Source organism: Hyperoodon ampullatus (assembly GCF_949752795.1).
Source record: "Hyperoodon ampullatus genome assembly, chromosome: 4".
NCBI lineage: Eukaryota > Metazoa > Chordata > Mammalia > Artiodactyla > Ziphiidae > Hyperoodon > Hyperoodon ampullatus.
Genome location: NC_136917.1, coordinates 59195763 through 59724628, shown reverse-complemented (window position 1 = coordinate 59724628; position 528866 = coordinate 59195763). Strand labels below are relative to the sequence as shown.

The 528866-nt window shown below is 43.4% G+C and overlaps 10 protein-coding genes, 1 long non-coding RNA gene and 1 pseudogene across 16 annotated transcripts in view; 6 read left to right on the top strand and 6 right to left on the bottom strand.

The window, feature by feature from the left end:
- Positions 1 to 1424: 1424 nt before the first annotated feature.
- On the top strand, positions 1425 to 3678 carry LOC307051645 (oocyte-specific histone RNA stem-loop-binding protein 2-like; the record flags this gene model as incomplete). The annotated part of the gene is made up of 5 exons (XM_079702101.1): positions 1425 to 1465; positions 1572 to 1676; positions 2303 to 2446; positions 2592 to 2703; positions 3547 to 3678. The coding sequence occupies 5 exons, from the start codon at positions 1425 to 1427 to the stop codon at positions 3676 to 3678; spliced, it is 534 nt and encodes a 177-aa protein (XP_079558227.1).
- Positions 3679 to 8578: 4900 nt separating this feature from the next.
- On the top strand, positions 8579 to 12588 carry FAM53C (family with sequence similarity 53 member C; the record flags this gene model as incomplete). 4 transcript variants are annotated; one of them, XM_079703076.1, is made up of 4 exons in its annotated part: positions 8579 to 8626; positions 9167 to 9224; positions 10613 to 11397; positions 12331 to 12588. In XM_079703076.1, the coding sequence occupies 4 exons, from the start codon at positions 8579 to 8581 to the stop codon at positions 12586 to 12588; spliced, it is 1149 nt and encodes a 382-aa protein (XP_079559202.1). The 4 variants fall into 4 exon arrangements, with proteins under 4 accessions (XP_079559202.1, XP_079559204.1, XP_079559201.1 ...); XM_079703078.1 differs by lacking the exon at positions 8579 to 8626 and adding an exon at positions 8698 to 8775 and having other exon boundaries at positions 11246 to 11397; XM_079703075.1 differs by lacking the exon at positions 8579 to 8626 and adding an exon at positions 8698 to 8775.
- Positions 12589 to 18464: 5876 nt separating this feature from the next.
- Positions 18465 to 77045, top strand: KDM3B (lysine demethylase 3B; the record flags this gene model as incomplete). The annotated part of the gene is made up of 24 exons (XM_079703074.1): positions 18465 to 18656; positions 31256 to 31423; positions 34209 to 34322; positions 35707 to 35812; positions 37386 to 37510; positions 39588 to 39662; positions 42358 to 42957; positions 46607 to 47843; positions 48718 to 48919; positions 52850 to 53064; positions 53841 to 53993; positions 61584 to 61691; positions 63244 to 63371; positions 64460 to 64739; positions 65483 to 65739; positions 68606 to 68872; positions 69680 to 69851; positions 70249 to 70339; positions 70482 to 70612; positions 71559 to 71678; positions 72683 to 72822; positions 73103 to 73279; positions 74129 to 74263; positions 76965 to 77045. The coding sequence occupies 24 exons, from the start codon at positions 18465 to 18467 to the stop codon at positions 77043 to 77045; spliced, it is 5274 nt and encodes a 1757-aa protein (XP_079559200.1).
- Positions 77046 to 80194: 3149 nt separating this feature from the next.
- Positions 80195 to 85143, top strand: REEP2 (receptor accessory protein 2; the record flags this gene model as incomplete). Of its 2 annotated transcripts, none has more annotated exons than XM_079702236.1 (8): positions 80195 to 80226; positions 82177 to 82249; positions 82538 to 82614; positions 83803 to 83923; positions 84145 to 84258; positions 84620 to 84761; positions 84859 to 84989; positions 85075 to 85143. In XM_079702236.1, the coding sequence occupies 8 exons, from the start codon at positions 80195 to 80197 to the stop codon at positions 85141 to 85143; spliced, it is 759 nt and encodes a 252-aa protein (XP_079558362.1). The 2 variants fall into 2 exon arrangements, with proteins under 2 accessions (XP_079558362.1, XP_079558361.1); XM_079702235.1 differs by having other exon boundaries at positions 84614 to 84761.
- Positions 85144 to 99322: 14179 nt separating this feature from the next.
- On the top strand, positions 99323 to 101645 carry EGR1 (early growth response 1; the record flags this gene model as incomplete). The annotated part of the gene is made up of 2 exons (XM_079704100.1): positions 99323 to 99623; positions 100327 to 101645. 2 exons carry the CDS (start codon positions 99323 to 99325, stop codon positions 101643 to 101645), a joined length of 1620 nt encoding a protein of 539 aa, XP_079560226.1.
- Positions 101646 to 109699: 8054 nt separating this feature from the next.
- LOC307051469 lies at positions 109700 to 119221 on the bottom strand. The gene is made up of 3 exons (XR_013810824.1): positions 119188 to 119221; positions 110721 to 110815; positions 109700 to 109721 (listed from the first exon to the last, which is right to left on the bottom strand). It is a non-coding gene; the product is annotated as an uncharacterized lncRNA (long non-coding RNA).
- Positions 119222 to 130543: 11322 nt separating this feature from the next.
- On the bottom strand, positions 130544 to 158187 carry ETF1 (eukaryotic translation termination factor 1). Its single transcript, XM_079701839.1, has 11 exons — positions 158051 to 158187; positions 157786 to 157889; positions 139081 to 139256; positions 138564 to 138703; positions 135600 to 135738; positions 135081 to 135271; positions 134114 to 134243; positions 133419 to 133574; positions 132945 to 133009; positions 131988 to 132135; positions 130544 to 131705 (listed from the first exon to the last, which is right to left on the bottom strand). Exons 2-11 carry the CDS (start codon positions 157869 to 157871, stop codon positions 131623 to 131625), a joined length of 1314 nt encoding a protein of 437 aa, XP_079557965.1. The 5' UTR covers positions 157872 to 157889; positions 158051 to 158187; the 3' UTR covers positions 130544 to 131622.
- A 4365-nt stretch (positions 158188 to 162552) lies between these two features.
- Positions 162553 to 509640, top strand: CTNNA1 (catenin alpha 1). Its single transcript, XM_079701645.1, has 19 exons — positions 162553 to 162629; positions 286849 to 287076; positions 353406 to 353512; positions 354868 to 355063; positions 387858 to 388024; positions 388564 to 388683; positions 397076 to 397345; positions 399818 to 400021; positions 460018 to 460098; positions 461287 to 461439; positions 474970 to 475062; positions 489549 to 489705; positions 497581 to 497781; positions 498343 to 498494; positions 503303 to 503413; positions 505240 to 505421; positions 505578 to 505683; positions 507260 to 507394; positions 508455 to 509640. Exons 2-19 carry the CDS (start codon positions 286971 to 286973, stop codon positions 508740 to 508742), a joined length of 2829 nt encoding a protein of 942 aa, XP_079557771.1. The 5' UTR covers positions 162553 to 162629; positions 286849 to 286970; the 3' UTR covers positions 508743 to 509640.
- HSPA9 (heat shock protein family A (Hsp70) member 9) lies at positions 169269 to 185046 on the bottom strand (the record flags this gene model as incomplete). The annotated part of the gene is made up of 17 exons (XM_079704118.1): positions 169269 to 170024; positions 170327 to 170467; positions 170673 to 170765; positions 171024 to 171118; positions 171545 to 171662; positions 172441 to 172545; positions 173437 to 173664; positions 174767 to 174976; positions 178225 to 178317; positions 179702 to 179864; positions 180340 to 180446; positions 180807 to 180880; positions 181418 to 181542; positions 182296 to 182477; positions 183301 to 183388; positions 183617 to 183675; positions 184966 to 185046. The coding sequence occupies 17 exons, from the start codon at positions 185044 to 185046 to the stop codon at positions 169947 to 169949; spliced, it is 2040 nt and encodes a 679-aa protein (XP_079560244.1). The 3' UTR covers positions 169269 to 169946.
- LRRTM2 (leucine rich repeat transmembrane neuronal 2) lies at positions 448197 to 450044 on the bottom strand. The gene has a single exon (XM_079701644.1). The coding sequence runs from the start codon at positions 450015 to 450017 to the stop codon at positions 448503 to 448505; it is 1515 nt and encodes a 504-aa protein (XP_079557770.1). The 5' UTR covers positions 450018 to 450044; the 3' UTR covers positions 448197 to 448502.
- Positions 477010 to 478591, bottom strand: LOC307051356 (importin subunit alpha-1-like; annotated as a pseudogene). Its single transcript has one exon. The product of its transcript is annotated as an importin subunit alpha-1-like (transcript).
- Positions 509641 to 523929: 14289 nt separating the features above from the next.
- SIL1 (SIL1 nucleotide exchange factor) overlaps positions 523930 to 528866 on the bottom strand; it is a gene marked incomplete at its 5' end in the record, with an annotated part of 159064 nt that continues 154127 nt past the window's right edge. The window contains 2 exons of the mRNA XM_079701556.1: positions 523930 to 524451; positions 528398 to 528562. Of these exons, the coding sequence (XP_079557682.1) occupies positions 524095 to 524451; positions 528398 to 528562 (522 nt within the window). The 3' untranslated portion in view covers positions 523930 to 524094. The remainder of the gene's footprint in view (positions 524452 to 528397; positions 528563 to 528866) is intronic.

Here is a 528866-nt window from a genome sequence, read left to right as displayed (position 1 = left end):
ACCTTCCGCCCTCCCAATAACCTATCCCGCTCGCCTCTAAGCTGCGCCAACCAATCTCCGTGCATCCGCCTATACACCCCCGCCCCCCCACCTCGGCCAATCGTTTGCCTCGTACAGCACCCGGGGGCGTGAACTGTTCCGGAAGGAGCGAGATTTGCCCCGCCCCGCAGCCCAGCGGGCTGCCGATTGGCCCACCAAATTTCGGCAAGGCCCGAGTTAAACCCCGCCCCACAGGGAGTTTGGCGCCTCATTGGCTCCCCCTCTGGCCTATCACCACACCCTTTCTGAGCTCTCCTTTCCTTCAGCCCCTCCAACCCCGGGACATTTAAATTGCACCTTGCTAGCGACGACCACTCCCTAGGATAATACCTGGAGAAATTAATTTAGGTGGGAGGGTGCTTTAAACGTTTTTTGTTTTTGTTTTTTTCCCTTGCTTCTTTCTTGTATCGTTACGTAGACCTTTCCCTCTTAGTTTTGCTAGCCTTCCCCTGTAGATGGAACATTTGACCCCCGTGTGGCAGATGTTGCGGCGAGACAGGTGCGTGTATTTATGATGAGTAGCACTGGCCCCTTCCAAGAGCTTTCCTGGGTCGGTGTCCCTTTTAAGCGCGCAGCATCTGAGACGCTAGGTTATATGCGGTAAAGGGAATTCCTTTTCAAGGAAAGTAGGAGAGTTGAATCATCTCTTGGCGTAATCCTTATCACAGTCCAGAGGATCCCAAACTTTGGTTGTTTATGGAAATTTGAACATTGACTAGGTGATACTAAGAATTTATTCTTAATGTTGGGGATTTGCTTTTAAATAATCCTGTGGGAGTGGTGGTGAGTATAGGTGAAACAAGATTGGCCGTGAGTATTGGGTGATGGGTAGCTAGGGGGTACATGATATCAGTGCTCTCAAAGTTTTATCCGCATACTAATCACCTGCGGGTCTTGTTAAAATACATATTCTGATTCAGTAGATCTGGGTAAGAGCCCAAGATTCTGAACGTCTAACAAGCTCCCAGCTGATGCTAATGCAGCTGGTGCTGGGACCATACTTTGAGTTGCAGGGGATTATGCTATTCTCTTTGTATATTTGAAATTTTCCATAAAAATGTTTAAAACAACCTTGGAAGCTCTTTAAAATACATGTTCCCAAAGTGATAATTCAGTAGGTCTAGAGTAGGGCCCAGGAATTATCAAGGCCCCCAGGTGCTACCCAGGCAGATGGTTTGCAGACCACACTTTGAGAAATGAATTAGAAATGCAGCCTTTATCTTTGAGAGACAATAAGTGAGAAATACAACCTTTATCTGGTGTCAGGATCTTGGTAGTGGTAGTGGCTGAGAGTAGCTGGGTTTTATCCTAATACCCTTTTCATCTGTAGAATCTGCTTCCCCAGAAAGGAGGTGCGTGAAGAGTCTTTATCCTTTAGGATAGAGATGGTGAGTGTGGGAGTCAGTACAGAGCCCTGCCATGCCAGGTGAGTTTGACAATCAGGCTGGGGATTAAGGGAATGTGGGAAGAGTTGGTTTCCGCTTTGATGACCATCATCACACTTCATGGGACCACTGTCTACTTCCTCACAGGTGGGAGGTAGAGACAGATGCAGTTGTCCTACAGCGGCGGCAAAAGCAGATAGATTATGGCAAGCGCACACCTGGTTACCAGTGCTTTCTGCAGCAGGTCCCCAAGTGAGTGCAGTTGTGGGTAGTCACAACAAGAGTGTCAACCACGTGGCTTTTGTTCACTGTCAGATGATGGAAAGATACTAGAATCTGAATGCTCCCACAAAGTTGTAGCATTACTAAAATAAATTATCCTGCAGTCTAGCCCCCCAGATAAGTTTCCAAGTGTTTTTTCAAATGGAATAAGTTATACGTGGGCCATAAGTCTTTTTAAAGCTCTATCCATGTTTGCTAATGAAATTTTTTTTCTTCCATCCATTTTCACCTCATGCCTCCATCTGACTTGGCTAATTACAACATACTTGCCTAATTACATGTAAGCTTACACACATACATACAAATTAATGTATGAAAAGGTAGAATGTATTTTAAAGAGATGTCAAATATTTTCTTTTATATCTCTCTTGACTTCTGAGGGAGTTGGAATATCTAATTTACCCTTCCCAGAAGAAAGAATATTAGGGAATTGGGAAGTTTGATGTTTAATCTAATTTAAAGATTTTCTTTGGATTGCGGGCATTGATCTTACCTCATTATCAGAGAATCCCTAATCAGTCTCCTAATTCATCATGATAAGCAGTGAGCTGTGCCCCTTCATCTTGACCTTGGTCTGACATGTATGTTGTTGCCAGGGCACAGCGACAGCCAGGACTTCACCCCCAAACACCAAACAAGAACAGGAGGTACAGCCGTCGTTCCTGGGATGCCCAGATCAGGCAGTGGAGAAGAGCCCTACATTCCTGGGACCCCCCCAGCCAGCCTCTGCAGGCTGAGGGGTGTGTGCACTACTATTCCTTGTTCCTTCCCTGAGTGGTGGACTAAGCCCTACCTCTCCCCACTTTGCAGAGGTTTAGCTTTCACTGGCTGAAAAGGGAGAGTCTGAATGAGCTGCATGTTCCTCTGACTCTGCTGCCTTCCTAGGTGGGGAATGGACAATCTCTTAGAGCCAATGGATTCCACCCCTTTGGATGACTGGCTCCAGACCCTGGAACCCTCAGAGAATCTGGATGGAGAACAGAAGGGAGCCCAGGTAGTATCCTCTGCTAAAACCCACTGGAGCAGGGTCAGAGATGGGATCTGGCCCAGGAGGTCAGTTATGATGGAGTTCAAGGTAGTAGCCCAAGAACAAAAGAAGGAAAATGGGACAGAAAGAAAAAATTGCAGGACGTGAGTAAAAACCCTTGAACCAAAAGTGGCATAAGGAAATCTAGTTATAGTTAGTAATGGGGGACAGGTTGGGCTGCACTGGGGGCGCTGTTTTATACGTGATGAAATGGGTGTCATCTTCCTTTGAAAGGAGACATGAAACCTGAGTTGCAGGGTTTGGTTGTTTTAAGTGTCTCAGTTTCTTTCAGTGTTTTCCAAATGCGCCAATGCTAACTTAACTTCTTATTCTCAATCACTTAACTTTAGTAAGCATGGTATTTTGTTATTAAATAAAAAGGGGGATCACCAAGTGGTGAAGACCAAGGGCTTTAGAGCCTCAGACTGCTTTTTTTTAAACTTTTTATTTTATATTGGAGTATAGTTGGTTAACAGTGTTGTGAGTCAGATTGCTTTTTAATACTGCTTTTGTCCACCACACGGGCAGTCACTTAACCTCTCCTGCTGTTTAATCCATCAAATAAGGAGATTTTGTCTCATTTCATGATTGTAAACAAAAATGAGAATACACATTTAAAGTATGCAGCACGGTGCCTGGCACATAAGTGCTCCATAGCAGCAATTATTGGAAACCATGTCTCCTACACTTCATGGCCCCTGTCCCTTCTTTTGCCAAGGGGAAATGTGCAGGGCAAACAAATGTGCAGTGTATCTCCCATCCCCCACCATTTTCTTGATACTACCTCACTTTCCCTCTACTCTTCTTTTCCAGTTTGCAGGTTTGGTGGCTCCTGCCTCCTCCCTTCCCTGGCTCTGTGAGGAAGATCCCCACCACTGGCTCTACCTTCTAGCTGATCACAATTACTTATCTGTCCCAGACTTGAGTGGGACACAAAATATTTAGGGAAAACATGTCTTTCAGGGGACTCGTTGCTGAATGTAATAGTGAAGATTACTTGCACTACTTCTACTTAACAATCGATTAAAAAAGATCTAAAACTCTGTCCTACAAAGAGATCATAACACGAAGTCATTGTTTAAAACCTCTCCTTTTCCCATATTTTACCCTCTCTCTAAACCTTCTTTGCTGGCTGAGACTCAAATTTACATAAGACCCAGAAACCACCTAGCTGTTCCACAACCTCTTCACGTGCTAACTGCTACATTCAGTCTCTTCAAAAAGGACTTAAACTTTGGCTGAGGAGGGAGGTGGTGGTAGTGGTGGAGATTTAATCAAAGGTGGCTTCCTCTTCCTGAAGTATAGCGCCATCAACATCTTTTCCCCAGCTGCTTGTTTCCTCCCTCCCTTTTTGTCTTAAGGAAAGTGGTCCAGCTGTAACCACCGAACTCCCCCCTCCCCCACGCAAGCAACTGAACCGCCTATGATGTCATAATCACAATCCCATTACCTCATCCTGCTGGGGTGGGGGGGCGTAGAGGGAGGAGAAGGAGTGAACCGCCCTGGGCCCTCGTCAGGTTTACGGTGTTCTGGGTGACGGTTAATTACAGAACCAAGTGGGAACGGCCCCGCAACCGTTGTAAATCCTGGGTTTATAACGTTCGAGCCCATCCGGCAGCTGGAAGAGAGGCTCCCGGGACTCAGAGCAGGCCCTAATCGGCGCTTGGACTACAGTTCCCAGAAACCTTCACGTCGCGGACGGGTCCTCTGCTGGGGGAAGGGGGAGTCCTTCAGAGTGGCGGCCTTAGAGGGTAGGAGAGCAGGTGAGAGGAATCCTGGCTAATTCTGTTACGCGCCGGAACCGAGTTGGGGGCTGTACAGGGGCTGATGTAGTAACAGAGGGCAGGGGCGATGTCTTTGTTTACCTTCCACCGACACGGCCTCCCCCGAGGGTTTTGAGATTTGCCTCCAACTGGGCCAGTCCACCTTCTGCAATATTTTGCAGGGGGTGACTCGCTAGGGAGGAAACCACCCTCATCGCTAAATTAAAGAGCCGGGCGTCTGCCCGACTGCGCTCTCCAAAAAAGACTTTGCGAGAGAAACGACGCGGGTCTCGAGCCTCCGCGGACGGTTCAGGGGCGTTCTGCGAACCGGAGCGATCTCTCCACTCTCCTCAGGGGTCCGTTGGTTCGGGCCGGCGCCTTTTAAGGGCACCGTGGGGCGAACCGAGCGCTCAGAGCTGCTCCGGCCTCGGCCCTGGGAGCTGGAGGAGCCGCGGTAGGTGGCGGAGGGCAGGTGGCGCTGGGGCCTCGGGGCGGGCACCTAGACCGTCCCTCCCTCCTTCCCTCTTTCCCCTCCCCCAGCCCGTCCACCCTCGAGGCACGGCCTCGCTGGCCGCCTCCGCGGGGAGAGCACGGGACCTGGTGGGGGAGGGGGTGGCGGAGCGCTAAGTCCCAGACCCTCTCCATACCCTGCGTCCTGAGTTCGCTTCCCGCGGCCAGATGATGGAAGCTGATTGGGAAGAGACGAGCGACAGCCCCCCCAAGCGTGCCCCGGCGCCCCCGGCCCCCCAGGGGCCAGCGGACGCCCCATGCCCCACCCCGCAGGGACAGGCAGGGCAACCAAGGGGGAGAGGTTGAAGATTGGAAGGGGGGGCTAGCCTTTTGCTTCTTCATTAGGGTGGGGGGAGGGGTGATCCCCACTTGTCACCCCTATCCCCTCAGTGCCATATGGAGGAAGAGCAGTCAGGTCCCCACATACCTGTTCATGTACCTTCATGCCTCCCTCATGTTTTCCTTCAGTCTTCCCCAGAGCTGTGGGACTGGGACCTGGGGGGAAGGTCCCCAGAGGTTTGTGACTCTTCTCTCCCTTGGCCTGACTTGATCCTAGGTTATCGAGGTTTCAGCACAACCTCAGCATCCCTGAAACCGTAATGCCAGGGGTTACTGCCACCCAGTGGGGTGGGGGTCCAGCCTTTATTTGCGGGGGGGTGGGGTGCTGATGGTGGAGAGAAAGCCTGGATTGAGAGTTGGGCCTGGTGGGGTTTGGGGGAGGGCCTAGCGGCCTGCTGCTCTGTGTAGGGCTGAGCCCCCGTGCCAGTTGTTAAGCTGAGAAGTTTTAACTTGCTTAGTGAACGTTCAGGGCTGTCTCTGCCCCTCAGATACACAAAATGGAAGGGGAAGGAAGGCGGCAAGAGAGGGCTTCTTATACTTTTTCCCCTGCCTGCTTGAGAAAGAGGAGGCCCCTCGCGGAGCTGGTTTGCCTTCTTTTGTGTCCTGGTTTGATTCCTTATGGCTTCCGTTCTGTTCCCCCTCTCAGCCTGGCCTGTTTTAGGAAACTCAGACTGAGAGTATCAGTTGCGTGGTGGTAGCTGCATTGTTCCAATTACCGCCGTGTGTGGCCACATCCCAACAATTAAAATGCAGAAAAACACAAAATCACTCTCTTCACTTGATCCCAGAGAGGGCTGGAAGTTTGCTGTTTGGCCAGATGCCTCATGAAAAGCTTGAAAGAGTTTGCTTCACTCCCTGCTCTTCATGGCTGGTCAGCCTGAGGCCTGGGGTCTCTGGGGGTAAAAGCCTACAGTTAGGTTCCCTCTCTGGTTGATCTTTGAGGGCAGAGTTAAGAAACCAAGAGCAGAAGTGATATAAGCTTTAGCTTCTACAAGAACAGGGGAAGCAGCTGAAGGGAGCACTCAGGAAGCTGGAACTTTGTTCAAGGTGGTAATGATGATTATGCATGAAAATGTTATTTAACTATAGTGATGATTGACTTCTACAACGTTTTTCCCTAAACTCCAAGTACGCCGAGGTGTATTTCTTTGCTTTTCCTTGTGGTCTGCCTCCCTCTGAGGTGGAAATTAGGTAGAGAGGATTCCCTTTTTTTTTTTTTTTTTGCCAAGGTAGAAAGTTATCTGCCCTCAAGGTCAAGCCTTTTGGGCTTCTCTTGGTTTGCAGGTGAGGGAGGTTGATATCCAGCCAAATAGATCAACGCAATTGTCTTCTTCATACTAATATTATCACTTGTGGCATTCTGAGGCTTTGTAGAGCAACAAATAGGAGGGGTGAGAAATGGCAGTCTTTCTTTTTTTTTTTTAAATTTATTTTCTGTTTTTGGCTGCATTGGGTCCTCGTTGCTGCATGCGGGCTTTCTCTAGTTGGGGCGAGCGGGGGCTACTCTTCGTGGCGGTGCATGGGCTTCTCATTGTGGTGGCTTCTCCCGTTGCAGAGCACGGACTCTAGATGCCCGGACCTCAATAGTTGCGGCACGCGGGCTCAGCAGCTGTGGCCCCTGGGCTCCAGAGCGCAGGCTCAGTAGTTGTGGCGCGCGGGCTCAGTTGCTCCGCGGCATGGGGGATCTTCCCGGACCAGGGCTCGAACCCATGTCCCTTGCTTTGGCAGGCGGATTCTTAACCACTGCGCCCAGGGAAGCCCAGAAATGGCAGTCTTTGTGAACTCCTGATTTGTACAGGTCAGGTGGTGTACTTTTTACATTTTGATATTTGTGTTATACTGTCCCAGTGACATATATTTTTTAAATAAATTTATTTATTATTTATTTTTGGCTGCGTTGGGTCTTTGTTGCTGCCCGCGGGCTTTTCTCTAGTTGCGGCGAGCGCTACTCTTCGTCGCGGTGCGCAGGCTTCTCATTGCCGTGGCTTCTCGTTGCGGAGCTCTGGCTCTAGGTGCGCGGGCTTCAGTAGTTGTGGCTCGTGGGCTCTAGAGCGCAGGCTCAGTAGTTGTGGTACATGGGCTTAGTTGCTCTGTGGCTGTGGGATCTTCCCGGAACAGGGCTAGAACCCGTGCCCCCTGCAGGTAGATTGTTAACCACTGCGCCACCAGGGAAGCCCCCAGTGACATATTAAGATTATTCTGCCCATTTTTCATATGGGTAAACTGAGGCAAAGAAAAGTTTGATGACTTGCCAAGACCATCACACCAAATCGGATCCAGATTTGATTTCTTGATAGCTTGTTCTCTCTGCTAGCAAATGCTACTTCCACTGTCTGGTGTGCTGTCTGCCTGCTGGTCATTTCTGGGAAAAGGCAGAACAGTATGGAAATGTTAGGTTAACTTCCCCTCCTCCCTTGAGCGAGGCCCCTCAGGCAATTTTGTGGGCTTGAAGCCTGTCCTCTGATAGAATTAGTTTGCTTCTACTATAATTGACCATGAGAAAGAGTCTTGATTAATTGTATTCATGATCTTTGAGTTAAATCAGGTTAAAAACTTAGTCAAATGAAGTCAGTTGTTGTTTTTAAACTCTATAGAGTTAAAATGTAAATGGAATTACCCCGGTAGCATTTCCTTATCCTCTTATAAGAGAATATGTACAGTATCTGTTGGAGAACAATAATATAATATCAGCTGTTCAGGCTAAAGGAGAACATAATACCTTGTTTATTCTGATTGGTTTGAAGCAGAAAGTCATTCCTACAACCACTGTACTGCTCTGTTCCCTACTACTCTTTCTGTAGTTTAGGAAAAGGGTACCTCTCTTTGCTTATGACTGGAAGATAAAGAAAATATTGGACTAATCAGGATGGAAATAACAATTTGGGCATCTCTCTCATTTGAGCTATTTTCTAAGTGGTGCTAGTATTCTGGGTAGAGCAGAGCATGAACCAGGTTAGGAGTGGCAAATAGGTTTCAACTTGCTTGCCAACTCCATTTCATTTTACTGGTTATCTGGAGTATCAGGTTGAGAATGTTTCTGAGGCTATGTTTAGGCTTAGCAGGAAAGAGCTGTGATCAATTAATGATGTCTGCCAGAGGCCTGACATAGGGATGCTGTGGTATGTGTGCCATGCATTTTCCATCTCTGGACTAGGTACATCTCTAATATCACTTGGGGCTGGTCCCTCTGTAATTGGCAGACTCAGCAGGCATGACTGGAGAGGGAAGTCTCAATGGTGCTAGAATGGTGCTGCAGTGGCAGAAGACGGCTCACGAGTGAGGTCTGGAAGAACAACAGGGAAGACATCCATCATTTGCTCCAAAGTGTGCAAGTCAAATTCCGGGGAGAATCATGATAACCCTGATCACTGAGCAGCTACAGAAGCAGACTCTGGATGAGCTGAAATGCACACGCTTCAGCATCAGTCTGGTAAAAGACCAGTCTTCCTGCTTCTCTACGACCCCCTCCCCCTTTTTTCGGAGGCTGTTTGTTGTTACTACTTCACCCTTGTCCTGTGCTGTGTGAATCATGGTACTTGTACTGCAAGAGCACACCAAAGGCTCAAAACCCAGCCCAAAAGGAAGGGGGCAGGGATTTTTTTCACTGTTAGAAAAGGGACACCAAAATTTGGGTGGAAAAGGGTTTGAGATACTGGAAGATGTGGATTATTTTACTCACTAACTTTGGGAGGACAAGAAGAAGAGAACACTTAGGAGTTCCTAACATCCCTATAGCCCTTGAATTGCAGGGGTGAGCTGAAGAGGGCTTCCTGGAACTCTGTCCTGATCCTGAATCATGATGGATATTCTCTGTCTCTTAGCCTTTGCCTGATCATGTAGACATCTCCAACTGTGGGAATCCTTTCCAGCTTGTGTCTGGTAAGACATGATGTGTATATTTGTGTGTATGCCCATGCCTCTATCCACGCATTTCTTTCATTGGTTTTCAGTAGCCAGGACTAGCTAGCCTGCCTCCACAATTTTCTTGCCAGGGTCACCTTCTGAGATTGGCACTTGTCTCCATTTTACTGCACCAGCATGGAAGTTACCTGTTTAGTTTGGTCTTATTCTAGTCTTGTAGGAACTTTTTTTTTTTGTGTGGTACGCGGGCCTCTCACTGTTGTGGCCTCCCCCATTGCGGAGCACAGGCTCCAAACGCGCAGGCTCAGCAGCCGTGGCTCACGGGCCTAGCCGCTCCGCGGCATGTGGGATCTTCCTGGACCGGGGCATGAACCCATGACCCCTGCATCAGCAGGCGGACTCTCAACCACTGCGCCACCAGGGAAGCCCCTGTAGGAACTTTTATAATCTAATTTTTTGTGTAGGCAGTACATTCACATTTCCAAAATTTTTAAACAGCAAAAACGTTATACTGAAAAAAGTCCCCCTTCCTCTCCTCTCTCCTCTGCACCCAGCTCCCATCACCTCCCTAAAAGTAACTACTGTTATTAGTTTCTTGTCTATCCAACCAGAGTTTCTTTATACAGATAGAAGCAAATATAAATGTAAATTTTTTATTCCCACGCCTTTAACACAAAAGGTTGCATTCTGTATATTTGGCACTTTTTTTTTTTTAAACTAACCATAATATGGCTAGAAGATCTTTCCCTATAAGTATGTTCCTTGTGGGTGGCCAGACCCAAAGGAACACGAGCAGTCTTGGGGTTTTTCCCAAGCATGGGTTCCATTGTCAAAGGCCTTCCCCACCCTACTTGCCCTCCCTAGAAATACAAATCATCTCTTACCTGCTTGATCACCTACCTCCTGTCTTGGTGCTTTGACACATAGGAAAGGGAAAGGCTAAGGACTGAGTGCATAGGCTTGCTTTTCACAACTCCGGGCTGGGGGGGTGCGGGAGCAAAGTAGAGCTCGGTAGAGTAGAGTGAGGGATGAGCATGGCACACACACGTTTACTTCTTTTGACTCATTCCACCTTTGAGGGGGAGCAGCAGGCAGTATATGAGACTATATTTTAAGTTTCAGGTGGTTCCTCATTACCGGAGGCAATATAGTATGCTGGTTAAAAGGCAGCTTTAGCATCAGACAAATCTGGTTTTGAACCCTGCTTTGGTCATTTGATTCCTGCATGACTTTTGGCAAGTTACTGGACTTCTCTCATCTGTGAAATGGGAGTCGTAATAGTACCTAACTCACGAAGTTTTCGGGAAACCTCACATAAAGTGCTCATCACATTGTATGGCACATAGTAAGCTCTTAAAAATATATTAGCTATCATTAATACTATTTTTATTATGAATGCCTTCCAGAAGGTGCTTCTTGGAGGGGCCTGCCCCACTGTTCCTGTGCTGAATTCCAGGACAGCCTCAATCTCAGCTACCACCCCTCAGGCTTGAGCCTGCACCTCAGACCACCCAGCCCAGGAAATTCCCCACAGGAGCAGCCCCTCTCCCAAGTCCTAAGCCCTGAGCCCCCAGACCCAGAAAAGCTTCCTGTGCCCCCTGCCCCTCCATCTAAGAGGCACTGCCGCTCACTCTCAGTGCCCGTGGACCTGTCTCGCTGGCAGCCGGTGTGGCGGCCCGCCCCCTCCAAGCTGTGGACTCCCATCAAGCACCGGGGCAGTGGTGGAGGGGGTGGGCCGCAGGTGCCTCACCAGAGCCCCCCGAAGCGGGTCTCCAGCCTCAGGTTCCTCCAAGCTCCCAGTGCCTCTTCTCAATGTGCCCCACCCCACAGACCCTACAGCCCCCCTTTCTTCAGCCTGGCCCTGGCCCAAGATTCTTCTCGTCCCTCTGCCACCTCCCCGCAAAGTGGCTCCTGGGAGAGTGATGCTGAGTCCCTGTCACCTTGCCCACCCCAGCGTCGCTTCTCCCTGTCACCCAGCCTGGGCCCACAGGCAAGCCGCTTCTTGCCCTCTGCCCGGAGCTCCCCCGCATCGTCCCCAGAGCTGCCCTGGCGACCTCGAGGCCTGCGCAATCTTCCCCGAAGCCGCTCACAGCCTTGTGATCTTGATGCCCGCAAAGCTGGGGTCAAGCGGCGCCACGAGGAGGACCCTCGGCGGCTGCGGCCTTCCTTGGACTTTGACAAGATGAATCAGGTGGGACCAGTAGGACTAGGGAAGCTTGGATGGGAGTAGGGGGACTGTTCCATTTTCACCTGTGAGTTGTCCTCTAGCTCCAGGCCCTCCTGGCAGGACCTCCCTTGGAGCTCCTTTCTGTCTGAGCTTTTGCTAAGAGTGATCTACCATCCCGATTTGCCCAGGATTATTCTGGTTTTACCATTGAAAGTCCCATGTCCTGTGAAATTTCTCAGTCCTGGGGGTTCCAGAGAAACTTGGGGGGAGTCCCATGTTAAACCTTCCAACGGAGATCCCAGATTGTCCTGCACTTTCCCTCCTCTCTGAGAATGCATGAGCCACAAAAGCCCCATCATCAGTGCCCCACCCCTCCTCATGCAAGGCTGGTTTTGTCACTTGCCCTTTACTGCTTCATGTGGGTCTGTAAGGGCTTAAGCAAAACAGGCTTTGCATCATTCATCTGCTCAACAAATGTTTTTTGACTTCCCAGTGTGAGTGCAGTTGTTGTAGGCAGTTGCCCACTTTTTTCATATTCTTCCTTCCAGACCACTGGGTCATAAAACTTTCTGAGGACTTATTCACTTATTCATAGAGTCATTCATTCAACCAGTCAGCAAGCAGTGTTGGATACCTACTATGTACCAGGCTCTGACTAGGCACTGGCAATACAGGAGTGAGACAAGCAGACAGTATTCCTGTCCACATGAAGTTTATAAACATGCTTCTAATCTTGAATGTGATAGAAAGAAACTATGGGCACTTTCCTCAAAGAAATGTGCACATACACTGAATTTTCAAAATTTTATCAGGGAGTTTTCGACCTCACCCTAACAGATAGGACTCCTGCCTTCAAGGATAACTAAGAGAGGGGTACTTTGAAATCCAACTTGGGCCAGGGTTCTCTGGGAAATTAGCATCTTTCTTTGCCTTAATTTTGTTTGTTTCGTTTGACAGAAACCATACTCAGGAGGTCTCTGTCTCCAAGAAACAGCCCGGGAAGGCAGCAGTATCTCTCCACCGTGGTTCATGGCCTGTAGCCCCTCACACCTCTCTGCTTCCTGCAGCCCCACTGGGGATTCCTCCCAGGTGCTGAGTGAAAGCGAAGAGGAGGAAGAGGGGTCCGTGCGGTGGGGCCGGCAGGCGCTGAGCAAGCGGACATTGTGCCAGCAGGACTTTGGGGACCTGGACTTGAATCTGATTGAGGAGAACTAAAACTGAGAGGCTACTTCCTGGGGCCACACAGACTGACTCTCTTATGGCTACTAACAAGTGTCGAGGTCCCAAAGCTGGGGGCCCAGCCTGGGAATGGGGGTGAGTGGAGGGCTCCGACTCAGGGCAGCCGGAAATCTTCTCACTCCAGGAAGCTCGACCATGCCGAGAGACTGGCTGGGACAAGATAAACGGAGCTGGTGGCGGGAGGGACAGCCCCAGAGCAGGCCCTTACCATGGCGGCCCTGAGTGTGAGTATCCCTGCCACCGAGAAAGCAATGGGCAGGGAAGGAAGGGGTCTCCTGACCCCAGCTCGGGGAATTTCACTAGCCCCTTTGCTTCAAAGGGCACTTGTGTCTTAGAATTTGGCCAGGGTGGGGGGTTCATTCAGCCTCCTCTGAGAAATTGTGTGAGAGTGTGTGCGTGCATGAGAGTGCTCGAGGAAAGGTGTGTTTGGGTAGCCTTAGGGAAGGAAGGCAGTTACTCCTTAACAGCAGAGCACCATGGATCTTGGGTTTTTACGGGAGAGCAGGCTTGTTCAAGGAGTCAAGGTTCTAAGGAGCTCTGGAACCAGGCTCATAATCCATTAGCACCAATGGCTCTGCAGAGGATTCTGTTTTGGGGTACAGCAGGGTCTTTTAAGTGCTATGACCTCAGCTAATGGTCTTTCCCTCAGGCCCACACCTCCCCTAGATAGATCTAGTATTGGCTGGAGAGGACTCTCCACACTGATTCTGAGCTGGCCTGTTTTCGCATCAGATTGCCTAGGCTGTATACAACCTGCCTCTCTCACTCTCTAAGTAGATGCAGGCATATGTGGGCAACTGAGGCAGGGCTGAAGGGCTCCATCTCTTTCTTTCCCTCCCTACTGATGGGACCTTTTCCCCCTTACCCTCTGCCCTTCGAGGGTCAAGAACAAGGAAGGAAGGCCCTATGTTGAGGCTGACCTGCAGCAGAAGTAGTGTTCAGTCCCCAGCAGGCACCCCAGCACTAACTTTAGAGAAACCTGTTGTTAAAAGATCCAGGCCCAGCCTCTTTTCTGACCTGCTTGAGAAAGAGGAAGGGGATGTCAGCATATACTAGTTTGCTTGTCTTCCACTCCTGCTAGGAAATGTTTGTCTCTAACTGGCCCTTAGAGACCTCAGGGAGGTTGAGGCTCACCGAGGGATTGCCTGAGGATGTGTAAAGCAAAGACTGTGAGAAGCAGCTGGGAGTTTGTTGTTGGATTGAATTTCTTTTTTTGTTTCACAGCCACAACTTGAGCCTGGGCAATGGGTCTCAGTGGCCACGGTGGTGGGTTTAAGGACTGCAGAAGCCCTGTAGGGCTGGCTCCAGTGGAGATGCCTACTGAAGCTGCTGCCACAATAGCTTGTGAGGCTTTGTCCAGCTTTGCTTAGACCCTGCGGTACCAAATTGGACCTGCCCTTCCTGTTTATTGGAAGAAGGGCATTTTTCCAGGGTTTTGAAGGAACCATTTGCTCATGTTAGGGAAGAAGACCAAAGTCTATGAGTTTTCTTCCTCATGGAATTGAACCTGTCATTTTCTGGGTCTGCCACATGTTGGATAGGAGCATCAGTGAGGCCCTAGCCTCCTCGCCTCCACTCCAGAGGAGGTGGCTGTTTCTTTTTCAGCCTCCAGCCCTCAGAGGTTCTACCCTTCCAGGGCTCCTTCACTTCTCCTGCTAGTTACCCCATGTTACAGTGAGCTACTAGGTCTGTAGGGGCTTGAGAGAGAGGCTTTCTGGAGAATTCAAGGAAACCATGAGCCCAGGAGTTGCCCATCCTTGGTTTCATCCCTCCCCTGGCTCTTCTCCTTCTTTAGGCCATAATTTCCCTGGTGCCAGCTTCTTTTCCTCCTGGGGCATCCTCATCCCTGGGCTCTCTGCTACAGAGGGGCTGTGCCAGATTACAATAGGCCACTGGTAATGCCAGTGGGGTATCTGCAGGCCCCAAGCTGAAGAAGTGAGGGCAATAATTCTGCCTCCACCCTGAGTTCCCCAAAGCTCTAGGGCACCATCCTTAGGGGAGAAGATCTGTAGATGCCATATTTGAATTCCATTACTTTAAGATCTGGAAAGTTAAACTAGCTGGAGCTATCATCTTGCTTCCCAATCTAAGTACCTGTGGCCCTGGGACGAGCCTTTTCGAGAAGTGGTTTATTTTGCTTTACACAGTAGAGCTGTTCCAACAGTTCTGTGTAAACCAAATGCTGTTTTCCAATGCATTTGGACTGCTGACCATTTAAAAGCAGCCTGTGATTGCTTCTTTTGTAAAGCAAGCAACCTCCCTCCACTTTAGCTGTTTTGACTCTTTGGATTTTCACATATTGGGCTTACCCAGAGTGGAGCACACCTCTGCCGGGCTGTGGTTGACCCTGGGTAGACATCTGCATCTGTGTTGTGTGTGTGGTGTGGCTGACCAGTAGGTGAGTATTCCTGCGTGTGTGAGTGAAGCCACTCCCAGGCTGGTGCTCTCCTCCTGTGCCCGGTGACTGCCCAGTGGCAGCTCCAGCTGCCCTTCACTCCCACCTGCTGCCAAAGTCCCTGTGCTAATGGGATTACAAATACAAAAAGTGAAAAAAAATTTTTCGTAAACTTTGTTTTATATTTTAAAAAAATCCATAAGTCTGTGTATGTTAAACATGAGGTCCTGCCTCTGTGGCTGTGTTTGAAAAAATAAAGTTTTATTAGAATAATTCATTTTCCCAAGCAACCTTGTGTACTACAGTGTCTTCTTCCTCTCTTCACAAAGAAAGGCAAGGAGGAAGCAGGGAGAAGGCCGCCTAACTTTTCCAGCCCCTTCTTCTATGACATGGCTGGGCCTTTGCCCCTCGAAGGCAGTATTTCGTCGCTGGGCCCTTTGCAGCCACAGTAGTTATATCCTATGCCCAGCTTCTATTAAGGCCTTGGTTATTTCTGGCAGTCTGATTTGATCTCTTGTTTCCCTGGTACTTATACTCATCTCCTCTTCCCTCCTGTCACTCACTTCCAGCAGGGTGAAGTCAAGTATTAATACATTCTTGCTCCCTGAGAAATGCTTGATGGTGCAGTTAGAAACTTGTCTAGATTGGTTTGTAGGCTTTGGGAAGTGGGGAGAAGGCACGATAGGAGCCTTGACCAGGAATGTCTTTTCAGAGTTTTCACATGTTCTGTCCTGGAGAGATGGAGATAAAGTCATCAGAATTCAGATTCCAAAGACCTAGGCAATTTCTCCATCCTGAAAATACTGATTTTGGAAAATTATCCTAGCAGCAGAGCTTCTCTTTTGCTCTAGAAGGTGGTATTTTCCCTAATGCTTCAATGTGGAATGTTCATTTGCTGAAAGAAGCTGTATGGCTCTCTCTCTCTCTTTAGACATTTCTCTTCCACCCTTTCTTCTCCCTATGTTAGCATTCTTCCAGTGTGTGTGGGTGAAATATAGTTGCTTAGAGAGCCAGGCAGGAGCCTCTTGTCCCTAAGGCATAGCCTTTCTTTACCAGTTGTGGTGCTGACTTGCCAGGCGGCAAGAAGAGTCAAGTTGCTTAGCCTCCAACCCAGTTTCCTGCTTCAAATTGGTGGCACTCATCAGTGAATACCAATGAAGTGTGCAAGAAGACAGGACTGGCTTGATTACCTGGAGCAGGAACTTTGAGGGGATGAAAAAAACACTCTAAAAAGAGTGGGAGTTGTCACCTGCCCTGGAAACAAAGGAAGAAGGGCTTTGAGGGGGTAGGGCAACAGCATGTGGTTAAAGAATCTCAGAATTATAGGTTCGTTCTTTCTTCAGAACTGCTGTTTTGTTTCACCTACTGTTTGAGCAGGGGTAAAGCCTGAACATCTAAAATTACTTCCCTCTGCTTTTTTTCCTTTCTGTTCAGTTTTTTTTTTTTTTTTTTTTTTTTTTTGCGTGTCATCCTTGCGCAGGGGCCATGCTAATCTACTCTGTATCGTTCCAATTTTAGTATATGTGCTGCCGAAGCAAGCACTCTTTTCAGTTTTTTTTGTTGGGTTTTTCTACTGTTTATTTTCTGTGAAGGCAAGTGTGATTTTATTTCCCATTCCTGAAGTATAGGAAAGAATATAAACTTCATGAGGGCAAAGGTTTTGTTTTATTCAGTGTTGTGTCCCAACACTTTGAAAAGTTACTGGCATATGAAAAGTATCTGCCATATTTGTTGAATTAATTTTTTTACCTTTGCCTTCCCATCCCTGGGCTTAGGCACATTTCTGTGTCAGTGCTGTGAGAAGCCAGCTTTGGACAGTGGGACAGTAATTAGAGCTCCATATGGGAGAAAATCCCAGCAGTGAATTTTAATGGAAAAGCTGCAAGGCAGCTAGGTCATGTATGGATTCACCCCTGTTTCCCTCCTACCAACTACAATTTTTGGGCTGTGTGCTTTAAGAGGTGTCTCTTGGCACATAAAAACATTGAGTCAGTGCTCAGGTTGGCTATGGGAAATGGAAGTTATAATGAATAGAAAAAAAGTCCAAGGAAAAGTTTCCTTGGTGCTCCACAGGGTTAGTTCTAGAGTGACTTCCCTGGATGTTGTACTTTGACTGAAGTCAATAATTGGTACCTCCCTATTGCCCCCAACTTTTGCTAGAAGACAAGTAGGTCAAGGGTAAAGAAGGCTGAGGACAGATTTCTGGGTAGGCACATAAATCTTGAAAGAACTCTACTGCTCTTAACTGTCTGTAGGTCAGATCAGTGAAAAAAAATGGGCACTTTTACGGTAGTAATCATGCATTAATACTGGACCTTTTTCTGGTTTATATCTGTTTCCACATACACTCTGCATCTATAAGGCCATGGAACTTGTGCTAGTCTCTAACATGACCAACGTTAATGACTTAGGTTTCTCATTGCCCATTGTGAATAAAAATCTAGGCAAAAAAATCTCTATCTCCCCTTCTCTACAGCCCCTTTTCTAATAGGAGTATCAATCTTCCACACCTGTGAATTCAGATAGGAGTTGTGAGGTTTTCTTTGTCCCCAGCCCCACTACTTCCATGGTAAGATGTATATACTTCTGGTCTCTTTCCAATTCCCCTGAAAGTTGAATTGAGAAACTCCTGGACTTAATAACATTGGCTGATTTGGAAGGGGAAGAAGCTCCATGGGGTTATGTCAAAATATTGAGATGTTGGACGCATGCTGGCCTTCAGCCAATGTAAAGGGTGGCATTATTATATACAATGGGTGTGTAACACATTGGTCAATTGGAAAGGAACCTATGAAGTATTGGTAATATAGAATGGGATGGTACCATGTTATGGACCAGTGAGAAGAAAGATAATTGTGTCCCATGGACCAATGGGAAGAAAGTTTCCTAAAAGATAATGACAGGAGGGGTAGTGCCTATTTTCAGGTTTGGAAATCAATGGGGTATTGGGGCACTAACTTTTTAGCTCAAAATATCAACTCTCTAGGTAATTTGCCCCTCAGGCCCCCAGCCCAGTAAAAGTCTTTGGTGTCCGAGGAGGGTAAGCCAAAGCCTTCTCAGATAAAGGGGCCCCCTGAAGGAAATATGGCACCAGGATGGTGCCACGGGGGACTGAAGGACCCGCCCACTTCCCCACCCCGGCCGAAACTGCAATTCCCCTCCCTGCCGCAGGGGGCACTGCAGGCCCCGGGGAGGTTGGGGAGGAGCGCTGTGAGGGGCCCGGAGCTGCCGTCCCGCTCCGGAGCGCGGGGGGCGCTGTGCGGGGCCCGGGTTGCGGCTCCGCTCCCGGCCACGGGGGGCGCTGCGCGGCGCCGGTGGTTGGTGGTGGCTGTTTCGGGGGGGGGGGGAGCCGCGGCCGCGGGTGGTGCGGAGGGAGGCCTTGCGGGCGGATCGGGAGCTCGGCGGCGGAGGTGGTGGGAGGCGGCGGGCGGGAGCGCGGGTCTGGCCGGCCCTGGCGATGGCGGACGCGGCGGCCTCCCCGGTGGGCAAGCGGCTGCTGCTTCTGTTCGCGGACACCGCGGCCTCGTCCTCGGCCTCGGTCCCCGCGGCGGCGGCGGCGGGCGGAGATCCGGGGCCTGCGCTGCGCACTCGGGCCTGGCGGGCCGGCACGGTGCGGGCCATGAGCGGGGCGGTGCCCCAGGACTTAGCGGTGAGTGGCGGCCGAGGCGGGCACTCGAGGCCGGGGTTGCACGGCCTGCGGGCGGCCTCCCCGGGGGCCTTTGTGAGGGGGCGGTGGGGTGGGGGTGACCCAGTTCCGCGCCCCCAGATCTCCTCAGCGCCCCCCGCCGGCATCTCAGCACCCCGAGCTCTGGCCAGCATGGCTTCCGCGTCGGGGTTCGCGCCCCGGTTTACCCCGGGGGGCGGCCGGGGCACTAGGAGCTACTGCCTCCGCCCGGCAGGCCCCGCCTCCTGAGCGACCCCTTTCTCAGCGTTCCCCCCCCCACCCCCGCCAAACACGCCTTCGGAGCATGTTCTCACACCCTGGGCTCCCGGGCCCCTCAGAGTTCGGCCGGTGCTGCCGTCGCCTCCTTGAAGACGCGGACCTGTAGTCCCCAGCCTCTCCCGGGAGACCTGCGCCCTGTTCCCTTCTTCCCGGAGCCCCGAGTGGGGCGGGAATGTGGGCACTTGTAAGGAGACAGAGAGGCTGCAGTTGGAGCTGCTCGGGGCTGTTTTAGCTGGCAGTTACTTCCTCCTTGTCTGAGCCGGGCTCGGCCTGGCGGTCTCCAGAAAGGCCAGCTCTCAGAACTCTCTTCAGGCTCCTCTCTGCGCTTCTGGGTGACAGGAGCTGCCGTTGTAGCTGTTTTTGATAAGTTTGAGATCTGTCTTGGCAGCCGAATGGGGCTGTTGGGTGGTGCTTTTTTGCTCGTAGCTGGGCTACTCCCCCAAACCTTGGGAGAGGTTTTGTTTTGAAACTTTGTGTCGGGGCTCGGCCGATTTTGAATACTTGTCTTGGTGTATGTTGTGATTAAAGTTGTTCAGTAACAGAACTTAAATAGCATTCGGGATCATGATGTGTTATTTTTGTTAATGTGGCGGCAAAATACTGCCTTTGAGCTTTGGCAAACCTCTTTAGTTCCTCATTCTGATAACGGCCCTAGCTTCTCTGTTGAGATAAGGCTGTGAAAAATAGGGGGATTCTTTTGGATTGTGATAGATGTTCAGGCAGAAGGAAAATTTTCGTGATGAACTTGTTTCTGCAGATATTTTATTCGCTGTAAACGGGAACTCGTAAGATTTGATATTAATATTGCAGGTTTCTGATACTCATTTTTCTACCTATTGTTCAGTGGTGTTAGGCTTTTTTAAATTTTCTTCCTGATACGCAAGCTTTATGGGTTGTTTTGCTTGTGGCTGGCTTAGGCTTCTGCTACTTGAGTTCGTTCACTTTGATCTTTCTCCATGCTCTATAAGAAAAAGGCTGCTTGGACATTTATGAGGCTTCAGTGGGGCGAATTTGTAGAGATAACAGGAACATAGTGGGGTGAGGATGATGATTAAGAAAGGGGATTTGGATTTAAATTCCGTTGCGCTTTCTTTAGAAGATCGCTTTTTATAGGCTTGGACGGGAGAGAGGTGTCCTTCTCAGATCCAGTAATTTACTCTACCCCCTTAAATGCAAAACTTAAGTAAGATCCACCATTATATGCATATTTTGACCAAAGGCTTAGTCTGTCCTAGCGTTTCAGTCAAAGTTTTATGTTCTAGTTGTTTCCTCCATCAGATGAATTGCTAATGAGCTCTGCACCTGAAATGGCTACCCATTCACTTTGTTGTTTGCTGGGCTCCCTAAGGGCAGAGGTTTTTGAAGTTCACTGAGATGCTGGACACCTACTAAGCTAAATACTGAGTAGTTCTACCACTGCCCTTGGAATTGGTTTCTCAAACCAAGTAAAAAGTTGCAGTGATTCTTGGAAATTAAAGCAAAGTGTATATTACAACTGTGTTGAGGTCTTGCATAGAGCTTTATGCATATAAAAACAAAGGCAGTTTTGGTTTTAAGAATACTCTTACGCTTGTCTCGTGTGTATAATCAAGGGACATAGGTGAGAAAACAGCCACAACAAAACTCAGAGCCTTTAAAATTTTTTACCATCTTGCAAAATTGCTCAAGAATTGCTGTTGTGATGATGAGGTTCTGTTAATGACAATAATTAATATAGGATCAGAACTGGCCGTTTGTTTTCCTTTTTCATTAAAGAGATTTCCTTTGGACCCTAGGCATGTGGGCCTTTCCAATTCGCACCACACACCCGTAGTAAACACAACTGTCTTCCAATCAAAAGTGTTCTTCCTGTACTCAAGGGTGGAGTTTGCAAGCAGCTGGCCTGTGATTGGGCAGATTTTCATTCAGTTATGTTTAAGATGTTTTCAGGCATGCTTAGTTTTGAGTAATGCATGGCAGGGCGCCCCCTGTTAAGGATGAGTAATTGAGGGTTGAATGAATGAGTTTTTGAAGTGATTGAAAACACTTTGCAATTTTAGGCTCCATTAATATCCTCTTTCTAAATACTTTTTGATCCAGAAATCTTTCAAAATGTAGTCCTGATCCATTAATTAACCCCTTTTTTTTTGGAAAACAGTTCCAAAGCCATAAGTCAGGATCTTGTTGATCAAGAGTTTTGTTGAAAAGGGTTTGTTAGGTGGGCATCTTCCTCACCAAAGCTATGCTGACAAATAACTGAGATTTTTAGATTAAGTAGATAAACAGCTTTTTTCCCCCCTCATGGAATAGTAGCTTTATTTGTATTTCAAAATAGGCCTGTTATGTGAAAAAAAAAAGTCTAGTTGCAAAATTAGTTTAATGGATTTTTATGCCTTTACCTCTAACTTCTTTTCTAACTCTGTCCTCCTTGTGTTTCTGGTTCATTATTGGTCCATGTAAGTGGCAGAGACCTTGGGACAGTCACATATATACGTATGGTAAATAAACACACAAACCAAAAATAGTGGATTTTTCTTTTTTTGTTATAAAAGCAAAACTTGCATTTTGCAGAATGTCAAACAGCCAAGCATAAACACGGGAAAGCCAACAATCTCCATCCTTTACCAGCTTCCACTTATCAAAGAAGCCCTGTGCGCCTTTCTTAATACTGGTACAAAAAATATGAAAACATTTATCTCTCTACAAAAGGTTGCTTTTTTTTTTTTAGCAAATGGTATCATACTGCACAATATCTGTAGCCTGCTTTTTTTCTTTTTTCCATTTAACATTAGACCATGGGCATCAGTACCTGTAGCTCTTACTCATCCTTTTAGATAACTACATTATATTCCATAGAATGGATGTACCCTTTATGATGGACATTCAAGGTATTTTAAAATTTGGGGCCCTTAACAAACAATGCTGCAGTTAATATACTTGTACATATATCTTTGTGTAATCATGGTTTTATTTCTGTAGTTTAGCTATCCAGGATTGTTGGGTTAAGGAGTACATGTATATATTTTTATTTTGTTAGGTAATGCCAGGTTATTTTCCTGTGAAATTTTAGCTTTTCATACTCCCACCAGCATTCAGGCAATGCTTGTCTCCCTTCATCCTTGCCATCACTGGTGTCATTGGTCTTTGTTGTTTTTGGCAATCTGATGGGCGAAAAATAGTATCTAGCATTTCATGACTACTGATCTTTTTCTATGTTTATTGGCCTCTTACATTTTTTATGAGTTATCTATGCCAATCTTTTGCGTATTTGAAAAAATGGAAGTTTTCTTATTCTGTACAAGTTCTGTGCATATTTGGCACATTAACCCCTTTACCTGTCAAGTGTGTATTTTCTCTCATTTGTCTTTTAACTGTTTATGGGTTGCTTTGCTACACAGAAAAATAAAATGTTTGTATCATCAGATCTCTTAGACCTTTCTTAATGGCTTCTAAGAAGGGTTTAATTGCTTGGAAAGAGGACCTCCCCCCGCCACCTTGAGCCTATATAAATATTTTTCAGCTTTTCTTTCTAATGTTTCATTTATTTTTACCTTTAGATCTTTGGTCCATCAGGAATATTTTTGTAAGTGGCATGTGTGATGGACAATCTAACCTTTCCTACTGAGTAGTAACCAATTGGGGCAGCACCAACTTTATTAAATAAACCATCCTTTTCTTTCTGTATGATAGAATTAAATGATGCTTTTAGTAGCACTGATTTGTTTTGGATGTGTATCTTACCTATCTCAGCTGTCCAGAACTTGCAACAGGAGTGAAAGCATATCTGCCTTAATTTTTTTAATCCCTTAATCTTTTATCTTTATCTGGGGGAAAGGTGGTCTCTAAAATACTCCTTTTCTTTGATTTGAGATAATGTAATAATTATGGCAGTATCCAGGCTAGTACTGTGTTTCTTCCATCTGGGAGTCTTCCAAGAGGAGTGGAAGCCTACCTGCCTTTTTTTTTTTTTTTTTTTAACTTCCTCCTCCAATGTTTCCTCTTTGTTTCAGATTAGGTGGACTTTAAAATACCTCTCTACTTTGTTTCTATATAATGTAATAATTATAGTCAGGTTTCCAGTGTACAATCCAATATAATTTATTCTCAACCTGTGTTCAAAGACAGAATTTAAGCCCTAATTGAAATAGGAGATTATGGCTTTTAATGATTATCCTTAAGTGTCCTTTTCTTGCTTATAATTCCAAAATTAAATAAAAATCTGAATAATATTATAGTATCATATGCTGTTTATTAAAGTCAATAGAATATGTTTTGTGGATCAGTGTGCGGTTTAGAGAACTTTAAATAAAAATGAGATTGTACAAAAGAATATATAACGTTTAAGTGTTAGGCCCTCTATTCACACTTTTCACCTGCACTCTCCTCTTACAGCAGGAGGTCTATTTTTGAAACATTGAGCCACTGTTGAGGTTTTTAGGCACTCAAGTGCTTCATATAGTTGTTTTCTAAAGTTTGTCTTATTTTATGTGTGCATGTAATTTTTAATACCTCTATCTTATTGTCTTTACATTCTCTTTGTTTCAAGACTATACAATATGTCCACCAGTGATCACACTGTACACTGGTCATTTTGTCCAGCAGCCTCTCCCTTTACTACACAATCAGATTTTTCTTGTTAATTTATGCATTTGTTTCTTAGAGTTGCTTCACTAACTCCCCACCTGCCAAGGGCTCATTCCCTCCTTTAGTAATCATTTGCCTAGTTCATTTATTCACTCACTCACTCACTCACTCATTTATTTATTTATTTGTTTGTTTGTTTGTTTATTTATTTGTTTATGGCTGCGTTGGGTCTTTGTTGCTGCGCACGGGCTTTCTCTAGCTGTGGCGAGCGGGGGCTACTCTTCCTTGCGGTGTGCGGGCTTCTCGTTGCGGTGGCATCTCTTGTTGGGGAGCACAGGCTCTAGGCGCGAGGGCTTCACTAGTTGCAGCACACAGGCTCAGTAGTTGTGGCTCGCGGGCTCTAGAGCGCAGGCTTAGTAGTTGTGGCGCACAGGCTTAGTTGCTCCTGTAAGTAACATGGTGTTTTCTGTTAGTGATTTTCTCAACAACAGCTGGAATGGATTCCTGTAGGCTTTGCTTCCACAAGGCCTGGGGGACACAACACCTGTTGCTGCTTCTCAGTTTTCCGCTGCCTTTGACAGGTTGGTGGTTTTTAAGCCCTCCCCACCCCACTATCCCTACTGCCAAAGTATCTTTTACCCTTGTTCTGTAGTTGGGTAAAACCTGCCTGATTGTTTAGTAGTGACTCATACTGCTATCTCTCTCAGTTTTACAAAGGCAGGAGTTCTGGGGGTTTTTTGTGTGACTTCACGGGTAATCAGGCTCTAGGGGACTGATTCCCACTAACCAGACTCTGGAGGCTGATTTGTAAATCCACATGTAAGGTTATTAACCTACAGTGGGAGATAAATCTATCCAGAGATCTGCACAGAACCCCCTCCTGGTCTCCTCAAGAGACCAAATTACAGATAAGACAGATCCTTGTGATGCACAGAATCAGACAAGGAAAGAAGGGTGTTGCCAAAAGAATATTTACAGCGAGCAGTCCTGATTTGGTGATCCTCTGCTTTCCTAGTACTTTCTGGCTTCCATTGTTTTATTCCCCCTTTACACTTTGCTTTTGATTGTGTCATCCATTGAAATCCTATAAAGAGAAAAGAAAGCCTGTCCATTCTAGGTTCTTTCACCTCTATAAAGCCTTTCTAAATCCCCAGAGTGTTTTTTGCTTTGCTCCTTTATCACTTTGTGGATACCTCTTTTGGAATATTTATCACAGTTTTTTTTGATATAGATACATAACAAGGTATATAGCTTATCTCCCCTACTAGATTCTAAGTTCATCAAGAACAGGGAACACATGCATTTTGTACTATTATTTTACAATCCTTCTCTGACCACCTTATCTTAAGAAATAGCATATTTAGAAGCCAGTATTAGGTTAACTTTCACTTCTGATTTATTATGGATTTCCTACTCTGTGGCCCCCTGTTATAAGGTATTTATACTTGATCTTTAAGGTTTTTTCTTTTATATATTTTTACTGATATTGACTACCAATTTTTTTCTTTACATGTTTGGATTTATATTTGGGACTCCCATCCAAAGTACATTGTCCATTGGTTTTTGTGATTTACATCTGAGTTGCTGGATTAGAAGCATTAGATGTTTTGTTTTTCTGATTCTCAAGCAATACACGCCTAGTATACAAAATGTAGAAATTATTTTAATAAAAATATAAGTTAAAAAAAGCCCCTATAGTGTCATAACCCGTTAAAAACTATGTTTTGATACATAGTCTAATCTTTTTTTAGAATTGCTATAAGTTGAATTCATACTGTATTTTCAGTTTTGAGTTTTGCTTTTTACTTAATGTGGCAATTATTTTCCTGTATTACCAAAAACTTTTGTATTATAGGTGATTTTAATTTTCTTTGTGCTTTTCTGTATTTTCCACAGGTAACTTGTGCTTCAGGTGCTTTCGTACCTGAAAGGGAAACAGTAAATTCTCTCTAAGAAAATCTTATAATTTATTTAACCTGGATAATATATTTAACTGTTCTTCTTTCATTGGATATTGAAATTGTCTCAGATTTTAGGCTTTATTAATAATTCATTGATGACCATTTTTGTGAATAAAGCCTTTTCTGTTTTTAGGGTGATTTCCTAGGATTATTGCCAGGAGTGGTATTATGGAAACACAGAGTATACACATATTTAAGATTCTTGATATATGACAATTTTTTTTTCTTTTAAGTCATACCAGTTTATATTCTGACCAGTAGTATGAGTTTGCTTACAGAATGCATGTTTATCAGGAGCCCGAGATCTGCTAGGCATTTTATGTTATTTCGTTTAATCCTGCCATAATTCTTTAAGGTACTTACTGTCCGTATTAATAGGCAAAGGAAGTAAGGCTCAAAGAGGCTAAAGTAACCTGCTCCCAGTTACACAGATAGGGATGTTGGGATGCAAATCCAGATCTTTGTGATTCCTCTACCCCTAAGAGCATATATCTCTATATGCTTGAGTTTTTATTCAGGTTATTCCTGTGGTACTCAAGTACTTAACATTTAATTTATTGAGGTTGTTAGAAAGTAGGGGAAAAAATGGGAGTAATTGTTAGAAATGTCTCTCTTGATCAAAGGAACCATAGAAAGAAAATTATTTTTTGCTTGAAAACAGCAGCGTTCTAGACATGCATCATTCCCCACTGTGGCTGTCAAGATGTCCCAGTTTTGTAATATCATTTGTAACAGAGTTCATATTTTGTTTAGAATGTAGTTAGAAAAACTGGAAAAGAAAATTTGGGAACCTTGGAAGTTAGTCTTCCATTTTCCTTACCCTCTCACAGTCATCACCATATCCTGTTATTTTTATCTCTAATTTCTCAAATATGTTTTTCATTTACACAGTCTTATTGGTTTAGGCCTTTTACATCTTTTACCTGGGTTTTTATCACTTTATAATTGGTCTCCCTGCCTCCAGTTTCTTGCCTCTATGAGTTCCCTTCCAACCTGATCCCAAAGTTAATTCTTTCCTTTAAAAAAAAAAGTTATTATATAAATAATATGTTTAAAAACAAAAAAGAAGGAACATTTACTGGTAAGGCTAAAATACTGTTACCTCTCCTATCCTAATCCTTCTCTAGAACGCTCAGTCTGCTCTTAGTTTCTCTGCCTTTGCACCTGCTGGAAAGTCTTTCTCTCCCTTCTCTGCCAGAAGAATATAGTTTGTCCTTTGAGATACAGCTTGTATACTACTACCTCTTATGTGAAACCTTTCTAGTTTACCATGGCAGAAGCCTTCTCTAGCATGTTCAGTCTTTATTACTGCCCTTATTACATAACTCTGTAATAATTTCTGTACCTCTCTGTTGGCTCATCTAGGGTTTGATTCCCTCCTGCCGGGTGCTTCCTTATTCACCTTGATACTCTTAGCCCTGGCAAGTGCCGTACACGTGCACACACACATATATTTTTGAGGCGTTCTGTCTATTTTTGTTGAGTGAGTGAATAAATGAATAATTTTATTAATTGTAGTAAGAATGGCCTTAGGGAGAACCAGAATCCAAACTGATTATTACATGATTATGTGATAAACATGGAGGTCTATATTACTCAGATTACTATCATTTTTTTCAAACTTAGGTTAACTTATTTGATTTTTTTTAAATTTTGTTTCATTTTAATGTCACTCAAATGAATGTACATCACATATAGACCATAAAAGAGATTTTGAAATGAAAGCAGGAGTTTTACCACTAACTCTTCTTAACTAAGGAAATATTTTACACATCTGGTCCTTGGGTTCTAGCTGTACAATGTATAGTACTATTTGCTGCTTTTACTCTAATAGTAGAAATTTTTAAAAGACTTAAAAAAAATCAACTCAGGGCTTCCCTGGTGGCGCAGTGGTTGAGAGTCTGCCTGCCGATGCAGGGGACCCGGGTTCGTGCCCCGGTCCGGGAAGATCCCACATGCCGCGGAGCGGCTGGGCCCGTGAGCCATGGCCACTGAGCCTGCGCGTCCGGAGCCTGTGCTCCGCAACGGGAGAGGCCACAACAGTGAGATGCCCACTTACTGCAAAAAATAATAATAATAATAATAATAATAAAATCAACTCAAAGTGTTTTAGTTTTGTTCTGTCCAGATTATCAACCTGCCTTGGCCGTCTCTAACTCAGTCCAACCACCACCATTGATTTTTGTTAGTTTATATCCCTTCTTTCTGTCCTGTGACCTGGCCACTACCATTTTAAGAGTTCATGTTCTGTGTGCTTTGACCTGAAATGATTCTTCACCTTATATGTTCTAACTCCTTCCATCTCTAGCTAGGAGATGAAGCACAGTGCTAGGGCCAGAAACAAGCCTTAATGCTGGTAGAACATGTTTACATATATCCATATTCCATATTGCTCTCAAAACATATTCATATTATTAGCCTAGAGCTGTTGCTTGATCCTAGAACATATAGCACTGTGGTTGTCAAGTTCAACACTTTATTCCTTTGCCCAGGCAGGTTAGGAAATAATTGCCCTTAAATTAGGTGAAATATGACTTCCAAATATTTCAGCTTTTCCGTGGTGTTTTCAGATGTGTGATGATAGGATTCCTGAATATTAACTTTTTAAATGTTCAAGTTCTTATCTACAAAGAATTAAAATCATTACAGCTTTAGTATAGTGATATCTTTCTGTGTGTTCGTATATTTGTGTGTTGGTATGACTTAGAATTTTGTGACTCGTATGTTGATTTTTAAAGTGGTTGGCGGATTAGAACTATAGCATGGCACCTAGCTGTCAGGCACCATGAAGCCTTAACCTCTGGTTTTCTAAATGATGCCCAGTAGAGTACTGTGTCACTCAGGGTACTGAGTGAAGCCCCACTCTGCCTGGGGCTTCAACAGTCTCTGCTCCTTTTCATGGCTTGCAAGGTCTTGTCTGTCCTTCAGCCATTGCCTCCTCCAGACATCGGTTATGGCACCACTGAACAGTAATGGGACCACTGTTCTCCTAGTCTCGGGTTCAAAATCCAAATCATTTTTGAATTTTCCCTTACCCTTATATCCAGCCAGTCATCATGCTTGATGGTAGGACTCATCGATTCTCACGAGCACTAGTAACTTCCTTCCTAGTCTCACTGCTCCCACTGTAGGTCATGTAAGAACACCCCCTGTTCCCCACCCCACCCCCAACTCTAAACCATCTACATCCACTGAGTAGCTGAGTTGTCCTAAAACCAACTGTTTTGTTCAATCTTGACCTCAATCAGAAACCTTTTAATGGCAATTGCATATATACACACCCACACACACATCTCCCACTGGCAGCTGGATGAACCCAAATTTTATCCCAGTATTCGGGGTCTTCCACATTGGCTCTTAGTCTTTTTAGTCTCATTTCCCACTCCTTCCGCAGTGTGCTATAGCTCCTGGCCATCCTAGAACTTGACTGGAACTTTTTTTTTTTTTTAACCTCAGCCCATATCAGTCCCTTCACACCCCTGAAGTGATCTCTCCTGCCTCTGAACACCCCCATACTTTATTTTATTTCAGTTTATCTTATGACATGTTATTGCCCAAGTAGTGCTTTGCAGTTGACCAAAGTGGTTTTGAATCCATTACTTTATTTAATCTTCACAGCCAGTCTGAGGGTAAGTAAGACAGGTGTGTCTTATCACAAGGGAGGAAACCAAGACTTGAGGAGGGGAGAGTGATTTGCTCAAGTTTTGTGATTAGTAGGGGGTGGGGCTAAGACTGAAATCCAAGCCTCCCAGAACATAATCCCCAAGCTCTGTCCATTACTACCTTTCCTGGTGCCTGAGTCTGCACTTAAATGTAAGTTTGAATACATCTTTTTCCAGTTATCAGCAAGTTACTTAAAGTTGTGTTTGATTCCCCTAGAACATATGTGAATATATGAGTGACCCCATTCATATGTTAAATGTATGGCAGTTTAATGTTCTTTCCCGTTCACATGTTAAAGGTATTGCAGTAAAATCATGCTTCCCCTTTCTGAGCCTTATTTTCCCATCATTTTTTTTTAAAGTAGAAGTGAAGGTTACTTGGTATATTATAAATAATAAAATATTGGTAAAATATAAATAATAAAACTGGAGCTTTGTATAATGAATTTAATTTCTGGAATAGCTTTTCCAGCAGTGCACAATTCACAAGTATTTATTACCTGTGAAGAGATTAAGCCTAATGCTAGGCTACTGAGTGGTTCCACACTTTTCAAGTATAAGTATCGTAAATTTTCATATAGTTATAACTCTAATTTTTAGCTTGACTGGATGGGAACTAATATACTGACAAAAGTTGTTGTGACTTCAGTAACAATTTTAATGGATTTGAACTTTATTCATTATATGATCTACATATATTTGAAAAATAATGGTGACACATGTACCAGACCTCTAGTATTTAGTCTACAGAAAATGTTTAGTACCCTTAGTACTTAAGATATTCCTGGTAACTCTGTGATTCCTAGTTGGGAATGACTGCTGTGGGGATTCTGATGTTGTCCTACATCACTCATTGCTGCCTTAGGAAGTGTCATGTGAGAAATTTCTTGTAGAGCCAAGTAGTTGGAAAAGTGTTGCTTCCCTGAGAAACTGGTTTGTGTTTTACTTTTTGCCAGTGATGAATATGCCACTGACCTCTCCATTTTCAGATTGGCCTTTAGGAAGCTCAGAGCCAAGTCAGTCAATCAATGAATCAATCATTCATCATATGTCACTCAGTCATACAGCTGTATAGATCCCTATTGCCTGCTTAAGTTTTCCCTCCTTTTATACTTTGACAGTGACTTCCTGTTGTAGTTTGCTTAGCCCTGGTTTTTTAATTGATATTTTATCATCTTATTGTATATGCTTCCCAAAAGCCAACTAAAATTCTTTGAAAATGAAGTGGGATATAAATACTCTAGCCTTTATTTTGTAACCAGCTATATTTTAGTCACTAGACATATCTGTTCTAAATATTGATACCTATATGCATATGTATTGCTTTTATTGCTGCGTAGAACATGCTTCAACGTCAGAATTTATATGGAAAAGTTAAACCTAAGCATACTATTTATTAGAAGAATGTAGTTTTATTTAATATGTATTGCTTTCAGAAACTCTCTACAGATTCTACTTAAGTGTATCTGAAAAGGTGGAGTATCTTTTCTGGGAGGAAGCAAAGCATTGTTGTGACAACGGTGTGCCTCTGCTAGCAGATATGAGATCACTCCTGACAGTCAGTGGTACTTTAAAAATCCACACTTGGGACTGGGAGGTTTTTTTTTTTTTAATTGTTTATCCTTTTGAATTTTGTACCATCTGTATATAACCTATTCAAATTTAATTTTAAAAGTTCACAGTCATTTTCAGTAGAAGTATAAAAAATTTCTCTTCCTACCTATTAGACTGTGAGACCAGGAAGTGTGCTAGATTCCCCTCTGTATTCCTGAACCTAGCATAGTGCCTCATACATAGTAAGCCCCCAGCTAGTGTGCTTAGATGTGAATTGGAAACTAAGAGTTGTAAATCTCAGTAAGACCACGGCTAGAAATTACTAATGTGGATAACTCATGCCCCCTTAAATCCGTACGCTCTTTTCAGAGTGAGGATGAGACCAACTTCCTGGCTCTGAAGTACGATTGGTTTTTATTGAAATCCATTAAAAGAACTTAAAAACAAGTTAGTAGAATTTTACCTAGTCAGTTTTTCAAAACAGGGGGTTTGTGTTTGTTTTTATATTATAGTGTGGGATTTTTCCAAATGTGACCTCAAGATGGCTTTTTATCTCTTTTTCCAGATCTTTGTAGAATTTGATGGCTGTAGCTGGAAGCAACACTCCTGGGTTAAAGTTCATGCTGAAGAAGTTATTGTACTTTTGCTGGAAGGGTCTCTAGTATGGGCACCCCGGAAGGACCCAGTCCTTGTCCAGGGCACTCGAGTCTCAATTGCACAATGGCCAGCCCTGGTGAGTGACTTTTATTGGCTAGGAACATATTTGGGCTTTATTCCTATTCTATATGGTATTTACCCAATAGCTGAACGCTTTAGAATTCCCAAAACTCCCAGTTTGTCCTTAACACACTTTGATTCTGAAGTTACCAAGCAAAAATTGGGAGAGATCTTTTCTCCTGTGTCTTCCCATACTTTTTATATTAGATAATATTTGATACTTTGTTTCTAAATAATTTTTTACCTTTTCTTTTCTCATAGTTATGTAATGAAACAATGTTTGTAATCCTTCAAGTCTTTTTCTTCCATAGAAACTATTTTATTTTTTTCCAGCTTTTTTGAGATAGAATTGACATATATAACATTGTGTAAATTTGTGTACAATGTGATGATTTTTTATATATAGTGAAATGATTGTCACAATAAAGTTAATTAACACATCCATTGTCTCACATAGGTTTTTGTGTATGTGGTAAGAACCTTTTTTTTTTAACTTTGCAGAACACTTTAATAATCTCAATAAGGTGTAATAATCTCACTGTTTTATAGAGTACTTGCCTACATATTATCTCATTTGCTTCTCACAACACATATGTGGTAAGAACTTTTAAGATTTGCTCTCTTAGCAACTTCCAAGTATACAGTACAGCATTATTAACTATAGTCACCATGCTATACATTAGCTCCCCACAGCTTACTCATCTTATTATTGCAGTTTATATCCTTTGACTACCTTCATCCATTTCCCCCACTTTCCCCACCCTTGGCAACCACCAGTATATTCTCTGTGTCTGATTTCAGTTGTTTTGGATTCCACATGTAATTGAAATCAGACCATACTTGTCTTTCTCTGACTTATTTCACTTAGCATAATGCCCTGGAGATTCAGCTGTTGTTGTAAATAGCAGGATTTCCTCCTTTTTTGTGGCTCAGTAATATTTCGTTGTGTATAATATTCGTGTGTGTGTGTGTGTGTATACACCACATTTTCTTTATCCATTCATCCATCACTGGACACTTAGGTTGTTTCCATGTTGTTGCTATTGTAAATACTGCTTCAGTGAACATGGGGTTGCAGATATCTCTTCAAGATATGATTTCATTTCCTTTGGATAAATACCCAGAAGCGGGGTTGTTGAATCATATGGTAGTTCTATTTTTAATTTTGGGGGGAACCTCCATACTGTTTTCCATAGTGGCTGCACCAATTTACATTCCCACTGATGGTGCACAAGAGTTCCCCCTCTCTACATCCTTGCTAGCACTTGTCATCTTTGTCTTTGATGATAGCCATTCTAATAGGTGTGAGGTGATTAGTCATCATGGTTTTGATTTGCATTTCCCTGATGATTAATGCAGTTGAGCCCCTTTTCATATACCTGTTGGCCATTCATCTATCTTTGGAAAAATGTCTATTCAGGTGATTTGCCCATTTTTAAATCAGATTATTTGTGGGGGGGGGTTGTTTTGTTTTTAGCATTTTAAATTAACACCCATTTATTAGTTGGGTAAGTTAGAAGTACAGACACTTTGTGTCCTACTTCTTAGCTCAGAATCTTACAAGGCAAAAATTGGTGTTTGCAATTCTATGTTCTCATCTATAGTAGGTGGTCCTCTTCTAACCTCCCATGTTTATGGCAGAATTCAGTTCCAGTCTCCTTGCTGGCTGTCAGCTGGGGATATTTGTGGGGGTTTTTGGCTCTTGAGTTGTATGTGTTTTTTAAATATATTTTGAATATTAACCTTTTATCAAATATATGATTTGCACATATTTTCTCCCATTCCTTATGTTGCATTTTCATTTTGTTGATCATTTCTTTTGCCTTGTAGAAACTTTTAAGTTTGATGTAGTCCCACTTGTTTATTTTTGCTTTTGTTGGTTATGTTTAAGGTTTCTTTGTTTGTTTGGCCGTGTAGCACGGCTTGTGGTATCTTAGTTCCCCGACCAGGGATTGAACCTAGGCCCACAGCAGTGAAAGTATGGAGTCTTAACCACTGGACCACCAGGGAATTTCCTAAAGTTTTTTGTTGTTTTTTTTTTAATTATTAAGTTTTGTTTTCTGAAGTCAGACAAAATAGTGCTATAAAATTTAATTCTGAGAGTATCCATTTGTTTCTATCTGTTCTTTTAGCAAAGTGTAGGCATAAATAGTTAGATTTTTTAAAAAAATCTAATTCTCCTGTTATTAACCAAATTAAATAATATTCAAAACAAAACTTTTTAACCTATTGATTATACATATCATCACTTACTGAACTGTCTTTTTTCATTTGTTTTTAAGACCACTTTCCAGTTGAACTTTTAGAAGAAGCTCAAATGGATCTGGGTCCCTGGGTGACTTTAGTAGGCAGTTTATTTACGAAACAGTAATGTGAATTTGCCCATGCATATTTATACCACTGATCATTTTAGAAATCTCATGAAGGTTTCAGGAGTTCCAGAGATGATAATGGTGTGACTCTTCATTCTGGGAACTTACTGTAATTTAGCCCTCTTGGAGCCTGACAAGATTAGTCAAATTGCTAGAGAGAATGAGGAATTTCCCGTTCTTCTTGTCCTTTTTAGCTGTAAATAAGAGTATTGAACTGACTTTATGCTCTGGTTTGCTTCATATGATTATTTGAGGGGCAGATGCTAGGTTGGGAATGTCTCTGAGGACTTATGCTTTAGCTTATCTATATTTACTGGGGTGAAAGATATATTAATAATGGATATTTTCTCTGCAGTTAGATATTCAGTTGAATTGTTATTTATTTTCTTTTCCAAGTTCTAATCAATTTCTTGTCATTGTACTTTACAGACTTTCACTCCCCTAGTAGATAAACTCGGTTTGGGTTCTGTGGTTCCAGTTGAATACCTTCTGGATCGAGAGCTTCGTTTCCTGTCAGATGCTAATGGGTTACATTTGTTCCAGGTACTTAACATTTGATCTAGTCCTAAACTTATTTCTCTCCTTGCTAATTTCTCTGTTGATTATAAATAGGGTACTTCCCCCCCTTTTTTATTTCAGATAATATTTTTAATATCATTGTAAAATTACAGAGAATGGTGGGAATCTTAGAATAAAATTTTAATATTATTCCTCAACAGTCTCGACCAAGGTTTCTCAACCTCAACGATATTGACATTTTTGGTCTGTATTCTTTTTCATAGGGGGCTATCCTGTGTATTGTTTGATGTCTAACAACATCCCTGGCCTCTACCTACTAGATGCCAGCACTGAGTTGTGATAGGCAGAAATGTTTCCCAACACTGCCAGTTGTTCCAGAGGGGGCAAAATCAGCCCAGATGAGAACAGTGGAGTAAAACAATTCCATGGATGCCACAGTTGATGGTGTATGCTTTCAAAGAGATGGAATAATAGAAAAAGCAACACTTTAAGGAGGATAAAACATCAGTTTAATCTTGGAAAGGCTGAGTTGAGGGGCCCACAGAACACCCCATATTATCTCAGAGGTCAAATGTATTGGTCTGGCTATCATCAGTCTGCACAGGTGGCAGTATAAGTCAATTAATTATATTGTCCCCTTTTCTTTTAACATTGAATCAAGTTCTTCCTCCCAGTAATTCCATGTACCTTTTAAAGTTTCTTTGCTCCCTTGAAAAGTGTATTTGGTAGCTGAGGCTTCTTTCCTCCTCTACACACCCCCACCCCACCCTAAGACCACTTAAGACTTAAGACCACAATTCTAAGGGTTTTCTCAGAAGAGGTGGCTTCCCAGAGGTGGCTGCTTCTATAACTTGAGTCTAAGAGGTCCTATACTTACGTCTGTGGTAGGGAAGCTGGGAATTTGGGCTGGTTCCAAGCAACATTAAATATTGAAGAGCTTAGGTATATTTTTAGTTACAAGAAAAGGGGTAAGTTAGTAGTTTAAACAAACTAGAGTCTGAGTTAGAGTTTCAGAATTTATGGAGGGTAATATTTTTTTCTCACTTGTAAGGGTTACTGTCTGAAGGTTAAAAATGTGGCCTCTCCCGTTGCGGAGCACAGGCTCCGGACGCGCAGGCCCAGCGGCCATGGCTCACGGGCTCAGCCGCTCCGCGGCATGTGGGATCCTCCCGGACCGGGGCACGAACCCGCGTCCCCTGCATCGGCAGGCGAACTCTCAACCACTGCGCCACCAGGGAAGCCCTGCATCCTTAACTTTTGTAGAGCATCTTGTGAGACTAGGTTTCTATGGAACATTCTCTGGCAAATGCTGATGTAGAGCTCCTCAGGGGTATAATTTTTCTCTTCTGGTTAGATATTATTGGTACTTACTTCAATACTCCGTTTTTTCTTCTTTTATCTTTATCAGATGGGAACAGATAGCCAAAACCAGATTCTTTTGGAACATGCTGCTCTGAGAGAAACAGTTAATGCTTTGATCAGTGACCAAAAGCTGCAAGAGATATTTAGCCGAGGTAAGAACAGGTGGTCCTCTGTCCCTGAATTCTGAATCAGGTGTATGGTCAGTGTTGAAAGTGATAGACTGGGGGGGACACCATGCAATGCTCAACATTTGTGCTTGTCTTCTTTTTGTGGATGGTGTCAAGAGTAACTCCAGTTAGCTGGATCTCTAGAATAGATTGGAAAAACAGGATCTCACTCAGACCACTATTTCCTTTTTGTATTACATTTCATAATATGCAATTTTGTCTTTCTTTTTTTCATTTCTTAAATATTTCTTAAGTACTAACCTTGTACTAGACACAGTGTTAAGGTACTGAGGATATAACCATGAACTAGAAAGTCTCTGCCCTTGTTGAGCATACTGTCTATAAGGTATGCTCTAAAGACTGTTAACAACAACAAATAACAACTTAGAATGTAAGGTATGTTCATAAAGGAAGGTGTCCACAGACTCATTCACATTAACAGCATGTAAATTTTTAAGAATGAAAACAAAAAAGAATTACTAGCTTTTATTAGCTTTTTCAGTTCACATACAGATTTTTCCCAAGATTCTACGCAAAAGGTAGACTGTTGCCTCATTTATCCTTCCCTTCATGTTGTACATCTACTCTATGTCCTTTCTGACCCTCGTGATAATCATGCTTTTCAATGAAGTAGGATCCTTGGTTCTCTTTTGTCAAACTAAATCTAAATAGGTAAAGGTAAGAAAACTTGTCTCTTTGGGAAAGGAAAGTATCAGGGTAAAATGATGTTTAATAATCAAGGAAAGGTATGGCAGAGGAAAGAATGTGAGGGAAGATAGAAAAAAATCAAGTGGACAAAATGATAGGTAGAGATGTTTACGAGTATGTATAGAAAAATTAAGCTTAATTGTAGCTCTGAAACATAATAATTTAAAATAAGCAGTGATTTAGCTATCTAGTCTCAAATGTATAAGATATGTAGGAGAGAGAAACTGTCCTTCTTGGAGGGCCAGCTGAAATTGCAGGGTAACATTACCTGCTGATAAAGTAATATCTTTGAAACTCTGTGTTCCTAGGAAGACAGGTGCTATATTTGTTCAGACTATTATTAGTGCAGAGGCTGGAGACCTCATAAATTGAACTCTCCACCTACTGTAATGAAAGTCAGATAGCAAAGTGTAAATGGTTATATATCATTCCTATGGTAACATAACAAAATAGTACATTCAACTTACTGGCCTCCCACTTTTTTAATGTATATGTCATATAGATCTGAGTAGATTTTCACATTACCTATAGTTTTTGATTTGTAAGTTTCCTTTCTCTTCCCTGTATTACTTTCTAGAATTGGAAAATTGAGATAAGGTAGAATCAGAGGCCTGGGACATTCTAAGAAATCTCCAAATAAACAGAACTTACAAAAGTCTCTGGGAAAAACTATGTTTTTTTAATAAATTGCTGTGTATGGTAAATCTGAAATTGTTCATTTATTCAACTCCATACAAGAGGATTAAAAGTGCTAAGTATTTACACTATATAATTTTCTTTCTGTTTTTAGAAACAGTCACGAAATACAGCTTAGCCAAAAATATTCAATACTAACTGATCTCTCCTTTAGGTCCCTACAGTGTTCAAGGTCACAGGGTCAAAGTATACCAGCCAGAGGGAGAAGAAAGTTGGCTCTGTGGTGTTGTAAGCCATCAAGACTCCATCACCCGTCTTATGGAGGTGTCTGTAACTGAGGTAAGGCTCTGTGTTATTTTGTCTGAGGTCCATCCATCCCCTTACCCAGGGTGGTGTAGGAAAAGGGAGCACTTCATTACATGTAAGAAGACTTGGGTTCCATCTCTGGCTTTGTCACTGTTCTTTTTTTAAATTTATTTTTGGCTGCGTTGGGTCTTCATTGCTGCGCACGGACTTTCTCTAGTTGCAGTGAGCGGGGGCTACTCTTCGTTGCAGTATGTGAGCTTCTCATTGCCATGGCTTATCTTGTTGCGGGGCACGGGCTCTAGGCGTGCAGGCTTCAGTAGTTGTGGCACTCAGGCTCAGTAGTTGTGGTTTGCGGGCTCTAGAGCGCAGACTCAGTAGTCGTGGCACACGGGCTTACTGGCTGCGTGGCACGTGGGATCTTCCCGGACCAGGGATCGAATGTGTGTCCCCTGCATTGGCAGGCGGATTCTTAACCACTGCGCCACCAAGGAAGTCCCCCTGGTTTTATCACTTATTGATTCTATCACCTTGAGAAAGGCTGTTCAACTTTCTTAACCTCAGTGTTCTCATTTGTAAATTAAAGTTAATTAGGTAACCTCCCCCTGACCTCACAGCATATGTTTTGGGAACTAAGATAATGTATTTGAAAGTGCTTTGAAATCTATGAAAGGGTATACAAATGTGAAGTGGCATTATCATTTTTTATCGTATTCAGAAAGTTTAGTATTTAAAAATCTAATCAGCATTTGCTTCTATAATACTTATGCCACTCCCCCTTAGATGCTGAAAAAATGAATTGTTTCTAAAGCAATAAATAGAAAAAACATAGCATCTAGAGCTACCTGGAGAATTGTCTATCAAAACAACAAAAATATTTGGGGTCTTCCCTGATGGTGCAGTGGTTAAGACTGCTTCCACTGCAGGGGGTGCAGGTTTGATCCCTGGTTGGGGAACTGAGATCCCACGTGCTGTACAGTGCAGCCAAAAACAAAAACAATAGCGGAGTATTTTGAGGCAAATACGTATGTATTTATGATATCTTTGAATTGGTTTCAGATTTGCCCTCGGCAATCACATGTAATGTAAACATAAATGATTTTAGTTATTTCTTTATTGAATTTTATTTATTAAATTATTCAATCCTCATTTACAAATTTCAAATGATACACATATATATAAAATAGATATTGAAAGCCATCCCTTCCCCTAGGCAAATGTTACTCCCCACAATGGTAATCACCATTAACAGTTTGGTGTATATTCCATATGCTTCCAAATATTTTCTCTGTGTGTGTGTATGATATTTATATATTGTCTATTTAGGAGATAGCTATATAAATCATACTTTATTAACAAATGGGATCATATGATACATATAGTTCTTTGATTTACCTTTTTTACTTAATTTTAAATTGTCAACATCTTTGTGTGTAAATATATATAGAAATCTATCAATACTTTGTCCTTTTAAAATAGATGCATACTATTCACTGAATGGATGTATCATAACTAATTTAAAATTGATGGACGTTTAAATCATTTTTATTATTTTCACTAATATGAATAATGCTGCAGTGAATATCCTTGGGCATATATCATTATACACTTTCACATTATTTATTGGAATAAATTCCTAAGTGTGTAATTGCTGGGTCAAAGAATATGCACATTAAGTCTGATGATGTCTGTCAGATTGGCCCCTCCCAAACCTTTTGTTTTTTAATAGTAGAGTGGTGCTTTTAATGATTACTGGTTCTGAAGGTTTTTTGTTTTTTTAATTTCAGAATAGGAAGGTTTTAGAGATGCAGAATTTGAAATTCATACCCCTAAAAGGGACACTTGGGCATTGAATGCAATTTTTTCATTCATTCGTTTAACAAATATTTGAGTGATTACCATATTCTAGACCTTGTTTCAGATGTTGTTATTCTGACAGTGAATGAAATAGTAGAGATCCCTGTTCATGGAGCTTTCATTCTAGCAGGGGAGTAGAAACAAATAGAGATAATTACATAGATTAGAAAAATACATAATTATGTCTTTGGTGGACAAGGCATTAAATCTTTTTCTTCCTTTTTTCATATTTTCTTCTATCCCGCTCCTACTGTAGAGTGGTGAGATCAAGTCCGTAGATCCCAGACTGATCCATGTGATGCTGGTGGATAATTCAACGCCTCAGAGCGAGGTACAGTAATGAACTGAGTCTCTGAGCAGACTCATGAGCTTGCGTTATCTTGTTACATAGACTTCCTTATGTGTGTGTTATCCATGGATGCCCTTTGGGTTTCATCTCTGACCACTGTACATTTCTTGCTCTCTCCACAGTCTTGTCCAGTTGAGGGAGGATAATATCAAGAAAGAGACCTAGTCTGAGCAAACCCTTTTCATCATGGCTATGTTGCCTAGCTGTTTTAAAATCCATGGCCTATTTTTTTTCTTACATTTTTTTCAGGACAGGTATATTTGAAAGATACAGTAGATAAAGCTGTAATAAGCAGTAGAAATATTCATGACCTACCCAGTAATAAGAAATGGAGGAGAAGCTACATCCTCTTTTTCTTTCCATTAGGTGGTAGTGAGCTCCAAGGAAATCTGAAATTCCATATCCCAAGAAGAGTCACATCAAACTGGTGTGTAGTTCAGTGCTCAGCACACAGTGGATTACTCCATAATTACTGTGAATCAGGCCAACTCTTGGTTCATTCAGAATTAACATAACCCATAAAAAGATACATTATATATCAGTGCCTGAACCAATCAAGGAATCCTGTATGAATTTCCTTCAGTAGGACATTGACTTGGACAGCCATCTGTCCATATATTCCTCACAGTCTTTTAGCACCTGCGTAGTATTGCTCTCTTGGCTACTCATGCTGAGTATACAGTTCTTCCTCATCTTCTTTATCCAGTCATTTTTGGCTTGATAAAACAAGATTGGGGTAGGAAAAGAAGAATCAGGGTTAAATTTAATAGTTCTTTACTACATATTATATTATTACAAATAAGATAAGTCTCTTGACTGTGTTTATGTGGCTGAAAAACACTTGTTATTTTGATGCCATATTGGGTCCCTCTTTTATTTTCTTCTTTATTTCACTCATTCTTTAAGCACCTATTATATGTCAGGTACTGTTTAGCTGCCCAGATATAGCTAGAGAGTACTGGTCTCAGTGTCCTAGTCTTTCTACTCACATGTGAGTAGCTCACTGTAAGTAGGGCATACATGTAAATTGTTGATTAGGGAGATTGCTCTGAGCCAGGCTCTGTAAGTTGGCCGAATGAGTTAAAGGTGAGATCTGTGGTTTTCAGCAACAGATGTTGATTCTTCCCTTTTCAGCTTTGCCATGATGTGACTATCTTCTTAGCTAGCAAAGTACAATTATTGACAGTTCTGCCAAATTTTACAGTAACCCTTCTTAGAGATCCATGGTTACCTCATCTCCTTGAAAGACTGAGCAAGAAAGAAAGGAGAGATTTCACTGATTCTACTTCCATACTTCACAGCACTGAAAACTGGGTGATGATAGAGGTTGAAGAAAGGGTAAAAAGGTTTTAAAAGGATCAAATGGAAGCAATGCTTAACAAACAGAAACAGTTCTTGAATGAAAGATTTAGAAATTTAGATTAATAGTACCAAAAGCATGGGAGAAACAAATAAATCTTGAACTTTGTTTAAGGTTTGTAGAAGGAAATTAAGGGAGAAAAGACAGAAATGAAGGCAGCAAAAAAAAGAAGAAGAAAAAAAAAATTAGAACTGGCAAGAAGAAATGTAAAATTTGAAAAAATTTCAGTTATAACAGCTATAATAATGATTACAACAAAGATAGATCTGCACAAAGAATCTGTAAGTATTCAAGGGCAGTAAGACTAGAGTAATCAAGTTGGTAAATAATACTGGCCAAATAACTATGTCTCTAGCTTATTGCCACCCCAACGTGTTATCTGAATAAAACTGTCTGAAAGTTAGCTAAGTGAAGCTAAAATGAAAACCTGCTTCATGATGGGATACCAATCTAAGACTGTTCCAGATATAAGTTGCTTGAGAGAACGTTAGCTGTGTCCCAAGCCCTTGTCCTCTTGTCCTTCTCAGGGAAAGAGTTTTTATTCAGAGATAGGAATTGCCCCCTTTTAATTCTTTGTCTTTTAAGGTTGTCTGACCTCTCAAATAAGGCACAAATAAGATTTCATGTGATAGGCTAAAATTACTGGAAGAGCTAAGAGATTTGGTTGTTTGGTTATGGTAGCCTGCCTTTTTAGCTTTCCCCTGTCTGATGCTTTGAAATAAGCTCCGGAGATTGATTGTGTCTTTATAGTGTCCATAAGAGCAATTCAGACTTGTTTTTGTTGGGCTCACTTTTGCTCTGGTCACAGACTCATAAATGTTAGTTTTCCTATTGTTAAGTTGTCACCAGTTTTTAGTGACTTCTGGATAGAAAAGTCACTTATTTTTCAGTAGTTGAAATGCCAGTTTCTGTCAAACAAGGAGACAAATATAAAATAAAGCAGATTTTTTTTTTCATCAAGAGGCAAATAAGTTCCCAGCCTAGCTCTAGCAGTCTATTTTGTAAAAGAAATTCCACAAATTTTTAAAATCCTAAAAAAAGTCCAGTTGAGGAAGTAGTGGATTTTATTTAAGGGAAAGTTTGCCAAGTGAGTTAACTTCTTAGTAACCATTATCTTGAATATGTGTGCATAAATTGAATCACAGGAAGATTGGAGCTTTTTAACAAAAGGGGGTGTCTTAGAGCTGGCATTGGAATTTGGCAATCTGTACCTGCTTTGATTGTCTGCTTCTAGAGATGGGAAAGAGCTAATGGTTTATGGTTTTCACAGGATGGAAGGTCCCTTGTAATAAATCTTTTTTGAATTTTGTTTTGTAGGGGGGTACGTTAAAAGCAGTAAAATCTTCCAAAGGAAAGAAGAAGAGAGAGAGCATAGAGGGGAAAGATGGCCGGAGGAGGAAAAGTGCTTCGGACTCTGGGTGTGACCCTGCATCAAAGAAATTAAAAGGAGACAGGGGTGAAGTAGACAGTAATGGGAGCGATGGAGGTGAGGCAAGCCGAGGGCCCTGGAAAGGAGGGAATGCCAGTGGAGAGCCAGGGCTGGATCAGAGAGCCAAGCAGCCACCGACTACATTTGTCCCCCAGATTAACCGCAACATTCGCTTTGCCACTTACACCAAAGAAAACGGCAGGACTCTGGTGGTGCAGGATGAGCCCATAGGTGGGGACACACCTGTACCTTTCACTCCATATTCTACAGCCACAGGTCAGACACCTTTGGCCCCAGAGGTGGGTGGAGCCGAAAATAAAGAGGCAGGAAAAACACTGGAACAAGTTGGCCAGGGTATGGTGGCTTCAGCAGCTGTGGTCACTACCGCCAGCTCCACCCCAACCACGGTGAGGATCTCAGACACTGGCCTTGCAGCAGGGACTGGGCCGGAAAAACAGAAAGGCAGCTGGTCGCAGGCCCCAGGAGAGGTGAGTTGTTTCAGGGGCAGATTTGCAAGATTTGGGTTCACTCTTTCACCCTACTTTGTTCTTAACACATTAAAAAAGCATCTCAAATGCCACAGGGAAGGAGTATTTCTGAGATGTGCTTAAATTGTATTCTGTGGATAGTCCTTTACTGCTCGTTGGGCAAATGCATATATCTTTAAAACTTTATCAGCTCTTAAAAGTCACCTGAACAATTGGGCTAATCAAAAACTGATTATACAACCCAATTTAATGAGTTGTTAAAATAGATCTAATGGGGAATCTTTTTAATTCAGTTATCTATTTAGTTCATGTATTGGTTGAGCCTCAACCAGGCCTATGAGAGGCAAGGTTAATGAATTATAGTGTTGGCAACAGTGAACACTGTAATTAAGGCTATGTGAAAGCTACTATTACCAACCCCTGTTTTCAGTTCATCATTTTATATATTTTCCTTTGAGGCTGGGCTGCTTTCTTTGATTTGACATGACCATGGAAGGTTGGTTTTTTCTTTCCCTAAGTTAATCTTTTAAGTCTTACCTGGAAATTTTGATGGAATTATTTCATCATTTCATATATTTTCCTTTATGGCTGGGCTGCTTTCTATGATTTGATATGACCATAGAAGGTTGGGGGGTTTTTTCCCCTAAATTAATCTTGTAAGCCTTACCTGGAAATTTTGATGGAATTAATCACAGTAGTATCCTGTTTACTATGTTCTTTATCTTACATGCATGTATTGTTGCTGAAAAGGAACTTTTGTTAAATACAAGTTAACATCAAGTTGGCTCCCCAGTCAAATTTGAAACAGTGTCAAAATCAGTTCTTATAGTCTTCTGGTTCTTATTTTGGTCACCAAAGTATGATTTATGATGCTAGTCATATTTTTTTCAAACTGGCTGTTAATTCAAGCCGTAATATGAAATATAAATAAAATACTAAAATTTTTTAAAATTATGTATAGGAAACTACTGTGTGCTAAGTACTGTATATTATAAACAAAGAATTGAAATCCTGTTTGACGGAGCTCACATCCTAAAATGGAATCATTTTATAACAGTGTATAACAGTGCCATATAAAACATGGCATATACATTTCATCTGACTTCTTCCCCTCCCTAGCAAATGCAGTTTGTTAATCTCTAGTGTGCAGGGTTGGGGAGGGAGGTGAAGTGCCCAGGCAGAAGAGAAGGCCTATAAATGCAAATTTCGCACTCTTCATGGTTTGTTCTCTGTTAGTTTACCAGCATTCCCAAGAGAGCTAGGTGGGGATCTTATGTGGATTTCCAGTATGTGTAAGTCATCATATTGCCCAAATTGATTAAAATCAAATCCATGTCAAAGGCAGAGTAGATATAAGTGGGGATTACAAAATAGACCAAATACTACACTCTGCAAGAAGAGATCCACTGAATGCTGTTGTTCTTGGAGTAGCAAAGCTGAATAAATGAAATGTGGATCAAAGGGCATTTTCCAAACAGGTTTGAGAAATTTCTGTGACTGTATCTGTAATTTTGCTAATGTGTTAGCCTAGGTATTCTCTTGGAATATGGTTTAAAAGTACAGACATGGATGTTTCCATCATGAAATAGGGACACAACCCTCCAGGAAACTTCTTGCCCTAAAAAGTGTGTTGAAATCAGTTTGTCATCACTTTCTTATAAGAAGAGGATTTGAAATTTAATCATTTGAAGAAAATGAAAGACCATCCAAATTATTTTTCATTCATGTGTGTATTTATTGTATTTATTTTTAAAGAGTAACTTTAGTAGTGAAACCTGAGATCCTTATGCTTATTCCTTGCAGTCATGCAGGTGTCAAGGCTCCTGGCCAAATTCTGGCAGTGAAACAACAGCATAGCATCAGTGCTGTGTCTGTCTATTCTCTTCTTTTTATTTGGAGGAGTTTAAGTCTGGTTGCTGGTTAGTGGGAAGGAAAAGAAGAATGAACTAAGTTTTTGACTGTTAAATGCACTGAAGCAGTCTCTGTAGCAGATGTCAGCTGGAGGCAAGCCACAGGTGGTCTGCCTGGTTCTCATGCCTCTTTGCCACCCCAAAGAAAGTCCTAATGTAGACTCCTCTTGTGTATTTAAAGAAAACCTTAAATAAATTGAAACTCCCCCCCTTCTTTATAAATTTATTTATTTTATTTTATTTTTGGCTGCGTTGGGTCTTCGTTGCTGCTCGCGGGCTTTCTTTAGTTGTGGCGAGCAGGGGCTACTCTTTGTTGCGGTGCATGGGCTTCTCATGGCGGTGGCTTCTCTTGTTGCGGAGCACGGGCTCTAGGCATGCAGGCTCAGTAGTTGTGGCTTGCGGGCTCCAGAGCGCAGGCTCAGTAGTTGTGGCGCACGGGCTTAGTTGCTCTGCGGCATGTGGGATCTTCCTGGACCAGGGCTCGAACCCGTGTCCCCTGCATTGGCAGGCGGATTCTTAACCACTGTGCCACCAGGGAAGCCCCCCACCTTTTTTTTACAACACCCTTTCATTTATCTGGCATAAGTTTTTTTAAATTATGGTAAAGTAACACATAACATAAAATTTACCACTCACACCATTTGAAGTATACAGTACTGTGGCATTATACATTCACAGTGTTATGCAACCATCACCACTATCTAGTTAAAGAAAGTTTCTTCTCCCCAAAAAGAAACTCCATATCCATTAAGCAGTCATGGAATAATTTTTATTTCCAAGTATTACATAAGTGCTCGTACCTACCTATGGATATTTCTCTGTATTACGCACATATATGGCTGTGTAATATACCATATGAAAGTGATTCTAACCCTTCTTTATGTATACATCCTTCTTTATTCAAATGCAGAAGTTAACATTTTTAAGGTATTAAAAAAAAGAAACTGTTTTTTCATTCTCCAATTTGTTATGCTGAATGCTTTTATTTGGTGGGTGTATCAGTGTCTACAGTTTTCCACTTTGGAGACTTGTTAGATCCTAATGATAATAGAAGGGTTCAGTAACTGGTGTGCCTTCTTTAATTTAGCACCTTTAGGTCTAACTTTAATTGAAACAGATAATTCAACTTTTAGGTTGACTTGGACCCATAAATAAATGGCCAAATTCCAAAAGGGTCCATCTTGGTGAGTTTCAGACTAATAAAGAAAATACTTTTCCTTAATGTACAGTGGGCTTGTCATAGGGCTGAAGTAGCTTTTGTAAGATGGGCAATTTGCAATGGCTTAAATAAACAAACTTTAACCATAGCCCCTAAGGTCTTTGAGATAGATTAATATTACAGGGTCACTAGTAATATTTCACTATATTTCAGAGTAAAAGCTGATGTCCATTGGGGAGCCCTTTTCTTCAGTTCCTGGTGGAGTCTTCATTTCTAAGTAGATACTTAGAAGCCTACACAGCCTCCAAGTGCTCTGACAACCAGTTGGCTAACAACCAAGGGAATGGCAGGATATCATTCATCCTGCCATCTCTAGCTTACCTTGCTAAAGATCCCCTCTGTGCTGTCTGTGGCAGTTTTCTTCCCTGGTGAAATACAGGTATAAGAACAGTTTTCCTGGAATTATAGGAGAGAAAAGTTGATTGACCCTCAGGAAATGTTGGCCTAGGTCCAAGAAGATATCGTAAGGTTGTCAAGAGAAGCCAGCATCACTAACTCAGGCTATCTTCTCTCTTTTCAGAATTCAAGAAGTTCTGTTCTGGCCTCTTCTGGATTTGGAGCATCTCTCCCGAGTTCATCACAAGCTTTGACTTTTGGAAGTGGAAGGAGCCAGTCCAATGGGGTTCTAGCCACAGAGAACAAACCTTTGGGCTTCTCTTTTGGCTGTAGCTCTGCACCAGAGTCTCAGAAAGACTCTGATCTCTCCAAAAACTTGTTTTTTCAATGCATGTCCCAAACTTTACCCACCAGTAACTACTTCACTACTGTTTCAGAGAGTTTGGCTGATGATTCCTCCAGTCGAGACTCATTCAAACAAAGCCTTGAGAGCCTCTGTAAAGGAAGATCCGCTCTTGGAGCAGACACTAAATCAGGCTCTAAGGCTGGAAGCTCTGTGGATCGGAAAGTGCCTGCAGAGTCCATGCCCACCCTCACGCCAGCCTTCCCACGGAGCCTCCTAAATGCCCGCACCCCAGACAGTCATGAAAATCTATTTTTACAGCCCCCTAAACTGTCCCGAGAAGAGCCTCCTAACCCTTTCTTAGCATTTGTGGAGAAAGTTGAACATAGCCCTTTCAGCAGCTTTGCATCTCAGGCATCAGGTAGCTCTTCCTCTGCTACCACTGTCACCTCCAAGGCAGCATCCAGCTGGCCCGAGTCTCACTCCTCTACAGATTCAGCATCTTTAGCAAAGAAGAAAACCCTCTTCATCACAACTGACTCCTCCAAACTGGTGTCTGGTGTTCTGGGCTCAGCTCTTACCACTGGGGGGCCAAGCCTCTCTGCCATGGGGAATGGCCGGTCCAGCTCACCCACCAGCAGCCTCACCCAGCCCATTGAGATGCCTACTCTCTCCTCTAGCCCCACAGAGGAGAGACCAACTGTGGGGCCTGGGCAGCAGGACAATCCTCTCCTTAAAACCTTTAGTAACGTCTTTGGCAGGCACTCAGGCAGCTTTCTGTCCTCCCCAGCAGATTTTTCACAGGAGAACAAAGCTCCTTTTGAAGCTGTGAAAAGGTTCTCACTGGATGAGCGAAGCTTGGCTTGCAGACAAGACTCGGACTCCAGTACCAATAGCGACCTGTCAGATTTGAGCGACTCTGAGGAGCAGCTGCAAGCCAAGACCGGCCTGAAGGGGATTCCGGAGCACCTGATGGGGAAGCTGGGCCCCAATGGGGAGCGCAGTGCTGAGCTGCTGCTGGGAAAAGGCAAAGGGAAGCAGGCCCCCAAGGGCCGGCCTCGGACTGCCCCCTTGAAAGGTGATCCTGCTGGGCTTATACGTGGGCTTGCTGGCACTAGCTTTAAATGCTTTTTGTGCTCTTGGGCAGCAGAGGCCCTCTCTTTGATGGAAAGTTCTATAATCTCATAGAATTACATAGTCAAAAGGGCGCCATCAGACCTTCTGGTTCAGGGCAGGATTGATCTATACCAGTACTGTAAGAGGGGTATCTGTCCTGTGTAATGATAATCCCAAAAAGTCTTGATAGTCTGTTATTTTCGGTCAGGAACTCTTTTCTTGTGTATTTCTCTTGCTTTTGGCCCTTCCTCTTTTATTAGGCGAGTTACTCAGTACTAGTCTTCATTCTCACATCGCAGCCTTTAGTAGAGTTGATGAAGCAAAGAGAACCACTCCTCAGTTTGCTCCTCTCTGTTACATATATATGGTTTTAACACCTCTTCCAAAAAGCCTTTAACTCTTGTGGAGTGAGGTTATGGTCCAAAATTGTATAAGGGCAAGTGTTTAAGAGAAAGTCTGATGGTAAAAGTCGCCATTCGTGTTAGGATTTGGTATCCCATGGGAGCCCCAAGAGTTCTTGATTAGTAGAACAATCATATCCTGAGGGGCTAGTGGCAAGAGGCTTCTGCCGTCTTGAGTTTTCCTCACCCATGCTCAGAGTTGTTTTGTTGTCATGGGGTACTTCCCACAAATTCTCCATGGTCTTTAACTCCTAGTTGAAGCCTTTGTTCCCTGTGCTCCTTTTCTGTCAAGGATGGACCTGATGGGCTCATGCCCATTCAGTGCAAGGAGGAGTGGCTCAGGTCAGGACAAGTGACTGTCCCCAGGAGGATTATATTATTGAGTCTCATTTAAACCTTTCATGACCAACCATTTCTCCCCCTCCCTTGCCACAGTTGGCCAGTCAGTGCTGAAAGATGTGAGCAAAGTGAAGAAGCTGAAGCAGTCCGGAGAGCCCTTCCTGCAGGATGGGTCGTGCATCAATGTAGCCCCTCATCTGCACAAGTGTCGTGAGTGCCGCCTGGAGCGGTATCGGAAGTTTAAGGAACAAGAGCAAGATGATTCCACTGTGGCTTGCCGCTTCTTTCACTTCCGGAGGTACCCAGACTCCTCTCTTCATCTCCTTCCCAGTTTCGTTAGTGACACTTAACTTCCACTCTTTCTCTGAATTGGTAAACATATCTCACCATCTTTTTATTCTTTTCCTAAATTACATTGCTCTCAGAGTCTGTGCTAAGGTTCTGCTATCCCATTAGTGGCCACTTAGTTGTTTGGATTGTGAAATGATATGTGACTTTGTCCTTAGAGAATTGAAATTGAACAATCTCACCTGCTGCCCCCTGAGCTGTGTTGAGTTATTCCTAACTTGGGTTCCATTTGAAACCAGTGGTGTGAGCAGAAGGATGCCATTTTGTGTCATAGATCTGCCTGACCACTTATTCCTCTTTAGTGCTAGAGTAACTTGAGTCCACTATGGAGAAGGGGAAGTAAGGTTAGGAGATAATGTGAAATAGAGATAACTGTTGAAAATCCTAAGAATATCCCTTGCTTTTACCAAACAACAGCTATTTAGTCACTTTTCTTCTGCTTGATAAACTTAGAAGAGGAATTTCTTCTAAGCAATCATTCAAGTGTCCTTAGTTTTTTAAATAAAGAAATCCAGGTGGTTTATCCATGTGGCATGGATTCACTTATTCAGCAAATATTTATTGAGCACTTAATGTGTGCCAGCCATTGTTGTGGGCATTGAGGATTAAACAGTGCATAAAACCATCAAATTCCTGCCCTCAGGAGGCTTGTTGGGGATGCAGAGAGTAAGTAAGAAAAAAAAGGTTAAATATATAGTATGTCAGTCTGTAATAACTGTGAGGAAGAAAAAGGAGGGAAAGAGGATTGAAGTGTGGGGAGGCTAGAGAGGCTACATTTTATTTTTATATCTTTTTTTTTTTTTTTTTTTTTTTTTTTGCGCGGTACGCGGGTCTCTCACTGTTGTGGCCTCTCCCGTTGCGGAGCACAGGCTCCAGACGCGCAGGCTCAGCGGCCATGGTTCACGGGCCCAACCGCTCTGCAGCATGTGGGATCTTCCTGGACCGGGGCACGAACCCGTGTCCCCTGCATCGGCAGGCGGACTCTCAACCACTGCGCCACCAGGGAAGCCCTATTTTTATATCTTTATTGGAGGAAGCTACAGTTAAATAGGATGGCTTGATGGGGGAATTCCCTGGTGGTCCAGTGGTTAGGACTCCACGCTTCCACTGCAGGGAGCACAGGTTCGATCCCTGGTTGGGGAACTAAGATCCCACATGCCACATGGCAAGGCCCAAAAAAAAAAAAAAAAAAAGATGACTTGAGAAAGTGAGTTTTGAGTAAAGACCTGAAGGAGGTGAGGGGAGTGAGCCACGCATTTTTCTGGGAGACAAGTATTCGAGATAGAGAGCACAGCAACAGCAACTGTCTTGAGGCTGGAATATTTCTAGTGTGTTCATGGAGCTAGGGTGGGTAAAAGAGAGTAAGCAAGGGGGGGAAAAGAGTGAAGTCATAGAGTTAATGATAGTTCCAGATTGTAAAGGGCTACTCTTAAGGGCCCTGGCTTTTATGCTGAAGAAGCAGTTGTTGGAGATTTTGAGCTGATGAGTAACACTGATGAATGTTTTAAAGGATCACTGTGACTACCTTCTTGAGAGTAGATTATATTGAGGCAAAAGCAGGGAGAAATTAGGAGAATATTGGAATTATCCAGGTGAGAAATGATGGTGGCTTAGTGTAGGGAGTAATTAATAGAGGTGATGAGAAGTGGTTAAATTAAGGATATATTTTGAAGGTAGAGCCACATGCTTTTCTGATGGATTGCATGTGGGATATGAAGGAAAGGAGTCAAAGATGATTTTACGGCTTCTGGCCTGAAAACTGGAAGAATGGAATTGCCATTTACTGGTAAGGTGATTTCTTAGGGAAAAGTGGGTTTGAGGAGGAAAATGGGGAGTTTTAATTAGTTAATTTATTAATTTATTTTTATTTTTATTTATTTATTTTGGGTTGTGTTGGGTCTTTGTTGCGGTGTGCGGGCTTCTCATTGTGGTGGCTTCTCTTATTGTGGAGCACGGGCTCTAGGTGCCCGGGCTTCAGTAGTTGCAGCACATGGCTTCAGTAGTTGTGGTGCGTGGGCTCAGTAGTTGTGGCTCATGGGCTTAGTTATTCCACAGCATGTGGGGTCTGCCTGGACCAGGGATCGAACCCATGTTCCCTGCATTGGCAGGAGGATTCTTAACCACTGCGCCACCAAGAAAGTGTGGGAGTTTTAATTTAGATATGTTAAATTAGAGATTCCTATTAGATTTCCAAGTAGAGATGTTGAAAGGGCAGCTGGGGAATTCCCTGGTGGTCCCATGGTTAGGACTCTGCCTTCTCATTACCAAGGGCCCGGGTTCAATCCCTGGTCAGGGAATTAAGATCCCACAAGCTGCATGGTGCACCCAAAAAGAAAAAAAAAAAGAAGAAAGAGCAGCTGGGTATACAACTCCAGAGTTGAGGGAAGAAGTCCAAGCTGGAGATAAAAATGTGGATGTCACTGGGTATTTAAAGCTGTGAGTCTAACTGAGATCACTTAAGGAGTCAAAGTCCAGGCAGAGAAGAGAAGTAGTCCAAGGATTGAGTTCTGAAGCTCTCCAGCATTTAGGAATGGGAAAGATGAGGAGGAACTAGTAAAGGAGGCTGAGAAAGAACAGCCAGTGAGGTATCCTGGAAGACAACTGAAGAAAGTGTTTCCGGGAAGGAATTATGAACTCCGGCAAATGTTGGTGATTGGGTGGGGTCAGTTAAGGACTGAAAATGATCATTGGATTTAACAAGGGGGAATGACCTTGTCAAAAACAGTTTTGGGACTTCCCTGGCGGTCCAGTGGTTAAGACTCCACACTTCCACTGCAGGGGGTGCCGGTTCAATCCCTGATCAGGGAACTAAGATCCCACATGCCGCGTGGCATGGCAAAAAAAACAAAACCAATTTTGGTAGATTGGTGGGAGAAAGCCTGAATGACATGGATTAAGAGAAAATAAAAAGAAAAGGGACTGGTGACGGGTTCGTGCCCCGGTCCGGGAAGATCCTACATCCCGCAGAGCGGCTGGGCCTGTGAGCCACGGCCGCTGAGCCTGCGTGTCCGGAGCCTGTGCTCCGCAACGGGAGAGGCCACAACAATGAGAGGCCCGCGTACCGCAAAAAAAAAAAAAAAAAGAAACTGCTCTTGCAAACTGATAAATGGAGGAGGTGGGTGTGGAATCAAGGGGATTTTTGAGATAGCACATTCAAATACTGACAAGAGTGATTCAGTAGAGAGGAAAATAGATGATGTAGAAGAGAGAATTAGTGGAGGGATGCCTATGCAAGAGGATAGGATGTAGAACATAGGTGGAGAGGTTGGTCTTCACTGGTACCTAGTTCATCCATAGTAGCAGAAGATGAAATGGAGTACATGGGGCCAGTGACAAGAATGTGTGGTAGTGTGGTGGTGGGAACTTGTGGGAATTCTCTTCTGGCTCCTTGTGGAATTTTTTCAGTGAAATACTTAGCAAGTCCTTGTGGGGAAAGTAATATCGGAGGTTTGAAAAGAAAGGAGAAGATATTAAACAGGCATTTAGGAGAGGGAGCACACTAGGAAACTGTATTGTGGCTGCCAGGCAATATTAAGGGTTCACGTGAGTAGACATGAATTTCAAGTGTGACAGTGAGCATAGCTCTGTATTTTTCTCTGGTCACATTCAGTGCTGTGGGTGCTGGTGTGAAACAGGTGGTTGGAGAAACTGGTGGACATTTCTGGGGACAGCTTTTTAAAGAACCCAGACGTACTAGGTGTTAACAAGCCTTCCTATTAGTGCATACTGTGTTGGTCTAATACAGTGAAATTTCTTAACTCAGTCTGATTCCTGTTATGTCTCATTTAATTTCTTTTAGGTCCTAGGATTTTAAGTGTGTGTTGGTTTGCATGGTTGCTGCTATTTACTATGTATTTGACTGTGTACCTTCCTGTCTCAGGTTGATCTTCACTCGAAAGGGGGTACTCCGAGTGGAGGGGTTTCTGAGTCCCCAGCAAAGTGACCCTGATGCCATGAACCTGTGGATTCCCTCTTCCTCCCTAGCAGAAGGAATAGACCTAGAAACCTCAAAATACATTCTTGCCAACGTTGGAGACCAGTTCTGCCAGCTTGTGATGTCTGAGAAGGAGGCCATGATGATGGTGGAGCCACACCGTAAGGCACCCTCTTGCTTGTCTTCCAGTCAGTTCTAGTTGGAAACTCATTTTCTTTTGCTTAAAGAGAGGTGTGGAAGGAGTGGCAGGTAGCATTTTCTATGGATGAATTAAGACTGATAAAACTTCTCTTTGTAGTAAACTAAATAGCTGAAGCCACACCTGTATCCAGCAGTCCTCATTCTTTTAGTCTTTGGCAGTTAACAAACTAAAAATTCCTTCCCTGTTTGTCTTTCGTTGTTGTAGCACAGTTGTCATAATCTGCATTTTGATCCCTGTTTGGGTTTGATTCACGCTGAATATTTTCAGTTTGCTTTGAACTAATTTGTGTTAGTAAGTGATACTTGATGGTTTGTGAATAGATGAAGTGCTACTGGTTGTTGTGTTTCATACCTAGAACCCACATTTTTCAGATATTTATGATATTTCTGTGTCTATGAGATACTGTACCCTATTTCTAGACCAAAGAATATTGTACTATGAAATTATACCCTACACTTTAAGAGAAGAATCCTCTTGTTTCAAAATTCCCCAAATTGAAAATTTTATAGTATCTTAAATGACAACATGTGGCATTCATTCTCATTGACACTTGTTCAGAAATATTAGAAATTCCATGTATTTTGTTTCTCTTACAGTTATAGAAATACAGACTTCATGAACCTTTGAGTTTAATTGCTAGACAAGACACTTGAGTAGAAATCAGTGGGTCTGGGATCTTTTGCTGTTGCTCAGGATGGTCAGTGCCAACAGTATTCCTCTTCCTTTTTCCACCAGAGAAAGTGGCATGGAAGCGAGCAGTGCGTGGTGTACGGGAGATGTGTGATGTATGTGAAACAACTCTCTTCAACATCCACTGGGTTTGTCGCAAATGCGGATTTGGGGTCTGCCTTGACTGTTACAGGCTCAGGAAAAGCCGACCACGCAGTGGTGAGCAAATATGTCCTGTGTAGTTCTAAAGGTAAACTGTCAGTGGAGGTGTGGACTTGGAAATTGAAGCAGAAATGGGTTTGTGCCTCCTTTTTAGCTGTTTAGCTTCATTTATGTTTTGTCACATTGTGAAGTCTTAAAATTGCCAATACTCCAGCCTAACTGGGAAGGTTAAAACAAGCCAAGAAGAGTAAATCTTCATCTTCCCTGGTTTTGTTTTTTTTTAATAACATCTTTTTTTGAGATATAATTAATATGCTGTAAAATTCACCCTTTTAAAGTGTACAGTTCAAAGGTTTTTAGTATATTCTCAAGGTTATATAGTCATCACCATAGTATAGTATAGTCTCAAGGTTATGTAGTAATTTCATTTTCACTGCTCCAAAAACAAACTTCACACCCATTAGCTGTCACTCCCCATTCCTCCCCCTCCTTAGGCCTTGGTAACCACTAATCTACTTACTGTCTATATAGATTTGCCTATTCTGTACATGTCATATAAATGGAATCATACAATATTTGGCCTTCTGTGACTGGCCTCTTTCACTTAGCGTACTGTTTCAAAGTTTCATCCATGTTATAGCACCTAATTCATTCCTTTGTATTGCCAGGTAATATTCCATTGTATGATATACTACATTTTCTTCATCCATTCATCAGTGGATGGACATTTAGGTTGTTTCTACTTTGGGCTGTTATGAATAATGCCACTAGAAACATTTGTGTACAAGTTTTTGTGTGAACATATGTTTTCATTTTTTTTGAGGATATACCTAGTAGTGGAACTGATGGGGCATATGGCAGTTCTATTTTTAACCCTTTCAGAAACTGCCAAACTGTATTCCAGAGTAGCTGCACCATTTTATAATTCCACCAGCAATGTACGAGGATTTCAGTTTTTCCAAATCCTTGTCAACACTTGTTATTAAATGTCTCTAATTGTAGCCATCATAGTGGCTATGAAGTAGTATATCATTTTATGTGTGTGTGTGTTTCTAATAAATTTATTTATTTATTTATTTATTTATTTATTTATTTATTTATGGCTGCATTGGGTCTTCATTGCTGCACATGGGCTTTCTCTAGTTTCAGCGAGTGGGGGCTACTCTTTGTTGTGGTGTGCGGGCTTCTCATTGTGGTGGCTTCTCTTGTTGCGGAGCATGGGCTCTAGGCGCACAGGCTTCAGTAGTTGTGGAGCGCGGGCTTCAGTAGTTATGGCTCGCGGGCTCTGGAGCACAGGCTCAGTAGTTGCAGCGCACAGGCTTAGTTGCTCCATGGCATGTGGGATCTTCCTGGACCAGGGCTCGAACCCGTGTCCCCTGCATTGGCAGGTGGATTCTTAACCACTGCACCACCAGGGAAGTCCCTCATTGTGTGGTTTTGACTTGCATTTCCCAGATGACTACTGATGTTGAGCATCTTTTCATATGCTTATTGGCCCTATGTTTATCTTCTTTGGAAAAATGTCTATTCAAATCCTTTGCTTCACTTTGTTTTTGCTTTACCTTATTGCCCACCACTTCCTCATTCTTCCCTCTTATAAGATACAGTGTAACCACTGTAACAGTGGTTTTAGAGCTTAGGTTACTAGGATCTGAATCCTACTTGCACATGTTATTATACCAACTATGGTATCTTGGGCTAGCTACTTAACCCCTCAGAACCTCAGTTTCCTTGTCTATAAAACAAAGATAATATGAGTATGTCCCTCACAGCATTGTTTTGAGGATTAAATGAGATGATGTATGTAAAGTGGTTAACACAGGGCCTGACATCCACTAGGTTCTACATGTTAATGGAGCTAAGATCTTCCATTGTTGCCCATGAAAGATAAACTTCTGCACAAATTGCCCTCCTGCCATAAACAACAAGAAAACCAGACAAAATATATGAAACCACAATTTCAGATATTAGACAACAGGCAGTTTGAGTCTGTGTTCCCTAAGAAAAGGGAAGAAACAAGGTGAATCTTACAGTTGCCCCAGTTTACTGCTTGGAGGCAGTTTCCATCCTGTACCACAGGGAAAGGCAACTAAAATAGAGTTTGGCAATCTCATGAGTTGAGACAGAGATCAGAATCTGCGAAGAGTAAGGTAGTGTACTGAAGAGGTTACAGCTACACAGAGAGAACACCAGAGATCTGTGGAGAAATCATCTAAATTTTTTTTGTCTTATGGTGATCTGCACATGCATAAGGTGAAACTTTCCTCAAGGCAATCAACTGAGTAGTATACAGAACTGACAGTTTGTATTCCCACCAGCCAGAGTGGAGAGATACTGGATAGAGTTCAAAAGAGTCACACCCTTAGTAGTAAGACTAATGTTGTCCCAGAATACAGGCTGCTCTGGAGCTGCCATAATGAAGTGTAAAGCAAGCCTTGGAAGGATCAAATTCATCTACAAGTTACTTAGTTATATGCCACACTAAAACCAAACATTCTTTAAAGGATTACAACAAAATCCAGTACTCTGAACATAAAACTCACAAAGCTCTGCATTCAGTGAAGAATGATCAGGTATACAGAAAAGCAGAATAATATGACCAATAATCCAGAAAAAAGAAAAAAAAATGATCTGTAGAACAAATCCAGAAATGACAGTAGTGATGGAATTATTGTACAAGGGCCTAAAACAGCTATTATAAAACTTTTAAATATGCTTGGACATAAAGGAAAACACAATGAGAAAAACAGAAGACATGTAAAAGACCCAAATGAAACTTCTTGAGATGAAAAATATCTCCCCCCAAAAATTACACTAGGTGGCAGATTAGATACTGCAGAAGAAACAGTGAGCTTGAAGACAGCAATAGAAACTATAAAAACTAAGCACAGAGAGAAGAAAGAAATTTATAAGAGTGGCTTGTTGAACTACAGGATATATTGGGCAGTCTCCAAAATTTATAAATGGAGTTCCAGAAAGAGAAAGGGCAGGAGGGCAGAGACAGAAAAAATATTTGAACAAATAAAGCCAAAAATTTTCCAAATTTGATGTAAAAGCTATAACACCACAAATCCAACAATAATCCTCAAACAGAAAATACGTTAAGAAAACCACACCGGGGCTTCCCTGGTGGCGCAGTGGTTAAGAATCGCCTGGTAATGCAGGGGACATGGGTTTGAGCCCTGGTCCGGGAAGATCCCACGTGCCACGGAGCAACTAAGCCCGTGTGCCACAACTACTGAGCCTGTGCTCTAGAGCCCACGAGCCACAACTACTGAGCCCGTGTGCCACAACTACTGAAGCCTGCGCACCTAGAGCCCGTGCTCCACAACAAGAGAAGCCACCACGATGAGAAGCCCGTGCACTGCAACGAAGAGTAGCACCCATTCGCCGCGACTAGAGAAAGCCCCGTGCAGCAACAAGGACCCAACACAGCCAAAAATAAACAGATAGATAGATAGATAGATAGATAGATAGATAGATTTATTCAACAAAAAAAAAAAAGAAAAGAAAACCACACCAGGGGCTTCCCTGGTGGCGCAGTGGTTAAGAATCTGCCTGCCAATGCAGGGAACACAGGTTTGAGCCCTGGTCCGGGAAGATCCCACATGCCGTGTAGCAACTATGCCCGTGCGCCACAGCTTTCAAGCCTGTGCTCTAGAGCCCACGAGCTACAACTACTGAGCCAATGGGCCACAACTACTGAAGCCCGTGCGCCTAGAGCCCGTGCTCTGCAACAAGCAAAGCCACCGCAATGAGAAGCCTGCACACTGCAATGAAGAGTAGCCCCCGCCCGCCACAACTAGAGAAAGCCTGTGCACGGTAACGAAGACCCAACGCAGGCAAAAATAAATAAAAATAATAAATAAATTAAAAGAAAACCACACCAAAGCACATCATAATCACTTACCGAAAAACAGTGATAAAGAGAAAAGCTGAAAAGCACCAGATGAAAAAAGGCACATTATGTAACAAAGATAAGAATGATAGCTAACTTGTCAGAAACCTGTACCCCAGAGACAATGGAACAGTATTTTAAGGTGCTGAAAACAAACCTATTAACCTAGAATTCATACCAGTGAAAATATCTTTCAAGAGTGAAATAGTTTTTCAGACATGGATAAAATGATAGAATTCATCACCAGCAGATCCATGCTACAAAGTTAAAGGTAGTTACTCAGGCAGAAGAAAATGATACAATGTGGAAATTTGGATTAACACAAAGGAGTGAAGAATATCCTACGTGGTAAATATGCAGGTACATATAAGACTTTTTTTCTTAATCTTTTAAAAAGATAATTGTTTAAAGCAAAAGTAGTAACTGTATTGTGGGGTTTATAATTTAAGTAAAACTAAAATATGTAATAACAGCACAAAGGAAAGGAGGGGAAAATGGAAGTACTGTTTTGTAAGGGTCTTAACACTGTCAAGTGTTATAGCATTTGAAGATAGACTGTGGTAAGTTAAAGATAACTACAAACTCTAAAACAAACCAAAAAAATTAAGAGATACAGCCGCTAAGCCAAAAATGGAAACAAAATCATATTATAAAAAATAATTAATTCAAAAGGTGGAAAAATGAAACCAAAAATGGTACAAATAAACAGATATACAGTGTATCTTATATTCAGATTTCTTGGAGTGGGTAGCACAATTACCAAAAAAAAAAGCCTAAGAAGGTTTTTTGGGGGCATGATAAAGAAAAGTTGAAACACTGAACTAGGTATAGATAGGGACATCTTATATAATGTGAAAGACTGCATTTTCCCCCCTAAGATCAGGTATAAAGCAAGGATGTCCACTCGTCACAACTTCTATTCAACATTGAACTGGAGTTACTAGTCAGCATGAAGAAATAAAAGACAAGGAAAAGCATAATAATAATTTTTTAAAATGGCTCATAGCTTGGAAAGAAATAAAATGGTTTTTATTCTCAGATGACATGATCATCTATATAGAAAATCCCAAGAAATCTACAATAAAGCTACCAGAACTAATAAATGAGTTTAGCAAGATTGCAGGATACAAAGTCAACATAACAAAATTCAGTTCTATTTCTGTATGATGTCAGTGAACAATTAGGGATAGATTTAGCAAATATGTAAAAGATACATGTACTGAAGACTACAACATATTGCTAAGAGAAATTAAATGCTAAATAAATAAATGGAGAGATGTACTGTATTCACGGATAGAAGATTGAATATTAAGATGTCAGTTCTTCCAAATTGATCTATAATTAAGTGCAATTCCAATGAAAATCCCAATAGGACTTTTTGTAGAAATTGACAAGTTGTTTCTAAAATTTATATGAAATACAAATGACCTATAATAACCAAACTTTTTAAAAAGAAGAATGAAGTTGGAGGATTTATACTACTACATTTTAAGACTTTGTATAAAGCTACAGTAATCAAGACACTATGGTTAGTACAACAGAACAGAGTCTAGAAGTAAACCCACTCATATACATTCAACTGATTAGCTGCAAAGGTGCCAAGGTAATTGAATGGAAAAAGATAGTCCTTTCACAAATGGTACTGAAATGACTGTATATACATATTCAAATAATCAAATGAACTATTTTTATTCACATTATATACAAAAAATTAACTCTAGTAAATCACAGACCTAAACATAAAAGTTAAAACTCTAAAACCTCTAGGAAAAAAATAGAAGACCTTTGTGTCCTTGGGTTAGATAAATATTTCTTAGATAAGACACAAAAAACAAAAGAAAAATTAATATCAAATTTGAAAACTGCTCTTCAAAAGACATTAAGTAAATGAAAAGGCAAGCCACATAGTGGGAGAAAAGATTTGCTGATCACATATTTGCTGAAGAACTTGCATCTATAATAAAGACCTCTTAAAACTCAATAACAGGGGCTTCCCTGGTGGCGCAGTGGTTGAGAGTCCGCCTGCCGATGCAGGGGACACGGGTTCGTGCCCCGGTCTGGGAAGATCCCACATGCCGCGGAGCGGCTAGGCCCGTGAGCCATGGCTGCTGGGCCTGCGCGTCCAGAGCCTGTGCTCCGCAACGGGAGAGGCCACAGCAGTGAGAAGCCCACGTAATGCAAAAAAAAAAAAACAAAAAAACTCAATAACAAGAAGACAAAAAACCCAGTTGTTTTTTTTTTATTTTTTAAATTTATTTATTTTTGGCTGAGTTGGGTCTTTGTTGCTGCTCTCAGGCTTTCTATAGCTGCGGAGAGCGGGGGCTACTCTTCATTGCGGTGCGCAGGCTTCTCATTGCAGTGGCTTCTCGTTGCGGAGCACAGGCTCTAGGTACGTGGGCTTCAGGAGCTGTGGCACGTGGGCTCAGTAGTTGTGGTGCATGGGCTTAGTTGCTCTGCAGCATGGGGGATCTTCCCGGACCAGGGCTCAAACTTGTGTCCCCTGCGTTGGCAGGCGGATTCTTAACCACTGCACCACCAGGGAAATCCCCACCAAAACCCAGTTTTTAAATGGGCAAAATATTTGAACAGATACTTCATCAAAGAAGATAGATCAATGGAAAATAAACACATGGGGAAAAACTATCATTACTTACTAGGGAAATACAAATTAAAACCATAATGAGAAACCACCAACCCCACTAGGATGGCTAAAATTTTTTAAACTGAGAGTACAAAAGTGCTGTCAAGGATATGGAGCAACTAAAACTTATTAAACATTGCTGATAGTAATGCAATTTGGTAGCATCACTTTGGAAAACAGTATAGCCATTTCTTTATAAATTTAGACATAAACTAGCATTCCACTTCTAGGTATTGCCAAGAGAAATGAAAATATGTCCACACAAAGGCTTGTACTTGAATGTTTGTAGCACTTTATTCATAATAGCCAATAATGGGAAACAATCCAACTATTTACCAGCTGCTAAGTGGGTAAACACAATAAGGTACATCCATACTATGGAACAGCACTCAGACATAAAAAGATATGAATTACTGATAAATGCAACAATATGGATGAATCTCAAAATCACTGCTAAATGAAAGAAGCCCAACACAAATGACAAATGACATACCATATGTTTCCAGTGATATGAAATTCTAGAAGAAGCAAAACTTTAGTGTTAGAAAGTTGGTCGTTGGTGGCCAGGGGTTGAGGAAAGGGTATTGACTGTAAAGGGCTGAAGGGAACTTTGTGAAGGGATAGAAAAGTTGTAAATCCTGAATGTAGTACTGTTTCTACAACTATATACATTTGTCTAAATTCATCGAAGTGTACACTTTAAATTGTTGAATTAATTTTATGTAAATTATACCTCAGTGTAGCAGTATTTTTATTTATTTATTTATTTATTTTTGCAGTACGCGGGCCTCTCACTGTTGTGGCCTCTCCCGTTGCGGAGCACAGGCTCCAGATGCGCAGGCTCAGCGGCCATGGCTCACAGGCCTAGCCGCTCTGCGGCATGTGGGATCTTCCCAGACCGGGGCACGAACCTGTGTCCCCTGCATCGGCAGGCAGACTCTCAACCACTGCGCCACCAGGGAAGCCCAGCAGTATTTTTAAAAGTTAGCTGTTATCTTCTTTGACCTATGAAAAAATTGGCCTGTAAAGTCTGAAACTCTGATTTACTGAGAGAGATACATCTTGTGACCCTCATAAAATAAGTAAAGTCATTTCATTTCTGTTTCAGAGACAGAAGAGATAGGCGATGAAGAGGTTTTCTCCTGGTTGAAGTGTGCAAAGGGGCAGTCCCATGAACCAGAGAATCTCATGCCCACACAGATCATCCCTGGCACAGGTAAAGGAATTCCTTTTTTAGATTTGGTGGGGGAAAAAAGATGTTTTTAATTGAGCTATAATTTACACACCATAATATTTGGTAAAATGGTTTATCTCAGCTTGAGTCTTTTCAAGCCTCACTAGATTTCCCTGAGAATTTGAATCTTCAGAAATGTTAGATTGTATGCAGCCACTGCACCCACTTTGCCTCACCTTTCTGGGTGGAGGGGTTGGTTGCTTTTCAGATGTCATTTTACATTCCTATGGTCGGCAGGACCAGAATAGAAAAAGTCAGTCCGGGAATTCCCTGGTGGTCCAGTGGTTAAGACGCTGTGCTCTCACTGCCGAGGGCCTGGGTTCAGTCCGTGGTCGGGGAACTAAGATCTCACAAGCCATGTGGCCCAGCAAAAAAAAAAAAGAAAGAAAGAAAAAGCCAGTCCCCTGGCTTCCAGAAAGACCTTTGGTTCTAGGTTTATAAAAATCCAGCTGAAGCTAATCAAAGCTCTTGAATCCATGAAGAAGGCAGCTTAACAGTAGGAATGAATGGTCTTGTGGCAGCTTACTTCTTTGATTCCTCCAGATAGTCTGTTTCCAGCTTCCACAGTTCCATTAACATACACACACTGAAGTTGGTGAATCCTCTGCCTATATTCTTCTCCACTTTGGGGAGCCACCCCCTGGATCTTTATAACCCAGTGCATCTGAGCAGAAGAGCTCCCTGAGTGCAGTGGTCAGATGCCTGCTCCCTGCTGATCTAAGCATTGGTTAAATGTTTGTGTAAAGTTTACATTGGTCTATTTTTTTTTTTTAGGTATAACTTACAGTAAATCTCAAGTATACAATTCAAAATGTTTACATACGCTTGAACAATAGGGAATCTACCCCTAGAGTTTCTGCTAAAGGACACCTTGTTAACATTTACTAGAGGAGGGAGGGAGTGTAGCTTAGTGGTTAAGCGTGCACAGAACTTGCTAGATAGACCTGGGTTAAAGTCTTGGTACTTTCATTTACCAACTTTATGTACTTAAGCAAATAACCTAACTTCTCTGAGTCTCAGTTTCATCATCAAAAATTGAGGGTACTGGGCTTCCCTGGTGGCGCAGTGGTTAAGAATCCTCCTGCCAATGCAGGGGACAAGGGCTCGAGCCCTCGTCCAGGAAGATCCCACATGTCTCAGAGCAACTAAGCCTGTGCGCCACAACTACTGAGCCTGCGCTCTAGAGCCTGCGAGCCACAACTACTGAGCCCGCGTGCCACAACTACTGAAGCCCACGCGCCTAGAGCCCGTGCTCCACAAGAGAAGCCACCGCAATGAGAAGCCCGCACACCACAACGAAGAGTAGCCCCGCAACCAGAGGAAGCCCACACACAGCAACGAAGACCCAACGCACCCAAAAATAAAAAATAAATAAAATTTTTTAAAAAATAGCTTTAAAAAAAGAAAATTGAGGGTACAAGCTGCTACCTCATTGAAATGTGGTAAAGCTTGAGAGAGATAATGTAAATAAGGTCTTTAGCACAATACCTGGCACATACAATTATTCTAAGGTTAATTGTTATTTTTTTTCCAGCTCTTTACAATATTGGAGACATGGTACATGCTGCCCGGGGCAAGTGGGGAATTAAAGCAAACTGCCCTTGTATTAGCCGGCAGAACAAATCTGTGTTGAGACCTGCTGTCACTAATGGGATGTCACAGGTAAAGTGGTGTGTATAGGTACAACTGAGAGAAACTCAAGTTCTTTGTACCAGGAAGTGCCTCATTTTCACCTCTGTTGTCCCAGGCTACTGTTAGATTCCTGGGGAATTAGGGGATGGGGAGGCCTGTCTAGAGAGTGCCCCAGAAGTTACTCAAGGGATTTAAATTCCCCCTGACTGGTATGAGTTTCTCTTCCTGTGTCTTTAAAACCAATTCAGGCTTGTTTGATTAATAGCACAAAGAGATTCTTTGCATCTTGTCAAGATTTGTACCTCAGGTTCCTTGTGTAGGCGAAGAGTATAGAAAACGTCACTAGGAATACAATCCTGTCTGTATGCATGATCTCTGCCTTGTCATGTTAGGTACTGAGGAAAGAAATATGAATATTAGCCTGCTGATCTGGGATCATTCTACCCTGAAAGCAGTCCTAAGCCTTCACAGAGAGGCAGTGATTTTCTCATTGCTCTGTCAGAGGTGGAGGTCATTCTGGTGTGATGGTGACTATTTTGAATAAGAGGCTATTTTAAAAAAAAAGAAAAAAACCACACACACACCTCTTACATTCGGAGGGCTTTCCATGAATGCTACACATGATCAATAAGAGGTACAGGGATTAATGCTGAGAGATCTCAAAATATCTTTTCAGTAGAGTTGACATATAAGATCAAATCATCTGGAAAATTCAATAATAGAATAATAACCATTTTATTGAGCATTTATGTGTGCCAGACACTATGCTGAGCTCTTTGCATATATCAGTACTATCTCATTTAATCCTCAGAACAGCTCTATGCGGTCAAGTTCTAATCACCAATTTGCCAGTGCAGAATTTGAGCCTCAGGCATGCCAAACAAAAACGCTGTTTTATTTTCAAGTCTTGTTCAGTGCTCTTTCCACAGAACCTAGCATAGTTTCTGTCACATTGTAGGACTCAACAAATATATGTTAAATTAATGAATGAGTGAAATAGCAGTTTATGGGACAGTTGCTTTCCCAGACCTGTTTAGTGTCAGCTGTCATTACTATTTGCATTGTATTTTTTCTACACAAGGACAAAACCTTAACCATGTTGGCGTTCTGTGCTATAGCTTCCTAACATAAACCCTAGTGCCTCTTCTGGAAATGAAACCACCTTCTCAGGTGGAGGAGGAACTGCATCGGTAACACAACCAGAGACTGACCATGTTGCCAAAGCCGACAGTACTGACATCAGATCTGACGAGCCTCTGAAAGCAGACAGTTCGGCGTCAAATAGCAATAGTGAGCTAAAAGCCATCAGGCCCCCTTGCCCTGACACAGGCCCACCTTCCTCTGCCCTGCACTGGTTGGCGGATTTAGCAACTCAGAAGGCTAAGGAAGAAACAAAAGGTGAGATTAACACAAGCCTCTGCCCTGCCTGTGGGTGGAACACTTGAGTTATTCTGGGATTCTTCAAACTCACACATTACCATCCACATTTTTGAAACATGCCACTTGCTTTCTCTGGCTGATCATGTAAAATGAGGGAATCTCTTTCCACTTGTTTCTAGAAATGGAGCTTTTTAAAAAAGGCACATGGCTGGGTTCTACCCCAAACCTCTTTAGTCAGAATCGATATAAGATTTTTAACAAGCTTCCCAAATGGCCCTGATAGCTAGTATTACTAGCCAGGAGGGCTAGACTTGTTTTTCAGTGGGCACAAAATCACCTGGCAAATCGTTAAAAATGCAGATTCCTGTGCCCCACCAGAACTATTAAGTGAAAATCTCTTGGAGTAAGACCAAGATTCTCCATTTTTAACAAGCACTCCAGGTGATTCTAATGCAAGTATTCTGGAGACCCACTTGAAAAAACACTGTCTTAGAAAGTGAGGGAAACGAAAGATGGATGGGAACAAAAGGAAGTTTGAAATCCAGATCTGGAAAAGAAAGGAAGAAGTAGGAGAGCTTCTCCTTGGCCATGAGACCTGCCATAGTCATAGCTCGTCAGGCTTGGCCCAGACAAGCCGTACGTAGTTTGGGGGGCAGGGGAGGGGAAAGTCTTTCCTCTTTCCCACTTGGCTGATTTTTAGGAGTCAGTTGCCTGCTGGGTATTCCTTGTGCCTAATGCTATTCCTGGTTATGTTCTTACAGAAGCAGGGTCCCTGAGGTCGGTGCTCAATAAAGAGTCTCATTCACCCTTTGGGCTGGACTCATTCAACTCCACTGCAAAGGTCTCTCCGTTGACTCCAAAGCTTTTTAACAGTCTGTTACTGGGTCCCACTGCCTCCAACAACAAAACTGAAGGCTCTAGCCTTCGAGACCTCCTCCACTCCGGGCCCGGAAAGCTTCCTCAAACCCCCTTGGACACAGGCATACCCTTCCCCCCGGTCTTCTCTACATCCTCAGCAGTAAGTGTCCTCTCTACAACTCTAGCCTTTGCTGCTTTTCCATGAAAGAGCCATCAGAGATCTGATAACTGGGTTAGAGGGTATATGACTGACCTGTGTCCTCCACATTATCAGTCCAGCTGACAAGATCTTTCTTTATATTAAGTTTTGGGAATGTTTGAGATCCTTTTAAGTAGTAAACCTTTTGTGCCATGTTAGGAAGTCAGTAGAAATTGAGACTGAAGTTTTTTAATCATCAGCAGGAATCACTTTATTTTCTTGACAATAACAGACATTAAATTTTTTCTAAACGTAGGCAGTACATTCATATTGTACTCTCTTGGGTATCTAATAGACGCCTCAAACCTAACACCTCTAAAACCACACTCCTGTTCTTCTGCCCGTGAGCCTGCATCTCCTTTATTTTTTACTTCTCTTGGTCAGTGGCTTCCAATTGCTCGGCGAAAAATCTTGGAGTCTTTTGGGACTCCCCTCTCACATTTCGTATCTAATCTGTTAGCATAACCTTTCAGTTTGATCATCAGAATGTATTCAGAGTGCACCCATTTCTCATCAGCTCCACTGCTTCCTCTCTAGTCTGAGTCAACATCCTCTCTTGCCTGAATTTTTGTAGTATACTCCTTACAGGTCCTCTGTATTTCTTCCCTTTCTACACAGAGCAGCTAGAGTGGTCCTTTTAAGATATGTCACATTATATCACCTCTGCCTAAAATCTTTCAAGGGCTTCCAATTTCATAATAAAAGCAGAGTCCTTTCAGTGGACTATAACGTTCCAGCCCTATCTTCCCCTCACTTCCCTGACTTCAACTACCACTTTCCCTCTTGTTCACTCTGCTCTGGCCACAACTACCACTTTCCCTCTTGTTCACTCTGCTCTGGCCACACCCACCTTCTTGCTGTTTCTTGAGCATGGCCAGACATGCTCTCTCTTCAGAGCCTTTGCACTTGTCTTTTTCTCCACCGAGAGCTCTCTTTCCCATGTCACAACATGGCCTGCTTCTTAATCAACTTCCTCTCCTCCCTCCTGAAATGTCACCTCTTCAGTAAGACTTCTTCTTAAATCACCCTTTTTAAAAGTCCATTCTACTCCCATCCTCCACTCATATCTGTTTCCTCTGCACTTTTTTTTTTTTTGGCTGCATTGGGTCTTTGTTGCTGCGCAGGGCTTTCTCTAGTTGCGGCGAGTGGGGGCTACTCTTCCTTGCGGTGCGCAGGCTTCTCATTGCAGTGGCTTCTCTTGTTGCGGAGCATGGGCTCTAGGTGCGTGGGCTTCAGTAGTTGTGGCACCTGAGCTCAGTAGTCGTGGCTCACGGGCTCTAGGGTGCAGGCTCAGTAGTACGGCACACGGGCTTAGTTGCTCCGTGGCATGTGGGATCTTCCCAGACCAGGGCTCGAACCCGTATCCCCTGCATTGGCAGGCAGATTCTTAACCGGTGAGCCACCAGGGAAGCCCTGCACTTTTTCCATAACACTTATTACCATCTGACTTGCTGTGTTTGATTTATTTTCTGCCTCATCTCCACTTAAAGGCATTTTTGTCTTTTTGGTTTTTTTGTGCTGCACAGCTTTCAGAATCTTAGTTCCCCAACCAGGGATCGAACCCAGGTCCCCAGCAGTGGAAGTAGAGTCCTAACCACTAGACTGCCAGGGAATTCCCCATTTTTGTCTGTTTTATTCACGACTGTATCCCTAGTGCCACAATGTTTGATACATAAGTATTTAGTAAGCATTTACTGAACTAATAAATTCAAAACGTACAAAATTTAAATTTTAAAAATACAGTGAAAAGTCTCCTTCCCACTGTTGCCTCCCTTTCTGTAGGTGACCATTGTTTCATGATTGTCCTTTCAGTGATATTAAAATATGTATATAGTTCCCCCCCACTTTTTACACAGATGTTTTTATACATTGCTTTTGTATTTTCAGTTTATGTATTTCAGAGATCATTTCAAACAAGTACACAAATATGTTTCTCATTCTATTTTATGACTAATGACTGAAATTTGATGAACTGTGGGTGGTTGAGCCTTGTACAATGTGGGTTATTTGTTTCTCTTTTGGATAAATGACCAAAAAAATTACTTTGAGCTCTGTCTTATTTGTACTGCTCCAACTCCCAGTTCTCCTTTTTCTTTTTAAATTTCCCCAGGATGTTATATGATTACATATACTCTGTAGAGATCATGATTAGTGATACTTCAGACATTGTGTTATCAAGTTAACAAAAGCCCTCCCCTTCCTTCACTTCTATGACCTTAGGTATGTCACTTTCATCTCTGGGCCTGAGCTTTCCCACCAGCTGAAACAAATGAGAGATTCTTGGTAGGGGACGGATTGGGGAGTAGGAGACTGCTTTCAGAATATACAGTTATCTTGGGTACTCTGGTACAACTGTTTATTGGGGTACACTCCCTGGTAAAAAAAAAATCACTGCCTTGATAAGTCACCTCAGTTACTTAATTGAAGTATATCCCTTGGGTATGCTGGCCAAAAAAAATGTGTAACCCTCAAAATAAATGATCTTTCTCACTCAGTTACAGCATTTTGTGATCCCTGCAGTCTACGTGCATATGCTTAAAATGGGGCTGAATGCCAAAGACATTTCTTAGGTCTCAGATCTCCTGCAGTAGAGGGGACCTTTCTGTACTTTTTTTCCATAAATATAAAGCAAAATATGAGGGCTAGGGAAATGTAAGATAGTGACTTACTAGGCTCCCCCCTGCAACTACAAAAGACTTTACAATAACTTTTATGAAATTTAATCAGGTAGATCAGAACTCCGTGTGAATATAACTGTGAGACTGTTTTTGAATACTCTACTGATGGTGCCTCAGTCATACTAACCTGATGGGTTTGTGTCTGGCAGGGAGTGAAGAACAAGGCCAGCCTACCCAACTTCCTTGACCACATCATTGCCTCAGTGGTAGAAAATAAGAAAACCTCAGATGCTGCAAAGCGGGCCTGTAACTTGACTGATACCCAAAAGGAAGTGAAGGAGATGGTGATGGGGTTAAATGTGCTGGACCCCCATACCTCTCACTCCTGGCTCTGTGATGGAAGACTTCTGTGTCTCCATGACCCCAGCAACAAAAACAATTGGAAGATCTTCCGGGAGTGTTGGAAGCAAGGCCAGGTAAGCAAGAATAAGCAGATCCCAGGGTCGGCTGTCTGCCTGCCCACTATAGCTACCAGGATAGTTTCAATTCTCTCTGGGAGACACTTTGCCAAGGAGATTTAGACATATACTAAGTTTGTTGTAGACAGCCTTGCTACTTCGAGTTTTCTTGGATTTTTAAAAGTCAGAAGATTCCTAAAAATACATTGTGGATCTTTTTATTTCTCAGCTGTGTAGCTCTGTGTTCTTAAAAGGGCAGTTGAAATTCCTGTGAGGTTGTGATCTGGCATTAATGACACCTTTAGAGGAAAATCCGTAAGTGTGATATGGGGTGAGGCGAAAATGGGTGGAAGTGGGTGGTACTCTTCTAGGTAAATGTTTCAAGACCATACAAGTCTGTGTGATAGTGTGATAACACTTCCTGATTTTTATACATTAGCAGGTGTGAGGAAGGGGGGGAGGTTGTAGAATTGTCTGGACAGTTTTTCATTCGAGATGTGAGGACGTATTTTCAGAGTTTGCATTTGTCAGCTTTTTATCCTCTCACCTCAAAATAGTGGTAGATACCAGGGCAGCAGAAGTGATTTTTGTGGAATGCGCCCCCACCCCAACCCCCCGCAGTGAGAATCAAGTGTAATAACAGAGTAGAAGTGTTTTCATTTTCTGCAGCTGACATTGTTGAAATCCATAGATTCTGAAACTGGGAGGGAATAATAAATCATTGTGGAGAAGAGGTTGTCCCCAGGAAACCCTCCTATTCTGTCCCTTAGCCCTGAGCTAAGTATTTCCTAAGTGACTCTGATTGAGATACTTTTTTTTCCACAGCCAGTGCTGGTATCAGGGGTACATAAAAAACTCAAGTCTGAACTCTGGAAGCCAGAAGCCTTTAGCCAGGAATTTGGAGACCAGGATGTGGACTTGGTGAACTGCAGGAACTGTGCTATAATTTCCGATGTGAAAGTTCGGGATTTCTGGGATGGCTTCGAGATCATATGCAGTAAGTAGCTTTGATATCTGGTTCAGTAAAAGCAGACTGCAAAGTAAGCATCTATATGCCCAGCCCTACCGCTGAAATAACAAATTCCATCCTCTTAAGAGGAGGAACATTCTATCCTGGTGCCAACCAGGTAGCTCTCATGGCAATCACATGGCTCCCAGAGCATACCTGGACTTAAGCACATGATCACATGGGATGTGTGGAGCACTTTCACTTTGAGATGGAAAAATTTATCATGTACTAAAGCAGTGGCTAAGGAAAACAAAGCCCACCTTATCCATTATGGGGGTTTACAAGTCTGAAAATAAGAGTTTAGTCTTCTAAACCTTTTAGTCACTGGAGAATCAGGCAACAGCCAACCCAGCAGATATTTGTAGGACTGCTTTCTGTCTTACAGAGCGATTAAGGTCAGAAGATGGGCAGCCAATGGTGCTCAAACTCAAGGACTGGCCTCCTGGGGAAGATTTTCGGGACATGATGCCGACAAGGTTAGTGAACTACAGTGAGTCATCTTGAGAGACTTGTGCTTTGCTAAAGCTGTCACAAAGTAATCACCGAAAAGTGCACTCCACCTCTTTTCCTTTTTCCCCGATAACAAGCTAAGTCATCTTTCATGCTTTTTTTTTATAGGTTTGAAGATCTGATGGAGAACCTTCCTCTGCCAGAATATACCAAACGAGATGGCAGACTCAATCTAGCCTCTAGGCTACCCAGCTACTTTGTAAGGCCCGATTTGGGCCCCAAGATGTACAATGCCTACGGTATGAGGGAGAGGCCATAATTGACCTTTTTGGACACTACTATTTCCATTTCACCTGTAGAGGGAGATTTGTAGTCAGGATCATGTGTAGAGATGATAGAGGGCAAAGTGACAGGCGCTGAAGAAGTTGACAGTATCCAGGATGGGTTAGAATATGTTTGCTTTTGCCATTGATTTGCATAATAGCCCTTTGGGCCCAGTACTGTATATGTATGTATGTGTGTATATATATACACACACACACAGTAGTTAGAAAGTTTCCTCTCAAAGGTTCCATCCAAGGGACTTCCCTGGCGGTCCAGTGGTTAAGACACTGTGTTTCCACTGCAGGGGGTGAGGGTTCTATCCCTAGTCAGGGAACTAAAATCCCGCATGCCACACGGCACGACCAAAGATCCTTAGCTTTTAAGAGACTTGATAAGAGTGAAGACGTCTCAGTACCATGCTACCCAACCAGCTCTTTGTGAATTCACAGTAATGTCCGAAACCACTGTGAAAGCCAGGCTTCATTTGAGTGTCCATAATGCCCATATCTGTTTTGCTTTTGAAGGACAGATCATTTAGGAGGGTGGAATTGGATCGATGGCCAAAGCTAATGATAGTGTCAACTGAGCTCGAAATCAGTTTTAAAACACTAGAAAAGAGACGAGGAGGATTATTTATTGATAAATAGATATACGTTATTCTCCCAGTGTTACACATTTAAGAACATCTTTCAGTATGTTTTCACTTGTAGGGTCTATATGGATTCTTCAGAATATTGCCCTTTCGGGAATTCCCTAGCAGTCCAGTGGTTAGGACTCCATGCTTTCACTGCTGAGGGCACAGGTTCAATCCCTGGTCGGGGAACTAAGATCCTGCAAGCCTCGCGGCGTGGCCAAAAAAGAAAAAAAAAAAAAAAACAGAATATTGCCCTTTCACCTTGCATATCTTCCTTTTACCTTCAGGCTTGATAACAGCAGAAGACAGAAGAGTTGGCACAACAAATCTTCACTTAGATGTGTCTGATGCAGTTAATGTGATGGTGTATGTTGGGATCCCCATCGGGGAGGGTGCTCATGATGAAGGTATGATTTCTAGAACCCAGTGCTTCAGCAGGGTGAGGTTTAGCCTCAGGAGTAAAATGGTATGTCTTTCTCCTCAGTCAGGGCCAGTGGGTTTTTCTTAAATCTCTGCCAGGCATGATGCATAGTAGGTGCCCAGACAAAGGGGTGATTGCAGCAGAGGAGAGTGGTACTTGTGTATCTTTGACCAGAGTTATTCCCTCTCTGGGAATGCTGCCCTTTAACACTGAGTATGTAGCATCACAAAGAGGAATAAAGAAGAAAGGGCAAACTGGCCTACTTTGTCCATCACCCAGTTCAGCTGTGGGGTAATAGGTGATAAAGCCAGGTCATTTGCACAGAGATGAAGCATAAAAGTGATATTTTGCTGCATTGCACTCTCCGCTATCTCAGTGTAGAATTAATGTGTGTTAATTATGGAAGTTTTAGAAAACAAAATTTTAAAGAAGAAAACTCAAAATCTCAAAGTTCAGGGATAATCAGTATCATTACTTTGGTATATTTCCTGCCACACATTTGCTTTTGATGCTACACATCTGCACATCTTTCCATTAGGCTGTCATTTAAAGGGTCATAAGAGACAAGGATTAGAAGCCAAGCCTCTTAATTTGCCAGAGAAGCTTTACTCTTCGTGGCCTTAAATCCACAGAATCCTAGAGTTTGAAGAGGTCTTGAGAAAGTATACAGTCCACCTACTTACAGCAGGAAATAACCTGCAATTTGAACATAAAATATGGCTACACAGTTTGAGCAGGAAATACGTTTTAAAGGAACACTATATCTCCAAAAAATGCTGAGTCTCTGTTAAGTATGGAAGATTAGGGTCGCTCTTCCCATGTGTAGGAAGCTTAGACCAATATGAGTTTTGATTCTTTGATTCTACCTTATATCACTCCAGAGAGATAGAGAATAGTAGAGACTAAACTTGTTTGAATTGGACATTTTGCTTCACTCAGAGGTACTGAAATGGCTGGTTACATTGAAAAGTGTTACTTTGCTCTTTTCAGAGGTGCTCAAGACAATTGATGAGGGAGATGCTGATGAGGTGACAAAGCAAAGGATTCATGATGGAAAGGAGAAACCCGGTGCTTTGTGGCACATCTATGCAGCCAAGGATGCGGAGAAGATCCGGGAGCTGCTCCGAAAGGTATGTCCCTGAGTGGGTTCCCAGCTCACAGACGAAGGGTCTGGGGATGCTGAGTCAGCCTGCCTAGGGTTTCTCATGTGGAGTCTGTTGGCATTAAAGACCTGTGCCCTCTGTCAAAATGCTCCATAGGGCTGAATCCACACTTAGAGGATATTGAATAAAGTAGAAACTTTGGCCCACCAGTGATGTTACTGCAGCAAGTTGGATTTATCCTGTTAATAATCTTTATGTATTTATTGATTTTTCCATCTTTGGGTTTTGATCATGGCTTCATGATCAGGTTGGAGAAGAGCAAGGCCAAGAGAATCCCCCTGATCATGATCCAATTCATGACCAAAGTTGGTACTTAGACCAGACCCTACGTAAGCGACTCTATGAGGAATATGGTGTGCAAGGCTGGGCCATTGTTCAGTTCCTGGGAGATGCCGTCTTCATACCTGCTGGAGCCCCACACCAGGTATGTTCCAACCTGGGGGTAGGGCTGGCTCCACAATTCCCATAGTTTCCTTATATCTGTGTTTCTTGCTAATCTGGCAATAGATATAAATGGCTGGGTTAGACTGATTGCTCTTCAAGTGCAACTTATTTTTTGACGTTTAATTTTCTTCCATGTAATTTAATTTTTTTTAATTTTATTAATTTTTTAAATTAATTAATTTATTTATTGGCTGCATTGGGTTTTTGTTGCTGCGCTCAGGCTTTCTCTAGTTGTGGTGAGCGGGGGCTACTCTTCGTTGCGGTGCACGAGCTTCTCATTGCGGCGCTTCTCGTTGCGGAGCACGGGCTCTAGGCACGCGGGCTTCAGTAGTTGTGGCTTGCGGGCTCAGAAGTTATGGCTCACGGGCCCAGTTGTTCCGTGGCATGTGAGATGCTCCCGGACCAGGGCTCGGATACGTGTCCTCTGCATTGGCAGATGGATTCTTAACCACTGCGCCACCAGGGAAGCCCCCCTTCCATGTAATTTTAAATGCTCATTTAAAGATTTTTAAATAAGGGAGACTATTAAAGAAAAGGTGAGTCTCTGTTCAGCTACCTATGCCATATCCCTTTTCAGTCCCCTTGTCCTGCCTTCTCCAGAAAGTAGCCTACTGTTAACAGTTTGGTGTATATTTTTCCAGATCCTTTTCTGTGCAAATACTAACGTTTTCATCTATAAATATATATACTTATAATCTTTCTGCATTTGTTGTCCTTATGAAAATGGAATATCATAAGTATTTCTAAAGTGTTTTTTAAACAATATGATGGACACCTGTTGCTGACTCTCTAGTGCCTGATGTTTGCCTCTGTACTTTTCCTCTCCCAGGTGCACAATCTATACAGTTGCATAAAAGTAGCAGAAGACTTTGTATCTCCAGAGCATGTAAAGCACTGTTTCCGCCTGACTCAGGAATTCAGGCATCTCTCTAACACTCATACAAACCATGAGGATAAACTGCAGGTAAAGAACTCCTCCTCCACCCCAACCCTGTCTTCTCATCTCCTACTAGGCTACATACACAGGAGGCACATTCTGCTTTCTGAGGATATTACCTGGGCAGTATAACCGCAGAGAGATGGTTAAGGGACCCATGTCTGGGGTATGGAGTCCTCCCTCCAGGAGGTATTTAATCAGTCCTCTTCAGGTTTGCTTTTAGAGAATATGAATCTTTTAACCTAATCACTTCCAGTGTGACAGTCTTCTATTTCTCTGCCCCTGGAAGATACAGTGTATCCGTGTTAGTAACTGACTAGACTGACTTCCTCAGTCAGGTGGGAAAAGCACTGTGGCAATGTGTTCTAAACCTCTTTCCCGGAAGCTGCTTCTCACAGCAAATTTCTGTGCAAACTCAATTCCTTAGAGCCCCGCTAGGGACTGTAATCCATGTCCCTAAGAGTTGTTTCCCACTTGTAGATCTAAGCTGGACAATCAGATTAGGTTTTCCTCTGCTCAGAAATGGATTGGAACTTTAAGGGCAGAATTTCATTGTTAATATACTTGGATGCTTTAATAACATTAAAAAAGAAAAAGAATAAGGAAGCAAGATTTCCCAGGCAGAACTTCAGCATCTGAATAGGCATTCTTCCAGCCTCTCACATGCGACCTGTTTTCCTCCATCGTGCCTGTGACTCAGGTGTGTTTTCTTTGGTCAGTGACCCATGAGGTTGTAGATTTTTCTTGGTTGCTGGTAGATTTAATCACCTTTAACCCTGAACTTGATCTGTTTTGCTGTTCCTTTTTCAAAATTATGGAATATTTCAACCATAAAGTTCCTATACAAAGTACCATCACATTGATAAATAGATAACATTGATATTATAGATACATAATGCAAGTATTCAGGCATATATATTTCAGACCCCACCTCCATTAGGTCTCTACTTGTTACATGTCACCTCCCAATCCTCTGTCACTGCTTTATTTTCTTCTGTAGTATTTTTCACCATCTAACATACTATGTATTTTATGTTTGTTTCTATCCCTACTAGGACATAAGCTGTTTAAGCTCCATGAAGGCAGGGATTTTACTGTTTTATTCACTGCTTTTCCCTAGCACATAGTAGGTACTCAGTAAATATTTATTGACTTAATACAAAAAATGTAATAGAGAACAGCAAAGGGGGCTTGTGTGCCCATAACTCAGCTTAAGAAATAAAGCATCATATACGTACCACATACACAATATATACATATACAACAACTACATTATTGAAGCCTCCATGTACTCTTTCCCATTCCATCTCCTCAGAAATAATCACGGTGTTGGTTTAAAACCGTCTTTATCCTGTTCACTTTATTTTAATAACTTTTACTTCACATATGTGTTCCTTTTTGACAAATTAGAAAATATGTATAAGCACAAAAGGGAAAAATACCCAATAAATCCTACCTGCCCACTATTGTTTTAGTGCATTCTTATTAGCTACAGGACCTCAGGTAAGATTCTTAACCATGGAACCTCAGTTCTCATCTGTAAAATGGGGATAATAATAGAATCTACCTCATAGTATTATGGTAAGGATTAAATGAAAGTCCACATAAAGAGCTTAACAGTAGTTCCCAGCATATAGAGGATGGTGATTACATAGACTTTCAAATGATGAAATCATTCTTTTTTTGAATATAGACTATATATTTTGTGTGACTTGTAAATCATCTTTTGGGATTGATTTAGGAAGCACGCAGTCCTGGTTGAGGGCTTTCCTCACTAATCAGAAGGCTTTTAGTCAGTGTAGGACATAACATTTTCATTTGCAGAACACAGTCTGTGGCTGCCATAAAGTGACTGTGCTGAAACTACAATGAGATATCATCTCACACCAGTCAGAATGGCCATCATCAAAAAATCTAGAAACAATAAATGCTGGAGAGGGTGTGGAAAAAAGGGAACACTCTTGCACTGCTGGTGGGAATGTGAATTGGTACAGCCACTATGGAGAACGGTATGGAGGTTCCTTAAAAAACTACAAATAGAACTACCATATGACCCTGCAATCCCACTACTGGGCATATACCCTGAGAAAACCATAATTCAAAAAGCGACATGTACCAAAATGTTCATAGCAGCCCTATTTACAATAGCCCGGAGATGGAAACAACCTAAGTGTCCATCATCGGATGAATGGGTAAAGAAGATGTGGCACATACATACAATGGAATATTACTCAGCCATAAAAAGAAATGAAATTGAACTATTTGTAATGAGGTGGATGGACCTAGAGTCTGTCATACAGAGTGAAGTAAGTCAGAAAGAGAAAGACAAATACTGTATGCTGACACATATATATGGAATTTAAGAAAAAAAAAGGTCATGAAGAACATAGGGGTAAGACAGGAATAAAGACACAGACCTACTAGAGAATGGACTTGAGGATATGGGGAGGGGGAAGGGTAAGCTGTGACAAAGTGAAAGAGCGGCATGGACATATATACACTACCAAACGTAAGGTAGATAGCTAGTGGGAAGCAGCCGCATAGCACAGGGAGATCAGCTCGGTGCTTTGTGACCGCCTGGAGGGGTGGGATAGGGAGGGTGGGAGGGAGACGCAAAAGGGAGGGGATATGGGAACATATGTATACATATAACTGATTAAATTTGTGATAAAGCAAAAAATAAAAAAAAAAATAAAAATAAAGTGACTGTGCTGATTGCTCTCTCCAGGTGAAGAACATCATTTATCACGCAGTGAAAGATGCTGTTGGCACCCTCAAGGCTCATGAATCCAAGCTGGCAAGGTCTTAGGCATGGAGAAATTCCAAACTCGCCTGTGAAGCAGGTCTTTCACTCACAACACATACAGGGAACAGCAGGGTTCTCTGCTGGAGCAGAGGTCCTTCACTTGGAGCCAGTGTGGTCAGTATTACAAACTCTCCAGCCACTCTTTGCTGCCTCAACACTGAAGGTTGACACAGGAAAGTCGCACTGTTCACACACACAGTTTCAGACTCCAAGCCAAGGGTGCCACATCCCCATCCTGTGGCCTTTTGGGACTCTGAATTGCCTGAATATCGCTGGGCTTTCCTGCACATTCTCATGATTTGAGATTCGTGGAAACCAGGAATGTGGGCACACCTTTCTTTTCTTTTTCTCTTGTGCCTAGTTAAGTGGGAATGTGTTTGGAGGTAGGGGGAATCACATAACTGGTATAAGTGGGGGCTAATTGCTTAAACACGCCTGGTGGAAGCCTGACGGTGTCTCTGCACATGACCTCTGACACACCCCATCCCGGGAGCCAGGTGAAGCCTTTCCCCACCATCTCTCCCGTAAACAGTGGAGTCTTGAAGGACCCAGGGGGAATCCACTGCTTTTCCCAAGGGGCTCCAGGATTAGGAGGCGTGTGTATTTAGTGAAAAATAGGTTTGTAGTGAAATAGTTACTATTTCATGAAAGTAGATATTTTTAGAACTTTTGAAATACCACAGTTGTTTTCCTGGATTATGAGGAAAGGCACATTACATTTAGTCTTCCTTTCGATAAAACTCTTTGAAGAAATAAGATTTTTAGAAATCAACTGCCCATTATAGCACAAAAATCAGCCAAAGCAGAATTTTAAAGAATTGGCTTTGTAGGATTCTTTTAGTTTCTCCCCATCCCATCTCAGTCCTATCTTGAGGGAACAGCCATCTTGAGAAAGAACTTTGTCACGTCTGTGCTGTTGGTGTGTTCCACGCATACACACACTGGTGACTCCAGGACCCATTTCCATCTATTACCAGTGTTCCCTTGGGACTCCTCTTATAGTTCCAAATGCAAAGGAAAGTTTGCTTTCCTACATGAGGCTTTTTGTTTTGGGGGTGTTTTGTCCGGAAATATTTTCAGCAAAACTTTCCAACTCAGTGGAGTTTTATTAAGAATTTATTTGAAAATGATGGAATTCATTGGCCCATAGGTACATTGGAAAATGTATCTATATTCCTGGCTGTACTGTAGTGCCCTGCAGGCTTGTTTATATGTTCACAGTTACATTTTTTTTTAAATAAAAGTCATTTACTGTAGAATACTTTTAATTTCACTTTCTGTATTTTAATTTTGTTGAAGGGCTGATTGGGATTTCCATGTTCTTATTAAAAATCTAACAAATCTGTTCGTAGTGGACTAAATTCTTCCTGTGCCAGCTGTTTTAAAAAGCAGGGCCAGGTTGAGGATGGGGTTGGAGGTGGAGGATGGTTCATTTTCATATCATCATTACATTGTTGCAGCCGATTATTACTTTTTGCTTCCTGAATGTGTCCAATTGGGAGAGGGAAGTGCCAGGTCATTGTGGTTTGAGGGCTTGGGGATGAAGGGAAGGTGCTACATGAGTTAGAGGGTAGGAGCAAAGATGGGCTTTCCATAGTTTATGCTCTATGGGAAAGCTGGGTTCCTACCTTCCTGAACAGTCTGGGGGGGAAAGGATATGGGAAGTGGCCAGAGCAAGGTTTTGGGCAATCAGTGACAAAAGTTCATCAAAACAAGAGGCCTGGCTGTCCACGTATGAAATTAAAGTGGCTTGAAGGGTGAGGACAGACTGCGTTCCAATTAGAAAAGGCCTTTTGAAGAGGATGTTGTAAAGAATAGCAAGAGGGGTCATCAGAAGCTGCTTCTCTGGATCCTGTTGGAAAAACATCTTCCAAAGTGTTTCAGCCTGGAAATACAATTATCCCGGTGGAAATAGACCATTGTGTGGTTCAAGGATACTGAGCTTGAATAGGACCATAAATGAAATACAGAGTTCTGAGCATGTCCTTTCAGCCTGGACGGGCACGGGTTGATGTTATGGTCATCAGAGGATTACACCTCGACATAAAGAATGCAGAAGCTTTGAAATGGCACAGGAAAGGAAAGCAGTGGGGGAAGGGGGGTTGCAGAGGTTGCTGAAGCTTTGTTGCTTTGGTGAAAATCAGGAGGCAGGCTAGCCTACATTCTGGATATAAATGTCTTCAGAATTAGGGCATCCACTGCTGCCAGTGCTTGCTGATGGAGATGGAATTGGAACCCCTGGATTCATCTCCTACCTGGACCCCAGGCCTCTCTACCAGCCTCTGTTTACCAAGAGGCATCCACCTTGAGAGCACAGGGCTCAGTTCCCTTACAAAACTGAAAAAGCAGATCAGACTGGGAACGGGGTTAGGTCCTTTTCCAACTGGAGTGATTGGTGATGGTGGGGTGGACAGATGCCCCTCTACCTTTGACTTCAGGACTTCCTGGGTGGGTGTCTTGATGGCCTGTGATGGGGGAGGAGGGTTTGATAGTCAGCAGTTGGGAGAAGTAGCCCATTTAGTAGACTTCCTGAGTTCCTATCTTAGCAGCATGACTTTGTGGTTCTGTGACCCTTGGCAAGTTATTGAACCTCCCTAAAGGTTCCCATTTTCTTATATTCAAAATGAGAATAACTATAACCTCTGCCTTATAGGATGGTCACTGAAATAATGCATGTGAAGCTCTTAGCACAGGGCCTGACACACAGTAAGCACTCAATAAGTCATAGCTATTATTCCTCGTGGGATGTTCTTTCAGACTGTTGTGGGCAGGGCAGGAGGAGGGCTAGGATGTCAGGATGGAACCATGAAGGCCTCTGAGGACCTCAACCCAGGGCTTGGAACCCAAGAAAGGTGAACAAGCGATTAGAAGAAGGCAGGTCAAAGGCGCATACCCGGCGACAGCAGGTGCAGGGGGCGCGCCGCCGCCGCCGCCGCGGCCTCCCCTTTAAGAGCCGCCACCGCCCACGGCCCGCCGCTGCGGCAAGGACCTCCCCTTTAACGGCGGCGGCTCGGCGCTCCGCGGCCCCCGCGGCGGCTGCTGCTGCGGGTGCTGCTGCTAGTGCGGCTCCTGCTGCCGCCGCCGCTCGGCCTCCAGCAGCTGCATCCTCGGCCCGGGCCGGGTTCCCGCCCTGCGCCCCGCCCGGCCCCGCCATGGTGTCCTGGATCATCTCTCGCCTGGTGGTGTGAGTGCGGCGGCGGCGGCGGGGCGCGGCCGTTTGGGAGGGGGATGGGGGCTAGGGATGGGAGGTAAGGGGTATTGAAGCCCGGGATGGACCACTCCGTGGCTTCATACAGCAGAGTCACCTAAAGACGCATCGTCCCTATTTGGGGTCCCCAGAGACGTGGAGGTGTGGGACCTGGAGGAGGGGGAACTGTTAGAGGAGCATGGCAGACCTGGCTTCCCACCCCTTTTATTTTTAATTTCCCTGTTTCTTCGCCCTCCCTCACCCCAGGGGCTAGGCAGCACGGCTTGATTTATCAGGGGAGGCGGCTTGCCCCCTCCCCCACGTCGCAGATCTGACTGGAGGAGCTCCTCAAACCTGGGCCCTCATCTCCCTTGGGGAGAGGGCTAATGGAAGAGCCCCGGGAGCAAGGCAGGGCCTCCTCATTCCATAGCTTAGGGCCGTGGCAGCCTTGGCCTCCCCAAAGGGCCGGGTTTCTCCTGCCTCTTCCACTGACTGTCAGGAGACTGGGGGGTGAGGGCACATGCCCTGAAGACCCCCCAGGGAGGACGGGATATGGGAAGCAGAGATGCTTGGAGGACAAAGTGTGGGAGGTAACTGGGAGAGGATGTGTGTGGCCAGCCTGGGATTGTGAAAGCCGTGGAGAGGAGAGTGTTAGGTGGCCTTCATTTCAGGCTGCCAGCTACGTCCCTCCCACCTTCCCCAGGCTGCAGGAGGGTACCCTCTCCCACAACCGGGGACTTTGTCCTTGAGGATTCCGCCCCCCACCCCATCTCCAAAGGCTATTTCTCAGAAGTGTCCTGCCTCAGTGAGGCAAGTCCATGGGGGAACAGGCAGTACCACACACTGTCAAGGGGCTGGGCCTGGCAGGGGCTCCACATGGGCCTCAGCCAACCCCTGCCCCAGCTCAGGTCCCTGCCCCTAAGCCTCTACCTTGGGGGACTGACACCCCAGAATCCCCTCCCTGCTGTCATGTGCTTGTGTTCTGGCTTTCTCTAGACCCACCAGACTCTCCCTCCTGCCTCTCCCCCATCCCACCCCAGAGGGAATCCAGGGGCCTCAGACCTCCCTGTGACCTTCCGAGTGTCTGCTTCTCTCGTGTGAATGAGCTCCCTGAGCGGCATCGGTCCTCTCCTTCCCTCACGTGTGTCCTGTATGTGATCTCTGATGGGATCAGCACCGGACTCCACTCTAGCCAGGACCTCCAGCCCAGCACACTACCCTGAGCCTATTCCCAAAAGTGTTTACATGGGGGAATAAACCTCTCTGCCCCTCTCAGGGCCTCCTGTCCCTGTGCCCTCTGCTCCCCAGGCCCCCAGGGCTACAGTGGTACCTCTGACTGCCAGGTAGAGTGCCCTGTTAGGTGGCCCTACCCAGTTTGGCTCTGCGACAGGGAGGTAGAGGCTAAGGGCAGATGGGTATGAATGGGAGTGGTGTCAAGAAGGAAGACAACCCTGTGGCAGTGACCAGACCCCCACCCCTGATATGCTTATGCACAAACAAGGATCAGGGCTGAAGAGGCCACATCAGACCCTCTGGCTCTGGGTCTTTCTGTGCCTCAGGGGCTGGAGAAAAACTAAATAAAGGGTTACAGAGGAATTCCCTGGTGTCCAGTGGTTAGGGCTCGGTACCCTCACTGCCAAGGGCCCAGGTTTGATCTCTGGTTGGGGAACTAAGATCCCACACGCTGTGCGGCACAGCCAAAAAAAAGGGGGCGGGGGGTTGTTATGAGGCATCACCCTAGCTGGCTGGGGCTTCCATGCTTGTGTATCACCTCAGGCTTGCCTGCTTTGACCTAAACCCTCTGACCTGAGTTCATCAGTCCAGCTGATGTGGCACTCTGGAGTTCTGTCCATTCTCCCCTTACCTACCCAGGGACTGATGCAGAGCTGGGAGGGAGAGGCTACTGCTCTTGGCCGAGGGGCCCAGTAACCATGCCTGCCTCCCTAGGCTCATCTTTGGCACCCTGTACCCAGCCTATTCTTCCTACAAGGCCGTGAAGACAAAAAACGTGAAGGAATATGTGAGTGTATGACCCTTTATCTCCCACCCAACCCACGTGGCAGAGATCAGGGAGGACACTGGGTCACATGACAGGTGGGGATGACTTTGTACTAATGCTGTCAGCACTAATGAGACCTGGTTCAGGGGAGGTTCCTGTGTGTTCCTTTCCTCCAGGCCTGGTGTGATACGCAGGCAAAGTTGAGGTCCTAAGCGTCCCCCACAGCACCTCCAGCATGGTTGGCAGGCAAAGGTGGGGTCCTGGGTGTTCCCCCAAGGCCCCAGCCAACACCAGCCTCTGTACCTTCAGGTGAAATGGATGATGTACTGGATCGTCTTTGCCTTCTTCACCACTGCCGAGACACTCACAGATATTGTGCTCTCCTGGTGAGATCTAGCATCCCCTCCCTGCATCTCAGGGGCCAGGGCCTCTGACTTTTTCTACACAGCCAGTCAAACAGAAGACCGAGACCCAGGGTGGAATCCCCCAACAGTTCCATGGGGTCCTGGGTGTCCCCTCCCCCCAGTCCCCATCCAGGCCTGGCTTGATCAGCAGAATCAGAACAGACATAATCCTCACATTTCTTTCTGGCGGTAGCCAAATCACCACAATAGAATTCAGGAAACCTGCTTCTGCCGGACTTGCCGTGACCTTGGCAGGTCACAGTTTCTTAAGCCTCAGTTTCCCTATTTGTAAAATAGGCATATGAGTCAATCTTATAAACATTGGATGCTTGTATTTCAAAGGCTTTTTCTAGGCACTACTAGACTATGCATATGTCCTTTGAGGACACGGAATGCCCTAATCATCTGTATATTCACAGCAGGCGCTCAAAAATGCTTACTGAATGAGCAAATGCCTCTTGGAAGAGAGGACTAACATGGCACGGTACACTGGAAGTCAAAAGAAAAGAGTTTTACAGAGAGGCAGAGGACAAAACATCCTTGCATTTGTAGATTTCAAGGGCCTATGGCCTTTGAGAAAAACAGTTTTAGAAGAGGAAGTTGAATGGGGTCAAATTAGGAAAGAGTAATGGGTTAAAAATTGAGAACAGTGAGTGTAGGTGCCTCTTGACACAAGCAAAGGAGGGAGCTTTGATGAGGATGGAGGAGACCTGAAGGAGTGTGTGGCCTGGGAAAGAGCCTTGGGGAATGGAGAACGATCCTTAAAAGCAGGGGCCATGCCTTGGCATCAAGGGGTGGATCCAGAGCACAGCTGGAGAAGCCCGGCTTCTTCATGGGAGGAAGGGCAGGAAGAGAATGGAGTGAGGACCCAAGAGTGCACCTGGAAGTTTAGGGATCTCTTCCATGGTGTTGACCCCAGGACAGAGGAGTGGGTAGTCTTCTGTCAGAAGAGGGTGAGGAGAGCCACTGCTGCGGGAAATTCCTGCGGGATCACCTCTCACCTTCCCACTTGGAGTCTCAGTTGAGCCTCCCCTTGACCAGTCTCCTGAGCCACATGGGGACCTCAGTGCACTAAGGGGTGGGGGGCCAGCCAGGGTCATGCAGAGGGTCGGCGCACCTCCTGACTCCCTGCCCCAGGCTCCACCGCTTGCCTCTCTCTCCACCCAACAGGTTTCCATTCTACTTTGAGCTCAAGATTGCCTTTGTGATATGGCTGCTGTCCCCTTATACCAAAGGCTCCAGCGTGCTCTACCGCAAGTTCGTGCACCCAACACTGTCCAACAAGGAGAAGGTCTGTTGGGACGAGGGAAGCTCCCTTCCCATCTGCCCCAGGTCGAGGCAGCCCAGTGCCTGTAACCACGTGCATTCGTGGCTCTCCCTATGGGTGATCTGGCAGGGCCCTGGCCTCCTCGGGCAAGCAGTGCCTTTGTCCAGGTGTGAACAAGGGCAGGGCAGGGCCTGGCCAGCAGGGCCCAGCCCTCACCTCTTCCTGCTTCCCCTCCGACCCCTCAGGAGATCGACGAGTACATCACACAGGCCCGAGACAAGAGCTATGAGACCATGATGAGGGTGGGCAAGAGGGGTCTGAACCTGGCCGCTAATGCCGCGGTCACGGCTGCTGCCAAGGTGAGATGGGGGCAGACCCAGCTCCCAGGGCCCCACTTTGCTCATCTCGTCCCCCTGGCCAAGCCCCTTTGCATCCACCAGGTCCTCAGGTCTGTGAAGGTTTGGGGTCTTGTGCAGCTTAGGGTTCCAGTCCTGCCTCTAACACCCTCCAGCTAAGGAACTTCCACTCAACGGGCCAGTTTCCTCATCTGTCCAAAGGGAAAGCATGGCCCCAGCCTGTCAGTGCTGCCATAGGACGGGGTGAGGACACTGCGGGGAGAGCACTGAGCCCAGTGGCTGCCCAGTGCCCCACGGTGACCTCTATCTCCACCCCGCCCCTTCCTCCGGTTCTCCCGGTGCGTGGTGGTGACCCTAGGGCCAGGGGGTGCTGTCAGAGAAGCTCCGAAGCTTCAGCATGCAGGACCTGACCCTGATCCGGGACGAGGATGCGCTGCCCCTGCAGGGGACCGACGGCCGCCTCAGACCCAGCCCTGGCAGCCTCCTGGACACCATTGAGGACTTAGGTATAGGCCAGGCCCAGGGCTGGGCGTGGGGCACAGGGGCAAGGAGGCCAGGTGGGAGAAAGGCCAGACCGCTGTTCTCCTTTCCTCCCCGAACCAGGAGATGACCCTGCCGTGAGTTTAAGGTCAGGCACGAACCAGGCAGATCCCCGGACAGAGATCTCTGAGGATGACACGGGAGACAAGACCCCTAAGAGGGCCAAATCCATCAAAAAAGTGCCCAAAGCTGAGGTGAGAGCTGCGCCAGAGCTTGGGGAAATGGCAAGGGGTTGCGACTCCAGGCTGAGCCCTCTGTCTTCCTGTCTCCTTCCCACAGCCACTGGCTTCCAAGACGCTGAAGACCCGGCCCAAGAAGAAGATCTCCACGGGGGGTGACTCCGCTTGAGGCCCCGGCACGCACCCCCCGCCCCAGGCTGCAGAGCCCCAGCTCCACACTGTGCCAGCAGCCCTCATTCTCAGGCCCTAGGGCCTCTCAGATGGCTGGTTCTGGTGCCTGCCCAGTGGCCCCTCCCCCGGAAGGGCTTGGAAAAGAGGAGGGAGGCCCTGCTGTGGGGGCTGAGGGTAGAGGCTGGACCAGGAGCTGAGGACTGAGCCACTTGAGGAGGTGTGGGCTCCTCAGAGCCTGAGCGCTCTTCTCCCCGCTCCAGCCCTGCCCCCGCCCACCCAGTGCCTTGCTGAAGACCATGGCCATCCCCTTGTCTGAAGTCCTAACATGGTCCCACTGCTCTCCCTGGGTCGGGCTCGGGGTCGGGGGCCAGTCACAGCCCAGAATGACCAGAGACAGGCCTGAAGGCCCTGGGAGAGAGGGAGGGAGTGGGGAAGGCCTCGGAGAACCTGGGCAGGGGCCCTGGGCCTGAAGCTGTGAATGGAGGACACGGGCTTAGTGTGCACTTAAATGACCAGGAGGGCCAGGCCAGAGCTGCAGCTGAGGGCCTTGGGTAGGGCTGTGTGCTACATGCGCCCACTGAAAAGAGCTGGGGCTCCAGGGGTGTGCGTGTGAGAGTGTACGTGTGTGTGCATCTTTCTGGGTCTAGAGCTGGGGGGTTTTGAGTAAAGGACTTTCCCTCTAGCAGTAACCTCCCCCCACCCTCAGCCCTCCCTCCTACTCTCTGAGCCTCAGAGGACCCCAGCCCATGAGAGAGTAGGGCTTCTAGGGGCCTCTCACCTCCTCCTCTGCCCTTGATCCTCTCCCCTTTGCCTCCTCCCATTCCTGCCCTGCCCTTGCACTGGGCTCCACCCCTCAGAGCCCTCAGTAGAGGCCCTTGCTGAGCTGGTTCCTTTCCTCCTCACCTGGGGGCCCAGCTTCCTTCTCCCTAGGGTCCTCGTCTTACGCCAAGCAGACTAGGCCCCATGTAAGCAGACCCCCGTCAGAGCCCAGCCTTTGCCCCACACTTTGCCCCAGCTTCTGCCGTGGCTTCAGTCAGGGCTAGGAGGAATGTATGAAGAAGAAAAAGATATTAGGAGCCAGGGGGCTCCCAAATCCATGGAAAGAGGGTGCCCAATGGACCTTTCGCACTGGATGAGCCAATAAACCAAATTCTGGCACCTCATTTATTTCGGCCTCTGTGCTTTCTTGTTCTACCGGTCCACAGGTGGGAAGGACTTCAAGTGAGAAGCAGGGCTCAGCTGTGGGATGGAGGGGGGAGGAGGCCAGACTGTGAACCCCAGGAGTTCTGATCTCCAAGGTAAGAGATAGGCTTGAGGCGGTTCAGTCTGGGAAGATGGTTTTGAGGTTCAAGGTAGAGCCAGGGGACTAGGTGGGGCCAGGACTTAAGAAGAGTGAGCGACAACCCTCAGAGGTTGTCCTGTCCCTCAGAATCTTACCCTGAGACCCCTGCGCGTTCTGGCACCTCACAGAAAGTGCCAGGTGTAAGCTCTAGGGACAGAGATCATGATGAGGCCCCCAGGGAAGAGAGAATGGGATATGGGGGCTCCTGGTCAGAGCCAGGAGATTGGATGCCCATAGTGCCTAGAAACGGTGAGCCAGACACTGAAAGGAGGAGATAGGTGGGATGAGGGGAGAGGTGGAGATGAGGAACCAGCCCCATGGTTCATGTCTGACCCTGGGGACAGACAAGGAGGACAGGGAACCAAGGGCTGGGGCCAACGAGGCACGCCCGTGTGGCCTGAGGAGGGAGGGGTCGAGCCCTGAGCTGCTGGGCTGGGGTGGAGGAGAGGAGGAGGAGGGGGTCTGTAGTGCATGGGGTCTGAGTTCTGGGGAGGTAGACCCAAGGTCTCCAGGGGTGGAGGGGCACAGCTGGTGGGGACGAGATCCTGAGGTAGAAGCCAGGAGAAGGAAAGGATGACAGAGGATCAGAGGCAGAGTTAGTTGGAAGAGACAAAGGAAAAGAGTAGAGAGGGAGGGAAGGGGGAGGGGGAGGGGGGAAGGAAGCAAGAGAAATAGCGGCTCAGCCTTGCGGAAGGAAAACAGAGGAAGCAGAGCCGGGGATGGGGTAGGGAGTGTGAGTGGGGACCTAGCTCCAGGCCCTGGACCCCAAGGTTGGCAAAATGTCCCTACATCAGGCTTTCCTCTCCCTTCCCTGGCATCACAAGGGCATGTCCTTCTGCCACACTTGAGCCAGCTGGCCAAGAACCTCCTGAACTGAGGTGGCAGTGGAGGTGGGGTGTGAGATGCCCTTTTCATCTTTCCTGGATTCTTCCCGTCAAAAGACCTTTGAATGGCATTCCTTTCACCATTGACCTCTGGGCAATTTGGCCCCTTTCTCTATCAGAAAGGAGAGGAAGTGTCAGGGTAGAATTCAGGGAAGAGACACCCTTGTTCTAGAAAGATCTCCAGAGAGTAAGATGCTGCAGTCTCCTGCTAGCAGCTACCATATGGCCAGGAAAGCAGGTTAGGCCTTCTCTAACCTTAATCCCATTTGCTGCATATCACACACACACACACACACACACACACACACATTCACACACACTCACACTCATAACACACTTCCATCCACAGTGACCAGTGGCTAAGGAAGTCACTGCCAGATTCCACATTGTCAGGCTCTCCGTGCACATCTGGGTTTCCCTGTGTCAACAGAAACATGCTCAGATTTCCAAGTTCATTGGTCCGTTGCCATGGAAACATTCAACCTCCTAGAACTAGGCACAGGGCCTGACCCCTGTGGTGCAGGGTGGGAGAGGAGAGATGGAGGGTGACAAACAGAATGTGGGGGAGGAGGCTGGGGAGACACATCTGGGTCTATGTGACCCCTTGCTGTCTCATCCCCTGGGACCACCCACCCTCTCCCCTCTGCCTCAATAGATCTCTCTAGGCCAGGGGAGTGGTATATGGCTAGAGCTATGTGGAGAGTGCTTGATCATTTCCTGGATTCCCATTGGGCATTAAGAGAGATTAGCTCTGGAGTGGAGGCTGAGGTCTAGCCCTGTGACCCATGCCCAGACCATCTTGGGGACACTGGGCAGCCCTCCAGGCCTGAGGTCCCTGGCTAAAATGGCCTCAGGCCTGAAGCTGCTTCAGCTGGCTCCCCCTCCCTTTCTTGTGTGTACCCCACACCCAGGGAACCTGCTTAAAATGGGATTTCCAGGCTGTGATGTCAGAGGAAAGGTAGCTGCCGCTCCAGCCTATGCCAGCTCTTCCTTGATCAGTAGAGCTGAGCCCAGCCTGGCTCAGCCTGGAGGAAAGGGTGTTAGGTAGAGGAAGGAGGGGCTCTGGGGGCTCTGGTCCCCATATGTGTGGCATTCTGGATAATAGGGAGAGACTGTTTCCAGGCCAAAAGGTACTGCTGGCTTCCCCACTGCCTTAAACATCAGCCAGTACGTGATCATCTCCCTCACAAATTCCCCCCAGTTTTTCCCTCTCTGAGCTGGGTCAGGCCTGCATGGAGGAGGAGGGCACCTTAAGTCTTAGAGCCATTTGGGTTCTGCCTGAGAGCTTGTCGCTTATCTAGGCTGCAGGCAGCGATGGGTGGGAGGGATGCCTGCAAGGAGGAAAAGAGCCCACTAGATGGCGCAGCTCGCTCCCACTGTGGGATTCTCTGGCCCTTGCCGGGGACAGTCTTACCTTCAGCAGTCAGTCTGCTGAGTAGGATGCTTTATACCCCACTCCCTGGAGCTGGAGGTTCATGAAGAAAGCATCCTTGTGGGTAGATAGGACAGCTGTGGATTCTCAATCACTTCCTAACCCCAGTTTGTGTGCACAGGAGATGGTCAGACCCAGTGGGCAGGTACTCCCTTTGGGCGAGGATCGGGCACCTCCTGGGAGCAGGGAAATTGCCAAGCTGACCCTGGGAGGGCCCTACAGCCCAAGGAACCCAACCTGGGCTCTGAAATGGCACCTAGAGAGTCTGCTGGAGCTGATTTCAGGGTCAAGTCTGGAGAGGGACCCAAGAGGTGGCAAGGCGTAGGGAATTTGGGAGGGACGGGTTGGGCGGGAGAGAGGAACGCTAACCTAGCTGCAGGATTCCCTGGATATGATCTCCTTGATGGCCACAGTGGCAGTCCCAGGCCTGCCCCCAGGTGTCCCTGTCCCCTGCCCCTTCCCTTATTTTCATCTGGGGTACTGTAGGGCTGAAAAAGGAGACAAAGACCCTAATCTCCAAACCCTGGAATCCCAAAGTACTTTTCCAGCAGCCAGGGCCGAGACGCCTCAGTGACCTACCTTTGCCTGACCTCTTTCCCAAACTGACCCCATCAGCCCTGAATACCTAATGTATTACCCTCTCCTTTTGTCCCAGCCAGATGAGTGATCAATAAATAATGCTGCTTGAAAAATTAATGGCAAGTTTTACACCAGCATCCCTTAGCTGTGCCTGTCATTGGGGAACTCACTAGAGAGCTGACAGAGAAATGCATGGCCCCCCAGAGAGCTCTCTCCTTTTCCTGTCAAGAGAAGGTCTTTCTTTGCCAAGATTTCGAGCTGTTCCTATCTCAGCCAGATCATGATTCATTGCCATTTGGTTAGAAGAGGACAGGTCCCCCAGAGACCAACTCAGCCAGCCTCCCAGGAAAGGATGGAGTAAGTTAAAACAAGCGGAGACCCTTCTTGATTCCTTTGTCTCCTCTGATGCAATTGAGATCCCATTTCCTCTCTTCTATGTCCATCTTGGACCTGCCAGGTCCAGCTTTCTGAGTGGTGATTCAGAAGGAGATCTGAGGCTTCCCTCCTCCCCCTGCCTCAACTATTTAGAGCCTGAGCAGAAGGGACTCACATGCTCCCAGACATCTCTGGCCCAGTCATTCTCATCTGGCTCTGTTCTCCCTGGAAGAAGAGGACGAGGAGGAGATGGGAGCTCTTGGCCCTCTTGAGCCCACCTGGTGGGCTCCCGGGGCCAGCGTCCTCCTTTGGGGAAGCCAGGCCCACTCAAATCTTTGAACACGCAGTGCCTTCTGCCCAAGCACTCTTGGTCTCCTGCTTCACTTGGTCAGCTCCTGCATGTGCTTCAATTCTCAGCTTAGATGTGACACCGCACCCAGTCCAGGCCCCTGTGGCCTTCTGTTCTCTTCCCTGACAGCATACATCACCCTGTTTTGTCATTGCCTGTTTCCCCACTGGACTGAAAGCCAGGGCATAGGTGATGGGTCTACCTGGTCCACCAGCATCTAGTACAGGGCCTGGCACACTATAAGAACTCAGCACATTTTTCTGGAATGGTCGAATGATATCCATGCAGCATTCTTCTGCTCCTGGAAAAACACCAACCTTCCAACCTCAGCATCTCTCTGCTGAGCTGTTTGCCTGCACCTGAGGATGGGTGTCTGCATTAAACAGCAGCTGCCCAGATCACCTACCGTCGCCTGGTCTCCCCCCCTGCATGTGCTCATGCTCACTTGCTCTGCTTTTCTCTCCCTCACACACACAGATGGGAGTCAGCTTTCCAGCCACATTCAGTTCTCACTTTAATTCAAAAGCTAAATTGGGAAGAAGAGCAGCTTCACACTCCCAATTTAGCCTGGGAGAGAAAAAGGGAGACAGCCTGGATGTTGCCAGGGAAAGGAGAAAGTCTGGGTCTGGGGTGGGTAGTGGTGGCAAAAGTACCCAGAGCCCAAGAGAAGACCGTGAGACCCCTGCCACCCAGCTCCTAAAAATAAACCATCCAGAGCTATGACCCCAGAGTGACCCCTGTAAAGCCTCTTTCTAATACCAGTGCAGCCATTATGGGCATTACCCCAGTCTAGGGGTGGGATTAGAGGAGGTAGAAGAGACTTGAGTTAAGAAAACTATCCAAAGAGGGAGATACTGCTGCTTTGGTCACTGGTAGTAGGAAACCAGAAAATCCTTCTTAAATCTAACTTTAATCCCTCTGGTAATTGCTGAGATGAGATGAATGATGAATAGAAACAGAATCCATAAACAAATACTTGCTCACTAATATTCATTATTCACAATAGTCAAAAGGTAGAAACAACCCCAATGTCCATCAACAGATGAGAGGATAAACAAAACAAAATGTGGTACATACATACAATGGAATATTATTCAGCCTTAGAAAGAAATGAAATTCCGATGCATGCTACAACATGGATGAACCCTGAAAACATTATGCTAAGCCAGGCATAAAAGGACAAATATTATGGACAAATATCTTCACTTACATGAGGTACCTAGAATAGGCAAATTTAGAGAGACAAAAACTATAACAGAGGTTACCAGGGGCCAGAGGGGAGGGAACAGGATGGGGAATTACTGTTTCATGGGTACAGAGTTTCTGTTTGGGATGATAAAAAAAAGTTCTGCATATGGATACTGGTGATGGTTGCACAACATTGCAAATGTACTTAATGCCACTGAATAGGACACTTAAAATGGTTAAAATGGTACATTTTATGTTATGTATATTTTACTGCAATATATTTTTGAAAAAAACAGAGTCCGATGTCAGCCTAAAGACATCGTCATCCTGCCATGATGGCTCTCTCTGTGGCTTGACCAGAGGGAAACTGGGTCCTTTCGGTTCCAAAGATCCCCTCCCTTTGCTGATAGGAACAGAAGTGCAGCCTCTGCCCAAGTGAAGCTCTTCTCCCTGGTTCTGGGTGCCAGTTTCCTCTTCAGTCACTCATTTTGACTTTGCCCTAAAACAGCGTTCCCCATAATATGGGTAGACCAGATAGGGTGATGATTAGAGGAAGAAAAAGAGAGGACTCTTCCATCCAGCCTCTCTAACTATCCTATTGCCTCTGTACCATGGGAAATGGATGCATTTTGGGCTGAGATGCCTGTCAGTAAATTTGGGTGTCAGTTTTTCTTGCTCTCTGCCTCTGACTGGGAGGCCCCTGAAGAGAGTCTCTGTGATAGCTGGTGCTGATGCACCCAGACCTCACCCTCTGTCCTGGATGATTGCATGGTTTCCTGGCTGGTGTCACCACCATTCCTCCCCCACCCAGCCTCCTGGAATTATTTTAAAATGGTGAGTCGGCTCTCTGACTGACTGGGAACCACGTCAGTGGGTGGGAGCTGGATTAGGGGCTCCCACAGTCACTGTGCTTCCCCCATGATAGCACATATCACACTGTTAAAATTGCTTGTTTACTTGTCTGTCTCCCTTACTGGGCTATGACCTGCAAAAAAGGCAGAACTTTTTTTTTTTTTTTTTTTTTTGCGGTACGCGGGCCTCTCACTGTTGTGGTCCCTCCGGCCACGGAGCACAGGCTCCGGACGCGCAGGCTCGGCGGCCATGGCTCACGGGCCCAGCCGCTCCGCGGCATGTGGGATCTTCCCGGACCAGGGCACGAACCCATGTCCCCTGCATCGGCAGGCGGACTCTCAACCACTGCGCCACCAGGGAAGCCCTCTCCTTATATCTTTAATGCCTAGAGTGGAGCAGATGTGTGATAAGTAATCGTTGAATGAATGAATTGAAATGACGTGTTCACGTGTCTGCTTCCCCTATTCGATTTGACTCAAGAACCCCGGTAAGATGAAAGCTTTGTCTGATTCATTCTAGGGCCCCAGAAAACAGTTCTTGGGATGAGCTGGGGTTCAGCTAGAGGGTTCTAGACTGTCTGGATTGGAATCCTGGCTCTACCACTGCCGGGCGCTCTGACCTTGAGCAAGTCGCCTGCCTTCTCTGAACCTGTTTCCTCTTCAGTGAAATGGGGATGAGAATGGAACCTACTTCATAAGGCATTGTGAGGACAAATGCCTGTCAAGTGTTTAGCATGGAGGCTGTCACATTGTAAATGTGACTTGGGGGTGGGGTGGGGATAGAGAATGCGTCTAGAGGTTAAGGAAAATCAGAGGAAACGAGCACCACCACCGATTTCAGCATCCTGGTGTTTAGAGGGAGGGGACGGTGAGGCCAGTACCAGAGTGGGGTAACCCCAGGGGCTACCTGTCCCCGCTCCCTGCCCTCCCCCCAGGTCTGCAGAGTCCAAGCTCACCCACCACGAAGCTGAGCAGCCCTGGCGCTGGGTGGTGGTGAGGGGCCAGAAATAACCGCCGTTGCTATTCCTGCCTTTCTGGGCTGGATGGGAACGCTGCCTTTCTAATCTAAAGGCTGCTCTAGACTTCCTGCACATCAGTGGGCTCTTATGTAACACTCCCCTCCCTCTGCCTGCCCAACGAGCTTCCAGAGATTTCTGCAGCCAGCTTTGCTGCACACTCAGCTGGGGGTGGGGGGAGCAAGGAAGCCACCGCAGGATGGACTGTCCTCTAAGCCCAGGATCTTGCTGGCCCTGAGCCTGGGAGAGGGGCCACTCAGCACAGGGCAGGGGGACTGATGTCCAGGGACAGCAGCCTCTTTCTGCAACTGCAGGATACTCTGGGGCAGAGAGGACCAGGAGAGCAGGCCTAAATGATAAAGGTCATCTATCTTGACCCACTCCCTCCCTCTTCCCTCAATGGCCCCTCTGTGCCACCTCCATGACTTCCACTTCAGGCCTTACCTAACTTTGTCCGGCACATGACCCCTCAGGCAGACTCTGAGGACAGCAGCCCAGACCCCAACTCTCGCAGGCAGACCCCCACCTGGGCCAATCCTCCATGGGCTCTTCCCTGCAGCCCCGGATGCCATCTGGAGGGCGCATGCCAGGCACCTCTTCAGAGCCCAGTGGACCCCCCTCTTCCTCAGGCCTCAGCATCACTCTGCATGGGCCTGTCTCAGAACTTGCCCTTCTCCACCTATCCTAGGGCTCAGGGTCTCCTCTGACACCTGGTTTCCTGTCTGTAATTGGAGGAGATGAGATGGTTTCACACTACAACACTCTGGGATGATTCTCTCTCATTTCCCCCCTTCCTCCATGTCTCCACTTCTCCCCACCCTCTCAGTGCACCCTCTGTCCCACCCCATACCTGGCCTCTTCAGGTTTCTTCTCTCCGCACCCAAAGACCCTCCCTGGGGTGGGAGCAGAGCTACCCCCAGACCCATTGAAGGCCACGCCCTCCACGTTTCCAGCGGAGCCGATCAGCCATCGGAAAGTGTGACAGGCACCCCAGACAGAACCAAAGCAAGAGTCACTTCCTGAGCCCTGGGCTGGCCACAGTGGTGGCAAACCACGATCTGAGCAGCACATGTGGGTGCTGACGTAGCCTGGGGCTGGGGAGGAGGAAGCAGCAATGGAAAAAGGGGCTTGTTTTACTCCGAGAGGCTTGCAGCCTGCTCAGCCCTGGGTCAGGCATGATGGTTCCCACTGGCTTTCTCCTGCAGCCTCAGCTGCCCTGGACCAGCTCAGTTCTGCTCTCACCTCTGCCTGTTCCTCTTCTCTGGTTTGCAAGGAAGGTCTGAGCACAGATAGCAGCTCAGACCTGCAGACCCTCTGAGGGCCTCTCACGTTTTCCAGGGTTTTTGGCATCAGTCACCCAGCAGGCAAGGTCTGAGAGTCCCAGACTCATCCCTGAGCCCCCCTGAGGCCCCGCTGACACCCGGGCCAGGGTGCTCAGGGCCTTCCTTCTCCCAACCTGGTTTCCTTTAGGCCCCAGACCTGTTGTCCCATCTGGGTTGTTGGTCACAAGTTGGGTGCTCACAAACCCTCCTTGGGAGGGGCCAATTCTTTTCACCATGTCACCTCCCCTCTCTGTCCCCCCAGTCACAGCAAACAAAAGTGTGCCATTGGGGCTTCCCTGGTGGCACAGTGGTTGAGAGTCCACCTGCCGATGCAGGGGACACGGGTTCGTGCCCCAGTCCGGGAAGATCCCACATGCCGCGGAGCGGCTGGGCCCGTGAGCCATGGCTGCTGAGCCTGTGCGTCCGGAGCCTGTGCTCCGCAACGGGAGAGGCCACCAACAGTGAGAGGCCCGCGTACCGCAAAAAAAAAAAAAAAAGTGTGCCATTGGCCAAAAGGCAGACCAGAGGAGAATGGGGATAACACAGATGCTCCCAGCCCCACTGCTGAGAAGGCAGACCAGCAGTATAACCCTGTCCAGGAGGAGGCTTTCTGCCGGGCTTCTTTCTCACTCATGCCCCCTCACAGCGAGCGTGAAGGTGGGCAGTGTGTAGGGGCTCTGAGCCAGCTGTTGTCACTGTTTCTGGGTGGAAGCTGCCTTCCAGGGGCATATACCGTGGAGTCAGGACAGAGTTGAAAAGGCCACCTCCTCCTTAGCACTGCGTCTGATACACACAATGGCCAATAAACCTCTTTTTAAAAGAATGAATGTTTTATTCAACTGTATCTCCTACTACTTCCCAATAGGAACGCTTTCTACTCCAGTGCATTTTTTCTAGACAGACCACACATGGACTCTCCTGGCCAACCCACCCCCAACCCCGGCCTGAAAGTGCCTCTCACTTCCTCACCACAAAGTTTGTTCCTCATCAGGTTCTTTCTCCTCCAAAATATCATCCTTGTCCTTTTCCCAGCCCCCTATCCTCTATGTTCTGTAGCGTAACTGACTTTTGGTGGCTAACAGGGCTGCTGCCTATTCTTAATTCTCTTGTAACGTGGAATCCAGGCTCACTTCTACCCAACTGTAAGCTTCTCAGTGGCAGGGGCCTATGCCTTAGGCCTTATTCCCAGGCCTTGCCCACAGAAAGTCCTCAAAAAAAGTTTTTTGTTGTTGTGTATAATGGGTGTATTAATCAGAACCTGCCGGGCTGTAATAGAAACTGAAATAAGTTTTATTAAATAAAAAAGGAATACACTGACCGGTGTAACTAAAAGGCTCAGGCTGTATCCAGAGACTTACTCTCTATGTGTGAATCTATTTTCTAATTTCCTCTGCACTGGCTTCATTCTCAGGTAAGCTCTCCAGTCCTGATGGCAAGATGGCTTCCAGGCTTACATTCCATTGGCTTAGTACCACCTGGGTAAGAGAATTCCCCTCGTTCAAGAGTTCCAGAAAAAGTCCAAGAAGAGATCCTCATTAGCCTGGTTTGGGTCATGTGCCCATCCTGACTCAGTGGCTATGCCTAGGGAGATGGAATGCTCCTGGACTGCTGGATGGAAGTGTCCTAGACAGATGGCCAGGCAAGGGTGACATACCCTCTCCTAGAACTAGGATGGGGTTCTATTCCCTCAACCACATGGATTGGGGTGGTTCTCCAGAGGAAATAGCTGGCAGGGAGCACTTAGGAAAAGAAAGGTTGGACATGCAAAGCAAAAGATGTAGATTGTTAGGATTTCGAGTGCCCAGCTTCAGTGAGGACATGAAGATACCGTAGGTCAGCTTACATATTAGAATCATAGGGGAACCGGTTTGCCCTGGCTGGGGGAGGAAGATGTACTCTTGGAGTCTGGGCAGCTCCTGAGAGACAGAAGAAGGATCCTAGGACAAAGTGCCTGCTTAGTTCTGGCCCTCATGAGCTCAGGAAGATTGTGATTCAGTTAGCCTAGGGTAAAACCTTTCTTTTTCAGAGCTCCACAGTGATTCTGCTGCACAGTCAAGGTTGAAATAATTCTGCTCTAGGAAATGATGTTCTACTGCAGCAAGAAGGATTCAGATTAGCTTTTCAGGACAATGTCCCCTGTGTTAGAATTGGAATGTTTCTCCTTCTCTGTACAACTTTTGAGAAAAGGGTCACTGGGGTTTGCTTGGAGGCTGAGGATGGGTGGGTGAGCTGTGGGTGACCCTGTGGGGGTCATAAATAACAATAGCCACTGTTTACTGAATGCCAACAGCAAGGCAGGCACTGTGCTTTAGGACTTCACAGAGGGCAGTCCACGTGAGTTTCAGTCTTCACAACAATCCTTCCATGTGGGCATCGTTAACATTAGCTCTTTTTTACAGCTGAAGAAAGATATAAAAATCCTGGCCAAGGTACCCCACCAGGAAGTAGCAAAATGGGCATTCAGACACAAGACATCTGACCCTGACAGGCCTGGCCTTCCTGCCCAGCAGGAGGCCTCAGAGAGGTGCCTCACTCTTGCTCCTAATGGATAACGCCGTAGGCGGTGGGAGTGGACACCCACCAGGCCCTAGCATTTGGGATGGGGAGTTCAGACCTAGAGCACAGAGACGAGGGAGCCCTGGTTCACTGCCGGATTCCTTAAGCCGATTTTTATAAGTGTGTGTGTGTGCGTGTGCGTGTGCGTGTGTGTGTGTGTGTGTGTGTGTGTGTAGGATTCAGAAGGATGAAGCCCAAGACAGCTACGCCCCCTCCCCCAATTTAAACCCTCCGACACCTACTTCCTGAGGCTGTTTAGATTCAAGCAGACCCTAACCCGCTCCCTTCCCTCCCAGTATCGTCAGCAAGCTCCTTCCACACACACACTTTCTGCTTTCTTTTTAAATTCAGAAAAACACCACCTCCCCTGGATTCAGAGCTAGAGCAGAAGCCTTCCCCTACCGGAATCCCAGTTCTCTTTTGGTTGCGCACTTGATTGTAGGGAGGGGGGCGGGGACGGGACACGGAGGGCTTCCTCGTTTGCGTCCCGCTCCCGGGAGACCTGCGGGAACCATTCCAGTCTACTCCCCTCTCCTCCCACACTCGCCCTTGGCCTGGCTCGACGAGAGGAGTGTTATCCCGCCCGGGATTTGGGCGCCTCGGCTGTGGCGGCTCCCCAGGGACTGCAGGGGGAGCCCAGGATGCGGCGCCTGCTCAGTTCGCGCTCACTGCGTCTAAGGCTCCCCCAGCCTGGCGCAGCGCCCAGCACAGAAGCCGGGAGGGGGAACAAGACGGCGGCGGAAGAGCCCACTCGGCCAGGGGCCGGGGGAACCGAGCTGGAGGGACCTCCAGAGGGCAGCACCAACCCGCTAAGCAGGTCCTCTCTTCGAGCCAGCCTGGGGTCCCCAGACAGTCCACAGGGAAGCCTCCTTTTCAGATTCCCACACTTCCCGCCCCACCTCCACCTGTTCTGGATAAAGGTGGGACCGTCTCCCACCAACACAGGGACCACTAGCTCCTGGTGGGAACAGCACTCAGGTCTCTCCAGAGGCAATCAGCTTACCTCGTCCAACCACCCAAACGTGGGCTCTTCCCCAGAGGGACCAGAGAACAGCCTTTTGGTTCGGGTGGCGCAGAGGGATCCCCAGGCTCCAACAGCCCCACCCCATTGGCAGATGGCGGAGAAGCAGATGGCCCACCGTACCGCACAGGAAGGAACCCAGGAACCATCTGGCCATTATTTCCTAGCCTCAGTTTCCCCCGCGACACTTGGAAAGGCACCATGCCATTGGTCGAGGCCTGGGGTCAGGGCCCCGCCTCTCCTGGGCGGCCTCTGCCCTGACCAGCCCAGCAGCTCCTCCCCTTCGCTCCCGCCCGGCTCCCACGGTCCCAGAGGTAGGCGGGCGAGCCCTGGATCACGGTGGCAGAACCCAGGTCGTACTCGCCCTCGCCCCCGCCCAGGGCCCGGGCTTTCCCAGCCCAGTCCCCGCCGGGAGCCGCGAAACGCATAGAGCTACGCGCCTGGAACCCTCCCCGCCTGGGCGTCCCCGGCTCTTGCGCGCGCGTAGGGCTCCCGGCTCGGAACCAGGGAGGAGGGAGGGAGCCAGGGAACAGCAAGCAGCGACCCGGAAACGCCATATAAGGAGCAGGAAGGATCCCCCGCCGGAACAACCCTTATATGGGCAGCGCCTTATTTGGAGCGCCCAGATATGGCCCGGCTGTTTCCGGCTCCGGGAGGAGGGAAGAAGGCGGAGGGAAGGGGCGGGGGCAACGCCGGGAACTACGGGGCAGCTTCGGTCCGGGAGTCCTCAGCTGTGGCTTGAGCACTAAGCTTCCTCGAAGCCTGGGCACCCAGGGTGTGGGAGCCGGCGTCGGGCCCAGGGTGCGGGATGGCAGTGCCTATGGCTCTTGGAGAGGGGGCTTCACGTCACTCCGGGTCCTCCCGGCTAGTCTTGCCATATTAGGGCTTCCTGCTTCCCATTTATGGCCATGTACGTCACGAAGGAGGCGGGGCCATGTCGTTCCAGACCCTTCAAATAGAGGCGGATCCGGGGAGTCGCGAGAGATCCCAGCGCGCAGAACTCGGGGAGCCGCCGCCGCCAGCTGCCGCCGCCGCCACCAGCTTCCGCCGCAGGACCGGCCCCTACCCCAGCCTCGGCAGCCGCGCCGCGTCTACACCGGCCGGCGGCGAGGGCGAGCCGGCAGACCCCACCTGCGCTTTCCACAGTGTGTCCCGCGCCCCGCATGTGACCTGACCAGGCCCCCGAGAGGTGTCCCCCGCAGCTCCTGCCCCGGGCTGCGCCCACCCGCCCCAACACCAGCTTTCCAGCCCGCCAGTCCGGGATGGCGGCAGCCAAGGCCGAGATGCAGCTGATGTCCCCGCTGCAGATCTCCGACCCCTTTGGCTCCTTTCCTCATTCGCCCACCATGGACAACTACCCTAAGCTGGAAGAGATGATGCTGCTGAGCAATGGGGCTCCCCAGTTCCTCGGTGCCTCCGGGGCCCCGGAGGGCAGCGGCGGTAACAGCAGCAGCAGCGGGGGCGGTGGAGGTGGAGGGGGCGGCAGCAACAGCAACAGCAGCGGCGGCGCCTTCAACCCTCAGGGGGAGGCGGGCGAGCAGCCCTACGAGCACCTGACCGCAGGTAAGCTGGGGCCTACGCCGAGTGCTAGCCCCTTCGCCACCATCCTGGCGTCTGGTCCTTCCCCACGGCCTTTTGCAGCGCCCCTTTCACCGCGGCAGTGCTCCTGGACTTCAGGGATGCAAGTGGGGTTTCCCTTCCATTCCTCTCATCCCCAAGGCCCTGTGTTAGAGGAATGCCTGGGGACATCCCCCCACCCCCTCCTCGTCCTTAACGGTGCGCAGGGGAGCCAGCTTTTGTTTTGGATGGAGAGCTGTGGGGCTGCGGGGGTGGGGGGAGGGGGGAGGGCTTGTTTGGACGAGCAGGGCTGCGCCCCCTCCGCCTCCAGAAAGGCTAGCCTGCCGCCTGTCCCCAAGGAAGGACCGTGATCCTTGGCCAGGGATGTCCCGGCAGCCCGGGGTAGGGGTCGCGCACTAGCGGTGGCCGAGGGGGTGCTGGCGGGAATCCCTCGCCCGCGCAGCCGCTGCTGCGGAACGCTGGGAGCTGCAGTGGAGGGGGATTCTCCGTATTTGCGTCAGCTGCTGTTGAAATGGGTTCTGCTTCTGGAGCGGGTCCAGGAACATTGCAATCTGCTGCTATCAATTATTAACCAGCTCAAGAGTCAATGGTAGCTGGCCTGACCTCTTGCCTGGCAGCGTGGGTCCTCCTCACCCTCCAGTGATTGCTCTCCAGTAACCAGGCCTCCTCCCTCTCTCTCTCCTGCCAGAGTCTTTTCCTGACATCACTCTGAATAACGAGAAGGTTCTAGTGGAGACGAGTTACCCCAGCCAAACCACCCGGCTGCCCCCCATCACCTACACTGGCCGCTTCTCTCTGGAGCCTGCACCCAACAGTGGCAACACCTTATGGCCTGAGCCCCTCTTCAGCCTGGTCAGCGGCCTCGTTAGCATGACCAACCCCCCAGCCACCTCATCCTCAGCATCATCTCCAGCGGCCTCCTCCTCTGCCTCCCAGAGCCCACCCCTGAGCTGCGCAGTGCAGTCCAACGACAGCAGCCCTATTTACTCAGCGGCACCCACCTTCCCCACACCTAACACCGACATCTTCCCTGAGCCACAAGGTCAGGCCTTTCCAGGCTCAGCAGGCACCGCGCTTCAGTACCCACCTCCTGCCTACCCTGCTGCCAAGGGTGGCTTCCAGGTCCCCATGATCCCTGACTATCTGTTTCCACAACAGCAGGGGGACCTGGGCCTGGGCACCCCAGACCAGAAGCCCTTCCAGGGCCTGGAGAGCCGTACCCAGCAGCCTTCGCTCACTCCACTCTCTACCATCAAGGCCTTTGCCACGCAGTCGGGCTCCCAGGACCTGAAGGCCCTCAACACCACCTACCAGTCCCAGCTCATCAAACCCAGCCGCATGCGCAAGTACCCCAACCGACCCAGCAAGACTCCCCCCCATGAACGCCCCTACGCCTGCCCCGTGGAGTCCTGTGACCGCCGCTTCTCTCGCTCTGACGAGCTCACCCGCCACATCCGCATCCACACCGGCCAGAAGCCTTTCCAGTGCCGCATCTGCATGCGCAACTTCAGCCGCAGCGACCACCTCACCACCCACATCCGCACCCACACAGGCGAGAAGCCATTCGCCTGTGACATCTGTGGGAGAAAGTTTGCCAGGAGTGATGAACGCAAGAGGCATACCAAAATCCACTTGCGGCAGAAGGACAAGAAAGCAGACAAAAGTGTGGCCTCTGCCACTACCTCCTCTCTCCCTTCCTACACATCCCCAGTGGCTACCTCCTACCCATCCCCAGTGGCTACCTCTTACCCATCCCCAGCCACCACCTCATACCCATCACCCGTGCCCACCTCCTACTCCTCTCCCGGCTCCTCGACCTACCCATCGCCTGTGCACAGTGGTTTCCCGTCACCCTCCGTGGCCACCACATACTCCTCCGTTCCTCCTGCTTTCCCCGCCCAGGTCAGCAGCTTCCCTTCCTCAGCTGTCACCAACTCCTTCAGCGCCTCCACAGGGCTTTCGGACATGACGACCACGTTTTCTCCCAGGACAATTGAAATTTGCTAAAAGGAAAGGAAAAAGGGAGAAAATGAAACACAAGAGACTTAAAGGACGGGAGGAGGAGATGGCCGTAGGAGGGGGCTCCTCTTAGGTCAGATGGAGGTTCTCAGAGCCAAATCCTCCTCCATTTGACCCCAGGGTCGCTGTGGAAGTCTGTTGGCCAACAATTCTTTCTGTCCACTTCCCTTTCCTCCCCAGGACCTACTCCCTTTGACTTCAGCTGCCTGAAACAGCCATGTGCAAGGTCTTCACTTCTATCCAAAGAACTTGATTTGCATGGATTTTGGATATATCATTTCAGTATCATCTCCATCGTATGCCTGACCCCTTGGTCCCTTCAATGCTAGAAAATCAAGTTGGCAAAATGGGCTTTGGGCCCCTCAGAGTCCAGCCCTGTACTCTTGTACAGTGTCTGTGCCATGGATTTTGTTTTTCTTGGGGTACTCTTGATGTGAAATAATTTGCATACTCTATTGTATTATTTGGAATTAGATCCTCACTTTGGGAAAAAAAAGAAAAGCCAAGCAAACCAATGGTGATCCTTCGTTTTGTGATGATGCTGTGACAATTAAGTTTGAAGCTTTTTTTGAAACAGCAATTCTTGGTATTAATCGGAGCATGTTTCAGAGTGTTGTTTTGTTAACCTTTTTGTAAATATTGCCCGACTGTACTCTCACATGTGGCAAAATATGGCTTGGTTTTTCTCCTTTTTTTTTGAAAGGTTTGGGTTTTTTTTTGTCCTTTTGGTTTAAAAAGTTTCACGTCTTGGTGCCTTTTGTGTGATGCGCCTTGCTGACGGCTTGACATGTGCAATTGTGAGGGATGTGCTCACCTCTAGCCTTAAGGGGGGCAAGGAGTGGTGATTCAGGGGAGGCTTTGGGAGCAAAATAAGGAAAAGGGCTGAGCTTGAGCTTCAGTTCTCCAGAATGTAAGAAAACAAAATCTAAAAATCTGAACTCTCAAAAGTCTATTTTTTTAACTGAAAATGTAAATTTATATATATATTCAGGAGTTGGAATGTTGTAGTTACCTACTGAGTAGGCGGCAATTTTTGTATGTTATGAACATGTAGTTCATTATTTTGTGGTTTTATTTTACTTTGTACTTGTGTTTGCTTAAACAAAGTGACTGTTTGGCTTATAAACACGTTGAATGCGCTTTACTGCCCATGGGATATGTGGTGTATATCCTTCAGAAAAATTAAAAGGAAAATAAAATAGCTGTGGTTGGGTGTGTTTCCTGGGCTAGGGGGAGGCCTCTGTAGTAGCCGTCTCTATCGAGGTGTTTGAGGGGCTTTTCCAGAGACAGGGATATTCCAACCAGAGACATGCCCACTGTGTGTCGCTGGAGTGAATTCTTTGAGAATTGGGTTTGGGTCTCCTCTTCTTGATACTGGGCCCATTCCTCAGTCTGGTGGGCTTCAGGCTTATCTTGGTTAGTGAAAGCTAAAAAAGGCCAGAGGTAGAGGTGGAACATGTGTGGCCAGAGGTAGCACCATTCTAGCCCCAAATGTCTAACCAGCCCTGCCCCCATCTCTACCCAGGATTGGGAAATTCTGTGTTCTTGGGAATCCCTGCCCTATACACCTGGGGGAGATAAGGGGTGAGCAGAGGGCTTTGGGAAACAGTAAAAGCTGGGGCTGCCTCGGATTCTCCCTCCCATCCTCCCATGTCTCCAGAAGCCTGAGGGTATCGAAGAAGGTTAGAAGAGGCAAGGTCCAGTTATCAAGCCAAGAATCCTTCCAGGAGAAAATCTCATTACTTGCCAGCTAGAGCTGTGATCCTTGGCAGCTTCCTGTGACACAGGGCAGAGTGGGCAGGAGGCTGACCTGGTGTCTATTGTTCCACCGAGACTAAGTCTGTCCCCACTATGTAGGAGGCCTAAAGTGCTAGGTTCCTCTGGCCCCAGCCCCCTGAGGGTCCACACTCATAGCCAGAGCAATTCTCGTGGGCTCGTGAGCATCTGTCTGTTCTGTGAGAGGCCTTGAGCTGGCCACGACAACAATGTACATTGTCAGTTGGGGAGATAGAGATGAAGCCAAAAATTATAACATGGTGCTAGGTCATATAACATGGGCAAGCATGAGGCTCTCTGGGAGTACCGCGGAGGACACTCAACCCACCCAGGGGCTTAGGAAAGGTGGAAAAGTTGAGTTTGGCAGAGTAAGTGGAAGTCAGCCCGATTTGGCTTGCTTTGTGTGTGAGACAGGGAGGATGGATGGATGGATTACTGAATGGAAGCACTACCTCCAACCCTGATATGAGTCTTCTTGTGAATTGGTCAGACACCACCTTCCATTGGTCAGATGGGTGCAGTAGATTTGGTGTCCTGGAATTCCCAAGCCTTGGCTCCCTTCCCAGCTTCTGACCCCAAAATCAAGGACAATGAAGTATCCCCTCTATCCAGTATGGATATCAGGCCCTGAACGAAATCTAAGTCTAACCTACCTCCACACCTTCTCCTCCTTCTAAGGGTCTCCCTGGTTACCAACCCACAGCTCTCCCGGAGCCAGGGGAATTCCAGCAATCCCCTGGCATCAACCCAATTCTTTCTCTTCCATTCTACCCCTCAAGCACCAGCAGTGTTGATCTCTGCCCTTTCCCATGACACCAGACTCCTCAGCCTGGAACACGGGGAACCAAGCCACCTTCTCTAGCAACGGGCACATCCCTGTAGCCTCCTGGCAAAATCGCCATGTCCTGATGGGACAATATTTGCATTGGCACACCTCTTCCCAGCCCCACCTCCCCTCCCCATCTTACTCTAGGCCCAGGAAAACAAGTCTATGCCTGTTACACATTCTTAAGAATTTCTCATCACAGGCTCCCAAGAAAAAAAAACATGGCAAGAATAAAATATGAAAGAAGGAGCAAAGAGACTCACTCTGTTCCTTTAAATCAAAGGGTCTCCTACATTGTTACAGTAAATCAGAATCAGATTCCCAGGCCCCATTCCCAGAGCATCTGATTCCTGAGGTCTGGAACGGGGTCCTGGAACTGGCCTTGACAACTAGCATGCCAGGTGATTCTGATGCAGATGCCAAGCCTGCCAGCTAATTATCATTAGTCCTGTCACCAGGGTTTCTTTGGGTTCTGACAGTTGAAATTTAAGTTTCTTTGCATGGTTTAAATAGGCTAAGACTCAATAATTGCCTGATTTTAAGATCCTATAGTATAAAGAAAAAGGAAAGTGTTCATTTTAACTCCTGATCCTGTGAGGGAAATCTAAAACCAAGGGCACAGGGCAGTGCTGATAAAAACTCGCATCATCGGGGCTTCCCTGGTGGCGCAGTGGTTGAGAGTCCGCCTGCCGATGCAGGGGACACGGGTTTGTGCCCTGGTCCAGGAAGATCCCACATGCCGCAGCGCGGCTGGGCCCGTGAGCCATGGCCGCTGAGGCTGCGCGTCCAGAGCCTGTGCTCCGCAACGGGAGAGGCCACAACAGTGAGAGGCCCGCGTACAGCAAACAAAAAAAACAAAAAAAACAAAAAACAACTCGTATCATCATAAAGGCTGAGGTTTGGGAAGGGACCCAGATAGTGTTAAACAATTGATTGCTACCTGGGGACATTGTCTAGGGCTTCAGGGATGTGGAGAGGGACAGAGAGGAATGGGGTGGAAAAGGAGAGAGGGCAGGGGAACTCGGCCAGCGAAGGACAGGTTTCAATTCTGAAGCAAAAGAAAACCAGGTCCTAAGGACTCTTGACCCTTACCTCTTAGTATCTGAGAGGTACTCTTTTCTCTTAAATTTCAGGAATATTCAGCCTCATTCATTTTGAAAGATTCTAAGCACTCAGAAAGGCAGAGCATAGCTTCTATTGTCAGGCTGGGCTTGAGGTGTGCTTCCTTCTACCTGCCCCCACTTACAGCTCCCACACCCCAGGAAGAAATGGAGTCAGGAATGGGTGCAATGGAGTCAGAGGGGTTCTCTCCAATGTCCCCCTCTCTCCTCTGCTGTTTTCCCTGGTGCAGCCACACTTAATGCAGTTTGAGAGGGGAAGATTAGGCAGAGTGAGATCCCATTGGTCCTAAGGGGAATGAGACCAAGTCTAAAAGAAGCAGATATTGAGCAAATAAGATTTCAGCATTCTACCCATACATAGAATGGGTGCTAATAAGATTTTGGGTGCTAATAAGATTTTGGGTACTAATAAGATTTTGCACCCAAATAGCAAATCTAGCCCTCCACTTCAGTGATTTTTCATCACATCTCCCTTTTCCCATTACTAGAACCTAGGAGAGCCTTTTGAGGCAAAGCTTACTTTATATGTTCTCTTAGGTCAAGTTGGTGGCTCAGCTTCTCAGATCCAAGTAAAACTATCTCATCTCCTTTTTCAGGAAGCCCTCCCATAAGTCCATTCTCCTCAGTACTTAGGTTGTTTATTATTATTATTACTGCTATTATTACGACTTTATTGAGGTACACTTGATGTACATATAAAAGTACAAAAAACTGATGTAAATACAATTGAGGTACATGTAAAGTGTACAATTTGATGAGTCTTGACATGTGTACACAGGTGAAACCATCGCCACAATTAAGATAATGAACATATCCATCACCTTCAAAACTTTCCTCATACCCCTTGGATGTCTTTCCTTCTTCTACCTCTCTCTCCAGGCAACCACTGATCTGTTTTCTGTCACTATATAGATCAGTTTGCATTTTCTGGAGTTTCATACAAGTTGAATAATTCCGTATGTACTCGTTTTGGTCTGAGTTCTCTCACTTAGCATTGTTATTTTGAGATTCATCCATGTTGTTGCGTGTATAAATAGTTCACTCCTTTTTATTGCTGAGCAGTATTCCACTGCACAGCTATAGCACAATTTGCTCACCTTCTCACCTGTGCATGGATGTTGGGGTTGGTTCCCTTTAGGGGCTATTAGAAATAAAGCTGCTTTGAGCATTTGAGTACAAGTCTTTGTGTGGATGTGGGCCCATTCACTCCAGAGCCCCCCCATTCTGGCACCTTCTTCCCACCACGTCCCCATTTACTCCCCTCTCTTTTACTCAAAGCAATAATCACCCCCTTCTCCCCCCACTCATGGAGTCAGGGCCCAGACTCCTAAAAATTTTTTGCTTCATTTAATCTTTCTGCATGGAAACGGAGCCAGCCCCTTCACCATCTTTATTGTTCTATTTCAAACTCCCTCCCGTTTGTTTATATCTTCTTGGTAATATGTCTGGGGCTAAACAAGTTATGCTTGTTTATATGTCATTATTTATTCAGTTTGGCAAATGTCCTTAAGTCCTCAGCAATACTTTTCTAAGGAGAAAAGGTGCCTGGTGGATGGTGGGCCACACACTGATGAGGTGCTTGTACCTCAGAAGGAGGAAGGGCTAAGATCAGATGGTGTGGGAAATTGTCCCGGGACACTAGTCCTGAGAGGTTATCTGTACACGTTGCATTTTGTTACTATCTCCTGGGGGATCTTACCTGGATGGATTTTCTAGAACATGGGCCCCACTCACTCACTAGTTATCACAAACCCTATCCTACCACATTCCCACACCTCAGTTCTGAGATAGTCTTGCGACTACATCTTTTCTCTCTCCTCTTTGGGCCAAGAGAGCCTGAGACTGTGCAGCAGCCTGAGGGTGAAAAGGCAGTGGGGGTCAGAGGGTGGGTTCCCCACTCTGATAAACTGGCACTTGCTGCCTGTCTGGGTGTATGTTGGGGTTGGTGTGGGGAGAGGGTGACTTGCTTTATTTTAGAAAATTATCCTTAACAGTTACCCTTTTCAGACAGACAATAACAAGTGTTGGTGATGTGAAAAAACTGGAACCCTCATACATTGCTTGTAGGCATGTAAAAAGGTGCCACTTTGGAAAACAGTTTATCCATTTCTTATAAAGTTAAACATACACTTACCATACGACCCAGCAATTCCACTCCTGGCTATCTACCCAAGAGAAATGAAAACATGTTTACACAAAGATATGGATGCGAGTATTCATAAGAGCCAAAAAGTGTAAACAAGTCAAAATGTCTGTTCAACTGGTGAATGGATAAATAAGATGTGGTAGATCCAAACAACGAAATACCACTCTGCAATCATTAAGGGACAAAATATGGATGTGTGCTACAACATGGATAAACCTTAAAGACATTATAATAAAAAAGTTAGGTGCATATTGTATGGTTGCATTTATATGAAATGTCCAGAAAAGGCACATCTATAGAGACAGCAGATTAGTAGTTGCCAGGGGCTCGGGGTAAGAGTAGATCTTGAGGGACTTCCCTGGCTGTCCAGTGGTTAAGACTCTGTGCTTCCACTGCAGGGGATGCAAGTTTGATCCCTGGTGGGGGAACTAAGGTCCCGCATGTGGAAGGGCACAGCCAAAAATAAATTAAAAAGAGAAAAAAAAAAAGAGTAGATCTTGACTGCAAATCAGCTTGTTATTTTGGGGATGATGGAAATGTTCTAAAAATGAACTGTGATGTTTGAACAACTATGTAAATTTACTAAAAGTCATTGAATTGTATTCTTAAAATGGATGAATTTTATGGTATGTAAATAAAGCTATTTTTAAACCCTTTATACCTCACTGCAGCTAGATTTTTAAAATCTTTTCCTTTCCTGTCTTCTAGTGCCCATTCCCCAGGTAGACTTCCCAGTGCTTATTCCGTCCTACAGACCTGTCCTCCCTCCCTGGGGGTGACCCTCTTGAGCCCTCTCTCCTGCTGGCTGCCCTGGCCTGGGCTCTGACCAGCCTCTCTGCTGGGAGAACACAGCCCTCTAAGATCATGATTCTGATTTGCAAACTAGAGTCCAAAGAGCAGGCCTGGGGAGAGTGGTGGGGGAGGCCCTCCTAAGACTCTCACTTGGGACTCATTTGGAGGGAGGGGGTTTAATAAATCTGGGGAGGCAAATGCGTGGAAACGAATCTCTCCTGAAGTGTGTTCTCCCATCCCTGTGACCCAGGTAAATCAGGCTGCCCACCTGGGCCTGAGTGCCTCCTGAGTTCCCAGACAAACCCAGAAGTCGCCATTTCTACAGAACCATAAGTGGGTGCCTGCCTCAGAGAAAATTATCTCAGCCTCCTCAGAAACTCATTTCTGCTCATAACCAACTTCTCATCCTAGAATCTTTTCAGATCCAAAGATCAAACTCCTGAGAACCAAACTGGGCCTCATTTTTTGAACAAATTAATGAAGCACCTACTGGAGTTAAGTTGGTCCAGGGCATATGGAGGGGATCTGGGAAAACAAAAAACAAAACCATCCCAGCCTGCCAAACACCTCTGAATCTCTTCAGAACCAACTTTGAATTCCTTCAAACTGGCTTGTCAGAGACAGTGAATCTCCAGCTGCCTTATCAAAACCAGTTTTCAGTCACCTCAACACCAATCATCCATTTTAAACTGTCTTCTCAGAACCACCTATTTAATACTCTAAGGTCCACCCAACCTGGCCCATTTGTAAGTCTTCTTAGATCAGTGATGGGGCCAAGCAGTACTTTGGGGAGTGTTCTCAATATCCTATGAATGATGCAAATACAAATTTGATTGCACCAAGTCTCTGTAAAACAGAAACGCTGGAGTGGTGACTGCTTCCGATCCCATTCCAGCGGCCTCAGAACCAAGTTTGTCCCCTCAAATTTGTGATGACTTCCCTGAAGTGTCTCCTCAGAGCCATCTTTCATTCTCTTCAGAGCCAGACTTCATTCTTGGCTGCTGAAACTGCCAAGGTCCTTAGAATTTTCTTCTCAGAAGCATCTTGGTTCTATCCAGAAATACTTTTTTTCAATCTCCTCAGACCCAACTGTCAGGCTTCAAAAAGCAAGACTTTAAAAGTTATTCATCCATGGGCCTCAGGTTTCCCATCTGTTTAATGGGGAAAACTTCTTCTTCTTTTTTTTTTTTTTTTTTGCGGTACGCAGGCCTCTCTCTGTTGTGGCCTCTCCCGTTGTGGAGCACAGACTCCGGACGCGCAGGGTTCAGCGGCCATGGCTCACGGGCCCAGCCGCTCTGCGGCATGTGGGATCTTCCCGGACCGGGGCACGAACCCGTGTCCCCTGCATCGGCAGGCGGACTCTCAACCACTGCGCCACCAGGGAAGCCCGAAGACTTCTTTTTCTTTAAAAAAAGAACATGAATTTTTTTCTGATTACAAAATATATATCAATTGTGAGAAATATAGAAACACCTTACCTTTTTCAAACATGGTAGATTGAGGGATAGCCCTTGGATGCACGAAAGTCTCACACACTGATGGAGGGAGAATAAACTGGTATAAGCCTTCTTGAGGGCAATTGAACAACATGCACCAAAAGCCTTATTTTTATAAGGCTTCCCTGGGGCTTTCCTGGTGGCGCAGTGGTTAAGAATCCACCTGCCAATGCAGGGGACACGGGTTCGAGCCCTGATCCAGGAAGATTCCACATGCTGAGGAGAAACTAAGCCCGTGCGCCACAACTACTGAGCCTGCACTCTAGAGCCCACGAGCCACAACTACTGAGCCCACGCGCCTAGAGCCCATGCTCTGCAACAAGAGAAGCCACCGCAATGAGAAGCCCGTGCACCGCAAGGAAGAGTAGCCCCCACTCTCTGCAACTAGAGAAAGCCCACGTGCAGCAATGAAAACCCAATACAGCCAAAAATAAATAAATAAATTTCTTTAAAAAAAAGTTCATGCCCTCTGACCTAGCAGTTCTTCCAGGATTGCTGTTAATTACAGTGTATTATTTGTAATGGAGAAAAACTGGCAACAACATAAATGTCCTATGGGTGATGGCTGAAGTAAATTGTTATATGATGGACTACTAGGCAGTCATTATAAATCATGTTCTAAAATAACTATTGACCTGAAAAAATACCCACAATATACTACTAAGTGGTAAATATATAAAACTCTATATGACATGATTCCAGTTACATAAAATGCACACATGCACACATGCATATATCAAATGTTAATGTTATTTCTGATGGGATTATGGGAAATTTTAATTTCATTTTGTGTACTTTTCTGTATTTTCCAAGTAAGCAGGATTTTAAAAAAATCATCAGAAGAAAGTATTTATGAAAGAAAAAGAAAAAATAAGACTAGGTAAGCAAATAATTATTTTCTAGAACCTGGTATGAGGTAGTCGTCTTTAGGAAGTTCCTCTGATGGAGTATTTTCTCCCCCTGCACAGATCTGCTCCTTCAGTTGTAAGGTGTTAAGAGTGCTAAAAAGAAAAGAAGGGAAAGATTTTGTAGTGACTCAGGGCTCTAGGTTCTTTGCTGAGAGGACACAGGTTGGCTGTTTAATATTCCCTGTAGGTGGATTGTCCGTTGGGGCTGGCAGGATAGAAGCATCAGGGAGCTGCTGCTGGCTTCTACATTTGGGGGCTGTATGTTTTTTACAAGTCAGAAAGCAGTGTTGTTTTATTAGCTTGCCACCCTATTTCTCACAGAACTCTTGAGCTCTTGCCCCCATCACCAAATTATCTCTCCCCATTTCCAATACACAATTCATGCATACTACTAGACTCCAAGTTTTTCTCTTAAACTTCTTTCTTTTGCTTATAACTGGGTTGGTGTTAACCAGGTGGTCTTGTTGTTTATTCTTGGATCAGACTGTTTGCTTTGTTGTAGCCCAGTTTAGCAGGCATATCTTGGGAGAGAGCCCAAGTCTGAGTAAATTTCTTGGGGCCACACAGAGCACTGGGCCATCCAAAGTCTATGCTGCTCCTCAGTTACACAGTCGGTCTGTTATCCAAAACACATTCACCAAATGCTACCTGCTTTCTGTCAGGCCCTGAGCATGCAGAGATAAACAAGATAAGAGTCTGGGCCATCACAGAATTGGGTGGGGGGAGATTTAGAAATAAATAATTGCCTCACAGTGTGATAGAGGTGTGTATGGAGCAGGGAGTGACTAATCCTATGAAGGAGGAGGCGAACAGGGTGTAGGAGGAAGATGGGGTGTTCACAGGAGAGGGATTTGCAGGCAGAGGCAATAACAAGTACAAAGGCAAGGAAGTCAAGGTGTTCAGGAACCTGTGAATTAATGGTGGTGTGGCCTGAAAGCAAGGAAAGGAGGCGGGGGCAAGAAACGGGGCTGGAAAAGCAGGTTGGGGCCAGAAGGCCAACAACTTAGTTTGACTGTGTTTCTGGGTGTTCGAAAGGCTGCACTGCTTCCTGCCTCCTTGGGAGGGTTCTGGTCCCCCCACTCCATTTCCAATTTAGTTATTGCAATAATAACAATAATGATAAGAATAATTTGGTCACTTCAGATTTTATACATGCTCTTTAATTTCAGCTTTCAATAAAGCACGAGTGACCTCAAACTCAATTATTTGATCTTAGCCCATTTTCCTTTAAATAATATATAACTTTTAAATATGCCCCAATTTCATGGATAAATCAAGCCTCATTTTTATGTGTGTGTTTAAATTTTCAAACATTCACAAAAGTGGGAGGGAGTAGTGTAATGAACTTCTCTGTATCTAACCATCAGCTCAACACCTGTCAACTCACAGCTGGTCTTGTCTTGTCTACACTGCCTTCCTCACTCCCTGCCACCACACACTGGATTATTTTGAAGCAAATTCCAGACATTACCTAATTTCACCTGAAAATACTTCAGTATATATCTTTATGAGTATTTTTTAAGTTCCTTTATTTGAATCAAGACCTAAAAAAGATCACATTTTTCATTTGTTGATATGTCTTTTAAGTTTCTTTTCATTCATATTAGTTTCCCTTGCTATTTATTTATTGAAGAAACCAAGTTACTTGTCCTGAAGAATTCCCCACTTTTAGATTTGACAGATTGCATTTTTTCCCCTCATAATGTTATTTACTATGTCCTTCTATCCCGTGAATTTCCTATAAACTCGTTTTTTTAAATATTTATTTTTATCATTTATTTTTGGCTGCATTGGGTCTTCATTGCTGCATGCGGGCTTTCTCTAGTTGCAACGAGTGGGGGCTAATGTTCTTTGTGGTGAGCGGGCTTCTCATTGTGGTGGCTTCTCTTGCTATGGAGCACAGGTTCTAGGCGTGTGGGCTTCAGTAGTTGTGGCAGGCAGGCTCTGTAGTTGTGGCTCGTGGGCTCTAGAGCGCAGGCTCAGTAGTTGTGGCGCATGGGCTTAGTTGCTCTGCAGCATGTGGGATATTCTCGGACCAGGGCTCGAACCCATGTCCCCTTCATTGGCAGGTGGATTCTTAACCACTGTGCCATCACGGAAGCCCCCAAACTCGTTTTTATACCTAGAGGTTTGATCAAATTCAGGTTCACTTTTAAGGTCATGCTATGTACTTGTTCTGCAATATATCAAGAGACACATAATTTTTGGTTCTCTCTCTCTCTCTTTAATTTTCTAGATATTATTTTTTAATTGAAAAATAATTCATATAACATAAAAATTACAGTGTACAATTCAGTGGTTTTTAATATAGTCACGCTGTTGTACAACTACTGCCACTACCTAATTCCAGAACATTACCATCAACCCCTAAAGAAATCCTGTACCTGTTGGCAGTCACTCCTTGTTCCACCCACCCCCCAGCACCTGGCAACCACCAATCTACTTTCTGTCTGTATGGATTTGCCTATTCTGGACATTTCATGGAGATAAAACAATAAAATACATGGCCTTTGGCATCTCCGTTCACTTAGCATAATATTTTTTTAGCATAATGTTTTTAAGGTTTATCCATGTTGTAACATGCATCAGTACTTCATTCCTTCCCCCCCTTTTTTTTTTGTGGTACATGGGCCTCTCATTGTTGTGGCCTCTCCCGTTGTGGAGCACAGGCTCCAGACACGCAGGCTCAGCAGCCGTGGCTTACGGGCCCAGCCGCTCTGCGGCATGTGGGATCCTCCCAGACCGGGGCACAAACCCGTGTCCCCTGCATCGGCAGGCAGACTCTCAACCACTGCATCACCAGGGAAGCCCCATTCCCCTTTTTTTTGGCTGAATAATATTCCATTGTATGGATATACCACATTTTAAAAATCCACTTATCAGTTAATGGACATTTGGGTTGCTTCCATTTTGACTATTACAAATAATGCTGCAGCTATGGACATTATATACAGGTTTCTATGTTTTCTTGGGTGTCTCTCTCTTTGTGATGTTAAAATTAATTGATGAGTTCAAGTATTATTGATATTGTAAAATTCCCTTCCATCCTTCACCACCCAATGGTTTTAGGAATCCCTGGATTACTGATGATCCTTGTCTAAATCTACTATCTCATTAGAGGTTACTAAATGGTGATTTTGTAATTCTATCATTCCATTTGCATTTGTTAGCCAGAATTTGTCGATGATGAACTTAGGCTTAATCTTAGTTGTTTAAAAAAAAAAAAAAAAAAGGCAGGATAAATACTTGACTATTTTCTTTCACTTATCGGATAATGATATTTTGTACTTTCCTGTATGGAACCCTAATAAATGCTGGATTTCTACATGGTCAAAGATCTACAAGGTTTGCAATAAAGAATTGCAAATAAGGAATTACGATCTTGGAGCCAGAAAATACAGTTATTCCAATCTCTACCTGGGGAATTACGGGGAGTCCACTTAATGCCCCACAGCAATACTTCATAAAAGTCCTCCTACTTTTCCCTTCTAACTTTCCTTCTCCCTCTCCTTCCTTGTTCTTTATTAAATAGATCAGTTTAGCCTCTCTGCCCAAGTCCTTCCTTTTCCCAGCCTCTCAGACTCTACATCTCTCTCTAACTACTCCCTCCCCCCAGTTCTGATTCTGCATCACAAAATGTCCAGGAACTGGGCTGGCAAAGACTGAACCCTCTCAACTGGAAAGTGGGAAAGTGGGATTGGATTCTGAGCTGGAAACCTTTTGGTGGACGGGTAAGTTAGGAGAGAAAAAAGGGAGGAACACTCACACTAATAAACCTCATTTCCATAACATGTATTTTCTGCAATGAACGTGCATCACACGTGTGATAAAAATTAAATACATAAAATGTTTTTAAAATAAAAGAGATGGTAGGGAAGGAAATGAGCACTATTCTTTTTCACTTTCCAGTTGCCCTTCCTTTCCAAATACACTGCCGGCTGCATCCTGGACTTGCTGTTCCAGGGAAAGTGAAGTGGAACCTTGCCTCTGACTCAGGATTCCAAGTGTTTCCCACCTCCACAGCAGTGGGGGTGGGAGTGATGGAGTCTGCTCATGTAACAGTGCAGAGGAGCCTCTGAGAAAGGCCACTGGGAGCCTGCCCAGCTGGAGAGACTGCTGCTTTCAGGTCTCACTGGTTGAAATTGCTGGGCTCACCATCCTTTCCTGCAAGAAGCACCTTCCTGGGTCTTAAGGAGACCTCCTGAGGGCTGTTCAATTTATACATCTTTGTATCTCTTAGGGAAATTTCAAGGCATGCGGAGGGTGGTAATGTCCTCTCTAGGTTTCCTCCCACCTCAGGAGTCTGGATGGGAGCCAGAGCCCCAAGACACAGGGACCCGTGTTACCCAGGCCATCCGTCCAGGCCCTAGAAAGACGCTGGTGGCAAGTCTGAACTAAACCCAGTGAATGCTCCTGGCTGGGTTTTCACCTGTGTGGCAAAATGCAGGGAAGTGCAGGTGTGGGCAGATATTTGTGGTCTCAAGCTATGTGAGCAGGAGTCCCGGAAGGTGTGGAGAAGCCTTGGTGGCAGCAAGACAGTGTTGAGCACGAGTTCTGGAGTCACACATCCAAATTCTAATCCCTCACTCTGCCACTTACATTACTTAGTGATCACAGGCAAGTTCCCTACTTCTCTGAGCCTCAGTTTTCACCTGGAGAAAATGGGCATAATGGTTCCCTCTCACTGGTTTTTGGTGAGGATTAGATGAGACAATATCTGCTGAGTGCTTGGCCCACTCCCATTGGGAGCTATTGTCATTGAGGAGCCCCATAAACCTTTCAATTTCTTTTTCTCTAAAACAGGGATAACAGTAGGATCTATTAAATGAGATAATAAATGAAGCGTGGTTGACCCGCTATTAACTATTAAATATTAACTATTAATACTCTTTACTCACTCCCTGTTTTGCTTGAGGTGACACTCTGATAGTTCCCTCCTCCTACTGCTTCCTCCCTCACCCTGCTCCAGTTGCCAGGACATGACTATTCTGGTCTTTTTGGACAAAAGAACAGAAGTCCCATGGAAAGAAGAATGACACCCAGAAAAGAGCAAGAGAGGAGATCAGGGGCCTCTCTCCCTCTTCAGACTGCCTCTCCTTCCCTCCTGCTGCACTCAAACCTCGGGCTTTCCTACTAGCCTCTCCCTAGCAAACCTTTTGCCCAAGGGTTCATTTTAGAGACTTCTATAATCTCCAGAGGATCAGTATTAATCTTCCCCACCTACAAGATGAGTGGCAGCTCGAAGCCAAGTGCTTCCCAGCCAAAGAAAGAAATGGAAGTTTCCTTTTTTGCTCCGTGTCTCTCTGCCCCTCCCTTCTGCGGGGGAGCTGTATGTGCTCACTCTGGAGGGACCAAAGCCGGGGCTGGCGCTAATGCGATTTTGTCTAGATGAGGCTGGCAGCTGGGAACCACTTTCCCTCGGCTTGCCCTCTGCTGGGGAAACTCCATGACGGAGACAAGGCAGCTGGCAGGGGGAAGACTCCGGTTTGAGCATGAGGACACTGCTGCTGCTGCTGCTGTGCCACGCAGGGCCACGCAGGACCCCGTGGCCACAGAGACTGATGCTGATGCCCATTTCGTTCCTGAGGACCTCCTAGAAAGGCAATGCCTTGGGTCCTGGGGGCAAGGATTTCTTTACCAGTAGCACAGTCACAAATACAAAGGAACACAGGACTTTTGTGTGGGATTGGGAGTCTGAAGACCTAGGTTCCAGTCTCAGGGCCACCACTCCACGGCCACGTAGTTTTGGTTACGTTGCTTAAGATCTCTGCCCAAATTTTAGTTTCCCTGTTTGTAAAATGTGTTCTAATACCTCCCTCAAAGGACTGGGGGAAGAATTAGTTTAAATAATATATGGGGAAACTGGAACACGGGAGATGGTTAATAAATATTGATTTATTCCCCAGAGGGACTGAGGAGGGAGGAAATCACTAGATTCTGGAGGCTTTTTAGTTTATCAGCTTATTCTACAGGTTTAAGCACCGGCCATCATACCATTTGTTGGGTGCCTGATTTTAGTGAAGATGTGTGTTTATCATTCACCATGAGTTCCTGAGTGGCTCCCTAAATATTCTGGGCCTCAGAGCTGGTTTCTCTGGGTGGCCAAGGATCAACATGTAGGACAGAAGCAATCTGTTCCTCAGAGATCCAATCAGCATCTCCCTTAAGCCCTTTGCTGCCCTCCATAAACCAGTCCTTCTTTTGTGCCACCAGCACCACGTCCCCATTCTGGAAGAGGCCAGAATGACACAGCTACATGTCACCCTGTGATCTACACGGCGTGGGGGGAAGGAGCTATGTCCCTGCTAGAACTGAAAAACATCCTTGAGGGCTGCAACTTTTACAGGGAAGGTTACCATGCCAACGACAGGATGAAAGGAAACAAGGCCGTGGGTGACACATTTATTGTGTGTGTCCACAAACTTGCCTGGAACCTCTTAGGGGCTGCTAACTACAGGATGGGGCTGCCACTGAGAGGCAAGAAGGTTCAGGTTAGATTTAAGTGGAACTCCAGTACAGGCAGAACAGATGAGCACAGGGCAGGGCCAAAGGGAGGATTGGGGAATGTTTTTCTGAGATTGATACCCATCTCTTGTTGAAATGTGTGGGTGTGGTACTGACAGCAGGTGTGGGAGGAGATGATGTCCTAGATACCAGTTTCTGGCTGTGATGGGAACTTCAACTTCCTCCAGGTTATTTTTGCCCTTGCCAGCCTGTCCAGGAGGTCAGCTAGGCTCTGGGGTACGTAGAGAAGAACAGCAGGCAAGGAGAGCAGGTCATTGGGGCAGTGGCTGAACTGAGAAAGGGGAGCATTAGGGCCACAGATACGCCTCTGGAAGAAGCACCAAATATTGGCAACAAGTTCCCATAGATGCCAAAGAAGGGACAGTCTCCTCCAAGAGAGCAGGACTTCCAGGAAGAATGGCCAAGCTTACCTAGCCCTTCTTATCTCCTTCTCCCCAGCCTTCAGTTGGGAAAGTGCACAGAGAACTGAGGAACTGACATTAATTAAGCACCTACTCCGAGTCAAGCACTTCTCTTTCTCTCCCTCTCTCTCTCTCACACACACACCACACACACATACACGCATAGACGCCCCATTTCGTTTCATTTGATTACCACAACAACCCTGCAAATCAAGAATTATTCCCATTTTACCGATGAGGAAATTGAGATTTAGAGAAGGTAAAGTAGCTTTCCCAGCATCAGTCAGCTGGAAGGGGAGAAGCTGGGATTGGAACCCCGTCAGTCTGAATCCCACAGCTTGGAAGGGAAAACTCTAGACCTTAAGGTAGCCCTATTTTCTTCTGGAAAGATATCTTCTGGAGGCGTCAGCTCCATATAGCCCCCAAGCACCGAGGTGGCTAGGGAGAGGCTATAAGGACACAGCAGGGGACTGGGAATCCCCGCCCCCATTCCGGCCGCACAAAATTTTTAGGGTGAATGCGCTGCCCCGGCGGGCCGTGCCGCTCCCGGACGTGCTTAACAGGCATCCTTCTCATTTTTATCCCCACCTCTAGGAGGAAGAGGAATCTGAGGCTCAGAGACTAAAGCTTTTTGCCCAAGGTCACAGAGCAAGTGCCTGGAGCCGGGAATCAGTCTCGGCTCGGTCAGGCGTCAAAGGCGGCCTGGACCCCGCCTCCCGTCCCCACTTCCCGTAGCTCTGGCACCGAGGGAGCCGTGCCGGGCGCTGTGCGTACCTCCAGGGACAGGAGGGGTTGGGTGCGGGGTCGTGGGCCTGGCGCGGGGTGGGGGTGGGGCGGCGCGGCGCGGGGGTGGGGCGGCGCGGCGCGGCGCGGCGCGGCGCGGCTCCGCCTTGCGGCGGCGGAAGTGGCCTCCATCTCGTGCGCGCTCCCCGCCCGGGGCGCGCTCCTCGCCCCCCGGCCCGCCCCTCGCCATATATGGCGCTTCCTCCCGGGACCCTGCCAGACGCTTCCTCCCTGCCTGAGGCCCATACAAGGCTCTTCCTTCCCGGCGTGTCTGGCAGGCGGCCCGCGGGCGGCTGTGGGCGGGAGCTCGGCCCTCCGGGTCTGCCCGCGCCCGGGAGCCGGCGGCCAGGGGACCCGCTGCCAAGGAGGGGGCGGCGGCGGGGCCGGGAACGCGCGGCCCGGCCTGGCTGAGGTAAACGCGGGACAGGCGGACTTGGGCGTCCCAAGAGGGTCTGAGGTTCCCACTGTCCCCACCGGTTTTATATTTTGTCCCACTCTTCCGCCTAATTCGACTTTGCTGGAGTTCCTCCCTCGGCTCCCGGCCCGGGGCCTAAAGCCCCAAGCCTAAGCGTGCTGTGAGGGCCTGTCCTCGTTCGCCGCGCGCCTCCGCTAGCGTTTTGCTAGTCGGTCTTCGGTATTTCCCTCGCCCTGCCTTCCTCCCTGCTTGCTGTTTCTCGCTCCTCCCTGCCTTTACTCAAGCTGTCCCTTCGGCCTGGAATGCCCTTCCCACACCATTGTGGTAGAACTGCTACTCACCCCTTACTTGTTTGAGGCCTCTGGCCATCTGGAAGTCCTTCCCACCCCACGGGTCTGGGATGCACCTAACACATCGGTTACTTATTGAGACTGCGATTCCATCTTACTCCTCTTCGCATTCCTGGTGCCTGGCTCAGTATGTGAGAGTTGTTATTATATCTGAGCGAGGGGAAAGAGGGAAAGGACCCTTTTGTCAGGATAGCCACAGTGCCTTTTCACCTTGGACAGGGGTCCCCGACTTTAGGTCCAGCCAACATTTTTACCTGCTACTCTCCCTGTGGTCTGGAGCTTCATGAGCCCCAGAACCCAACATGAATAGTTTGTGTGGAAAGTTGGAAGGTTGGGGTGGGGGAGACAGAGACGGGGCAGGTGTACACCTGCAGTGGCACTGTGGTCTGGAGTGGTGCCCACTGGGTGCCTCCACCACCCAGAATGGCTTCACTTGCTCAGCCTGACAGCTCCGGTTTATCCACTGCAGGAACCAGCAGGCCCCCACAGGCCCTCGTACAGTGCCTCCAGGGACTTAAACCTGCCGCAGCCATGTGATTACCCTGATCTTTCTGCTGGGAGATGAGCAAAGCTCGGAGAGGGACCAGATCTCAGCAGAGACCAAACCAGCAGCAGTTCCTGAACACCCACCCCCCAGTGCTTCCAGAAGTGCAACATGGACCAACCTGTGAGCATTTGCTCTTCCTCAGGTGAGGCAGGGAGATAGAAGCTCAGAGCTTGGGAGTAACAAGTAATATGCCAGGGAGGGGGCTTTTAGCACTAAGAAGCCTCTGGACTTGATCCAGAATAAAATCACTCACAGACTTCCAGTCTCTGGTGGTAAGCACACACACACACACTGCGAATAAGGCCAAAATAGAAGGAGTTTTGTCAGTCTCCCTGGTCTCAGGGAGTGCCTGTGAATTGGGTGCATGGAGAAGAGATGATCTCTAAGGCCCATGACTGAAGATTCAGGGGTTACATTTTGGAAAGAAAACTGGGTCTGGGCCTGGGCTGCACACCCAGGGACTAGGACACCTCTGGACTTGTTCCTACCTAAGGCTGCAGGCCCCCAGCGGCCTCTTCTTTCCAGTTACGATCTGGGATTGTGGGTAATGTAGTCCAGTGGCCAGCTTCTCTGGGGTGGTGGTTCTTGCCCTTCCCTCATCTAGTCTCCTTACCCCTGCCAGCTACCACCCCCTTCTGCTCCAGGCTGAGGGCAGCACAGGGTGAGAAGGCGGTGCTTACTCGTTGCAGGGCTGGGAGATTCCCAGCTGGAAGTCAGCAAGCTATTTATAGCTGAACCTAGCAGAGGAGGAAGGCCTGAGAGAAGCTGGGGAGCTCCGGCAGCCTCCTCTCCAGCTACAGAATTTGCAGGAACCCCAGACCTCTGCTGGGCAGGCCTTGTGTTCACTTCTGGGTGAGAGGGTTTTGAGCCTGGGAAAATCCTATGGAGCAGTAGCGGTCCTGCGCTGCTCCCTGTCTTGAGAGACACAGATACTCCAGTGGCCCTGGGGCCCAGCTTTTAGGCCTCTGTATGGTGGGGATATTTGGAACCTGAGTATAGATAAGCTGAGACTTTTTGCAAAAAAAGCCAGTGTGACACCCAGTATGACAGTTGCCTAGAATTTCTTTGCATTTTTCTTCTCGTTGTTTTCCTGTGCTTGCCTCTTCAACCAAATTAAATTCTCTTTAAGGACAGGAACCAAACCTTCTCTTGCCAATGGCACCAACCCTGTCTTTATGCTATAATGAGTGATCTTGCCCAAAGAAAAATCACCCCTCCCTATCAAGACTAGGGGTGTGACTTTTGTTCCCCCACCCACCTAATCCTCTGCCAGTACCCTGTGCTTTTCCCATCGGAGCACTGAATCTTTGCTTGACTGGGTCCCTCACTAGATTAGGCATTCCGTGTTGACATGGATGACGTCTGTCCTGTGGACTATCATATCCCTATTACTTGCACAATAAACAATTGTTGAATGAATGACTATGAACCTATGATAGCTAATTCCTTAGATGGAGTATTTGATACATGCTTCATTGTCACAGCGTTTTACAAATTGGAAAACAGTTTCGGACATTTAAATGTCTTTCACCAGGACTTTCCTGGTAGCACAGTGGTTAAGAATCCACCTGCCAATGCAGGGGACACGGGTTCGATCCCTGGTCTCGGAAGATCCTACATGCCGAGGAGCAACTAAGCTCATGCGCCACAACTACTGAGCCTGTGCTCTAGAGCCCGCGTGCCACAACTACTGAGCCCGCACGCCCTAGAGCCCACGCACCAGAACTACTGAGCTCATGTGCTGCAACTACTGAAGCCCATGCGCTCTAGGGCCCGAGTGCCACAACTGCCGAGCCCACATGCTGCAACTACTGAAACCTGCGCAGTAGCTGTGGCACACAGGCTTAGTTGCTCCACAAGAAGAGAGCCCGTGCTCCGCAACAAGAGAAGCCACCGCAATGAGAAGCCTGTGCACCTCAATGAAGAGTAGCCCCCGCTCACCGCAACTAAAGAAAGCCCGCACAGCAATGAAGACCCAACGCAGCCAAAAATTAAAAAAAAAAAAAAAAATCAAAAAAATTCAAAAAAAAATTTTTTTTAATTGAAAAGAAATCTTTCACCAAGATCTTGATTAGTGGTAGAGCTGTTAGGAACTGGTGTCTGACTTCAGAGTAGCATTTAGCCGTGGTATGAGGCTGCCTGCATGCTGGCACCCAGTAGGTACCTCTGGTTCCCGAGTAGCGAAATGGGTGAGGTGGGTTAGATGAGATAGGCAGACGTGGTCAAACTGGCCTGGCCCCATGATGTATCTGGTGCAGCCAGCCAGGAGAGCTGCCAAGGAATCCTCCTAAGAAGCTTAATGAGAAAGCCCTGCTCTGATCTGCCAGAGGGGAAGTCCTGACGCAGTGGCTGTGGGCTATAGAGAGAGCAGACAGACTCTGAGCTCTGAGCAGCAGTGTTTGGGGGCTCCTTAGCTGTTATCAAGGACCTCCTGACTCTGAGTTCAGTAGATTTTTTTCAGTCTTCACCTTCCTTGAGTAATTCTCAGCAGCATTTGACTTGTAGGTGATCATCTCTTCTTGAAGGCCTCTCTTGCATTGCTTACACATTTTGATGTACAGGGCTCTATTTGGATATTAAGTGTTCCAGTACTTCAGGACTCAGCCTCATGCTCTCTTCTCAAACTGTACTGTGTCCAGAAGGATCTTTCTGAAAAACAAATCTGAATTTGTCACCCTTCTGCTTAAAACACCTCAGCGGCTTCTCCTATTCTTCAGAATAAAATTTCAAGTTCTCAGCAAGGCCTTTGAGTCTCAATCCAGTCTGCCCATGCTGGCCTCTTCTGGCTTCATCTTCCACCACATTCCCCTTTCATTCTCTGAGCTTCATCCACACTGCTCTCCACCTGCCTCAGCTGTACTCTGCCTCCCCCTACATGTTCTCACTGCCTGGGATGCCCTTCCTCCTCTTTGCCTAGCTAGCATCTCCTGTGCTCAGTTAAAGCACCAGTGTCTTCAGAAAAGGTGACAGCCAGGTCAAAATGCCCTGTGACAGACACTTACCTGTGGCCCTCCCTCAGGTGTTAATTGCAATTGGGGTTTCATATTCACTGGAATAATGCATTGGAAGCTCAATGGCTGTGTCTCTTTTGCTCATGATTGCATTGTAGGGTTTAGCACAATGCTTGGCTGTAGTAGGCTGTAGGTATTTTATGTAACAAATGAAATAAAAGCTTAGTTTATTTAACAAAACACCCTATTTAAACCTTGAAGAAACTGAAAAAGAAGTTAAGTATGGTCATGCAGCTAGTATATGGCAGAGTGGGACCTAGATATGGCTTCAGTGTCTGTGGTGTTAACCCCCTGCACTATGCTATCCCTCCACCTGTTAAGTACTTTCTGAAAGTAAAGAGAAATGGAAGAAGGGAGAAAGTATGTGAGAGAAAGAAAGGGACTTCCCCTCTCTCCACTCTAGAAATACAGAGTGGGAAATTAAGAATGAAATTACATTTCACCAAAAAGGACATATGAATGGCTGATGAGCACATGAAAAGATTATGAAAAGATGTTCAACAACATTAGTCATCAGGAAAATGAAAATCAAAACCAGAATGACACCAATGAACAATCTAAAAAGGAAATTAAGAAAATTCCATTTACAGTAGCATCCAGAATAATAGAATACCTAGGAATAAATTTAACCAAGGAAGTAAAAGATTTATACACAGAATACTACAAAACAAAAGAAATTAGAGACTTAAATAAATGGAAAGACATCTTGTGTTTATGGATTAGAAGACTTAATATCTTTAAGATGGCAATACTACCGAAAGCAATTTGCAGATTCAGTGTGATCTCTATCAAAGTTCCAATGGCTTTTCTTTTTTGCAGAAATGGAAAAGTTGATCCTCATATTCATATAGAATTGCAAGGATCCCTCCGAGTACCTTAGTGTGTTCACCAAACTGGAAGCTCTCTGAACTCCATAATTTAGGGATTTTTATGGAAGCACCATCATGTAGGCATTATTGATTAAATCATTGGCCATTGGTGATTTGATCTCAAGCCCCTCTCCCCTCTCGGGGTGGGGCTGAACCTTCCAACCCTGTAATCCTGGGGTTTTTTTGGCAAGCAGCCCCCCTCTTGAAACTATATGGGCATCTTGCTAGCATACAAAAGACACTCATCACTCCAGAGATTCCAGGGGTTTTAGAGAAGCTGTGTACCAAGAACAGGAGATAAAGACCAAATACATATTTCTTACTGTATCACACTACTCAACAATAAAAAGCAACAAACATGCAACAACATGGATGTATGTAAAAAATCCATCTAAGTTAAGGAAGCGAAGTGAAATAAACCTGATGTAAAAGACTACATATTGCACTATTCTAGTAACATGAAGTTTCTAGGAAAGTCAAAACCATAGAGACAGAAAGCAGATCATTGTTTGCCTAGGGTTGGGAGTGAGCAAGGACTGACTAAAGGGGCAAAAAAGACCTTTCTGAGAGATGGACACTGGATTGTGTAATGTTTGCACAACTGTACGAATTTATTTCAAAAAAATCAAGCTATACTTACAGTGGGTTAATTTTATAGTTTGTAAATTATACCTCAATAAAGCTGTTAATAAACAATCAAGAACAAAAGTGATAGCAGGGTGAAAAAAGTGTCCTAAAATCTGAATGGTTTCCTGGCCTTTGGGTCAAGTCAGGACCAGCACATCTGCCTTTCCAAATTCACCTTTCACCTCTCCAGGCTGACCCTGGCTCACCAGGCAGCTTGGCCATCCCCAGATGAAGTAGGGGTGCCCTCCCCTCATCCTCTAATACTCCTCACTTTTATTGCCATTCTTGCTGTCTCCCCTGCTGGAGTGTAAGTGCTGAAGGGCAGGGACAGTGACTGTTTTTCACCACTGTATCCCAGCATCTTGCACAGGGCCCAGTACACAGGAAATGTCTCTAAATGCTTGCTGAATGAAAGAATGAGACCAGAGTTAACCCAAGCACAATGTAAGGAATAGAGGTGGCAATGAGCTATGTCTGTGGAAACAGAGTCTGGAGGACACTGAGTTTCTGAGGGCCTTTGCTCAGCTCCCCAGGGAGGAGCAGAGCCCCTTCCTTGCCATCTCTCTCTAGAATCCAAGTTTGACGGGTGTGAGGGAGGGCCTCTAGCCCTGAGCACAGGAATGCAACTCCTCTTGCTCAGGTGACAGCCTGTCCTATTACAAATAGAGTCCCCCTTTGCAGGCCCTCTAGTAGGAATTGTGATGTGAGGTGACTGGTCCATCTCACTCCTCAGCCTAGCCTGGGAATATATTGGGTTGGCCAAAAAGTTCATTTGGTTTTAGGCAAAAAGAAAAGACACATTTTTCATTTTCACCAAGAACTGTATTGAACAATGTATTCCTTAACCAAACGAACTTTTGGGCCAACCCAATACTTAGGTCCGGACAGCCATATAACTTGGGGCAGGCATTCCAGCATCAGGCCCTGATTTCTCCTTGTTCTCAAGCCTGGCTCCCACCTCCCTTCCCCCATGTAGCAGAATATTCCTGCATCTTGCCTTTACCTCAGAAGATCCTTGCCATTCCTGTTTGCAGGGCCTCTCTCGTAAGTTTCCACCCTCTTTTCCTGATCTCCAGACCTCCTTGAAAATGGGTTTGCCCCCTAGGTTTCCTTTGGGTTAGGATGAAGAACCAAGCAGAAGAGGCTGAGCCCCGGCAGGGTATCTCACCCAAGTGGAAGAGTTGGAAGTCTGACTGTAAGGGAAACCTAGATGGGGCTAATATGGAACCTTGGGGGCTGGAGAAGCAAGTTAATCTACACACTCAAGCCAACCCTGACTCACAGGGAAGTGACTTCAAAACAACTTTCATAACTCCACCTGGATGTTGGCCACCTTTCCCCTCCCAGCTCTGTCTTTGGCTTCAGACCACTCCCTTACTCTCTCTGATCCTCCCTTTTCTCATCTCTAACAAGGGGGAGAAGGGGCTTAGATGAAGAATAACAAGATCCTCCATGTGTTAAGAGTACTGAATTTGGAGTTGTAATATCAGCTGCTCATGTTGGCTCTTGTCATCTGCTGCATGAACATGACAGGTCATTGTGCTGCTCTGTGGGCTTCAGCTTTCCTGTTCCTAATTAGGGGATTGGAATAGTAAGGTCCAGGGCCCTTGTAAGTGCTAAAATTATGATTCCTTAAGAAGTGAAAGTATGGGGCAACAAAAGGGTGTGGCTGTAGATAAACGAGTAGAGTCTGAATGCACTTGTCCTTTCTGTGAATGGGTTTTAGGCTTTGAGATACAGCTTTCCCTTCTTCCCATCACCCCCTTGGTTGCTCAGTGAGCCAGGGGTCAAGGGTCCCCCAAGAAGCCCTGTTCTTCATACTGTCTCATCTCACCTAGCACTGGTCCAGCCCCAAAGCTGATTTCATCTCTGAGGTGTGTGACCAACAGCACTCCTCTCCTGGTACTGCCTCTGCTCACTTCCTCCCAGTCTGGGCCCAATTCCCAGGCTCAGCCCCCTCGCCCCTCTGGCTGACTCAGTAGGGATTTCTCCTCAGCTGCACACCCTGCAGCAGGATGAACTCTTCTAGATGCTGAGCTCTGAGCCAAACCCAAATTCTGAGTAAAAACCAAACTTGAATGAAGAATCAAACTAAAGTTGTGTTTTAGATACCTTGTGAATCAGAACCTAAACACTCATTATATCACACTGTTCGATAATGGGCATTCATGATGACCCTAAAATGTTAAATGATGCTTTTACGTTTTTCTTCCATATTTCTGAAATTTCAAAAATTCCCTTAGTGAATGTCTCATTTTAAACCCCCAATACTTCAGTGTATATTTCCTAAGAAAAAGGGTATTCTCTTACATAACCACATATAGTTATCAAGTTCAGGAGATTTAACATTGATACAATACTTTTATCCATAGTCCACATTCCAATTTCATTAATTGCCCTACCGACAACGTGTTTTTAAGAGTAGGGGCAGATGCCGTAGTCGCTGAGAAATTCAGTTATGTGTGTACATTCTTCTTTGAAGATGCTGGATAAATTATAGGGATCCTCTAGAGTCCAAGGGAGCTCCTTTTATGCATTCTCAACGGTGGCTGTGGGCTAAGCTGGGCTGATCAGTCAAAAGGTGTGTGTCCTGGGGGAAGGACGTAACTTCTAGATGGATGCTTTCCAGTTGCACTCCAAGTTGTTGGTTGTCTCTGAAGGCACAAAGGTTGGTGAGGTGAGTCGACTTGTCTTCTTAGCAGTACCAGCACCTGTTCTCTTCTTGAGCGAGGAACGACCTGTATTTGCATTGACTTTGGAACCACATGGGCAGATATACAGCAGTATGTAGCACATTGCTTTTCTAAGGATTAAATGAGATGATGCATGTGACATGGCACCTTGCCTGGTGGATTGTAACCGTCCAACAAATGTTAGTGATTGTCGTTATTTTTCAAATGGGTAGGTTGAAGCCCAGATTGAGACTCCTGTTTCTCCTCTCTGTTCACTCATCCCTACTTCCTTTGGTAGTTTCCCTTCTCCATATAGCCAAATTTTAAAGGTCAGCAAGCTGTCCCAGTCACCTCTTAATGCTTGTCAGAAATCTCCCCACCAGAAGCAACTTTCTTCCACAACCAGTATCCTTAACTCTAGCACCACCTCGTGGTTACCAGTGCAAACTCACCCAGGTCACTTCCTGAGGACCAAGGTTAGGATCATCTCCCATCTGAGTGAGCCCTTGCTAAGTGCCAGGCATTGCACTATGTATTTTACGTGACTTATTATTGCATTTAATCCTTACCACAGTCCTTATGGAGTAGGCATTGTTACAGGTAGGGAAATTGCTACTCAGAGACATGGGCAAAGTCTTACTGGCAGGATCTCTTTTCCAGTGAGATGTCAGATCTCCTGCTCACCATTATATCCTGATAGCTTTACAGCTGGAAAGACTCTTTAGATTCAAAGTCATCCTTACACTGATAGGGAGACCAAGGGTAGGAAGGGACTTACCTGAAATCAGAAGTCCAGCTAATGGCAGAGACAGAACCAGAGATGTTTGTCCCAAGAGCTGGCTCTTTGTCCTGGGCTCTTAACCCCAGGATGAGCTTGCCAAGCAATTTCAGACTCTACCTGAAGCAGAGTTCCCAGACACGTTTGAAGCTTATTGTCAGAGAACCCTGGAGATAAAATGATTTTCACATATACTTCTAGTGCCAGTTATTCAGCCATACCCTTAATAACTTTGGCACCCATTGCTTCCACACTTCTTGGCTGGTCAGTTCCTATGTCCCTGAGAGGCATAGTCCCATCAGGGTGGGACTTGGCAGGTAGGAGTCCCAGCAGGCGCACACTCAAATTGGCAACAAGTGAGAAGCTGGCATGAAGCTTAAATTCCACCTTGAATACACTGTGCCTGTCTGGGAGCACCATGGCATGAGAACTGGAGCCAGAGAACAAAAGATGGCAAGTGCTGCAGGCCCAGACAGGCAAGCACAACAGCCCACATAATCGGCACTACTGTGCTGCCTTCTAACTTTTGACTTCAAACAGCAGCTAGGAATGCATCAGGAGAAAAAACTATACCTCCACCATGCATGGGGCATGTCTGCCCCTTCCCATAGGGTGATTGGGTTTCATCAAGGCTATCATCTAAATCAGATGAGAAACTGGGCAAAAGTATGCTGAAAAAGCAAAGTGACACAATAGGTTCCCTTACTGGTCAACTTTGTTAAAAACATTGACTTCTTAAATTTGGAGAAATTAAATCATGTACCACCTTGATACTTCAACTAGGCTTCTTAAGCTACCAAACAGAAGGAGCTCTAAGTACCTCCACTTTTGGGGCAAACAAATGAAACAAAAATCTTCTGTTTTGATACAGCCTCGAAGCCCTGCTCCACTGAGCCAGCCTCTGACTTGCTCTTGAATGAGGTTATTGCTCTCCTACCCAGTGCCAGGTATGCAAGATCAAGGTGGGGAGGCTTAGTTTCTGCTCTTCATCTGGACCATTCTATTGACTCAAACGAAAGCAGATGTAGTAAGAGAATCAACTTTGGAATTAGGCCTGTGATAAAATTTGGCTTCACCACTAAAGAGCTGCTACTTAACCTCTTTTGGCCTGTTTTATTATAAAATGGGAAGCACCATGAGGTAACATGGCATTAACACCTTTTCTTAAAAAAGGGCAAGTTGGGCTTCCCTGGTGGCACAGTGGTTGAGAGTCCGCCTGCCGATGCAGGGGACGCGGGTTCGCGACCCGGTCCGGGAAGATCCCACATGCCGCGGAGCGGCTGGGCCCGTGAGCCATGGCTGCTGAGCCTGCAAGTCCGGAGCCTGTGCTCCGCAACGGGAGAGGCCACAACAGTGAGAGGCCACAACAGTGAGAGGCCCGCGTACCGCAAAAAAAAAAAAAAAAAAAAAAAGGGCAAGTTTCCCTTGAGGATGCATGTAGAATAGAGTAAGATACAAATTAGTTTGGCCCTAGCAACTGGAATCTCTCCGCTGGTGTTAACACTGGGATCATGACCTCAGATACCCTTTACATATACCCTTCTATAGGCAAATGTAGCCAAAGACAACTAAATGTAAGGCTGAAAAGTTAGTAACTATGATGAAACTGACATGTGCCTTAGAGAGCTCACTCACTGTTCTCCACGGTTCAGACCTTTCTGAGGAACAGTCCTAAAGAATCTCAAGCACACAAAGTATATTCTTAAATATGGTTTAATACTCTTCTCCATTTCTGTACATCACAACACCAAGATTTTGCTGCTTAGGATCTCTCCGTAGAGGCTATAGAGAATGCAAAGGCTACGGTTTTCACCCCCTCTTATTTATGTGTTTGTATGTGTAAGTGTAATACATATCAGTATATATTGATACACACATCAATATATAATGCAATATATATCACCAAAGAGAACACATTGATTAAAGAAATACAAAAATTTGGCATCATTTCCAAACTTAAATAGTAAAAATAAAAACTACAAAAGGAGCTGCATACCCTAAATGTATCATGTGAAACAACAAGCATATTCAAAAATGTAAATTTACATCCAATTTCTCTGGTCTTGTCATATCACATTAGACCCATTTACAATGGCAAAACCCTAAGGTACTGCTGTGAAGAGAGCATGTTTGCTCGCTCTTGGGTGTTCTGCAAACAAACAGCAGAGCCCAAAGCAAAAGCCTGCTCCGGTGAAGCCTCCCGCGTTGGTGAATACCAAAGAATTGACTCTTCTCACTGGGGGTTGAGACATCAGGTTATACATAGATAGTCATTTGGACCTCAGAGTACAGTGTGAGAACCAGAAGCTTTACGTTTAAGACATACTCCCTTCATTCAAGTGAAACAGGATTATTGGAACGATAGGCAGGTCTGTAACCTGGGAACAAGGAGCTGGTTCAGACCAATAAAGCTACGAGTGACTGAGTCAAGTCAGTGAAGAACAGCAGTCAGGCACTAAAGTGTTAAAAGTACCCAATTTGAAAACCAAATGCACCCCACTACCCTAGCAGTGTGGGATGATACCAATTGACTTTTAAAACCTTTGGTCCTTCAAAGTCCATTTGGTATACTTTTTTCCATTGCTACCACTGGGCACGTCCTATACACTTTGTTCACTGTCACCACCTCAGGCACGCCATGACCTTGCATGTCAGCTGGGGTCAAGTCCGATTTACAGCCCAGCTGTGAAGCATAAGCTTCAGGTTTTCAGGCCCACTTTTGGACCAACGTGGTTAAGTCCTTGGTGCCAGAAGCTGTGTCCCATCCCTTCCCACCCCTGCCCTTCCCACCCTCCTCCCATAATTTCTCCTATGAGAGGTGCTTGTAAGTCCCATATTTGAAACAGATGCTTCAACCCCACCAGGAGGTCAGGGGTTTACAATTACATGCACAGTCATACATGTCTTGTCTGTTGTTCCTGTGAAAACCTTGCAGTTCATTTTTAAAATATCAAAACATTCACATAATCTCATGCCATCCAACACAAGGAAAACATGACCACCTCCCTTTTGCCAAGGACAGACCCAAGCAAAATAAAATGTTCTTTAAATTTCTTTGCTTCCACTTAAATTGCATGTTTTATTTCTCCCAATCCCAGCAATAGCACAGAAGCCCCATCATATCCATCCCAAACTGGTTTCTAGTATGCAAGATTATGCAAACCCTTGTCAAAGCAATTGATGCTAAGGGCTCCCAAACCCCGGGCACAAATGCGCCTGCAAAACAGATGGAAGGAAACAGAGCACTAGCCCAAATGCTCCATGTGTCAGTTTATCTTTGCAATGCAATCTGCATCCTTGAAACCCACAGTCTGGAGGGGAGGGGTAGTGTGAGGGAGTGAAGTTGAAACTGCCTCCTATTAGCTCACCCTTTCAACATTAAACAGAGACCAAGAGAGAAATGGTTCCAACATTTCACCACATATATTTCTTCTTATGCAGTCTAAGCTGAGAATGCCATGTAAATGGGTCACTGCGAAATGCAGCAATTTAATTTTTCTCCAATCAAAATAAGAAACAAACCAGTATGATCTCATTTCTATTAACTTTTGAAGGTTTACAGCAGTTAAAGTATTTTGCTTCTATGTATGAAGGTTAAAAAAATCTTTTTTTTTCATAAAATACAAGAGCAACCAATTTCACCATCAAGTAAAAGTAAAAACTGGGATTCTTTTTTAAATTAGTCCAAAGTGGCATTTAGGAACTTAGTTGTAGGCTGCTGCGCTGACACCATGACAAACCAAAGTGTAGGGTTGGGTCTGGTTTTTGTTTCGGTTTTCTTTTCAATATCCAATGCTCATGGACTAAGTTCTGGAAATGTTCCAATTGTAAGGCAGGGATCTGTTTGGATTCCACCACGGGTATGCTCCTTGGGTTGGATGCTGGAGGGTGAGGCACGTTTTGCCGGACCCATGTCGACTACCTAGTAGTCATCAAGGTCAAAAAATTCATCATCTCCTCCTTGGTATTCCATTCCCTGGAAATCTACTCGGTACCGCAAGATACCTGGGGAAACAAACAAACAGTCAATAGCTGTGGTTCACAGAACTGGGGGATGGGGAGCATGTTCACTCTATTAAGGGAAGCCCAATCCCCTTGCAGAATTACAGAAAGCAAAGAGATGATAAAAAGTGGTCCCAACCAAGGAACCTGCAGCCATGTGCTGCCTCAATCCCCTGCCTCAGTGGATGATGACACACCTCACCTGAAGTTAACGTTATTTTGGGATAGCCAGGAAAAGGCTGTGGCCTGAGACCCTGGCTATTAGTTTTCTGATTTGCTACTCACCTCCAATTCCACCAAATCCTTTCACAAACTGGGATCCTTCTTGTGACTTATCTGTGACAATTTCCAATGTAGCTCCAAATTTTTTATAGTTGTTAGCAAACCACTCCAGCAGGGGCATGCTCTCAATCAGCTCATGTTCTTGTCCTGTCTGCAGGGGCAGCCACGAGATACAGAAACAATGGGATTAGGATATATCAAGACAGGAACGCTTGCTCCCTTGCCTGCCAACATTCTCCTTGTCCCTGTCATTATATCTATGTGTGTGAAACTGTAAGTGAATTACAGTTTCTGGTGAAATAATTGCAACAGCACAAAAATTCTGATTACTTCAAACAACATTCCAACCCAGGCTCTAGCCTCAATAATGAAATGTTAACACACACTTGGCAGTTTTTCAGCTTATGGTTCCTCCTGTTGTCTCTAGAAGTCAGGCTGTTATAAAGTGTCTCTAGGCAGCACTCATTCAACAGCCAAGAAGAGACACGCCAGAACTGCTTTTTGAAGCAGCCTTGTAAAAACCAAAGTCCTTCAACTCAGAACTTGAAGAAGCTACCAATTAAAAGGGACCTGTGCTGAGCAGGTAACACTTGAAGCTGTGGTGATGCAGTTAGGCCAAACCTGTAGAAGCTGCTTTAGTAGAAGAGCTGGTAAAGTAAATGAAGAAAGCAGCACAGATTTCGAAGTGCAGGAGAGGAACTATTTAATTAATCTTCCTCTCAAACATTTTTCAAGTATGAGAATGTTTTCTTTAAAAATAAGGAACCAGGGTAACCATGACCTGGCCTCCTTCTTTGGAATCAGATCAGTATGTGGCATACAGGAGCTGACCACCTCCCAGTACTCCCCACTGCCAGCAAGAATGAGGTTTGGTTTTCCAAGGCTGATGCTACTCTGTGCTGCCAGGGCTCTAACATGGATTTATGTTTCCTTGTGTGTATCACCAAACCAATCACATACCTCTTTGTCTGTAAAATGAGATTTATCCTTCTCTTGTTCTGGAGTTAGGTAGAGAATTTTCTCCTCTGCAGCATTGGGGAAAAAAGAATGTGTTAACCTGCTTCTCATATACTAAGAGGTTTAAGTTCCATGAGATGAATCAGGTTAGATGAAAGAGCTCCTGAACTCATTCTAGCAACCTTCTTTTCATAAGAACATTAGTCAGCATGCAATGAATGAATGTCTACCAGGTACACTGCTCCTATCATAAGGAAACACCAAAGATATTTAAGATATAGCCCTTGTCCTCAAAAAATTTAACAGCCTTAGGTAGACATTTATCAGTTCAATTGGATACAGACTGAAAGACTGGGGAACACGGTATAGATCTGCCTTTTGATTGCTCCTGATATCAGCCACCTTTCCCAAATCTCCCTCCCAGGCTTCCTGAATACACAGGTCAGTAGTAGTCATCTTATTTTCTAATTCTCATACCTTCTGTGCCTTGGCAATGAAGAACATATCTCATTATATCCAGATTTTCATAGACTATTAGAATCTCTACAGCTCCCATTTCTAAAGCCTTTAGTGTATCTTCAACTCCAAAACAGTACTTGCCCGTGTCCTGGCTGATTTCATCAAAGTATCGCCCTGTGGTTAGGGACAGGTCATTAAGAACATATATTAAGGTTTCTTTTGTAGATACAGACCTTCTTACTCAAAATCAGGAAGAGAAAAAAGTCAACTTAAAAATGAGTAAGTGCCAAATGTCAGTGAAAAATCACACTGCTAGTTGAGGCTCCAGAAAATGACTCTGAAGAGGTAACAGTTGGGACAAATACACAATCATTTGGAAATGTGTGTCAAATTAGAAACACAGCCAAACAATGGCCCCATTAATTTTTAATTTGAGCTCTCTATTCATCACTCTATTACAAAGGATAATTAATATGGGAAATCTAACTGAAGTTTGGTTCCTATTGCCAAAAACAGTAAAAACAGTAGAAAAACAAACATTTATTAGACTTAACAACTAAAGAAAGATTAATGATTCCACTGAGGAGGACTTAAATTAAAATGCTAAATCTTCCTTTTACCTTTTCAGTGTTTTGTTTCATACATATAATCATATACATACACATATACATACAAAAACATTTCACAGTAAGTAAGTTGCATTTCACTGATACCTATTAACTTCTTCTCTTGAATGAACTTCACGTTGGAGAGGACTTCAGTAGATAACTCAATAGCTTGGTTGAATCCATTTTCACCACCATAAGATATATCAACTAATTTTAAAACTTTTGATTGCAACCTCTGACACAATTAAAAAAAATTTAAAAAGCACATCATTAGTACTTCAAAACACCCTTACCAAGACCCATTACCTTTTAATGGCATGCAAAACTAGCAACATGATCAGTGAAGCCTCAAGAGGAGGGGAAAGAGCCCAATTTACTCATGAATAGGTCTCACTGAAGAACACTGCCAGGATAAACTTCCTTAGCCAATGATATCACACATTCTATCAGACCTATAAAAGCCTAACTCATTAAACACAAACAAAGTATCTTGTGAAGGAAAGGAGGAACTATTGGTTCCTGCTATGTAAGGTGGTAGAGTATATAAGACAGCTTCTTCAGTGAGCCTTCTACTGTAATGCTACTACCCCACACCAGAAGAATACCTTGGGAATGTGTTATGGCCAGCCCAAGTCATAAACCAATAGAGCTTTCTGGATTAAACGCTTTAGGCTTAATCAGCTCTGTCATATTGCTGAGAGGTTCACTGCTTTACTTACCTCCAAGAATAAGTCAGAAAAAGACAGGAAAAACCAGTCCTAGTTTCTTTGAAATCAAACTCCATTTTAAAGCCAATTATGGCAACCCACTAAAACCAGGGGCCAACATAGGGTCCAGAAAGATACTATCCCAAAAATGGCTGATTTCAAAAGAAAAAAAGCCCAGAAAGACATGGGGGAATATCTCCTAATATTCCTAATAATACACATGGAATTCTGTCCACTCAGAGCTAGGTTTTTAACACAGAATTTTTCACTGTAAAAGTAAAAAAGATGTGCATGTCCCGGCACTCAGAGAACTCAACTACTTTCACCTAGAAACTTACATAAAGGAGCATCTACTTCTCACTTACCTGATCAAACATATCAGATTGACTTAGTTCAGTTTTAAAGTCAGCTGATCCAGCTAAAACAAGACCAGCCACATTCACTTTGTCCCCAGAAATAAACAGCTGCACAGCAGTCTCAGCTACTTTCCGAACATAGTTATGTCGCTTTTCCATTCTTAAACGGGCAAAACGCAAGGCTGACTGACCTCCTCTACCTTTGACAAAGAAAAGTGGTGAGAGAAAAAGTCAATTATTAAAAAGTACAAGATACCTTGCTAATTAAAAAGTAACTATATAATCATGCTATTCCCCAAGGAAAGGAGAAAGAGGAAATCACTATTCCCTTAACTTAAATGTTTGGTATAAGCTATTACTGGCTTTCACAGAGTGACCATTAATTCTCTAGTCAAAAGAGCCCCAAGCACCAATGAGTCATTGCATGATGCTTCTCCCATCATCTGGATTTACTTTCCCCTATTATACAATTTGCTTCTTTAATGTCAGACACAAAGCAAAGGTGCTCATGTTCTCTTCCTAGATTACCATGTTTCTTTGGGAGATCCACGGTGAATTTGTGCAGAACTTCTCTTGTATTTCCTTGGAGTGTGCCAAAAAGTGCACCACTACCATCTATTACAATGAAGCCAAACTTGCTATCATCTGAAAGTAGTGCTGTAAGAGCCTGAAAAGCAAACACAGGTACCACACAATAAACCTCAAAGCTCTGCTAAAGTCAAGACAAAAATCCAAAAGGACATATGCAAGCCCTCTCCACTCACTTGTATGAGTACTACAGAAAAACCATTTCATGAAGTAATTTATAGACTTCAGCTATAAATATGTAACTCATATGGACAAATTTGAACCAGATGCAGGAGAAAACCAACAATATCAATGTGAAGCCTTTTTATAAAGCTGACCTAGGCACAGGAATGCAAAACTAATACAGAGTTACAGGGCTCAAATTCTTCCTAGGTCCTTGATTTTAGACTGATGATGGTCTAGGGAACATAACGTTCAAATTCAAAGTCTAACCTCCAAAAGTTGACTCTCTGTTACCATTAATAACCCCAGCATTAATAGGCGGTATTCACTATGGCAAATAAGAGTATCTTGTAAATCAACTCTAGAGTAGTACTCACTGAGTACAAAACCCAGAAACAGTCTATAAAAAGATCTAATTTTTAAATGTTTCATTTAACTATGTCTTGAGTATCATTAATGATATCAGGACCTAAAACTCAATTTTATATTGAAGGTACTACAGGTAATAATTCTGAATTTTTAGGGGGAAAATCCTCCTTCTGGGTTAGCATTATATCATTGTATTTCTGCCTCCTGAAAGAGAAAATATTTAAATAGTCCTCGGACCCATATAGATGGGCAAGACTTTACATGATGGAGTTTAAATTCTATAGACTTGGTGGATGACTAATTACTAGGTGGCAGCCTCTTTAGCACTAAGAAATTATTACCCATACCATTTAACTGAGGAAGAAAATAGCTCCTTCAGGAATTGACTGGAAAGCAGATTAATCACTAAGAATCACCCTTTTACCAAAGCACGCCTGATAATTAGCATTAAGACATGAATATTGGGCTTCCCTGGTGGCGCAGTGGTTAAGAATCTGCCTGCCAATGCAGGGGAACACGGATTCGAGCCCTGGTCTGGGAAGATCCCACATGCTGCGGAGCAACTAAGCCCGTGTGACACAACTACTGAGCCTGCGAGCCACAAATACTGAGCCCACGTGCCACAACTACTGAAGCCTGCGCACCTAGAGCCCGTGCTCCACAACAAGAGAAGCCACTGCAATGAGAAGCTTGCACACCGCAACGAAGAGGAGCCCCCGCTCGCTGCAACTAGAGAAATGAAAGCCTGCACACAGCAATGAAGACCCAACGCAGCCAAAAATAAATTTATAAAACAAAGCAATACAAAACAAAAATAAAACAAAACGAAGTGTTGGCGGATATTAAAAAAAAAAAGACATGAATATTGCCCACGTTAAAAATTTTGCCTTATCCCAATAACCTCTGATAAGCAGCTTGATTAATTTAGGTTTTTAACAAGCCTGCTCATCAGGGAATAGACTTATCCCTCATAAGAATGTATAAATATCCCAATTAAACACATAAGTTGTTCAGTATGCCACATTCGTATGTAGTTATTGACATACACGTTAAAGCCAAAATAAATAAAGCTAGCACGATGAAATGGTGTCTTGGAAGAGGAGTTAAGGTTTAGAAAAACCTTAAGGTTTTTAAACCTTAAAGTTTTTAACCTTAAAGTTAAGGTTTAGAAGCTAACTTAATAAGTAAGCTAAAACTAGGTAACATGAGTACCAGGTACTATTTAAATCAACAAGATTTAAAATCTGCTTTCATCAAACCAGGCAACAGTTAAGTGGGAGAGGGTGGCAAAGAACTTCTCCAATGAAGCTTTTGCCAGAAGGAGGCTGTGATAGCCAAGAGAAAATCAGTCTCCACCATCTATGCAACCGCTCAAGATCTGACTGGAACTGAACTTCCTGTCAAGTTAGCAAAATCATCCATTGTAAACTGTGTCGACAAATGTCAGTTCTAATTCCACTGTAGAGGTTTCCCCCTAGGTTGATGAAAGGCAAGAGACTGAACTAGGAGCCAGCTGTGAATTCCTGATTGTTCTACTGTTGACTGATTTAGGTCACTCTAATGAGGTTTCCTTTCCACCCTTAATGTTCATCATATTATGGCAGCTCTGTCACTCAAAAGTTTTATGGGGGGGGAAAAAAAGCTCTTATGGACCTGCTAATAAAGATTTTACAATTTGTGAGCTGAAAACTAAGCGAGAAATGTAGGCAAGTATCATGGATACATAGGGAGACATGGAGATCAGGTAACCAATTATTCCTTTACTTCTAATTAGTTCTTCAAACCCAGAGTAGCACTTTCCTCAAACATGCTGAATGATATCATTCAGTGCCATAATAATTTAAAAAAAAAAAAAAAAAAGCCAGCCTTGTAAAATGGCACAATTAAAACAGACTGGCAATTCCTGAAATGGTTAAACAGTTACCATATGACCCAGAAATTCCACTCCTAGGTATATACCTGCCCCCAATGAAAACATATGGACATACAAAAACTTGTACATGTATGGTCAAAGCACTATTATTCATAACAAACAATAGAAACAACATATTCATTAAATGATGTTAAGTAAGTAAAATGTGGCAAATATTATTTGGTAATAAAAAGGAATGAAGCGCAATACATGCCACAACATGGATGAATCTTGAAAACGTGCTAAGTGAAAGAAGCTAGGCACAAAAGGCCACCCATTCTATCATTCCATTTATATTGAAATGCCCAGCGCAAGTAAATCCACAGAGATAGAAAATAGATTAGGGTAGGCTAGAGCTGAGAGATCTTGGGGTGTGGGGGTAGGGAGGGAGGACTGGGAATGACTGCTAATGAGTATGGGGTTTCTTTCGGGGTAATGAAAATATTCGATGAACTTCTTACCTCTGTATGGAATTTGTTGTCACACAAATACAATGAAGTATTAATTGGTTTGAAAGGTTCAAAGTCAATGTTGACTTTCTTTTCTTTTCCTTCTTCTGTTACAATTGTACCACAGTAAACAACCAGGCCATTTGGAGGTACTGCAAAGAACACAAACAATTTCTCTACTTATATCCACACCTAATTTTCCTCAATTAATAGAAAATGTTCCCACAGCCTGTTGTTCCTGCCCCTCATAATTTAAATAAAGTGGAAATATCTGTAAATCTCTCAGGCAGATTTCTCTCCCTAATTTTTAAACTTGAGATGTTTTAAAAAGGAGGATTTATTATTTTAAGTACAGTGAATACTACTTAACTTCCAAAAAGTAACTTGGGGAAAAAAAAGACCAAAGAGACAATGCTTATGGCTGGGTGAAGAAAACACTAGTGACCGAAAGCATCATGGCAGGATCGAAGTGGAAAATACAACCAAGACAAACAAAGCAGAGGAGATAAATGATCAAGCTCCAGATTACCTTTGTTATAAAGTTTGAGTCTTTGTTGTACAGATGTAATGGCTCCCAGGACTGAAAGGCGGTTTACTCGTGACTTAATGTTAGATGCAGTTCCAAACTCATCTGCTAACATTTTTGCCACTCGTGAAATCTGATCTTTGGGAGGAATGATCAATGATATCATGCTTGTGCCATTGCTGTCGAAGAAAGCATAGCATTAGAGGTTTAAGTACCATATAAGTAAAGAGTTATCATTAATAAAGGGAGTTAAAAGTGAGACGCCCCTAAATTAGTAGAAATAAATCACTCTCAAGGTGACCATGAAGGTAGGGGCTATGCCACTGTAATCAAAGTGTACCCAGAGCTAGGAATTGTGTTCAGAATACAGTAGGTGCTCCAAAAACAAACATATGTAGAACAATGGAACAGAATTGAGAGCCCAGAAATAAACCCACACACACCTACAGTCAATCTTTGACAAAGAGGCAAGAATATACAACGGAGAAAAGACAGTCTCTTCAGCAAGCGGTGTTGGGAAAGCTGGGCAGCCGCCTGTAAATCAGTGAAGTTATAACACCCCCGCACACCATACACAAAAATAAACTCAAGATGCTTAAAGACTCAAATACAAGACATGACACCATAGAGCTCCTAGAACATAAGACAAAACATTTTCAGACATAAATCATACCAGTGTTTTCTTAGGTCAGTCTCCCAAGGCAATAGAAATAAAAGCAAAAATAAACAAATGGGACCTAATCAAACTTGTAAACTTTTGCACAGCAAAGAAACCATAAACAAAACAAAAAGACAACCTACTGAATGCGAGAAAATATTTGCAAACGATGAGACTGACAAGGGCTTAATTTCCAAAGTATACAAACAGCTCATACAACTCAATAACAAAAAACAAACAACCTAATCAAAAAATGGGCAGAAGACCTAAATAGACATTTCATGAAAAGATGCTCAACATTGCTAATTATCAGAGAAACGCACATCAAAATTACAATGAGGTATCACCTCACAACAGTCAGAATGGCTATCATCAAAAAGTTTACAAATAACAAATAGTAGAAAGGGTGTAGAGAAAAGGGAACCCTCCCTACACTGTTGGTGGGAATGTAAAATGGTGCAGCCACTATGGAAAACAGTAATGGAGGTTCCTTAAAAAACTAAAAATATAACTACCATATGATCCAGCAATCTCACTCCTGGGCATATATCCAGAGAAAACTCGAAAATTTGAAACGATACATGCACCCCAATGTTCACAGCAGCACTATTTACAATAACCAAGACATGGAAGCAACCTAAATGTCCATCGACAGATGAATGGATAAAGATGTGGTAAACACACACACATACACGAATACTACTCAGCCATTAAAAAGAATGAAATAATGCTATCTGCAGCAAAATGGATGGACCTAGAGACTATCATACTAAGTGAAATCAGACAGAGACAAATACCATATGATATCACTTACATGTGGAATCTAAAAATATGACGCAAATGAACTTATTTACAAAACAGAAAGAGACTCACAGACATAAAGAACAAACTTATGGTTACCAAAGGAGAAAGCGGGTGGGGGAGGGATAAAGAGGGTGGGTGGAGGAGTTTGGGATTAGCAAATACAAACTAGTATATATAAAATAAACAACAAGGTCCCACTATATAGCACAGGCAACTATATTCAATATCCTGTAATAAAACCATAATGGAAAAGGATATGAAAATATGTATGTGTAACTGAATCTCTCTGCTGTACATCAGTTTGATTTACAATCAACTATACTTCAATTAAAAAAAAGAATATGGTAGGTGCTCAATTATTTGAATATTAGTTATGTAATATGTAAAGAAGTAACACACTTTAAGGGGTTCTTGGGAAACACCTCATTCCCCAAGGAATGAAGAGAGAAACTTTGATAAGGGTGTGACAACAGGCTGGAGTTTGACCTTGAGTCTATGGCAGAGGCTTGGAATCTGGTAGTTCTTCAGAGGATGATGCCATCATAGGATGGTGCAACAAGTCTTTCCAAAGTCTAGAAGAAATACCAATTTAATAGCCTGGTCCCTCCCTTTAAAATTCCTGGTGGTCCAGTGGTAAAGAATCCACCTTCCAGTGCAGGGGACATGGGTTCGATCCCTGGTCGGGGAACTAAGGCCCACATGCTGCAGTGCAACTAAGCTGCGCACCACAACTACTGAGCTCAGGCGCCTCAACGAGAGAGCTGGCGTGCTGCAAAACTACAGAGCCCACGCGGCACAACTAGAGAAAGAAAAAAAACCCACACGCCACAACAAGAGAGAAGCCCGTGAGCCACAAGCAAGAGCCCACACCGCAAAGATCCTGCATGCCGCAACTAAGACCCAACGCAGCCAAAAAAAAAATAAATACTAAAAATTAATAAAATTCCAGGCTCACCACGAAAATTTATAATCACTAATTTAGCACCGTAAGTATCCTTATGATGGGAAATGAGAGCCTTGGAATCACACAATGTCACACCCACACACACACACCTCTCTCTCTCTAAATAAATGTATCTCTAAATATATTTTACGTATTAATAACTTTTGAGTTTGATTAAAAAGAGCAATGCGGGCTTCCCTGGTGGCTCAGTGGTTGAGAGTCCGCCTGCCGATGCAGGGGACACGGGTTCGTACCCCAGTCCGGGAAGATCCCACATGCCGCGGAGCGGCTGCGCCTGTGAGCCATGGCCGCTGGGCCTGCGTGTCCGGAGCCTGTGCTCCGCAACGGGAGAGGCCACAACAGTGAGAGGCCCGTGTACCACAAAAAAAAAAAAAAAAAAAAGTAATTCACTGAAAGTCTGATCAACTCTGGGTACTCAAGCAAATTCAAGTTTCTACAACTAAAAACCAGGACTAAACCCTGACCTATAGAGGACATCCCAAAGGCCTTGTCACATGGGAGGTCCCTTATGAGCAGCCACCAGCCTCGCTCTTACCTTAATACTGATGCCAGCAACATATCTTTTTTACCTGGACATTCTCAAGATACTTACTAGCACCACCAGTTAAGAAATACCTCATTTGGGCTTCCCTGGTGGCGCAGTGGTTGAGAGTCTGCCTGCCAATGCAGGGGACACGGGTTCGTGCCCCGGTCTGGGAAGATCCCACATGCCACGGAGTGGCTAGGCCCGTGAGCCATGGCCTCTGAGCCTGCGCGTCCGGAGCCTGTGCTCCACAACGGGAGAGGCCACAACACTGAGAGGCCCGCGTACCGCAAAAAAAAAAAAAAAGAAATACCTCATTTCAATATTCCTAGTTCTCCTTGAAGCAAACATAAAACTACATTATCGGGCTTCCCTGGTGGCGCAGTGGTTAAAAATCCGCCTGCCAATGCAGGGGACACAGGTTGAGCCCTTGTCTGGGAAGATCCCTCATGCCATGGAGCAACTAAGCCCGTGTGCCACAACTACTGAGCCCACGCGCCTAGACCCCGTGCTCCACAATGAGAAGCCACCGCAATGAGAAGCCGGCACACCGTAAAAGAGTGCCCGCTCGCCACAGCTACAGAAAGCCCACACGCAGCAACGAAGACCCAATGCAGCCAAAAATAAAACAATTAAAACAATCCTATGATAAACCATAAAGAAAAGAGTATAAAAAAAAGAATGTATATATGTATAACTGATCACTTTGCTGTAAAGCAGAAATTAACACAACACTGTAAATCAACTATACTTCAATAAAAAAAATAAATAAATTGAGCCAATTTATGTTTTGAAGGCAAAAGCTGATGATACAAGCCAAAGCATATTAAGAAATGTGATTATCATTTTACAGACTGTTTCTACATGATACTTAATGAGTCTGTAGGAAAGTTACTTCCTGAGATTCTTATAGATCATGCCCCTAAAGGTTATGACAAGTTTAATCATTACAAGTACTAGTGTCATAATGAAATGGGTGGGGGTTTTCTTTAGATAAATTGGGAGGACTGCCAGAAACACCTAAACTTTCCCCTAATCACCAAGAGTGTGTTGTGTTATCTCACATATCCAGTGTCTGGTGGAAGCTGGCAAGAAAAAGAAATTAGAAAGATGGGTACAGTGTTAAGTCAAATGGGCTTATGTGCTAAGTGGCATAAAAAAGAAGGGAAGAGACAGTGAGGGGAACAACATCAAAAAGTAGAGAAAACCCCTAACATTAGCTTTGTAACTATAGGTATTTAAAATCTGGAAGTGTCTGGAAAGTATCTTTCTAGAGTAAAATTAACTTCACAAATGTGCACCTTGGTACCAGCATTGGAAAGGGATCTCATTTACACAAGACCCTGCCCTTTGAAAGTTTTCTCCTAGTGGTAAATTCCTCAAGTCCCTTAGTCAGACAAGTTTTCTGTAGAAGGAGACAAGCTGGCTATCAAGCTCTTCCACTATCAAAATGGTTGCTCTCAGATTGTCAGCTAATGTTCCGTCTCCGAAACCGGCACTGTTTCTGTTGGGGTATCTACTCCAAATCTAGAAGGCTGCTTCACAACCTTTGTGATACTTCCCCCAACGAACTACAAGTCAATTAATGACAGTACACGGTAAAGGATGGTGTGTGCTCTGCTGCCACCCCTTGGATAGGGGAGCAAATATTCTAGCCAAACCAGAGAATCAAACAAATTTATGATAAGCAGCTTTAGTTGTTACCACAAACACAAGGAAAATGATCATTAAAAAAAGCTGCTTCCAAGATACACTTCATGTAAGATAAAGCATATCGACACACCACACCTGACCCATAGTTTCTTCACCTATATAAATGTCTATCTAGTTCCATTATTTAAATCACCTAAAACTTCAAATACAGTACTGACAAACCAGACTGATTCGGAACAATCCCTTGCTCATGCACACACACATTTACACTAAGTCAGATGTATCGCTCTCATACAATTCTACCTGTGGCCATGTTCCAGTTTCTGAATTAGAAAAAGAATTCTCAAATGAAACAAACTGGTATCTTCTATTACAAAAAAAGAAAAATGATCTTTACAGTCAGTGAGTATGCTCTGGGTCCTATTTTTCAGCTATCAAATGTAACAAACTGCTTTACTTCCAATATTTATCTTGCTAGGTTCCTGAAGAGGAATTTCCAAAAAAACTTTTTGATAATTCCTTCTGGAGTTCTGCCAAATCTTATAGGCCAAAGAGGAGAAAAGGAGTTTATCTAGGAGGGGCTGGAAAAATTGGGCAAGTAAATTTAACTTCAAACTTGTTCCAGGTTGTAGGTGCCACCTGTATAATACGAAAATACACAAGGTAGGGAAAAAAGAAGACAGGTTAAGTTGCAATATGGGCTTCACTGGCTTCTATTTGTTTTCAGACGAACAATTCTCAGAAGAGCATATTTCTCTACCCTGGGGCTTTTGGAATCTTTAGGGACTAAGGGAGTTAGTTACTTCTCAAAAGAAGGGCTCAGTTTTAAAAAGCTCATGTGCTCTGAGTTACAGAATAGTTTCCTAGGAGATGGAACTAGCAAAGAGGCAGTAAGTAGGAAACGTAATGAGAAGGGGCTCCAAGGATAGCAGGGGTGAAGGCTCAGAGCTCAGGAAGCTAATGCGCACCAAACCCCAAAGGATGTAAAGTTTGAGGCTAAAAATGATGTTGGGATAAATTAACTGAGTGAACCCAAAATGCCTAAAGGAAATCCCTGAAGCAAGATAATCAGGTGGAGGACAAAGCAATGACCTTAAGATAAGCAGCTATTTACTTTCCACTGCAGATAGGTTAAGAAGATAAGCATCCATTAAGCAACTTCACTGTATAGCACCAGAGTTGGGCAACCTTGCACTCACATCCATTTAACATCCTAGAGAGGACAAAGTGGTAGAGATACCTAAGAACATAATCTTGTTATAGGATTCCACTTTAAAAAAATGGTTTGGAAGTATAGCTTGCCAAAAAATTTTGTTTGGTAGATTACTACCAAGTTGCTAAATCTGACACACTACTTGAAAGTTAGTCTTGGCTTCTTACTCATTTTGAATTTTGACTAATGTTTAAAAAAATTACCTTTCACTAGTTTCCCCTTGTGCCTCTCCCACCACCCAGGCTGGGGGAAACCTTAAGTTTTTGAATTCATCTGACACCTGACTGGGGATGAGGAAACAAGGATTATTTAAATGGATGGCTTTTACTTTAGAAATTTAAAGGCCACATTATAATCTCTGATGTTTTGTATGTTGGGTTTGATACAGCAAATTAAAGTTTTTCCAGGAATTCCCTGGCAGTCCAGTGGGAATTCCACTGGAATTTCCACTGCAGGGACCATGGGTTCGATCCCTGGTCAGGGAACTAAGATCCTGCACACTGCACTGCGTGGCCAAAAATAAATAAATAAATAAAATTTTTAAAAATTAAAAAGGAGGCTTCTGGTTTTAAAAAATAAATAAAAAAAAAAGTTTTTCCAGGAAAGCTTCCAAACAAAATAAATAATAGTCCTCCCCGCCCACCACCCCCAAGCCAATCTAAGTTGCTAGACCAGTTTGTGTAAACACCAAAATAAAACCAAGGAAGCTGAGTATTTCATTTTAAAGTAGAGCAAACAGTCCTAAGGGGAGAATGAGAAATAAAGCTCTCACTAAGGAGCTGCTGGCAGTGTATGCAAACTACGCCTTTGATTTTAATAGTTTTCATCCACTCCTCTGCTTTGTCACCATGTCCCTTTCCCAAGTCAAAAGGCTCTCATTCAAGAGCCAGTGAATTATGAGGTATACAGCAATGATTCACATGCAGGTTGTAAAAACTGAGCAAAATAAGACACAACATACAATGTGCCACGTAAGGCCTCTAGGGGCCTCTGTTCTCAGATCCCTTCTTGTTTCTCATCATTTTAGGGGCACTTTCCCTTTTCAAAGAAGAGTTCAGCAGTGCTTCCACCCAGAAGACTAACTTCTGAGAAATAAAACAGCTGGGAGACAGAAGGAAGTAGCTGTAAGTAGACTAAATACGGACAGTAAATAATACTAGACAAAACTCAGGAAGGAAGGGAATTTAAAGAAATAGCTTACAGCTTTCTGTTCCCTCATTCTCAAAGGTGACCGCTGAAAGGGAAGTTTCTCTCCCTAGAGTAGTACCACCAGTTACTTACCTAATCCAAGGTTTCATGATCCCTAAACACTATGGACAGGGAAACATAAGGTTCAGATTGTCAGGACTGAAAGGTCTCTAAAGAAGAAAACACAAGGTAAGCAGAGCAAAGCCTGGGCTGTGGGGTATATGTTTATGTAACTTTACGGCTCTCAGGGTTCCAGCCTTAGGATTCAAGAAGCCTGCTGATGCAGATGGTCATAAGAGTGACAAACAAAAAGAAAAATCTAGGTACTCTTTGACCTGTAAAGATCTCACCAGTGCTCATCATTAACAATGCTCAAGAACACTTTAGAAAGGTAGGTAGGAAGAAAATGTGGTACCCACAAGTTTGTCCACTGGCCAATTTGCATGAGAGCCGGCAGAACCCTTGGAGAGCTTTCTAAAAAAGCAAAACAAAAATGCTCAGGTACAAAAAGATCTCCCCTTCCTCTATATTCTGACTCAATAGCTCTTGAACAGGGAGAGTGAGGGTGATAGTGATTATGGGTTAAGAGAGTCTCAGTTCTCAAATGGATTGATTTAAACAGAATCAGGTAGATTTTAATGCATAACTAGGGTTAAGAATCACCGTGTCTGGGTTGCTTTCTATGCCTTTAAGCAGGACCTCTTAGCCAGCTCAAGTTGTGGAGATTCCATGACCTCACCCCTACCTAAAGAGAAACTCAGAGCCCAATTGCTGCAAGTAAGCTGCTGTCGTTTACCCTAGCAGTAACACAACTCCAGTGAATTGTGATGGCTCAGATGTGCCCAACATTTTCCAGCCAGAACCCTATCATCAAATCCCTGCCATCCATCTTATCACCCCTACATAATAGAACTACCTTCAGGTTAGGGCCGGGTCATTTTAGAGACTGCCTACTACACTGTTTAGTTGGGACTTAAGAGTATATGCCCCCCAAGAAGCTTTCATCTCGATGTTTGTCTAGGATATGCCTAGGATATGGATGGCCAAGGTTTCCCCTATCCCCTTTTCAAGCTCGCAAACCTCAACTTAAATCTCAGACACAGCGTTTCTTGGATTCACTAAGCTAGCTACATTATATGGATCACCAGCTGAAAATCAATCAGTTCCTCTCCAATTACTACTCCTTTTGTCATTTTATTCACCATGGTTTTATGTGGGTTTAATATGGGAACGTAGTAGGAGGGTGGTTATGAGCACAGGTTTCCAAATCAGATTTGGGTTCATGTCCTGTCCTATCGGCACAACCTAGGGCAAATTACACATAAATCCATTTGGGACTCAGTTTCTCCTTACTTCACAAGGTCATGAGGATTCTATAAGAGAATACATGTCAACTGCCTAGCATGGAAGCAGATAGATTGCTAAAATGGTAACTAGATGGAACTTGATAGCTTCTTGTGCCCTACCCCCCTGCCTTTAATAGTAAAAACCAGAATTAAGGGCACAGCACAGCTGGGCGGGGCAGGGTGAGGTGGGGAGCAACACTGTTAGGTGGTGCCGTAGTCTTCTTTGAATCTGAGTAAGTCCCAAAGAGGGAGATAATAGTTGACTTTGTGGTAGGTGGTAATCACCTTTATTGGGTTACAGGACCTGCCAAATCTTCCAACAGAACAAAAGAACCAAACCAAAACACAGTTCAAAACAATATGGTCAGAACACTAAAGCTGTTTTGTAATTTATCACAAGGGAGAAATACAGAAATTCATTTCCCTCTAAAACTTTAAATAGCTTAAGTGGCTTCATCTTACAGCTGTGGCATGGGTTAAATATTCTGATATAATTCAGAGACAGTCACTTCTATCTGGTTATCAGTCACTTCAAAGATCTGACCTGTTTTTTCTTCCACCAAGTAACAGTGAAACAACACTTACTTATTGAAAGCAGAACTCATTTCAGGACATAGTGGATACTCAAACATTTGAGAATGAATAAATGGTTAATTGCTAACATAAAAAAATAGGGTCTTCTCTATATAGTCTCTTCTAAGCGGACACCAGAGATTTATTTTAAACTACTAAATAAAATACCAATTAAAAGTTTGACAAGCTTTGGAGAGGAACTAACATGTGCTTAGAAATGACTAGTTGTCCCTGCTTTAGCTTAACTAAAATGCTCACACCATCCCATCAGTCTTTTACCACAACAAAACTAACACTTTCAGAATGCCTTCTTTTGCCACCTTTAATTGGTTCATCCTCACCTTGATGCCTGGCCCCCATATTACCTATGATGCAGGTAGGAGGTGGATGGGGCTGCTTTTTATAAAGAGCTTGTAGAATACCAAACTAAGGGAGGATTCTGTTACTGTTCAAAGAGGCTAGACAAAGTTACTAGAAATTGATTTTGTGCAACTGACCTCAGGGTTAGATGCCATTACCAGATGGGACAAGTACCAATATCTGAACATGCTGAGACATTAAAGCAGTCTCTATCCTAGAGGATACAGTAACTCAAGATGTCCCAATATTTTACAGAAAGTAAAGTTTACAGAAGGTTCATTTTATCCTCAAAGCACTAGGATTGCTGTCCTCCAAAACAAAAATGTATATATCTGGTGGAGTATTTTTTCTACAATTACAGGAATTTACTTTGTCATAAAAAGAAAACTAAAAACAAACAGATCGACCTAGTGGAATATTCCACCAGGGAGCAGCAGAAGCTGGAAAATTTCTCTAGCATTCTCACATCAGTGCAAAGCCAGGAGATATCAATCACAACCAACATTAGGGACTTACTAACAACCAGTGTTCTACACAGGACTGTATAAATGAGAAAGTCCACTTCTTATCTTTTCTGGCCACTATGCAAGTACTTTTCAAATAAAAGAAAAGCCACAGCCTTCCTGTTAATCTTCTTTCTAATACACAAATGTGCTTCTGGGGAAGGATTTAAAACTTAAGTTTTTTCCCTCACCAATGAGACTCATTAAAAACAAACATGTTCAGTACCCAAATTCTTCCTAGGGTAGATCTGCAAACAGCATGCCTCTTCCCTTTTATCTTTGCTCCTCGGTCTCCACAGATCTGCTCCCTCTAGTAAATTGAAGATCTCCTTGGACAAGAATCCTCCTTTCAGAAGAGAACAGATGTTTCTATTCAGCAAAAGAAATACTAATCAAAGAGCAAGGCAGTGTGGTACAATAGTTAGGATCAGAGGCTCTGGAATCAGGAAAGGGGGAACAGAATCTAGCACTGCCCCGTACTAGACTGTGATATTAGGCAAGCTACTTAATCTCTCTGTACTTCAAATTTCTTCATCCATGAAATAGCAGTAACAGCTTTTCTCACAGAACTGTTGTGAGGAGCCAAAATGTATGCTATTCAACCCATCTTCAGAAAACTAGTTTCATTATTTGATTAACCCTGTCTTTCCCGAGTAGCCTTCTTGCTTAAGTAGAGTCATAAAGGCCAGAAGATGCCAGAGAATGGGATAGCCAAATAGGAAGAAAACTTTTTTTCTTCTTCAGTAAAAAGCTAAAAATATCCAGAGGTATTAAGGAATTAATGTTTGGGGATCAGTACATTTTCAGTACTTGCAAACTAAAGTTTATTTAGGCTGAAAGGCAAACTGGTGTTGGGACTGTCAAAACTCTGTCAAGCCAACTTTACCAACAAGGCACATATATGCAAATACTCTGCACTATTTCAATACCCTGACAGCTCACCAACCATCGACCAACACAAAGCTTTTGAATCTAATTTTAGGCTAACTGGCTTTTAATCAAGAATGAATTTCAGTGACCATTTCAAAGTCTCAGATCAGTTACAGCTCCACTACATCCGTGTATCAAAGATACTGTATCAGCCAAATAATACCAATGCCCACAGTAACATTCTTTGAAACACTTGCCTTGCCTAGGAAATCTGCTCAAGTAGTTAAACAATCTGTCCGTTTTTGACAGTGCCCAACGCCTCATTCAAGACCCAAATCATCTGCTTACGCTACATCTCCTTCAACATGTACCACGTTATTCTGGGGCCAGAAATGGTTCATAGTATCACTCCAAGGTTGTGTGTCAGACCATTCTCATGGTATTACACACTGCTCCCCTAAATGTATAAATGTCCAACCTACAGCAGATGTTTGATGAAGCTTGTAAGCTGACTGGTTAATAGTAAAAAATACATTTATGGTTTTTGTTTTTCATATACTTAGATGTGAGTTCGGGGGAAAATCTAATTTACAAGGCCACAGACATGGCAAGAAAAAGACAATCTTTTGTTTTGACTAGGATCATTCTTCTAAAGGAGACCTTAAAGGATAAAACAAAAATGTGAAAACAGAAGAGTACAGGACCAGTACCCCCCAAGTTATCTACATGACAAGAAGGTGTTGTCAGGCACCTGAAAATGTCAAGTCCTCTGAACTGGGTAGAAAAGATGGTAATGAGTAAAGACAAAGTATACACTGGATGAAAGCTACGTGTCTCAAAATTGGTGTTAAAAAAGATATAAAACAACTTGAAGGTTAAAAAAAGGGCACAGCAAACATGTAAATACTTATAAGACACCTATTACATACAAATTAAGGAGATAAAAGAGAGACGGCTGGATTAAAGCACAGAAAGCTTGATCAATCTATCAATGTAAAAGAATCAAGTGTTTTTTTTTTTTTTTTTTTTTTGTGGTATGTGGGCCTCTCACTGTTGTGGCCTTTCCCGTTGCGGAGCACAGGCTCCGGACGCGCAGGCTCAGCGGCCATAGCTCACGGGCCCAGCCGCTCCGCGGCACGCGGGATCCTCCCAGACCGGGGCACGAACCCGCGTCCCCTGCATCGGCAGGCGGACTCTCAACCTCTGCGCCACCAGGGAAGCCCAAGAATCAAGTGTTTTTATCTTTGTATCCACAAGAATAATAATGAAATTATGGCTCTTAATCAAACTCAGTTATGTTTAGAAGTGAGAAAAAGAGCAATCATTGTTTATCTCAAATCACTTAGATTCAAAGACAAAGATACCTGTTCAGAAAAAGAAAAAAAAGGGAAATTTTCATTCCTGATAGGCAGTAAGCTAGGGTTCAAAGTATGTCCAGTGGCATAAGAGAAAGCTGTTATCAGAGGGAACTTCATCATGCTCTCTGAGGACAGCTGCCCCAAAGAGAAATCTCATAATTTCCAACTTGCTGGAAAGAAGAATCTTGAACCCCCTCTAAATCCTTTCTCCCCCCCACTAAAAGAGCAGGCTGCTGAAAAATTAAGAGACACCTATCGAATGTATTCTAGAAGAAGGTTCTATTTTGAGATCCCTGGAGAACAGGCTGGACTCAGAAAAAATTTCTGCTGCCCAAGTTCTCAGAGGGACAGTTCCAGCAGTAGGTCTAGGGAAAAGAGGCAGATTTCTCCTTCTGACTCTTTAAATAGGATCTAAAACCATTTAGCCCTGCTACAAAACCCACATTTTAAGTTTTCTCACAACCAAACATGTTCTGAAAGGTTTGCCACACTGAGCACACCCTCAACCCCAAGCTCAAAGAAAAAGGGCCCTCTGCTAAAGGGGTCCAACTGGTGTGTGTGTGGTTCGGGGGTGAGAAGGGGGGAACACTGGAGACCTACATTACATTCTGTCTTAAATGGTATTCTAATTAGGTACTCTTGCTTACCTAGGAATGTGTCCAGAGCAAGCCTTCCTTTCCTGGAAGGATAAGTGTATCTGCTGTTACAATGAGAAGTCTGTCAAGAGTTGAAATTCAAAGAAAGTAATTGTTCATTAGGTTCACAGTGCACGGAACACCATGCCAGAGTACAGCGGCAGTTAGGACTAGATCCGAGTTAAGGCAGGCAGCCTATGACACTTGGAATGGACTGAGGAACACCACCACACTCTGCTCTTATCTCCTCCTCTTCCCTTTACTACCTCTTTCTTGCTCTCTTCTCATGGCTCAGACCTGTTGGTGGCATCTGTATTTTGACCCCTTAGTGAGAAGACACCAAGACCTCTGTAGTTATTTGTTCTATACTCATCTCTTCTCAGGAAATTAAAAATATTCTAATTCCTGACTTTTCTCTAGTGGGGTCTTTTACCTGTCTGTTAACAATCAGAGACAGGAGGGGCAGGGGAAGCCAGAACACAGGATGAAAAAAGCCTTTTAAGAGCCTGTATATTCTGGTATTAGTATGAAAAACTACAAAGTATCACTCTAGTTACAGCCAGCTCTTTAAGGATATGGAGAACAAAAGTAAAAATAAAAGTACCCGAAATTTATCGCTTTGAGAACATTCCAAGTGTCATTTAGGTGAGTGTTGTACTAATCAACAATTTTCACTTGGGAAAGGTACCCAAACACATTTTAGATACTTTAATTTATTTGAACCATATAAACGATCTGTCTGTATTATTTGTCTTTAAAAAACCTATTCAACGATTTCATAAAATTACTAACTTCTAATTCAATATAATGTAAGGAATTTTGTGGAGATTTTGGTCTTTGTCCCCGGCCTTTAGCAAAGCTCTTAAATCCCTCAGAATTTCCTGAGATGGGAGTTTATGTTATTCATACGGAGTGCCAATGAAGTGACTTAGGGTGGGGCCCCTAGGCAGACTTAGGATGGAGCTCGTCACCAGAAAGATCAAGTTTTTTGAGGGCTGAACTTTCTGCTCTATCCACAGACCTATGGGAAGGGGAAGTTGCAGAGTAAGCTCTATAAAAAAAGTTCTTGAACAAGATTTAATGAACTTCTGGGTTGGTAAACCCAGGTGGCATACCCCAGTTTCACAAGGACAGAAGCTTCTGTACTCGGACACTTCCAGACCTTGCCCCATGTACCACTTCATCTGGCGGTTCGTCTATACCCTTTATAATATCCTTTGTAATAAACAGGTTAACATAAATAGTTTCCCTGAGATCTTTGGGCCATTCTAACAAATTACTGAACCCAAGGAGGGAGTCATAGGAACCCCCAAATTATAGCCTGTCTGAGAAGTAGGACTTGCTTTGGCATCACAACTGTGGGCAGTCTCATGGGAGTGACCCCGTTACCTAGTGGGATCCGACACTAACTCTGGGTAGTGTCAGAATCTAATTCAACTGTAGGAACGCTCAGTTGGTGTCCAGTGAGAATTGGAGAACTGCTTGGTGGGGAAAAAGACCACACATCTAGTATCAGAACTACTCAGAGTAGAGGAAAAAGATACTACCCCCACCAGTATATTTGGGGGCAGGAAAGACAGTCATGTAAAGCCAGGTAATTTATTTCCTTCAAAGTCAAGATATCTACAAGTTGTTTTTAACAAAAGCTTTAAAAATGCCCAAAGACCACAGAAGACTCAAATGAAGCTTAGAAACTGCGCTGATTTTCAAACATGGTTTATCTGACTGAGCCCTCATTATATATGAAATATATAAGATTCCCTGCCGAAGATAAGTGAAAAAATATTCTAATACTCACAGACACAATTTAGCCCAAATGAACCTTGTCTGTTCCTTGGTTACATTCACCACTGTCCTTGGTAATAACAGGCTCTGGTTATGATTTTATTACCTGAAAACTATAAAGCTTCCAACACAATTTCTGCGGCTACCTCTTGCTGACTCAGAAAACATTAGGAAAAAGCAACCTAAATTTCCCATCTGCCTTTCTCCTACATACCTTCACCTGGTTTAGTTCCTTATTCAGAATACCCACAGCCATGGTTTCCATCCACATGGTCCTAGTTCCAGTTGACTTATGTACACATTTATCCTCATTAAGCCAACTACAGAGAATACGCCAAGAGCAATCGTAAACCGGGAAGAGCTATCATTAACTTTAAGTGGGACTTATATATAGGAAAAGAATTAGCTGGTTATTTTGCTAGCATACACAGAAACCAACATTCTACCAGGATTATATGAAGCTAAATATGTATGTTCCACCCAACTTAAATTCAAGTTATATGTGTAACACACTTTTTAACTCAGAAAATTAAGTATGACAAAAAGACTACAAAAAGACTCCTAGCAAGTTCTCCATTTTAGTCATTTTGGCTCCTGTAAGTGGTCTTCCATAGCATAAAATAGTCTGTTATAGCTCAGATTACAATTTGAGTAAGTGTAGTCTTGCATTTTTTTTTAATGTAAAATATATCCATTGGGCAGTACAGCACATTGGTTCAAATCCTGGGCATTGCTTTATTCCAGAAAGTAAGATATTTAACCTCACAGCCTTAGTTTGCCTTTCCCACCAAATGGTGGCAATACTTCTGTGAGGGTTAAATGAAATAATGTATTGCTTAACACAGTGTCTATAACATGCTAAGTGCACAATAAATTATTGTGCTTAGAAACTTCACTCTGTTCAGATGTCCTTAATCAGTGAGTCCATTTTACAGGTGGTTCCCCTTTAAAGCTACATTACCTTGGGGTCATATATCAAGATAATCACATAGTGACTATCTCAATTTCAAAATTACTCTTATCCCAGCATACCTTAAGAACCAGGGTTAAAAAAAACACCAATCTGTAATTCTCATGCCCAGAATTGCTGGGGTGTGTGTGTGTGTGTGTGTGTGTGTTGTGGGGGGTGGTGGGGAAGAAATCTTCATTTCCAAAGCCATTCTAATAATCTGCCACTAAGTGCTATCTAGTGCTAATAACCATGCTGGAACACAACCTGTTTTCTCCTGAAACCCACAACTTGCCCCTTAAACACCAGCACAGATAGATTTATTGTGCTATCCAGTTTGTGCTTGAAGTCCATCATGCTTCTCCTAATAGTATTTTACCATTAGGCAAAGAAGGAAAAACATTTCTCACTGTACACTATGATAATCTAATGAGTCTAACACAACTCAACCATGATAATACAATCTTGCTATTCTCAAAAAGAAATTGGTATATACCAAGAACCGTTTGAGTCAAACAGAAGAAACTTGTGACTTCCTTCCTAATACCTAGAGATGACCAAGATTTTACATTTTCATGGGATCAAGATGTAACCAAATCCTGAATAAAAACAAAGTAGGCAAAAGCAGGACATGATTATGAACCACACTGTTTAGAGGACAGCTTAATCTTGTATAAAAACTACTACTTGGAAAAAAAGTTCTGCAAAGAGAACCTCATTTTTAGTATGTTTAAAGTTTACTGGACTTTGCTAATCAAAGGACTAAAGTCTTTGCTTTAAAGAGGAGCTTAAAAGTTTCAACTGGTTAGGTAACATGGGTAGGAACAAATTTAAGAATGAGCTTCCTTCATCAAGCAGTAAAGGGAATGCTGTTATTAAGTAAGCACTGTTATCTTCAGTGTCACTTCACTTGGACAAGAAGCAAATTATAGTTTGAATTAATATTTTAGACTTCCCCAGAGTATGTAATGTATTCAAATTCTAATGTGTGAACCTGCTTTCAAGTTAAAGTAACAAGAGGGACTAACCTGGTGGTGCAGTGGTTAAGACTCCACGCTCCCAATGCAGGGGGCTAGGGCTCAATCCCTGGTCAGGGAACTAGATCCCACATGCATGCCACAACTAAGGAGCCCACGTGCTGCAACTAAGACTGAGCGCAACCAAATAAATAAATAAATATTAAAGAAAAAAAATTAAAGTAATAAGAGAACAAACCCAAGGGGTACATCCAGCTTTAAACAACAGTAACAACAGCAAACTGTAAAAGCCATACTCAAGTGAAGGATTCAAGTAACATAACAGCAGGTGCTAGTGAAATAAAAGAACCCAGCTAATTCCTGGTAGTGCATCATAATGGGTCATGACCTATATTGCTCCTCCTGTACAGTATTCTCACACTTGGGGAATAATTATTCATTCTACCATGTAGCAGAGAATCTGTGTTCAAGTTCTGGTTAAGATTATTATCTAGGTCTGAATGTCGTATTAAATTCAAAGAAAAACAAACCTACGGAATGAAAAATAAGCTGCTACCTTCAATTCATATCAGAGAAAGTGAGCAAAAGCCCCAGTAACTGAAGAGGACTAAACTTTCAGAAGCTTCACCCCAAACAGAACTGTCACTAATTACTAGGAACAAAACACAATGGCAGAGACTTCCCTCGTGGCACAGTGGTTAAGAATCCGCCTGCCACTGCAGGGGACACGGGTTCGAGCCCTGGTCCGGGAAGATCCCACATGCTGCGGAGCAACAAAGCCTGTGCGCCACAGCTACTGAGCCTGCGCTCTAGAGCCCGAGAGCCACAACTACAGAGCCTGCGTGCTGCAACTACTGAAGTCCGCGCGCCTAGAGCCCGTGCTCCGCAACAAGAGAAGCCACCGCAATGAGAAGCCTGCGCACCACAATGAAGAGTAGCCCCCGCTCGCCACAACTAAAGAAAAGCCCACGTACAACAACGAAGACCCGATGCAGCCAAAGATAAATAAGTAAAAAATAAATAAATTTATAAACAAAACAACACAATGACAAAACTGTTAGCCCTGGGCCTTCAATGGAACTAAGCATACTTTATTTCATAAAGCAGTAACAACTATGAATCTGATGAATCCTATCACTGCAAATCTTCCAAGCAAGGACAAACCTGGGCTGGAAACCAGAATGTCCAATTCCTGTACTGAAAACAACTTTTAACATGGCCCAGGATAAGCCACTCTGCTCTTCTAAGAATGCTGAAGACGTAAAAATATGTCATGTCCAAACACTTTTTTCCCCCCACTTCCTGTAAGTAAAGAGTTTCCATGACTGGGAAAAAGAACAAAATAAAGTAATATAGTGAGAGAACAGGTATACCTCTGACACACCTTCCCCCAAAGAACAACTTTTTTTTTAATTAAAAAAGAGCACATAAAGTCAGTTTTAACCTAGTCTCCCCTTCCCAAAACGGACACACCTAATAGTTTCTTACCCAAATTTACAAAAAAACTCTCAAAGCCCACTTAATCCAGTTCTGAATTTCAACAAGCATTAATACTAATACATCAGCATCTCTACCCCAAGAGTTCCAGAGAGAGGCCAAAAGGGACCCTGTTGGTACAGTTCACATGAACGGCCCCATAACTGGGATTTCTCCTGTATATACAGATACACACCTGTCAACCAAAACCTCCCCCACTCCCCGACCCCGCACACATTTTCAGTTTAGAGGTGGGTCCTGTAACAGCCAACACCAGGAAGCTACGGAGTAATTAAAGGACTTGGAGGAAGTCATACTAGGAGAGTTGTAAGACCCAGAGAAATCAGAGGAAGTCAGAAAAAGGTTGTCCCTGACAACCCCTCCTTCCCGCCCCATCCAAACTTCACCCACCCGGGTCTCAGAAGCCCAGGAGGGGGAGGCCATTTTAATGAAGCTTGGCTGAGAAAAGTGAAGGAAGGAGAAGAGAGGAAATAGGGAAGGCGTTCGGAAAGCAAGGCTGGGCCCTTTCCCCCAGCAGCACCCGAGTTGGGTGGCAGCACCTGGAGCTCAAAACGGCAGGTTTTGGATTCAAGCGCCTGAAAGGGGTACAAAAGTAGCAGTAGCCTACCACGAGGGGGTTGAGTGGCCCGAGCCCCGGGAGCGGGACCCCTTAGCCCAAACAGGGGAAAGGGCCCCTTCTCGGACCAACCGCGCAGACCCTCGCCCCTAGGACTAGGGCTACTACCCAGAGGTCCAGAAGGCGGGAGTTGGCTAGTGCCCGGTTCTCCTCATCCGGCCATGCGGCGCGGGGGCGGCCATCCTGAGGGGTCCGGAAACCAAGAGGGCATGGGGGGGCCCAGACGCGGCGCTCACCCGCGGGCCGCCTCCAAGCTCTTAATGAGCTTTTTTATCTTCCATATCTCCACGTTCCTGTCGGCAGCACTGGGGTCGTCCGCCATCTTCTCGCCTCCTCCTCCCTAGAGCGGCCCGGCGGGGCCCGGAGACACCAAGACCACAGAGTTAGCGCCGCCGCTGGGGCAGAGCGGCCCCCTTCCTCGCCACCCCCGAGAGTCCCTCCTCTTCCCGCCCCGCGCGGCCCGCCGCGGTGGTCGCTGGCCTTTCCCTTCCCCTGGCTTACCTAAGGGCCCAGTCCTGGGCGGCAGCGGCTGCTCCTCCCCGGCGGCGGCTCCGCGGCGGCGGCTCTGACGTAGGACACCGGCTCCCTCTTTCCAGGCAGCTGCATGTGTTGCAATCCGCTCACATGGGGCCTGTGACATCACTTCCTCCGCCAGGGGCTGAGTGGAAGTCGGCAGGCGGAAGGGAGGGGGCTGGTGAGGAAGAGAGGAAGCTCTGCGCGCGCCGCGACTTTCCATTGGCTCTCTGGGCCGTGGCCTAGAATGAGCCCGCCGATTGGCCGCAGCTGGGGCCGCGCTGCCTTGTGAGGTAGAAGCCGGGGGCGGGGGAAGTACCTCCTTCCTTCCGGTCCGGAGAGCCGAGAACAGGAAGCGGGCGGAAGCAGGTGGCTCTCGCGAGGATTTACTCGGAGCCCCACCTGGCTCAAACGGGGGTGTTTCTTAAAGGGCAAGGCGCGTGAGTCGTTGTGTTTTCTGTCCCTCCTTGAATAGAATGGACATCTGAGGGTCTGCGACGCGCCTTTACGCTCGACCCGGGACGCGCGGTTTAAATTGCGTCTGAGAAATCTCAAAGAAGCGCCTCGCACTTTTCTGCTTCATAGCTAACGAAGCGCTCGGGCCTGCGTGCGTCACGGCTGCGCGGACTAGTGTTCAGACGCTCGGCCAGGGTGTCCGGATTAGGAGACTTCTCCTGGGTAGTCCGGCACCCCGACACCCGCAGGGGCAAAAGAGGCACGTCCCTTCCCGCCCCAGGGCTGAGGGGTTCTCTTTGGACCTGGAACTTTATGGGGGGTGTGTGTGGAGAAAGCAGGGGCTGCCTGAGGTTGGAGCCCTGAGGTATCTGATGCCATGAATGGTTTGGTCTGAGCTGTTGAGAGTGGAGGTGGGGAGAGTGTTGAAGCAACCTGGGCAGCTGTCTTTTTGAGTTAGGAGTTGTAGTTGGCTACTTTACGTCTCCACCTCAGCTGGAGTCATTCAGATATTTGGGCCTAAACTGTGTGCCAGACCCGGTTTTCATGAGGAGAACCAAACAAATCATAGTGCCTACCTTCGTGGAGCTCTTAGTTTAGTTGGATTTATAGCCGTTTGTGAAAGAAAATAATTGCACAAATACATAAGTACTTCAAAATGGTGTGAGAGTGCCATGAATGAGGAGTGAGTGAGAACTCTAGAATGAGACCCAAAGGGTGAACAGGAGTATGTCAGGAGGGAGCGTAACACATTTGAGGAACTGCAAAAGCTGGTGTGCTGGAGCAAGGTCAGTAATTTATGTGAGAGATAATTGTAGCTTAGATTAGGGTGATGACAGTGCAGATAGAAGTGAATGATATTTGAAGGTTAGAATGGATAGGACTGGATGATGGGTTGGATGAGGAGGAAGAGCAAGAATGACGGCCAGAGTACTGAAATGGTTTCCTTTACTGAGATGGGCAAGATGAGGAGCAAGTTGAGGGGGATTATTGAAGGTTTCATCTTGTGCTTATTAAATTTGAGATTGCTTATGAGACATGCCAGTGGTGCTCTCAGGCGGTTGCATTTGTGTGAGCTTTGAATCCTTTTTGCATGTTATTTCAACTTTGTCCACACCTTGGAAATGGGGCTTTTACTCCCATTTCATACATTGGGAAACTCAGGCAAAGAAAGGTAGAAGGGAGTTTGCTCAGGGTGGGGACATGGGGGGCAAGTCTTCTTTCCCCCAGCAAATGAATCCCCAGAGTGGAATCTCTTCTTTAGGTTCCATTTTGTAATTTTCAGCATATGTTAACTCATAATATTTATTGTACTTCTACTGTGTGCCATTCAGTGTGCTTAGTAATGGGCCTTCTTAATAGTCATAAACACTGCTTACTGACTGGTTGTCTACCATGTCCTTTGATTTTCCGTACTTCACTCCCTTTGCCCCAATTCCTACTTTTTATGCTAGGTTGCCTTGATTTTCTTTTCCTGCTCATTTTTATGTTTATAGTGTTGCTTCAGGTCTGTGTGTGATGGCTTTACAGGCTTTCTAGACTAGCTCACAGGCTTTTCTTTGTGATTCATGCTGAAGTAAGCATGATGACATCCCAGATAGAATTGCTGTTTGTTAACCTTTGAATCCTTGAAATTTGGTGATTACCAAGATATGCAATTTGTTTCTTTTTTTTAAAATTTTTATTGGAGTATAGTTGACTTACAATGTTGTGTTAGTTTCTGCTGACAGCAAAGTGAATCAGCTATACATATATCTACTCTTTTGTAGATTCTATTCCCTTATAGGTCATTATAGAGTATTGAGTAGAGTTCCCTGTGCTATACAGTAGGTTCTTATTAGTTATCTATTTTATATATAGTAGTGTGTATATGTCATTCCCAGTCTCCCAATTTATCCCTTTCCCCCTTGGTAACCGTGTTTGTTTTCTATACCTGTGACTCTATTTCTGTTTTGTAAACAGGTTCATTTGTACCATTTTTTTTACATTTCACATATAAGTGATATCATATGATATTTGTTTTTCTCCCTCTGACTTACTTCACTAAGGATGACAATCTCTAGGTCCATCCATGTGTCTGCAAATGGTATTATTTTGTTCTTTTTTATGGCTGAGTAATATTCCTGCAATTTCTTTCTTAGAATATTCTAAATCCAGGCAGTTTAACTGTAGCCCTAAAAGCTTACTTGCCTAGTTGCTGCAAATTCACCATCTCTGCACTTAGAGTTGGAAATCAGTGTGTTAGAGATGAAAGCTGGCATGGATCTCTAGCAGAAGAGATTTGGGAGGAATAGAACAGGGATGCTATTTCCTTTGGCAAGGAGGAGGCCATGACCATTCAGTGTTCAGGAGGAACCTCCTGTAATATAACGGTGATAAAGATTTTTTTCAAAATGCAGAATATATAACCTATCCAGGCACAGGTTGTCCTCTGAAAAATGAAGGATTTGTTCTTGATGACCTCAGAACTTTTCCCCCAGCTCTAACATTAGGTAATAACTTTAAATATGGGGTATAGGTGACATTCCTAGTAAATAGGTGGGGATTCAGGGGAAAGGAAAGGGATGGATTGTTTTGATGTTGAAAACACCTGTAGCAGCTTGAGAACAAAGTGCTGTTAGGTACAGAATGAAATAATTGGTTGCTAATGTGGGGGCCAGTTTAGGAGTAGTCAAGGTGGAGAAGGCGGCAAGGGATGGCTGTGGAAAGTTTTGCTAAGGCAAACCCATGGCTCTTATGGAAGTCATTGGGGTTGTTAAAGAAAAGAAGTCTGGAGCTAGGAAGTCTTAGGGTTGAGCCTTCACTCTCCTCCTTACCTTGAACAAGTCACTTCTTAAATCTTGCAGAATCTCAGTTTTCTTGTCTGTAAAATGGGGATCCCATCTATTTTGTTGGGACTGTTGTTGGATTGAATAATTTGTGTGACGTTCCTAGTACCATTTACAGCAAGCATGTGTCACCAGTGAATTTTAGTTCTCTTTTTAGTTTTTCCTAATTTGTTCTGTCCTCTTCTGCTTTTTTCTATACTCTTTCTATTGAGGATCTGTGACACTACTCACTTCATCATTCTCTAGCAGAAAATAAGTTTGAGAAACTAAAGGAAGAACAGATCCAAAGTACAATTCTTAGGGATTTTTTCCTTCTGGTGGAAAGAGAGGACCAGTAAAATAGGTCTGTGGGATATTTTCTGCTGCTTCCATGGCTGGTGTGTTAATGATTGTTAGAAATTCAGAACTTTTCAGAGTTGGAGTTTAAAATATTGGGTATTTATAACCCTAACTATATTAGTAGAATGGATAACGTTTTCCTAGGTATCTTAGTAACTGCGTGTGTTTTCCCTGCCCTGTCCATCCATCAAAGAGTTACATACAGTATGTTGTTCAAAAAGAAAAAAAAATGTTTCTGTGCCTAGAAAAATAAAAAATAGTTTGAAAAATCTCTGGATTAGACTATCTCTAAAGTGCTTACAGGTTCATGAAGTAGAGATCAATAAAGGAATGTGTAGTCTGCCCTCAATTCTTGGCTGTACTTAAACATAGTGAATTTAAGGAATGCAGTTCTGTAGATTCCATCTTTAAGTAAATAAAAAAATCTTACAGTAAGTAAAAGTCTATGAAGAAGACCTACATGGTACAATATAAAACTCAAAGGATTGCAGATTTGTGTAAATTGACATAAGGCACAGTTGCTTAATTGTGGAGTGCAGATGTGTGTGAAAGTGACTTGAAATGGGCCAGTGTAAGGTATCATTTCCTCCCCTGTGGACACCTAGTGGTGAAATGTAACCTTTCAGTGGTAAGGGGGACTACAACTAAGGAATGACAGCAGTTTCCTCTCTAGATAACCAAACATCTTTACACTAATTTGTAGTCTTGTTAAATTAAGCAGATATGGACCATTAAATGCTTTACCTTATAATGATTTCCAACTTTAAGAAAATGCACATAGAAAACTTTTTTTCTCATTCTTTCAACTCTAGAAAAAATTATTTTTCTTTTTTTAGAATCCTTGTTCTAGGGAGTACTCACTAGAGCTGGAGTAGGTCTTCCCATAACATGAAAGAATAATTAGCAGAGTGAGATTGAGCCCTGCCATTGGACCACCTGGGGAGGAGGTAAGTGCTTAATGTTTCCAGTGCTGCCTGTCTTGACTCAGTAGAGATCCTTGTAGAATAGCTAGACAGATGCTAATCTTTTAGTTCAATTCCGTAAATATTCATCGCGTACTAGTTTTCTGTCTAGCAGAGTGCTGAGGTAAGTGCTGAACATTCTTTTTAGATGTAGTGCAGTCCTTAAATTTATGGTCTTTTTTTGGGGGGAAAAAAGATATAAGAATGTTAAACAAATAGATAATAGTATAAAAGGAGAAGTAGCTGTTTATAGGACTGAGGCAGAAATGAACAAATTGAGCCTGAAACACTTTGCTATATCAGTAAGAAAGGAAAGGAATGAAGACTACTGGGGGTCTTTTTTTTTTTTTAAGTACTTTTAATACCCTGATAGACTTTTGGTTTTTTATTGAGGTATAATTGATGTATAACATCATATTAGTTTCAGCTATACAACATGATTCGATATTTGTATATATTGTGAAGTGATCACAATAAGTCTAGCTAAAATCTATCACCATATATAGTTAAATAATTTTTTTTCTTGTGGTGAGAACTTTTAAGATTTACTCTCTTAGCAACTTGCAAATATGCAATATAGTATAATTAACTACAGTCACCATATTATACATTACATCCCCAAGACTGATTTATTTTATAACTGGAAGTCTATCTTTTTGACCCTCTTCACCCATTTCACTCACCCCCATCACTCCCACCCCACCCCCAACCCCACCTCTGGCAACCACCTATCTGTTCTCTGTATACATGAGCTTGTTTTTTTTAAGACTCTATATATAAGTGAGATCATACGGTATTTGTCTTTCTTTGTCTGACTTATTTCACTTAGCATAATGCCCTCATTCCATCCATGTCATCACAAGCAGCACGAATTCATTTTTTTAATGGCTGAATAGTATTCCATTGTATATATACACCACATCTTCTTTATCCATTCATTCATCAATGGATACTTAGGTTGTTTCCATATCTTGGCTACTGCAAATAATGCTGCAGTGAACATTTTCAAATTTCTGTTTTTGTTTTCTTTGGATAAATACCCAGAAGTAGAATTTCTGGATCCTGTGGTAGTTCTCTTTTTAATTTTTTGAGGAACCTTCATACTCTTTTCCATAGTAGCTGTACCAGTTTACATTTTCAGTCATAGTACACAAGTGTTCCCTTTTCTCCACATCTATGCCAACACTTGTTATTTCTTGTCTTTTTGATAATAGCCATTCTACGGGTGTGAGGTGATACCTCACTGTGGTTTTGATTTACATTTCCCTGATGATTAGTGATGCTTAGCACCTTTTCATGTACGTTTTGGCCATCTGTGTGTCTTTGGGAAAATGTCTGTTCATGTCTTCTGCCCATTTTTTGATTATTTTTTTGCTATTGGGTTGTATGAGTTTTTTATATATTTTGGGAGCTAACTCCTTACCAGGTATATGATTTGCAAATATTTTCTCCCATTCAGTAAGTTGCCTTTTCATTTTGTTAATGGTTTCCTTTGCTGTGCAGAAGCTTTTTAGTTTGGTGTACCCACCCCCCTTTTTTTGCTGTTGTTTTTGATTTTGGTGTCAAATCCCAAAAAATCCAAGACTGATGTCAAGGAGCTTACTGTCTATGTTATCTTATATAAGTTCTATGGTTTCAGGTCTTACGTTCGTCTTTAATCCATTTTGAGTTAATTTTTGTGTATGGTGTAAGATAGTGGCCCATTTTCATTCATTTGCATGTGGTTGTCCAGTTTTCCCAACACCATTTATGGAAGATACTGTCCTTTACTAATGGGGTCTTGTCAAAACTAAGCCAGTAGGAAAAGCCTACCAAGGCCAAAGTTAGAAGAATTTGAGCATTAATAAGAATAATTGCAGTGAATTGAAGCACATTAAATAAGTTAAAATCCGTGAGTTCACAAAGACACCCAAGAAATCTCACTGGTCTCACCTTTGATTAATACTACAGATCTAACTCATTCTAAAAACCAGTAAATAAAGAAGCCTTTCCCATATGAACTCTACCTCAGGGTAACTAGTTACTTGTTATGAGGGGAAGTTTCTCACTAGAGAGGTATTTCATATAAAAAAATGAAGAAAAGATAGAAGTAGAATAGTATACCTTTAATGAAATTAGAGATCTAGGTAATGATCATCAGTGGCTGCTAACATCACAAAAGAGCCAACCAGAATTATATACCCTCTGATGAACTTATCTTGTCAAAAAGCTTAACTTGAATCAGATCAAGTGGGGATGGAAGAACATGTTAAATGACATCATAAGAATGCAATCAGTGAAATGTAGAATGTAGGAGATTACAGGACTATAGGACAAGTGGCAGTTTCTTCAACAAATAAATTGCAAAGCAGAGGAAAAAGAGGCAAGGAAACCTATAGTTTAAAAGAGACTTAAGGGACATATCAACCAATATAGGGTGTGGCCGTTATTGGCTCCTGACTCTTTAACAGTTGAAAAAGTTATAAGACTTCCCTGGCAGTCCAGTGGTTAAAACTCCGTGCTCCCAGTGCAGGGGGCCCGGGTTCAACCCCTAGTCAGGGAACTAAGATCCTGCATGCCACGTGGCGTGGCCAAAAAAAAAAAAGTTTTTGAAAATATTGGGAAAATTTGAACATTCAAGTTTTTGCCGTTAAGGAGTTAATATTTTTCAATATGATCATGATATTGTTATATTTTATAGAATAACCTTTTTAGAGGTACAATGTTAGAGTAAAATTATGATTTCTGGAATTTGCTTCAAAATAATCCAAAGGAAGATGGGAGAAAATATTAAAAGCTATAATAAGTTCCTGAATTGAACATTAAAAAATTGAAAAATAAGAGTGTAAGAATTTGAGTGAAACAGCCAGTGTGGGCTGAATGGGGAAGGCTTCATAGAAGAGGGTAGACCAAGGATACCTAAGATATGGAAAGGCAAGACTGGGGAGATGGCTAAAGGCAAGGGGGACATGGACCAAGGTGTATGGCTTGAATTTAAGTAGTTAGACTAGTAAGGTAGATTGGTTTCCCATTTAGGAAATCTGTGGTTCTTAACCTTTTGGTCACAGATTCCTTCAACAAACCAGTAAAAGCAATGGACCGTTTCCCCAGAAAAATTAATATTTGCAGTCTTGCATTTTATAATCAGTGGTTTATAGACCCCCTGAAGTCACTCACATGGACTCCCCACTTCCCAACCATTGCCCCAAATCTCTGTGCTCTGGGTTAGGGGCTCCAAGAACCTGTTTAAGAGCTTACGGTTTAGGTGGAACATTTCCTGTTTCCTGTGATCTCACTCAGCATTGAGTTTTAATTATTAAAGGTTGGTTCAGCTGCAGTATTCTCTTTAGTGTGAAGATAGATTTCCATTTCCTGACTTACCGCAGCAGAAATGGGATTGATGGTGCATTGTAATTAGGTTTAACAATATGAAATTGGTGATATTCAACTGGTTTTGACCTACTAAAATGGCTGTTTCAATGGTTCTTCCTGTAATTGCTACATTACCTCCTTCACAGGTTGAATAATGTATGTTGCCTTATAGCTCCCTATCTAGGGCTTTCACTCATTTCACTGTTCTTCTGATACCAGAGGAAGGAAAGGTGGAGACATAGCCCTAACAAAGCAGCCTTAGGACTGGAGAATGGAGTCACAGTGGTATCTGAAATAGTGAAGGGTCTTTGCTTGAAGCAGTTTATTTTCAAATTTTGAGTTGTCTCTTTCCTCCCGATCTTCTCATGTACCATCTGTAAGAACTTGATTTTCTCTTTACTGCTCCTTCTTCCTATAGAATCCCTAGTATAGATGTTATACTTAAAATTAAGCCACTCCCACAGATTACTTATTAAAGGTATCTTTAAGAATGAAGTGTGGAGCAAAGCACAGAATTGGTATCTTGTTCTCCCTGGTAATTGATGCATTAAGACACGACTTACGTAGTATCCATACCAATAATGTGTACATGACACTGAGCACAAGGAAATCACCAGGTGAATCTGAACAAAGGGCTCTTCTGTAAAACAAATGGCCTGTACCCTTTATGAAAAGACAAAAAGGCAAAGGAACTATTCTTAGGAAAAGGATAGAACTAAATGCCATGTGCAATCTTTGATTTTGACCTTAGCTGAAAAAGTTGAGACAATCAGGGAAATTCTTATATGGACTATATATATGGTAGTAGTGTATCAGTGCTAAATTTCCTGATTATAGTATTTGTGGGGAGAATGTTAAGAGTGCTGAAATATTTAGGCTGAAGTGTCATGATGTTCAGAAAACAAATATAGAGTGAACACACACCCAGTGTGAAAGAGTGCAAATGTAGCAAAATGCTAATTGAATCTAGGTGAATGGTGTTTTGTGTGTGTTCATTATACCGTTCTTTTAATTTTCTAAAAACAGGTTTGAAATAAAAAGTTGAGAAAAAACTCCACTTGGGTAAATATTTTCAAGAGAGTCAGCAACAGGATTGGACTTTTACACCTATGACGTATAAGAGGGTTGCGCATTTATTCTGGTCATTCCTATTCCCTCTTTGCTGGCCCAGGAATACCTCAGGCCACATTTTTAGTCCTCTAAACATTACTATTAATTTCTCCTTGAATTCTTTTCCTATTTAAGACTTATCTTTTACCAGTTAAGTTCTAATTTCTGGGTTTGGTTTGTTGCCCCTAGAACTCTTGACAGATGAGAGTATAATTTATAAACTTAAAAATTAAGGCTTCTCTCTCTCAAATGGAGAAACCAAACCACCCAAGAGTTTTTGGACAGTGGGAGAGACTGATTTGACAGAAGATTTGAGTGCTTAAGTGCCAAGCATTGTTCTAATGTTGGAAAATAGCAGTGAACAAAAGTTTCTGGCTTCTTGAAACTTAAAACGGTGGGTCTTAGTCCGTTCAGGCTGCCATAACAAAATAACACAGGCTCGGTAGCTTATAAACAAAATTTATCTTGCAGTTCTAAAGGCTGGAAAGTCTGAGATTGGGGTGCCAGCATGGTCAGGTGAGAGCCCTCTTCCAGGTCATAAACTTAAATGTGTCCTCATATGGTGGAACGGGATCAGGGATTTCTAGAGCCCCTTCTACTGATCTACCACCTCCCAAAGGCCCCACCTCCTAATACCATCACCGTAGGAGTTAGGATTTCAACATAGGGATTTGGGGGACCTAAAAATTCAGACCATAGCAATGGGGGGAAAGACAAATTAGGTGGTAATAACTGCTGTGGAGAAAGAGTAGGGTAAGGATAGGAAATGACAGGGACTTGAAGGCGGCAGCATGTTTTATGACATTTCAAAACCTTATGACTAAATTAAAAAAAAAAAACCTTATGACTTATGAAAAATTGAGGGATGAGTCAGGTAGAAATCTGTGGGAAGACTGTCCAAGCAAGGTCAAAGTATAGTAGGAGGGTAGGGGAAAAGAAAGGTATTGAGGGGTCAGATCACATGTGTTGTACTATTGTGTAGCAAGGGTGGAGTTTTAAGTGGGGAAGACAACTGGAATAATCCCAGGAAGTTTTCCTTTTGGGACCTATCAAGCACTTGTCACCAAAAAAGGAAGACTGTATCGAATTTAAATTTTTGTTCAAGGCTGCTTGTGATTATTAGTTTTATTAGAAGGTAACCGAACTACTATATATACCACTCATGGCACAGCTTGAGACAGTATCTGTGGGTACCTGCCCAAGCAGCTCTTCTCCCCACCTCTCTTAATAGAACCCATTTTATTCAGGGCATGCTTGGCTCCTCTCACTGATCTCAAAGATGAAATCCTGACTAATATAAACCAGTAGTTCTGAATTGGGGTGCTTTGGAAATGCTTGAGAGGCTTAGTTATCACAATGATTGGTAAACACTAGACGCATTTAGTGAGCAAGGGCCAACCAGAGATGCTAATTATCTTCCCCAGCACGACACAAAACAATCCTTCATAAAGAATTACTGCACATCCCACAAGGTTCCCACCAAATGGTCATGTGACTGAAAATTTGAGCCTATTATTTCTCATATGCAACCTCAAGAAGCTTTTAAAAGGGTGTTAATAAACAATTTTCCAAAAACATAATTATCATGTAAACAATCTCCTTAATTTTTAAGAAATAAACTTAAGAAGTAATTCTTAAGTGAGTTCTAAGATGCAGTCACTTTCCTGGTTCTGAAGTTGTTAGCATGTGATATTTAGAACTACATTAGAGAAATTAGGACAAGGCAACTCACTGAGGATGAAAAAGCAGAACTATAGAAAGAATCTGGGTTCCTGTTATTATTGAGCCACTGAAGTCACCTTAGGACTTAATACTAGACGTGTTTCATTACTGTAAGCCAATTCTGGTTGGACTTATTTAGAGCAGAAATCAGCCTGGAAATAGGAGGCCTGATTTTCATGTTAGAGATCTAAAGACTATTTCAACATTCCAAACCTCAGATGGGGCTAGGGAGAAAAAAAAAAAGCCTCCTCTGAACCAGACTCGTCTTTGGTGATAATGCTTATTATTATACCGGCCTTCCCAAGTTTTCAATTTGTTAGAAATTCAAATGCCAGTGTTAGAAAATCCTGTATCGAGGTCAGAGAGTTGGGCAATGTGATTCATGTCATATTTCTGAAGCTAAATCTCAGGGCCTCACCCCTCACAGATAAGAGATCAAAATGCTTTTCCTATTTATTTTTTTAAAAATCCAGAATGGATCAAAAAGAACAGTCATCAGGGATACAGGTGCCAGACACAGGCCAAAGGGTAGCTAGGAAAGTATGCCTTCAGAAAGTTTGGGAGACTTGTGTTTTAGAAGCTGGACCTCACATAAATAGCTAGCTTAGTTTTCCATTGATATAGCCTCCCCTGCCCTACCTCCCAACATGGCACAGCTGGCTTGCCTTGCAAGACCTCAGTTGAAGAACTCCATATACACACAGGCTGGTACAGCAATACTTAGGTAACTAGAAGGATCTCATCCCCCTATGGTCTCATTCCAGACCTGTCTTCAGTGTGTGAGATGGTTTCACCCCTTTGAAAATACAGCTACTTCAGCACAAAACAACGTTCAATCTTTAGAATGATCAACAAATCATCTTTCCCCCCATTTTACATGCAGCTGAAAAAGAATGACAGGCTAGGGACAGAATACTGTGAACTTTGTACTGTTGGGAATTATCACGTGTTAAATGATCATTAGCTAATGGTCACTAAATTTACATATTCAGGAAATTATATATAGAGTACTGCAAAAACACAGTAGAAGACTGAAGTTTTGCCCATTTCAGCTCAGGAAATCCCTTCACTCCCAAGCATCATAATATGTTGTCCTTTCGACTCCAAAGTTTACTGCTGTTACTGTTTCTCTTCCTTTTGATCTTCCTTTTGCTCCCCAGTGCCAGAACTTCCAGAGCCTTCCCGCTCAGATGCCATCTATAAGAAAACATTTGAGTCACTTGTTTAATGTTAAGGGTGACAGTTTGCTCTCTGATGAACTAAAAACGAAAAAGCCATATCCTGCCTGTTCCACTCTCCCAGTTTTAGTGATTTCTTCCCTTTGACCTCACCCTCCCTCCCTCCCACCCAAAGTAGTCAAGAAGGCAGGAAGAAGGATATTTCCAATTCCAATACTCCCAGTTCCATAAATGGCTATGTAGGAGCCATCAGTGACAGTAATCAAGAGCAGTTACATCAAGTTAGGAGCAAAATATTCATTGAGTAAAACAGCCTTGTACCTTTTTGTATGCCATTTCGAAGAGCTTCAGTGATGCTTGCTGAAGGGAAGATGCTGCCTGCCTTATGTTTTCTCCTGTTTCACTGTCTTTTCGAGCGAGGAGCTCCCTCATTTTGGAAATCTCTTCTTTTAGCTTGTGGCACTTAAAAACAAAACAAAACCAGACCCTCACTTTTTCTGGTTCTTATCCCATAACACACAGCAGAATGTTTAGAAACATTTTTTTAAAATTTAGAAACATTTTTTAAAAACTAAATTCCTATCTAGACCCGCACAGAAAAATGACCTTCACTGACGTTGGTGACGATGCCTCCCAACTTCCTGAGCTATTTTAAAAGAGGGTTTACCTCATCAGCAGGCAATTGGTCCTTGAATTCTTCCATCTTGGTTTCTGTGTCATGAATGATTCCTTCAGCCATATTAACTGCTTCAACTCGTTCCTAAGAGAAATTAAAAATGTAGTATGAATGAAGACTTCCCAATCAACTAGTTGGCTGAACGTCCTCACTAAGAAGACAACATGAAAACTGCTACATACAGTTAACAGAGTATAAACAGTTAAGAGGGAGAAATCATTGTGGTCTGAGATGTCTGTAAGACGTTTTAGCTGGATTCTGTAACATGAAAATTTTGATATGGGAAGACTGAGAATAAATAAGAAAGGCACTTCACATAGAAGTTATGAGCAAAGTAATCACCTTCTTTCGCCGGTCTTCCTCAGCATACTTCTCTGCATTTTTAACCATATTTTCAATATCATCTTTGCTTAACCCACCGGAAGACTGGATCACAACTATAGTGAAAAGAAGGCACCTCATTATTTCCCAGGAAAACTATATGCTTCTTCCTCTACTGTATTAAGAAAAAGAATCCTCCTCTTCAAAGTAGCTGTCTTGATGTGCATTATGAAGAAGGGGACTATCCTATTGTCCTACAATAAGCAGAGGGAAACCAAGGGTCTAAAATATACAGAGAACAACTAACTGTCCTACCTACCAAAACTTCAGCAATCCAGAGGCTCAGTGCTTGCCTTTTTTAGGGGAATAAACACCATACCTGTTAATGTGACACTGATAACTGAGGAGAAAGAGGCAAAGAGGACTCATCATCCTCCCCTGAGGCTAGGGGGAAAGATAATGCCCAATCTAGAGGGTCTAGTTCCCAACAGAGAAAAGTCCCTCACCTCACTCTTACAGTCTTAATAAATAAGAGTACTTACTCTGCTGCTCGCGTCCTGTACCCTTATCTTTGGCAGAAACATGTACAATCCCATTGGCATCAATGTCAAATGTAACTTCAATCTGAGGGACTCCACGAGGGGCTGGGGGAATCCCAATCTAGAATAAATAAATACCAGAGTAAGCTCCTCTCACAAAGGGGTCCAGTGCTCTATTTCCAAAACCTATACAGTCTTCTCGGGAAGAAATTACTTGGTTTCTGGGAGGAACAAGTGAAACTTTCACTTAAATGTACAAAAACATGAGTTTGTTGGTGAGAGTAGTAATTTCATTGCTGCTTGAAATAAACAGGACTCATACTAGTGAAGGCTGGCTATAGCAAGTAACCACAATGGCTTTATGTACCTAAGGACACACAATGCGTGAAGAGTAAACTTTTCCATCATTCATCCCAACAAGCAATAAGCGATGCTGACTAGAAGCCAGTAACCAGGGACTTCCCTGGCAGTCCAGTGGTTAAGACTCTGCACTTCCATTGCAGAGGGCACAGGTTCAATCCCTGGTCAGGGAACTAAAATCCCACATGCCACAGAGCACGGCCAAAAAAAAAGACGACGATGACAAAGTAGCAGCCAATAACAATATCAAATGTCTTTAAAAGTAGTAAAATAGTAATCAGGAATTTCTTCTAATAAGCACTGTTTATGAACATTTCCCTGGCTCTTACAAGCTTCTTTATTTAGTTCCTAAGGCACAAGAAGCAGGGCTTTCAGGTAAAAACTGAAGCCATGGTTATCCAGTTGCAGAATTCATTTGAATACTATGCTAAGATAACACAGACTACGTCTGTCAGCAGTTTATGGTAATATTAGGGGTTAGAATAGTGTAACTTCACCATAAAAAAATGAGCATAACATTCATGATTCCCAATACCTACCAAAGTAAACTGTCCAAGAAGTTTGTTGTCTCCAGCCATCTCTCTCTCACCCTGACACACTTTAATCTCCACTTGAGTCTGTCCATCAGCAGCTGTAGAAAACACCTAGGGAGAAAAAGGAAACTTGCTGGGTTGGCAGCCTGATTTTTTTTTCCAGCCTATTCCCCCTTACAAAGTGCAACAAACCAAAGGAAGAAATTCACATCCCAACACTGGAAGAATCCTAATGTACACTACATTCAGGACAAAGGCTTATGTCTTTACAGAGAACAGGAGGAGGATTAGCACAGCAAAAGGGCATACAATAGCTATTGTTTTCAGCTAAGCAAATGCATTGTACAAAGATGCAGCATTAGCACAGAAGGCCTCAAGAGAAGGAGCTATAAAAAGCGAGATGTTGAAACATGCTCATCCAGAGAAGTGGGTCAGAGAGAGGACATTTATTTTATGCTCATAGTCACAGGAAATCACCACACACTTCAGAATGATGTGTCGGCGATACATCACTTCAAACAGCAATAGCCATAGTTCTTTCAGAAAAACACCACAACTGAGAGAGGAAATAATTCTTAATCTAAGACCAAGCCATTGTCCAAATAACCCTGGCTTGATATCTCAGAACCCCTATCGTTCTCCAGGAAGACAAGCACGCTCCCCTAGTCTCGGCCACGCCATTCTTTTTACTGCCTTTGAGAACAGAAGAGTATAGGAATTTAGTCTCAAATGATGAGGCTCCTTCTAGCAATTATTATCCTGAGAAAGAGAGACTATTGATGACTTCCCTAAAATCATCACCACTGGCTGACAGGTAAAGAGAACTTTTCTAGAAACAAAAGAGAACAAAGGACAAGATTCTTACCACCCCTCCACATTCAACTAGTATGGACTGCAAAACAAAAAGGAAAGTTTTCTAGGAAAAGCTCACAGAAGTGGCTATAATCACATCCTCACAGAACCTAGTATCTCTGTGACAAAGTAGGGTGGGGTGGCTTTTACCTGGCTCTTCTTGGTTGGAATAGTGGTGTTCCTGTTAATAAGCTTGGTGAAGACACCTCCCAGAGTCTCAATACCCAGAGACAGGGGAGTGACATCCAAGAGTAGCACATCTGTGACATCACCAGCCAACACACCTCCCTGAATGGCAGCTCCAATGGCCACAGCCTCATCAGGATTGACAGCTTTACTTGGGGCTCGGCCAAAGAGATCCTGCACAGTCTGCTGAACCTGAGCACAAAGAAAAAAGAACCTTGTCACTCACTACTCAGGGCAATTGCCTGAGAAGGGGAGAATAGCACATGTGTCCTGAGACCCCACCAGGTGTCAGGGTGCTTCAGATCCAAGAATGTTTACTCAAATTATTTTGTAGCTGAGTTCTTGTTAATGAGTTAAGTATATTATTTGGTTACACATATACTTTACTCTTGAGTATCTCATTCATAGCCCTTTTAAATTTGGGAACAATTTGCCTAAATTTTGTTATCTGGCTTCCCAAGCAACACATCAAATTAGAAATATAAGGTACAAGGCAAGGGGACTTAATTTGTATAGTCCAAGTCCTCTTCTACATATCAACTAAAAATCAGCTTAACAGAAGCAGTAGTAATTCAATACTGGTGCAAGTATGAGGCATGTTTTCCCCTCCTGCTTATTTTACTAATGCTAGGGAAAAGTTCTATTTGAATAACATCTGGGATAATTTGTTAACATAAAGATATCTGCCTGGTTCAAAGCCTCACCTTTTCACTTCAGATTTATTGTATGCATCATTTTCCTAAGCACAAGTACTCCAAAGGAAAAATTATGAAAATCAAGGCCCAAGATAGTTCTATTCAAGCTATAAAGCAAGAATTACACCATCAACAGGTTCTGTGCTCAGTTATTAGTTTTCCACACACCTGTCTTTTCAGAATGATGTGTTGATAAAATGCATCATTGCACAAATCTCTGTTGAAGAGATGCCTTTAGAAACCCCAAACACTATACTGCAAAACACATGTCCAAAATTGCCCATAGAGGCTAGTTAGTACCAAGATGTTAAGCTGTCTCTGACCGCAAACTTTGTTTCATTCCTAAAAATTCTATAAAACTGAAGTTCAGGATCCTCCTTGCTACTACCCCAAAGACATTCTCCCCTTTCCTAACCCTTTTTTTAAAATACCCTTTAAGAACTCTTTGGCAAGGGCACAAATTCATCCGCCTTTCAGGTCAGCGTGGTAGAAAGGCCACATATTCATGTCCCTACACAACATAAGCCATATGTTATGTCCTAATAAATTATGTGTTGGCCCTCTCAGTGCTCTATGTCAAGAATTCCATGGGTCCTTACCTTGGGCATCCTAGTCATGCCACCAACCAGAATCACTTCTCCTATGTCACTTTTGCTGACTTCTGCATCTTGCATGGCTTTTTGGCATGGAGCTATGGTCCTTCTGATTAGATCAGTAACAATCCCCTCAAACTGAGCCCGGGTCAGCTTCATATTCAAATGCTTGGGTCCAGAAGCATCCATTGTAAGGTATGGCAAATTGATGTCAGTCTGCAAAGGAAGCAGGGAGACCAGTGGTGAAGTCTCTTTATTACTTCAACTAAGGACTATACCCTAGGAAAGGAAGACTCTGAAAATCACAGGGAGGGTCAGACACTTTAAATGAACGGCCACCAAAGACAGTGACTCTTTAAGAGTCAACCTCTTATCTTCCCAGAAGTAAACACTATAAATCTGTTATTAACAATGAAGAGGGCTTCCCTGGTGGTGCAGTGGTTGAGAATCTGCCTGCCAATGCAGGGGACATGGGTTCGAGCCCTGGTCTGGGAAGATCCCACATGCCGCGGAGCAGCTAGCCCCGTGAGCCACAATTACTGAGCCTGCGCGTCTGGAGCCTGTGCTCCGCAACAAGAGAGGCCACGATAATGAGAGGCCCGCGCACCGCGATGAGGAGTGGCCCCCACTTGCCGCAACTAGAGAAAGCCCTCGCACAGAAACGAAGACCCAACACAGCCATAAATAAATAAATAAAATTTAAAAAAAACAAACAAACAAAAAAAAAAAACAATGAAGAAAGGAATAGAGAAGCAGGAAAAATCCCCATTCAGGAGGTGAAGAACAGTCTGTCCTGCTATTAAAAATATATTAAGAATCACACTACTGGGTTCTTTTACCAAGTTTTAAAAAATTTCCTTGCTCACTAAGAGAAATGTGAAAGGTATGCTCTGAACCAAATAATCTGCCACCAAACCAGGGCTTTGCGAGTTTCAGGAAGATGGTTAAGAAAGCTACAACAAAAATGCTAAAGAGAAGTACAAGGACTGACTACTGCTATCACATCCCCAGAGAGTAGCTAACACTGCTACAGTCACACCATGTAACATACAGTATTTAATAAGCCTAAAATCCTGATAAGGCACGGATTAAGAATATTTAGACTAACAAAACTCATTACTAAACATGCAGAAACAGGTGTCTCGGGGTGAACCCCCAGGGATAGAGTTTGTGTATGCTGCCCCTCCAACTTCACAAAGCAAGGCCAACAGGGAATAAAGACTGAAGGGAGCAAATCCTTAACCATAACCAGCTTTCTTCAGGTAGAGTACCCTGGACAGATAATTGCTTTACGGGGACAATCAACACATCTTTTGTAAAAACAGTGATATTGGATATAGTTTCAGGAACACCAATAACAATCTTCTCTTTCTTTGCAAAATGCTAACAAACTGCCATCAGTAAATAAAATTATCTATAGTAATGCAATCCAACAGAACTTTCTGCGGCAATGGGAATGATCTCTATCTGTGCTTTTCAATCCAGCAGCCACTAGTCACATGTGGCTGAATACTTGAAATACAGCTAGTGGAACTGAGAAATGGAATTCTTAAAAATTGTATTTAATTTTAAATAGCCACATGTAGTTACTGTATTAGTGCAGTTCTATATGCTATAAATGAATGACCAGGTGAAAAACTCCAGGGTTCTCCACCCTCGAAAGCCAGTTCCACCATGAAGTTCTGTCCCTCTTCTCTCTCAATTCCAACATGTATCTCTCACTACCACACTCTGGTCCAAGTCCTTCCTCTCTCACCACCTGGTGTGCTGCAATAGCCTCCCAACATTTTACCACACCCACTCAGGCTGCCACAAAGAGCACTCCACCTCAGAGTGCTTTCCCCAAATCTGACCATGTTACTGGCCCACCTTAAAAATTTTCAGTAGTCTGTTGTCATCTCAGGAAAGGTACCAAATCCCCAATCTATAAAGCCTCTAGCCTTATCTTCTATGCTCCTCCGCCAGTCTAGTCTGTACTTCAGCCACACTGACCCTTACTCAGGTCTTTACCCGAGAACCTCATACTTACCTGACCCTTTCTCTCTTCCTGATTAACTCACCTTTCAGAAGCTCTCCTAATTATGTCAAACACCTGTCAGGTTCCTTTATTATAAATCTAACTTTGCCTTTTTAAAAAAACAAAATACATACACACATTTAGAGTACCACTTACTATTTACTACACGTTGTCCTAAGCATGTTATATATATTAATTTACTAATCTTCACAACTCTAAGGGGGAATGGAGCACTAATTATCCTCATTTTATAGACAAGAAAACAGAAATGTTAAGTAATTCATTCAAGGTCACACAGCTAATAAGTAATGAAATAAGGACTTTATCTCCACCAGTCTGCTTGCAGAGTAACTCTTAACCTCTACATTACTTCTGACATTTATTAATATAATGTTCTTGGGCTTCCCTGGTGGCGCAGTGGTTGAGAGTCTGCCTGCCGATGCAGGGGACACGGGTTCGTGCCCCGGTCCGGGAAGATCCCACATGCCGCACAGCGGCTGGGCCCATGAGCCATGGCAGCTGAGCCTGTGCATCTGGAGCCTGTGCTCCGCGATGGGAGAGGCCACAACAGTGAGAGGCCCGCGTACCGCAAAAAAAAAAAAATAATAAATAAATAATAAAAAAATGTTCTCATTAGTGTCCACCTCCCCAAACCACATTATAAACTCAAGGGTAATAAATGCTTCTATAAATTTAACCTACAGACTTACAATCACACATGCACAAACATTAATGTACAAGAATGGTCAATACACCTTGCTATAATAGCAAAATGGTGGAAAACAATCCAAATACCTATCAGTAGGATAGAGCCACAGTAAAACCAAGCAACGTCCCGTTTCATAAAATGACAACCCCTGGGAAGAATTATAAACTATCCTCTGGTAATGCCACATATTTTGGCCCCAACCATCGTGGTGCAAATTCTGACAGCAGGACAAGGGAATACCATCAACTTCATGGATGACCCTGTACAGCTTTGTCACTCCTTATAGCTGCTATTAAAAAAAAAAAAGAAAAAGAAAATCCAGATGTGACTGAAGGTCATCCGCTTTACCAACACAATGACAGATGCTATAAATACCTCTTCCCTTCCCAGAGTGCTAAAGTTGCTCCAGTTCTGAAAGATGAAGCCTCCCTTTGCCTTAACCACTAAGAAGAGAATAACAGCATGTTAGGTCCGTGTCAGGGATATAGCAAGATGGCAGGAGATCTAATTCCAGGTTCTCAGGTGGCAGCAGGAAAGCAAATCATAACTTCTGATTTGGCTGCTTCAGCTCACCCATAAAAAACATAATGCTCCTTTGCTAATGGAAAGGCTTTTTATCACCAACCAGAAAGCTGTTAAAAAAAATCTGACTGACATTATGCCAATCAGAATATGCTATTCGAGTAAACTCAGGCTGAAAAGATCCATCAAGACTGGTGGAATCTGTCCACGTCTCACCTGCACAGATGAAGAGAGTTCACACTTGGCCTTCTCAGCGGCTTCCCGAACCCTTTGAAGCGCCATGTTGTCTTTGGTCAAATCAACCCCTGTCTACAAAGTGAAGACACACAATATGTTAGTGTTAAGAAAATGAATACAACTTAAATTGCAGTGGTAAGGTGTAACAAAACAAAATAGAGCCCTACCTTTATAAACAAGCAGAAATTACTTATTACCTTTAAAAATCTATAGGAAAAAAGAAGACCTACTTTGAAAAATATGTGTCTGGAGTTAGAGAATGAACTGTTCTCAGTTCTTTCCAGCCGTAGAATTCTAGCTCAAAAAAGGAGTTCCCATAATTCCTTTTCCAAAGTTTGCTTTACACCACTTCCCTTTTATATAAGATCTACTTTAGTACCTGTTTTTGCTAACCAAATAAAATCTAAAAAGGATTTTCACTTTTACAAAAAAGGCAAAAAAGGACAAGTAATGTTCAGCGTTTGCTTTGCAGCGAGCCATTACAGAGGCAGTGTGCACCCCAAGCTCCTTCCCCAGTAACTACACTTATCTGAGCACCAAACCACCACCATAGCTTTGAACTGTCTGTGAGCATACAACCATTTATGTTGTGCATCCTTTAGCAAAATGTGTAGCTTCACGACATTTCAGCTTATCAAAAGTTTCGCAGGCTTGGGCTTCCCTGGTGGCGCAGTGGTTAAGAGTCCGCCTGCTGATGCAGGGGACATGGGTTCGTGCCCCAGTCCGGGAGGATCCCACATGCCATGGAGCAGCTAGGCCCATGAGCCATGGCCACTGAGCCTGCGCGTCCGGAGGCTGTGCTCCACAACAGGAGAGGCCACAACAGTGAGAGGCACGCGTACCAAAAAAAAAAAAAAAAAAAAAAAAAAAGTTTCGCAGGCTCAATTTTCAGATAGTGGGGGAAACCTATACAGTCATCCCTTGGTATCTGTGAGGAATTGGTTCCAGCAACCCCTGTCAAATGCGGATACCCCAAATCCAAAGATATTCAAGTCCCTTATATAAAATGCCATAGTACTATTGCACACCAGGTGCTATAGCCTTTTTTTGTGTGTGGTACGTGGGCCTCTCACTGTTGTGGCCTCTCCTGCTGCGGAGCACAGGCTCTGGAAGCGCAGGCTCAGTGGCCACGGCTCAAGGGTCCAACCGCTCCGCGGCATGTGGGATCCTCCCGGACCGGGGCACGAACCCGTGTCCCCCATATCGGCAGGCGGACTCTCAACCACTGTGCCACCAGGGAAGCCCGCTATAGCCTTTTAATTGTTGTTTGTTCCCAATTTGAAGCTATGATAACCAGAATAGTTCAGAGCACCCATGGAACTGAAATGCAATTTCAGTGGCCTATTCAACACTCTCTTAAGGGGAAAAAAAAATCGTAAAACAAAGCAAATAGCAGTCCAAACAAAGAAATTCTCAGTATTCCAATGTGTACATATTAACCACACTGGTAACTAACCTCTCTTTTGAACTCCTTCACAATGTGACGCAGCAAGGCCTGGTCAAAGTCTTCACCACCTAAAAAAGTGTCTCCATTGGTGGATTTCACCTCAAATACTCCTTTCTGAATTTCCAGTATGGAAATATCAAAAGTTCCACCACCTAAATCATATACGGCAATGCTAGAAAGAAAAAAGGCTGTCAGGAACAAAACTCATCACAGCGTATGGATTTCAGTAACCAAACCAACATAAATTTAGCTATTTCCCCCCCCCAAGTATAATTATGAAAGTTGATGACTGCATAAGTATGTCTTAACAGGTGGCCCTAATAGCAACATGTAAAACACATACAGTTAAAATGAAATGTTAAAAAGCAAAAAGCACTCTTTTGGATGAATACTTGCCAACAGGCATACCAAGGGGAAGAAAATGACCACAGCCAGTACTTTAAAAAGAAAAAGTAATCAAGGGACAATCTTGAAATGAATGAAAAACACAGAGCATAAAAGCCTTGGGAAAAGGTCAAGGCAGTACATTCCCAGTCTAAGTATAAGGTTCAATCACCATGAAATCAAGATGATGATTTAGGATAAGTTTCAAGGTTCCATGCACTTAAGTCTCACAAATCTAGGTGGAATTCACTGCACAAACTTACATTTTGTCTTCTGATTTGTCTAGACCATAGGCCAGAGCAGCCGCTGTGGGTTCATTAATTACCCGAAGCACATTTAGTCCAGATATCTGGCCAGCATCCTTAGTAGCCTATAAAAAAAGAAAAAAGCATTTTCCACCGTGTCCCAGGTACCATTAATTTCCTGAATAAAAATGCTAACTGGGGGGCTTCCCTGGTGGCAGCAGTGGTTAAGAATCCTCTTGCCAATGCAGGGGACACGGGTTCGAGCCCTGGTCCAGGAAGATCCCACATGCCGCAGAGCAACTAAGCCCGTGCTCCACAACAAGAGAAGCCACCACAATGAGAAGCCCACACACTGCAATGAAGAGTAGCCCCCAGTCGCTGCAACTAGAGGAAGCCCATGTGCAGCAACCAAGACCCAATGCAGCCAAAAATAAATAAATAAATAATAAATAAATAAATGTATTAAAAATGATAATTAAACTCACCTGTCTCTGAGAGTCATTGAAATACGCTGGGACGGTGATCACAGCATTTTTTGCTGTATGCCCCAAGTAATTTTCTGGAAAAGCAATCAATGAAAATCATTCATGAGACCCTATCAGATGAAACAGGCTACAATTACTAATGTAGCCTAACAACCTGTGTCACTCTCTTGAGGTCACAAACAGCACCCAATAGTTTTTTAGCATATGACCTAACATGAAGAGACCTTGTAGGAAAACACTCCAATTTTAAAAACCCAAGATCTCACCTTTAACATATTAGTGAAGGCTCACCAGCTACAATGACCTACTTTTAGATTTAAAAGAGCCACTAGTTTCTTAAATGCGAAGTTTTACCTAACAGACACAAAAGCTTAATGTGTAGTCTTTTGATTTCCCTTCTGGAAAAAAGAAACAAGCAAGCCACCATTAGGAAAACTTGGAAGAGAAATTCAATTTGTAGGGAAAGAATAATAAAGTTTTGCCATTCCTAGGTATTCTGTATAAAAGCCACTGCAGACTCATCCAAAGGACACTGAGGTATGGAAGCCAGTGATCTCAGAGGAATCATGCAGTTCTCTGAATTTTCCCAGATATGAACTAAGCTATTTCACCTGCAGTCTCTTTCATCTTCATCAACACAAATGCTCCAATCTGACTTGGGGAATAGAGTTTTCCATGAGCTTCAACCCAGGCATCGCCATTAGAGGCACGGACAATTTTAAAAGGAACATTTTTACTGAAAGACACAAAAATTATACTTGAGAAAACATGCCAGCACAACCTACCATGAGGTTACCATACACCATGAAAGCCCATCTTCCACCCCAAGAGATCCATGGCCAACAAATGAGAACTTCAGGAATTTGTTTAATGAAAACCTTTAGAAAGCAATCATTAACATGTAAAAACATCCTGATAAATTGAAACATGAACATTCGTCTCACCAAAAATTTATGCAGCTGCTTTGGAAAGCGGTAACAGAGATACCATATGACGTAGCAATTCCATTACTAGATGTCTACCCAAGAGAAATGAGAATACATGTCCACACAAAAACCTATACAGAAATGTTTATGGTAGCATTATTCATAATAGCCAAAAAGTGGAAACAACCCAAATGCCCATTAACAGATAAACAAAATGCAGCATTGTATGCATACAATGGGATATTATTTGACCATAAAAAGGAATGAAATACCGATACATGCCACAACAAGGATGAACCTTGAAAACATCTGATCAGTATCAAGATGGCGCCTATGCCATTATCTACCTTATGTGTTTAAGGCCAATTTATGTGGTCCAGGAATGACTAGCCAGATCTTCATATATCATGTCACACATAGCAAAGACCCAATCTGTGAAGGCAGAATTGAATTTTTCGAAGGAGATACCCTTTTGGCAGGAGCAGGGCCTGTCCCCAGAGATCCTGCTGGTAAGATTCATCCGTATAGCCTTTGCATATAAATACATTTTTGCTATTACTCACATGTCTTTTTGAACTTCTGGGTCATCATATCGCCGGCCAATGAGACGCTTGGTAGCATAGAATGTGTTGTTTGGGTTGGTGACAGCCTGTCGCTTGGCCGGCATGCCAACAAGTCGCTCACCATCTGCTGTAAAGGCTACAACTGAAGGGGTGGTTCTGGCACCTTCAGCATTCTCTAGCACCTAAAACTCCCAAAATAGGACAGAGAATGAGGTTCCAGTCACCACTAGTGTCTTTGTACCAATCATTTAAGACACAAAACAAGCACTAAAGAACAGTACTAATGGGCATACTTTTCTGCTCTGTGAATGCTGATATAGTAAGCAACTACTATTGCAGATTCAAACAACCTACAACTAAGAACATCCAAAAAACAGGAATAAATATAAATCACATCTTTCATACTCAGTGTTTGGACAACGTAATCTTTCCTTCCATACGGAGAGTTAAATCTACTTCTGATTTTTTGGTGATGCCTACAAGTTTCAGGCATTAAAAAAACTGCCAACAAGGAATTCAAAAATCCAGGTGCTCCAAACATTCTTGAGGAGAACCAGGTGGGAATAAAGATTTCACAAACAAAGGAGGAATAGCCTCTACTTCCTCTAGAAGGAAGTAAAGAACATGCCTTACTTAGCATGCAGCCCATGCATTATTTGGAGCTCCACTTGTTTCTAGACTGTTCCTGCACCTTTAGCCTTTGTTTAGCTGACTTACAAAAAAGCAGAACGTTAATTACAGAAGTAATCAACAGTACAAGTCATCCCAATGGGTCCTAATGGTAACTTAGTAGTCTTACATCTATACTAGGACACACTTAAATCCTGGGAAGTCAAATCCATTCATTTATTACCAGCATACAATTAAGCACAAAGATTCACCTCACAAGAGTCTTAAAAATTTTAAAGCAGCTTTGAAAATGTCCCTTATCTAAGCCAAAGGACACAGAATTCTGATTGTGTACTGGTTACCACTACATGATCCAGAGCTTCCAATCATGCTCACCTTTGCTTGTTTACCTTCCATAACTGCCACACAGGAGTTGGTAGTACCCAAATCAATACCAACAACTGCTCCCTTGATTGCTTCTGATCTGTAAGACATTTGAAACAATGCTATGATTAGTTATCTTAACAGTGATCTCCAAAACGGTTGTAGAAAAACATAAGAAAACATTTGCTACTGTGGCAAATGCATACTCTATAAATAAACTTAGCTGTGTTTTTTTCTGAGTGAAGTAATTAATCACAAATTTAGAGGCCATTGCTCTGGGGCTTAATATTTATTATCTTAATGCTAAAGGAAACGAAATTGTACTTACGCATAGTCCCGCCTTGAAACAATTCTAAAAGCTTCATGACTAAACCCATTCCAGCCATCCTTAAAAAAAAAAAAAAAAAAAAGGATCAGCCATGAACTACACATGAAAACTTGCACTTGTTTTAATTATTCTTCTGAAGAATACACGAAAGGTTGAGACTTTCATTTTGTTCACTGAGTGATTACCATGTATAAAATATACTGAAATAAAATATTTCATGTCTAAGAGACATTATGGTACTGAAACAAACATGCCTAATAAAGTACAAATTTTCCCAATGAAATCAGAGAAATAAATAGATATAAAATTATCTTGAATTACATTACCAAAGGGTCTCTCGACCTCGGCACTATTGATTTTAAACAAAATCTTTGTTGGGAGCTGGGCCGTTCTATGCACTGTAGAATACTTAGCAGCAACTTGGGCCTTTACAACTAGAACCTAGTAGTAGCATGGCTACCCAGGTTGTGACAACCAAAATTATTTCCAGGCTCTGCCAAATATCCCGTGGAGAAGCAAAAATACGTTAAAATACTACTCAATTTCATCATCAGGGGCGGTGTCTACCTAAGACCCACATGTTACGTGTTGCAGGTGCAGATTTAACTTAATCAGAGACATTTCCCCGACCCTGCCAAGCTACTGCTTTAAGAGAACTAGAATTAGTAATTTTGTGAAGGCAGTTTACGAGGAAAAAAAAAAATGTCAGGAGTGGCTTCCCATCAGTGTCAAAGACCTTTGTTACAATCTCACCTCAGGCTACTTCCAAGTCTTCTTTTACCCACCTGAGTGCAAAGAAATACAATTCCTATTTCCCCAAAAGGTATGTTTTTAGTCTTACACGATAATGAACAACCATTCCATGGCCTTTTCCTGATTTGCTTATTTTTTCTGAAATAACGCAGAACAAAATTCTGGGGAGCTAACTAGTCAAATGTTCGTAAGCAAAAAAATCAGAGCTTGATTTTTAATTTACTACTCAGATGCTCTTTCTTCCTTCGTTGTATCATAGCAATGGGGTCCTCGCGCACACTGCATTTCACAGCGAACAATCGTCCTTCTACTCAAGACCAAAACTGTCTAATCGTCTCAAAAGGACTAATCAGGACCACTGCCCGCTACTCGATGAGATAAAACTCTAGGCTCCCAAGGAGTGTGACTCAGCAGGGCCTGAAACAGGAACGCAAAACCCTGAATGAGGCCTTGAACCGGCAGCACTGAATACTGAACGTGCGTTATTTTCCGTCTCTCCCCGTCTGTCCCCGAGAATTCTGACCCCGAAGGCCGCGGCCTGCCGCACTGAGTCCCAAGGCCGTGAGCCCCTCGGGGAAGGCCCGGCAGTCCCTTACCTGGTGGCGGGCGGCTTGGGGGGCCCGGGAGGCTGCGGCGCCGACAAGACGCGCTACTGCGGCTCGGCTGGCGCTTATCATGGCTGCTAAGTGGTGGAAATACGAGGCAGCAAACACGCGCTCGGACCGCCGAGAATTGCACGGCGCAGTAATGCTAGCGCTTCTGGAAACCTCCAACTACGTGAGGTGGGGGGCGGGGTTTGATCGCTGCGGCCTGGAAGCCCGCTCTTCCGCTGAGGCGCCGCCCGCGCTGCCGGATAAGAAAATACCTGAACGCTGCTTCCGGAGTCAGGGCCTATGGCTAACACGCTTCGGGTCATGATGGTAGGGAAAAGCGTGTCCTCCCGTGCCAGCTGCGGCAGGTCTGGGCTCCGTGACAGACCAGGAGGCTAAAAGCGGTATAAGGCAGAACCGTGGACAACCCCGGTCCTCGGAGGCAGAAAAGACTCAAGGTCACACGGGATAAATTGCGAACAGTCTCCTTGCGTCAGTCGCCTGAGAGGAGGGGCCTCTTGCGCCTGCGCAACTGGCATCCTACTGAGGACCTGGAGCGCATGTGCGCAGGGAGTGGCGGAAACCGGGGAGGAGTCTAACTAGAGCTGTCATAGGACGCTCCAGCTCACGTGAGTTTGGTCCCAGCGTTGCCCTGGGAGAACCCCGGGCGGATACACGCTCTGTGCGAGTTGACGTTTCCTCCTCGCGGAGGGCGCCATTTTGTACTGCGCCTTTGTTCTGTGTGAACCTGGGGTTCAAAATCTTTGTAGCTTGGTCTCGTCATTTCTTCGTCTTCTGACCGCTTGTTGCTATTGCAGTAACTTAAAATGAACCTACATGTGCAGACTTAAGACAAATTCTTTCAGAGTTTTACCATGGAGACCTTGGGTTTTGAACTACTAAAGCAGCCCTTCATTCAGACAGAGCATTGGGTTGCCTTAGGCTAATTATCTTGCAGACCATCCCGAGAAAAAATACCTGAGCTCAGGATCTTACCTGCCCAGGTTTGCTGGGCCTCACTGAGGCTCTGAAGCAGAGCAGGACTCTGTGGGCCCACTTGGGCACAAAAGCCTTTCTGTGTCCCCCATTTATTGTTTGTAGGAAATAGGCTTCATTCAGCCTCTTTGACCGTCCCTTAGTTCCAAAAGGCAGATTCAAGCAGTTGCTAATCTGGGAAGGGAAACAAGGGAAGCGCAGTTAGGAAGCAATAGCGCAACGCTGGCTCAGGGTCCTGGTTTGCAGTCAAGGACTATACATAATAATATCTGTGAGTTCTGTGGAAACTATCCCCTGCCCAGATGGAGGATGGTAACTTCAGGCTGAGGGCAAGATTCCTGGAGGGGCCCCTGTTACCTCACCACCAACCAGTCAGAAGAAAGTCACACGCCCTGCAGCTCTCACCCCAAATTTTGCATGTAAAATCTTCCCCCCAAACCATCAGGGAGTTCGGGGATTTTTTTAGAGCATGAGCCACCCATTCTCCCTGTTTGGCCCTGCAATAAACCTTTCTCTGCTGGAAACTCTGATGTTTTGGTTTGTTTGGCCTCACTGTAAGTCAGGCACATGAACTTGTGTTCAGTAACAGCTCCTCGGGCCCATCTCAAAACCTTGTTGCTTGGGACAGATGGCGTGGGTTCTGTAACAAGATGCCACTGACCTCTCTGCTGTGACCACTTTCAGATTTGTAAGAAAAAGAATTAATTCATTGATTCAACAAATATGTCCTGGAATGCCTTGATTTTAGAAATGAAGCAATTTGTCCTTAAAATCTCAAAGTCCAATCTCAAAAGAGAAAGATGCTCCACTGTTAAGTGACCACCACTATGTGAGGAATTATGAAGGAAAATTTGGGGGAAGTTTGGGAGGGAAAGAAGATAGTTGAGTTCACATTGTGAGGGGGGAGGGAAGTGGGAGTAAGAAAATAAAAAGTCAAACATAATATTGGTTATAGATTATACAGATCCTAAAAAAAATGCACCCTCACACTCTTATTGTTTGTTATCATTATATTATCTTTACTTGTCTACTTCATACTTTCATTTCTCTTGTTTTCTTAATTCCCTCAGAGGTAGACTTTCCTGAGGTCATCCAAGTTACAGTCTAATGGCCCCTATTTTAAAGAGTTTGTATGCTAAAACAATATACTGATGCTAAAGAACATGGTGGGGGGGAGGGATAAACTGAGAGATTGGGATTGAGATATAAACACTACTATATATAAAATAGATAACTAATAAGGACCTACTGTATAGCACAGGGAACTCTACTCAATACTCTGTAATGACCTATATGGGAAAAGAAGCTAAAAAAGAGTGGATATATGTATATGTATAACCGATTCACTTTGCTGTACACCAGAAACTAAACACAACATTGTAAATCAACTATACTCCAATAAAAATTATTTTTAAAAGAAGAACATAGAAACATAGAGAGGAGTGACAAATAAATAATATTGAACATGGAAGCAAAATAGAAATTGAAAACTTCACATCCCTACCTTGCATATAAGGAGGGAGGAGGGCAAGTGGAGTAATTGGAATAACTGCATTCTCCTCACTTCCCTCTTTTCTCTACTGGTTCTCTTAAGAATTTGCTTTTTTTCCTTCTTGTTGCATATACTTAAAAACCGCACAGTGTTAATCAAAAGAATCCTGGAATCAAATGGTGTTAGCTAAAGGGTGTCAGAGATGATGATTCTGGGGGTACACGTATCACTGAGGTTCCTGGTGTTTTCCCCAAGAGCCTGGCAAATACTCAACATGACCACAAGGGGGATGTTGTAGCTCTAGATACTATTCAAAGCAGGAGCCTGAGAATGGGGCTGCATGTATTGTATTTGCCAGTGTGAAGGACAGGTTTTGGGGTTGTTTTGCAAATTAATATAGCCTACAGCCGGATGGCTTGAAGAAATAAGCATGAGTCTAAAAAGAGCTGGCTGCAAATGAATAAGAGTGGACAGTTAGATCCACGGTTGGGTGATGCAATTGTTCATCATACAACACAGCACTGTATTTCATTTCTCTGTTGTCATTTCAGTGTCATACTGGAAAGTGAAAGGAGCTGGTACATAATTTGCATGTGGGTAAATGTTTACCAGACAGAACAGGTGGCTGTCCAATACCTGTGCATACTATATTTTAAATTATATTCTAACTGGCATGATTTTTTTTTTTTTTTTTTTTTTTTTTTTTTGCGGTACGCGGGCCTCTCACTGCCATGTAATTTTTATTTTAGCATATTTGGAGAGAGGAAACCAGTTTCAATTTTTAAGTATTTAACTCCCAGTCATTAATAGGAAATGTCATTAGATAGTAATCACTAATAGTTGTCAAGTGTTTACTTAAGTGCCCCACTGTCCTAAATGCTTTCTAACATTATTTAATGGAATGATCAAAACAATGGTTTCAAGGGAATAATACTATTGGTTTTCCCATTTTGCAGATGTGGAAACTGAGGCTTAAAGTGGTCAAGTATGTTATATAGGTCACATGGCAATTGAATGGTAAAGCCAGATTTGAAGCCAGACTGTCTGACTCCAGAACCTATACTGCTAACCACTAGGCTCTGCTGCCTTATAACAAAACTGGGTCTGATCTTTTATCTCCACATATACAGAAGATGAGTTTTGTAACACTGGCCTAATCCATTATTAACAGCAGCTATTTTAGGCAATTGAATTAAAGTTATAAAAGAATTTTTATGTAGTTTAGGTTCCAAGACATCTATAAAGAAAGTTCAATCTGTAATAGAACACATAAGATCAAGCTTATATTTTTAAAGCAGTTTCTTTAAACTGGTGACTCAGATGACGTTTTATTCAGTTTTCCCAGAGATGAATATCATGCTGTGGCACTTTCCATCTTCATGAAATAAAATGTGGCATACTGCAGGGATTTGTCATTTTTATTCTCCTTGGAATTTTTTATGTACCTGCAGTAGATTTCAGGAGACAGTTCCCACTTTTCCATTTGGGCATTAGCTACATTATATTGGAGTACATTATACAGTGTCACTTCACTCAAGTCTGATTCAACAGAGCTTGCCCCAGTGAAGTGTAGGAAGTATTATGTCAGATGATGTCTCTGTACCCGGGGTTGGTGACAATTAGCAGGTTTCATTTTATATGGAATGCCTGGTAACCCACCAACCTGCCTTCCTTCTGATAGGAGAAAAGAGAAATAGAGGATGACCCTGAAAGAAAACTAAGGTAGCAATAAATCAAAATAAGATGTCCCTTTGTTTAGGTTGGATATTTACATTCCAGTGATAATGCAGTCTCATTGCACAGGGTAAAAATCAGTCAGTTAACCTCACTCGGATTTTCATTCAGGTTTGGAAAACGGCTATTGGATAGGTCCAAGGATCTGTGTGTGAGGTCCCTATTTGGGGAGGGCGTAGGACTGACAAAAGCAGAGATTTGCTCTTTATAAAGACCCATTAATACTTAATTCTTAAGGATGCAGGAGCCTTTTCTGAATGCTTTCAGTTAAAGGGCCAGAATTTTAATTTATTCTTGATCAGAATGTTATAGCGAAAGCAACCCTGAACTAGGACTTGAGCCTGAACTTGGGTTCCAGAAACACAGAAAGGTCTTTAGATATCACTTAAAATCTAACCTTTTATTTAATAGATGAGGAACTGAGAGAATCAGTGAGTTGCCCAAGGTCACACAGACAGCGTTAGTTTCTGTTCTACAGCCTCCATTTTTACTTGGTATGCTTTTTAGAAATCACCCACATGATTTCAGACTAAATGGTCAATCAGTACAGTTTTTCAAATGCTTACAGACAACTCTGGCTCATATACCCACTTCCTCCTGTCTCAACCTTACTCTTTAAGGTACACAATTAGTGAAATTATATCAGCTATCTTTTCAGATATCCTGGATTACATCCTTTCTCTATGTGAGGGCCTTTTGGTTTCTAAGGTTCCCCACCTTGGCTCCCAAGCTGTCAGGAGAGGAGGTACCCAGGCTTCCTTAGGTGATGAGAATTTAATTGAAGGCTAGTTGGAAGAAGTACAGGCATTGTCTCAATACCCATAGAACCAGAGTTCTGGCAGAACAAGTTGGGTGGCTCCTCCTCCTTGGTCAGGCCCCAGCAGGACCTGGCTGTAGTGGCTTGTTACCAGGCTTCTGATGTTCCCCTCTGCACTGACTCTGCCCTTTCCATAGCTCAGCTTCTTTATGTCTGCTTCTCTAATTCTTCTATTGCAGTAGTTCCTACATTTCAGTAGGCATCAGAATTACTGGGAAGCTCTTTAAGCATACCAACCCGAGAGATTTAGGTCCTGTAGGTCTGAGGTGGGTCAAGTAATCTGCATGTTTAACAAGTTCCACAGGAGATTCTGATAGGAGTGGAGATTAAGGACAACACCTTGTTTAGAAACACCCCAAGTATCATGGTGTCTTCTGGTCACCACATTTTTTCATTACACATCCTATTAGAAAAATATTTGAGGGACTTCCCTGGCAGTCCAGTGGTTAAGACTCCACACCTCCACTGCAGGAGGCTCGGGTTCAATCCCTGGTAAAGGAACTAAGATCCCGCATGCTGTGTGGTGTGGCCAAAAAATTTAAAAAAAAAAAAATTGAGCACACACCTCCATTATGTGTATATTTATGTATTTAGAAGCTATGTATGTAGTACTATTATTAAACATATATAAAAAAGGAAAAAATAAATATAAATACATTTGAATACTTTCTTCCTTTACTCTAATGTATCCCCAGGGCTGCTTGCACTACCCTTGCTACCTTTCTGTGTGGCTTGAAGTACACCATCGTTATGGAGTAACTTTATTGGGCAGAGTAAAGGCACAGAAAAGTAGCATGTTGTTTCAAGGGTCACTGGGTCAGCTCATAGGCCTTTGGTTTAGGTGCCAATTCTTTGTTATATTGAACTAGCGGTTGGGGTGGGGGTGGGAGTGGTGACTGTGTGTGTGGCATCATGTGAAGAAAGCTGGTTCACCTAGAAGGAGCTCTGTGACCCCCTTCTTCAGGGGAAAGGGAGAATCTGTGAGCATGATAGCTGCTGTGGGTCTCATGAACACCTGTCTCTCACCGTAGACTAATGAACTATTTCTAAGCCTGTCAAAGTGCAAACGTGACTCCACGGAGGCTGTGGATGAGGCTACCCTGCCTGTGCCCTCTGCAGCTTTCCATGACTTCCCAGAAGGAAGTCTGGTTTACTCTGGGCTGTTGTGCCAGGATGCGTGTGTTTGTGTGTGTGTGTATGGTGCTTGCCCACTTCTCTATCATTCTATTTATAGCACAGCTCCCTGGCCTAAGCTGGGGAGGTTGCTCTCAGGATTAAAGGCAGCCAATAGAACACCAGCACCAAAGCCCTGGAGAACAGCACCCGTGTTTGCGTGATCAAGTGTCTACAGGTAACTTAATGAGAAGTAGTAACTGAGTCCCTGAACCCAAATACAGGTCTTCTCTGTGCATCTTCCCTGTTCTTAGATATACATACTCCCAGTAGCCAAAGAGGCTTCACTTTTCCTGATGCATAATTTGTAGTTCTTTGATATTGCTCTCTTTCCCTAGGGCACTATTTTGTGAGTGGAGCATCATTTCAGTGAGTTAGAGCAACCACACTGAGACAAGCAGACCGAAGGCATTATCAGAGCCCAAAGTCAGAAGTGGACAAATCCCAGGCACGTTTCAGAAATCAAGTGACTTATTAATAAGTCATTTAAGTTGGAAGTGGGTTCCCCACAATCTTTTTTTCCAAATAATTTTCCTACCCTTACTTGGAGACTTTTTGCATCTTCAGCTTTCTTATGTTACCTTAGGTATTTGAGTGCTGGTGTTCTATACTCTCAAAGGCCAAGGAGAGTGGGCCACTGTTTTGAGCTCTGCAGAGGAGAGAGGGACGGGTGCTTCTTGGATTCAGGGCCGTTAGCAGCCTTGCATATGTGTCTATTTCCTGATTGATAGGGATATTTGAAAATAAATTATTTAGAATTTCATTGTTTTTCACTTAGCTTTATATTACTGAAAATCTCTAGGCTGGAAACACCATTTTTTCTGTCACTTTGCATTCTTCCAGTTGGCATGTGTGCTTGCCATTTTGTGTTCTGCTTTTTATGCTTAGTTATCTTTTCTAAAAATATATACCTGTCAACCTGGTCTCATATATTTGTCATTTTTAATGGCGGTCTATATAATCTTATTCTTTCTTGAGATTCATAAGTTTATTCCACTTAATCCTCTTTGCTTCTACTATTTTGCAGGGTATGTGGAGAGATTTGCTGCATTTCTAAAGATTCTCAGAAAACAAGCTTCATTTCAGAACCTAAACCAGCATTTGCTTTTCTTCACTTTGAGGGAGCACACAGGTATTGAATTCTCTGCCACTGGGCACACCAGGGTATTGAATTCTCTTCTCTGATGTCCATGTCTGTGGGTCTGACTGGGCCACTTGATCAGCAAGAGGTCTCAGACACCAAACTGGGGAATAAATTAAACTGACAGAGTACTTGATATTTCCAAAGAGTCACTTAGGTTCTGTCTATTACTGCAGTGTTCAGAACATAGACATAGTTCATTGCTGTGATTAAAGTGACTTTCACCATTAGCCTCTTTGTTCCTGTAAGATATAGCGGTAGGCTATAGCTGGTTCATCATTTGGGGGTGTAATGGTTAGCTAAAGCTATTTTTCTCCAAAGGGCCAGTTATTACTTTAGTTTTTCTCCAAAACTTCAGCTTTGGCGGGAAAGAGCCATAAATTTTGTGACATAGCTGCCTCCTTATCTGTCTTGGGAGTTATAGACTGCACATATAAGACAATTCATGTACCTCTGCATAATGAGGTGAGCTTTAAAAATCATCAATCTTCACTTAACATGCAGGTGGTGTTGGGTGCCAGCTTTAGAAAAACTGATGTAGTTGCCAAGTTCATGAGTGTCATAAATCATTCATGCTAAGGTAGCCCAGAATCATGCTGTCGTCTGAGGCAGACCAATTTCAAGGTGGTTATTAAACACAAAAATGTGAGTCGGGATGATTGTTTTTCAAAATCAAATGCACTTTTTATTTGAAGAGTAAAACCAAATTATCTTTCTTTTTTAAGTTGAAGTCAATTTTCTAAGACCCTCCCTTCACCCTCAAAGAATCTATCAATAATAATATCTTTTCTTCCCTGATCCCTGAATTCTATTAGAAATACATCACAAAATATATAACTCGTACATTTGCAATCCAGACCATTAATGTTCTGAAAATGAGATTCAGATGTCTCAATAAATCTTGAGGCACATTATTAGGGAAAACTCTATTAAAGTTTTTTGGGGTATTTTCTTCTTGTGCCTTTGTTTTACATGAAGTTGAAACCGCAAAACTAAGATGGGACTCGAACCCAGCCAAAACCCAGATTGGGAGTTGAACCCACAGACTGGGACTCGAACCCACTGTCTTTTAATTAAGATTGCACAGCTGGTCTTAGGACTTAATGAAGCTCAGGTTCGTTATGTCTCAGCATAGAAGGAATTCAGCGAGAGGCAAAATGATAGGTAAGAAATGGATTTATTTAGAGAGATATAGATTTCATAGACAGAATGCGGTCCACCTCAAAAGGCAAGAGCAGCCCTGGGAGAAACATAGTCCACAGACAGAGAGAAGATGAGAGGCGCGAAAATATGGGTTGGTTAGTTTTCATGGGCTGGATAATTTCATAGGCTAATGGGTGGGAGGATTATTCCAACTATTTTGGAGAAGGGGCAGAGATTTCCAGGAATTGGGCCACTGCACACTTTTTGGCCTTTTATGGTTGGCATTGGAACTGTCATGGCACCTGTGGGTGTGTCATTTAGCTTGCTGATATATTACAATGAGTGTATAATGAGGCTCAAGGTCTACTGGAAGTCGAATCTTCGCCATCTTGGACCTAACCGGTTCTAACCAGTGTTTGTCGTATCCTCAATGTCTACGTCTTTCTTTTCAAGGTTGTGCTCTGCCCCCTTCCCTCCTGTTCCAAAGTTACAATGGATAGTAGGCAGGCATAGCCCTCTTCCACCCTGCCCGAGTCTTCAGGGCTAAAGAGGGGGAAAGAGTAGGGCCTAAAGAGAAGTGACCCCTGGGACAGAAAGCTTGAAGCTGAGCAGTGTGATGTGCCCCTCTAAGTCATCAGACTTTATCCAGGTTCCTGGAAGATGGGTTTTAAACTGAAGTGTTTTATCTGAAATTTGCTCATTTGATAGATGAAAAAGACTATGAGGTTGGATATTATTGTGGAAGGAAAACATGCTAGTATTTTCAGTGAGAAGTCTTCAAAGAGAAAAACAGAGAGAAAAATGAAGTTTTGCCTGAGGCTGTTAGGTTCTCAGTGGGTAGTTAAGTGTCTGTATCCCTTTGTGTAGTCTCCAGCACAGGGCCATATGCCAGCTGACATGTGACTTCTCTTTGGTGTATCTCAGAAGTTCTTTTGAGGTGAGTGTGTTGATCATATGGGAAGCCTTGGTTAAAGATTGTAGGGGCCAATTCCAGGCAGAACATCTTTTTCACTGAGTGTAATCTCCCACTCCCCCACTGCAAACTCACTATTTCTTTATGCCTCCATGCCTTGTATATACCTTTCCCACTATTTGACATGCTCTTCTATTTCTTGTCTAAATGTCGAGCTCCTACTTATCCAGTAAAATCCTCTTAAATCTCACCTTCTCTCTAAAGCCTTCCCTGGCTTCCTGAGACGGAGCTTGTCACTTGATCCTCTGTGCTTCTAGAGTATTTATTCACAGTCTTGTTATGACACACACATGGAAATTAATCAACATATTCATCCCTCCCAGTAGACTGTGAGCATCTTAAGGACAAGAACAGAGTTTTATTAATGTAGGTATTGCTAGTACCCGCCATATCTGACACCAAGTGGAAACTCAATGAAAAATCTCATCCTTTTTTTTAAAATTACCCTCTCCACCTGAGCACTAACATAAAGCCTTGGGAGAGAACAAAGCTTTTTAAAGTTACATTTCGTCATAATTTGTGAATGCTAAGACTAACTCACAAAGCGTTTACTTGAGTCCCCTATAAAGATGCCTAAGGGTAGAGAGCGACAGAGGCAAGGAGAAATTTCCTGCGTTCTCACTGTGTCCTGGGATTTTCTGTAGATTCTGGGCAGAGTAAGTCCTGTCCTTTCTTCCTGCATAATATCTCTAGGACTTGTATGCCTTTGTCTTCTTGTTGCAGTCATTCTAATCTAGGTGACATCTTTCCACACTTGAACTGTAGAAATTATAGCAGGTATGACTCTCAGTTTATAAATTCAGGTGTAAGGGAAGTATCACATTTATTTATAAGCTTAAATAAAGGTAAACTCCGGTTGTATGCTCCTATCCCATCTGACTAGTGGGAAATTTAACCTCATTTATATTTCATCTTCAGATCTGAATTGTGCTTCCAGTATCTTATATTTTGCCATGAGATTGGAAGGGGCTTTGAGATGCTGGTTATTGCTGAGACACCTGCTGTCCCATTATTTGCACCATCCCTTCAGGTCCAGGGCCTGAAAGTCTGATCTTCCTCCTTGACTCACAGAAACCTTTTGTGAGGCTGTGAATCCTGCAGCCTAGAGTCCTGTCTCCTAGTTGTATCATGGGGCCAGTCTTCTCTAGGGTTGTGTTCCCTCCTCAGGTGCTGCCAAGGAGCAAGGCCTGGGTCCCCCTGTTGTAGGTCCTACAAACCCATCTTCATCTACAACCCAGGGGAATCTCTTTCTAGTCTGCCTGGAGCACTTCCCTGCATTATACTGCTCTGAGGCTGGTTTATCTTGCTCTTTTATAGTAATCTTAATGGTCTTTTAAATCCCAAACACCTATCACTACAACCAAAACTTTTATTTCCTTTATCTTAAATTTCCATGGGAGGTTAAGGGAAATATCTGTCATCCAGTTCTTTCAGCAAAAAAAGAAAAGAAAAATTTTAAATCGTGTCATATGCTGATCTCCTAACTGGCTTCCTTTCCAATTTTTCCCCTCTCTTTTCCATTCAAATTATTTTGTACGTTCCAATCAGAATAGTTGTTCTAAAGCTCTTGCCCAGAAACCCTCAGGGGCTTCTCATTGTCTCTAGAATAAAATCAAAGCTCCAGGGCTTCCCTGGTGGTGCAGTGGTTGAGAGTCTGCCTGCCGATGCAGGGGACACAGGTTCATGCCCCGGTCCGGGAAGATCCCACATGGCGCGGAGCGGCTGGGCCTGTAAGCCATGGCCACTGAGCCTGCGCGTCCAGAGCCTGTGCTCCGCAATGGGAGAGGCCACAACAGTGAGAGACCCGCATGCCGCAAAGAAAAAAAAAAGCTCCAAGCTCTTTAGTCTACCATTAGGGCTTTTCATGATTTTCTTCACCTTTGAAATGCGACTTCCCATTGCTCCTTTGTCAGAGGCCCCTGGCCTAACCCTGTTCCTCTAACCCCACACCGTCCTACCTCCTCACCACACCCGACTGATGTGACACTCAGAACAAGTGCCAGTTCCTTCAGAAAGCTTGGTGGTTAGCACATTCCACAGTGATCTAGTCCTCCATAAACCTAGTTCTCTTCCGTCCATCCATTTGGTACCTGAGGCTATGGTTTATCATCTGGTGCCTGTTCCTGCCTTTCTCATCTAGATTTGTGAGCCTCTCAAGTACCGAGACCTCTACTTTCTTGTATCCTGAGCCACCACTGGGCTCTTCATAGTATGGGGTACTCACTAAATGCTGATTAATGAATATCATGACATGGACACAGGATCCTACCTAAGCACACCCAGCCCTGCCATATAGTGAGAAGCAGGAAAATGAAGGGGAAAAGGGGCCAGGTTTCATAACCGCCATAAAAATAATAAGTGTTTCATTGGTGTCTACCATCAAGGAACAGCCTCCTTGCTTGCCTCCAGCACCAGAAGAAGCATTTGCCCTAACAATGACAAACAAATTCCACTATTAGAGTAAGTGGTCCAGAGCTCCTCTGGGTGGTGGGCACTCTGGCTTTGCCATCCTTTGGCTTTTCCACAGGCTGACCTTCACAATAGGTTTCTCTGTCATGAATGCAAACTAGCCAATCACTCTTGAACAAACCAACCTCCCTGACACCTGCTCAAAATAATTCTTCTCTCACCAAGCTATGGTTAATAAACACAAATGATTGCCATTCACTTCTCCTTGGCCAATCCTGTGAGGGTGTCTTCACACAAATAGGCAGGTTGACCAGAGAGGCAGCTCCAGCTCAAACTCTGGGGAAATGGAGAGTTTCCTGCCTCAGCCCTTGGGGCTTCAAGAGTACTTCACTCGCTGCTTATACCAGCTTCCTGTGGACAACCACCCCGCCCATGCCAAGTCCTTTCTGGCCTTCGTGCATGTTGATCTAGTGATAGGGAACAGGCAGAGGGGATTCCAGCATCATCCCAGTGGTTTGACTGGATAACCTTAAAATTCCTTCCAGTACTTCAAATCTTTGATCCCATAATTTTCACTTGCATTGCTTTTAATCAACACTTAAAATCTCCAGCTTTCTGCTGATCCCTTCAACCTCCTCACCTTAGCCCCTTTTCCACTTGATTGATTCATTCTAGCCACTCAGGCCTTCTCTCAGTTCCTTCATTGTGTTGCTTCTGCCTTCCCACATGTCCTTTCTGCTCCCTAGGTCCCTCTTCTCACCACCAGCCATTTGTCTAACCCTACGTAGCCTTCAGGTCTCCCCATTTCTTTTTTTTTAAATTTATTTATTTTTGGCTGAGTTGGGTCTTTGTTGCTGTGCAAGGGCTTTCTCCAGTTGTGGCAAGCAGGGGCTATACTTTGTTGCAGTGTGTGGGCTTCTCATTGTGGTGGCTTCTCTTGTTGCGGAGCACGGGCTCTAGGCGCGCGGGCTTCAGTAGTTGTGGCACATGAGCTTAGTAGTTGTGGCTTGTGGGCTTAGTTGTTCGGTGGCATGTGGGATCTTCCTGGACCAGGGCTCGAACACGTGTCCCCTGAATTGGCAGGTGGATTCTTAACCACTGCACCACCAGGGAAGTCCTGGGTCCCCCCATATTTTAATGTCACTTGTGTAGGCAAGCTTCTTTAACCCCCAAACTAGATTAGATTCCTAATGCCCAGACCGGTCCTGCATATTATCTTCAACAGCGTTTTGTGCACTTATATTCATTAAACCACCTTTTAGTAAAAATTTGTTTGGTGTTTATCTTCTCCAGTATTTTGAAAGCTCCATGTGCACGGGGACTGTGTCTGTTCTGTTCACAGTTTTATTGCCAGAACCTAGCCCAATGCCTGACACCTAGTAGCCATTCAGTAAACGTTCATCAACTGGCCAACTCTGCTTCCCACTTCAATCATGCATTTCCCCTGCTGTTCATTGATGTATTTGTTTACTGCTGCTTTTCTGCTATTTATGCATTTATGCTTTTAATGTTAGCTGTCTTAAGTTGTACTTTCCTGGAAGGCAGAGAATCCATGTATATAATTTTCTTTGTATAGTGCTTTGTACGTGGGTGTATGTGGCAGTAAGTGTTACCATGGAAAGGACCCTGAAACTGTCATGGTGACTTATGACTCCCCGTGTTACCCCTGGGAATGCCCAAGGTGCAATGGGCAGGATATGGGGCAGGAATGTAACAGCACAGGAGGTTTTAGGACACTGTTAAAAGTAGCTTCGCTCAAAACTAGTAATACTGCAGGGTAACAGGAGGAAAGAATAGAGGATACTTTGGGAAATTAAGAAAAACAGGGAGAAGTGGCAGAGCTTAAATCCATAGGCCTCATTTTCCACAAGGACATTAGAGTGCTATTAAGCCAAGGAGAACCATTAGCTCTGACAACAGCTCCTCTTGTTATGACCCCTTTGGTGGTATTTTTATTACTTTTTAAAATAAAGGTTGAGGATTAACTTTTACAGTTGTAACTAGAACAGTGATAAGCAGGACTCATGGGGTGTAATCATAAAAAAAAGAACTTTGTTTTTGGCTCCCACTGTTCCTTTAAACTTGCTCAGTAGTGATGGTTCTAACTCCATTCCTGGACAAATGCTTTTCTTGCAGGCATTAGGAAGCCCTCCAGTCGCTTTATGTAATAAACCATGATCTTAGTTAGGTACTTAATATGTTGAGCCCAGGTATTGTCACTGTTTCCAAAGTTTTTCAGCTTTAAGCTATTTGTCCTCCTTCATCTTGGGTTTGCTACGAGTGAAAAGAGGGGTGTGGTCTTTCTTTCTTTTCTGAAGTTTCTGACCCTTCCAGGATTAGAGCAAGGAAGTAGGAGAGAGCAGGAAATATTTTACTTGTCTCATGTTGTTGAAGCTGGCTTTGTGTTCTCCAGGAATGGCCAATGTTTAAATTTAGCTTTCTCCTGGGGCACTTTTGTGGGTTCTTCAGAGATCTGTACTCCCCTCCATATACGCACACACACACACACTTGACCTGGGCAAGTACACTTTCCTCTGTCAGTTGCTTTCTTCCTCTATAGCCCCTAATAAATCAACAGTCCATTTCCAGTTTCTCTGTGAGAAACCATTTTTTTGCTCACACAAGCTCTGAGACTATGGGCGGTCCCAACATTGTTAAGCAGCTGCTAGCCCATACAATGGCCCCTACATGTCTTGGGCTGGAATCAGAAATTAGTCCATTCTGCCCCTTTAACTGCACGAGACACATATCAAGCTCTCTGAGGGTTCCCCTTGAAGCTCTTCTCAGTAGGCTTGTGGTGAAATGCAGGCACCATTCTTTCTTTGGAGGGGGAACCCACAGCATACCAACGCTTCTCACCAAATAAATTTTTTTCCAAAAAATTTCTCTTAATATCCAACAACTTCTTAATATGGGTGAAGATTTTAACGTTTCATCACTGTTTTTCAACGGTTTTCTATGAAAACTTGCATCTTTGCTGACACCTCACTTTTGCATCACATGGATATGACGTAGTGGAGCCTCTGCTGAAACTTCCAAATAGCACTGTGTACTTACTGTCGCTGAACAGGGATTTCAGGAACTAAGTAATTCATTTCTGTGTAAGGGCAGATAATATCATTTTCTCCTCTCTTCTGTTGAGGAAACTTAATTATCCTCATCTATAAAATGGACCCCCATCCTTTCCTTGCCTTGCTAAGGGTAGGAAATAAGAAATTGTGAGCATAAAGATGACTCTGGATGGACAGGCCCTGGGGAAATAATCTGCAAAGGAAGAATTTTTTACAAAAAAGGCAAGTAGAGATGAAGGGCTTGATGGAAAGAAGAAAAGAAAAGGCCCAATATCATCAGTGTTTTTCTAAACCCCATCTTAACCCCTCCTACCTCCACTTTGGTTTGGAGCTGTCTTCTTGTTATATTCCGGTCCCTATTATAGCCCCAAAACAATGGTTGCCCAGAGCAGAGACAGGTCCTGTTCGATCAATAATCCTTGGCTCTGTGTTTTCCAACTCTATCTCTGTCTGTGTCTGTAGGTTTAAGGTGGGAGGGGTAAATGTCATCACTTTTGACAAAATGTCTGAATATCTTTTCTCTATCATGACAAAAAGATATTTTGGTCTCCTGGTTGAGCACCAGAGCCTGCCTTACAAGGAGTTGAAAGGCTGCAACCCAGGGCTGCTGTCAAACCAGCAGATGGAGTAGCAGTCCTTCTCTGTGTACCTCTGGGCCCACCTGGGCAGGTGTGCTGGGTGATGCTAGGCCCAGCTCTGCGGGCAGAAGGGACAGGGAAATGAATACAAATGATTGTATCCCATTGTCATAGCTGTTGTTCAGTCTGCAGAGGAGTTTGGTAAAATGTGATCCTGGGAAAGTTGTCATATGCCTCTCTGGAATCACTGCAGAAGCAATTGTAAGGAGTGAGTGCTTGTATGCCTGAGATAGCTGTAGGGCATAAGAGAAGGAAAGCTACAGAGTTGACAGAATCAAGTCCTGGGCAGTGGGAGAATATGACACAATCCCCTCACCCCTCAAAAACCTTGGTGAGGACACAGGAATACAGCCAGTGGCTCTTGATGGAAAAGGGCAGGCTTAAGAGGAAAGTTTGGACAATGAAGCTGAATTACCATCTGCCTAACTCCTTCTTCTCTGTCTGAATTGCAGGCACTGGAGTCCCTCTTACTAAAATCTGTAGATTGCCTAAGAAATTTACTTTGGGGCCAGTAGTAGAATTTAAGCTTCCCTGAGATTGCTTCTTCCTATTTTCTAAGAATCTACCACACAGCTAAATATTTGACAGCTCTTAATAAATTATGGAGGCATTAATGGCACTCTCATTGAGAACTTTCTTCTGCCCCTTTCAGGCCTACAGGACCCCGTCTGTGAAAGGGAGAGTCCTCCTACCTCCTCCCCTGTGAAAGGAAAGAGGCTTCAGAATGGAAGATGGGCGGGCAGTGGATAGATTTCTACTTTCTGAGGGCAGGGCCTGTGTCTCTCCTCCCTGACTTCCCCTATCTGAATAACCCAAATCCAGAAGTAGGGGTGGACTGGGGGACTCAGGATAGCCTCCATAACCCACGACCTAACCACTGCAGACAGCCCAGGAAGCCAGAGGGAAGGTGTCCTCCTGACTGGTCCTTTGCTCAATCCTGAACTGAGGGGAGTTGAAGGTGCTTGCATTATTAGCTACAGAGCAGGTGGCACAGTGTGCTCTTCATTGAAAATCGAGAGGTGTCTGGCAAGTCTCTTGGCCACAGGCCTCCCTGGAGCCCAGAGCTCTTTGAAGAGAAGAAATAGCTCTAGGAAAAAGGAAGCTGCTGCTCTTGATGAAAAAGTTGAGAGGGAAGAAAATGAGACTAACAAGGGCTGAAGAGAACTGTCTGAGGCTGAAGAGAATGTTAATGGCTCTGCTTTGGAGCTTCAAAGCTTGAGCTGGATAGGATTGCACACAGACACCTCTGCTGTCACCTACAGTATACTTACCAAGGGCTGAGGCTTGCAAATAATCACAGCCTGACTTTCCCAGAGCAAGAAGCAGTGCCTGCTGAGATGGAGAAAAGAGAAACTGTTGGGAGATCCCAGGCCCAGCTCAGCTAGTTGGGGTCTAACTGGTCTTTTCTGTATCAGACAACAAATGGGATTTCAGAAGAATTTAGGTGCAAGGGAAATGGCTCTCATTGAACAAATCTGGCTAACAGTTGTCTCGTAAACAGGGAAACTGTTTATGAAATGATAGTTGCTATGGATTGAATTTTGTCCCCCTAAAATGCATATGTTAAAGCCCTAACCCGCAATGTGATGGTATTTGGAGAAGGGTCTTCGGGAGGTACTTAGGTTTAGATGAAGTTATAAGGGTGGGACTCTCATGATGGAATTAATATTCTTATAAGAGGAGACATCAGAGGACTTGCTACCTACCCTACCCCACTCTCCCATTCCCCCACCCCATGTGGGCACACAGCAAGAAAGCAGCCATCTGTAAGGCAGGAAGAAAGCCCATGTAAGAACTCAACCACACTGGTGCCCTGGCCTCAGACTTCCAGCCTCCAGACTTTGGGAAATAAATTTAAGCCACTTACTCTATGGTATTTTCTTAAGGCAGCCAGAGCTGACTAATATAGTAGCTCTAATAGATGCTGTTGGTACCCTGCCAAAATTCCCTTACCATGTCAGTGTATCCATTTCCCTAGCTGCTGTATTGAGTTCCAGTGGCTCACAGATGCCCCCTTCTCCAGAAAATTGCTCTTGGTGGATGGGAGACACCTTCTGTAGCCCCTATAGCTTTCAGACAAGGAGGTACAAAGGCCTTGAGGAACGATCATTTCTTTAGCCCAAAGAAGGATCAATTTTTTGGTGCTATTCATGCTCCTGAATTGTCCCGTGGGATCAGGCTGAGGCCAAATACAAAGCTGTGACCACATCTACCTTTCTTACCATTTCCTGCTTCCTTCTCTTTCTCCTGAGGGCAGACCTCAACAAATCACATGACCTGAATCCTGTCTCAGGCTATGCTTCTGGGGAACCCAACTTAAGGCAGCACTTCTCCCAAGTGGTAGAGTACTGAGCAACCTAAATGACTCTATAGTGCTTTGTGAGTATAGTGATTGTGATTAATGCCCAATAATAATGAATATTGGGAAAAACAGCCCTTATTTCTGTGTCCAAAAAGTGTAGAGGAATAAAGGTCCACAGAGAAAGAAGATGAGGATGTGTTCTTCTAGCAATAGATGGCTTCTTCAGCAGGCATCTGGTGGACAGCTGTGCTTTTCTTGCCAGCAAGGGTTTAAATAGCCTTGTTAGCACAGAGCCACAGACTGAGGTTCCACATGGGCTTAACCAATTATGGAAGCATCTTGACTTCAAGAACCCCTGAGCCATGACTAGACAGCAGAGTCAACTGGGCAGGTCTGTGCATTGATTGAGAGCCAGCCAGGCTCTACACTTCCCTGAGCAGGGTCCAGAGTTCTCTGAAAAGAGAAGCCCAGCACCTGCCCAGGGAACTCTCTGCTTTGATGGGGTGATTTAGATACTCGGGAACTGTCCCCTCTCTGCTATGTTTTGCTCAGTCTATTGGCTTTTTCATGATGCTTTTTTGTTCTTGGGAGATTCTTTTTCATTCTTTTTTTTGTAATAGTTCCCTTTGTTTTCCCTCCCTCTTCCTTTTCTACCTCCTGCTTTCCTCTCTGAGTACAGGCTTCATCATCAGAGCCTCTGAAATTTGGGACTAGCTCCATCTTAGGAGAATGAGGATGGATTCTTACATTATCCCAAGAAAGCCTCCACCAGACAATTTCTCCCTGCTTCTGGTTACCTCTTAGAGCTTAACTTCCTTATCTCTAACAGTGGGGATAGGAAGGGATGGAGTAGGTGAAGGGGCAGAGAACTCTCTCCTGACATGCCACTGGGTCATGGCATCCCACTGACCCACCTTGACCGACCCATCTATTTTGACAGTGGCCCTAGGAAATATGTGTGAGAGAGCACAGTAAATGCTTGTCCAGATGCTCTCAAAGATTTAGGGACATGCCTCAAATATTCCTAACCTCTTTAACAAGTACTTAGTTGCCTCACAGGAGAATGAGAGTGGCTCCTGATTCTTCTTCTCAAGAGATCTTGTGTTTAGATCTAGAGATGAAAGGGTGAATTTTGGACAACTCCTACTCATTTCCATAACTTTTCTCCCAACATATTTTGTGGGAGGGAATAAAATAGAGGTAGCAATAAGACCTTATATCAGACAACTGAAAGGCAGGTATCTGCTTTCTTCTCAAACATCTCCAACGAAGAGTAGACTTGCTTCAGGAAGACTAAATCCATGAGTTCAAATGCTGCATGAGGTGTAGATTATTTCCATCACTTGGTTTTGTTTGCTGCTATATTGCTTCATTCTTAGATAGGCTCTCCACACATGGCAGCCAGAGGGCCACCAGCAGCTCCAAACCAGTGCTACCCTTAGAACTCAACATTCCAGAGGGAAAGAGCATGTACCTTTCCCATAACTCCTACAAAAGTGCAGAGAAGACTGTAATTGGTGTGGTCTTAAGTCATATGACCTTCTCTGAACTAGTTGCTGTGTGCAGAGTTGTGGAATAATCTGATGGGCTAGTCCTGGATCCTGTTCTTACCCCTGAGGTTGTGGGGAGGATCTTACCCCTCCAGTCTTAGAAAAACTAGGGGATGGGAGAGACTTCTTTAAGGAACTGATGCTTGGGGAGGAACATGTGTCCTTTACAGCACATATTGTCTATTCTTCTCTTTGACTATGGAGTACATCTAGCTCGTTCAAATGAAATTGCTTATGAAAGACAAATTATGGGTGAAGTAGTCAGTTGTGAATAGTGCTTTCTAGACTCAAGTGTGAAGAAAGCAAACTCAGCTCAACAAAGGATCAAATCAGTCCAGCTGGTTTGAGGAGCTTCTGGTCATAGTATCCAAGGAACCAGCTGGATAGGGGTGTTGGAGAACCAGAAGGAGGAGTCAGTCTTGCCATGAACTCAAGGGCTATACCAGGAGGAGCAGGCTGGTAGATAGTAGCACTCAGTTAATATTTGTGGAATGGCTTCTCTGAGAATCACAGGTCAAAGATAAAGCTGGGGGACTTCGCTGGTGGTGCAGTGGTTAAGAATCCACCTGCCAATGCAGGGGACATGGGTTCGAGCCTTGGTCCGGGAAGATCCCATATGCCGCAGAGCAACTAAGCCCGTGCACCACAACTACTGAGCCTGCACTCTAGAGCCCATGAGCCACAACTACTGAGCCCACATGCTGCAACAACTGAAGCCTGCACGCCTGGAGCCCATGCTCCACAACAAGAGAAGCCACCACAATGAGAAGCCTGCTCACCACAACAAACAGTAGCCACTGCTCACCACACTAGAGAAAGCCCACGCACAGCAACAAAGACCCAACACAGCCATAAATAAATAAATAAATAAATAAATAAATAAATAAATAAATAAATAAATAAATAAATAAAAACAACAACAAAAAAGAGTCTGTCTAGAAGATAAAGCTGGGAGAAGCAGGAAGAACCAAGAACTGAAGGCAGAGTCCCACGCTAAGCCAGAGTTCCATTCTTTGATCAAGCCGTGTTCCCACAATTTGCCAGACTGTACACAGCTGATACTCTAGGATTTTCCCATACTATAAAGTTATTGTTTTGGGAATTCCCTGGCAGTCCAGTGGTTAGGACTCCATGCTTCCACTGCAGGAGGCACGGGTTCAATCCCTGGTCAGGGAACTAAGATCCCATAAGTCGCATGGCTTGGCCAAAAAAAAAAAAGTTATTGTTTTGTTGTCTTTATTCTAAATAGCTGGTAAAGTATATGACTTTCTAGTAACTCATGGTGGAGGTCAGGGTAGGTAACAGATAACAGTGACAGGTGGATACTGGTCTCCTGTTTCTTCAGAAACAGGCTATGGTCTTCTTGAGAGTGGCTTTTAGACTTTGTGACATTGTACTAAATTGTCACAATTATAGATAAATGCCAGAGAAAGATTCCACAGTTGAGGCTTTTTTTTAAAAGATTTTTTTATGTGGACTATTTTTTTTAAAATAAATTTATTTATTTATTTTTGGCTGTGTTGGGTCTTCATTGCTGCTCGTGGGCTTTCTCTAGTTGCAGAGCGTGGGGGCTACTCTTTGTTGCGGTGTGCGGGCTTCTCATTGCGGTGGCTTCTCTTGTTGTGGAGCACGGGCTCTAGGCACACGGGCTTCAGTAGTTGTGGCATGCAGGCTCAGTAGTTGTGGCACGCGGGCTCTGGAGCGCAGGCTCAATAGTTGTGGCGCGTGGGCTTAGTTGATCTGTGGCATGTGGGATCTTCCCAGACCAGGGATTGAACCCGTGTCCCCTGCATTGGCAGGCGGACTCTTAACCACTGTGCCACCAGGGAAGTCCCCTTATGTGGACCATTTTTAAAGTCTTTATTGAATTTGTTACAGTATTACTTCTGTTTTATGTTTTGGTTTTTTTGCCACGAGGCATGTGTTATCTTAGCTCCCCCATCAGGGATCGAACCTGCACCCCCTGCATTGGAAGGCAAAATCTTAACACTGGACCACCAGGGAAGTCCCCCACAATTGAGGCTTTCTAAGCAACATTTCCTTGGACATGGTTGGGCTTTGGGAGATGTGTGCTGATTTATCCTTTCTTCTATCCTCCCTCCCATGTCTCCATGCACTACCTCTGTGGCTGGTGGACAGGCAGGCATCAGTGTGTGCTCTAGGGAAGCATGTGGGCTCTCAGACAGGGAGTTGGCACTCAGCAACCTGGCTGAGGCACAATGTGGAAATGAAAAGATAAAAACCTGAGATATGTGATGGGGGCTGTAGTTTGGAATAAATGGGTTCAGGGCCTCTGCCCAGTCAGCCTAGCACTCTGGCAGCTGCTGCATTTAATGGACAACTCCATTAACATCTTCTTGGATAGAAGGAAGGAGAGTGAGGGAGAAAAATGGAGAGTGGGAGAGGGAGAGAGAGATAGGGAGGAAGGGAAAGGTTGGGGGGAAATGAGAGAGAGAGAGAGAGAGAGAGAGGTGAGTGTGTGTGTGTGTGTGTGTGTGTGTGTGTGTGTGTGTGTGTTGGGAGAAACTAAAAAACTTGGAGCTTTCCTCCATGTCCCCAGGGGGGATCTTTGTGTGGTTCCCTTAGTCTGTGTGCTGTCTCAGGCTTTGACAGCTGAGGTGGAGCTGGGAAGGGTAGCAATTTGGATAGGGTAGAATGAGGGCTGAAACAACCTGCCTTCTCATCCCCACAGGATAATGGGAATGAGAAGGAATACATCCTTTCCCCCTTGTAATGAAGAAATTGTAGGTCCTAGAATTCGGAAGATAAAACATGGGGGATTTGGGGGTGCCCCCTGATTCTGTGATGAGAAGAGGGGAAAGAAGAGGTGAAATGAGTCCCAGGATTCAGAAGCTGGTTCATGAGTGAGAAGAAACTGGTTCCCACTGCAGGAGGAGAGGAGGGACAGGTCTAAAGAGGAAAACCAAGGCAACAGATACACATCATCTGCCTGAGCGTGCTTAAGTTCAGGCCGTCTCTGGAGGCTAGAGAAGGATAAGATGCCTCATACCATGGCTAATGAATGAGACTCAAAACCTATGAGATAATCATGGTGCCGGAGACTTTCTGAGTCCCCAGCATACCATGGGACTGTGAAGGATAGTAACAAGAACCCATGTTTCCACTGAGGGATTTTCAGTCTTAGTATCTTCCCACTCTAGCCTTTTAGCTGCTGTCAGACCACATCAGGGCAGAATATTGAAGCCAACTGTATCACAGCTGCTGGGGATCTCCCCAGAGCAGAGTGTATGACAAGAGTGGGAAGAGCAGCTCTGATCCAAGACTTTGCTCCTGGCATCCCTGAATGCCCTTTCCAGCTCACTTCCTCTCAAAAGTCACTTCCAGAGGCAAGCTAGGTATTTGGGGTGCTGCCTACCCACAAATCCACAGAACTCAGAGACAAGTTCTCAGTCAGATCAAGACTGTGATTCTCGAGTGTATGGGCCTGACCCCTAAGTCCTGGGTCGAGGTGGAGGCCAGATTGGAGGGTATAGTGAATAGGTCCCTGGCTTAGAGGTCAAAATTGCCAGGTTCTGGTCCTGATTCTACCCTATGTAGCTATATGACCTTGAGCTATTACTTGAGTTCTTCAGACTTTAGTTTTTCATCTGTAAAATGGGGATAGTAATACCTTCCTCAGAGAGCTATTATCAAAATAGGATAATATACAAAAAGCACTTTGTGGGCTTCCTTGGTGGCGCAGTGGTTAAGAATCCGCCTGCTGGGCTTCCCTGGTGGTGCAGTGGTTGAGAGTCCGCCTGCTGATGCAGGGGACACGGGTTCGTGCCCCGGTCCGAGAAGATCCCACATGCCGTGGAGCGGCTGGGCCCATGAGCCATGGCCGCTGAGCCTGCGCGTCCGGAGCCTGTGCTCCGCAACGGGAGAGGCCACAACAGTGAGAGGCCTGCGTACCGCAAAATAAATTTAAAAAAAAAATACTGTTAAGAATCTGCCTGCTAATGCAGAGGACACGGGTTCAAGCCCTGGTCTGGGAAGATCCCACATGCTGCGGAGCAACTAAGCCCGTGTGCCCCAACTACTGAGCCTGCGTGCCACATCTACTGAAGCCCGTGTGCCTAGAGCTCATGCCCCTCAACAAGAGAAGCCACTGCAATGAGAAGCCCGTGCACCGCAACGAAAAGTAGCCCCCGCTCGCCACAACTGGAGAAATCCCACACACAGCAACGAAGACCCAACGCAGCCAAAAATAAATTTATTTATTTATTTATTTATTTATTTATTTATTTATTTATTTATTTTTAAAAAAGCACTTTGTAAAATGCTGTATTGGTGGAAAGGAATTATTTCCCCATTCCATCATTCTGTTTTCCAAATCCAAAGGCCTCTCCTTGGAATGTGTGAAAGCTATTGGGTTCAAGATAAGTGTCTGGAAAGGTGTGTGTGTGTTGAGGGCAAGGAGATATAAAAGGAGGGTAAAAGATGTGGTGAAGTGGTGTTCCCTGTAGTCATAGAGGATTTGACATGAGCTTCTTACTCATACAGTAAGAGTCTATAAATACTTATTGAGTTGATCCCTGTGGCATAATAAGAAATACATATTTGATCATTGTCTCCAGTTTCTGACAAAGAGCTCCCCAAACCCTTGTAATTTCCTGAGTGATGGTGGTGATAGCAGCATCTTTTGTTTCTGACACAGAGCTCCTAAATCCCTTGGAATTTCCACGGTAATAGGATCCTTTTTTGTCCTAATGAAGTGACTCTTGGTGGGACCCTGGATAGCTTCAAGATAGGGGCTGCTCACCAGAAAGACTAATCTTGATTAGAAGCCTGGAACTTTCATCCCACTCCCCCTACCCACTGAGGAGAGAAGAGGGGCTGGAGACTGAGTAAATAATCTATCATGCCTATGTGATAAAACCTCCATAAAAGCCCCTAAATGACAAAGTTCCAAGAGCTTTCAGTTTTGTGAATGCATTCACGTGCCAGGAGGATGGTGCCCCCCAAGTCCATGGGGACAGAATCTCCTGCATTTGGGACCCTTCCAGCCCTCATCCTACATACCTCTTTATATGGCTGTTTATATGTATCCTTTATAATGTCCTTTATAATAAACCAGTAACTGCAAGTAAGGTGCTTTCCTTAGTTCTATGAGCTGTTCTAGCAAATTAGTGCACCTGAGAAGAGTCATGGGAACCCCCAAATTATAGCTAGTTGGTCGGAAGTAGAGGAGGCCAAAGGCTTGCAACTGGCATCCGAAATGGGAAGCAGCCTTGTGGGACTGAGCCCTTAACCTGTGAGACCTGATGCTAATTTCCAGTAGTTAGTGTCAGCATTGAATTGAATTGTAGGACACGCTGCCGGTGTCCAGAGAGTTGGAGAATTGGTGTTGGTGTAAGGAAAGCCTCCCACATATTTTGGAGGTGTTCTGAAAGTAAAAACAGATTTTAGCAGTGGTACTGCAGCCAGGAAACCACTGGCTTCAAATACCTGGGGGCCTGACAGCTCTCTGATAAAGGAAAGGCAAATGGGGACAACAGAAAATGGGAATTTTGGCACGGAGAGTGAGGGGCAGACTCTGTACAAAACTGCTTTTGCTGTGATTCTTAATGCCTCCCCCTGACCCCTCTGTCCTTGATCTTTTCAGCTTTCACTCTAGCATTAATCATTTAGCCCTGTGTCCCATTCCTAATTCCCCAAAGAGAACCTGACCCCTTGCCTTTTCATACCAGGCCTCGCCAGGTTGCCTCAGTTCAGAGCTATGGTTGGAGGGCTTGAGCTCTCATCATAGAATACTTGGCTGCATAAGAAAAAGAGTAGCTCATATTTATTGAGGGATTACTATGTACTAGGCACAGTGTAAAGTGCTTTTCAGGGCTTATCTCACTAATATAATCCTCCAAACAACCCCACTGAAGTCAGTTCTAATATTTTCCTCATTGTGTAGATAAGGAAACTGAGAGGCTAGATAACTGTTAAGTGGTAGAGCTAGGATCTGAATCCAGGCAGACTGGCTTCAGGGCCAGAGCTTGTAAGCAGCTTCTATACTGCTTATGAGGTAGGGCTGTGGGTGAAGTTACATCTCTCTACGCAAGGGCGGTGGGCATACAGGCAGTGTGCTCTACATATGTAGTCCAGACACATCCTAAAGGAGGCATGGCAAACAAGTTTGATTCCGGAGTCTTTCAGCTGTTTTGTGAGTGTTCCTTTAGGAGCTGCGAATGGGTATGGCATGAAAAAGGCTCCAATGCCATTTAAGTTTGATAAACACTGGGGGTATGTGTGTGTGTAATATGGCCCCCTTGAGATATTAGGGTAAAGAAATGGCTTTGCCCTTTGTTGAGTCTGGAGTTTCCCACGGTTATCTGAGCAGATAACTCATTTATTTTTCTTTGCAAGATGACTACTAATATACAGTGGACCACTGTTCCAGGACTACTAGTTTGGGAAATACTCTCCTAGACTTACCTTCCACTCCCCACCAGCACTTAGCCCCCTCGAAGTAACAGCTTCACGGAGGATGGCAGCTACGGTTTCTCCAGAGAGCAGAGTGCTCGGGTGGCCAGTCAGCTCAGATGACAACCACAGGATGCTAATTAACCAGGGTCAGGCAGAGGCTGACATTTCCTAGGCTGCATGAAGAAACCATCCAACAGAGTTGGGTGGTTTATTTCTTGCTTTCATTTCCCCTTGTCACTACTCTTGTCTAGACCCTTTACATGTCAAGCCTGGACTGTCAAAACAGCCTCCTGACTAGTCTCCCTGCCAGCTGGCTCTCCCCTCCAGTCCATCCTGCACACCTGGCCAGATCTGTCTTCCTAAAATGCTGCTGTGAGCTTGCCACTCTCCTGTCCCAAATGTATTAATTCAGCTTTCAAGACTGTCCTGGATGGCCCTGGCCTACCTTCCCTGCTCCCTCCTCATACCTTACTCTCTAGATAAAGCTGAATCATTCCATGGCCCTCTGTGCTGTATGCATGCTACTTCCTCCAGCCAGTGCTTAAACAGCTGCCTCCCACTTCCCTGTTTTCTCCTGTCAGAATCTTGTGTTCTCATTCATTCACTTATCCATTTAACAAGAGTTTATTTTGTGCCTTCTGCTTGCCAGGTCCTGTGCTAGAGAAGACACAGTCCTTAACCTCAAGGAGGTAATAAAAACAGATAAAAACATTCAGGGTAGTGCGTAATATGATGGAGTGATGCTCAGGGTTTCATGGGCAAGGGCACCTATCCCTGCCTGAGGCACAGGAAGCAAGTCAGGGTTTCCTGGAGAAAACGATGTTGATGCTTAAAGGGTGAAAAAGCATTTGTCATTTGAGGCAATGCGGTATGGGGAAACTGGCCAAGGATGTGTTGGGTACCCAGATCTCAGCTGCAGGGCAAACCAGAGAGGTTCTCCCTAACCTTCTTGTCCTCTCGGAGAATCTAGGCTGATCCTGTTGACCTGGGGAAGACAGGTGAGGGGAAAGCACTTGTACTCATCACAGGAGTGGGGTCTGGGGCTGGGAGGAGGAAAGAAGGACACTAACTTACATGCTGCCTGCATCCTATGGTTCAGTGACCTCCCCCAGCTCCCAAGTCTCTTCTAAGAGATGCACTCCACTGGAGCAGCTTGGTTGCCAGGGGCAACCCTGGAAGGCAGCCTCATTACAAAGGCAGTCACTGAAGCCCCTTGCCCCAGGGCCTCATAAGCCTGGCTCTGATGGACAACAGGTAGGTGACTCATCTCAGCCAGACCCCTCTGTGGGGTTACAGGACAGGGCTAATATACTCAGGTAGGTCTGAGTGAAGGGTGTGGAAGATAGCCTTTCCAGCCACTCAGCAGGATCCTGAGAAAAGAAAGGACTTGCAAAACAGTAGATTTCCTTTTAATCCACACAGATACTTAATATGAGTAACATAACCTGTTTTTCTGAGACATGGCCTGATTTACTTCAGGCCTCAGGCTTAGTAACTTAACACTGACAACCTGCAGGTTTGATGTATGTGTGTGTATGTCTGCAATGCTAATGAGATTGTACAAATGGTGATTTTCTCTTGCTCACAATTTTCCTACTCTGTTGAGGTTGTCCACCAATAAGTTTCTCCTTTTCCTGAGCTAGGACTTGGATCTGGGAATATGGAGCCTATCTAGGGGAGAAGGCAGAATGTGTAGGCTCTTCTGAAGAGAGAGAGAGATAAAGCCAGCGAGCTCCTGGTGCAACTGACATGTAATTCGTAATTCGGTTTACTAAGGCTCCCTGCGTCTTTCTCTGGTTCCTGCTGTTCTGCTTGCTTGAATTGCCTGCTGTTCTCTCCACAAAGAGGGAAGCCTACGCTATGTAGATTCAAAGCACCTGGGTTTCAGTTTCTGCTCTGTGACTTAGACAATGTACATAATCATCCTGAGCCTCAATTTCTTCACATGTAAAACAGAAACAGTAACAGTGGCCCTATCCAATCACAGTGTTAATGTAATATCAAATGAAATCGTTTATGAGAAAGTGTTTTGTAAACTGTAAGTAGCAATAATAAGAATAATAAGAAGCAGTTGCTGCTGCCAGTTATTGGTTGGTTACGGTACCAATTGCTGTCCTCTTCATTCACATTATCTCCCTTTAATCAAAAAATCATTATTTTTATTCAGATCCTCCCTGTTCTTTGACAGCTTATAATTCACCTTCTCATGAGAGCTTCTTTGACAGCTGTTGCTCACGTTGGTTCCTAGCTTCTCTGAATTAGCTTATACCCTCTAGTTTAACCCACCACTATTTCTCAAGTTCAAGTTGTCTTTCCCCTGCTGGATTATAAACTCCTTCAGGGTAGGGACTAGGTGCTGTAATTCACTTGCCTTCTCCAAGATACAGAACACATAGCAGGTACCCTAGAAAACTTGAGATTGAACATTTCTGGCCACAAAGCTATTGCGTAAATTGAAAATTCCCTACATTTTACAAAGCAAAGCCCTGGGTGGAGAGTTAGTTATTACTCTCTGACTTTGCTACCAGGAAAGGACCCATCTACTCAATTCAGGTTGGTAATTACCATCTTTACGAAGGCTTTACCAAGCTCCTAGACTGAGAATTCCGATTGTAAGATCTGCCTCTAGAAATGCTAATAATTACCCACCTCTCCCCTTCTATACCCTTGTCCTGCTCCATACCTTCCTCCATGCTCATACAAATATATACAACATATACATACAGATGAAGTCTATTATTAAAAGAGTGGCCCCTCTAAGACTCAAGAGGATAGCAAAGAAGACTAGAGTTGGGTATCAGGGATGACTTCCTTCTTATCCCAGTATGGAGACTAAGGAGCACAGGATCTGTGGCCACTATAGAGCCTTTAAGAGGAGAATCTTCCGGCTTCCTTACCTCAAATAACTGCCCAGTGTGCCCCAAACACATGAGCCTCCTTTCATCTTAGAACCTACCATGTCTGGTGCAGCTTTAGGGTTTTTGTACTGTCTGTGCCCACAGCCTGGAAGCTGCTGCTCAGAGACTTTTGCCTGGCTGACACCTTCATACCATTCGAGTCTTAGCCTAAATTACAAGTCTTTCCTGATCTCCCAGTTTAAAATAACTTCCTTGGGGGGAAAATATAGACTACACACAAGTATTTGCTCTTTAAAATTTATTTATTTATTTATTTATTTATTTTTGGCTGCATTGGGTCTTCGTTGCTGCACACGGGCTTCCCTTAGTTGCGTTGAGCAGGGGCTGCTTTTTGTTGTGGGGTGCTGGCTTCTCATTGCGGCGGCTTCTCTTGTTGCGGAGCACGGGCTCTAGGCACACAGGCTTCAGTAGTTGTGGCACGCGGGCTCTAGAGCACAGGCTCAGTAGTTGGGGCGCACAGGCTTAGTTGCTCCGTGGCATGTGGGATCTTCCCGGACCAGGGCTCGAACCCGTGTCCCCTGCACTGGCAGGCAGATTCTTAACCACTGCACCGCTAGGGAAGCCCTGCATTTGCTTTTTATGTGAATAAATTTCTCTGGAAGTATGCATAAAAAATTAACATTTGTTGCTTATATGGAGGAAAACTGGATAGCTGGGAAACAGACCTGGGAGACTTCTCTGCATATCCTTTTTATTTTTTCTTTTAAATTTAGGCACATTGAATATATTATCTATCCAAAAAATATTTAAAAATACAAATAAAATGAAAAAATAAAGTAACTCCTTGCTGAGTGTTCTTTATTTACTTTATAAATTTTATTTACAAAACTGGCAGTGGGCCATAGTTGGCCAATCCAATCCCTGTGCTCTTATACCATCTTTTAAAAATAATATCTATTTATTTATTTCGTTGTGGTTTGTGGGCTCCTTAATTGTGGCATGTGAACTCTCAGTTGCGGCTTGCATGTGGGATATAGTTCCCTGACCAGGGATTGAATCTCTGGGCCCCCAGCATTGGGAGCACAGAGTCTTAACAACTGCACCACCAGGGAAGTCCCTATATCATCTTATTTGATATTCATCCTGGCATTGACTATTGGTTTACTCGTTTCTTATCCACCTTCTCCCACTAGAATGCAAGCTCCAGGAAAGCAGGGTTCTTTTCTGTCTTATTATCACTATATTCCTCCACCTGTAACAGTTTCTGGCTCACAGTAGGTACTCAATAAACACTTGTTGAATGACTGAATATTTGAATGAATTATGTTTCTCTGGACTGAAGGGAAGAGCAGCCCTATTTGGAAGGAGATAAAATGAGATAAACTTTTGGTGGCAGCCCCTCCAGGGGGAATAATCTCTACTTTGGTCGTCCTCAAGAAAGCCCAGGGCTTCCCTGGTGGCACAGTGGTTAAGCATCCACCTGCCAATGCAGGGAACGTGGGTTCAAGCCCTGGTCCGGGAAGATCCTACATGCCACGGAGCAACTAAGCCTGTGCACCACAACTACTGAGCCTGCACTCTAGAGCCTGTGAGCCACAACTACTGAAGCCCCTGCACCTAGAGCCCATGCTCCGCAACAAGAGAAGGCACCGCAATGAGGAGCCCACGCACCGCAACGAAGAGTAGCCCCTGCTCGCTGCAACTAGAGAGAGCCCACATGAAGCAACGAAGACCCAGTGTAGCCAAAAATAAATAAATAAATAAAATTTAAAAAAAAGAAAGCCCAACCTGTAGTTCTTGCCTCAAGGAGTAGCTACTCATGCAGGCTTCCTGAACGCAGATGCAAAACTGAGTACCTCTCCTCCTAGGACACATTCCAGAAGGTAGAGAAACCAATGGATTCACTACTTTTCAGTTTAGGGAGAAAGAAAAATAACACACACACACACACCTGGGGAAGCTGCTCAGGTGGCAGTTTGAGCTTTGCAAACAGTTGACCCTGAGGGAGTGAGGGAACAGACTCTCACGCCAGAATGACAAGGGTAACAGGCAGGACCTGGGGAGGGGGAGGAGCTGGGGGAAGGGGAAGGAGGGAGTTTGGCACGTTACAACATAGTGGCACATTGCCCTGAACAAACAGCCTACATCACCATGTGCTGATTAATTTTTAAATGTTTCTGAAACAACACATTCTCTGCATGTCCGGGGCTGGGCATTTTGCAGCCATGCAGCACACTGGCCAAGAAAGTGTGGGGTCCTGAAGGAGAAACAACTCTAGATGAATCACCCGTGCTACTGGGCACAGCCTACTCAGGGCAGGACCCTGCTCCAAGGGAGCTGGGCTCCTCCCACAATGCTGGAGCTCAGGCAGAGGTCAGGAGACCCAGGTTGCACTACTTTTTTCCTCCCTTGGAAGAAGGTCAACATGTAGGTTCTTCCTCTTCTACCTCCCCAACACTATCTTTACTACCAGACAGTCTCACACTCACTCAGAGGCAGATGGGAGGGTTCCCAGTGGAACCCTTGAGAAGCAGTAGAAAGGGCAAAGGTTTCGGAGTTACCCAGGCATGGGGTGAAGACTGGCTCTTTCTCTTGCTAACCAAGTAATTTTGATCAAATCGTGTAAAATCTCTGAACCTCAAGCTTTCTCAACTTTCTCTTCAATAACACTCCGTGGAGTTATTTAAATTAATGTGCATAAAGTACAAAGAATAATGTAGATGTCTAATAAAGAGAAGGATTTAGGGAGGCGAAAAGGCAGTGTACTTGCCTAGCAGTGGCTTGGAAGGAGAAGAACTGAGTCATCTTAGACTGGCCACTTTCAGCTGAGCTCATAAAGCCTCATCTCACACAGTAGAGGATGTCCTTTTGACTTTCCTGTTCAGGGTCTAGCCTGGCAATTTGGGGTCCTCTATATTTCAGCCTAGTGTTCAGATGTATCAGCTGGCTTTCACTGGCTGGTTCTCCTGGAGCTTTGAGGGAACTTTGAGAAGCCATTGAATCCTTTCTCCCTCTTTCATGTCTCTACATGGGCCTCTCCCTCAGACAAGCCTGGGACATCAGCTGAGGCTGAGGGGAATGAGGAGGCCACAGCCTGTGGCCTATAGCCCACGCTTTCTCTGCCCCCTAATCAGGACTTTGGTCTGTGTTTTCCAGGGTGTGCTGCTGGAGCCCACGGGTGTTCTGAGTGGAGACTACTAAGGAGAGGGTTAAGCAGTCTGCTGGCCCTGCCACTGGTGGTCCCTGTGTTTGAAATGCTGAGTGATAACGGAGCCTATGCACAAATATGGCCGGCATCCAGCAGCATTCTCTAGCCCATCAGAAGGGAGAGGGATCAAAGTAGGGGGACCTGGGGCATGGATTGCTTTGGGCAGATCTGTGCCAATGTGACATGGAATTTCCTGCCTGAGTGTTACTGAATGCATGGTTGTGCCCACCAAGTTCCAGTCCTGCATATGTGTGTGTGTGTGTGTGTGTGTATGCATGAGTTTGAGAGGTGGTGCACAGCACTGTGTGTGTACAGATGCTATGGGTATGTGTGAGGTTCAGCACTAGGGGGGCCTCTAGGGTTTGTCTGTAGCTTAATCTTCCACCCGGCCCCTGCTCCTGGAGTGGGAGCTGTAACCCTGCCCTCAGGCTACCTAGCTGCACTCCCCTCCCCCCAACCCTTCAGCCTCTCATTCTGTCACAACAAGGAGCTTTGGCAGAAAGGGAGGGAGCGTGGGTGCTGCAGAGAGAAAAACACCCCAAAGTTTCAGTAAAATGGCGAGAGAGATGCTAGCACACAAGGAACAGGAGCCTTCTGTTTCTCACAGCCTGCACTGCTGGGCTGGGGAACTTATACCATGATTTCCTTTCCTTCCTTCCTCCTTCTTTCCCTTTCCTCCCCACGAGATATTTAGGAAAGGGAAACCTGCAGTAAGGGAGAAAAGGAACAAAGATGCTTGTCTGAGGCACCAACATCTTTTGTAACCACAAGAATAGGCAGTTCTGCGCCTGACTTGCTTTGGGCAAAGTGGAATGTGTGTGTGTGTAAGAGAGTTTGTGAGTGTGTGTGTGAATGTATGAGTGTGTGTGTGGTGTGTGTGTGTGTTTGGGGGGGACAATAAAGATAAAGGGCAGCTAGAACAGAAAGAAGCAAACACAGTGTTGTTTAGATATCTGCCTTGGACAACCCACACATGAATAATTGAAAATTGACTGTATTTGTGCAATAGGTTGGCCATTACCCAATATTTTGCAAGATTAGAATAAAGATGTATAAAAGGAAAAATCTCAAGATCGACATTTTTCCTCCTGCTTTTGTAATTAGAGCATTTCATTTGAGCAATGGCCCCTTTTCTATAGGCTAAAAACCTCTTTTACTCAAAGCTCAGAAGTAGAGTACTGTGATCATTTCACCTAAATAAGGACTGGAGCTCAGCTTAGTACTATTTGCTTACAAAATATTTGAATTTGTAAACAAGATCCCAAGGGGAATGTTATCCCACTCAAGAAAACAAGTTACTTCTCACCTCTTTGAAATATCTATTTGCATTCCAACAATATAGTACTTATAAATCACTGCTCTAGCAATTCATTAAAGCAACTCCTAGAAGCAATGCTTAAAAAAAAAAAAAAGGCTGTATTTCTTTATTTAAAAGCCTATAATGAGTGAACAGTTTATCTGACTTTTTTTTTGTAAATAAATTCATTTTATTTATTTATTTGGCTGCGTTGGGTCTTCGTTTCTGTGCGAGGGCTTTCTCTGGTTGAGGCGAGCAGGGACCACTCTTCATCGCGGTGCACGGACCTCTCACCGTCGCGGCCTCTCCTGTTGCGGAGCACAGGCTCCAGATGCGCAGGCTCAGTAGTTGTGGTTCACGGGCCCAGTTGCTCCGCGGCATGTGGGATCTTCCCAGACCAGGGCTCGAACCCGTATCCCCTGCATTGGCAGGCAGATTCTCAACCACTGTGCCACAAGGGAAGCCCTATCTGATTTACTGATGTCCATTCATATATGATCATAATAACTTCTAACGTTTACTGGGTGCTCTTCATGTACCAAGCACTGCATTAAATGCTTTACAACCATATTCTCATTTGGTCGTTCCAACCAGGGAGGTACTGTTACTTTACAACTAAGGCATAGAGAAGTTAAGTAGCTTAACCAAGTTCATGCATGTAGTAAGTATCAGGGCAGAACTTAAGTTGGGGTTTTTATTCCAAAGCCCCATCCCTTACCCCACATGCTCTATTTCATCTCTTTATATTTACTGTGCAAGGATGGCAAACGCTGCCAGCAAGAGGAATGATTATGCAGGTGCCTACAGAAGGGCTTGTCCCCACAGAATTCTTGGCTCTTGGTCCAGACACAGTCTGCAAGGCCAGTGCCTTGGTATTTGGTGTCAGCCCAGCTCGGAGATGATAATTCCTGTTGTTGGGATGGGAGAGGATAAACCCAGCTGGAATATGGTCCATGTATCCCACTGAGATTTTTCAATTCTCTCTGGGACAGCAGGTTTTTGTAGGGTTATCTCTGATAGATGTACAGCCTGGGACATTGGCATGAGGAAATCAGTGAATGCAAAGCATATCATAAAGTATGTATTTAGCACTGTGATCATCAACCCATCTGAGGATGAGCTCAGAAGGTTATAGGAAAAGTGTAGGACTCTGAGGAAGGGCAGTGACCCTGAACTCCATCTGGAAGGGGTGAGGGAGAAGAGGCCAAGGGGGAAAAGGAAGGTGATGAGAAGAGTTGGAGGGGAAGGTGTGAGGGGTATGTGTGACTGGGAGGAAGCATGGAACCTGATGAATAATGGAGAACAGCTTTATTACTTTCACCTTTTGAAATAAGAACTGGCTTATGAAAGTGGGGAGGGAGCAGCCTGGGAATAAATGAAATGAGAAAGGAAATTGAAAACATCATTTCTGGCCTGCTGATGAGCAGATGTCAGCATGTCCTTAGCCTCTTGCTGTATTGCATGCTTTTCTAGAGATAAATGGTGGTGCTCAAACAGGTTCCAGTGGGGCTCTAGAATATTCTGATTATGAGAAAAGAGGGCTGGAAGTTGGGTACTAGTCATCTAGTCTCTGAAGGACTTTTTTTTTTTTTTTTTTCCTTTTGCGGTACACGGGCCTCTCACTGTTTTGGCCTCTCCCGTTGTGGTGCACAGGCTCTGGACGTGCAGGCTCAGTGGCCATGGCTCATGCGCCCAGCCGCTCCGCGGCATGTGGGATCTTCCTGGACCGGGGCACGAACCCGCATCCCCTGCATTGGCAGGCGGACGCTCAACCATTGCGCCACCAGGGAGGCCCCATCTGAAGGACTTTTTTACATGAGCTGTTTCACTATTAGCATTGGATTTAACTGTGAAACTGAAGGGAGGTCAAATAAGAATTTATAAAAGAGTAGGTTATAAGTTGCTGGGGTCTCTACCAAGATGACTCTAGGGATAGATTTTTGGAATATCTAGAAGGCAAAGAGTTGGAAACACCTGCATGAAGCCATTGAGAAGCCTAGCAGAGCATAGAATACTTGGAGCAAGCCTGCCTTCTGGCCTCCCCTCACAAGAAGCTAGACCAGAGGGCAGGGGAGAGAGGCAGTTCAGAAGGAGACAGAGAGAGAGGCTGGCTCTGGGAAAGCAGCCACTGTGCTGAAATTCATGAGAAGTTCTCTGTGAGGACTCATTCCCTGCAAGGGGAGACAGGCAGAGTCTATACTTGAGACTGGGCATCTTCATCCAGAATATTTATAAATTTATTTATTTAATTAATTTATTTTTTGTTGCATTGGGTCTTCATTGCTGCGTGCGGGCTTTCTCTAGTCGCGGCGAGCGGGGTCTACTCTTTGTTCATCATTCTCAGTTGGGAAATTCTTTCCTTCCTCCATTTTCTCCTCTTTTATTCCACAAAAATGTGGTGAGCACTTGTCATAAAGCTCTGAATTAGGTCCTGGGAAAATACAAATGAGTAAAAACCACTCTCTGCTCAGAGAAGCTTATAGTCTGGTTTAGTTATTCCCAAACTCCATACTAGAGTATTCACTGGTCCATTTTACTACCACGGTGAAATGAGAAAAAAAAAAAAGGACAATGCAATTAGTCAGTCTTTAAATAAAGCTAAATATATTCAGTATAAAACCTCTCCTCTTTAATGTGAGGTTATATTCGTATGTTCACACTTTCCTGAAAAGATGATGGTAGTTTTTTTCTTTTAAGTTTACTTATTTGGCAAAATGAAAAGTCAGCCATATCTCAAAAATTGTGTGTGTGAGGGAAATCTACTGGTGAAGGTTAACTTCCTCATTCCAGCAGTGAGACTAAGAAAAGGCCTTTTTCATCCAAAGGAGTGGACCTATGCAGGGAACAAGGATTTACCAGTAATGACTGAGACAAAAGCAGGCTCTCGTGCTAGTTCCCACCCTCCCTAGACTCAGAAATAAGGGAAGGGGAGAGTCCCTGGTCCTAAGAGAGTCATAAATAAACCCTAAGAAGGTTCATAAATCTCCTCTCTACAGAGCAGCTGCTTCTCCTGACAGCATTGAGGGGATAACTGATGTTCCAGGAGCTCATAGGCCCAGAATGTCTGGGTTCATCTCTAGTGGGGGGAAGGACAACAACTCTACAGAGAGATCCAGCAAGTGTAACAGGAAAAGCTGGTGAAACAGAAACAGTCTGCTCCAGATTGAGAAGCCTCTGGCTCTGTCTTTTATGGGGTAATGGAATGTGGTCACCAGCTTTTATCAAAATTAACCAGGCATTCAGGTTTTCCATGGCCCAGGCACAAATAACCCACCCACCAATCCCTTAAATCATATCACTTAGCCAGTCTCGCTCCTGTGATCAGCAAAGCATTAGCACCTAAACTCAAACTACTGCATTATAACAAGACTGCATCATCCTGTTTATAGCTTAGGGCTTATGGGTTTGAACTTCCTAATTTAGAAATCTGTTTGGGGACCAAACAGAGAAAGTCTTGTTGTGAGCTTGCAATTTGCTTAATGAGTAGGATGCAATGCATGCGTGAAATCCAGAGGTTGGGGAGCCATTGTTCTTGTAGGAGAGTCAGACATATAAGCAATTATTTCAGTACAATGTAATAATTGCATGTACAAAGGCACAAAGAACTGTGGTATAGGAGGAGAATGATGAGTTTAGTATGAGTAGAGGAAAGGTATATTTGGTGGGAGTTTCTGAAAAGGGGACTAGAAACGGAGGGTGGAGTCTGATTGTGAGGGGCCGGACCAGGATAGATTCTTAGGAAGCAGAGCTGAGGCGAGAGCTGCTGACCAAGGGACTAGGGAGGTGGGGGGAGGCTTTCCCAAGGAGCAGGCCCTTGGGATGGGTCTCTTGCCTAGCCCTCTCTTTAAGGCTCTCTTCTCTTCTTCCTTTCCTCCTGCCCCACATTTCCTGTGATGCCAGGCCCAGAACATCCTCACAGCCTGCTGCTCTAATTACTTCATTCCATTTTAATTCTGCTGAGTTAGGAGCCTCTGAACTCAAGAGGAAATTCACACAAAATACCCGACAAATTGAATGTGCTGGCATTTCAGAAATACGTCTGACCCTATCTGCCCCTTCATGTTCCCTTCCTCTAGCACTGCCTCGACCAGCAGCAGATTGAAAAATCAAGGGTAGGATGTACGGATGAGAAGAGGTGGTGGAATTGATGGAGTAAGATTTTGGGTTTAACTAACTTATTTGAGCCATTACCTTTTAGGGGAAGAGAGAAGGACAGGGTGAGGACTTTCTGATAAGTGGCTTTCCCTAGACCCTTTTGGAAACTTATGGGGTCCATCTCTGCAGCTCCAAAGCATTATGGGTATATGTGATTTGTAATGTTTCCTCTTCCCTAGAGATATTTGCAAATTAGGAGAGATACCTTATTCCAAGCTGTTTATTGATGGAGATGGATAGAATGACCTCTTAAAATGAGGGGATTTCAGTTTATAAATCAGCAGTTCTCAAATTTTTGGCTGTCAGGATTCCTTTACAGTCTTAAAAATTATTGAGGGGACTTCCCTGGTGGTCTGGTGGTTAAGATTCTGCACTTCCAATACAGGGGGCATGGGTTTGATCCCTGGTCAGGGAAGCAAGATCCCACATGCCAAGTACCATGGCCAAAAAAGAAAAAAAAAAAAGAAGGAATGTGATTTCCAGGTAAGACATCTAAGATATGTTTACTGTTTTGAATTTACACTTACTTAAATAAAATTTGCCTTTAGAAAAAAAAATTATTGAGGGCCTCCCAGAGCTTTTGTTTGTGGGTTATACTATTAGTATTTACTGTACTAAAAATTAAAACTGAGAAATTAAAAGAATATTTATTAATCCATTTAAAAATAACAACAATAAACCATTACATGTTTAACATAAATATTTTGGTGACAGAAAAACTATATTTTACAAAACAAAAAAATAGTGATAAGATTGGCATGTTTTATATTTTTGCAAATCTCTTTAATATCCAGCTTAATATTAGAAGATACCTGGATTCTCACTTCTGCTTCTGCATCCAATCAGTGTCAATATGTTGTTCTGGTTGAAGTATATGATGAAATTCTGGCCTCAGAGAGTTGGAAAAGGAAGAAGTATTTTAGCTTTCAAATAATTGTGGATATTTTTCTTTGATACTACACCAAAACTCGATACATGGTAATTTCTTTTTTTTAGTTTAATTTTATTTATTTTTTATACTGCAGGTTCTTATTAGTTATCTATTTTATACATATTATTGTATATATGTCAATCCCAATCTCCCAGTTTATCCCGACACATGGTAATTTCTTAAAGATCAGTTGCAATGTGGAATCTGAAACCATATCAATCAATTCCTACTCTATTACATTAAAATCCATTGGTTTACCTTGCACTTTAAATAAATTTAGTAACATCATGCATTGGTTACTTGGAAAATACAGATCCTCTGAGTTATACAGATCTTCCAAATGTTGATACATTTCATTTACAGTATTTTAAAAATCACATTCATTGTATCACCATCAATCTCATCAGAGATATCTTTAAGCATTGGGAAGCCATCAAGTTCTTGGTGGCAGATACATGTGTTCCAAATTCTAATTTTCGCTTGAAAGCTTGAATGTTCTCATGGGCAACAAATGCTGTCAGTTGTTTTCCTTGAAGTGACAGGCTAAGTTTGTTCATTTTTGGGAAACTGTCTGCCAAACACTGAAATCTGAAGAATCTTAGTTTGTCTTCCAGTCATTCTAACAAGTAAAAATGATGTTCCATGAAAAAGGAGGGTAATTCAGCTTGAAACTCAAAAAATTGCCAAAGTGCTTTTCCTAGAGACAACCATTATACTTGAGATACAGCAGAAGTGCTTTATGTGTGCTTCCTATTTCCTCAGACAGAATATTAAAAAGATGTGCTTGAGGGTTGAGATTTAGTAAAACTTAATAGGGTTTACAGTTTTATCAAGGACAGTCCTAAGTTAAAGTGAAAATTTTTTTTACTGCAGTGAAGAATACAAGAACTACTTGTACAGTTTAGTGCCATTGCAAGGTGCAAGCTATTTTACCCACTATTGATTTTGCACCATCAGTGCAAATGTCAACACAGTGAAAAAGGAGAATAATGTCTTAATTGTGTTATGAAAATAGTTTTGACTTTATGGACCTTTAGGGTCTTAGGGACCTCCCAATGGGCCATGGATCATACTTGGAAAACCACTGCCCTAAACCCTGTGGCCACGTTCCTCAGGGTTTGACTCTAAGTCCTCTTTTCTTCTCACTCTCTGCTCTCTCCTTAGGCAAACTCATCTACTGCCTTTGAACTGCTTTTGAACAAATGACCCACACACTTATTATCCCTAGCTCTGACCCCTGCCTGGAGCTGGAGACTCATGTATCTAGCTGTCAGCCTTGGCGGTTGGATGTCTCAAAGGCTCCTGAAGCAACCTAAGACTTTGCTTGTGGTCTTCTCCCTGGTTTTCTTCCATCAGGTTATACAAGCTGGAATCCTTGTTCTCACCACATTGTTCTCACCACTCCATATCCAATCAATCACCAAGTCCTGTTAATTTTACCTCCTAAATTTCTTTTTAGTCCATAACTTCTCTCTATCACCACCACCACTACCAAAGTTAGAGGCACCCTTATCTCTTGCTGGAATTACCACAACAGTCTCCCTTCAATCCATTCTCCTCATGGTAGCTGAGTGATCTTTTCAAAACACATATTTGATCCTGCCAAAACTCTGCTTAAACCCTTTAATGACCTCCCATTGCTCTCAGGATGAAGGTCAAAATCTTTAACATGGTCTGACTCCCCAGTCAGGGGAGGTCAGGTTCTTTGGTATATGCTCTCCTTAAACGTGTTCCCTTCCTTCATAATGCTCATCATGGTTTGTACTTATATATTCATGAGTGGGATTATTTGGTTAGACTGTAAATTCCCTCCTTGCTGAGACTGTAAGTTCCATGAAAACAGATGTTTTATAAATATTTACTGAGTTAGTGATCAAATGAGGCCTAGGACAATTCCTCTGAGCATAGGTTAACCACTGAAAAATAAGTCGTCTGCCCAGGTCCCTGGGTTGGGGGAAGACCTATTTTTATTTTTACTGTCTCATAGCATTTCACAGAAAAATACTACCTTGTGCGAGGCTTTCCATCAAAGCATCCTCCTAAGCGTGGGGACACATCAATCTTCCTTTTGACATAGAAGCCCTCTTTGCTCCCTATCACTCATGCTGCCAATGGCTCTTGGAGAGGGTTAGCTAGCAATTCTGGCCCTTCAGGAATATAAAGGAGGACACATCTCTCTCTCCCACGAGGTGCTTGGCTAGGAGGCTCATTACAGCAGAAGAGAATAAAGTATATCAAGTGGAGGTGCCAAGGGGGAAACAAAAAGAGGATGAGTCATAATGTTTGTCCTCAGGGAGACTTCAATCTGCTGTAGAAAACAGAACCCCATCTTGGGTTTTTTTGTTTTCTTTATTTTTGTTTTTTTTAGCTGAGGTCGATATAGAACTGGAAGTGGTCCTTCCTATAGGAGGAAAGGGAAACAATGTTTATTAAGCACCTACTGTGTTGTTAAGCAACGACCAGGCACTTTGACTGTTGTTCTCTCATTTAGTCTTTACAACAACCCTATGAAGTAGAAATTATTTTCCCACTTGTTTAGATGAGAAAACGACTGAGGCCCAGAGAGGTAGTGTAAGCAACACAGTCAGAATGGCATATTAGGTCTGTTTATCCACCCACTCCACATTCCCCTTGTGACTCTGTACTGGTCAAAACTTGGCTGCAGGCAGTGTCGTATACCACATGACACCCCTCACCCCAATGTCTTAAACTACCACTTACCCACTTCCATCCCCCTCCGCCCTTAGGTGATTGAACAAGAGGGAGGTTCTGACCCAAGGTTAGTCAGTTCATGGGTTAGCCAGTCACCTCTAATTTATGGTCCAGTGGAAAAAAGATAAGTTGAGCCCATCTGATTCCCTCTATTAGAAACCTCAACTTAAAGCAAAGAGTTCCCCAGCAGCAACCAGAGCCTGCAAGAGAAGCCAACTTGCCCAGTGCAGCTGAACCACATTAGCAGTGAGTGGAGCCTGACAAGGAAGAGCCATGACCTCCAGTTGCTGAGGAGTCTTGAATCTAGACTCCTCCCCAGCTCCAGTGCCTGCCCCTGGAGGCCCTGTGTGGCTCCTCATGATCTGACACTAACCTTATATGCTTGAGCTAACTTGAGGCGGGGGGGTCCTCTTTTCCCATAAGAGTTGGACTCACAGGGTTATACAGTGACAGAGTCAGAATCTGAACCCAAGCTCATCTGACTGCATAGCCTGTACTCGTCTCATTTTTCCACACTGCAGAGGGGGAGTCCCTGAGCAGTTCAAGGGCCCAACACCGTGGGAGTGAACATAGTCAACTTTGGAGAGAGGTACCAAGTTAAAGAAGGAAGTGTGAGGGACTTCCCTGGCGGTCCGGTGGTTAAGATTCTGCACTTCCACTGCGGGGGGTGCAGGTTCGATCCCTGGTGGGGGAACTAAGATTCTGCAGGCCTTGCAGCGTGGCCAAAAAAAAGGATGTGTGAGGAACACTTTCCTGCTGGGTGCTGTGAGGTGGTCAAAAGATTGATTAATAGCGGCTGGCCTTGCTTTGGGAATCCTTCCTGAGAAGTACACACCATGCTAGCTAGAAGCCCTTGCGCTGCCAGTTACAGTTCAGTGTGCAACATCTTGTGTGAAGTGACTAGTCATCAGGGACATCACTCAGTGATGCCACTCCCATAAAGGCCCTAGACTTTGGGCAGGTCAGAGTGAGGAACTACAAAGAGCACAGGCTTTGGAACTGGGCAGATTGGGATTCAAATCCTCTTCCTGCCTGTCTGTCCTTGGGAAGGGCAGCACTACTTTCCCAGTGTGTTCTTGTATCCTCATTGGCAGAAATGGAGAAAAGTCCTACCTCGCAATAAGGATTATGAGATAAATATGCAAGACCCTACACTGGGGGAGTTAGTGTTTGATGGGTACAGTGTTTGAGTTGGGTAAGATGAAAATGCTCTGGAGAGGGATGGTAGTGATGGCTGCACAACAATGTGAATGTACTTAATGCCACAGAACTGTACATTTAAAAATGGTTAAAATGGTAAATTTTATGTCATGTATACTTTACATTTTAAAAAAAAAGAAAGGCTTTAAATTGGTCTCCCATTAGCAAGTGCTTTGTAGATGCTGGTTTCTGTTTTCATCCCCTGTGGCAGAAGCCAAGGTCCAGTAACTCCTGGTGCCCTTAACCCAAGGCAACCCTCTGGCCTCTCCTCCAAGACCATGAGGCATGGGGCCCACCACAGCCCCTGCCCTAGAGAGCTGGAGGCCCATCAGGGCAATGAAGTAAAGTCCCCAGACCTGGGAAGTCAGGACACAGTTATGAACTGAGCACTTTCTAGGGCAAGAGGCCAAGACTTGAAGCTGCTGAGGCAGAGGAGAACTGGGTTTGAGACTTGACCAGGCCCAGCCTCAAGATGCTAGACTATGGGGCAGTGTCCAGTGCTCTGACTGCTGAGGCTCTCTGCCCTGGAGAGGAGCACCAGAGAGAATGCTCATCAGGGAAGAAGAGTGGGTGGTTGATCTGCATCTCTGCTGGAAATTCCAGAGCTTTCTGGGAGGGCTCCTTTCTCTGTAGCCATCAGTTTTCTGATCACACCACTAGTGATGCTCATTATGTGCTGTGTGGAGCTGGGCTGGTGCCCCACCCCTTCCTCACAGTAACCTCCCTGCCTCCCCCAAAGTTGCACGTGTGTTAATATGATAATGCTGTGATAATGACCAGGAGATGACTTCAGGTAACTGATTAGGCCTTCTGGAATGGCATCTGAGGCACCTCTTTAATTTTCCCTGGTGAGGAGGCAGCCAGGGCCCAGGGCTGGAGCACAGGCGCTGGCTGGGAAATTGCATCCGGGAAAGCACTGAGGGGGAAAATTGGAAGTATCAGAATTTCCCAGGTTGCTGTTCCACAGGGGCCAAACATCGTTAGCAGCAGCACTAATTATGATCCAGGAGTGTCAGGCCTGGCTGCCTAGCCTGCCCAGGCAGTCCTTGAAAGCAGCCTTGGGAGCCAGCAGGGCAGAGGTATAGCTGCAGGGAGGCCTGGGAAGCTGGGAGAGGAGAGACTGCAGCGTCATTCAGACATGTGGGGAAGGGGAGCTGGTTAAGGTTCAGTGGCTGGGTGCCCTCCTGTCCTTCAGAATGCTTGGGACTGGGATAAGAAGGATGGAAGTCAGATTGCTGGAATGATTTCTATCTGACGGGAACTGAGAGTTGTCTCCACTTCCTCTCTTTTCATTCTCTCTTGTCCTCAATGCTCCCCTGAAAATTCTCTTGTCAGTGTCACTGGTGGCTTCTCATTTCAGCAGGATCTCTTAGTCCTCCTCTTACTCATCCTAGGAGCAACATCTGACACGGATGGTTGCTCGTTTCTTCTTCTTCTTTTTTTTTTTTTTTTTTTTGCGGTACGCGGGCCTCTCACTGCTGTGGCCTCTCCCGCTGCGGAGCACAGGCTCCGGACTTGCAGGCTCAGCAGCCATGGCTCATGGGCCCAGCCGCTCCGCGGCATGTGGGATCTTCCCGGACCAGGGCACAAACCCGTGAGCCCTGCATCGGCAGGCGGACTCTCAACCACTGCGCCACCAGGGAAGCCCTTCTTCTTTTTTTTTAAAGATTTATTTATTTACTTATTTTGGTTGCATTGGGTCTTTTTATTTATTTGTTTGTTTGTTTGTTTGTTTGTTTATTTAATTATGGCTGTGTTGGGTCTTCGTTGCTGCGCGGGCTTTCTCTAGTTGTGTTGAGCGGGGGCTACTCTTCGTTGTGGTGCATGGGCTACTCAACGCAGTGGCTTCTCTTGTTGCGGAGCACAGGCTCTAGGCGTGTGGGCTTCAGTAGTTGTGGCACATGGGCTTCAGTAGTTGTGGCTCGTGGGCTCTAGAGCACAGGCTCAGTAGTTGTGGCGCCTGGGCTTAGTTGCTCTGCAGCATGTGAGATTTTCCCAGATCAGGGCTCGAACACATGTCCCCTGCATTGGCAGGCAGATTCTTAACCACTGAGCTTCCAGGGAAGCCCCTGCGTTGGGTCTTCATTGCTGTACATGGGCTTTCTCTAGTTGTGGCGAGTGGGGACTACTCTATTGCTGTGCGCAGGCTTCTCATTGCGGTGGCTTCTCTTGTTGCAGAGCAGAGGCTCTAGGCATGTGGGCTTCAGTAGTTGCAGCACACAGGCTCAGTAGTTGTGGCTCGCGGGCTCTAGACTGCAGGCTCAGTAGTTGTGGTGCAAGGGCTTAGTTGCTCTGTGGCATATGGATCTTCCCGGACCAGGGATCAAACCTGTGTTCCCTGCATTGGCAGGTGGATTCTTAACCACTGCACCACCAGGGCAGTCCCGCTGTTTCTTCTTAAAACATCCTCTTCCTTTGGCTTCCCAGACACTCTTCTCTCAGTTCTCCTCCACCTCCTCAGTTTCCTGTGCTGGCTTCTCATTTCCCCCATCTCTGATGCCCTAGGACTGTCATCACACCTTTGTTGTTTCTCTACTCTCCCTAGGTAATCCCATCTATCTTAGGACGTTAAAGTCAGCTACATGTTAATGACTCCCAAATGGATATCTTCAGCCCCTACATCTCCCCTGAACGGTAGACTCATATCCAGCTGCTACTCGACATCTCCCTGTGAATGTTGCTCATAGTCCACTCAAACTCACTGTCCCCCAGTCTTTTCCACAGCAATAAATGCAACTCTACCAGATACCAAACTTTGGTGTCATTCCTTGATCCTCTCTTTCTTTCACACCTCCTTACCTAATTCCTCAGAAAATGTTGTCAGTTCTACCCTTTAGATTATTTCCAGAATCTGGTCACTTATCTCCAGTTACACCATTCCCACCCTCATCAGAGCCACCATCATTACTTGCCTAGGCAGTTGCAGTCACCTCTGAATTGGTTACAATTTAGATTAGGCTGCTACATCAGAGTCTCCAAAATATAGTGTTTTGTACAAGATAGATTACTTCTTTCTCAAGTATGAACCTGTGCATAAGTGGTCTGGGCTTGATACAGTCACTCCATAATGTCAGGGATCTTAGCTTCTTGTGGCTTGCTGCTCTGTCATCTTCAACATATAACTTCCATTTTGTGGCCTAAGATAGCTGCTCCGGCTGCCACTTTCATGTCCATGAGATTCCAGTCCATGGAAAGGGGAAAAAGAAGAAGTGGATGGCAGGCCCCTTCCTATAAGAACATGACCTGAAAGTTGCGGATATCCCTCTGCTCACATCCCATCTGTCAGCATTTTGTCACATGGCCACACTTAGCTGCAAGGGGGCTTGGGAAATGTAGTCCTTTTTCTGAGTAGCATTGTGCCAAGCTAAAATGTGGAAGGAGAGACTGAATTTTGGGGGAAAATAAATGGGCTCTGCCATAGCTCCTAAGTGGTTTTCCTGCTTCTGCTCTACTCCCTGCAGGTTGTTCTCAACACAGAAGCCAGAGTAGTGCTGTAAAATCAAAACATGTCACTCCTCTGTGCAGAACTTTCTAATCACTTCTCTCTCACTAGGAATGAATTCTAAAATCCTTACCATAGTCTACAAGGTCCAATGTAATTTGAGCACCATTCTCTCTGTGATCTTATCTCCTACCGATCTCCCCATTGTTTACTTCACTCCAGGCATGCTGGACTCCTTGCAAAATGCCCCCAGTGCAGGGCTTTTGCATTGCTATTCCCTCTGCCTGGGACGCTGTCCCCTCAGATAGCTGCAAGTCCAGCTCCTTCACTTCCTTCAGGTATCTGCTCAAATGCTACCTCCTCAGAATAGCTTTTCTTAACCCCTATTCCCACCATCCCTAGCCCCCTTACCTACTTTGGTTTTTTTCCAAGACAATTAACACCACCTGAAATGTATGTTTCTCCCCACTAGGCCTAAGATCTATGGTCCACATATAGCAGGTGTGCTATAAATTCTTGTTGAATGATTGAATGAATGGATGAAGATGGCAGTGCCTGGGATCAAAGGTGGCAGGATGGGGCTTCTTTCCTAATCCTTTCAGGGAGGACCCATTTCTTGATCTCTGTTGTGGTTCCATTTTGGAAACAGAGACTAGTGAGTTTCTTGCTTCTGGGCACTCCCTTCAGTTCAGTTTATCAAATATTCATTAGGCAGCTAGTGTGTTAGGTATTTAGTACGGTGGATATAAAAGGAGAATAAGTACTATAGATTAGTACTGGCCCTCAGGAAACTTACAGGTTGGTTAAGAGCCTAAATTTTGTCCTTTTTTTTTTTCTTTGCAAGTCTGGCCATTCAGGTGCAGTATAAAAGATCAGGAAAAGAGTGATTCCTCTCTTTCTTTATGGCAGCACTGTGAACTGGTGTGGCCTAGGTAGGGGGAGAGGGGTGGGTATGAAGAAAGGCTGCCTTAGTATAGATTATAGTTTTAGGTTATGATGGGCTTCTGTCTCTTACTCTTTTTTTTTTTTTTTTTGCGTTACGTGGGCCTCTCACTGTTGTTGCGTCTCCCGTTGCGGAGCACAGGCTCCGGACGCCCAGGCTCAGCGGCCATGGCTCACGGGCCTAGCCGCTCCACGGCATGTGGGATCTTCCCGGACCGGGGCACGAACCCGCGTCCCCTGCATCAGCAGGCGCACTCTCAACCACTGCACCACCAGGGAAGCCCCTGTCTCTTACTCTTTATGGAGTAGGGCCTTACTCACTGCTGGTCTGCTTAAGAAGTAGTTTGAAATAGTTCTCATTCAATGGATGAAGGGAAAAGACATAAGACACAGCAGGTAGCCAAAGGGCTAGGGAGATGGAGTGGAGGGATGGGAGTTTTAGGGGGCCCAGCTGAAGGGAAAGGTAGCTCAGAAAAGCTGAGCAGGAGATAAATTACCTGAGCAGGAGATAAATTACCATTATCCTTTCCTGCTCTGGGCAAAATGCAAAAGGTCAGGGTTGGTTATTTTCCCCAGACTCTTCTGTGCAGGGCCACTTAGACACTGTTCTGACATTTATAGTCCAAGAAGATCAGAGGACTCCTCTGAGGCCTAGCTTTGGATTTCCACATTGGGAAAGTTCCTTTTTTTTTCCCCCCTTTGGATGAGGCTGCTTGTTGCATCCCCCTCTAATTCTCCCTTCTCTTGACATTTCCCTTCCATCTGAGAGGTAGAGCCAAGAGCAGTGGCTCTTAAACTTAAACAAGCGTTGGAACTACCTGGAGGGCTTGTTAAAATAAGATTGCAGGTTGTCACAGCCAGAATTTACTAATTCAGTAGGTCTGGGGTAGGGCCTGAGAATTTACGTTCATAGCAAGTTCCCAGCTGCTGGTCCCAACCACATTGGGAAAACCGCTGGCTTAGAGCAACTAATTTGGGTCTAAAGGTGTCCCATCCCTGACCTTCCACTCCAGTCCTTTCCCCTAATTCCCCAGCTACCAGGAAGTGGGCCTTGAGTTATCACAAGATTAAATTAGATGCCAAGGATTTCCTGATTATGAGGGTTATTGGCCAAGGCAGTCCCAGTCCCAGTCCCAGGAATCACCCTCCCTGTGAATCCTTGACAATCTCCTCTACTCCCATATGTCTGGGTGCATGCAGATCTGGTTCCCCCCCACCCCCACCCCCTGCTATGCATGGAGGTCGGGGAAGGCCCTCCTCAGACAGGGAATCCCTGGATCTGAGAGTTGCAGAAACTGTTGCAGGTGGAGGATTGGAGAACAATAGATGCAGAGTAAGCAGAGGGAACCCCCTCCCCTCCTAGATTTCTGTTTCTTTGAGATTAAAGTATTTGTTTCTTCCTGGGCTTTGCTCATGCTCATGACTGGGAAACCATTTATGCTTAATGTCCCCAACCCATTAGCAGCCCAGCATGGGGCTCTGCTAATCAGGCTCCTTAATGGCTGCGCTGTGAAGAGTAAGGTCGTGAGTGTCTGCACCAGCTTCCCAGCCTCAGCTAGAGAGAAGCATCTAGACAAAGATCAGGGCCTAGATAGGCTCAGAGGTGTCCTGAGAATGATTCATGTCAGTGTAGCAGTCCCATCTAATTCATGGTAACCTGTCTTCCCACCTCCATTTTTGGTAGAGATGCCAGATTAGGCCCCTTGGTCACCTTGGCTGAAATAAGAAGACACCCGCCCTCCCACTCCAGCCTTCTCTCTCCTGCATTAGAAGACAGTGAGCTTCTCTGGAAGCATATTCCTGTACCAGTGACCCTCATCCAAAATTTGTTGAGCACCGCTGTGCATGAAAGTCTCTCTTCTACATCACCTGCTTCCCCCTTCAAAATCCAAAAGCCTATTTGTTCTGTCACCAGATAGGTGATGAGGGGCTTTGGCCTGGAATCTGGGGAATCCCTGAGGACCATTTAACTCTAAGACCCTGCAGTTCTGTGTTGGCTACTATTTCGGCAGCTGCTCTTTTTTTTTTTTTTAATATTTATTTGGCTGAGCCGGGTCTGAGTTGTGGCACGTGGGATCTTCGTTGCGGCATGAGGGATCTTTAGTTGCGGCATGTGATCTCTTAGTTACAGCATGTGGGATCTAGTTCCCTGACCAGGGATCGTACCTGGGCCCCCTGCATTGGGAGCGCGGGGTCTTAGCCACTGGACCACCAGGGAAGTCCCTCTGCAGCTGCTCTTAAAGAATTTGTGTTCTGTGGCTTTGATCTACAGAGCGTATATTTGTAGTGCCCTCATTTAAGGGTAACCAGATAATCGCAGAGAGGAGGCCATGCCTTGAATCCCATCTCAAAGTATTTGTCTCTTGCTCTCTTGACATCTCATGATGCATTTGATCCGACTAGATAACTCAAACTACTGGCAGTTCCATAAGGCCCTGAGACGGAAAGATATTCTCTCCCCCGCCCCAACTACCCCCTTCAATGAAATACTTGAGAGAAGAGATGAGTTTCTACTATTAAGAGGCATGGAGGGAGCCAGCAAGTGCCAGTGACTGGTTCCTGCTTGCCCTCCCCTCATTTCTGGGAACTCCAGGGCCTGGGACAGGTTGAGCACCTCTAAGGGGGACCCCAACACTGAGTCTCAACAGCCATCAGAATTACAGGGCTGGATAATGCTGACTTTTCTCCCTCCAGGCAGGGAGAGCCCATATGGGCACCTGTATTTTAAGCCACCAATAAGCAGGCTGGTTGGCCAAGAACTTGCGGGCCTCCTCTTTCCTGCTTTTTCAGCCTCAGGTCTAAGCCATGGGGAACCCTCTCCAATCTGCTGGAACAGACCATCACAAGCTGCTCCTGTTGTGGTCTGGGCTGCCAGCTCCCCAGCCTGCTGCTGCTGGAAGAAGGCTGCAATGTCAGTAATCAGTCCACAACATCCCTCCACATGCCAGCCCTTTGTGGGGGAGGGGAGCCCATTTGGAAAGAATCACATCTGAAGCAGGCAGTTTGGAGAGGCTTGGGGAGAATGGAGGAAGGGAGAAACGCTCAGGTCACCAATTGGGCAAAGCCATGTTTTAGCCAGGCCACGTTGTGTCCACACTTTTCCCGTAGCCCAGCCTACCCACATGGCCTGTTCAGGACCATCTGCCCAGTTCTCATACCCTCTACTGCTCCTGAGCCCTGGAGAAATGTCAGCATTTCCCTTCTTTGTCCCTTCTGCCTCCTGGGCCCCACCTGGCCCACCCCCAAGATGTACAAACATCCAGCTGGAGACTGGCTTGGAGGCAGGCAGTGTAAGCAGGGCAGGGGCTAGAACTGTAGTTTTGAGCTGATGATACTGTGTTCCAGAGCCAAGGGTAGTTGGACATACTTAGCAACTGAAATGTTACCTGTTTCCTGACCTCCTACCCTACCAGGACATGATCTTCCTGAAGCAGACTTTATTTTATTTTATTTTTTGGCCGCACTGCACAGCACGTGAGATCTCAGTTCCCCAACCAGGGATCGAACCCGCACCCTCTGCAGTGGAAGCAAAGAATCTTAACCGCTGGACCGCCAGGGAAGTCCCCTGAAGCAGACTTTAGAGGTAGAAGACCAGTGTTTGATTCAGATCTGTCCCTTTTCTAGCTGGTAGCTTTGGGCACGTCAACTCCTATGAGTCTTTACTTCCTCAACTGTAAAATGAGGGCATTAAGTAGGGTAATTTGAGAAGGAATGAGTAAACTGGGAACTGCAGTACAGATCTCAGTTATCATTCTCATGCCCTGCCCTTTTGGGTGCCCCTGGATGCTGATCACACAGGGGACGCTCTCTTGTCTGCCTGAGGGGTCAGGATGCTCTGAGGAGCAGCCCCACCCTGTCCAGGAGCAGCCAGAGCCCTGAAACCTCCAGGAAGGGGTGCTTAAACCCATATCTGTGTTGCTTTTCCAAGGACCCAAGGGAGTGGGCTGGCTTGAAGATAACTGAGGTCACAGGAGGCGCTTTGGGGTGCCGGGGTGGGGGTGGGTCTCATTTCCTTCACTTTGCCCCGGAAGTCCCCAGAGTATGTGTGTGCAGAGTTTTTCTCCTGTCTGGCCCTGGCCAGGTTTGGAGGAGGAATCCCCACTGAAGATTGATGTCACAGACTTGCCTTCCCCTCCCCCAGCCTCACCTTTGGTGATTTAAAGAAATTATTTGGACACAGTAGTTGACGGAAGTAGGTTGCTAGTGTGTGGGCGAATTCATCACTGTCTCCCTGCATTCCAAGAGCAGATCTGTCTTTCAGGGTGAGATATCCCCGTGTGACTTTCCCAGGTCTGAGAAATACAGGCTACCTTCGGAGGGCAGAGTTGGGGGCAGGCTGGACAGGGATTTGGGGAAGGTGGGGTGACTGCAAAGTGGCTGTAGGGGTTGGTTGGGAGGTCTTTCCCTTTTGTTTCTTTAATTATGGGAGAAGGGAGGCAGAGGGTATTGGCACTGCTGGGAATGTTGCTGCCCCAGACCCACCCCCACCCCCAGCTGGGAAGTAGGCATATCCTCTGCAGTCCACTCCTCAGGGTGAGGAGGGCTGTTTTTGCAGCTGTCAGGTGGCAGTGATGAAAGAGGTGGAGGGGAGGGGAGGTAAAGGGAGGTTGTCTGATGGGGTCGTGCTGTGGAGGGAAGAGGACTGGCTCTCCTCCCTTCCATCCCCCCATTCGACCAGCTCAGCACTTCCTGGAGGTAGCACTCAAACAGGGAGCTGTTTTGAAATCACAGAGACCTAGTGCTAGAAGGCTTGGAGGCTGGGAGGGGACCTGTGAAAAGGGGAAGATAATTATGCAGGTAGGGGCAGAAGTCTCTGGCCAGGAAAGGACTGCTGCCCTGCTACAGCCCCACAGCCAGCCAGGCCTTCCCCACAATCTAAGCACACATGTGTGTACGTGTGCATGCACACTCATGCCTACATTTAGTGGGAGCACAGAGATGAGCTATGAAATGCTTACAGGGAAAATGACTAGAGACAGTGCTGAGGCTCATTTCCTACCTCTCTAGCCAGTCAGATGGTTTCTCAGATATATACTTGGGTCTTGGCTGGTCATCTCTCTACCCCTTATTTTACTCCTTTCTCTCCTCTAGGTTTCTCGGTGTCCTGTCTTTTTTCCCCCCTCCCTCACTGTCTCTGATCTTGAAAACGGGAAGTGTTGGAAGAAGACCCTCCCTTCTAGCTGCCACTATTTAGGATGCAGCAAGATGGATTTAAATCAGGTTAAAGAAAGAACTAGGAGTGGGGAGTAGTGGGTGGTCAGGACAGAAGGCAGCCACTAGGGGTGGAGGTGGGGGGCTGTGGAACCCTATAGACTCATAGAATGGTGGAGTTAAAGAGACCTGAAGAATCTTCTAGTCTCTCTTGAGCTTACAGATGTGGAGCTGAAGATGCTTTTGGAAACAGCTATTATTATCTGTATTATCAATGGTAAATTTGGTCATGTCTCCCTGGCACCTAAGGGAGTTGCTGGGGAGAAGTGGGGTCTCTCCTGTGCTCCCTGAGGTTGGCAGATCTTCCACCACTCACTCACTGAGGTGATTCACTGAATGTGGCACAACCTCTTCTCTCTGAGGCTCAGAGGAGGCGGGTGATTTTGCTATGTGATATGTGACTTTTCTCCTAAAGCCAGGGACATCTACAGCCTGGACAGCCCTCCTCTGAGCTCTGGGCATATGCCCAGAGGCCAGGCTACAGGGTCCCGGTGTGTTGTCCTTCTCCCAGGTCGACTGCTCTCTGGATGTTCCCCTCCTCAGTGACCCCTGGGGAAATCCAGCTCTGATTCACGCTCTGGCAGTGAGTAAATGGGGCAGCATAAAGCGTGGCCCCTTCTGTTGGAGCAACTAGAATTGGCTTTCACTTCTTCCTTCTTCCACTCCCGACTAGCTTCAGACAAGCCAGACAGCAGGGGGCACTCCTGGGTCATCCTAGGAGAGGATTCTGTGAGGCCACCTTCAGCCTGGACTCTGAGAACATTAGAAATTTTGTCTGTCCACCTGTCATTCTGAGGGTGAGCAGGGGAGACCCTTTGAGAGTTGGAAGCAATCTTTTTCTAGCAGGCAGAGACAGAGACTTGAGAGAAAAATTGCTTTCCTTAACTGTCTCTGAGACTCCTTGGGCTGAAAGGAACCTGACTTTTGCCTCTGGGAGACCAGTTAGTAGGGCAGGTCTCTATCTGGGAGCCATGGCCAAGACCAGGAGGGCCCAGTTTGGAGACCGTGTAACTCCTGGCCCCTTGCTATTCCCTAACAGCTAACGCTGGTTTAGCTGTCTTTGGGGAGCTAAATTTTCTTCAGAATGACTTCCAGATTAATCTGTGTTGCTAATACCTATGCCCTGCCCACTAAGTTCTTCATCATGGCGGGGGGTGGGGAGAGGTTTTTTCTCTTTTTCCCAGACCTAACACAGTCCTCTGTGACTATTCCTGGACCTGTCTGGGAGTCTGATGGGGATGGGGTGCAGCAGGGAGTGCTGAGCAGATTGGTGGGGTGTGGCTCATTCCTGACCTGTAGCTGACCCAGCTGGGGCTTTCTGGGCAGCAGCTGCCCTGAGGGAAAGCCCCTAAGAGAAGACTTCCCAAGGCCCCCCACTCCTGCTTTCTCTCCAGTTGTCTCCCTCAGACTTCCTCATCCCCTACCCAGTCATCCCAAAGCCACCAACCCTCAGGAACCCCTCCTCTTCAGTTACAGGGCCTGTGTGAGTATTGACTTATGGGCACAGGGATGGTAAAATGCCTGTATCAGCAGTTCTGTCTGTCCAAAGAATCGGGAGGAGGCCAGTGTATAGTGACTGGTGCGCAAGACGGGATCTCTGAGCTGGAGACAAAGGTATTGTTGCTAGCAGAGCTGAGGGCACAGGTTCAAATCTGTGAATTTATTCTGGTGGAGTATATGTTCGAGTCATCCTCAGAACTGATCTCTCACTTCAGAGCCCAAAATTATTGGTTCTCCCTAGAGTCTGGCTCTGCAGAAACCACCTCATCCCACAGGGCCTCAGGTTTGCCATAAACATTAAGGCAGCAGTCCTCCAAGCTATGGAGGAGAGAAGGGTTAACGGAATGGAAAGAAACCCAGTGTTGGAGGCCTTGGCTCCAATGTCTTGAGCATCCTGACAGCCCTAGCCCCACCTGTCCCCCACTGAGGGATCAGCTCTCAAGCTCTCTAGGGCAGTAGAGGTTAGGGACTGGGCCTTCTCCAGCTGAAAATCTGCAGAGGTGAATTCCATAGCTTACCTGTAGCCTTTTCCCTGTGTCTCCCAGCTCCTTTAACCAAGAGGTTAAAGGTTTCCTGAGGTTTCACCTAAGTTCTTCCAGCTGCAGTTGTAGCCTAGGTTTTAGCTTGTGGCAAACCCTGGAGACCCTGGGACGCCCTCCCGTGTAGTTCGTGTGCGATTGGACCAGTGAGGTACAGATGTATGGAAAGGGCTGAGTATGAGGAAGACTGCATCACAAACCAGCCTATTCATGGGTCTCAAAGGTCAGAAGTGTGACTAGGCCCTGGAGGAGTGTTGGTGTTTCCAGAGGGGAAGATGGTGAGGGATTGGGAGCAGTCTGCAGTTGCTTGCCATATCTGAGATCTCCTTATGGAAATGAGGCCTCAGATGGACCAACAAAAGACAGGAACAAGAGGCTCTGTAGCTCCACCCATGTGGTCTCTCATCCATTCTCTTGTGTCCCCTCCTCCAGCATGGCACCTGACCCTCTGTGTAGGGACAAAACATTTTTCCATTCTAAATGACCATTTACCCCTTTCCTCCAGGATGCTGATCTAGCTGGACATCAACCTAAGGCTCCTGAGACGGAAGTGAGGGAGCACAGAAGTCAAAGGCTTATTTTTGGTCCAGAAGTGAGTTAGAAGTTCACCACAATTCCAGAAGCCTCATTTTCACAGCCAATACTACTTAGGGAACTAGGAGTTTCAGCCAGCTCAGGGATAGCTTCCAGGTACATAATCTGAAGGCCTGGGGCGGGGAGAAGGGGAAGGGAGATGTAGAAATCCTAATAAGAGCAGCTCCAATTTATTAGGCATTTTCTATGGGGAAGAAATTGTTCTAAGCATTTCACATGCTTTATCTTGTTTAATCTTCAACCCACTGAATCATGATTCCTATTTTACAGATGAGTAAATGAAGGCACACATTTATAATAAAAATTAAAATACTAATAATAAGGATAAAATTTTAACAGCTAAAAATTTTTTTTACATCTTTATTGGAGTACAATTGCTTTACAATGGTGTGTTAGTTTCTGCTTTATAACAAAGTGAATCAGTTATACATATACATATGTCCCCATATCTCTTCCCTCTTGCATCTCCCTCCCTCCCACCCTCCCTATCCCAACCCTCTAGGTGGTCACAAAGCACCAGCTGATCTCCCTGTGCTATGCGGCTGCTTCCCACTAGCTATCTATTTTACATTTGGTAGTGTATACATGTCCATGCCACTCTCTCACTTTGTCACAGCTTACCCTTCCCCCTCCCCATATCCTCAAGTCCATTCTCTAGTAGGTCTGTGTCTTTATTCCTGTCTTACCCCTAGGTTCTTCATGACTTTCTTTTTTTCCTTAGATTCCATATATATGTGTTAGCATACGGTATTTGTCTTTCTTTTTCTGACTTACTTCACTCTGTATGACATAGTCTAGGTCCATCCACCTCACTACGAATAACTCAATTTCATTTATTTTTATGGCTGAGTAACATTCCATTGTATATATGTGCCACATCTTCTTTATCCATTCATCCGATGATGGACACTTAGGTTGCTTCCATCTCCTGGCTATTGTAAATAGAGCTGCAATGAACATTTTGGTACATGACTCTTTTTGAATTATGGTTTTCTCAGGGTATATGCCCAGTAGTGGGATTGCTGGGTCATATGGTAGTTCTATTTGTAGTTTTTTAAGGAACCTCCGTACTGTTCTCCATAGTGGCTGTATCAATTTACATTCCCACCAGCAGTGCAAGAGTGTTCCCTTTTCTCCAGCATTTATTGTTTCTAGATTTTTTGATGATGGCCATTCTGACTGGTGTGAGATGATATCTCATTGTAGTTTTGATTTGCATTTCTCTAATGATTAATGATGTTGAGCATTCTTTCATGTGTTTGTTGACAATCTGTATATCTTCTTGGAGAAATGTCTATTTAGGTCTTCTGCCCATTTTTGGATTGGGTTGTTTGTTTTTTGTTATTGAGCTGCATGAGCTGCTTGTAAATTTTGGAGATTAATCCTTCATCTGTTGCTTCATTTGCAAATAATAAGGATAAAATTTTAACAGCTAAAATTTTTTAAAAAACTGACCCAGTACCAGGCCTTGCAAAAGCACATTATATGTATGATATTATTAAGTCCTGGGAATTTATCCTATTATCCCCATTTTCAGCCAAGGAAACTGGGACTGAGAGAGAAATGACTTGCCCAAGGTCACAGAGTCTTAGAAAGTGACCAAGCCAAGAGTCAACCCACTTCTGTCTGATTCCAAAGCAGCCCATGCTCATGATCCCTTAGCAACACTGCCTCCCTCATGCAGAGAGCAGGTGGTTATGAAAGAGAGTCCCGCTGAATTTTAAAAGCAGAGATTGGGGCCAGGAGCTGCAACACCTGCCATTTTGGGAAGCTGTGGAGGAGCTGCCGCCACCCCCCACCCCAACAGTGAGGGAAGCTTTGATCCTGTCTTCTCACCCACCTGGGACTGGGCTGTGTAAACCCACAAACTGCAGGAAAACCAATCCTGGAACAGACTGGACAGGGAGGCAGGGGATGCTTCTCTGGCCTGAAGCCTCTGCCTCTTTGCTCACTCTAAGATGTGTGTTCCCACCCTGGCAACCTGTCGTGCGGCTGCTGTCAGTCTCTGCTCTCTCTCTCTCTCTTCATCGTCACTGTGAATCTTGCTGGGCTGTTGTTGCCTTGGTAACTTGATGGGAAGCTCTTGAGGTTTTCTGGAACCAGAGAGGGCTATGGAGGGAGGAACCAGGCTCCGTTAGGCTGCTGGTCACAAAAGGAAGAAACCATTCCAGTGCTCGTGGCCCCTGCCAGCCAGTCAGCCAGTTTTTCTCTGGGTCTGACCTCAGCCTCTTCTGTTGCATCTGCAGGAGCTTAACAGCCTTTAGGGCTGGGGCTGGGGCTGAGAGGAGGGAGCTGTCAGGTACTGCTCTGCCCTTGGAGTTGGCTCACACAGTCACCAGTGCTGCCTGGACTCCTGCTTGCTCCTGTGCCCTGGCCCTGAAGTCTTAATTGGTTTTATGAAGTTCAGTGCCTATTTTTTATGAGACAGATAATTATGGTGAGGGGAGGTCAGGCCCTCCTCTGCTAGGCTTGGCGAGGCCTCCAGAATTGCTGACTCACCAATCATCACCAGGCAGATTGATGGGAGCAGGGTGGGCAGGGGCAGACCTGGGGGGAGCGGGGGATACTCACCGCAGAAGGAGGCGCTGAGTCTCCAGGCTTGCAGTCCCTGTGATGGGATCAGGGAGGAGAATGCACACCACCTGCCTCTTGAAGGAGCCCACACATCTGAGGTGGGCACCTGTGGATGCTGTCCTTCCCGGTTGTTGGTGGGTGGGAGGTGTGGCTCTTCTTCCAGGGATTCCTGGCAGCTCTCTCAGGCCTCCTGGGGGGATTTCTACATGGGGCTGTCTCTGGCTGTGCCAAGAAACCCTCAATCTCGACACAGTTACTACCTGAGGAGCTGTTTCTTCCTCCCTCTCTCTTTCCAGTCTTCCTCCTTTACCTCTCCCGCAGTCTCAGTCTGAAATATGACCTATGTCTTTCTTAGGTCAGTCTCTATAACAGGTCTCTGTTTCTCTCTTGGTCTTTCCCCTAGTTCTAGTCTATGATAATTTCTTTCTCTTTCTCTCCCCCCCTCCCACCAATCCCTCATTCTTTCTCTCCTCCCCAGGTGGGAATTGACTTGTTGCCCATTGGAGGACAGTTGCACTCTGTGATTCACTGCTGGCACAGGCAAGGTATGAGGATAGCGGGGAGTAGGTGGGGGGCAGTGGAACAAGAAATTCTGCTAATGCTAGGATGGCTCCCCTCCAACACTCATGGCCAGGTGGGGCAGAGGTTTATTTGCGTCTCTTCAGGCTAGGAGCTACTGTCCAGTTTTGTGACTCCCAGGTAGGCTAAGAGGTTGGCCCTGTCCCTAGACCAGGAACAGGACCCCCTAGCTCTCTGGGAAGGACCTTTGACAACCTGCTTTGGCTCTAGTTACTGTCTGTGTGTCCTCATGTCCTCCTCCAAAGGGAAAGAAGGTGATTGACCCATTCATGGCAGACACATAATTGCACTTTTAGATTGAGCCGGTTGCTAGATATGGCTGGCAGTGGTACACAATGACCTCAGGAAGACCCTTACCTACTCAACATATTGTTAAACTCCCTCCTCCCTTTGCTTTCTGACTCATTCGCCAACTCCCCAGAAGTCGCTTCTTCTTTAGAGTGAGTCCAATCTTGCAGAAAAAGAAGAAAGGAAGAATAGGACTGGAGCTGCCCAGGTCAGGTGGGCCGGAGTCCCTGACAGCAGAGGCCAGGCCCTCTTCCATCTCATGCTCCTCCATTTAATTAGCTAATGTCTGTAAAGGCCTGGGCAGCAGAAAAGCCCTGTACAAATGTTGAGCACAATTTTATTTCCAAGACTCGCCAAGAATATATTTGCAGACTTGAGGGAAAGGTCACTGGGCCTTCCTGGGACAAAAGGAGGACTCCCTGCAGGGCCCAGAGAGAGGACACTTCTGGGAAGCCAGGATTGGGCAAGGAGAGGCCACAGTGGAGGCCAGGGCCTCTGCCTCTTTGGTGCTCCAGCTGAGCATCTTGGCACCATGCCTGCTTCACACTGCTCCCTGCCCCTCCTGACTCCCAGGGTCCTAAAGGCTCAGCCCTCTCTGCAGAGACCACCCTCAGAGACTTTCCTCCAGGAAATTATGCTAATATTCACACCAACTAGTATTTATTGAACACTTACTATGTTCCGGGCTTTGCTAAGGGGGCTAGAGCTCTTCAGCTTGGGGAAAAGTGGCTGCCTCTTGGTACAGTGGGGTGGGGAACTTTCCAGTGAAGCAAGCCCCTGTGTGCTGTAACCAGGTCTGTTTGAAGTCTCTCTGAAACCTTTAGGAGGAGGGTATCACTTATCTTCTCTGACCAATGAGAGAAGTTCCTGTTCTGTAATCCAGGTCCCTCTAGTGTGGATGTTCTGCAAGCTTCTGGACTCTCCTGTCCTTTCCCCAATGACAAGTGACCTGGTCGTAAATCCATTATGAAATGGATTGGCCCTACCATCATTGAGGCCAATTAGCCTTGATAGGCTGCATGTCCAAGGAGCAGCTTTCCAGTTTTTGCTCCAAGGCCTGATTTTGTGTCCCTGCCTCTCTCAGAATTCTATGTTATCCCATACCTAGGAGCAGTCCCCTCATTCCGTCTCTGGGCAGGACTTGGTTTTGGGTGAGGGCCAGAGGGCAGAGGCTGGGAGAATAGAATAGCCAGCCTTACCCCTCACAGCTCACAACCATGGTCAAGGTGAGCACTTTGGGAGGGCAAGAGAGACAGCAAAGCAGGGATTGGAGGCTCCCAGAAAAGGCAGGCAGGCCAGGCCAGGAATATTGATAACGTATTTCCAGAATCCTCTGGGCTTCCTTTGTCCATCCACTTACCCTCTAAAATCTGAACAGAGCTAGAATGGGCTTTCTGAGACACAAGGTCCTTGAGCCCCCAAGTCTCACCAGCCTCCATGCTGTTCCCAGTTGTTCTCTGGCTTCTTTCCAGAGCCGGGAGCTTCCATGTGTCATCAGTTCATTGTCATTCTGATAAAAGTCATTAGTCCTTGAAAAAGCATGACTCCTCAGCTGAGGCCAGGCCCCCACAACCTGAGAAGGAGTACAGATGGATGGAGACTTAGGGGGAGGGTGCAGACACAAACACAGCCGTACAGGCACACAGTGGTGCCTGTTCCCAGGGGTGTGTGTAAATGGACACAAACCCTCCAGGGGACACAGTGCACATACCTTTACACACAGGCACAGGAATGTTTCACATGCCCAGGTGTAGAGCTGTACCAGAGAGCCCCCAGCGCCATATCACTGTAGCCACACTCGGTTGCTTACAGAGTGAGATTCAGGTTGAGATTCAGTCAACACCTAGATCCGCCGTGCAGCATCCAGCAGCCTCAGCCTCCCGCAAACCCAGCGGGCAGCCTCCCTAGACTCGGGGTGGGGGAGGAGAGTGGAATGTGGAAGCCGAGGTTAGAGATCTGCCAGTTCCATTAGCCTCAAGAAGCATGTCTGGAATCTAAAAGCGCAGGGACAAGGGCGCTGCGGAGCAATTCCTGACAGCGGGTTTACGTTTCCCACCCCCTCCCCCACCAGGAAGCTCCGTGTGGTCAATAAAGCCATTTACGGATTAGAGCAGCTCCCTCAATAAAAGCTGCTTATTCAAAAGGTGCTTTCAGTTAATTTGCATTTACTTCATGGATATTATAGTGTGTGGAAGAGCTGCCTCCTCGGTCTCCCTTCCTGTTCCCATTTTGAGTCCCTGGCCCACACACCCCCTCTTCCTTCCACGCTCCTGTCCTCTGCCCCAACCAGCGGGCACAGGTATCAGTTTGGGATGGGCCATGATTTGCAACAACCCAGGGGCCTTGAGGGGGAGTAGGAGGTGATGAACACTGGCCACTGACCCATGGTAAGGGGGCAGCTCCAAGGACAGCCAGAAAGGGCCAGAGCTAAGAGAGTTTTCCCAAAAGAGAGGGAGGAGGGTCGAGGCCCTGGGGGAGCCCTGGCTGGTTCCCCCAGGTTGGGTACAAGCCTGATCTCCTAGGGAAGGGGGAATCTGTTTGCTGTTTGAAAATGGGGATGCGACGGGTATTGGTAGAGTCAGCTTCAATTTCCAGGACTTCCTCTGACAGCCACCTCCCATGCATTCAGTTCATTCAGAGAATATTTAATTAATACCTACTGTGTGCTAGGCTTTATGCTAAGCATCTGGAACAGAGTGGTGAACAATACAGTATGGCCCCTGCCCTTACAGAGATTCCAGTATCAAGGGGGAAACCCACAAAAAAAGAGGAAACCAGCTGAGGAGTACAGAATTACAAATTACATAATATATAATAAGTACTATAAAGTGAACAAACAGGGTGCTGACATAGAAAGGGGGACCTAGTTCAGATGAAGTAATCAGCGAAGGATGGTGACATAGGAAGAGACCTAGAAGAGTAGGAGCCAGAGGAAGAACATTTCAGGTTTCAGGAACTGCCAGTGCAAAGGCCCTGTGGCAGGAGTGTTGGAGAAACGGAAAGCAGCGTGGCTAGAGTGAGGCAATAAAAGGAGTGGTACCCGTTGAGGTTGGTATGGTTAAGATGGCAAGGTCAGGTCTTGTGAGCCATGGGAAGGAATTTGATGTTATCCTAAGGGAAGAAGGAGGCTTACAAAGAAGTTTAATCAGGGAAGCAAGAGGCATGATCTCACCTTCGTTCAGCAGGAAGATGTGTTAGGAGGGTACTAGTGGATGCAGGTAGAGGGGTGAGGAGGCCATTGCAGTCATCCTTACAAAGAGAAGCAGGAAGGTGAAAAGGGAAGCGTCTACCTTTTTTTAAAAGTAGGAGAATCAAAGTCCTCAAGGAATCAAGAAGTCCTCTCTTTTTAAAAATTTTTATTTATTTATTTATTTTTGGCTGAGTTGGGTCTTTGTTGCTGGGCGCAGTGCGGAGAGTGGGAGCTACTCTTCATTGCGGTGTGCGGGCTTCTCAATGCAGTGGCTTCTCTTGTTGCAGAGCATGGGCTCTAGGCGCATGGGCTTCAGTAGTTGTGGCACGCGGGCTCAGTAGTTGTGGCATGTGGGCTCTAGAGTGCAGGCTCAGTAGTTGTGGCACATGGGCTTAGTTGCTCCGCGACATGTGGGATCTTCCTGGACCAGGGCTTGAACCATGTCCCCTGCCTTGGCAGGCAGATTGTTAACCACTGCACCACCAGGGAAGCCCAAGAAGTCCTCTCTTGATTTGTCCTTTTATCACTCTCAAGGTACACCATGGGGTTTCCCATCCCAGCTCAGGGCAGAGCCATGGCTTGTGCCTCCTCATCCCTACATCAGTACATAAGGAGGGTGCTATCTTCTGGAGACTCTCCAGGGAAGGCCCCCACCTGCTTCCTTCTGGCACATCCTGCAGGACTGGGAGGAGAGTGCCTTTCTGCGAGGAGGGGTTAGTTTCATTGCCTTCTTGCCCAAGTGATCTGGAGCATGCACACTGGGCAGCGTCCAGCTCAGGCCTGGCCAACTCAGGTAGACACAGAGCCACCCACCCCCACTCCCCAAGCCAGGGTCCCAGAGACCCTAGAGCCAATTCCATCTCCCCCACTGCCCCTCCTACCATCAATCAGGGGACAGGAAGGATGTCAGAATCAGGACTAGGGGAAGGGGGGGCACTCAGAGCCTGAACCACCCCCCAGGGATGCGGGAATATGAGGCAAGGAGCCTGAGCTTGAACATTTACAGGTAGCACTCAGGATTGAAAACTGATTTATAGTCTGAACACAGGCAGAAGGGAGCGGGGGGAAGGTGGGGAGCTTTGTGTACAGTGCAGCCTTGTAGGGCGGCGGTAATTATATATTACATTGAACTGTCCTTGCAGCACAGTGAAGGGCAGTGGAAATGAGACTCTAAATCACGCTTTCCTGATGCTCCCCATAGCTCACCTCCCTGTGATGTGGCCCTAGAGCACAGGGCTGACACTTCTGTGCACGTGCACACACATACACACAGCACCTGGGGGGGAACCAACCTGACTGGGGACCCAGAGAGCAGGAAGATAGAATGTTATCACCTCTGGCAGCTTCCAGGGGCTGCTCATCCTGCAGGCCTCATTGTTTATTGCCCCTACACATCCCCCATTCTCTATCCCTCTTCTTCCACCAGTGCCTGAATGTAGGCTGTATCATTTGAAGACATCCCTGTTTACCCTTCATTTGTTCACTCCTGCAGCATCTTTCTTCTCCACATCACAGTCACTAGCTTCATTTAGGACCTCATCATTTCTCTCCTGGATTTTTGTAACCATTTCCTAACTCACCCTCACCCCTAATCCACCATCCTTTATTTTTTGCCATGGTGATCTTCCTAAACACACCTCTGACCATAATCTTGATCTCATTTATCAGGGAATTATAGGAGTGGGGAGAAATGGTCAGAGATTTGGGGGTCTTGAGGGCCCAAGAGGGAGGAAGCCTCCTCAGGCTTATCTCAGGTTGGTGAATGTTGGCTCACTGTCCACCCTGAGCAATCAGCACAGGAGGAACACTGGTACTCATCCTTCCTTCCCTGGCAAGACCCTGAACCTTAGACCAATCACCTTGTGCCTCCCTCCAGGCCCCTGGCCACAAGTGGCTGGCACTTCCTAGTTCATTAGAGAGGTTGTCATGCTTAGTAGAGATGAAAAAGGGCTCTGGGGTCAGAAAGATCTGGATTTAGATTGTGGCCCATGAACACGCACACGTTGTTTTGGTAGTGAACTGATTAAGATCAAGAGCTCTGCAGCCAGACTGCCTGAGTTTGAATCTTTGCTCTGCTACTCTTTAGTCTAGCTAGGGCAAGTTCCTTAACCTCTCTGTGCAGTTTCTCCATTTCTAAAAATAAGGGTAATAATGGTACCTACTTCATAGAGTTGTCGTGCAGATTAAAAGAACACAATAATAATACATGTAATCATCCCTGCTGTTACAACAAGGTTGTGAGTGTGAGCTGTTATTATTTTAATATCACCTCTCTTAGCCTCAGTTTCCTTGTCTATAACAAATCTCCATAATATATCTCCTCCCTACCTCAAGGTTGTTGTGAAGATCAAATGACATGTTCCTTTTAGAAACTCTCAAGGGCTTTACAAATGTAAGATATAATTATTATTCAATATCAGGTACTTGCTCCCTGAAGTTCAGAGTTTGGATAGGAGGGCCACATTCCCTTTAACAACAAAGCAGTTACCTTCAACCTCCTCCAACAGCAGCCTCAAGACAGGAAACTGTGGAGTCCTGGAGCCAGGAGCAGCCTTGGAGCTCATCTGGGTCTTCGACCCAGAGGAAGGGGCTTATAAGGCCATGTAGACAGACGGGCATCTCTGATAAACAGATGATCTCAAAGGAGGCTGCTAATTAAATTAGAAATAGAGAGTTTATTCTCTTCATTGCAGAGGTGGACCCAGGTTTTGTGGGTCCCGAAGTTCATACAATCTGGGGAAGTTCTCTTTAAGAAAAAGAATACAAAATTATAGACATAAAAATTAAGGGCAGGGCTTCCCTGGTGGCGCAGTGGTTGAGAATCTGCCTGCTAATGCAAGGGGACACGGGTTCGAGCCCTGGTCTGGGAGGATCCCACATGCCGTGGAGCAACTAGGCCTGTGAGCCACAACTACTGAGCCTGCGCGTCTGGAGCCTGTGCTCCGCAATAAGAGAGGCCGCGATAGTGAGAGGCCCACGCTCCACGTTGAAGAGTGGCCCCCGCTTGCCACAACTAGAGAAAGCCCTCGCACAGAAACGAAGCCCCAACACAACAAAAATAAATAAATTAATTAATAAACTCCTACCCCCAACATCTTTTAAAAAAAAAATTAAGGGCAGCCTTTGGAAGGGGCCTGTGGAAATGTGTAGCCCCAAAGCTTAAGCTTCATTAGCTTTATGGAAAATCCACCTCTGCCACCATGTCAAGTGGGCAATGAATGAATACTTGTGAGTTTGTTGCTTATGGCCAAAACAAACCATTTCCACCACAGGCCAGGGTCTCCAGAGGACTGCAGTGGGCTCATCCTCCACCCAGACTCTGGAAGTTACCCCATTACTTGGGCTATGGGTTCTCCACTGCCTTCACCCCAGGCTAATTGTTTTTTTTCAAGACCCCGCAAGCTATTTATTTTTGCTTTCAATGTATTTGCATGTGATTTACATAGCATTAATATTCCCATTCATATTTGGAACCCTTTCTCTGCTCCAGCTTAAGCTGGATTCCTGGGACTTAGTTAACAAGGAAGATCCAATTCTCTCTCTTCCCAGGATGTAGAGGGAAAGATATAGTCAATTTGGGGGTGGGTAGGAGAGGGGGATATTATGAAATTTGTCTTGGAGTCAGTTTCTAAAGTCTCTGGCTCTACTCAGATTGTCCTCTTCCACATACCCCCATCCCCTGCCAACAACATCCCTTCCCAATTTCCCCATGATTATGAATTTGGAAACGAACATATTCAAGGACACACACCTATTCAAATGCTGGGCTTACTTTGGCTCAAGTGTGCGGCCCCTGAAGTTGAGGCACAAGGCATCAAGATGCCAGTAGATGAGCACACAGGAGCTCTTCCTCACATCGCTCCCAGGGAGAATCGCCCCCTAGAGTCCCCTAGCATTGTGTGTTTTTTTTTTTTTTTTTCCGGTACGCGGGCCTCTCACTGTTGTGGCCTCTCAGGCTCCGGACGCGCAGGCTCAGCGGCCATGGCTCACGGGCCTAGCCGCTCTGCGGCATGTGGGATCTTCCCAGACCAGGGCACGAACCTGTGTCCCCTGCATCGGCAGGCGGACTCTCAACCACTGCGCCACCAGGGAAGCCCCCCTAGCATTGTTTGATGCCCAGTTTATTCCCCTCACTGATGGAAACAGATGGCAGGTGGGAGTATATTTCAGTGTGTGTGGTGTGTGGTGTGTGTGTGTGCGTGCACACGCTCTTGCAGGTAAGCTGTACACACATGTCAAAAGTGTGCACACATGTGTGAGACAGTGACTGCCCATGTGCACATTAGTACATCTAATAAGACAGGCAGATGAATTGGAGGTGAGGATGTGGGAAGGAAGGTCTCAGTCTAAGAAAACCACATTGTGGTTCTAAATGACACCAAAGGTGAAGTCTGCTTCCCCAGCCCTACCCTGTAATGGGGAGGCAAAAAGAAGCTAGAAAGGGAAGAAAATGTCTCAGGCCAGGGATGAGGTGCAGCTGGCAGTGTCACCATCAGCTCCAGCAATGACATCACCCTCCTAGATCCCTCCTCTGGGATGGTGAGTCACCCGGAGCCCAATCAATACTGCATTCCATTTGTCTATGCCTTCCTTACGCTCTCATGAGCCAATTCATGCTTTCCTCTTCCACACAGCCCAGCGCCAGCGCCCCCGCCCGCGTGCCCCTGAGGCTCAGTCCTGGGGCTTAGCTCTCCCATGCCTCTATCAGAGAACGCAGGAATTCCTGCTTCAGAGAGAAGAGAGAAGAGAGGGAACAAGAGAAACAAAAAGAGAGACACTGCTGCATGTTTAGGGGGTCTAGGAACAGAAGTTGAAAACTTGCAAAGCCAGCTTGTGGATAAGGAGAGGAGAAAGAGGAAGAGGCAGAGAGAAGAGAATGGAAAGGAGAGAGTCAAAAGAGAAAGAAGAAACAAAGACCGGGATTGGGGAAGAGAGATGGGGTGAGGTGATTCTGACTTCTGTGGACTCTCCCTTCTCAGGATCTTAGGATTGCTACCCCATTTTCCTGGAACTTCAATCATATTTGGGTCTCCGGAGCTAGTGATGTAGGGGGAAGCCCAACGCTCTAAACTCCCTCCCCGGGAGAGGAGCCCCAATTTTTACCCTGCGAGGTCTCACCTTGGTCCCACTCTCCTTGTCAGAAATGGGGTTGGGTGGGGCTAGAAACAGGGCAGTGAGGAGGAGCAAAGAGTGAGAGGCATAAAGGGAAGGGAGTGCCCACTGGGACAGCTCTGGTTTCTCTCTTGGGACCTCAGTTTTTTTCAAGGCCTTGGCACCTGCCCAACCATTGTTCCAACTGGCCAGGCCCTTGTGCTCAGTGGCAGCCTGAGCATCATCCCTCACCACTGATGGGAATCAGAACAGGAGCCCCTTTATCTGACGTTGAGAGGAACTTGACTGCCCAGTCTCTGTGACTCTAATTTTCCAAGGTGCTGTTTGTTCCTGGTGTAAAGTTAGCTGCCACAAGGAAAGAGAATAGCCTCTTTGGGTCTATGTCTGGGTCAACAAGACGGCACTGGAGAGGTGAGGCTGGGCTTTCACAAGAACACACAGAACTTCTGGTGGAGACCCTTTGTCTGGAGATTTCCTCCCCCCGCAACTCACTGTGGCCGAGTGTCCTGCAAACAAGAAAGTCTGTCTCCAATCCCCACTTCCTAAATCTCCATCATAATACTGATACTGATACTAATACTTAATAATAGCAACCATTTACTGAGTGCCTAATATATGCTGGAGGCCTTGGTAAGTGTCTTATGTACATTATTTCATTCAATCCTGCAACAACAATATGGAATAATCACCATTGTGGAAAGTGAAGGAGGAAACAGGTTTCCAGAGGTTGTCTAAGATTTCACAGCTTGAGGTAGAACTGAAATTTGATCCCATATCTGTCTGATTTTTTCTACCTCAACAATCCAAAGGTTTTTTTGTTTGTTTTGTTTTTTTAAATTTATTTATTTATTTTTGGCTGAGTTGGATCTTCGTTGCTGTGCGCAGGCTTTCTCTAGTTGTGGTGAGCGGGGGCTACTCTTCGTTATGGTGCGCCGGCTTCTCATTGCGGTGGCTTCCCTTGTTGCAGAGCACAGGCTCTAGGGTGTGTGGGCTTCAGTAGTTGTGGCACACGGGCTCAGTAATTGTGGCTCGCAGATTCTAGAGCGCAGGCTCAATAGTTGTGGCGCACGGGCTTAGTTGCTCCACGGCATGTGGGATCTTCCCGGACCAGGGCTCGAACCTGTGTTGCCTGCATTGGCAGGTGGATTCTTAACCACTGTGCCACCTGGGAAGCCCAATCCAAAGGTTTTGAGTTGCTATTCAAAGACTTCATCTCCAGAAAGTTCTCATTCCCTCCTCCCTCCCTCAGCTCTCCCTCCTGCACCAGCCCCAGGAAGCCCCTGGCTGCCCAGATGGTCCCTTTTGCTGGCTCAGGTTAGGTTTGGAGTTCCCTCTGTGGTCCTGGGGTTGAGGTGGTGATGAAGAGAGCAGTCTGCCCTAAGCTCCCACTCCCCAGGGAGGAAGAGAGGCAGGTGAGAGTGACTGTCATTTCACACCAGGAGCAAAAACATGAGGTTGTTGAAGAGGTTTAGGGTCACATGGTACCTGGGGCTCCTGGTTCTCTGGAGTTCCACAAAAGGGAATAGAAGACTGTGGAAACTACCAGGTCCTAGAGGGAGCTGTGAATGGGGCAAAGGAGGAACAAGAAACTTATTTTCCCACCAGAGCATGTGCCCCTAGAAGGCTGGTGCTGCCATTTGCTGACAGGGCAGTCACAACTTCTAAGGCTGCTTGAGATGTAGCCCGGCCTGCATTCCTAGACCCTGTGGTCCCCAGTGAAAGGAACCTCTTCCAGACCTTGGAAGACCCCAGACACCTCCCGACATGCTCAGTAAAAACAGTGTGCTGCTAGGGCTTTGAAGCAGTCCTGGAGCCACCTCCCACCAGACTTTCTCCAGGCCCCTCTCAGAGGGGATGTTCTGGAGCTCTAATGGGAGACACATGTGGATCAGATATCCATCTGAGAGTCTGTGGGCAAATCATTGAGAGATCTGCAGAGAGAACAGAGCAAGGCAAAGACAGCTGGGTGTTCTCACATAGGAAGGAGCAGTCACCACCTAGGGACAGAGGTGGAGCAAAGCAGCAGAGAACAACTGTCCTTTCCCCTGGAGTCTGGGCACATGCGCTGCAAGGTGGCTCTAGGCATAATTTAGGGCAAACTCTTTTTTAAATATAAGGAAGTTGAAGGTCAGGGAGGAGCCAGGAACGCCCTAGGTCACATGGCTCCTGAGTGGGTCTCCCCTTCAGTGTTTTGGGTGCAATGAGAAAAGGCAGCACTGCCCCATCTGTCTTTTCAGAAACAAGGGGACCTGAAGGTAAGGGGTCACAACTTCAACTACCCCCACCCTGTTGCCCCCTTCCCAAGGATTTCAGAGGCTTGTCTTTCATCTGTAAAATGCCCTGGACCCTCAGTTCCCTCATTAGTAAAAACAAGGACAAGAACACCTGCTTTCCTTGCAGGGCTGTTGTGAGAATCAGCTGGAAATAATGCATGGGGAAGAGCTTTACAAGCCAGGGTGTTATTAAGTTTGTGATTAGTCCAGGTCAGTGAGGGCTACAGGAAAAATGGGAGGATTAATGCCAATGCTGTGGGAAGGAGAGAGGCTAAAGTCTGCCCTGTCCTCTTCTCTCAGTCACCTGCCCTGAGAGAAAACAGTCGGTGTTTCCAAATTGACTTAAATAAGAAATGTGTGGCAGCAACAGCCATCCTTCACTCAGCCTTCACTTGCCCAAGGCAGAGAGATTTTAATTTTCCAGCAGTAATGAGAAAAAGAAACTCAGAATTAAAGAATATTCCAGTGAAGCAGTCAAAAGAGCTGCCCAGACTCTGAATCAAGGGCAGAAATGTAAATTAAAATTTCCCTCTCCCTCCCTAGCACCAACTGGACTTGCAGAAGCAGGTCTGGGCCAGGACACAGCTGGTCAAAGTCCCCACGACCTTGGCCCTGAAGTCACATGGGCAGGCAGGCCCCACCCCCACCCCAGGATACTGACAGGACAACAGGAACAGAGACCTTCCACCCACTCACTTCTGGGCACGTGCACTGCAGGGTGGCTCTAGGTGTAATCAGGGCAACCTCTCTTTTAAATGTAAGGAAGTTGAAGGTCACGGAGTAGATAGGAGCTGCCCTAGGTCACATGGCTCGTGACTGGCTCTCCCCTTCCGTGTTTTGGGAGCAATGAGAAGAGGCAGTCCTCTCCCCATCAAAGGGAGATTCACCTCCATCAGGTTGAACACGACCCTGCTGAGTGAGATCAGGCCTTGAATGTTGAGTTCAGAGGTGGCAGAGAGTGGGTGGTATGCGGGGGTGACTCCCTAGTCCCCACATTCTAGTCTTCTGAGGCACAGAGATGCTGCAGCCTGCTTTTATTTCCTCTTCTCACAAATGCTAGCTCACTCATGTACCACACACCTCTCTCTGTCCCCTACAACTCAGGCCAGTGGTCCTAGGCATGGGGAGGGGCTGCCTAAGAAGGAGGGAGTACCTGAGCCCTCCGCTCACCTTCTTCTGAGCTTCAGTTTGTTCCCAAAGGGGACACCCTTTCAAACACAGTTGGAAGTTGGGTTGGTGGGAATGGCACAGGCCCCAGAAGAGGTGTGCAAACCTTAAGGCCAAGACACAGCTCTCTCCCTGGCCCTCTTCTGGCCTCATCTGCCCTTGACCTTATCCTTTCTCCCTCTCCTTTTCTCATCTACTTATCCAAGAAACACTAACTGGGGAACCTACTTTATGCCAAGATCTGTGCAGGGATCGGGGACTGCATAACTAAAACAGACCCAGGCCCTGTTGTCAGGTAAACTGAGGATTGTGATATAGTGTAGAGCACGCTCAGCAGTCAAGTATGGAGTTGGTCAAAAACCCTGGAGTCAGACTGACCTGGTTCAAAAACTGCCTCCATCCCTCACTCCTGACAGTGTGGCCTCAGGCAAATTGTCTAACCTCGATAAACTTCACTTTACTCACCTGTGAAATGGGGATGACAACACTTACCTTATAGGATTGTTGTGAAGATTGAGATAATCCTGCTAAATTGCTTGGAACAGTGCCTGGCACATGGTAAACACTCACTAAAGGTAAGTATTAGTTTAAGTATGCTAATGATAATGCTGACATTTATTACCCTTTATTGGGTGCTCACTCTGAGCTAGCCAGGGTGCTATGGGTACAGCAATGACTCAACTGTGGCTTTGTCCTCAAGGAGTCCACAGTCTATTAGGGGTGACAGATGTGTAAATAGTGAAGAAGTGTGATCACTGCCATCATCACTCCAAGAACTGTCATTTTCTGAGCCCTGACCATGCGCCAGACACAATTCTAAGTTCTGAGAATGCAGTATCTCTAATTCCTCCCTAACCCTGCAAAGGCTACATTACCCCCATTTTATAGAGGTTCCATAATAATTAGTAACTTGCTCAAGATCAGTCTGTTGGCAGAGTGAACTACTGAGTCAAAGAAAGTGATGAGCTCTGCCTGAAAAGGGATCAGGGAAGGCTTCAGAGAAAAGGTGATCTTTGATCAGGATTTTGAAGAATGAGTAGGAGTTTTCCAGGAGCCAAGATGGGGAAGGAATGAAATGGCATAGCACTCACTTCTGTGGGCCTCCTGGAGAACTGGAGCTGCAAGCAGCATCAGCTGGAGTTCCGCAGGCCTGGAGGTCCTTGTGTTTCACATCAGGAAATGCTCAACAGGGCCCTGGTTCCCTGCACCCACCCTGACAGCTATTCCCTATATCACTCAAGATCATATCATAACCTAGATGAAGCGTGATTATTTTAGAGAGAAAATAGTCAACAAGCCTATAACTCCAGAGGATTTCAGCTGAGGCACAGAGCTGAAATAATTGCATGGAAGTGGAGTTCCTCCCCCAATCATTCATTGACATAGCCATGGGCCCGGCAAGTCAGGGGTGTGGGGTGGGATCCCTGGGGAGGCTGGGAGGCACTGACTAGGTTGGAGTCCGGGAGATAGTCTCAATGACCTTGAGAGGACCCCACCAGATTTGGGGCAGATAAATGAAACTTCTTCCTTCGTTATGGTCATTTCCCCTCCACTCTCTCTCTGCCTGTTCACTCCCCTCATACCCAGCAACAGCTGCAGAGGAGGCAGCCATCTTGGTACAATCACAGATCTGGTGGACTGAGACAGGATGTGGCATTAGGATCCATCGGCTTGTTCCGCACCCAGGAAAATCTGGACTTATCATCATTAACATTCTGTTTCCCTACTCAGAGCAAGGAGAAGCAGGCATCTTGAGCTAAGGACAGCAGCAAGGGGGAGGCTCTTACAGCAAAGCAGTCTTCAGAGCTCAGACCAAGTCTCAGGGCCACCACCCTCAGCAGCCCAGCGAGGGGCTTCCAAGGCACTGTGGGAGTTGGGGCAGACCTTGGGGGAAATTGACCACAAGGTGTTGAGACTTTGGTGCATGTGACAGGATTGCAGGTGTTCTCCAAACTCCGGCTTGAATAATGTGGCCTTGGAGGAAGGGGTAGGATAGACAAGGTACAGCCCTGAGGCCGACCTACCCTCCACCCTCACCTTGAAGCAGCCCACAGGCCTAATTCATTCCTTACATTAAGAAGTGTCCCTGGGAGGGAATGGTCCCCACAAGAAGCAGGAAGCACATGCACATTCCAATAAAACACTCAAAGAGGCAATTATTTCTGGGCTGCCTATCCCAGCCCAGAGTACCAGCAGCCAGATTTCCAGAGCTGCTCTCATTGCCTCTGGCTGTTGGCAAAATTAAACTTCTTGAGAAATGAGAATGAGCTGGCCCCCAGCTCAAGGGGGTTGGAATCATTTCCCTGACTGGGGCCTTCATTGTGAGGCTGGGGGAAGCAGGAGGTAGGTGTGGGGACAGGGGGAGATTATGGAGGAAGCAGAGTAGCATCATAGGCCCCCACCAGGCAGCACACACCTGTACCACATAAATGTGCATGGAACATGTACCAAGTCTGCATATCACCCACTGGGATGTGAGCTCGGTGAGGGCAGGGGCCTTGGCACTCTTGATCACCTCTGCATCCCCTGTGCCTGGGACAGTGTCTGACACATAGGAGATGCTCAGTACACAGATAGTGATTCCTGAATGAATGTGCATACGTAGGCACCAGACCACAGTCTTGTGATAAACACTGCGAGAATCCTTCCCAGTCTTTCAACCAACACAGGTCACATGTGGGTACCTTGAAGAGCACATAAATGCCCTGCCTTCTTACCCTTGCCATGGGAGGATGCTGCAAGATACTTAGTAAATTCCCCAAGAGTGAGAAATGGCCTCCTCAGCACACAAAGGGGCAGACAGTGTCCTGGTTAGGCAGCCTACAAAGAGGAGGTCCTCTCTGGGGCCTCAGACCACTATGGGTCACCCTTCCACCCGTGTCAGGAGCATTTGCCTGCCCAGAGCAACCTCCACCCCCCTCTTCTGATGTGCACTGCTCATCCCTCATATCTTCAGCCTCCCCCATCAGCCTCGCATTGTGTTACTCTTAGTCTATTGGGACACCTCTTGTGCCCCACTTCAAATTCTCAGTCTCACTTTTTATTCCAGCCATTGCAGTGACAAACAGCTTCACCCTGGCTTCAACCAGTTCATGGGTATAACCCGACAGCACCTTCCCCTCAGGCCCCTGACCTTTCCCTCTGGCTTTCTGCCCTAGGGCTTCTTTGTGGCCAGGGAACTGTTTGGCTTTCCTGAAAGCCAAGTGCAGGGTAGATAATACCATGGAGGCAACTCTTGACAAGGAGGGTGGGAAGCACTGGATAAATGTTTCCCTCTTTCTTGCCCCAGGTTATGTTTCTGAGACCCTCCCATAAGTCTTTTCAGAATGCTCCCCGAGGGCTTCCCTGGTGGCGCAGTGGTTGAGAGTCCGCCTGCCAATGCAGGGAACGTGGGTTCGTGTCCCGGTCCAGGAAGATCCCACATGCCGCAGAGCGGCTGGGCCCGTGAGCCATGGCCGCTGAGCCTGCGCGTCCGGAGCCTGTGCCCCGCAGTGGGAGAGGCCACAACAGTGAGAGGCCCGCGTACCGCAAAAGAAAAAAAAAAAAAAGACCAAAACAGAATGCTCCCCGATTGCTTGAAGCCGTGACCAACTCAATACATACAATTCTCATATGGGCTCTCCTTGGTCTCCCTCCTCTTATCCTCATCCCTGCTCCCTGGATTACAGCCTTCGGGTTGGCTTTCAGGGGAGCTCAGACTAAACCATTTCCCCTTTCCCTTTGCCCTCTCTGCCCCAGCCACACTGGTTTTTTTTCAGCTCTTCAAATCTTTCCCATCTCAGGACTGTCAAACAAGCTTTCTCTGCTACCTGGAGTGCTTTTCTCTCTACTAGGAAAGTCCCTTGGCTGAGACCTGAATGACTGGAAGGAGACAGTCATGGAAAGGAAGATCTTTTCTTAAAATTTTATTTATTTATTTATTTATTTTTGCGGTACGCGGGCCTCTCACCGCTGTGGCCTCTCCCGTTGCGGAGCACAGGCTACGGACGCGCAGGTTCAGCGGCCATGGCTCACAGGCCCAGCCGCTCCGCGGCATGTGGGATCCTCCCAGACCGGGGCACGAACCCGTGTCCCCTGCATCGACAGGCGGACTCCCAACCACTGCGCCACCAGGGAAGCCCCTTATTTATTTTTTTATCAAATTTTTAAAAATTGAAGTATAGTGGATTTAGAATGTTGTGTTAATTTCTGCTGTACAGCAAAGTGATTCAGTCATACATATATATATATATTCTTTTCCATTATGGTTTATCATAGGATATTGAATATAGCTCCCTGTGCTATACAGTAGGACCTTGTTTATCCATTCTATACATAATAGCTTACATCTGCTAACCCCAACCTCCCACTCTATCCCTCCCCCAACCCCCTCCCTCTTGGCAGCCACCAGTCTGTTCTCTATGTCCATGATTCTGTTTCTGTTTCATAGATAGGTTCATTTGTGTCATATTTTAGATTCCACAAATAAGTGATATCATATAGTATTTGTCTTTCACTTTCTGACTTACTGCATTTAGTATGATAATCTCTAGTTGCATCCATGTTGCTGCAAATGACATTATTTTGTTCTTTTTATGGCTGAGTAGTATTTCATTGTATATATGTACCACATCTTCTTTATCCATTCATCTGTTGATGGACAGTTAGGTTGTTTCCTAGCTATTGTGAATGGTGCTGCTATGAACAGAGGGGTGCATGTATCTTTCTGAATTATAGTTTTGTCTGGATATATGCCCAGGAGTGGGATTGCTGGATCATATAGTAATTCTATTTTTAGTTTTCTGAGGACCTTCCATACTGTTTTCCACAGTGGCTGCACCAACTTACATTCCCACCAACAGTGTAGGAAGGTTTCCTTTTCTCCACACATCCTCTCCAGCATTTGTTATTTGTAGACTTTTTTTTTTTTTTTTTTGCGGTACGCGGGCCTCTCACTGTTGTGGCCTCTCCCGTTGTGGAGCACAGGCTCCGGACGCGCAGGCTCAGCAGCCATGGCTCACGGGCCCAGCCGCTCCGCGGCATGTGGGATCTTCCCAGACTGGGGCACGAACCTGTGTCCCCTTCATCAGCAGGCGGACTCTCAACCACTGCGCCACCAGGGAAGCCCCTGTAGACTTTGATGCTCGACATTCTGACTGGTGTGAAGTGGTACCTCATTGTACTTTTGATTTGCATTTCTCTAATAATTAGCGATGTTAAGCATCTTTTCATGTGCCTATTTGGCCATCTGTATGTCTTCTTTGGAGAAATGTCTAGTTAGGTCTAATGCCCATTTTTTGATTGAGTTGTTTGGTTTTTTTGTTGTTAAGTTGTATGAGCTGTTTGTATATTTTGGAAATTAAGCCCTTGCTGGTCGCATCGTTTGCAAATATTTTCTCCCATTCTGTAGCTTTTTTCGTTTTGTTTATGTTTTCCTTTGCTGTGCTTCTAAGTTTGATTAGGTCCCATTTGTTTATTTTTGTTTTTATTGGAAAGGAAGATCTGGGAGAAGAACGTTCCAGGCAGAAGGAACAGCCAATGCAAGAGCTCTGAGGCAGGAATGTACTTGGCATGCTCAGGGTACAGCATGAGGGCCTTTGTGGCTAGAGAGAGTGAGACAGGGAAGAGGGGCACAAAATGCAGTTGGAGAGGAGGACAGAGACCAGACCAAGTGCAGCCTTGTGGACCACAGTAGGGAGTTTGCATTTTATTTTTATTTATTTTAAATTAATTAATTTATTTTTGGCTGCATTAGGTCTTTGTTGCTGCGCAAGGGCTGTACCTAGTTGTGGCGAGCTGGGGCTACTCTTTATTGCAGTGCATGGGCTTCCCATTGCGGTGGCTTCTCTTGTTGTGGAGCACGGGCTCTAGGTGCATGGGCTTCAGTAGTTGTGGCGCACGGGCTCAGTAATTGTGGCACATGGGCTCTAGAGCGCAGGCTCAGTAGTTGTGGCGCATGGGCTTTGTTGCTCTGTGTTATGTGGGATCTTCCCGACCAGGGCTCGAACCTGTGTCCCCTGCATTGGAAGGCGGATTCTTAACCAGTGCGCCCCCAGGGAAGTCTGGGAGTTTGCATTTTAAATGCATCAGGAAGCAAGCTCCATGAGGGCGGGGATTATGTTTATCTGGTTCACTGCTGGCCCCCAGTGTGAAGTAGGCACTCAATAAATCTTTGTGAAATAAATGAATAAACATCCCTTTCTGTATCCGTTTTCCAACAACCCCTCACCCCTCACAAGGTGACAAGAGCAGTCCTCTTTCCTAAGACAACAGCTCCCAGGAGGGCAAGGTCAGGCTGGTTTCATTTTATCCTGAGAATCCTCTGGAATCTGCTTGCTCTGTGCACTGACTCTCCTACCCTCTCCTTTTTCTCCCACAGTCAATTCTGATGTCGTTGCTCACTTCTCTGCTCATGTTGGGCTCCGCTCCTGACACCATTAGTCACCTCCCTCGGTTCTCAGCTTCCCTAATGAGCAGCTGTCTTGTCTTCAGTCTGAGACAGGCCTCCCCCTGCCTGCTGCTTCCTGGGGAAACCAAGGTCTGGGGTGGGAGTGTAAGGCTCAGAGAAAGGTCCCAATCTTCCTCTGTGCTCCCCACGTGCTGTGAAGGGCGTGGGAGGACAGAAAAAAGTATTATCTCTAGGCAAAGGAGGAGGCAAGTGGAAAACAGCTGACGTTTAAGGGTAGATCATAAAGGGTGGACCCGGCTTCCCTGCTGGAAAGAGTCCATGGAAGGGTCAAGAAACAGGATGAGATAGCGGCAGGAGGATCTGAGTCAGGCCTGAAGAGGAGAGAACCCATTCTGGTGGGCAACTGAGGCCAGAGGACCTCTGCTTGCTTGACGGCCTTTCCTGGGCTGGCCAGTCTCTGCCTTGTTACTGATCTCCATGTGTGGAGGCAGGGAGGTGACAGAACAATCTCTTAAGGGTCCTGCCAAATACCAGAGAACACTTGATTGAGATTCCTTGATTTTTGTGGGTTGGTCTGAGGCAGCCCCAGGCAGGGATGCCCATCAAGGGGCCAAGGTGACTGGAGGTTTCCACGCTGCTGTGCCACAGTGAGAGGCTGTACTTGGCAGGGGCCCTACGGAAAAGAGATGGCACACTCATAGAGTAAGGTGAAGAGGGGCAATGAAGGGAATATTTCCTGGGTGGGGTTACAGTAAACAACATAGGACCTAGAGGCACCCAAGGCCTAGCCACAGAAGAAAGTTGTTACCAATTCTAGGCTGGAAGGGGAAGGGGTAAAGGAGGGAGTGGTGTTGCCAGAACCTGGTGAGAGCTGTATGTGGGAGACCCCTTGCCCCAGGAGCGGTAGCCTTCTGTAAAGGACCACAGCTGCTGCCAACACCGAGGCCCAGCAGTGGGGCTGAGGGTGGAGAATAAATACCCCTACCTCGCTCTCCTCCCATTGGTTTGTCTCCTGTCAGTGCCTCCCATTGGCCAAATCCAACAAGGAGCTGAGGGCAAGGAGCCAGGGTGAAACTATCCATAGAGGCCAGCTTCCTGGGCCACTGAGCAGAGCAGAGAAGAATGGAGAGTGAATCGAGACCCTTCTTATCTCTTCCTCCTGATGTCACCCACCTGTAAGCCTACCTCGTCCCTACCTAGTTCCTGAAAAGCTTATAAGTCCCTGTGCAACCTATGCTCAGAACTCATCCCATCTCTCAGGCTGACGTGGACCAGGTCGGGGCCAGGATCAGGGGAGGCTCCAACCATGTGGGGTAGATTTCAGTTGCCCTGAGACTGCCTCCTGCCTGGCTGTTCAGCATCAGGATTCTCAGATGGCCTCATTCTCTTTGCATCAGGCTTTAGGAACAGGGAGGCTGGGTAATCATACTTTCCTATCAAACCCTTGCCTCCATTTGACTCTCTGTCAACTAGATGAAGCAGGAAGTTTCTCCCTGCCTTCCCCTGCATGGGTACTGACCACTGCCCTTTATCCTCCAAAATTCCATTTTGATATGGGGAATCTGGGAGAGCACCCTGACCCTCTTAGCATCTCAGAAACTGAGAAAGGGCCTGTTCCTGCTTGACTTATCCTGGAAATGACAAGTCCCTCTCTCCTCCCCCTTAGAACTATTAAATTATTAAATTCCATTGGTTCATTTCTCAATACTGACCTGGGTTACCACCTTGGACCTTAATTAGTCCCTTCTTCCAACTAGCTCATTTCTCACCCTGGTCACTCTGAAGGCCCCTAAGAGAGGAACTTGAGGTGGACTCTAAGCTCTGAAGCCTAGGGGTCCAGTCATAAATATACACTGCATTATTCAGGGTTCTTCAGAGAAACAGAACCAATAGGAGCTATTGATACAGCTATAGATGTAGATATAAATGGGAAGTGAGACTTATTATAGGGAATTGGCTCACACAGTTATGGAGGCTGAAATGTCCCATGATCTGCCATCTGTAAACCAGAGACCCAGGGAAGTCCATGGTCTACTTTTTTTTTTTTTTTTTTTGCGTTACGCGGGCCTCTCACTGTTGTGGCCTCTCCCCTTGCGGAGCGCAGGCTCCGGACGCACAGGCTCAGCGGCCATGGCTCACGGGCCTAGCCGCTCCGCAGCATGTGGGATCCTCCCGGACCGGGGCACAAACCCGTGTCCCCTGCATCGGCAGGCGGACTCTCAACCACTGCGCCACCAGGGAAGCCCCCATGGTCTACTTTGAAGGTCTGAGAACTTGAGAGCTGATGGTGTAGATTTTTGTCTGGTTCTGAAGGCCTGAGAACTAGGAGTGCTGAGGAGAGGAGAAGACCGATGTCCAAGCTCATGCAGTCAGGCAGAGAGAGGATTCAACCTTCCCCTACCTTTTTGTTCTATTTGGGCCTTTAGCAGGTTGGTTAATTTTATGTGTCATCTTGACTGGGATATAGGATGCCCAGATTTCTGGTTAAGCATTATTACCTGCCCACACTGGGGAGGACATTCTGCTCACTCAGTCTTCCAATTCAAGTGCTAATCTCCTCCGGAAACACCCTCACGGACATACCCAGGAATAATGTTTAGCCAGATATCTGGACTCCTGTGTCCCAGTCAAGTTGATGCAAAATATTAACCATTACATGTACCTACCAGTTCAGGTAACTGTGCCATCCTTCCTCTCTCCCCAACCTCCAAGACCAACTGGGCCCTAGGTTTTCCCAGCGCACATGTCTTGTAGTAGAAAACTACTGTTTTGGCCTATCTAGAATCCATTTCAGTCTTTTTTTTTTTTGAGCCGCACCACACGGCATGTGGGATCTTAGTTCCCCGACCAGGGATTGAACCTGCGCCCCCTGCATTGGAAGCATGGAGTCTTAACCACTGGACATCTAGGGAAGTTCCCCTCCCTTCAGTCTTGAGTGGAAAGACATGAAAATGGAATTCATTTATCGCCAAGACAGCAACATGAAGAGATTATTGCTTAGTCCCATCTCCCTTGATTTCAGTGTTCTGGTTCTTCATCTTCCTGGGATAGCCTCTTCAGTATTTTCTTTGATTATGTAAGCCACCCCCATTTCTTTCTAATATCATCATTTTTTGCTTAAGTTACCTAGAGTTTTCCTGTTGCTGGCAACCAAACATTTTCACCAATACAAATTCCTCTTTCTCAGAGGAGCTATGGGCTCTGCCCCTCTAGTGGGCTCATATTTGCAATCTCTGGCTTGAATTCAGATCTCATTTAGTCCTGGAATGAGAGGGAAGAGAGCTCCTGCTGCTCATGGATGCTTGTCACACCTCATCTCAGGAACAGGGTCTTTGTTGCCTGACTCATCAGGACCCACTCCCAGCCTGACTTGCATGTCTCCACACTCAGGTCACAGCCTGAAATAGCCAAGCTTATTTCCCATGACTCGCTGTCACAAGTCCTACAGCCAGGTCAGCCTGGTCTCCTTGTTATTTTCCACTCATTCCTGTGCTGTGCCTTTGCTCGTGATGCTCTTGGACATCTGACAAGCTGGTGACCCTCTGCTGACTGCCTGAACCCCTCTCAGACCTTCAAACCACCGTGGGCCACATCCTACCTCTTCCTTCCCTAAGCCTCCCGTGCACTATCAAGCCCACAACAGCTTCCAAACCAAGCACCTCTGTGGGCTCTCTTTGATATGGAACAGAGAAAATGATTTGTTTGGTTGAGCTTTGTTTCCTTTGTAGACTTAAGTCTTTGAGGACTTGAGTTGAGGCTCAAGTACTTTTACCTTATGGGTCTCAGCGTTGGACATGAGGCTGAGCACACAGTGGGTGCTGATGTTTATTTCTCCATCCCTAGTTTGGAAATTTTCTTGGTCCTATAACACATATTCTTCATTCATTCATTTACCCAACATTTATCAAGCACCTACTAAGTGTGGGTTCTGTGCTAAGCTCTGGAGGTACACAGTAAATAAAACATAGCCAAGGAAATCACAGTCTAGAACTGAAGATTTATTGAGAATTAGACGTAGCAGAATGACCCATTGGGAAAATAACCCTGTTTAGTTTTTCTCAGCTGCAGGCTCACCTCAAAGGAATGAAAAGCATTTCACCCATTCTGAGAGGAGAGCCAAGCTTTATGTCTTTGAGGTTTGGACTTTTTTGACCCCCATGAAGATCTGTGTGTTTCTGGGTAGAAAGGAGAAGCTGCAAGCATCAGGCTACATGGAAGACAACTTCCATAAAGCCTTTCCTAACAGAGCTTAGGGCTGGAGGCTTAATGCTTCCCACATTGAAGAGGGCTGGTCCCAATTCAGGAGGGTTGGATGGAATGAAGGGGATGAAGGTATTAGTTCCATCAGAGCAGAAACCTGAGCTCATGTGAATGCAAGTCCTCTGAGATAGGAGGACCGAGGAGGAAGAATATTTAGGTGAACAAATACATGATAACAGTAACAGCTGGCATTTATTGCACACTTAATGTATGCCAGGCACTGTGTTAAGCACTTTATGTGCATTCACTTATTTCTCACAAGACCTCTATGAAGTAAGCAATATTATGGTTTCCATTTTACAGATGCGGTAAAGAAAGATTAAATGAATTGCTCAAGGTTATGGATCTGAGAATCAAACTCAGGCAGTCACTGAGGGCCATAAATGCCTGTGAGGTCTGAGTACAAAGGGCCACAGTTTGGGGAGCCTTGGCAAGGTTGCTGTAGCTGAACTTGTCACAGAGGGCATGGAGCTGCCTGAGAACTCTCACTTTCAGATGTACTTCACAGCCCAGGCAGGGGGTACAGCAACTGGCATGATCTGAGGACCTGGTAATCTTGATAAGAAGGTGCTTATATCAGTCAACTGTGACCACAGTAATGCTGTATAACAACCACCAAATTTCAGTGCACACAACAGTAAGCATTTACGTAACTTGTGTTTGGAGATCAGCTGTGGGCTGGTTTTGGCTGGGGTGGTTTGGCTCTGCTCCATTTGTCTCTCATCCTCCTTCCAGGACCAGCAGGCTAGTCAGGGAATGTTCATCTCATGGAGACAAAGGAATACAAGAGTAACAGCCCCAATGCATAGCCCATTTTAAGCCTCTGCTTGTGTCAAGTCTCATAAAATGCCACTGGTCAAAACAAGTCATATGAATCATATGGCCAAGCCCAGAGTCAAGGGATGGAGAAATACACTCCACCCACAGGACAAATCTGCAAAGTTACCTGGCAAAGAATGTGGATTTATAATCCTATTACCTAGGAGGAAGCAAAGAGATGTTATCTAGTGTTCCACAGAATTTAAACTGAATTTAATCTGGATTTAGAGAGAGAATGAAATCTTACAATGTATCATGGAACAGTTCATGCCTATTACAGAGGTAAAAATCTATCTTCAGAGACTACAACATTTGCTATGTGAATATTTAAATTTTTAGTTTTTATTTTAGTGAACATTTAAAAAATACCTTTTAACAAGAACATACTCTGGATGGTCTAGATGACTATGATAGCTGCCTTACAATTTTCAAAGCTCCAGTGATCACCTAGAGTGCCAATATTTAACTTTATATGCAGGCTTCTCAAACTAGAGTCTGTATTCTTAGGAAGACGTGTTTTCAAGGTAGGAAAACATTAGTGAGAGTGGTACACAGCAGACAATGTATAGAAGAGGCCCAGATACAGTGCAGTGGGCATCAAAGGGTGCTGGAGGCAGGGGCAGCTTTGGGGCTTAAGGGAGGGCTTATGGTGCCTTGCAGGACAGCAGTGGTAGCATTTGAATAGATCTTGAAAGATGGTGGGGTGGTGTCCTGGGAATAATCCTCAGATTCCTTCTCCGTGTGGGCGTAACTAGATTCTTGTTTCTAGGGCTTCCCCCAGAAAGAAAGAGCTTTACATTCCATCTCTGTAAATCTAGAATCTCTTTCACATTTTTGCATCAGGGCTTTGTCCTTCACTTTCACATATATATGCTGTTAGTTATAGCATTTGAAGAGTAGACCGGGGAGGTTAATGGCTAAACTTCCTGGCTTTGGAGTGTTCACATCTTGGCTTTGACATTTACTAGTTCTGGTCTTTAGGGTTCAAATCTTGGCTTTGACATTTACTAGTTCTGGCCTTTAGGCAAGTTGCTTGAACTCTCGGAATTCCAGTTTCCTCACCTGAAGAAGGAAATACTAATTCTTCCAGGGGGTATTTAAAGAATTAGAACTTGCCGGTAAAGTGTAAGTTTTCTTTATGGGAAGATTTTTAGATTGAACTTCTGATTCAATTTCTTTAATGGCTATAGGATTTTTCAGATTTCCTATTTCAAGTTGAGTTGGTGTTAGTAAGTTATATATTTCGAGAAATTTGTCCGTTTCACATATATCCTCAGTTTTTAAATAAATAAATAATTAATTAATTTTTGGCTGCGCTGGGTCTTCGTTGCTCTGTGCAGGCTTTCTTTAGTTGTGGAGAGCAGGGGCTACTCTTTGTTGCCGTGGGAGGGCTTCTCATTGTGGTGGCTTCTCTTGTCGCAGAGCACAGGCTCTAGGCGCGCGGGCTTCAGTAGTTGTGGCACGTGGGCTCAGTAGTTGTAGCTCGCAGGCTCTAGAGCTCAGGCTCAGTAGTTGTGGCGCACGGACTTAGTTGCTCTGCGGCATGTGGGATCTTCCGGGAGCAGGGCTTAAACCTGTGTCCCCTGCATTAACAGGCGGATTCTTAACCACTGTGCCACCAGGAAAGTCCCTATTTTCAGTTTTATTGGTACAAAATTATTCATAATATCCTTTCATTTTCTTTTTAATGCCTGAAGCATCCATAGCAACATCCCTCTTTTCATTCCTGACATTATTTATTTTTGTCTTCTTTCAACTTTTCCTTGATCAATATCATCAGAGATTTTTCAGTTTTCACAGAATCGGCTTTGGCTTGGCTTATACTTTCTGCTGCATATTTGGTTTCTATTTCTTCAATTTCTATTCCTCATCTTGCTATTTCCTTCTTTCGACATTCTTTGAGTTTATTTTGCTCTGTTTTTTTATAACTTATTAAGAAAGATCCTTAGCTCATTAATTTTCAATCTTTTTTCTTTCGTAAGATGCACATTTAAGGCTCTATATTTCCTTTTGGAGGCTTAAATAAAAAAGACATATGTAAGTGCCTGGTCCTAAATAGGCACTCATTAAATATCTTATCATCACTATCATCATCATTATCCAGTCTCAGATGAGATGGCCTAGCATAGTTTCCAACTCTCTTGCTCTCTAATATGACCTGTGTCCCCTGAGTTTTACCATTGGACTCTCTGAGGACTTCTGAGGAATTGTTTTGGGCCACATCACGTCCTTTTGGGGGTTTTGGGGAGGCTTCCTCTGAAGATTAAGGCAGGGCACAGACAGGGGCATGTGCCTTTGACTCCACCTTCCTCAGGAGCTCAGACCTTATTTTCCTAGAATGTCTGACAATGTCCCAGGCCCATGGGAAGTGTGGGTTCTAACCTGCAGGCCTTTGGCACATTATATTTTCAAAAAATGGCCACAGTAGTATCTCCCATCCCATAAGCTCTTCTAGAACTTGTCATTTCCCCATCAAGAGGTAGAATATACTTCCCCTCCCCTTGAGTCCAGGGTTTGTATTCCTTACAGATTATAGACCAATAGGTTGCAGCAGAAGTGGTGCTGAAATATTTCTGAGGCTTGGTCATAAAGAAAATGAAGCTTCCACCTTATTAGCTGAAAAACTCATGATTCAGAGCCCAAAGTCACCGTATAGGAAGTCTGACTAGCCTGCAGGCACCATGTTGTAAGGAAGCCATACCACCTAGAGAGGCCATATATAGGCACTCTGGCCTCCAGTCAAGGCACCAGACATGACTGAATAACCATTTGGTGATTCCAGACCCCAGCTGTTGAGGGACCTACATCCTTCTAATCATACCAGCTGAGGCTCCAGACATTGTGGAACAGAGACAAGCTATCCCCCACTCTAGCCATCCAAATTCTTGATCTACAGGCTCATGAGCATAAAAAAATGATTGTTTTTAGCTCTTAGCCTTTCAAGTATTTTGCTACACAGCAGTAGATAACTGGAACAATATTTATTAACCTTTCTGGTATCCAACTCCTCCATCAGACTCCTTATACACTGTATTTCCCACTGAGGCCCAGGTAGAGACTGCAGAAGCAGAGCACAGCAAAGGTCTTTTGTGTGAGCCCTGTAGGAGCAAACTGGAAATGGAGATTCTCTGATCCTATCAATTTGTCTAGACTGAGCTCTCCTAAGACCATTGGTTCCCAACCTTCCCGAGTACTAAGAAAGACATTTATCTCATCTAAAAGGCTGAGTGTCTCCCAAATGATATGGCTGTACTTTCAGTATAGCTTCATACATAGCTAACATTCATTGAGACCTTACTAAGTGCCAGGCACTGTGTGAAGTATTTTATATACATTATATCCCTGAATCCTCATAACAAACCCAAGACTATTGTCATTCCCATTTTACAGATGTGAAGTGAGGTGATCAAATTGCCCATGCATCCTGTTCTGCATATCAGATGCAGAGCTCATGAAGTAGGGCCTATAGAATAACATCCATACCCTTACCCTGGTGTGATGGTGAGTGTTGTTGTCTAGCCCCACATTTGCCCTCTACACTGTTCCCCAAGACCTAGGAGCCTGCAACCCACATTTCCTATACTCCTTTGACAGCTGGCTACCTGTTATGTTCTTCCAGTTGAAATCACTGGCTGGTGACTAGAAGGCAGGAGTAAGGGAGAAGCCATGTTCTTTTCTGCATCTTGATGGCACCTCTAGCAATGGCCACATTGCTTGCTCTTGTGTTCCTTCTCAGGCAGTTTAGTTCCTAAAAGCAGCCTCAGTGGCACAGCAGTTTTTAGCTATGGTTATAACCGTTGCCCATTTTGTTCTTCCACCTTAGGGCTAATAGTGACTTCCTGTGATTACTAATCTTTGGAAAATCTCATCTCCCTCTTTTCGTTCCTCCAGCCCTTCCAACATGTTTGCTACCAGTTCCTCAAATTAAATCCCTTCTACTTGAAATACCTAGAGTGATTTCTTTTTTAAAAAAATTAATTTATTTATTTATTTTTGGCTGCATTGGGTCTTTGTTGCTCTGCGCGGGCTTTCTCTAGTTGCGACGAGCGGGGACTACTCTTCATTGCAGTGTGTGGGCTTCTCATTGCAGTGGCTTCTCTTATTGCGGAGCTTGGGATCTAGGCACGTGGGCTTCAGTAGCTGTGGCATGCAGGCTCAGTAGTTGTGGCTCACGGGCTTAGTTGCTATGCAGCATGTGGGAAATTCCCAGACCAGGGCTTGAACCCGTGTCCCCTGAATTGGCAGGCAGATTCGTAGCCACTGCGCCACCAGGGAAGTCCCCTAGAGTGATTTTTGATTTCTCCTGACCGTCTATTGACTAACACACTTATCTTTACAAAACTTCGTATAACCTGACCTTTATTTAACTCTCCAACATCAACTCCAATCATTCTCCCTCTTGCTCACTATGCTTCAGTCACACTTGTCTCCTTTCTGTTCCTCAAATAATTGCAGTCTTTTCCTGCCTTGAGGCCTTTGCTCCTGTTGTCCTCAATGCTTAGAATGCTTTCCGCCAGCAAGTTGCAAAGCAGGTTCCTTCCCCTGCCTCTGGTCTCAGCATAAACGTCAGCTTTGCAGAGCAGCCTTCCCCAGCTAGAAGTCTAGAGTAAACCTACCCCATACCCAAGCAGTCTTATCACCTCGCCCTTTTATTGTCTTCACAGCACTTATTACTAACTAACCTTATCTTACTGATCTATTCCTTAACTTGTTTATTGTCTGCTTCCCTCTCTAAAATGAAACCCTGAAAGAGCAGAGAGCTTGTCTCTTTTGTTTATTACTGTATCCAGTGCTTGGCACAGAGTTGGTGCTTAATACATATTTTTTAGTGAATGAATGATGGAATGAGTGGTATGCAAGCCTCTCCTTAGGCCTGAAATGTGCTCTGGCACCTACTGAGATGTTTGACATTGGAGGCTATCCAAGGGAGAGACCTCCCTGCCTCTCTTGAGACAGGACCACCAAGGTTTGTACCTAGTAATAGGGCCCTGAGCTCCACTTATGTCTCCAGGCAGGCTCCTCCTGAGCTGTGGGAGGCCTCCCTGTGGCCCTGCCCCTGTCTTCTGGCATGTTCTAGTCAGTCTGTTTCTTTCCATGCTTCTAGCAGGCTTCAGGGCATTAATGATTAAAAGTGCAAACTTGTCCAGGGCCAGTATCAGTTAGACCACACGCCCACCATGTGGGCAGCTCATTAATTCTAATAAACCAGGACCCACTCTCACAAAGCTTTTCCATCTGTGTACTGCATTTGATAACTACAAAGAAAACAAACAAGACTGTTACAAAATTAATTTTACTGAGCATCATATTCTTATCACACAATAAGAAGCAGAAAGTTTCTGTTATATAACATTTAACCCAAATCATTGCTGTAATAATAAGCTGAACCCAAAAAGAATGAAATTCATACTGTAATGCACGCAACTATAAAGAGCCATTATATTTTTCTTTTATGACATTATGAACAAAATAAATTATGGGATCTTATTCTAAACACAACAAAACAAAACAAAAACCCATTTTACTGCTGCACTAGAAAAGAGAAGCCAGCAGGATGAAGCCTGAGGCTTTCTTTGCAAGGTTGGGTGCTCCAACAGGTCATCTTGTCCATCTTACTGCTTCTGGAGAGACCTCTTTTTAATGTCTCCCAGTTTGGGAGTATCCTCTGGATAGCAGGCTGGCTGACACAGGCAGAGGAAGCCAACAGAAAACCCATAGAAATGTTTATAAGAACATTAGGAATCCAATTTCTAAAAAAACTTTGAAAGAGATTGTTGAGAGAGGGAGAAGCTGACTCTGGGCTAGGACCCGGACTTGACCAAGCTAACAAAGGCAGAAGAGTCTAGTCAAAGGCCCATCTACTCTGGACTCATTTACCGGCAATTGCAGGCACTCTCTTGGTCCAGGAACCCTTGGCTGGGCAGTTGGATGGGGTGGGGATGAGACCCTCTGTATGCTCTTGGAGGCCAGCAGACATACTCGTTTTGCTATCTTTCCATTATTTCCTCCCAATTTCTCTGCTTTAGGCTAACTAAACCATTCACCATTCCCTGTCTAAGTATCTTACTTTCTATCTTCTATAGCTTTCTCATTCTGTTCTTCCTCTACTGGAATGCCCTGCCTTCTTCTATACCCACCTAGATCCTCTGGTATTGTTCAAAACCCAGCCCAAAAGCCACTTCCTTCAAGAATTCTTCTCTGGTCTCCCCAGCTGGAGAGTATTACTCTTCCTTTTGAGTTCCTAATGCCCTGGATCATAGGGCTCTGATCATTTTCTATTGTATAATGAGTATTCATGTTCTTCTACCCCTTTATAATGATTATATTATTTTTCCCAATTATTCACTTCTCCTCTCTGTAAAAGTAATATAAATTGACAGATATCTGCATGTGACCTTCAGTACCTCCCTGTAGAGGGAGGATATTTCCTTACCCCATTGTCATAGGTTTGGTCATGAGACTTGCTTTGGCCAATCAATTGAGAATAGAAGTGATCAGAGCCATCACAGTATCCTCTACCCTCTGCCACAAGAATGACATGTACTAGACTCTTGAAGCAGAGCCAAAGCTAACCTGAAGCTGATGAGCAAGAAATAAACCTTTGCTGTTATAAACCACAAAGTTTGTGGGGTTGTTTGTTATCACTTCATAACCTGGAAAAAGCTGACTAATACATCTTTACTAAAGTGGAAGCATATTTTGGGGAGGATCATATCTGATTCATGATTTGTTTCTTCTCTTTCATAAACCTAGCACAAAGCCTTTTTTAGAGGCTCAGTAACTGTTCACTGAGTGAACAAGTTAATAAATCTATCATTTACTATGTGCTACTCTAATAATTCCTCACCTTGTGTAGTGCTATGCAACCCACAATGCAGTTTCACAGATACTGTCTCACTGGACCTCAGGACAACCCTGTGAGATCAGTAAGGGAGAGTGGACATCTGTTGCTTTCTGTCTATCTAACATCTCTGATTTCTTTGGGGAATCACCCCTCCCCCACTGCATGTGGTTCTGGTGGGGCTGCCAGTCATAACACCAGCCCCACTAGTCACAAGGCTAAGTATGTGACCCAGGTCTGCCTGATTACAGTATCTCATCCTCTGGGCACAGTGACTGGACCAGAGATAAGCATAAGACCTAAATAGGGCCAACGGAGGTATAGACCCAGAAGAAAGATGTCTAGAAAGAGTCCCAACTATGAATGGGACCCTAAAGAGGCCACTTAACTGTTCTGTAATCCTCCTATACTCCTCTAATATATTCACTTTCTCACTCTTCAAAACTTCTGCTTCATAACTTCTCCTGTCTTTGAACATTTTTCACTCTCTTCACCACTCACTTTCAGCTGATGACCTCACCTCATGACTCATGGAGAAAATAGAAGCAATTAGAGAAGTGCTCCCTCATTTTCCTAGCAGCAATTCTACTTACCTACCTGTATGTGTCCTCATATGATCTACCTTCCCTCTTCATACAGTGGCTTGAGTGTCCTTGCTTCCATCAACGACCAACTGCTATACAAGAACATTTTCAGTATCACATATTCTCTAATGTATTCCAGCTTTAAAACATAAATAAACAACCCTCCCATTACCCCATGTTCTCCTGTATCACCACCCAATTTTTCTACTGTGCTTCATGACAAAACCTCTGGAAAGAGTTGTATATAGTTCCTATCTCCACTTTCTCCCTCGCATTCTCTCCTCAGCCCCTCAGGTGGGCTTCCATCCCCACCATTCCACTGAAATTAAAATGTTAGGGTTATCAACGGTCAGCATGCTGCCAGGTCTGAGAGCTACTTCTCAATGTGGTTGACTTCACTTCCAACTTGAAACATGATCTCCCACATATGTATACTACTATATATAAAACAGATAACTAATGAGAACCTACAGGGAACTCTACTCAATGCTCTGTGGTGACTTATATGGGAAGGAAATCTAGAAAAGAGTGGATATATGCATATGTATAACTGATTCACTTTGCTGTACAGCAGAAATTAACACAACACTGTAAAGTAACTATACTCCAATAAAAATTAATTAAAAATTAAAATTAAAATAAATAAAAAATGAAAAAAACCCCACTAAGGTTAAAAAAAGAAAGAAAGAAAGAAACATGATATCCCCTTGACTTCTAGGACACCATACTCTCCTGGTTTTCTACCTCACTGACGTCTTCTCAATCTCCTATGCTGGCTCATTCTCTTCCACAAACCACTAAATATTAGACAGTCCCAGAGCCCAGCCTAACATCTCTTCTGTTCTCTATCTACATCTAGTCCCATGGCTGTTTTTTTATGACTGGCAAACTAGTATCTCCAAAATAGACCTCACCTTTGAATTTCAGCCTTCTATACCTATCAGCCCGCTTGATGTCTGCTATGGATTGAATTGTGTCTCCCAAAAAGATATGTTGAGGGACTTCCCTGGTGGTCCAGTGGTTAAGACTCTGGGCTTCCAATGCAGGGGGTGCGGGTTCCATCCCTGGTTGGGGAACTAAGATCCCATGTGGTGTGTGGTGCAGCCAAAAAAAAAGATATGTTGAAATCCTAACCTCCAATACATATGAATATACCCTTATTTGAAAATAGGGTCTTTGCAGATATAATCAAGTTAAGATGAGGTCATATGGATTAGAGTGGGCTCTAAATCCAACATGACTGAAGAAGGGAAGGCATAGAGACAAACAGAGAGACTGTCATGTGAAGACGGAGGCAGAGTTTGGAGTGATGTGTCTACAGCAAAGCACTGCTGGCAGCCGCTAGAAGAAAGAGACATGGAACCCATTCTCCCTCAAAGCACCCAGAAGGAACCAACCCTGCTGACACCTTGGTTTCAGACTTCTGGCCTTCAGAACTATGAGAGAATAAATTTCTGTTGTTTTAAGTTTGTGGTCACTTGTTACAGCAGTCCTAAAGAAATAATGCAACATCTTGTCAGCATCTCAGATTTAACATGACCAGAAGAGAACTCTTATCCCCTCCTGTGCCCAAATCTGGTCCTCCCCCTCGCCATTCCCCCAAATCCTTTTTCTACCTTGACCCATGGTCTGCTTTCTATACAATAACCAGAGGGTTCTTTTTTTTTTTTTTTGCGGTATGCGGGCCTCTCACTGTTGCAGCCTCTCCCGTTGCGGAGCACAGGCTCTGGACGTGCAGGCTCAGCGGCCATGGCTCATGGGCCCAGCCGCTCGGCAGTATGTGGGATCCTCCCGGACTGGGGCACGAACCCGTGTCCCCTGCATCGGCAGGCGGACTCTCAACCGCTGCGCCACCAGGAAAGTCCAGAGGGTTCTTTTAAATACATGTTAGGCAGTTCCCTGGTGGTCCAGTGGTTAAGAATCTGCTCCCAATGCAGGGGGCCTGGGTTCGATCCCTGGTCAGGGAACTAGATCCCACATGCATGCTACAACAAAGATCCTGCATGCTGCAACTAAGACCTGGCACAGCCAAATAAATAAATAAATAAATATTAAAAAAAAAAAAAAAAAGAACATAAGTTAGATTAACTCCCTCTGTTGTTGAAAACCCTCCAAAGTCTTCCCACAATCCTTTGAATGCAATAAAAATTCCATATCTTGACCTACAAGATCCTTCATGCTCTGGCCCCTGCCTCCTTCTTTGTTGTCATTTCTTAAGTTCCCTTCCTGCTCACTGCTCTCCACTCACACTGGCTTCCTTCTGTTCCTTGCACAAACTTATTCCTGACTTTGGGCTTTTGTACCAGCTATAATACTACTTCTGCCTGGAGCTGCCCTATCCACAGATCTGTTCATAATCCACCTTTCCTGACCTCCCAATAAAGAGTGGGCCCAGACTCTACCACACCACCAGGTTTGATTTTCTTCATGGGAGAGCATGTCCTTTCAAGCCAAGTCCCTGGTTCCAGTCCCTTGGTCCTGGATTTCCTTTGATCCTTTGATTAGAATCCTCCTCAAATCTGGGAGTCAAAGCACTCAATTTTTACTTAAGAATTTTAGGGAGGTTTCTGACACTTCCAGTAGAAAGAATCCTGCCTAATCGAAGGCTAATAAGCCCAGTCTCTACAAAGGACCACACCCCAAGGAAGACTGATCAAAAGTCCATGCTCTTCCAGTGCAAGAAGCCTGCTGGCTTTCGATTAGCATCCTCAAACTTTCTGTCCTGTGATGAGAAAAGGTCATATCCAGCTTCCACCAAGGGTAGAGGGAGGCAGAGCTCACAGTTTATCTCTCAAATGCCATCACGCCACCAACCAGCTATCATAGTTTCCCTGACTCTGGCCTCCTCACAGACTGAGGGGGAAGCAGAGCAAGACAGAAGAATTCAAGGAGAGAGGAACTTCAGGGAGATGTCTGTGTGATCTGTAGTTTGCCATCATCCCCCCAAAATTGAAAGGAGATCTGTAGCTCTGTGTGTCCTCTGTTGATGCCAGGCACTGTGCTAGGACTTTAATAATAATAAAACATCAATTGCTGCCATTTGGGGAGTGTAATCTGGACCAGGCACAGGGCTAGGCATTCTAGAACCATTATAGCATCTAGTTGTCACAACAGTTCTCTGAGGTAGGTATTATCATCCCCACCTAACAGATGAAGAAACAGACTCAGTGAGCAGAAGGACGTGCCAGGTGGTTTCTACTGCAAAGCTGTGGTCTTCCTTCTATGTGGCATTGCCTCTTTGCTAAACCTTCTGGCACCTAATTCCCAGCATGAGACGAACCTGTGACTAAATGTACGTACTGGGACCTGCAACCCTCGATTCTAGCCAATGAGTCACCAGAGTGGGGATCTGCCAGCTCAGGAACTTAACCCTCAAGGCAGCTGCCCCCAGCCCTTCTACAGCTGTGCTTCAAAGAGAGATACCAAGGCCTGAGTCACTTCCCTGGAAACTCCCTTTCGGAGAGACTGTCCTTGAAATAAGACAATGCAAAAATCTGAGCTGGACTGCCCAGGGGGCCAATTCCCACCAGCCTCCACTGATGAGTTGCCTCTGCCTGTTCAAGGCGCCACAGCAAGGGTGAGCTTGAAGCAACATTCCAGCAGGAGCTTCTCCAGATATGGAGAGGCCAAGCAGATAGAAGCTGCTGCGGTGGGACAAATAGCATGCATAGAAGGATCCTGGGCATGGAGGTCTGGGAAAGGGATGGAGTGAGCATCTCTCATCAAGAGAATGATTCCTGGGCTTCCCTGGTGGCGCAGTGGTTGAGAATCCACCTGCCAATGTAGGGGACACGGATTCGAGCCCTGGTCCAGGAAGATCCCACACGCCACAGAGCAACTAAGCCCATGCGCCACAACTACTGAGCCTGCGCTCTAGAGCCTGTGAGCCACAACTACTGAGCCCGCGTGCCACAACTACTGAAGCCCGCGAGCTCTAGGGCCTGTGCTCCACAACAAGAGAAGCCACCGCAATGAGAAGCCTGCGCACCGCAACGAAGAGTAGCCCCTGTTGGCCGCAACTAGAGAAAGCCCGTGCAGCAACAAAGACCCAACGCAGCCAGAAACAATAAATAAATAAAATAAAATAATAAAATAAATAAATTTTAAAAAAGAGAATGATTCCTAAGGCCTCCTGCCAGAATTGCAACCTGAGATTCTGTCAGTCAGGGATGAGGCTATGTTAGTGAAACGTCTATAGCCTGACCCCCCGTAGGAGACAGTGAGGCCATTGGTGTGAGCATCTGCCATGGCAGAGACTCAGCAGAGATTTGGTGGGCAAGAGTCAGGAGTCTCAGTTTAGACGTTGACACAGGCCTGAGGGTCCTCAGAGTGTCACACGTGGCATGTTGTGATGGAAGCCTTTAGGGATGTGGATTCCAACCTCCTTGTTGCACAGATGGAGAATCCAAGGCCAGGTAGGGGAAGTTACCTGCTCAAGGTCCCCAGCCATGAGTGAAAGAGCTGGCACCTCTCATACTTCTGTACATTCAGGTGAGAACCCCCCCATCTCATCCCTACTCTAACAATAGAAAATAAAACATTGAAAATTCAAAAATAGAACACTGAGGGGCTTCCTTGGTGGCGCAGTGGTTGGGAGTCTGCCTGCCAGTGCAGGGGACACGGGTTTGAGCCCTGGTCTGGGAGGATCCCGCATGCCTCGGAGCGGCTGGGCCCGTGAGCCACCGCTACTGAGCCTGCGCGTCTGGAGCCTGTGCTCCGCAACGGGAGAGGCCGCGATAGTGAGAGGCCCACGCACCGCGATGAAGAGTGGCCCCTGCTGTCCGCAACTAGAGAAAGCCCTCGCACAGAAATGAAGACCCAATATAGCCAAAATAAATAAATAAATTAAAAAAAAAAAAAAAAAAAAAAAATAGAACACTGAAACCAGGACGGGAGCCACGTCTAACCTGGCTGCTTTGGGAGGGCCCATGTGCTTAAGCCCATGTCATGACCCCTGAGTATCCCTGGAAAGCCAAGTTGGCATCCTGCATTGTGTGGATGGGATTCACGCTTGTGCCAATCACGCACCAGCCCACCTCCAAACGTAGAATGGTGTTTGCGTATGGGCACGGCATCTTTGTGATTTTCCTCTGATGATATCTTGTTTTGCCAACTAAATTAAGACTATGACAGAGAACAGAGACTACCTCTAGCAGTTTAGTTCAATTAAGATTTCACATCAACAAATTAAAATGTATCCTCACCGTCTGCAAAGTAAATCTGCCTGCATTTAGGAGGAAGCTCTGACATTTGCTGTTCAGACACCTAGCTGTTAACAAGCCAAGTATCAGTGAGGACCCACCCTTTCTGGGACTGGCTCTGGGGGTTCAGGGCCAGGGTTTGTCTCCAGGGACTTACAGCTCCTGGGCCAGGGCTTCCCAAGCATGAGTGTGAGGACCAGCCTGAGCCTCTGATGAAGTTTTCACTGGTCCTCTGTAAAATCACAAAAATTAGAAGTAGAAAGTCATGTTTTCCATAAAACTAAGTCAATTCAAACTAAAAGACTGTTAACAAACAGTTTTAAATTTGTCAGCCACTCTTCAAGGGACTGAGGATTCACCAATGAACAAAACAGACAAAAATCTGTGTTCTCTAGGAGCTTTTATTTTATGTGGAAGAGACAGACAATAAAAAAGACAAATGAGTGAAATATGCAATAAGTTAGAGAGTGATAAGAGCTGTGGAGGAAAATAAAGCCGAGAAAGAGGATAAGGAGTGTGGAGGGCAGAGGGATTTGTGATTTTTTTTTTTTTTTTTGCGGTACGCAGGCCTCTCACTGTTGTGGCCTCCCCCATTGCGGAGCACAGGCTCCGGACGCGCAGGCCCCGCGGCCACGGCTCGTGGGCCCAGCCGCTCCATGGCATGTGGGATCTTCCCGGACCGGGGCACGAACCCGCGTCCCCTGCATCGGCAGGCGGACTCTCAACCACTGCGCCACCAGGGAAGCCCTGTGATTTTTAAATAGCAGTTTGGAAGGCTTCCATGAGAAGGTGACAACTGAGTCAAGACCTGAAAAGGTGAGGGACTGAGCCATGAGGATATGGGAGATGCCGGGTAGGCGGGGGCACTTGGGCAGAGGAGTGCCAAATGCAAAGGCTGATATGTAGTTGTAGGTGGTGTGCGGATGGAACAGAGTGAGCAGGAGGAAGAAGAGGAGATGGGGAGGTCAGAAGAGAGGGATCATAGGCCATAATAGGGACTTCAGATCATTCTCTGAGCGAACAGGAAGTAAGCACAGGGATGGAGCAGAGAAGAGACAAGCTCTCCCTTAGATTTTAGTAGGATGGTTGTGGCTGCTGTGTGGAGCATAGGCAGAAAGAGGGCAAGGTTGGAAGCAGGGAGACAAGAGACTTATTGTGGTTACTAAGTGAGATATGGTGGTGGCCAGAGTGAGGGCTGAAGAGCAGGTGATGTGGGAAATTGGCTCAAAATGTTTAAAATCAGTAATATCTTAGAAAGTTCAGCATGTAAGGTCAGCACCTTCTTGACATCTTTGAAAAAAGGCAATTCCATTGGTGGTCCTGGGACAGGGACCTCAAATCCTTAATGGCAGCACAGGGACCACCCACAGTGTGGTACTCCAAGAAATGGACCTTTTCCTCTGTAAAATGAGATGAATAATCTTTTCTTTCTAGAGAAGGCAAGTAAAGCTATTTCCTCCATTGAAAATTAGAGAACTGAGAGAGTGCAAGCCCCATGAGGGCAGGTGCTATGTCCACATCCTGTTTTCAGATGTTCCCCAGCAGCTACTTCTAGGTCCAGGACATGCATACTCCAAAAATAGTTGTTGAAAAAATGAATGCATGAGTACCCTTCCCCCATACTTCAGATAGGGATTTAAACAGAGTTTTAATAACAAACTTTGAAACTGTATATGTGTGTGTGTGTGTGTGTGTGTGTGTGTGTATACTTTTTTTTTTTTTAAACCAGAGGGCTGTTTGTGTGTGGTGATGGTGGTGAGTTTGTTTTCTGTGAACATAAAAAATTATGGATTATTATATAGATTAGGTTCTTGCTGCTGAAGGATTTGGGTAACTTCAGGGTTATTTCTCATTCTCTCTTTTCCCCTTATTTTCTTCATTTCCTTTCTCCTTCCTCTGTAATCTTAGTTAGCCATCATGTAAAACTGGACAGAGTTTTATGCTTCCTATTTCTACCCTTTAAAGTAGATATGTGAAATGTTTTTTATTTTTATCTTTTAGAAAAGCCCAACAACTAAATTAAATTCTTTTTTACTTGTGTAACTCTCAGTTGATTTTTCTCTCACTGTATGTCAGCATCCCCACTTTCTGCATCTAAGGAGTTGATACTACTTCCTGATGGGAAGGAAAACACACCCAACATGGGACTCTGGACTTCACCACTTTAAACTTCTCTGCTATTTAACTTGCATGGTAATTTGCATAGATCTACATATGTTATGCAATCAGCCTGCTCTCCTTTTACATTTAAGCCTAAAATAATTTTGCTTTTATGATGTTCTACTCTGCTGCCTTCTTTATTTCTTATTGGTCCTGTGATTTAGATTTTTGTAAAAGGAATTGATGAAAAGCCAAAGGTATAGTCACATTACCCAAACAGCTATTGGGGAGAGGGAGACAGGGAAGCAGCATGGTGAGATTGTCTTTGGAATTCATTTATTCATTCAGCAAATGTTTATTGAGCACCTACTATGTGTTAGGCTCTGTGCAGGTGCTAGGAATACAGTGGTGAGGAAGCCAGGCACAGTTCTTACTCACATAGAGCTTATACTCTCCTGAGGAAAATAGACAATAAACAAGTAAACACATAAATACAAGCATGATTTCTTTTTTTTTTTTTTTGCGGTACGTAGGCCTCTCACTGTTGTGGCCTCTCCCGTTATGGAGCACAGGCTCCGGACGCACAGGCTCAGCGGCCATGGCTCACGGGCCCAGCCGCTCCGCGGCATGTGGGATCTTCCCGGACCGGGGCATGAACCCGTGTCCCCTGCATCGGCAGGCGGACTCTCAACCACTGCGCCACCAGGGAAGCCCCAAGCATGATTTCTGATACTAATAAGTGCTAAAATGAAAATATAGTTATTGGAAAACTGGTTTAGATTGGGTAGTTCATAGAAAGTCTCTCTGGAAAAGTGAAATTTGAGCTGAGACCTGAATGATTGGAAGGAGACAACCAGGTGAACATCTGGTGGAAAAGTGTCCCAGACAGCAGGAACAGCCCTGAAATGAGAAGGAGCTTGAAAGGTTTTAGGAACAGGAAGGAGGTGTAGCATTTTGAATGCTTTCAGTGGAAAGAAGAAGTTGCCTCAATTCAAAGTAGTGCAAAAAAAAAAAAAAAAGGAAAGGAATTGTATTACCTCATATAAAGAAGCCTGAGGGCAGAGGGGTAGGGTTGTAAGGTTGGTCAACATCATCCAAGGCCAGACTATTCCCTTTTGTCTGCACAGTCACCCTTTTGTGCTGAGGTCCTTCTGGATGCCAAGATGGCTGCCAAAGCTCCAACTTCATACAACTCCCTTGTACAATGTCCAGGAAGAGAGGAAGAGGGCAAACCCTTCCCTTTTCAAAACAAGGAAACCCTTCCCTGGACACTGTGCAGATTTCCCTTCATATCTCAGAACATAAAACTTTCATCACATATGCATTCCTAAACTGGTCATTAGCAAGGAGAATGAATGACTCAGATTGGTGTAGAGTTGGGCAGAGGAGCAGTCTAGCTTCTACTGAACTTCATGGAAGAACCAGTGCTACCAATTTCTGACAAAAACCAGGCTTCTGAGAGTAAAATTAGGCTTCTGTGAGCTAGGAAGAAGTGGGGAATGGCTGACTGTAATTTGGTGCTCAAGAATATTACCGCAGGAGGACAGTGTGGCTGGAGTACTGGTATAAGAGAAGGTTATGGAGATGGAATGAGGGAATGCAGAGCTTGTTTTAGGTTCTTCAAATGTAATCTTTCAGATCCATGTAAGTCCCTAAGGCCTTACCCCATTTTGCACTAGTTACTCTCTCCAGTGCTGTCCCTCTTCCCGTCACTCGCCCAAGGAACCACCTCACCTCTGGGTGTGGAGTTGTAGAAAGGCTGCCCAACTCAAGTATTAGACACTGAGTCTAACACTAGCTGATGACACTGGGTAAGTCCCTTCCCTTCCTTAAGCCTTAGTTTCATTACCTACAGCAAAGACACAATAACATTTGTCCAACTGGCTCTTCAGGAAAGTTGTAAGGATCAAATCAAAGAGTTTCTGCATGTCCTTTGAATACTATAAAGTGCCGTAGTTATTATTATTGCTGTTACTGTCATTCATCTTCAGTGAGAGACAAAGGGTTTTTTAAAAATTTATTTTATTGAAATGTAATTGATTTACAATGTTGTGTTAATTTCTACTGTACAGCAAAGTGATTCAGTTATACATATACAAACTTTCTTTTTCATATTCTTTTCCATTATGGTTTATCACAGGATATTGAATATAGTTCCCTGTGCCATAGAGTAGGACCTTGTTGTTTATCCATTCTATGTATAATAGTTTGCCATCTGCTAACCCCAAACTCCCACTCCATCCCTCCCCCATCACCCTTCCCCTTGGCAACCACAAGTCTGTTCTCTAGAGACAAAGCAGTTTTAAATTTTGAGTAGTCACCTCCTCCAGCTCCTTGGGAAGGGAAAGCTGTCATTTTGGAAAGTACTCTGAGGGGGTAAGGAGGGCAGCCTTGAGCTCTCTTTTGCCCTTCATTCCCCCAGACCTTTCCTCAGTGTCCCCCATTCCCCCCTCCCCCAACAGTCTTCTGTGCTTCACATCAGAGATGTCCTTAGAAACAAGCTGGGCTGATGTTCAATAAAATGTGAGCTAAAGCTGGCTGAGTTATTATCCTTTTTTCTTGATAAAAAGAGTGGATGTATTTTCATTACTGGCAGAGTGCTTTTAGCTGGTGCGGACAATTAAGCCCTGGAAATGCAGCAATCCATTTCACACTGAGAGAAGATTTGAGGGATGACTCACCAAACACCCAGGCCCTGGAGGAGCCAAAAACATGGCCACTGTACCCAATAATAAAAACCATAGCATTTTTGTGGTAATAAGGTAAAGCAGCCTCTAGATGACTCCAAGTAATTTGCCCCACAGTGGAATGCTGCTGTTGCTGCTGGCATGAGAGCTGTGAGCCTGACACTTCTCCACATACCTCAAGACCCTTCTTAGCCATCCTCTTCCTTATTCTTATCATCTCTTGGGAAGGCAGGCTGGGAGGAGCTCCATGTTATGGGCAGCAGCTTCTGCCAAATGTTACCTTTTAGGTTCAGACACTCTTCTTGGTTTTGCTTCATAATCTTTTGATCACCTCCCTCACCCCTCAAGCCAGACCTTATGTCCAAAGAATCAGATCTCTTGAGACCAAGAGAGTTGTCCATTCCAAAGCTACAAGATCGGTGTAAGATCCTTTATGAGATCAATGACAACCCTCCTCTCTCCTCTCTCCTTCCCTCCCATCTTTTTTTTCTCTTTTTCAAAGATGAATTAGCAGTTCTAATTTCCAGCCCCCAGAGGCAAAGGTGAGATGACCACTCCCCACCTTCCCTGCCCCACCAACCCAAGCTGAGAGGAAGAGTCTTAAGCTGCAGATTCTTGGAAGCAAGAAATTTGCTGGTATTGTGGCTTATTTGGCTACACATCTACCTCCCTCCTTAAGAACAACGAGGGGCAGGGATGGTGTTGCCAACTCCTTCACCTCTGCATCTCCTGCAGCCCGCACAGTGCCTGGGATAGTCAGCTCTTAGATGTTTGATGAATGAATGAATGAACAAACAAAGCCACCTCTGTGTTGGTTTATTTCCCATGGCTTTGTCTTTTTGTTCTGTTCAACACACAGCTCCACCACCATAACTTAGAAAGTGGAAATTACTTCAGAGGTGTAGGGACTGAGTATCAGCGGAGTGAAAGCGATCTGGTACATTATTACAATTTTTTCTTAAACCGCTTAAGCTCTAGTTTCCCTCCTGTTTACTGTTAGAAGGGATCCCAAATCAGTCGTGAACTTTCGTCTGCCTTGAGGGAGTAAGAGGAGAGGGCTGGGGTGGTTGTCCAAGCTTATTATCCTCTCCATTACTCAGGAGTGTTCCCCTGAGCTTTCACATGATTTTATTTTAATGCTGTTATTTGTATTAGGCGAGTCTCCAGCTCAGCCAGGCCAAAAAGGGAGGTGGGGGAACCAGGGAGGAGCTGATGGAAAAATAAATATCCTGTAGGTTCATGATGATCTGACCATGGCTTTAATATGAATCATATTTGCTCTAACCTGCTTTCCCACAGTCAGCATTTCTGCTAGAAATAATTTATAATTATCAAACTCCAGTTAGGCTAGAAGATTCCTTGCAAAGGACTTTGATATGATTAGGGAAAGGCTTGGAAATGTAATTTGCATGGTTCTTGTCCTCTCTGCCAATGACATTCCTGGAGAAGGCATCTTGTCCTTCCTGGCAGGAGAAATTCCAAGGGCAGATAGGAGCTGGGGACCAGACTTCAGGGTCACTGGGGCTGCTGCTCCAAGGCTGGCCCAAGAAGAAGATGCTTTCCTGGAATAATGAGCCTGAAAGATTTCCCATCTCAGCATTTCAAGAACTGAGAGTCAGTGAGTGGCCCAGAGTGGGACAGTGCCAAGTGCATGCTGACCAACAGCTGTGCCCAACACTTCAGTGTGAAGGCCCTTTGGTAACTGCCCAACACCCAGCATGGGTCATCCCAAGAGGGTCCTGGTCTTGCTCCTGGCTGAGAACTAGTAACAATCCCCTCTACCTCTTCCCTCATCTTAACTCTTCAACTCTGCAGCAGCTGAGCCAGAGAAGGATAAAAGTTAAGCAAAGGTGTGCTGAAAAATACAAATATTATTGAAAGAAATTAAAGAAAACCTAAATAAATGAAAATATATCCCATGTTTGTTACCAAACCAGGTTCATTTGCCTGACACACAGCAAGCAAAACGCTGAGACACTGAGGTCTGCAGCAGAGAAAGGGTTTATTTACAAGGCAGACAAGCAAGAGATATGAGGACAAGTCTCAAATCCACCTTCCTGAAGGTGAGGGGCTTGGGATATTTATGGGATAAAGAAGCAGGGTGGTCTGAGATGTGGGGAAAGATAATTGGAGGCAAGAAAATGGTAAAGTGGGGCTTCCCTGGTGGCGCAGTGGTTGAGAGTCCGCCTGCCGATGCAGCGGACACGGGTTCGTGCCCCGGTCCGGGAGGATCCCACATGCCGTGGAGCGGCTGGGCCCGTGAGCCATGGCCGCTGAGCCTGCGCGTCCGGAGCCTGTGCTCCGCAACGGGAGAGGCCACAACAGTGAGAGGCCCGCGTACCGCAAAAAAAAAAAAAAAAAAAGAAAAAGAAAAAGGTAAAGTAATTGGTGTTCTGCGTAGGCATATCTGAGTTACAGGCTCCTTCATGGGATACACATTCAGAAAATGGCTGCATTAGCATGAGGGTGGAGTTTTTGGCCCTCTGATATCCAATGTTGTCCTTCAGACACTCAAGCAGACCCAGCTGAATGGTTGGTGGTCTTGACTGGTTTGAACTGGGCAAGGCTAGCTCCATGTTTCTGAAAAACAATTTAAACAACAGTTGCTATAGCAGATATACATCAGAGGTGTTATCTATAGCGGGGTGGTTAAAGGAGTCTTGTGATATGTTGTCTAAGCTATGTGAAGCTTAGAGGGTATGCAATTTGCAAAAACAATTAAAGCAAGTTTAGTTAGTAAAGTCAGGTTACAGGATATTATTTATTAAGCAAGTTATAGTTTAAGGGATCTAACTGATGACTGCCCTCGGTTTCATGTTCATGGAAGACTCAATATTGTTAAGGTGGCATTACTCCCTAAATTAATTTACACATTCAATTCAATTCCTATTAAAATCCCAGCTGCCTTACAACAAGAAAAAAACTAAACAAACTGAAAAGCAACAACTTTTCTTAGATTCATCAGAAACTGAGGTCACAGGACAAACGACCACCCTATAAACTAGAGAGATAGGTGAATGCGGAGAATGCAGACCACTTTACCTAAAGAAGAAGCTGCTGGAGCCAGGAACCAATTGCACTGAAGTACTGATACATGCTACAGTATAGATGAACCTTGAAAATATTATGCTAAGTGAAAGAAGCCAGTCACGAAAAACCATACATTATATGATTCCCTTGATATGAGTATCCAGAATAGGCAAATCCACAGAGACAGAAAGTAAATTTGTGATGGCCAGGTTGGGATGAGTGGGAAATGTGGAGTGATTGCTAATGGACACAGGGTTTCTTTCTGGGATGATGAAAATGTTCAGATTGTGGTGATGGTTGCACAACTTTGTGAATATATTAACAACCACTGAATTGTATGTTTTAAAATAGTGAGTATTGGGCTTCCCTGGTGGCGCAGTGGTTGAGAGTCCGCCTGCCGATGCAGGGGACGCGGGTTCGTGCCCCGGTCCTGGAAGATCCCACATGCCGCGGAGCGCCTGGGCCCATGAGCCATGGCCGCTGAGCCTGCACGTCCGGAGCCTGTGCTCCGCAACGAGAGAGGCCACAGCTGTGGGAGGCCCGCGTACCGCAAAAAAGAAAAAAAAAGAAAAGAAAATAGTGAGTATTAAACTATGTGAATCATATCTCAATTAAAAAAATAAAAAGTTAACCAATGATGATTTGGGATGGGAAATCCAAATTTCCCTTTAGATTCGGTCTGCAGACCATTTTTGGGAACCAGAGCCTCTGTAGGTCATTTTCCTACTGACTGACCAACCCAGCCTTTGACCATTCCAAGAGGAATTCTGGGATATGGAAGGAAAGAGAGTGAAGAAGGGACTTGAAGGAAGGGGGCTAGGACTGGGAAATGCTTGAAATGAGACTCCAGAGCCTTGTGATTGTAGCTACTGTTCTGCAGGAGGCTACCTCCTTCATTAAGTCTCCCTGGTTTCTTCTTTCCCTAAAGCATTTCATCCAAAATATATCATTTTGACCCAAAGACCTCTCACTGGATCCTTGTTAGCTTGTAGGCTCTCTGTTTATTCCACAGTAAGCTATTTTACTTGTTCCAGATATGTGTCCCCTCCACAATGACACCACAACCTCTTCCAGGGCAGGACCCCTGTCTTGGTCTCACAGACCCTTAATGTAGGAAAGAACTTTGGGCATTGCTTGGCTCTCCCCTCCTAATTTAAATGTAACCCAACTATCAGCTTCTTGGGTTTATCCAAGACTCCCAGCCTCCTGGGGTCATCTTCCCCCTCATGTTCAGCTGGGAGGAATCACCTTATGCTGTTCCCCACCCTCAAATACAATAGGAAACCCCATGTCCTGAACTCTGTGTCTTTGGGAATTCTTGTGCAGTGTTTGAGAGAATGGCTTTGGAGCCTGGGTTCACATCCTATCTCTGCCACTTATTGGTGGTATGACCTTGGACAAGTTATTTAACTTCTCTGTGCCTCAGTTTCCTTGTATATAAAATGGGAATAGTCAAAGCTCCCCCTTCATAGCATTAAATGAGTTACCAGTAATATATGAATATACAGCACATAGAACTGTATCTACCACTCCATAAGGGCTATAAAAATATTTGCTCTTGGGGCTTCCCTGGTGGCTCAGTGGCTAAGAATCTGCCTGCCAATGCAGGGGACACAGGTTCGAGCCCCGGTCCTGGAAGATCCCTCATGCCACGGAGCAACTAAGCCCGTGCGCCACAACTACTGAGGTTGCACTCTAGAGCCTGCGTGCCAGAACTACTGAACCTCACGTGCCTAGAGTCCGTGCTCCACAACAAGAGAAGCCACCGCAATGAGAAGCCCACACACCGCAACAAAGAGTAGCTCTCACTCGCCGCAACTAGAGAAAAGCCAGCGTGCAGCAACGAAGACCCAATGCAGCCAAAAGTAAATAAATAAAGTAAATAAATTAAAACAAAAAAAATGTGCTCTTATTACCTCTTTCAGCTGAATTCTTGACCTACTGTGCCCCTCATCCCTTTCTCCTCTCATGCTGCCAAAACTCTTCACTCTCCAAAGCATCCCTAATTCAAAGTGATGTGTGGCAGACTTTTGCTAAAAGCTTGAGGGAAACATGCCACACAGCTCAGCCAACAACTTAAAATTGTATCTTGAGCATCGTTGTTCTTCAAAGTCCCCTGATCATTCTTGCCACCAGGCATCTCTCAGTTACCATCCAACTTTTCTTCTCTAATGCCAGCTTGCTGCCTTGCTCTGTACACCCAGTTTCCATCAACACTTTCTCACATCTCCTCTCGCCTTTCCCCAGCCCCTCATCCTGGAAACTCAAAATTTCACGGTGGAATTCTGTTCTCGTTAAGCCTCACAGTAGCCATCTAAGCCCTGCATGAGGGGGGCAGGGGAGCATGGGGAGAGGCAGGGAGAATAGCTTTTGCATCCAGAGAGTCCTTGAAGCTGGTTTCCTATTAAAGAGGGCTCTCACTACCAGGACTCAAGGAGGCCCAGCAGGGGCCAGGGACACCCCCAAGGTTCCCTGGATGGAGAGAAGTTACCATCTTCCCAAGGAATGCATTGCACACCCAGCAAAAGCTACATAAAGCACCCACTGCACAAAGGACTAGCCAGAGAGCAGCAGAGTAAAACTAGCTTCTTTGTGCCGTTTGCCTTATATAATTTGTTACTAGGCCCAGATGATCAGGGAGTTATTGTTTTTGAGGGAGGGTTGGAGGTGATATTTTAGCCCATTAAAGCCTTCCCCAGGCCTGATTTTCCTCTGGCACCGCGTTGAACTTTTTCTCTAGCTGCCAAGGAAGGCAGGATGTCAGGCTAAGGTAATTTATGTTAATTTTTTCCCTTTCTGGTCCATTAACTTTTGTGATGTTAATATATCTTACAGGATCTCCTCACCATAGGCATTGCTGCATCTGCTGGGTGCTGCAGGGCCTGCTCAGGAGGCTGCCTGCTGGCATGACCTCCCGGGCCCTGTGTGTACCCTTTCTCCACTGCCTGGGGATGTTGGTAGGGGGTGGGTTGGCTCCCGTCTGCTCAGATGAAAGTTAATGATTCCCTGAAGTGGGATTCCCGGAAGCTCTGGGAGGGAAATGTTGCCAACAAAGACCTTCCCTGGGCAGTTTCTTTGGAGTTCCTTCTGGCCACCCCCATTCCAAGGCCAATTTGAAAGGAGGCTAGGGTGGAATAAACTGAGCAACGCACATTTCCTTACATTACAGTGTGCTGTCTTGCAGGGAGGGGGAGCTTTGGGGATTAGAAAAGGAATGAAAATCTCTTCGAGCCCTTCAGGTGTTTTCTGTATAGTTGGGGGCGGGTTGGGGTGGGATGGTAGATGTAACCTAATAGGGTCAGTTCTGTTAGAAGGTGATGTTGAGGAGGGGGAAATGTCCTTCTCTACTTCTCTGGAGTTCTTGTGGCTGGATAAATAAAATTGACATAAAACAGATTAACAGGAGAAAAAGAAAAAAAAATTAATTCATGCGCATGGAGGTCTTATAGAAATGGGACCTAAGAAGTGGCCAAAGCAGGCAGCTTTTATACTTTTTAGACAAGGAAACAATAAATTTGTGAGGAATTGACAGGACAAAGAAACTTAGGTTTTGGGTGCCCAATTAGTGAAGAATCTAAACAGCGTTTTAAAGAAGTAACATGGTTTATATACACTTGGCCTGAATTCCCTATCTTGGGCGATAAGGGTGTCCTTTTACTTCCAGATGCAGGGAGAGCAACTGTCACGTGAGAGACTGATTTCCTGCTTTCAGGAGACAGAAAGGAGAGTCACAGTGTCCCTCTTGTGTTGGCCATTTATTAAGTAACTTTAATTGAAAATAAGCAATATGCCACTGAGGCACATTTTGGGATGGCCTAACCTGGGCCCCAACAGTGACATATATGCTCCTAAATATCACTGAGCTTTGCAAAATCCCTCAGGGCTTATAAGAAAACCTGGGATTTCACAACAGTGAAAAGTTCACCAGTGACACATTTAAAAAAGACAGGAACCTGATAAAAATGGTAGCATAGCTTTACAAATGTTAAATGGTTAAGCAAAACATAAATACTATAGTAAATATAGCACTCTGATTTGGAAAAAACCTGCAGTTGGCTTGTGGAAGTGGGTGTTGGCAAAGTCACAGCTCATGAGTTATTGTGAAGTGGAGGAAGGCGGGTAATCTGAAATTTTGTTTGTTTGTTTGAATAAATTTATTTATTTATTTATTTTTGACTGCGTTGGGTCTTCGTTGCTGCGCACGGGCTTTTCTCTAGTTGCTGCGAGCGGGGGTACTCTTCGTTGCGGTGCACAGGCTTCTCATTGCAGTGGCTTCTCTTTTTGCAGAGCATGGGATCTAGGCGCGTGGGCTTCAGCAGTTGTGGCTCGCGGACTCTAGAGCACAGGCTCAGTAGTGCTGGTGCACGGGCTTTGTTGCTCCGCGGCATGTGGTATCTTCCCAGACCAGGGCTTGAACCCACGTCTCCTGCATTGGCAGGCGGATTCTTAACCACTGTGCCACCAGGGAAGCCCGGGTTATCTGAAATTTGATGGAAAGTTGTAACACCAAATGTGGATGGGTATGGATCATAACACATGTGTGGTGTTTGTGTGTGTTGTGTTTTGTGTATTTCTACATGGGTTGATTCAGGTGGGTGTATTTTTCTGCACTCACCTAGTGTTTCTTGTGGATGAAGTTGTATAGAAGCAAATGTGAAATTTGCATTTTTGTTCAAATTGTTTCCTAATATATCAGTTTGGAACAAATTCATGTTTTCAAAACAAGCCTTATAGAAACATAAGACTCTCTATACATACACTAAATTCCATAATATCGGTTTGTAACCAGATAATTTATTAAGAAACTAATTCATTTGTTTTCTCTACATTTTTTTTCCTCTTCTCCATTCCAAGAAGGTGGCCACGTTCTTTGTAATTCTTTGCCTCTGTGACATTTGCAGAACAGAAAACATGCAGTCATTCAATCAATAAATAAACATTCGTGAATCTCTCCTATGCACCAGGCAGGGTTCTACACACAAGGGGATAGAGCAGTGAACAATCCACACAGGCTTTGTTTTCATGGAGTAAGGGTTCTAGTGGGAGAGGCAGACAAAAAACAAATAAATGTATAATAGAATGTCAGGCAGTGAGAAGTGCTGTAAAGAAATATAGAGCAGAATAAGTGTTAGGGAGTGACTAGGGGTGGAGGGAGAGGACATGACTCCTTTAAAATCGATGAAATAGTGGTGGGAAACGGGAGATTTGAGCAGAGATCTAAATGAAGTGAGGGAGTGGGCCATATGATTATTTAAGGGAAAAGTTCAAGATAGATGGAACAGCAAGTGCAAAGGCTGTGAGGAAGAATCATGCCTGGTACATTCGAGGGGTATCAAAGAGGCTGAGGGCCGGAAGGATTGAGAGATGGAGAGAGCAATAGGAAACTAGATAGGAGGCATAGCAGGAACCTGGTCACATAATGTCTGTAGGTCATGGTCAGGTCTATGGATTTTTTTTTTGGTAAGTGTGCTAGGAAATCATTGGAGTGTTTTGAACAGGTGAGAGATATCAGATATCTGACTGAAGTGTTAAATGACTCACTCTAGGTCAGTGCTGTCCAAAAGAACTTCAATGATGAAAATGTTCTGTCTACTCTGCCCAGTGTGGTAGCCATTGGCCATATGTGGCTATTCAGCATTTGAAACGTGGTAAGTATGATTGAGGAAGTAAAATTTTAATTTATTTAATTTGAATTAATTTGAATTTATATTTGAGTAGCCACATGTGGCTAGTGGCTAATATATTAGTGCAGTTCTAGATGTTGTGCATAAAATAGACTAAAAGGGAGTGAGAATTGAAGCAGGAGGACTGATAGGAGTGCAATAGTCCAAATAAGAGGTGATGGTCACTTGGACTGAGGTGGTAGCATTGGAGGTGATAAAGAAGTGGTTATATTTTTATTCTGGATATATTTTGAAGGTAGAGGTAACAGGCTGTTGGATTAAATATTATAGAGTATAAGAGAAAGAAAGGAATTGAAAATGATTCTTAAGTTTTTGGCTTGCAACTGAATGAACAGTGGTTTCATTTCCTGCCATGGGAAATAATTGGGAATGAACAGAAAGTTTCCATTTTGTGTTGTTTTGTTTTTTCCCCCAAACCTAAGCTCACTGATGAGGCTGTTCCAGGGTCCTAGAGTGCGTGGAAGAGAGGAAGGTGCCCTGGAATGCAGCCAGGTTGGGAAGAAATCTGAAGTCAGGAATATTTCAAATTGTGTAAACCTAAACCCTAGTCCTTGCAGAACCTCTGAACAAGTGCACTAGAGAAGCCGGCCCCCAAAGAACACTGTCCCAAGTCTGGGCCCAAAGCAGCAGAGCTTCCTGATCCGAAGGGACCAGTGGGCTGGGATGATGGATGTGTCAGTGGTGACCTGGATGGCTGACATGTGGAAGAATCTCCCCGACCCTGCCTGAGACACTGAGCTTCATGAAGGTGGGCAAAATGGCTGGATATCAGTGTTCTGCCAGTCTCAAGAGATGGGTATTTGGAGTCATCTTTACATGCATTTAAGGTAGAGAAAGAGGTGTAGGTACATGAGAAGCATTGTGGATGGGCTGAGGCATTGTGGATGGCTGTGAGGGAGATTAGGGGGATTAGGAGGCGGAGTCAGGAATGGTGGGTGCTTCTACCCCATAGACTCTAGATTCTAAGTCCAACAGTCAACTTTCAGTGCCTTCTGTAAACTTCTCAAAGGGTGTAAAAGATCCTTTCATTCAAGTCATTCTATAAACATGTTAGGAATAACCTTTAATCTTTCCGTTTTTCATTTTGAGGAGGGTGGGAGTCACACGCTGGGATATCTGTGCCAAGGCAAGGATATACCTCTCACACGCATTAGGTAAAATAAAGAATTCAGAGTAAACAAATCTGGGTTTGAATCCCAGGTCCCTCCCACACTACCTGTGTGATTTGGGGCAATTAACCTCAGTTAATTAATTACTTTTTTCTGAGCCTCAGTTTACTCATTCATAAAATGGGACCACCCAGGTCTGAAATGAGGAATAAATAATGTATGTACAATATCTTGCATGGCACCTGACAAATCGGAAGAGTTCAGTAAATGCTAATTTCCCCTTCCTATAGAATTGCCCGGAGTTGCTCATTGTAGCTTCAGCCCCAGAACCTTCTTGTGGTATGCTGCCCAGCGTCTCCTGTTCGACCTGGGTTCTCCATGGCTTGCTCAGATCACATCACAGCTTTTTCTCCCCTGCATTAATGCTAAGCACTTCTTATTAAAAAAAAAAAAAATTCTCTGCTTGCCTCGTACCTTGTGATCTGAAAAAGCAGCTGTAAATAGAAGGTGTGCTCCCTATGATGCAGCACTCTTGGCATTTTGCTCTTTAAAGGTTAATGGCCGGGACTCTACCTTTGGAAAACTCAGCCTACAGCACTCACCAGAAATTGCTGTGAAGGAAAGTGAGCTTGAGAGGATGTGGGGAGGGTGTTGAGGAAGGTCTGTGGAGTGGGATGATGAACCTGTACAGGGAGAATGGTACATTCTAAGAAAAAAAGATAGGCCATGGGAGCCCCCAGTCATGAGAGGTAGCAGGACTATGGCTTCCATCTGGCCCCCTTTCTGGACCAGACTGAGGTCTTATTGCCTGTCCTTTGCTAGAGAATTCCTGAGAGGACTTGCAGTGATAATTCGGTGCTCAATCATGCTTCAGTTGCAATTTATTTAAAGTCGACAATAGGGTTCCTGCCTTTTAAAACCAGATTCCTAGTACTTGAATCTCTGAGGCTGGATTTTTTTTATCTTGATAAAAAAAGCTATATTTCACACTTATTACAACACCTGGCACCTGACACCCTCCAGAGACTTTATAAAACTAATGAAATGAAACCCTCAGCACCATTGTAAACAGGAAAGAGAGTTGAAAAACTAGATTCCATACCCCCTCACCGTAGGAGACAAAGGACAAAACCTGCCTCACCTCCACCTTACCGGTAGATCCAGATTTTTTTAGGCCAGTCTTCAAAGAGCTTTTGATGGTCCTCAAAGAAGTCCTAGCTCACAACATCTCCTGGAGGTCAGGATATACCTGAAAAATGGGTCAATCAGGCACCAGCATACAACTCTGACCTGTATGCAGATGAGTCCTCCAGAACCAGGAACCCCTCTCCAGCTTTTCACGCTCAGCATCAGACAATAGCCAGTCAGAGAAGCTGGATTCATCTTTGCCAAATGTCCCCAGGGGATGAAGTATGTGGGCATGTCTGTCCTGTGATGGAAAGGTAAATGCAGTGGTTCAATTGAGGAAAAGTACAATCATATGATTCTCCCTGACCCTACATCCCAGCTGTCCTGATATCTCATCCCTGATTGGGTCCCTACTGGAAAAACAGTGGGGCTTATAGTCAGAGACCTGAGTTCAAATCATCCTTCTGCCACTTAACTAGACTTAAAACTTAATTTCTCCAAGTCTCAGTTTTCACATCTGTACAGCAGGAATAATAACACCATTATGGTTATCTATTACAGTGTAACAAACAACCCCAAACTTAGTGGCATTAAAAAACAACCAATCTGTCATGCTCACAGATTCTGTAAGTTAGTAATTTGGACAAGACACAGTGGAGATGGGTTGTTTCTGCTTCATGATGTCTGGGGCTTCAGCTGGGATGATTTGAAACTGGGCTCAGTTGGGACTGTTGACCATGGCCTCTCCACATGGCTTGGGCTTCCTCATAGCATGGTGGCCTCTGGGAGTTCTTACATGATGATTCCATGTTCCAAGAATGAGTGTCCCAGCCAACAAGGCAGGAACTTCATGGCCTTTTATGATCTAGCCATGGGATTCACATAGCATCATTTGTACCATACTCCACAGTCATAGAAGTCACCAGCCTGCCCAGATTCAAAGGGAGAGAACACAGAATAGATATCACCTCTTGCTGAGAGGAGGATTAAGAATTTGAAGTCTTGCTTTCACACTGCCATCAGTTCCTCCCTCAGTTCCTGTGAGGAATGAAATAACAATCTTGTACATAGTAGAGGCTCAATAAATAGTATTCTGTATTCTCTTTATCTCCTTTAGGCCTTTCAGAACAATTTGCACTCACTCCGAAGGAGAGGAACACAACCAAAATTGCCAAAGTAACCAAAACTGCTTCTCTTTTTTCTGGTTTATGTCCAACTCTGGAATATCACAAAACCTAGAGAAATGGTCCCTCAATGCTGACTCTTAGGGTGGTAGCCTGGGGCAGGTAGGTGATTTAATGTCCTTTGGGAATTTTCAGAGCTACTTCTCAGGATAGAAAATTAAAACCAAAAAAACCCAAAAAACAACCAAAAGGAGATGGACTTCCCTGGTGGTGCAGTGGTTAAGAATCCGCCTGCCAATGCAGGGGACATGGGTTCGAGCCCTTGTCCAGGAAGATCCCACGTGCCGCGGAGCAACTAAGCCCGTGTGCCACAACTACTGAGCCCACGCGCCTAGAGCCCATGCTCTGCAACAAGAGAAGCCACCACAATGAGAAGCCCGCGTACTGCAGCGAAGAGTAGCCCCCTCTCGCAGCAACTAGAGAAAAGCCCGAGTGCAGCAACAAAGACCCAACGCAGCCAAAAATAAATAAATAAATAAATAAATTTAGGGAGGGGATAAAAAAGAACAATTATAAAACCAAAAGGGGAAAACCAAGTTCAGAGCTTGACTCCTCTGCTGATAGGAAATCCAGCCCTGCAATTCAATGCTAAGCATGTCCAAATTCTGCACTATAGCTTTAAGATAAGTCTGTATTTGACTGTGTATTTCCTTCATGCTCTGTGAGGAAATCACCCTGGGAGTGTTTGCATATCTCTGACTGAAAGAGCTGTCCAATGAGGCAGAGGGACTGAATCAGAGGAGGGCAAGGAAGCTGCCAGGTTTGGAGTCCACTCAGATAACACAAATTCCAGATTCAAAATCCAACTCCAACGTTTTGAGGTCCAAGTTTTGTTTACTCTTGGCAAGCTCACTTCTTTTGTTCACAGAAAGAGTAGAAGTTTTAAGGCGCTCAAAGAGAGACCTCTCTCACACCAAAAGCCCATTCATAAGGCCATGGGGATGAAGTGAGTATAAATGATTCCGGAACGTATGGCTTCTTTTTTCCCTTGAATTGTATATAAGGGAACATAAATTAAGAGAAAAAACTGGCAAGGGAAAGAAAAGTGTGTAGGGTTTTAGCCAACTCTGAAGCTTTGAAAGCACCTTGGGAATCATGTTGGGATGCCTTCCACCAGGCCCACCAAGAGATGCTGGTGAGCAGGTGGACAATGAGAATCATATGGGACAAGCAGAAAGGCCCTGGATATCAAAGGGAAGGTGGTATATTAAGGCAGTATATTAATCTATTGCTGTGTAACAAATTACCCCCCAAATGTAGCAGCTTTAAACATTTATTATCTCCATAGTTTCTGAGGGATGGAAATCAGGGAACAGCTTAGCAAGGTGGTTCTGGCTCAGGGTCTCTCAGGAGGTTTCATCGCCTAGGACTGGAGTCACCTGAAGGCTTGACTGAGGCTGGAGGATCTATTTCTAAGATGTCACTGATACGGCTGTTTTCTGGAAGTCTCATTTTCTCTACAGAGATGCTTATGATATGGCAGTGGAATCTCAAAGCAAATGATGTGAGAGAGAGAGGGAAAAAATGAGCCCAAGATAGAAGCTGCAGTGTCTTTTATAACCTAATCTCAGTAGTGATATACAATTACTTCTGCCATATTCTTTTTTTTTTTTTTTTTTTTTTTTTTGCTGCATTGGATCTTCGTTGCTGCTCATGGGCTTTCTCTAGTTGCAGAGAGTGGGGGATACTCTTCATTGCGATGTGCGGGTTTCTCATTGCAGCGGCTTCTGTTGTTGCAGAGCATGGGCTCTAGGCATGTGGGCTTCAGTAGTTGCGGAACATAGCCTCAGTAGTTGTGGCTCATGGGCTCAGTAGTTGTGGTGCAAGGGGCTTAGTTGCTCTGCAGCATGTGGGATCTTCCTGGACCATGGCTCGAACCCGTGTCCCTTGCATTGGCAGGCGGATTCTTAACCACTGCACCACCAGGGAAGTCCCTGTCATATTCTGTTGGTCACATAGACTGACTCTGGCACAGTGTGGGAAGAGCCACACCAGGTGTGAATACCAGAAGACAGGAATAATTGGAGGCTGGATACAGATGGGAGAGGTACAGAGACCAGGAAGGCAGTTGGATCTGGGCTCCTTCCAGAATGCTTTTTTTTTTTTAATACATCTTTATTGGAGTATAATTGCTTCACAATGCTGTGGTAGTTTCTATTGTGCAACAAAGTGAATCAGCCATATGCATACATATATCCCCATATCCCCTCCTTCTTGAGCCTCCCTCCCACCCTCCCTATCCCAACCTTCTAGGTTGTTGCAAAGCACCGAGCTGATCTCCCTGTGCTATGTTGCTGCTTCCCACTAGCTATCTATTTTAATTTGGTAGTGTATATATGTCAATGCTACTCTCACTTCACCCCAGCTTCCCCCTCCCCCGCTCCATGTCCTCAAGTCCATTCTCCATGTCTGCGTCTTTATTCCTGCCCTGCCACTAGGTTCATCAGTACCAATTTTTTTAGATTCCATATATATGCGTTAGCATATGGTATTTGTTTTTCTCTTCCTGACTTATTATTTCACTCTGTATGACAGTCTCTAGGTCCACTACCTCACTACAAATAACTCAATTTCATTTCTTTTTATGGCTGAGTAATATTCCATTGTATATATGTGCCACATCTTCTTTATCCATTCATCTGTCGATGGACATTTAGGTTGCTTCCATGTCCTGGCTATTGTAAATAGAGCTGCAATGAACATTGTGATGCATGTCTCTTTTTTTTTTTTTTTTTTTTATTTATTTTTTTTATTAGTTTCTGCTTTATAACAAAGTGAATCAGTCATACATATACATCTGTTCCCACATCCCCTCCCTCATGCATCTCCCTCCCTCCCACCCTCCCCATCCCACCCCTCCAGGCGGTCACAAAGCACCGAGCTGATCTCCCTGTGCTCTGCGGCTGCTTCCCACTATCTATCTACCTTACGTTTGGTAGTGTATAGATGTCCATGCCTCTCTTTCCCTTTGTCACAGCTTACCCTTCCCCTTCCCCATATCCTCAAGTCCATTCTCAAGTAGGTCTGTGTCTTTATTCCCGTTTTACCCCTAGGTTCTTCATGACATTTTTTTTTTTTTTTAATTCCATATATATGTGTTAGCATACGGTATTTGTCTTTCTCTTTCTGACTTACTTCACTCTGTATGACAGACTCTAGGTCTATCCACCTCATTACAAATAGCTCAGTTTCGTTTCTTTTTATGGCTGGTAATATTCCATTGTATATATGTGCCACATCTTCTTTATCCATTCATCCGATGATGGACACTTAGGTTGTTTCCAGCTCCGGGCTATTGTGAATAGAGCTGCAATGAACATTTTGGTACATGTCTCTTTTTGAATTATGGTTTTCTCAGGGTATATGCCCAGTAGTGGGATTGCTGGGTCATATGGTAGTTCTATTTTTAGTTTTTTAAGGAACCTCCATACTGTTCTCCATAGTGGCTGTATCAATTTACATTCCCACCAACAGTGCAGGAGGGTTCCCTTTTCACCACACCCTCTCCAGCATTTATTGTTTCTAGATTTTTTAATAATGGCCATTCTGACCAGTGTGAGTTGATACCTCATTGTAGTTTTGATTTGCATTTCTCTAATAATTAGTGATTTTCAGCATCTTTTCACATGCCTCTTGGCCATCTGTATGTCTTCCTTGGTGAAATGTCTGTTTAGGTTTTCCACCCATTTTTTAATTGGGTTGTTTGTTTTTTTGATATAGAGCTCCATGGGCTATTTGTATATTTTGGAGATTAATCCTTTGTCCATTGCTTCATTTGCAAATATTTTCTCTGATTCTGAGGGTTGACTTTTCATCTTGTTTATGGTTTCCTTTGCTGTGCAAAAGCTTTTGAGTTTCATTAGGTCCCATTTGTTTATTTTTGTTTTTATTTTCATTACTCTAGGCAGTGGGTCAAAAAAGATCTTGTTGTGGTTTACGTCAAAGAGTGTTTTTTCTAAGAGTTTTATAGTGTCTGGTCTTACATTTAGGTCTTTAGTCCATTTGGAGTTTATTTTTGTGTATGGTCTTAGGTAGTGTTCTAATTTCATTCTTCTACATGTAGCTGTCCAGTTTTCTTAGCACCAATTATTTAAGAGACTGTCTTTTCTCCCTTGTATGTTCTTGCCTCCTTTGTCATAAATTAGGTGACCATACGTGTGTGGGTTTATCTCTGGGCTTTCTGTCCTGTACCATTGATCTATATTTCTGTTTATGTGCCAGTACCATGCTGTCTTGAGTACTGTAGCTTTGTAGTATAGTTTGAAGTCAGGGAGCCTGATTCCTCCAGCTCCATTTTTCTTTCTCATGATTGCTTTGGCTATTCAGGGTCTTTTGTGTTTCCATACAAATTGTAAAATTTTTTGTTCTAGGTCTGTGAAAAATTCCATTGGTAGTTTGATAGGGACTGCATTGAATCTGTAGATTGCTTTGGGTAGTATAGTCATTTTCACAATATTGATTCTTCCAATCCAAGACCATGGTATATTTCTCTATCTGTTTATGTTATCTTTGATTTCTTTCATCAGTGTTTTATAGTTTTCTGAGTACAGGTCTTTCACCTCCTTAGGTAGGTTTATTCCTAGATATTTTATTCTTTTTATTGTGATGGTAAATGGGATTATGTCCTTAATTTCTCTTTCTGATTTTTTGTTGTTAGTGTATAGGAATGCCAGAGATTTCTGTGCATTAATTCTGTATCCTGAAACCTTACTAAATTCATTGATTAGTTCTAGTAGTTTTCTGGTGGCATCTTTAGGATTTTCTACATAGAGTAGAAAATCATGTCATGTCATTTGCAGACAGTGACAGTTTTACTTCTTCTTTTCCAATTTCTATTCCTTTTATTTCTTTTTCTTCTCTGATTGCCGTGGCTAGGACTTCCAAAAATATGTTGAATAATAGTGGTGAGAGTGGACATCCTTGTCTTGTTCCTGATCTTAGTGGAAATGCTTTCAGTTTTTCACCACTGAATATGATGTTTGCTGTGGGTTTGTCATATATGGCCTTTATTATGTTGAGGTAGCTTCCCTCTATGGCCGTTTCCTGGAGAGTTTTTATCATAAATGGTGTTGAATGTTGTCAAAAGCTTTTTCTGCATCTATTGATATGATCATATGGTTCTTATTCCTTAATTTGTTAATATGGTATATCACATTGATTGATTTGAGTATATTGAAGAATCCTTGCATTCCTGGGATAATCCCACTTGATCATGGCGTATGATCCTTTTAATGTGTTGTTGGATTCTGTTTGCTAGTATTTTGTTCAGGATTTTTTTTTTTTTTTTTTTGCGGTACGCGGGCCTCTCACTGTTGTGGCCTCTCCCGTTGCAGGGCACAGGCTCTGGACGCACAGGCTCAGCGGCCATGGCTCACGGGCCCAGCCGCTCCGCGGCATGTGGGATCTTCCCAGACCGGGGCACGAACCCGTGTCCCCTGCATCGGCAGGCGGACTCTCAACCACTGCGCCACCAGGGAAGCCCTGTTCAGGATTTTTGCATCTATGTTCATCAGTGAGTGATCCTGGTCTGTAATTTTCTTTTTTTGTGATATCTTTGTCTGGTTTTGATATCAGGGTGATGGTGGCTTCATAGAATGAATTTGGGAGTGTTCCTCCCTCTGCAGTTTTTTGGAAGAGTCTGAGAAGGATTGGAGTTAGCTCGTCTCTAAATGTTTGATAGAATTCACCTGTGAAGCCATCTGGTCCCGGACTTTTGTTTGTTGGAAGATTTTAAATGACAGTTTCAATTTCATTACTTGTGATAGGTCTGTTTATATTTTCTAATTCTTCCTGGTTCAGTCTTGGAAAATTGTACCTTTCCAAGAATTTGTCCATTTCTTCGTGGTTGTCCATTTTATTGGCATATAGTTGTTTGTAGTAGTCTCTTATAATCCTTTGTATTTCTGTGGTGTCAGTTGTGATTTCTCCTTTTTCATTTCTAATTTTATTGATTTGTGTCCTCTCCCTTTTTTCCTTGATGAGCCTGGCTAAGGGTTTATCAATTTTGTTTATCTTCTCAAAGGGCCAACTTTTAGTTTTATTGACTTTACTATTGTTGTCTTCATTTCTATTTCATTTATTTCTGCTCTGATCTTTATGATTTCTTTCCTTCTACTGACTTTGGATTTTCTTTGTTCTTCTTTCTCTAGTTGCTTTAGGTATAGGGTTAGATTGTTTATTTGAGATTTTTCTTGTTTCTTGAGGTAACATTGAATTGCTATAAACTTCCCTCTTAGAACTGCTTTTGCTGTGTCCCATAGGTTTTGGGTCATCATGTTTTCATTGTCATTTGTTTCTGTGTATTTTTTAATTTCGTTTTTGATTTCTTCAGTGACTTCTTGGTTATTTAGTAGCACACTGTTTAGCCTCCATGTATTTGAGTTTTTTAGTTTTTTTTCCTGTAATTGATTTCCAATCTCATAGAGTTGTGGTCAGAAAAGATGCTTGATACGATTTCAATTTTCTTAAATATTCTGAGGCTTGATTTGTGAACCCAAGATGTGATCTATCCTGGAGGATGTTCCATGTGCACTTGAGAAGAAAGTGAATGCTTTTTGGATCAAAGAAGGGCAATCTTCCTAGGATCTCCACTCCATCTTTCTCTTCTGCACCTCTAATGGGTTGTAAACTCTATGAGGACCAAGACTGTGTAACTGTGTCTGTCTTATTCACTGCTCTTCCCTGGTGCCTGGCCCATGCTTGTTACATAGTAAAGCCCTTGATGTTTGTTAAATAATGAGATGCATAGGACAAGACAGAAGTAGATTAGGTAAAGAATGGTGAATTGGATTAAAACATTGAATTCCAGGCTCAGGAATTTTGTATCCTGGGTGATGTGAAGCCACTGGGAGGGCACCCTTAGACCTAGTTTATGAGCAGGCTCTTATGGCTTCTGCTGCCTGGAATACTCTCTCTTCAGGATTCCTGCTCCTCAGTCAAAGGGGGTAACTGATACAGAACAAAGTCTTGAAAGAAGCAAGAGGGGTGTGTGTGTGTGTGTGTGTGTGTGTCACTATGCACACGTGCATGGGCACATATGTGCATGCATACAGAAGCTCAGGTGGAAGGAAAATATTACAAGCCCAAAGCAAAGGAAAAAACATGGGTGGAGATTCAAAGACATTTTGAGGTGGATAAGAGGGACTTTTTTTTTTTTTTTTTTGCGGTACGCGGGCCTCTCACTGTTGTGGCCTCTCCCGTTGCGGAGCACAGGCTCCGGACGCGCAGGCTCAGCGGCCATGGCTCACGGGCCTAGCCACTCCGCGGCATGTGGGATCTTCCTGGACTGGGGCATGAACCCATGTCCCCTGCATCGGCAGGCGGACTCTCAACCACTGTGCCACCAGGGAAGCCCAAGAGGGACCTTTTAAGTCCACAGGGACAAGAGAAAAGAGGGAGAGTGAGGAAGCTCCCAAATAAACTATGTGCACCTGAATCCCTGTTTCAGGGTTTGTTTTGTGGGAACCCAAAACAAGATGTCTCACAAAATTCAAGCATAGATATTTAGGTCTTGCTTGGAGGAGATGCAAGACAAGGGCTTTTCCAAAGCCCAGAGTCAGGGTGAAGTGTCTACAAGATGCTTTTCATTCTTATGGTATAGCTCTGGTAGTTATTATGCTAACAATAATATCTCTTTTCTCCAACAATGTCTCTTTCTCCATCTTTTCAAAACCTGCCTTCTAACTCCCTAGTTTGGTGTATGCCACAGTCCCTGCTCTGTCACATATGCCACTGAGCTCATCATGTCTGAAAGAGCTTCATAAACTGTACTGTTAAGCAAATGGAACAAGTGAGGAATAGGGGGAGAAGGAGAAGGAGGGGGAAGGAGAAGACAAACAGAGGAAGGAAGATGGAAGGTCTCTAACATAGAACAAGTAATGCAGAGTTGGGCACAAAAGGCAAGGCAGGGTGATGGGAGGCATGTTACAGAAAGTAGCCAGAAGTTGGGCACTGAACTTTTGTAGGAAGCCAGTGTTGAAACAGCCTGGGAATAGCAGACACAGGCCTTCACTTGAAGCTGGTTCTTCAACTCTCCTTGACTTCATTTTAAGTAACCCTTCCACCAGGCTGGCATGTGGCAGACTGGAGCTGCAGTGAAGATGCTGGGTTGCTCACAGCTGTGCTGCGTGATGCGGTGCAGCATTTCTTCAGTTTCCTCTTTTGCTTCTGTATCTGCTGGCAACTAGCAGGGGTGGCTCAGAGGACCTGCCGAGCTGAGGAATATGCTCTCCTGGGGTGTGGCACTCAGAACCCTCCTTGGAGCTGACTGCAGATCCCTAGACACACAGTTTTGGCTTTCTTCGAGGGTCATATTCTGGGGGTGGAGCAGAGGCAAGAGTGGGGCTAAGGCAGTGGGGTGGGCTGGGGTGGGGGGGAATTTAGGTCAAATGTCAAGAAGGCCAACCTAGCCCTCTGGGTTTTCTGGGGAGAGAATGCAAGGACTGCAAAACTGACAAAGAATGCAGGGTGGCTGGGGATGAAAGCTCCCTTTGCCCTTTCCCCAAGAGGAGACTTTGTGCTTCATGCCTTCCTGGAATTCTGCTGGCAGGGGCCTGGACCCAAGTAAAAAGGCTGGGTTTGTTGTTTCTTGAGGTTGTGAGGCAGAGAATCATCAAGACACAGAGGAAACAAGCCTGGGGAGGGAGAGGTAAAGGGCTTAAGCCACAGAATGACACCATTTTGGGGTGGGGAAAGAGTCTTTGTTGTGTTCATTCATTCATGCATGCTTCCATTCATACATTCATCTACTTGCAGGCATTTATTACTAGAGGTGCTGAGCTCAGAAGCGGCCCAGATACACAAAGCTTCCTGACTTACGTGTCAGGTTGCTGCCCTTAAGGATAGCTCTCCTGCTGTGGTGAAACGAATCTTTTCTGTTCTCTGAGGAGCAAATTATAATAGTTCAGGCACAGGGGGTAGATGTGAATTCCAGACTGCTGCCTGTAGAGAGGATGAGCTTTCAGAGGGAGGAGGCCTGGCAGGATCAGTGTGCCTCACTTTCTTGCCTGTCCCCCATGTTCCCTGAACCCCAAGAGAGGGCACAATCATGCCTGTTGAAGCCTGTCCCTTTTACTTGGGCAATCTGCCTTCTTGCTTCCTCATTCTTCACTCCAGCACCACTTTAGTCCACAGAATGGGACCGACTTGCAGGACATATTCTTCCTTCTTTCCATGCTTTCTCTTTCTTTTCCTTCTTCTAGTATTTACTGAACATCTACCAAGCACCAGACACTCTACTAGGTGGCTTCCTTAAATCTGTTGAAGTGAAATGGTGCTTTCCGAACAAGAAGTATTCTGTTGTCATTCCTCTTTCTTTGGCCACGTGGAGCTAGGCAGAGATGCTTTTTCTCCCTCTCTCTTTTCTCTGCCTCAGCCGGTTCTCTGAGGTGACAAAAGCTGGCCTTTGGCTCCCTCCTTGGGGACAGCCCACTGCAGCCCTCCCTTCCTTTCCCCACTTTCTCTGGCACATACGGGCCAGATGAGACTGGGGCACCGTGAGTCCTGCCGTCTATGCCTGTGTCCATTCCATTAGCACTTTGGTCACTTTAGGGCCTCTGGGAGCCAGGACACTTTCGTAACCCCCAGAGAAGACCAAAGCCACCCCAGCCTTCTGGATGCCAAAAGTTCCCTCCCATGTGGCTTCTGCATCAATGACCTACCCCTGGTTTTGTGTGTGTGTGTGAGTGGTGGTTTTTTTGGTTTGTTTCTGCCTCAGGCACATTTTCTCTGTAATTTTTGGAACCCAAATATAAGGGAAATCTCATTTGCTCCGTTCTGACTCATTTACAATTAAATACACTTGTTCCCATCTGTGTCTGTATACATCTGCATACATTTGCTATAGCATTGCCCTTAATTTTGGAAAATGATGCGGCTGGTGTTATTTTTACCATGACTGACAAATTGTCTGAGACCAGTGGGTGTTCACCCACCCAGTGACAGCCCCCACCCAGTCCTGTCCCTGAGGGAGGTGGTGACATTTCTCACATGGGAAAGACATCAGACCCCTGGTCAGTACTGGTCTTTGTGGTTGCCTGTCTTAGGGGGTCCAGCTGCCAGGACTGGGTGTGTTCCTGTCCATCTCAGTGCCAAGGCCTCACTGACCACAGAGATGGGCCTTGACTCCCTAGGCTACCTGCTGGCAGCTGCTTTGCTAAGCATCGAATTGGGAGGTGGAGTGGGGGGGGATTGCTGACACTCAAGGAAGGTGACACTGAGGAAGCACTGCCAGGTCACCTCAGCCCATCCCCTCCCAGCCCAAGAGAACTGAAGAGCTGTCTTTACTGTTCAGAGGGATATGGTAGCATGTGTGGGCGCCTGCCTCACCTACGTACCTAAAAATACCACACCATGGTTGTCTACCACTTTTTTCCTCAAAAATCCAAGTTATATTCACATTTAATGAGATGATGGTGTCTGTCAGTACACTTCAAGACCTTTTTATATTATCTCATTGAATAATGTTATTTATACCCATATGCTAAAATAGAACTTGGCCAACAATAATATAGGATGCAGAAGATAAGACATCAACTGCTGCCTATCAAAAAAAAAGTTTATATCAAAACAATTCTTGAAACAATAGTCACGTTCTGCTGATCTTTAACCTCTCTTGGAAATTCTGTGATGGGTAGTGTTGCTACTGCTGTTGATAAATAATTCAGATCTTCTCAGAGAAAGGCTAGGCTTTCGTATTTTTTCTGCATTACTTCCAAGACCCTGGACTCCATACTTCCTGTTGATGCCACAATTGCCCAGAGTGTCATTCAGTAGCCTGAGACCTCTTTAGGCTGAGAAACAACGATCCATGGGCACCAGTTACAACCAAGGATACTCTTTGTACTCTTTGTACTTGGCTTTGTCTTGGGCCTAAAGACTCCACAGAGGTGGAGTAGCTGCCATCCCTGGCCTTGGAGAGCTTAATGACTGGCCAATATTTCCAGTCTAAGGTTGGGGATCAGTTAGCTACTCTCCTCCAGTGGGTTCCTGGGTCTCTGCCATCTCCACTGAGAACCTCTGCCCAAGTTTCCTTGACTGGTTAAGGCCTTATCCCTTGCTCAGTCTGAGTGGCTGCTAAGCACACACACACACACACACACATGCACAGACACACACACACACACACACACAGAGTCAGTTGTGGGCAGAGTCAGCTGCTCCTTAAGCAACCAAATCTACTATACATAACCCCCTTTGCCTAGGTTCTAGACATACAATGCCTCTTAAAATTTCCTCTCTTTTGGTGCTTAACTCCTCAGGTCTTGACTGAGACACCACCTTCTCCAAGAAACCAGGTTGGGCTGGGTGTCCCTGCTCTGTGTCTGTATAGCAGTATATTGTAATTGCCTGGAGCTGTGTCTTTGGTTTCACTAGACTGTATGCTTTCTGCAGACAAAAGCTGTGTCTGTCTTACATCCCTTGTGCCTAGAGCAGGGCCTGATATTTGGTAGCTGTTCAATAAATATGTATTAAATGAGTGAGTGAATGAGTGAATAAATGAATGCATTCCTAAACTGAGTCATTTTATAGAATCCAAGCTCCATGGTCATTTCACTCAATTCATCCTGTGGAAGAAACCAGTTTTCTTAAAAAGAAACTGATATTGCATATGTTGAGATAAACATTTAGAGAGATCTACCCCAAAATGAAATAGTAATGACAGTAATAGTTGAAAACAATATGGGATAGTACAATAATAGGTGAATTGAATTTTCTTTTTACTTGTGTGTGTTTTCTAACTTTTCTACCATGAGATATATATACCAAAAGAAGTTACCATGCACAATTATGCTATATAACTGTCCTAAATTCTTTTTATAAATTTGCTTTAAATGTGTCTTCCCCTTCCCAAGAAATAATGATAATGATAAATAATGTTTATTAAGAAGCTGTTGTGTCAGTATGGTCCTCTAAGAAATAGACACCAAGATGAGATCAGGCATGCAAGAGATTAATGGGGGAGCATCTGTGAAGGATAAAGGGAGAGGAAGATGGTGAGAGTCTTTTGACTACAACGCAGATTTGACAATCTGGAAAAGGAGATGGGCAATGAGGGAGGACTGGGTTGGAAGAGCTTCAGACTGAAGTGCAGTTCTGAAAAAGTCTCAGCCAGGCTCGCTGAGAGTTCTGAGCAAATGTTGGTCATCAGATCAAAGAATAAACAAAATGTCATATATACAAAACACAGAATATTATTCAATCTTCTTTTTTTTAAATTTATTTTTGGCTGCATTTGGTCTTTGTTGCTGCTTTCTCTAGTCGCGGTGAGTGGGGGCTACTCTTCGTTGCAGTGCACGGCCTTCTCATTGTGGTTGCTTCTCTTGTTGTGGAGCATGGGCCCTAGGTGCGCTAGCTTCAGTAGTTGCAGCACGTGGGCTCAGTAGTTATGGCATGTGGGCTCAGTAGTTGCGGCATGCAGGCTCTAGGGCACCCAGGGTTCAGTAGTTGTGGCACATGGGCTCAGTTGCTCCACGCCATGTGGGATCTTCCCGGACCAGGGATTGAACCCACGTCCCCTGCATGGGCAGGCAGATTCTTTTTTTTTTTTTTTAATCTTTATTGGAGTATAATTGCTTTACAATGGTGTGTTAGTTTCTGCTTTATAACAAAGTGAATCAGTTATACATATACATATGTTCCCATATCTCTTCCCTCTTGTGTCTCCCTCCCTGCCACCCTCCCTATCCCACCCCTCTAGGTGGTCACAAAGCACCAAGCTGATCTCCCTGTGCTATGCGGCTGCTTCCCACTAGCTATCTATTTTACATTTGGTAGTGTATATATGTCCATGCCACTCTCTCGCTTTGTCATAGCTTACCCTTCCCCCTCCCCATATCCTCAAGTCCATTCTCTAGTAGGTCTGTGTCTTTATTCCTGTCTTACCCCTAGGTTCTTCATGACAATTTTTTTTCTTAAATTCCATATATATGTGTTAGCATACGGTATTTGTCTTTCTCTTTCTGACTTACTTCGCTCTGTATGACAGACTCTAGGTCCATCCACCTCATTACAAATAGCTCAATTTCGTTTCTTTTTATGGCTGAGTAATATTCCATTGTATATATGTGCCACATCTTCTTTATCCATTCATCCGATGATGGACACTTAGGTTGCTTCCATCTCCTGGCTATTGTAAATAGAGCTGCAATGAACATTGTGGTACATGACTCTTTTTGAATTATGGTTTTCTCAGGGTATGCCCAGTAGTGGGATTGCTGGGTCATATGGTAGTTCTATTTTTAGTTTTTTAAGGAACCTCCATACTGTTCTCCATAGTGGCTGTATCAATTTACATTCCCACCAGCAGTGCAAGAGTGTTCCCTTTTCTCCACACCCTCTCCAGCATTTACTGTTTCTAGATTTTTTGATGATGGCCATTCTGACTGGTGTGAGATGATATCTCATTGTAGTTTTGATTTGCATTTCTCTAATGATTAATGATGTTGAGCATTCTTTCATGTGTTTGTTGGCAGTCTGTATATCTTCTTTTTTTTTTTTTTAGGTTTTTTTTTTTTTATTAGTTTCTGCTTTATAACAAAGTGAATCAGTCATACATATACATCTGTTCCCACATCCCTTCCCTCATGCATCTCCCTCCCTCCCACCCTCCCCATCCCACCCCTCCAGGCGGTCACAAAACACCGAGCTGATCTCCCTGTGCTCTGCGGCTGCTTCCCACTATCTATCTACCTTACGTTTGGTAGTGTATAGATGTCCATGCCTCTCTTTCGCTTTGTCACAGCTTACCCTTCCCCCTCCCCATGTATATCTTCTTTAGAGAAATGTCTATTTAGGTCTACTGCCCATTTTTGGATTGGGTTGTTTGTTTTTTTGATATTGAGCTGCATGTGTTGCTTGTAAAATTTGGAGATTAATCCTTTGTCCATTGCTTCATTTGCAAATATTTTCTCCCATTCTGAGGGTTGTCTTTTGGTCTTGTTTATGGTTTCCTTTGCTGTGCAAAAGCTTTGAAGTTTCATTAGGTCCCATTTGTTTATTTTTGTTTTTATTTCCATTTCTCTAGGAGGTGGGTCAAAAAGGATCTTGCTGTGCTTTATGTCATAGAGTGTTCTGCCTATGTTTTCCTCTAAGAGTTTGATAGTTTCTGGCCTTACATTTAGGTCTTTAATCCATTTTGAGCTTATTTTTGTGTATGGTGTTAGGGAGTGATCTAATCTCATACTTTTACATGTACCTGTCCAGTTTTCCCAGAACCACTTATTGAAGAGGCTGTTCTTTCTCCACTGTACATTTGGCAGGTGGATTCTTAAACAGTGCACCATGGGGGAAGTCCGTTATTCAACCTTTTTTTTTTTTTTTTTTTTGGTACTCGGGCCTCTCACTGTTGCAGCCTCTCCCGCTGGGGAGCACAGGCTCTGGATGTGCAGGCTCAGTGGCCATGGCTCACGGGCCCAGCCGCTCCACAGCATGTGGGATCCTCCCGAAGCGGGGCACGAACCCTCATCCCCTGCAATGGCAGGCGGACTCCCAACCACTGCGCCACCAGGGAAGCCCCCCGTTATTCAATCTTAAAGGAAAGGAATCTGACACATGATAACATGCGTGAACCCTGAAGGCATTATGCTAAGCAAAATAAGTTAGTCACAAAAGGACAAACAGTGTAGGATTCCACTTATATGAGGTACCTAGAGTAGTCAAATTCATACAGGTAGAAAGTAGAATGGTGGTTGCCAGGAGCTTCAGTTGGGGGGCACGGGAGTGGGGAGTTAATGTTTAATCAGTATGGAATTTCAGTCTGGGAAGATGAAAAGGTTCTGAAGATGATTGGTGGTAATGGTTGCACAATAATGTGAATGCACTTAGTGCCACTGAACTGTATACTTAAAAATGGTTAAAATGATGAACTTTATGTTATGTATATTTTACCACACACACAAAAAAGTTGTCCATCAGAGCAGTCCCATGTTGTGCAGGAAAGGCCCAACTCTAGTGCCCCTGCTAGGTTCAGTCATAGGCTGAGAGGAGCCCAGAGGGTGCATGGCCTTGGTGTGGATGCTGTGATAGATCTTGAGGTCAGTCAACTCTGCTCACTACAGCAATTTTCTCAAAGGGAAATCTGAGCAGCACATCACCATGGCCACCATAGTCACCATAGCTGTGTAATGCCTCTGGACTTTGACTGCCTGGGTTCAATACCCAGCTCTGGTATTTTCTGGCTCTGTGACTGTGGGGAAATTATTCAACTTCCCTGTGTGTGCCTTAGTTTATTTATCATAAAAAAGGGGTAATGATGTTAGTTCCTACCTTATAGGGTATTACATAAATGAGCTAATATAGGTAAAGTGCTTAGAACATTGCCAGTTGTAAAGTATGCTGTTTGTAAGAATTTGCTAGTATCATCATGAAGCATTTACTGTGATATAGGCTCCGTGATAATGAGCTTATTTGATTACTTCAAAAGAGCCTCCCAACAACTTAAGAGGTAATAATCTCTCCATTTAGAGATGGGGAAACTGAGGCTTTGTGAGGCTACACAGCCAGTTAGAAGTGAAGCCCTGAGGAGGTCACTGGTGGCCCAGCTCAAGAGTCCAGACAATTACTAGGTAATGCTGTATCCTGATCAGTCCTTTGCCTGTGACACTGGCTCTTGCTCCATTCCAAGATAAGGGTTCCATCTTGGCCCTTGTCCTCAAGTATAGCATCTTCATCATCACCATTATCAAAATTGCCATCATCTTCATCAGCAGCAGCATCAGCATCATCCAAAAGGCCTTTATTAAAAGCATCTAATTACACATTCTGCTGTTCTGTATTTTAGAAAATAATTATACAGACTTCTAGGAGCTTAGCAACTAATGCTTTGATGAGCACGTTAAGGGCTCCCAAATAGCAGGATAAAGGCACAGCTATAGAGTAACTTACAACTGGTGATGTCTCCTTGGGCAGGCTGTGAACTTCTTTGAGCCTTTTTGATAGGATAAAATCTACTTTCCTCCCCCCCCCAGACCATAGTGAGATAAGGTTTGAGGACATGCTTGGAGGATTAGGAAGCTCTGTGCAAACTTTAGCTAGCACTTCTCCCAGGCCTCTTTGATTGATCCTGCCAGAGTTGATAGTGAGAATGCTCCTGTACTTCTCACCTGTGAATTCACTGCTCTTGTCCACCTGGGAGTACATGGATGATGAGGAGTAGGATCTTTTTGGCCACACCTTCTGCCTTTTGCTCTTAGTTATCAGAATTTAATATGGTGTTATTTTCCTGGTTTGGCCCATAGGAAGGGGCTGCCTCTCTGCTTTAGGTCTAGATTTATGACAACCCCTCCTACTACTGCCATAAAAATGACCATTTCCTAATTCATATTTCTCTGAACCGCATTTTTCTATCTAGTCAGTCAACACACATTAGTGAAGTACCTATATGTGCTGGTTATTGTGTTGTTTGCTAGGAGTAAGGAGGTGAACGGATGCCTTCATTGAGCAGCTCACTGATATGGGCTAGTGGGGTAGATGACAGGTAAATGTGTCATTGCAATACAGTGAGATAAGCCTTGACAGATGTGTGTACCAGGCTTGAATATCTGGGAGGATATCAGAATCTGGAAGAAAAAAGAGAATAACTGTGGGGGTAGGAAGGTGGGTGGTGAGGAGAGGAGGAAAGTTATTCCAAGCTGAAGGAATTAGAGGCTTTGATTAGTGAAGCAGGTCTAAAGACATTCATAAACCCCCATCCTTCCAAATCTCAGGGAATTAATACAGGAATTGAGTGGGATGAGGTTGGTAAGATAGACCAGCACCATTCATCCATTCAGCACCTACTATGTACCAGACATTGTTCTAGGTACTGGGAATAAAATAGTGAACAAGACAGACAAGGTCCAAGATGTCAGGCTACATCCTAGAGGGAGAAGACCAATAATAAGTAAGTAGACAAACAAATGAATAATTTTGGATGGTGACATGTGCTCTGAAGAAAATACAATGGGATGATGGGATAGAGAGTGACTATCCAGCTACCTTAGAGTGGGTGATCAGGGAGGCTGAATTGAGGCGGTGACATTTGAGTTGAGACCTGAAAAATAAGAAGTCACTGCCATAGGGAGATTTGGGAGAAGAGCCCACCTGGCAGGGAGACAGCTTGTAGAAAGGAGCAGATCCCTAAAGGCCCTGTAGGCAGGCTAAATTGTTTAGGTTTTGTCCTGTAACAATGGTAAGCCACCTGAGTCAGGGAGCACCTGCCTAAGCCACATTTTGGAAATCTCACCCTAGTCTCCTGGGCCTCAGCCTCAGTGAAGACACAGGACACCTTCTCCCTACCCGCTAAACCTGAATACCCTTTGATGGGCAGGGCAGTCAGAAGACATTGCTCACCACCAGGTAAAAAGGGCTTTGGTCCAGAGAGCCAGATGTTTGGCTGAAAGCTCAAGGTGAGAGTAAAATGCTGAGGGCAAATGATAGCAGTCATGGGGTCACAACCTTCCCTTAAGCAAATTAAAGAAAGGAATAAGGCATTGCGATCTAAGGGGACCTTGCTCTGTGCACTGTATTATGGCCCAGGAGGTAGAGGAAACTGGTGTGCCCAGTGTTGGAGGCACTGATGTGTTGTTGCTTAGCACAACAGGCAGATGTCTTCTGAATTCATGACTCCTGCTGGTCCTGGACTGGGCTGTGGAGGCTGGGAATAGCAGTAATGGGGTAGACAATTTCATTTGCTAAACTGGACCTTGATCAACCCAGAAAACCCCAAGAAGGGTTTCACTGAAGGCATAATGCCCACTTTCAGTAGGAACTGCTGTTCTAGATAAAGTGCGGCATGTTGTGTGGGGCTCAGCCCAGTCTCCTTTCTCTGTCCAGAGATGTTTCTAATACTCCATCTGGCATGGTCATTCCCCTGCTTAAAATCCTTTACCAGTCAAAAGAATTTATTAGCATAGCATGATTCTAACCTGCTCGCTTCTCTATTCTCTTTGACCTTGCTGTGCCCAGTCATTAAAAAAAAAATTTATTTATTTATGTATTTTTGGCTGTGTTGGGTCTTTACGGCACTTGGACTTCTCTCTAGTTGTGGCACATGGGCTCCAGAGCGCATGGGCTCTGTAGTTGCGGCACACGGGCTTAGTTGCCCTGTGGCATGTGGGATCTTAATTCCCCGACCAGAGATCGAACCCACGTCCCCTGCAATGGAAGGTGGATTCTTAACAACTGGACCACCAGGGAAGTCCCCCAGCCCAGTCATATCGAACATCTTGCTTTCCCCCAGAATCCACTATATTCTGTTGCCTCTGTGCCTTTACACAGGCTGTTCCCTTGCTCTTGAATGCCTTCCCTTCACCTCCAACAATGCTTCACCTGGCTAATTCCTACTTATCTTTCAGGACTCAGCTTAGATGTCAGAAAGTCTTTCCTGCCCTGCAGAGCTAGGGTTAGAGTTGGCCACAGCACTCTTCCCCTCCTTTTTTTTTTTCTTTTTTTATTTCTTCCCAGTTTTATTGAGACATAATTGACAATCCTCCTTTCCTTTTTTACCTACCTACCTCTTTACTTGCAGCTCATCCTTCTGGCCTCCTGAGTCCTCCCAGACTAATCCAAGCTTCCCTCTTATACATTCTCACATTATTTTTCTTTCATAGCTCGTACCACAATGGGTAATGACATGTCCGTGAGAGTGTTTAATTAATGTCTGCCTCCTCCACTAATCTGTAAACACCATGGGGGTATATATGTTGTCTGTTTAGTTCATCATTGTATTCCAAGAGCTTGGCATGTAAATACTTATTAAATGAATGAATGAATGGTACCCTCAACAAATGGAGATTACTCCCAGCACAGGACTTAGCTCATTATAAGAGCCTATGTACTTCTCTGTCCCTCCAGCTATCCTGTAAACTCCTTGAGGGGAGGAATGATGTTTGGCTCACCATGATTTCCCAGTGCTTGGCATACTGTCTGGCAATTAGCCACTCAAAAAATATTTTTGAGTAGGTGAATAAATTAATGTATGATGACAAACATTCACTCATGTTCTCTTACCCTTCATTCATTTTTTTTTTTTTTTTTGGCCGCACCACACGGCATGGCATGCAGGATCTTAGTTCCCCCACCAGAGTCCTAATCACTGGACAGCCAGGGAAGTCCCACACTTCATTCTTTTTGTTTTGTTTTGGTTTTTTTCATAATGTTACTTTTTTATTATTATTAATTTTTATTGGAGTATAGTTGCTTTACAATGTTGTGTTAGTTTCTGCTGTACTGCAAAGTGAATCAGTTATACGTATACGTATATCCACTCTTTTTTTAAAATAAAATTTATTTATTTAGGCTGCGTTGGGTCTTCGTTGCTGTGCGTGGGCTTTCTCTAGTTGTGGCGAGCAGGGGCTACTCTTCATCGTGGTGCATGGGCTTCTCTTTGTTGTGGAGCACGGGCTCTAGGCGCACGGGCTTCAGTAATTGTGGCTCATGGGCTATAGAGGGCAGGCTCAGTACTTGTGGAGCATGGGCTTAGTTGCACCATGGCATGTGGGATCTTTCCGGACCAGAGCTCGAACCCGTGTCCCCTGCACTGACAGGCAAATTCTTGACCACTGTGCCACCAGGGAAGCCCTATCCACTCTTTTTTTTAGATTTCCTTCCCATTTAGGTCACCACAGATTAATGAGTAGGGTTCCCTGTGCTAAACAGTAGGTTCTCATTAGTTATCTATTTTATACATAGTAGTGTGTATATGTCAATCCCAATCTCCCAGCTCGTCCCACCCTCCCCTTCCCCGCTTGGTAACCATAGCTTGTTCTCTACATCTGTGACTCTATTTCTGCTTTGCCAATAAGCTAATCTGTACCATTTTTCTAGATTCCACATATAAGCGATATTATATGATATTTGTTTTTCTCTTTCTGACCTCACTCTGTATGACAATTGCTAGGTCCATCCATGTCTCTGCAAATGGCACTATTTCATGACTTTTTAATGGCTGAGTAATATTCCATTGTATATATGTACCACATCTTCTTTATCCATTCCTCTGTTGATGGACATTTTGGTTGCTTCCATGTCTTGGCTATTGTAAATAGCGCTGCAGTGAACATCGTGGTGCATGCATCCTTTTGAATTATTGTTTTCTCCAGATATATGCCTAGGAGTGGGATTGCTGGGTCATATGGTAGCTTTATTTTTAGTTTTTTAAGGAACCTCCATACTGTTCTTAGTGGCTGTACCAATATACATTCCCACCAACAGTGTAGGAGGATTCCCTTTTCTCCACACCTTCTCCAGCATTTATTGTTTGTAGATTTTTTGATGATGGCCATTCTGACCTGTGTGAGGTGATACCTCATTGTAGTTTTTTTTTTTTTTGCGGTACGCGGGCCTCTCACTCTTGTGGCCTCTCCCATTGTGGAGCACAGGCTCCGGACGTGCAGGCCCAGTGGCCATGGCTCATGGGCCCAGCTGCTCCACGGCATGTGGGATCTTCCCGGACCGGGGCATGAACCCATGTCCCCTGCATCGGCAGGCGGACTCTCAACCACTGTGCCACCAGGGAAGCCCTCATTGTAGTTTTGATTTGCATTTCTCTAATAATTAGTGATGCTGAGCATCTTTTCATGTGTTTGTTGTCCATCTCTATGTCTTCTTTGGAGAAATGTCTACTTGGGCCTTCTGCCCATTTTTTCATTGGATTATTTGGTTTTTGTGATATTGAGCTGCATGAGCTGTTGGTATATTTTGGAGATTAATCCCTTGTCAGTTGCTTCGTTTGAAAATATTTTCTCCATTCTGAGGGTTGTCTTTTTGTTTTGCTTATGGTTTCCTTTGCTGTGCAACCACACTTCATTCTTAATACAGCAGTCAAGTGACCTTTTAAAAATGCAAATCAGATCACGGTCACCACTTCATTTTTTAATATTACTAGGGGTTTTGCATTGCTCTTAAAGGACAACCCAAAGTCCGTACCATCACCTACAAGGTCCTACATGATTTGGCCCCTGCCTACTCCTCTGACCTTATGTAGTACTACCTTTTCCTTATTTACTACCCCTCACACACTTGTCTTTCTTGTGTTCCTTGAATACGCCAGGCTTATTCCCACCCTCAGGCCTTTACACTTGCTATTTCCTCCTGTGGGATATTGTGCCCCATCACAGGGCTCATTTTGGTCATTCAGGTCTCAGCTCAAAGCTCACCTTTTCAGTGAGGCCTCTCCTGACCTTTCTATCCAAATAAGCATGCCTCCTCCCGGTCACTCTTAGCACTTACCCCTACCTGAAATCACATTGTTCATTTAACTGTTACCTACTTATTGTCTTTCTCCTTCTCTAGAATGTAAATTTCATGAGGGCTGCCCACTACAGTATCTCCAGGGTCTAATACAATGCATGTCACATAGTAGGTGCTCCAAAATGTTTGTTCATTGAGCAAAAAAAATGGATGAATGAATGAATATGGTAATAGCCTTCTGTGATGGAGGGGCAGCACCTGCCAAACTTACAGGCAGGTAGAAGAGTGAGTTACTGTGACTAAAGAAATAAAGAAGCTGGACTGGTAAGAACTGATGGAGGGAGACAGACAGGATGGAATGTAGGTTTGCCAGACTCCACTGTGAGCTCATAGAGTATGGGAATCTCAGGGCCTACTAGACTGCCTGACTCTAGTCAACTCAGAATCAAATTCACTCTGGGCAAACCAAAGACAAAGGCTGCCCCGGCTTCCACTTTAAGTTTTCCTGTATTCAGAATGCCCATATGGGGACACACGGAGGCATGTAAAGATTCTTGGCAGATGTATCTCTCTGCTCTGTTCAAACAGGTTTTCTTTTTCTCAAAGTTTCTTGGAATTTAGAAAAATTGTTAAGCAATGAAAGCAATGAATGGAGACAAATGACTCATTCACTATTACATCTGAAATCTAAAGTGTATTAATTTAATTGAGCTTACATTACAATGCAACAATTCTTATTTTGATAGCACTTTTCATACTCTTATAAAAATCTAAAAATGCCAGACATAAAAAGAATTTTTAGAATGGTGAATACAAAGAACCAGGTTTCCATAACAAAGCCTACTGATACTTTAAAGAGAAAAATAAAGCACAAACAACACTCTTCTATCTCCCTCCCTTTTTTTCTTTCTTTTTTAAAAAAAAAAATTATTTATTTATTTATTTAGGCTACATTGGGTCTCTGTTGCTGAGCGCGGGCTTTCTCTAGTTGCACTGAGCGGGGGCTACCCTTTGTTGTGGTGCGCAGGCTTCTCATTTGTGGTGGCTTCTCTTGTTGCAGAGCATGGGCTCTAGGTGCATGGGCTTCAGTAGTTGTGGCATGTGGGCTCAGTAGTTGTGGCTCACAGGCTGTAGAGCACAGGCTCAGTAGTTGTGGTGCACGGGCCTAGTTGTTTCGTGGCATATGGGATCCTCCTGGACCAGGGCTCGAACCCATGTCCCCTGCATTGGCAGGCAGATTCTTAACCACTGCACCACCAGGGAAGTCCCTCCCTCCCTTTTTAAAAGACTTCTTTTTAGATACGATTGTGCTTGGTTGTCACAGTCTTTAACTTTTTTCTTTTCAGGTTCTCTTTCTCCATTGTTTTTTTTTTTTTGTTTGTTTGTTTGTTTTTGCTGGCCTCTCCCGTTGCGGAGCACAGGCTCCGGATGCGCAGGCTCAGCGGCCATGGCTCACGGGCCCAGCCGCTCCGCGGCATATGGGATCCTCCCGGACCGGGGCACGAACCCGTATCCCCTGCATCGGCAGGCAGACTCTCAACCACTGCGCCACCAGGGAGGCCCTCTCTTTCTCCATTGTTATCAACAAAAATACGAGCATGAAAGGGGGGGAGTGTTTTTGTGTACTCATCTTTGATCATATCAGAGTGGAAAATCGTGAACACCCATTGCTGATTTTAAAAATTAAATCTTGATTTCAGTTTCTTCAGGGAAGATGAATAACATGAATAAAGAGAACCTTACGCATGTTTCTTAAGCGTCAAGGGCCTAAGTTTGGTTCTTTTATTTAAAACTTAACTCACCAAATAAAGCCAACAGCATCCTCTATTAGAAGAGGCCTGGAAAGGATACAAGTGAGCCTCTGTCCTGGTACCCCCCACCCCCAAAAGAAGCTCCCAACCAGCCTCACTTATCACACTGTTTGAAGCTGTGTAAAAAGACAAAATGTAACAGTATAACAACCAGGGATTTAAATTACCTCCATCATAGTATAGCCTTAAAATGAAAACTATTCTGACTGTGGCTTAGAAGAATTTTTAAAAGCCATTGACATGGGACTTCCCTGGTGGTGCAGCGGTTAAGAATCCACTTGCCAATGCAGGAGACACGGGTTCAATCCCTAGGTCCGGGAAGATCCCACATGGTGCGGAGCAACTGAGCCCGTGAGCCACAACTACTGAGCCTGTGCTCTAGAGGCCGCAGGCCACAACTACTGAGCCTGTGCTCCTATAGCCCATGCTCCACAACCTACAACAAAGAGTAGCCCCCGCTCACCACAACCAGAGAAGGCCTGCACGCAGCAATGAAGACCCAATGCAGCCAAAATCAATCAATCAATCAATCAATCAATCAAAAAAAATTAAAAAGAAAAAAAAAAGCCATTGACATTTCAGAGGCTAAGTGGGGCAAGATTAAGAGCCTGGTTCTGGAAGGGCCTCCCTGGTGGCGCAGTGGTTGAGAGTCCGCCTGCCGATGCGGGGGATACGGGTTCGTGCCCCGGTCTGGGAGGATCCCATATGCCGCGGAGCGGCTGGGCCCGTGAGCCATGGCCGCTGAGCCTGCGCGTCCGGAGCCTGTGCTCCGCAGCGGGAGAGGCCACAGCGGTGAGAGGCCCGCGTACCGCAAAAAAAAAAAAAAAAAAAAAAAAGAGCCTGGTTCTGGATTCTGGTAGATCTGGGTCCCAGCACTGCCATATTCCCAGTGTGACCCAAGCTTCTAATTTATAGAATGAGGAATACAATAATCCTAACTTCTTTAGGATTATTGAGAGGTTTGGATGACATGTGAAGCTCTTACCACGGAAATTGGCATGTACTAAAGACTTAGTAAATACAAGGTATTATTATTTTCAGTCACTGAGTATTAAAATAATTAATATTGTGTGAACAAATGAATTAATGAATGAGTTTTAAGTATACTTGACTTCACTTTGTTTTCTGTCCAGCCTTAGACAAGTTATCAGTGATTCTCAACTCTGGCTGCACAGTAGAATCACCCAGGGAGATTTTTAAAAATGCTTAGTCCCTGCCTAAGAACAACTGAATCTGAGCCCCCGGGGTGGTGCCTGGGTATCATATTTTTTAAAAGCTCTTCAGGTGATTCTAAGGTGCAGACAGAGTTGTGAATTACTGTGCTACACAGAAATGAGGAAAATACCCTGGTGTTAGTTAAGCTAACACAAAACTGCCAGGATGGCAGGGCTTTACTGCTTTCCCCCAGCCATCTGAAAGGGAACGGAAAGGCAACCAGTGCCACTAGCCATCCAATTGCCTTTGACCCTGATGTGGTCCCACACTTAGAGTTTTATTTATTTATTTTTGGCTGCATTGGGTCTTCGTTGCTGTGCGCGGGCTTTCTCTAGTCGTGGCGAGTGGAGGCTACTCTTTGTTTCGGTGCGCGGGCTTCTCTTCCTTGCGGAGCACAGGCTCTAGGCACGCGGGCTTCAGTAGTTGCAGCACGCATGCTCAGTAGTTGTGGCTCACGGGCTCTAGGGCGCAGGCTCAGTAGTTGTGGTGCACGGGCTTAGTTGCTCCGCGGCATGTGGGATCTTCCCCGACCCATGTCCCCTGCATTGGCAGGCAGATTCTTAACCCACTGCACCACCAGGGAAGCCCACCACACCTAGGTTTTACCTATAGTTTTTTCTGACTCCTGTCCCAATCTGATCCCCTTTGTTGGCTTTCCCAGGCTAATCCAAGGGTCCCTTTGGTCTCTTCTATGGGTCTTATTGGGGGAGGGTGGCTCATCATTTCATGGCAACAAGAGGTAAAGGTTTTCCAAACTTGCATTTCAAAGCTGCCAAATCTGTTCTCATCTTCATTATTTTCGGATCTTTACTCATTTTGGTTCTTCATACAGGAACGTGCTTTGTAAACTGTAAAGCTATTTACCAGCACAGGAAGATAAATAATAATGAAGTCCTCATAATGTAGAGAATCTCTAAAATGATCTCTGATGGTTCATCTTTATTGACATTTTGACATTATTTTATGTTACTTTTCAGAATACTCTGGGAAGTCTTGCTGATTGACTTTTTTGGACTGTTTTTTCCTTAACATTCTTTTTTTTTTTTTTTTTTTTTTTTTTTGCAGTATGCGGGCCTCTCACTGTTGTGGCCTCTTCCGTTGCGGAGCACAGGCTCCGGACGCGCAGGCTTAGCGGCCATGGCTCACGGGGCCTAGCCGCTCTGTGGCATGTGAGATCTTCCTGGACCGGGGCATGAACCCGTGTCCCCTGCATCGGCAGGCGGACTCTCAACAACTGCGCCACCAGGGAAGCCCTCCAAATATTTTTAAGTGCTTTTTTTTTTTTGGCCGAGCCATGTGTCATTTGGGATCTTAGTTCCGCGACCACAGATCGAACCTGTACCCCCTGCATTGGGAGCATGGAGTCTTAACCACTGGACCATCAGGGAAGTCCCTTTAAGTGCATTTTATCTTCCAGGCACTGTGCTAAATTTTTTTTTTCTTTATTTTTGGCTGTGTTGGGTCTTCGTTGCTGCGCGCAGGCTTTCTCTAGTTGCGGCGAGTAGGGGCTACTCTTGGGCTTCAGTAGTTGTAGCACGCAGGCTCAGTAGTTGTGGCACACGGGCTTAGTTGCTCCGCGGCATGTGGGATCTTCCCGGGCTAGGGCTCGAACCCGTGTTTCCTGCTTTGGCAGGCGGATTCTTAACCACTGCGCCACCAGGGAAGTTCAGCACTGTGCTACATTATCAGAGCAGAGAAGTAAAAAAGTCGGACAAGATTCCTGTCCTCATGGAGTATATAGTCTAATAGAGGAGACAGAAAATAAACCATGAGACAAGACAATTCTAGAGAGGGATGAGTGCTATAAAGAATAGAAATGAAGTAACATGGGTGGACAGTGACTGGGGTGTGGGAGATGTGGTCAGGAAAGGTCTCTCTGACCAGGTGATGATGAAACACTGAATGTGTTAGGTGGTGACAAGAGCTAAGAAGTACAGCAGGGTAAAGAAATAAAATGGAGAGGGGCGGGAAGGGAAGTGGGTGCTAGTGTTATTTTACAAAGGGTAAGTAGGGAAAGACTCTTGGATAAGGTGATATTTGAGCAGAGATCTGAACGAAGCCATGGAGTGAGCTAAGGAGCTATGGGGGAGAAGACCATTCCAAGTAGAGGAAACTGGAAACGCAAAGGCTCTGAGGAAGGAAAGTGCTTCCTTGTGTTATGGGAATGTCTGGGACTCCAGTGTGAGTTGGAGTGTAAGGATGGAGGGGAAAAGCCAAAGATGGGTCTGAGGTTGCTGGGCAAGACTACCACTCTTTTATTTAGATTAAGATGGGAAGAACTGGAGGGTTTTGAACAGATGATAGGTTTTAAATGGCTCAGATGCTATGAGAAAAGAGCTTTAAAATGAATATGTATTCATTGTTAAAACATAAATGGGATATTATATGCATTGCTTTACAATCTGCTTTTTTCCAAAGTGAATTTTATTTATTTTAAAAAAATTTTAAAGTCTTTATTGAATTTGTTACAATATTGCTTCTGTTTTATGCTTTAGTTTTTTGGCCCCGAGACACGTGGGATCTTAGCTCCCCAACCAGGGATCGAACCCGCACCCTCTGAATTGGAAGGCGAAGTCTTAACCACTGGACTGCCAGGGAAGTCCCCCAAAGTGAATTTTTAAAAAACCGTAATATTATCATCTTTCTCTCTTTATGTCTGAAATCCTTTGTGGTGCCCATTCCCTCACAATCAAGTCTGAAGCCTTACAAAGCCTTCTCCAGTCTGGCCTCTCCCTACTTTACAGCTCTCAAATCACGGGACTTCTTTTCCTGTAGTAGGACTTGGGGCTTTCAAACTTGCTTGTCCCCTTGTCTAGAAATACTCTTTCCTTCCCTCCCTATCCACCTTGTCAATGGCTTTTCTATAGATTCCATGTATTCTTTCTTTCATTCATTTAACAAATATTTATTGAGGGATCTATGTCCCTCAGGTCCTCTTCTAGAAATATATTCTAGGTACCAAGGACATAGCACTGAACAAAACAGACAAAAATTCTAGCCCTCATGGGGCTTAAATTCTAGTGAGAGGAAGACAGGAGAAAACAATAATTTAAAAAATATATGTGTAGATATATACTGTATGACTTTATATGTCAGATGGTGATCCACCCTAAGGAGAAAAATAAAGCAAAGAAGGAGGGATGGGATGCTGAGGGAAGGGAATGCAATTTTAGATAGGGTGGCCAAGAGGAAGCCTCACCAAGAAAGTGACAGCTGAGCAAAAGACCTGGGGGAGGTGAGGGAGTGAGTCAGGCAGCTATTTGGAGGAGAACATTCCAGGCAGAAAGCAAAGGCCCTAAGCCGAGAGCCTGTCTCTAAGTGTTCCAGCAATTGTAGAGGCCAGTGTGTCAGGTTTGTGGTGAGGCAGGTGAGCTCTGGAGGCCCTCATATGGACCTTGCCTTTTACTCTGAGTGAGATAGGAGACACTGGAGGGTTTTGGGCAAAGTAGGAGTGACATGTTTCGACTTATTAAAAAATTTAACAGGATCACTCCAGCTGCTGAATTGAGACTAGACTGAGGGAGGCAAGGGCAGAAGTAGGAAGACCAGTTAGGAGGCTCCTGTTAAATTCAAGCTAAGTGATGATAATAGCTTGACATAGGATGGTAACAATGGACATGGTAAAAAGTTGGTGGATTCTGAATATACATTGAAGAGAGAGGCACAGGATTTGCCAGGAATCAGGTATGAAATGTGTGAGAGAAATAAAATAGTCAAGGATGACTCCAAAGTTTGGCCTAAACAACTACAAGAATGGAATTACCATTTATGAAATGAAGAAAACTGTGGGATCAATAGGTTTGGACAAAGGTATCAGGAAATCAGTTTTGGACATATAGACATAAAGTGTGAGATGCCTAGATGCCTACTGGATATCCATACCGAGGTATCAAGTAGGGAGCTGAAAGTGGGAGTTTAGAATTCAGAGGGAAAGGTTCAGGTTGAGATATAAACCTACAGTTGACAGCATAGTTAAAGGCAAAAGACTGGATGAGATCACCGATGAGTTGATGGTAGACAGAAAAAGAGGTCCAAGGATGGAGTCCTGGGACACTCTAATAGTAGTTCTTAAACTTTTTAACCTCAAGATCCTTTTACACTCTTAAAATTTTTTGAGGATCTTGAAGAGCTTTTGTTTAGGTGAATTTTATCTACCAATATTGACTGTACTATTACATGATCATAAATAGATTTTTTTTAAAACATAGAAAGTCAAAGTTTATTTTGGTAGACTTGCTTTTATAGGCGTTGGTTTAAAGTATAAAATAGCATTATTATTGTTATTATTTTTTTGCTGTATGCGGGCCTCTCACTGTTGTGGCCTCTCCCGTTGCGGAGCACAGGCTCTGGATGTGCAGGCTCAGCGGCCATGGCTCACAGGCCTAGCCACTCCGCGGCATGTGGGATCTTCCTGGACCGGGGCATGAACCCGTGTCCCCTGCATTGGCAGGCGGACTCTCAACCACTGCGCCACCAGGGAAGCCCTAAAATAGCATTTTTTGAAAGAAAAATAACAATGTTTTCTGAAACAAAAGAAAATTCAGGGGGAGAAGTGTCCTTGTTTTGCATTTTTGCAATTTCTTTAATGTCTGGCTTAATACAAGGTAGCTGTATTCTTGTATCTGCTTCTGCATTCTGTGTGATATTATATATCATGTAACCTGTAAAACACTCTATTGTACACCATGAGATATTGGGAGTGAAAAAGGCAAATGATATTTTAGTATTATTATTAAAATAGTCTTTATCTTACAATCCCTTGGAAAGGTCTCAGGAGTCCTCAGGTTGCACTTTGAGAACTTTCAGAACTATTTAGAGGTTGGGAAGATTTAGAAGGAATCATTAAAGAAGACTAAGAAGTTGCATCCAGGGAGGCTGAAGGAAAATCAGAAGAGCCTGGTGCCCTGGAGATCCAATGAAGACAGTATTTTAATGGGGAGAGTGATCAAACACTGCTGATGGTACAAGTCAACTGTGGGCAGAGACTGATCACTGGATTTGGCATCATGGAGGTCATTAGGGACCTTGATAAAAGCAGTTTTGGTGGAGACGTGAGTGTGAAACTCTGGCAGGAGTGGGTCACAGCATAAAGGTGACTTACTTAGGTCACTGAACCCCAGAGTAGGTTAATTTCCCCCTAAATCTACTTGTATCTCTTCCCTATCTTCACATTTGACCTTCTTTTTTTTATAGTTTACCTGTTTTAATACCTGTCTCTTCCATTATATTTTAAATTTTATGAGAACAGGGATCTCAATTGTATTATCTCAGTTTTAAAGTCAGTTTTATTCACTACTGCTTCTCCAGCACATAGCAAGTACTTAGGACATAGTGAATGCTCAAGTTGCCCCTAGTAAGTTTTTCATGCTTTCTCAGGGGTCAGGAACTGACTCCCCATAACTTACAGGGCACACTGCAAGTCTCTCATCATGCCCTTTGTCTGTCACCTGATCCTTCTTGTCCTCAAACAAATCCACTTTTTCATCTTTAGGGAGTCAGTCCGTTCGGGCTGCTATAACAAAATACCACGGAATGAGTAGCTTATAAGTGTCAGAAATTTATTTCTCACAGTTCTAGAGGCTGGAAAGTCCAAGATCAAGGCACCAGCGTCATCATGTTCTAGTGAGAGCTCTCTTCCTGGTTCATAGAGCCTTCTTGCTCTGTCCTCACATAGCAGAAGGGGCAAGGGATACCTCTGGGGCCTTCTCTTTAAGGGCACAGATCCCATTCATGGGGGCTCTGCCCTCCTGACTTAATCACCTCCCAAAGGCCCCATCTCCTAATACCATCACCTAGGGCATTAGGTTTTCAACATATAAATTTGGGGAGACACAAACATTCAGTCTATAGCAGGGCCCCATGCTTAGAAAGGTCCCATGCTTGGTTTAATGCTCCAATGTTGCTGTCTTGAAATTGTTAGTAATTTTTGAACACGGGGCCTTGCAAACTAAGTAAATGGTACTTGAGTGAAGTGATGAATATACTAAGTTATGGAGCATAATCCTTTAACTCTGTCTCTTGTTAGTTCAAATACTTATTGACTGAATATTATGTTCTAAGGTAGCTAAGTGTAGTGGGGGGAAGCCATAGCCACTCCAGGCAGGGGGGACCATAGGAGCAAAGGCTCTGAAGCTAGAAACAGAATGGGGTGTGGTTGGAAGAGAATGGCCTCATTAAGGTATGTCTCTTGAAGGTTATTCTCTCCTTTCATGGTCCTATTTCCTTTTGTCAGCAACTCTTAACTAGCACAAATCCATAGTGCTTTGAATTACAGTGGGCACATTCACCCACAGACATTAACTGGGCACTGCCTAGGGGATGAGCCTTGTGCTGGGTGCTGTAGGGGATATAGCTCCTGTCTTGCAGGAGTTTGCATTTCCTGGGAAAGGGAGATATAAGTAGTAAAGAGTAAACATGTTGAAGGCAAGTCTCCCTAGCACCCTGTTCAGTGCTCAGCACCAAACAAGCAGTGGATACTGTCTTGCATTATTTTGGATTTATAGACCAATACTGAAATCAACCTCGTTCATCATCCCATGATGAAGATAAAACGTCATTAGGGTTTTCTATACCAGGATGATAGTGAATATGTATTTGGTTTGTTTTTTGTTTTGTAGTTTTTTTGGGGAACATTCACCAGGAAGATAAGGAAGAGTGGGAATAAAATTCCGTAAATGGCCAGAAGGATAGGAATAGACGCCATGTCCTTCAAATTTGTGTGTATGTATGTGTGTGTGTGTGTGGGGGGGGGCAATCTCAGGAGGGGACACTGATGTGAGAAGCCTCTTGTCCTCCATCAGGAGAGCTCTCGGTTTCCCCATCTGTCAAGTGTCAGATGAGTTACGTGACTTCTAGAAGGGCTTCTATCGCACATTATGAGGTCCCTAGAGTCGGATTCTACTTCCACTTCGCCTCAAGCTGTGAGGCCTCAGTTTCTCCTTCTGTAAAACCAGTGGGAGGACCTAGAGTACTTTTCCAGAAGCCTGTTACTCCGAACACCTGTGGCACTCCTCAGAGGAGAGTGCCCAGGATCTGCGTCGACTCAACCCGTTCCCTGAGGCACCAGCGCGGGGTGGGGCTTGAGCAGGCCGCGCCCGGAGACTCACCTGTGCGCGGAGCTGTGACTCACCTGCCCTCCCCCGCTCGCGGGCTGTTCCAGGAGTCAGCGCTCCTCCTTCCTCTCGGGCGGGGGGCGGGTCACTCCCATCCCTAGATCACTAGGGGCCTGGGATTAAGTAACTCAGGGGTGAGGGGCGGAGAGCAAGAGGTCCTGTTGGGGGTACAGGCCTGGCACCACCAGGCTCTTTGGTCGAGGGCTCTCTCCAAATCGAGGAGCGGGAAAGCTGGGCTGCAGCGGGAGGCGCCGGGAAGAGCGCGCCGGAGGGAGGTGCTGGGAAGGGCGGGCGGGGCCGGGGGCGCCGGGCGGCCCATTTCCTCCTCGGAGCCGGACAGGCGGAGACAAAGCGGCGGCAGTCGGCTTCGGGCTTCGGGAATCTTGCTGCACTCGCCGAGCTCGTCGCAGGTAATTGTCTTCGTGCGGGTGCGGGCTCCCCAGCCGGGCCCAGGGGCTCCTCGGGTGGGCGGGCCGGGTGCGGTCACCTCCACGACCCCGCCCGGAATCAGGCTCCGGGCGGGCGCTGGTGCGGCCTCCGGCCCGCTTCCCCGGCGGCGCCCCGGGCCTGGGCCCTGGCCGTGCGGGGCCGGCGTTTCCTGGCGCTTGAGAAGTTGAGGGGCCGCGGCGGCTGGAGCAGAGCGAGCCGCCGGCCCCGCGCCGCCGCGGCGCTTCCTCACTTGAAAGTTTCTCCCGGTTTCTAAACTTTGTTCAAGTGGGCTTGGTGCGCGCGCCAGGCCCGCGCTGGGCCCCTTCGGCCGCCTTCCTTGTGGGGAAGAGTCGGCGCGTTGTTCCAGGTGCGGGCGGGTCCGGGAGTTGAGTTTTCCATTGAAGTACGTGTGGTTTGTGGTTTCTGTGGTCGCACCCCCGCCACCGCCACCGCAACTTCCTGGTCAGGTGGACAGGACGTTTGCTGGGCCCGCAGCCCCGCATTCCCGGCCCGAGCGTATGTGAAAGTTTGAGTGGCCCTTTTCTCTGACACAGTCTGGTTGGGAAGGGCAGCCACGCCCGTGTGGACTTCTGGCGTGCACCGTGTTAACCTTTGTTGTGAAATTACTCAGACTTCTTGTGCTGGTTAATTGGACGCACCTAACACTGATTAGTACTAGTTTTCACGAATGTCCTTGGAACCTTTTTGTTGTTGTTGTTGACTTTTAAAGGAGTGTGCGTGTGCGAAGCGCTTGTTGGAAAAAATGTTGACTGAATGCCTAACCTTGGCTTGGCAGGAATGGCTTCCCAATAATGCAGGCGGCAGTTGGCTCAGATCCAGGACTGACAACCTCTTATGTACTCCCGCGTCTTTGTAACATTTTTTTGGTGTGTCTGTTTTGTACAAAACTTAGGATAGTTTAGAAAAGAGTAAGATATGTTAAGTCTCCAACTAAATTAAGGGCATTTCGTGTTTATGATGAAGGAAATGATTACACCACTGTATTGTTGCAACAGGAAAGGCATTTCGATGAGAGGATATTTTGTTTAGCAGTGATCCTTAAAGACTGTACAGGTGTATGTTACTTTGGGAAAGTATGAATTTATAAATCAAATTAAGATGTGTTATTTTATTTTACAAGAGGGAGGGGTTGAGAAATTATCCATAGCCTCTGCGCAATTATTTACCCTTTTTGACTTTTACCAAGTTAAAAAATAATTTATCCACTTTCTTAAGGGACCACAGTTGATTAAGAAATGGTCTCTGCCCCCAAGAGCTCACAGTTGTAATAAGGAAGAGACACACACACCCCAGGTGTAGTACAAGGCTGATGGCGTTTAGTACCGTAACACTACTGCTGAGAAACTTGTGCATGGGTCAGTCTTACATAATAATGATAAAAACTGGTGGAGATGTGGAGTGGGGGCTAATGCTTCCAGGAGGGGACGGCATTTGAACTGGATGAAACAGGAGTAGGGTTTGGTAGGGAGGAAGCATAAAAGGGCGAAGGAGTTTGTGGAATTGTGATGTAAATCTCTCCTGGTTTTCCTTACAGTTTTGGCTCTTGTTTCTCAGTCTTCTTCTTGTTGTTGTTCAGTACACTCATATCCAGGATTCTGTCCAGCATATCTCAGTCTTTCACAGCGTTGATGTGGTATCACCCTCCTTCCATCAGTAACATCTCATTCCTATGGTGACTTAAGAGATCAGGGGTGCCCTCCCCCTCCAAGTTGAGAATCCGTTCTCTGTGCAGTCTCCCTGCCATCAAACTTATGCTAAAGTCCGATACTTGTGCTAAAGTGGAAGCTTCTATTTTGAGTGCAGATGTTTCACCTCATCCACATGGTCACCTGTGCACTGGAGAGCTGCTTGGGTGCCCCCAGGGGCATCTCAAACTCAAGAGGACTGGGCTTCCCTGGTGGCGCAGTGGTTAAGAATCCACCTGCCAGTGCAGGGGACACGGGTTTCGAGCCCTGGTCCAGGAAGATCCCACGTGCTGCGGAGCTGCTAAGCCCGTGCGCCGCAACTCCTGAGCCCACATGCCACAACTACTGAAGCCTGTGCGCCTAGAGCCCGTGCTCTGCAACAAGAGAAGCCACTGCAATGAGAAGCCGGCACACCGCAATGAGCCGCAACTAGAGAAGGCTCACACGCAGCAAGGAAGACCCAACGCAGACAAAAAGAAAACAAAAACAAAAAAACTAAAAAAACTTAAGAGGACCAAAATGAGAAACATTTTTCTTCTTTAGACCTAAACCAGATGTAGAGATAGGCAGTAACTGGCAGAGTCCTGGGATTTCTTTGAGAAAGTAGCAGTGGTGTGAGACGTGACAGACAGACCTGGTTGTTGGGGGTAGTAGTTTGTGTGCTGATGAAGATCTAGACAGAGGGAACAGGATATTCTGCTTGTGTAAATAAGGGTCCTGAGACAGGAGAGAACTCCATGTGTTTAGAGACCTAAGAGAAGTCTTGTGTAGCTTGAATACTTCTAGGATGGGGAGAAGGCCTTAACATGAGATTGCCAGGAAACTCCACGTCACATGTTTGGATTTTCTTCTAAGAGCTGTAAGAAGCCATTGTAGGAAGTTTCATGATCTGATTTCCTTTTTAAGAAGATTGCTCCTGCTAGTGCTTGCAAGGCTTGTATATGTGTACAAGTGGAAGTAGGGAGTTGAGCTAGGAAGATGGTGGGAGTGAAGGTGGTGGGATAAAGAGAGCTGTATTTTGGAGAAATGAGATAGGCCTTACATATAAATTGGATGTAGGGGCCTCGGATTATCTGTTACTGTTGTTTTGTTGTTTGCTCAGTGACGCACCTTGTTCTCCCCCACTCCCCCAATTTGTATTCCATCACTTTTATAACGAGCTCTTAGTCCTATCACAAGACTCAAGCTAGCACTTTCCTTTCTGGTAGCAAACTTCTTCCCACTAGCTGGTGTACTCCACTGTACTGTACCTTGTTATTGATATCCCTGTTTGCCTTTCCCGCTAGAAAGTGAGCCTTAGCTTTCGGCATGGTACCTGGCCTGGAGATTAAAGAAAAAATTAGATGCACGTTGAATGAAGGAGGAAGGAGTCTTTTCTGTCTGGAGTCTGGCTTGTGGTTGGAACTATGACAGATGAGGCAACAGTCAGATTATGGAGGGCCTTGATGACCAAGTTGCTGTTATGGGCAAATTGAGAACCATCCTCATTCCATTCTTATTCCTTTCCACCGAGATCTAATCAGATGAAATCCTTTACATCTGGTCTTCCTCTTACATAAATTCCTGTTTTCCCTTCTCTCTGCTTCCACTCTAGATTATCTTCTTATCTTTGAACTATCAAAACTACTTGTAGTTCTCTGGATAAATTGTTCTATTGTTTGCTTTGGTGCCTTTTTCATATTTTTTCCTTTGCCTAGAGCACTGTTTTTCTCATCCATCTGACAAACTTGTTTATTCTTTAAAACTCACCTTAGACGTTAGTGCCTCTGGGTTTTCTCTTGGATCTCAGTGCTTCTTGGGTACCTTGTACATATTCTGTGGTTACATCTTTTACGTCATTTGGTAAATATTTTTATGGATTACTTCCTCTCAGCTGGGGGTTTTTTAGAAGTTGGGTCTTAGCCTTTATTTTTAATAAAACTTTAAAAACTTAAAGTATAACGTACATGTAGAAAAGTATTCAAATTATAACAGTACCTGTCTATAATTATTTGAGTGAACACCACCCATAGACACCATCCAGATCCAGAAACAGAAAATTACCAGTACTCTGGAAATCTCTTTGCAGTCACTACCCACCCCTCCTCTCCCTTCAGTTTTTATAATCTGAGAATTTGGAACACTGTTGTTGCTCTGTAAGTGTTTGCTGAAGTTAGTTGAATTTCTTACTATCTTCCCCTCCACCATTCAGTCTTTTACACATAAGCAGTACTCATTCTTCTTTTGGGAAATGTACTGCTATCTTGTTGTTGCACTAGTCAGAATCTTAGATAGGCATTCAGCACCTTCTAAGTCCTGGCCCTAACTTATTTTTCAGCCTTATTTTCTATTGTGAATTGTTGCTACATGTCTCTGCATCTGCCAGGCATTTGTTCTGGAGTACTCCATCCTTCTCTGACCCAAATGCTATCCATCCGAAGGCTGATTGATACGGTTTTTCTATTGAGACATTGATCATCGTTGCTGAAAGTGATCTTTAACTTATCTGAAATTCTAAAATTTGCACCTGATTATGACATTCTCATTAGTTTTTAAAATAAAATATACATAACAAAACTTACCATTTAAATTATCTTTATGTGTACACTTCAGTGGCATTAAGTACATTCACATTGTTGTGTAACCACTACTGCTGTCCATATCCAGAAAAATTTTTCATTGTCCTAAACTGAAACTCCATATCCATTAAACAATAACTCTCCATTTCCTCTCCCCCCAGCCCGAGGGCAACCACCATTGTACTTTCTGTCACTTTGAATTATTAACTTAACTATGTTAAGTACCTGGCTTATTTTACTTAGCATAATGCCTTCAGGGTTCACCCATGTTGTAGCATGTGTCAGAATTTCCTTCCTTTTTAAGGTTGAGTAACATTCCATTATCCATTCTTCTATTGATGAACACTTGGGTTGCCTCCATATTTTGGCCATTGTGGATAATGCTGCTGTGAACATCGATGTGCAACTATGTGTTTGTGTCACTGCTTTCAGCTCTTTTGGGTATATACCCAGAAGTGGAATTTCTAGGTCATTTGGTATGGTAATTCTACACTTAAATTTTTGAGGAACTGCCGTACTGTTTTCCACAGTAGCTATGTTACTTCACATTCCTAACAGCAATGTGAAAGTGTTCCATGTTCTTCACATTTTCACCAACGCTTGTTATTTTCTGTTTTTTAATTTTAAAAAAATTATTTACTTTTTAATAATAGTCATCCTAATGGATGTGAGTTGATGTTTCATTGTGGTTTTGATTTGCATTTCTCTAATGTTTAGTGTTGTTGAGCATTTTTCTTGTGATTATTGGCCATTTGTTTATTTTCTTTGAAGAAATCTCTGTTCACGTCCTTTGGCCATTTTAATTGTTTGGGGTTTTTTTGTTGTTGAGTTATAGGACTTCTTTGTATATTCTGGCTGTTAATCACTTATTAGATGGAGGACTTGTAATATTTTCTCTCAGTTTCACCCTGTTGATATGTCCTTTGATGTTAAAAAGCTTTAAATTTTGATCAAGTCCCATTTATTTGTTTTTTCTTTTGTTGCTCATGCTTTTGGTATCTTCTAAGAAGTCATTGCCAAATACAGTGTCATAGAGCTTTTCCCTGTGTGTCTCTCCCCACCCCCGCCCCAGCTGAGCTATGTCTACTTTGAGGGCAGGAACTAAAGTTTTTATTGTAGCCAACTTCTGGAAAGAATTTTTTTTAAATGTAGTTCTTAAAATGTCATAGCAAACAATAATTGTATGGTAAGTGGTTTCCTGCTGTTGCTAATTTGTCATTGATTATGTGTCTATTATCTGATGATTTATTGATGTTAACCTGCTTTTAGGGTTTTTTAATCTTATGAGTCTCAGTTGGAGAGTTTGAACTTTGTCATCTATGTAATGACTAAGATGACTTATAAAGGATATTTATTTTAATGTCTAACATGATAGAATGCTAATTTATTCCTTTAGTTATGGACTGCTGGGCAGGACATGTTTTGGTTCATATTAAGTTGTCTTATCAGTAAAACCAGTGGACTAGTTCAGTTATTTACATAGCACTGAGTTGCTGATTTACCTTCCTAAAGACTCTTGTGGACCATAAATTCTTTTGTTACATGCTGAGCTCCTTCAAGGCAATTATATTCTTTTGTATCTTTTAGTCTTTTGTGATACCTGACTCATATCTAATATGAGTAGATATACTTATGCTATATATAGGATTGTGCCAGATTGATATGGGGGTGGAGGAGGCAGCATGGCTTTACATCCAGTTTATTTAAGTTTTTAAAAAAATAAAACCACGGAGACTTCCTGGCGGTCCAGTGGTTAAGACTCCGCACTTCCAATGCAGGGGGCGAGAGTCTGATCCCTGACCAGGGAATAAGATCCCATGTGCTGCGTGGCACGGCTGAAAGATAAAAAACAATAACAAAAAAAGTCAACAACTTTATTAAAAAATTTCATATTTATATCACCTAGCGATATAAACACTGTTAACATTTTGGTGTACATCCTGTGATATTTTTTTCTAGGTATGTGTATTGACTATGTATAACTTTGATAAAAACTAGATTTTACTTTATTTGCTCTATTGTAATCTGCTGTTCATTTATCATACTTGAACATTTCCCCTATTAATAGTAGCATTAAGATTAACCTTTATGTACCACTAAGAAAATAAACACTGCCAAATAAACTAGGAAATGCCATCAACTGTAAGACATCCAAGTTTTAGAGACTTAAAGATGTGAAATATGTATGCTTTAGAATTGATGAAATATGGTTAATCTCACAGTGTTAACATAGCATATTAATGATCCCCTACTGTTCCAATATAGCTTCTTTAATCAGTCCTCTGTTGGACATTTCATTTGCTTCCAGAGCTGCTTTAATTTGTAGCTGAATCTTTTGCCTGTCCTTACTTCTTAAGGGAAACTTCTTAGAAGTGGAATTCCTAGGGGAAAAGATTTGCTACCCTTAAAATAATGTTTTTAAATTGGGGTTAAATATACATAACGTAAAATTTACCATTTTCACTATTTTTAAGCATTAAGTGCATTTACAATGTTGTGCAACCATCATCACCATCCATTTTAGAACTTTTCCATCATTCTAAACAGGAACTCTACTCATTTAACAGTAACTCCCCATCCTGCCCTCTCCCGAGCCCCTGGTAACCTCTTATCTACTTTTTTTCTTTATGAATTTGCCTATTCTAGGTACCTCATATAAGTGGAATCATATATTTGTCCTATTGTGTCTGGCTTATTTCACTTAACCTTTGAGGTTCATCTATGTTGTAGCATGTGTCAGAATTTTCTTCCCTTCCTTTTTTTTCTTAAATTAAAAAATTGTAAAATACACATAACATAAAATTTACCAACATAACCATTTTTAAATGTATAGTTCAGTGGTATTAAGTACATTCATATTGTGCAGTCATCACCACCATTTATCTCCAGAAGTCTTTTAATGTTGTAAAATTAAAACTATACCCATTAAACTTCAAGTCCCCATTACCCCCTTACCCCAGCTCCTGGCAATCAACTTTCTTTTTGTCTCTTTGACTACTCTAGGTAACTCATATAAGTGGAATCTTAATCTTTTTGTGACTAGCTTATGTTACTTAGCATAATGTCCTCAGGGTCCATCCATGTTGTAGCATATATCAGAATTTCCTTCCCTTTTTAAGGCTGAATAATATTTTATATATATCCTAGTTTGCTTATCCATTCATTTGCTAGTAAGCATTTGGATAGTTCTGCTGTGAATAGTACTGCTATGAACATGGGTATACAAATATCTCTTCGAGACACTGTTTTCAGTTCTTTTGGATATATACCCAGAAGTGGAATTGCGGGATTATATGGTAAGTTTATGTTTAACTTTTTTTTTTTTTTGCGGTACGCGGGCCTCTCACTGTCGTGGCCTCTCCTGTTGCGAAGCACAGGCTCCGGACGCGCAGGCTCAGCGGCCACGGCTCACGGGCCCAGCCGCTCCGCGGCATGTGGGATCCTCCCAGACCGGGGCACGAACCCGTATCCCCTGCATCGGCAGGCGGACTCTCAACCACTGCGCCACCAGGGAGGCCCTATGTTTAACTTTTTGAGAAACTGCCATACTGTTTTCCACAGTGGCTGTACCATTTTGCATTCTAACCAGCAGGGCACAAGGGTTCTGATTTCTCCACATCCTTACCAACACTTGTTATTTTCTTTTTCTTTTTTTTTGATAGTAGCCATCTTAATGAATGTGAGATGGTATCTCATTATAGTTTTTTTTTTTTTTTTTTTTTTTTTTTTTGCGGTACGCGGGCTTCTCACTGCTGTGGCCTCTCCCGTTGTGGAGCACAGGCTCCGGACGCGCAGGCTCAGCGGCCATGGCTCACGGGCCCAGCCGCTCCGCGGCATGTGGGATCTTCCTAGACCGGGGCACGAACCCGCGTCCCCTGCATCGGCAGGCGGACTCGCAACCACTGCGCCACCAGGGAAGCCCCTCATTATAGTTTTGATGTGCATTCCCCAAATGATTACTGATATTGAGTATCTTCTCATGGGTTTATTGGCCATTTGTATATCTCTGGAGAAATGTCTATTCAAGTGTGTTGCACATCATTGAGTTGGTTTTTTTTTTGGTTGAGTTTTAGTTTTCTATATATTCTGGATACTAATCTCTTTTCACATATATGTTTTGCAGTTATTTTCTTTTGTTGTCTGGATTGCCTTTTCACTCTGTTCATAATGTCCTTTGGTACACACAGGTTTTTATTTTGATGAAGTTTATCTTTTTTTCTTTTGTTACCTGTGCCTTTGGTGTCATATCCAAGAAATCATTACTAAGTCCAATGTCATGAAACTTTTGCCCTGTGTTTTTTAAAAAATTTATTTATTTATTTTTGGCTGCGTTGGGTCTTCGTTGCTGCACATGGGCTTTCTCTAGTTGTGGCGAGTGGGGGCTACTCTTCATTGTGGTGTGTTGGCTTCTCATTGAGGTGGCTTCTCTTGTTGCGGAGAACCAGCTCTAGGTGAGTGGGCTTCAGTAGTTGTGACACGCGGGCTCAGTAGTTGTGGCTTGCGGGCTCTAGAGGGCAGGCTCAGTAGTTGTGGCACACGGGTTTAGTTGCTCCGCAGCATGTGGGATCTTCCTGGACCAGAGATCGAACCCATGTCCCCTGCATTGGCAGGTGGATTCTTAACTACTGTGCCACCAGGGAAGTCCCCCTGTGATTTTTTTTTTTCCTAAGAGTTTTATAGTTTTAGCTCTTACATTTAGATGTTTGATCCATTTTGAGTTAATTATTATATATGATATTAGGTAAGAGTCCATGTTCATTGTTTTACAGGTGGATATCTAGTTTTCTCAGCCCCACTTATTGAAAAGACTGTCCTTTCCTCATTGAGTGGTTTTGACACCTTGTCGAAAATCATTTGACCATGAAAGGGTTTGTTTTTGGGTTCTCTATTTTGTTCTATTGATCTCTGTGTCTGTCTTTATGCCAGTACCACACTGTTTTGGTTACTGTAGCTTTGCAGTAATTTGATGCCAAATTTGCTCTTGAAGTGAATAATCTTTTGTACAGTTAGGGTCTATGGTTTAGTTGTATGTGTGTGCTGTTGTGAAAATAAAATAAATTCTTTAAACTGTTCTAGCTCTTTATTATGGAAGTGATTACACAACTGAGTTTGTCAAAAGTCGTAGAATAGTATACTAGAGTGAATTTTACTGCATATAAAAAGTGAAAAAATAAACAGGTAATAATAAATTCATTCAAAAATATGTATTTTGCAAGTTTGACCTTCTGTATAGAGATAAACAAAATAGTGAAAAACATGAAATCAATTATCCTTTCTGCTTTCCCAGCCCAAATCATTTTTTCCCCTTGAGGGACTGTGAAGCCACACACTTAGAAGTCTTAAGGAATTTTGGTTATACCTTATGTGTTGGAGGATTTGTCTTATTAGTACCTTCTGTTTTCTCTTAAGAAAAAAGTTAAACACATCAGGCATTACGGAGAGTCTCACAGAGCAACAGTTCCTAAAATTTGCCTAGGTGCCACTGTGCTTGCTTCCAGACGTTGAGGGTGGTATTTGTTGCTTGTGCAGTGTGGTGGTCAGCTCAGCCCCCCATGTTGTGGTCCTGGGCTGAATGGGCTGAACTGTGTAGGGAGGTGAACAGTTTGGCTTTACTTGCCCTGTCTCATGCTGTTTTGTTCACTTGCAAGAGCACTATACTAAATTTATCCATTATTGAAAGTTCAGAGTGTGCAGAAATAACCGTGCTTCAAAATAAAACTTCAGCATTGCCCTTTCTCTGTTGGAGCCTCTAAATGTTCATTATTTTCCCCTTTAGTTTTTTTTTATAACTATCAAACTTTCTCTGTGTGCAAGCATACCACCAACTCCATTTCTAATGGAGCTTGAAATTACCATACATTTCTATTTACTTGTTGATGGGCTGTCATCTATCAAACCCCCTTTTGATTGGGATTTAATTTGTGCTTTTTCACTGGCTGCAAGTTTGGAGCAATGCATGTAAGGTAAATACAGTTTGCAAGGCAACTTTGAGTGTTATTCTAAATATTTGTAACAAAGATTTGATCATTTGGAACAAGTATTGTATGAGTAGTGTGATTAGATTTTTAAAATTTCTTGTCATCTGTTCAGTGGTCCCATTGTAGTAAAAGAAGAGAGGGAATTTTATTGTGGAAGTTGTAATTTTCAGCTGTAAGAATTTTTTTGCATTTTAAAAAATATTCTTTTCCATTATGGTTTATCACAGAATATTGAATGTATTTCCCTGTGCTATACCTTAGGACCTTGTTGTTTATCCACTCTAAATGCAATAGTTTGCATCTACGAACCCCAAACTCCCAGTCCATCCCTCTCCCTCCTCACCTTCCCCTGGGCAACCACAAGTTTGTTCTCTATGTCTGTGATTCTGTTTCTGTTTTGTAGGTAGGTTCATTTGTGCCATATTTTAGATTCCACATATAAGTGATATCATATGGTATTTGTCTTTCTCTTTCTTACTTCACTTAGTACAATAATCTCTTGTTACATCCATGTTGCTGCAAATGGCATTATTTCATTCTTTTTTAATGGCTGAGTAGTATGCCATTGTATATGTGTACCACTTTTTTTTTTTGGGACAAAACTGCGAAACTTTACTGAGATAATTTTAACAGTCACATTTCCGACACAAGAAAGGCCTGCAGGGGCTTCCCTGATCGCGCAGCGGTTGAAAGTCCGCCTGCTGATGCTGGGGACACGGGTTCGTGCCCTGGTCCGGAAGGATCCCACATGCCGCGGAGTGGCTAGGCCCGTGAGCCATGGCTGCTGAGCCTGCGCGTCCGGAGCCTGTGCTCCGCAACGGGAGAGGCCACAACAGTGAGAGGCCCGCGTACCGCAAAAAAAAAAAAAAAAAAAAAAGAACGGCCTCCATGGTTACAGTTTGTCTTCATTTAAACCTGTGATTGCCCTTCACCTGTAAGATAACATAACATTTGGGAATATTAGTTAGAACTTTATTTAGATAATGCTAAAGGAATACAGAGGACGCTACAATCTTAGTTTTATAAAATGGTTAAAACCAGAACCCTAAGGGTGACCCTTGGCTTATATACAGTTAAACCTCTGTAGAGACTTTGAAGGTAGACTTCAGGTACATTAACAATATTTGCTAAACACACCACTCTTTCTAGTGGTACAGAGAAACAAAGAGACTGTTCAAGTTCAGAACTTATTAAACCCAATGCTTCCATTCAGAGGTTTTTTTTTTTTTTAACATCGTCTTTGGAGTATAATTGCTTTACAGTGGTGTGTTAGTTTCTGCTGTATAACAAAGTGAATCAGTTATACATATACATATGTTCCCATATCTCTTCCCTCTTGCGTCTCCCTCGCTCCCACCCTCCCTATCCCACCCCTCTAGGTGGTCACAAAGCACCGAGCTGATCTCTCTGTGCTATGCGGCTGCTTCCCACTAGCTATCTATTTTACATTTGGTAGTGTATATATGTCCATGCCACTCTCTCACTTTCTCACAGCTTACCCTTCCCTCTCCCCATATCCTCAAGTCCATTCTCTAGTAGGTCTGTGTCTTTATTCCCATCTTGCCCCTAGGTTCTTCATGAACTTTTTTTTTTCTTAGATTCCATATGCATGTGTTAGCATACGGTATTTGTCTTTCTCTTTCTGACTTACTTCACTCTGTATGACAGACTCTAGGTCCATCCACCTCACTACAAATAACTCAATTTCGTTTCTTTTTATGGCTGAGTATGTACCACATCTCTATCCATTCACCTGTTGATGGACATTTAGGTTGTTGCCATGTTTTGGCTATTGTAAACAGTGCTGCTATGAACATAGGGATGCATGTATCTTTTTTTTTTTTTTAATTTTTAAAAATCTTTTTGGCCACTCCACGTGGCATGTGGGATCTTAGTCCTCGGACCAGGGATGGAACCTGCGCCACCTGCATTGGCAGCACGGAGTCTTAACCACTGAACCACCAGGGAAGTCCCTATCTTTTTGAATTATAGTTTTATCTGGGTATATTCCCAGGAGTGGGATTGCTGGATCATATGGTAATTTTATTTTTAGTTTTCTGAGGAGCCTCCATACTGTTTTCCATAGTGGCTGTACCAACTTACATTCCCACCATCATCTGTAAGAATTTAAAAAAAAAAAACTTTTAGGGCTTTACAGAAGCAAAAATTTATCATTTGCATTTAATTTTTGTGATGCAGTAATTTAATCCAATTTAATCTTAGTGTTAGATAACTGATGTAATTCCTTAATTGCTAATTTAAAGGGTAGTTCTTTTCTGGATTACTTCATTTTGGCTATTCCATTTCATTATATTGAGCTGTGGATTTCCTTCTTTTTCTTGTTCTGAGATTTCATTATTAAATACTGTCATAAGTAAGTGGCTCATCAGTTGTATTTTGAAAATGTTTTATTGCTATGTTTTATTTTATTATGTTTTATTTTATTTTATTTGTTTTATTTTGTTTTATTTTATTATGATTTGAAGAGTGTGTTGAAAGCCTGGTTAATTATCAGATTACATGTACTGGTTTATTAGGTTAGACTGCAGGCTGTTCTTGAAACTGAAAGTGCTATCATAACTCAGAAAATGCATTCACTGTGGCCCATTTCAAGTTACATGAAGGATAGGAGCCTTTGCTAGTAGTCCATTTGCCCTGTGCAACTCCGATACATGCTTTGTTTCCAAGCAAAGATGCATTGTTACTATTTTCTCATGGTATGTTGAATATTTCATTATGTTAAATATTTCAGTATTAATCTAGACTCAATCATGGTTTGTGAAAAATGATAGTGCACTGAATAAGGCAGAGCTGAAAGGGTAGGTTATTATTACTGACGAGTCAGTGTTCTTGGGGGTTTTCTGTTCCTGGGGATCTCTAAATTGGCAAAGGTTTCTTATAATCATCTGTTATCATTTTCTTGCTTCCTTGGACCTGGGGTCATCATGTTCTCAGAAAAGCTCTGGACTGACTTTGAAGTGTATCTTTAGAAACCTGTCATTTTGCACAGAAGTGGATAAGTGAAATGTGAGCTTGATCCCTTGGGAGGAGGGGAAAAAACTCAAGGAAATGGAAGATGGCAACCCTTGAGAGGAATTTAAGCTTCTTTGATGTCATTAAGACCTGTGAAAGAGGTAATGTTTTCTAGGTATCTTTATTGAGTTCGGGTCTAAGGTCGTGTTTAGTTTGCTGTATCTCAATTGCAGGGGGAAGGGTTTAGTTAAATACAATGCATTTATTAAGCCTGCCTGCCTTTTTTTTTTTTTTTTTTTTTGCTAATCTATAACGGGAGAGAGATTTCTTGGTCCTTTGCACACACATCGGTGTTGCTAGATGAAATCTAAAAACAGTGGAGCCAGTTCAGTTAATCATTTATAGAATGTTGTTAGATGAAAGTTATCATGCTCAAAAAAAGCATGATCTCTGTACTCAAAGGAGCTCTCAGCTTTATGGGAGATGGAAACACTGATATCGTGCTATGTGGCAAGTGCTGAAATAGAGATGCTTGTAAAGTGATGGGGGAACCCAGAAAAGAGGGAACAGCTCTTTCTATGAAAGCAGAGGATATTTGTGTGAGCCTTGAAGGAAGATGGAAGAGTCTGGAGGGGTGCTCTGGGGCAGAGGATAGGGGTTATATAAAGGTTGGAGACATATACTATCTGGAGAAGAGTTTGGAGTAGAGGCAGGTGATGAGGTTGGCAGGCCATTGTGAGTAAGGTTTGTAGGAGTTTCTGCTTCATCCTGCCTGTGGTGGGGAAGCAATGCCAAGTTCTTTTCAGAGGAGAGATTCCATGACAATGATAACTGGGGCTGTCTGGAGGGTGATTGGAAATGAGAAGACTCCTGAGAATGGGAAGGGTTAGAGTGAGATATTTACTAAGATGCAGAGGAGGGGAGAGAGGAGGAGGAAAAGGGCCTAGAGGCTCCTTCTAGGGGACCTGGTTTGGTGGAGCTTTGGTAGGTGGAGATGAGGAAGGCCAAGGGGGAATAGATGGGGAGGAAAATGCTTGGCTCGGGCCTTGTGGGGTTTAAGGAACTGAGCTCTGCGGTCATGTGCGTGAAGTCCTTTAGATTGGGAAAGTGCTGCTCTGGCCAGGAAGGCACTTGCTTTTGACTTTTGGTCTTTACTATGGTTACTGTAAGAGGTGGGGTTTTCTCTTTTGTCTTTGAGGGTTTTTTCTGGGGCGGGGTGTGTATTTCAGGATTTCTCAAGTATTATAGAATGGTATTTTCAAGTTAAGAAAACCTCCAGTGCCTTCTTAATTTCTTTGCTTGTCTTTTAGCCTTATCTTCTGCCATTTCACTATCTGTCTTATATTTTTCATTCACACTTGTGGTTCTTGGAAGGTGCCAAACTTCTCTGGTCCCTTTGCAAAAACTGAAACAACTGCCCTCCCTCCCTCCCAGTACATCAGATCCTCAGTGAGGACTCTCTGGCCATTGGGGGTTCCCTCCTGGGTGCTCCTCTTTGTACTGGTGGTTCACTGTACAACTCTATACTTTCTGTTTTACTGTAACTATTTTCCGTTCTAGATTGTGAGCATTTCCCCCAACTGTTTTTGAAATGCTTCAAACGTACAGTAAAGTTGTAAAAGCGTAATACAATGAGCACTTGATTCTTCAGTTTACCTAGTTTCATCAATTGTTAACACTTTTCAAATTTGCTCCATTACTCTATATAAACTTTTTTTCTGAGGAATTTGAAAGTAGACTGCAGACACCAAGTATTTCACCCTTAGGTTTTTTGGCATGTAACTTCTAAGAGTAAGGACATTGCCTTACTTAACTACACTATATTAGAAATTTTATATTGATATAGTAACATGATTTAAAGAGTGGTCCAAGAACCAGTGTCTGCTCTCCCTAGGAACTTGTGAGAAATTCAGACTCTTACGTACTACCCTAGACCTACTGATTCAGAATTTGCCTTTTAACAAGATTCCCAGAAGTACTGATCTCATATACAGTCCATATTCATATTAAATTCCACCAGTTGTCCCGGTGATGTCCTTCATAGTTTTTTTTTTTTTTTAATCCAGGAATCAGTAAAAGATCCCATACCTCATTTAGTTGTTGCATTTCTTTAGTTTTTTTTTCCAAATTATATTCTTTTTAAAAATATATTTATTTATTTGGCTGCGCAAGGTCTTAGTTGCGGCACGTGGGATCTTTGTTGCAGCACACAGGGTCTTTTTAGTTGTGGCATGCAGGGTCTTTTTAGTTATGGCATATGGGATCTAGTTCCCTGATCAGGGATCGAACCCAGGCCCCCTGCATTGGGAGCATGAAGTCTTAACCATTGGGCCACCAGGGAAGCCCCCTGTATCTCTTTAGTTTTGATTTTCAGTCTTTTTTTCCCCCATGACATTGACACTTTTGAAGAGTTTAAGCCAGTTTTATAGAATGTCCACAGTTTGGATTTGTCTTATTGTTGCCACTTTTGGCAGGAACAGTACATGTGTGATGATGTACCTTTCTCAGGGCATTGAAATAATTGTCAGGTTGTTCTATTGGTGGTGATGCTAAGTTTAAACACTTGTGATTAAGTGACATCTGCCAGATTGTTCCATTTAAAGGCAACTTTTTCCTTTTGTACTTAATAATTAATTGCTGTGATGATCTGGTAGGGATTTCTAATTAGACTTTGTGTCCCTGGCACCTAGCAGGATCCCCAGGATGCGGTAATTGGTCAGTCATTGACAAGTGAATGACAAACTAGGTCATCAAAGGTTTACATTACAAGTTTTAGAGATAGTTCTTTCTTGCTTTCTCACTCAGTCTGGGTAACTTCCTATACTCTAGTTAAGTTCGGGCATCTTTTCTCCTGGCTCTCCAAGAAAAGTCCAGTCCTCTTCTTCCTGCGCAATTCTCAGCTGTGTGAGAAGTTTCTCTGCCTTTTAGTCCCATTGTTGTAAAACAAAACCCTCTTTTTCCCTTTGTCTCTTTTCTCTTGTGCTTCCAGCCCACATGCTGGTTTCATCTTTGTTTTTCAGACCAGAGTCATCCAGTTTCTTATGGAAACAGGGACTTCCTGTGTATCCATAATCAGTTGCCTGTTAGAGGGCTTAGTGCAATTTTCTCTTAAACACTTCCTTTGTTGATGGTCTCAACCATGTTGAGTGGAAGCTAAGTAAACGAACACAGATATCCAGACCACACTGCAGTTACTTCAGCAGCTCTGGAGCTTGTTTTTGTTTTTTCCTTCACTTGATCTCTCTCACCTCTTCTTGCTCTATGCTCCAGCCACATTGGCCACCTCTTTCTCTAAGCCCTGGGAGATGCTGCCTTGTCTCTGTTACCTCTGCCTGCAGCACTCTTCCCCCAAATAATTCAGTTGATTGGCTCTTCCTTGACTTTCAGATTTCAGCTCAAGTGGTACCCAGACAGAAGGCCCTGGAAGGACCCCACCTAATTTCATTACCATTACCCTGCTTAATTTTCTTTCTAGCACAGATATTGTCTTATTTGTTTATTTATTTATACTGTTACTACAGCGTAGTTTCATGAAGGCAGAGTTTTTGGTCTCAAATAGTGTCTATACAGAGAAGGCACTAAAATATTTGCTGATTGAGTGGCTAAATGGTGGACTGAACATTGTTTTTTTAGGTTTACCTTTTGTCCTTTGCTTAGTGCTCTTGGTAATCATTGTGTCTCCTAATGCTTGTGGCATGGAAATTATTTCATTCAGTTGTTCCCTGTGTTTCCCCATTGCCTGTTTTTTTTTTTTTTTTTTAATACTTATTTATTTGGCTGTGTCGGGTCTTAGTTGCGGCTTGTGGGATCTTTTGTTGGGGCGCGCGGGCTTCTCTCTAGTTTGGCACACGGGCTCTGGAGCTTGCGGGCTTAGTTGCCCCGAGGCATGTGGGATCTTAATTCCCCGACCAGGGATGGAACCCGAGTCCCCTGAATTGGAAGGCAGATTCTTAACCACTGTGCCACCAGGGAAGTCCCTGGAGTGAGTCTTAATTATAAAGGTTACCTTTTTTTTTTTTGACAGTAACCAGGAGATTTGAGAGTTGAGATTCCAACGTGTTAACTCTGTTTAATGCAAATGCAACCTGGCATCCCTACGACTGCCCTGAGTAATCCACAGTCCTATATCTTGTGCACTGTGACAGTTAACGTTACTGTGGGTACTTTAATTTCTAAATTTCCTGATTTGCATTTAAATGACCCATTCTAACACTGCATTAACTTAACCTTGCTGTTTAAAAAAAAAATTGGCATTTAGTAGCTAGGTGCGGATATTCTAAAGCTTTGGAGCAGACACATTTTAAGAATAATGTGGTCATTCTGTTGTAAATGAACCTTTAATATTTTTGGAGAAGGTATATAGCTCTTTGCACAAATGAGACAGATTGCCAACAATCAGCCTCCTTCGTTCTGATGGAACTGTGCTTTTATTTTCTGCTTGTTGCTTCTCCATTTCTCTTTCTGTCATGAAGATTGCTAGTCACATGCCTACCGTCTCTGCCCCTGTCTGAATTTATAGTGAACTTTTGCTTTATAGCCAGGATTGCTATTTATAAGGTAATGAAGACTGAGTAACTACAGTTTAACTTTTTATTTCATTCTGCTAAGCGTGATCCCTCCTGGAAAAACCTAAGGTTGCTGTAATTCATTAAGGTTGGCTGGCTCTAGTAGGTTTTGTAATAGATCTTGTGAAGGAATGCTCTGTAAGTTAATTGGAAAACTAGAAATTGCCAAGAGTTTAAAAGTTACTTGTTTAGTTACTTTAAACAATGCCATTAATTGTAGAGAAGCAGAAGCTATGACTAAGATTGAGGCAGGAGCTTTGTCTTGGTAGGCTTGTAAATATTTTAAAATCAGATTGCATAAATTTAGTTCAACTAATACTGTGTCTGCTTTGCATAAAGCATCTTTGCATAAAGTACCTTGCCAGCAACTTAAGGCATATAAAGAGACATAAGCATAGTTATCACATTAAAACTTAAAATACAGGTAGGAATACCACAGAGTAAACCTGGGAAAAATCAATTACGTTTAATGAAACAGTTCAGAGGCTACTGAGAGACCATTTAAATGAAGGGAATACTAGAATTTCAGAGCTGGAAGGATATGGAGCTTAGAATTCAACCCCTTTCATTTTATAGATGAGAAAACTGAGGATCCAGAAAGGTGAGGTCAGTTGTCCAAGGTCAGAGAATAAATAAATGACGAAGCTGGTTCCAGGAGCCATGTTCTTTCCAGAGAACGTATTTTCATTAGGTTTTATTTTTTATTATTTTTTTAAACTTTGAAGAGGTCAGTATTCTTTTTTTAAAAAATTAATTTATTTAATTTATTTTTGGCTACGTTGGGTCTTTGTTGCTGCACGTGGGCTTTCTCTAGTTGTGGTGAGTGGGGGCTACTCTTCGTTGCGGTGCACGGGCTTCTCATTGCGGTGGCTTCTACTGTTGTGGAGCACAGGCTCAGGCACGTGGGCTTCAGCAGCTGTGGCTCATGGGCTCTGGAGTGCAGGCTCAGTAGTTGAGGTGCACGGGCTTAGTTGCTCCGCGGCATGTGGGATCTTCCCGGACTAGGGCTGGAACCCGTGTACCCTGAATTGGCAGGCGGATTCTTAATTACTGCGCCACGAGGGAAGCCCTTCATTAGATTTTTAAATGTTCTACCTCCGCTTTTTGAAATCCTTTTAGGGTTGGGGTCACCAAAAGCATAACTTGATTCTGTAGTATAGTTTAATAACATTTGGTGTCACTCTTGGAGGGGCCTTTGATTAAAGATGCCTCACAAGGCAGTCTGCTTCCATCATGGTATTGAAAGACTTGAAAACACACTGAATGGGTTCTCAGTTTTCAAGTGTCAGTATATTTCAAGTTTCTCAATGGAAGTGAGTGATTGAGTCCTTTGCCTTAACACCTCCCTCCTCAGAGACAGTACTTAAGAGGATGTGGAGTTCTGGGATGTGGAATCAGAAAGGACTTCAGGGGAGAATCTTGTTTAGTGATTGCAAAGTGGTGACCAACAGGGCAAACATAGTACTCAGATATGAGTGTTTGTCCCATACAGTGGTAAAATCTTTTGGAACAAGTTTCTAACATTAAAGTTGGGAGATTTAATGTAAAAATCTGCAAGTTTGGATTTCTTAAAAAATCGAATGATCTGCTAACCAGAGGTGTGCATGATAAAGATTGCCTGGAGCTCATGGGAAGCTGGGCACATGCTTTTCCCATTTACCAGTCCCTAGTGGGTCTCCCCAGACCCAGAGAGGTCAGGGTCGTTTGCAGTTCATTATTGTGCTTACGCTGTGCCTTTTTTTCCAGTTAATAAGAAAGTGAAATTATTTTGTAATTGGGAAAACAAAAGACCAAAAAGACTGTTTTCTTTAGAATTAAAAAATTTTTATTATCAATCAACATGTGTACAGATCATCAGGGGACTCTTGTTCTTTCTCTAAGGCAGCCCTAATTTTTCTCCAAGTGTCTGAAGCCTTTTTCCCCGTTACTGGACTGGTCCAGTCTTCCCAGGCTCACCTTGGGCAGCTTGCTCCCCCTCTTTGAGTTATCTCCAAACAGCTTTTCTTCTTCTTGGCAGCTTCCCTGTGGCTTGAGACCTTGTCTCTCTCTCAGCTCAGGACTCTCATCCTCTCCAGTTTTGCTTATTGGGCGTGAGCAGTGGATTCTAAAACCGTAAGAGAATGCATGTGTATGGTGTTTGGACCTTGTTTGCTGGTTTTCAAAAGTAATCAAGTCCTCAGGACAGATGCCTTTCTTCAGGCAGGGGTTGGGCTAAGTGCTTTTCCCTGGGCTCCTTTCAAGAAGTCTTTATATTTCAAGAAAAAAATGAAAGGGTGTATTTCTTTGGGAAAGTGAATTGTTGTATGTTGTACTTGTTTAATAATTAAAATCCAAATGTGACCACATGTCTTCTTGCAGCTAACTTCACTTAAGTTGTCTTTTGACTCCTTCCCTCTGCAACCTTTGAAAGATTTTCTGTTCTGTGTTGATACAGTGGCTGGAATGCTAGGATACAGAAATGTGGGATCCATGGGGAAAAATCATTCCTTCTGAAATGTCTTATCTTTGACATTTGATGACATTTGCTTGAGCTGTTGTCAGTCCTGTAGCAATCTAAAGGACTCCCATCTCCTAGGGTTTACTGACTTGGGCTGATGTTTAGTGGGCAAATAACCTTTAAAAACCAAAGTATAGGCTTGACATAATATGAGTGTAGAGAGCAAATTTGTCCACTTGAAATGAAACAAATTCCCTGGAAATGGGCATTTTGTGTTACCAGATTAAGCAAATCCACATTCCTTTTGGCATTCCATCTTCAGCGATTCTAGAATTTGTAGATGATGCCTCCAGTAATATTTTCAGCTATATCTAAAGGAGTCTAACTATTTGTGCCTCAAGCATGCATTTATGGGAGAGGGTACAAACAGATATTTTTTATACTAAAGTTGTTAGGAGTGTACTGGTCACAGACATGCGTAGTTCTCCCTTGTCCTGGTCATTATTCAAATACAGGATTTAGATGTCTGATGTTGCTTTCTGTAGAGGGTTTAGAACTGTGCTGTCCGATAAGGTAGTCATTGGTGGCTATTTAACATTAATTAAAATGAAATAAAATACAGATAATCAATTCTCAGCTACACTAGCCACATTTCAAGACGTCTCTCTCCCTTTCCTCTCCTCTCCCCTCCCTGCCTTGTTCTCTCCCGGTCCTCTCCCTCTCCTCCTACCTTCTTCCCCTCTGTTCCTTCTCCCTTCTCTTCTCTCCTACCCCTCCCTCTCTCCATCCTGTCTCTCATTTTTCACTTCAATTTCCCTCTGTTCCTTGCCTTTCTCCTCTCTCCCTTCTTCTCCTTCCCACTCTTCCTCCCACTTTCCATTCTTCTCTGTATGTATGCATATATTTAATACATTAGTTTTTTCTAAACCATATGAGAGAGTAAGTTGCAGACATCATTCCCCTTACATGTCACAAGGACATAGCTACAATATAATGATGGGAATTTGAAAAGTTAACATTGATACATTACTATTTATTATCTATTTCAGCGTCCCTGATAAAAATTTTATCAGTTGTCTCAATTTTTTTTCCCTCCTAATAACAATTTTCAGTCCAGAATGACTGCATTTAGTTTTCATGTCTTTTTTAGCCTCTTTTAATTTGGAAGAATTTCTCAGCCTATTTGTTTTTCCTACCTTGACATTTTTGAAGACTGTAGCTAGTTATTCTGTAGAGTATCCATCACTTTGAGTTTGTCTGATGTTTCCTCATGACAAGATTGAGGTTATGTAATATTGGTAGGAAATACCACAGAAGGTGATGCTGTATCCTTCTCAGTGCATTGTACCAGGGGATACGTGATGTCCATTTGTCCCATTATTAGGGATGTTAATTTTTGTTACTTGGCTAAGGTGTTTGCCGGGTTTCTGCATTGCAGAGTTATATTTCCCCTCTTGGTAATCAGTAATCTGTTGGGAGTTACTATGAGACTATGTAAGTACTCAGTTTCTTAGTAAACTTTTCATCTGTTTGCTTTAGCGTTCTTTGATAAGTCTTGCCTGAATATTATTATGATGCTTCCTAAATGGTGATTTTTCTAAATATGTTATTCCTTCCCTATTCGTTGGTTCAGAGGAAACTTTTCTTTTGTTCATGTTAGCGTGGACTCATTCAGTGGATCAGTCTGTTTAATTTAATGTTTACAAAAGCCTTCTAAAGATAATGATAGTCTTTTTTATTATTATTTTAATAAATGTATTTATTTATTTGTTTATGGCTGCGTTGGGCCTTCATTGCTGCACGCGGGCTTTCTCTAGTTGCAGCGAGCGGGGCTACTCTTTGTTGTGATGCGCGGGCTTCTCATTGCAATGGCTTCTCTTGTTGCAGAGCACAGGCTCTAGGCGCACAGGCTTCAGTAGCTGTGGCACGCAGGCTCAGTAGCTGTGGCGCATGGGCTTAGTTGCTCCGCGGCATGTGGGGTCTTCCTGGACCAGGGCTCAAACCCGTGTCCCCTGCATTGGCAGGAGGATTCTTAGCCCCTGCGCCACCAGGGAAGACCCCTATTATTATTATTTTTTTCTTTTCTTTATTTTTTTTGGCTGCATCAGGTCTTAGTTGCAGGACACTGGATCTTTGTTGAGGCACGCGGGATCTTTCGTTGCGGCTCACAGGCTTCTCTCTAGCTTTGGTGCATGGGCTCCAGAGCATGTGGGCTCTGTAGTTTGTGGCACTCAGGCTCTCTAGTTGAGACATGAGAGCTCAGTAGTTGTGGCACACAGGCTTAGTTGCCCCGTGGCATGTGGGATCTTAGTTCCCCGACCAGGGGTCGAACCTGTGCCCCCTGCATTGGAAGGTGGATTCTTTACCACTGGACCACCAGGGAAGTCCCTCATAGTCTTTTTCTAAAAAGTAAATGATAGTTTTATTTTATAAATGAGGAAACAAGTTCAAAGTGATTAAGTGATGATCAAGCCTGCCTTTTGATTATATTGTCCTCCTTACAATTTGTAAAATAAAGATTGTACTTTTTTTTCATTACAAAAATAACTTTCTGGGCTTCCCTGGTGGCGCAGTGGTTGAGAGTCCGCCTGCCGATGCAGGGGACACGGGTTCGTGCCCCAGTCCGGGAGGATCCCACATGCCGCGGAGCGGCTGGGCCCGTGAGCCATGGCCGCTGAGCCTGCGCATCCGGAGCCTGTGCTCCGCAACGGGAGAGGCCCCAACAGTGAGAGGCCCGCGTACCGCAAAAAAAAAAAAAAAAAAAAAAACAAAACCTTTCTAAATACCTGTCATTTTATAAAATCAGAAAATACAATTATAAAAAAGAATGTTAAAACCACTCATAATCTCCAAATCTTAGAGGTAACATCATTGTTAATATTTTGGTTTATATATCCCCCTGCAGTTATACTTCATATTGTTTTCAAAATCCCCTTTCCATCTTCAGTAGTATGTATTTTGAACATTTTCTCATAAACCTCTACATTTTCCCCATTTTTAAAATGAGAAATTTCAGATATACACACTCAGCCACACACTACATGTCTTCCATCTAATTTAACATTTATGAATATTTTTTCATAATTCCTTGGTCTCTCTGTGTATGTGTTTTTACTTTTGCTGAATTTGAAAGTTGCAATCATCTTGACATTTCACCCCTAGATATTTCAACATGCATCTCCTAAAAATAGTCCTTTTTCTATATAGCCACAATTCATTATCACACCTATGAAATTGAGCGGTAATTCCATAATATAAATATTAAAAATTTACCAATTTTCCTGCAAATGTCTTCTTAATAGCTTTTTGTTTCAAACTGGGATCCAAACAAAATACATGTATTGCATTAGATTCTTATGTCTCCTGAGCCTTTTAGTCTAAAATATTCCCCACCCCTCCATATTGACTTTCTGATGAGTTAATGTTCTGTTGTCTTGTATGCTGGTTTTGTCTGTTACCTCATGGTGTTGTTTAACATGCATGTGTATCCCCTATAAACTTCTATACTTCATATAAACTTGCAATACAGTCTAGGTTAGGGTTTCTTAACCTGCACTGAATTTGAATTGGAAAAATTTTGTCTTTGTTGTTATTATTAATAGGAATTTAGCGTTTCCTTCTATTATTAACAATAGAAAACCAACTCCAGTTTTCAGTTGAACCTCTAACTTTGTCCCACTAGTAGGAATCTCAGTGCTTTTCATATATGCAGCAATTGTAATGTATCTTGAAAAAGTGCGTGTTCATTATTACTTTGAAGTAGTTATCAGACTTATTGACTTTTTTTAAAAAATTTATTTTTGGCTGTGTTGGGTCTTCGTTTTTGTGCGAGGGCTTTCTCTAGTTGTGGCGAATGGGGGCCACTCTTCATCGCGGTGCGAGGGCCTCTCACTGTCGCGGCCTCTCTTGTTGGAGCACAGGCTCCAGATGCGCAGGCTCAGTAGTTGTGGCTCACGGGCCTAGTTGCTCCGCGGCATGTGGGATCTTCCCAGACCAGGGCTCGAACCTGTATCCCCTGCATTGGCAGGCAGATTCTCAACCACTGCGCCACCAGGGAAGCCCAAGCATTATGTTTTAATACAGTAAGACAAGATATTCTCTAAGAATCCATCAAACTAGGTTTAGTTATTTAAGGGGATGATTATTAGATCCCAACATTGTAAAGGTGTATCCTCCCCCCTTTGTAATTAGTAAGTAGCCTGTTCAGGTGATACTTTGGCACCTTACAAATACCCTATTCCCCAATAGCCTATCACCTAATGGTGTTAACATTCATTGATAATCCGTGTTTGAATGTTATCACACTGGGGTTTACAAAATGGTCATTTTCTAATTCTATTCTATATTTATGGTACAGAAATTCTCTTCCCACCCCCTTTCTTTTGAGGATCCCTGTGGTCATAGGATAGCTATCTAATAGGCAGTTACAGTCATCAGTTATTCTTCTTGATACTCAACTTGTGAATTTAGCCAATGGAGCCCTTGGTTCTAGTATCTTTTTGATATGATCTTGTTAGTCTTGTGTCTTTCCTTGCTTTCTGCACAATAGGATATATCAGACCTGTAATAAGCCTTTTTTTTTTTTTTTTTAAGGAAATAGTATTTAATAGAAATAAAGACCTGGGCAGTGAGAACACTAATTTTTGTTTTTTCTAAATTTTGTCAGTATAGTTTTTTAAGAGTAGCACAGTATCCCCTTGTGTGGTTGGTTGTGTGATTTATTCAGTGATCTGTTTGAAATTTAGGTAGTTTCCAGTTTTTAATGATTGTATACAGTGCTGATGTGAACATCATTGTATCCAAGTTTTTACATGTACCTTAATTTTTCCTTTAGAATAAAAATTGAGAAGTAGAATTTCTTGTTCACAAAAATGCACCCTTTTAAGGTTTTATATTTCTGTGAACAGTTTGTTGTCTGGAAAGTTTTAGTGTTTACTTCAACTACATGTCTCACCTGGTTTTCTGGTTTTTCTTTAATCTTTGAGGCACTACTTTTAGAAGCAAACACCAACTGCTTGGTATTTTGGCTGAAGTCTTTTCCCTTAGTCTTAAAGCCTCTTTCTAATGGAGGTTTACTTTGACACTGATACAGTGATATTTGACTAAGTGTGACTTGAAATTTTTTCTGGCTACAAGTGATAATAGCTGTAGGTGCAGAGGGCAGTAGGCTTAAGCATTATGGGTTTTTTTTTTTTGCGGTATGCGGGCCTCTCATTGTTGTGGCCTCTTCCGTTGCGGAGCACAGGCTCCGGACGTGCAGACTCAGCGGCCATGGCTTACGGGCCCAGCCGCTCCGCGGCATGTGGGATCCTTCTGGACCGGGGCAGGAACCCGTGTCCCCTGCATCAGCAGGTGGACTCTCAACCACTGCGCCACCAGGGAAGCCCAAGCATTATGTTTTAATACAGTTAGACAAGATATTCTCTAAGACTCCATCAAACAATGAAGTGAGGTTTACCTTTTAGGTAATAGTGTAGTATAAATATTTTGGAATAAGAAAAACCAGAATCTTTTGTATGTCTTCCTCCACTTTAGCTTTTCATCCTAATTCTAAGTCAGTGTGGAAAAACTCGAGGTAGAAGTGTCTTGGTGCCAGAGAAGCCGAAAGGGAAAAAAGTTCTGTGTGTTTGGGAATGCCCTCTTACAGTAGCCCTAATGTTTGTAAACTCGAAATCTTAAGTGTAAGAGGTTGTAAGAATTATGGGCCCTCACGTGCAGGCTGGTAAGAATTATTTTCATCTTGTGGTGATTGTAGCTTTCCTGGTATAAAAGTCCTTAAGTAGGAGAAGATTTGTTATATGTTTCATGTTTGTGTTTGATACTTGCCTGACTTTGTCTCTTTCTCTTTCAGAAATGACTGCTGTCCACGCAGGCAACATAAACTTCAAATGGGACCCCAAAAGTCTAGAGATCAGGACTCTGGCAGTTGAAAGACTGTTGGAGCCTCTTGTTACCCAGGTAAGAATCTGCAAACAAATACATAGTTGTTGTAACATGATTCCATAGCAATAGGCCCCGGTAATAAACACAGGGCAAGGTTATTTAGTTTAAAGCCTTAATTTGAGTGGTTGAGTTTAGGCTGATAGTAATGAGACAATTTGGCTCCGCTAATAGTTAAATATTGATGTGTGAATTCATTTAGCCCTTTAGAAACACACTTGCTGCCATTTTTTCAGTCTTATTGGCAGTAATAGGGGCTAGTGGTATGTAGTGCAACTAATACTTAAAAGTATTTCCAAAAAAGATAGGATGTGGAGCCTTGACTGTTAAGCTTCTTCACCCTGCTTAACACACCTTTTGTTGTCTAGGATTGATTAACAGGTCATTTAACTTGAGGGTGTAGGTTTGGTATGTCTTGTTACAAGTACAGATATCACAGTGTGATGACATTTCATTAACTGTTAGCAACTAGCTATGCACTTTTAGTGTTTTGGCACATTTTACTTGTGTGTGTGTGTATGTGAGAGAGACAGACAGACAGACAGATACTGTGTGAGCACGAAAATGAGATGTAATGGCATGTGCTAGCTTTTTAAAAAACTCCATTCTAGCTCATAAATATAAACTAGTATTATAAATAAGTAAGTAAGTAAGTAGGAGTGTGTGGTAATACTCGAGAATATTTACTTTCTTGGAGCCCATCTACTGCAGCTCTCAGGTCTGTGGACCGCATTACACTAATAAATGTTTAGTCATCTTCAACCTATACAGATCATCATTATTATATGTGTTAATGATGGTTAATGTCTGGAACTTAAAACATCATCACAGTAGGCTGCTTTGGGCAATTGTTCCTTTCTTTATTAAGGACCTTTCCTAATTAATTGCGATTTGTGTGAATACACTGAAAAGATTTCAGAAGCAAGTTATCTTAAAACATTTTGCACAGGTTGAAAACATGGAAAAATGTGACCTCCAGGTAGATCTAATAAATTCATTGTTAACCTCTTTCTAACCTTCTTGATGACATGCAGTAGAGACATGTAACTTGTTTGTTACCAGTTTTTAATTTGTAAAATGAAGCTTAAAAACCTAATGATCATGTTTGAGGAATTAAAATATTCATTATATTTCTTAGCTTACATATTGAGATAGCTAAATTATTTTGGAAACTAAATAGAGTATCATTCCTGAATATCTTAAATATGGAGAGAGTTGTATGTTATTTGTTAATGCTTAGTGGAATCTCATAAGTGTCATGTTTCATTTTATTATGAATAATTTATTCTTGCTACCTTTAAAGATGTTAGTCTTTCTGTTTTTTTAAAAATTTTAATTGACTACAATTTAATTTTCAAAAATGAAACTTTTAGGTTACAACCCTGGTAAACACCAATAGCAAGGGGCCCTCTAATAAGAAGAGAGGTCGTTCTAAGAAGGCCCATGTTTTGGCTGCATCTGTTGAACAGGCAACTGAGAATTTCTTGGAGAAGGGGGATAAAATTGCAAAGGAGAGTCAGTTTCTCAAGGAGGAGCTTGTGGCTGCTGTAGAAGATGTTCGAAAACAAGGTAGGTCAATATCACTTTTTATATATAGAGAGGCAGGCCTTTCTAGAAAAATAATCCTTAAAGGTGACTTTTTGTGGTCAGTATTTTCATTTTTATATTCTTGCCAGTTGCTCAAGTAACTATGAATATTCACTTAGTGGAGATGTATTAAGTTGTACTGGCTTAAGCTTAAATCAGGAGAGATTAACAAAGGAACGTCTTTTTTGGAGACTCTGAATCCAGTTCCCTTGGGTGTTCCAAATAATAGTTGAGTCTTAGAAATGTTATAACACAATTTGATAGGAAATAAATGGGGCAGAAGTTTATATTTTATCCTATGTAATATCTCTTAGTTTGTGCTGAAGATGTAAGGGTGATAAAATGGAAAAATGTCCAGCCATTCTGAAAATACACTAGAAACTGCTTCATTCTGTCAGACTGGTATGTTAAATCAGCCATGCATATTTGCACTGGCTTGAGTTTAAAATAATTTAAATGTGAGCTTAAGGGAAACATTTTTTTTGGAAACTCAGAAGTAGTAAAAAGTGAAATTGTAACCCACAGCTTATCAGTAGTTACTATTAGAAAAACTGTCATCACTATGATGTAATAAGCACAATATAAGAGGACTTTATTTTATTTAAAAATTTATTTTATTTTATATTGGAATATAGTTGATTGACAATGTTGTATTAGTTTCAGGTGTACAGCAAAGTGATTCAGTTATACATATACATGTATCTATTCTTCTTTCAAATTCTTTTCCCATTTAGGTTATTACAGAATATTGAACAGAGTTCCCTGTGCTATACAGTAGGTCCTTGTTGGTTATCTAGATAAGAGGACTTTAAATCTGGACGATTAACTTCTTGAAACCTGCAGTTTTGTGTTAAACTTCTGGTCCAGCAGGAGGACTTCAACAAAGACATAGGTTTTTTTTACAGCTGTTGGATATCATCTAAGGTGAACTGACCTCCTGCTCTGTGCATGTGCTTTACTGGCTTTTGGGAGAACCCCAGTGGCTCTCTGATGGCTGACAGCAATGTACATAGTCCATTGGAATCTTAAGTCAAATTCATCCCTGTGACAGTACCCAAAAAGAGCGGTGCATTAAATGGAGATGCTATCTCCCATTGTTCTGAGTTTGTGAATAAATATTTTAATACTGCAAATGATGAGATTACTTAAGTTCCATAATACTAGCTAGGTGGATGTGTTAGTTTTCTCTGGCTGCCATAAATAAATTACAACAAACTTGGTAGCTTAGAACAACAGAAATTTTATTTTTAAAGTTCTGGAGGCCCGATATCTGAAATCAAGGCGTCAGCAGGGTTGATTCTTTCTTGGGGCCTCAGATGAAGAATCTGTTCCATGTTCTTTCCTGGCTTCTGGTTGTTGCTGGCAATCCTTGGCATTCCTTGGCTTATAGACACATCACTCCAATATCTGGCTCTTTTTGTCACATGGTATTTATTCTCAATGTATCTCTGTGTTGCAAAGTTACCTCTTATAAGGACATTAGTCACTGATTTAAGGTCCACCCAGTATGACCTCATCTTAATTTGGTTATATCTGCAAAGACCCTATATCTAAATAAGGCCACATTCACAGGTTCTGGGTGGACTTGAATTTTGGCAGGACACTATCAACTTGGTAGAGTGGGTTTTTAATGAGTTTATTTTAAAGTGGTTTAATTTTCCAATTCAGGACAATTTTTGAGCTTCCTGTTGAGGAAATCAGGACAGCTGTTACTTCACTGACCTCAGAAAGTTTTGTTTCCTAGGCCTTCTTGCCTCCTCTAATGAAACAATCTTAACAGGTGAATTTGGTCAAGTGTTCATTGTCTAGTGACTAAGACATTTATTTTCAAAATAAAGCTTAATTATTGCAAGTAACTTTTTTTCCCACTGTATATGTTCCTTGTTTCAGAAGTTACTCTGATACAAATCTGTAGCAATCATGGTATAATACACTCTCCCCAAGCACCCCCCCATTATGAATGCATATCTAAATTTCTGTTTCTTTGTTTTTCTTGTTTATATCTGAGAAAATCTTTTATGTGGCTCTGAATCATAAATACTTGTTCGTCCCAGTCCAGCTTTGCAATTATTTTTGATCTGTTCATGATTTAGTCACCATAATTTTCCTTCTCCTTGCAGGAAGACAAAACAAAACAAAAGTAAAACTAAAGCAAATATACAACTGCCTGTCATCATCGTTACTGTATCAGACGTGAAAAGCTGAAGTGCCTTGCCTTTTTTCTGTTGGCTTACTTTTTTCTTTGGTGATTGTTAACAAATGGTGATGCAGCCTTTCTCCTATCATAAGTAGAAAATACGTGGTATGAAAATGGTTAAGCACAGATTCTTTAGTCAACCAAACCTTGTTGGTTATGTTGTTGAAGCTGTTTACTCATCGTTTGAAACCCTGAAGTGATGTTAATATATCTGCAGGTTCTTTGACACCTCTCCGTTTAAAAAGTGGCCTCTACCTTTGATTCTCTTGAATGTGTGTTGTACTTAGAGACTCTTGGTTCTATAAAGAATAGAATGGGATGTGGAAGTTATACTATTTACTTTCGAAGCAAAGTCATAAAAAGAGTGTTGTATCCTCTTATCTCCTTCTCATGGGTTATTCACTCTGGGGAAGCTGGCTGCTATGTTAAAAGGATACTCAGGAGGTTTTGTGGAGAGGAACTGATGTCTCTTGTACCAATTTGCCAAGCATGTAAGTAAGCTGCCTTGGAAGCACATCCCCCAGCTACAGTCAAGTTTCAGGTGATGGCAGCCCCAAACAACCCTGAATTCCTGACCCACAGAAAACTTGGGGAGATAATAAATATTTTTTTTAAGCAACCAAATTTTGGGGTAATTTATTGGGTAGGGAAAGATAATTAATGCAAAAACCTTTCCCAGGCCCGCTTTCAGTGGTCCTGAGCACTTACGCAAAACTCTGACCTAACTGCTCTGAATTTTACTGGTATATAAAACGTAGAGTAATTATGATTTATCTAGCGCTCCATAGCAGATTGACTAATGAAGTAGAGTTAGAATCCTTTGCATTTCAAGTCTGTTGCTTATCCACTGGAACACTTAATTGCTAAAGGATGTGTATTTATTTATTTATTTATTTATTTATTTATTTTTGGCTGCGTTGGGTCTTTGTTGCTGGGCATGGGCTTTCTCTAGTTGCGGTGAGCAGGGCTACTCTTCATTGTGGCGTGCGGGCTTCTCATTGAAGTGGCTTCTCTTGTTGCAGAGCGTGGGCTCTAGGTGCGTGCACTTCATTAGTTGTGGCACGCGGGCTCAGTAGTTGTGGCTCACGGGCTCTAGAGCGCAGACTCAGTAGTTGTGGCGCACAGGCTTAGATGATAGGCACTTAAATGTTTGAGGAAGGTAATTGACTATGTTCTCCAAGAATTTTGTGAGAAAAGGCTCTTTCCAAAAATTAAGGTGAGTTTCCTCCCCACTGCCAAATGTAAATGCAGGGATACTAGTGGAGAATCTTACCTTAAAAAAAAAGAAATTGAGATGTAATTCACTTAACATAAAATTCACCCTTTTAAAACGTATATGATTCAGTGGTTTTTAGTATATTCACAGAATTGTGCAGCTGTCACCATTATTTAATTCCAGAACATTTTCATCACCCCCAAAAGAAATCTCATACCCATTAGCATCCATTCCTTATACATATATTGATTTTTTTTTTTTTTTTTGCGGTACGCGGGCCTCTCACTGTTGTGGCCTCTCCCGTTACGGAGCATAGGCTCCAGACGCGCAGGCTCAGCGGCCATGGCTCAAGGACCTAGCCGCTCCGCGGCATGCGGGATCTTCCTGGACCAGGGCACGAACCCGTGTCCCCTGCATCGGCAGGCAGACTCTCAACCACTGTGCCACCAGGGAAGCCCATATATATTGATTAAAAAAAAAATTTATTTATTTATTTTTGGTCACGTTGGGTCTTCGTTGCTGTGTGCGGCTTTCTCTAGTTGTGGTGAGTGGGGGCTACTCTTCGTTGCGGTGCGTGTGCTTCTCATTGCAGTGACTTCTGTTGTTGCAGAGCACGGGCTCTAGACGCATGGGCTTCAGTAGTTGTGGCACGTGGGCTCAGTAGTTGTGGCTCGCGGGCTTAGTTGCTCCGCAGCACGTGGGATCTTCCCGGACCAGGGCTCGAACCCACGTCCCCTGCATTGGTTGGCGGATTCTTAACCACTGCGCCACCAGGGAAGCCCACATATTGATGTATTTTAACGATACCTGGAAAAGAGTATTCGTGAATCCTTGAATAGGGCTCTGATGAGAAAAAGAGGGCCCTTAACTGATTAGGGGACATCCAAGGGACAGAGATGGGAAAGCCTAAATGAAACTTGTTTGAAAAGGGGAGACATTAATAAAGGAGGACCAGTGATGGTAAATCGGAAGTTGACTGATGAGGAATAGTTTCTACTAGAACAGGGTTTTTAATCCATTAGTTACAATTCACAGTTAGATCTCAAAGGCCAAGAACAGAGACTTGCTGCTGCATCAGTGACTTCTTCCCTACAGCTCTTGGGCATTTCTGGGTGGAGGAGGGAGGAGAAGGCCCCAAGAATCTGAGGTGCACCTTTTTTTTTTTTTTTTTTTTTTTGCGGTAGGCGGGCCTCTCACTGTTGTGGCCTCTCCCGCTGCGGAGCACAGGCTCTGGACGCACAGGCTCAGCGGCCATGGCTCACGGGCCCAGCCGCTCCACGGCATGTGGGATCTTCCCGGACCGGGGCACGAACCTGTGTCCCCTGCATCGGAAGGCGGACTCTCAACCACTGCGCCACCAGGGAAGCCCTGAGGTGCACCTTTATGTATTCCCGCACGGCTTCTAATGATACTCTGTTCGGTAAAGGGACCAATGATTGGTGTACTGCACAACAGTGGGTTTCCTGGGAAGAAGCTTGTGTTTAGAGACACCAGAGTGGGGAAGGGGTTGGGTGACCATGTGTGGTCTCTGATGCAGAGAGACTGTCTTCAGGAATTCCCTGGCAGTCCAGTGGTTAGGACTCAGTGCCACTGCAGTGGTCCCCAACCTTTTTGGCACCAGGGACCCATTTTGTGGAGGACAGTTTTTCCACGGATGGGGGTGGGGATGGTTCAGGTGGTGATGCGAGCAATGGGGAGCAGGCAGATGAAGCTTCGCTCCCTTGCCCGCACCTCCTTTGTACCTCCTGCTGTGCAGCCCGGTTCCTAACAGTCCGCCGCACCTGTCCGTGGCCTGGGGGTTAGGGACCCCTGCTGTAGGGGGCTTAGTTTCAGTCCCTGGTCAGGGAACTAAGATTCTGCATGCAGAGCGGTGCGGCCAAAAAGAAAAAAGGCAGGCAGACAGACAGGAGGCTGTTTTTCCTGTTTCATCTTGGAGCTTATAATCAGGACATATGGAAATGTAAATTAATAATAGCATGAGTGTCATGCAAAGAATGGAGTGGACTAGGAGGTTAAGCATGGGATTAGAAAAGCTTCCTGAAGGTGCAGTAGTGGATCTTGAAAGGTGAAAGAAGGGAGGGGAAAAAGTCATTCAGGTAAGAAAACCAGCAGACAGAGCAAGATGTGGGTGAGGAACAGTGAGGGTTGTGACTGGAGAGGAGTGCTGGGAGGAGAGGTTGGATAAGAAAGAGCTTGGAAGCTAGATTTTAGAGGGTGGCTTGGAATGCCAGGTGAAGAAGGGAGCACTGTCCGGGAAATGACACAGGACTAGAGGGTTCTGTGGCTGGAACAGGTCTCCCAGGTTCAGTTTCCCATATATTTAAATATATGTAGTGACTCAGGACTTGCTACCTCTGGAAGCAGCTTTTTCCAGCCTTGTGTTTATTTTTAAAGCTTTTTTCTTCTTAAATTAAACTGAAACATGTCTCCTTAACTTTGTTCCTGTTTTTAAGAATTTCTGCCATCTGGGCAACACAGAATATGAAAAAAAGTGGTGTTTGGGAGAGATTAGTTTCTCAGGTGTGTGCAGGAAGCTTTAAAGTGGTTGGGGGCGGGCCTGGAGGCCAGACCTACAGTCAGGAAACCATCAAGGTGGTGGGCGGTGAGATGGTGCTATTAAGGACAGGACTGCTGCAACAGACCGTGGAAAGGGAGAGTTGGCCCGTTGTCAAGCTGGTTTACTGCCAGTTTGGCCTGTGGTAAATGGCTAATTTTCTTTATAGATAAAACTAAGGGACCTGGTATGTGAAAAATTACAATATGTTCCTCAGACTTGAATCACTTAGGGTATATATTGAGGCAGTGTGTGCTACTAAAAACTCCAGGTGAATTACCTAAAATTAGCATACTCTCCTCAGTTTAGAGCCATTCTAAGGTTCTGGTACGCAGTTTTCCATCAAGCTGAAAAAAATTCCATTACATTATTTGCTTCAGTGTTTATTTACACTAATAAAAAGTCAACTAACATTATTATTTTTCTTAACTTTTTATTTTGATTCACAGGGATTTGCAAAGATAGTACAGAGCAGTCTAGTATACCTTTACCCAGTTTCCCCTAATGGCTACATTTTATGGAACTATAGTGCAGTATCAACACCAGGAAACTGACATTGGCACAGTAATTCTCTGGTTTTATCACCTGTGAAGATTTGTGTAACCATTTCTGCAATCAAGATACAGAACTATTCCATCACCACAAAGCTCTCCCTCATGCTACCCGTTATAGTCATACCCATGTTGCTTATATTCCCCACCATCCCTAACCCTTGGCAACTAATCTGTCTCCATCTCTAATTCTGTCATTCCCAGAATATTGTGTAAGTGGAATCATACAGTATAATATACTGTGTATAAGTATATGACCTTTCAAAATTGGCTTTTTTTTTTTTTTCCACTTAACATGTTGCCCTTGAGAGCCATCCAAGTTGGTGTGTCTATCAGTAGTTTGTCTGTGAGTACTCCATAGTGTGGATGTAGCTTGACTTTTCATCCTCTTAACAGGTCTTTTGCATAGTAAGTTTTTAATTTTGATGAAGTCCAATTTATTGATATTCCCCCCCATTTATGGATCGTGCTTTTTTTTAAAAAAAATTATTTTTGGCTGCATTGGGTCTTTGTTGCTGCGTGCGGGCTTTCTCTAGTTGTGGCGAGTGGGGCTACTCTTCGTTGCAGTGCTCGGGCTTCACGTTGTGGTGGCTTCTCTTGTGGTGGAGCACAGGCTCTAGGCGCGTGGGCTTCAGTAGTTGTGGCACGTGGGCTCAGTAGTTGTGGCACGTGGGCTCAGTAGTTGTGGCACACAGGCTTAGTTGCTCCATGGCATATGGGATCTTCCTGGGCCAGGGCTCGAACCCGTGTCCCCTGCATTGGTAGGTGGATTCTTAACCACTGCGCCACCAGGGAAGCCCATGGATCGTGCTTTTGGTGTCACGTCTAAGAATTCTTTAACAAGCTTTATGTTAGCTCATGAAGTTTTATGTTTTACGTTTAACTCTCAGACTCATTTTGGGTTAGTTTTTGTATAAAATGTGAGGTTTAGGTTGAGTTCTTTTTTCCCTTGCAGACATCCAACTGTTCCAGTATCGTTTGTTGAAAAGACTGTCTTTCCTTCATTGAATTGCTTTTGCACCCTGTTAAAAATCAGTCACCTGTACTTGTGTGAGATTATTTCTGGGTTCTCCGTTTTGTTGTATTATCTATGTGTCTGTTCCTCTGCCAGTGCTCACACAGTCTTTATTACTGTAGCTATGAGTCTTAGAAGTGGGTAGAGTGATTCCTCCCCCTTTATTCTTTTTCTAAATTGTTTTAGCTATTCTAGTTTTTATTGCTTTTCCATATAAATTTTAGATAATCTTGTCTATGTCTACAAAAAAGCTGCAATTTTGGTAGGAATTACATTAATCAATTTGGGGAGAATTGATATTTTTACTATATTGAGTCTTCTATGAACAAAATATGTTTCCATCAATTTAGATCTTTTTTATTTCTTTCATTAGTGCTTAGCACCATGTATATATATATAATATATATATCCTCTATATGTTTTATTAGTTTACATTATTTTATTTTTTGAATTATTATAAATAGTATTTTATATTTATTTAGTTTTGTGTTTCTTTTCAAGTCCTTGGCTACACGCATATGCATTTTACCCTAGTTTTATTTCTAGCTTTGATATCATTTTACTATTTCCTTTAAAAAAATTTAACACTAACTATAGGCATTTTTTTATGATTTAGTATAACCTTGGAATTTATTATCTTTAAAACTATGTACTTTCTGGGACTTCCTGGTGGCGCAGTCGTTAAGAATCTGCCTGCCAATGAAGGGGACATGGGTTTGATCCCTGGCCCGGGAAGATCCCCCATGCTGTGGAGCAGCTGAGCCCGCGAGCCACTACTACTGAGCCCGTGTGCCATAACTACTGAAGCCCGCGTGCTTAGAGCCCATGCTCCGCAACAAGAGAAGCCACCGCAAATGAGAAGCCTGCGCGCTGCAACAAAGAGTAGCCCCTGCTCACCACAACTAGAGAAAGCCCGGGCGCAGCAACAAAGAGCCAATGCAGCCAAAAATAAATAAATTTATTAAAAAAAACCAAACTATGTACTTTCTATTACATCATTTCCCTGTTATTAGACTTAGAGGTTATTTTTATGTTTTTGATATAAATAATGCTGTAGTGAGTGAATACCATGTATATATAATGTTTTCCCTTTTTCAAAAAATTATATCTTTAAGATGTATTTTCTGGAGTAGGAATATAGGGGCACAGATCTTTTTAAAAAAAATTAGAGTATAATTTATATTATATACAGCAAAGTACACAAATTGGTGTACAGATTGAAGAAGTTTTACATATGTGTATACTCATGTAACTACCATTCAGAAAGTTTCCTCAGGGACATAGATTTTAGGACTTTAAAAATGTAATCCTGGGCTTCCCTGGTGGCGCAGTGGTTGAGAGTCCGCCTGCCGATGCAGGGGACACGGGTTCGTGCCCCGGTCCGGGAAGACCCCACATGCCGCAGAGCGGCTGGGCCCGTGAGCCATGGCCGCCGAGCCTGCGCTTCCGGAGCCTGTGCTCCGCAACGGGAGAGGCCACAACGGTGAGAGGCCCGCGTACCGCAAAAAAAAAAAAAATGTAGTCCTAAATAGTTCTCCAGGAGGGTTATATCTATCTCTCTATCTGTCTGTCTATCTAGTTTGCTTAGTGTTCATATAACCTCACCTATTACAGGTTACAGAAATTCAACTCAAACTTGTTTAAGCAAAAAGGGAGTTAATGGGTCTTAGTAACGGGGAATTCCAGGAGTAGATCCTGAGTTCAGGCATGGCCAGTGTGACTTGACTGAAAGGATGTGAAGCTTCCTTCATCACTTGCCTCCATGTATTTGTTTACCTCTGTTTTCATATATACATATTGGACAAGATGTCCACCTCTAGTTTGAGGTGATCATCCTAGTTTTGTCATCCCAGCAGATAAAACTTTTCTTTCTTAGTGTTTATATCTTAGTCATGGAGGGGACTGATTAGCTTTGCTTTGGTCACGCTCGGCTCTAAACCAGTTTCTATCTCCGGAGGAGATTGATGAGCCAGTGTGGATCACATGTTCACCCCACGACACAAGGAATGGTGGAGCGTTCTCCTAGGGAACAAGGGATATAATAATATGATGTTTAATGGAAGCAAATTATCCTTCTTGACAAGTAATGGGATAGTCCATTAAAATTTTTTACTATCCTTTTTTTTTAAAAAAAAATCTATTTATTTATTTTTGGCTGCACCGTATCCCTGTTGCTGTGTGTGGGCCCCCTCCAGTTGCGGCCAGCGGGGGCCACTCTTCAGTGCGGTGCGCGGGCTTCCCATTGCGGCGGTCCCTCCTGTTGTGGAGCACGGGCTCCAGGCGCGCGGGCTTCAGCAGTTGCGGCTCATGGACTCCAGAGCACAGGCTCAGCAGTTGTGGCACACGGGCCCAGTTGCTCTGCGGCATGTGGGATCCTCCCAGACCAGGGCTCAAACCCGTGTCCCCTGCACTGGCAGGCGGACTCCCAACCACTGCACCACCAGGGAAGCCCTTTTACTATCTTTAGAGGTGTAAAATGCTACTTTATTTTTTTAAATTTGCATTATTTGGAGTAATTGATGTTGACCATTTTTTCGTGTTTGTTTATGACTGTATCTGAAACATGATGGTGCTTGTGAGAGCCCCTAGGGCAGTGATAAGTATCTATAAACATTAGTGCTCCTTTGTTGATTTGTTGAATCCCTGTTATTTTTCTTATTGATTGGAATTATGCCAGGTTTTCAAAAATTGTAACTTGGCTATTGGACCAGAGGTGCTAATCTTTTAGGTTTCTCATCGCTAATCTATTGGTATGCAGAGGTAGTATTAACTTGGAGAATCAAGACATGATTGTGTGTGTCTGTAATGATTTTAATGGTGGGACCTGTTTTATGGTAGTCATGGAAAAGGTGGTTGAGTTCAGTTGAAAAGAGCAAAGATTGCAGCTAAATCTAGTGACTTTTATTGCCTCCCAGACCATGTGGTTTGATTTTTGTTCCATGACTGCCATACTACTAACCACACCCAGTCATCTCTCATGTATGTGCTGTTATTCACATGGTGGACAACATGAAAACATCTGGATAATTCACTGTGGCCTCCTCTCCAATATTGGAAAAACAGTTAATAGTAATACCTACATACCCCATCTCCCCAAATGGATAGAAGGTAAAAATAGAGTAAATCCTTTTACTAAGTATCCTTGACAAGTAAATAGAAAGCAAACATTTTAATGTTTGGCTTATAGTTTCCCACCTTTCATGTCTGTTTATGTCAGGCAGTTATTTGTCTTAAGATTTCTTTGGAGGCTTTTCTTTTCAAGCTCTGGCTTTGGGATCATTATAGCATTCCATTTCAGGTAAACTTTGATCATAATGCAAGCCCATTGTTCTTTTTTTTTTTTAAATCTTAATTGCATATTTTATTTATTTATTTTATTTTATTTATTTTTATTTTTATTTTTTTTATTAGTTTCTGCTTTATAACAAAGTGAATCAGTCATACATATATATCTGTTCCCACATCCCTTCCCTCATGCATCTCCCTCCCTCCCACCCTCCCCATCCCACCCCTCCAGGCGGTCACAAAGCACCGAGCTGATCTCCCTGTGCTCTGCGGCTGCTTCCCTCCATCTATCTACCTTACGTTTGGTAGTGTATATATGTCCATGCTTCTCTTTCGCTTTGTCACAGCTTACCCTTCCCCCTCCCCATATCCTCAAGTCCATTCTCAAGTAGGTCTGTGTCTTTATTCCCGTTTTACCCCTAGGTTCTTCATGACATTTTTTTTTTTTTTTTTTAATTCCATATATATGTGTTAGCATACGGTATTTGTCTTTCTCTTTCAAGCTCTGGCTTTGGGATCATTATAGTATTCCATTTCAGGTAAACTGTGATCATAATGCAAGCCCATTGTTCTTGAGTAGAAGTAGGACTTCAGCTTATTGAGAGCAATCATTGTTGTTCAGTACTAAGTTTCAGTTGTTATAAGAACCATCTTTTCTGTAGAAAGTGTCTTGTAACATTCAGAGCAAGAAAGCAGTATATATTGGCGTTCTAAAACAATAGAGTTAAAACTATTGAGTTTGCTAAGATCTGTGTGATCTTAGCAGTTACAGTTCGTTGGTGAGCATATTCATTAATGGACTTCTTGCACAAATATCTTCTCAGCTTTTTTTAAATCTTGGAAGTACAGAATTACATGGATAAAACTGATGGTCTTTTAAGGACATTGTTATAAAGAAGGAATAGTCAGTGAAGGTTTTAAATTGATATTAAGAGACATTCTTTTATTTATCTCAGTAATTGTGCAGTGAAATTGAGGATGTAGAGGCCTTCTTCCTTGTTATAGTTTGAGTGATTTGTATACAGGGAGAAAATAGTATATACATATGGAGAGGTGTGTGTGCATGCATATATATATGTGTGTGTGTGTACATATTTTTGTGGTGTGTATATATGTGTCTGTATACATATATATATATATATATTTTTTTTTTCCCCATTGTAGGTCTTGGCAAGGCAGTTTTAAGGAAAATAATGATGTATTTTATCCCTTACAAAAGAATATTGAGCACAAGTTATCAGGCTCTTGAGGCATAATTTTCTCCCTGGCAACTAACTGAAGTCAGATTGAAGGAGGTGAAAATTGGCCTTCTGTCCAGTGCAGATGTTGACAGCTTCAGACTGGTATACCCACATCTAATATAGCCAGCCTGCAAGATAGATGTTAGAAGGCAGATGTGATCAGGACAAAGCAGCTGTCAGTGAGTGTTTTGAGTAGGATTTGAGAGGTAGACAGGAGACAGCGAAATCTGGGTTTGCTAAGTTCATGATGTGAAGACTTGAAACATAGCTTTGAGGAGCTTTGTGTGGGTGTGTGAGACTGCATTTTAATCTGTCTGGTCTTGTTAGTGTGGTTTTATTCATGTTGAAATCATGAGCTTGATCTTATATATGGGCTCTTTAATTTTTCACAGGAAAAAAAATGACAAGTATTCCTACCCTGGAATATTGAGTATGGGTTTCAAAAAGTGTTAATTATGCTATGGAAGAGCAATAGCAGAGAAACATTTAACGTTTTGAAAACGATTAAATTTAAGTTAATTAGGTTTTCAGATTAGTGTAATCACTTTCTTCATTAAATCTAACAAGAAATCAGCTGATTTTTCTCATACTCTTGCTTTAAGTTCTGGCTTCTCATTTGTTATCCTGCCTTTTCCCCTTGCTATTTTGGTAGATTTTTCATCCTGTTTTCGCTGCTTATTTTTGTGGATATCTCTCTTCATGTGATCCCGTGATGGCTGTATCTGTTGTTAGAAGTGCTCCCACTCCAATTCCTACCCTTCATATGTTCCTGAGGACTGTGATTAATTTAAAACTTGTTCATTATTGACCCCTCTTCCTCCGCTCTCACTATTTAATCCATTTTCTGTTGTTCTTCATTTAACTTGAGCAGGAAAAGCAAAATACAAATTCCAAAAAGTCATTAACTGGTCGGCATCTGGATGTTTTATGTCTTAAAGTTGTCTGTCTGACTTAAACTGTAAGTCTCTAGGCTGGAGGCTACATTTTCTTTGACTTGGGATGTGTCAGGGATGCTGTCTGCTTCTGGATCACTACCCTTGTGTGAGCATATGCTACTTTGCAAATACTTGGGTTCTGGTGTAGCCAGCTTGGAAGTGAGGAAAGGAGGATGAAGTTATTAAATTCTAATGTTTCCTGTCATTTTGAAATTGCTTCTTTTTTTTTTTTAAAGTCTATCTTGTTAAACTCACAAAAATAATAACACTGACCAGGATAATAATACTTTAAGATACAGTGGGTAATATTCCTGCCTTAATATATTTGTACAGTGTAGCTAAGGAAGTTATCTTAGGTATTGAATTTTTGACTTTGGCATGACTTCAACCATGATGTAGAAACGTGGTTGCTACTAGTTAATTTCTTAAAGTGATTCCAAGTTGAAATGCATGTTATGCATTTATTTGAATGTGTAATCAGGAAGTAAGTGCCTCTCTTTGGAGTGTTTTTGAATAGCAGCAGGGCACACTTGAATTAGTAAGGAAGATGAGAACATGAATATGTGTGGTACTCTGTTAATTTTTTTAAAAGATCCATTCTGTCTACTAGAAAAAGTAGAAATTTCAAAACTCCTTTTCTTACCCAGAGTGGATGGGGAAGGGTGTAGATTGAGTTTTTCTAGGTGCTCCCTGAACTGATTCAGATGGGCTGACAGTATTTAAATAACATATTAAATGTTTTTTTTTCTGGGTTGATTTTCAAAAAATAAACAGTTTTGTGGATTAAAAATGACACACCAGGGAAGTTCTCTTAAAGCATCTGTCAGGAATTCTTTGAATCATTGTCAGTTTTTCTATAGTTACGGAGGTGTCATCTAGGGGTCTGTGGTTTTTGCCACATATCACCCATTGATGAATGGAAAGGTGAAGGTGGAGAGCATTAAGTGTTTTGTTCATGTTCATCTGTATGTCACAGGGTGGGTGAGTTGCACCAGATATATTCCACCATTTGGTTCCTTCCCATAAGAACTATGTTATAAAATCTGTTATTTGCAACTATATTGCCAGTTTGTCTTCATTGACAAGTGTGGAAGATGTCTTATTTTGTTACTAGATCATGGAAAATGAATTTAAAAATTTTGGATGTTGGAGGGAAGGGATTGGGACAGGTTGGGAAATGCATGTTAATCCTTGATTATCTTGAAGTTGGCAAATAATTTTGTGAAGACTTGGTCCTGTCAATTTATTATTTTGTAAAAAGAAAGTTGGTGGAATGATAACAAAGAAGTAAGAACAGGTATATCACTTTTTGGTGAGATCTTTTAATCAGATATGTTTAAGAGAATTTGGTATAAAGTAGGTTTATCAGTGGAGCTAAAGCAATAAGAAAGTAACTTTCAAGAATTAGGAATCCTGTATTCAGATTCGGGGCTGGATTTTTTTTTTTTTTTTTTTTGGCTTTCTACTGTGTAAAAAGATGCCCAGCTGTTAAGTACAGGGTGGTTTATAACAGACTTACCTGTGATGTTGGTTGCTTGCTCTTTTTTTTTCCCTCTTATTCGTCTGGCTACTCTGGGTAGAACTGAAAACATTCCTTTAACAAAAGTTAATTTTCTGCAGTGAACATGTTTTTGATAGTAAGAGCAAAAGAGAAGTAAAAATCAGCTATAATTTTGTTACCCAGAGATGAAATCAATGGTTAACATTTTGGTCTTGACCCCTCCAGTTTGTTTTTTATGAATATACTCACATGGGTAGAATTATGTTTTGCTCATTTATTTTTTTCACTTAATGGGTCCTGAACATCTTTCAGTATCATTAAGTACTTTCCTACAACATAATTTTTAATGGCTGAATAATATCCTCTATAGAGTAATATGATTTAAGAAGGTTATTTTGAACCAGAAAACTAAAGACTTCTCTTTATTATATTTATGACCAGAGTTTTATTCACTTTTCAAAAACTTAAAAGGAGTGTGGTAAATAGGACAGTTTTTATTTTAAAGACTGAAGCCTGCCATTGTTAACAAGGATAGTATGAGATATCTGAGAGAATGAAAAATTTTAGACAGTTAAAATCATTTTGAGATAAAGAGATCAAAGTGACTTGACCAAGGTTATCCAGGAAATTAGTGGGAGGGGGGAATCAGAATTACACATATGGCCATGAAATTGATCATGAAATGAATAAATAATTGGAACATGTTTAAGATGATGAATGGCTTTTAACTCTTCTCCTGGAAGCGTCTGTCATTTTAACACAGGGCTGTGTTTGCTGGTCCTCAAAAGCATATTCAGGTGGATGTCTTAAAATATCTTTTCTTTTGGATCTGGCAGTTGATAACAAACAATATGGTCTTATAAAATGTTCTATTTAAGAAATGTCTAGTTAGGGTCTGTATAATAGTTGAGCTTCTCCTGCAGCAACTAAACAAAAAAATAATGACAATAAGATTGGGTTTGCAGATGGGCCCCTTATTTTACCAGTTGGCTTTCCCATATTTTGGATAAGCTTCTCAAGATAGCTGATTTTACACAGCTTTTATTTCATAATGTATGCTAATTTTCCTTTTTCCTTTTTGCAGTGACACTAGTAGCCATGGGATTTTTTTATACCTTTGAAAAAAGAAAATTTGCATATATACTTTCTTGGAGTGCTTTAAGTTATTCGTTTCTAGGAAAACCTCAGTTTTATGTATCACAGACATGAATTAAGGATATTTTACATTTTAAAATTATTTGAAGACTTTTTTCTTTAAAAAGATATTCATTATAGAAAGTTAAAAAATAAAACCCACACAAAGAGCAGAAAATAATCACCCATCGGGCTATACAACCTTATACTATACCACCTCTGTTAATATTTTCGTGTATGTTGGTGTAGTCTCCCCCATGACATAAATACTTTGTGATTTCCATTCTCATTGTGCAGTACAGATTATTGTATATCTGCTATTTAAGGTGGAAATTTAAAAAAAGGGTTTTTTTTTTATTCGTAAAGACACCTGGAGCTGGTAGATTATATAACTTACAGAAGATAAACCATGTTCCTCTGCTGGGCTGGCCGAGTTCTTGTCTTTTTCTGGACCTAAAGATAGAAAAAGTTCTGGCCAAGTAGCATATTAGAAGTATCCTTAGTATTGTTTTTAGGGAAAATATAACTTTGCTCTATATTTTGAGTCTCCTTGGAGGACTTTTGAAGGCTTATAGAGATGTTTCCATAGCTGAATTTCTGAGGACTTGGTGCCCTCTGCTATGGCATTGTGATTAGGAGCCATTTTTATAGTATGGCATGGGCTTTTGGGGATGGGAAGTTGTAAATAGGATATACGAGGGAGATGACCAGTTTTTAAAAACTTGAAGGAACCTCAGATTGGCATAATTTCTCTCTCTCTCTTTTAATTTTAAAAACTAGCTGGAAAAACTAAAGCCCAGCAAGGGGAACTAAGTCAAGCTTTGTAACTATTATCACAAAAGGACTGGTTTTTACCACTTTCTGCACTATGGAGATGGGAGTGAAGGAGGTGCCTCCTTTACTACTTCATCACTACAAATTAAAAGCCAATGTTTCCTTCATCCTTTGAGAAACTTGCTAGCATGCCCTTATTTCTGAAAATATAAGAAATGATTGGTATGTGAGCAATGACAATGTTCTGAATAGGTTTAAGAATTGGAGAAAGCAGATGAGAAAGTGGAAGGGGCACAGAAGTATTTGTGAGCTTCGTATTTATTACTTCATTTAATTTTCAAAACAGCCCAGTGGGGTGGGAGATGGTATTCTCATTTTAGAGAAGAGAAAACAGACTTAGAGCTGAAGCAACCTGAAGTCACACAGCCATCAAATAGCAAAGTTGGGATTCAGACCCAGTTCCAATACCTTGTTTGATCTACTCCAGACATTGTTCTGGGAGAAGAGTATATATTCATTAATATTACTTAGCAACATCCTTTGTTTTAAAGGAGTGGCATAATAGAATATCTCATGTTTCCTAGGCTCAAGTTAAAAAAGAAAAAACAGTCCTCTCTTTTTTTACTTTGTGTGTGTTTGTGTGTCTCATACACACACCCCCCCACACTTTCCAAACCTGTCCTTTACCCATAACTTTATAAAAAGTTGGATTGCTTTGAAGGGAATTTACTCAAGATATTTGATGCTTCAGAAAGGCCTTTATCTTGTCCTGTTCTAATGTAGAACGGTGCTTTTTGGTTTACTTTACTTACAGTTGCCATTTGTCCTTGTTTCGAACTCCAGAAGAGCTTAACTTTTTTTTTTTTTTTTTTTTTTTTTTTTTTGCGGTACGCGGGCCTCTCACTGTTGTGGCCTCTCCCGATACGGAGACGCGCAGGCTCAGCGGCCATGACTCACGGGCCCAGCCGCTCCGCGGCACGTGGGATCCTCCCGGACCGGGGCACGAACCCGTGTCCCCTGCATCGGCAGGCGGACTCTCAACCACTGCGCCACCAGGGAAGCCCCTGGAAGAGCTTAACTTTTATCCCCAGCTTAGTTAGGGGAAAAGGCCAGGGGATGGGCATGTTGACAGATCTGATTTCATGGCTGATGGAACAGTAGTAGTGGGTTCCAGAAGACACAGTTATGTTCTCAACCTTTACTGCTGATCATGTGACGTTGGACAGACTGCCTGTCTGCCTCAGTTTTCCTAGTTTGCCTTTTTTGTGTACAGAAAGAGTACTTTTTTTTTTTTTTTTTTTTTTTTTTTGCGATACGCGGGCCTCTCACTGTTGTGGCCTCTCCCGTTGCGGAGCACAGGCTCCGGACGCGCAGGCTCAGCGGCCATGGCTCACGGGCCCAGCTGCTCCGCGGCATGTGGGATCTTCCCGGACCGGGGCACGATCCTGTGTCTCCTGCATCGGCAGGTGGACTCTCAACCACTGCGCCACCAGGGAAGCCCAGAAAGAGTACTTTCGATAACTCTTACAAGTATGCACTGTAAACTAATTGACAGTTACATTTATCGTTTTTAAAGTTTGATTGATTACCTTATTAAACATCTCAAGTCAATCTTATAATATCACGTTCCTTTTTTTTTTTTTTTTTTTTATTATTTTTTTTTTTTTTGCGGTACGCGGGCCTCTCACTGTTGTGGCCTCTCCCGCTGCGGAGCACAGGCTCTGGACGCGCAGGCTCAGCGGCCATGGCTCACGGGCCCAGCCGCTCCGCGGCATGCGGGATCTTCCCGGACCGGGGCACGAACCCGTGTCCCCTGCATCGGCAGGCGGACTCTCAACCACTGCGCCACCAGGGAAGCCCTCACGTTCCTTTTATAGAGATGACCATTTAGCAGAAATTTGAGGTCCACCCCCTTTTTAAAAAAAAAAGTTAATGGATTGGGGCTTCCCTGGTGGTGCAGTGGTTAAGAATCCGCCTGCCAGTGCAGGAGACATGGGTTTGAGCCCTGGTCCGGGAAGATCCCACATGCCGCGAAGCAGCTAAGCCCGTGCGCCACAACTACTGAGCCTGTACTCTAGAGCCCGCAAGCCACAACTACTGAGCCCGTGTGCCACAACTACTGAAGCCTGCACGCCTAGAGCCTGTGCTCCCAACAAGAGAAGCCACCACAGTGAGAAGCCTGCACACCACAATGAAGAGTAGCCCCAGCTCGCTGCAGCCAGAGAAAAACCCGTGTGCAGCAACGAAGACCCAACGCAGCCAAAAATAAAATAAATAAAATAAAATAATGTATTTTTTAAAAAGCTAATGGCTTATTTGCTATTCATAGTTGAATGGAAAAAATTGTTTGTTTTACTCCATCACACAGTATGTTTTCTGATGTATTTTTCATTACTAATACCATATGTTAGCCATGAAGTTAAGGGTTTGCCATTATGGTTGTGAGCTATGGTTGTGAGGGTGGATGTAAATATATTTAATTTACTGTGCTTCTTCCTTCCAGTTCCACTTATCGTTTGACCTGATACAAATTTAGAATGATATCATGCTAGCTGTAGAGGCATGAAACTGTTTAAGAGGAACTGGGGAGGGAGGGAGAATTTGGAAGGAGGGGGTTATGGTATAAAGAGAGATTAGAGTTGGGGATCAATTGGGGGATTATTACAGTGAGGTTAAGTAATTAAATTTAAAATTATAAGACTTTATGCTTGTCCATTTGAATGTAAGCTAATTATTGAAGAGTTTTGATTCATTTAGATGGGCTATAGCTTTAAGAATGTACTGTAAGTTCATCCTGTTTGGCTTACTCTGGGCCTTTAGTTCTTCCCACAGTTCTTTCATTTACCTCAGGTTAATTCACTTTTCCATTTCCTGTAGCAGCTGCTTCAGAGTTTCTTCCACCCTCCTCAAACCTTCATTTCTATTACCGTCCTGTTCAGTTTTTAGGAGAGCTTCATTTACTGCCTCTGAGAAAATAGATTCTCTAGCTATGCTAAACTTTATACTGCCTGGAAGCCTCTTGCTACCTCTGCTTTCACTTCTCATCTGAGGGTACAAGAACTCCATGGCTCTCACTTCCTCCTGTGGTCCTGATTATGTGTGTTCCTGTCTGTGATCTAGAATCTTCATTCTTTAGTTATGTGTCTTTGGTGTCTTTTTGCCTCCTTTACCCCCTCAATCTGTCTGTAACTAATTCACATAGTGATAAAAGATAGTATGGGAGTGCAAGCACTATTCTAACCTCTCTCCTAAACATTGGGTTTCATATCCACAGTAAGCCTGGGAGGTACATAGAGGCAGTCCTCACTTTGCACTGTTCCAGTATGCACAAATTTGTTACCACAGTTTCATAATACCAGTTCCCCAATAACATGGTTCAAATTTTAGTATATTAACTGAGTGATTGTATACAGTACAGACTTTACTGCTAGCTCTGAAGTGTACAAATCACTACATAAATAACAGGTCTGAATCACGATCACTGACCAATCATGTCTCTTCTTTCAAGGTCTGTTAGTGATTGATTGGTCACTGCAACTATTCAGTTCATGCAAAGTGTGTAGTTGTGTTGCCTCCTTGTCTCTCAGTGGTAAACCCACGTGAGCCATTTTATAAGAAGAGATCATTGAAAGAGGGAATTTGCTAACAAAGATGAAAGTACAGCAAAGAAAGAAAAAGTGATAAATCCAAGTTACAGAAGAAATAGCTGACTGGAAATGTTGACACTGCTGCTGTTTAAGAGACTTTAGATATGCAGTCAGAGGAACTTAGTGAAGGCAAACTTATTGACATAAATGAGGAAAGTAGTTGTGATGGAAAGGATAATGATGTCCAAGAGAAAGTGATGTCATCAAAACCTTCACATTAAAGGAACTCTTGGAGATAGTTCATAACATTGAAAGTGCAAAGGAAATGTTGGAAACTGATCCAAACGTAGAAAGAAATAGGATAATTGTGAAGGGATAAAAAAGATACTCTGTATCATGTTGAAAAAGGTAAACATTGTTCAGAAACTACTTTTGAGTAGTTTTCTTACAAGGAAATAAAACATTTTCATTCTCAGTGTTATTATCATAATGTTTTAAGTTATGTATTAAATAAATATCAGTTGTACTATTTTTGTTTAATTTCCCTGTATATTTATAATCAATAGTAAGGAGGTTTTAACCTGTTGACAAAAAATTTTAAAGGTCACAAGGCAATTGTAATTTTTCCCATTGATGATTAAGATCACATTGCATTGTTCAGTTTGTGTGATCATTTTTACAGACCAGCACTACTGTGCAAAGTAAGGATTACCTGTATTATTTGTTATACAGCTGTGGAAACTGACCTGTGTAGTGGTGAAGCTACAGTTTCTGTCTGATTGTAAGTTCATGATCATACTCTCTTCCATTATACTGCTAATCCTACAAAAAATAAAAACAAAAAACAAAAGAATTTTCTTTAGTAGGCCCTTGACTTTTCTTCTTAGTAGCAGACCAAATTCTTGAAAGAGCAGTTTTATTTCTAACTTGTTCTGTTATCCTTGTAATCTGGCTTTTGCACTTACCACAGAATCGCTCTTCATTACCTCCATGCCAGCCACACTGGCTTTCTTGGTCTTCCAAGATCATTTTAGTGTGTATCTGCCCTAGGGTCTTTGGCTTGGTGTTCCCTCTGCTTGGAATGTTGCCTTGAGTTAGCCACATTGCTCCTGTGCTGCCTTTTTCAAGACTTTCCTCAAGTGGTACCTTTTCAATGAGGCCTGCCTTGATCCCCCTATTTTAAATTGTATCTTATATCCCCACTCTCCCTGTCTTTCTTTCTGTCACTGCCCCTCCATAATTGATTTATTATGTTTATTATCTTTCCCTCTCATTAAAATATAAGCTCCCTGGAGCCAGGAATTTTTGTCTGGTTAATTTCTATCCCAAGTGTTTAGAATAGCGCCTGGCTCATTGCAGGCACTCAGTAAACACTTGCTGAAAGAAGGCATGGATGCCCTTGAGGGTCATTGGTGAACAGATTTGAATACTCAGGAAATGCAATGAAGATCTTTCCTCTGTCTTCTCATCTTGTTTTACCTAATAGTAATAATTTCTACCACCCCCTTATTGTCTCCTAATGCAAGGTAATAAAGTAGGCCTTTTATATGTCTTATTAGTTGACCCTCACAGCAAGTTATTCTCTAAGTATTACAGAAGAGGAAACAGGCTATGGAGTCCAGTCACATAGTAAGTGGAAAAGTCAAAACTCAAGCTTACCTCCAACTCCAAGGTGTGTGCATTTTCAGGTCACTGCATTTGATACTCTTATTTATCTTTTTATTTTCTGAGTCGTAGTAATTCACATACCGTAATATTTACCCTTTAAAGGCATACAATTCAGTGTTTTTTAGTATATTTACAAGGTTGTACAGCCATCACCACTATGTAATTCCAGAACATTTTCATTACCCTAGAAAGAATCCTCATACCTATTAGCAGTTAGTAGTCCTCACTCTTCCCTTCTGCCCCAGCCCCTGGCAACTGCTGATCTAGTTTCTATCTCTGGATTTACCTATCGTGAGCATTTCATATAAGTGGAGTAATATAATATATGGCTTTTTGTGGCTGGCTGCTTTCACTTGGCATAATGCTTTGAGGGTTCATCCATGTTGTAGCATGTACTTTATTCCTTTTTATGGCTAAATATTTCATTGTATGGATATACCACATTTTATTTATCCATTCATTAATTGATGGATGTTTGGATTGTTTTCATATTTCAACTGTTATGAATAGAGCTTCTGTGAACATTCATGTATATGTTTTTGTGTAGACACTTGTTTTCAGTTCTCTTGGGTATATACCTAGGAGTAGAATTGATGGGTCATATGGTAACTCTAAATTTAATCTTTTGAGGAACTGCTAGACTGTTTTCCGAAGTGGCTGTACCATTTTATATTCCCACCAGTTGGCTATGAGAGTTCCAGATTCCCCATATCCTCACCAACATTTGTTACTATTTGTCTTTTTTATTATAACTATCCTAGTATAAGGATAGTTTTATTTTAACATATCTTAGGTATCAAGTAATATTTAGTGATTTTATTGCCTTCATTCTTTTTTTTTATTCTTATTAGTCATCCATTTTATACACATCAATGTGTACATGTCAATCCCAATCTCCCAAATCATCACACCACCACCCACACCCCCGCCACTTTCCCCTCTTGGTGTCCATACATTTGTTCTCTACATCTGTGTAACAATTTCTGCCCTGCAAACCAGTTCATCTGTACCATTTTTCTAGGTTCCACATATATGCATTAATATACGATATTTGTTTATCTCTTTCTGACTTACTTCACTCTGTATGACAGTCTCTAGATCCATCCACGTTTCCACAAATGACCCAATTTTGTTCTTTTTATGGCTGAGTAATATTCCATTGTATATGTACCACATCTTCTTTATCCATTCATCTGTCGATGGGCATTTAGGTTGCTCCCATGACCTGGCTATTGTAAGTAGTGCTGCAGTGAACATTGGGGTGCATGTGACTTTTTGAATTATGGTTTCCTTTGGGTATATGCCCAGTAGTGGGATTGCTGGGTCATATGGTAATTCTATTTTTATTTTTTTTTTTTTTTTTTTTTTTTTTTTTTTGTGGTACGCGGGCCTCTCACCGCTGTGGCCCCTCCCGCTGCGGAGCACAGGCTCCGGACGCGCAGGCCCAGCAGCCACGGCCCACGGGCCCAGCCGCTCCGCGGCACATGGGATCCTCCCAGACCGGGGCACGAACCCGCACCCCCTGCATCGGCAGGCGGACCCCCAACCACTGCGCCACCAGGGAGGCCCTATTTTTATTTTTTTAAGGAACCTCCATACTGTTCTCCATAGTGGCTGTACCAATTTACATTCCCACCAACCGTGCAAGAGGGTTCCCTTTTCTCCGCACCCTCTCCAGCATTTGTTGTTTGTAGATTTTCTGATAATGCCCATTCTAACTGGTGTGAGGTGATACCTCATTGTAGTTTTCATTTTCATTCTCTAATAATTAGAGATGTTGAGCAGCTTTTCATGTGCTTCTTGGCCATATGTATGTCTTTAGAGAAATGTCTATTTAGGTCTTCTGCCCATTTTTGGATTGGGTTGTTTGTTTTTTTAATATTGAGCTGCATGAGCTGTTTATATATTTTGGAGATTAATCCTTTGTCCGTTGATTCGTTTGCAAATATTTTCTCCCATTCTGAGGGGTGTCTTTTCGTCTTGTTTATGGTTTCCTTTGCTGTGCAGAAGCTTTTAAGTTTCATTAGGTACCATTTGTTTAGTTTTGTTTTTATTTCCATTACTCTAGGAGGTGGATCAAAAAAGATCTTGCTGTGATTTATGTCAGAGTGTTCTTCCTGTGTTTTCCTCTAAGAGTTTTATAGTGTCCGGTCTTACTTTAGGTCTCTAATCCATTTTGAGTTTATTTTTGTGTATGGTGTGAGGGAGTGTTCTAATTTCATTCTTTTACATGTAGCTGTCCAGTTTTCCCAGCACCACTTATTGAAGAGCCTGTCTTTTCTCCATTGTATATCCTTGTCTCCTTTGTCATAGATTAGTTTGCCATAGGTGTGTGGGTTTATCTCTGGGCTTTCTGTCTTGTTCCATTGATCTATAGTTCTGTTTTTGTGCCAGTACCATATTGTCTTGATTACTGTAGCTTTGTAGTATAGTCTGAAGTCAGGGAGTCTGATTCCTCCAGCTCCGCTTTTTTCCCTCAAGACTGCTTTGGGTGTTCGGGGTCTTTTGTGTCTCCATACAAATTTTAAGATTTTTTGTTCTAGTTCCCGTAAAAAATGCCATTGGTCATTTGTTAGGGATTGCATTGAATCTGTAGATTGCTTTGGATAGTATAGTCATTTTCACAATATTGATTCTTCCAATCCAAGAACATGGTATATCTCTCCATCTGTTGGCATCATCTTTTTTTTGTGTGTGTGGTATGCGGGCCTCTCACTGCTGTGACCTCTCCCGTTGCGGAGCACAGGCTCTGGACGCACAGGCTCAGCGGCCATGGCTCACGGGCCTAGCCGCTCTGCGGCATGTGGGATCTTCCCGGACCGGGGCATGAACCCATGTCCCCTGCATCGGCAGGCAGACTCTCAACCACTGCGCCACCAGGGAAGCCCTGTTTGCTAGTATTTTGTTGAGGATTTTTACATCTATATTCATCAGTGATATTGGTCTGTAATTTTCTTTTTTTGTGGTATCTTTGTCTGGTTTTGGTATCAGGGTGATGGTGGCCCTATAGAATGAGTTTGGGAGTGTTCCTCCCTCTTACATATTTTGGAAGAGTTTGGGAAGGATGGGTGTTAGCTCTTCTCTAAATGTTTGATAGAATTCACCTGTGAAGCCATCTGGTCCTGGACTTTTGTTTGTTGGAAGATTTTGTTGGAAGTCACAGTTTCAATTTCATTACTTGTGATTGGTCTGTTCATATTTTCTATTTCTTCCTGGCTCAGTCTTGGAAGCTTATACCTTTCTAAGAATTTGTCCATTTCTTCCAGGTTGTCCATTTTATTGGCATAGAGTTGCTTGTAGTAGTCTCTTAGGATGCTTTGTATTTCTGTGGTGTCTGTTGTAACTTCTCCTTTTTCATTTCTAATTTTCCTGATTTGAGTCCTCTCCCTGTTTTTCTTGATGAGTCTGGCTAATGGTTTATCAATTTTGTTTATCTTCTCAAAGAACCGGCTTTTGGTTATATTGATCTTTGCTGTTGTTTTCTTTGCTTCTATTTCATTTATTTTTGCTCTGATCTTTATGGTTTCTTTCCTTCTGCTAACTTTGGGTTTTGTTCTTTCTCTCGTTCCTTTAGGTGTGAGGTTAGATTGTTTATTTGAGATGTTTCTTGTTTGTTGAGGTAGGCTTGTATAGTTATAAACTTCCCTCTTAGAACTGCTTTTGCTGCATCCCATAGGTTTTAGATCATCGTGTTTTCATTATCATTTGTCTGTAGGTATTTTTTGATTTCCTTTTTGATTTCTTCAGTGATCTCTTGGCTATTTATTAACATATTGTTTAGCCTCCATGTGTTTGTGTTTCTTACGTTTTTTTCCCTGTAATTGATTTCTAATATGATAGTGTTGTGGTGTGAAAAGATGCTTGATATGATTTCAGTTTTCTTAAATTTACTGAGGCTTGATTTGTGACCCAAGATGTGATCTATCCTGGAGAATGTTCTGTGTGCATTTGAGAAGAAAGTGTAATCTGCTGTTTTTGGATGGAATGTCCTATAAATATCAATTAAATCTATCTGGTCTATTGTGTCATTTAAAGCTTGTGTTTCCTTATTAATTTTCTGTTTGGATAATCTGTCCATTGGTGTAAGTGAGGTGTTAAAGTCCCCCACTATTATTGTGTTACTGTCGATTTTCTCTTTCATAGCTGTTAGCAGTTGCCTTATGTATTGAGGTGCTCCTATGTTGGGTGCATATATGTTTATAATTGTTATATCTTCTTCTTGGATTGATTCCTTGATCATTATGTAGTGTCCTTCCTTGTCTCTTGTACCATTCTTTATTTTAAGGTCTATCTCTAGCTTTCTTTTGATTTCCATTTGCATGGAATATCTTTTTCCATCCCCTCACTTTCAGTCTGTATGTGTCCCTAGGTCTGAAGTGTGTCTTTTGTAGACAGCATATATATGGGTCTTGGTTTTGTATCCATTCAGCAAGCCTGTTTGTTTTCGTTGGAGCATTTAATCCATTCACGTTTAAGGTAATTATCGATATGTATGTTCCTATGACCATTTTCTTAATTGTTTTTGGTTTGTTTTTGTAGGTCCTTTTCTTCTCTTGTGTTTCCCACTTAGAGAAGTTCCTTTAGCATTTGTTGTTGAGCTGGTTTGTTGATGCTGAATTCTCTTACCTTTTGCTTGTCTGTAAAGCTTTTGATTTTTCCATGGAATGTGAATGAGATCCTTGCCAGGTAGAATAATCTTGGTTGTGGGTTCTTCCCTTTTATCACTTTAAGTATATCATGCCACTTCCTTCTGGCTTGTAGAGTTTCTGCTGAGAAATCAGCTGTTAACCTTATGGGAGTTCCCGTGTATGTTATCTGTCGTTTTTCCCTTGTTGCTTTTAATGACTTTTCTTCATCTTTAATCTTGTCCATTTGATTACTATGTGTCTCGGTGTGTATCTCCTTGGATTTATCCTGCCTGGGACTCTCTGTGCTTCCTGGACTTGGGTGGCTATTTCCTTTCCCATGTTAGGGAAGTTTTCGACTATAATCTCTTCAAATATTTTCTCAGGTCCTTTCTCTCTCTCTTCTCCTTCTGGGACCCCTAAAATGCGAATGTTGGTGCATTTAATGTTGTCCCAGAGGTCTCTTAGGCTGTCTTCTTTTCTTTTTATTCTTTTTTCTTTATTCTGTTCTGCAGTAGTGAATTCTACCCTTCTGTCTTCCAGGTCACTTATTCGTACTTCTGCCTCAGTTGTTCTGCTATTGATTCCTTCTAGTGTAGTTTTCATTTCAATTATTGTATTGTTTATCTCTGTTTGTTTGTTCTTTAATTCTTCTAGGTCTTTGTTAAACATTTCTTGCATCTTCTTGCTCTTTGCCTCCATTCTTTTTCTAAGGTCCTGGATCATTTTCGCTATCATTATTCTGAATTCTTTTTCTGGAAGGTTGCCTGTCTCCACTTCATTTAGTTGTTTTTTTGGGGTTTTATCTTGTTCTTTCATCTGGTACGTAGCCCTCTGCCTTTTCATCTTGTCTATCTTTCTGTGAATGTGGTTTTTGTTCCACAGGCTGCAGGATTGTAGTTCTTGCTTCTGCTCTCTGCCGTCTGGTGGATGAGGCTGTCTAAGAGGCGTGCAAGTTTCCTGATGGGAGGGACTGGTGGTAGAATTGGGTTTTGCTCTGGTGGGCAGAGCTCAGTAAAACTTTAATCCACTTGACTGCTGATGATTGGGTCTGGGTTCCCTCACTGTTGGTTGTTTGGCCTGAGGCAACCCAGCACTGGAGCCTACCTGGGCTCTTTGGTGGGGCTAATGGCAGGCTCTGGGAGGGCTCATGCCAAGGAGTACTCCCCAGAACTTCTGCTGCCACTGTCCTTTTCCTCACGGTGAGATGGAGCCACCACCCCACTTCTGCAGGAGACCGTCCCACACTAGCAGGTAGGTCTGGTTCAGACTCTCCTGGGGTCACTGCTCCTTCCCCTGGGTCCTTATGTACACACTACTTTGTGTGTGCCCTCCAAGAGTGGAGTCTCTGTTTTCCGCAGTCCTGTCGAAGTCCTGCAATCAAATCCTGCTAGCCTTCAAAGTCTGATTCTCTAGGAATTCCTCCTCCTGTGGCCGGACCCCCTGGTTTGGAAGCGTGACATGGGGCTCAGAACCTTCACTCCAGTGGGTGGACTTCTGTGGTATAAGTGTTCTCCAGTGTGTGAGTCACCCACCCAGCAGTTTTGGGATTTGATTTTATTGTGATTGCGCCCCTCCTACTGGTTCATTGTGGCTTCTCCTTTGTCTTTGAATGTGGGGTATCTTTTTTGGTGAGTTCCAGTGTCTTCCTGTCAATGATTGTTCAGCAGTTAGTTGTGATTCTGGTGTTCTCACAAGAGGGAGTGAGAGCACGTCCTTCTACTCCTCCATCTTGAACCAATCTCCTTGCCTTCATTCTTGAATGATTATATTTAGTGATTTTGATATGCATTGCCCTTATAGCAAATGAGGTTGAGCATCTTTTCATGTGCTTATTAGCCATTTATATATCTTCTTTGGAGAGGTGTGGTATAATTCCTTTGCCTATTTTAAATTGGATTATTTGTCTTTTTATTGTTGATTTTAAGACTTCTTTATATAATGTGGATAGTCGATCCTTATCAGGTATATGGTTTTCAAAAATTTTCTCCCATTCTTTTCATTTTCTTGATAGTGTCCTTAGAAGCACAAAAATTTTTAATTTTGATGGTGTCCAGTTTTTATCTTTTTTTCATTGTATATGACACTTTAGGTGTCATAGGTAAGAAACCATTGCCTAACCAGAGTTCTTGAAGACTTTATCAGTGTTTTCTTCTAAGTGTTTTATAATTGTAGCTCTTACATTTGGTTTTGATCTATTTTGAAAGTATATGGCATGAGGTAGGGGTCCAACTTCATTGTTTTTCATGTGGATATTCAGTTGTCCCAGCACTATTTGTTAAAAACACTGTTTTTCCCCTATTGAATGGTCTTGGCAGCCTTGTTGAAAATTAATTTAGTGTATTTCTGGATTCTCAATTCTATTCCAGTGATTTATATGTATATATTTGATTTTGTTGACCACTTTTCTTTGCAAATGCTTATTTTCTTGTTTTAGACAGTTTGTCATCTTGTGTCTCTTTGTTTCTCTTGTCACAGAGTCTTCTTTCCCTTACTCCTAAAGCCACAGTCTCAAGGGCTGCAGCTTTTTTTTGTTTTTTTTAAATCTTCCCCAGTTCATGTCCACACATATAGTATGCCCTGGCCCTCCTCTCCATCTCAGGACAGCTGTACCTTGAAACCTTTAAGTAATCTTCCACCATGCTTTCTTTTCCCTTACTTTTTTTTTGTTATTTTTAGCCGTGCCACCCAGCTTGTGGGATCTTAGTTCCCCAACCAGGGATTGAACCCGGGCCCTTGGCAGTGAAAGTGTGGAGTCCTTAACCACTGGACTGCCAGGGAATTCCCTCCCTCCCTCTTAATAATCAAAGGTTATCATATCATTTGACCCCTGCATTTATAATTTACTACTGTTCTTTCCTGGGCTCTTACTGTGGCTTTCTGACCTATATCACTGGCCAGGTTTATTATATATGCTTTTGTTAGGTTGACCTTGATTTCCCTCTTTGGCTCAGGGATTCTTCTTTGTACTCTGTTTGTCCATGGCCTTTCTACCCATCATCATACCCACCCCCCCATCATCTGATGCTTCTATACACATCCTTTACTTCCAAGTTAGACTAGAGAACTCAGCCCTCAAACATGCCTTTTTATTGTATACCCAGCTTGTTAAGTGGTTCTAAGAACATAGGCATTAAGCATTACAAATCCTGTCTCTCTCATTTACTATTAGGTGAAATAGTAACTAACTTAATCAAGTTAAGTTAGTTACTATTAAGTTAGTTAACTTGTCTAAGCTTTAGTTATCTCGTTTGTAAAGAAGGGCTAATATCACCTGCTTTCTAGGTGGTTCATAGGATTAAATAAAATATGCGTAGTGCCATGGAGTGGGCATTCAATAAATATTAGATATTACTGTGTTGCTGTTCCTTTTGCTTGAGGTGCCAGCTCCCTTAACTCTACTGCCCCAAGTTCTTCCTATCCTTTGAGGGTAGAGTCCACCTCATAGCACCATGTCTTCAATAAAACTGTTGTTGGCATTTCACTTATACCCCAAACTGGTCGTTTAGTGCTTCCTTTTTTGACCCTATGCTACTTTGTGCCTTTCTTAAAGCTCGTATGTTAAAAATGCCACATAATTTCTGTATGATCACTTTCTTCTTTTCTGGTTTATAAACCATTTGAAAGCAGAGGTAAGTCTTGCTCAGCTTCATATCCCTGGCACTGGATTTATTTGTTTGCTTTAGTGTGTAATATGCTCTCAATAAATAGGTGGAATTCTTTTTACTGTATAAGGCCAATATTTCTTATTTAATATTCCTTGCTTAAAATTAATATTAGGCAAATATCTTTTTCTGCAAGGCTTTAGGGACAACTTCTTACATGAGTAAATAACTTTTCCTGATATATTCCCATAGCACCTTGTCCACAGTACTATTGTAATTTTGACTGCATTCCCTAATTTGTGGGCCCTTTGAGTATAGGTGCCTTGTCTTAATCAGCTTTTAATTGTTTGCTTGTCTGTCTTCCCCCCTCCATAGAGCTCCAAGAGGACATGGGCTGTTTCTTGAGCACTATATCGCTGGCCTTTAATGTATAGTGGGTGCTCAAATATTTGTTGAATAAATAAATGAATGGCTGAGCTCTGTCTTTTTAAGTACCATAAAATAACATTTTTGTTAAGTATCCACGTAATTGTCATATGTCTGTATCTTAGATCCAGGAAAACTTTTAGCTATGAAATTCTTCATTGTGAGTTATTTCTGACCTGACAAATATGCAGAGCTTGTCTTTGCTCTTAATACTATATTGTGCTTCTTAGTCTAATTAATATATGAATCTGAGGGTGAATTTAACTTTTTCCCCCAATCTCACATTCTGCAACTAAATTTGATAGCTAGGAGAAATTTGGTAGGTCTCTTCAGAAGTAGCTAGGCTTCTAGGACTTCCTGATGGCACAGTGGTTAAGAATCCGCCTGCCAATGCAGGGGACACGGGTTCGATCCCTGGTCCGGGAAGATCCCACATGCCGTGGAGCATCTAAGCCTGTGCACCACAACTACTGAGCCTGCACTCTAGAGCCCGCGAGCCACAGCTACTGAAGCCTGTGTGCCTAGAGCCAGTGCTCCGCAGCAAGAGAAGCCACTGCAGTGAGAAGCCTGCTCACCGCAACGAAGAGTAGCCCCCCACTTGCCACAACTAAAGAAAGCCTGCACACAGCAACAAAGATCCAACGTAGCCTAAAATAAATAAATTAAAAAAAAAAACGAAGTAGCTAGGCTTCTTGATAGTGCACTTTTTTTACATTTGTGGAAGAGTTGAGAGAGTGAATAGCCTTTAGGCTTTAATCTGAAGTGGACATGTTCAGCCAAGGGAGGGAGTAATTTTCCAGGAATCCAAAGATAGTCACCATAGAGGCACTGTCAGTATAATTGGTGGAACAGACACAGCCCTGGCCCTACAGTTGCTTTCAGCTATAAGAAAAGAGAAACGATAGGCACCTTAAATGATTATTATTAGAAACACATAACAAAAAAGAATAAGTTATTTTACAAGTTTCTAGGAAATGTTATAAGTAACTTCTTAGCATTGTTGAAGCTGGGATTGTATAAGTTGGATATTCCTAATAAATATAGTAAAATATACGTTTTTAGCCTAATTTTAGAAATTATGGATATAATACCTGTTATAGAAAATGTTTTCATAAGTACAGAATAATGTAAAGAGTCAGATTGTAACCTAGTATAACTATTATTTGTCTTTTAAAAAAAAATTATTTATTTTATTTTTTTGGCTGCATTGGGTCTTAGTTGCCGCATGCGGGATCTTCCTTGAGGCATGCTGATCTTTCTTTGCGGCCCGTGGGCTTCTCTCAAGTTGTGGTGTGTGGGTTTTCTCTCTCTAGTTGTGACGTGCGGGCTCAGGGCACTTGGACTCTGGTTTGTGGCACTTGGGCTCTCTTGTTGAGGTGCTTGAGCTCAATAGTTGTGGCGCACGGGCTCAGTTGCCCCACGGCATGTGGGATCTCAGTTCCCTGACCAGGGATCAAACCCACGTCCCCTGCATTGGAAGGTGGATTCTTTACCCCTGGACCATCAGGGAAGTCCCTATTTGTCTTTTGACTTCAGTCTTTTCTGTTCTTTTTTTTTTTTTTTTGCGGTACGCGGGCCTCTCACTGTTGTGGCCTCTCCCGTTGCGGAGCACACGCTCCGGACACGCAGGCTCAGCGGCCATGGCTCACGGGCCCAGCCGCGCTGCGGCATGTGGGATCCTTCTAGACCGGGGCATGAACCCGTGTCCCCTGCATTGGCAGGTGGACTCTCAACCACTGCGCCACCAGGGAAGCCCCTTTCTGTATTTTTTTAAACACAGATTACGTACATTTATCATTTCATCTTTTTTTTTCTGCTTAAGATTTCATCATAAGCTTTAACATTTTTTCCCATATATGTGTTAATATTTGCATAATAGTCAATTGTAGGCTTTACCATAATTTACTTAACTAGATGCTTGGTTGAGCATTTGAGCTGTTGGAAGTGTTTTGCTATGAGGAAAATGAATGTGTCAGTGACTGAACATACCAGTGAGTTTCTGTTTGAGCTATATGCATTAGGTAGTTGTGATGGTTAATGAAGTATAATGGTCCTACATAATGGTTGCTGTGTTTCTGTATCATTCTGTGGATGTGAGGGTAGATTGCATTAGATCCATTTTTTTCTCCCATTCAAATCTTGAATTTTTTTTTTCCATTAGGATACATATAATGGTCCTTCTTGGAAAGGAGTATTATTAGATCAATGGAAAGAAGTATTTTTAAGGCTCTTGGTACATAGTGCTAAATCACTTTCTAGATATTGTGCTTTTACCAGGAATGTATGAAGGTGCTTTTCTTAGGGACGGCTAGAAAACAAAACCAAAAAGACAACAAAAAAAAATCCTTAAACTAAATTCTGCCCATGAAATATACAAAGTTTGAATTATTTTTATTTTTAAAAAATGTAGACCAGTTATTTGGTTCATTCTGCTGAGTTTGTTTTTCTGTTCTGTGAAACAGGTGATTTGATGAAGAGTGCTGCTGGAGAGTTTGCAGATGATCCCTGCTCTTCCGTGAAGCGTGGCAACATGGTTCGGGCAGCTCGAGCTTTGCTCTCTGCTGTTACCCGGCTGCTTATTTTGGCTGACATGGCAGATGTCTACAAATTACTTGTTCAGCTGAAAGTTGTAAGTATAGGCCTACGTCTGTAATTTGTTCTATCACAGCGAGGCTGCTGCTGGCCATACTTAGTTCAACATTTCTTAGAGTTTGGTTTGGTTTTGAACTTGGTTTACCTAAATGGACCAGGAATGTTTTTAATTTCCACTCACTCCTCTGTTCCAAGTGAACATCATACTGGCTCTGCTGTGAACCTGTGTTGTCTTTGTTCTAATAAAGAATTTGCAGAATAGGTTTTGTTTTGACTCCTTCCCTTTTTGTGGTAGTGATTAAACATTTCCTTGTACCAGCAGAGTTCCAGAGTTGAGAAATCAAAATATGTTAAATTGTATCCTTTTAGATGGAAGTCACAATAATGCTGTCCTTCCCCACCTCCCATAAAACTCCCATGTAGTAGCTGCTCAAATGTTTGAGGGCCATGTAAATTGAAGAGGAAGTTTGGATTGCTATGTGAGTAGCTGTCGAAAGGAATAAAAAATTCTAGATCTTCTTTATGTACAGACTTGTATTGTTGAGAATTTTTCTTTTGGGGGTGTGTGTTTTATAGGTAGAAGACGGTATCTTGAAACTGAGGAATGCTGGCACTGAACAGGACTTGGGAATACAATATAAGGCCTTGAAACCTGAAGTGGATAAGCTGAACATTATGGCAGCCAAAAGACAACAGGTACAACCATGATTTGGGGATACATTTAAGTTGTTTATATTATTACCTAGTGGGAAAAATCGATTTTACCTAAGTTTTCAAAAGGTACCAATATCTCCCTCTGCTAATATAGTTCCATTAAAATATTTAGTTTATGATGTGTCCTTTCAGTATTGTTAATAAAGTTAGTATTAAGTTGTATTCATGTTTTGCTCCTATTTTGATTCCTGTGAAAATTTTACTTTAGGTAGCTTAGCAGTTTGTGATAGTGTCTGGAGAAGTGATAGGCTTTTGTTCTGTGTGTTCAAGGATGAACTTGAGTTGGTGGTGGAGTTTAATTCAAACTTTTAAAAACCTTAAACCAGTCAAAACATATTGGAATTACTTCTATACCAGAAAGTACCTCCCCCTTCATATTTTGTAACTTTTAAAGTGTTTCTTACCATTCAAGTAGTTTTCATAGTGTTAGGAATTTGTGTTGTGTGGTATGTGGATCAGTGTTCTTATTTTTCCAGCCTTTCCTACCTCTTTGGCATTTTGCTGTTGGGGTGCTTGAACTCTTCCCTGTGCCCTTCCTGGATGCTGTGTGTTAGATGTGTGTTCCTTAGGGGGCATGCATGTGTCACCATCCAAAATGTTCCATAGTCTTGGTCAAGCTTGTGCTATTCTTATTTTTAAAGAGCACTGAGAAGACGAATTCTTATTTTTTTTTAAATTAATTAATTAATTTTTGGCTGCATTGGGTGTTCGTTGCTGTGCGCGGGCTTTCTCTAGTTGCGGCGAGCAGGGGCTACTCTTTGTTGTGGTGCTCGGGCTTCTTTTGTTGCGGAGCACGGGCTCTAGGCGCACAGGCTTCAGTAGTTGTGCCGCACAGGCTCAGTAGTTATGGCTCACGGCCTTAGTTGCTCTGCAGCATGTGGGATCTCCCTGGACCAGGGCTCGAACCCGTGTCCCCTGCATTGGCAGGCGGATTCTTAACCACTGCGCCACCCGGGAAGTCCCGAATTCTTCTTATTGTTAGCCAATACCTGTATTGGTTAAAATAGTTTATGCTGCAGTTTACAGAACACCCAGCTCCAAAACTGCTTGAACATTGAGGGGTTTATATTCTCACTAATTAGAAGCCCCAAGTTAGGTTAAGTGAGTTCAGGGTTGTTAAATTTAAAGGCTTTGCAGTATCATCAAGCATTCAGTTTCTTGACATTTTCCAGCACTGCCATCTTCAATGTGCCTGGCACTGGATGGCTGTAGAAGCTCTAGATATGACATTTGCACGCATCAATATGTCCAGTGAGAAAAAAAAGGACTGTTTCTTCCATATGTCTCTCGTTATAAGCAAATGATCTAGAAGCCTCTAACAGATTTGCCCTAAATATGGATTGTATAACATACCCATTCCTTACTAATCATTGGTAAGAGGAAAGCAGTTAACTCTATCTGACTCACAGTAATGAAGATCTGCCTTCTTGGGCCTCCCTGGTGGCGCAGTGGTTGAGAGTCCGCCTGCTGATGCAGGGGATACGGGTTCGTGCCCCGGTCTGGGAGGATCCCATATGCCGCGGAGCGGCTGGGCCCGTGAGCCATGGCCGCTGAGCCTGCGCATCCAGAGCCTGTGCTCCGCAACGGGAGAGGCCACAACAGTGAGAGGCCCGCGTACCGCAAAAAAAAAAAAAAAAAAAAAAAGATCTGCCTTCTTGTCTGTGACAGGGGTAGCCTTCCTGAGAATAGGAACATTCAGCAAGAACTCTGAGGAGTTCAGGCATGAGGAACATGGGGTCAATACTGTAAATGCCCAATATATGACAGCCTCAGCTTTGGAGACTTCAGCTTTCATTTGGTTACATTTACATTAGTATAAAATTCTACCCCACAGGGTTGAGAGAATTAAATTAAAGAATGTGTGTGAAGTATTTAATATAGTGCCAGACATTCAGTAGGCCCTCAGCAGTGGGCAGTTGGTGAATAGTAGTTATTGCTCATATTTTAAGCTGTAAGGTGTGATCAGATTGAATCTGTACATATGAGATCCTGGTTTTACATTTCCAGTACTTAATATTACACATGATAATATAGCTAGATTTGTTGTACTGCCTGAGTAATTTAGTTAGTGTAGGCTCAGTGTGCTTTTATCATTTGTCCTTGTGTTGGCTTATATTTCCATCACATAAATCACAAGTAGTTTTTTCTTTTTGAATTTTTGAATTCTATAGGTTCTTATTAGGTATCCATTTTGTACATATTAGTGTATATATGTCAGTCCCAATCTCCCAATTCATCACATACACATACCCCGCCACTTCCCCCCCTTGGTGTCCATACGTTTGTTCTCTATATCTGTGTCTCTGTTTCTGCCCTGCAAACTGGTTCATCTGTACCATTTTTCTAGGTTCCACATATGTGCGTTAATATATGATATTTGTTTTTCTCTTTCTGACTTACTTCACTCTGTATGACAGTCTCTAGATCCATCCACGTCTCTACAAATGACCCAATTTCTTTCCTTTTTATGGCTGAGTAATATTCCATTGTATATGTGTACCACATCTTCTTTATTCATTCGTCTGTCAGTGGGCATTTAGGTTGCTTCCGTGACCTGGCTATTGTAAATAGTGCTGCAATGAACATTGGGGTGCATGTGTCTTTTTGAATTATGGTTTTCTTTGGGTATATGCCCAGTAGTGGGATTGCTGGGTCATATGGTAATTCCATTTTTAGTTTTTTAAGGAACGTCCATACTGTTCTCCATAGTGGCTGTATCAATTTACATTCCCACCAATAGTGCAAGAGAGTTTTTTTCTTTTTGCTGGGGCTGACTGATCCGAAGAAGAATTTGTTGTATGATGGTATGGTAATTTTATAAATATGGCAAGCTGGCCAAATTATGTTCACAATTTATTTTACTTAACATTCTTGATATAAGTTCTCTTTTGAATATGTGAAATGAATGTTAGTTATATTTAAAAAATAAAGTTTGGTGAATAGTCTTACTGTCTTAAAACCTAGTCTGATTTTGACTTATGAAGACTTACTTTTTTTTTTTTTTTTTTTTTTTTTTGCTGTATGTGGGCCTCTCACTGTTGTAGCCTCTCCTGTTGCGGAGCACAGGCTCCAGACGCGCAGGCTCAGCGGCCATGGCTCACGGGCCCAGCCGCTCCGTGGCATGTGGGATCTTCCTGGACCGGGGCACGAACCCGTGTCCCCTGCATCAGCAGACGGACTCTCAACCACTGCGCCACCAGGGAAGCCCCAAGACTTACTATTATTTGAGGAAAGTGAGGAAACATTTAGACTGACACTATTGCATATCTTTGCAAAATGGTGGAATAAGTAAATTGATGATGTTCTTGAGATAAACAGAATAATAGTCCAGAATTTTGTATACTACTGGAGAAACTTACTGGAAAGTAATGCTGCCTGAGTTTTAATTCATTGTGCCATGAATCCATGAAGAGTTCCTTCATAATCGCTGATGTATTTTTTTTTAAAAAAAGAGAATTTCAAACATTTACAAAATAAGATGTCATAAAAATCTTGAAATTATTAGTTAACATGCCAGATGATCTTCTGTTAGCACCTCCACGTCTGTTTTCTGCCCTTGGTCACCCTGCTCTCTGCCCCAGGGACCTGACCTGTCTGGACTGCATCCAGGGGCTTCTTTGCCCTCTGGCTTCTGGTTGGGTTGGCCACTGGGAGCGCTATTAGGAGATCAAAGGACAGTGAGGATAGGGTTTTATCCCTCCCTGCTGGTTGCCCTGGGATGCTAAAAGTCATAGCCTCTCTTGGGTGGTATTCTCCCCACACCTCACTTCCTGGGTTCTGGTAACTGCTGCCTCGTTTTGTCTCTCTGGGCCTAAGTGCCCTAATAGCCTGTGGTTTTCCTGTACTTTGCCCATACCTTTTGTAGCATAGTCCCTAAACCATCTTTGAATTGCCCAGCTTGATTTTACCATCTGTTTTCTGCTGGTATCCTTTTTTTTAAAAATTTATTTACTTATTTATTTGTTTGTTTGCCTGCGTTGGGTCTTAGTTGCAGCACTCGGGCTCTCTAGTTGTGGTGCATAGACTTAGTTGCCCCACGACATGTGGGATCTTTGTTCCCAGACCAGGGATTGAACCCGTGTCCCCTGCATTGGAAGGTGGATTCTCAGCCGTTGGACCACCAGGGAAGTCCCTCTGCTGGTATATTGAGTGATACATTTTAAAGTTTGTCTTGGGTTTGTAGTATGTCATGGTCATTTATAGTTTTCCTTGGACCTAATTCTTTAACCTTTAGCCTTAGCCTCCTACAGTAGAATTTGTTGAATAGGCTGGCTGTGGGTGCCTGTGTGCCTTCTGATCGTAAAGTGACTTTTTATAGGGCCTGGGCCTTGGTGTATATTTCTATAAACTAGTGCTGTTTTTGGGAATTAAACTCAACTCATTTTATCCTAAAGTACCAGCCTGGTGGAAATTTCATTCTCTCTTTTAGATACTGCCCATTGGCCTCCTTCAGTTACTGGTCACAATTTTGCATATGTGTTTTCTGGCAGAGTTCCTCTACTGCTGTATGCTTAGTACCCTGGACTGTTTTCTCCTGTGACCTTTCCTTCTCTTCCCAGGTGTGGTATGTAATAATTTACCTCCTCATCAAGCCTTTTATATTTGCAGGCAGCCCTAGTCCAGAAAAAGGGTGTTTCCTCAGAAGCAGTATTTGGATGTGATGTGTGTACTTGGATGCTTTAGCCTCCCTTGTACCATTTAAGCAGCAGCCACCCAGTGAGGAAATGTTGAACCTTAGGAGATCTACAGGCACTCTGGGATTTACCTATTTGTCTCTAAGGTTTTTCTGCAACGTGGCGTGGGGGTGAGGATGTTGCTGAAAATAATAATGAATAACTTTAAAAAGGTGTTTACTATGTGCTAAACACTGTTACAGTTCCTTGATAAACGTGAATTTAATTTTTACAAAAACAGTATAAGGTAGATCCTATAATTGATCAGATATTAGTTTTTATAGGTGAAGGAACTGTATGTAGCATAGAGAGGTTAAGTAATTTGGCATGGACATTCATCTAGTAAGTGGTGGAGCCAGGTTTTGAACCTAGGCTTGTCTGGCTCCAGAGGACAGGGATTTTGTTTAAACTGCTACTATAATCCCTAATGCCTAGAACATTGCCTAGATACAATAGTGTTCAATAAATATTTGTTTAACTAAAGAGAGAATAACCCATTTTGCTGTACTGCAGATCCATCCTGGAATGGGATTCTGTTTGTGACCATAATCTGTTACTTTCTTGGGCTAGAATATTATTTGCTGACTAGAAGTTTTGAATTTCTATTAGGCTGCAGGCTCTTATTTGACTGTAAGGGTGAATTAGATGGCAGAGGTAAGGATCTGCCAGCATCCACCCTGGTTCCTGTGAAGAGGACTACCTCTGCCTTACATTGTCAACTCTGCCTCCCCAATATGCTAAAGATGGAATACTTTGATGTTTACAATCTATCCACCCAGGTACATGAGCTTGTTGAAATAGGTTTGGTTAAAATGTCGTGCTTCTTACCTAGTCTGTGAACTCTTTCTTTCATGATTATTTTTCTGAAAGCCTGAACAGACAAATTGGTAATGGATAGTACTGCCACTGTTTTATGTGTAAATCACCTGTACTGGATGGGTTTGACCATGGACCATTTCTTTAAGTATAGTCATTTGAATCCAAGAGAAGACATCTGATCAAAAGTATCTATGGGGACTTCCCTAGCAGTCCAGTGGTTAAGACTCTTGGGGGGATCACGGAGTTCGATCCCTGGTTGGGGAGCTAAGATTCTGTATGCTGTGCGGTGTGGCCAAAAAAAAAAGTATCTATGGCTACAGTTTTACATTGTTAAGAGGCACATGAGAGGAAACTTTCACTTGAATTTCCAGGTCTTGGTTAGAAAGTGTTATGGATTGCTTAGAATTTAGCTTCTGTTTCTTGGTCACTGCCTGTGATCATTGGTTCAAATTGTGTTGAAAGGGGTCATTTCCACTTTATGTTTTCTGTTTGTTCCTGAGTCTGTTTGAAATATAACTGGATTGGTCAAATTGGTGAATCATGAAGGCTAAAGTAGACCAAGGAACTCTATAATTTTCTAAGTAATCTATTACACTGCTAATAGCTCACTTTTTTTTCACTAATCTGGGTTACTTATCAGGACTATGTATCTTGAAAAGAATTCTTATGATTGATCATTATTATAGTAAGTAGTGCTGCCTTGTGATAGTGTCTATTTTCCTATCTTAACAAAACCTAGTTTCTTTGTCCTACGGCAAAAGCAATTCTAAAGAGAGAAAATAGAACACCTTAGCAGTTAGGACAAACGATGGTGGCTGTCATTTTCATCATAGATTAAAATATATCCCCCGTACTTGTAAAAAGAAGTCTATCAAAGATACATTGTGATGAGGGCAAGACATTTAGAAAATGCCACACAGAACATGTACACTAGCTGCTTACGCATAATAGTGAGCCCTAGACCTTTGTCACAGTTTATGAGTCTTGAAATGATCGTCGACTCTCTAAATCCATGGGGTCCTATTTCTGAGTATTGAACCTGATGTAGTCTTTGGAAAGGTAGGAGTTTATCATACCAGGCCAGGCAGTGGCTTTAGGAAAGTCAGATGTTGAATAGTAATTTTGGCACCTATTATAACTCTAGGTGACCACAAGTGTCTTTGCTAACCTTTACAAGAGGCTGTACTGATATCTAGGTTATAGATACTTAGGGAGAATGCCAAAGTTGATTGCAAAACATTTTATAAAACAAAGGACATTATTAAGTGCTTAAAGGCAAATGCCTCCTTAGAAAACTTAAAAGTCCCTGAGGTGTTGGTGAGGGCAAGACATTTAGAAAATCCCATACAGAACATGTGCACCAGCTGTTTAAGCATAATGGTGTGAGCCTCAACCCCCTGTCATAGCTTGAGTCTTGAAATGATCACTGATTCTCAAAATCCACAGGGTCCTGTTTATGAATATTTAGCCTAATGTACGGTGCTACAGGGCATTTGGAGTGCTGTGTGCTATTGCTTGCAAATTCAGATTCCAAATGAGAAAAGAATTCTAGGAGGAAAAGTAAGCTGTCATATTATACAAGGTTTGAATAAAGATGCAAACCTAAAACATATAGTGAGATGAAGTTTCAGGAAAAGGGAGGAGGTTCTAATGCTTAATCAGGAACTCATTTAGAAAGATGAGCCATTAAACAGCTGTCAGACTTTAAGTTGAGTAATTGACTTTGGCCTTTCTAAGTCAGTTTTCTCTTACTGTTTGTACATGTAATACTCATTTTAAAAACATTTAAATTTGTACTCTAGGATTCAGTTGGTGACATTAACATTGAAATTCTAGGATCACACGTAAAATAGAGTTGGAACAGTTGGTGGTCAGTTATGGTTATCACTTATATTTCTCTTCTGTGGTGGCAATCCACATTTACTGAAGACTTAGTTTTCTCTGAGTAATTGCAGTAACATAGGGGTACCAGAAATACCCCCTTTCCATCTTGCTTATTATTGGTATCACTTAATTGTCACTTAGCATATTCACCCGGTTTACCAAGTAGATGCTGGTAGTTGAAACCATGTTAGGAACCTCAGATCCTTTTAACTCTGAATTATAATTATGGGGTAGAGGAAATTGAAAAAGGACAGTTTCACCTAAGACTACATATCTATAGAGTATTACAGTGAAATACAAACCTTTTGGATTAAAGTCATGGAGTCCATGAGCCTCAGCTTTATGCCTTAATAATCCGGGTCCTAAGGTGGTCTTTGGGATGTGGGAGTGGGGAGATGTTCTGTACTTGGGGGAACAGCCTGCCACATCCTCACCTGGCTGGTTTGCGTAGTTTGTGTATACTTGTGGTATCCCATCCCAAATTTCATAAAAATCTTTCAGTGAACTTTTATAAGTTAATAAAAAAGAAATCCTCAATAAGTTTTACTGTGTTTAAATGTGTCTCTGATTTTTCTATTTTGGTTGGAATAGGTACATCCATCTTTATAAAGTTGTAATCAAGATGCTAGTCAGTTTTATGTTTTGTTTTTTATTTAGTGCTGTTCTAGATGCTTTACATGCATTGTTCCATTTAATCCTCAAGACAATTGTAAGAGAGGTAATATTATTGCTCCTATTTTACAGAAGGTGAAACTGAAGATGGAGAGTTTAAATAGGATCATAATAGTAAAAATTAGAGCTGGAGATTCAAATTCAGGTCTATGTGTTTTGGAAAAGTTTGAACTCTTAACCTACTAAGCCATACTGCCTCCTTTGTGATGAACTTTCAAGCCAGGCTGTTAATGAAAATATTGTCTAATTAGTAGAAATTCTAACTTTTCAGAATTCACTGACAAATTTTTACGAGTAGGACCCATATTCTTGTTTTACTCTTGTAGGAACTGAAAGATATGGGCCATCGGGATCAGATGGCTGCAGCCAGAGGAATCCTGCAGAAAAACATTCCAATCCTCTATACTGCATCCCAGGCATGCCTACAGCACCCTGATGTCGCAGCCTATAAGGCCAACAGAGACCTGATATATAAGCAACTGCAGCAGGCGGTCACAGGCATTTCTAATGCAGCCCAGGCTACTGCATCAGATGATGCCTCCCAGCACCAGGGTGGAGGAGGAGGAGAACTGGCATATGCCCTCAATAACTTTGATGTAAGTTATACTTGGGAGGAAACTACAGGCTCTTGACCATCCCTCAAAGTTAACAGATTTCTGGGGAAATGTGATAAAGGTTTCTCATGAAAGCTCAATTTCTACTTAGATTTGTAGTCTAAGTTGAAAGAAATTTTATGAACCATCAGTCTACTTGACCTTGACTTGGCCTAAAGCATTTTATCTTTTCTTCCCCCTCCCCTTCCTCTTCCCCTTCCCTTCTCTTTTCTTTTTTAGTTTTAAACTTCTGAATTCTTTTATGCAACTTGTGTTTCCTATGAGGTCATTCTTTGGTGAAGATATGAATTTGGTTCATTTCAGTCAAGACTTTAACCTTCTGGTAGATATGAAGCTATGGGAGATACAGAGGCAAAGCGCACTTAGGCTCTGCCCTCCAGGGGCTTACAGTCAGTGAGAGATACAGACACATCATAAGTGACTACAGCAGAAGTGCTGTCATCTTAATCTGACTTGTCTGCCTAGATACACTTCTCTTCTCAATGACTAAATAATAGACAAAATTTAATCAAGTGGAAGCAAATTTAGGATGAAAATACTTCCTTAGCATAATGCCATATAATTACCTTTTATAGATGATGCCCCAGATGTGTTCTGTATATATATTCTGTGTACACACTATCCTATGTATCAACTTTAATCTTAATTTTTTGGGTTGTGTTTTATGGTTTTAAATTCCTACCCACAATGCCTCATGGCTTCCAGTAGATGGCAGCAGTTTAAGATTTTTTTAAAGTGGTTTTTTGTTTGTTTGTTTTTTTAAACCAACTGTTATGTTATTATTATTTTTTTAATTAACATAAGGGAAAATTGCCTTCCAGGTGACCAGCATCCTTTCATTAGCAGGAGTGCTTTGAGGTATAGAATCAATATAATGGAGTGCATTTTAACAGTTTTTTCTGGTCTTTACTTTTCTTTCCTTTGTCTCACCCCTTTACTTTGTCTTGGGTAAAGACAGTGTTAAGCCTAAAGACCATGATGTTAGAACTAAGTTTTTACCCTGGAGCCTTAAACATTAAATGACTTTATGGCAAATTCTTAAGATATATCTTACAATTAACTGGCACTGTTGTTTTTCCCCTTCAAATTTGGCAGTATTAGGTACTGCCCCCTTCAAGGCAGTACAGATTACATTTTGCCCTAAGTTGAGTAATGTCTATCAGAGGTCACTTAACCTCTTAAGATTCTAGTGAAACTTCATTCATAAAATGACAGGGTTGGACTAAACGGTTACAGGTCTGTTGAAGTTCTATGACTCTATGTTAAAATTCTTTGACCATTCATTCTTCATTCCTGTTGGTCATTGTGAATAAGATGTTGTGTATTCAGTTTTGACCAGAGAAATACTGCAGTAACTTAATCTGGTAAAAAAATAATCAGCTAAAATGTAGGTTAATAATAAACCGAAGGAATTGTATGTTTAGTTTTGAAACTGACGGTTCTTTGGAAGGGAAAGAAGATGTGTACTTATTGGAAAAGGGCAAGCTTTTTTTTAGAGAAAAAACTTGGCATTTAAACTGAGATCAATAAGAGCATAGTTCTTATAAAGAAAAATTAAAGGCAAAATATTTGTACACGCATTTATTGGTGTAAGGATAAATTGTATCAAGTGGAGAAGTTTGAGGAAGGCCAGTAGATCTTGTCCTGGGGGTGTTGATGTTTGACCTAGAACCTATAGCTTACTTGTGACCTGACCTCACTCATCAGTGGTAAAGCTGGATTTAAGTGGAGTCAGGGGAGTGAAGGGAAGACAGAGGAAGGATTTATTCTTTTGCAGGCAGTTGTATCTCAGAGAGTGACTTCGTTGGGACAGATTGCTGTCATCTCTTACAGAATACCTGGAGGTCTTTCAGCAAAGAAAGTCTCTAGTTTGGAATTAACAGGATAAATTTGAGCCTGAATCGTTTATAAGCTTTAATGAAATGTATAAGATGAAGAAAATTGAAATTGATTATAAACTCATTCCTTTCTGAAACTTAGACAGAAGTCAGTGTTTTGTTTTTATTTATTTTTTGTGGTGAAACAGTTCTGCTAATGTCGTGTAGCAGTTTTATACTCTGTACGTAGAAAAGAACAAGAGTGCTAATGTTTATTTTCCTTGTAATTCTCATTTGGTAACTTACTATTACTGCATAGGCTGACCTTTAGATGTTCAGATTAAGTAATGTGAACATGATTTTTATGCCGACATATTTCTGTTTGCATTTGTGGTATCGTACCTTATTCAGGCCCTGTTCCACTGGATAGTATTGCTTCCAGCGTCTTCTTTGAGAAGTAATCCACCATAGGCCAACTTGTGTGGGATGCCCCTCATCTGCCAAGAAGTATAACTTTGTTTCAGGCATTGAAATTTTTGTGTTATATATTGGTGTTCCTAATCAACACTTTCCTCACCTTCTTGAATATTGGAGGGAATAGAGATTACACTAGCATTCAATAATGTTTCCTTTGCAGAAACAAATCATTGTGGACCCCCTGAGCTTCAGCGAGGAGCGCTTTAGGCCTTCCCTGGAGGAGCGCCTGGAAAGCATCATTAGTGGGGCTGCCCTGATGGCTGATTCATCCTGCACACGTGATGACCGGCGTGAGAGAATCGTGGCAGAGTGTAATGCTGTCCGCCAGGCCTTGCAGGACCTGCTCTCGGAGTACATGGGCAACGTGAGTAAGAGGAATTTTCTATAGCAGATATTGGATCTGAGGTGTTTTTCAGAACTTTCTTTGAAGTAACAGGAGTTTTCCATAATAATTGTTGGGTCTTAACTATACATGTTAAGAGGTGTTTTAACTATACATGTTTTAACTATACGTATCAAGTATGTTTTAACTATATATGTCAAATATGTTTTTAGCTTCTTGACTCTCGGGTGGAGTAAAATTTTTCAAGGAATGGATAAATGGCTTTCTGTAGTGCCCCCTTTCTGCCCAACTTTTTGGTGTGAAAAATTTTAAACTTACAGAAATCATATAATGAACACCCATCTACCCTTTACCTAGATTCACCAATTAACATGTAAACACATGTGCATGTTTGTGTATATAAATATATGCATGTATATGTATATATACACATATACAACCTTTTTATTTTTATGAAACATTTGAAAGTAAGTTGCAGACATTGTATTGCTTCGCCTCTAAATATTTCAGCATGTGTCTACTAGGGATAGTAACCTTCAGTACCCCTAAAATTCCATTATCACATGTAGGTGGCCGTCTAATTTTGGGCAAAATGGAATGCTGAAAATATTCATAGTTGATGAAGTTATTTGAATGAGCCATGTGCAGTGCTATAAGAGTAAGTAATTGCCAAGTAGAGCTGTATTAGGTGAACTGAGTAGTGTTTTTTAATTTTTAAGGTTTGTGTTTAAAAACCAGTGCTGTGAAATTGGATACCTGACAATTTTTTTGCCGTAGAAAATACTGTATCTGTTGATTTCTTTTCGGTATTGTTAATGTCTTCTTTTTTCCTTCCCTAATACTTCTTTCATTCCAGTTATTTAATGCTGGTTTAGGGTTAGTGTAGTTTAGACCTTGTACGCAGTATTTTACTGTGGCAAAGAAGGAATAAATTAAATAAAAATTATATAAAATCATTTTAAAGGGAAGAAGGACAATGCAAATTAGTTATCACTAGTGATTTTTCCCTATTTAATAGTTTTCACGAAAAGATCTTTGGTGCTTTCTCATTTGTTCATTTGCCATACATCTTGTTTGTTCACTTATATTCTTATATAAGTGAACATATAATGGTGAGTCATGATGGAATTCCTAGGGTGAAGATGAATGCTTTCCTGTGTTTATCTGGTTTCTACCATATTGTGAAATTAGTGAAGCATATTGAATTTTTTTAAGCCATTGCCATGTTTTGATCGTATGCAGTCTACCTCAGAAAAATGAGATTAGAGACTTTGTTAAATCAAATGGAAGAAGCGGTTGATAAGTCACATTGAAAATGTGGGACACATTTAAAAACCCATATATAAGCCTGAAAATCAGAAAATATAAAAAATGAATAATTTGAAGACTGGCTCAGGGAAACTAAGACTCATGGCATGTATGTGAATCAGTTATCTACTGTCGTGTGCTGAAGTGGTATGAAAGTGTCCAGTGCAGTTATGATTGGGAAACCACTTTAAAAACAGCCTTTGTGGGGAAGAGTATGTGATAAATCTGTTCTCATTCCCCTATACTAGAGTTTCCTAACCAGTCTAAAAGATATTCCTTGAGTCTTGGGGTTGGTCAGATCTTGGACTAGTCATCTCTGATCATGAGGTACCTCCTAGATTCTCCCCAGAATGCCAGACAAATAGTACTTTCTATTTTGTGCCATGGATGTAAGTATTGGTGGGAGATACTCATTTATACTGAAGATATGGAGACCATAACAGCACTCTTATATAACATTTTATTATGTAAGTGAAAACTAGAACAGTGATTGATGTCAGGCTGAAATTTAAGGATTATGGTGGGGGTTTTGAAAGAAATTCTCTCAGTATTCAGAAATATATTTTAGAAGATGATTTCTGAACACATTTCTCCTAAAGATAAAAATATTTAGTTTCCTTGAATTGACTCACATAACAGTGATCAGGCTGTGTCCTGTCAAAAAGTGATGGAGTGAGGATAAAGGGGGAGGGCAATGAAGCACATTTGAAGAAAGCTTAGAATGATAAAAGGGTCTGCAAGAAGCAGAATCAACTAGGGATAGATTTTTGCTTATTTATGAAACATTCAAGAACATTTAGAACCTCCAGTGACAGTCAGAACTTAACCCGCAGTATCTTCCTGTCACTCAGTTCATATTGAGTATGTGTCATCTGCAGAGTAGTTTGCTGGGCACTGTGTAAGAGGAGGAATGAGGCACTGATCCCTCCCTTCTGAAACATACAGCATCTCTACAGAACATTTATTGGGAGTGCCATCATAGGTACTACTAAAATACCATGGGGATTGCAAGGAGGATGAGATTATTTCTAGCTGGAAAACTTGAGGCAATTTATGGAGTATTTATTTTATAATCTTTGTATTGAGCTTTACCTTGATTTTAAAAAAATGATTCACTTTAAGTTTTGATTATTTCTTTTGAAAAATATTAGATAAATAATTATGGTATGTGGAGAATTGAGACAGTCTGGATTAATTAAAACTGGTTCAGTACTTAGAACTTTGTTGACAGAGTGGTAAAATCCAGAAAGGTTCACATATTTTTACTTTTTTTCATTTCCTGGATTCTCTCAGTCATGTCATGATTTTTATAGATACATACTTTAAAATAAATCTTGTAATTTCTTGAGCCTTCCTTCTTCATCCTTTGTTGCCACTTATCAAGTTACATTGGTGTTTCCTCTAAGGCAATGATTCTTTTTTTATTTTTTAATTTAATAAAGTTTTATTTTCCAGAATGTACAGTTGGTGGGATAAGGCAATGATTCTTAACTTTGGATGCACATTAGAATCCCTGGGGGGCTTCCCTGGTGGTGCAGTGGTTAAGAATCCGCCTGCCAATGCAGGGCACACGGGTTCAAGCCCTGGTCCGGGAAGATCGCACATGCCGCGGAGCAGCTAAGCCCGGGCACCACAACTACTGAGCCTGTGCTCTAGAGCCCGTGTGCTGCAGCTACCAAAGCCCGCGTGCCTAGAGCCGGTGCTCCACAACAAGAGAAGCCACTGCAATGAGAAGCCTGCTCACCGCAACTAGAGAAAGCCCATGTGCAGCAACGAAGACCCAACGCAGCCAAAAAAAAAAAAAAAAGCTTTTTCTGAAAAAGAAACTTTTAGAAATCCTGATGTCTAGGTTGTACCCAAATTAAGTCAGAATCACCAAATTGAGTTCCAGGCATCAGTATTTTTAAAAGTTCCCCAGGAGATTCCAATGTGCAGTTAAGGTGGAGAAAGTGCTACGATGGTTTATTGCATTTTTCCTTTTCTGTCTCCACTGCTGTTGTCTTATTCCAGGCTGTATTCACTTTCTCCACTTCCAGTTTGTTCTGCCTGCTCAGGCCAGTCTGAGCTCATGCCTTCAGTAAGACATTGTCCATTGTGTTATTGAAATTCCCTTCCTACTTATTTAAACCTAACCTGCCCTTCCTTCAAGGCCCACATTTCCCCCCCCATCTCTTTGCTGAAGGCCATTTCAGACTACACCATTCTACATTATTTCTTTGTAGCTTGAAGTTTTGCACTCAATTGTTTACTTCCTTGAATTGTTGCTCAATTGTATTTCCTATATCCATGTAATTTCTGCAGCTAGGTTTTAAGCTTTTGAAAGATGGGAACTATTTAAAAAATATTCTTTCAGGGTCTGGGATAATGGTAGTAGAGATACTCAATGGGTGCTTTTGCTTAATGAACTCACGCTGACTTGGGAGAATGGATAAAGTGAACAGTTTGGGATATTCATGGTACTAGGGATATATTAGTGGAAAAAACAAAGATCCTTGCCCTTATTGACCTTACATTCTAGAGGGTTATGGGGGAGGAGGCCATGGGTGATTTACCCTTACTTCCTGTAGCTCTTTCAGTATACAGATGACATTTTTGGAAAAAGTTAATACTCTGAAATAAGCAGTGAATGGAAGTGATATGTTAGATCATAGGGTGAGGGCCAAACTCCCTTTTAAAGGCATCAAGGGCCAGGAGGCCAGCAGCCTTAATGCTTCTACTTGCATTGTAGTTTGAAGAGTTAGAGATAGATAGTCTTAGATCTATCACTAACTTACTGTATGATGCTTTAAGAGATACTGATGTTAAGGGTAATGCATTTGACCCCTACTTACTTAAACATTATGGAAATGCTTCAGATGCCTGAGAGCAGAGGGTTTTTGACCGTTCAGGGGATCTTTGTTTCACAAATGACTTCCAGGTTTCCTTGAAATGAAATGTAGTTATTGTGGTTATGTTTAATTTGTTCTTGCTCTATCAGCCTAAGGTTACTCTGCCTATGAGGATTCTAGAGAAAGAAGAGCAGCTTGGATGGGTTTAAAAGTGAATGGATTGGACTTCCCTGGTGGTCCAGTGGTTAAGACCCCATGCTTCTACTTCAGGGGGTGCAGGTTCAATCCCTGGTTGGGGAAGTTCTGCATGTTGTGGGGTGCGGCCAAAAAAATGGATTGGATTAAATGAATGGATTGAAATTAAAGTGAAATGTAATTGAATTTGAAAAAAGTTATTGCCACTTTGTTTATTTTTTTGTAGTTGAAAATCATACATGTGCATTAAATTATTGACCCACCATTACTATTAACATTTAGGTATATGTATTTCCAGTTTGTCCCCGTTCTTGTATGCAGAGTGTTTTTAAATTTTAAAATAGTTTTAACCCTCTTAATGCTCTCTGCATAGACACAAAATATTCGTATAACATTCAGACTATTAGGTTAATGGTGCAACAAGATGGGTGGACCTGGAGGACATTATGCTGAGTGAAATAAGCCAGACACAGAGGACAAATCCTGTATGATCCACTTCCATGAGGTTCCTAGAGTTGTCAAATTCATAGAGACAGAAAGGAGAATGGGGGTGCCAGGCGCTGGGGGAGATGGGAATGTGGAGTTACTGTTTAATGGGGACAGAATTTCAGTTTGAGAAAGTGAAAAGTTCTGGAGATGGATGTGGTGATGGTTGCACAATAATGTGAATGTTCTTGAGACCTATGAGCTATATGCTTAATATTGGTTAAGATGGTAAATGTTATGTTATACGATAAACAGTAAAAAAAAAATAACAAACAAAATTAAAAAACAATTAGGTTAATGGGTTAAAACAAACTACTAGTTTAATAGGTTAAACTTTCTGTTTCTTAAATGTGTAGTTGACTTTGGAGTCCAGTTCTGTGTTGTAATACTCTTTGAAGATAGTATTTCAATGCCAGTGAAAAGTCTCCTTCTGAAGAGCCCTGTACTTGGTACAGCAGAATTCTTTCTTTCACACTCTTCGTTCTGCTAAGAGATATGCTGATCCTTAATGTGGTCCTTTCTCCCTTTGTTAGGGCATGTGCTTTGAGTTTTTCCCAGTACTGCAGTAGAATTTATTGGGACCAAACTTATTTGTCTCTTTTATCACACTCACATTCCCCTCAAAAAACAAATGAACAAAACTCTCCACTCTAACCCCCCTCCCCCCCGACCCCAATCTGAAAACTCTTAACACAGTGTCTGAAACATAAATGACCCTCAGTCTTTGAAATGAATTCCATTTGGTTTTGACCTGAGCAATCTTGTCCAGCAGTTCATGGTCATATGCTGACTGACTAGAATTAGAATTTATAATTGGTGCGAAGAAACACATGCCTTGGGCTTGAGTAGCTTTAGCTCTGTTCCGTCCAGTGTGGTAGCCAGTAGGCATATGTTGCTGTTGAGCACTTAATAGGTGACAGGTCCAATTTGAAATGTGCTGAGTGTAAACTATATACCAGATTTCCAAGACTTACTGCACTGAAAAAGCTGTAAATATCTCAGTAATATCTCATTGATAATATTTTGGATATATTGGGTTAAATAAAATCTGTTCTTAATTTTTACGTGTTTCTTTTTACTTATGGCTACTAGAAAATTTTAAATTATATAAGTAGTTTTTGTTTCTTGCTTGTATTATATTTCTCTTGGATAATTCTGACTACTGGGTAACCAACCAGCTAAGGTGAGTAGATAAGAGTTAAGCATCAACTTTTTCCTTTTTTTAAAATTAATTAATTAATTTATTGAGCTAGCTGTGCTGGGTCTTAGTTGTGGCATGCAGGATCTCCATTGCTGCAGGTGGCATCTTTAGTTGCGGTATGTGGGATCTATTTCCCTGACCAGGGATCGAACCCCAGCCCCCTGCATTGGGAGCATGGAGTCTTAGCCACTGGACCACCAGGGAAGTCCCAACTTCTTCCTTCAGTGTCCAGAATGGTAACTTACATAGTAGCTATTGTAGCTTGTATTTTTTATACCTTAAACTAGTTTTAGGCAGAAGAAAATTGGTACAGCTTAGGACCAGGTGAGGATGATGTTGCTTAAGGTTAAATTTTATCTTTGCTCTTGCCCAGAAACGTTGGAGGTTGTAGGATCCTAAAAGAGTAATGAAGTAACTGGACATTTTTTGTATTGGACTGGGCCTATATTTGAGGGGTTTGATTATGTTAGCATATCAGATATAAAATTTTTATCTGATTTGGATAATAGTTAGATGTGGAATATATGAATAAGGTGCGGTTAATGTTCACTCTCAAAGATATATTGTTATTGCAGTGAGGGGAAGCACTTAATCTAGATGCTAATCTCTTCTCAGTTTTGCAAATGCTTTCCTGGAACCACTTTAGCGGAGCCAAAGCTTCCAAGCCTTTGAAGGACTCCTTCGAAGAGCTTGTTAACTGCATTATTTTGTGGCTGCATTTTCTTATTTTCAAAATTAGAATAGGTTAATTTTCTTCTGATTATAAAGTTCTCTGTTCATTATATATCACCATTTTCAGTATATAGCATTCCAGAGTTCATTCTGTCTGTGTGTATGTACACATTTATCTGTTCTTTTCTTACTGTTTCTTCTTTTTTTGACAACAGAAATAAAGATTGTCTTTACTATTATACTGCTTACCGTATTCTAGCCATTGTGCTGAGAGACATACATTATTACCTGTTTGACTTCCATAATAACCCTATTGAATTGTTACTTGCTCAAAAATACTCAGTCATGTAGCTGAGATTTGAACTCAGATCCCTGTGACCTGAAAATCTGAATGCTTACTACTTTTATCATAGTGTATCTTTGTAAGTCAGCAAATACGATTTTACATCATCATCTTTAATAATCATGGGTTTTTTCACTGTATAGCTTTATAAATGAAATTTATTACTGAAATTTATTAATGAAGTTAAATACTTCACACTAAATAAGGTAAACCCAGGTCTGGTATAGCTGCTTGAAGTGAGCTGAACAAGAAAAGAAAGCTTTTTTAGAGTATTCTCCCAAGCTAGACTCTCTGGAGTTACTTGAGTGTCATAGATGTTTCAGTTGGCTCTGTGATGTGCAGCTACAGGGCCTGAGTTTTGTTATATGATATGCTATGATTTTCATCTTTGTGCGAACCTTTGGGTTTCCTGCAGTAGAATCTTTTTTTTTTTTTTTTTTTTTTGCGGTACGCGGGCCTCTCACTGTTTTGGCCTCTCCTGTTGTGGAGCACAGGCTCTGGAAGCGCAGGCTCAGTGGCCATGGCTCACGGGCCCAGCCGCTCCGCGGCATGTCGGAACCTCCCGGACCGGGGCACGAACCCGTGTCCCCTGCATTGGCAGGTGGACTCTCAACCACTGCGCCACCAGGGAAACCCCTGCAGTAGACTCTTGCCTGTATTGCTAGTCCATAGTTCTGTAGCTATATGATTTTATTGATTTGTTAGTGTAAGCTTTTTGGTGAGCTGCCTAGCATATTTGGAGAATTTAGGTATAAATAGATGTTTCATTGAATGCAGAATTCAAGCATGTTTAGGACTTAGTCCTTTTGACATAGCATTTATTTAATTTGGAAAGCTTCTTTGTCAAAAACTGTGTGATTTTCTTGTGGTGTGAGATGAGAGGTTTAAGAGAACTTCTTAAGTCTGAGGATGACATCTCACCCTAGTTATATTTTATGTTGCTTTTTAAGAGGCCTGAGGTACTTCCTATATATGCCACTCTGGCATTATGGATTGCAGTATTTAACAGGCAAGTTCCTAACCTTTTATATGCAGAAAGATGCATGTTTATATATTAGATAAAATGGTGCTGGCTTAATGGAACAATAGTAGAGTGGTCTCTTGAAATCAGGATGATGGGGCAGACCCGGAAGCCTGCCCAGTGTCAGGCTGCAGATGCGTCAGGTTTTAGCCTACAGGAGACTGCTGTTAGACTGTCCTTGGTATTAATTTATGCTTTTTAGATGTCAGGCGGGCTTGAAGAGCTTTTATATCTAAAAAATGTGTCTAAATTAAACGGTAGTAATAACCTCTAAATATATCAGAATATTAGTAATTATCACTGGGTGGTGGGATAATAGCCAATATAAATTTTCTTCTGTAGTTCCTCCCACATTTTTGACAATGTTTCTTATGGTCATTATGACACAAAGTTTAGAAATAAACTTAGACCCTTAGTTTTATGTGTCATGGATTTTTAGGTTTTGTTCATATACTGTGCTTATTTCCAAAGTACTATTAATATGAGAACACTGAAGATTTTTCACGTTAATAAGGTGATTCGTCTTTGAGGTAATGATTCATTCAGGACGAGTTTGAAGTGGTGAGTTGTCTGGGAGGGTTTTTTGTTTACTACAGTATATACTTCTAGAAAGTCTTGGTCAAAACAGTCAGTTATCTCTGTGTGATAGTACTTGCATTATCCTTTTCTTGAACTATTTGTCAGTGATTTTTGACCATGGAAATATAGAATTATAAATTTTAGAATTTGGAAGTGACATTAGTTATCATAGTGTAGGGTTGACAAATTAAACTTCTCTGGTAAAGTCTGCCTGCCATCTATTTTTGTAAATTTAATTGGAACATAGCCATGCCCATTTGTTTACTTACAGTCTATGACTGCTTTTCCACTGCAGTCGTGTAGTTGAGTAGTTGTGACAGAGATGGAATGGCCCCCAAAGCCCAAAATATTTGATATCTGGCCCTTTACAGAAGTTTGCCAAGCCTTAATCTAGTCCAGCCAACTAATTTTTTTTTCAACTAATTTTTTGAAAGTTTTAAAATACAAACTCAATTTCTCTTAACGGATGTGAGATTATTTAGGTTATATATTTCTTTTTAGATAAATTTTGGAAGTTTGTGGCTTTTAAGGAATTGGTCCATTTTATCCAGTTAGTCAAGTTTTATATGCAAAAGTTGTTTGTAGCATTCTCTTATTATCCTTTTAGTGTTTGTGGGGAGTCTGTAGCCATATTCTCTAATTCATTTCTAGTGTTGGTAATTTGTATCTGCCTCCTTTATTTTCTTTGCCAGTCTGGCTATAGGTTTATCAATTCTGTTGATCCTTTGAAAGAACCAGCTTTTTTTGGTTTCATTGATTTTTCTGTTAATTTCAATTTCACTGATTTCTGTTCCTCATTGTTTCTTCTGTTTCCTTTAGGTTTATTTTGTTTTTCTAGTTTCTTGAGGTGGGAAAGTAGGTTATTGGCTTGAGATCTTTCCTCTTTTTAAATGTAAAGATTTAGGGCAGATTTCCATATAAGCCCTGCTTTGTCTCCATCCCATAAATTTCAATATTTTGTATTTTCATTTTTGTTTAGTTCGAAATATTTAAAAATTTTCCTTGAGTCTTCCTCTTTGACCAGTGGATTATTTGGAAGTACAGTATGTTGTTTAATTTCCAAGTATATGGAGATTTTCTTGTTGAATTTCTGTTATTGATTTCTAGTTTAATTCAAATTCAATATGGTCAGAGAACATACTTTGCATGTTTTCAGTTTTTTAAATTGTTTATTGAGATTTGTTTTATGACCCAGTGGTGCTATCTTTGTGATGTTCTGTCTGCACTTGGCTATGTTTTTTGGCTGTTGTTGGATGGAGTGTTCTATAAATGTCAGTTAGATCCAGTTGGTTGATGGCATTGGTTGATTGAATTGGTTCAGTACTTCTATACCTTGATTGCTTATTTATTTGTTTGTTTATTTAGGGTCTGCTTTTCTAATAGTTACTGAGACAGTTATAGCCCTGTCTGCCAACTATAATTGTGGATTTGGCTCTTTCTCATTTCAGTTCTCAGATTGCTACTTTATGTATTCTCTCCAGGGTTTTTAGTTGCATTCAGTGGGATAGACAGGGTGGAAAATGTTTACCCCATCTTAACCCGAGCTAAAACCAACCACTTATTTTCAAAACAGCCTGAAACTAGAGGTAACTTGGCTGTGATTATACCCAGGTAAGAATAGTTAAGATTAGAATTAAGCCTTCTGATTATCAGTCCAGAGCTACTTCTAATGGTCCTCATCATATGTGATGCCATGGATGGTGGACAGTAATGCTTACATCGAATAGGCATCACTAAAGCTTGATCCAGTAGCCTCCCCCTGAGCTACTTTCTCAACTGTGAAACAGGGTCATTAATAGCTGCCCCTCTACCTGACTTTGTTAGAGGGCACAGAGAACCACTCAAGACCAAGCAAAATGAAGAAAATGGGATAATGGGTGGTGGTAATGCAAAAAATGCCTTGAGACAAAAGAGCATTAAATGATGTGTAGCCAAGAACAAGGTGAACAGGGATCTGGATAGGCAGTGACCGAGGCTGCTCTCCTGTCTCTGTAGCAGATTCTTCTCAGCTCTGTGTGGTAGCTCCATTCCTTGCTCTGTCTATAGCAAAGAGCCAAAGCAGCAGTCTCCACCCACAAGTCTGCATGATCTTGTAGTTCAAACATCTAATCACAGCTGACAGGGGATCTCCCCCGCCACCCCTCATTTGAGTGTGGAAAGGGAAGGGGATACCATGTTTGACTTGAACATAAAACTAGAAAGTGCTATAAATACATGCAAATTGGTATCGTTTTAGGAAATTAATAATACACTTCCTTCTTATTTATTCTTTTTACTTTTGGCAAAGTTGTCATATGTTAATAATAAATTGATTCTTTTAAAATAGTGTCATTGGGCTTCCCTGGTGGCGCAGTGGTTGAGAGTCTGCCTGCCAATGCAGGGGACACGGGTTCGTGCCCCGGTCTGGGAAGATCCCACATGCTGCAGAGTGGCTGGGCCTGTGAGCCATGGCCACTGAGCCTGCGCGTCCAGAGCCTTTGCTCCGCAACGGGAGAGGCCACAACAGTGAGAGGCCCGCATACCACAAAAAAATAAAATAAAAATAAAAAAAAAAATAAAAAAAAAATAAAATAAAAAATAAAAAATAAAATAGTGTCAGTGTTTAAATGTAACAAAGTAGGCATTTTATTGTTTAATAAACCTGTTTATCTAGAATGCCCATATGTGACAAACATGTAAAATTAGAAGCTTATCAATCATAACTTTCTACCCTAATATTTTCTGTTCATTGGTCTTAAAAAAATTTTTTTTAATTGGGTGTTTTAGAGGACTTAAGGTAGTTAATAAAACTCCTTGAGTTTCCAAACTATCCTTACCAGAGACAGGTATAGCTCTGGCTGCCAGGAAATTTTCTCTTCTGTGATTTCAGGCCTGCTCTCTTGAAAATTACTATGGTTTTCATATTTCTTAGTCATAAAATTAGAAGGGTTAAAGTCTGTGGAATGTGATATTTTCCTTCTCTGAACGAATGCCCTTATTTTTTCTGTTTATTTTTTGTTCAATCTGTGTTCACATCTGATGACTGCTAAATAAGTACTTGAAGTCACTCAATAACTTATTTATTTTAAAGTGGAATATTCAATATTTAGAACCAGAGACTGCTGAGAACTGATTTTGTTTGGTCATTCTCTGAAAATGGCATAGGACCTTTTCATAATGGTATGATTTGGAGATACACTATAAGGAAGACATTTCATTTGAGTTGCTTTATGCTAAAATAATATCTAGTCAGTAAATTGTCTTACAAGGATTATTTTCAAATGTGTTAGAATGATTGGCCTCCTGGTTTTACTCCAGTTGCAGATATTCTAACTTAGGGTTTTGTAATTTGCAGTTTGTAATAGTCTACCGTATAGAATGCAGTGTGGCATCTGATTTCAAGGCTTCCCTGATAATTGTCCTTTAAATTTAACTCTGGAGCGTACTTGTCCTGAATTAATTCTCCCTGCTTTGCGGGAGAATTATTGGTTTTGCAGACTCAAATAAGAAACTCATCTTCTAGGAATAAAAAGATTTATGTTTTGACTTGGCCTTGTTCTTGTGTCTATATGAACATTGCTTATTATTCCCTGGTGTAAAATAACCTGAAATATTTTATAAGAAAAATCCTAAGTATTTGACCAGTGATACCCAACTGTAATCTATAAAGCTCATAACAATAAATTCACTTGTTGCTGGGAAGTAGACCTATTTATTTATGTTGCTTTTTTTTTTTTTTTGGCTGCATTGGGTCTTCTTTCGTTGCTGTGTGTGGGCTTTCTCTAGTTGCGTCAAGTGGGGAGTACTCTTCGTTGCAGTGCGTGGGCTTCTCATTGCAGTGGCTTCTCTTGTTGCAGAGCACGGGCTCTAGGTGCTCGGGCTTCAGTAGTTGCAGCTTGTGGGCTCAGTAGTTGTGACACACGGGCTTCAGTAGTTGTGGCACGCAGGCTCAGTAGTTGTGGTGTGCAGGCTCAGTAGTTGTGGTGCACGGGCTTAGTTGCTCCGCAGCATGTGGGATCCTCCTGGACTAGGGATGGATCCCATGTTCCTGCATTGGCAGGGGATTCTTAACCACTGCACCACCAGGGAAGTCCCTATGTTGTTTTTAAGATTCTATGTTGGTGAAAAAAAGATAAAGACATTATATACTGGAAAATTGTTTGGTTTTTAAAAGTTGGTTGTTTATATATACCCTTATTTAGTGATTTCTTTTGTGATAAAGGAACCCCCTGTCCCCTTGACCGTTTTTCTTAGGCTATCAAAATTTCTTAACTCAGGAAATGGACTTCAAAACATTAGGAAGACGTTTGTTGGATTTTTTTTTCAAAGCAATATCAAACTTTGTAGCATTCAGAAAAAAATTCCATTTAAAAAGTGGAATTCTGGGCCTTCCCTGGTGGCGCAGCGGTTGAGAGTCCGCCTGCCATGCAGGGGACACGGGTTTGTGCCCCAGTTCGGGAGGATCCCACGTGCCGTGGAGCGGCTGGGCTCGTGAGCCATGGCCGCTGAGCCTGTGCGTCCGGAGCCTGTGCTCCGCAATGGGAGAGGCCACAACAGTGAGAGGCCCGCGTACCGTATTAAAAAAAAAAAAAAAAAAAAAGTGGAATTCTAATCACAGTGTTTGTTGAAACTGACTCCATTGACTAGCTCTTACTTGTTGTCTACAGATCTGTCATTTTGGCAAACTCTAGAGCTAGAATCAAACTATTTTTTTTTTGAGTTGGTTTTCCCAGCTAGTGCAAAATTAGCTATTTTCTTAAAACCATTCCGAATCAAGAATTACATTAGTTTGGGAATTCTCTGTTGGCTGAGTGGTTAGGACTGCACCCTTCCATTGCCGGGACCTAGGTTCAATCCCTGGTCAGGGAGCTAAGATCCTGCAAGCCAAGCAGTGCGGCAAAAAAAAAAAAAAAATCACATAAGTTTTAGGGTTATGATGATAAACGTCAGTAACTGTATGTTTGCAATTTGAGGTTTTGGACAAGTGATAGTTCTTTTAACCCTCAACATTTGACAAGATTTGAACATCAAGAGATGAACATAGATTCAAGGGGAATCCCTTATGAAATGACATGATGTTGTAGATTTGTTTTAAAATACTCCACCCCAAAACTAACAGAAGTGCTATAAATGACACAAGAAAGCAGAAAGTTGATAGCTGTGAAAACTTGGTGATGTTGCATAAGGAAGTTCATTTTAGTATTCTTAATCGTTTTAAATGTTTGGAAAATCCCATAATAAAAAGTTAATAAAAGACATCTCTTATCATTATGGTTATTTGAGTAGATGTCAGCATATTAGATGTTTAAGGGCATAGTCTTTGCAATGTTTACAGCCCTTCTGAAGGCATTTGTCTGTCTTGCAGCCTCTCGAACAGCTTGCTTTATTCTATTCCAGCCCCCTTCTCAGTCCCCAGTTCTTAGGCCAATTAGATTCTCTTGGGAATTTGTATGGGAAAATAATGAGAAAACGATGCAGTTAGTAAATGGAAACTGAAGTAGGAAATTATGCCATTAAGTAGAGTCAGGGTCGTGAGGGGTCATGGCAAAGTGAATTTGTGGGTGGGCAGCAGCTATGAATTAGTTAGGCAGCATAGAGGGTAACATTGGGTCAGATATTTGAGGTTGGAGAAGGGTGCAAGCAGCTAAGAGGAGGATCCTATTCTTTCTGTATGGCCTTCCTGAGGCTGGTTGCCCAGCTGTGCTTGGGTTTTTGTGCATGTGTCCTTGAAGTAAACGCTTTGTCACTGTATTTGATTTGAGTTCCTTGATTCTTCCAAAAGGAGTGTACCTAGTATAGTCATTGGACGATGCAGAGTTTTCTTGGCTAAATTGTTAGTAAGCACTTTTTTAGAAGGTCAGAATTGGTCATTGCCTAATCATCTAGGCATTCCATAGTCTACTACCTGAAGCATTATCAGAGCTATTGCCCTCCCCTGAATCATATTTTTAAAGCTCTATCATGTATAGTAAGAAGTTTTCTGTTTCTTACCTGCTTGATTGTTATATAATTTAGTAGTGATGTTTCCTTGTTCACTAAACTTTGATTGAATGGAATTTAATAAATGGCAGTAATTAGAGCTTTCTTTTTTTCAGGAGGGTGGTGGTACGACTTCTGTAGATTTCATATTAATTAAGAAGTTGCCTCAGCACAATTTTAGGTGGCTTAAACAGTATTTTCTTGGCCACGATGATTTCAGATTCCTTGCTTTTGCTGTTGATTATGAAAATACATTGTCTCTAGCTAGAGAAAACCTTATTTGAATATAAACATTCTATGTACCGTTTCTATTATTTTTCCTTTTTTAGTGCTCTTTTTGTCGGCAGAAATCAGAATGAGGAGTTCTGATTTATACGAGATAATGCTGGTGCAATGAAGTTTTTTAAAGGAAAGCACAAATAAAATTATTTTATTATTATAAAGCACTGGAGCAAGTATAAAACTTACATTAAATAGGATATACAAAGACAGACAAGGTTGGCATTGATTGGCATTGAAGAGTGGGCGAAGGGAGAAACAATAATAGATTTAGAATCAAGAATTAATTAGTGTGCAGGGAATGGCAAACCTCTTGGCTTGTTGGGAACAAAGAGTCTTTTTTTTTTTTTTTTTTTTTTTTTTTGCTGCACCGAGCATGGCACGTGGAACTTCCCTGACCAGGGATTGAACCTATGCCCCCTGCAGTGGAAGCGTGGAGTCTTAACCACTGGACCACCAGGGAAGTCCTGAAGAGCCATTAAGGAACCATTTTACAAGCAAGACTAGCTAGAAGCAGTCCTCTTTTCCCGTTAGTGGGTAGCTCACTGACAGTCAGAGGTGTTGGGAAGTGTTTGCTTTTTCCCCTTTAATTTGCTCCTATGGAGAAAGGTATTGTTTAGATTCTGGTGATAAGGGGCTTGTGGAGAGAGGAGTTTTAATCATTATTATTTTTATCTTGTAACATCTTCAATTGACAGCATCCTTGTAGGGTGGTTTTAGCCTTTGATACATTTCCTCAGGCCCAAGAAAATGATCTGCTAAAGCAGAAACGAATGAAACTATTCCATTTAGCCTCTAGACAGCGACACATTAAGGACTAATGACTGCCAAAAGGAAATGTCAAACACTAAGCTAGTCTACTTTTTTTGGCAGCCGAAAATCCGGTGAATCAACAGTTTTTGGGGGTGTATATTTAATGTGGGTGGAAGAAAAGAGTGTCTAACATTCTTTAAGGCCCTGTTAAGTTTGGCACGGTTGGACTTGGAGCCCACTTCTACTTTTCTAAACCCAGGGAAGCCATGTGCCACAGAATAAGGATAATTACTTGTTATGTAGGTAGTATTGGATAGACACATTTTAAAATGTGTTTGTGGGCTTTGTTTTTATGTATTTTTGTTTGTTATAGGTGCTAAAAAGTGGTGCATTCATGTGTGATGAATCAAGAGTTGATTGCCTTGGTACCCTTTTTCACAAACAGGAATTATCTGAAGAGTTTTTTGAAAAAGAATGGATAAATTTGTGATTCTGGAGGTTTAAGGAGCAAGTTTAGACTGAATACTAAAAATTACTTTTAAGAAAAGGACAACAAATTTAGAGCTTTAAAACTTAAAGCCAAGTATGGTCACCATGTCCCGGATATTTAAAATTTAGTACTTAAATATTCACATCCAAGGATTGGAGGAGTGATAGCTAAAGGGTATACAGAGCTTCTTTTTAGGTGATGAAAATATTCTAATGGTAGTGGTTGCATATATCTGTGAATATACTTAAAAAATATTAAATTGTATAATTTACCTGGGTGAATTGTATATGCATTATGTCTTAATATACATCATAATAAATATACATGTCTTAATAAAGCTGTTTAAAAATAGTCACATGCTTTTTCACGTATGTACCCTAATGATGTGATGATCATTTTAAATTGTATTTTATATAGATTCATGCAATTTGTTTATCTCATATGAAGTAAAGAATGTTTCCCCCATTTTGAAACGGGGCCTGTGTCAGTTATTGCCATCAGAATGACATTGGCCAAATTAAAAAGCCTACATAAAAGTACATAAAAGTTGGCCTCTTTTATCTCCTGGCTTTGTATTGAATAGACTAATGGCCTGCAATTTTCTGTGGCTGTTTCATTTAAATTATGAATATGTCAAGTTAAGGGTTGTTGAATCAAAAATAATTTAAAAACTCAGAAATCAGATTGAACATGTATCATTTCAAAGCGACTTTTTTATTTTTGTCTTTGTGAAAAAGTGGCGGATCTGTACAATATGCATATTGTTAGCCCTTAAATTATCACATTTAAAATACTTTGGACTTTTTATTTGAAGATTCTGCATATAATCACAAGAAATTTGATTATCTTAGAACTCTAAGAACTATAAAAATGGATCAGCTTTTATTAATTACATAGTCTTTTTTTTTTAAATTGGGGTATGGTTGCTTTACAGTGTTGTGTTAGTTTCTGCTGTACATCGAAGTGAATCAGCTATATGTATACATAAATCCCCTCTTTTTTGGATTTCCTTCCTATTTAGGTCACCACAGAGCATTGAGTAGAGTTCCCTGTGCTATACAGCAGGTTCTCATTAGTTATCTGTTTTATACATAGTAGTGTATATATGTCAGTCCCAATCTCCCAATTCATCCCAGCCCCTCTTTCCCTGCTTGGTGTCCATACGTTTGTTCTGTACGTCTATGTCTCTATTTCTGTTTTGTACATAGGTTCATCTGTACCATTTTTCTAGATTCTATAGTCTTTTTAGATTAAAAACTTTTTTTTGTCAGAGGAATATAATGGATTCCAAAGAGGGATTTTGATAGAAATAATGGTGCTCATAAATATATACTAGTATCTCATAGCTATATTCTAGGCCCACTTGAACTTGAAGAAATTGCAAAAAAGATGTAGCAGAGGTTGTAGGTGAACTGGCTTGTTTAAAGCAACATTAATTACTTTGTTAGCTTATAATAGATTTTTGCTTTTTTTTTTGTCTCTATGAATTATTTGTAGCTCAACAGCGTGGCTCTTCAGTTTGTGTTATGCTGGCCGTTTCTGGTCTTTGTGGTTCACCTAACAGAATAGAATGGCTGATCCCATAGGGTTTGCTGCTGCCCTGCAGAGCTAAACTGCAAATCTATCAACGTTGGTGGACCCAAGGGGCTGGCCTTACCTACTGTGAAGTGTAGGCAAAAGTTGGCAGCCTCCTTCCGACTTTCAGTGATCCTAAGGCTTTATCACAGAAGTATGTTCAATTACATCATAGAAACCAGCAACAAATATACAATCATAAAATAAGTCTCACTCCACTCTGTGTATATAATATAAAATTACAGTTACTAACAAGGGTTCAGATTAACCATAATGACCTCATTTCAGGGTTTTCCATTTATGTTAACCTGCTAGGTAGTTTGTACCTTTTATCTACTGGTGTTTGCTACCAGACCAAACTGTAACAGGCTCCAAAAACATTCATATGAGAGATGGGATTTTTCAAAATACTTAAGCTTTTTCTGAAATTAGGAGGAAAACTGTGAACATTCATTTTTAGCTGTCATAATTCCTTAGTTAAAATGTCAGTTGAAATAGTCAGGTATAATCTCTTTTCCCCACTTTTCATTGTTGCTTTGTTTGGGGATATTTGCACCTGCACCCCCCCCCCCTTTTTTTTTTTATCTTAAAGAAGATTCTTAAAGAGGAGGCTGATGGTGGAATTTCAGGCACAGTGACAGGAAGTAAGAAAGATGTGTTTTGGTAGAGACAGTCACCCTCAGATCAGTGTGGGCAGGTGCTTGTGAAGCCTATTTTGGTGAGGGAATCTCTCTCTAAATTGATGTCCTGGGAGACAGAGCATATTTTTGCTGCCCCAAGTAAATTTTCAATGAGTTACAGAAAGGAACTGTTGGGTCAGCTCTCGGTTCTGTTGCTGCTTCTTGGAGCTTGGTACTAATGAAGTTGGTATTTCTTTATCTGGGACTGAAAGTAGAAGCTGAAGGTGACAAACATTGTATAAACTAGTGTATCTCTCATTAGTTGTGAAGGTGTCAGGGATGCTTACTGTTACCTATGTTTCTGGAGAGAAATCAGGTGGCTCCTCTGCATCTTTAAAATTCTCTTTGCTTAGTTGGGATTTAGTGGCCTTCCTCTGGGGTGGTGAAATCTACCTAATTTGAAGCTTTGTTTTCCCTCCAGAGATGTTTGAACTCTGTGTTTACTAATTTGTGTAGATTGTTGGCATTAAGATAAATTTCTTATTGAAGGGATTTTCAGTGGAGTGCTGTTGTTCTTTTTTTTTTTTTTTTTTTAATAAATTTACTTATTTATTTATTTTTGGCTGTGTTGGGTCCTCGTTGCTGTGTGTGGACTTTCTCTAGTTGCCGCGAGCGGGGGCTACTCTTTGTTGAGGTGGGCTGACTTCTCACTGCAGTGGCTTCTCTTGCTGCGGAGCAGGGCTCTAGGCGCTCGGCCTTCAGTAGTTGTGGCTCGCGGGCTCTAGAGCACAGGCTTAGTAGTCGTGGTGCACGGGCTTAGTTGCTCCACGGCATGTGGGGTCTTCCCAGACCAGGGCTCAAACCCGTGTCCCCTTCATTGGCAGGAGTATTCTTAACCACTGCACCAGCAGGGAAGTCCCGTTCTGTTTTTTGACAGCTGCACTGAACAGGAAGAGTCACCCAGAATCCCCCAGTTTCAGTCGCCTCAACACTGAGTTGGGGATGATGATTGTGCCTACACACAGCATGGTTGAGAGTGTGTAAAACAGCCCCTGCTGTTCATACTGCTGCTACTATTACCACTACTATTACTAATAAAGTTTAGAATTTTGAATGGTTTAAAATTTTAACTCCTCTGTTTTTTATTTTTACCTGTCCTGCTTTCCAGTGATTTCTTAGAGTAGTTGCATTTCTCCTTCTGCTGAGTGAAAGAGCTTAATTCCTACCCTCCCTCCATTTACCTCCTTCCCTCCTCTCTTTTAGCAATGGTCAGATACATTTGGAGAATTTTCCCTTTTTTTAATGCATTCTGGTAATAATGTCTAAAGATTGTATTAATTTTTAGCAAGTGTGTCCCTGCTGACTGTGTCGCACAGGTTATTTTATTGCTTTCTGTTTGTTTTAACTGTCTTGCCTGAAGTTGGTGGCCTTATTCCCAGATTCATAATATGTTCTGTTTACTATTAAAACGTACATTTTGCTTGGGTCTGGCATACTTCTTTATAGTAAATTCTGAGTTATCTGGCATGGGGAAGCGAGGCTCTGATTGTCAGTGTTCATTCTCTGAATTGAGTTTTCTGTAGGCATCTCTGTTTAAAATCTCTCCATTATTCTTTCCCAATCATTTTGCATTTATTTGATGATTACATTTGAAATAGATTTTTAAAAATTTCAATACTATATCCATATACTTTCTTTTCTCGTTCACTTTCTACAAGTCATGTTTATTTGTCCTCTCTAGCTTATTAAAACATCTTTCTAGCATCAGAGGAAAATAGTGTTATGAATAAAACTTTTTCTGATCTTATTAATAAGATCTTTTCTGATCTTAATTCACTGTTTAAGAGAATTTACACACCCTAGAGCTGGTTAAATAATTAACCCCAAAAAATAAGTTTAGGCATTGCATAGGTAGTATTTAAAAGACACTGGAACAGGTAGTGTGAGGTCTAGAAGGTTTCTTTTCCCTTTGATGTTTATAATCTTTATTTCTTTTTAGAGCTCTAAAATGGCTGAAGAGAAAAATCTTAGTAGGAAAAATCTTTGTAGTTAAGCTGGGCTGACTTAGAAGTGAGGCACGTGGGCTGGCTGGCATCATCAATCTTCACTTAGGAGATATGAACAGTTGCCTTCAGATATTATCTGTGAACTTGCTCATTGGATTAATGGTTAGTTGCTTCAAAAGTGATATTAAAGCTAAGAGTAATGGGAAGCGTTTCATTTGCTGCCTCTCGTAGGCTTGTTTTGAAAAGGTAGGTCTCTCTTGTTGAGCTGAGATCCTATGACTGCATTATTGCTTTATACCTAATAAAAAGTTGTTTTTTTAATTCTCTTCTTAAAAAATTAATTAATTTAATTTTTGACTGCTTTGGGTTTTCGTTGCTGTGCGCAGGCTTTCTCTAGTTGCGGCGAGTGGGGGCTACTCTTCGTTGCGGTACGTGGGCTTCTCACTGCGGTGGCTTCTCTTGTTGCGGAGCACGGGCTCTAGGCTCGCGGGTTTCAGTAGTTGCAGCACGCGGGCTCAGTAGTTGTGGTGCATGGGCTTAGTTGCTCTGTGGCATGTGGGATCTTCCCAGACCAGGGCTCAAACCCGTGTCCCCTGCATTGGCAGGTGGATTCTTAACCACTGTGCCACCGGGGAAGTCCCTGTTTTTTTAATTCTTAAAATAGGTAATATATTTACATGGTTCAATATTAAAAGGGTATAAAAGAGTATATAGTGAGTATATACTTTCATTCCTGAGTCCCCTTTCATTCCTGTTCTGTAGCCATCCATTTTCTTTCCTTACATTTTGTTATATTTCCTTCCAGAAATGTTTTATGTAGATACAGTAAAGTACACACACATGTAATTAAAGGTGTCTGTAATGAGAGTTTTATTACTTAATTGTAAAAGAGACTTTGATAATTTCTTGATTTCTGCTTATTTTTTTTCCTTTTAAAAGTGTTATACGGGCTTCCCTGGTGGCGCAGTGGTTGAGAGTCCTCCTGCCGATGCAGGGGACATGGGTTCGTGCCCCAGTCCAGGAGGATACCACATGCCGCGGAGCGGCTGGGCCCTTGAGCCATGGCCACTGAGCCTGTGCGTCCCGGAGCCTGTGCTCCGCAGCAGCAGGAGGGGCCACAGCGGTGAGAGGCCCGCGTACCACACACACACACACACACACACAAAAAGTGTAATTATGCTAAGTATTTTATACTTTGCTCTTATGGCCACCAAACTGCATCCCACAGCTCCCTTTTTTGGCCAAAACTTTCTGCAGTCTCTTTTTTCACTCCTGAGAAAGCTGTTTCCAGTTTGTCTTTGCTTTCCTGCCTCTTTCTTAGATATTTAATCTCAGAGGCCTCTGTTCTGTTCTCTCTACTGTGGCATCAGCTTATAGTCCCTTATTGTAATGAAGTCTATAAACCTCACATGTCTGGAATGTAATAATTGTGTTGTGTTTCCTGTCTGAATTGCTTTTCAACTAAGTCAGATTGAGTAGCCCTAGGCTAGGTTTTCTATTATTGACTGTTCTGTATAATATTGAGATTACTTCTCTTTAACAAATAATTACTATTAATGACAGCACATCTTAGTGTATTATCTATGTAGCCAATAGGCATTTACTATCCTCTTTGAAATGTTTATTTCAGAGTGTCAGATCTCTTTACACTTCATAATTTATTACCTTTTCTCATCACAGATGGTTTATAGTAGTCTTCATTCACTATAATAACTTTCAAAGTTTTATCATTTCACTATAGTCTCTTTCAGTTTTGCATATCTGACAATTCCTGTGGTCTTTAACTCTTGACCCTGGCTCTTGTCCTGGAAAACATTGATGCTTTCTGGTTTTAGAGCCCAAAAGATGATACCTCTGTAACTTTTTTGCCTATTACCATTATACTGGGGTTGGGGGGGAAACCCTGTCTAATAAGTCTTTTTTTTGTGATTGATAGTAGTTTTTGCTTTCTAATTTTGGACCTTTAACTTCAACCAAGCACAAGGAGTTTTTACATTCAGTTTAGGGGATATTGTGCATTACCTATAGCCATGGTAAACACTGCCGTGCTGTGCTCTAGGAAGAAAGACTAACTGTTAATAAATAAATAAACAAACAAAAAGTACTCTTTGCCTTGTGCCATTAGGAAACATGCAATACAGTGTAACCAGTGATATATGCCTGGGAAGTTCAGTTTTAGGATAATTCCACAAAATATTCTGTGTAGAGCATATCATGGGTAATCAAGAGAGGGGAACCCATGTTGCCTTTAATGGGCTCCTATCTCACTGAGCCTCTCTTCTTATCCTGCTGGGCACTTCTGTGCTTGATCTCTGACCCCAGGGCTTCTGGGACCCTAAGCTTCACATCCTCAGGAGATTTTCCAGTGGATTAAGGCAACTGGTCATCTTGGGAAGTGATGCTACATGGCCTGTGGGTAAAGGTGGACTATGATGGGGATGGATGGTTCCTGCCTCTAAGTAGGGGAGGTATTCATTATAGGTACAACTGGTTAATGTGGATGCTACCCAATCAGTATTGCTTTTGTGCTGGAGCAGGATTCTAGAAGCCTCCATCAGGCCTGGCATTAACCTTTTAAGTAATGGGATGTGTGTGTGTAAGTGTAATATTTCAATACCTTTAACAGTGTCTCAGTGTATTGCCACGAATATGGGCCTTGGCTATGAGGCTGTGCGCCAAGAGCTGCCACCCCCTCTCCACCCCCATCAACATTTCCTGCTTGCAGGCTCAGTTCAAGGAGCTACTTTCACCTCTTTCTTGGCAGTGTTCCAGGACAGTGATTCCAGCCTCTTCTCCACTGTACATTCTCTTTTCACTGCCTTCCTTCTCTTCTTCCGTTTTCTGCTTTTTTTTTTTTTTTTTTACATTGTTGTCATTTCCTTTCCAGGATCCAGTGAATCTGATGACTAGTATAGTTTAATTATAGTTGCTTCCTAGACTCTATATTGACTTTTAAAATATTATAATTATAAGAAATTAGGCATCACTTTTAACAAGTGCAACTAGCAACACAAAAATTATAAAGACAAAGATAATTCATCCTCTTTTAAAATTTATACTTACTTGCTCACAGATACACATACACATACACATGCACATAGCTTTTCCATAAATGAGATCTATATATCCATACTCTTTATTTTTCACTTTCCCCTACTTCCACTCAGATCTCTCCCTCATCCCACATCTTCCTTGGCCAAAGAAACAGTGTTAGCAATCTGGTATGAATATCTCCATACTTTTCTCTGCTTATATCTCTACTCTCCACATCCCCAACCCCCATATCGATTTTTTGGCATAGGTGTTTCCGTGATCAAAGTAGGATCATTGTTTACAAACCTGCGTCTTATTGTTCAACAATGGAAATCCTTTCAAGTCTCCTGATTTACCTCTAATTCATTCTTTTAATTGCCGAGTAAGATTTCATAGTGTGGATATACCATAAATTATTTGACAATTCCCTTCTTCTTATGAGCATTTGCTTTAAAAAAATTTTTTAAGCATCATGAACAATGTTGCATTACCTTGCATTTGGTACTTTATTTCTATGAGATAGATTCTGTATTTTATTTTTATGGAATTGCTGGGTTGAATAGTACATACACATTTTTATTTGAATGGCTGTTGGTAGATTATTTTCCAAAAAAGGCTAAACTAGTTGCAGTTCTACCACCAGTGTAAGAAAATAGCCTTTTCTTCACTTCCTCTGTATAGTAGGTGTTATTTAATTTTCCTAATCTGATGGGTAGGAAGTAATAACTCATTATTACTTTAATTTGCATTTTCTGGCCACTTTTGAATTCAAATAATCTTTTTATATATTTGTAGGTCACTAGATTTGCTCTTCTGTGAATTGCCTATTTATATCCTGTATCCATTTTTCTAATGGCTTGTGTGTCTTTTTCTTTGCTGGAGCTCTTTATATAGTATAGCTATTAACCTATTATCTGCCATCTGCATTGCGTATATTTTTTTCTAAATCTGTCATTTATCTTTTGACATTGCATATGGCTTTTTTTCCTCACCATATCAGAGTTTTCTTTTTATTTTCATGTATGTATGTTTATCTTTTGTTTTTTGGCTAGGGGATTTCCTGTTTTAGATTACTTACGTACACAAACGCACACACCCCTTTGTGTCACTAAGGTTTTAATCACAGAAGCAGAGCAACTATGAAAGATATATAAGGGATTTATTATAGGGATTTGACTTTATGTATTGGGTTGGCTAAAAAATGCCTTCAACTTTTAAGTAAAAATAAAAGACACATTTTTCATTTTCACCAAGAACTTTATTGAACAATGTATTCACCCTTTTGTTCCACAACCTTCTGCCATTTTTTAGGCAACTTCACAGTTCCATCTTCCCAAAACTTTTTATCTTTTTGAGCAAAGAACTGTTCCAGGTGCCTTTTACAGTCTTCCAGGGAATTGAAATTTTTTCCATTAAGAGAATTTTGTAAAGATCGAAATAAATGGAAATCCAAAGGTACGATGTCTGGTGAATACAGCGGATGAACCATAACTTCCCAGCCAAGCTGTAACAGTTTTTGCCTGATCGTCAAAGAAACATGCAGTCTTGCGTTATCCTGATGGAAGATTATGTGTTTTCTGTTGACTCATTCCGGACACTTTTCGTCGAGTGCTGCTTTCAGTTAGTTGGTCTAATTGGGAGTAGTACTTGTTGGAATTCATCGTTTGGTTTTCCGGAAGGCGCTCATAATAGAGGACTCCCTTCCATTCCCACCATATACACAACATCACCTTCTTTGGATGAAGACCAGCCTTTGGTGTGGTTGATGGTGGTTCATTTTGCTTGTCCCACGATCTCTTCTGTTCCATATTATTGTACAGTATCCACTTTTCATCACTCATCACAATTTGTTTTAAAAATGGAACGATTTCATTACGTTTAAGTAGAGAAAAACGGTCAAGGTTTTTTTTTTGCTTAACTTATCTGGAACCCAAATATCAAAGCAATTAACATGACCAGGTTGGTGCAAATGATTTTCAATGCTTGATTTGGATATTTTGAGTATGTCATCTATCTCCCACATGTTATAACATTGCTTGTTCTCAATTAATGTCTCGATTTGACTGCTATCAACTTCAACTGGTCTACCTGACCGTGGAGCATTGTCCAGCAAGAAATCTCCAGCATGAAACGTCTCAAACCACTTTTGACACGTTCGATCAGACACAGCACCTTCTCCATACACTGCACAAATCTTTTTTTGCGTTTTGGTTGCGTTTTTACCTTGCTTGAAATAATAAAGCATAATATGCCAAAAATGTTGCTTTTTTCTTCCATCTTCAATATTAAAATGGCTACTCAAAAATTCACCAATTTTGATAAGTCTTTTTTTAAATGCACGCTGATATGACAGCTGTCACATACAGTCTAACAAAATTGTTTTGAATGAAGTTAAAGAGAGCTGAATGCTACTAGAGCCATCTTACGGAAAAAAACGAACGAACCTTTTGGCCAACCCAGTAATTATGGGAGCAGATTAAACAGTTCATATGAGGCTGTTGCTTTTGTTTCTGGTGCTGGAGCTAGAAATTAGCAGGGCATGCAGTCAGTAAGAGAACATGGTACATATGAAGCAGGATCATTCTGGAATATAAGTTGGACCCCATGAGGGCAGCCTGCAACTCATGTTAGTCTCTCAGTACATCCAGACCTCCAACTCTGATGACAGAGATTCCTTGAAGGAGAAGATGGGTACCTTTATCACAGATTTAAATATGCACCTGGCCCAGAAGGTAGAAAAGCTGAAGGAGAAAAACCCTGTAGGAGTTGTGGTCATGGTCGTTGCCCCATGCTAAGCAAAGGAGCCAGCAGAAAATCAACAATGTGTGTGACCTGCAGTAGCACCTTGTACCTGCACTGACTTTCCCAGTTTAAAAAGGTGGTGCTGCTTCATTTCCACCTTTCAAATCTCATGCCAGGATGTCTCTTGCGGTCCAGGCTAACCTGGAACTATGCAGGGAAGAGAATTCTGGGAAGTATAGTTCTGGATTGCCTAAATCGACACAATACAAATTCATCACAATCTTTCATTTGCCTGGTGTGAGATAAGTGCTCCAACTTAATATTTCTTCTAGCTGGATAGTGACTTACGTTTATACTGTTCATTAAATAAGCTATGGCTGTGAGTGTGCATGGAACACATGCAGAAGTAGTACCCAAAAAAGAGAAAAGACTGTTTAACTCTGGTTCTAGGAATGAATTTTCAAATGAGAGTATCATATAAATTGACATATTCCAATTACAAATTCCTTTGCAAAAATTTCATGGTTGAATACAAGGTAGTAATTAATTGCCTAACTTTGAGCTTTTAGGTTTCATAAATTTATAAATTTTATAACATTTTTTTTCCACACGGCTGTTTCAGTTGTTTAGGATCAGAAGTCATTTGACCTGCTGGATAGGGGAAGTAGCCCAGTCATAAATCTGGTTTAGTGGAGGTTTTCAGAGCCTTCTATGGTAAACTTTCTTTTCACAATTCTCATTGACATTGCATCTGCAGGATTTCTATACTCATAAATAGTTTTAAGAATATTTGTTTTTATTTGTACCTACGTCTGCAGAATTTGTGTGGATTTCTACAGTTTATTTATGGATGTACAAGTTCTTGAATGCAAGCATTTAATGTAACTACACATATTCAAGTGAGGGGTTCTTTAATCAAGTAAAAATGACTGGTACAAGACTTGAAATCAGAGGGAGGTGCCAAAGTTTAAAAAAAAAAATCTTCGACAGGAAATGAGCTAAATAATGGCTTTCTCATTGAGACAAATAGAAGCTATTTTATTTTGTCTTGATCCAAAAGACAAAAGACTTGATATTTTATTTTATCTTGTCTCTTTGCTTCCATTTTCCCTCAACTGAACACAGATACTTGTGCCTATTGAAATATTCTCTTACATAGACTTAAGTGAAAAGTATAAATGCTTGAAAGCTCTCAAGTAAGGAAAGACAGAACGAAAGGCTGAATGAGTAGGCTGCCAAGCATCCTGGAGAGAAACTTAAGTGAGAGAAGAGGCGAAGAAAGAACAGTTTGACAAACTTCTCTGGCTGCAGTAGTGTAAAATATAGACATTTTGTGGTACAGTGAAAACAGAGTAAGAGATTTTAAGGGCAGAATTCATTTGACCTACTATGTCCCTCTACAGTAAGTCCCCTACATACGAACAAGTTCTGTTCTAAGAGCACGTCCGTCCGTAAGTCCAATTTGGTCATAAGTCCAACAAAGTTAGCCTAGGTACTCAACTAACACAATTGGCTGTACAGTACTGTAATAATACTTTTCACACAAATAATATGTAAAAAACAAACACAAAAAATAAACATTTTAAATCTTACAGTACAGTACCTTGAAAAGTACAGTAGTACAGTACAACAGCTGGCATACAGGGGCTGGCATCGAGTGAACAGGCAAGAAGAGTTATTGACTGATGGAGGGAGAGGAGGTGGGAGGTGGTAGAGCTGAAGGATCGTCAGCAATAGGAGACGGAGGGCAAGCTGCAGTTTCACTCACGCCTGATGTTGATGGCACAGGTTCTGGCTCTTTGCTGGATTCAATTCTATCTACCTGCTTGAAAAAATGATCCAGTGTTATCTGGGTAGTAGCTCTTTTTTTTCTCGTCATAGATGACATGGTAGCACTGGATTGCATACTGAACGGCTGCTGCAACCTTTGTGTACCGTTCTACATTCGGGTCCTGTGCCTCAAAAACTAACAGTGCCTCCTCAGATAAAGAAAATCCCCTTGCCATTTCCTGCATCATGAATCTCTTTGATTCTTCAGTTACTTCTTTCTCTTGTCTCTCTTTGTCCTTTCTCTGGGCCTCCAATTCCATCAGGTCTTCCTTAGTAAGCTCCTTGTGTTGCACAGCAACAGAACTGTACAGTAAAGAACACAAAAGCACAACCACTTGTAGAGGATGCACACACGTTGCAATGTACGCCAGACACATGAACTAACTTACATGATTGGATATACAAATACACTTTCGCATCTTTGAAAGTTGGCAACTTGAAGGTTCGTATGTAGGGGACTTACTGTATTAGAAAAGAATTCCCACTGAGCCTTTCTGGAGACATTTTTCCCATTTCCCTTTTTTTTTTTGGACTAATTTATTATGATACCATCTTATTCTTCCTTATCCTATGTGGATACTATTCATTAAAAGGGCTTGTATAATATGTCATCCTGTATGTAGAGGTATTTCTTATTTCGTGGGACGTAAACTCTGAGTGATTTCTCCCTAGCACTGGCAAAGCATTTTCACTCATCTCTTCACAGTTTTGGTTACCAGTTGTAACCACTGACAGATATTTTCAGTTTCACAGACAAAATCATTGGAGTTTAGAATGTGAAGAGCAAAACCGATCTCTTCAAGAGACCAAACCCATGACTGGCCTTTTAACCAAGCAAGCTGACCAGCCAGTTCTATATATCAGTGTTATTGTGGATGCAGGAAATTGTAGATTTACCATTAGAAACCCTTTAATATCAATGCAGAAAATCTAATACATACTGGGTACATTTTTCCCTACCTGCCTCCTGAAAATGTGCACTTTGTTGAATTTTAAATCTTTTTAAAAGCTTAGAACACTGTATTTTACCAGTGGTTCTAGTTGCAGACCCTCGCCTGGAGGTGTTCTGGGAGCCCACGCTTCTAGTGTTTGGGGGGTGAGACAGAGTCTCCATTTTGTCCCTCTCTTAGCACAGGGGAAAGCATGTCCCTTTTTTTTTTTTTGTCAGAAGAGCTGCAAAAAGCAGCAAGAGTTGACATCTGGTTGGGTCTTGCCATTTAATTTCCCCCTACTTTGGTTAAATTAAAAAATCTTTTATTTATATACATATTTTTGGCTGCGAGGCATGTAGGATCTCAGTAACCCGTGTTCCCTGCAGTGGGAGTGCGGAGTCTTAACCACTGGATTGCCAGGGAAGTCCCTTAAATCAAAAATTAATGTAGAATTCTTAACTCTGTGGAAAAATCTGGATATCTGATAATTTTCATCCTTTGCCTAAGTAGAGAAATTTATCAGCTAGTCTTTTTTTTGGCGGGGGGGGAGTAAAATTGCTTTACAATGTTGTGTTAGTTTCTGCTGTACAATGAAGTGAATCAGCTATATCTATACCTATATTCCCTCCCTCCTGGACCTCCCTCCCACCTCCCCCATCTCACCCATCTAGGTCATCACAGAGCACTGAGCTGAGCTCCCTGTGTTATACAGCAGGTTCCTACTAGCTATCTATTTTATACGTGGTAGTGTATTTATGTCAAGCCTAATCTCCCAATTCGTTCCACCCTTCCCTTACCCCCCCGTGTCCACATGTCCGTTCTCTACGTCTACATCTCTATTCCTGCCCTACAAATAGGTTCATCTGTACCATTTTCTTAGATTCCACATACATGCGTTAACATACGGTATCTATTTTTCTCTTTCTGATTTACTTCACTCAGTGTGACAGACTCCAGGTCCATCCACCTCACTACAAATAATTCAGTTTTGTTTCTTCTTATGGCTGAGTAATATTCCATTGGCTATATGTGCCACATCTTCTTTATCCATTTGTCTGTCGATGGACATTTAGGTTGGTTCCATGTCCTGGCTATTGTAAATAGTCCTTCAATGAACATTGGGGTACATGTCTCTTTTTAAATTATGGTTTTCTCAGCGTATATGCCCAGTAGTGGGATTGCTGGGTCATATGGTAGTTCTATTATTAGTTTTTTAAGGACCTTCCATACTGTTCTCCATAGTGGTTGTATCAATTTACATTCCCACCAACAGTGCAGGAGGGTTCCCTTTTGACCACACCCTTTCCAGCATTTATTGTTTCTAGATTTTTTTTTAACATCTTTATTGGAGTATAACTGCTTTTACAGTGTTGTGTTAGTTTCTGCTGTATAACAAAGTGAATCAGCTATATGCATACGTATATCCCCATATCCCCTCCCTCTTGCATCTCCCTCCCACCCTCTTCCTCCCACCCCTCTAGGTGGTGCAAAGTACCGAGCTGATCTCCCTGTGCCATGCAGCTGCTTCCCACTAGCTGTCTATCTTACATTTGGTAGTGTGTATACATCAGTGCTACTCTCTCACTTCGTCCCAGCTTACCCTTACCCCTCCCTGTGTCCTCAAGTCCATTCTCTACATCTGTGTCTTTATCCCTGTCCTGCCCCTAGGCTCATCAGAACCATTTTTTTTTTAGATTCCATATATATATGTGTTAGCATACAGTATTTGTTTTTCTCTTTCTGACTTCATTCTGTATGACAGACTCTAGGTCCATCCACCTCACTACAAATAACTCAATTTCGTTTCTTTTTATGGCTAAGTAATATTCCATTGTATATATGTGCCACATCTTCTTTATCCATTCATCTGTCGATGGACATTTAGGTTGCTTCCATGTCCTGGCTATTGTAAATAGTGTGGCAGTGAACATTGTGGTACATGACTCTTTTTGAATTATGGTTTTCTCAGGGTATGCCCAGTAGTGGGATTGCTGGGTCATATGGTAGTTCTATTTTTAGTTTTTAAGGACCCTCCATACTGTTCTCCATAGTGGTTGTATCAATTTACATTCCCACCAACAGTGCAAGAGGGTTCCCTTTTCTCCACACCCTCTCCAGCATTTACTGTTTATAGATTTTTTGATGATGGCCATTCTGACCAGTGTGAGGTGATACCTCATTGTAGTTTTGATTTGCATTTCTCTGATAATTAGTGATGTTGAGCATCTTTTCATGTGCCTCTTGGACATCTGCATGTCTTCTTTGGTGAAATGTCTATTTAAGACTTCCGCCTGCTTTTTAATTGGGTTGTTTGTTTTTTTGGTATTGAGCTCCGTGAGCTGTTTGTATATTTTTGAGATTAATCCTTTGTCCTTTGCTTCATTTGCAAATATTTTATCCTATTCTGAGGGTTGTCTTTTAGTCTTGTTTATGGTTTCCTTTGCTGTGCAAAAGCCTTTAAGTTTCATTAGGTCCCATTTGTTTATTTTTGTTTTTATTTTCATTACTCTAGGAGGTGGGTCAAAAAAGATTTTGCTGTAGTTTATGTCAAAGAGTGTTTCTCCTATGTTTTCCTCTAAGAGTTTTATAGTGTCCAGTCTTACATTTAGGTCTTTAATCTGTTTGGAGTTTATTTTTGTGTATGGTGTTAGGTAGTGTTCTAATTTCTTTCTTTTACATGTAGCTGTCCAGTTTTCCCAGAACAACTTATTTAAGAGGCTGTCTTTTCTCCCTTGTATGTTCTTGCCTCCTTTGTCATAAATTAGGTGACATATGTGCTTGGGTTTATCTCTGGGCTTTCTGTCCTGTACCATTGACCTATATTTCTGTTTTTGTGCCAGTACCATCCTGTCTTGATTACTGTAGCTTTGTAGTATAGTTTGAAGTCAGGGAGCCTAATTCCTCCAGGTCCGTTTTTCTTTCTCAAGATTGCTTTGGCTATTTGGGGTCTTTTGTGTTTCCATACAAATTGTAAAAATTATTTTTGTTCTAATTCTGTGAAGAATGCCATTGGTAGTTCGATAGGGATTGCATTGAATCTGTAGATTGCTTTGGTTAGTATAGTCATTTTCACAATATTGTTTCTTCCAGTCCAAGAACATGGTGTATTTCTCCATCTGTTTATGTCATCTTTGATTTCTTTCATCACTGTTTCATAGTTTTCTGAATACAGGTCTTTCGCCTCCTTAGGTAGGTTTATTCCTAGGTATTTTAATCTTTTTGTTGCCGTGGTAAATGGGATTGTTTCCTTAATTTCTCTTTCTGACTTTTTGCTGTTAGTGTATAGGAATACCAGAGATTTCTGTGCATTAATTTTGTATCCTGCAAACTTACCACATTCATTGATAGGTTCTAGTAGTTTTCTGGTGGCATCTTTGGGATTCTCTATGTATATTATCATGTTATCTGCAAACAGTGACAGTTTTATTTCTTCGTTTCCAATTTGTGCTCCTTTTACTTCTTTTTCTTCTCTGATTGCTGTGGCTAGGACTTCCAAAACTATGTTGAATAATAGTGGCAAGAGTGGACATCCTTGTCTTGTTCCTGATCTTAGTGGAAATGCTTTCAGTTTTTCACCATTGGGCATGCTGTTTGGTGTGGGTTTGTCATATATGGCCTTTATTATGTTGAGGTAGGTTCCCTCTATGCCCATGTCCTGGAGAGTTTTTATACTAATGGGTGTTGAATTTTGTCAAAAGCTGTTTCTGCATCTATTGAGATGATCATATGGTTTTTATTCCTCTGTTTGTTAGTATATGTATCACATTGATTGATTTGCGTATATTGAAGAATCCTTGCATTCCTGGGCTAAATCCCACTTGATCATAGTGTATGATCCTTTTAATGTGTTGTTGGATTCTGTTTGCTAGTATTTTGTTCAGGATTTTTGCTTCTGTGTTCATCAGTGATATTGGTCTGTAATTTTTTTGTGTATGTGGTATCTTTGTGTAGTTTTGGTATCAGGGTGATGGTGGCTTCATAGAATGAATTTGGAAGTAGTCCTCCCTCTGCAATTTTTTGGAAGAGTTTGAGAAGGATGCGTGTTAGCTCTTCTCTAAATGTTTGATGGAATTCGCCTGTGAAGCCATCTGGTGCTGGACTTTTGTTTGTTGGAAGATTTTTAATTACAGTTTCAGTTTCATTACTTGTGATAGGAGTGTTTGTATTTTCTAATTCTTCCTGTCTCAGTCTTGGAAAATTGTACCTTTCCAAGAATTTGTCCATTTCTTTGTGGTTGTCCATTTTATTGGCATATAGTTGTTTGTAGTAGTCTCTTATAATCCTTTGTATTTCTGTGGTGTCAGTTGTGATTTCTCCTTCTTTTCTAATTTTATTGATTTGCATCCTCTCCCTTTTTTTCTTGATGAGTCTGGCTAAGGGTTTATCAATTTTGTTTTTCTTCTCAAATAACCAACTTTTAGTTTTATTGATCTTTGCTATTGTTTTCTTCATTTCTATTTCATTTATTTCTGCTCTGATCTTTATGATTTCTTTCCTTCTACTGACTTTGGGTTTTCTTCGTTCATCTTTCTCTAGTTGCTTTAGGTGTAAGGTTAGATTGTTTATTTGAGATTTTTCTTGTTTTCTTGAGGTGAGGTCGAATTGCTATAAACTTCCCTCTTAGTACTGGTTTTGCTGCATCCATAGGTTTTGTGTCGTCATGTTTTTGTTGTCATTTGTTTCTAAGTATTTTTTTATTTCTTTGATTTCTTCAGTGATCTCTTGGCTATTTAGTAGTGCACTGTTTAGCCTCCATGTATTTGTGTTTTTTTTACAGTTTTTTTCCTGTAATTGATTTCCAGTCTCATAGCGTTGTGGTCCAAAGAGATGCTTGATATGATTTCAATTTTCTTAAATATTCTGAGGCTTGATTTGTGACCCAAGGTGTGATCTATCCTGGAGAATTTTCCATGTGCACTTGAGAAGAAAGTGTATTCTGCCAGTTTCAGGTGGAATGTCCTATAAATATCAATTAATTCTATCTGGTCTATTGTATCATTTAAAGCTTGTGTTTCCTTATCTATTTTCTGTTTGAATGATCTGTCCATTGGTGTAAGCAGGGGTGGTCCTATGTTGGGTGCATAAATATTTATATTGTTATTGTTTAAGGAGGGAAAAGCTAACTTATTCTTTTTTCCACTTTCTTCCACGCACCCTAAAAAATACATAGCTTTCTTACTCAGTTCCCCCATTTCTTTTGTACAGGTATTTAAAAGATTGCTCAAATTACCCTATATGTTTAAAATTTTCCCTTCTTTTTTCTTTTTTTTTTAGCTAGTCTTGATTTTAATGAAAATCTGAAAAAGAAAAGAAATGTGTTTTCTTATTTGACACACTGAAGAACTCTTATAAGTTATGATGGTTTCTGAGTCTTTCTCAAGAAAGAGGAAGTATTTGATTACAGACGGGAAACCAAAAACATGAGAGTGTTAAATTCAAGTAGGGAATGAAAGGATTCTGAATTTTGAAACTTGTTGCTGTTGTGAAATGAAACCCTTAAGATGTCATTTTTCACCTTCAATTTCTGTTATTAAGATAGGACTTAGGTACCGTTTGGGGCTTTTATTAAAATTGTATTGGCAGCCATGCCACATAGTTTTTAACAAAACCAGCAGTTACACTGAGGTTTCTAACAGTGAAGCCATTAGTCAACCTCTTATATATGAAAGTAACACATTAAACCTTGTAATAAGATTCTTTTGTAGTATGTGAGAGACTTAAATTATCAGGTTGTCACTACACTGTGCTCCTGCATTTCTGTTTAATTTTGCACCATATAAGGGAATCAGAAATTATTGTTCTAAAAGTTTAAAACTTTAGCTTCTAGAAAATTTAAGAGTACATGAATAAGATGGGGAAAAAGGGTAGATTTCACTAGAGTGAATGGGACCCAAACCAGATCTTTGCCCCATACTTAAAAAAGTAGAAACTGGTTCTGCCTTTTCCATGTCTAATTCATGAGAGCAAGTCCTTATTGATACTTGATAAAAAAAGTTGTAAATATGGAAGCATGGAGAAACTATGTATCTTCTCAGAAAACAGTTTCAGATTGGAGATTAATAGTGAAAACTTGAAATTTAACATGAGAACTTGGAGGCTCTGTTTAGTACATCCTAGTGAATGAATGATTTCTTACATCTCTGCCCCTCATGCTACCCATTTCTCTTGAGCAAAGATCTCAGAAAGAGTCATTTGTTTTTTTTTCAACTGACCATTGGTTCTTACCCTTTGCCTGTCCTTCAATAAATCTTTCTTTTATCCATCTTCCTTAGCAGCCCTTTTCTGATAGTTAAAATTATAGGTTTTGTGTCAGCAAAACAAAAATTGCTAAAATACATTTTTCTAAATCACCACTTTGACCATCATATCCCAGCCATCTCCACAAATCCAGAGTGGCCGTTCTTGCTGACCATGTTAAATCTGAGCACCTTTCCTGGTCCCAGAGGCCCCTTGGCATTTGGCCCTACCTTCTCTGCACTTACTGGTATCATCTGTCAGTGGCTCTGGCCACTCCTGCACCCGGCCATATTGAAATCCTGATGGTGCTTTTGTACCTAGCTTTAGGCTGTTTTCTCCACTGCATTCTTCAGTGCCCTCCCTGTTTTCTAAATATCAGCAATCTAGGTGGTACCATCCAATGCACCTCTTTCGGGCTTATCTTCTTTTATTAGTTATTTATTGAATATTTTAAGTTTTACCTCTGAGTAAACTATAAACTCCTGAGGGCAAGGGCCTATATCACCTTAGCACCTTGTATAGTGGAAATTGAAGTACTTGTTGAATTACATATTTTAAAATATTGTGAAGAAGAAGAAGAAGTAGTAGTAGTAGTAGTAGTAGTAGTAGTAGTACAGGTCACACTTCAGTGCTGTGTGCCCAGAATTGTTTTAAGTACTTCACACACATTCCCATTTAATCTTCAGAGCACGAGTTTGATACTGTTAAGACATAGAGATTAAATGACTTGTTTAAGATCTCACAGGTAGTAAGTGGAGGTACTACACCTTGAACCTAGCCTGGCTCCAGAGTTCAAGCTCTTAACCACCATGCAGTGCTGTAGGTCTAGTTGAGAGGAATACTATGTTAGATTGCCAGTACCATAAATTACAATTGTAATTATATTTTTTTCCTTTCCTCTCAACATTTTATTATGAAAATTTTCATACATACACAGAAGCTGAAAGACTGTTCAGTGAACATCATATATACACACACCTATTTCCTAGATTCTGTGATTTACTTTTTGATATATTTGCTTTATCACATATTTATCCATTCCTGTATCCATCTTATTATTGTTTTGATGCATTTCAAAGTCAGTTGCAGGTACTTGTGTATTTCACCTCTAAACATTGCAGTATGCATGTCATTTAACTAGAGTTCAGTTTTATTTATTTATTTATTTATTTATTTATTTATTTTTTTTTTGCGGTATGCGGGCCTCTCACTGCTGTGGCCTCTCCCGTTGTGGAGCACAGGCTCCGGACGCGCAGGCCCAGCGGCCACGGCTCACGGGCCCAGCCGCTCCGCGGCACATGGGATCCCCCCAGACCGGGGCACGAACCCGTATCCCCTGCATCGGCAGGCGGACTCTCAACCACTGCGCCACCAGGGAGGCCCTAGAGTTCAGTTTTATTATCGTAAATTTTATATAGTGAAATGTACAAATTTTAAGTGTATTATGTGATAGGTTTTGATAAATGCACACACTTTGTACCCCAATCCTTTATCAAGATAGAGAACATTATATGGTTATCATTTTATTGAATATTTGGCTACATTGTAGCTCAAGTACATGAGCCGTACATTTCCCCCCACATTAAAACCTGCTTTTCTGGGACTCCCCTGGCAGTCCAGTGGTTAAGACTCTGTGCTCCCAATGCAGGGGGCATGGGTTTGATCCCTGGTCAGAGAAGTAAGATCCTGCATGCTGCATGGTGCGGCCAAAAAAAAAAAAAAACCACAACAGACCTGATTTTTTGATTGCCCCATGTTCTCTTTTTTTTTCTTGTCAATTCTTGAGCCTTTAATTTTTCATATGAATGCAAAGGTCCATTTCTCATTTTCACTGCACTGTGCTATTAGGATTTTAATAGGAATGCCACTGGATTTGTAGATTAATTGACATCTTTGCAACAGTGAGCCTTCCTATTCATACACATTGCCTACTATTTCACTTATGCAGGTGTTCTTTTATTTTTTTCAACAGGTTTTACCATCATCTCTAAGAAATCTTGTTTCTGTCTTTTTAGATTAGTCTTAAATACTAAAGTTTTGTTGCTATTTTGAATAGTTTACCTTTTTATAATGAGATTTTACTTTCTTGTGGTATTATATACAGATGGTATTAATTTTTTTTTAACATCTTTATTGGAGTATAATTGCTTTACAATGGTGTGTTAGTTTCCGCTTTATAACAAAGTGAATCAGTTATATATATACATATGTTCCCATATCTCTTCCCTTTTGCATCTCCCTCCCTCCCACCCCCCATCCCACCCCTCTAGGTGGTCACAAAGCACCGAGCTGATCTCCCTGTGATCTCCCTGTGCTATGCGGCTGCTTCCCACTAGCTATCTATTTTACGTTTGGTAGCGTGTATATGTCTATGCCACTCTCTCACTTTCTCACAGCTTACCCTTCCCCCTCCCCATATCCTCAAGTCCATTCTCTAGTAGGTCTGTGTCTTTATTCCCGTCTTACCCCTAGGTTCTTCATGACCTTTTTTTTTTTTTCTTCTTAGATTCCATATATACGTGTTAGCATACGGTATTTGTTTTTCTCTTTCTGACTTACTTCACTCTGTATGACATAGTCTAGGTCCATCCACCTCACTACAAATAACTCAATTTCGTTTCTTTTTATGGCTGAGTAACATTCCATTGTATATATGTGCCACATCTTTTATCCATTTATCTGTTGCTTCCATGTCCTGGCTATTGTAAATAGAGCCGCAGTGAACATTGTGGTACATGACTCTTTTTGAATTATGGTTTTCTCAGGGTATATGCCTAGTAGTGGGATTGCTGGGTACCCATCCTTTTATGGTTGACTGCCATTTGATAGATATTGTTTAAAGATTCCTCAGGTTGGTGTAGGAGAAAAGTGTGGTTTTATGATTCTCTTCTTCATCTCTCAGTCCCTTGGTGAAATCATTCAGTTTTATGACTTTCAATACCTCTATTCACTGATAATGACTTCGAAGTTTATATTTCCAGCCTAGATCTTTACCCTGGATTTGTCATCTCTACTTAAATTTCAGCTTTAACTTGTGAAAAACTGAATCTTAATCTTTCTTACTCCTTCCCTTCCCAATCTATGCCATCCATAGTGTTCTGCATCCGAGTTGATATTGGGTCTTGGAATTCACTTAGTTTAAATGCTAATTAATAAATCAGAATAAAGAATGTAGCCTTTCATAGGTTTTATCTAATCCCCAGATGCCCCACCTCCCGTCCCGTTCTGTCCCCTCTTCAGTTTAAACTGAGGACTGTGTGTGTGTGTGTTTGAAAATTGACGTAAAATATTTAGAAGGCACGATCTTCAAAATACTGATTATTATTTTGGAGAGCCAGAAGATTTGTGTTTTTAACAGAATTATATTTGTTTAATAATTTTTGTAATAATTTATGGTGATGTATCTTGTGGGAAGGTCAAGCAGACTTTATTTAGATAAACCCTTTTACAGTTTGACTGTTTCTTCACATTCTGTCTGTAATTCATCTCTCGTGTAATTCTAAGAGAGCACAAATTGGGTGTCTCGATGATATCGCTTATGCACTATAATGTCTTTTGACACTTTAGGAATGCTGCTTCAAAAAGAAGAAAATTCTTGACCATCTGCTCTTAGGTTTTCATGTAGAGTAGTAGATAAATCTTAGCCTGGCAGTTTTACCACAATAATAAAATGGGCTCTAGTTGTTGAGAGTTGATGGCAAGCGTCAGAGAGCAGTTTTGCACCCACTGGCCTGAAGGGATTGTCAGGAGATGAGGGAGATGCGGTGACCTGACACTGTCCCAAGATGTCTGCAGGAGTATGCTGAGGGTAGTAGATTCTTTTCTCTTCTTTCTCCCTGCCATTATTTTCCCTTGTGAATTTCAAGGGCGAGTTAGGGAGGTTGATCAGAGAGAAGGTAGCATTGTCAGGGTCACTTCTGAACCCAGTTCTTAGTGTGTGCCATGAGCGACAGTCGTAGCATGGGGTGCCTGATGCTCTCGTCTTTTTCTCTATTTGGAGCAAAAACTATGGCAGAACGTACTTTCAAGTGAAAGGTCAGTGTTTTTGTGGCCAGTTCATTGGAATCCTGACAAAACTGGTATGAAATTTTAGAGCACAGATGAGGGAAGTAAGGATTACTACCTGTTATCTTGAGAATTCTATATTTCTGAAACTTTTACAACCATGGCCTGTGTACCTGTGTCCTTTATGCCCCAAGGCATGTTCCCCACCCCCACATAAAACCAGCAAAATAGCTATTAATATTAAAGATGTGAAGAGTGTTAGGGATTTTATTTAGTCAGAGAGCTGGATGAGTGCTAATTATTAAGAGCAAAAAGGGCACTGTCCTTCAATGACTGGTATTTCTTGTCTTTTGAAAGTAAAAGCAAAGTGAATAAACATTATTTGTTACTTGAATCTATACAAAGGGAAGAGTATACTGAGAAGACAACTCAGATGTGTAATTGTGTTTCTAACAGTATTTTCCAAGTTGTATGGATTAGTTTGCAGCTGACAGACACTTGGTTTTGTGGAGTTGAGGAGTATTTTTGAAATTATGGCTATTTCTTAAAAAGGGGTTGCTTAGCACTGGATATACTACAACTGAACAGTTTCCCCCCAATAAGGTTGTTTATCCTTGGAGTTTTGGAAACCATGAAGAGAAGGAGAAATGTGAAAAGCTTGTTTATGTGGTGATAAAAGAGGAAGGAGAACAAGCCTAGGGTCAAGAGATGGAGAAAGTGCAGAAAAGTTGCAGGTGAAGGAGCAGTTAAGGTAATTTGCCTTGTTGGATAAACTGGATCATGATCTTGGGGAAGACAATGTCAAGAAAGAAGTTCTTGAGTTGAAAAATCTGGGCCATAAGATCTGTAGGTTCTGAAATGACCAAATGTGTGTCTTCATTCAGACAGGTTAATTCTGCACAAGCTTTATATTTAATAGAGATTTTGGTAATATGGAGGATCACTGTACAACAATCATGAAACATATCCTCCTGGATTGACGGGTTATCTTTGTCTTTTAAAATTCTCATACTTCCCTTGCTCAGATCCCTCAATAATTCTGACAAACCTGCCTAGGAACCAATCTGCCACAATTGGATGGGCTGCTTCCTAAATTAGATGTGGTAGGCTTGAAGTACATTTTTTCCTAAGCAAAAAAACCTGAACATAATAGTGATCCTTAATTCTCAGTTATGTATTTTGTACTAAAATAAAATTGTCAGAGGCCGAGATATCAATGAGATTATTTTATATTTATTTTGAAAAACAGAATCTGTTTGTGATAATGGATAGTATGTGTTGTCCTATATAATTTTACTGAACAAGGAAAGACATTACTTGATTTTTAAGTGACTGTCTTACCCAGAAGGAATTTTGGAATTATGGATTCTAAATCTTTTGAAATTTAGCCTTGATTCATAAAGCCAAACCAAAGTAATGTCATGACTAATATAATAGTACATTTATATAAAGCAGATTACTTGACTATGAGATAATATGGTCAGTTCTATATCAATATTAGATACAAAAAGTGTATCCAGGCTATTGGCTTATTAGAAGCTCTCGCTGGGCTTCCGTGGTGGTGCAGTGGTTGAGAGTCCGCCTGCTGATGCAGGGGACATGGGTTTGTGCCCCGGTCCGGGAAGATCCCACATGCCGCAGAGCGGCTAGGCTGGTGAGCCATGGCTGCTGAGCCTGCGCATCCGGAGCCTGTGCTCCGCGACGGGAGAGGCCACAACGGTGAGAGGCCCGCGTACTGCAAAAAAGAAAAAAAAGAAAAAAAAGAAAAAAAAAAAGCTCTCGCTAATTGTCAATATTCATTTTAGATACTATACATTAACTTAGTGAGGGAAGTAATACTAGAAAGTAGAGAGTTTCAGGGAGCAACTCAGGGGCCTAACATGTCTTTAATGTGATTATATTCTCTACTTGGTGGATCTCTCTCATCTAGTTCTCCACATACTGTTACTAAAAATAGCAAACATTTGTTAAATATTTACTGTGTTCAGGACTTTCTCAGGACTTTACATGTATTAAATTCCCTTTTGGTTGTTACTGCTATTAATTCCAACTTAAGGGTGAGAGACCCAAGGCACAGTGAGGCTGATGGACTTGTCCAGGGTGACAGGCCCAAGTGTGGGGCAGGTCTCTGAACACAGGTCTCTATTTGCTCCTGTTGAAACCTAGGAGGTTTTGCTAATGGCATACAGAATGGGTTTTAAATTTTAAAGAGACTGTTAAATTTCTGACAGCTATTCAGACCATTGAACGCTTTATCTTTTTAAATGTGTTCTTTCTTTGGAAATTTGTTATCATCTTATAGATTCTTACCCAAGGAGAACATTTATGATTATCATCAGCATAACTAGAGATGATGCATGAAATGTGCTTCTCTTCATTTGTAATGTAGTGGAAGAGTTTTAAATTTTAAATTGTACTCCTAGCCTAGAAGATTTATAATGTAATGGATTAGGAATTTACTGGGTGTCCCTTATGTGATGGAACCCTCTAGTTTGGGTCCCAGGGATGTGATAAGGAGGAAACGTGAACTGTTCTTCCAAGTAGGTGCATATTCATTCTTGCTGACTTTATAGGCTCTTGCCTTGGGTCACAACAAAGGTTAGATCATACCACAAAGCATGCATTATGCTTGTGTAGCCTCCTTTCCCATAGTTTTTTCAAGGGTTGACATGAAAAACATGTCTGCCTGTTCGCTGAAAGCTCTTTGGGGATATTGTCTGACATGTTTCCTTATTGTTCCTAAAGCTGGCTCTATTTTAAAGATAATTCACAGACTTTTGCATTTGTGTCATTCCCCCCAAATAAACCAATGTGCTTTCTTTATCAGACGAAAGCTGTTGATTTTCTTCTTTGCCTTGGCCAGGAAGATCAAGGCCCAATTAGAATATACTAGTGTATACTAGAATTGTTTCATTGCTCTGTTAGGGCTTTTTTGTGAGTTAACCAAAATGGTTTAGGATCGGTGAAATTGCTATACTCAACACAATATTTGCAATATAATTTCAAGAGATTCTTGCATCCTATGAAACATATCCTGGACCCTTAGAATGGAGAATCCATGCTTTTGATCTTTTTACATCCTTATTTCAATCATTCTGTACATATGAATGTATTTTGCTAAGTTTCCTTGACTTTTAGGCTATATGTAAATGATAAATACATTGTTTTCAGAGATCTTTAGGTGCTGAGCACTTACCCTCTATGTATTTGGCAGTGAGGCCATAGGAAACGTTTTTGTTTATCACAGGAGGAACTTTTTTGGTTCTCATGATAATGAAGCATATAAATGGCTGTAGAGTTTTTATCGTTTGATTTGCCAGAAAAAGCAACCTGGAGATTGTGTGTGTGTGTGTGTGTGTGTGTGCGCGCGCGCGCGTGCGTGTGCGTGCACGTGCGCGCACACTTAGTAGAAATACCAGGTCCTAAAGATGGAGTTTTTGTGCACTGAGCACAATTGTAAATGGATATTCAGTAAAGTTATGACATTTTTACATCTCTTCCCTGTGGTTCTTGGTGAAGTCTCTTCATGGAAGTTGTGAAAAGGCTTTGGGAATTGTCTCTGGGGCTGCAGTTTTAAAATCTGGTTCCCAAATGAGGGAAGAGCCTTCTCTCTTTGGGTGGTGGTAGAGCCATTGGCCCCTGCCTTCAGGATTGCAGGATTGTTGTTCACAGGTGCTCCTTCATGTTGGAGGTCCTGAGATGAAGGATGGGCTAGCTTTGCTCTTGGCCTCCATGTTTAAAAGGAGGGTATATTCACTTGGTGGGCTTTGCAGGAAAGCATGTTTCATTGTACTTGCCTTTGGAGATGTCTTGCTCTTTAATGTCTCCTTCAGATAGAGCTTCAGGGAGGCTCAGCATCTGTCCCTTAGAAGTGTTCCCAAAACATTGGCTAGTGAGGAGAAACTCATGCTAAGGGGAGATGTGGGAATAGCTGTCATTTTCACCTTCTTTCTTTGTAAAAGACAATTTGTAGTACATTTTGTCTCTCTAAGGGAGACTCGAGTACCCAGCTGGTTAGATATATTTAAAGAAAGAAAAAAAAATCTCTTCACACAGACCTTGAAGAATTCTATTATAAATCTGAGTGGGAACCTGAGAATGCTGTGGCATACAGGCAAAACTAATTAAAATAACTGATAAAGAAATCAGATGTAGCTTTACATGGGATTTTCAAGATTAAAATGTACGAGAATTATGTTAATAAGCTCTGCTTTTAACTCTATAAAGGATAGGAACTCATTCCTTTGTGCAACTTGAAACTACTATCACCTGTGCCCTCTAGTGCATACTGGATGAGTTAGTTTGACAGTAAAATTCTGTATTGTGCTTCCTGCCTCTGCCCTAATTCTGCTGAGGTTCCTGGTGTAAGAATTCCCTTAGCCTCTCTGATCCCCTCATCCCTAGGTGTTTATTCCTGCCTGTCTGGTCCTGTTGTACTGCTCCTGGCCTGGAGAATTAGTAAGGTCATCCTGGCAAGTACAGCGACCTGTGGCAGTCAATTCTCAAGGCCAGGGCAGTTTCTGCCCCCAGTGCTGCCGAGGCAAAGCATGCTGTCCTGAGGATGTTTATGCCAAGCAAGGGAGACTAGTTAAAAATCTTCCCTCCCTTTCCCCTATCCATACTTACTGAGCTGGTGTCTGGGATAGAGTGGGTTATGTAGGGATCCTAGAGACCCCAGCATGGTCAGCACCTGTGGACCTCCCTCCCAGGAGTGGTGTGCAAGGTACTGCTAGGATCTACCCCAACAGATCCCTGAGGTAGAGGCCAAGTTACTGTTTGCTGGGTATAGGCAATCAAGTACCTTTTTGAAGTTCCCCAGGCTGTGGCTGAACACAGGGGAGGGTGGGGGATGGCGGCCAACCTTAGGCCCTGTGAGCCCCACAGACAGCTGTTTGTCCACTTGCTAGGGCTTGTGACAGAGCAGCTTCTTATTGCATGACTGCTGTTTACTGGCATGGTGGCTTTTTAGCCAGCCCTCCCCTCCCTGCCTTACTTCCTAGCCTAGTTTTGCCTGTCTCCGAATGAAGACAGGTGATGATTAGCTGCCCTTTTTCCAACTGGCACATTTGGCATTGTAGAGAGCATGGTACAAAACAACTGTTCATTTAAGGTTTCTATATCTGTCATAAATGAGTTTTCAACTTTCACATGTCAAAATTGATAGGTTACCAAGGAAAAGCTTTGGAAAAAAAAGAAAGACATTGGCTGTTTACAGTATACACAATTTTAATAACAAAACTTCCCTGTACACTGCACTTGGTTACCCCCCCACCCCCACCGCCCCAGTATAATCGTATTTTCTTCCCACCCTCCCAACCCACTTGACCACCTCCCACCCCCACCCACCCACCCAGATGGCTTAGGGTGATTGAACACAATAGGTTTGGACTGTACTTTCAGTTTCCAGTTTCAGTGTTGATAGGAATGTTCATCAAACATTCCATAGATCAGGCTTTTAAAAAATTACCAAGGAAGAATAGGTTAATTGAAGGAGTAGCAGACATTTCCAAATGTCTGCAATAGCAGTATGAAAGCTTAAACAGTCATTTACTACTCATTTTTTGCCTTAAATTATTTAAGTACTATGAGTTTCCCTAGGTTAGGAACAGAAATATTTAATTATCTGTGGATGGCCTTATCACTTTTGTCTTCTTTTTCTGGTTGAAGCAATTTAACCAATAAGGTATGAAAAGCATGTCCCAAAACAGATTTTTGAGACCAGTCTGTCATTGTATTGCTTTATTAGGAAAATGATCATGTAAGTCATCTTCTAAAAATAATATTTCAAAATTTCATACTGATATCCACACTTTGGAGAGAACGGGACATTTATAGCTCCCCCCTCATAGTTGCGTAGGAAGTATGCCTTAAGAAAATGATACGCCTGTTTTGAATTTTAGGATTAAGACCTCATGCTACATAGGGTTCATTTTTATTGGAAAGAGTCTAGCTCTTGGTGACAAGCATTAAAATAAGCAGATGGATTTTAATAATTAGTGGAGTGGGAAAGTTCAATCAATTCCATTCAATGAATCGGTACAGAAATTAACTTAGGCACATTAAGAAATTACATGTGTTAGTGCAGATTTTTGGCTTAAAAAATTAGTATCTTTGCTATTTGATGTTGGCAGTGGGTATTCTCTGAGTGGTGTAAGGATTTGCAAATTTATCAGCTCACTCTCCTGTCAGAAAGGTGATTGAAATCCCTGGCAAGCTACAGAAATGAATATAAATGATTCCAAACTAGCTCTTGGTTACTAGGTGGGTACAGTATCATAGCCTTTGTTAGCTTGCTTTTTTCAGAGATTTAATTATTTTTCTGTTTTTTAAGTGGTCATTTTCCTCTAATCTTGAAAGTGAAAAAAGGAAGAGGGGGCGTTGAAGAGGATAAAACGACAGCAAAAAACAAAAGGCCTAACATTATATTACCAGGATCTGCAGTGTAGTTGTGATGCTCTTCCACCCGAGCCAGTTGGTAAAGAGAGCACATATGACTAACAGCCTCATCTTCAAACCTGTGCTGATACCAAAACACAAATAGACCAAAATTAAAAGAAATTCTGCCTTCTATAGGCAATTGAAAAGGGAAGTTTGCACTTTAAATGGACAAGGAAAATGCTATTTGGCACTGTTATTCACTTTTCTCAGAGAGCATTGCCCAAAAAATGAAGGGCCAAAAAAAATCTGTTAATTTTCAACTGAAAAGTATGCCTTGGTGGCCTTGGCTATGCTGTTCCCCTGAATTACTAAATGGCTTGCTTTTCCAATTTTCTTTCCTACATACATTAAGGATTTTGCCAATTGACGGTCCATTTCACTAACTGTAATCTTTAGGATTAATGTGGGGACTCCCAGCCACTATTTCTCACCCTTCTGCTCACAGTTTTAATTAATTTTAGGTTGTGGTTGAAATGATGGAAACTACTTCTCTGCTATCCTCCAGGGCTAGTGGAATCTTGTGTGTCTAGGACACAGTTGTATTGTGACAAAGTTGTTCTCTGACAAATGGCCATGGTTACCCTGATAAATGGGTTGGTAAATTTTAGCTTGTGGAGCTCTCATTTGTAATGGGGCTTCTGATCCAGCCCTTCTGTAAGGAAGCTGTGAGACATGCTCTGTGCCGTAAAATCAGCTTCTGTCCTTGCCCAGGCAGGCCTAGTGTCTGGTTTAACAAGAGGTGAAATGCTCAATGCTCAGGATCAGCTGAGATGGGCTGAGACTTTGCCAAACTAATCTACCCACCTTAAAAATTGTAGAGAGCACATTCTTACCATAATTTGTGATCTTGTCTGCTTTTTACTGAGACACATTTTCTTTGAAATGTAGGTAGACATCCCTCTCTTAGTATTAAATCTCATGGATTAAACTGTAATCTTAACATGTTTCAATTCAATCTTGGGAAGAAATATGCCTTGAATGAAGGATATCATGTTAAGTAAAAGATAACTTTTTTTATGGTAGTGGTTTTCTCTAAGAAGTTATGTCTTTTTTCTCATCAGCAAATGTCAGTTGTAAAAATGCTCATTCTTCTAAAATCAAGTCAGTAGTCTAATTTCATGGTTTTTGCTACTACATACATGGAACCTCATTTATGGAAAAATTCTGTGTCAATTGGTAACTTGCATCTAAATTCTAAATATGTCATAGTTTCTCCATAGAAATCATAATGGAAGAAAAAAAGTACTTGTGGCTCTTTTCTACACGAAAAGTGTGGCATCATAATGATTTTTTAATTTCTGAACATTTATATTAATACCAGAGAACCTCCCCGCCTCCCCTTTCCAGCTGCAGGTCCCCGGGCCTTGCCCTGTTTGATGCAGATCATGTATAGTTGCCCATTTGCTTGGCTGCCTTTTAACTTTGCTAACCTGTTTCAGCAAGAGTCATATTTCAAAATGCTGCCTTTCTCTTTCATCCCCTCACCTCCTTCGAGTTACCACTGTGTGGCTGCATAGGCATATGTTGTGTTCTGTCATGAGACGGTTTGCCTCAGATATGTGTTGTTCCCTTCACTTAGAAGGACCTGCTCTTACAGTAAGAATAGGTATCCATTAAAAGGTCAAAATTTAGCATATAATATTTATAAAGTGATTTTTTTTCAAGGTTCCTTTAAAATTTATTCTAACAAGAATCAGTATTATGCCTGTTGCTAGCCAGTTATTTTTATTTTTATTTTTTTTTTTTTTTTTTTGCGGTACGCAGGCCTCTCACTGTTGTGGCCTCTCCCGTCGCGGAGCACGGGCTCCGGACGCGCAGGCCCGGCGGCCATTAGCCAGTTATTTTTAATTTGGCTCTTTGAGGCCTGAAGATCAGGAAAAGGCAGAAGAAAGAGGTTTAAACCTCTTTGTCAAGGCATCTTTGATCATGGCAGTTGAGGGAGAGATGGAGGTGGGGGGTGGATGACAGGGGGAGAAAGAGAGAGACTGGGAGAGAGAGTGTATTTGTGTGTGTGCTTTCAAACTAGAGTGAGCAGCTGGTCATAGGATTGCTAAATTGACTCAGTTTATCTCTTTTCTCTCCAAAATAATTTCTAAATCTTTTTTCACATATAAATGTATATATAGGATTTAGTAAACTAATTAGTAAAGTGATAATTTAACACTAGTTTAAAGTAAGTATCTAAATGCCACAAAAATCAACATGTCCATTATAAGTCAAACTAGAGATATGAAACGGAGTCAGTGTAATTATTTAGTATTGATTTCATTGTAATGAGACCTTTTCACAATCACTTGGATTCATTGTTTAAATATATTAAAGAGTCCCTCAGCTTATTAGAATTACATAAAGGGTTCTGATTTCATGATATGGACTTTGATAATATCTATTAACCCAGGCAAAAACTCTGGAAGAAGAGTGTTTAATATTGACCAGCCTTCAGCATATGTGAAATTCTATTCCCCACGCTGGCAGTAAATAATAGGTTTGAGTAAATACCAAATTATCATACAAGAGAACTTTGCTAAGTCTCCTTTTAAGCAGCAAGCCAGTTGTGGTACTTGGGGTAGAGAGCAATGATCAAACAAGTATTGATCCATATCTCTTTCTGCTCAGTAGCTTCTTTCCAAACTGTTTTCAGTAGAAAAAAATAGCATATGGAGACCTTAGTGTAAATGTTTACCCACAGTAGCGTATAATTACATACATGAAGTGTCTTATTTTGAAGTAAGCATTTTTAGACTTTCCAACAAGAGTGCAAATTAATGTGAGCATCGCTTCATTTAACACTTAAAGTATGGTTTCATTAAAAAAAAATTAAAAATACTTCAACACGTCAGAAACCTAAGTCTCCACTTGGTTTGGAAAAATTAGCCTTATTGTCACCATTGGTAAAAATTAGATATGTATTTAGCCCCTACTATGTAAAATAGGTTACTTATCTGATGTGATTTTTGATGATGGGTAGATATTATACTTCACATTCTTTGTATGGCAGCTGCTGACACTTGCACTGTCCATAACCATTAATGATGATGAAAGGTCCTTCATGGGTGGGTTCATATTCATTATATGGTCCTTGGTCTGACATGTTTGACATATGGAGTCGTGTTTGGGATCGGAGCTGCCTGTGGTTCTGAATCATTGAGCACTGCCTAATTCTTCTTAAAGTGGGAGGGCAGCACTTCCTGGAGATGAACACTATAAAAATAATAAAAAAGAAAGAAAACAATAAAGCCATTGTTCCCGTAATTACCCGCTGAGTGAAGATGGCATTGTCTGGTTCGGGAAAGTGTTCCTCAGTAGTAACTGCTATGCCCGCAGTAGTTGGGATTTCTTTGTCTCCCACATGGTAACTTGATGAGCTTATTCTTTTTGTATATTCAGTGGTTGGATCTTTATAAGTTGTAGCCATGGCGGTGACAGTGGTTGATAAATTCCAGCAGAGCTGAAATCCGTGGACTGCATCTAGTATATCCTCTCCTTGGGTGTGGTCGGGGCTGTGGCATAGGATGGAATGCTCCCACCGACCTTGGAAACTGCCCAGCCAGGAGGCCAAAGCACATATTCGAGGGCTGCATTCCCACAGATTGCCAGAGAGGCCAACGGTTGTGAGGGATCTCAGGGAGTTTAAGATCTTGGAATCAAGGCTGTTTAACTTGTTGTTATCCATGAGGAGTATTTTAAGATTAGGCATCGTTTCAAACACTGTCAGGTCGATGGCTTTTATTTCATTTCCAGTCAGGTCTAGCTTTTCTAAAGTGCCCCAGGTCCACTCCATCCCACATGTCAAGTTGCTAATTTTGTTCCATTGTAAGAAGAGTGTGTGCAGACTGCTTAGCCGTAGGAAATGAGCAAAATTAATCTTCGTCAGCTGGTTGTGCTCTAGGTGAAGCTCTCTCAGTTTGATTAATCCTGCAAATCCATTGCGAGCCAAACTTCGCAAACGGTTTGTGCTCAAATCCAGAAACTCCAGACTACGACAGTCCCAGAACAGGCGTACTGGGATAGTCCGCAGGGAGTTGGACCGTAAATGCAAGGTCTGTAGCTTCCGGAGGCCATAGAAGAGCTCTGGGTGCAGAGATGACAGCTGATTAAAAGACAGGTCCAAATTTTGCAGGTTAATCAGTTGGGTAAAAGTTGTGTTTGGTAAATAAAATATTTTGTTGGAACTTAAGATTAATTCCTTAAGTTTATATAGTCCTTGAAAAGCATCTTCTTTTACTGTTGATATTTGATTATGGTCTAAGTGGAGCCAGGTAAGTTGACTGAAGCTGGCAAATTGATCCCTTTCAAGCTCTGTGATGTGATTGTGCCTCAGGGACAGGCCCAGAGAGCCCTTGTCTGTGGTGTTTGGCACTGAGTGGAAGCCCTGAGAGTCGCAGTAGAAGAGCAGCTTCTCACAGCGGCATTTGGGTGGACATGCCATACCCAGGGCAGGCAGCATTTTTAAAACCATACTCATTGCATATATTGCTGCCAGCATAGGGGCCCCTAATGGCCACTTGAAATGTAAGCCTGCAGAATATAATTTAAGGAAGACAAGAAGATAGGATATTTTTCAGCAGAGCGTATGGGCTATTAAAACAACAACAACAACAACATAACATTATGGCAAAAGATTTCACTACATATAACTTATTTTTCATTTGCTGCAGAAACACTAACCTTGTTAGTATGACTAGAACAAAACTTAAACCATTAAGAAAGAATATAAAACACATCCTGTCATCAGCAATATATGTTTTTACCTAAACCTCAAAATCCAAAAATGTGACAGTGATCTCCCTCATAAAATGTGAATTCAGTGGCTTATTATTTTAAAAGCGTTGATTCCTTGCTGACTGTACAAGACACATAAATACATGGACTTACCCATTCTTCTGAGCACATTGGAGCCTGCATTCAGTCTTGGCTGTCAGACTCAACGCAGTGAGTCTGTAAAAGGCTCTAACATGCGGGAGCCTTTGACCAGTTTCCTGTTTTCTGTGTCCCAGGCTTTCCGAGTAAAATTGAATCCACCAGGGTGAGTTGTTTTTTCCTTAGGATATTCCTCTCGAAAGCATTGGTTTCATTTTCTGTGACCACTCTGATCCCCTAAATCAGTTTTGAATATGTTATTAATTTCGTCCTCCTCTGACTGCTCAGCTGGTTAACCAAAGCTTCAGCCTCTCCTTTCTGCAGCCGTTAGTTCTCTCGGTCTTAACTTGTTGATGGCAGATGGGCGGCTTGTTGCAGAGAAGAGCTCCTGGAGCAGCATGAGTGCATTTACTGAAAAGCTTTTCCGAGAAACGGCACAAGAATGGATTTGCTTATGTGCTGCGACCACACAGAACTGTATATAGGCTGACGTCACCGGGTGACGTGTCTTTTGTTTGGGTTTTCCAGAAGCTTTACTGTTATAAAGCAGTGTGCTTTGTAACAGTATCGGGGTCGTTGTTAAGACCCCTGATTATAATGAAGCGAGAAAGAAGAACTACTGACTTAAAAACATGGTATTCCTTCAGTGTAGGAAGCAGCAGTGAGGTTGTAATAAAGGCTGCATTCAAGAAGACCCGTCTGAACAGTGAGTTGGGTTAGCAGAGTGATGATTTTTTAATGCTTGGGAGAGCCAGTGTTAGACTGCCGATTCTGCATAGAGAGATCATCTAAATGGGCAGGAGCCTGCACAATTTATGAAGTGCTGATTTAACAGCAGCCTCTGCAAGTGCCTGCTGCTCTGGTAGTTTGGAAAGCTACTCAATCACCTTGCTGTCATGCTTGGTTAACATAGAAGTATGACTATGATTTGCTTCAAATGTGTTGGTAAACTAGCTAAGTGGGCTTTGTTTCTTTGTCATTAAGAGTTTAACATTATAAACCAAGAATAAAGGGCAAAAAAAAAAAAAGGTTGGAAAACAAAGCATTTGGTTATTTTGCTCTTTGAGAAATCTAATTAAAAAGATTCTCCTTCTCTGTCTTATTTTATATAATAGTGTTTTATCACAGTGCTAATTGAAAAATAATGCTGATTTGATCTTTGGATGTCTTAGTAGGAGAAAAGGGTAGGCTGATACAGTCATTTAATATTGCATGCCCTAAGTGTTAACAGTGGAACAAATGATTTAGGACAAGTGGTATAGCGTGGCTGGATTCTGACATGGTCCCTTGTATTTACCTCAGAATTTCACCTACTTCTTCGGCTAAAAGCCTCTACTGCTCTGGGATTGGGGCATTGTGACCCTCAAACAATAGAGCATTTACACACTCAGTAGTGCCTACTGGCACACTTAAGAACTGACTTTGAGTCTTATACTAACTGTTGTTGAAATCTCTCTAGGGAATACAAAAGGTCACTCATACTCCGGAATAGGATTTTTGCTTTGGCTGTTTTTACTTGACCTAACACCATCTTCTCCCTGTCGAATAGTATCACTTTTCAGAATTTGGTTATGACTGTACAGCTCCATGTTTACTATTGTATAAATGTAAAAGATATTTCTACTGTGAGTCAGGGTCGTATTTTCAGGCCTGACAAAGGTAAGGCCTTTTATACATCTGACATTATTGATTTGGCCTTTCAGGCCATTTCTCCCATATCATTGGCACTTATCCTTAGTAGGTCTTGTCTCAGACCTGAAGGCAGAAATCTGAAAACTACCCATTGTGTCTGTGAAACCAGAACGTCATCAGTCTGTTGGCTTCCAGGGGCTTTATCACACTGGGCATGTGTAAGAAGTTATTGTCTCAAGGGGTATAGTTTCTCTGTTGGACTGTGGTGCTAGAGTGAGGACTGGAAGACTCCAAGGTGCCTTCCTCAGGGCTCTGTGGAGACAGCAGCAGCTGCAGGTGTGTAGTTTGGCTCCTCCTAGAAGCAGACCCCAAGGTAGGATTAGAAGTATAAGAATTTTATTGAGGAAAATGCCTGGGATGTGTAAAGGGAGAGAGAAGACAGCAGGAATACACTTAGGTCTGGTAGAGTCTAACAACTATGGGGCATGTCTGATACCTCTGAAAGGAGAAGACTGAAGGAAAGACTCTGTGGGCAGTGCAGTTCTAAGATAGTGTGCCCAAGCCAAAGTTACCCATGAGTGGAACCCCTTATTCTCAGGAACTAGTACTCCCACTGTATTCCTGCTTGCTGGTTAAGGAAGGGAGGGAGAGGTCCTGTTTTAGACTTCAAGGATGCCACTCCCCCAACTGACCTTGATCCTTTCCATAGTCTTTCTCTCTTGTAAGCTAGAAGTTCTTAACCTGGGTCCATAATTGGCTTGTAGAATTTTGTTGCTTGTGCATTTTTCTGTGGATAAGGTTTAATCAAATTCTTACAGGGTCTGTGACCATAGGTTTCAGAGTGGCCGTTCTATAGGAACTTGCTCCCAAAACTTCCAACGAGAGGAGTCTGACAAGGGTGTTAATTTTTTTTTTTTTTTTTAAGGAAAAGAAGCCCTTGGGATACTGTAAATGCTCTTATTGAAGTCAGCCACCCTCTGATTAAAAAAAAAAAACTTTGCAAGGCAGGAGGAGCTGGATTAAATTCTCCCCTGAAGCAACAACTTTAGTTCCATGTGGAGAAAAGCATTAGAACCAATTGGACTAGAGCAACCATGATTAGGAATGAGTTGTATGTGAAAATTTAGAGGGAAGAACATTTCCTTCCCCTTAAACTCTTGGTTCTTTTCTGCTCTGTAGTCTGCTTGGCCTACTTCTTATACTAACAAATGGAAAACCCTTAAGTTACATTATCCCAATACTGCTATAACAGATTTGTGGGCAAGGAAAATTGTGCAGAAAAGCACCAGTGCAATCAAGAGTAATTATTTTTTGATGCATCTGGAGAGTGGGCAGTAATGCCTGCCATATCACAGTACCCAGAGAGCACAGTCCGTCTAGGTCACCAGCCATCTTGCCCACTTGCCCTCTCTTTGGGTTCGAAAGGTTTAGACTGTGGAATCAAAGAAGATGTGAGTTTGTTTTAAAATTGGTTGAAGTACCATAGTTCCTATTGATGGAATTTTTTAAATCATTTTTTGATCTTTATCTTTCTTTAGCTGAAAGGACTTAAAAACCCATGTTCTTTCTGAATTAAACTTTTTCTTGGTTTCATTTTACAACAGCTTTATTCTGCATACATATGCCTTTGACTTAAAGTGGCAGTACAACCTCTGGAAGGTACTTTCCATATCATCTGTTTCAATTTTCACTGTTTTAGTTGTTTGTGACAAGGCAAAGGACAAGTAAAATCTAACCCGCCTGTCCTCTCTGTAAATGGTTGTAAGCAAATTAAATGAGTCATGTGGCAGGGCTGAGGTGTTGTAGTTACCTGCATTACTCTACATGATAGTTTGCTTTGAATATATATTGCTAATTAGGGACAAATACTTCCCCACTTGGAGAAGCAGATGTATGGGTATATACATGAAATCTTCTAATTTGTGGTAGAGAGGGAGCTGGATTTTGCTTTATGCTAAGGAGTCAAATGTTTCTTAACTAATCATGCCCGACTCCAAAAATTTTAATACCCCAGCACCCAAAAGTGTGGTGGGGAAGCACAGAGGTGCTCTGGAGAAGTATGTTAAAATAAACCTTTTTGCTTCCAGTCTTGGTCATCGTTCCTTGGAGATCTCCTTACGATCATCAAAAAGTGATAGACATTTTTAGGGTGGAGATCCAAGATTTGTGGGTCTGAGTATATCCCCTCCTAAGAACCTTTTAGGGTTCTTAGTGGCAGCCACATACTTGGGCCTATACTGTATCAACACCTGTATTAGAGTGAGTGGGTTTTACTAGCCTGTTCTTGGAGGCGGGAAAGAAAGAGGATGGGAGAATATTCTGATAAATCCTAGAGTTGTTCATTGCTTTCAAACGTGTGTATTTGGAGACAAAGATTGACTGTTCTTTTAAACTATTTATTTATTTATTTAGTGCGTTGTGTCTTTGTTGCTGTGCGCGGGCTTTCTCTAGTTGTGGCAAGTGGGGGCTACTCTTCGTTGCAGTGCGCGGGCTTCTCCTTGTGGTGGCTTCTCTTGTTGCGGAGCACGGGCTCTAGGCTCACAGGCTTCAGTAGTTGTGGCGTGTGGACTCAGTAGTTGTGGCACGCGGGCTTAGTTGCTCTGTGGCATGTGGGATCTTCCCGGATCAGGGCTTGAACCCATGTCCCCTGCATTGGCAGGCAGATTCTTAAACCACTGCGCCACCAGGGAAGTCTGACTATTCTTTAAAATTTTTGATTTGCTCTTTAAAAGCTACTGGGGTTTGGCACTAAACCATTTGTTATCTTCCCAAGAACCAGAACTTATCTGATAGAGGCAGATAGAATATGTAAGGATTGATGGACTTACCAATCTATCATGTTAGAGATGGGCTAAAGAGTAGTTGATTATCCCAGGTAGAGCCAGAGGATCTGAGAACATTTAAAATTCTAGGCTCTTAGAGTTTCGGTGAAAGCACAGGGGACCACTGTTGAGTGTAAATAAGTATCTCTATTGCTGGGATCTTTCCTTTCAAAAGCCCTTTAAGAAGTAGACTGTCGGGCTTCCCTGGTGGCGCAGTGGTTGAGAGTCCGCCTGCCGATGCAGGGGACACGGGTTCGTGCCCTGGTCCGGGAAGATCCCACATGCCGTGGAGCGGCTGGGTCCGTGAGCCATGGCCGCTGAACCTGCGCGTCCGGAGCCTGTGCTCCGCAATGGGAGAGGCCACAACAGTGAGAGGCCCACGTACCGCCAAAAAAAAAAAAGAAGTAGACTGTCCACGTTAAGCCTACAGAATCCCTATTTTTGACCTCGTCTTTGCCCTCCATTAATTGTGATTTTTAAGTTCTTTTGTTATCTTTATTAAACATGACCGAGAAAGGAGTAGGAAGGAGTGATGGTTACACCAGTGATGATGAGCTGTGTCCCTTTTGATGCTGTGACTTACAAAGTTTGGTTTTGGAGGCATGTGCTTTTTGGCAATTGTTGGTATTGGTGGGGTGGGAGAACTGGGATCATGTGACAGCCTAATTCTGTTAAGCTAGCATTGGGATCTGTGCCCAGGGCTAGAAAATTCAGCAGTAAATTTTGAGGTGATGCACCTTAGGTAAGGGAAGATTTTCCATAGAAGTTTGAGCAGAGGTACATTTAGACCACAGAGATCTTTTATGTCACCTATTGTAGATATCAAACCAACCCAAACCAAACAGAACTATCCTGAGGTCTTGATAAATGAGTAGACTCATTGAAATTTATATTGCCAAGCCCTTTTCTTATTCTTGCTTGCTAGTGGCTTCATCGTGTTCATGTTTCCCCCATCCTCTGTGCATGGCAGGCTTTGTTTTTTATTCTGAAGTAGAGCCGAGTTTGCTTTTTTTGTTTTGTTTTTAAAGATTTACTTTTTAAAAATTTATTTTTGGCTGTGTTGGGTCTTCGTTGCTGCGCACAGGCTTTCTCTGATTGTGACGAGCAGGGGCTACTCTTTGTTGTGGTGCGTGGGCTTCTCATTCTTATTAAAGAAATTAATTTTGTTTGTGAAATATTTTAGAAAGATTTCTTCCAGTTAGTCATTTGTTTTTTAAAGGTTTTATGGTCTTTGCTATGTATACTTAATTTTAATGAGTGGCAGAGAATCTTTTCCTTCTCGTTGGAAGGAAAAAAAAAAGTTTGTTCTCCCAGGGGTCACCACCAAAATGGGTAAAATCCTCCAGGAAATTCTAGTTCTTAATACTTTAAAAAAAAATCAATTACAAACTTAAATGTAATTTCCTGTATGACTTTTACTTACTGCTCTGACCCACTGTTATGTCATTCCGAACTCCTGTCAAGCCCAGCACAGTACAGGGTCTTGCTGAATTAGGGGTTGCTCTGAATTATTTTATCTCAGATTAGAAACCCTCTGAGAGAAGGATTATGGCTAATCCTGCCTACTCCAGTGGATGTAGAGTGCTCAGTAAAGATAGTCTAAATAGATAGAAGTCTGTCCACGCAGGAGGAAGGTGGAATGGCTTCTTCATGCTTCTCTTAAAGATTGGTTTTAAAAGCCCTTTCACTGTCTCAGCCAAAACTGTGTTGCTTAGAGGCAGTCCCAGCTAATAACCGTTGCTTCTCCTCAATTCAGCTGATCTTTACTTGTTGAGGAGAAGCTTTATGTTGAAACCCCAAACATACCATATCTTTTTCTTAGAAAGCCCTTTTGTCACTGTGTAGCAGGGGCATACATATCAACATTGAGTGAGTCTAGGTGGTGTCTCTGCTTAGTGGGATAGAGTCTCTCAATTAGGTGGGAACCAAGAGTCACTTATTTTCAAGATTCATTGGGCAAATTTACCTTGGCCTAGCCAAAACTAGAAATACAAAATCATAACAGCCTTAATCTCAAAGAGAAGTAAGATCTTGTTTTACAGATCAGCAAGCCTTCTACTTTCATCAAGCTCATTATTAAGTTTGTAAGCGTGTGTACTCACCCCTATTATATTTTAAATTATTGGAACTGTAAACTTGCTATTTGGACTGGGGTTTTTTTTCTATTTTTTTAAGAGATGCTTTGATTTAAAAGATGGTCTGGGGCTTCCCTGGTGGCGCAGTGGTTGAGAGTCCGCCTGCCGATGCAGGGGACATGGGTTCATGCCCCGGTCCGGGAAGATCCCACATGCTGTGGAGCGGCTGGGCCCGTGAGCCATGGCCACTGAGCCTGCGCGTCCGGAGCCTGTGCTCCGCAACGGGAGAGGTCACAGCAGTGAGAGGCCCGCGTACCGCAAAAAAAAAGGGGGGGGGTGGTCTGTCTAGTATAACCTAAAAACTTCAGTAAGTAACTGCTTCTGAACTGCTCCCTACTGATTAATGAGGCATAAGCCTCTATTTCCTAAAGTAACAAGAAAGACAAATTGATTTTTAAGGTAGTTTGACAAAGAATTAACAGATTCATGTTGTGTGAATTTTGCCTTGTGAATGTAATTCCCTCAAAAGTCAAGTTTAAGGATTTGCTTTTATATAACTTTCTGAGTATTATAAATCCTTCTACCCAAATTGAGGACGTTGCAAGGAATTAGGCTCTCATGAGGTTATTGAGCCCAGCCTTTGGATTTCAGATAACAGATGTTTTCTGGGTAAATGATCTATTAGAAACACCCCCCAAAATGTAGCTAGGTACAATGACAAATTTTACTAGGTTTACTTCAAAGTGAGTGCTTGAGTATCTAAGAAATGTACTGAGACTTTCCTGATTTAAGGATTAATTATGAGGTCAGTTTGATTTTTTTAAAATTCAGTTTTAGCCACCTTTGCCTTAGATCCTGGTATTTTGATCTTTGAGATTGTCAGTAACTAATTATACTTGTCAAGTTCTCTTCTGACTGATGGCCTTGAATAAATCACAGTTTATTCCTACAAGTAGAAATGCTCATATTTTCTCAGTTTTTGTTGAGACTCTTTTTTTTTCCCCTTAAACCCATTAATATTAGTGGATTACTTAACTTTATTGACAGTACAGTTGGAGGAAAAGGTAAGGGATATGACCCTGACCAGATTTGATAGGGACCATATCAATGTATCAGTTATATTTCAACTTTTAATTTTAAGTCCTTTTTTGTCTCCTTTCTGCCTTCTGCTAAATAACCTGTATCCATCAATATTCCTTCTCTTTTCTTCTAATAGCCCAGAGATGGAGGCAGAGGGACAAGTGTCATTGTCTCCATTTAACAGATGGGGGATAAGAGAGAGATTGAGTAATAAATGTACATTAAGAGGCACTCAGAAAGCGTGTAACCACATCTCCCCATCCCCGGCTGTTTATCTACTATGCTGACTTATGTACTGATGGCATATCCATACCAGAATGTCTTGAGGGCGACCATGGGTAGAGAAACACTGAGTTAAATTCCTTTGTCCATTCGTATCTCTTCTGTAATTGCTATATGTTTTACAGAAAGAGCCACATTTGTTGACAGGGCATTTTGTAAGGAAAAACTTTTAATATATTTCGTAGTTTAACCTAGCTGATGTCTTACTAGGTATTTCTAAGCACATGGCTAGCTATCTCTACCTGGGATAACTACCTTTGTCCCTTTTCTTTCGACTACCATCCATTTTGATTCTGCTTAGAATGTTCCCCAATGCAAATGTCCACTCAACCCCCTGACCTCTGAACAAATGCTGATTTACATACCTCTCTCAGAGTGGCTGATAGGTTCTTTTCTGTGCAATACAATTGCGTTAAGCTTAGCCTAGAATTTTAAGTAATCTGACAAAGCATTCTTATTTGAGCTATAGAAAAATACGTTATTAACTCCTATCCATCATGGTACATCTTAGTTTTACGACTTGTTGTTTCACGTTGTTTTAGTGCCAGGTGCCATCTTTCACATTTTGACCTTCTTCGTATCTCAGAGTTCTTCAAAATCAGGTATAACCTGTTCTTGCTTGCAGTTCTTGGAGAGCTGGTTCATTAATGACATTGTTGTATGCTGAACCTTTTTTTTTTTTTTTTAACATCTTTATTGGAGTATAATTGCTTTACAATGGTGTGTTAGTTTCTGCTTTATAACAAAGTGAATCAGCTATACATATACATGTATCCCTGTATCTCCTCCCTCTTGTGTCTCCCTCCCACCCCTCTAGGTCGTCACAAAGCCACCGAGCTGGTCTCCCTGTGCTATGTGGCTGCGTCCCACTAGCTATCTTTTTTACATTTGGTAGTGTATATATGTCCATGCCACTCTCTCACTTCGTCCCAGCTTACCCTTCCCCCTCCCCATATCCTCAAGTCCATTCTCTACATCTGCTTTATTCCTGTCCTGCCTGTAGGTTCTTCATCACCATTTTTTCCCCTTTAGATTCCATATATATGTGTTAGCATACGGTATTTGTTTTTCCTTTCTGATCTACTTCACTCTATGACAGACTCTAGGTCCATCCACCTCACTACAAATAACTCAATTTCGTTTCCTTTTATGGCTGAGTAATATTCCATTGTATATATGTGCCACATCTTCTTTATCCATTCATCTGTCGATGGACACTTAGGTTGTTTCCATGTCCTGGCTATTGTAAATAGAGCTGCAGTGAACATTGTGGTACATGACTCTTTTTGAATTATGGTTTTCTAAGGGTATATACCCGGTAGTGGGATTGCTGGGTCATATGGTAGTTCTATTTTTAGTTTTTTAAGGAACCTCCATACTGTTCTCCATAGTGGCTGTACCAATTTACATTCTCACCAACAGTTGTATGCTGAACCTTGAATTAAAATATAAATTTAATTTTTCAAGCAGAACTTTAAGCAAAAGCCCACCTCTTGGCTTCTCTTATTTTGGCAGAACCCCCTCAATTTCCATCCTGAAATAATATGGAGCCCCTAAGAGTTGTAAAATTAGCTTTTTATGAACAAAGCCACATGGCGCTCTCCCCAGCCTCCTGTATGTCCCAACTTGGGGCTAAAAAAATTGATTTTTCCATGTTGATCTGAACTTAGTTATTGACTATCATTACATTTCCTTGTAAATTACTGCAATGTGCATCTCTTTCCTTGTTTTCCAGGCTGGACGTAAAGAAAGAAGTGATGCACTCAATTCTGCAATAGATAAAATGACCAAGAAGACCAGGGACTTGCGTAGGCAGGTAAGCTGGAAGAAGTGTTGATTGCTTTCCCAAGTTCTCAATTTAGTTGTTTTGGTTAAAATCCCAACAGATACTGGGCACATATTCTTTCTTGAGTTAACGGATCAATTTTCATAGAAAACTGACTATCTCTATTTGTTTTTTGCTAATAAGCTTCTAAATGGCTAATAAAATATCTTGGGGACCTGGAATAATACAGTCCCACTGGAATGGACTGAATAAATTAGCTCTAGTTTGAAAAGGATGTTCAGGTAAGAAAATCAATTTAAAATGACTTGGGGATCTGTGAAAATACCCTGCAGGATCTTGTGATGTTAACTTACAAACAATAGAGACAGAAATTGGAGTTATTTATTTGACTTGCCCCATTCTGCTTTTGATCCTTGATGGAAAGGTGTTTCTGGTACAAATATGGTGGATATAGAGGTATTTGGGGCCATCAGTTTTCTGAGTTAGTAAGTACAGAGGGTCTTTCTCTTCATTTAATGTTAAATAATCCCATTAACATTTTGGAATTAAATTGAGTTTTAGTCTTTAAGAAAAAGTTGGATTGAATTTGTAAAACAATGTATTAAGACTTAAAAAGAAGTTGTAATAGTAATACAAACAATCTCCTGACTTAGTGGAGAAACATTTTATTGTTCATGTCTGACATAAAGCAGAATTAAAGATGGAATGTATCTATACGTCTTCCTTTTGGTAGAGTAGTATCACAAATGATTATAAAGATAACCTTTCAATTTTAAGGTTCATAGTATGCTCACCCTGTTCAGATAAACCAGAAAGTGCTTTTTTTCTGCCTTCTCAGTTTTATTTAGCCAATTAGGCTAATTATATATATATTTCAAGGCTATGTGCCAATTCAGTCTAGAGCTGTTTTCTGTTCAGTTTTTTATTATTCCTTTAAGATACAAGCTTTAGTTTTGTAATTCCCAAGAAAAAAAGGATTTTATTTTGAAAACTGAGATTCTGTTGCTGAAATGCTGTTACTGTAGTGTAAGCTGTTAGCTCCACAATTGTGTTTCCTGTGTTGCAGATTATATAACTGCGTGGCTTACATGAGGGGTCCTCATATAAATGCAGCCAAACTGTCATGAGCTTCCATTAGATTTAAAAGTGCAAGAGAAATAAAAAGCAATCTAGCTTCTTGGTAGAAATAAAATCAAATTTTTACAATTTAATTATTAGCTCCGCAAAGCTGTCATGGACCATGTTTCAGATTCATTTCTGGAAACCAACGTTCCACTTTTAGTATTGATTGAAGCAGCAAAGAATGGAAATGAGAAAGAAGTTAAAGAATATGCCCAAGTTTTCCGTGAACATGCCAACAAATTAATTGAGGTAAGTGTATTAGCAGTTTTATTAATTATGTGTAACTTGGTGGACTGTGGTGATTTTTTTTTTTTTTTTTTTTTTGCGTTACGCAGGCTTCTCACTGCTGTGGCCTCTCCCGTTGCGGAGCACAGGCTCCGGACGCGCAGGCCCAGCGGCCATGGCTCACGGGCCCAGCCGCTCCGCGGCATGTGGGATCCTCCCAGACCGGGGCACGAACCCGCGTCCCCTGCATCGGCAGGCGGACTCTCAACCACTGCGCCACCAGGGAAGCCCGACTGTGGTGATTTTTAACCACAGTATTTAATCAGCAGAAAAATTTAGGGGCTCATCTAATGTACAATATGTGTAAGACGAAAGTCTTTCATTATTAACATCTATCCAAAACTACCATTTTGGTCAGTTTACATTAATTACATACATAATTAAATATAGGTAGTCTTTATCCTGGAAACTTAACATCTCCACTTGGTGTTAATGCAAATAAAGATAGATCATGACATACTTAAACTCAGAAGACACTGTAGAAAGTAGTGGCTAGAAGCTGGAGCTTAGAAGTCATACTGCCTGGGCTTGCATCCTGGCAAATTACTGAACCCCTCTGAATTCCCATTTCTTACTATAAAATGAAGATACTAATGATGCCTATCTAGAGATTATTTTGAGATCTCAAAGAGATGATGTATGTCAAGTGCTTAACCCTTTGCCTGAGACACAGACTCAGCTCCATCATCTTGTTTTAAAATTGTAGAAATTGGGAATTTCCAGGTGGTCCAGTGGTTAAGACTCTGCGCTTTCACTGCCGAGGGCGTGGGTTCAATCCCTGGTTGGGGAACTAAGGTTCCCCAAGCCAGGTCACATGGCACAGCCAAAAAAAAAAAATTGAAGAAACTGAGCCCTAATGTGCTGCTAATTAGATATGTTTGAACAGTAGATATCTGTATGTTAGTGGTTGGTTTTTTTGGCTATAAGAAGAAAGAGTGAGTTGCTATTTAATTTCCAGATAAGTTAGGCTTGCCTCCTACCTTTTGATTACTGAAATTATGTTACTGTTTAATTGATTTCATTATTACTTTATTTCAAAAATCTGACACACTGTAAGCATATACCCAACTTATTTAATTTTGTAACCCTAATGTAAAACATCTAATATTTGGAAGAGATATTCCGTAGACCATTTGGTAAGTTGGTCATTATGTAAGAACAGAAAATGGGCCTTTTATGTAAAATGTGTTTCTTGTACGTTTGGATTTATAGTGACATTAGGCCAGGTTAGTACCATAAAAATATTCTAAGGAAAACATCAGTTATCACATTAAATGTGTTACTAATTTTAAATCTAGTTTTCTTTGAACATTAATCGTTATTCTCACCTGAATTAATTATGTGCAAAATACGTAGGTCAGTCTGCTATTCAAGTTACTGATTCTGGCATTTGGTTCAAAGACTTGCATTTTGTGTCTCCATTAAGCATAATCTTTTCACGGTAGTTATATGACTGCGTGAGGTGTAACCTCCAAATGTACAAAGATTGTCTTCACAAAGATTGTCTTCAGGAAGCCAACCTCCTGTAAGTAGCCTACATCTTAGAAAGCGTGCCTGTGAGGCAGGAAGCAAGGACACTGCCAGCCCATGGCCTTGGGTAACAGGTAGCAGTAATGGCATGGGAAAGGGCATCTGAAAGAGTATGGCAGGCTGAAGCTCACAGGGCAGCCCTTTTCTGTTCTACGGCTGGAGGGCCCTTTGTAAGGACCTGCTGTACAGTCCTCAGCCTCTCCATCCAACAGAACTGACACTTGTTGAGCACCTGCTGTGTACCATGTATATGCAAATACAATGTACTTTCCACATTCTCAGGTAAGGAAACAGGCTTAGAGAGGTTAAGTAACTTGCATTCCTCCCACAATGAGGGCTGTGCCACTCAAGCTTACTGGCGTAGTGGACAGCCTTATGCCCAGTAAGAAGCACTAGATGGACCTGGTGGGTTTGGAGACCTGCTCCAGGAACTTTGTCCATGCTTATACTTCTTATTTCATTCTGAACTAACCAAGGGCCCCTTAATGTTTAGATTTTGATATTCCCTGTCACAACTCACTTCTGACTCCTTTCTCCCCTCTCTCCCCTCTCCATGCCCTCCACCCCCATCGTCCCACACACATAATATATGTGTATTAAATGACACATGGCTTTTCATTGCTTGATGCATAACCAAAGGCCTTGTAGTATCATTCTGCAAACATTTAAATTACATTTATGATAATAGAGATCCTAGGGTATATAATTGCATATGTGCATGGAAAGGAAATGAATTTTTTTTGTTTGTTTGTTTTTGTTTTTGTTTTTGGCGATATGTGGGCCTCTCACTGTTGTGGCCTCTCCCATTGCGGAGCACAGGCTCCGGACGCACAGGCTAAGCAGCCATGGCTCACGGGCCCAGCCGCTCCGCGGCATGTGGGATCCTCCCGGACCGGGGCACGAACCCGCGTCCCCTGCATCGGCAGGCGGACTTCCAACCACTGCACCACCAGGGAAGCCCCTGGAAATGAATTTTTAAAGTGTTTGTTATAGAAGCCTCAAATTCCTGATTCAAGGCAGAACTTCATTCTTCAATGACAAGCCTTCTCCTCCCCACACTAGTACTTTTGTATTATAATGAAACACTGAATTAGTGAGAGACTGTTTAAAGCAAAGGTAAAATACTTTATTGTGATTATATTGTTAATCTCCTGACATCTTCCTTTCTTTTTATTAGTTCCCCCTCTTAAGTGGAGTAAACGTCTGCAGGCCAACTTTGGTTTTAGGGGCCATTTGCCATTTTTCCTGGGGTTTAGGGGGAGTAAGGGTGCTATGTGAAAGTTGGGAAGGGCTGGTGGTGATAGGCCTCTGGCAGGAAAAGAAGGGCTCAGATTCTGCAGCCACTGAGAATTCTGCCAGGTATGTTTGTCCTCCTAAAATATTGAAATACAATTCTATCACTAACCACCTGGAATTAGCACAGACTCCACAGGTAAAAGGCATAATTCCCAGTAAGATTGCCCTCACTATAGATGCCAACTGCAAGTTAGGGGAGTCCCCAGCCCACCTGTACTTCTGACCCACCTGTCTATAAATTCAAGTGTTCCCATGACCTCTCATCCCTTCTTCGCAAGACTGCCCTCATTTCAAATGCCAGCTGCAAGTTTGAGGGTCCCCAGTCCACCTGCTCTTCTGATCAACTAGCTACAAATTTGGAGGGTTTCCATGGCCCACTTCAGGTTCAGTAATTTGACAGGACAACTCATAGAATTCAGGAGAGTGCTATCCTTATGACTGCATTTTATTGTAAAGGATACAAATCAGGTCCATCCAAATGAAGAGACACATAGGGTAAAGTGTGGGAAGGTCTCAAAGACAGAGTTTCCTGTCCTCTCCCCATGGATCAGGGTATGTCACTCTCCTGGCACATTGATGGTTCAGCCAGGAAGCTCCACTGAGTTTCAGCAACCAGAGTTTTTACTGAGATTTCATTATGTAGGTATGATTGATAGAATCCCTTCCTTCCGTGGACCTTGGTTTTTCCTGAAAGCCCCCATTCTCTAATCACATGGTTGGCATGGTGGCCTCCCCATCCTCAGTCATCTCATAAGTCTAACATATATAGGGGCTCAGCTGGAGTTACCTCGTTAGCATAAATGATGAATAAGAAAGACACTCCTGGCACTCCTGAAATCTCTCAAGGATTTAGAAGTTTCCTCCCAGGAATCCAGTGCAAAGACCAGACATTTTTTTATTATATAACACCTCCCCATCTTGAAGGAATGTGGAGTGCATGGTTTTTGGATAGCTTGCTACCCAGCCATAAACACCACATGGAAGAGGTAAGACAGGGCAGGTTTGTTTCCTGCAGCTTTATGTAGATCCTGTTTGTGGCTATTTACCCAGTGATTTACCACTTGTTTTATCTGGTGTTCCTTGCATTGTTTGGTTTTACTTTTCCCTGGAGGTTTGCCCATTAGGAGCCCAGTTTTCTGATTGAGTCCATCTCTTCTCTCCTAAGTGAATGGTTCTTTCTCATAGAATCATTGATTCTCCCTCTGGTGTATAAATCCCCTTCTGTTTAATATCCGTGTATTGACACTTACCCTTTCTTAGACTCATTTTGTAGTGGGAAACCTCCCTCCTTCCAGAGGCGGCACCTTCCACTGGTGGATTTCTCTGGTTGTTAGGAATGGGGGGCCACAGTCTCCTTCTCTGGAACACTCCCTGTCCATCTTTTTACTGCTGCACACAAATGAATTGAGAGGAGCTATAAGTAAAAATAGACACCTGATTTCAAAGATGTGGCATGGAAAAAGAATGTAAAAGATTTCATTATCTTTTTTATTGATTACATGTTGAAATATATTATCTTGAGATTAAATATTTTTTCTAATCTCACCTCTTTTTTTTTTTTTGTGGTACGCGGGCCTCTCACTGTTGTGGCCTCTCCCATTGCGGAGCACAGGCTCCGGACACGCAGGCTCAGCAGCTATGGCTCACGGGCCTAGACGCTCCGCAGCATGTGGGATCTTCCCGGACCGGGGCACGAACCCGTGTCCCCTGCATCGGCAGGCAGACTCTCAACCACTGCGCCACCAGGGAAGCCCTAATCTCACCTCTTAATGTGGCTCACATTGTATTCCTTTTGGACAGCTCTAGTCTAGGTGATTTCCTCAGGCCTTTGAGAGGCTCTCTTCATTCTGCCTCTTCTCTGAATGCTCGCCACTTACGTGCCAGTCCTTATTGAACACCTGCTGCAAGAGCGGGCGGATGGAGGTAGAGCAGCCAAAGCTTCCGCTGGCTTTTGGGCAGTGACCTCACAGTTAGTCAGCTCCAGGATTTTGCTTCCAGAGGTGCTGCTGCTCAACTCCATCTTCTCCATCCTGGTCTGTGTGGGTGCAGTTGGTTGTTTGGCTCTCTCTGTTTTGACACTCATCCAGTATAAACTTCTTAGATTCAGTCTAGTGTTCTGTCCTGTCAGGACTGTTGCTGGCATTGCTCTTCATAGTATTGACAGCCCCTTCCAAACTTGTATCATTTCTTTCTTTTTTAAAAAATAAGCATGTCTTTCCTCCTTTGATCCAATATGTTTATAAAATACTAAGACAACCCATAGGATAGAAACTTTCTCTCAGCTTGCCACTAGAAATCGTTGTGTTGATTGTACCATTCTTTGTATATAGTTAGCCGTTCAGCCTGTTACAAATTCCTTAATTTTTGTCTTGATCTCTGTCCCTGCCCACCCTGGCCAAATAAAATACGGTAAAAAGGTTATGCTATAATTTGGGTTGTCATGTAAAGTCGCTTCAAATGTATTAATAGTTTCTGAGTAGTATTAGGGATAGCATCCACAGAGAAATGGGAATATTATGGTACCTTCTCTGTATACCACATTATGGAAATACAAGATTAGCTTGAAGAATAAAAACCACATACTGACTCGTGAGGTTTTATGAGCAGAAGCGAATTTCTCCAGCCCCTCTGTGTGGGCATAGTGTTTGGAAGGCTGTGTGGTGCCTGCCGCCTATTGGATCCTTATTAAATGACTGTGATTTTACTTGGGAAAGCAAATAACAGAGTGTTTGCTGTGTGGCTGCTCTTATTTTCTCAGGGTCTCACTAGGACCTCTGACTGCCTCACACTACAGTTGTCAGTGGGATCTATTACCTCCCCACATGGTATTGAATCCCCTTTTCTTATGTGAAGGGTACATAGAGGTTGTGCGTCTCAAGGCCAGTGAGTAGGGGAGCAGGAGCTGAGGGTCAGTGTTAATGAGCTGGTGACCCTTCTGTTCACCGTTTTCTTCTGTTCTGGAATATAGCACTGAGGGCTGTTCTTTCATGTTTATGAAAGGGCATGGCCATTCTTCAGGGTAACGATAACACCTTTTATACTTGACTCTCCCTTATCAAGTTAATGATTTCTTTATGTTGCTTGTCAGTTTAGTGTATTGAGGTGAAAAATTTATTTTCTGTCAGAAATATTAACCTTTTTGTCAATAATGCAACATCCACGTGTCCTTTTTAATTGCTTCATTCTTTGCCTACCTCCTTTGCTGTGAGCAGCTTAATAGCTAAAGAGCAATCAGTTTTCCCTTTTTAACTTTGCTGTCTTCTGGTTCCTTTTCAATTTCATGAATTGAGAGTGAAATAGGAAAAATGCAATTCATGAAATCTTGCCTGTAAAAACTATTATTTAGTATCCCTTTCCCCTCAGCCCGAGACACTGTACAATAAGATAGTGTTTTGTTCATTGCCTTATGAATTAAGAACCAAAAAGTAAATGTAACTGGTATGATTTTGAGCTGGATTATCATTATTTGCTATGCTCCCACCACCACCCCAGGACCAAGTATTTCCCATTATCCAGGACTTCATAGGGTGCGGCTTTATTGGCTTGAAATGTGTATTTTAACTGCAAATTGAATGATCTGCATTATAACTTTTATTCCGTGTTATGCTTATAATACGCAGTAAAGTGACCTTGAAGAAACCTCTGTAAGGGGCATTTGAATTAAACACTGACCTTATACGATCTGCCTGTGACATCTTGGATATTTTCTCAGTACCTCTGTACAATACTATAGGCTGAAATTCTTGCAAATGGCAAATCAAATGAAACTTCAATTTTCCAGGACTGTAGGATGTTTGCATGAAAGCAGTTGGGTATTCTTAGGGAAGAATGCTGACCTCGGAATCAGGAAGAATTTCCTGAGCATATTGAGCTTGGTTTTCTCACATTTTCAGTGGTGTGTAATTTCATATGCATAGGGTTGTGTAAGACCAAAGTGTCTTGCCTGTACTATTTTAACACCTTAACACCAAGCTTTTTTGGCTGAACTTAACCACCTAGTCAAATTTTGGGATGGTCAGGTGAAGGCAATGGATGTATCTTGTTCTCAAGGAGCATTGAGATTCTTTTTTCTTGGAGTGTTGGCAGGAACAATTAAGGAAGCACTCTGCCCAACTCTGGTCCTGCTTCAGAAAAGAGTGTAGGCCCTCCTGTTGCCTCGCCAGTAGAGCTGATGGACTAGTGTTTAGACAGGCACCCTTCCTAGCCTTATTGACAGATTTATTCAGGAGATTAGACAGAAATAGGGACCTTTTTAAGTGATCCGTATAATAACATGTAAATGGAAATGATGACAATATCACCTGGGTGGTTATATACACATGAAAGCCTTTTTAAAAATATCAAATAGCCAAGCTGTTTAAAATAGTTTATGATGTTTTAGTAAATTCACAATTTCTAATCCTGTTACTAGAGATACTGATATCCTGCCTCTTCCTAAAATTAGATTTGGCATGGCTTATTTTGAACAAAAACATGTAAGAGAAAATAAGGTAGATGTAGAAAATCAGGATGTAGGAGAGAAATAATACATAATTATGAGCTATAATTGCCATGCTTGAGTTTGGTTGTGGCACTGCACTTCCTGGTAGCATGGAGGAAAGGAAGACACACAATCAGTTCTGTATTCTTGTCTTTAGAATGGAAGAGTGATATTTAAGTGATATTTCCCATTTTTTCATGGGAAATAAGCCTATCGTAAAATGTTTAAAAAAAATCCTTACTTGGGACTTTTACATAAGGGGCAGTGAATGATTTAATACATAGGGTCCTCAACATTTTAGTAATAAATGTAGTGACAGAGTCCACATGATTTTTTTTTCTTGTAAATTCCATCTAAAATGACAAGGTCATAACATTCAGTTGACACTGAATTGAGTTCCAAAGAGCTGTGATGAGGAGCTAACCCAGCATGTGGCCTTCTGTCTCCCCGTAACAATATTAGGAGAACTGAGGGCTGTGAGTCTGTGAGTCCAGTGCTTCCTCCTGATCATCCCAGTGTAGCTTTCTTTCTTTTTTAAAATAATGTTCAACCTTCCTGTTTCTTTGTGTTTTAAATGTATCCTGTAAAGAGCATATGTTTAGTTATTGTTATTCAGGTTAGCAGGGTTTTTTTTCCTGTTAATTAGGGAGTTTTGTACACACACATTTATTATCATTATGACATGTGGATTCATTCTTACCATTGCATTTTTGTTCTCTCTTTCCCCTTCTTAACCCTGCTTCCATCCCTCCTCTATTTCTAACTCTCCTTCCCTCTTTTGGACTGATTGAGTCACTTCCTTCTATTTCCCGCCCCCCGCCCCTTCTCATTTGGAAGTCATACACTCCGTTTTATTACTAGCAACTCTGGATATTTTAAGCATGCACGTTCAATTCAGAGATTGAGGTTAAGTAGTATCTTTTCCTCCTTCTGAAACAGTATGAGAATCTTAGAATGCTTTGACTTTAGTTATACTCTAACTTAGATGTTATTGTTGTCCAGTATTTTGGTTCTCTTAATTTTTAGCCCCATGAGTTAGACACTGTTGGTATTGCTTTATTCACTTATTTTGCATAAAATTTACCTGATACCATATTTTCATTGCTTCCCATTTCTTCTTGCATATTAAACCTTCCTTCTGGGATTGCTTCCTTTTTTTCCTGAAGCATCTTTATTAAACACCTTTAGTTGGGGTGGGAAAGATCTGTTGGGAGTAAATGCTCTGAGATTGGTTTTGGTTTTGTTTTGTCTTAGTGTCTTTATTTTGGCTTAATTCTTGAAAAAATAATTTTATTGGATGTATAGTCCTAGGATGATTCCCCCCACTACCTCCCTTCAGGGATTTGAAAATATTATTACCCTATCTCTGGCTTCCATTGTTGCTGTTGAGAAATCAGCAGTCAATCTCACTGAGCTTTGTAGATAATTTGTATTTACTTTCTGGCTGTTTTTAAAATCACTTTTGTTCTAAAGCTTCACTTCAGTGTGTCAGGGTGTAGATTTCCTTTTATTTACTCTGCTTAGAATTTATCTTCCCAGATCTGAAAATTGTTTCATCCATGCTGAAAAATTTCAGCTGTTACCTCTTTCAGTATTGCCTCTTTTGCATTCTCCCTGTCTTCCCTTCTGAATCCTCATAGTTGAATAATAGACCTCAGTTTATCTTTCATGTCTCTTAATTCCTTTTATGGTTTCCATGTCATGAAAATGTCTTGGTTTTCCTGAATAATTTCTTCAGTTTGACTTTCCAGGTTAGTAATTCTCTTTTCAGCAGTGTCTAGTCGATATTATTTTAAATGTCTAGAAATGGTAGACATTATTACTTTTCTCTTAAAGTTCTATTTTGATCCTTCTCAAATCTGCCTAGTTATTTTTGAGTGTGTTTTTCCTTTTCTATACTTTGTATCCTTTGTGTTATCTCTGTTAATGTAAAAAAACATATTTCTTAATACTCCACTTTTGGTCATTTAAATATCTGCAAGTCATGGATCTGATTACACAGTTCTTTTGCTTCTTCTTGCTCAAGATACCTTATTTCCTTGTGTACTTCCTGTATTTTTTATTGTGGGTTCACATTCCTGGTATTTCGTATTTGGGAATTCTTTGAGGCCTGGGTTTAGATTACTTTCCAGAGAAAATTTCCATTTATATTTACTTCTGCCAGTTGCTTATGGATACTATTAGTACATGACCTCCTAAACCTAAAAGTTTTGGGGGCCAGATAAATAATATAATTTCTATACCTAAACCCCTGAGGAGGGCCAGCCTTTGGTTAGAATATACAGGAGAGACCTTTTTTTTTCCCTCCTCCTTGAGGGAATGATTAGGGCTTACACTGGCAAGTATCCTACTATTTTGCTCTTCATGTTGACTTTTCTCTTAATTCACTCACTTAGGATGTTGCCTTTTGGCTGTCCCAGCTCTGTGCAGATTCTCTCATCTAAGGCATCTACCTTATGAGACCCATTAAAAACCCAAGTTCTGACCACAGAATGGCTCACATACTCCCCTTCATAAACAGTTTTCCGTGCTTGCTTACCTCTCTGAATTTCTGTTTTCTCATTTCTAGCCTCTCCTAATTTCCCTTAATTACTCACCTGCTTACCCTACATTTTTTTTTAACAGCATGATTGAGGTATAATTTATATACCATAAAACTCACCCATTTTAAGTGTACAATTCAATGGTTTTACTAAGTTTACAGAGCTATGCAGTCATCATCACAGTCCAGTTTGGAAGTTTTCTGTCACCCATGTGTGCTTCACTTTTTGGTTAGCTATCTTGTTCCTCCTAATAAGATAGCCAACACCTGTCCCTGGAAATTGGAAAGTTGGAAGCTTGACTTCTGTTCCATCATCATTTCTTCTGTGGGTTTGGAAGTAATTGTTAGAAATTTCTTGAGTGGTTCTGAAATTTATATGATGTGCCGTTGGGACTTCTCTCTTCATATATGACAAGTTTGGAAAAGTTGATTTATTATTACTTTGGATTTTTTGAGAGTACAGAGAGCTTAACCATTTTAAAGAAGAAAACTCAGGTGGTAGCTTGACCCAAGATCCCATGGCAAGTGATGTAGAGTTTGAGCTTCAACTTTACGGCATGCTACTCAGGTCGTGGTGTCACTACTTAGACGTAAAAGCTCCCTGTTCCACAATTCTTGTCACTTGTTTCACCTCCACAACAGGTATAGGCTACTATGAGAGTAGGTCATTAATTTATTACCAAGAACAAAAACAAATCTCTTCTTGTCTTCCTGCAAAGGTCCCAGGGTAAGGGGCAGTGGGAAACAACCTGTGTTTGACTTAAACAAATTTTAAATTTATTTAAAGTCATCAACACATGTATAACAGAGGAAAATTTGTCATAATGGTATATTTTCCCCCCTTGTAACCTTGTTTCATACATTTTATTTAAGTAAAGAAATTCTAGAGCTTTCCTAAATGTCTGAAAAGTTGTCTTTCCTGTCATGTACAGATGTCATATTTGTTGATTTGACACAGCCTGGCTGTGACAGTTTTTTCCTGCACAGCACAGATTATTACTGGGCTACTCCTAAAACCAGCTAAAGCCCAGGGCTGTTTTTTGGTTTTTTTAAATCAGGGAGTTGAAAGTTTTCTGAAATGCTGTGTTCGTCTACAGGGTCCAAACTTAAATGGGATAGGCAGAGTGGTGCAAGAGAGGCCTCATGATTCCAAAGCTGGTAGTCATGGTGTCAATCTTAGCCCACCTCTTAGATTAGCGGGAATCTAAGATGTTTAAATTGTTAATGCACAAATTACTGTGGTAGCAAAGATATAAAAATTTATTCCCAGAGCAAATTAGAGATGTTGCTCATCACTCTCCAAAGTCTCAGCTCTGCTAGGTTCTCTGGAAGTTAGCTGCTCTGAGTATTTTTAATTCAAACTTCAGAAACTTCTTCAGTCTACTGAGCTGCTATCCCAGATTTCTAGAGCCCCACAAAGAGGTATTTAGGAAGCTCCTTCCCTCATTCCCAGCTTTCATGGCAGTCAAGCCTGGCACTAGTATATGAGGGAGGTTAGCTTCTCAGAGAGCTGTGGTCGAGATGTTGCATTTGCACATTTGTCATTGTTAGAAGTGAGTGGTGCTTTCCCTGGAGGGTGAGTTGAAGCTCATTCATCTGGAGAAGACTGTCAGTGACAGGCGCCCACTTCCTCCTCCCAGGGCAAGCGGGGTGGGCTCCTGAAACAGGCAGTGTAATCTTGTAGAACATTAAAGTAATGTTTTTAAAATAAAGAATACGTCTTCCCAAGTCTTGTTAGGATTTGTATCAGGAAACAGGAAAGATGGTGTACAGAAGTCAGCCATTTCAGCCTTTAGCCACATACCATCTCGTGTGTCTGATCTGTAGTAGATAATACTTATTGTAATCCTTTGCTTCTTAATTATTTTTTTCTGAGTTTTACAGATTCATAAAATTGGGAGAATACGAAATTATACTAGTAGTGGCTAGAGAGTGGAAGGCAGAAACAGTGACAGACCTTCCTGAATCTAACATGTGACTGGCCTCCGAAAATGGTGGGCATGGGGTGGGACTAGGGATCTTTGTTAGTCCCAAATTGCTAATTTAGTCATCAACCTCAAATTTTATATTTGGTTTCAAAATGCCTTGTTAAGGCAGTGAAGCAATAGAAGCTGTGGCTTCATAAACACATCTAATTTAAGCTTTCTCCTTCAGTAGAGCATCATAAAATGTACATTTGAGGGATAATGTTTGTAAAAGTTTTATCTTCTACAGAATTTAGCTTAGGTCCTATTTTGTAGCACTTTTAAAGGAAACAAATAGAAATCAACAATTATCTTTATAGACTGTCATCATAAATAGAAGTGCCTCTTTGCTCAGGTCCAGTTGACACTGGAAAGTGGAATTGTAACCTTCAGGAAGTATAAATCTTACTTCTTTTGTGTGATTTTGAAGGCCCCTACCCATTAAAGATCTGACTTAATCTTCTTTTTCCATACATTTTTATGTTTAAGTTGTATGTTAGTTCTTTTGTTTCTCCTTGTGATTAGGCATTGCAGGATTGTGATAGTTCACAGTCTTACAGAAAGCTGATAATCCCTAACTGTAACACTGCGAACAACAGTAATGGTATATAATTTTTCTTGTGTCTTTATCTGCTTAACTTGGGTAGAGGAGTGAAAATCAAAGGTTATTGCCATTGCCCTTGTTTACTCTGGCATTTTAAATTCTCAGAAAGTGCCTCTGATATTCAACTGCCTGCGCCTCTGTCATTCATAACTCAGTTTGCAACTGGGGTAAGATATGTCTCAGCACTGTGTATTCAGTTGGTCCTTGGTATTGCTAACGGAATTGGCAAGCCTGTTTATTTAGAAACATTGGTAAGTGATCACAGCCCTAGCAGCCGCTACAGAACAACATTCTCAGCACAGCCAGAGCTTCAGCAGAAGTATGATACAACTTGGAAAGATTGTTTCTGGCTACATGAGTAGTGTCATTGAGGCAGTTGGATGGCAAGGTAAAGATTTTAGTTCAAATGAAATAGCATCATTCAGGAAACAGTCCAGCTGTCAGTGCTTTTGAGAGACCAGTTAAAAGACAGTTTTGCTCTTAACTACGGGATATCATCTCTGTTTCTTCTTCCATTTCTGATGAGGATGGCCTTGGGTCCATCTTGAGGTGTTAATGCTACTTTTTAAATTTGAAAAATAGCCTTGCGTTCAAATAAAACTCATCTTGGCTTAAAGTAAGCGTCCATTCACCTGTCAAATGAGAACAGCAGCTTAGAATTTCGATTTCTTTCCTTTAAGAACAGCTGCAAAGTACATTTTTATTTGAGGGTACCAATGATTCTTTGGTGCCTTTGTTTCCTTAGTTTTTCTCACGTCTCACAACAGGAGACCCTTTTTCTAAAGTTACTGTTCAGGCAGGTTAGAGCCCATGTAAAGCCGGTGAGTTACAAGCCCTAGGATCTTTCAGGGTTCTGCCACCAACTTACAATGTGACCTGTGTTATGAGTTTAATTTCCTTAGCACAGAGCTAAAAAATTTGTCCTCATAAGCAGGTAGTCAATCTGTGAGAAGTGAAACACCTTTGGTGCTTTTGTCATTTGTTCTGTAAAGGTCAGGGATGGGGTAGGTGTACATTTGTTTTCCTTTGCAGTTAAAAGAGAAAAATCTTCAAAGGTCTTTTTTATCTTTTCTTCTAGGTTGCCAACTTGGCCTGTTCCATCTCAAACAATGAAGAAGGTGTAAAGCTTGTTCGAATGTCTGCAAGCCAGCTAGAAGCCCTCTGTCCTCAGGTAAAGTACAACCAGCAATGTTTAAGGTTTCACCAAATTGGATTTGGGTTATTAGAGTGGGGATGAGGTTTATTTTGTTAGTTTCGTTTCTAGGATTTTAGATAGAAGTCTTGAGGACAGAACGCTGATCCACAGTCCATATAGCTTGAGAAATCTGTGTTTGGCTTTAAGTGATATTTCCTTAAGGCATCATGTGTTACTGTCTCCTTGCCCTTCATTAAAAATGTATAGTGTCAGGACTTCCCTGGTGGCGCAGTGGTTGAGAATCTGCCTGCCAATGCAGGGGACACGGGTTCGATCCCTGGTCCAGGAAAATCCCACATGCCGCGGAGCTGCTGAGCCTGTGCTCTAGAGCCCACGAGCCACAACTGCTGAGCCTGCATGCCACAACTACTGAAGTCCGTGCACCTAGAGCCTGTGCTCCACAACAAGAGAAGCCACCACAATGAGAAGCCCGTGCACCGCAAGGAAGAGTAGCCCCCGCTCACTGCAACTAGAGAAAAGCCCACGCAGCAGTGAAGACCCAATGAAGCCAAAAAAAAAAAATGTATAGTGTCCTCCACTGCTGGCAAATGGAGAGTAGGCAGTGGCCATTCTACACCCTCCCTAAGGGAGGGCCATCTGCAACATGTGGTAGTCCTGGAATCAGGATGGTTACCCACAAGCCTGATAGAATAACTGTTACCCACCCACACTCCATTGTGATGCCCAGTATTTGGATCTTGTTAGAGGGAAAGAGATTCAAGAGCTAGAAGCCTTACTTAGCTATGTCCTGAAGTAGCCTTATGATACAGATATTAATAATGTAATTCAGCCAGCTACTGAAGTAAAAGCTTAAGAACTTTTCTCCATTTATATTGGCATATTGGAAGACTGGTGATCAGGCTAGGTTAAGCATCTGGGGCTCTAGAAAGACTCTGAAGCACACAGAAGAATGGTTTCTTTGTTAAGTGTTAGATGAGTTGCCTGCCTCCTGTGAGGGGAACTGATCCTGTTTGTGTGCCTGACACTCCTTGCCCCTCACAGGGATTTCTAAGCAGTGTCAGTGCTGTTTTGGTGGAAGAGGTTGCCTCTTCAGTTTCCCAGGTAGAGAATGGTCATGGGCATACTCTGAAGATTTACATTAAACTCTTTCTAAATGTCCTGTCAGATTGCACTGACCTCAAATAAAGGGGAATAAAGCAAGGGAACTGGAGTAATAGAATAGAGGTCACAGGAATGAAATTTCTATGTTATGTCTGCAACAAACTTTAAAATATACCGTGACTAATACTTTGTTTCTTTCATATGTATAATTCCTGACACTCAAGGTAGGTGACCAAAATAAGTAAAGCCTGGTTATTAACCTGGGATCCTAACTGGTACACAGGTTAGCTAGGGCATTTATTCTCATTCTCAATCATGTGGGTTAGTTTGCCAGTGAGAGCTGCTTCATCTGAGTATTAGTGTGATGAGCCAGTTGTGAATCCACATTATCTAATCAACATTTCCCCAGCTTTAATCCAGTCATGAAGTCTGCTACTGGTCAATAGCTGTACAGATAATAAGCACAATGAATTTAATCACCTACAGAAAGTTCATGGATGACCAAGTTGTATGAAATAAATTTAGAGTAGATTTTAAAGATTTGGCATTCTTTTCTCAAGCTTGCCATTTTACCCTATCAGCACTTTATTATTATTATTTTTTTAAAGAAAAGGGTGGAATTTAATCTTTATTTACAGGACACTGCAAGATACGAAATTCCACATAGAAATAAGAAACCCATTGAGAGGAGAAGCTTCATACAGTATGTACAGTTTGGAACTGTTCAAGAATAGTTTCTTTGTAAAAAAAGTGCTACAATAACAAACCACGTGTAAAAAGAGTTCTTAGTAGAGAAACAGTAAGACAAACTTCTACCAAACATAGTACACAACAAACAACTTTATGCCTCAGGTGTACAATCTAAAAGTTGAAGGTCCCAGCAGTGCCATCTTGAACTTGGAATGTAAACCCTTCAGAGGTAGTTTCTGGCACAACATTTTGATCTTCCTCCACAGAGAAATACATCTCAATCAAGTTTAACGAAGCTTTGTACACAGACTCATTTTCATGGTTTTGTAGAGCTTCCATTTTGTCCAAACCTCCACATTCTTCAATCATCATACTAAGTTTCTCAGTTTCACCTAGTTTCTCAGCAGCGTGAAAGATATTTGAAATGGCATCCAGAATAACCAGAGTAATTTTGGTGTCTTTCGCAGTTAGGAGGTTCATCAACGGTTCTGTTATGCCACAATGAACAAGGTATACCATCTGCTCAACTGTTCCGCCACGTGTATAGTTTGGTCACAGCCCATACAGCTTCCTTTTGTGTCTTAAAGTATGCCTTAGAGAGAACGCCAACAAGGAACGGGACTAATCCATTATTTACAGCTTGTTGTATCTGGTCCTGGCGGCCAGCCGTGATGTTTGACATTGTCCACGTAGCCTCCTTCTGAATATTAGTTTTGGAGTTTGTTAGCAGGCTGGGAAAGATGGCAAGTGCTCCTGCATCTTTTACAACCTGAGTCTGTTCATCTGTTCCAATGACAATATTCCCTATGGCTCTTTGCGTAGGAGTCACGATTGGCAATTCAGTAGCTCCTAAAAGCTTCACAAGTTGGGGTACAACCCCAGTTTTCACAACCATTTCAGTCTGTTCATTTGGACCATTGGTAAGGTAGGAAATAGCCCAGCAGGTATCAGCTAAAACTTCTGGATCATTGTGATGCAGGAGATGAACTAAAGTAGGAAGAATTTGCTCAACAGAGTCTGGGGCGGGGTGCACGATTCTTGTTGTGACAGAGATTTGAAAGTGTCCAGGTAAGATTATGTAAGTAACCACATGCTAAAGATGACAAATCAGGAACCGCCAAAAGTGCCAACAGCGGGTCAACTGCACCATACTTGATAACCAAGTCTCGGAAAACCGAGCTGTCATCTGCAATGTTTCCTAGAGCCCATACATCTTGTTCACTGATGTGAGCGTGGGGAGATGCCAACAGAGAAATGAATGCTGGGATAGCACCTCCATCTACCACAGCCTTGGTCTGTTCTGTAGTCCCGGAAGCAATGTTAGTGAGGGCCCAAGCAGATTCAAACTGAATGGGACTACAATCCGTTCTGCTCAAGAAGGACACAAATTTTGGAATCAAACCAGCCCGTATTATGCTATGGGGGGCTATTTTTCCCTAGAAAGCAGTTTCCTAGCAGCTTGAGTAGCTTGGAGCTGGCTTTCCAAGTTGTTGTTGTTTATGCCTTTGACAATATCATCAAGAGACCAATTTACAGTGCCCTGGTTTTTGCGGTTTTCCTGCAGTGGAGAAGCAGCATCATCTGGAAAAGAGCTGACATTTCTCCTTTTCAGCGTCTGGTCATCCTTCTTAGCTTTCCTGAGCTCCACATTAACTTCTGTTCAGCACCGCCTCATTTCTGTACTGTCTTTCCCCTTGTTTTTGAATCTGTTAAGGCGGGCAGCTGGTGAATTAGCATCCTCATTGGTGGACATGGTTATGAGACAAAGGAAGAAAGCTACACAGTTGACTCAAGCTTCCATAGGAGGTGGTGCGGGGCGCACAGGCTGCACATCGGCTGCCCTCAAAACGTCCACCACGGTCAGCCCAAGGATGGTGTGCCAGCACTTTATTTTTAATGCCTTTGGTTCTTCTCCATTTGATTTTGAAGTGCTTGAAAAGCGACAATGCTTTCACATATTGGCTGAAACAGATGGTAACATACGCTGATCACACCTACTAAGAGTATTTATATAAATGATCTTAAAGCCTAGAAAAAAAAATCACATGGAGAGTCTAGTAGATCCTAATAAGAGTGATGGTGTGCATAAGTCATGTTTGGCTGGGACGTGTTGCCCAGGTTTTAGGTTGCCCTCAGAAAGCACCTTTTTTCCCTCTCCTTTGTAGATTAATTTCTCCTGCTAGAACAGACCTCAAGACAGTGTCCAGACCACGCTTGGAATTGGGTATATGTCCTAGATAAAAAGGTGTTTCTCTAGGTGTGATTATTCCTGCAGATTCTCTCCTAGGCCCCTTCCTACCCTTGCTCACAAACAGGGCTGGGCAGGTTCAGTGATGGCAAATACAGTAGACATTTTGCAGGCATGGTAATGACAAACTATGTAGCATGTGCCATTTCTAAATGAGGTAACTGTGACTCCGCTCCAACCCATTATTGCTAGATTCTTTCATTATTTTTAAAGAGAAGTCAGCAATTCAGATTTTTTTTTTTTTTTTGCGGTATGCGGGCCTCTCACCGCTGCGGCCTCTCCCACTGTGGAGCACAGGCTCCGGACGCGCAGGCCCAGCAGCCATGGCTCACGGGCCCAGCCGCTCCGCGGCATGTGGGATCCTCCCAGACCGGGGCACGAACCCGCGTCCCCTGCATCGGCAGGCGGACTCTCAACCACTGCGCCACCAGGGAAGCCCCGGATTTTTTTGACAAGTCTCAATTTTAAAGGATCGGTAACTAATTTAAAGTTTTGAAATTCTTTGAGGAGCGTAAACCAGATTTCTGGGAGCTGCATCTTACCTACCCTGGCCATGTGTTTCATGCTCAAAGGACCTCTCCTTTAAGGTAGCTGATGGCTGTCCTCTCAGGAGGAGTGGAGCCCTCTCCTTATTCTTCAGCCTGATGTAGGCAGTGATATCAGGCATCGGGGGGTCTTAGTCCTGAGGTGTTTCCTTCCAGGGTCACTGGCTTGTTTGATAAACAAACCCTAGGCATGTTAATCAACTTGACTAGGCTAGTTAGTTAATTCGCCAGGAGTTTAAGATGGTGTTCAGTATGCTGTAGCATGTAGACAAAAAGTTACTATATTAAAGTGTATGTTTCTTTATTTGAGGCTACTGTCAGCATCCGTCCACAGTATGGAATATGTATCGGGTTTTTCCGGTTTGTTTTTCAGGTCTCACACCCACACTGCTGCATTCAGGCAGCCCTGGCCCCTCTGCTGGGGGCTGCTTTTCTGTGGCTCCACCTACAGTCTGGAGTTGGTTCCTAGACCTTATTGTTCCTTTCTGGAGAGGAGAGGTGACAGATGGAACCTGTAGAGGAGTTTTCTTCTCCATCTTTCAGTTCACCCAATAGCAAATTAATTTTTGGAAATGGGAAATTCTGTTCTAAAATACTAACTTTTTAGCAGTTAAGCGACTTAACTCTGATATTTGCAGTGTTAAAGTTGAGTTCAGGCAAAGTAACCTGAGAGTGGATTTATTTTGTTGCTTGGGGGAGAAAAAAGCACCCACATTTTTTGGTGGTTTATGAGTAGGAAAGAAAGTAGGTCAGCTCTTTCCCTGCATTGCCTTCTGTTTTGTGTCTGCAGTATCGCACTGTTCATCAGAAAGGGGACCTCTCTCCATCTGAGCAGAGAGCCCAGCCTCACATGCTTTTATCAGGAAAAAAAATCTAACTGTTTTGGGAAAGAACCTGATTCTCTACCCGCATGTCCTCCCCATCATCTTGCTCATGGATGTGCTCAAGTCTTAGTGCATGGTAGCTGCTTAAAACACTTCAGTTTTTCAGTTCACCTGATGCTGGTCAAAAGAAAAGAGAAAAACCCTGCCAACAGCATGTTTCTGACAGCTGATAATTCATATGGCCTTTCTTGGAAATTTAAGCAAGGGTGAATTAAGTATTTGAAGCTGCTGCTTATCTACATTTCTTTGTCTTTTTTTTTTTTTTTTTGGCGGTACGCGTGCCTCTCACTGCTGTGGCCTCTCCCGTTGCGGAGCATAGGCTCCAGACGCGCAGGCTCAGCGGCCATGGCTCACGGGCCCAGCCACTCCGCGGCATGTGGGATCTTCCCGGACCGGGGCACGAACCCGTGTCCCCTGCATCGGCAGGCAGACTCTCAACCACTGCACCACCAGGGAAGCCCTCTTTGTCTTTTTTTGGGTGTATTTCTCACTAAATTGAGAAAGAACTTATAAAATTGTTGGTTCTTTCTTCTGCCTCCTTAGATTTATCTTCCATATTGCTGCTTCTCCCATTGTTCTGTGGGAATGCTGATCATTTTTGTGGCTAACAGGCTTGACAAGCATCAAATAAGCATAAACCCAGACAGGCCTGGTCTATATAGGTAGTGAGAAAATATATAGCTCTTAAATGAGCATCCAAGGCATATGGGCCAGGGAAGCCTGTGGCCTCAAGTTCTCATTCATGTATTATTTCACAATCATAGGACCATCTACCTTTGAATCACCTCACTTTTCCACTTCTGATATTCTCTAATCTTCTTACACAGCAGTTGCACAGAAGAGCTAAAAGGAGATGCTTCTGACTAAAAGTTTCTCTCAGCATTTTCTGTACCTCTTTCCTCCCTTACCCGCTCCCATGGAGGTCTGCAGGTAACAGGCCTCCAGAGACACTCTGGTTTCCTTGTAAGCCTTGCATATTGGTATTGGTTTGTTGTTTTGTTTTCTTGTAAAGTCTGATTTCCATATCATAAAAGGTGGAAAATGTTTCCCTCTCTTCCATTTTCTTGAGAAGTCTATATAACTGGTATTCTTCTTTAAATGTTTGGGGGGAGTTTATTAATGAAGCCATCTGGCCTGGAGTTTTCTTTTTTCTTTTTTAAAAATAAATTTATTTATTTATTTTTGGCTGCATTGGGTCTTCGTTGCTGCGTGTGGGCTTTCTCTAGTTGTGGTGAGTGGGGGCTACTTTGTTGCAGTGCACGGGCGTCTCACTGCCGTGTCTTCTCTTGTTGTAGAGCATGGGCTCTAGGCGCGTGGGCTTCAGTAGTTGTGGCACACGGGCTCAGTAGTGTGGCTTGCGGGCTCTAGAGTGCAGGCTCAGTAGTTGTGGTGCACAGGCCTAGTTGCTCCGTGGCATGTGGGATCTTCCCGGACCAGGGCTCGAACCCGTGTCTCCTGCATTGGCAGGTGGATTCTTAACCACTGCACCACCAGGGAAGTCCCTGGAGTTTTCTTTGTGTGAAGATTTTCAACAATTAATTTAGTTTCTTTATTAGGTATAATGATATTCAGATGATTTATTTAAACATTTAGCTGTTTATTCTTGAGTGAGCTTTGGTAATTTGTATTTTATTAATTGCTACTCTGTTATTTTTTTCCTTCTCCTTGCTTTGGGTTTAATTTGCCCTTCTTTTTCTAGTTTCTGAAGTTAGAAGCTTTTAAATCATTGATTCGAGACCTTCTGTTCTAATGTAACATGTAACTGTTGGTGTGTGTGTTAAATAGCATCGTTGGGATGGTCAAGAAAGACCTCACTGAGAAAGTGATGTAGAAGCAAAGACCAGAAAGGAGATGACAGAACAAGCCAGAGAGGGTGTCTGAGGGGAGAGCACTCAAGGAAGAGGGAACAGCAAATATAGAGGCTTTGAGGAAGGAGGGTCAGGTATCTAACAGGAGTGTGAATGGTATAGAGCCTTCTTGGGCCATGGTAAAGCATTTGGCTCTTTACTCTGAGTCACATGGGAAGCCATTGATGGGTTTTGAGTAGAGGATTGACATAATCTAACTTTGTTTTAGCAGGGTCTCTCTGACTTCTCTGAGGAAGGATAGAAGCAGAGGGACCCCTTAGGAAGCTGTGGTTAGCAGAATAATGTGCTGCCTCCACCCCCAATTTTCTAATTCCTGAAACCTGTGAATATGTTACCTTATATAGCAGAAGGGACTTGGCAGAGGTAAATAAACTAAGGATCTTTAAATGGTTAAATTATCCTAGATTATCCGGGTACATCCCCAGTATAATCACAAGGGTCTTTATATGAGGGAAGCAGTGGTGTTGGCATCAGAGAAGGAGATGTGATCATGGAAGCAGGAGTTGGAGTGATGTGGCCACAAGCCAAGGCATGTGGGCAACCTCTAGAGGTTGGAAAAGACAAGGACTGGATTCTCCCCTAGAGCCTCTGGAATGAACAGTTATGCTGACACTTTGATTTTAGCTCTGTAAGACCCATTTTAGACTTCTGACCTTCAGAACTGTAAGGTAACACATATGTGTTGTTTTAAGCACAGCTAGTTTTGTGGTTATGTTACGGCAGCATAGGAGACCAAAACAGGTAAGAGTACAGTGGAAGTGGTGAGCACTGGTTATAGAGTCTGGATATATTTTGAAGGTAGAATTTACTGAAGGATTAGTTGTGAAGTGGAGGGGAAAGAGAAGAGTCAGGAAAAATTCCAGGTTTTTTTTTTTTTTTTTGCGGTACGCAGGCCTCTCACTGTTGTGGCCTCTCCCGTTGCGGAGCGCAGGCTCAGCGGCCATGGCTCACGGGCCCAGCTGTTCCGCGGCATGTGGGATCTTCCTGGACCGGGGCACGAACCCATGTCCCCTGCATCGGCAGGCGGACTCTCAACCACTGCGCCACCAGGGAAGCCCAAAATTCCAGGTTTTGATCCTAAGTAGCTAGAAGGATGGAGCTGTCATTTATGTTAATTTTGTGGTGCCTGTTAGACATGCAAGAAGCAAAGTCAAGTTCAGGAAAGAGGTCTGCACGAAATGTATAAATGTGAGATCCATTACCACATACATGGTGCTTAAAGTCATGAGACTTAATAAGTTCACCAATGGAATGTGTAAACCCAGAGTAAAAAGGTCTGGGAAATAAAACTGGGGTTCCCTAACATGTAGAGTTTGGGGAGATGAGCAGTATCCAGCAAAGGAGATTAAGGAAGTGTTATTGACCAGAAGAGCACCAGAAGCTGGCTGTGTCTTGGAAGACAAGTGGGATAAGTATTTCTAGGAAGAGTGATTATTCATGTAAAATGGTTGTAGAATGTGACCTGAGAACTGATCCTTGGATTGAGCAACATATAGAGATCACAAGTGACCTTGGACAACGAAGTTTAGGTAGAAATTTAGGAGAGATAAGCTTGACTGGAGTGGATTCAAGAGAGAAGAGACAAATTGAGTATAGCAAGTTGACAGCTCTTTCTAATTAAATGGAAGGATTATGGAGACATGGGGTGATAGCATGAGGTAGATACGGGGTTGAGAATGTTTTTTGCTTCTGATTTTTAGTTGGGAGCATTTTTCTATGTTTAGCTGATGGAAATAATCCAGTAGAGGGGGAAAACTGTTACTAAAGAATAGAGCAGAGAGAATTGCTAGGACATTGTCCTGGAGTAGAGGAGGAGAAATGAGATCCAGTGGACAAGTGGCAAGGTTGGTAGGAGCATAGAGAGGAACATTCATAAGTAAAAAGAGGTAAGATAGAGCATGTGGCATGGATGCAGGTAAGTGGATAGGTGCGGTAATAAGATTCTATAGACATTCTCTTTTGATTGCATTTGTCTTCTCATTTAAATAAGAAGCAGAGCTATGAGCTGAGAGTGATGATGCTGGCAGAAGTGTTACAGGTTTGAGGAGAAGGTATGGAACAATTACTCTTTTAGGGTTCAGACTTGAGGAGAGGAAGAGACTGATTGGACTAAGAAAATCTAGTTCTCTTGCTGTCCCCAACACTGAGTCCACTTGAAGTTGAGTGATCAAGATTTTAAAGGAGTTCCATTCAACATGGTTGAGAGCAGGAAATCATGAGTTTTATTTTAGACATGTTTATTTTGAAATGTCTGAGACATCTGAGTAGAGCTGTTGGGTATGTAGCTAGGAAATGACTTAGGGGCTAAAACGTATGGTCTGGGTTGGAGATGTGGGAGTAGTTGGCAGACGGGTGGCATGTAAAATCATATGATGAAATTGCTCATAGGTGGGAGAAGTGTAGAATGAGGAGAGAAGGTAGCATAGGATCAAGCCTTGAAGAACTTCAGCATTAGTGGAGGAAGACAAGACAGCAAAAGAGACACAGAAGTAGCCAGAATGGTGGAAATGAAACAGAAAAAGTATTTGACAGAATCTAACATCCAGACCTGATAAAAACACTTTGTAAACTAGGAATAGAAGAAAATTTCCTCAGCCTGATAACATCGTACTTAATGATGAAAGGCTGAATACGTCCCGCTAGGATCAGAAACCAGACAAGAATGTCCTGTTCGATGTTGTACTGGAGGTCTTAGCCAACAGTAGCATTTAAAAAGTTGCCATGGTATATATGGTGGTAGTGCGTAGTTTGGGGCTCTCTGCAAATTTAATGAGCAAGAATAGTGACTCATTAATTTATAAGTGAGAGTAAACTTTTCCCTCTAGTTGTTTCCTAGCGACTTGTAGGTCACCTTAGGTAGGCTGTTGATGTCTTACCCCATTTTCTACTGGTATTTTAGTGTTCTCCTTACTGATTTACCTAACACTATATATACTTCATCTGTCATGTATACTTAAATACAGATGTAAATAGAGAATTTTCTAAGACATGAGGAATGTTCAGTAAATGCATAAATAAACACGTTCTTTTAGGCTTATCTTTTTTTTTTTTTTTTTTGTGGTATGCGGGCCTCTCACTGTTGTGGCCTCTCCCGTTGCGGAGCACAGGCTCTGGACACGCAGGCTCAGCAGCCATGGCTCACGGGCCCAGCCGCTCCGCGGCATGCGGGATCCTCCCGGACCGGGACACGAACCCATGCCGATGCATTAACCTGCATCGGCAGGTGAACTCTCAACCACCGCGCCACCAGGGAAGCCCAAGGCTTATCATTTTTAATTTAACTCATTATCTATCTGGAAACGATCTTATTTAGCACATAAATATAAGTATGAAGTGAAGCTATAACTTTATTTTTCTCCAAATAGCCCATATCAAATGTAGAAATATGCCATTCCTCACTGATTTTGATGTCACTTTTATCATACACTGAATTCTGCTCTATGATAGGGTCTGTTTTTAGACTATTCTTTTCAGTTACTTTAGCTTTGTATTACATTTTAACTCCTTTCATTACTCTTTTTTAAAAAAATATTTACTTATTTATTTGGCTGCACTGGGTCTTTGTTGCAGCACACTGGATCTTCATTGCCGTGTGCAGGATCTCTTTTGGTTGCGGCATGTGAGATCTTTAGTTGCAGCATGCGGGCTCTTAGTTGCGGCATGTGGGATATAGTTCTCTGACCAGGGATCGAACCTAGGCTGCCTGCGTTGGGAGCACGGAGTCTTAGCCACTGGACCACCAGGGAAGTCCCTCTTCATTACTCTTGCTCTCTATCCCTAATATCTTTTTGCTGTTCTCAGCTATTTACTGTTCCAGATTAATTTGTGAATAGGTCAGTCTTCCTACTCCTAAACATGGACTGTGTTTCTGTTTATTCACATTTCTTTAATGTACCTCAGAAAAATTTAGTCATTTTTGTTACTTCAGTCCTCTGGGTTTCTTTACAGATTTAATCCCACATATTTTCTATTAATTGCTTTCATGAACAGCTAATACTCCCCTCATTTTATTTCCTGTTTTCTGGCATATAGAAACGTTACTCATTTTTATATATTTATATTGTCTCTAGCTAACTTAATGAAGTCTTATTAATTCTAAGAGTTTTTACGGTTAACTCACTTCAGTTTCCTAGATAAAGAAAGATGATCTACATTGAAAAGTAATTTTGTCTCCTTTCTAACAGCTTTTTATTATTATTTCCATTTCTCACTTTATTTCATTAGCTAGAAAGACCATTATTATTTAACTAATGGTGACAGTAGGTATTCTGATCAATAACATCTTGATTTTTAAGGTAAATGATTCTAGAGTTTCACCACTAAGTATCATGTTGGATGATTATTTGAAGTAGTATGTTAAGTATCTTTCTATTCCTAATTCATCAGAAATTAGTATTTATCATGTCCTTTGTAAACAGTTTTGTAATCAGAATGAGAAAATTCACCTTAGACGAGGTGCTTTTCCTCCATTATATATAAGGTATTACAGAACAAAGAGAGCAATTTTCTCTTTGTAAGGGAAAATTATCTTAATATTTAAGACATATAATTCATTCCCTGACCCGTGTTTACTTGGCTCTCTTAAGAAACATTTTCTTCACCCAGATTTTCTTACAAAGTCTAGCTCCACACTGACTCATTGACACATTAGTGAATTAATGAGTTAATTAATGAAGAGTAGTCCACAATGTTGAATCACCCAGTGGGAAACGAAGGGAAGAGGGAAAAGAGTCAAAGAACAAGCCTGGAAATGATGAAAATAGAGGAGACCACAGTATAACACATGGGAAAGATAGGATACCTCTTCTTCCAAATAATTTATTGTCCAAACCCATTCACTTTTTTTTTTTTTTTTTTTGCGGTACGCGGGCCTCTCACTGTTGTGGCCTCTCCCGTTGCGGAGCACAGGCTCCGGACACGCAGGCTCAGCGGCCATGGCTCAAGGGCCCAGCTGCTACGCGGCATGTGGGGTCTTCCTGGACCGGGGCACGAACCCGTGTCCCCTGCATTGGCAGGCGGACTCTCAACCACTGCGCCACCAGGGAAGCCCGAAACCCATTCACTTTTGAAAGTAGTGGGTTATTAATAATAACTGGGATAGCCTAGTCCCCAAAGTCTATGAATCTATAATTGATAGTCTTGATAATCTATCCCTTCCAGTTATCTAGGAGGGAAGAGGAATAGTTGCACCAGTCTAATGGGTCTGATTCTTCTTTAGTTTGTTGATTACAGTCTTCGGGGGGTTGGGGGGGCTAAGTTGATAACCTCACTCTTGAATACCTCTCCAGTATATTAAGAATTAAACGTATGACCTAAAGGCATGTGGTTTCTATAGCACCGAAGAAAACATCATCCCAAACTCCAGCCCTCAGGTAGCATTGCCCATATGACTCTGTGATAACTACTGTTCTGCCTCTTCCAGATGTCCACTCCATCACCACCAGTTTCCTCTTGTCTTTGCTTACCTTCAGAGTTGCATTATTATGAACACATTTATTTCCAATAACCCATAAGCACCTTGTACATAGAAATCTTACTAATTATTCTCTCAGCTCCTTTTCATACTTACTTTCATTATTCACTCATTTACTGAATACATCAAAGGATCTGAAAGGCATTTCTCCAAAGACTGTACACTAGTGGTCAACAAGTACATTAAAAGATAAGCAACATCATGAGCCATCAGGGAAATGGAAATCAAAACCACAGTGAGATATCACTTCACATCCACTGGGATGGCTAAAATTTTTTTAAAAAGGAAAAAGGAAAAACAGGTGTTGAAGATGTGGGGAAATTGGAACCCTCATACATGCTGGTAGGAATGAAAAATGGTTCAACTGCTTTGGAAGACAGTAAGGCAGTTCCTCAGAAAGTTAGCCATAAAGTTAACCATATGATCCAGCAGTTCCATTCCTAGTTACATATTCAAGAATAATGATAACAAACAAAACACATATGTGAATGTTCATAGTAGCATTATTCATAATGACCAAAAAGTAGAAAGAATTCAGATGTTTGTCAGCTGATGAATGAATAAAGAAAATGTGGTAAATTCGTATAATGACATATTATTTGTCAATAAAAAGGATGAAATACTGATACATTCTATAGCATGCATGAACCTTGGAAACATGTTAAGTGAAAGGAGCTAGTTCCAAAAATGCACATATTAGTATGATTCCATTTTAAGGAAAAGTCCAGAATAGGTAGCTCCATAAAGACAGAAGTTAAGTTAGTGGTTGCCAGGAGACAGGGTTCAGGGAAATAGGGAGTGACTGCTAGTGGGTATGGGGTTTCTTTCTGGAGTGATGGACATGTTCTAAAATGATTGTGGTGATGGTTACAAAACTGAATATACCAAAAATCTTTGAATCTTCCAATTTAAATGGGTGACTTGTTTGGTATATAAAATTATATTTCAGTAAAGCTTTTTTTTTTTCCCTAAAGAAGTTACTTTTTATTACTCTAGAAGAAATTACTTTTTAAACTTAATAAATGTTACACTTTCTGTGAAGTTATTATATGTCAAATACAGTATATCTCAGAAAAAAATATTTTTCACATATGTACTTTGAGAATGTACCAAGAACCTAAAATGCCAAATGTTCATCACAAGATTAAGAATGGTGGGTGACTGGAACAAACCTAGGTATCATATAATCAGAATAGTGATGTGCATCTATAAGATGGAATAATAAACAGTTAATGTTTTTTAACATACATTTAATGATATGGAGAAGTATTTAAAAGAAGAAACAGGAATAGTCAGTTTTATGTAGCATATAATTCTAATTATGTATTTTTTGATTTGGCACACATAACGTGTGTATGTGAGGGGAAAAAAAGCCTGGAATATAATGTCAAAAATTGTGAAGAGTTGTTATCACAGGGTGGAGAGATTAGAGATACTTTTGTTTGTTATCATCCATAGTTCCAGTGTATTACTGTATTTCAGATGTATTCCTTCTCCATTCACATATAAAGCCTGTTGTTCAATACTTCTCTACTTCATTTTTGTAACTGTTACAGTGGAGCATGTGGTATCATACGTCCTCATGAAATGCACAGGAGACAAAGCCATAGACACTGTGCTGACCAAATTGTCTTACTTGTTTTATTTTCATGACTCTGAAAGAGTAAACAATGAACTTTAATGTCTTTGCAGGTTATCAATGCTGCATTGGCTTTAGCAGCAAAACCACAGAGTAAACTGGCCCAAGAGAACATGGATCTTTTTAAAGAACAGTGGGAAAAACAAGTCCGAGTCCTCACAGATGCTGTCGATGACATTACTTCTATTGATGACTTCTTGGCTGTCTCAGGTAATGAGCTGATTCCCCAGGGAAGTATGTGAGGCTGTGCATAATTACTTTCACCTAAGTTACAATCATGGGATATCAAAATGCCCCCAAGTATGGGCAGGTAAATTATTCTAGCAATAATATTGTGCTCGTTTTCATTTTAATTAAAAACAACAAAAACAACAAAAAAAGCTACCACTGACTCCTGAGCAGTGGGACTTGGGGTTGGAGTTGTTTCCCTTGTTATGGGGTGGTCTCGAAGTGTGAATTAGTAATCTGCCTGGCAGAGGTTTTTCTCTGTTTATATAGAGTAAGGTCTTGCAGCTGTGACCTGTACAACACTATAGCCATCCACCTCTCTTGCTGCTGCTGTGTTTAGAAAACACATTGACCTGTGTCCTGGCTGTGGTTATTTGTTATGAGCCTATGAGACTTAGGAGGAGGGATTCCCAACATCATCAGCTTTAGTTTCTTTTGTAAAAATTGTTCCCCTTGGAAAGCTTCTCTTTCTCTCTCCCTTAGAAAAGATCGTAGTTTAACTGTCTACTTTTCGAAAGACTCTGTCTGCATGATGCACAGATAGAAAACAGAGAGGAAATATTTAAGTACCTTTTAATTATGAACTTGCAAAAAATAAATCTGGGTAATTCACCTCACAAAAACAGTTGATTTCATTATATAAACATAAACTGGTAATGACATAGTAAATTGCGTTCATATAGAAAATGTCTGTCAACTGCAATTCCCTGTTTATCACACAGAGATAAGTTTCAGTCCATCTTCTTAGAGTTGAGCAAGTATAAATGCATTCTCCATTTAACAGGCCTCTGCTGCCCTCGACTGCACTGCTTGCTCTCTGGAGGTGCCAGGCTTCCTGAGGCCAGTGGCTGTGGGCAGAGTCAACGGCTGGTACTTTGTAGGGCTGAAACTACCTGTCACCCCAGGGAGCCACAGTTTGGAATGTGGGAGATGTGAGTGGCCATGGGGCTTGAAACTGAAGCGGGGCTTAAGTACATGCACAGCACAGTCCTCCAGCAGTGACCTATATAAGGTGACAGTGTGTTCTGCATACCAATGTTCCCCTGTGTCTGCTTGCTCTCCTTGGGGTTGGAGCTTTGGCTCTACTTGAGATAGTGGGGAGCAGGCAATCCGTAAACTGCAAAATAAGGGGGTAAATCATGCTGCTGCAGGACTGCCAAATTGCAGGTGCTGGTACTTTAAAACAAAAAACCCATTTGTAAGCACATCTTTGCAGGTGCCAAAAATGCAGGAATTGCTTTTCTGGGAAATCTTTGCCTTCTGTTGTTTTCCCCAGTGAAGTACTGAATTATTCTTTTCCATAGATTTAGAGAAAAACATTCCACCTTCACAGCACACTTTTAAGCAAACAACAAATTCTGATACCTAAATGCAAAGCCCCCCTCCGGAGATAGATATTACATTCCTAAACTTCCTTACCAAGTAAGGCTGGGTCTCAAGGGGTTTTCGGTCCTTCTTATAGCAAAATAAAATGTAATAGAATCAAATGTCCCTCATGCAACATTCTTCAAATCATAGAACAAAAGGGATTTTGTAGTAGCATTTAGTGGGATCCAGGCAGTATCTTTAGGGTATATGACATAAAACAGAAGAACGGTAAAGAGAAATCAGATTCTTTAACAGATACACTTTTGTCTGGTGAGTATGTTCAATTTTTATGCAAATGTGGGAAAGTAGAAGAGTTGACTTGGTGGAAAGGAGTTTAGACAGTTTCTATTTAGCAAATAAAAACACAGAACAGTCCTCTCAGAAAGTGGTGGTGCTTTCAGAGTATCTGAATTTTAAAGATCCACCTTAGTGTGTTTCTCTAATGTTTTGTCACAGACTTGCTTAGCAGTGTCAAGTAAGTAAATAATTAACAGGACAAAACTGTTATTCACAATTCCTTTGATTTTTATGGTGTGCTTTTTAGGGGCATGGGATGAAGGGAAGAGACAAGCAGATGCCTGTGCAGAGTTCTACTGGATTGACCAGTTAATTTTTAGCATTCAGACTCCTTTATACCCTTATGCACTTACCTCACCCATGGCAGCTTTAGCACTTTTTATGTGGCAGACTAGAGATGTCTCTCCATCTCACCTGATACACTGGCTCTCGTTGAGAGGAATCCCATTTTCAACCGGGCAGGCCCCCGCTTGTCCCCAGTCCTTGGCCCTTGTACAACTCACAGCCTCTCTAGAGGTGCCCCGTGGATTGGAGAGCAGGCGTCATCTGCAACCACTGTGTGCAGTCTTTATACCAGAAGCTGAGATCTGCCCACTTCTATTACCCAGAGGCTCAGTAGTCTGTTAGCAAGGTGGGCATGTTTCTGAGTAAGGGGCTGCAGGACAAGTGCCCAGCACAGGGTCTGGCTTAACGTTGGTGGACTTCATAAAATTTTACGTAATGAAAAGTAAGAATGCTGCTTGACTCCTTGGAGTGGTGGTGTTTTACTGTGTCCTGGGATATTGTGGCCCTATGGCAGTGTGATAGGTTTTGAGGAATAGTTCTAGTAATGATATTTCACCATCAGTCCCCCTTGGAATCCCTGGGGCCTGTGTGTTTGCTGTAGCCCTGCCCACTCATGAGAATCCATCCAAAGGGAAGTTACTTAGGGGATAGGACTGAAAGGACCCTCTGCTGCTCTATCTCTATTGTTCCTGGATATTCTGTCCCATTGGTTCCAGAAGTTCCCTCGTGCTTATTACAAGTTATATCCTAAATTTGTGGCTCAAAAATTAATGGTCATCTTGTGTATAACCTGGTAAAGCCATTAAGACCCTGATGCCAGTGTTTCATGAGGCTGCAGGGCAGGGGGAACTTGAGTCACTGTGTATCAAATATGCCAGTGGCACTTGAAAATAAAGAGGGACATGCAAGCCACCTCCGGGGGAGAGGGAGCGGGACCCCTGTTCCCCAAGCTGTTCTATTCAGAAGGTTGCCTTGTAAATATTGGAGGTGGTTTAGGATGCTACAGAGCGTTCAGCAAGCCGTGAATATATTTATATGGACCGATCCCTTAAGGACAGTGGTTTGAAATTTATCAAAGCGATAAAGACTGTTTGAATTTCATTTGAATTGTATTTGATAAACATTTTCCATGGAAATGAAATTTACTTTCTCATTTGTTTACTCTGCTTTCATGTGGAAGTTCTGATCCTCCCCCCCCCACACACACCTTTTTTTTTAAGTTGCAAGTGGTTGGTTAGAGTGGTTCTAGTTGGGTTTATTACTTTTCTTTACCAAGTGCTCTTGGAAACAAATAACATAATGCATTAGATACTTTGGGGCAACACATAGGAGTAGTGATTTGTACTCTTCTTCAGTGTCAGTGTGCTCAAATAATTTGGTCTGATTGGTCTAAATAAAAGGATTTTTGTACCTAATTTTTGTTTTTGTGTTTAATCGCAAAAATCCAAAACTGAAAGTAAGGTAAGGAAGTGGTGAAGTTAGTTTGATTTCTGACTCCCATGCCCCCTAGCTTGAGCAAGTCACTCAATACTTCTGTGCCTGGTTTGCACATTAATTAATAGTGATTTTTAAAAAGTGGTTACTATAGAGTTAGTTAAATGTCAAGCAACTCAGAATCTTTCCATAATATTAGAGTGAGTTCTCTATATAATGTATTAATATTATCATCTCCTGTGTGCATAAGGCTGCACTGATAAAGATACCCAGAGCACGGGGAGGGTGGAATGGGCCCTGTTAGACGTTGTGGACTGAAGTACAAGTTCATGCAGGCTCTCTGGAGAATGCCAGTTGGCTTGGTTCTGGAGGGCAATTAGGCATCATACATCTACTTTATACATGTATGCCTTTTGACTTAGTATTCCCATTGCTAGAAAATTTCCCCAGGGATGTGTACATAGATGTTTGCCAAAATACCTGTACAAGGATGTTCACTTCAGCCAAAATGCCTAAGAGAAGACTGGATAAATGAATGATGGCCCCTCTGTCTGTTCAGTAGGGTACGGTACAGCCATTAATATGGATGAGGAAGATCTGTGGAGGCAGTTCTAGAAAGATTTTCAAATGAAAATCAGACATGTTAACGTCCATAATGTGACCCCTTGGAGACAGACTGTTGTATGTGTGTGTGTAGGGTTTTTTTTCCTTTTGGAAGTATCTACGTATAAAGACTGTATTAAACAATCAGTTTTTAATGGGGTACAGATTGGTGTGTCTACTCAAAATGGAGCCATGCTGAGTTTACTTGGAAATTCAATTAGGGTAAAGTAACATGGTTTAAGTTAGTGTGGGTACCTCCAACCCTCCCATATTTGCACATGTCCAGTGGGAACTCACTTCTCCCTTAGGGCTCAAGTGTAGAGAGCAGGTTGTTGTGTCCTGGGTATATAGTGGCCTCAGCTGGCTGGGGCTTTCCCAATGAAGGTGGAAAATGTTACTTTAGTCAGCTTCCTGAAATAGAAGCCTTCCTTGGTGGCTAAAGAATGGCAAGCTCTTCCCTGGTTTGGGTTCAGCTGGAAGAAAACCTGTATAAATTCAAGAAAATCTAAATTGATTTTTAAAAACACACTTGCCTAGATGAAGGTTAACAAATCCTTGGTGGAAGTTTGGGCTACTTTGTTTAATGAATGACAAAGAATGCTATACTTCATTGATTCTAAGATGTGCTTTCCCTCCCCTGGTATTAACAATCCTGATACCAGGATGAGTCTTAAAAATCAGTGATAGGAGAAAACATTGGTTCATAGTTTCATTAGCAACATCTTTTCTTTCCTTTTTATTCCTTTCCTTCCCCTTCCCCAAATGTTAGATTCAGTAAAAGCAGCAGTTTTTAACCTAAGGCCTAGTATGGTAGGCAGGCTCAGTACCAGTCTGCTTAGTTTAATATGTAGAGAGTTTGTATATAAAAGATGTTTCTGATCTAAACATGGGCTCTAAATCCATTTATTCTTATAATGGGTTCACTTATTCCTCCTAAAATTGGTTTATGTAAAAAGTTTAATATGTTATCTCTTTCAGTAGTGCAATGGTGTAAATTCTAGCAAGTCTCCTAATTTTTGAATTAGCACATGCTAAATTATGGTCTTAGCTATCTTGTGGTAATTCACTTTTCCCTTCTGCAGTGGAAATTTTTACTATATTTTGGCTTTCCCTGGAAAGATATTTATTTTAATTGATGAATTTTTATTTTTTAAAAAGACTTTTAGAGCAGTTTTAGGTTCACAGCCAAATTAAGAGGAGGGTACAGAGACTTTCCATCTACTTCCGGCCGCCACACATGCACAGCCTCCCCCTTTATCAACATCTCCCATGACAGTGGCACATTTGTTACAACTGATGAACCTACATTGACACTTCATTATCACCCAAAGTCCGTAATATACATTCCTGTTCACTCTTGGTGGTATATACTTCATAGGTTTGGACAAATGTATCCATCATTGAGTATTTTCACTGCCTTAAAAATCCTCTGTGCTCCACCTATTCATTCCTCCCTGCTCCAACCCCTGGCAACCCCCGAGGTTCCTGCATGTCTCTACATAGCTTAATAGCACTTTTTTTTTAAGTGCTGAATAATATTCCACTGTCTGGATGTACCACAGTTTTTCAGTTCACCTACTGAAGCATGCCTCAGTTGCTTCCCAGTTTTGGCAATTATGAATAAAGCTGCTGTAAACATCTGTGTGCAGGTTTTTATGAGGACTTAAGTTTTTAGCTCCACTGCATAAATACCAAGGAGTGCAATTACTGGATCATAGGTAAGAGTATGTTTAGTTTTGTGGGTGCAAGTCCCTTCCTGCAGTCTCTTGGGAACTACAAAATGAAGGGCCTTGTTCCGGGAGCCTACAGGGGATCTTGAAGCCCAAAGGCAGGGCATTGTGGTGGCTCTGTTCTTTGCTGAATCCACTAAGTATCACTTGCCTCTGGCTCCCCTTGAGATAAGAGGAAATAGCATCGTGATCACTAGACATTGTCATATATAACTTGACTGAGTATGTTAGCAGAGGCTGTGAGGGAAGGGCGAAGACTTTGGAAGAGAATTAAATCAGGAACCAGTCTAGATAATGACAGGTCAAAGCATAAGGTAACCAGGGATGGCAAAGAAATGACCAGGTGTGTTTCTTTCCTTTTTCCTCCCCTCCCCTCCCTTTCCTTCCTCTTTCCTTTCCTTTCTTTCTTTCAAAAATTTATTTATTTATTTTTGGCTGTGTTGGGTCTTCGTTGCTGCATATGGGCTTTTCTCTAGTTGCGGTGAGGGGGGGCTACTCTTCGTCGCGGTGCACGGGCTTCTCACTGCAGTGGCTTCTCTCGTTGCAGAGCACGGACTCTAGGCATGCGGGCTTCAGTAGTTTTGGCCCATGGGCTCAGTAGTTGTGGCTCGTGGGCTCTAGAGCACAGGCTCAGTAGTTGTGGTGCACGGGCTTAGTTGCTCTGCAGCATGTGGGATCTTCCCGGACCAGGGCTCAAACCCGTGTCCCCTTCATTGGCAGGCGGATTCTTAACCATGGCGCCACCAGGGAAGCCCCAGATGTGTTTCTTAAACAGATTACATTTGCCCTAATTGTCCTGTCTCTTCCAGAAAAACCAGAACCATTACTCTTTCACCTATTGTGCCAGGTACTTTCTTGGTTTAAGGAAGTGACCATGTCTTTAACAGACACTGCTTCTAAGAGTTCTTACGTGTCTTGAAAGCTCCTTTCCAAGCTGGAAGGAAATGGGCAGGCAATGACCTGGAGGCTTTGTGTTGCTCACTCACCCACCCACCCCATGGATTATGGGCATCCCTGTCACTTGGGCTGTCTGCTGATAGACTCTGCAGCTCCTGGTGGTGAGCACATTCCCTTTCCCATTCTGGGTCGATCCCTACATATCAACCTCATCCATTTTAATGGCTGCATAGTGCCCATAATTTATTACCCACTCTGCTCTTGGACATTTTGGTTGCTTCCACTTTGCTATTATAGATGAGGTTGAAGTGGACTCCTCACTCTTGTTTCCAATACCCACTGCCAAGCTTTTTGCTTTGAGGAAAAAAATAGTTTTGGTGGGTCCTCCAAATCCAGCTCTATGACTAGACAGCTTAACAGGAGTCAAGGGTTTCCTCAAATATTACAACAGGCCCACCTGCATCCCATGAGTGGTTTACTGAATGTTTCGCCTCAGGGGCGGTCCCTCAGCGCCCTCCAGAGGGGGCTTTAACCTGCCTTCCAGGACCTTCTTCTGTTCCAGAGCTGTCCTGGCACCTTGGTAGCTTGTCTGAATACCATCGGCATCTACTGGAGGGAGGGGCAAGGAACTGGGAGAATAAGACCTTACAGTGAACCTTTTCTTCTAATTTAGACTTTGTTTGGGATGTAAAACCAGTGAAATCATTTAAGGGAAGGAGAAGTTATTAAGGATCTGTGATCTTGAATTTTCTGCCTGGCTTAAAACAACTGTGCCTTAAAGATGGGCATCTCTGTCTCTCTCTTTTAAACCTGGAATAAAGATTGTTATTCTTGGAGGCGATTGCAGGTTGAGTTTCTATGGGACAGTTAATCTGGTCTTTTTTTTTTTTTTTTTGTGGTACGCGGGCCTCTCACTGTTGTGGCCTCTCCCGTTGCGGAGCCCAGGCTCCGGATGCACAGGCTCAGCGGCCATGGCTTACGGGCCCAGCCGCTCCGCGGCATGTGGGATCTTCCCGGACCAGGGCACGAACCCGTGTCCCCTGCATCGGCAGGTGGACTCTCAACCACTGTGCCACGAGGGAAGCCCTAATCCGGTCTCTTGAGTGAAATGATAAGTGTAAAGCTCTTGGCACCGTAGCTGGCACAGAGTGAGCTGTCGATGAATGGTAGATGCCAACTTACAGTTGGCCCCTTCTAGTGGAAGGCCTCCTCCCTCATTCAGCTTTTTTTGTTTGTTCCTCAGAGAATCACATTTTGGAAGATGTGAATAAATGCGTCATTGCTCTCCAAGAGAAAGATGTGGATGGGCTGGACCGCACAGCTGGTGCAATTCGAGGCCGAGCTGCTCGGGTCATTCACGTGGTCACCTCAGAGATGGACAACTATGAGCCAGGGGTCTACACAGAGAAGGTGCTGGAAGCCACCAAGCTCCTCTCCAACACAGGTGCGGGGGCTGCCTCCCTTCCCTGTGCTCCCCACACACAGATGGCCTGGTGGCCAGGCCATCCAGTTAGTGCAGGCCCTGTGGTTAGGAAGTAGGACGCTGGGACTCAGATCGGTCTTAGGGACAAGAATTCTGGAAGGTATGTCATATTTGTGAGAAGTTGGTCAGCCACACTAAGGCCTCAAAAAAACATTTCTTTATGTGTGTCCCACAATTAATAATGGGAGTTATTTTAAGATGAACATCTGAGTTATATCTCCTGTCAACGAACACAGTAAATTAAGGAGGGTCCCATTCTAGCAAGGCCTCAAGTTAATCCCAGTTCTCAACGATGTAAATCCTATGTTGCAGAATCTGCCCAGAGACAAAGAAGATGATTTGAGTCTGTAAAATACAGCATTTGATTTATTTCAACCATAAATACTTCTCACATGGGTAGAAGCAGAGACTCTTCATCATGCACCCTTCCTCTTTGTGTCTAACTGAGGGATTTAGGGAGGGCTGGTAGAGCAACGATGTTTGCAGGGCCAGCAGGATCTGCCATGCTCTCTTCTTCCGCAGTCATGCCACGTTTTACCGAGCAAGTGGAAGCGGCCGTGGAAGCCCTCAGCTCGGACCCCGCCCAGCCCATGGATGAGAATGAGTTTATCGATGCCTCACGCCTGGTGTACGATGGCATCCGGGACATCAGGAAAGCGGTGTTGATGATAAGGGTGAGTAACTGCATTTCAGGTGTTTTAACAGCTTCTTTCTTATCATTTGCTAAACTTGAGCAATGCATCGTTTTAGAACTCAGCAGATGAGTGGCAGTATATTAAAACCATGAATCTAAAAGCTGCTAGAATGAGATATATTTAATTACGTTGTCTAAAATGACTTTTAGTTGCAAGTTAGAGCCCAAACTTGGGCTGAGAAGGGGAGCTAGTATGAGTTGGCCTTGACGATTTACTTCAAGTTAAACAATTGCCACAAATATGAGGCTTCCATTTGAATTAGAGGGAAACTACAGAAAATAAAGGCTCATCAGTTAATTTCAGAGAAGGGAGCATTTCCCTAAGGCAGGTTGAAGCTCTTCTTTACATGGAGCACCCCTCGCCTCAAAGGTGGCAGGCAGGCAGGATGCTAGAACCCCAGGGTTTTGAGGGTGAGAATGAGGGGCTGTGGCAACTCCTGGGCTCAGGGCCAAGCGTTGAGCCCTCTCACCATAGCTGAATGGAAGTGCCACCTGCTCTGGGCCCCATGTGACCCATCCTGTCTGAGGCAGCAGCAGTTCTCACCATCTGAGACAATGTCTAGGGCCCCCTGTGGATTAGCATGCACAAAGGGGTTTTGAGAAACTACTGACTCCTCTGTGATCATCCCCAGTGTGCTGCGCTGGGACTCACAGCTGCCCTTTGCATAGCAGTTGATCCCTCACATGCTGTTCTGAGCATGAACAGCTCTGGAAGCTGGAGCAGAGCCTGTGCCAAGCTCCCCCAGGCTCACCTGGACCTCCCCCAGGCTCGGGCCATCCCTGCCATAGCCACAGAGCCAGCAGTTGGAATGCAGGGTCTGCCTGCTGAGTAGACAGCTGCTTTGCTATGCTGACGATCCAGTCGGGTCAGGGGAGTTTCAGTTACACCTTCATGGGTTGCTAGTCAAACCTCCCAAGGTAGGCAGGGGTTCTGTCCCACTTTTTACCCCCTCAGCTGGAAACAGAGGCCATTTCTGAGGCAGGTGCATTACGCTGGACCCATTCTGTATGCAGTGTAGAAATGCTTGGGCAAGACTGTGTTTCTCTCTGGGGTGAGGAGGAAAGAGAACTATTCAGGGATGGTCTGGTTGGCTGATGGCTGTCCCTGCAGGCCCAGGTCACCTGGACATGCTGGGGTGTGTGGGGGAGAGCTGGGGGACCCTTTTTGCTTTCTTCACGGCTGCTGCTGTGCTAGAGAGCAACCCATGCTCAGCAGTCGTAGCCCGGTTGAATGCAAGGTTAAAACCCAGCAGCCAGATCTCAGTGGTGTGAAGGGATCCCTGGGTCAGGTGTACCAGTGGTGGTAAAACACAGCCCTATTTTTCCAAAGTTCTTTGCATACTGACAGACACTTAGAGAATAGAAGAAATGATAATGAGGAGTCACTGGGTGTTTGAGATGAATGCCTTTGGGGTTTTAAGTGAGCTGGTACTGCGCACACTCCAGGATGCCTGCACATTCCAGGGCCTGTGGAAGCAGGTCGGGTTGTGGGAAACCACACCCTGGGAACAGGCAGGCAGCTTGGATTCCTCTTCACGTCTGTGACTCTAAGCAAGTTTCCTCATCTTTCTGAGACTCACCTGATGTTGTTGATGGTTTTAATGGGATGAAATGGAGGTAGCGTGTTCAGCTCAGGGCCTGGCATGTAGTAGCTGTTTCTTGCGCACTTACTGCTGTGTTGGAGCGTAAGTATGACAGAGGCCCTGGCAGGCTCTGTGAGATAGAACCCGGGGTGTGGTCAGCTGGGAGGGCCCAGAGCAAGGGCAAAGTAGGTCTGCGGCAGCAGTGGTTTAACTCCTCCCTTATTGTCTTGATTTTAATTCAGGAATCATCCTTCCAACCCCCAGGCCTCTCGGTTTCTTGATGTCTTATCATCCCCCAACCTCAACCTCACTTGCCTAGTCTTACCCAGTCCTTGTCATTACCAGTATCTGCATCATCCCAGTGTCAGGTTTCCGCCTTCCATCCGCTCACTGTCTCTGGTGCTGTGACTCCCAACAGTCCTTTGAGTCCATCAGGATCTTCAGCCGGTTGGCCCTCCCCACTTGCAACCCTCACTCAGCCCTTCAGGCCCTTGCCTCACTCCTTTTCTAGCTTTGAGTCTGGTCCATCAGTATAATCTCCTTTGCCCCCTTTCCTGTCCTTTTATTTGCCTTGCAAAATACAATCCTAGTGAAATTCCTTCTGCTGCTGAGCATGGTGTAGAAAAGTGCAGCCACTCTGACTGGGGTCACCGAACCCAGGACCGTCAGGGGGCCCTTGATGCCATGCAGCCTCGCCCACACAGCCATAGGGTCTGGGAGCACTTCATACCTTCCTGCTCACCTCCCCATCTGTGCCCCATCCTACGTGTCTGGTCTCAGTGCCTGTTGCACTGAGGATCCTGAGGCAGTTAGAACATCTGCTCCTGGCTGAGCCCGTCCCCTGCACTGGGTCCCATTCTCTCTTCCTCCAGCACCTTCCCCCCAGCATACAAACATGCCATTATTTCTCCTGTTATAAGAAAATCTCCTGGCCCCCCTCCTCCTCAGTCTCCTTTGCTGGTTTATCCTCATCCCTCATCTTCTCAGCCCCTTACCACTGGTACACCCTGTAGCAGTTTTTCACCTCTCTTTTCTGACTGTACTCATTCCCCTGGTGCATAAAGACGTGAGAAAACAGCAAGAGGTTGACCCTTCTGCAGTCCACATTCATCTAGCCACCTTGCCTACTGCCTCTCACTTGTCTAACAGGCACCTCAAGCTTATTATTCCCCGAAGTGAGCTCCTCATCTCTCTCCACCCTGTTTTCTTGTATCAAGTTGATGGCAAATCTGTCTTCCACTCGCTCAGGCCCGAACCTTGGATTCACCTTTGATTCCACTTTTTGCCTCAAACCCTGAATCTGATTTATCAACAAATCCTGTTGGATCTACCTTCACAATAAATAGAAGCTCTGAACACTGTTCCTACCCTGGTCCACCAGCATCTCTCACCTGGATTCATGCAATTGCTTGCTTCTCAGCCAGTCTCCCTATTTGCATTCCTAGGTGCCTGCAGTCTCATCCACAGAGCTCCCAGGGTGATCCTTTTAAGCTTCAATTAGATCACGTTATCTACTGCTTAGTACTCTCCCAAGGCTGCCATGTCACTCAGTCCTTACACTGGCCCACAAGGCCTTTGAGGAGCTGAACCTGTCACCTCTCTGACCTCATCTCCTACTGCTCCCCTGCCTTTGCTCCCAGGGCTTCAGCTGACACTGTGCCGTAAGGGCAGTGAGCTGAGCCCCTACTGTGGCCTTGCTATTCATCCAGTTCCCCAGGCCTTTCTGTTGGTGACTCCGTCCTGCCGGAACACTCCTCCCCCAGGTACCTCCTGTGCTCCCACCTTCATTGCCTTCAGGTCTGTGCTCCAATGTCACCTTCTCATGAGACCTTTCCTGACCAACGATATAAAATTATAGTCCTCCTCTACTGCTTACTTATAGCACTGATCACTTTCTAATAGGTCATGTGATTCACTTTTGTCATTTTTCCCATCAGAATATATGTGAGAGCAGGGATTTTTGTCTGTCATTTTGTACCTTTAGCGCCTAGAACAGTGCTTGGCACACAAATATTCAGTGAATGAATGAATGAATAGGAGATATTTGGTTTTCTTGGCAAGAACAGTTCTTGGGTCTGTGATGAGCTATCGAGGAAGGTGGGGAAGTGGAGATCCTGTTAGGAGGGCACCCCTTTGACAAAGCTCCTCCACAGACTGAGGCTCAAGTGCCTGTGACCTCAGGATTAAAATGGCGAATGGCAGCAAGACTCCAGGATCTTGCATTGCCATGGGACTCAACTGGTTCCTCGAGTGACCCTGGCTGTCCTCACCTCCTCATGGAGGGGCAGGCCTGGCCTTTGCACCTGTACAAACCCAACATACTCTGGGCAGTTTTGGATGCTTCCTCACAGGAAATCCTTGGGCTGGGCTTGGATTAGGTCCTGGTGCAGATGAGGGACTTGCCTCACTGCCCTCCTGTCACAGGCCGGCCGGCTGGGCTAAGAGCCAACCCCAGCTGTTCTGCCTGCTGCCCTGTTGCTGATAACTTCCAGAAGATGACATTATGTTTCAAGTCAGCAGCTAATCATGAGAGGCTGGAGAGTGTACAAAATAAGAATTTTATTTTATAATTAAAGCAAAGAGGTAGGACCAGTAATCGGTCCCTTTGGTATTTATTCAGACCTCATCTGCCATATTCTCTCTTTAATAAAAGTAAGTACATAAAAATACATTGCCTGTTTTTACCTCTCAAATCAGCCTTTGGTACCCTAAGAGAAGTCCCAGTATTAGTTAATTCATTTAATTTTCTTCTTGTCATAAAATGGGAAAGTTATAAGAATCTGCTTAATGTTGTATGAAACTGCTATTTTTAATACAGTACCTTTTCCACCCAGGACAACTCTCACCTTTGTCTTAAGATGCAGGTGTTGGAGAAGTACGTTAAGAAGTGAAAACCTTTGTCAAGCAAAGAGTGTCGACTCATTGGTAGAAACTGAAACCCTCATCCCCATAAAGGACCTGTGTCTTTTGGGAAGTGCTAGTGTGGTGCCTTTGCTTGCTGTTTGTTGAACGGGCTGCCTGGCACGTGCATGAGCTAAAGCAGAGTCTCAGACAAATATTGAGCGATTTTAACTTTATTCCTCACGACTGTTTGAAATACTGCAGAAAATTCTGGATGTCTGTACATCAGGCTGTGGGCCCAGAGGCCTGGGTAAGCTGGAGGCCGAGGTTTGTGTTTGACTTGTGATTTCTGTCTCGGTGGCAGACCCCTGAGGAGCTGGATGACTCGGACTTCGAGACGGAAGACTTCGATGTCAGAAGCAGGACAAGCGTCCAGACAGAAGATGATCAGCTGATAGCTGGCCAGAGTGCCCGGGTAAGGACCAAGTTTAACTTGTCCTGCAGACCCTCCCTGTCCCTCTCTGTTCTTGGCTTTTTCTTTTCCAGGAAAACACTCTCATTATTGAGAACACCATTTTTCCTCTCGTTTTCTCTGGCAGTAGGACCGAAGTTATCCTAAGTTGTGGCACCTGCTAGTCAATTGTAGGTTCATCCAAAACGTCTTCTCAGCTGTGCCCTGAAGCTTTGGTTTGTGAAGAGCCCTGAGTCAGGAAAGCCCTAGGATCTAGTCAATGCAATGTTTGTTAATAGGACAGTGAAATTCAAAAAAGATTGCTGTCTTTGCCTATCTCAATGATACCATGGGCATGAACTATTTAATTATTCATGGGTTAAAAAAAATAACAGTGGTACATTCAAGAAAATCAGAGCCATTGCAATCATTTAAGTCATTAAATCTTCAATCAACTGCATTTATGTTTTTGGGAGGATGCCAAGAAATATTACTAAGGAGTCTTTTTTCACCCCTTAGAAGATATTTTGAACAGCGGGTACATCCCTGCTTTAAGCCCCACTCAGTCCTAAGCATTTTGGGAAGCTGAGTGGAGAGGAGCCCAAGGCCCTGAGTCTGTGACTTGAGGTGGGCAACAGGCTTCCAGGTCCTGCGGTGATAAGGTTTAAATGCCGTCTCAAGTACCTAAAAAGTGTACTCCGCAGCAGGTTCTCTTCTGCCTGCCTACTTGCCTTCTTTAAAATTCACATTCTAGGGCTTCCCTGGTGGTGCAGTGGTTGAGAGTCCGCCTGCTGATGCAGGGGACGTGGGTTGGTGCCCCGGTCCGGGAAGATCCCACATGCCGCAGAGCGGCTGGGCCCGTGAGCCATGGCCGCTGAGCCTGTGCGTCTGGAGCCTGTGCTCTGCAACAGGAGAGGCCACAACAGTGAGAGGCCTGCGTACCACAAAAAAAAAAAAAAAAAAAAAATTCACATTCTAAAACTACTTCTGGGTCACCTTGAAAAATTAGAGATGTATTACAGCCACTGGGCCTGCCACAGAAAGGACTCCATGTATTAGCCCCTCCCTCATCTCCTCTCCCCATGGCAGGAGGCAGAGGATGAAACTTTTTTTTTAAGGTTCAAATGAAGTTTATTTTTTTTAATATTTTAATTTTATTGGAGTATAGTTGATTTACAATGTTGTTAGTTTCAGGTATCAGCAAAGTGATTCAGTTATACATTCTTTTTTAGATTCTTTTCTCATATAGGTCATCATAGAATATTGAGTAGAGTTCCCTGTGCTATACAGTAGTTCCTTGTTGGTTATCTCTCATAAGAGATATATATGTGGTAGTGTGTGTATGTTCATCCCAAGCTCCTGATTTATCCCCCGGTCCCCCACACGTTTCCCCTTTGGTAACCATAAGTTTGTTTTTGATATCTGTAAGTCTGTTTCTATTTTGTAAATAAGTTCATTTGTATCTTTTCTTTTAAATTATCAATAGATTCCACATATGAGTGATAGCATATGGTATTTGTCTTTCTCTGCCTGACTTCATTTCAGAGGATGAAACTTTTAAAGAATTAAGCTGATTCTGTCCCTGTGCAGGCGTGATCATGAAGCTTCTGCATTGGCCTTCAACCCCTCATACCCTGTTTTTCTCCACCCTAAAACTTGTTCTTGAAAGTGGGTCGGGAATTCAGGCTGCTGTAAACTTCGGTGCAAAATGGCTCTTCAGGCAAAATGAAACCTATTAAAGCATTAGCCTACCTGTGTCATAGATTGCTTGGTGGAAATATTCTTAGCTAATGCACTGTGAGAACTTCATATTCTCTTTATGTAAGAGCTTCCTGGGCTTCTGATTTTAGGCGATCATGGCTCAGCTTCCCCAGGAGCAAAAAGCAAAGATTGCGGAACAGGTGGCCAGCTTCCAGGAAGAAAAGAGCAAGCTGGATGCCGAAGTGTCCAAGTGGGACGACAGTGGTAATGACATCATCGTGCTGGCCAAGCAGATGTGCATGATCATGATGGAGATGACAGACTTTACTCGGTGAGCAGTGCCCGGCCCCAACCTGCTACACAGAGGGCTGCCCCCCTCCCTGCAGGTCACGTCACACAGGCAGGACGTGCTGCTCTGTACACACTTTTCTGTTCATCTCCATCTACGAGGGCTTCAGTTACGATCATTCTTGTTCCCTTTTTTCAGAGGTAAAGGACCGCTCAAAAACACATCAGATGTGATCAGTGCCGCCAAGAAAATTGCTGAGGCGGGATCCCGGATGGATAAGCTTGGCCGTACCATTGCAGACCATGTAAGTGACAGACTTGCCACATGGGCCTTGAAGTTCATCCTGGGACTCTGGCAGCCTAGCGGTGATAACAGTGTTTTTCATGAGACACAGCACTTTTCCCATCTCAAAAATTGTTCTTAACTCGTCAACCTGCTTGACTAACATCAGCATAGAGTTTTAAGGATTTCTGTATTCCTGTTTCTTCTTTGCCAAGTTTTATAAGGCAGGCCCAGTTTGCATTGAAGCACATCTCTGGAGCAGGTGTGTATGTCCTGAAATCTTCCCTTGGTCGACAGCTAAAACCAGCCTTTACTGTTGTTTATTATCTCTCAGATCTCTTCAGGATGTCAGCTCTGGGCAGGAGCTAATTCTGCAAGCCCTAATACACTGAAACTAGGTGTATAAGAGCCTCTTCTTGTGGAAGTATTGCAGTATTTCATGTGAGAATCAGGAGCCCTTTTGGCTAGTGCTTTTGGAAGGCTGACGTGCCCAACTGGGGACAGACATCTATGTCCTCAATCACCCAGCCTTCATCCCTTCATTCTCTGTATTGATATGTCCAAAAAAATGTGGTTCCTACCTCCTGGAAAGTTTACAATATATTTCTCTTGATGCGCCAAGATATTATCAGCTGTAGTTACAAACCCTTCCCACTCCTTTCCCTGAAGTATCCACACGCTCAGCCTGCATTGGGGTTGTGGGACAAGTGACAATGGTTCTCACTGCTCAAGCCAAAGATTGGGAAGTATCCTCAACTCCCCTCCTCATGTAATAACCGATACTCAGCCCTGGTGCTTCCACTGGCCACACGAATCTCAACACCATCTATCTGGTCCTTCCCTCTTAGCAGCCCCCAGCTGAGTCCTGACACACATGGCCCACGCCTGCACAACTGTGGCCTCTCCTCTGCACGCCAGCCTCCACACAGTTGCCAACACAGTCTTCTTATATGATCATCTTAAAATGCAAATGAGGTTTGGCTCTGCCATGCTTCAGCAGCTTCTTAGAATAAAATTCTACATCTCCAGCGTGGTCTGCGTCCCAGCCTCACAGGAGGGATGTTTTTGCATAAACACTTGAGAGAGGTGCTCTCTTCCTCCTTTGGGTGAAGTCTCCGAAGTTGGCCCTGAGCTTTGGCAGCAAGACGGGCATTTCCCTGTGACTGGTCGGGACCCTACGGCTCCCACGTGCTCTTCTTGCTTTGGTTGACTCACCCGTTCTCCATCTTTGCCTAAAATGACTCTCCTTTCATCAGGTGTTTACAGAATGCATCATAACTGAGCAGATGAAGTCCCTTTGAGCAGAAGAGCTATTTGGATGGTTATCGCCTAGTTCACAGCACTCTCACTTTTCTCCAGAACCAGACTCTCGCTTGCTGAGGCTATTTTTCACCTTTAGGGGCTAGGGGCAGGGGCTGCAGCAGAGAGCAGCCTAGGGCGATGATGGCCCCAGGTAATTGGGTAACTCCTCTCTTGCCCTTCGCTTAAGCAAGGAGTGAAGAGCTGGTGGCACACTGAGCCTTTCAGAAATATCTGTGGGGGTGGGTGTGTTTGGGCCGGGCTCAGAGTGCTTGGTGCTAATTCCGCTCTCCCATCAGTGCCCAGACTCAGCCTGCAAGCAGGACCTGCTGGCCTACCTGCAGCGCATCGCCCTCTACTGCCACCAGCTCAACATCTGCAGCAAAGTCAAGGCTGAGGTGCAGAATCTCGGTGGGGAGCTGGTCGTCTCCGGGGTAAGTTCCATCTGTGAAGAGAGCTGGTCAGTGGGAACGTGCTAGGAAGTGTGCTGTGGAAAAACTGGAAGTTTCCTCTTGGTCCTCAGAGGCCAAGGGCTGCACACTGGCTACTTCCTGCAGAACTGCAGCTCTGCTTAGCATGGTTGGTGACAGCTAGGAGCTCTTACAGTGCTTGCCTCTTCCCCTTTGTTGACCACTCTATAGGTAAAAGTATTTTTGTCTTCATCGCTTTTCCTCCCCCAGAGAGAACTGAGCCTGTTCAGAAATTGCAGAGATGACATATAGGCTTTCTCAAATCCCCTCCACTCTCAGAGTTCCCAAGTAGTATCTCTTCCCTTGTCTGTTTACCATGGCACAGTTCTGGACCCCTTGTCACCTTGGGCAGGGGAAAGAGGACATCTCGCTCCACTGAAGCCCTGTGGCTTCTGCTAAACCCCACAGAATTTCCTTTCAAAGAAGACTTGGTATGTTGGACATACTCATACCATTTGCTTACCTGCTACAACATAAATGCCCCTGTCTCTGGGGAGCAATTATCTATATTCTCTGAATGAGAGAGGAGACTCCCTGGGTCATTACTGAAAGCACTGCGGGGGGGTGGTTCTCTGTCTAGGAGGCTGACATTGCCACCTCCCCCTGCACCATGGCCATCCATGGCTGTTCTCGGTGCTTATGGTTATAGCTCTGCCATCACTCAAAAGATTTCGGCAGATCCTCCCCCAACCTGAGTGAATGAAAACTTGTTGAGGGGTGGGGGCAGGTAAGGTAATGGTACGTTAGGTTTTTATCATTCCTCCCTTCTTCAAAAGACCTGAAACACAGGCATTTTCAGGGTATTTGGATAAGAGCACCCAGTCATTGGGAGAGCCAATCAGAGGCAGGGCTGCTGCCCCGCCCTGTCCTGGTCCAGGAGGAGTGGGGACTCCCCCGCCAGGGACTGACAGCCTCCAGCTGGACCGGAGGGTCCAGGCCCTCCGGTACCTAGACCCAGGCCCCCTGGGTACATGTGGGGTTGGAGGTCAGGCCTGTGCTCCTTACCTCCCTGTCTGCCTCTTAGGTGGACAGTGCCATGTCCCTGATCCAAGCCGCTAAGAACTTGATGAACGCTGTGGTGCAGACAGTGAAGGCGTCCTACGTGGCCTCCACCAAATACCAGAAGTCTCAGGGGATGGCTTCCCTTAACCTCCCTGCTGTGTCATGGAAGATGAAGGCGCCTGAGAAAAAGCCCTTGGTGAAGAGAGAGAAACAGGATGAGACACAGACCAAGATTAAGAGGGCATCTCAGAAGAAGCATGTGAACCCTGTGCAGGCCCTCAGTGAGTTCAAAGCCATGGACAGCATCTAAGGCTGCCCCCAGCCCTCAGGGCTTCTAAAGATCTGTCACTGTTCTTCACTCGTATATTTGCTAAATAGAACACTGATGTTAGATTCCATAGGAAAATAGATTTCAGACCTGGCCAAGCTGGTGAATTTTGCAAAGACACACTTGTGTTTAAGTCAGTCAAAAGTACTTTTAGAATTCAGAAGCATGTATCTTAGCTATATTTTTTTATAAGCGTAAAAATTCCATAACCAAAGAGAATGCCACATTAACTTCTTAGTAACACTGTTGACCAAGTTGAAATGCCTGTCCTCCTAGTGGTGGCAGCTGTAGGGTTTGAGAGAAGGGGGTCTGACTCACCCTGGTTCACAGAGAGGGCTTCCACCGGTTCCGGCAGTTTGGCTGGTATTAAATGACCAAAGATGACCCAGAGTAATAAGCAACCTGGCATCTTAGGAGGCCCTGGAAAAAGGAACATTCCCAGAAAGGTCTTCAGAGGGACAAACCACATGAAACTGAGTCAAACATAAATGTATCATGAAGAAAACTGATTACTCTCTTTATGACATGAGAATTTTAATGCATGGTTACAATAACTAATGTACTCTGCTGCAGGACATTAATAAAGTTGCTTTTTTCAGGCTAGAATGTTGTGATGCTGTCATCAGAACATGCTTTTTCCCCTTTCTTCAGCTTCAAATGCAAATTCATCATTGGGCTCACTTCTAATAATTGCAGTGTTTCCTGCCTTGGGCTTATGAGAGAAGCCTGACAAAATAGTGTTTGCTTAGGCAGTAATTTAGACTTACCTTATTTGTGATAACTATAGCTACAAGGTATAATTTTACTTTCTTATTTAAATTTTATGAATTTGAATGTTTTTTACACTAACTTTTCCCAATAAAGTCCAAAATGAAACTAAGTCTAAGGGGCCAGGGTCCTTTTCTTTGCCTTCCAGTGGAGTCGAAGTTTACATTAAACATCTCCTGGATTTGCCTGCAGCATCTGCAGTGCTCTGGGCACCCCCGCTGTCCCTCATTCCCTGGATGGTACTGCCCAGTGAGGAGACCATGCCTATGGCTCTAGGCTGAGGGCCGCACCTCCTTGCAGCTTCCATGCCAGCCCAGCAGGGAGGGCCATGCCCACAACGGGAATTCACATGTCCGTGCTTCAAGGTGCAGGTCAGAATCTCGGAGGCATCCTTGACATCTCCCTGGATGTCACCCCCTCTCTGCTGAATCATCCCCATCAGTTTGCAACCATACCATGGTAATGGCTGCCTTAGAGATAACCAGCCTCCTCAACCCCATGTCCTTTCCTAGCCAACATCCCCAGTTAAGCAAAACTCCCTAAAGAAATGTGTGTAGCCCATGTCTCCTCTTCCTCACTTCCTTCCCTGCCATCCAGTCAGCTCTCTGCCCCACCATCCTGTCACCATCCTCCATTCCATCTTACTGCCTCACCCTATCAGCGGCCCAGGTGAACAGGCCCTCCCTCCTGACAGCTCCTCCCCTGTCCTCCAGAGCACCTCGCCCTCATTTCCTGTCTTCCTTACTGGGCACTCCTTCTCCTCCTCTTCCTAGTTGTTCTAAGTTGCGCTGTCCCAGGGCTCAGCCCCTGGGCCTCTTCTCTTCTCTGTTTCTGCTCACTCCTGATCTTAGCCAGACTCCTGACTTTAAATACCGTCCAATGCCAACTTCTCCCAGAACTAGACTTTTATAACTGCGTGCTTCCTCATTCTCCACTTGAATGTCTTCGTAAGTATCTCAAACTGGACCTGTCCAAATTCTTCCCTTTGAAATACATGCTAGGTCCAATTATTTCTCACCAGTTCCACTTGCCATCACCTGGTCTAAGCCTTCATCACTGCATTAATTTCTATTAGTGTGTAACAAACTGCCCTAAAACTTAGCAGCTAAGACAACAAATATCACCTCACAGTTGCTGAAGGTCAGGAATCCAGGGGCAGCTTAGTGGGAGGTTCTGACTCAGGGTCTCTTATGAGGCTGCAGTCTCTGGAGGCTTGTGAGCTGGAGGGTCCACTTCCAGGCTCTTTCACGTGGCAGGTGGGCAGAAGGCTTCGGTTCGTGCCAGGTGGGCCTTCCCATGGCAGCTGCCTCCCCCCAGAGTGAATGATCTGAGAGAATGGCAACCAGATGGAAGCTAGTGTTTTATAAAAACCTGATCTCAAAAGCAATACATCATCCCTTCAGTATTCTATTGGTGACACAGACCACCCCTGGTCCACGGTTGGAGGGCACATGCCAGGAGGTGGCTCCCATGTCTGTACGCAGACCACTGCAGTAGCCTACCCCCTGCCAGGCTTCCCTGATGGTCCGGCTCCCACGGCAGTCACAGTAACCCCTATATACAAAAGTCAGAGCATGTCATTCTTTTAGCTCAAACCTTTCAGTGGCTTCCACGTTCTAGAAGCCAGAGTCCTAAATGACAGGTATGGCCTCTTGTTGTCTCTGGCCTTTCCTCTCACCAATCTTTGTCATTTGTCCTTTACACTTGTGGTTCCACTTTCCCCAGAGACCCCTATTTCTTCTCAGGATCGCCTTCAGGTGTCTTGTCAAAAGTCCCCTTATCAGAAAGACCTCCTCTGATAAATCCTTACCCTGCCCTCCTTGTTCATAGCTTTGAACTATTTACGCATCCATTTGTTTCTATTGTAAGCTTCACAGGGACAGGAATCCTTATTTTATCACTGACTCTCCAAGGCTCAGGACACAGTAAATGGCCACCCTGGGGATCCCTCGCGGGGCCAGGCCCACAGGTACTGGCCTCCCTTTACTCAGCCGTTCCTCCTGGCTGACTCAGAATCCATGCCGACACTTGGAACATTTGCATGGCTTTTGTTGCCATCAGTTTGTCACACTCCGAAACTGTCTTCCAGGCTTCAGATACACGTCTGTCCCCAGCTGCTTCACCCTATCCGCTGATGTCCTACAGCCCTGCACCCCAGTGCCAGGTTACCATCCCGTCTACCTCCCCACTCAGCCCATCTACTTCTTAGAGGCTGAGCCCCACCCCTCGTCTGGACAGCCACCTCCCTCAGCCCCCAGCATCCTTTATCCATTCTCCACCTGGTGGCAAAGGAAGCTTCCAAAAGCTTCTCAAGAGTCGAGCCTCTGCATATAATCCTCTGGGGCCCCCCATGCCTGCCTCAAGAATGCCTGGCACTGTGACCCTGCCCTCTGCACCCACACTGCCCCCTGGAAGTGATTCCTGGGACACACTCGTGCTCTCCCTGTGAGCCCATCTCTTGCATGTCCCAGTCACCACCTTTGCCATCCCAACCTTGATACCATTATTTACCTAAAAAGACTGACTTTTGTTGAGCTTCGCCTCTTCCTAAGCAATGTCTATGAAATCACGTTTGATGTGCTACATTTTTTTCTAGTACACGTTAAAATAATTTTAGTAAATGTTCATTCATGTATCACCTAAAATCATCCCTTGTATCAATACCACAATGGGAGACAGTGGCCCACAACCATTCCTGCTCATCAGGCCTTGGCTCAGCCCTCTTGGCCATGGCATGTGGTGTCATGGCGCTAGCCCTCACAGGACTGTCCTGCATTCCTTGGGCAAATGGCATTGGTCTTGGTCACCCCATTGCCCAGCAGAGGGCCTGGCACGTGCTTGACAAATAGCTGTTGAAGCATTCGAGTGATTCATTGCTTTAAACCAATCTATCAGAAGATACTAGAAGGCAGAGAGCAGGTCACTGAGGAGGCACCAGAGGCCTTGCCCAGAAATCCTGAGACCCTCCTCTGCCCTCCTCAGAGACCATGATCGGAAGCGGCGTGGCCTGGGCTGAGCTCAGGGGAGACTCACCTCACCATGTCCTTGGGGGGATTTGCTCCTGCCCCTTGGCTACCGCCAAGAGAACTGTCTCCCCTAAGCATCCTGAGGCCTCTTGCTTCTCAGCCAGGGCAGCGGTGACCCTCAGTGTCACCTCCCTCCATGACACCTCCTCCGGTGAGGCCTGGCCAGCTCCCTGCTGGACGGTGCCTCGTCAGCCTGGCATTCTGGGCCTGGCCGCCCCACACACCTGCTCTGGCCACGACTGTGCACAGGGTGGGCAGAGCCCAGCTGCCCTCCCCGCTGCCCTGCAGCACCTCCCACAGCGCCTAGGCGGACACTTCAAAGGCCCCACCTCCCCTCTGCAGCCTTAGTCCTCACAGCTTCCGCTCTCCACCCAGGTCAGGGTCGCCACCCCACTGCAGGAAGAAAGGAGGAGCGGCCACAAGCTGGGGACGCCCAGGACCCCGTCAGGCCTTTACTCACATCCCCCCATTGCTTGTTTACAGCCTGTGAGGTGTTGCTGCTATTCCTGCCCCTCAAACTTCACAGTTGTGGGAACTGACTCAGGCACGGAGCCCTCACCCAAGTTACACAGCTCACAAGCCGCCCAGCCCCTCCTCCCAGCCGCAAGATCCAGTCCCTCTAAAGCCCAGGTTCTGACCATCCCTCTGGAGCCCTAGACGGCAGCAAAGGGGCTGGTGCCCCCAGTCTTCCTCCCAGGAGGCTGATTCGAGGAGGCCGGCAGCTGGGAATGCCCTCACGCTCCCACCACCACACCTGCCCCATCCCTGCACGGGTCCTCAGGACTCCGCCTGTCAGGATGCAGGAATTCTCCAGGCTCCTGGGTAAGGCCACCCCCTGACTAGTCACTGGATCCCGGCCCACTCAAGGATTTTACCCCTCAATTCTCCCCTCCATTTCCTGCCTCGCCAAGTTTTCCTTCCCCCCAGATCATTCTCATCAGCACACACAAGTTCTGATAGCTCCCAGAGTTTAAAAAAAAAAAAGACAAAGCTTTTCTGAGTCCATGTCTCCCCTCCCCTTACACACAGCTCCTCAGGTGAGTGTTCAGACCCCATCTCCACGGCCCGCCACCATTCTCCCCACACGGTCCAGCCCTCCTCTCAGCAGCACATGCAGCTGGCAGCCACTCCCTCCTTCCCTGTCACACTTTCGTTAGATTTCCACCACCTCCACACCCTTCACTTACCCTGCTCCTGATATCCTTTACCAGCTCTTTCTCTTGATCTCTAATGTTGAGCTGGTCCAGGCCTCTGACCTTGGTCCTCTTCTCTTCCTTGTTTCCGGTGATTCCTAAGTAGTGGTTTGCTGGATAATGTGCAACAACCAGCTTTTCAGGGTGGGGTTGGGAGAGACTGCATATATAACCATACATTTTGTTATACATTTTACTCCTATAAAGGAATTATAGCACACAGTTCACAAATAACAAAATATGCAATATTCTTTAAATTCCACTGAGGCTTTGATTTTTGCTAACTCTTGCATCCATAGCCAACCTATGGTTGCAGCCAACAGAGTCTAGTTCTGACATGAATATTGGTTGATATTTTTGTTTACCTTAAGGAGTAAGGAAGTAAAACAACAGAAATATATGTGTGAGAATTTTACTTGTTTGTCAGTGAGTGACCTCTTTGTTGAATCAGTAATAGTTGTCAAATACTGTAAGACAATTTCCTCAATTTTTTGTGCTATGTATAGATGACACACTCTAAGTTTAATTGGCATTAACGTTTTCATCATCACTTTCTCAAGTCTAGACAATCAACAAAACAATAAATTAAGCCTTGGTCTGTAGCATTTCCCAACTTCTATGGTGTAAATACTCCCACCACATCAGATTTCCAGCCACCCACACGGTGTCCTGATGGTGGAACTGGGAAGAGAAGCACAGAAGCGCAGGAAGAGAAGCGTTTCCACCACTAGATGCAATAGACGGAAGTAATCTCAGGAGCAGAGATAACAGTCAAACGTTAGGAAAGGATACGTTCTGAGTATTTATTACCTTAAAATTTTTTAGCTATAAATTTACACGGATTAAGATTCACTCTTTTTGGTTCACAATTCTGAGCTTTGACACATACGTAGAGTTGTGTAACCACCACCACAACCAAGATACAGAACAGTTCCAATGCCCTCCCCAAGGTTCCCCTGTGCTACCCCAATGTCGTGGAAATGTCCCCTAAGTCCTGACAAAACGCTTTCCCTATAGTTCTGCCTTTTCCAGAATGTCAAATAAATAAAGCAAAAGGTTTGCAGCCTTTTGAGTCTGGCTTCTTTCAATTAGCAGCATGCATCTGAGATGCATGTGTTTGCTGTGGGCATCAGCAGTCCATTCCTTCCCACTGTGGAGCAGAAGCAGTGCATGGATTACCACATTGGTCCATCCATCCCCAGATGAGGAACATTTTAATTTTTTCTAGTTTTGTTTTGTTACAAATAAAGTTGATATAAATATTCATGTACAAGTTTTTGTATAAACAAAGATTTTTATTTATCTTGGGTAAATACCTAGGAGTGAGACTGGGATTCTGTATGATAAGAACATGTTGAACTTTATAAGAAACTACCAAACTGTTTTCCATAGTGGCCGGCGTTCTTGCTTTGTTCCCAATCTTAGAAAAAAAGAAGTCTTTGACTATTGAGTTTGAGGTTTGCTGTAGGTTTCTATGTGGTTTCCCTTCGTCAGGTTAAGGAAGTTCCCTTCTGTTCCTAATTTGCTGAGAGTTTTTATTAGGAATGGATATTGAATTTTGTCAAATATTCTTTCTGCATCTATTGGGATGATCATGTTGCTTTTTCTTCTTCAGAAACACATCATCTGTGTTCCCACCACAACGTATGAGCATTCCAGTTGCTCTGCATCCTCACCAGCATGTGGTATTGTCAGGCTGTGTTCAGGTTTTTTTTTTTAAGCCACTTTAATAGGTGTCTATTCATGTCTCGTTGTGGTTTTAATGTGCATTTCCCTAACAACTAATGACACTGAGCATCTTTTCATTTGCTTATCTGTCATTTGTATATCTACTTTGGTGAAATGTCTTTTCAAACCTTTATTTTTTTAAACTGGGTTGACTATTTTCTTGTTTTGAGGATTCTTTATATATTCTGGATACAAGACCTTTGTCAGATATATAATTTGCAAATATTTTCTCCCTGTTTTTGACTTGTCTTTTTATTTTCTTAATTCCACAGATCAAGTTTCTAATTCTGATGTTGTTCAATTTATCAATTTTTAACCTTATGAATTGTGCTTCTGGTGTTGTAGCTAAGAACTCTGCCTAACACAAGGTCACAAAGATTTATTTCCTGTTTTCTTCTAAAAGTTTTATAATTTTTCATTTAGGTCTATGTTTGGTTTTGAGTTAAATTTTGTATAAGATGACAGGTATAGGTCAAGGTTCATTACCTAAAACATGGCTGTCCAGTTGTTGCTACACCATTTATTGAAGACGAATCTTTCTCCACTGAAGTGTCTCTGCACTCTGTCAACTCAATTAACTATATTTGTGTGGGTCTAATTTCTGAACTCTGTTGTGATTCATTGATTTATGTGTCTATTCTTTGACCAGTGCCATACTGTCTTGATTACTATAGCTTTGTAGTAAGTCTTAAGACCAGCCTAGTATGAGTCCTCCAAATGTATTCCTTTTTTTTTTTTTAAGTTTTAATTTTCAATTTTATTTTTGGCTGCACTGGGTCTTCATTGCTATGCACAGGCTTTCTCTAGTTGTGGCGAGTGGGGGCTATTCTTTGTTGCGGTGTGTGGGCTTCTCCTTGCGGTGGCTTCTCTTGTTGTGGAGCGCGGGCTCTAGGCATGCGGGCTTCAGTAGTTGTGGCGCATGGGCTCAGTAGTTGTGGCTCGCAGGCTCTAGAGCGCAGGCTCAGTAGTTGTGGCGCACGGGCTTAGCTGCTCCGCGGCATGTGGGATCTTCCCGGACCAGGGCTCGAACCCGTGTCCCCTGCATTGGCAGGCGTATTCTTATCCACTGCGCCAACAGGGAAGTCCTGTATTCCTCTTTTTCAAAGTTGTTTTAGTGATTCCAATTCCTTTGCATTTCCATATATTCAAATCAGACTCTTGATATCTAAGAAATTCCTACTTGGGACTGCAATGAATCTATAAGTCAATTTAGGGGGTGGACTTAACAATATTAAGTCTTCCAATCCATGAACACAGTGTGTCTATTTAGATTTTTTAACTTTCTTTCATCAGTGTTTTGTAATTTTCAGCATAAAAACCCTGCATATTACTTTGCTAGATTTATACATATTTCATTTGTTTCATTGCTATTGTAAATGTTTGTTTTTTAAATTCAATTCCCCGTTGTATACAGAAATACAGTTGATTTTTGTATGTTGACCTCAGGAGCATGTTAGACGTACTGCTATTTCTAGGAGATTTTTTTGTACATTCCATGGGATTTTTTTACATTAATTGTGCCATCTATGAATAGAGACAGTTTTATTTCTTCTTTTTCATTCAGTATGCCTTTTATTTCATTTTCTTGCCTTACCGCACTGCCCAGGACTTCCTGTACGATATTGAAAAGGAGAGGTGAGAGCCGGCATTCTTGCTTTGTTCCCAATCTTAGAAAAAAAGCAGTCTTTGACTATTAAGTTTGAGGTTTGCTGTATGTTTTTATGTGGTTTGCCTTCATCAGGTTAAGGAAGTTCCCTTATGTTCCTGATTTGCTGAGAGTTTTTATTAGGAATGGATACTGAATTTTGTCAAATGTTCTTTCTGCATCTATTGGGATGATCATGTGGCTTTTTCTTCTTTAGTCTATTTATGTGGTGATTTGAGTTGAACTAGTCTTGCATTCCCAGGATAAACAGCCACTTGGTGATGTATCTTTTTATATACTGCTACATTCAATTTGCTAATATTCTGTCGAGGAGCTCGCATTGAAGATTTTACTAGGGACTGCGGAAAAATCTGAAGTACTTACCACAGCCTCCAAGATCTCCCCTCCCCAAGCCCCCCAACCTCATCATTTATAAGGGATGCTGATCTGTAATTCTTTTTTTTTTGTCTTTGCAATTTATTTAACACAGATTCACTGTGGGAATTATAATAATTTCACTAGCCAAGAGAATACAGGATGTCTCTTAATAAACCAATAAAGAAATTAAACATACTCAAAACAAATGATAGATTAATTACCCTATGGTACCAGGCAAGGTGAGATAAAAGGAATAAAGTCTAACTACACCTTAGTTAAGGTGTACCTTTTCTATGAGTTTTATTTTCTCGGGAGAGAAGGCTTTGCCACCAAGATCTGACTTCCATCTGCCAGCATAAAAGTCCATCGTGGCTAGAGCACGTTGCTAGGGAACATTGGTGCAGGTGCCCACAGGCAGGCTGATCTCCTCTGGCTGCTGTTCCAACCACCACCTAATAAAAATGTCACCTTTACCAAGGCAAGAGGTATTAGCAAAGGGTAGCTTTTACCCGGACCGACAGTTGCTTCTCCTCATGTTCTTACCAATAAGCCCCCAGAAAGCCCCCTCAGCGGCTGGGCTAATAAGTACTTTTCTTTTTTTTTCTCTTTTACTTTTTATTTTATATTGGAGTATAGTTGATTAACAATGTTGTTAGTGTCAGGTGTATAGCAAAGTGATTCAGTTATACATATACATGTATCTATTCTTTTTCAAATTCTTTTACCATTTAAGTTGTTACATAATATTGAGCAGAGTTTCCTGTGCTAATACAGTAGGTCCTTGTTGGTTATCCATTTTAAATATAGCAGTGTGTACAAGTCAATCCCAAACTCCCTAACTATCCCTCCCCACCCAACCCTTCCCTGCCCCGTAACCATAAGTTCATCCTCTAAGTCTGTCAGTTTGTTTGGGTTTTGTAAATAAGTTCATTTGCATCATTTTTTTTTAGATTCTGCATATAAGCAATATACAATATTCCTCTTTGTCTGTCTGACATACGTCACTCAGTATGACAATCTCTAGGTCCATCAGTCCATCCATGTTGCTGCAAATGGCATTATTTTGTTCTTTTTTTAAATGGCTGAGTAATATTCCATTGTATATATGTACCACATCTTCTTTATCCATTCCTCTGTCAATGGACATTTAGATTGCTTCCATGTCTTGGCTACTGTAAACAGTGCAGCAATGAACACTGGGGTGCATGTATCCTTTCGGACCATGTTTTTCTCCAGATATTCGCCCAGGAGTGGGATTGCTGGATCATATGGTAGTTCTATTTTTAGCTTTTTAAGGAACCTCCATACTGTTCTCCACAGTGGTTGTATCAATTTACATTCCCACCAACAGTGTAGGAGGGTTCCCTTTCACCACACCCTCTCCAGCATTTATTGTTTGTGGATTTTTAAAATATATATATTTATTTATTTGGCTGTGTCGGGTCTTAGTTGTGGCACACGGGATCTTCAGTGCAGCATGCTGGCTCTTAGTTGCGGCATGTGGGATCTAGTTCCCTTACCGGGGATCGAACCCGGGCCCCCTGCATTGGGAGTGTGGAGTCTTAACCACTGGACCACCAGGAAAGTCCCTGTTTGTGGGTTTTTTGATGATAGACATTGACAGGTGTGAGGTAATATCTCATTGTAGTTTTGATTTACATTTCTCTAATAATTAGCAATGCTCAACATCTTTTCATGTGCCTCTTGGCCATTTGTATGTGTTCTTTGGAGAAATGTCTATTTAGGTCCTCTGCCCATTTTTTGATTGGATTCTTTTTCAAAGAACCATCTTTTCATTTCACTGATTTTCTTTAGTTTTTCTGTCTTCAATTTTATTGGTTTCTCCTCTTATCTTTATTATTTTCTTTTCTTCTGCTTTCTTTGGGTTTAATTTGCTTTTTTACTAGTTTTTAAAAATTACCTTTGTTCTTTTAATATTTAAGTATATACAATTTGATTATTTTTTAAAGATTTTTTTGATGTGGACCATTTTTAAAGTCTTTATTGAATTTGTTACAGTATTGCCTCTGTTTTATGTTTGGGTTTTTCGGCTGCGAGGCATGTGGGATTTTAGCTCCCCAACCAGGGATCGAACCCACACCCCCTGCACTGGAAGGCAAAGTCTCAACCCTGGACCGCCAGGGAAGTCCCAATTTGAGTTTTAATAATGGCTGTGTTCCACAAACAGCTCACAATGTTTCTCATATCCACACGCCTCACACACTGCTATGAGCTGGCTCCATCACACACTGCTTCTGAGTCTCCCTCTTCACAGGTGGCCTCTTCCCTCAGCTCCAGACTCTCTCCAGCTGCCTATTCAGCATCCCCACTGGAATGTCCCATCGACATCTCAATACAAACACGTCAAAACAACATCCACCACAAGGCCCCAATCTTTTTTCCCCTACTCTTCTATCCTCCCACTTTGTAAACAGCATCTCCACACACCAGTTTGCTCAAGTCCCCGGGTAGGGCTTCATCCTTGACCCTTCTTTCCTCACACACCACATGTAGTCAGTCAGCAAGTCCTCTCAGCTTGACCTTTAAAACACATCTGGAGTCTGACCACTTCACACCACCTTCTCCATCATCACCCTGGTTCACACCCTATCAGCTCTCACCTAGATTCTACATCACACCCCGCATGGGCCTCTTGCTTCATTCTTGCCCATGTCATCTCTTCTCACCACAGCAACGTGAGTGATCCTGCTAAAATGTCAGTCACGTCGGGTCTCTCCTCTGCTCACAACTTTCTAATGGCTCCCATCGCAAAGAAGAAGCTCAAGTCCTTACCAGACCAGCCAGGATCTGCCCTCCCCATGTTGCTTACTATTCTCCCTTCCACCGACTCTTGCTTTTCTTCCAACACCCAGCCATGTTCCTGCCTCTGATATTCCCTTGGTCTACAAAGCACTTCCCCAGATCCCCACAGGGCTCACTGCCCCGCTTCCTTCTGTTCACACAGCACCTCCTCAGAGAGGCCTTCCCTGACACTCTTTAACCCCATTTCAGGCTTTATTTTTCTTCATAGCTTTTAGCACTCACTGCCGGACATCATATTACATAGTTATTAGTCAGGGTCTACCCCACACACACCTCAACTGCTCCACTTACCACTTCATGCCCTAGAACAGCACCTGGGTCCTAGTAGTCCTGAATCAGATTTGTTTGTGAATGAAGGACTGAGTAAATGAATTGAGCAGCAGCCAGGAGAATGCTTAAAACTCACCCCTTGCTCCCTGCTGTATCGGAACGAGGGCGCGCTCCCTGGCAAGGCTGGTAGGGTGCTGGAGAATGTGGTCCCCTTGACTCCTGTAGCTCCACCTTGGCCACCTGGCCCTTCACCCCTGGCACTTCCTCCACCTATGGTGAACTTCTGGGTTCCTCAAATGGACCACTCTCTCTCAACCTCAGGCCTTCTTCTATCTTCAGGCTGGAAACCCTTTCCCCACTCCACTTGGCTTGCTCTTCAAACGTCCTTCAGGCTACAGCTTGGCTACCACCGGCTCTGGGAGGCCTTCCTTGACCTCCTCAACTAGGTGAGGGGTCTTCTCAGGTCCAACTGACCAAGGCTTCCCCCACCACAGTACATGTCACGCTCAACTGCTTCCCCACCAGACTGTGAGCTCCCTGGTGGCAGGGCCTGTGATTTACTAATCTCAGGCTAGGGAAGCCCAACACAGAGTAAGTGCTCAACAAATACAATTTGAATGAAAGAATGAATGAACAAGTGGATTAATAAAGACCAAGCCTGCTGAGGGATGGGGAGAGGACCTAGGCCCCCCACCCTACTCCCCACCCCTGTCAGCCTCCCGCACAGAGGGCCTGGTTCAGCCCAGCTGAGGAGCAGGGAACCAGCAATCATCCAGGGACTACAGGGTGTCAGCCAGTCACAGCTCTCAGTCCAGTCCTTGCCAGAAGGCCAAGAGCCTTGGGGCCCTACCACGTGACAGGGGTGGGAGAAGAAATAAATGGCCTCCAAGCCCTGGCAGGAAGAAGCTGAATCACCCCAAGTCTGGTCACTATGCCACCCCCACCATTACCACTTTCTGCCTAACTTCAAGCCCAGGTCCCACTCCCTGGGCACTGTTCCCAGGATGGCACCCAAAGGGAAGGCAGAAAAGGGCTCCTCCTAGACCTGCAGACAACAATCACTGATGAACTGGGTGGCAGAACCAGAATCCACACCCATGTAGCCTAAGCCTGAGCCCTGGGTCACACTGCTGCCTGTGTCCCTGGAAGGTCTGCTTCAGGGCCCAGGACCAAGAAGTCAGAGGCCCATGATGAACCCAGATGAGGCCACTGAGAAGACAGACTGCAGACCAAGCTTCACCCTCCCTGATGCCTTGTCTGTGTGTATGTGAGGTGGAGAAGAAGGGAGAAACAGTCCCATCACCCGGCTGTGGCAGCCCGGCACTGGTCTGGCTCCCCTCTCTTACCTCCCATATGTTCTTTTCTCGGCCCCAGGGTCCCCCCTCCCCAAGAGTTCGTGGCCCAAAATCTCCTTTCCGCTTTACAGGTATGCTATTTTATGCAGCATACCTGAGGGCAGAAGAGATACCGGGGTCCTCAATTAGGCCTCTACTAGTGTCACTCCTTCCGTGGGAACCCCTTCCCATATCCCAGATCAGACCCTGGAGGTTACAGAAGCTTCAACGGCTCTGGGGATCCTCAGTCCTAGCCTGATACTACCACAGGGGCCTCACAAGCCCTCCTTCCACAGCTCCCCACATTTCTGTCAGCCCTCGTCCAAATAGTGCACCTGCTCCTACAGCCCCAGTGCTCACCTCTGCCAGGACCGAGACTCAGACCAGACTTGTTCCCAAGTCCAAGTTCCCCCCTCTCCATGTGCCAGGGCAGCCCCATTCCCCTATGTCTCCCCTTCCCCCTTTCTCAAATCCACCTGAGAGTCTCCTGACACCCTCTTTAAAGTGACTCTTGACCTCGGCCTTAGCCAGGTCCCAGCACCTCCTTTCTGTACCCTGCCCTGCTCTGCCATCTCTCCTGGCCCTCCCGCCACTGCCTGTCAAATGAAAAAGATCCTTTTCTGAGCCAAACATTCAAGCTTTCCACAGCATGGTCAGCCCAGCAAACTCCAGCTCTGCCACTCACAACCTGTGTGATCTCAGGCAGATCACTTAGCCTCTCTGGCCATGATTTCCTCATATGTAAAATGTACTTCGAAGGCTACTGAGAGGTTTTAAAGGCAGTGAGTCAGTAGGTATCCAACTCTTGATAGACTTTGGGTCTGATCCCCACACGGCCGAGCCCTGAGGCATCCTACCCTGGCTCAACAGACTCCTGCTTTCCTCCCGCCCTCCTGGGAGAGCTCTCTGCAGCCAGCAGCACTCCCAGGCTTCCTGTGTGTTGTGTCATGAGGTGGGCAGGGGAGGGTCTGAGGCCGAGCAAAGGGACTGCAGGGAAGTAAGCCACCAACTTGCCCCAGGTTTCTCTGGGCCTCGGTTTCCCCTCAGCTCAGTGAAGCTGAGATTTCTACACGCAAGGTCAGGATCGGGAGATTTCTACATGGAGGCTGGGAGGGGCTGCCTGAGCAGCAGGAGTGAGTTTCTGGTGCATTGGGAAAGGCAGAAAAACAAACGCACCAGAATCCAAATCAGGAAAGCCCAGAGCAGGGGTTGCCGTGGCAACCTGCGGCAGGCTCCCAGCTTCTCTAGGGTGGGAGCTGCGACTTGTCAGGCTCAGCTGCCCCTGCCTCCAAGGCCGCCTCCTCCAGCTCAGCATAGATCACCACGGACACAGGAGAGAGGCAAGGGCACAGAGAAGCACCTCTGCCCCGTTAGATGGGCCCAGCAGGCCTGGGCTCCCACTACCAGCTTTATCGAGATTACTCCTCTCCCAGAGTTAGGCCTACACCCAAAGGCCTCCAGAGGGCACGGAGCCACCGCAGTCCCACCACCCAGGCCCCAGCGCCAAAAGCTCCAGCCTCGCCCATCAGCTGCCTGGGCTGACATGGCATCCCTGCGTGTGGAGATGCCCTCAGGCTTCTGCCCGTGCCAGTGGCCTTGAAACTAATATGTAGGCACAGGATGAAGGGGCCAGTGAGATGATTACCCAGACCTCCCTACATAGCTGGGTGAGGAGGGGACAAGCACGAGTGCCAGGCACTGGTGTAGTGCTTTATGTATGTTTTCTCTCATTTAACAGCATTCCCCTTTGACAGATAAGGGAACAGCCTCAGGCAAGTTAAATGACTTCCCAAAGTCACAGAGCCACTGGCTGGTAAAGAACTGGGTCCCAACTGGGGTTTTCCAACTCCTGGGCCCAGACTCTTCCCACAGGGCCTGTTACTGGATGCCCTGGACTGACCACCCAGCAAGTCACCAGGGGACCTCAGGGCGCTATCACCCAAAGACCACCAAAGCACTGTGCCCAGTCTGCACAGACACACAGTAAATAGACAGACAATGGCCTTCATGCTTCCATTTAATGGCCAGGCCAGCACTGCCCTGATGATGCCCAGGCCCCAGTGGGGAAGTCCTCCCTCCTAGCTGGTATCCCCTGAAGAGCCCACCCCAGCTGGTACCCCTCAGCCTCACTAGCAGCATCCCAGTCCAGTCCCAGTGTCAGGGGCAGCCTCATCTTAGCTCCTTCAGCAAGCTGTTGATAGAGCCCAGGAGTTCCCAGAAGTAGCCCTCATCCTCGCCATCCTGGAGCTCCAGGGCAGCCAGTGCCTGGTACTCAGCCTGGAGGGTGACCAGCGTCCTGTTGAGCTGCGGGTCCTGACGGTAGCGGTCCCGACAGGTGGCCAGGAGGGCACCCAGCGTTTGTAGCACCTTTTCGCGGGCATCGTGCTCTGGCAGTGCCAGGAGGTGGGCAGTGATCTCGCACCATCCCTGTTCCTGAAGGCCTGGCAGGAGGTGCACCTGGCGGTACTGCTGCAGCTTCTCTGGGGACGTCTCCCGCATCAGCTCGGCCTCCTCCTCAGCAAACATCTGCCATCCACACGGCCAGGGGCCAGGGTGTGGGAAGGGGAGAGAACACACAGAGAGCAGTCAGCCCCGCCTTTCAGACTCGAAGGCACACGGCTGACCCATGAGTCTGCACCCTCTTCCTCCTTCCCCTTGGGCCTCAAGGGCCCTTCATGGGAGAAGGCCAACTGGACTCATAGCTTCACACATGCTCTCCAGCCCATCCATATGTCCACCCATCTGTCCATCCATCCACTCATCAAAAACAACTGTGTAATGTGCCAGGTGCTGGAGAAACCAAGATGGAGACATGGTCCCTGCCCTCAAGGAGCTCAGGATCTATCAGGAGATTAAAAATTAATTGAATAAGTCCTAAATATCATGATACATTTCATCCAGCAGGGTGGTGTGGAGACAGACAGTCTGGATTCAAATTCCTGCTCCACCACCGAGAGCTGAATGACGGAATGACCTTGGGCTAGCACTTTGCCTCCCTAAGACCCAATGCCATCATCTCTTATGTGGAGGAGAGGACATAACCCCTTCAGGACTGTTGGGAGAACTTAGTGGGACAGTGACCATGCAGCCAGTGCCCAGCACACAGAGCACACCCACAACGTGCGCTTCGCCATCAACAAACGTTAGCTGTACCAGCAGCAGCATCACATCACCATCACCACAACTACAGATCCACTCCCTCAGAGGAGTTAGGGCACGGGCAACAGAGGAGGCTGGCATATCCCTGAGCCTTGAGGGGCTTGTGGGAATTGCCCAAGGGGATAAGGGTGGAGGGTCCACAGACACAGGAGGGTTGTGACAATAGGCCTGGGCCCACCTCATGTTTGAAGACCAGCAGGCTGTTATGGTCGATGGGGCACGAGGGCCAGGCTGCACCCCAGAATGCTCAGAGCCCTGGGCGTCCCTGGCCATTATGCTGAGGGTCTGGGGAGTTGAGGAAAGTTTGGGCAGGAAGTCACATGCATGGCCTGTGTCTGGTAAGTGCAGAAACCCAGCCCCATCAGAATATGGTGGGAACCGACCCTGCCAGGCTGCCAGAGGAAACACCTGAAACCTGACAAGTTACCAACTTATTTCACAATGCAGAGTACTAATCACTATACGATCACGGCAAGCCACCAGGAGTCTACCAACTTATTTCAAATGTCAGAGGAAGGCTATGCAGAGGTGGAGGGTCGGCAGTGGGTAGAGATGTCCCACACTGGTTGTACTAAATGCACTTGCAAGTAGAAAAAGAAATCACTGCCCTAACTCTAGGGGAGGATGAGGCATGCAAATGACAGGGAAGGCAAGAGGGAAGCCCAGAAAAAGATCAGGGGCCACAGTGGAGCACCTGATGGCTTTGGCGCTTGCTGGAGCTGGCAGAGGAAGCAGGGGAGGAGGGGGGTCAGCATCCTGGGACAGAAAAGGCTGAGAGGGATGTAGTAGTCCTTTCCTAACCTACTCCCAAGTCCTGCCAGCTCCACCTCCAAACACATCCCAGTCCTCCCAGCTCTCTGCCCCATGGGGGCTGCTCCTCACTGCACTTTTGCAGTCTCCTGCCTCCCGCTCCCAGCCTGCATCCTCCAGTCCTCTGACAGCAGACAATGGCACAGCCCCAAACCCTTCACAACTTGGCATTTCTGATGATAAAGACTGACTCCCTTCCCTGGGACTTGGAGGCTCTTCAGGATCTGCCCCTGCCTGCACTTGGGCTCCTCCCCACACATGCCCTCACTCTGGCACCTGTCACACCAACTCTCCCCCAGGACCTATGTACGTGCAGCTCCCACTTCCAGGCACCCTCTCACTCAACACTGACTCCACAGTCAACTTGACTCGCCCCTCATTTCTCACTCAGCACCTCCTTTGACTCCCCAGAAGAGGTTAGGGTCCTGATCATAAGCCTCCAGGGCCTACATGCTCTAGGAGATTCTCTGAAAAATGTCTGCCTGAAAGCACCAGGAGGGCAGGGACCATGGGGCTGGCACAGCACTGGCAGGGCAGACACCCAGTCAACACTTATGGAAGGAACCAGCGGGCAGGTCACCCCTGCGGCCCTTCGGCTCCAAGAAGGCACGAGAGGACGTGGCCTCATGACCACTGGAGGGCATCCCAGTTCTGCAGGAGCCCAGACGTCAGGGCACAGTTTCTTAGTGGAGGGCCCACCAAGAGCCAAGGGACAGAAGAAGAAATGCCTGGGGTCTGGGAGACCACAGAAGGGGAAAGCCAGTGAGCCAAAGACCCTAACAATCTGAGAGGTGGTCCCACACTCTCTTGGGAATTCTGCCTTCAGCTGCTACCTCCCGACACCAAATATGCCCTCAAGGTGCATGGCACCCCCCGGTTGGCAACCTGTCACACCTCTACCTTCAGGCAGCTCTGGACCCATCCCCAGATGGGTTTGGCTAGTTTGACTAGCTCTTTATTCTCTCTGAGAAACCATAAGAACAAGAAGCCTTGACTGCCTCAAGCATAAAGTATGGCTGCCATCTGTTCTAACACTCTCTGGCTGAAACTCCTCCACGGTCCTCCTCCTGCAGGAGGATGGCTGTCTCCATACTGTTTGCAGAGAGACGTCACTCCCTCCCTGATCTTCACAGCACCCCAAAGCCTCAAAGCCCGGCTCGGGGGCCAGCTGACTCAGGGGCCTGCCTCTCACCAGGGCAGCCTCCGTGAGACTGCCAGTGGTAGCTCTCCAGGGATGAAGCAAAGTCACAGTGCCCACTACGCCAGGGCTGGGGGCAGCAAAGAGACACACAAGTCACGAGGGGAAACTGATAGGTTTCTCCTGGGAAATGCCAAGCCTATGTACATGTCCTTCCCCTGGCTTGCTGGCCCACTCCCAGGATGTCAGCTGTGCTCCGGCCTTATTAATTGGACGTGAGGACCACATGGCTGTCTGCTGTTCTGAGAAACCGGGTCTCTGCAGCTTAGAGGGGTGGAGGAAGAGAAAGGGGGAGGGGGGAGGGAGAGAGGGAGAGACTGAACGACAAGACAGGACAAGAGAGACAGCGAGTGAGTGAGTGCACACACACAAAAGCCAACAGGTGGAGAGAAAAGCAGCAACAGACAACCCTGATCCTTGGCCGGAGGCCTGGGGGGAGGGGTGCGCGGGGGAGGGGTGCGCAGGGGAGGGGCAGGGAGGAAGGGCTGGGCCCCTCTTCCTCCAACATTCAGAAGTGGTTTCCAGTGGCTGCCCAGCCCTGCTCCACTAATCCGCAGTTGGCTGTAGGGAGAGTGTGGCCCCAGAGAGGCAGCTGAGAAAACCCTGCCAATGCTCTCTGCAGCAGCTGAATTAAGAATCAGCCCTGGCTGGTTTTACCCTCTCCTTAATTAAGACACTTCTCAGGCTCACAAACACCAAAGTGCGCTGGGCACCAAGTCTCCTCCCAGATGGCAAGCCTGTGGGTCCCTCAGTGGCAGCCAGTCTGAGCCCCTGCCCAGAGCCAAAGCTCCCAGAGGAGGCACCTCCAGGTTTCTAGAATCTTAAGATTCAGCATCATTCCAGCCCCAGCTCCTCAGTCTCCTGGCTGCTGTGATGGCTCCCAGACACAGCTGCTCCTGGTCACCCGCACCCTAGGTTTCAGCCAAATGACCTTTTATTCCATGAAGGGCTGATCCTGGCTGTTTCTGGCTTCTGGTCACACTGACCCTTCATCATGCTGACCCCTGTGCTTGCACACTTGGCCCTGACCACTGCCAGTGCCCCCTCCTCCCCTCCCACTCCTCACCAGCCCTCAGGTTTTAGCTCAGCAGTCACTTCCCACAGGACATCCGCCCTGACACCTCAGAAATCCTGGGCTCCACAGCATCCCTGTCAGCCCAGCTCAGGGCTGGCATGTTTGCTCAGGACACTCAGCTATGAGGATGGAGGGAATGGATGGAAGATATGGGGAGGGGGGAGGGTCAAATGGCCAGAAACAAACACAAAGCAAAGTGCACAGGAGGCAGGACAGGCCTGGACACTCACCTTCTCAGTGAGCAGGTCGTAGAGCAGAGTGACCACGCGCACGGCCAGCACCTCCATGCCCTTCTCCTGGACCAGACTCCTCAGCACCTGCAGCCCCCCCAGCTTCAGGAACTGCTGCTGGGCATAGGGGAAGTGTCGCAATAAGGAGCACAGGGCAAACAGAACCTGGGGAGGCACAGATCCAGATGGGTGAGTGGCCACAGAAACTAGGCCTTGGGGCAGGCACCCGGAGGTGCCCCAGCTACCCCAGCCCAGCTCCCATTCTTCCTGGCCCCAACCACCACCCTTGGGTATAGCTCACCCCAGTACCCAGGGCTGTGAGAGCCAGGAGAGACATCAGACACCTTCAACACCACCCAGTGGACAAACGGAGGCCCAGGGCAGGAAGCCACGGTGTTGAACCTGAGACTGCACCGTGGGAGCAGGCCTCCAGACGCCTCACATGCTGCTGTGCTGCTTTAGGTGAAGA

Coding starts and splice junctions, on each gene's coding strand:
- LRRTM2 (XM_079701644.1), bottom strand. CDS start 450,017: ATGCTGGCAGCAATATATGCAATGAGTATGGTTTTAAAAATGCTGCCT.
- CTNNA1 (XM_079701645.1), top strand. CDS start 286,971: ATGGCCGCTGAGCCTGCACGTCCGGAGCCTGTGCTCCGCAACGAGAGA. Junction 397,346..399,817: donor ATGCCCTCAATAACTTTGAT/GTAAGTTATACT, acceptor TTTCCTTTGCAG/AAACAAATCATTGTGGACCC. Junction 475,063..489,548: donor TAGAAGCCCTCTGTCCTCAG/GTAAAGTACAAC, acceptor ATGTCTTTGCAG/GTTATCAATGCTGCATTGGC.
- ETF1 (XM_079701839.1), bottom strand. CDS start 157,871: ATGGCGGACGACCCCAGTGCTGCCGACAGGAACGTGGAGATATGGAAG. Junction 139,257..157,785: donor AGCTTGGAGGCGGCCCGCGG/GTGAGCGCCGCG, acceptor TTTCTTCGACAG/CAATGGCACAAGCATGATAT. Junction 135,739..138,563: donor ACAACAAATTCCATACAGAG/GTAAGAAGTTCA, acceptor TTTGCTTTTCAG/GCTCTTACAGCACTACTTTC.